Here is a 469,423-nt window from a genome sequence, read left to right as displayed (position 1 = left end):
ATACAACCAATGTAGGAGCACCTAAACACATAAAGCATACATTAAAAGAAATAAAGGGATAAATTGACAGTAACAAATTAATAGCAGGGACTTTAACACTCCTCATACATCAATGGACAGATTATCAAGACAGAAAATCAATTAAAAATATACTGGTCATAAGTGACACATTAAACCATATGAATTAAAGAACTATATAGAGAACATTCCATTCAAAAGCAGCATAATACACATTCTTTGCAAGAGCACATGGAACATTCTCTGGGACAGATCACATGCTAAGCCACAAAACAAGCCTCAGTAAATTTAAGAAGACTGAAATCATATTAAGCATCTTTTCCAACCACAATGTTACAAGACTAGAAATCAACTACAAGAAAACAAAACTGCAAAAAACACAAACACGTGGAGCTTAAACAGTATGCTACAAAACAACCAATGTATCATTGAGGAAATCAAAGGAGAAATCAAAAAATAGAAGGAGACAAATGAAAATGAAACACAATAATCCAAAGTCTATGGGGACACAGCAAAAGCAGTTTGAAGAGTGAAACTGATCGCAATACAAGCTTACGTCAGGAAACAAGGAAACAAACAACCTAAAAGAACTAGAAAAAGAATAAACAAAACCCAAAGTTAGAAGAAGGAAGGAAATAATAAAGATCAGCACAGAAATAAATGAAATGGAGACAAACAATAGAAAAGATCAATGAGGGGAAATTCAAGATGGCAGAGGAGTAAGACGTGGAGATCACCTTCCTCCCCACAAATACATCAAAAATACATCTACATGTGGAACAACTACTACAGAACAGCTACTGAACACTGGCAGAAGAGCTCAGACTTCCTAAAAGGCAAGAAAATCCCCACGTACCTGGGTAGAGCAAAAGAAAAAAGAAAAAACAGAGACAGAAGAATACGGATGGGTCCTGCACCTCGGGGAGGGAGCTGTGAAGGAGGAAAAGTTTCCACACACTAGGAAGCCCCTTCACTGGTGGAGACAGGGGCGGGAGGGAAGCTTCGGAGTCATGGAGGAGAATGCAGCAGCAGGGGTGCAGGGGGCAAAACAGAGAGATTCCCACAAAGAGGATTGGTGCCAACCAGCACTCACCAGCCTGAGACGCTTGTCTGCTCACCTGCCAGGGTGGGTGGGGGCTGGGAGCTGAGGCTCGGGCTTCGAGGTCACATCCCAGGGACAGGACAGGTGTTGGCTATGTGAACACAGCCTGAGGGGGCGAGTGCATCACAGCTAGCTGGGAAAGAATCTGGGGAAAAGTCTGGAGCTGCCAGGAGGCAAGAGATCATTGTTCTGTGGTGTGCGAGGAGAGGGTATTCAGAGCACTGCCTAAATGAGCTCCAGACATGGGCACGAGCTTCAGCTTTCAGAGCGAACTCCAGAGATGGGCATGAAATGCTAAGGCCACTGCTGCAGCCACCAAGAAGCCTGTGTGCAAGCACAGGTCACTATCCACAATTCCCCTCCCAGAAGCCTGTGCAGCCCACCACTGCCAGGGTCCGGTGATCCAGGGACAACTTCCCCGGAAGAACACACGATGCACCTCAGGCTGTTGCAATGTCGTGCTGGCCTCTGCTGCCGCAGGGTTGCCCTGCATTCTATACTCCACCCTCCCCCTGGCCTGAGAGAGACAGAGCTGCCTAATCAGCTTCTACTTTAACCCCGTCCTGTCTGGGCAGGGAACACATGCCCTCAGACAACCTACACACAGAGGCGAGGCCAAAACAAAAGCTGAACCCCAGGAGCTGTGCAAACAAAGAAGAGAAAGGGAAATATCTCCCAGCAGCCTCAGGAGCAGTGGATTAAATCGCCACAATCAACTTGATGTACCCTGAATCTGTGGACTACCTGAATAGACAAGGAATGATCCCAAAATTGAGGTGGTGGACTTTGGAAGCAACTGTAAACTTGAGGTTGGCTTTCTGCATCTAATTTGTTTCTGGTTTTATGTTTATCTTAGTTTAGTATTTAGAGATTATTGTCATAGGTAAATTTGTTTATTAATTTGGTTGCTCTCTTCATTTATATATATATATATAATTTTTTTTCCATTTTCTCTTTTTGTGAGTGTGTATGTGTATTCTTTGTGTGATTTTGACTGTATAACTTTGCTTTTAACATTTGTCCTAGGTTTCTGTTGGTCCGTTTTTTGTATAGTTTTTAGTGCTTGTTATCATTGCTAGATTTGTCTTTTGGCTTGCTTACTCTCTTCTTTTTTTTATTACATTCTTTTATTTTTAATAATATTTTTAATTTAATAACTTTTCTTTCTTTCTTTCTTTTTTCTTTCTTTCTTTCTTTCTTTCTTTCTTTCTTTCTTTCTTTCTTTCTTTACTTATTTATTTTTCTCCCTTTTCTTCTGAGCCATGTGGCTGACAGAGTCTTGGTTCTCCTGCCAGGTGCCAGGCCTGAGCCTCTGAGGTGGGAGAGCCAAGTTCAGGATATTGGTCCACCAGAAACCTCCTAGTCCCACATAATCTCAAAGGCAAAAGCTCTCCAAGAGATCTCCATCTCAATGCTAAGACCCAGCTCCACTCAACGAGCTACAATGCTGGACCAGCAAGCTACAATGCTGGACACCCTATGGCAAACAACTAGCAAGAAAGGAACACAATCCCAACCATTAGCAGAGAGGCTGCTAAAAATCACACTAAGTTCACAAACACTCCAAAATACACCACCGGATGTGGTCCTACCAACCAGAAAGAGAAGATCCAGCCTCATCCACCAGAACACAGGCACCAGTGCCCTCCACCAGGAAGACTACACAAGCCACTGTACCAACCATACCCACTGGGGGCAGACACCAAATACAACGGGAACTACGAACCTGCAGCCTGTGAAAAGGAGACCCCAAACAGACTAAGTTAAGCAAAATGAGAAGTCAGAGAAATACACAGCAGATGAAGGAGCAAGGTAAAAAACCACCAGACCAAACAAATGAAGAGGAAATAGGCAGTCTACCTGAAAAAGAATTCAGAGTAATGACAGTAAAGATGATCCAAAATTTTGGAAATAGAATGGAGAAAATACAAGAAACGTTTTACAAGGACCTAGAAGAACTAAAGAGCAAACAAACAATGATGAACAGCACAATAAATGAAATTTAAAATTCTCTAGAAGGATTCAATAGCAGAATAACTGAGGCAGAAGGATGGATAAGTGACCTGGACGATAAAAGAGTAGGAATACCTATCACAGAGCAGCGTAAAGAAAAAAGAATGAAAAGAATTGAGGACAGTCTCAGAGAACTCAGGGACAACAATAACACACCAACATTCGAATTATAGGGGTCCCAGAAGAAGAAGAGGAAAAAAAAAGGGAGTGAGAAAATATTTGAAGAGATTATAGTTGAAAACTTCGCTAAATGGGAAGGCAATCATTCAATCAAGTCCAGGAAGTGCAGAGTCCCATACAGCATAAATCCAAGGAGAAACATGCCAAAACACATATTAATCAAATGATCAAAAATTAAATACAAACAAAAAAAATTAAAAGCAGCAAGGGAAAAGCAACAAATAACATACAAAGGAATCCCCATAAAGTTAACAGCTGATCTTTCACCAGAAAATCTGCAAGCCAGAAGGGAGTAGCAGGACATATTTAAAGTGATGAAAGGAAAAAAACTATAACCAAGATTACTCTACCCAGCAAGGACCTCATTCAGATTTAATGGAGAATTTAAAACCTTTACAGACAATCAAAGCTAAGAGAATTCAGCACCACCAAACCAGCTTTACAACAAATGCTAAAGGAACTTCTCTAGGCAGGAAACACAAGACAAGGAAAAGACCTACAATAACGAACCCAAAACAATTAAGAAAATAGTAATAAGAACATACATATTGATAACTACCTTAAATATAAATGGATTAAATGCTCCAAACAAAAGACATAGACTGGCTGAATGGATACAAAAACAAGATGCATACATATGCTGTCTACAAGAGACCCACTTCAGATCAAGAGACACATACAGATTGAAAGTGAAGGGATGAAAAAAGATATTACATGCAAATGGAAATCAAAAGAAAGCTGGAGTAGCAATTCTCATATCAGACAAAATAGACTTTAAAATAAAGACTATTATAAGAGACAAAAAGGGACAAAACACAATGATCAAGGGATCGAACCAAGAGGAAGATATAATAATTGTAAATATTTATGCACTCAGCATAGGAGCACCTCAGTACAAAATGCAAATGCTAAGGGCTATAAAAGGGGAAATCGACAGTAACACAATAATAGTAGGGAACTTTATCACCCCATTTTCACCAATGGACAGATCATGTGAAATGAAAATAAATAAGAAAACACAAGCTATAAATGATATATTAAACAAGATGGACCTAATTGATATTTATACAAGATTCCATCCAAAAACAACAGAATGAACTTTTCTCTCAAGTACTCATGGAACATTCTCTGGGATAGATCAAATCTTGGGTAACAAATCAAGCCTTGGTAAATTTAAGAAAACTGAAATCATATCAAGTATCCTTTCTAACCAAAAAGCTATGAGACTAGATAAGAATAATAGGAAAAAGTCTGTAAAAAATGCAAAGACACAGAGGTTAAACAATACACAACTAAATAACCAAGAGATCACTGAAGAAATCAAAGAGGAAATCAAAAAAATACCTAGAAACAAATGCCAATGAAAACACTAAAACCCAAAACATAAGGGATGCAACAAAGCAGTTCTAAGAGGGAAGTTTATAGCAATACAATCCTATCTCAAGAAAAAGGAGATATCTCAAGTAAACAACCTACCCTTACACCTACAGCAATTAGTGAAAGGAGAACGAAAAAAAAAAGTTAGCAGAAGGAAAGAAATCATAAAGATCAGATCAGAAATAAATGAAAAAGTAAGGAAGGTAACAATAGCAAAGGTCAAAACTAAAAGCTCCATCTTTGAGAAGATAAAATTGATAAACCATTAGCCAGACTCATCAAGAAAAAAAGGGAGAAGACTCAAATCAATAGAATTAGAAATGAAAAAGGAGAAGTAACAACTGACACTTCAGAAATACAAAAGATCATGAGAGATTACTACGAGCAACTCTATGCCAATAAAATGCACAACCTGGAAGAAATGGAAAAATTCTTAGAAATGCACAACCTGCCGAAACTGAATCAGGAAGAAATAGAAAATATGAACAGACCAATCACAAGCACTGAAATTGAAACTGTGATTAAAAATCTTCCAACAAACAAAAGCCCAGAACCAGATGGCTTCACAGGCGAATTCTATCAAACATTTAGAGAAGCGCTAACACCTATTCTTCTCAAACTCTTCCAAAATATAGCAGAGGGAGGAACACTCCAAAATTCATTCTACGAGGCCACCATCACCCTGATACCAAAACCATACAAGGATGTCACAAAGAAAGAAAATTACAGGCCAATATCACTGATGAACATAGATGCAAAAATCCTCAACAAAATACTAGCAAACAGAATCCAACAGCACATTAAAAGGATCATACACCATGATCAAGTGGGGTTTATTCCAGGAATGCAAGGATTCTTCAATATATGCAAAGCAAACAACGTGATACAGCATATTAACAAATTGAAGGAGAAAAAAATACGATCATCTCAATCGATGCAGAGAAAGCTTTTCACAAAATTCAACACCCATTTATGATAAAAACATCCAGAAAGTAGGTATAGAGACAACTTTCCTCAACATAATAAAGGCCATATATGACAAACCCACAGCCAACCTCATCCTCAATGGTGAAAAACTGAAAGCATTTCCACTAAGATTGGGAAAAAGACAAGGTTACCCACTCTCACCACTCTTACTCAACATAGTTTTGGAAGTTTTAGCAACAGCAATCAGAGAAGAAAAGGAAATAAAAGGAATCCAAATCAGAAAAGAAGAAGTAAAGCTGTCACTATTTGCAGATGACATGACACTATACATAGAGAATCCTAAAGATGCTACCAGAAAACTACTAGAGCTAATCAAAGAATTTGGTAAAGTTGCAGGATATGAAATTAATGCACAGAAATCTCTGGCATTCCTATACACTAATGATGAAAAATCTGAAAGTGAAATCAAGAAAACACTCCCATTTACCATTGCAATAAAAAGAATAAAATATCAAGGAATAAATCTACCTAAGGAGACAAAAGAACTGTATGCAGAAAATTATAAGAGACTGATGAAAGAAATTAAGGATGATACAAATAGATGGAGAGATATACCATGTTCTTGGATTGGAAGAATCAACATTGTGAAAATGACTCTACTACCCAAAGCAATCTACAGATTCAATGCAATCCCTATCAAACTACCACTGGCATTTTTCACAGAACTAGAACAAAAAATTTCACAATTTGTATGGAAACACAAAAGACCCTGAGTAGCCAAAGCAATCTTGAGAATGAAAAACGGAGCTGGAGGAATCAGGCTCCCTGACTTCAGACTATACTACAAAGCTACAGTAATCAAGACAGTACGGTACTGGCACAAAAACAGAAATATAGATCAATGGAACAGGATAGAAAGACCAGAGATAAACCCACACACATATGGTCACCTTATCTTTGATAAAGGAGACAGGAATGTACAGTGGAGAAAGGATAGCCTCTTCAATAAGTGGTGCTGGGAAAACTAGACAGCTACATATAAAAGTATGACGTTAGATCACTCCCTAACACCATACAAAAAAAATAATCTCAAAATGGATTAAAGACCTAAATGTAAGGCCAGACACTGTAAAACTCTTGGAGGAAAACATAGGCAGAACACTCTATGACATAAATCACAGCAAGTTCCTTTTTGACCCACCTCCTAGAGAAATGGAAATAAAAACAAAAATATACAAATGGGACCTAATGAAACTTCAAAGCTTTTGCACAGCAAAGGAAACCATAAACAAGACCAAAAAACAACCCTCCGAATGGGAGAAAATATTTTCAAGTGAAGCAACTAACAAAGAATTAATCTCCAAAATACACAAGCAGCTCATGCAGCTCAATATCAAAAAATACAAACAACCCAATCCAATAATGGGCAGAAGACCTAAATAGACATTTCTCCAAAGAAGATATACTGATTGCCAACAAACACATGAAAGGATGCTCATCCTTACTAATCATTAGAGAAATGCAAATCAAATCTACAATGAGGTATCACCTCACACCAGTCAAAATGGCCATCATCAAATCTCTACTGACAATAAATGCTGGAGATTGTGTGGAGTAAAGCGAACCCTCTTGCACTGTTGGTGGGAATGTAAATTGATAGAGCCACTATGGAGAACATTATGGAGGTTCCTTAAAAATCTAAAAATGGAACTACCTTATGACCCAGCAATCCCACTACTGGGCATATACCCTGAAAATACACAATTCAAAAAGAGCCATGTACCACAATGTTCATTGCAGCACTATTTACAACAACCATGATATGGAAGCAACCTACATGTTCATCGACAGATGAATGGTTAAAGAAGATGTGGCACATATATATGACGGAATATTACTCAGCCATAAAAAGAAACGAAATTGAGTTATTTGTAGTGAGATGGATGGACCTAGAGTCTGTCATACAGAGTGAAGTAAGTCAGAAAGAGAAAAACAAATACTGTATGCTAACACATATATAGAGAATCTAGAAAAAAAAAGGTTCTGATGAACCTAGGGGCAGGACAGGAATAAAGACGCAGACATAGAGAATGGACTTGAGGACATGGGGAGGGGGAAGGGTAAGCTGGGATGAAGTGAGAGAGTGGCGTGGACATATATACACTACCAAATGTAAAATAGATAGCTAGTGGGAAGCAGCTGCATAGCACAGGGTGATCAGCTCCATGCTTTGTGACCATCTAGAGGGGTGGGATAGGGAGAATGGAGGAAGGTGCAAGAGGGAGGGGATATAGGGATATATTTTTCCATATAGCTGATTCACTTTGTTATACAACATAAACTAATACAACATTGTAAAGCAATTATACTCCAATAAAAATGTTAAAAAATAATAATAATGAGAAATAAACAGAAAGAACACAACAGCTTGAAAACAGTTTCCATGTTGCTAGGGCTATGGAAGGACCTAGACCCAAGACATTCTGAATCACCCAGATCATATTCTTTTCAGACTCTGGAAAAATATGCCTGCCTATCACACTGAGAGCCAAATTCACCTGAATCATATTTCAAATCCTATAGAGAGAAATGCAGAATTTTATTTTAATCAAATGCGTATATTTGGATAGGAACATTTATCAATATTTGATCCATTCTTTATTGTCTTATTTGAGATAATAAGAATTTTAATATAGATATTAAAGAATAAGACAGCATGGTCTCTGCATTCAGGGTTAGTGATTCCTCCAAAATGATTGGAGATTTTGAAGATGTTGAGTCACTCTAGTCATATTTCCACAGAGAATTTAATTTCTAGCAATTCTCTTCATTGTGCAACAATGATGAATGAAGTTCTCCAAATGTTTTACATTCTGAAAAACACTAACCTAGCCAGAGTTTTAGGAAGGAGTGCCAAGGGAAGTAAAAATCTTGGAAACAGATTCTATTAAGTAAGAAAATCCCAAAAAAGGGTAAGCAAAGAATATAAGGGGTAAAAGGCCTCAATATTTTGCCCCAAAATGGACCTAGCAATAGTCAGCCATCTCTACTATGGTAAAGAAATCCATTGATGAAACCTGGAGAGTGCTAGCTAAAACAGACACTACTAATTACAAAAATTAGCTGATTCCTTATAGGAAAGACAAAGAAGAGACACTGAGTTTGTGAAAAGTAATCACAAAAGATCAGCAAAGATGATAAGGAGTAAAGTACATGTACCTGTTTCTCCCAAGGGATTATGTAGAGTTATGCACATGTCACGCTGTGAGGACTCTCAAGAAGTGAGTTTTGATAACTCAGTTAATTAACCACATCTCTAATTATTTATATTCTTTCAATGCACTTTGCCATCTCTATTTGATGCACTCCCACCATCCCCCAACTGTGTAATGTGGTGTAAAAGATTTATCAAATTTTAAAAATAAATGTTTGAAAAAATATTTAGCAACAGTTTATATTGGTTCCAGTCTGAGTAGATACATATTCATTCAATGGGTTCTCGGTGCCTGAGCACATTAGGCTATTCTGCAGTGAATTTATATATCTTTGGGCCCTTGTATCCCATACCAACCCACTTCCTACAGTCAAAATCACATAATTAGATTAAAACTCCTCTTCTATATAGGGCAACAAATTTTGTGACGTTCAATTCATTCCATGCACCATTATCAAAGCAGAAAAATTTCCAACCTGTATATCTGTTTATTGTACTTCAGAGCCTAAGTCATCCCTTCTTACCTCCAGTGTGAAATAGTTAAAAAAATAATAGCTCTTGTGGCTTTTAGACTTCTTTCAAATCACCTACATAAACATGACAAATGTTAATCCATGGATTAAGGTGCAAATCTCTTTTCAGCACATTATCCATTTATTTTTGATTAATTTCTCCAGTAATAGACATTCCAGTGTGCAACTTTTAGTAAAAGCGAATGTTAATACTATAAATTTTTCTGAGTTTTTTCTTGCATCAACTGTGACTTTGTCAAAAAACTGAATAAAAAGGAATAATATACCAAAATGTGAATTAGTTAAAGGATAGTTTTGTGTGGAAGAAAAGGAAAAAATCCTGAGAGGGGCAGTGCAGGCTGACGTTAGGGCACCCAGCATCAGTGTCAGCATCTCAGCATTCTATGCATGGATATTTACTAACTAGTTTTTTGAACCCAAGCCAGTGACATCTCCTTTCAGGATCTGAGGTTCTGCATTTGGAAAATAACAGAGCTGAATCTCCAAACTCTAAAATTTCCTAAGTTTAGAAATATTATATGTTGACAGTATCTGATCTGGTAATTCTAAGATAGAAAATATGCCATTTTTTAAAAGCCACAAGGCACTATCACTTGTTGTATCATCCATGTGCTTGAATACTTTCACCTGAAAATAGTTATTAAAAATCTACTGTTTGCTTGCCTATGTGATAGATATTATAGAGAAAATAAAAACATGCATGAGACAGAGAGCCTTCCTTTAGGGAAGCTTACTTGGTAGAATATAATAGAGGAATATATTTATATTTATAATATATTTACATTATATATTTATAATACATTTCTAATAACAGAATAAAAGAGGATAAGCATCATGAGACAATTAGAAATAAAATGCTATGGAAATAGATAAAATGAAGAAGTTCCTTTCACCTACTGTCATTAAGGGCTTTATGAAAACGGTGGTATTTGAGCTGGGTCCTGAAAGATTGTATATATGGAAAAATGGAGAAGAAAGAGGGAACTGGGTAAACAGTTAAGAGGGTTAAAAAACTGAGGATTTCATGGGATGCTGTGAAGATTTTAGTTTAGTGTGTTGAAATTGTTATAACAGTGAGAAATTGGAGGCAGGGAGAGTAGTTATTTTTTTATTGGAAGCCACAGTTTTTGCTTTGTGGATTCTGACTCAGAGATTCCCTACAGAGCATACTCAATTATTCTGAGCACTCCTATGTTAGTCTTTTCTTTATTTGTATATATTTCACTATGCTGTTTAAAACAAACTCTACTTGACATTCATACATCTATTATTATGAAAATAAATATGAATTTTTGAATAGACATTTTTTCATTTAGTCCCTCAACAACAAAGTGTATGGATAAAATAAGTATGTGAAGGCAATTTGAATACCAGAAATGCTTTATATAGAAAAAGTATAATGATCTATTTTCCATGACAAAAGTTGTCTCTCTATGTTGTCATGTGGAGTTTTATTTAGTGAAGTATATGGTTAAAAATATAATTTGCTGTTTTTTCTATTTTAAAATTTGTTAGCCCTCTTAGGTTAACAGTGGCATAGATTTTCTGAAGCAGTTTGCAACCTAGGAGACCTAGTCATTCTGTCCCCTAGTACACAAAAGTGTTTTATTCACTTAAGTGAAGCAGGCCACCCCAAATATTAGAGAAAAGCAATCATCTAACTGAAGTTTAAACAACATCCTACACATGATTAATTATGTTTTGCCTTGGTTTCCATTGGGCCTAGAATCCAGGAAGATGTCACTTCCCATTATCCCTATTCTCCAGAGTGCTTTTGGAGAACTGTCATTCTACAAATATATTAACTAGGAATTAGCCTATTCTAAAGCACATACACTTTTGTCCCACTCTCTTTAAAAGTGAATTAGGGGGCTTCCCTGGTGGCACAGTGGTTGAGAATCTGCCTGCTAATGCAGGGGACACGGGTTTGAGACCTGGTCTGGGAAGATCCCACATGCCATGGAGCAACTGGGCCCATGAGCCACAACTGCTGAGCCTGCGCATCTGGAGCCTGTGCTCCGCAACAAGAGAGGCCGCGATAGTGAGAGGCCCGCGCACCGCGATGAAGAGTGGCCCCCAATTGCCACAACTAGAAAAAGCCCTCGCACAGAAATGAAGACCCAACACAGCAAAAATAAATAAATTAATTAATAAACTCCTACCCCCAACATCTTCTTAAAAAAAAAGTGAATTAATATTGCTTACTTTATTCTGGTTGCTAGGTCAAAGAATTTTGTGGAAGAATATGATAAATGCCATTTTCTCTGTGTGTGTGTGTGTGTGTGTGTGTGTGTGTGTGTGTAAGGTACATGGCCCTCTTTGATCACCTCCTTCCTTTCATTTAACTCCAGAACCTAAAGTCTGGTTTTCAAACAGTACAACTTCAAAATTCTGAACAGGTTTATTTGGATGAAACCGTGGAACATTCAGCACAAAAAGGAACAAGAGGGGCTAAAGGGCGCTGGTATCTATACAGAACAGATATTACTTTTGTGGCCCAAACATGAGCTCTAAATCATTTGATGCTATAAACAACAGAGATTTGGAGAGCAGAGTCTTCCAGAAGAAACTGCCTTATAGTGGCTTTCATTTTTGACTTGTATGAAAATCCAGGTTTTCAATAATGAGTGATCTAAACTTAAATGTCTCTTAAGCATTTGATAGCCCACATGCTGTAGCCAGAATGGTTTGAATTTAGGCCAGGGCCTCTTTTTGAGCAAGGATACATTTGGTGTGTCTCCTTCATAGAGTTTTGTCAGAACTAAAAACTGTTAAAATACTTAGAATTTAATGTGGCAGATGTTACAGAAGCAGCTTCTGAGGAGCTCATGTATCTTCTTTAAACTCACTGTCTCTTCTAACTTAGATTGTATTCATTGTTGTATTGAGATGAATGCTTACTGCTCTATGGATTTATTGGAAGAGTTCAGAGTGCTACATTAGTGACAATTTAGAAATTATTGAATTCCAATTCAGTGTACTTCTCAGGTCCCTATGGCAGTTTTTAAAGGTTTAGCCACAGAAACAGGTACCTACTGAATGTCAGCTAAGTGAACAGCATTGATCTGAACACTGAGGTAGAGTGGTACAAGATGAACTTGAGATGTGCTATGCTCTTACATTCTGAGTAAGATAATAAGGCAAGCATATCTGAAAGGATTTCTATAATTTTGGGTACTACATGCTAAGTATCCAGATAAGTACTTACTATAAGTTCTGTTGGAGCTCTGAGGAGGCAAAAAATAATATTTGATAAAGATGGGAAAGGCTTCAAAGAGAAAAAGAAGTCTAAGATGAGCCTTGAAGCATTTGTCAAGGCCGTATAAAAGGATGAGTGATCCTTGGTGGTAGGGGAATTGTGATAGGCAGTCTCTACAGTGGCACCTAATGATCCTCATCTTCTAGTTTTCACACCGTTATGTAATACTTTCCCCTTGAGTGTGTGCTGGACTTACTGACTCATTTATAATTAATATAATATGGCAGATGTGATGGCATGTCACTTCCAAGATTAGGTTAAAATAAGACTATGTCTTTCATCTTTGACACCCACACTTGCTCTGTGGAAAGTTACCTTTCTTGTTGTGAGAAGACCTGCATCTACAAGGCAAGAACAAATATCTCCAGCCAACAATTAGTGAGTAACTAAGACCTGCCAACAGCCACATAAGTGAACTTGGGAGAATATCCTCCCCCAGTTGAGCCTTAAAATATTGCCTGGCCAACATCTTGACTACAGCCTCGTGAGAGACCTTGAGCCAGAGGCACTCAGCTAAGCCACACCCAGATTCTTGACACAAAGAAACTTAGATAATTAACATTTGTTGTTTTAAGCTCTAAATTTTGGAATAATTTGTTACACAGGAGTAGATAACTAATATAGGACTGGGTTTGCAATGGTTTAAACTAAGGTTCAGAGGTTTAAAAAAAAGAAAAGAAAAAAAGAGAAAAATAATTTCCATGACTAGGCTTGGCACTTTCAGTATACCAGTATTTTGTTTGTTTGTTTTTACTTGTTTGCTGTTTTGGCTGGGTCAGTCCAGGTAAGAGAAAAACATAAAGTAGAACTAAATCTCTTTGTCCTAAGGATGATTTAAGAAAATGGATTGGCAATTCAAGCCATGCAAAAGTAATGAACTTAAAAAGGTAGTTTCCAATTTTGTAAGCACTTAGATAAGTAAAAATATCAAGTTTGCAAATACTGAGGCCCAGAGTAAAGGATGATTACAAGGCATAGAAAAGCTTTACTATTTTTGAGCAGCTTGTTTTTGAGCAGTTTATTTTTGTTCATTATGGAAAAACTGGATTTTCTTACCTTTATCTGAAAAAATATTGATAAACCACATTGTTTCATATTGATGATTATTTTTTGCTAGCACCGACAAATGAACAGGTAAATGAAATGCTTCACATTTTCTTCAGTGCTGTCTCTTAAAGGAATTAAACAACTAGCCCCAGGATAAGAGTAAAATTTTAAAGAAGGCTCTTTGACTAAGTTGAGTTAACTTTTTGAATGAAATCTCTTAGGCAGTCAAGAATTCAGTTCTCTCACCAGCTTGAGATTATCCTCTAGTACATGGCCAGCACCATAGCCCAAGTTCAGATTCTATCTGCTTGGCAAAATGTGACTTCATCAAAGGTGATCCCATTAAAACTTCTAGTATACCTGGCAAAGTTTCAGCCCAGTCATTTTTGGGAGAAGTCGGAGATAGGCAGGTATTTACTGAATTCTATTTTTGTCTTACCATCTGTTGATGGTGTCACATTTTCCTGACCCAAGTAAGGACATATTAATTTTTATGTTTTGAACTAGCTAATCCTCACAGACAGAACAGTGCGACAAAAATTCAATTATGTTTCAAATTGATGACATACTTTTGGAGAAAGTCATGGAGACATGCCTTATTTGTCTCAGAAGCAACACATTACTGGGAATGTAGAAGTGTTAAGAAAAGGCCCTCCTTGTTGAAAGAACGTGTCCCACTCAGTTTAAAGACACTTTTATTTATTTAAATTTCAGACTTGAACAAGATTTTTTTAGTGTATCTAGTGCTGCTGTTGTAATTCTTTAAAAAAAGAAAAAGTTTAGCTCAGGTATCTCCAAATACATGCTTCACTAAAAGGTCAGCTATTGCTAAAACTTAGAAGTAACATAACTTTAGCTCTTTCTTTCAGTCCTTAGGTACAGGAAAAAGCCCAAAGATAAAGGAAAGATTGTTAAAATACAATGTTCATTTTTGCTTCATTTTTTTTCCCTTTAGAACGAATTGATAAATCCTTAACTGCAGATACTGTATCTTTTCTGAAAGCTAGAATACACTGTGGATATGAAGAGTGGTTATTGTGTTAAAATTGCATGTATAGGGCTTCCCTGGTGGTGCAGTGGTTGAGAGTCCACCTGCTGATGCAGGGGACATGAGTTCGTGCCCCGGTCCGGGAGGATCCCACATGCCGCACAGCGGCTGAGCCCGTGAGCCATGGCCGCTGAGCCTGCGCATCCATTGCCTGTGCTCCACAACGGGAGAGGTCACAACAGTGAGAGGCCCGCGTACCGCAAAAAAAAAAAAAAAAAAAATAGCATGTATACAATGTCTGATGTATATACATAGGTTTGCATTATATCACTACTCTTCTCATCCCTGAGAATGAACAAGAAGAGAGAAAAAGGTCCTTATCCTTGTATTTATATACCTGCCATCACCATGACATCTAATTCATGGTAACTTACGATGAAACATAATATCATAGAAAGTTAGTTTTGAGAGCTTGCTGTCAAATAATTTCCTTTAAAAAAGGCCAAGTGATCTTCCTAAGGGTTACGGAGAGAAAAACTGAGTGTTTTTGGCCCCCAGTCTACAACACATTTAATTACATTATTTTGCATTACAAAATATTTAGCAGTTAACTAATTTAGAATTCATGATATTTTCAGGAAACATATTCCATTCACAACTTTCAGCCTAACTTCCCTCAGGCTACTTATTAAATGGAAGTACTTGCCAGTTTTCTCATTTAAGCATGCATTATGCCACAAATATTTATTAAACTACAATCTATGAGATAGACAAAACTTCTGATACAGGAATGAGCAAGGCATACTCCCCTATCCTACGTATCTTTGATAGTAAATGAAATGGTTGTTTCATTCAATTTTCCCACCATATTTTAAAGTGGATTGAAAAAATTAATGTTCTGGGAGCTTATAAAATCCTAGTTGATGTGCTTGCCTTTCTTCTATGTTAGAGTAGCTAGTATCTTTCTTGCCAAGAAACACTATGAAGGTAGAATAGAAATATAACTGGCTATTTGAAGGTGTCAGAGAAAATAAAGTTAGAACTTGAGGGGTCACATCCCAGAGAGAAGTAAAACACATTAAGGTGATCACTGAATGCTCAGTATATTTTTTCCTCAAATTATTTTCCACTTAAGTGTGTGGTAGATAGAGGCCAAAGAAAAAGTCCTAGATTATATAGCAATCTTACTGATATTTGAGATTATGTCATCAGTGTCATATAAGATAACATAAAGGATAGAGACTGAACAAATTGTCAAGAAATTATTATTGTCAAGAAATAATAACATAAAACTTCTCAAATTCAACAAAAGACATAAACCTACAGATTCCAGGTGCTGAGCAAATTTCAAACGAAAAATCCAAAGAAAGACACACCAAAACACATCATAGTAAATTTACTGAAAACTAAAGACAAATAAACACTTTAAAAAGCAATAAGGGAGAAACAACACCTTACTATAGGGGAAATAAAACAATCTGAGAGACAATGGATTTCTCATTGAAAACAATAGAGACCAGAGGAAATGGCACAACAGCTTTTAAATGCTGAAAGAAAGGAACTGTCAAGCCAGAGTCCTATATCAAGTGAAAATATCCTTCATGAATGATGGAAAATCAAGATATTCTCAGATGAAGGAGAACTTAAGGGAATTTGTCACCAGCAGGCCTATATTAAAAGAATGTCTAAAGGAAACTCTACAAAGAAAAGAAAGTAAAAAAGGCAAAAACTTGGAAGTTAAAACAAAGATTAAAAAAACATGGTAAGCAAAATATGTGTTAAAAAGAATAAACTTTCCCCACCCACTTGAGTTTTCTAAGGTATGTTTCAGTGTTGAAGTAAAAATTATAACACTATCTGATGTCATTCTAAATTTAGATACAGGAAATATTTAAGACAAATATAAACAGGGAAGGATGAATTTGTCAAATGACACCAGTAGACTATGATAAGTTGTATATATATAATGTGAATAACTACAGCAACTACTAAAATGAGCTATAAAAATATATAAACTTGAAACACTACAGATAAATCAAAATGACATTCTAAAAATTGTTCAAGTAACCAAAAGAAAGGCAGGAACAATAACAACAAAAAGGAAAAAAAATAAATTGGAAACCTCAATTCCTAACTTATCAATAAATGTGTTAAAAATAAATGGTCAAAATATACCAATAAAAAGATAGCAATTAAATGAGTATGGTAAAAGATGACCCAAGTTTATGCTGTCCACACTAAACTCACTTCAAATATAACCACAGAGGCAGAATGAAAGTAAATGGATTAAAAAACATATATCATGAAAATATTAATCAAAAGAAAGCAAAAGGGAAAGACTTCTGTAATAGTTATCATAAAGAGCATCATGGGCCTTCTCATCAGTGTAAAGACCATAACTCATGAAAATTTTTTAAAAAAACAATCTGAAAATTATCCTAAAGGCATATAGCAAATGAATGAATAAGGAATTGTTCAGTGGTGACATCAGCAAGATGGCAGAATAGGAGATTTCAGTCCCCATACCCCCACAGAAATGTTGGTTTTCACACCCATCCATGGGCAAGAACATCTCTGTGGGAACCCAGGAGTCCAGTAGAAAGATTCCAGCATTCTGTTTGAGCAAAAACTCTGAGAATACATATAAGACTTCAAGGAACATGAAAAAAGGAAGAAAACTCACTTTACCCATGTCACTTCTCCCCCAAGGCAGCATAGCTCAGTGCCAAGAGAGATAAATTTGGCCTGCAATTTCTTATACAGGAAAAGTGAGACCAGTATAAACACGGGGCTTCACCAGCTTCATGGAACATTGCCTAAGAAGCCACTTTTGCCTTGCCCCACCCAGATCGCTGTGGGGATTGGCAAGGCTGAATAGCCTGAGAAGAGCTAGGAGCAAGTAGCAGGGACAGGGTCTCACTGCAACCACAACATGGATCTGAAAAACAAACCACAAATCCTACTAACTGGTTCACAGATTCCACCAAGAAAAGGCCCTCCCATGAACCTCATGGGACACCTCACCTGCAGCTCTCCATAATTGGCTGACATGTGCCCCCAGCACTCTGTGTGTGCCCTGAAACAGCACAAGCAAGCCTCTGCATTCATTGTGCACAAGCCTCCACAGATGGTGAGTACCAGCTCTACAGAGGGCGAGCACAAACCCACACAGAAAGCACATTGATATCAACAGTCAGTTCAACGCTGCAAGATTGTAAGAAGGCACACAACCTTGAACACTTCAGGGCACTACCTTGGAAAAAAGAAAGAAACGGGAAGCTCTCAGCAGCTAGCCTCATTTTGTGGGATTGAGAGAAGGGACACAATCTCCCCACAAGAGAGAACAAGAAAACTGGGACAGACGCATCCACAGAAAATGCGACAAAAAGGAATCACTTTCCTAAGCATAAACATTTAAAAGAAATTCACCTGAGCCACTCTGAATTTATGCCTTCAAGATTTTAGCAGATAATCTGCAAAAGCATCTTGTTATTGCAACATGCAAAAGAGGATTATTACTTTCCAAGAGATGCTTAAAATATTTTTGGATACACTAAGTGGAATTTATATTTGGAATCTCCATCACTCTTAATTGAAAACTTCAGTTTATTAGAATGGTTTTAAAATGCTAAAACCCAAACATGGTTAGCCCTGGTAAATTCATTTCCTGAGAATATAAGATTAAAGAATGTTCTCCCTCTTTTCTACTCAAATCTCAATTCTTTTGATTTTGGCTATAATGGTTTGAAAAAATAGGCATTTAATTGACCAGGTTGTTCATTTAGTCCAATCTCTAATACCCTTAGCTCTTGACAATATATCATACTGTCCTGCCCAGTTGAAAATGATTATCTGGAAATGCTCTAAACATCTAAACAAGATGAGCCTGCATCACAGTGGTAAATAAGAAATTGGAGTTGAATTCTGATTGAGGTAATTACTTTGGGTCCATTGGGCATAACTCATCTTTGGATGATTCTCAAAATTTTTGGATTTACAAGCCTTCTGCAGCTCATGAATTTCCTAGTCCTGAACAAATTACAATAGTAACTCATGAATCTATTACAACTTGATGTGCCATCCACTCAAGAATTATTCCAGTCAGGTTCCAATGAGGCAAGTTAAAATACAAGAAGAGATTAGGCAAAAGCAAGAGAACAAACAAGGTCAGATCACAAGGCAGTACCACACCCAATTGATGGTGGTAGTACCAGGTGGTAGTGTTTGGCTTTCTTCATTTATATTTCTATAGATGATATGATATGATATGATATGATATGATATGATATGATATGATATAGTAGTTCCCATAGAGAAACCTGAAATCATAGTCATTCTGAAATGGTAGTCTCTGATGTAACCCTTTGTATATCCTTGGTGAATTCTTCTTTAAAGTAAACATATAAAATTTGTTAATGATCACCCTCTGAGTTAGACAATTGTGTAAACCATAGCCCACTGACATCAATTCACATGTCAAAATCATGTGGCTGATGAGTTAGGCCTTCTAATTCCCAGTTTCCTATTTTTTTCTGTTATTCTACCTACAAATATTTTGTTTTTGCATTGCTGTAAGAGACTTTCAAATATGGCCTATTCATTTGAGCACTTGCTATTAATGATAGATGTATAATGCCTGGCAATGGTAGAATAATAGAAAACTATTTTCCAGGAGTATAATTACTTCTTTCAAAAAGATGCATAGGGCTTCCCTGGTGGCACAGTGGTTAAGAATACGCCTGCCAATGCAAGGGACACGGGTTCGAGCCCTGGTCCGGGAAGATCCCACATGCCATGGAGCAAATAAGCCCGTGCGCCACAACTACTGAGCCTGTGTTCCAGAGCCCGCAAGCCACAACTCCTGAAGCCCGGGCACCTAGAGCCCATGCTCTGCAACAAGGGAAGCCACTGCAACAAGAAGCCCGCACACTGCAACAAAGCGTAGCCCACTCACCGCAACTAGAGAAAGCCCGCACACAGCAACAAAGACCCAACGCAGCCAAAAATAAATTTTAAAAAAAAGATGTGTATATCATTCAATACAAAAATTCAAGGCATATACATCGAATTGGATAAACTTGAATTATGACTGATTAGAAAGCATTAAAAAGTAATCCACAGAAATTAGTGGTGGAGAGTTTGTGCAAATCCATTGAACCCCATTTTGTCTCTGCCTTGACTGTTTTTGGAAACTGAATTATGAGTTTTGTGTTGATTCATCAGCAGACCACAAATGCTTCCCTGAGAAAGCCTGTGTACCACTCATGCTGAGTTTTGAAATGTTAACAGGTCTGTCCATTTCATTTTGAGTAAATAGAAAGCTAAGAAAGTCAACTAAAATTACCACTCACAGAAAATGCAGTCAGCAAGGCTGATGAACTGTGAGAGGGCCAAAATTATTAAAATGGAATGTATTTAACAGGGTTGGCTAAGGAAGAAAAAGGTAATGCCAATTTAAAAAAAAATAAATATATGAATTGGCAGAGAGTACTACCATGTAGCACTAGGCAAATGGTATAGAGAATTCAACATTTCCCATGGTGTTTTCAATTGCAGCCTTTTAAATTTGGACATTATTTTGCTTGGACTGATAGTTACAGGCTATCATTAGTAGTGAACATTGAAGTAGCTTTCTCCTGGACCTCCTTACTGGGGGCATATGTTCCCATAGTCACCAGTGTTGTGCATACTGTTGATAATAATCTCATTAACAGAACACTCTAACTGGGCAAGGAGAAAAGCCTAACCGATATGTATGCGGGATTGCTATATGGACCAGTAGTTCTCAGAAGATTCTTACTTAGTGTAATTGATTAGATGCAACCTTGCAATTGGACATATCAGTTGGATAATGAGGACCTGTTCATTCGTTACAAGTAAACTACAATTTAATATCAAAGAGAGCTTTCCTGTAAAATAGTGCTTTGAAATCAGATTATTGATTTTAGGAAATTATTAGTAAGGCATTTATCTAATTCTTCCACTTAATAAGCTAAATAAACTAGCCCTCAACATGTAGTAGATCACATGATTAGATTGATTTTTACGTAACTCTGTCCAAGATTGTGTGGTGGAACAACGAATTCTGTCTCTATTCATTCCTAGCCTGGCACACAAAATGGAAACATGCTATAAGGCAAATTAATTTAAAGAAAAAAAATGTGTATATGTTGTATGGTCTAAAGTATACTTCATAGAATAAGGAATCTGAGTTACCCAGGACCTCATTTTGGAATACGCAACAGAAAGGTATGGATACTGCCAAAGTCATCATTTATTATTTTTAAAAAATTACTTGCACCAAATGTATAATTTCTTAAGAATTTTTTTAAATTGCAAAGCCTTACACCTCGTTGTTTCCAGTTTATAGGTGGTTACCAACAGAATGGTTATCGTACATACAAAAAGCCAGAAGGAAAAATCAAAGGTCTGGTGACAACTGGTCTCAAGACCTGAACAGATTTTATTTTTCTTTGTTTCACATATGTGGAAAAGTTGGCTACATAAAATAGCCAGAGTTCACAAATGTGCTGTTAAAGAAAAGAATGGCACTAGTCTCTGTGTCTATTTTCTCTATCTCTGTCTTTCTCTCTCTCACACCCCTCACCCCAACACATGCACACAAACACACACACATTCATCACCATGATCACACTCATGGAACAATAATTTAAAAGAACAAATTCTATGATTCTGATATTTACAGGAGATTAATATGGCACTGTGCTATTTTCTTTGGTACTGCAAAACTAAGCCAAAATTGTTGGTTTTTAAAAATCAGTTTAGAAAATTAGTTCACATTACTTAGTAAATACTGTTATATCAATACACTAAAATAGGAAAATTAATTTTGATTTATCTTTATCACCAAGATAAATCTCATTCTATAAGGACTTTGGTATCCTACTGTCACACTTTCAAAATATACTGTCCAAATGTCTTGGGATTTCTATGGGATTGCTTACTTTTGGTGGCTCAGATAACTGAATGAATGAATGAATACTTATAGTAGGTCACAGTTTTCCCTCTGATAACTCAGAATAACTATATGCTCCCAAATCTATTACCTAATGCTTTACTTTATCTAGATGTAGTACATAATCTGATTCTGCTCCCACTGTGAAGAAAACCCAAATTGATCTGTTTCTAAATTAAGTATGTCATAGTTATTTTATATGGTGCCCTATCTAAAATTTCAAAATCATCAGTACTACATGATGGCAAAGAAATATTTAAGGGATATATTAACAATTTTAAACAGATTCTGATAATAAAAATTAAAATGTGGAATTTGTTTCACAACAGTTATGTGATATAAAGAGGAATGTCTCAAAAATTTTAACTGACATGGTTGTTAGTAAGCAAAGTAACATTCACATTCTGAAATATTTTGGTTTTACTCCAGGTAAAGAAACAATAATGAGAGAGAAAATTATTAGTCATATAAAGCAATTTTGTTAGAATATGTTTACTTCCTATCAAAAAGCTAAATCATATAAACTCAGATCCCAGTACTTAATCTATAGATTCTCTTGTTGCAAATATTACCAGTTGGACTTGGAAGATCTTGATTTTTAAAATCCTATTTGCAATTATTAAACTAGAGGCTTATTCAGGTGAAAGATATGTTTTGAGGAGAGTAAATCTCCTGGGTTTTTTTCTCTCTGAACTTGTGATTAATTTTTTGAAATGCCTAGCTTGGTTCAGACAGAAAAATACTGGCTATGTGGGAAAAGGCCAAATGATCACCCCAAGAAGATGTCATAGGGACTCAAGCCAGAGCTATAGGCAGGGGAGAGGAATGCAAAACAGAAATAAAACATCAGGTTTTACTGTTTAGCTATCTTATGAATAATTATGTAGACAGCCACAAAATCAATATGGATCTAAGAATTCCTGATGATCTTAAAAATTAGCTAATAGTGGTACAATATTTTGATACATTAAAAACAAAAACTTCTAGTTTTCTAACCAGAGATTCCATTTTTCCCAAGCGTTATTTCCATCTGTTTATTTATTTATTTATTTTTCCCCAGGAGAATCAGAGTATATTTATTCTTAGTATATATACAAGGCTACAAACTTGTTTACTTTCTTCCAAGGCCATTGTGGAAAAGAAATAAACAACCATAAAGAGCAAAAGACATGCTATAAGTAAACACACCAAGGTATCAAGAAGTAATAGCTGAATGCTCTAGGGGAAACACATGAAACTATAAAAATCAGATAAAAATCTTGACAGCTTTAACTATCTGGGACCATTTAAATCTAGTATCGATAGTCTTTTACTCTGTGGATTGTGAAGGCTGTATTTTACTACAATAAGAGCACTCACAGATTTTATCAAAAACATATTTAGCACTTTTTATAAGCCAAAAAACAACCTTGTTCTTTTTTAAAAAAAAATCTTTATTGGAGTATAATTGTTTTACAATTGTGTGGTAGTTTCTGCTTTATAGCAAAGTGAACCAGCTATACATATACATATATCCAATATCTCCACCCCCACCTCTTGCATCTCCCTCCCACCCTCCCTATCCCACCCCTCTAGATGGTCACAAAGCACCAAGTTCATCTCCCTGTGCTATGCAGCTGTTTCCCACTAGCTACCTATTTTATATTTGGTAGTGTATATATGTCCATGCCACTCTCACTTCATCCCACCTTACCCTTCCCCCTCCCCATGTCCTCAAGTCCATTCTCTATGTCTGCGTCTTTATTCCTGTCCTGCCCCTAGGTTCTTCAGAACGATTTTTTTTTAGACTCCATATATATGTGATAGCATACGGTAATTGATTTTCTCTTTCTGACTCACTTCATTCAGTATGACAGACTCTAGGTCCATCCACCTCACTATAAATAACTCAATTTTGTTTGTTTGTATGGTGAGTAATATCCCACTGTATAAATGGGTCACGTCTTCTTTATCCATTCATCTGTTGATAAACACTTAGGTTGCTTCCATGTCCTGGCAATTGTAAATAGAGCTGCAATGAACACTGTGGTACATGACAATTTTTGAATTATGGTTTTCTCAGGGTATATGCCCAGTAGTGGGATTGCTGGGTCATAAGGTAGTTACTTTTTTAGATTTTTAAGGAACCCCCGTGATGTTCTCCATAGTGGCTGTATCAATTTACATTCCCACCAACAGTGCAAGAGGGTTCCCTTTTCTCCACACCCTCTCCAGAATTTATTGTTTGTAGATTTTTTGATGATGGCCATTCTGATGGGTGTGAGGTGATACCCCATTGTAGTTTTGATTTGCATTTCTCTAATGATTAGTGATGTTGAGCATCCTTTCATGTGTTTGTTGGAAATCTGTATATCTTCTTTGGAGAAATGTCTACTTAGGTCTTCTGCCCATTTTTGAATTGGGTTTTTTGTTTTTTTGATATTGAGCTCCATGAGCTGTTCGTATATTTTGGAGATTAATCCTTTGTCAGTTGCTTTGCTTGCAAATATTTTCCCCCATTCTGAGGGTTGTCTTTTGGTCTTGTTTATGGTTTCCTTTGCTGTGCAAAGGTTTTTAAGTTTCATTGGGTCCCATTTGTTTACTTTTGTTTTTATTACAATTTGTCAAGTACGTGGGTCAAAAGGGATCTTGCTGTGATTTATGTCAGAGAGTGTTCTGCCTAGGTTTTCCTCAAAGAGTTTTATAGTATCTGGCCTTACATTTTGGGCTTTAATCCATTTTGAGTTTATTTTTGTGTATGGTGTTAGGAAGTGTTCTAATTTCATTCTTTTACAGGTAGCTCACCAGTTTTCCCAGCACCACTAATTGAAGAGGCTATCTTTTCTCCATTGTATATTCTTGCCTCCTTTATCAAAGATAAGGTGACCATATGTGTGTGGATTTATCTCTGGGGTTTCCATCCGTTCCATTGATCTATATTTCTGTTTCTGTGCAAGTACCATACTGTCTTGATTACTGTAGCTTTGTAGTATAGTCTGAAGTCAGGGAGCCTGATTCCTCCAGCTCCGTTTTTCTTTCTGAAGATTGCTTTGGCTTTTTGGGGTCTCTATTGTTACAACAAAAGTTGCAAAATGTTTTGTTCTAGTCCTGTGAAAAATGCCATTGGTAGTTTGATAAGGATTGCATTGAATTTGTAGATTGCTTTGAGTTGGATAGTCATTTTCACAACGTTGATTATTCCAATCCAAGAACATGATATATCTCTCCATCTGTTGGTATTATCTTTGATTTCTTTTATCAGTGTCTTTACTTTTCTCCATATGGGTCTTTTGTCCCCTTAGGTAGGTTTATTCTTCAGTATTTTATTCTTTTTGTTGCAGTGGTAAATGGGAGTGTTTCCTTAAATTCTCTTTCAGATTTTTCATCATTAATGTATAGGAATGCAAGAGATTTCTGTGCACTAATTTTGTATCTTGCTACTTTACCAAATTCATTGATTAGATCTAGAAGTTTTCTGGTAGTGTCTTTACAATTCTCTATGTATAATATCATGTCATCTGTAAACAGTGACAGCTTTACTTCTTCTTTTCTGATTTTCATTCCTTTTATTTCTTTTTTCTTTGATTGCTGTGTCTAAAACGTCCAAAATTATGTTGAATAATAGTGGTGAGAGTGGACAACCTTGTCTTGCTCCTGATCTTAGAAGAAATGGTTTCAGTTTTTCACCATTGAGAACGTTGTTGTCTGTGGGTTTTTCATATATGGCCTTAATTATGTTGAGGTAAGTTCCTTCTATGCCCACTTTCTGGAGGGTTTTTATCATAAATCGGTGTTGAATTCTGTCGAAAGCTTTTTCTGCACCTTTTAAGATAGTCATATGGATTTTCTCCTTCAATTTGTTAACATGGTTTATCACATTGATTGATTTGCATACATTGAAGAATCCTTGCATTCCTGGGATAAACCCCACTTGATCATGGAATATGATCCTTTTAACGTGCTGTTGGATTCTGTTTGCTAGTATTCTGTTGATGAATTATGCATCTATGTTCATCAGTGTTATTGGCCTGTAGTTTTCTTTCTTTGTGACATCTTTGGTTTTCGTATCAGGGTGATGGTGGCCTTGTAGAATGAGTTTGGGAGTGTTCCTCCCTCTGCTATATTTTGGAAGGTTTTGAGAAGGACAGGTGTTAGCTCTTCTCCAAATGTTTGATAGAATTCGCCTGTGAAGCAATCTGGTCTTGGGCTTTTGTTTGTTGGGAGATTTTTTAATCACAGTCTCAATTTCAGTGTTTGTGAGTGGTCTGTTTATAATTTCTATTTCTTCCTGGTTCATTCTCGGAAGGTTGTGCTTTTCTAAAAATTTGCCATTTCTTCCAGGTTGTCCATTTTATTGGCATAGAGTTGCTTGTAGTAATCTCTCATGATCCTTTGTATTTCTACAGTGTCAGTTGTTACTTCTCCTTTTTCATTTCTAATTCTATTGATTTGAGTCTTCTCCCTTTTTTTCTTGATGAGTCTGGATAATGGTTTATCAATTATTTTTGCCTTCTCAAGGAACCAGCTTTTAGTTTTATTGATGTTTGCTCTTATTTCCCTCATTTCTTTTTCACTTATTTCTGATATGATCTTTATGATTTCTTTCCTTCTGCTAACTTTGGGTTTTTTTGTTCTTCTTTCTCTAATTGCTTTGGGTATAAGGTTAGGTTGTTTATTTGAGATGTTTCTTGTTTCTTGAGGTAGGATTGTATTACTATAAACTTCCCTCTGAGAACTGCTTTTGCTGCATCCCATAGGTTTTGGGTCTTTGTGTTTTCATTGTCACTTGTTTCTAGGTATTTTTTGATTTCGCCTTTGATTTCTTCAGTGATCTCTTGGTTATTTAGTACTGTATTGTTTAGCCTCCATGTGTTTGTATTTTTTACATATTTTTTCCTGTAATTGATATCTAGTCTCATAGCATTGTGGTCAGAAAAGATACTTGATATGATTTCAATTTTCTTAAATTTACCAAGGTTTGATTTGTCACCCAAGATATGATCTATCCCGGATAATGTTCCATGAGCACTTGAGAAGAAAGTGTATTCTGTGGTTTTTGGATAGAATGTCTTATAAATATCAATAAAGTCCATCTTGTTTAGTGTATCATTTAAAGCTTGTGGTTCCTTATTTATTTTCATTTTCGATGATCTGTCCATTGGTGAAAGTGGGGTGTTAAAGTCCCTTACTATTATTGTGTTACTGTCAATTTCCCCTTTTATGGCTGTTAGCATTTGACTTATGTATTGAAGTGCTCCGATGTTGGGTGCACAAGTAGTTACAATTGTTATATCTTCTTCTTGGATTCATTCCTTGATCATTATGTAGTGTCCTTCTTTGTCTTTTGTAATAGTCTTTATTTTAAAGTCTACTTTGTCTGATATGAGAATTGCTGCTCTAGCTTTCTTTTGATTTCCATTTGCATGGAGTACCTTTTCCCACCACCTTACTTTCAGTCTGCATGTGTCCCTAGGTCTGAAGTGGGTCTCTTGTAGACAGCATATGTTATGGGCTTCTTTTTGTATCCATTCAGCCTGTCTATGTCTTTTGGTTGGAGCATTTAATCCATTTACATTTAAGGTAGTTATCAATACGTATGTTCCTATTACCATTTTCTTAATTGTTTTGGTTTTGTTATTGTAGGTCTTTTCCTCCTGTTGTGTTTCCTGCCTAGAGAAGTTCCTTTAGAAGTTGTTGTAAATATAAAGCTGGTTTGGTGGTGCTAAATTCTCTTAGCTTTTGTTTGTCTGTAAAGGTTTTAATTTCTCCATCGAATCTGAATGAGATCCTTGCTGGGTAGAGCAAACTTGGTTGTAGGTTTTTCCCTTTCATCACTTTAAATATGTCCTGCCACTCCCTTCTGGCTTGCAGAGTTTCTGCTGAAAGATCAGCTGCTAACCTTATGGGGATTCCCTTGTACGTTATTTGTTGTTTTTCCCTTGCTGCTTTTATTTTTTCTTTGTATTTAATTTTTGATAGTTCGAGTAATATGTGCTTGGCGTGTTTCTCCTTGGATTTATCCAGTATGGGGCTCTCTGGCCTTCCCGGACTTGAGTATTTCCTTTCCCATATTAAGGAAGTTTTCAACTATAATCTCTTCAAAAATTTTCTCAGTCCCTTTACTTTTCTCTTCTTCTTCTGAGACCCCTATAATTCGAATGTTGTGCATTTAATGTTTTCCCAGATGTCTCCAAAACTGTCCTCAGTTCTTTTCATTCTTTTTTCTTTATTCTGCTCTGTAGTTTTTTCCACTATTTTATCTTCTAGGTCATTTAATCGTTCTTCTGCCTCAGTTATTCTGCTATTGATTCCTTCTAGAGAATTTTTAATTGCATTTATTGTGTTGTTCATCAGTGTTTGTTTGCTCTTTAGTTCTTCTAGATCCTTGTAAAATGTTTCTTGTATTTTCTGCATTCTATTTCCACGATTTTGGATCATCTTTACTATCATTACTTTGAATTCTTTTTCAGGTAGACTGCCTATTTCCTCTTCATGTGTTTGGTCTGGTGGGGTTTTACCTTGCTCCTTCATCTGCTGTGTGTTTCTCTGTCTTCTCATTTTGCTTAACCTACTGGGTTTGGGGTCTCCTTTTCACAGGCTGTAGGTCTGTATTTCCTGTTGTTTTTGGTGTCTGCCCCCAATGAGTGAGGTTGGTTCAGTAGGTTGTGTAGGCTTCCTGGTGGAGGGTAATTGTGGCTGTGTTCTAGTGGATAAGGCTGGATCTTGTCTTTCTGGTTGGCAGGATCGTGTCTGGTGGTGTGTTTTGGGGTGCCTGTGGCCTTATTATTATTTTGGGCAGTCTCTCTGCTAATGGGTGGGTTTGTGTCCCTGTTTTGCTAGTTGTTTGGCATAGGGTGTCCAGCACTGTAGTTTACTGGTTTTAGAGTGGAGCTGAGTCTTAGCGTTGAGATGGAGATCTCTGGGAGAGCTTTCGCCATTTGATATTGTGTGGAGCCAGGTGGTCTCTGGTGGACCAGTGTCCTGAACTCAGCTCTCCCACCTCAGAGGCACAGGCCTGACACCTGGCCAGAGCACCAAGACCCTGTCACCCACACAGCTCAGAAGAAAACGGAAAAAAAAGACAGAAATAAATAAATAAAATAAAGTTATTAAAATATAAAAGTTTTAAAAATTATTAAATAAAAAATTTTAAAGTAATTTAAAAAAACAAAAGAAAAGAAAGAAGGAAAGAAGAGAGCAACCACAACAAAAAAACAAATCCACCAATGATAACAAATGCTAAAACTATACTAAAAAATACAAACAAAAAACGGATAGACAGAACCCTAGGACAAGTAGTAAAAGCAAAGCTATACAGACAAAATCACACAAAGTAGCATACACATACACAGTCACAAAAAGAGAAAAAGGAAAAAAATATATATATATATATAATAAAGGAGAAAAAGGAAAATATATATATATATATATAAAGAAAGGAAGAGAGCAACCAAATCAATAAACAAATGTACCAATGATAATAAACTCTAAATACTAAACTAAGATAAACATAAGACCAGACACAAATTAGATGCAGAATGCAAACTTCAAGTCTACAGTTGCTCCCAAAGTCCACCTCCTCAATTTGGGATGATTCGTTGTCTCTTCAGGTATTCCACAGATGCAGGGTACAAGTTGATTGTGGAGGTTTAATCTGCTGCTTCTGAGGCTGCTGGGAGATATTTCCCTTTCTCTTCTTTGTTCACACAGCTCCTGGGGTTCAGCTTTGGATTTGGCCCCGCCTCTGCATGTAGGTCGCCTGAGGGCATCTCTTCTTCACTCAGACAGGACTGGGTTAAAGTAGCAGCTTATTAGGGGGCTCTGGCTCACTCAGGCCAGGGAGAGGGAGGGGTACAGAATGCAGGGTGAGCCTGCAGTGGCAGAGGCCAGTGTGACATTGCAACAGCTTGAGGTGCCCTGTGTGTGTTCTCCTGGGGAAGTTGTCCCTGGATCACAGGACCCTGGCAGTGGCAGGCTGCACTGGCTCCCCGGAAGAGGGGTGTGGATAGTGACCTGTGCTTGCACACAGGCTTCTTGGTGGCTGCAGCAGCAGCCTTAGCTTTTCATGCCCGTCTCTGGTGCCCACGCTGATAGCCATGGCTCGCGCCTGTCTCTGGAGCTCATTTAGGTGGTGCTCTGAATCCCCTCTCATTATGCACCCCGAAATAATGGTCTCTTGCCTCTTAGGCAGTTCCAGACTTTATCCCGGACTCCCTCCAGGCTAGCTGTGGCACACTAGCCCCCTTCAGGCTGTGTTCACGCAACCAACCTCAGTCCTCTCCCTGGGGTCTGACCCCCGAAGCCCGAGCCTCAGTTCCCAGCCCCCGCCCTCCCTGGCAGGTGAGCAGACAAGCCTCTCGGGCTGGTGAGTGCTGGTCAGCAATGATCCTCTGTGTGGGAATTTCTCTGCTTTGCCCTCTGCACGCTTGTTGCTGCACTTTCCTCCGTGGCTCTGAAGCTTCACCCTTGCCATCCCCCGTCTCCACCAGTGAAGGGGCTTCCTAGTGTGTTGAAACTTTTCCTCCTCCACAGCTCCCTCCCAGAGATGCAGATCCTGTCCCTATTCTTTTGCCTCTGTTTTTTCTTTATTGTTTTGCCCTACCCAGGTACGTGGGAGTTTCTTGCCTTTTGAGAGGTCTGAGGGCTTCTGCCAGCGTTCAGTAGGTGTTCTGTAGGAGTTGATCCACATGTAGATGTATTTCTGATGTTATTTGTCGGGAGGAAGGTGATCACCACGTCTTATTCCTCCGCCATCTTGAAGGTCTCTCCTCCACCTGTTTAAAAAAGTTTCTGGGGCTTCCCTGGTGGCGCAGTGGTTGAGGATCTGCCTGCTAATGCAGGGGACGTGGGTTCGAGCCCTGGTCTGGGACGATCCCACATGCCGCGGAGCAACTAGCCCCATGAGCCACAATTACCGAGCCTGTGCGTCTGGAGCCAGTGCTCCGCAACAAGAGAGGCAGCGATAGTGAGAGGTCGGCGCACTGCGATGAAGAGTGGCCCCTGCTTGCCACAACTAGAGAAAGCCCTCGCACAGAAACGAAGACCCAATAGAGCCATAAGTAAATAACTAATTTTTTTTAAAAAAGGCAAAATTCCTTAAAAAAAAAAAGTTTCTGGACTAGTAAGGATAACATGGTTGACACTGTTTCTGATGAAATGTCTTGTCTGTGGTCTATTTGTGTGTATGTGTGTGTGTTTTTTGTTTTGTCTCCATAATCACTCAGTATAAGTTGGCAACCACAATGAAATGCTGCCAACCAAACTGTTTCCAGTCAGTCTTAACTTATGTTCTAGCTGACCAGAACCTTCAAAACCTTTACATAGTTTTCAAAATCATCGATCTGCAATTACTTCATGCTATTCATTAATACAAAAATTCAAAAGAAGTTCAATATGTTTTAAAATTACCAGAATTCCTTTGTATGTGATAGCAATACTGGGAGTAACTCTCAGTGTTTCCTAATGTATGTTTAGAAGCTGATAGTGTCTACTTGTGACTTACAACAGGAAGAAGTCAAATACCAGGCTCAGTGCTGGTGCCAACTGCAGTGGGGGGGGGGGGTTCTGTTAACATTTATGAAAGGAGTTTCATTTGTACTTCTCAACAGTTTAGGAGGGAATAGGCCTTAACAAAGGCTTTTAAAAAGGCCATATATCTTGGTTTTTGATTGATGGCTTGAAATGTGATGTTAACCCCTTTTAGGTCCTTGATCAGATATCACCCTTTTAGTTAATAGGACTGTATTGGTTGCTACAAACAAGCATGTCAATTTCCTCTGATAACATTTTGAATTTAGCAAATGATGACAGGGGTGAATTTAGGGAGATTCAAGATGTGTCACGTGGTAAAGAATAATTTGAGAATCTGCATATATAAAATGACCTTTGAATAATGGTGAATAAACAATTTCTCCTTTAGATAAAAGGTATTTATGGAATGAATTTTGTTTTGTTAGAGAAAAAAATGAAAATTGAATATCTATTAGAAAATAATTTGAATCTTCATTTCTCACTAAAAGTAAAAATCACAAGTTCTTAACTAGACAGTTTCCATTTTTCTATGCATAACCCAAACCACATAAGTGAGTGAACAGTGGTTGATTCAGGTTTGTCTTTAGATATTCTGGTCAAAAATAGTCAATTTATTTGTTTTTTTTTTCCTTTGTGCAATAATACACTTTTATTTTCCTTTCACCTTTGTAGTCATCTTTCAATAATTGTGTAAACAATAGAATGGAATGAAATTACATTAAATTGTATGCAAATGGCTCTAGAACACCTTAACAATTGTCTAAAATTCTACGATTATTATCAGTTCAGTATTGTGGAAGTGAGGCTTCAGAAAAATTGGCTTAGGTTCCTATTTACAACTTGTGAATTACATGCAAGCTATTTAATCACTCTAAACATGAAATTGCCTTATCTGCTATGAGAATCAAGGGAGGATATTATATGTAATCATTTTTTGCAAAGTGTAAAATGTAACAAAAATGTATATCTGTGTTACCATTATTCTTTTGGGTTAAGATATTTCAATTCCCAGAGTTTTAAATCCTGGCAAAAGGGTCACATTTTACTATTACTGGTCATTAATAATTACTACTATTATTAACTTATTCATCTTGATACCAGGCTCAATACATACATTATTACATTTAATCTATGTAATCATCACCACAAGTGCATGAAGTTATACTATTATTATTGCCATTTAAACATGAGGAAATCAAGGTTTTGAAACATCTGGCCAGATAGAGACCTGCATTTGGATTTCAGCTTCATTATAGTGGTCTGATGCTAACAGTCATTTAAGCTTTCCTCAACTTTAAAATATATTTAGCAACACCAGCATTGCAGCGTTTTTGGAAGAATTGGAAAAAAAGACATCCAGTGGTTTTTAAGAACTGAGAGACAATAAAAGTAGTAGTAGCAGTAGCAGTAGTCAATTGCATAAGGGCTAGCCCTTTTGGTCCCTTCTCTCTTCCCTGTCAAAGAATCTAGAAGCAGCACTGTCCAATGGAACTTTCTGCAATGATTGAAATGTTCTATATCTGTGCAGTCCAATACAGTAACCATTAGCCACATGTGGCTATTAAACACTTGAAATGTAGCCAGTGCCACTAAGGAATTTAAATATTTTAGTAATTTCTATTTTAATTTTAATAGCCACATGTAGGTAGTAGCAACTATATAGGACAACACAGCTCTAAAGTATATGAGATTCATTATTTCAGGAACAAATGAATAAAGGAACTCAGTTTTCTAATAAAATATCTGAAAGAGCTTGTATACATTGCAGACACAATAACTGATATATTATACTTTTTTCTTTTACTTCATCCAGGTAAATAAGACACCATCATATAATGAAAAGGGCAGTGGACCAGAAGGAAAATTCCTGGATCCTACTCCCAGATCTGGCACAAAGTAGCTGTGTGACCTTGAGCAAGTATCTCACTTTTCTAGGCTTTAGTTTTCCCTTTTTACTTTTCTAACTAAATGAAGATCCTACCAGGACCAAATTTTATAGTTTTTTGGACTAATTACATATGGATTGGTTTTCTTTTACAAAATACTAATACACATTGTCTTTTCCTCTTTTAACCAAGCAAAAAACACCACTACTTAATACTCAAAAAATAAATGTCTCAGTTTTGTTTCTACTGACATCTGGAGTAATAAGTTTAATATTCCAAGCTCCTAGTGGGCTTATCAGAGAGGCTTATCATTTTTACTGAGCATCAACTCTATTAACACAAATATTACTTAACTAGAGCTTATTCTTTTTTATCTCTACAAATAATTTCTTTCTAACACTCATTTATAAAACAAAGGCAGTAGGTCTCTATCAGATTCCTCTCTGGACATTGCTTACATTATTATTTCAAGGATATTAAAAAGTACCCTTAAAAAGGTGGCCAAGGAACAGAGGTGAATCCCATATAAAACCCTTCTTGACATCCACAGCTCATCTAATATGCAGCTTATGTCTTATCTGCATATTACCTCAATCAGGCTATTTTATTTTATCTAACACACAGTATTATTTAGTCTTCATTTTTGATGTGTCCTTGTCTAAACAGCAAGTACAGTATAGACATATCAGTATCATAAGGACATTACCTCAATATGCATTGCCTTCGAATATTTAGAATAATGACAATACGAAGCATTGCCATTATTGTAATCTACCCATAGTGTCATTGGTAATTACACAAGGTAGAATTTGGATAGACGATTAAAGTTTATAAAACAATTTGATTATTTCATAGATTTCTCTCAGCCTCTGAGGTAGGTTTTATCATTCCCTTTTTTTTTTTTTTTTTTTTTTTTGCGGTACGCGGGCCTCTCACTGTTGTAGCTTCTCCCGTTGTGGAGCACATGCTCCGGACGCGCAGGCCCAGCGGTCATGGCTCACGGGCCTAGCCGCTCTGTGGCACGTGGGATCTTCCCGGACCGGGGCACGAACCTGTGTCCCCTGCATCGGCAGGCAGACTCTCAACCACTGTGCCACCAGGGAAGCCCTCCCATTTTTAAAATAATGAAATTACATACCAGAATGGTTAAACCTTTTGCATAAGGCCACATTGTTAGTAATTTTTGAAAGATAAATTCGAACCTAAGTCTATCTCATTTTACTCTTAATATGAACTCTTTCAGGAAAACATCAAATATCTCAAATGTCGCAAGATATTCTAGTCATGTATGACTTACCTTTAAGTTAAATGTAGGCAAGTGCATCTTCATGTCCTCAAACCAACAGACTTCTAAAAACATCTTTGTTTGATTTACCTTCATCTGAGAATCCAGTTTAATAGTTTTTACTGTATAAAGGATTTCTGTCCTTTGTATCATTTTCTCCTCTTCATCAAATGATTACAGCCCTCTTCATAAGTTTCTTGCTGAAAACTTTGATTGGACAACAGTTTCCCACCCTATCAAATGCCATCAAGCGTACATAAAACATATATTTTTTATTTGCAGATACAAGCATACTTTAGGGAAGGAGTTAATTATGTCATTTTCAAGATAAGAAGTCAGGTGAGAGGGAAAATGTGGTATTAAATACCACAACCAACCACCACCATAACAACTATAAATATGTGCATACACGTTTGTGTGTGTGTGTGTGTGTGTGTGTGTGTGTGTGTATTTATGTATATCATAATCTCTGACAAGTCTCTAGGCTTATAACAAATGCTGGAAGCTACATAATAACTTGTGGTTCAATTTAGTTTACAAAAGAAAATAATGAAGAGAGACAGAGGCATTAAAGCTCATCAGTAACATGAGATGAGTCTGGATTATAATTTTGACATTGTTTTTAATGTGTCAATAAAGTCCTGTGAACGTTGGTTTCTTCTTGAACTTCAAGTTTGAGACACTTATTTATAATCTTAGAATAAAAGTAACTTTAATTTCAAATAAATAAAGATTAATATCTATTTTACATATTAATTGTATCTTGGTGTAATCTAATTTATGTGTAATTTCTTATAAACTTATTTCTTATTCTATGTAACAAATGTTACAAAATATACATACAGGGCCTTAAAGGCAAAGAATAAATGTTTTTAAGTTTAAAGGACAATTGAAAACTTTAAATAATTGAAATTTTTCCTCACTTATACTACTTGTGCTAAGAAAAATGGGAAATTAATTCCTAGGAAATTAATGTAAACTCTGACAAAATGTAAACTATAAATATTGGACATCATATCCTGTGGCTAGTCAGAAGCCCAAAGCAAGAAACAGAAAGTAAGACTAGCAGAAATAATATTCCTCTTTTATTTAGAATTCATTTTTTTAAAAGAGGTAAGGATAAAGAAAAAAATATCAGTGGTGAACCAGACGTATTAAATCTTTTAATTTGCTTCTCTCATGCAGTCTGTAACCAGAAAACTGCCTTTTGTTGTGCCTTCAAGCTACTGACTTTTTAAAGTTTTTGTAAATTTTAAAAACAAAATGAGTTCTATTATGAATTTATTCTTTATTGAAATATAATACAATGTATTTTGCCCCATGCAGCGTTTACACAATATTTCTTATAGTTACATATTTTACATATAGTTACATATAGTTACATATGGCACTGTGGTATTCCACAGAGAACTATTCCAAGGTGTCTAATATTTGTATATCATTTTATAAGAGCTTTCATTTGCACTACCTCATCAAGTCCCTTGGCAACCTTATAAGGAAGGATAGTTATTAATTATTCTCATTAGCAGTTGAAGAAACCATGGCTTAGAGAGGTTATGAAATCCAAAATTATTTGATAAGTAAAAGAGTTGGAATTTAATGTGCATCCCTTTGAAGTTCAGCCTGAATCAGAAAAAGTCTGGATTATAGATTATAGAAGATGTTTAAAGACTTTTTTTTTAAGTTTTATGGAAATGTCCTTAGCCCAGTTGCTGATTTACTAGTTTTTAAAAATATAGGAATTTCCCCCCAGTTTCACTAGCTAAATAATGAATTTAATCACATTAATAATTCAAAACATTATGTTTGCCATACCTTAGAACCATGCACGTTATTTGTTTGTTTGTTTTTGTTTTTTTTTTGCGGTACGCGGGCCTCTCACCGCCGCGGCCTCTGCCGCCGACGGAGCACAGGCTCCAGACGCGCAGGCTCAGCGGCCACGGCCCACAAGCCCAGCCGCTCCGCGGCACTTGGGATCCTCCCAGACCGGGGCACGAATCCGCGTCCCCTGCATCAGCAGGCGTACTCCCGACCACTGTGCCACCAGGGAAGCCCCATGCATGTTACTTTAATCTCTTCCACTGAGGTAACTTCTAAAACTAACTTTGACATATTATTGATTTCCTGTGGTTCGTGTAAATTTTTACGAAACTACTGAATGCAGTTGGGAAATCAAAAGAAGGCACAATAAAAATCTAAAAGTTAAAAAACAATGCAAAGCAACACAATATCTCTGAAGAAAAACATGATCACGTTGCTAATATCAAAGGAAAACTAATTATGATATAAAAGAAGCCAGTTGTAATTGACTCTATTTCCTCTTTTTCTATAATGATAAATATTGGATATATATGTGTGCAGTTTTAGATACATGGCAAGATGACAAGATTCTGTAAGGTAAGAGGAAAAATAAAGGAGAAATAAGAGTTTCACTTCTGGTATGGCAGTATGAGAAGCTCTAAAGATTCACTACCCAGTAAAATAAGCATAACCGGTAAAAATTATTTTTAAAAATCTGTCTCATAAATTGTCCTAAGGGCCTACAGCAAATGAAAGAACATTTATTCAGGAAAAGCTACTAAAACTGAGTAATAATAGTAAGAGTCTGTTGCCCTTGAGTAGTAATATACTCCCTCCCCCTGCCCCTACCTCAGCTTAATAGAAACTCAAATATGGGCTTGTGCACCCAAGGGAATGATGCTGCTTCTTTCCTCAGTTCCCATTTAAGGGATAGAATATCTCACCAAGAGGAACTGGCTACCAACATTTCTTAGCCTCTCCAAATTTAATTTGCAGAGGCTAAATTTCTAGAAAGTAAAGCCAAGAGATCAGGGGCTACCTCCCTTCACCCAGCTCCCAAGACCAAGAAATACCAGGGCACCAACTGCCATCACTACAACTTGCTAGTAGGGCAGGAGTTCCACATAGAATGAATCAATTCAGGAAGACCAGATCAGTGGCTTCGGAGATTTTGTTCAGGGGAAGGAGCAGTCCATAAGAAAAGAGAACTCCAAACCAAACCTCTCCCCAAAGGAACTGACTTTATCTGAACAGAGTTTGGGGAAGTTTGGGCTTAAGGGCACTTTCAAAAATAATAGCTCTTCTTAGTTAAGAGCAATAAGCTAAACTATATGTCAGCTAGTCCACCAGAGAGATCTACTGAAAGAGACAATAAGAGCCTTTCTGAGGTCAGAAAAAACTTTAAAAACTACCCATGCACAAGTTTAGTTGTATCAGATTGTAGAGCAATTTATACCCCAAACATTGTCAACAACAATAGAGTAATTGGCTGGGAATTAGTGGAAACTAACAACTGCATGTAATATCAAATGAAGCAGACAACTGAAAATGGAGATCAGTGAAAGAGACAGGGCTAAAACCACTGTCATCCTATGGTGACTGTGTGCATGCCCAAGGTTGTGCTCTCTGAGGAGTGACAACAAAGGTTTCACAAGCAAAGGAAATAAACTTCACTCAAATACTCTAACCAAGTAATTAAACAAAAAAACAAGCAAACAACAACAAAAATATTCCCCTGATAGGATGGAAGGGAATCGGAATCCATACTTACCACATTACCTAAAATGACTGGTTTTCAACAAAAAAATTGCAAGGTATGCAAAGAATCAAGAATGTATGACCCACAAAAAGGAAAAATGGCAATGAACATAAACTGCAAAAACCTGGACATAGGATTTAACAGAGAAGGCTTCAATGCAGTATATTTATATAAGTATATTTAAAATCTAAAAGAAACTATACTTAAGGAAGTAAAGGAAGCCACTACAGCAACGTTTCATCAATTAGAGAAGATCAATAAAGGGAAATTATAAAAAGAATAGAAAAGAGTGAATATAGCTTAAGGAACTTATAGGACAACATCAAGTTTACCAACATTCACATTATAAAGTTCTCAGAAGCAGAAGAGAGAGAAAAATTTATTTGAAGAAATAATGGGTGAAAACTTCTCTAACCTGGGGGAGGAAAATTATATAAATTTTATAAAAAATTATATAAAAGAACCAATGGAAATTTTGATGGTTAAAAATATAATAACTGGGCTTCCCTGGTGGCGCAGTGGTTGAGAGTCCGCCTGCCAATGCAGGGGACACGGGTTCGTGCCCCAGTCAGGGAAGATCCCACATGCCGCGGAGCGGCTGGGCCCGTGAGCCACGGCCGCTAAGCCTGCGCGTCCGGAACCTGTGCTCCGCAACGGGAGAGCCCACAACAGTGAGAGTCCCGCATACTGAAAATATATATATAATATATAATATATATTATATATATAATATATATTATATATATAATATATATAATATATATATAATAACTGAAATGAAAAATTCACTAGAGGGGCTCAAGAGTGGATTTCAACTGGCAGAAAAAAGAATTAGCAAACTTGAAGATCAATGAATAGAGATTATGCAATCCAAAGAGCAGGAGAAAATAGAACAAAAAAAAATGAATAGAGCATCAGAGACATGTGGGATACCATTAAACCAATATGTGTATCAGAAGGTGAGGACAGAAGAGAGCAGAAATAATTAAAGAACTAATGGCCAAAAACTTCCCAAATTTGATATTTAAAAAGAACATTATTCTACACATTTACAAATCTCAACAAACTCCAATATGTTAAACAAAAAGAGACCCATACCAAGACACAGCATTGTAAAAATTTTGAAATCCAGAAACAAAGGGAAAACCTTGAAACCAGTGACAGATGACCCACCATGTAAAAGGAACCCCAATATGACTACCATTCTGACTTCTTGTCAGAATCAATGGAGGCAATAAGGCAGTAGGATGATATAATTAAAGTGCTAAAAGAAGGGGAAAAAACCTGCCAACCAAGAATACTGTATCCAATAAGAAGTATCTTTCATACATGAAGAATAAAATAAAGACATTATCAAATAAACAAAAACTGAGAGATTTTGTTGCTATCAGACCCATCTTATAGGAAACACTAAAGGAAGTGATTTAGGCTGAAAGCAAGTAACCCAGAGTGTAATTTGAATCCACATGCAAAAAACAAAAGGTACTGGTTAAGGTAATCATGCAGGTAATTATAAAAGACATTATAATTGCATATTCCTTATCCTTTTTTCTCTTAGCTGATATAGAAAGCAATTGCATTAAACCATATGTATATAAGTATATTTTGAGCCCTATAACATAAAAACTGTAATATATTTACAATAAAAAGATTAATATAACAAATTATAACTATATAGTTATTCTCCTTTCTTCTCTCAGCTTTCTTAAGAGATATAAAATCATGTAAAGTGATAATGACAACAAGTAATTTGGTTTGTAACATATATAGATATAATGTGTATAGCAATAATAATACAAAAAGAGCGAAGGAAGCTAGATAGTAAAGTTTCTATATGTCACTGGAACTAAGTTAGTATAAGTCTGAAGTAGATTCTTTTGTTAAGATGTATATCAAGAGCACTAGAGCAACTACTAAGAAACTAACTGGAAAATATTGTGAAAAGGTCATTAAAGGAATTTAAATGCTACATTAAAAATATTCACTAAATGCAAATAAAGTAGTAAAGGAAGAACAGAGAGAGAAATAAAAAACATGAGACATATAGAAAACCAAAGATAAAATGGCAGACATCCAACTATGTCATTAATAACATTAACAGTGAATGTTTTAAACAGTTCAATTAAAAGGCAAAGATAGTCATACTGGATTAAAAGGAAATGCAACTATATATTGTCTAAAGAAGATACACTTTTTTTCAAAGATAGTAATAGGCTGAAAATAAGGATAGAAAAAGAAATATCATTCAACTAGTAACCATAAAAAAGCTACAGTAGCTATATTAATATCAGGCAAAATAGATACTTTGAATGTTATTAGAGATAAAAAGGGATGTCTCACAATGATAAAGCACTAACACAGACAATATATAGCAATTATAAACATATATGCATCTAAAAACAGAGCTCCAAAATACATGAAGCAAAAGCTAGCAGATGCAAAAGGGAGAAATAGACAATCCAAAAATAATAGTTGAGAAGTTCAATACCCAAATTCCAATAATAGATAGAACAGCTAGGCAGAAGATCAACCAGGAAATGGAAAACTTGACAATACTATTAACCAACTATATCTAACAGGTATCCATAGAACACTCTACCCGACAGCAACATAATACATATTCTTCTTAAGCTCACATGGAACATTCTCCAGGATACATCATATGCTAGGCCATAAAACAAACTTCAGATAAATTTTGAAAAATTGAAATACTAAAAAGTGTCATCTTTGACACAATGGAATGAAACTAAAAATTCATAACAAAGAAAACTGGAAATTTAGCAACACACACTTACACAACCAAAGTTTTTCTAAACTTTGGGCTAAATGAAAATTAAAGCAAGACAAACCAGAACATATGGAATGCTGCTAAAGCAGTTCTTAGAAAGTTTATAGCTGTAAATGCCTACATTAGAAAAGAGAAAGATCACAAATAAGCAATCACTTACTAGCAACAGCAGAATAAAAACACTTAACAAGTGTACACGGAACATTCTCCAGGATAGAGCATATGTTAGGCCATAAACAAACCTCAATTAATTTAAAAAGATCGAAATAATACAAAATATGCTCTCCAACAACAATGGAGTGAAATTAAAAATCAATAGCAAAGAAGTTTGAAAATTTAACAAATATGTGGAAATTAAATAACATATTACTAAATAACCAATGGGTCCAACAGTATATAAGAAGGATTAAAAATCATGACCAAGTGGGATTTATCACAGGAATACAAGTTTGCTTTAGCATCCGAAAATCAATTAATATAATATACTATATCAATAAAATAAAGGACAAAACCACATGGTCAACTCAATAGGAGCATAAAAACCATTTGACAAAATTCAAAACCCTTTCATTGTAAAAATGTACAACAAACTAGGAAGGGAAGTGAATTTCCTTAACTTGATAAAGTACATCTATGCAAAACCCACAGCTCACATCACAGTTAATAGTGAAAGGCTGGATGCTTTCCCCCTAATATCAGGAACAACACAAGGATAGTTGCTCTTGCCATTTCTATTCAACATTGTACTGAAGTTCCAGTCTGGGCATTTAGGCAGAGGAATAAGGAGAAGGAAAAGGAGAAGGAGGAGAAGAAAAGGAAGAAGGAGGAGGGGGAGGAGAAAAAGAAAAAAGCAACCAATTATAAAGGAAGAATACTATCTCTATTTGCACATGACACCATCTTGTATATAGAAAATCCTAAAGAATCCACTAAAAATTGACTCAAAATAATAGAGTTCAGCAAAGTTGCAAGATAGTCAATATGCAAAAATCAGTTGTATTTCTTAGCAATGAACTAATAATGTAAGTAATAAAACAATCCTATTTACAATAGCACCAAAAAGAATAAAATACCTTTCATTTTATTAAGTGTTAGGAATTCTTCCTAAATTGCTCTACAGATGCAATGCAATCCTTATCAAAATTCCAATGGCCTAAATGGAGAGATTGACAAGTTGATCCTCAAATTCAATTGGGAAAGGAATAGCCTGTTCAACAAATGGTGCTAGCACAACCGGATATCCTCATGAATAAAGCTGGAGCTCCTACCTCACACTACATACAAAAGTAAACTCAAAATGAATCAAAGCCCTTAGTTTAAGAGCTACAACTATAAAATTCTTAGGAGAAAACATAGGTGTAAGTCATCATGACCTTGGATTATGCAACAGTTTCTTCAATATGATATCAAAGGACAAGCAACAGAAAAAATAATAGATAAGCTGAAAATTATCCAAAATAAAAACATTTGTGCCTCAAAGGACACCATCAAGATAATGAAAATCCAACTCACTGAATGTAACAAAAAATGCAACTCATATACCTGATGAGTGTCTAGTATCCAGAAAACATAAAGAACTATTTCAACCCCAAAATAAAAACACAAGTAACCAAGTTAAAAATGGATAAATGACTTGAATACACATTTATCCAAAGAAGATAGAGAAAAGGCCAATAAGCACACAAAAAAATGCTCAACATCATTAGTCACCAGGTTATGCAAATCAAAACCACAATAAAATACCACTTCACAGACATGAGGATGTCAAAAAAATTTTTTTAATGGAAAATAACAAGTGCTGAAGTGAATATGGAAAAAATTAGAACCTTAATACACTGCTGGGAAATACAATGAGGCAGCCACATTGGGAAACAGTCTGGCCATTCTTCAAAAGGTTAAACAGGGCTTCCCTGGTGGCGCAGTGGTTAAGAGTCCGCCTGCCGATTCAGGGGACACAGGTTTGTGCCCTGGTCTGGGAAGATCCCACATGCCGCGGAGCAGCTAGGCCCGTGAGCCATGGCCGCTGAGCCTGCGCGTCCGGAGCCTGTGCTCCACAACGGGAGAGGCCACAACAGTGAGAGGCCCGCATACTACAAAAAAAAAAAAAAAAAGATTAAACAGAGTTATCATATGATCCATCAATTCCACTCCTAGGTACACACCCAAGAGAAATGAAAGCATATTTCCACTCATAAACTTGTACACAAAAGTTCATAGCAAAATTATTTGTAATAGCCAAAAAGTGAAAAGCTAAATGTCCATCAAATGATCAATGTTATATCCATACAATCAAATATTATTCAGACATAAAAAGGAATGGAGTTCTGATATGTGCTACAAAATACATGAATCTTGAAAACTGTGCTAAATAAAACAAGCCAGTCACTCACACACAAAAAACTAATATATTGTATTATTCCATTTATAGGAAATGTCTAAAATAGGCAAATGTAGATTGACACTACATTAGCTGTTGCCTTAATATGGGAATGGCTTATACATGGGGTGATGGCTAAAGGGTACAGCATTTCTCTTTGGAGTGATGAAAAGATTCTAAAATTGATTGTGGTGGTGGTGGCATGACTGTGAACATACTAAAAAAAACATTGACTTATACTGTTTCAATGGGTGGAATACATTTTGTATGAATTACATCTCAGCAAAGCTGTTTTTAAGGGGAAAAATAAAAACACTATCCAAAGAATGAAATAGATTAATGAATAGAAGAAATAAAAAAGAAATGCTGAGTAGCATGTAGGATGCCTTAAAAATCATTCAAATCTTTCTGAGCTCTGATTTACAAACAACTAAAGAACTTAAATATATTTGCATGCCCTAAAAATTTAGACATAATTTCTAAGATATAGACTTACATGATTGACAGTACACTTCTTCTCTGGTATCTGTAAAATCTGTTGTTTACTTATCCATATTTTTGCTTAGATCTTTGAATTTTCTCTTATCACTTCACCACCACTACCTTTATACCTCCATAGTCGGTACATGGCAAATTAGCAAAGATAGCTATTATAATATTTAAAAATATTAAATTTAAAAATCATTTTACATTTAGGATTTGAGAAGTACTAGAGCTGAGTTACTTATAAAACAATTACATCCTCATTAGTGTTAACAAGGGCATCCCAGGCAAAAATGGTAGCTAATGTTTAAAACGAGAGTCTCAGCACACAGTATTAATGTCAGGTCACAAAATATTTGCTGCTGCTGCTCCTAGCAATTTATGATTATTTACTAAGTTCCTATAAATTTTTTATAAACTATTCAACTCCTCACTCCTTTTATCTGAGACAATAATGGAGCACTTCAAATATATTTAACTAGTATTTAATGACAAGTTTTAATTCTGAGTACTCAATAACCGTATGCTACTTCAACTCATTCCCAAATGACCGCTACTGTTCCACTCATATATCCTATTTTAATTTGGCTAAAAATTCATATTCTCATTCTTCTATGCACATGGGAAAAATAGCAGGTGCACATTTTATAGGCACTTGTAAAAGTCATTTTAATTGGCTTGTGTATCTAGTGAGTTGATGGTGCATAGTTTTTTGTTTTTTGTTTTTAATCAGTGACTTTTTGACACAGACAAATATTTATTGAACTATAACAACACAAAATGCAAATCCATTCTCTTTTTAGGAGTAAATATGCCATGTTTGGTGTCACACTAACAACTAATTTGGCTGGCAAGAAGTCACTTCAGAATCTTAACTTATTTTGATTTTACTACCATAACATTTTGTCTAAATTCACTGTGTTCCAGAGGCATGTTTCTTTGTCAGAGACATCAAATCCTGAGGGAAAAATAATCTAGCAGTCAGTTAGGGCATGAAAAGTTGTTAAATTCCCACAAAAGCAGTCACAAGGTGTCCGTAAAATTCAAAGATGTGTCTGAGAATTTTTGACAGAGAGAGGGACAGGAAAGGACTGAAGTAAATTTGAGGATGTGGGGAAAAGTAGCCAATTTAAGTTCTAAGCCAGAAAGTGGAGAAAGGAGTAGGACAGCTAGGGAGAATTGGATTAGCCTTAGAGTACATAGGGATCTAGGCCTTTTATGGAAGAACCTGTGATAAGGGACTCAGGTTCTGCCTCTCCAGGAAACTCTTAAATCGAGGCATCTTGTCTTCCCCAGAGAATACGGAGTAAAATGCCTAAAATGCTTAGAAAACTTTGAAGCAGAAAATGACAAGCTATATAATGAAGCAGCCCAACAGCATTTAAAGTGTCAAGCAATTGCAAGAAAATGAAGAAAAATAGTGACAGCAAATCATGAAGCTTTGTGTCAAACTCATCAAAGAAACTGTATCAAGCACCAGAAGCATAAAAATCAATGAGGGGAAAAAAGATGGAGGGAAGTGATCATACATTTTAAAAGATTAAAATGAACAATAAATGGTAGAGTGCAATTTATTTTTAAAGTTTACAAATTTGATAAAGAGAAGTTGTATATTCTATGATGGCACCTAATGATAATTTCTTTCTCATATCTAAGATACAAAGAAAATACTAGCAACCCATTCTTATCAGGGCAAGCCCTTTGACCTATTTTCCAGCAGGAGTAAATTACTTGTACTTATCTCACCAGAATCTTTTGCTCAATTGCCCTAGTACCTCCTTTTAAGGAAGTTGGTCAGAGTTTCATTTCAACCTGGAGTCCAGGGTTACTATAGATCTTACATTTATACCACTTGATTGGCAATTTTTATACTGCTAATGATTGTTATAATTTTACACATATTTTGTCTACCTAACTATGTTGCTGAAGGACAGACAATGTATTTTATCTAGTATCTTTGAGACCTGGATATAAGGCCTTAATCAACATTTGGTAATGGTGATGAGGAATGATGAAAGAGAAATGTAGAAATTAAAACCATGATGATATTTCATTAGTCCCATGATCTAAATAGTGAATTGAACAGGCACAGATAAGCTTATGACTGTTCAGATGAAAATCCAACCCACTATCTCAGGAAATTCAGGCTCTCTGGGCCAACAATATGTTTTTTAAATATCTGCATACCCTACTTTCCCTTAAAGCATATTTTATGATACAGAATCATCATTATATTTCTCATTACATCATATGCATTAAAAAAGTTCATCCTAGGCATGTACAATAAAGATGAAGCATTATGGCCAAAAGAGTAAGCCTCATAAAAATATTAGTATTAAATCTGAGATAACTTTTAGGGCAGTGACTTGAATCTCAGTCTGCTCAATAATATCTTTCAAATGAGTATCTGATTCAGAGTTACATGTTGTAATTTGATGACTCAAAAAGAAACAAGTTTTCCCCAGAACACCTTTACTTTAACCTATAAATAGAAGCAGTTATTTACCAGTTAATGCAATAGATGTCAGTGGGTAATATCAGCTAATGAAATGTGCTTTTGTGCCAGTCAATCTATGAATAATAAGAGCAGTGCAAATCATCCACCAACCAACCTGACAGAGGGGCCAACAAAGTTGAATTGTCTTGAAACTGTGCATCCCTTGCAGCTAAGTAGCAAATGTAGATTATGTCATTATTTTTCTGTCCTTCTGCCTAAATAAAATGCTGCATTTAGAAAAAGATATCCTTAGATCATGATTTTCTCCTTTATAATTCCCATGGAAACTGGATGTCATTTACCCAGTCAACTGCTTCATCAGCACCTTGAAACTAACTTTAAACATATTCTCTCCATAGGCCATTCAGCTGAAATGTATCTATTGATGTAGTCGGACACCATTCATATTTCTCCACTCATCAAATAATATCCAGTAGTCATGCTAATATATTTAGAAGGGATCCTTCCACTAAGCTCTAGCTGTATATTGCTTGGGCAAAGTTCATGTGACTGAATCAATTTGCTTTCAAATATGATGTTAAGCAAAGAAAGTATAATGAGTGAGTTTTGACATAGTTGAAGAAAGCTGTCACCATAATGAAGTCTATGGTACATTCTATAGACAGCTTAAGTTTTTACTTTTGACTAAATTCTGATGTTCAAAGCTTTCTACTTTCTATTTGCATTCTATTGCAAAAAAATTTAAACTTAAGTTATTTATGTTTACATAAACCCTGGTGGTTCACAAAAGTAAGAAGTGATTAAGATATCAGAAATCAAAGGCTGAGGTAGTGAAAGAGTTCATTTATTCTATATCACATCCTCAATTTCCACCCCTAGATAATGGAAACACAAATAAAAATACTTCTCACTCTAATTTTGCTGGAACATAGAAACTTACATTTTCTGTTAAACTACAATAACAAACTTCTCATATGACCAAGAGAATAGAAATATGATTTCTGAATATTCACATGTTAGATATTTGACTCAAATTTTGGAATAAAACTTATCCTTTCAACTCCATGACACTGTCTGTAGCTTGGAAAAAATTGTTCTCAAATGCCTTCTGCACATATTTTCTCCTTCATATAGAGAATCTTAGTCAGTTTAATAAGAAAAGCTTCTATTATTACTTTTTCATGCTTCCCTACAACTTTGGTGGTTGAAATCAAGAAAGAGTGACCATCTCCTTTCCAGATTATTCTAGATATATCTACATAACAAACATTCGTTGAAAGAAATATCACACTAAGGCAACAGTTGTTGTCTTCTTTCTCTTTTTACTTGTCTATGCATTATTACAAAGTTCTTTGTCATTGACACAATTAAATTTAACAAATATTTATTGAGTACTTACTGGGTATCAGGTTCAACAAATGATGTAAAGAAGAATAAGATATAGTTCCTGTCCATGTGATACTTCCAATCCTATAAAGTAATAAGACAAGTAGGCTATGGACTACACAAAAATGTTAGGTAAATATGAATAGAAAGGTAGGGGCAAGTTTCCAAAGGGAATCAAAGAAGCAAGTGTGATGCTTGGGATTAGTCTCAAAAGGTAGAGAAATTTTGTTAAGAGACAATCCCTATCAAATTACCAATGGCATTCTTCACAGAATTAAAACAAAACATTTTACAATTTGTACGGAAACACAAAAGACCCCAAATAGCCAAAACAATCTTGAGAGAGAAAAATGGAGCTGGAGGAGTCAGGCTCCCTGACTTCAAACTATACTACAAGGCTACAGTAATCAAGACAGTATGGTACTAGCACAAAAAGAGAAAGATAGTATCAATGGTACAGGATAGAAAGCCCAGAGATAAACCCTGCACATATGGTCACCTAATTTATGACAAAGGAGACAAGAACATACAATGTAGAAAAGACAGTCTCCTCAATAAGTGGTGCTGGGAAAACTGGACAGCTACATGTAAAAGAATGAAATTAGAACACTCCCTAACACCATACACAAAAATAAACTCAAAATGGATTAAAGACCTAAATGTAAGACTGGACACTATAAAACTCTTAGAGAAAAACATAGGAAAAACACTTTGACATAAATCACAGCAAGCTCTTTTTTGACCCACCACCCCTAGAGTAATGAAAATAAAAATAAACAAATAGGACCTAATAAAACTTAAAAGCTTTTGCACAGCAAAGAAAACCATAAAGATGAAAAGACAACCCTCAGAATGGGAGAAAATATTTGCTAATGAAGCAACAGACAAAGGACTAATCTCCAAAATATATAAACAGCTCATGGAGCTCAGTATCAAAAAAACAAACAACCCAATTGAAAAATGGGCAGAAGACCTAAATAGACATTTCTCCAAGGAGGACATAGAGATGGCCCAGGGGCACAGGAAAGGATGCTCAATATCACTAATTATTAGAGAAATGCAAATCAAAACTACAATGAAATATCACCTCACACTGGTCAGAATGGCCATCATGAAAAAATCAATAAACAATAAATGCTGGAGAGGGTGTGGAGAAAAGGGAACCCTCTTGCACTGTTGGTGGGAATGTAAATTGATACAGCCACTGTGGAGAACAGAATGGAGGTTCGTTAAAAAACTAAAAGTAGAACTACCGTATGACCCAGCAATCCCACTACTGGGCATATACCCTGAGAAAACCATAACTCAAAAAGACACATGCACCCCAAAGTTTATTGCAGCACTATTTACAATAGCCAGGACATGGAAACAACCTAAATGTCCATTCACAGATGAATGGATAAAGAAGATGTGGTACATATATACAATGGAATATTACTCAGCCATAAAAAGGGATGAAATTGGGTCATTTATAGAGACATGGATGGACCTAGAGTCTGTCATACAGAGTGAAGTAAGCCAGAAAAGAAAAACAAATATTGTATATTAACGCATATATGTGGAATCTAGAAAAATGGTACAGATAAACCTATTTGCAGGGCAAGAATAGAGACGTAGATGTAGAGAACGGACATGTGGACACAGTGGGGGAAGGGGAAGGTGGGACGAATTGGGAGATTGGGGATGACATATATACACTACCATGCATAAAATAGATAGCTAGTGGGAACATGCTATAAAGCAGAGGAAGCTCAGCTCTGTGTTCTGTGACGACCTAGTTGTGTGGGATGGAGGTTGGTGGGAGGAGGTCCAAGAGGGAGGGGATATATGTACACATATAGTTGATTCACTTCATTGTATGGCAGAAACTAACACAACATTGTAAAGCAATTATACTCCAATATAAAAAAAAAGAAATAAAGATAGTGAAGGCAGGTGGAACTGAATGAGTCAAAACATAAAGATAGGAAATTGGAAAGTGGGTGTGAAAACTAGAAGTGGAGACTAGCAATCGAGATTTGGGAATAATATTCTGAGTGATAAGGTACGAGGAGGGAATCCTGGGAATGTCAGCCCATTGGCACAGATGCTTTCACCATAAATTCATGCCTCATTCAGAAGCAATACTGTATGGTAAATCATGATGGTGACTAGGGTATGCAGTAAGCTCATGGACAGTGATGCTGGCAGAAGTATAGCAAGCACTGAAGGAAAATCCATATCCAAAAAATCTTTCAGTGAAGACAACTCTGTCCACAACCCCTCCCCACCATGATGGAGGGTAGCTGACAGATCCTCCAAGGTACAGAGCAGGCTAAGGATAGATCACTGCTATAGATTGACTGTGGATACACAGTGATGATAGAAATATCTGGGGGAGAGAAAGTATATATAACTGAGCACATGCATAATCTCCATCCCTGCCACCAAGACCATTTTTTCATGAGTTATTTTGAATAACCTCTGGAGTTGCTGGGGATAGAAGTTGACTGACATCTACTATGGGTTATTTTGTCTGCCTGATTATTGAAAATCACTTCTGCAGTAAGTGACTTTTAGGGAAAATTCATACAAGACACAAATATCAATATCCACACATTTGAGATCATTTTGAGAGTCCCATCCAAATTCCTCTCTCCCAAACCTCTTGTTATCAACCCTTTAATCTTGTTCCTGTTAAGCCCCTGACCATCTGGTCATTCTAATAGCTATTGTTCATGAATTGTGTGGATCAATACTTTAGGTAAAGTATTTTACTTTAGGTAAAATACTTTAGGGCATTTTACATGTCCTTCAGGTAAAATGGACCTCCAGATAAAGACTGGAGCTTGGAGCTCTGCCCATGTGGAGGATTGGCCTTTCCCATTACCCTTTAAGGGATACTCCCTGAGTGGGGCTGTAACATGACAATAATCCACTTCTGTCTGTGATAGCACACTGTCTGACAGCAGAAGCTTCTATAAATCAAACATGAGGGTTTTTTTCTCCTAGGTCAAATTATCATGGTAATTTCCTCAAGAGGCCATAGAAATGGATTGAGGGAGAAGTGGCAGTCAGGAAGAGTAAGTGCTGTTGGAATCTAAGTAGCATGCTTGTGCAATTATTTGTGACTTTAGGACCAACTTGAGAGTGACTACATATTTCACTTCCATTTGATATTGGAAGACTGGTGTGCATACCTAACTTCATGGCTTGATGGATAAACTATTAGCATTTTTAATAATGGGAAGCTACTTGTGCATACTTAAATAATTACTTAGTTATGTCCCATAGTCAGGCATTCCACCTCTACCAAAGCATGGATGTTGTAATGGAAGTCCTGGGAGTGCCTTTAAAGAAGTTCCTTTTAAGTGTTTAGCAAACCAGTAAAATATAATACAGCATTACTAAAGCCCTTCCATTATTTGAATACCTTTTCCTCTAAAATTTTTATAATTTAAAATTGGAAATAGACTATTTCCTTATGTTAACAACAAATAACCAACACAAAATCCCTATATTCACAAGAACACAATGGGTTTTACTTAATGCACTAGCCTACATAATTGCTTTCATAGATAAAGCAAAGTTGATGATGAAGATTACCTTCATGGAATCTTCATGGAATCATGAAATGGAAACACCAACAATGTCTCAGCCTCTCAAGGAGTATTCTGTTCTGAGTAGCAGTCTCCTAGAATAAATTTAATTCACCACAATGGATGTCACTAGTTAATACTCAAAACTTGACAAGTACTATATATATTCTTCTGGATGGATGTGTGAGTTTTCTACGACTTTTGATTGACATTTATCCATCATGAAATGCTGAGGAAGGCTCCCTCATGTAATAAGAGAGTAAGAAGCATATAGGACAAAACATTACATGAAAACAGCTGGAGTCTTAAGGATGATGTAATTCAGGAAGTACTATTGGTTTTTCTTATTTACAGCCATTTTCATATTTTACCTTCACATGTAGCTCTATTTTCTAAATGAAAGATTCTGGTTTTGAAAGCCAATCTTCGTCCTAGTATTTCCCAAATCTTGTTTTAATGTGTGGAAGCAGAAGAGGAGTAAGCAAAAATTTAGATTTGTGACACCACTCTAAAAAACTGGTCTCACCCAAGTTTCTCCAGTTCTTCTATCTCGTTTTGCCTTTATGTGTGAAATGATTTATTGATGTGTGAAAGTAGAAAAATCATCATCAGCAGTCATTCTGATATCCAGACTGGAAGACATGGCTATTTGGGCAGCCCCTACATTTTTTCGTAATTTTTACCAACTTCCTTGCAAAGCATACTACACTGTAAAAACCCAGTGGGTTGGCTTCCCTGGTGGCGCAGTGGTTGAGAGTCCGCATGCCGATGCAGGGGACACGTGTTCGTGCCCCGGTCCGGGAAGATCCCACATGCCACAGAGCGGCTGGGCCCGTGAGCCATGGCCGCTGAGCCTGCGTGTCCGGAGCCTGTGCTCCGCAACGGGAGAGGCCACAACAGTGAGAGGCCCGCGTACCGCAAAAAAAAAAAAACCCAAAAAACCCAGTGGGTGTAAATCTCTTGTGAGAGCTGGAAAGCTCCCACTGGCTCAGTGGATGTTTGTTTGCAGATAGAAAATTGGCTAAGGAAAAATATCTCCTCTACTAAGCGACTTCGCATCAAGGAGACTAGGTGATGCAGAACAAAAAAATTGTATATTCATTGGCTGTGTCGGTACAAATGAAAGAGTCAAACTTATCTTTTGGCAATGTTAATTTACTCCACAGGCAAATAAACTGAAATAATATCAACAGGCCTCACATAAACTGGAGAGGATTGCCTTCCTAGAGTCATATATGCTAACCCTGATTCAGAACATGGCACATTGCATCAGAATTGTTTTTGTCTATGAGTGTCCTTTACTCATAAAGGTTAGATGCAGGTACACTTACAGCTACTCCTCAGTAAGTGTGCAGGGACACTAAATGATGAAACAGGGAGCATGATTTATGGATCAAGTCAAATAACTTAATTTTACTGGAATGCTAAGAAAATAGTGTGCTCTGAATTAATTTCTGATTAATAAACAATGGAATAAAACCTGTTTCATGTGGGCCTTATAGCTATAAAGCTTTCTGAAATATGCTGGTTCACATTCCCACCTAGCAGATACATGGTTGAGGTTCTGCAAAGGACTTCCTGATTTCTGTCAGTGATTCAATAATTTTGTCAATCACCCTTTTTATACTAATATTTCCTTCTAGGAACGTTACATATATTAATTCACTTCATCTTTACAAGGACTTTATAAGGTAGACCTTTCAATAAACTACATTCTATAGTTGAGGATACTGACAACAGGGAGAGGCTGAACTTGGCACTTTAAATGTAGAGCCCACATTCTTAACCAACATATCATGCTGCCTCAAAGTCTAGCATATAGTCACTTGGATGTAGAATATTACATATTTTTGTTTCTTTCTCCCTTGGTTTCCAAAACCAGTTTTCAAGTCATAATCAATCCCGTACCATCCTTTAAATTGACATTGCTTCTTACTACCCAATTCCTGGACACTGTCATATGTTCACAGAACAAATACAGAGTATTCTAACTGACTGTTCTATCCATCTTCATTCTTCGCCTCTAGTTCATCACATACAATGCTACAAAATTAATCTTTCTGGAGCACAACCTGAATTTTGTGCCTATACACCTGTTTCTTGCTCTAATACAAAAATCCTTCATTCTAGTCAAACCAATATCCTCATTCTACCCTTGCATTTTTTTTTTTTTGCAGTACGCGGGCCTCTCACTGTTGTGGCCTCTCCCGTTGCGGAGCACAGGCTCCGGATGCGCAGGCTCAGCGGCCATGGTTCACGGGCCCAGCCGCTCCGCGGCATGTGGGACCTTCCCGGACTGGGGCACGAACCCGTGTCCCTTGCATCGGCAGGCAGACTCTCAACCACTGCGCCACCAGGGAAGCCCTACCCTTGCATCTTTGACAGTCAACCCATTTGTATCACTACACTCAATTGGAATGCCTTCCTCTTCCTTTTCTACCTATAGGAAACCAATACTCATATTTCAGTTCACATTTAAAGGCTTCTCTGAGCTCCATAACGAGCCTCAGCCTACAGTTAGTATCTCATTACATACCCCAAACATTTGGCAGCCATTCAGCATAAGATCACTCACCGCTTTCACTTTGTAGGTAAAAGCTCATTTTATAATTGATGGTAGAGTTCTGGGATTGTAAAAGGTTTAGGTAATGTTGAACTGAATATTAACTGACCCCAAAATACTCAGCAAAATTTTTCCCATTACCCAAATTTCTTCTTCTGAAAGAGAACAGAAAATTCAGGTTAATTTACATTTATGTTATTTTGAGTCTTGTTAAGTAGAAGGATTACTGGTTTACCCATCCAGAGCCCATTTCTCTATTGCATAAAAATTATTTAGTGCTAGGAATTATTTGTGTTTAAAAGTCTCCTTTAAAAGTTTGACCAGACATTTAAACATTTTAAAACTACCAGCAGTAAATTCACTCTGTGCTATGAAAAATACTCATTCCTAGAGAGAGTGGAATCTAGAAGTGTACAAAATTTCAGATTTGAGAATGACCATAATCATGGATATTTCAATGTGTGTGTTTGAGGGAGGGATAGGTAATTGAGAGAAGTGATGATAAATGGACTGACTAAAAATCCAAAATATAGCCAAAATTCATTTCCATCCTGTGCACATAGAAGAATTGTTTTTTTACTTGCATATGCCATAATAATTTACCACGTTTCATCCAATTATAAGCAAGGTATCCACAAACTTATAAGACTGGCTTGTGAAGATTAATAATATAGAAATCAGGGCAGTATTTACTGTCTCAAAAATAATTTACCAGAAAAGGTTTTGATCCTGGGAATAGGTGAAGTAAATCTTATAAACATTTGAGAGAGAGATCAATACAATGAAACCCCACTTTCAATGAAAAGTTGAAATGTAATTGCAAAAGCTCTCTTTTACGGGAAGCTTTAACTTACAGTAAACATATGCAGTTAATAAGCTTGAATTATTTGATATAAGAGGTTATCATAGAAACGTTGACAGAACATTGAAATGTCACGAAAGGCACCACTATTATCTAATGCGGTCTTCATACCTCGTGACAAAAGAAGTAATGATTAAAGTTACATTCTCAAAATCATCTGTCAGTCCCACAGGTTAACAATTTTCTAATGTGATAAACAGATATGTCACATGTCAATTAAAAAAAATGAAGATAAAAGTTCTCCAATAATGTGCTGGGGGAAAAAAGTAACATGTTTTGATATTTTAACATAACTAAAGTTCACATTTCATTTCAGAACTGCCAGGAAAATAATGAAAAATACTGTGTGAAAAACATGGTCTTTAAATTCAATTTCCCACTGATGTGTTAATGAACTTGAAAAAATATCAAAGTATAATATAAAAGGCACCAGGTGGGCTTCCCTGCTGGTGCAGTGGTTGAGAGTCCGCCTGCCGATGCAGGGGACACGGGTTCATGCCCCGGTCCAGGAGGATCCCACATGCCGCAGAGCAGCTGGGCCCGTGAGCCATGGCCTCTGAGCCTGCGCATCCGGAGCCTGTGCTCCACAACGGGAGAGGCCACAACAGTGAGAGGCCCACGTACCGCAAAAAAAAAAAAAAAAAAAAAAGGCACAAGGCAAGTTACAAGTAGGGAAAGATATTTTTAATAACATACTTCAGTAAAAGTAGACACTACTCTTTTAATATTTTCATTACTGAAATGTTTACAAAGATATTTTTCAATTAACAGCAAATCTACCTTCTCTGTCCACTATATTCTTAGAATTTAGAAAAATTTACCAAGAGTCCAAATAGAGCTAACAGTAGTCAGTATGAACAGGCTTTTCTAGGATGAATAGAAATCTCATGTAGGTATTCCTTGCTTTGTGTCATAAATGTGAAACTAAGAACATAGAATTTTTTTTATTTCTGACTTTAAAAAAATCAGGAGAAAGTATTTAGCATATTATTTTGTAAATCAAATAATCAAACATTGGGCTACTTTCCTTTCTAGTCAGGTGAGATTTTCATATAAAACTATATCCTTTAACAAGTAGGAGGTGTTTCATGGATAGAAATTTTATTGTCAAACTTTATTGTCAAAGTTGAAATAACATAGGAAGTAAAGCGATTCATAGAATATTTTCTGTGGTAGATGCAAACATAGGCATTATATTTTTAATTTAATTATTAAATCAGGTACAAGGTTCTGATTAAGAATTAAACTGCCTCAACCTATAAGGCTACTTCTCACTCTATCCTTAATTAAGAAAGCAAAATTCTCTTCTCCTAGTAATGCTTCTTTATGTGGCAGCTATTTGCTTGCTGTTGTTGGACATTTAAATTCTTCTTTGCTTACCTTAAGCTTCTTTACTTATTTATTCCTTTACAGGTTGTTGATACAATAATGGGAAAGTTTTCACAAGGTGCTGAATCAGCAGGAAAACTTCAAAAACTGTTTTAAAATATCTTGAACACTGGTAAAGTGGGGAGGGGAGGTTCATCAAAACAGTGTATGGAGTTTTAAAGTGAGCTTATGAAGCAGATTAAAACAGTCAGAACTTGCAACAGTGGAAATCAATTAGTTTCAGATTTAAGGAAAAGTTCTGTAAGAAAGTGTGAAAGAACTTCAAATAGGAACTAAATGAGTGAAAGTGACCTACATTTCCATACATAAATCAAGTTGCATTCAAATATTTATTCTGAAATAGTCATACAAGTACCAGCTATTAATTCAAAAATTAGGCTTCAGTCACATATATAAAGTATCCAAATCATGAATTGCAAGAGTCCCACCACATGATAGTCGGATCACACTTGCAGTGGTATGTGAAATTCTTGGCACCATGTTTTAAAAACAAGTATTTCCAGAAGCAGGCAACCAATATTGTGAGAAAGCTTGAAACCCCACAATGTTTATAGTGGAGAACCTTAGGGGACAATTGATCTCCATTTTCAAACAACTTGACTTCCATATAAGAGAAGGAATCATTTACTCTATGAAGCTCTGGAGGATGAATCAGAGAGAAAAGACGTATCAGTGTAAGGAAACATCTTATGAAAGTCAAAAGGAATAGGCTGCTTCCTAAGGTAGCCAGCAACTCACCACTGACCATGATCTAGCAGAAACTAAAAGATAATCCATGAGAGATGCAATGTTTCAGTAAGATTAATTACCCTTATTTGTTGTTTTAAATAAGGAAAATTCATAAGACAACTACAGAATTGCTACAAGAAGTTCAAAATGATCTCATACGGTTTATTAACCTATCAAAATTTCAAAATGCTCTTCCACTAACAGAGTAAAAACTGCAGTTGATGAAAATGAGCATAAGTAATTTCCATAATTACTCTATGAATCTTTTTTTCCCAAATTTGCTTATAATTCTTATTTTGGTGAAATCTGACTTTTTACATTTAACTCCTTTTTTAGGCCATGGGCCATTGGGCCATGAATTAACTATATAATTTAATAATATTAATTTATATTAAAAATTTATTAATTATTAAGAATATATAACGGGGAAAGGATAGTCTCTTCAATGAATGGTGCTGGGAAACATGGATAGCCACATGCAAAAGATTGAAATTGGACTCCTATCTTACACTACACACAAAACCCAACTCAAAATGGATTATAGACTTGAATATATGATCTGAAAGCATAAAACTCTTAGAAGAAAACATAGGGTGTTGTTTCCATCTCCTGGCTATTGTAAATAGAGTTGCAATGAATATTTTGGTACATGACTCTTTTTGAATTATGGGAGGGAGGGAGACGCAAGAGGGAAGAGATGTGGGAACATATGTATATGTATAACTGATTCACTTTGTTATAAAGCAGAAACTAACACACCATTGTAAAGCAATTATACTCCAATAAAGATGTTAAATAAATAAATAAATAAATAAAAAGAAAACATAGGGCGTAAGCTCCTTCATCTCAGTCTGGCAACGATTTTTTGGATTTGACACCAAAAACAAAGGCAACAAAAGCAAAAGCAAACAAGTGAGACTAGATCAAATGAAAAAGCTTTTGCACAGCAAAAGAAATCATCAACAAAACAAAAAGGCAACCTATGGAATGGGAGAAAGTATTTGTAAACCACATATCCAAAATATCCAAGGAACTCACACAGCTCAATAGCAAAAACCAAAACAAAACAAAAAAACAAAGAACCCAATTTTAAAGTGGACAAAGGACTTGCACAGACAGTTTTCCAAAGAAGACATAGAAATAACCAACAGGTAAATGAAAAGGTGTTCAATATCACTAATCATCAGGGAAATGCAAATCAAAACCACAATATCACCTCACACCTTTTAAGGTGTCTATTAGCATCAAAAAACCCAAGAGATAACAGATGCTGGCCAGGATGTGGAGAAAGGGAAGCCTTATACACTATTGGTGGGACTATAAACTGGTACAGTTGCTATAGAAAACACTATGAAGGTCCTCAAAAAGTTAAAAATAGAACTGCCATATCATCCAGCAATCTCACTTCTGGGTATGTATCCAAAGGAAACAAAACCACCATCTCAAAGAGATATCTGCACTCCCATGTTCATCACAGCATTATTCACAATAGCCAAGATAGGGAAAAAGCCTAAGTGTTCATCAGTGGCTGAATGGATCTAAAAAAATGTGATTTTATATATATATGGTATACACACACAATAGAATATTATTCAGTCTTTAAAAAGAAGGAAATCCTGTCATTTGCAAAAACATGGATGAACCTGAAGGGCATTATGCTAAGTGACATAAACCAGACAAAGAAAGACAAACACTGCATGGTATCACTTATATGTGGAATCTCAAAAAAAAAAAATTTCAAACTCATAGACTCAGCAAGTTGCCAGGGGCTGCAGGCTGGGAGAAATAAGGAGAGGTTGGTAACAAGATACAAACCCAGTTTTTCTCTTTTTTTTTTTTTTTTGTTTCTTTGTTTATATCTTTACTGGAGTATAATTGCTTTACAACGTTCTATTAGTTTCTGTTGTACAAAAAGTGAATCAGCTGTAAGTATACATATATACCCATATCCCCTCCCTCTTGAGCATCCCTCCCTCCCATCCTCCCTATCCCACCCCTCTAGGTCACCACAAAGCATTGACCTGACCTCTCTGTGCTATGCAGCAGCTTCCCACTAGCCATCCATTTTACATTTGGTAGGGTATATGTATCAATGCTACTCTCTCACTTCGTCCCAGCTTTCTCTCCCCACACACTGTGTCCTCAAGTCCATGCTCTACGTCTGCGTCTTTATTCCTGCCCCACCATTAGATTCATCAGAAACATTTTCTTTTTTTTAGATTCGATATATATGTGTTAGCATACAGTATTTGTTTCTCTCTTTCTGACTTACTTCACTCTGTATGACAGACTCTAGGTCCATCCACCTCACTACAAATAACTCAATTTCGTTTCTTTTTATGGCTGAGTAATATTCCATTGTATATATGTGCCACATCTTCTTTATCCATTCATCTGTCAATGAACACTTAGGTTGCTTGCATGTCCTGGCTATTGTAAATAGTACTGCAATGAACATTGTGGTGCATGACACTTTTTGAATTATGGTTTTCTCAGGGTATATGCCCAGTAGTGGGATTAATGGATCATATGGTAGTTCTATTTTTAGTTTTTTAAAGAACCTCCATACTGTTCTCCATAGTGGTTGTACATTTCCACCAACAGTGCAAGAGGGTTGCCTTTTCTCCACACCCTCTCCAGCATTTATTGTTTCTACATTTTTTGATGATGTCCATTCTGACTGGTGTGAGGTGATACCTCATTGCAGTTTTGATTTGCATTTCTCTAATGATTAGTGATGTTGAGCATTCTTTCATGTGTTTGTTGGCGATCGGTATATCTTCTTTGGAGAAATGTCTATTTAGGTCTTCTGCCTATTTTTGGATAGGGTTGTTTGTTTTTTTGATATTGAACTCCATGAGCTGCTTGTATATTTTGGAGATTAATCCTTTGTCATTTGCAAATATTTTCTCCCATTCTGAGGGTTGTCTTTTCATCTTGTTTATGGTTTCCTTTGCTGTGCAAAAGCTTTTAAGTTTCATTAGGTCCCTTTTTCTTTTTTTTATTTCCATTACTCTAGGAGGTGGGTCAAAATACCTAGGAATAAACCTACCTAAGGAGACAAAGGACCTGTATGCAGAAAACTATAAGACACTGATGGAAGAAATCAAAGATGATACAAACAGATGGAAAGATATACCGTATTCTTGGATTGGAAGAATCAACATTGTGAAAATGACTATACTACCCAAAGCAATCTATAGATTCGATGCAATCCCTATCAAATTACCAATGGCATTTTTCACAGAACTAGAACAAAAAATTTTACAATTTGTATGGAAAGACAAAAGACCCCGAATAGCCAAAGCAATCTTGAGAACGAAAAATGGAGCTGGAGGAATCAGGCTCCCTGACTTCAGACTATACTACAAAGCTACAGTAATCAAGACAGTATGGTACTGGCACAAAAACAGAAATATTGATCAATGCAACAGGATAGAAAACCCAGAGATAAACCCACGCACATATGGTCACCTTATCTTTGACAAAGGAGGCAAGAGTATACAATGGAGAAAAGACAGCCTCTTCAATAAGTGGAGCTGGGGAAACTGGACAGCTACATGTAAAAGAATGAAATTAGAACACTTCCTAACACCATACACAAAAATAAATTCAAAATGGATTACAGCTCTAAATGTACGGCCAGACACTATAAAACTCTTAGAGGAAAATATAGGCAGAACACTCTTTGGCATAAATTACAAACTTAATTTTAAGATGAATAGGTCTGAGAATCTAACATGGTGACTATAGTTGATAATACTGTATTGTATAATTGGAATTTGCTAAGAGAGTAAAACTTAAGTTTTCTCACCACAAAAGTATGGTAACTATGTGAGATGATGGGTGTGTTAATTAGTTCAATGGTTGGATTAAATGTATATGCATATCAAATCATCATGTTGTACACTTTAAATATATTACAGTTTTATTTGTCAAATACACCTCAGTAAAGCTGCAAAATACTGATATAAAATAAAGTAAAATTAGAAATACTTGAAAATTGAGTCCTGTAGAATTTACTCAACTGTGCAATATTAAGAAACTTTAATTCTCTCTTTGTCGTCAAACATTCTAAAATGTTTTCAAGTTAAAATTTTTGACAAGTTCTTCCAGGAAAGCTCACTGCTCAGCTTGCTGGAGATAGACAACTCTTGAGTGAATCATGTCTAAAACCAGAGCCAAGCACTGCATGGGAGAAACTCACCTGATGTATGACTTTAGTTCTGGAATTCTTGATACAATTGGGCCAGTTTGTTCTTCAAGTTGACGATTTGCACAAGGGTAAATATTAACATGAAACTTAAAGAAACCATATGAATCCTAGAGTATGTGAAGTTTAACCCCTTTCAACTTCTGGACAAATTCTGCTTGATCTATAATAATATTAATAGATATGTTAAACCTCAACTATGTGCTAGATCTATTGAAGCACCAGAGATAAAATAAAGAATGACCAATATACTGGCTGTCACTAAGTCCTATGCAGTTCAGACAAGTGAGAAAGACAGGCAAGTAATAAGGGCAATATGATGCAGTACACACTACAATAGAGGCCATGTAAGCATTAAAAAAAAAAAGGAAAGTTTGTTACAATAATTAAGTGGACTGGCTAAGAAGAACATTCCAGACAGAAGGAATATGACACAAACATATCTTGAAAGAACCAATTGAAAGAACGTGAGTTGTTCTTACGGGGCAGGGCGAGTGAATTTTACACAGAAAAGTGATGGGAGATAAGGCAAGAGATACATCTAAGGGCTAGAACAAGAAGAGAGGGTGTTTTTTTTCTTAATTCATAATTAGGACTTTTAACTTTATCCTACACATATATCCACGTGGGAGCCGCTGCCAGATTTTAAGCAGCAGAAAAACATAAAGAAATTCATACTTTTGAAAGGTCATTTTTTAGAAACAACGTGGAGAATTCACTTGAAGAGGTGAGCCTGGAAGCAGGAAGAAATGCTTGGAAACTAATGCAGTAATATTCTAGGTTAAATACAACATGCTGCTGAAGAAAAGCAGTGGCACTGGAGATGAAGAGGAAGTGACTGACCTGGTATATTTCTGAGGTAGGGTTTATAAAACAAGTGAAAAATTGGGGTGAGGCTAAGAGAAAGGATGATGTCATGTATGAATCATCTTTCTCTCCTAGGCTTATTGCGTCAGTGGGAAAAATATCAACTCAAGATGAACAATTGATTTGAGAATATTATAAACAATTTTGGTTTTGAAAGGCCTCTTTAGGCTTTGAGGTGCTTGTAAGACATGCATGTATTTTGGTAAAACTGTCCAGTAGGAAGTTAAGATTATAGATCTGGAGTTGAGCATTCCTTCCTCAAAGTGGCTTCTTAATTACCCAGTGTTGGCATATTCAAATAGCTATATAGGTTAATGCATTTGCTGTCCTATAACACAACATTTCCCACTTCTGATGATGACATACTGTTATTAAGTAAGTTATTTATTATAATAAAATGTGCATAGAATTATAGAGTTTAAAGGAGTTTCAGAAATTATTATACTCTTCTTTTTTATTTGAACTGAAAACTGTACCTAATGCATTCCCAGAAACACCATTGACTTCTTAAAAATCTCTGGCATAGATAATGAAATAACTCCCTTGATAACATGGGCTAGCATCTCACCAAAATGACAGGAGGATTTTGCTAATGCTAGCCTATACTCTTCATGCTGCAAGTGTAGTTCCTTCTTTCTGGTCTTATTCTTAGTGGAAGTAGAGAACAGCTGTTTAATGCTAATGGCAAAATCAGCACATTTAAAATTGTTGAATACACACTTCAGACTTTGAATTATGAACCTGGCAATATTTATGAATTTATAGCATGAAAAATAAACTAGATTCATCACGATATTTTTCAAACTGCATGGCAGTGTGATAAAACAGTGTTCTCAACATTAAAGTTTCAAAGTACTATCCTAGAAGTGATGTTCTAGAATCCTGAAGTGTTTAAATATTTTTGAATAAACTATATGAAAGTATTTTTTATCCATACAGATTTCAAATGAAATGAGTAGGCCTAAAAAAATAAATCACTATTTGCATTCCGAGTTGCAATATCAGCCACCCACAATCTTCAGAAACTCCAATATTGTATCCAGCTACAAAAATTATTTGTACTGGAGGTTTACGTAGGTTTTAATGAAATATTAATAAATTATAATCACTTTAATGCAATTCCAAAGGGTAAACATAATAGTTGTTTGCAGTCCTAAAAGCTGTATTTGTTTGTGCTTGCTCATCCTCACACTCACTGATTTCAGGGATGGGTATTAAAGGGAGATAGAAGTAAAGAGAAAAATGATTTCTTGCCTTAAATATAATTCATTGCCTATTGCTAGCCCTGATTAATTAAGTCTGAATTGAAGTACTTTCCCCATCATTTGAACCTATCTAGCAGTTTTTTTCCCTAAGAAAACACAGTTGGTCATTGTTCACTAAAGTTGGCCACTTCCAACATCTTACCTACTTCACCTCCAAAGGGGGGATGTGCAGCAGAACATAAATGTTATATATAAATGACCTATTTCAAAAGTAGTAGTTTTGTTTACTTTCAAATTTAAGTCATTTTACAGTGTTGTGAATAGGCTGAACTCTAGTGCAAGTGGTGAATAAAGGAAAAATATTTTTCTTGGAAATGCCCCATGAACCAAAAGCCCACGTGGAAGTCAAATGCATACACCACCAATATAAAAAATATGTAGGGTGAATTTATTTGCTATATGAACTTATTATCTCCTAAGTGTGTGGGGAGAAGAGAGGAGTCATAAACAAAGCCAGAAAACCCCACCAAAGAAACACATGATTACGGCAAGTATTTCTAAACCTTTGAATAACTCCACATTTCTAGGACTCACCAACCAACCTCTACCAAGTCCATTGTTTTAAAAGTGCCTAAGAACCCAGATCCTGGAGTACAATAGACCTAAGTTTATAATCCTGGTTCTACAGTATACTTCCTGGGTGATCACAGTCAAGTCACAAACTCTAATCTTTCGTTTCCTCATCCATAAAAGGAGGATACGTATACCAACCTTGTAGGGCCATGTGATGTCTAAATGTTATAATGCATGCAAAATGCCTGGCACACAATGCTAAATTATTATAATTATTATTATGGCTTCATTGCTATTTGATCAACATACCATCCCCTAATTAGTTTAATGTTGTTGCTTATTTAGTACTATATTTTCCACTATTCTTTCATTACTGCGTTTTTCTTGAGTACACTGGTAACACATCTGAGGTACTCCCACATCAACCCATCAAATACCTAGCTGCTAATACAATGTGTTAGTAGCACACCCAAATGTATCTGCCAATTTTCTTCCCTTTAAGGAATGTTTCTGGTAGTGAGCTAAGAAAAGACTTATGAATTCTCTATCACACTTAGAAGTGACCAAACTACCACAACTCACAGTACCTACTGTTATGAAAAGAGTAATGACTAACTGCATCTTTGAGCCCATTTCCAAACTGCCCTACGAATCTGTGATACTTGTTAAAGATTGACAGCTTATGTCTACTGCTTCTATTCAAGCTATCAAGCTAGTACTGATGAAACCAGCTCAGTGTCATTCCAGAGGAAACAGAGATGACAAATCATAAGTGGGACTGGAAGCAAACTATTGATTAAAGCAACAGATCATCACATACTCTATTTAACAAAGCATTAAGACTACTGAGTGCTCCAAATTCTTATTCATCAACCAATACACATTATATTTCTATGCACCAAAGGACAAGTCCTGCAATAATCGAATATTCTTAAGAACATTAAAATTTAATATCCTAGAAGTCCAGACTGTCTCTCCAGATTTGATAGACTAGTCTATAATTTAGGAAATATGATGTTGCAAATTATAGCTCAATGTTTTAAGGTGACCATCAGTATAACAAAGAAGAAAAAATTACTAAAATAAGCTGCTATCTTTATGAATGCTTCTAAAATTCATCTCACTTATAAGTTGCATTTGAAAATTAGAAACCAAAATTGGATAGTGGTAATGATTTCAAAACTTTGTGAATATATAAACAAAAGCTCACTGAATTATATACTTTAAATGGGTGAACTTTATTATTTGTGAATTGTATCTCAATAAAGTTGTTATTAAAAAGTTAAAAACTATGTTTTAGAACAACAGAAAAAAATTCATTTGAATCCCCACCCCCAGAGGGGGGGGAGAGCGGAGGAGCTCTAGTTCCAAAGAAATTAAAATTGTCAGCTATATTTAATAAATTTAAAGACAAAGATGATTTCAGCAAACTTTTCAAGCACAGTAAGATATTTTACATGTGGGCATTTTTTCTAAGTAAAATCTAAGTGAATTACAAATGATCTAGGCTTGTTAGTGTCTGTAAAATTATGTAAAATAAAAAGGCCAACTCCTTCATCTTCCATCCCAGTCCTCATTTGGAAGGCAGGGGGGTGAGAACAGAGGAGAGCAGAAATAGGAGGAAATAGTGAGTCAAACTTTTATTAACTAAGAATGAATTAACATTGCCCCAGGTGATCTCTAGAGCTCCAATTACTTACCTTCTTCTTTCAATGTTTAAATCTGAAGCTAGGAGAAAAAAAGACAGAAAACACTGCAGAAATCACCCTCAAAGGACAACGTAGAAGCAAAGAGGCCATAAAGTTTAAGAAAGGGAACAGTGAATGGAATGATAAATGGAAGACTACTTCAACAGAAACCATTTCAAATTCAAATTGGAGTTTCTGCTTCGTGAAATCAATCTCAAATTAAGGCTGTGTGAACACAGTGTGTGTAACACACTTTCTGTCTTGAAAATATAGCCAAGGTATTGAAGTTTTGCTACCCTTCCTTATAGGTGTTTAAATGTGATTGGTACTGTATGTAGACACAGAAATTTTAACTTATCTTCCCTTAAATTACCAGAGTGATTCATCTGAAGTTTCTGATGTTTAACATCCAACTGGCTTACCATCCAATTTGGTCAGATTTGACTTCTGTCCTGGTTATTATAGAGTTTATCCTGGGGGTATTAGGAATATCAAGTTTTTAGAACTTTTGGTTGGGAAAACTGCTATATTTTTTTCTATAATTATTTTCTGGTGACTATTCTATAGCTGAGAATTTTTATTAAATCTTATAAGTCTAATCCATATTAAGGAAAATAAGAAAATTAATGTCCAATTCTTCTGAGAAAGGCTTTACATAAATACAAACCTTTCAATGTATCAGACTTTATAGCCTCTTTGTATGGAAATATAATGTTAATGGAAGGTTAGGTTGTCATATGGGTTGATTGCAATGCCCTAAAAATACTTTTTTTCCAATAACCTCCAATACTAAATTTGGAAAATTAATTATACATTTTATGCACTAGTGAATAGAACATAAATGAAATGTTGCTTCTGTTCCTTGTGTAGTGTTGACTTCAAAAGAGAAAGGGACATATAACTTTATAACTAGCTGTAAATAAAGAGCAAACAAATCACTTATATCAATTAATGGATTCTGCTCAGGAGAATGTTGTCAAGTCTAACAGCCCTAACTTGGAAATTAAATTATCTTCAAAAAAATAAAATCATAAAACTTCCGCTTTTTGAGTGATGAGGAGACTCTAGCAAGGTCTTCTACTATACTAAGAATTACTGCATTTATGAAATATTTCACAATCCAATTCCCAGTGTAGTAAGAAACATTATGAAGCCAGTAAAGCCAACATCTACACCAGCAGTCATTAGTATAACTGTCAGAATAAGAAAAGGAAAAGGTTTTCGATAATTTAGCATTCTTCATTTTAGCAACTTTTGAAGTTCATGGTTCTTTTTTTTTAAGTAATAGATTGCATTTCATCTATAATAAGGCTAGGTCTACTTTGATTTGCATTTTAGTCTGGTATGTGATCAAACTGTTTCTCTGTAATCATAATTTTTTGTATCACGTGGTATTTCAGCTTCCTTAGATAAGCAGTCAGAACTCAGATTTTGCAACAAAGTAAGAAGTGAAGCACTTATAGTTTTTTAAGAGTAGAGATGATTGAATTGTGGTACACTGTCTGCAATAACACAGAGGTGACTTTTTCAGAGAAAATGCCTCTTTAATAAATCCAATATCGTACTTTAAGCCTCCTTTCCATTCTAAATGCAACCAATAGACAACCAGCATAGTCAAGATCAAAACTGTAAGTCAGTTTGTGTATTAATTTTGGATTTGGTCACTAAATCTTACCTAGTACTCATTTTGTCCTCAAGTAAAAGCTTTCTTAATTAACTTTATTAATTAGCTTCATGAGAGATCATATACATACTACTGGTTCTTCTACACATTTCCAAACCATATGCATCAACATAATTCTTTTAAAACCCTCAAATTTAAAGGACTTCTAGCCATGGTTACACTGTGAAGTTATAAATATTTCAGATTACACAGCATGTAATTGAATGCTGAGTAGGGCTCAGCAGTTCTAATTTATATTATTAATTCATCCATTCTTCTGGAAGGGGAGTGAGAGGAGATGTATTTATTCCAGTTTTACTATACTAATACAGTTAATAGCCAGATCAGTGATAAGTGCTTCTTGCTTTAATATTTGAAATATTGACCTAAGTGTCATCTTTGTGGACTGCAAGATTCCAGGAAATTTTTTTTTTTTTTTGCGGTATGCGGGCCTCTCACTGTTGTGGCCTCTCCCGTTGCAGAGCACAGGCTCCGGACGCACAGGCTCAGCGGCCATGGATCACGGGCCCAGCCGCTCCGCGGCATGTGGATCCTCCCGGACCGGGACACAAACCCGTGTCCCCTGCATCGGCAGGTGGACTCTCAACCGCTGCACCACCAGGGAAGCCCGATTCCAGGAAATTTTACATCTTGCGTTTCTACTAGAGCAGACATATAAGGAGGTAGAACAAATAGAAGAAAATTCTTGCCTACTCTGGGATAAATTGTCACTCTAAATAAATTATACAAGCAAGGCACTTTTTTTTTGGCTCCTCCAGTGGGTTTTAAGGTCATGTGCTTTTGCTTGACTTGATACAATTTAGGATCATAAAACTTTAATCACCAGACATAACTGTTAATACCTTTGTAATATTTCCAAAAATTGAAAATAATGTGGCATTGATTCTTAAGGCAATTTCAAAAGAGATGTTAATTTCAAAAGCGATGTTAGGAAATATTTTGCTGAATCATTGAAATGAGTGTCTAGTCTTTGAAAGGCAGACAACATTTTTAGATGTATATATTCTGTTGGGACTTTTTTTCTGTGAGGGATGGAATTGCAGATAACTCTGTTAAAAATTTTTAATGCCATATTAATTGATAAAAACAAACAAACAAGAAAACCTCTCAACAAGCCAGGACTACTGACAAAATCCAGCCATAATACTTTGTAATCAAACCAGACAGTGGAAATGCTGCTTCCCACTGTGTCACCTGGCTGGAAATAATATAATGATCAATATTTCTGTTCACCTTTAACTTCCTTGCTTATATCTTCTGAACTTCAGCTCAGTTATATCGACAAAAAGATTGAAGTCATCATAAAGCCAGAAATGCACAGAGTTGACAATGACAGATTAAGCCATCTAGTTCTCGATTAAGCAGCTTTTTTTTTTTTTTTTGGTCATTGTATATAATACTCTAAAAGATAAAGGTTTGTTTTTGTATCATATCTTAGTAGATGAAGATTTCTGGCCAAATGGAAGGACAACAAAGTTGAATTCTCTGGCAAATCTTGCCCCCCAGCATTGTTCTACCAGCAGTGTAAGGATTCGTTACTCTCCATTACAAGATCACCTAGTAAAAGATTTTTACTATCATTTTCCTGCTAATGACTAGAAGACACCCAAATAGTGTCTTGCCCCAGGTGACAAAATCAAAAGTCCAGAAAATAAATTTCAACTCAGGCAGTTCTACTCCAGGGCTCTCATTACATAATAATAGGCATATAGTCATTGCTGTATTGGATTTTGCTTCAAATTAAACTCTACTTTGAGAGAATGAGGGATTTGTGCACTTGGCCATAAATAAAAAATATATAAAATTTTGGTGATAAAAAAAATTTTATTTAAGATTTTTTTCATTTAGTCTTAAAAGGGGATATTTGCTATCCCTTGCCTTCAAAGCATAATCTTGAGTGGACTTTTATTGCTCTAAGACATTGAAATGTGTGGAGACTTAGTCCTTCAAATTTGTTGTTGAGAAGAAAAGAAAGTCCTTATTTCTTTGGTTTAATGTTACAATCTGTAACATTAAACCAAAAGACTGCTTTATGTTTACCAATGCAGCCTGATTGAGACATTTTATTAAATAAGCATAGTTAATAGGTTATTCATAGTAGGATGGGTAAGAAAATATCTTCCAGTTCGCTCTGCTTCCATTACAAGTGAAGCTTTTTCAGAGAAGGGAGGCCACTTAGATAGGGAAATAATGCAGGTCTTAATTTATGTAAGTATGTCATGATGAGAAGAGAGAGAAGCAAAGTCTGACAAAAAGAAGTTCCCATCAACAAAGCAAATGATTGGTGCTTATTAATCAACTAAGTAATTCTTGTTAGTCAGCTTCCCAATAATGATGATGAGATTAGTGGTGGTGGCAGTAGTGGTGGTAGTGGTAGTGTGTTTTTAATAGCTGGTTTGGTTCTGCCATGCTAAATCTGGTGTCTCCCAATATACATTATCTTTAGGAGATGGAAGATGTTAAGGGTTTGCCAAACCCCCTATGGCAAATTTGATACCATAAATGAGTTAGAACATAGGATACGGAGTTTATAAGCCACGTTATCCAAATGGATTAAACTCAGTTGATTATGTTGTTTACTGGGGAAGGTATGGATAGCAAGCAAAAAAAGAAATTACATAGCTGTGTGAGTTCTGTAGTGAAATTGATTATTGTCTAAAGTTTTATGTTCAAGATTTTTCTGTTAGGTAGCATCTTACAGTAAAACGTAGACTTTGTTATTCATATTCTTGTCTAATAAATATACATAAAAAGGAAATTTTTATCTTTTTCAAAAAGACTGAAAGTTTTCAGTGAAGGATTTTTAGAGAAACAAAGAGCCATATTTCAAATATTAATGATAAGTAAATTCCTTTTTATCTTTGTTATCCCATCTGTAAGGCCACTGTTAATGACATTCAAAGGGGATTTATAAACTCAAGATTTTTTCCCCCTTCTGAATTACAAATTGTAGTTTAAAGAGCTCTTTCCCACCTTTGAGATGTGTGCTTGGCTCCCACGTGTATTTGAGTTATGGTATATGTCTACTTAATGTGTAATGTGTTCATTGCAGCCTCAGGGAAATCAAGAAACAACAGCTCTCTGTACTAAGTTTAGCTTTACATCATACTGAACAAGTGGCCTCACTTGTAATGCAGCTTTATGTGATGATAAAATTATTTATTGAGTTCCATAAAATATTTTTGAACATTAATTTAAATTCTATCTTTAAAAAAATCTGGCAGCTCTGAGCTAATAACAAATAATAACTCTTGGGACAAGAATAAAAGAATAGAGTTGGGCTTCCCTGGTGGCGCAGTGGTTGAGAGTCCGCCTGCCGATGCAGGGGACACGGGTTCGTGCCCCGGTCCGGGAAGATCCCACATGCCGCGGAGTGGCTGGGCCCGTGAGCCATGGCCGCTGAGCCTGCGCATCCGGAGCCTGTGCTCCGCAACGGGAGAGGCCACAACAGTGAGAGGCCCGCGTAACGCAAAAAAAAAAAAAAAAAAAAAAAGAATAGAGTCAAATAAACAAAAGCAGGTCACTCAGTTATACAAAGACAGCATGATAAGGTACATATTTTCCAAACTCCTTAACTGTAGGTTCTACGTTTAATCTGAGCTTGGTCTATAACTTATCCTTTATTCCAATTTATCATACCTTGGTGAACTATATCACTTCTGACATAAAACAATACTATAATCAGAACTTAGTTCTAAGGCTTCTTTAGTATGATAGTTCACCTGAAATTCTTGCCATTTTTTTCAGTTACCTAAAATAATTAATAGGGAAACAAAAGAAGCTGCCCAAAACATTATTTTCAGGTGTGCTTCAATTTGTTCTCTATGCCAGTTCTTAGGGAAAATTTTCTCTGTACAAATCTTAAGAGTCTTAGGCAAAGATGTTACTGGAGAATACTAAAGTCCATGCACACATATTATACAGGATAATAAAAAACGAATTCTCCTTTTGTTTAAAGCTACCATTCAATTTGTGTTCATCAGATTCCCATAGTAACACTCAATTTAATTTACCTCTTTTAATCATACCAGATATTTTTTCATTGAAGTATAGTTGATTTACAATATTATATTAGTTTTAGATTACAGCACAGTGATTCAGTATTTCTACAGATTATATTTCATTAACAGTTATTATAAGATAATGGCTATAATTCCCTGTGCTATACAATATATCCTTGTTGCTTATCTATTTTATATAGAGTAGTTTGATCAGTTTTGTACAGTATTCTAAACTTATAAAGAATGCTAGTATTCCAGCATAATACTGTTGTTTTCATGATAATAAGCTTCCCAGAGCCTATTTTCCATGGAAGCTAGTAGTTAGCAAAAAAAGTTCTCCCAGGCAAAGCTGTTGGCAGGAGCTGTGAAGCATAAGAGCTCAGAGAGTGGCAAAAGTGTGAAGAGACTGAAATCGGACCCTGACCCAGATGACAAGAATCAAGAAGCCCGGTCCTGTCCTGCGTGACTCTTGGAAGCACATCCCTGAGCGGTCCTTCCATTCACTGCCCCTCTGCTGCCGTCTGTATCGGCATCCTCCCACGTTTGGGCGCCTACTCTGGGAGCAGCGACTCTGAGTCCAGCTCAGACAGCGAACGCACCATCAACACCACCGACAAGATCGTCTCCTCCATCTTCCGAACCAACATCTTCCTCGAGGCTCCCTAGCTCCTCTGTCCTTACCGCAGAGAGCTCAACAAAAGTGTCTTGTGGACTTGGTAAGAAGCTGCTTCTTTCCTGCAGCAAAGCTGAATCTGTGGCAGGCCTTCAGTGCATAATTTCCTCAGTGTTTGTTTTTCAGAAAAAATCAATATTCTTTTCTGTCCCAGAGAACTAGATTGAGACAGCATTTATGGATTCTGCAAGATTTAGGATTGGAAAGAGCTTTAAATGTCATTCATGTTTTCCTCTTTCCTCATCCATGACTTCTGCTTTCTAACATCCCCACAAAGTGATTAACCTGTACAGGGTTGAACACCCCAATATAGGAGAACTCACTACCTCCAGAAACAGCTCATTCCTTTTGACCAGTTCTGAATGCTATAAAATCCTCCTATAGAGCCAGATTCTGTAGGCTCCACCACTAATTTCAGTTTTATCCTCTTGTGCCTGTAGTTTCCTTCAGTTCACAAATAGTTATTGAATGCCTAGTTTGTGTCAGACACTGCGCCAGGCATTGAGGGGACAAATACAAATAAAATATAAATACTGACCTTAGGAAATGAATCAAATCCTTTTTCCATTTAAAAAAATCCCTCAAATATTTCAAGTCAGCTAGCATGTATCCGAAGAGTCTTGCCTTCCAGAGGATACAAAGGCCTTGTTCATCATATAACATGCTTCAAGTTCCCTACTGATCTGAACATTCTTGTGGATGAACTCCAATCTACTAATTTCATTCTTAAAATATGTATCTGGAAGCACCAAATAGAGCCTAGTTATAGTCTGACTCTTTCTATGAAAGTTGAAAAAGTCCAAGATAAAGTTACGTTTTCTTGCTAACATATCATATCATACTGAGGACCTGTTCATCCTGATGCCAACTAAAATCCACCAAGTGTTTTCTTCTGTGACCAAAATTTGTGCAGAGATGTTTGGTACCCAAAGTTCAGCATATCAAATTTATCCCTATTAAGTTTCATCTTGGTCAGTTCAAACCTTCATGATCTCTTTGCATGATGGGCCAATTTGGTAAAATACCTTCTATATTTATATTCAGGTCATTGAGAAATTCAGGTTTTAGCAGTCCCGTCCTTCTTGACCTTTCATCCTAACCTCTTTTGTGTCAACAATTAGTAGTTACCATTGTGCCCAGTATTAGGATAGATGAGAACAACGGAGGCGAAGAAAAGTATATGACTAAATCCTTGCCCCTGAGATACTTATAACTTGGTTGAGGAGACAGTTCTTACAAAAAGAAAAGAAGAAATTGGATAGCAATGCAATTGGTGTACCTCATTTGAAATAATATAATAAGATTGTTTTACAGACCAAGAAAACCAAGCCCATTACTTTAGAAATGACTCTCAAGCAAATGTTTTGTTGCATGGTAAAAGGCCTAATTACTACAGAAATGTTGAGTAGAGATCAAAGTTGTCTGAAAGAGTCAGAATAAGATATGGAGGTAGCAAGAAAGCTAGTTGGGGGACCTAGTAGTCTTGAGCTAGGAATAAAGGAAAGATCACTGTTGCCCTGGCCTTTCAATCTTAGTTTAATTTAAACAAAAGGTCCTAACTGCCATCTTTCTCATCCTATGCTGGAAGAGTGAAATGCATGCCATAATATAAGATGCATTCATCATAGCATGAATGTGCTCCATGACAACACATGTTTCTCTAAAGAAATGACATCTAGGTAGCTTCCAGTTCTTTCTCCTCCTTGGTGAGGCTGTTAGATTCCGTGCTGTTCCCTACTCAAACTTACATGTATATAATGTTTTTAAAATATATATTTGATTACTAGAAGCCACAACCACAGGAATGTCAGATACAATTAAATTAATTCAATAACACTTATTTCAAAAAAATTAAACGTAGATTTTTAATCTTGATATACCTTTTTACTCTGAGAAGTGGTGAAAATATGTAGATGGGACCTTCCAAATCCTACCAAAGGGTTTTCAGTTTCTTTCTCCTCCCACCCGTGAGGGTATTAGAGAACCAGAGTTGATTGTTGTTTTTCACTAAAACGGGATCTTTCCAAAATGAAGGTACACTCAGAGAAAGACTGACGTGGTCAGAGACTGCCCCCTGCCTTCCTACACAACACATAGAGTTCAACTGCTTTGTTTTCATTAAAAAATAATCCTATCAACTTAGAAAAGACTTCGTGTTTAATGATCCATCTGTGTCTAAGACTTTTTTCCCATTCAGTGACCCCGCTTGAGAAACAGTAAAAAAGAAATTTGCTGCGTAAAATATTATAAAAGTTTATCGAGGGTATGTCATACCACAATGATGCACATTATGGATATGATCCTGAGTTTTTCCAGCTAAGCAAAAATACGAAATGCTGAAAATATTATTTTATACAATTGTATAATTACAAAAAAACCTCTGGCTCTCAGGATCTGCTTTAAAACTGAAAAAAAAAAAAGGTGGCAGAGTTATCAAAATGCCTTGCATTTATGTCTTGTGGTAAACAAGGGGGCGGGGGTGGGGGTGGGGGCGGAATCTCCTTGTGGAATTTTTGTTTCTTTTGGTCTGCAAAAATACCTGCCCTGGAGTATTTTTCTAGAGCCAGGTCACTCATTTTTAAATCGATCACAGTCTATAACTTTTTAGGTTTGTTAAAATAGGGCTCCCTGAGAATTAAACTTTTCCAGTAGGTTACTATTATTTATAAGGAAGTTCCCCAAATCTTAAAAGATGAGGAACTGTTTCCTACTTAGTAACAATCTTCTTTAATGTATCCCTGAATTTTTAAGTCAGTAGTTTTGGAAAGGTATGTATTGAGGTGGGGAAAATCCCCCTGGTGCGAAAGTTGCAAAAGCATGTCTATATTTTTAGAAAACGGGCCAGTTTTTGGAAACTGTATTGGGGGGCGCTGGGGATTTGCATCAAACTCGAGGACTTCACAGTAAATGACTCTTCGTTCCAAGGACAACTTCCATAGACCTAAGGAAGGGAAGGGAAAGCCATGAAAACTTTGGCCTGATTCCCCAGGACACTTTAGCCGGGGGTTCCAGAAAACTTCTTAGGCGATGACAGAGCGCGCCGTCACGTACTTGCTCTGAGTTTGCTTGCCTGATCTTAAAGTGCGCGCTAAATTTCTCCGTGCACTATATTTTCCAGGCTAGTGTTGCCAAAACCTCTACAGCCCGTCGCATCCGCCAGCGCTAGGCTAGGCGGCCGCCCAGGGAACCCGAAGAGGCGGTACGCGCCGCCAGGGCCGAGAGAGCGGAGTCAGCACTCCGGGCTGAACAGGGCGCCCCGAGCCCGGCTCCGTCCCCGGCCCCGCGGCGAGCGCCGCTCCCAGGCGAACTTGCCTGCCTGATTGTCACCTCGAATTCGGAAGCCCAGGCGCGCTTCTGCCCGCCGCCAGGCTAGCTAAACTTTTTCGCTGCTGCACCAGGAACCTTCCCATTCCCTGAGTAGCCTCCACCCTGGGTCCCTTCAGCACTTTTGCCCTTCTAGAGGAGGAAGAGAGAACAGCCTAAAGAGCCAGTTGTGTAGTACTAGTAGTAATGATAATGGTAATAATAATTGTTATTATTATCATCATCACCTTTATCCTCATCACTGTTGTTATTTCGGTCAGCGGCTCTAAGTCGGTTCACCCGGGAGCTGGTGAGAGTGAAAAGGTCCCTGGCTTCGGCAGATGCTATCTCTGGCTCTCGGCTCGGCAGAGTCTACTGTGCCTTGGCGAACATATTACAGGGATTAATATTTACGTTTTTTTATTTTAGTAAAACCAATGTCTGAGCCTCCGACAAAATAAATATAAGTCCCGCCAGACAAGCCAGGATGAAGCATTGCTTGCTCACGGGGATAGAAAAAGAGAACACGGGTAACTTTTTAAGATGAGTGCTTAATTATTTAAAAAGAAGACACTTTTTCTTTTCGATATTTATAAATTACTATTCGCTAACAAAGCATTTCTAACGACGCGAGCGTTGTACAATCCTTGGACTTGGCAGCGCTGTCGCCGCCACCTGTGAGGCATCGTACAGTAGCATTCAACAGATGCTTCAAGAAAACTGCGAAGGGTTTTGCTTTGCGAAACAGAACTTGAGTGTGACTGTATGTTCAGTAACAAATTAAATTTCAGAGCCCTGCAAAGTGGCTCAATTCAGTGGGGATGGAGGGAATCGGAGAATTCCCAAATGCCCCCTATTGGAGTAGAACAAAAAGTTCCGTTTACAAATCGGAAAACCAAGGCACAGAGAGAAGTGACCCAGAATCAGGAAGGAGCCCGATCCTTATCACTGCTCTCATATCCTTTCCCATCCCTAACTTCCGTAGCTACTGAGGCAAACAGTCCCTCAGCAGCCAGCGACTCCCTTCCCTTCTGCGCTCTGTGGAGTTCGAGCCTCCAATCTGCTGCACGGCCTCCCTGTAGCCTCTACCATATAATCGCTGCTCCACCGACCGATCCCAAGCAGCAGAACCAGAGTTTCGATATTTTTCTTAGGTCCAGCTACCTCGGACCGGCTGGCAGCCAGTTCCCACTTCTCTCACCCGTGGCCCACGGTACAGTGCCATGCAGCCTCGGCAGAGATCTGACACCTCTCACTCCCATTCCCTCTTAGGAGAAATCTTCTCTGTCCCTCTTCTCGGTAACAGCAAACAGCATCTCCACTACTAAGCTTGGTCTTGGTGCCCCCAAAGCGTTTCGGCCAAGGTGGCCCTGACCGCCCTTCTCTGTGCTGCAGCCAGGACGCCGCAGGCACCTGCCCGGCGCCCCGGAAGTCGGTGAACAAGAGCTCTCTTTGCCGGGTTGCAGCTCGGCTTCCCGTTAGTTGCCAAAAGGGAGGTTCGTGGTTGACCCCTTGCCCTGCTGCCTTGACCACGCCATGGCAGCCCTCGCAGCGGTCGGGCGACCAACTGGCTGTGGCCCCCAAACTGTGTGCGGGAGAAATAGGCGCAGCCCCGCCTTGGAAACCCGAAGGAGCTGCCTTCAGTGTGTCATTCTAAGCACTTCCCAGGGGGCCTATGGGTTCAAGACGGGAACTAAGCTGTGCCCTCTTGGGGCACAAAGGCCAAGTACTTTCCTTTCTCCCTTCTCTGCGTTTGAGGCTGGGGACAAGGGTGGGGAATTGAGACTTTTAACAGGGCCAAGGCTTTTGTGCACTAAACGTATTTGACCCTGTGAATGCCTCAGTTGCTCGGCTGGGGGAAGGGGCAGGAGTCGGGGAGGGAGTTTCAAAGCTCTTTGGAACTTCCAAGACTTGAGAAGTGTTTGTTGAACTGAAATGTTCAAGGGTGTGTGGGGTGTGTGTGTGGGTGTTCGGGGAGGGGTGTTCTTTGAACCTTTAAGGGTACATTCTTGAGGACCACCCCCCCCCCGCCGACTGACCCCGGTTCCCCTTAGTCTCCAGGCCTCATGAATCAACTTAATCATCATCATCATCACCACCACCACCACCACCACCACCGCGTCTCGCGCCCCCTGCCAGCAGGCTCCAGCTGCACTAAGAGACTGGTCCAAACAGGCCAGGGGCAGTGGAACGCTGAGCGCTGATTGGCCACTCTTGGCTCCACCCCTCATCCCTTGTTCAGCCCAAGAGCGGGGTGCAGCTTCACCGGCTCGGGGTAGGCGCTCTGGTGCTTGCCGAGGACGCTTCACTCCTCGGGTGCACCGATCTTTCTGATCCTGCCATTGGAGCAGCTAGATTGCCAGCCCTGGCTGCTCCATCGGCCTGCCTGCCCCTTACCTGCGATTGCATATGAACTTTTCTTACCTCTTCTTGCACACCGTTGTCGTCGAGATCGTCGTGGTGCTCGCGTGATGGCCTTCGTCCGTTTAGAATAGTGTAGCTAGTTAGGGGCCACCGAAGAAGAAAGAAGACGCGAATAGTGCAGAGATGCTGGAGGTGGTCAGTTACTATGCTAGAGTAAGATAGTGGAGCAAGAGAAGCCAAACCTATCCGGGGTCGCACGGTCGCCCAGAGGAGGTCGACTCGCCGGCGCTTGCCATCGCGCCGAGCTCCCTCCGTCCCTCCCTCCGCCGCGGCGCGAGATTGCGGCGCGCAGCGCAGCGCAGCGCACCGACTGCCGCGGGCTCCGCTGGGCGATTGCAGCCGAGTCCGTTTCTCGTCTAGCTGCCGCCGCGGCGACCGCTGCCTTGCCTTCCTCCCGGACGCTTGTGGTAAGTTGGAGCCCCGGGCGGCATTGCTAGCCAGGACCCTAACGGTTTAGGCAGGGGGGTGGGGTGGGGAGCGGGGACAGATCCCGGATGGCTGCAGTTTGCAAGACCGCACTGACCCGGGCGGGAGAGTGGAAGGGACTCTGAACGCGCAGATCGCCGAGGAACTGGGGTCTTGGGGAGGAAAGAGGAGCTTGCGTTCCACGGGAGGGGCACCTGAGTCTCGAAGGAGGTTGGGAAGGGGGGACTCGAAATGGGAAGGCGCCGGGCAGAGGCGCAGGCCTCCTGAACGCGGCGCCCGGGAAGCCGAGGGAGTAACGGAAGGCGGGCGTGGGGTCTCAAGAAGTGAGGTGAGAGGGAGAAGAGAGGGAGACAGAATGTGGGTGTCTCTGGGTAAAGGCTTGGGCTGCAGAAGGTGCAACTGAATTGCGGGTATAGACGACTACGTCTTTAAGAAATCTGATATCGGGCAAGTGGGAGGGGGCTCAAGGCTTGGGACAGTGGGAGCAGAGGGGAGGCGAAGGATCCGCTATTAAGTTCACATCGAAAACCGACCCTAATTTTCGGAGAGTCTCAGTGAACACCGGTAACTCAGGGGAGATAAAACACTGCGGATCTGTGTCTTGGTCTAACAGCTGTTGGCTGAATTTGAACAGCGTTGCTGATGATCACGTAAGTTTAAGAGGAGAGTATAAGGGCATACAGCGAGCCTTTTTTATTAGCTTACCTAAGTCACTTGGTGACAGTTTTATATTTTGAAAAGGATTGCCGAGAAGTCTCCAGCGCTCCCTCGTATTCCTGTTCCTTTACTCAATTTAACCTGACAAGCAATCTTAACAGCGTACCTTGGAATTGCTAAACATGAGAACAGGTTGCGATTCCTGATGCCACATAAAGTTCGTCACTGCAAAACGTGTCTGTGTGTCTGTTTCTTTAGTGCGCCGTGCCCTTTGCTTTTTGCTTCCTGTTGGGTAATATGCGACCTGAGGTGACGAACGTTTTGTATTGTGTCTGAGACACCTTTTAAGCGACAGCGCTCCTCCACTCAAATTCAGTGGGAGACATTTGGTACTTAGAGAATATCTGATTTGGTCAAGAATCACTGCCAGTAACACTGCTTCTTCATTAATATTTACCATCACAAGTCCCATCCAAGGAAGCCTCTGATTGCTGAGCCGCTAAGTGCACATACCCCTCACCACATACCTTTTCGGCAGGCTAACTGAGGGAACCTCGCTCTAGAGGGAAATAGCATTGAGCTAAAATGATTGGGGTTGGGGGAGATGCTGCGCAGTAAGAAACCTCTGAGTTCCCCAGTTTGCAGATATTTGTGACCTCACACACACAGTGGTGCAAAGGACATCTCTGTTCTGGAGTTAAGAAGTTTATCTACATAGCAGCCATTCTGACAATCAAAATATGAACACAGTAGAAACCGAGTGTTTCTGTAGTTGACTATGTATGTGTAGACATAATGAAAAAGGCCAATTGACATGCCCCACAGAAAAAATGATTTCTACCATGACCATTGCCATTTCTTTTGCAGTATTTAAGTCACACTGAATACCATCTTTCCAGAAAAGTATAATTTCTTTGCACCATGATACTTTGATCTTTAAGAGCCATCTACCTCACCCCCATGGGTGGGGGGAATTACATAATCTTTCTATATTTGGGGGAGGTAGGTTATAGAATATTTAACTATACTTCTCATTCCCTAAATATGTTCTTCTGGTCTTCCTGGAAGGAAATAAAATATTTATTTGTTTCGTCCGCACTATTTTTTTTCCTAATAGCTTTTATCATCTACAGCAACAAGCCCAACGCAAGTCCTGAGATTCGGAAGGTGGATAAGGCTTGTGATTGCAATGTCAAGGTAGGATCTGGGGTGCTTAAGCCAACACTGACAGTGCTTTTCTATCTGCATAATCTAGAGAAGGTTATTAACCTTTTCTGTGCTTTCTTGAGAGGTCTATATCTAGAGTTGTCATGGATGACGGTGATGACTTTTTCAGATAATAACATGACAGGCTTTGGTGCAGTATGAATTCATGGGAAGAGAGGTGAGAACTGACATTTTTGCAACCCTACTGGATGCTAGGCATGGAGCCAAGAGCATTACATATATACATTATTTCACATGGTCTTCACAGCCAGCCTCTGAAGAGGAAGCTATTCCTATATTATTGGTTCCATTGGATTTTTCCCTTTTATTTCTCAAGGTATTCTTGTAGATTAATTTAAGGCAATGGTGTAAGAAATCTTTCTTTGTGCTTTCAAAGCTACATGAGAAGTATATGTTTATTTCTTTAGCAATAAAAGTAAAATCTAAAAAAATTAACATCTCTGATATAATGTTGGGCAAATCCATTAAGGGCTTAGGCAACATGGGCATCTCACCCACAGAGGTTTACAGATGGTAGATTTCTTCTCTGGAAAATGAATTTTAAAATCATATTAGATTTGTAGGATTATCACTACCGTTCAGTACTTAATTATGTAGGAGTATTTCTGCACTTACTGGTAAATAAATAAACCTAAATAATAACCTGAAGTCTGCATCAAACCCCAATTATTTTACTGTTCCACTTACATCCTTCAGGTAAACATTATTACTCTCCAACTAAAGGAAACACACAAATTAAAACAAAATTTGAGGAAAAGATTACCAGTAACCAATATTAAGTATCCTCAGCTACTCTTATTAAATTGTTCAAGGCCTGAGATTGAAGAAGGTGACTGTTGCTAAGTTATAATGGCTCCAGAAGCTCCAGACTATTTGGCTGGTATCACTAAAGAATCTTTCAGCACCTTCCCTTTAGAGCAGTGGAATACCTCACAAAATGAGAATGTATCGTACTTGTATTGAGATTATTTTAGTAGAGCATCTGGTAAAGCTTCGTGATTTAACATAAGAAATAATAAATTATGTCCCACTAATGGATGGATAGCCATGAGCAAACTAAGAAAACTTGACCATAGTTGGGGTTAATAACATATTATTTAAATATAACATATATTAATGTTATATAATAATATAATAGTATATTAACCCCATGTGATGTGAAACACATGGATATTAAGCATTTAAAAAATTTTAAATTATTGCACAAAGCGATGTTTTTATTATTATTAATTTGTCACTGTTCCAAGATACCTATGTTATTTAATCTAAAACTTGTATACTATTTAATCTTAGAAACCACCAATCACCAGATTAATGAGTGTTCCATCAGTGGATCACTCTATCTCTGCCTTTCTTCAAACCATTTTACAGCTTCCTCATATACTGAGAACATTGCTGCAAAACAGCCTAGTAATCACCATTTTAGACAAATAACATTGAAACCAACCAAGAAGTTAAGCTGCACCATCATTTAGCCAGTTGCCAGCGCATTTTATACTCTTGCTCACATGCAGCAACTCTTTGGCAGTCACTTCTGAAATTTTACTGCACAAATGATATAGTGAAAGCAGGATTTCAAATAAGATACACATGAGCTGGAGTCTTAATTATGTTTTGTCTCCCTGTACCCAACATCTCTACTTCACCCTATTTATCCCTTCCTCCCTTCAGCTGTGGTTAAGACTGTGCCACCTGCTGTTTACTAAGATACTTGCTTATTACAACATTGTACATGTAGTTGGCATTTGATAAAGTTAATCTTGTTAATATGGCTAACCTTATTCGTAGATGACCACTTACATAGTCTAATTTGAAAAGCACTAGAAAAGTCTTTTGACTCCCAAACTAGTAGCCTTCATGCTATTCCACAGCACTTAAAATTCTACATTCAGAAATTTCCTTCTTTAATCTTAGTCATTGTCTCCTTTAAATACAAATATCCACTTAGAGGGGTAACCTGTTATCATTACCTATTAATAACTAAGCATAAATTTATTGACGGCTATCAGAAAGACTTTAGAACTGCACTGTCCCATACAACAGCCACCAGCCACATGTGGCTATTTAAATTTAAATTAATTGAAATTAAATAAAATTGTAAATTCAGTCCCTTAGTCTCACAGACCACATTTCAGCCACATGTGGCTAGTGACTACCTATTGGACAGTCAGATATAGACCATATCCATCACTGCAGAAAATTTTTTTTTGTCAGCAATGTACTAGAAAGTAGGGACCCTCACATTTTTCACAGAACACTTCCTCTACCTCCTTGCTTTAAGCAAAACCTGGATTTTTCCTACTTGGATTTCTCCTACAGAAGTTTTCCAACTTCCTGACAAATGAAGATGAATTAATCCTTAACCTCTACCTCTCCCCACTTCATTAATCTTATTACTCCTCCACATGTAAGGGCTTAAAATTATGGTTGAAACTCTCCGAGTTCCATTTTTTTTAACTTCCAAAACACTAGGACATGTCTCTTCTACTCTTATTTTAAACAATCCTTTATTGAAACATACACCATTCCAACATTTCTTTCTTGTCTCTGCTGTCTACACCTTCATGGAAATTTTTGGCACCTGGCTCTTTCCTACTGTTCATTTTTAATCTTTCCGTTCTCTGGAGACTTCAGTATCTATGAATATTGCCAGATAACAGTCTAGTCTCATAATTCCTTGACCTCACATTTTCCATTGTCCTCAGCTTCAGGCCCATGGCCACACCTTAAATGCATCAATTTCTAAAATTTTAAGTTCAGAAATACTACCCTCGGATGATGACATTCAGTCCCCACCCCACGCCCACTTTTTCTTCCCTTGTATCTGCTCTTCAACCTCATCAAGTCTTCCTGGGCCCTTCTAAAAGTTCTTAGTTATAATGCCCTCTCTTGGCTTCACTTCATTTTCTTCCTAGTCTGACCCTTATGTCAGTCATGTCTGTGTTTCTTATCATCACCCAATACTTACCCCTCATTGCCCTTTTAGTGTTTCTACCTTTTACCTCCACTATTTTGAGTTAATCTCGCCTATTTTCTACTCTGATTGTGAGCATTAATGGAAAAAACTAAGAAAACTACACATTTACAGTTATTAAAATAACCAAGCTGGGCTTCCCTGGTGGCGCAGTGGTTGAGAGTCCGCCTGCCGATGCAGAGGACACGGGTTTGTGCCCCGGTCCGGGAAGATCCTACATGCTGCGGAGCGGCTGGGCCCGTGAGCCACGGCCGCTGAGCCTGCGCGTCCGGAGCCTGTGCTCCGCAACGGGAGAGGCCACAACAGTGAGAGGCCTGCGTACCGCAAAAAATAATAATAATAATAATAAATAACCAAGCTTTCCTCTGACTCATTTTTCTATTAAATGTTCCTATGAGCCTGTTCCCCATCGTATCTCCAACCATACTCCTCTATCAGAGTTTCTTTTGGCACAGGGGAAAATGTTGAGGTAGTCAGCAATGACCATTTCATCTGTCCTAAATTTTTAAACATGTTTCTTATTATTCGAGTCTAAGTGACTTTAAGAGCAAGGTATCCTCTGGTGGACAGCAAAGGGGATAGATTTCTGATAAAAGGGGTGACCAATAGAGAAAGCAGAGCATATAGAGTTAGTCCAAGGTGCCTTGGAGACAGCCTGAACTGCTGTACAAGGTGATCAGCCAAGTGTAGGAGGAATGAAGGTGAGTAGTGAGTGTGACTGTCCAAAGAAAATGAAGCAGCTTGAGATTGGGAGTGAGGAAGGAAGGATGAACATTCAGAGTTACCAGCATTATTGGCAGGATATGAAGGTAGACTCAATATAAAATTATTAAAAATTAAAATTAAACACCATTGAAACCAAAGACAATGTCAACTAACCTCTAGAAAAGAATAGCAATGAACAAACTGACCAGGGCTCTCTTTATCATATGCGTGTGTGTGTGTGTGTGTGTGTAAAGTGACTGTTGTCTTTAAAATCATTAGTAAATGTCTATGAGTAAATGTCACAGTGTTCAAATCTTTTTATACGTGTATTTTAAACTCAGATCTCTCATTTTATCTCAGTAATCAAGATTGAATACTTTCAGGTATGGCTTCATGTAATCAGGGTAGGAAGACTTGCCCAAGTTAGCAAGTAATTAGTCTTCAAAAAAGAGGTATAAAATATGATAATATTAGCTGTTAATTATTGAAAGTTACTATGTACTACACATTTCTAAGAGATTTGCATGTATTACTCATATAAGCCTCACAACTTCCCCATGAGAAGGTACTACTAATATCCGCACTTTGCAGGTGGGGAAACTGAGGCACCACAGAGGTTAAATAATCTGGTCAAACTAATTGACGAAAATCAAGCGTGAAACCAGGCAGTTTTGATCCCAGAGACTATGGTATTAAGCAGTAAACTCTACTGCCTGTGTTTAGGAATTGATTAGTTTTTCTTTCATACTATAGTCACTAGTCTTTGGTAGAACAGATTTGCATGTGAACATGAGGATATTCTTGACAGTGTCCATTAATCATTAATGTGCTGCTTGGCAAGGTAAAGAAAGGCATGTAACATTTTGTCTGGAGATTCAGCTACTGATACAAAAGTAGAGCAAATGAGAAAGTACTGTTAATGCCAAGGGACACAAGGACAGGTAGCCTGAGTGAAGCTCAGTGGAGTTGCAGAGATCATTTAAAGAGTGAAATGAAATCAGGGACATAATGCTATTATATACAGAGGATGACTACAAAGGGTTAGGTATCACTATAGTGAGTTGGACATATAGGTGTATGTGGTTTGTCCTCTACGCAACATCACAGCAAAGGTCATTCGAATTTGGTCATTTATATAAAGTTGCCTACTTGGAATTGAAACAGGAAAATTGAACTCCTGGAGGTCAGAGACTGGAGTGATAAAAGGCTCATTAAAAATCATTTATCATATTTCAGAGATATTTGAAGGGTTTTATGATCCCATTTGCCATGTATTACCTTTTCACACTGGCATCAGGAGAAATAATTTGATAACTATGACTTAAAAAACAGGTATTATAAAAAAGTAATAGCTTTTTAGTTTAACAATCTGAGCCCAGGTAGAAAGACTGTACCAGAGTACAATATTTAAACTAAAGTTAATGCATGGTAGAAAGAGCATACTTACAAAAATTCTGTATGTTTAAAGGATTTTTTTTAAGTTTCTCCTTTTAAATTAACAACTTACATTTATTACTTCAATTTTAATGACACAAAAACTGTGATTCGTGATCCAACCATAATTTATTACTAGAAATAGTGGAGTCAGATTGGAGAAGTCCAGTACTGTGGTATGAGCTCCCCCTCCTAAATGTATTTAAATTCTACCTGGTCTTCAAGATTTAGCTCAAGCCCTTTCCTCTTGCATGAAGCTTTTGTTGACTAGCCCACTTATATGGCAAACCCCTTGCCCATAATAAGTAATCAGTTAATGTATCTTGATTGATACGTTGCCATGTATGATATCCATATCTGTATCTAGCTATGTGATCTCCTAGGAATGTATATTTCAATGGTTCAAGTAAAAGTGAAAGAAGATAAAGGAAGAACTAAAGTAGAATTTTTAGTACACCTGCACAATAGCATTTAAGAATTCAAGGCATCTAAAAGAATAACAGATTTCTCTGAAATGATTACAGGTAATCTCCCTGAACAAATTTTAGAGCAATTAATAAATTGTAAGTATTTTTAAACTAATTAGCTAAAGCTTAGCCCTATTATGTACAGCTTCATTTTTCATTTCACAGGGAAACATACCATGTTTTACATATATAAGTGTGTCATATCTGTATAACAGAGAGGCACCACATTCTATTGGCTACGTACCCATCTGGTGAAGATGTGCTCAATGTTTAGGAACATTTTCACATTCTGGCCATAGAATCCCCTCGTTATTTAGCCTTTAATTAGTAATCTCAAAGGTCTAGATTCATTTCATGGTATGGGTTGATGACTCAGAGTGAAGCAGAACTTTTTCTTTTTAAAATAATCCCCAAATGCCTTTGCAGCAAATAAATTTGCAAACAAGAGCTTTATTGCCTCACTTTTGTAATGTGACAGGAGTTCATAGGTTTACTATTAATGAATTGCTTTGATAAAATCATTAATCTGTTAGTTTTTTTCATCATAGATTAGAAAAACAGTTAAAATTAATTTAATGCTTTGTGGCTTGTTCTAGCAATTTTTCGGTTAATCACTGATTCCCAAACAATAATAGACCCATATCTTATATTATATAATGTCAATCTGAAAGAGATTCAGAGAGAAGTTGATGATGTTATTTTTGGTGGAAGTAAAGCAAGAAGGATCTGGTACCTCTCCAACAAATTTTTTTAAAAACCAAATTTTAAGAAAGTAGAAATGAACTGGTTTCTCTAGTCCTTTCATCATGCTTCCATACCTATTTTAAAAACTCACTATGCAAATGGAAAAGAACTTATGATGTATGGTAGAAGTATAAGCCTCCAAACTACTCATTGGTACAATGACTCTTTTCCCCCTTTGGAAGATATCTTTTTTTAAGATGGTTACTTCTTTTTTAAAAATTTTTATTGGGGTGAAATACACATAAGATAAAATTTACCATCTTAACCATTTTTCAGTGTAAAGTTCAAAAGTATGAAACACATTCACATTATTGTGCAGCCATGACCATCGTCTATTCCCATAACTCTTTTCATCTTGTAAAACAAACTCTATACCCATTAAACAATAACTTTCCATTCTCCCCTGCCGGCAGCCTCTGGAAACCACCATTATGCTTTCTCTCTGATACAATGACACTTGTTCTCCAAAGTCTTGAGTTAGCAAGTACATATTCTTTAGTTTGAAATTTCATTACCATCCTCTCATTGGGTAGTGGTCTACCTCAACTTTTCCTGTTTCTACTGCCAAACATCAGCCAATTATCTAAAGTTTGTGAGTAAATTTACAAAATTCACTATCCATGTTTATCTGCCAAATTAGTCAACTATAAGATGAAGGTGAGTCTAAAAGCCTGTAAGAATTGTGGATTTCAGTAAGTCTTTGTTGAGGGCCTACTATATGCCCAACACTCTGTTGGATGTTAGAGAAGTGATATACATATTACCCAATATATCCCTAAAGAAGCTAATAGTCCTATTATACCGAAAAGGCAATTCCATGTAATAATAAAGTTCTTCAATTTATGGTACAGGCTTCATTGATTTCTCTCTTTCCTACCCTCCCATTTAGGATGAATGAGGAAAAAATGGGTCAGTCACTTGCTCTACTTGAGCCTCAGTTTTTACAACTATAAAATGAGAGAGTTGAAGTAGGTGGTCTTTCTGTCAGCGTCCTTCAAACTAACCTCTTTGTTACAAACAAGAATACGGAAAACACTGAGGTTAAATAACTGACATCCTTAAGGTTATAAATCTAAAGACACAAATTATATGAATATATAAAACAGGGAAAAGAATATAGAGAAAACTCCCACAGATTTTACCACTGTGATGAAAATAGTCAGAGTTTAAAATTCAAAAACATTGAAAACCTTAGAAGATAATATATTGCTATAAAGTAATTTGGTATTATTTTTTACCTTAGATTAGTACCATTTTCAGAAGAGCAGACAAATTTGCATGTCCATAGTTGATATTCTGAGTGTCTTGATTCAGAGTGAAGCAATAGGATCAAATAAAAGTACACGTATTTCTGCAACATAATATAGAATACATTTATGGCAACACATATTGTTAGACATTTTTTAAAAGACCCCCTCCTCCCAAATTATTTTACTTTCACATGATAAGTGAAATAATGCTCATTCTTTCTGCCTTGGAGTCATTCTTGGATCACCTCTCTTCATCTTATTCTCAATTAAATCCATCGTTATAGCTTCTGAATAATTTTTGGAAAATGCTGCTCAGATATGTCCCTCTTTTTATTCCCATTGTGATTACAGCATTTCATGCTTAGTGCTTTAAATCTCACTTCATACAACTTCCCAATTCCATGTTTGAACTCTGCACACCCCCCACTCCCAGCACAATGGCACAGAATAATGCTGCCCAACTCCAGATGCCAAAGTAGCTGTCAACTGCCAAGGTAAAACAGACTACAAGGTGGGTCATGAAATAATGATCTCCAGGGAATGGGTGACATTGGGAAATGACTGCAAACAGTCTCATGGTTCATTCAGAGAAAGATGCACTGTCTTATTATGAAGGTGAGGGGTTAGAGGGGGAGGTGAAGGTATTATGCAGACTATACGCCAAGAAGCAATGGTTAAAATTCAAATGAGTTACAATTTTGTATATGTAGTGTAAGAAGACTACTGGCCATATAAAAAAGCATCTAGTTGACCCCCACGTACATAAGACTACTAGAATTTGAATTTTGAATTTGAAAGAAAATAGAAACTATTGTTTGCACCACTAAACACACTGGACTGCACTTTGTTGTTGTTATTTGGTTTTTAGATTTCACGGTCTCCTATGTGCCAAGCATGGTGTTTAAAGTTTTATATGCATCATCTCACTTTTTAATTTGAGTCTTATCTTTCCTATTGGATTATGAATTCACATAGGACAAAGGTTATATATTATTCATCACCCACCCCAACTACCCTCTGCATACATCATTACACATTGAGGGTTCGTTCAATATATATTTGCTGAATAATTAATATATAAAAGCACACGAGCACTGTGGGAAAAGATTTTTATGGTGCAAATTTAGAATTAAATAACCTGGGTTATAGTCTTTTGTGAGCCTCTATGTTATCACCTGTTAAGAAAGTAAATCAGACTCGATGGTTACTAAGGTCACTTCAAATGGTACAATCTTATGAAAATACTAACGGTTTTCTAGTTCTGAAAATCCACCACAAATAATAATGCTCAGGTAGCTGATTTTTATAGCCCAGAAAATAATGCTCATGACTAATTACATAAGAAACCCTTAAAAAAGCTAAAGCCATTCCTCATTTCAGGTCTTGACCTTGTTATTTTCCATTCATTCATTCCAGTGTCCTACATTTGAAATGATTTATGTTATTTAAAGATTACTGAATGAGGGGAAATATCTCTTATTTTTGTCTTTTATTACTTAAAATAAATTTAAGAGACCATTGGCTATCAATAACAAATTAAACATAACCATTTTTTGGTGGTTTAAAATAAACTGTGTGCAGCTACAAACCCTCCACAAGTGAAGTTATTTAATGACTTGATAGGATGGATAATACCCTGCTGTCTTTGCAGAAACCATTAAGTTATATATTATAGTTATTCTAATAGATCACAAACTAACTTCTTTAGGCTATAGAAATGTCACTAAAGAATAATTGTCATTGATTTACCTTTCTCAATAGGATCTCTAACAAGATTTCTATATCATCTTGAATGGTGAATCATAACATGACAGATATTTTACTTTTTGAGGGAGTTAAGGAAAATTTTAAAATATTTTTTTAAATTTTAAAATGTTTAATAGGTATACAAAGTTTAAAAAGAAGTAAAGGTCAAGTGGATCAAAATGCTTCAGAAAAAGTCTTTTCAACATGAAAGCAATGCAGAAATACAAACAATTCCAGTGATTCATATTGTCAACCTTTGAACATCAATAACTGTTTTACCCATAGTAAAGAAGAAAATTAGAGATATTTATGTTCCCTAGTTTAAAACTTTCCATTATCTTAACTCTTATAGCTATAAAAGTGTCAGGAAGAATAAATACACATCATATGCAGAAAACTCAAAATTTCTTGATAACACTACATATTTGCTAATATAGGTACATTTTTAAAGATTCAACTTAATATCTATGTTATATTCTCTTTTATCACTTTTTATATTTTCTCTGTCTTTTTAATTTTCTGTATTTGCTATTGTAGACTTTTTCAGCCTAAGAGCTACTCTTTTATTCTCCTTTCCCTCTTTTTTCTCTCTCATTATTTCTCTTATTTTCTAACACAGGCAATATATACAGCAGAAGTGTTTAATAATACAGTCACTGAACATTCTTATTATTAATATATCTACTTCTCATACCATAATGAAATTTACATTTGTAGACATGTAGAGTTTTCACATATCTTTCTCATGTATTTTCTCATTTGATTTTAAACATAACTGGGAGTTAGGGCCAGTTTTATTACATCGATTACACAAATGAGAAAACTAGGGGTAAGAAAGGTTAAATTACTAATCCAAGGTACAGAGTTAGTTGTATAGCCAGGATTCAAATAAATCCATGCTTTCTCATTCAAAATTTTAGTCTATTTCCAGTACACCCCCTTCCCCTCATGCCATGGACATTTAGTTCCAGAGGACTTTAGGTGTTCACAAATAAGTGGCGTAAATATGAGAGAGAGAGAAGTCATATTACTCTGGGATGATTAAAGAACATCTGACAAATGTTTACTTTTCTACAGAGGAGCAGACGTTCATTTGTATATGGCCAAGGTTTAAATAAATATAGGCTGATTGATGAGTAACATGACTTTGATGAAAACCTGAAAAAACAAATCACTTTCTGCAGAATAAATTGTAAGGCTAGCTGTCCAGTTGTACTTTAGGCAAGGAATGTTTCTTGAAAGTCAATCAAGTCCTCTTTGATTTCCCCTTCCAATATTTCAATACAGTGTTTCAACTTATGTCTTTTTCCTTACTTTTAGAACCACTAGCCCTACCCCTGTTCAAATTTCCTGTGATATCCAGAGCCCTAATAACAGAGAATACTTTGTATGTTCAAAATAGAATTAAATACAAGTATTGGAAAAGACTTTTTTTCAGAAGAAAATTCTGATTAGTATAAAGTGGTCCTATTAGTTCTCATTAAAAAATTGATAGAATATTGAATTGTTTTACCCCAAAGTCAGCTTTCAGTGGAGAATTTTTCATGGGAGTTCATTAATACCTTGCTGAATATCAGTGTTGTCAATGCTCCAGTTTATGATTGAGCTTCCTAATTAGACATTATCTTATTCCTTTAATATCTTAGAGTTAATTGAATACATAAGCTATTACTTTATACAGGGCTTTAAAAGAAAAAGAAATTGGTGGACAGATATTCATCTGGAGGCCTTTAATTGCATTTTATATAATCTTTTTCCCCTGTATCAAAATCTATCCTTTATGAGGAGTATTCGGTTTACTCTACTTGTATTTAGAACTCTTGAGTCTTTGAAGGTGACCCCAGATGGTAGGAAGGAGAAAAGGCAGGGTCATTTATGGCTTGTTCATGATTTCTCCTTGTGTTCTATTTTGATCTCTAATTACATCCCCCTGAAAAATACCTAATTCCTGTGCTACCATCTTTAATGAATCTAAAGTTATATCATTTGTTTTGGTACACAATAATTTCAAAAGATTTATTCACTTTTGTCCTCAGCCAGGTTTCAACCTGTGGCACTGAAGCCTACTCTAGATCTAGCTGAGTAGCCATGTAGATTTTTATCATCATCACTAAAGAAATATTTTTTGAAGCTTAATTATGCCTGACATTGTAAAAACGTGGCAGAGAATATAACATTTATTTTTAGAGGCACAGAATTGTCAAGCCAGTATTTAATGAACATTTCTTCTGTGGTATGGTTACTACCATGGAAGGACTTACATCTTATTTGATAAAATATATAGACATGCAACAAAAATTGGGACATTATATAATACTAAATGAAATACTAAATTATGTGCCATACACAAATGAAGAGAGAGAAACAATTAAGGGAATTTTATTGTAAGAGATAGGAACTGAACTGGAGCCCAAGGATAACCAGGTTTTGAACTGACACAGAGGAAGGGAAACCTTCCAAGGGCGGTGGGACGTTCATGTTTCACAGTGTGAGAAAAAGTAAATTAGGGACTAGTTACTGATTTAAGTATATTTAAGATAGTGGTGAGACATGCACCATCAGATGTTCTTTGGATAGCTGAAAATATAATATTTGATCTCTGGAGACAGGTCAAGCCTGGAGGTAAAAGAATTTAGAGCAATTCATACTAGTCTAGTTTAGCTGAATTTCAAAACTTTCCAAGGGAGAGAAGGTTGTAAAGAAAGAAGAACAAAGATCCAAACTTTAAGCATTGATTATTCAAAGCTTTGGGGAATATCTAAGGATCATATTTATCACAGAATCTTCAAAATGAAACTCCCAGCTTTTTTCCCAACTTTATTCATTACTACATTCAGTGATTGTTAAGGTTCTGCTCTGTGCAAGACATTTGACAGTACTCCAGGGCCTCCCAGAAGAGGAAAGAATACTTAGTTCTTATCTCCAGTAGTTTGGAGTCTAGTTAGAGCTCTAGTATATAAACTCTACATAAAGGATTTGGCAGAAAAAGGCCACTGTTAAACTTAGACAAATTTCAAGGAGTAGCGTAGATAAAAAGAGATTGTATGGGATTAAAATTCTGATCTGAAAACTTCTTTGCCCCAAAGCCTAAAGAAGGAATATGAATTTGGATAAACTTTCTCAGGTGACTTTTTCACTATAACCTAAACATATAATGACCAAATCTCTTTTTTACTGACTCAAATTTTCAGATGGATTAAAAAAAAAAACTCTCCATGAGTCTGGAGTCATTCATGCCCAGTCTTTTTACTCTTAACTTACTTAATGAATCAGCAAACATGAGTTCAGCACCTCTTATGTGTCCAGAAATGGGTTAGGTTAGTTGAACAATGTAAGATTCTTACACAGAGGAGTAATGTGGATTATTTGTTATTAGCAAGCCCATAGATATCTGAATTACACGTTGGCTTATACTGCAAGTAAGTAAATAATGAGCTGTAGTTTAAAATCTCAGATAAAATCAACTGTCTGAATATCAAGTGACTGTTAGTTCTCGATACCAAAAGAGTTTTTATTAGATTATTTATGGAGTTGGATAATTTTAAGAATATTAGCAAAGTACTTTATAATTCCTAAATGCATGGATGAAATTATAAAAGCAACAGCACGTTAAGTACTAAGCATTTTAATAAAGCAATAGAACAAAAGTGTACTGAAAGAATTTGTAACAGACTTAATATTGCTTGTGTTTTAAAGATGAATAAACTAAGGCCTTAGAGAGGGTTCCTGACTTGTTCCAGGTCACACAGCTAATTACTGGCAAAGCTTACAAAGAGAACCCAAATTTCCTAAATCTGAAATCAGGTTCTTCTTTACCATGGCCCACTGCTTCTTGAAGGTTATGTGGCATATTAAATGAAAGCCTTTAAAAATTTGACTACAGCATACTGTCCTTGAGAAGCATGTCATGCTTAATAAATTCAGAATGAACAGAAAGTACATTTACATTCTTGGCTTCAGTAATTAGAAAGTTAGTACAAGTATGCGAATACTTTCAAGATTATGACTTCTATTCTTACCGACATATAGGTAAAAGATATGTGTGTGAGATATGATATACATTACATGTATATAGTCACAATGAGAGAAAGAAACATGTAAAATACAAATAAGAGTATTTTTTGAGATTTAAATTAGATGACTGAGCAGTTGACAGGCCACGTGCACTTATTTATCTTAGGCTTTATTTCTTAATTTGTTGGCGAAACTGAAGTCTGAAACAGCTCAAGGCTGGATGCTTCCATTCTATAAATTACATCTTTTAAAATGTACAAATGCAAGCATGAGTCACTAGCTACAGAATTCCAGCTTTAATCCATTATGTCATTTTTATAAGAAAACAAACCAGTGACCTTCATGTGGTTTTAAAGACAATGAATCTGTGAACAACAGAGTAGGTGAAAGATGAAATCATAATATAAACAATCATGAGTTCAATGGCATAATGTAAAAGGTAAAAAAATGAAGTACATTTTAGAGAATGAAGTCTGTTTGCTTCTGTGATTCTTCTTCCATTATTCACTTGCATGTATGCTTTGCATATGTTGGATTGATTTGAAACCGAATTGAAACATTCACATATCTTGTAAGCAAATTTTAAATAGTTAACTTTCATTTAGATGTGCACTAGAGGAAATGGTAACCAGAAGGAAAGTGGATAGCTCAAAAAATCCTCAATGTGTGTTTTGATCAGTGGTATCAATTTTCTATTCATCCAACTTTTTTTTTTTTTTTTTTTTGTGGTACGCGGGCCTCTCACTGTTGTGGCCTCCCCTGTTGCGGAGCACAGGCTCCGGACGCACAGGCTCAGGGCCATGGCTCACAGGCCCAGCCGCTCCGCGGCATATGGGATCTTCCCGGACCAGGGCACGAACCCGCATCCCCTGCGTCGGCAGGCGGACTCTCAACCACCGCTCCACCAGGGAAGCCCTCATCCAACTTTTTATCAGAACTTTTAAACTATAGTATTACTGAAATTATTTATATTTACCATTCCATATAGTAAATATAGAACAGAATCTTTGAGGTAAGAAGTAGTTCAGGCAAGAAATCATGGGAACCTCCGGTAAAAACAGGAGAGGAAGGGAAAGGAATTAACAAGTATTGAGCCCCCATCATATCCTAGTCAGTGCATTTGGCAAAGTACATATATTACCTTAAGTAATTTTCACAGCCACCATAATAAATAGGAAATGCAGACATAGGGAGGTTAAGTCACATACCCAAACACATAGCTAATCTGGGGTAGAGCCTGGAGCCTAAACCTAAGTCTGTCTGACCACAAAGGTTGTGTATACTTTTACCATGGCACCTTAACAGCCTTACATTTTAAAAATATCCCAAATACTCATGGAAAAAAATATGCTCTCGGGATAACAATTACTTAGTCACTGAGAATGTTCTCAAAGAACTAAATGGAAGACAAATTAAGAGACATTAGTCATATATCAACTTCTACAAATCAAGAATGTGTGTATTTTCAAAGATCTCAGTTCATTTTTAAAGGTGAGAGAATAATCATTTACTAATAGAAATAAAGATGGAAAAAGTGTGCAAAATGTTATCTAATAATAGTAATTGGCAATGAAATAGGAAAATGGAAGAAATTAATCATAATGTTTTTTAAAAAAGACAGACACAAATTATTTAATCATAGATTTTTGTGATTAAGAGCATTTAGAGTAGGTAAAGGTTAAAAAAAAATTAACTTAAAGCTTTGGAAGATGGTGTTTATTAATGAAGATTATTGTTATATTTGGAGTGATTAATATTGTTATCTATATACTCTTTAACATAGAGTAAGCAAGTGTTCTAAGGGTAGTTTGGGGAATAGTTTTAAAGAGCACTTTAAATAGGTTTTAGGATCTAAGCTTTTTCATCTTAAAAATGAGGATAATAATTTGTTCCTTGAGGGATTGACCCTAGGATATATAATGTATAATGTATATGAAGAACCTAGCACATAATAAACTTTCAGTAAACAGTAGAAGAAAAAAGACCAGACAGTTTCACCTTAAGTTCCCCAAAATCATATTTACTAGGAAAAAAGGCAGTCATAATAACATAAGAAACATTTTGACTACATATATCATGAAATTCCATTCTGCCTTTGTATCTTAATAGCATAGTACTAGTTGATTCTAGTTGAATCTAATTTCATATTAATAGTCAATTTAATTTCATATAGTCATATATTTTCATAATTAACAAACTCAAATCTAAACATGGCACCTGCATTTTAAGTGCAAATCATATTAATGTCAAATTGTAAAGCTCCACTTTATGTCTTTCTATAACTTTAAAATGTTTTCTTCTGGTATATAACTTCAGTTTGATAAAATATTTTGTATTGCATATTTTCTATAATTTTTACAATGAAGCTTCTCACTTCAAGTTGAGTAAATATTATGACTAGATGTTTTTTAATAAAAATAAAGCATACCAAATAAATCCATCTGCTATATAAAAATATTTTAAGAATCAGTTTCCAAATACTATGCAGAGCTAAACCCTATAGAGTATTCAGAATCTATCACTAATTTCTAACTCAATTCTGAACTCAATAGCTTAAAAATATTTTTTAATTAAAATCACCAGTTGTATATATGCTGGTACAGTTTAAACAAAAAGAAACCTGAGAGGAAGATACAAGCTTGCATAACAAGGTACAGAGCCCCCCAAAATAACCTTTAATGAATATCACCGTGACTAGAGAAGTTAAAATGAAGAATCAAACACAATTTTTGCCCATAATAAAGAATCTAGAGTTTCTTCTACTTGGCCATTTATTGAATGCTTAGACTTGACACTTTCCTCACCAGGGAAGTTACTGGTATGCATAGTTTGGTATTAAGATCAAAGAGTCGTCTCAAAGAGAAAAGTTCATATCATTGTCATTATATAAGTATAAACACTAAGTATTTGCTGATGCAAGAAAAAGGCTGGATAAAAATTGACCTTTGAATGTATCTTATTCAATTGAAAAAAAGACTGTAATGTTTTAGTCATCTTGACATATTTGTCATTGTTTTAGTTTTTCTTTTTAATGTCCTGACCCAGCTTCCACATTACTACAAAATGATACTTTTTGTTTATACATGCAGAGCTTCAGATATTAGAATTATTATTTTTTAATTAAAACCTGGCCTTTCATGATTTTTAGATGTATTGATATAAATGTTTACACTGTTGTTATGTGAAATTAATGTATTCCCCAATAGATTTTTAAATAATACAATCAGTCTATCTTTCAAAGTTATTTTAAGATCTGATTTTTCATTTGAAATGGATTTAACCCAAGATCTCTTTTTTAAGTTTATTGAGATATAATTCACATTCTATACAATTCACCCATTCTAAAGTATACAACTCGATGGTTTTTAGTATACTCAGAGTTGTACAACCATCACCACAATGTAGAACATTTTTATCCCCAAAAGCAACCCTATACACATTAGCGGTCACTCTCCACTCCCCTAGCCCCCCCTCCCTCTGACAGCTCTAGGCAACCAGAAATCCTTTCTGTCACTATAGATTTGCTTATTCTGAAAACTTGCAAACTTTTAACAGATGTACTTGCTGAGAATGTCAGAGAGGGGTTTTTTTGGTTTTTGTTTTTTTGCGGCACGCGGGCCTCTCACTGTTGTGGCCTCTCCCGTTGCGGAGCACAGGCTCCGGACGCGCAGGCTCAGCGGCCATGGCTCATGGGCCCAGCCGCTCCATGGCATGTGGGATCCTCCCGGACCGGGGCACGAACCCGTGTCCCCTGCATCGGCAGGCGGACTCTCAACCACTGCGCCACCAGGGAAGTCCAGAGAGGTTTTTTATATTGAGGAGTTGGCAAATAAAACAAAAGAAACTTTGTGGTTAGTGCCAGGCAATAAGGTCTTGACTTATCTGGCTAAATCCTTAATTGTTTCACATTTCCGAATGCAATAAAATTTTGCATCTAAACTTCTATTATCCTTATTTTTGTTACTCAATTCTACTTTAGCCCTGCACAATCAAAAAGGAGACATCCTCAAAGTACTACCATTCAAAAGCAATTAATTAGGAAAACCTAAATTTCAAATTCAGTAAACTTAAATTTCTAGTCCATTTCTTTCATTTTTTCCATTCTATCCAATCAGCACTTGCCAAACATGACTATCCTTTCCAGAAATGAGGCATTTACAACAGAAAACTTTTGTGTATATGCTATTTGCAGTTGAATGCCATAAGAAGCAGTTGATTCAAGCTTGCCATCTGTTTTTTCTAAATCTCTAATATGAAACATACTTCCTTAAAATTACACCTATTCAGAAGAGTTTTATGAAACAAAACTGCCTCTCTTCTGATTGGCTTTGCTTTATTCTTTTACAATAGTGGTGTAGCGTAACACATTAGTAGGAACTTTCAATTGGTATACATTTTAGCTGCCAACATCAAATTTTTTTTTAAAGTACATAGAACCTGAATATAAAAACTAGAACCTTCTACCCAAGATATCATATTGATATCTACTATTTAGTAGACTCCTCATTAAAACAATCTTATAATGTCTAATAAAATATATAAATTTTATTTAAATTTACATTTAAAATCCTATTTACATCCCCAAATACTTCTTTTAATCTTTTTTTTTAGTAAATATGCTCTATACACACTAGAAAATAACTGTTTTTATCTGCATTGTGCTAAATATGAGGATGTGATAGAAAATGCATCATTTTGTATTTGAAAGCTTTCTCCAGTGGTTTTGTCATTTGTAATTGCTCCTTTGGTTTGCCATGCTCTGTTGGACTTCAGATTCATTGCTCCAAGTGTCACCAATAGTCTATTCCATTGCTCTCTTTGACATGACACAGTAAGTTTAAAAGGCAGGATAGTGTTAGACAAAGATTGAGATATTAAAAAATCCATGGTAACTTGAAGAGAAAGGTAAGGAAAATTAAATTAATAAATCAACAGGATAAGGCAAGGGGATATGTTTGCTTTAAATAGTCTTTACATAGGACTCGGTGAGAGAAAAAAATGTTTTGAAAAAAAGGTAGAAGAAATAGAAAAGGAGAAGAGTGTACTGTATGGTTCAATTTATGAACTTCTAGCACTGGCAAAAATCATCTATAATGATAGAAATAAGAAAGTGGTTGCCTGGAGTTAGGGGGTGAGGGTGAGGGTGACTACAAAGGAGCAGGAGGACAGAAACATTCTATGTTCGCTGGCAATTACACAGGTGTGTATACCTTCATCAAAACTGATCAAACTATATTTTAAATATGTACACTTTATTATATGTAAATTATACTTCATTAAAGGTATACATATTTAATTTACATATAATAAAGTATTATTTACATATAATAAAAAGTATAAAAGATTTTTAAAATGTCAAAGTGGGCAGTAAAGGGTAACTTTTGGTTTGAATGTGGTCGTGTTTTGATCCTGAATGAAAGATGACCCTTCTCCATGTCTTTCCAAAGTACATTCAGCTCTTTTGTAATGTTAGCATTTACTCATCAACCCTGGATTGAGCTGGCACTTTAATAGCTTTTAGGCACATTAAGATAGGCATTTCTTTGATAGACATTCTACTCTAAATGCCTGCTTTTCCCCCATTATTTAAACTGAGGGGAAAAAAAGCAACGAACTCATCCATTAAATATTCACAGAGTTCTTAGGACTTTTAAAGTACAATTTTGAATTGAAAGTACTGTTTTATAATATCCTTTTTCAGGGTAGGCTAAAAGCAAAAGAACAATACTTTTGCAGGAAAAGCAGGATAAAATCTGTCTTGCACAATCACAAAATTGCCTTTATTGTCACTTTATAAATCAATTATAAATAGCTTCAGAGGTCATGGGATTGCACATATGAGATTCAAAAATATCCTATGCGCTATTTTTGTAGGAGGGAATTGTATGGTGTTTGGATTGCTATGTAGAATGAGGTTGTTTTTTTCTATGTAGAGTCACTAGCCTGCAAAGGAGAAAAATCTATAAAAGTCATGGGGGAATTTACAAAAATAGCTACTCAGTAAGATGGATAGAAACTTGAAATGACAGAACGTTGATAATAATATATATCTTAGGCTTATGTATAAATGAGAGAAAAAGACGGGAAAGGAGAGTGTATGATAGAGGCAAAACATTAATATAAAGAATGTCATGGTTGGGGCAAATCAAGTAAGGCTAAAGAGAGACAGAAATTGAGAAAAAATTTAATTTCCCCTAGGGTATTCCAGACTTCTTCAAAATTAATTAAAATTTTTAAATGTACACTGAAATGTTAGAAGCATCAGAAAATATATTTTCAGTTGATGATTTTGAAGAAATTGTTTTAACTGTCATATTGGGTTTTTTTAATGAAGGAACAGAAATGCTCCATTATAAGATATCTCAATCCTTCCCCAAGGGGTGGGGGTGGGAACCTGCAATAAATAAATCCTTCATGAATAAATGGCATAACCACAATCACAGCTCACATTGTTCTGACTGCAATAGTCACAGTTAACCACTAGGGGGCTGTAATTCCATTGGCAGCAGTTCTCTGACTACGAACGTTTCATTCCCTGCAAGGGTACTTGTACTGGTTGGTGAAATTAAGTGGGCGCTACAGCAGGCAGAACAGGTCATTACTGTGTATTAAAAGGTTTTATGCTTTACTGCATTGCTATGTATAATTGTTATTGTATAGACTAATAACTTGGCCACCAACTTCATCAAGCATGGAGTCTCATCATTGCTCCAAGTTGGCTATTAATTTTGTACCTCAGCTTCTTGAAACATACTAGGTAGAACCAGTTTTACATCCCTTTTCATGAAGAAATTGTTTTTATATACTATAAGTCCCCTACCATTTCATTAAAATAGAGGTTTAATGTGATCATGTGTTCTCACATATATATTTCAATAAATCTTTGTATTATTTGGAGCTGTAAAAGAGATAAGAAAATCCTGGTTCAACTTTTTTTTTATAACATTAAATGTATTTTCTGAAATTTAGATTAAAATAGCAAAGCTCTTATCCAACTTGTTTATTACTAATTTGAATTCAGAACTATTTTTTTTAATTTACTGTCATAAGGAATGAAAAATACAACAATTTGTTCTTATAGTCCATTGCATCTTGGATGATTAAAGGGGTAATTACATTAAATTATTTAAATTGTGGCCTTAAATTTTATCACATAAATATTGTATACTATGATTCAAACATGTTAACTTATATTGATGATTATGAGCTAATAAAATATTTTAATGTCTTCAAATAATATGATAATTAACATTTCATATGTATTTCTCATCACATGAGAACTGGTCTTTAAAGCACACCATTCTACTTACTTGGCTGAAGGAAAGAACTAGCTTTGTAGGGGAGAAAAATCTTTTCCTCTACCCTGTTGGGTTCTATTCTTGAGGACTGCAAATTAAACTGACAAATGAGAGATTAAAAGCAGTAAAAGGTTTATTTCACATGTATATGGGAGCAACAAAAGAAAACAGCTGGCTTGTTTAATGGTTCAAGTTAAAGGCATATATACCTAATTTAGCAGGGAGAAGGGAAGGGTAAGGAATGGCTTCTATGGGAAAAACAAGTAAGTTTCATTTGGAAAGACAGATGGGTTTTTAGGAGAACAGACAGGCGATAAGATTGTGGTAATGTTTGTCTATACAGGTATGAGTGGTCTTTACATCTTTAGAGCCATAAAACTCCCCTGGAGAAGGGGTTTATGGTAGCCTCATTTCCCAGAAGTTGCTGTTTTTAGTCAGATAAGGGAAGCTCCGAAGTGGCTTTTTTTCTGCATCTATTGAATCTCAAAATGTCTTCAACTTAAAATAATCTGTATACCAACTCTGTGGGGGCTCTAAGTGGGTTCCCACAGCTTTATATTTTAAGAAAATCTTTGTATTTAAAAGTTTGGGTCATGTTTTATGTGCTTTGGGAAACTTCTTATGCTTAAAACATGTTAAATATTAATGTTGTTATACCAAATTAATTTGTCCTACTGCAAAAATGTAGCTAGCTAATATTTGTTTTAATTTTGTTTCCACATCCCAAAACAAATACTGTCAATAGATACTTTTAAAATAATTGATACTGAAATGGTGATTTTTCAAATGCTATTTCCCCTTCCAGCTTCCAGTATCATTTTAATACCTATGGGTAAAATAGCATTTAACTACTCCTGGTCTGTAATTATTTTATGTGAAATTATGTTTTAACTTAATATTTGACTTAGAATTTTGCTGATTCATTTATAATACTTAGCTGATATTTAATTTCTTCTTGAACTGAAGGACTGACACTGATATACATCCTATACTAATGTTTGTTTGTTTTTTAATTCATTTTGTATAAATGAGACTGTCTTTATTCTGGTGCTAATGGATATCAGCCTCATTACTTTTCAGTTATGCCTTATACGTGAATAGTGTAAATAGTTACCTTACTTATAGAGTTCTTATTGCATTTTTCTAAATGTTTGCTTTTAGGGTTATCAGCCAATATCCATGAGCATCTGTAGGCCAATGATCACCGTCCTTCAAAAATAATTGTAAGTATACCCATAAACATGCCCGAGGACTCTTATTTGCAATAATATTCAACCATTATATTTAGGTGATTCCTATTATTTAGCTAATTTAGACCTACCTCTGACCTAGTAAAACATTTGCCATTAGTGACTTACCATATCTGAAGAAGAATATTATTTAACTGGTAAACGACATTTTAATGCCACCTTAGAAAAGATCTCAGTCTATCTTATTACCAAATAATGTGATCAACAGACACCTTTGCCAAAGTGTTAACCATCACCTGACTTTATATTAAATATATTTTTAAAAGATAGTCTAAGAACAATTAAGTTACAAAATATAAATGCTCCATTTTCTCCTTAAGAAACAAACTCTTATATCCAAGATTGGGGCATAGGAAATCCAGTTATTATTTTCCTATTATAAATTTTACAAAACAAACCTCTTGAAAATATTCCTGGTGGATCGACCTGAAAATCTCAGGAAGAATAAGAGGGAAAACTGAACTTTGTTTCTCAAAAGGGGATATCAAGTTATAAATGCTGAAAAACACTGCTCTAGAGAATGGACAACTCAGCATTCTATAGGCTTCCTGAGCATGATTATTTGACTGGGTAAAATATATTACAAGTTAGGTAAGGTGGGTCAACATATGGTCTCTTATTTTAAACTCCAAACTGCAGAGGGGATTCTCAATTAAATTTGAGTGTTCTCAGAGTCATATACATATATTTAATACCACAAAATGTTTTTAGAATGATAGTTTTGGGGGAAGAACTGATATGATCGTGGAGGTTAACTCACTTTGACAGTAAAATTTTAACAGACTCATTTAGTATAAAATTAATATATACTCAATATATAAATGAAATTAAGTAACACAAAAATAGAGAGTGGAACTCTATCAAAATTGGAAAGAGATTAGGGAAGGAATAGGGTTGGGAATGTCTGTTATATGCATTATTGATAATCAAAAAATAGAAGAAGAGAATGGTGATTTTACATCAAGACAGTTGCATTAAAATGACTGTATTAAAATGTACCAGTAGTTAGAATGGCGACCATTAAACTGTCTTGCTTTGTTATTTAATGAATCATCATTTACGATGATGACAAAGGTTTTACTTCCTTTGTTAAGTATGTATTGAAAAAGTTATTGAAAGCCAGCTTTCCAAAGAGAAAAAAATGAAATTTAAAAAGTGTAAAATGTAAAAATTGAAAGAGCCCCAGCAGCTCTCCTCAGAGTGCACAGGAAGTCACTCATTATAAGTTTGTGAAGATCCTAGCTTGCCTGCAAATATTTTCACTGTGTTGGAGAAATAGGTTAAGGTACACATGCAGGTAAGTTTACATTCTCAAGCTTCAAACTGTGCTCACACAAGGCCATCTCACATAAATCAATGGCCTCATAAGCCTTGCCTTAAGACCAAGTAAAGACCAAGGTAGTAAAGACCAATGTCAGCCTTAGTAGAATGTGACGTAAGTCAATTTTATTTTTAGTATCTCCCTTTCAGCACTATTCCATCCTTACCATATTGTCTCCATTATGATTGCTCCTTGCTCTTCTCCCAGGCTTGTGCACCCCTCTTTGTACACACACCCGCTGACATCTTGCTCTTATCCAGCTTTTAATTGGAGAAGATCTGATACACAAATTCATCCTAGGGTGGCAATACCTAATAAGTCCTATCCCATCCAGAGAGGCACGTTTTAACATTGAAAATGTGGCTCCAACAACTGAATTTCTTGATGGGCTGAAAGAGAAAATGTGCCCCAAATCTCATCACGTGGGTATGTAAGGTTGTTGCCTACTTCACTTCTCTGAAAGGCTGGCCTTGTCAGGGCATGTTAGTGACATGAAAAATATATGTACAACCTGCTTAATATAAAGGTTAGAGACTGGTTATTTATGGTAAATAATTTTGTTAATGTTAAATGTGTTAATTCTCACTGTATATAGAAGAGTACCAAGAGTTATGTTATAATGTATAATGTATATGTGTACATTCCAAGTCTTTAAAATGATATTTTCCAAGTCTTTAAAATGTTGGGTACCTGGTGATTTCTGTGGCTATTTTAGCTATATAAGATTCAATTGATCTTAAAAAATAAGTCAGTTGACCTGATTTGTCTCCAGCTGTCATTCGAATTTAGTAAGACCTTCCCTAAAGCCCTACTTATGCTACCTATGCTACTGTGAAATACGTATATCACAGTCAAGGTAATAATTTAGGTAATGTATTCAAAGTCTCCTATGAAAAATGATCAGTTGGACAACTGTGCTTCTCCTGAGCTGGATAAGGTTTGTAATATCAGTAAGTATCAAAAGTAAACATTATCTTTTTTCTGTAAAGCCATATTAGCATTTAAAGTTTCTTCTCAGAAAACACTAATGTAATGAAGAAATGGTGTACATACATTGATTCTACACTGTCATGGTAGGATTTATACTTGTCGCTCTCTTGACACATATATTAACAATTTAAGAATTTTATCTTCTATCTTTTAACCTTTTATTTATGTGGCCTTCTATTGCTAAGAATAAATACAAATTCACCTAGAATTTTTTTTCAGTATGAGTTCTTTGATATATAACTGAGTGTCTATTATTGCAGAGTTTTTTCTCTAGATAATTAAATTACTTTAGTTAAAACCTAAGTAGACTATAACAAAAATCAAGTATTACCTACATTGATAGACAATTCCATTATTTTCACTTTGCAGTGTATTGTACTTAGTTGCTTTATTCACAAATAGTTTAATTTCTTGGATTTGATAAAATAAGTGTATTTTATCACTCTTCAACTCTTCATTTGGTTAAAGTAAATAATACATAATTAAAACTCATGAAATATATACAGAATTGAGTGTTAAGTAACAGAATATAGTGTGTCCCGTGAAGAGTATATGTCTTTTATGTCACCTATAGGAACTAACATGGTACAATATCTCACACATAATATGTATTTAATAATATATTCAATAATTCATTCAATAATAACAAACTAATAATGGTAAAATAATGGCACTTCTAGAAGAGAGGTACTCAATCAGGCATGATTTTTAGCAAATGAATATATATACACATTCAAAGCATAGGAAAACCTCAGCCTTTGTAAGACAATTCCACATGCCTCACATTTTTTACCTTTATTAATATTCCAAAAATTTAAGTGGTCCTTTATAATAATCAATTAAACTGAAAAACATGGCATTAACTAAGTACTTAAAGAAATATTTATTGATTTTAATAATCTAATTGAGCCAATTGATAACTTGAAAAACCACGTACCATACACATTTTTCACTCTGAGTAGCCTGCACCAAAATCCACCAAGGCTGACAATAGTTTAGAGTGTACACATCCTAAGCTATTTCAACTGTTCAAAAGAAGTGAAAGTTACTTTATTTTGGAAAGGTAAGTAGCCCAGCAGTTTCAAAGGAGAGTTACATTTCCATCCATACTAGATAATAACAGTAAAATAATTTCACATGTATGTTTTCTGTTTTGGGATATATGCCTTTCAAAATATGCTTCCACTTTTAAAGTATACATTTTCAAAACATTTATATCTCCTTAAATATAAAATATGGGTATAACTTAAGTAACTGCAGTAAGCAAATTAATATATGTCATATAAGAGGATATCATGATCAAAGAGTTTATGACATAAACGTTGATTTTTTTACTTCACTCTTTTAAAATATGTATTAGTCTTAAGTTTAGTACATATTGCTCTAATTTAAATAATACCACATATTTTAAAAATAAAATACAGATACTTTAGTGGAGTGGAATTTTTATATGTTGTGTGAAATGAATATTTGTGTATTGAGTCATGTTTCTATTGCATTTTACTCTAATTGTTTTTTCTTTAACTCAAATTTTAAAATTACTTTACCTCCACCAAAATTATACATGTGATCCTGACAAGTAATACATTGCATAGGTTAGCTTGCCAACAATTGCTTTCTGAAATATTCCCTTTTTATAAATCTAGGTACGGTCATTCATTTAAATTTCTCAAAATTAAATATCTTTATTTGTATTTTTAGAGATACTAATAAGCTAGTACTAAACTAATAAAAAGAGAATAAGAAAACATGAAAATCAAATATTTATGGTATGTTCATTAAAATCTGTATATAATTAACTGCCATTCCACTGAGTATTCTCATTGACTTCATAGGGTTTTGATTACGAGAGAACAAACTTTCAATGTGTTGCAAGTTTCTTAGCATCATTGCTAATGGCACTATCACTTAGATAGCTAGATTAGGCAAGAAACGGTCAGCCATCCTTGAACATCTTCCTATCCCTTATGTCCCATAACCAAATTCATCACTAACTCCTGTCAGTTTTAGCTCCTAAATGTCTTCACTCCATTTCTACCATCATTATACCAGTTTGGCTTTCCATTATCTTTTGTCTGAGTACTGGAATAGGCTCCTAACTAATATGCACCCAATTATACATTTGCACTCCCAAATTCATTCTTCCAAATCTTATTTCTCTTAGAATAAATACCCATATATTTATCATGGTTTACAAGGGACCACCTGATCTGGCCCCTGTCAACCTCTTCAGCATCATATTTTACACTTTCCCCTCACCCTCCTCATGAATGCTTCAGCGGCATGGTCTACTTCCAGTTCCTTGAACTCACCATTCTCTCTCTTCTGCTGTGAAAACTTCCTTGCATTTCTCACCTCTCCTAACACATCGCCAGTTAACTTCTTTTAAACCTTCAAAACATAACCTAAAAGATATTTCTTCTGGGAACAGGGAAGCCCTCTTGCCTACCTACCTCCCAAGACTAAGTCAGTTTCCTCTGTTATATACCCTCATAGGTAACACTGTGTAACTTCCCACCATAGCACTTATCACAGTCCATAATTATACATTTATGTTTGTGATTAGGTGAGGATTGCTATGGCCTACACTAGATGTGAACTCCATGAGATCAGGGACTGTATTTGCTTTTGCTCAGTATTATATTCTTAGTGACTAGAAGAGTGCCCAACATATGATTCAGTAACTATTCATTGACTGACTAACTGAATGAACAAATTTAGGTATTATCTATTAAAAGTCATTTGTGTAACTTTTTGTGATGGTTAATCTGTGGTTGTTCAATTGCAGAAGATTTTTTCTACTCCTCCCCAGTGGTAGTTATAAATATTGCAGCCTGGTGAAAAATTAGACCCCTCAGTTACTAAGGCCTTAACATAGGGTTTCAAATGTCAGCTACCTACTAAGTTTGACAGCAGTAAAAGTATTGCCATGACTTTAAATGTAACATTAGCTATACAAGCAGCTGACACTTTTATAAATGCCTAATACCACATATGAATTGTTGAATAGTCCAACAGAGATATTGAATAAGTCTCTCTTGCCCTGTTCCATGCACTAAGAGCTTCATATTCACATAACCAAATTATATCACTGCTATGCATTATTAAATAAGTAAATTCAAATTTGTGGCAAATGAATTAAGCATAAGTTGTAAAGTATTAAGGATTACTGCTAATGGAGCTTACGTTTCACACTAAAAAAGAATGGGGGTGGGGGAGGGATGGACTGGGAGTTTGGGGTTAGTAGATACAAAATATTACATATAGAATGGATAAACAACAATGTCCTACTGTATAGCACAGGGAAACATATTCAATATCCTGGGATAAACCATAATGGAAAAGAATATGAAAAATAATGTGTATATGTGTATAACTGAGTCACTTTGCTGTACAGCAGAAATTAATGCAATATTGTAAATCAACTATACTTCAATAAAAAATTAATTTAAAAAGAATATATATATTGCATTTAATTATGAATAATAATTGATTATATGAATATATGGAATATATTTAATGAATATATATATTAATATAATTGAAATGTGATGTTACTAAATGAATACATTGCTAAGTGGTCTAATTCTTAGTTCATATTTCCTCCTGGCTAATGAAGCTTTCTCATTTCTACTTTAGTCTCATACTGTACTTTATTTTTATTCCACTGAATTTCACTTGCTATCTTGCAGTGGCCCAAGTTTGTCTTAAATTACATATATCTGCCATAACTCATACAGTTTAATATCCTAGTCATGTTTCCATTTTTTCATCTGTTAAAATATCGACAAACAATTTTAAGACAGCACAATGAGTGTTAGAGCAATGTTTCACAAAACTTACTGTGGATAGAATCATCTAGGGATCCTTTAAACCTGCAGATTCTGATTCATTAGGTCTGAGAAGGAGCCAGAGAGTCTGCGTTTCTAACAAGCTCCCAGGTGATGTTGATGCTGCTGGTGCTCGGCCTATATTTGGAGTAGTAAGGTAACAGCAGGAGTCAACAAACTTTTTATGAAAAGGGTCAGATAGTAAATATTTTTGATGTTGTGGACCATATGGTCTCTTGAAACTTTTCAGCTCTGCTGTTGTAGCATGAAGTCAGCTATAGACAACATACACATAAATGAGTATGGGTGGGGCTAGGTTCGAAGAAAACTTTATGAATACTGAAATTTGAATTTCATACTGTTTTCACTTAGTATGATATATTATTCATCTTTTTTTTTCCCAACCATATACAAATGTAAATGCCATTCTTAGCTCATAGGCCATACAAAAACAACCTGTAGTCTATCGACCACACTGCTAGTCCATAAAGTACCAATGGGTGACTTTGCCTGAGGCTGGAGGTGTGTGGTAAGACAGGTTCTGTAGAAAACATTACAGCTGCCTTGAAGAAGTAATGGTTTTCTGGACAGAGAAGAAGTAGGAAGTGAAAGAGAGAGCTATAGGCAAGCAACAGCATTAGTGGTTTCTAAACTGAAAGCATAGGAGTGTGACATAAGAACAACAAGCCTGCCTAGGTGGAGAAGGATCAAAGGAAATGGGAATTACTTATATGCATATCTAAATAATTTCCAGTTTTAATGAGTAGTGGTGTCAAGTGAGCAGAATGAGAAGTGGGGGATGCTATTAAGTTCCACATTTTAGAATTTCCAGAGAGTACTGGTACACTGGGAGGGAAAAAGAGAATAGAAATGATTAAGTAAACCAGGACAAAATGCATTTGAAAGGTCAGGACTCTCTGCAAGTGACTACAGACTGTTCTCAGTTGAAAGCTTTGGAGAAGCATTGATGTAAATGATCAGGGTTCACAAATTCATTGATGAATAGTGAAATGAGTATCACAAAGATAGGCAGAGCAAGGCAGGCAAGCCATTTGTCCACTGTTACAAAGCACACAGCAAAGTCAAAAGGGCACCTAAGAACTGACAACTGAAAATTAAAAAATGGTCTCAGGAGGCGGAGTCAAGATGGCAGTGTGGGAAGATGCAAAGTTAATGTCTCCCCACAACTAGGGTGCCTGCCGGCTGCTAGTGGGGAACTCTGATGCCCAAGGAGACAGGAGGAACCCCAAGTGAACTGGTGGCTTTTGGGATCTTGGTTCATGAGCCTGGGGTCAGGCCAAAATTCCTGCAGTGGGAGCTCCAAGTCTTAACCACTGGACTAACGGAGAACTTCAGACCCCAGGAAATATTCATTGGAGTGAGGTCTCATGGAGGTCCTCATCTCAGCACCAAGACCCAGCTCTACTCAATAGCCTACAAACTCCAGTATTTGAAGCCTCAGGCCAAACAACCAGTAAGACAGGAACACAATCCTACTCATAAAAAAAAAAAAAGAGAGAGATGGCAAAAAATATGTCACAGATGAAGGAGCAAGGTAAAAGCCTACAAGACCAAATAAATGAAGACAAAATAGGTAATCTACCTGAAAAAGAATTCAGAGTAATGATAGTAAAGATGATCCAGAATCTTGGAAATAAATGGAAGCACAGATTGAGAAAATACAAGAAATGTTTAACAAAGATCTAGAAGAAATAAAGAACAAACAGAGACGAACAACACAATAACTAAAATGAAAAATACACTAGAAGGAATCAACAACAGAATAACTGAGGCAGAAGAACGAATAAGTGAGCTGGAAGGCAAAATGGTGGAAATAACTACTGAGGAGCAGAATTAAGAAAAAAGGATGAAAAGAATTAAAGACAATCTCAGAGACCTCTGGGACAGTACTAAATGCACCAACATTCGAATTATAGGGGTCCCAGAAGAGGAAGAGAAAAAGAAAGGGTCTGAGAAAATATTTGAAGAGATTATAGTTGAAAACTTCCCTAACATGGGAAAGGAAATAGTCACCCAAGTCCAGGAAGCACAGAGAGTCCCATACAGGATAAATCCTAGAAAAAACACATCAAGACACATATTAATCAAACTAACAAAAATTAAATTCAAAGAAAAATATTAAAAGCAGCAAGGGGAAAACAAAAAATAACATACAAAGGAATCTCATAAGGTTATCAGCTGATTTTTCAGCAGAAAATCTGCAGGCCAGAAGGGAGTGGCAGAATATACATAAAGTGATGAAAGAGAAAAACCTACAACCAAGATTACTCTACCCAGCAAGGATCTCATTCAGATTCAATGGAGAAGTCAACAGCTTTTCAGAGAAGTAAAAGCTAAGAGAATTCAGCACCACCAAACCAGCTTTACAACAAATGCTAAAGAAACTTCTCTAAGCGGGAAACACAAGAAAAGAAAAAGACCCATAAAAACAAACTCAAAACAATTAAGAAAATGGTAATAGGAACATACATATCAATAATAACCTTGAATGTAAATGGATAAAATGCCCCAACCAAAAGACACAGACTGGCTGAATGGATACAAAACCAAGACTCATATTTATGCTGTCTACAAGAGAGCTACTTCAGACCTAGGGAAACATACAGACTGAAAGTGAAGGGATGGAAAAAGATATTCCATGCAAATGGAAGTCAAAAGAAAGCTGGAGTAGCAATACTCATATCAGTTGAAATAGACTTTAAAATAAAGACTGTTATAAGAGATAAGGAGAGACAGTACATAATGATCAAAGGATCAATCCAAGAAGAAGATATAACAGTTATAAATGTTTATGCATCCAACATAGGAGCACCTCAATACATAATGCAAATGTTAACAATCATGAAAGGAGAAATCAACAGTAACACAATAATAGTAGGGGACTTTAACACACCACTTAGACCAATGGACAGATCATCAAAATAGAAAATAAATAAGGAAACACAAGCTTTAAATGACACAAGAGACCAGACAGATCTAATTGATATTTATAGAACATTCCACCCAAAAGTGGCAGAATGCACTTTCTTCTCAAGTTCACACGGAACATTATCCAGGATAGATCACATCTTGGGTAACAAATCAAGCCTTGGAAAATTTAAGAAAATTGAAATCGTATCAAGCATCACTTCTGACCAAAACACTATGAGATTGGAAATCAATTACAGGAAAAAAAACTGTAAAAAAACACAAATATATGGAGGCTAAACAGTGCACTACTAAATAACCAAGAGATCATTGCAGAAATCAAAGAAGAAATTAAAAAATACATAGAAACAAATGACCATGAAACACGATGATCCAAAACCTATGGGATGCAGCAAAAGCAGTTCTAAGAGGAAAGTTTATAGCAATAAAATCTCACCTCAAGAGACAAGAAAAATCTCAATCTCAAATAATAAATCTAACCCTACATACTCAAAACAACTAGAGAAAGAAGAACAAAGAAATTCCAAAGTCAGTAAAAGGAAAGAAATCATAAAAATTAGAGCAGAAATAAATGAAATAGAAATGAAGAAAACAATAGCAAAGATAAATAAAACTAAAAGCTGGATCTTTGAGAAGATAAACAAAATTGATAAACCATTAGCCAGACTCATCAAGGAAAAAAGGGGGAGGACACAAAACAATAAAATTAGAAATGAAAAAGGAGAAATCACAACTGACACTGCAGAAATACAAAGGATTATAAGAGACTACTAAAAACAACTATATGCCAATAAAACGGACAACCACAAAGAAATGGATAAATTCTTGGAAAGGTACAATTTTCCAAGACTGAACCAGGAAGAATTAGGAAATATAAACAGACATATCACACATAATGAAATTGAAACCATAATTTAAAATCTTCTAACAAACAAAAGTCCGGGACCAGATGGCTTCACAGGCGAATTCTATCAAACATTTAGAGAAGAGCTAACATCGATACTTCTCAAACTCTTCCAAAAAACTGCAGAGGGAGAAACACTCCCAAATTCATTCTACGAAGCCACCATCACCCTGATACCAAAACCAGAAAAAGATACCACAAAAAAAGAAAATTATAGACCAATATCCCTGATGAACATAGATGTGAAAATCCTCAACAAAATAGTAGCAAACAGAATCCAACAGCACATTAAAAGGATCATACACCATGATCAAGTGGGATTTATCCCAGGGATGCAAGGATTCTTCAATATATGCAAATCAATCAATGTGATACACCACATTAACAAATTAAGGAATAAAAACCATATGATCAATATGCACCATGCATCTCAATAGATGCAGAAAAAGCTTTTGACAAAATTCAACACCATTTTATGATAAAAACTGTCCAGAATATGGGCATAGAGGGAACCTACCTCAACATAATAAAGGTCATATATGACAAATCCACAGCAAGCATCATACTCGATGGTGAAAAACTGAAAGCATTTCCACTAAGATCAGGAACAAGACAAGGATGTCCACTCTTGCCACTCTCATTCAACATAGTGTTGGATGTCCTGGCCATGGAAATCAGAGAAGAAAAAGAAATAAAAGAATACAAATTGGATAAGAAGAAGTAAAACTCTCACTGTTTGCTGATGACATGATACTATACATAGAGAATCCTAAAGATGCCACCAGAAAACTACTAGAATTAATCAGTTAATTTGGTAAGGCTGCAGATACAAAATTAACGCACAGAAATCTCTGGCATTCCTATACACCAACAACAAAAAATCAGAAAGAGAAATTAAGGAAACACTCCCATTTACCATTGCAACAAAAAGAATAAAATACCTAGGAATAAACCTGCCTAAGGAGGTGAAAGACCTGTACTCAGAAAACTATAAAACACTGATGAAAGAAATCAAAGATGACATAAACAGATGGAGAAATATACCATGTTCTTGGATTGGAAGAATCAATACTGTGAAAATGACTATACTACCTAAAGCAATCTACAGATTCAGTGCAATCCCCATCAAACTACCAATGGCACTCTTCACAAAATTAGAACAAAATATTTTACAATTCGATGGAAACACAAAAGACCCCAAATAGCCAAAGCAATCTTGAGAAAGAAAAACGGAGTTGGGGGAATCAGGCTCCCTGACTTCAAACTATACCACAAAGCTACAGTAATCAAGACAGTATGGTACTGGCACTTAAACAGAAATATAGATCAATGGAACAGGATAGAAGGCCCAGAGATAAACCCACACACCTATGATCAACTAATCTATGACAAAGGAGGCAAGAATATACAATGGAGAAAAGACAGTCTCTTCAATAAGTGGTGTGGGAAAACTGGACAGCTACATGTAAAAGAATGAAATTAGAACACTACCTAACACCATACATATATATAAACTCCAAATGGATTAAAGACTTAAATGTAATACCAGACACTCTAAAACTCTTAGAGGAAAATATAGGAAAAAACACTCTTTGACATAAACCATAGCAAGATCTTTTTTGACCCACCTCCTAGAGTAACGGAAATAAAAACAAAAATAAACAATTGGGACTTAATTAAACTTAAAATATTTTGCACAGCAAAGGAAACCATAAACAAGACAAAAAGACAACCCTCAAAATGGGAGAAAATATTTGCAAATGAAACAACAGAGAAAGGATTAATCTCCAAAATATACAAACAGCTCATGTAGCTCAATATCAAAAAAACAAAAAGTCCAGTTAAAAAATGGGTGGAAGACCTAAATAGACATTTCACCAAGGAAGACATACAGATGACCAAGCGGCACATGAAAAGATGTTCAACATCACTAATTATTAGAGAAATGCAAATCAAAACTACAATGAGGTATCACCTTGTGCCAGTCAGAATGGCCATTATCAAAAAATCTAGAAACAATAAATGGTGGAAAGAGTGTGGTGAAAAGGAAACTCTCTTGCACTGTTGGTGGGAATGTAAATTGATACAGCCACTATGGAAAACAGTATGGAGGCTCCCTAAAAAACTAAAAATAGAAATACCATATGATGCAGCAATCCCACTACTGGGCATATATCCTGAGAAAACCATAATTCATAAAGATATATGTACCATAATGTTCATTGCAGCACTATTTACAATAGCCAGGACATGGAACCAATCTAAATGTCCATCGACAGATGAATGGATAAAGAAGATGTGGCACATATATACAATGGAATATTGCTCAGCCATAAAAAGAAACGAAATTGAACTGCTTGTAGTGAGGTGGATGGACCTAGAGACTGTCATAGAGTGAAGTAAGTCAGAAAGAGAAAAAGTTAATACCGTATGCTAACGCATATATATGGAATCTAAAAATAAAATAAAATAAAATGGGGCTTCCCCGGTGGTGCAGTGGTTGAGAGTCCGCCTGCCGATGCAGGGGACACCGGTTCATGCCCCGGTCCGGGAAGATCCCACATGCCGCGAAGAGGCTGGGCCCGTGAGCCATGGCCACTGAGCCTGCGCGTCCGGAGCCTGTGCTCCGCAATGGGAGAGGCCACAACAGTGAGAGGCCCGCGTACCACAAAAAAAAAAAAAAAAAAGATACTGATGAACCTAGTTGCAGGGCAGGAATAAAGAGGTAGACATAGAAAATGGACTTGAGGAACTGGGGTGGGAGGGCGAAGCTGGGGCGAAGTGAGAATAGCATCGACATATATACACTACAATAGATGACTGGTGGAAAGCAACAGCATAGCACAGGGAGATCAGCTCAGTGCTTTGTGACCACCTAGAAGGGTGGGATAGGGAGGATGGGAGGGAGGCTCAGGAGGGAGGGTATATGGGGACATGTGTATGTATATGTCTGATTCACCTTGTTGTGCAACAGAAACTAACACAGTATTGTTTAGCAATTATATTCCAATAAAGATCTATTTTAAAAAAGAAAAAAATATGGTCTCTACCAATGTCTCAGCATCTGACAGACTTTGCTGATGAGCTACAGTGTAGGCATACACAATGACAGGCACAACAAGCATATAGATTTTATAGAAGATGTTTCTATTACTTCTGTGGAAGTGGAAGTGGAGTGAGATGATGAAATATTACAAAAAACACCAGAGTTAGGAATTATGAAAGATGGAATATCAAGTACAAAATTAACTCAATCCAAATACTTTTAGGAATTCTTACTCTTCCTCTAATTCTCTTTCCATTTTCCATCTCATCCCTCCCAAAAGGACTTTGTCCAGTTGTTTTGGAGTTTTGTTTCATTGGAATGCTAGACGTGAAATAAGATTTAATGAGAAATTATTATACACAAGAGACTTCAGAATTAAAAAAAAATTTCTCCCAACAAGCTAATAAATGGGGAATTTTTGCTCCCACTTATTTACCTGTATCTCCCTGAAAACAGGAAGTGCATCTACTAGTAGCTGTGGCTTAGTCATAACCCAGGGATAAAAACGGAAGGCAGAGCAAAGGGAGAGTTTTCACTTTTCCACACTAGAGGGAACGCACAAATTTTGGTCAGAAAATTTTAGGTAATTTTTAAATACTGACTGACCATGAGAGGAAAGGTAACAGAGTTTTATTAATCAGAGTTAGAAGAGCAAATGTAGACATAGGGAATTTTAAGTTTTTTTAACATTCAAAGGACCTGTGATCAAGTTCCCCATCAAATGAGGAGCGATGTTATACATAGTTATAAGTTATCACTTACTGAATACTACTCAATGTCAGGCAATATGCTGAAAATTATACAAATTATTCCATTTAATTTTCACAACATTCCAATGAAAGTGCTTATTATTACCTGTACTTAATATATGAGGCCTCGAGGGCTTAAGTGAGTTATCCAAAGTCTCTTGAGTCCTATGGACTTGCCAAAGAAAAACTGCTATTATGTCAATCCAGTAATATTAAGTGCCTAGCACATACCAGATGCTAGACAAAAGTTAGCTATTGTTGTTTTTATTGTTACTATTGTTATTAGTATTATTGCCATTTACTCACCTCCTCTAAGCCTTGTTTAGCTCAACAATAACATGGAAGTTAGTATGATATAAATTTGTCAGATGGATTACATGCAACAACCCACTTAAAGTTTCTAGCATATAAAAGCCACTTAGTAAATGTCAAAACTGTATGAACTTTTCTCTTGAAGGATACTTTATATTTTTAAATGAGGCCAAACAAGGCAGTAGATATTGATATTTCCAGTTATTTAGTGGCATACCCCTGGATAATGAACTGGACAGTTTGTCTTCAGAAAACAATGTTTGACTAGAAAATGAATTTGGTTTAAGTACCTGGCGTCAGGAGGTTAAGAGAGTTTATGGCTAAAATACTCAGCACATACTTCAAAGATTCTGAGCTTTCTTCCTGCTCCATCTACTACTTCCTATAGTTTGTATCTCTAAAGACTTGTACAGATATTTCCAAAGTATTTGTGTATTTAACAAAATAGTATTATTCATAATGTTATTAAAATAGTATAATTCATTCATTTGTGCCCCAGTTTAAACATTGTCTTTTAATAGTTCAAGCAATGCTTATCGATAATGTGGGAGTACTCAATAAATGTGTTCAATAAACGTTGTATGAAAGTGTGAATGAATGACTCGTACATTATTATTTATTATTTTTATATCTTTAGATTTCTGCACAGAAAGCTTCCTTTAAATTGCATATATACTTATCTCTGCAAATTCATTTTAACAAAACACATGATGTTCCCCTGGATATAAAAGCATAAATGAATTAGTCTTTTTTTTTTTTTTTTGGCTGCGTTGGGTCTTTGTTGCTGCGTGCAGCCTTTCTCTAGTTGCGGCGAGCGGGGGCTACTCTTCGTTGCAGTGCGCCGGCTTCTCTTTGCAGTGGTTTCTGTTGCAGAGCATGGGCTCTAGGCACACAGGCTTCAGTAGTTGCGGTGTGCAGGCTTCGGTAGTTGTGGCACATGGGCTTAGTTGCTCCGCGGCATGTAGGATCTTCCCGGACCAGGGATCGAATCCGTGTCCCCTGCATTGGCAGGCAGATTCTTAACCACTGCATCACCAGGGAAGCCCTTGAATTAGTCTTTATTACACTTTATTTTTTTAATTATAGTTAAAATTGACTTTGGTACTTGATGTGCTAACAGTTAAGTGCAGCACACCTTCCTTACATTGTTTGCTCCTTGGTGCTTTTCTTTATTTAATATTCATTTTGATGAGTTGGCACTCCTCGTGCCTTTAAAGTGTAAGCCAAATTTTCAGTTTACAAACAGATCTTTATGTTATTGGCTAACGGAAACCTCTGATTCTAAAAGGGAAAAAATGACCAAGTATCTCTAACATCCTAAAGAAACCTAAAATTTCAGTGTCTTCTCCAAATTTGTCCAATAAAGGCTGAGCTAGAAGGTACTTCTGTTTTCTGGTAAGGACAGGAGAGTCAAATCCACCACTTCTATAGTTTGTTCCAGCTCTAGAAAAGAATTTGGTGGAGGGGATTATAACTCATGGGTTAAAGAAGATTTAGACTTTTCTGTGGGATTGAATTTTTCAGGTGTATATGAAATTTATAAAGTAAATTCTGTTTCTTGCCAGAACTTTAATTTATGAGATCAGAAAAATGTTTGTTAGTTTTGGTACCATGCAAGTCATTGGCGATTTTGATAAGAGTTTTGTGTAGCAGTGGAGACAAGCCAGATTGGAGAGGGTTTAGTTGTAAGGAAGTGAAGACAGCATGTCCAGACAACATGGTGGAATGGGGTGGTGGGAATTGACAGTAGTTGTCCTATTTGAGGGTCAGGACTTGGTGATTGGTTGTGAACAAGTAAGAGAGAAGGAAGAGCCAAGGATGATTCTCAGCTCTCTGGCTTGCGCAGTTAGTGATATGAGATACTTTTTGCTGAGATGGGGTATACAAGAGGAGGGGAAGCAGTTTTGTTTGGGGAGAGGGACAGAGATAAATTTAGTTCAGACATGTTGGATTTGAGTTGCCTCTAAGATGCCCATTGGGTGATATCTAGTAGGCAGGTGGGTAGCAAGTTTTTCTATGGCTTCCACTTCCATCTCAGCTGTCTCCCATTGTAGACAGCCACTTCCCCATCGCTGATTTACCTGTCAGTACAAACACATCACTTTCCTTCTTCTAGAAATTTGTCTCTAGTTCACTTCCCTTTCTGATGCTCTTTTTTAATTGAGATATAATTGACACATAATACTAAGAAGTACATTTTTAAAGAGAGTGATTCTATGGGGAAAAATTTTTTACTTGAGAGCTGATCATTGAAAAGATAGCTTAGGGGAAGAAAGCTGTAAAGTCAATGAGGGAAAAGAAATGAAGAATGGGTAAGATTTGCTTGTGTTGTAATAAGGTATAGGAAGTGTCTCTGAACTCAGCACTGAAGATGCAGTTGAATTTAGAGTGTGGAGAGGGCAGGAGGAAGAGCATTTCAAATGTGTGTGTCGGGGGTGGGGGTGGGGGAGGGCTGCATGAAAAGATTGGAAACGAACGAGCATTGAATGAGGCAGAGTTGATGGGGCCTGTGACCTTATTGGGTTATACTTAGTAACGAAATAAGGTGGGGTAGACCAAGTGAGAGCAACATGGAAATGATAGAGGAAGATGCTGACCACGGGGTTTTGATAATATTTATAGCAGCTCTTCCAAAGAGAAACTCCTATAAGTATTTAGAAATATGGGACTGGATCTCTCATCTTTCAGTTCTGATGCTTTGGTATTGTGCCCTCCAATGATTACACCTGTAACAAACATCCCCTACCACCAGGTGGCTATAGAGTTGTGTCATGCTCCATAGCTTTCCGGTGGTTGGGACTCTAGGGGGACAAAAGTCCTTCCAAGCCACAACTTTTAAAATCTGATCATCTACTTAACGTCCCATCTACTATCTAGACAACCTTTTAGGAAAAGTTGAATTAAGATCATCACTTCTCAATATTCCCAAGCTTAGGGAATTGATTTATGTGTTAAATTCCCAAGGGAGGCACCAAAACAAATGAAATAGAAGGAGTAAATATGATTTGTATTTAGTTTCTGTGTACCTTACACTATAACATATGACTTGTTCCCAGACAACTTTCTTTATGTTTGCTATCCAACATTGAATTCTGCCAGTTAAAAATAATTTTTTTACTCCTCTCCAACAATTGACTAATTGAGATTTCCTATGGCAGAGTTATAGCTGTGAGAAGGGATTATCAACTGAATTAGAGGAAAAGAAAAGTATAGCTAGGCTCTCTAAAGCCTTCAGGAGAAGGTCAGTGGCAATTTGGATAGTACGAGTTGGCAGAATACAGATCCAGTAGTTCTGCCTTCATTATACTTTATGATATCACTCCCCGGAGAACATAAAGTTCTCAGTTTATTTTTTGGGAAAAATATGTAAATCCAAGATCATTATTTTTGACTCTTCATATTAATAAGTAGTGCCTTAAGTTTGCATTAGAACTAAAATGATTTAACCTAGTTTTTAAAAAGCAAAACACTACAACTTACATACCAAAGTATCCCATCACAAGAAAAGGATGACGTTTATTGCTCTAAATTATTCAGTTTTCACACAATTTGCTGTAAACATTTAACTAATAGAAGAGTCCAGAACTAGTAGTTGATGGTGATAACAGTGAATTTTATCTTTTTTCCTCCCACTTGAGTCCCCGGCGGTTAGAATAAAGAATGAGTGGACTAAGTTATCTGGATAATATACCCTTAAATATTAGATTAATTAACCAAAATAATTATGGAGAATTACTATGTGATGAGCACTATGCCAGGAACTGTGGGCGTTGCAGATAACTCTTAGCTAGGATCTATGACATCTCAGGTTGCTTATAATCCTATTGGTGAGATAAGATTAATTATGGAAAAACAAACAAAAAAGGAAGAATGTTACAAAAAGCCAAATCATGTGCTCTGAGCAATAAAGATTATACAGGTACAAAGGGGAGGAATCAATGAAGCCTGCATTTCAGCCTTTCAGAATCTTCAGGAAGTGAGCTTACAAACTGGGATGAATTGTACACAAATTTGCCATCATTATCTCTTCCATTTCATTAAGCAGTCTATTTGTCTTTTTTACACCTTACCCAGGCATTCACGTAAGTATCTTGTACATAAGTATCTTATATGCATAAATATTTGCTGGTTGATCGATTAAATTTTTGAGGATATTAGTAAAAGCAAGCAAAAGAGAGACATTTTGCTTTTCTGTCCAATATATAGTTACCTTGAGAAAAATCTGTATTGACCATGGATAAAGTACCTTATCATTAGATCATAGTGCCAGTCTGAAAGTAAAGCTTATAGATCTGCTTCTTAAAGAGTGCAGTGCCCAGTAGCTCACCCTCACGACACTGAAGAATGAAGGTAAAAATGTGAATGCTTGTTGGACTCTGAAAACAATTTTGGTTCACTGGTCTGCATCAATTAGTCATAACATAGAATATCAAGATTTTAATAATGCCAGTAGTTAACTTTTCAGCAGAAATGTTTCTCTAATGCTTCATATATCCAAAAATTGAAGCAAATATTTAAATAGTGTGAGTTTGGTCTCCTTTTAGGAGCAGTATTTAAGTAGTATCTATCTTATGCTTAAGAAAAGCAGGATTTCTTTTTTTTAATCTTCATATCTTTATATTAAGGAACTTTTGTTTGTTTAGACATGCTCCTCTTCCACAAAAACAAGAGGCATTGAATGATATTGTTGCAATTAATGCTAGGCACGTACATAATTTTACTGGGACATGGTTAGACAATAATGACACATCATTATAGATAGGGATAGAATGGCTACCACTGATGAAATATTGATAAAAACCTTGACTAAATTTCTTTTAGGTGAATTATCTCTACTACAGCATTGCATTTTGATGAGTATACATACTGGAAGTAATATTATAATTTAGCATTAAGGCTGTTGCAATCATACTTACATATAAAATAATTACTCTAGGAAACTGCAAGTGCTTTTCAAAATTGTGGAATAATGAACACATATTTTTCTACATGATGAACTAAATGGGATGACAACTTCATAAATGAATAGTCTTCTAAAGAAAATGTGAACTATTAGAACACATAATTAATAAACAGTTTGTCACATGTTATTTTCCACCTTTTTGCATTCATATCCATCAAATAGTCTGCACATTGAAGACAGTATCTATATTCTAACAGGTTAACCAACAGTTTGGAAATAAGTCTCCTTTGTTGGAAAAATAGAAACAAGTGTGAATTCATATTTTTCTCTTCAATTTGCCATTATTCTAGAATTTTAGGCAGGAAAATACGTTCTTTATCATTCATAGATAAGCGTCATTGTACACTTTAAATTTGGGAGTGCACTTTTTCTCTACTCTTAAATTAGGTATTGCTTACTTTTAAATTGTTTTCTTCCTCTTCATTTTTAAAAACCTTTCACCAACAAAGGCCTAGAATATCACCAGTAGTTCTCATTTTGCTGAGAAAGTTCTCGTATTTGATTCCATTCTCTTTCAGGTGTGTAAGAAAAGTCCTAAACCTCAACTTTGGTAATGAACCTTCCTTATTCAGGGAGGGCAGGCAAGAAGGAAATGGAACATTTTATACCTCCTGTATTGATAAAATCTTTAAAGTTTAAAAGAACCAAGCATTTGAGGGAATGTGAATCAAATAGATTTCTTATGCATTACTGGCAGAAGTATACACTGTACAACTACTAGGGGGAAAAAGTTGGCATTATCTCCTAAAAGTGAATATTCACAATGTGTATACAATGTACTGTTTTATTTTTTCATTGATTAATCGATTTTGTCAATGGAGCCGTGTTGATGAGATGATAATGGTGATTCACATAGCAATGGTTAGAGTTAATCCAGTCCTGTGCACTTAAGGCCAGACCGTTTTTCAAATTCCAGGATGGCTGAGCACCCAAGGGGGCATCATTTGGTAAGGCAGCATAATAGGCTAGGGCAAAACTAGAAGGGGTATAGAAAAAGGCTTTTTTTAAATAGGAACACTCTACATTTAGAGTAGTGCTTGGTTCATAGAATTTTATCAATGACTTCATGAAACAAATAATGAAAAAGAAGTAATAATGATTATTTGCCAATGGCTGCTTGAGGTGACAAATTTTTAGTCATAACCAGGAGAAAAAATGGGAGGCACATCAAATGGATAGTTTTCTGTTTTGTACATTTGGGAGAATGTGAGTTCCTTCCAGATACACAGGAAAAATGTGTCTTTGTCTTTTACATAATTTCAGAGTAGTGATCTACAAATTCTCATCAAGAAACTTTAAGCAATTTTAAATAGTCATATTCAACATTTAAGCCAACATAAACAATTAGGTATAAAGCAACTTGGCTTTTGTAAGGGAAAATTATAAGACAAGTAGAAAAATATGGAATTATTAACAAAAAAAAATCTAAAAATGTTTAACTAACTTCCTCACAAATGTAATTTGAAAAAGAAAAAGAGAATTGCCATTGGTTACATGGGAGGCGTTTAGTTGTGACAATAGCTATTATTGATTGAACATCTACTAATGTCACCTACTGGACTGGACTCTACAAGTTATTTCTTCTAACTCTCGCAACAGTCACATATGAGGAAACATAGGCCAAGAGGGCTTTAATGAGTTTCCAAGGTTCCATAGCTAGTGAGTGTCAGAGCCTGGATTCTGAACCCAGACCTGCCTGATTCTAAACTCACAATTCCTTCACCTGAAGCTGACCCATGTGTGCGGTAGCCATGCCGAGGGAATGAAGCAATGGATCCTGAGATGTTTCAGGTCTCCCATCCACACCCTCCTTCAAGCTGGTTCTTCGGCACAAAACACAGCATCCCAACCCTAGCTCCACTGTCAACAGCACTGGCAAGTGACCCACTGGGCTCCTCCTTGACCAACTGGGCATCGAGCAGTGCCAAAGCAAATCCCTCCACAAAGCTGGGAGAGTCATGCTGTGGGCTACTCCTGCATGCAGGTGGGTACATATCTCCTGAGTCCTGGGACCCTGCCTAAGAAAAGTGAGGAGGTGGAGAAACAAATCAAGCAGCTCAGTATCTGCTACTACTAGATAAAAGTGACTATGTTTGAATCAGCTTAATAGCAGGTACTCAATAAATGTTATCACCGTTATTGCTTATTATCATCATAATTGCTAGCTGTGTAGCTCTTAGCAATTCACATTAACCCTCTTAGACTCAGTGTCCTAGTCCATAAAATAAGCTTGACACTACTGGAATGATCTAAGATTGTCATGGTGATTATATTACAAGATAAATTCATTTATATTCACTGGCAAATTGCTCATTAAGTGTTAGGATAGGAGAGATAAGTTGTTTTCTCCTTTTGATGTGACAAAAATAGATTATAATTGTCTTACAGATTTTGGCTCTTGTGTATTTTATTTGCCCCACATTCTTACCAGCTTTCTGACAAACTAACCTTCCCCTGCCTCTTCATTCCCTGTAGATAGTTTAACAGTCTATTTAAATCTAGTGCTGACAGAATTTCTTTCCCAATTATTTCTTGTAATTTAGATCTACGCTCAAGACCCATTCCTAGCCCCTTCTTTCCTTCATAATACCTTTGAATACTCAAGTCCCCCTTGAACCTCTCCCTCTATCACACAGTTTGGCAATAACTAGTTTCCCATTTTTTGTACTCATTTATGTCGGTAACTTATTGGCTAAGTTGTAAACTCTTTGAAAGCAAAGACCCTATCTTCTCATACATCTTAGTACTTACTGCAGCACCTAGCCCCTTGCCTTGCATAAAGTAGAAGCTCAATAAATAATTACTGATGGAAAAATTCATGTAAGTTACCTATGAAGTCATTCATTAATTCTTATAACCAGGACTTGAAGACAAGATCTAGAAAGTTGAATACCCTAGTTTTAGTACCATACAAAACATGGCACTGTTTTATGTGGCAAATAAAACATAGACTGAAAACTCATTTAAAATCAAGAAAAGATTAGTTTGTGAGAGATGAATTCACGATAAGTTATTTAAGTGAAAATAATTATTTTGAAGTAAGACCTCACACATTTTTTGTGTTAACATTGTGGATGGTAAACTTGCCTTCCCAGGAAATGTCTTTAGGGCCTTCAGCCAGAAAGGACGTTGGGCTCATAGGTCTAACCTCAGGTCATAGCTATGTTCTGACAATTAGGCCAACATTGTAATATAGTATACACAACTTGCAGCTTATTATTATTTTCAGACAATTGAGATGAAATATATCAGTGAAAAATATATATCGCACTAAATAAATCCTTGTTGATTGAAATACAAAATGAAATAAAAACTATGACACATTTTTTCTGACAATTGATAAGGAATAGACTTTTTATACAGTATATATTTTTTAATTTCTTTCTTTCAACTATCTTTCAAACTATCATCTTTATTGCCACCATTGAACCAAAGATAAAAGAAGTTTGAACATCAAGTATGTGAGTGATATGAAATGAAAGTAGAAAATGGGCCATGTGCCTCTATGTAAATTTCCTTGTCTTGAGGTTCCAAAAATTGGCCTCTTTTTTAAAAATGAAAGTAAATATCTTCTTTCTTAGACATATGGCAAGATATTTATATGATCTAACTTTGTGAATTAATGTGTTATAATGATACAGAATTTTATTTTTCCCCTTATTATTTTAATGTAGAACAAATGCTATTTGAACACTCCCCTATTCCTCCTCAGCCATATACACACATATTACACTGATTACAGGATGTGGGAAGACAGTCTTTTAAATAGATTTTTAAAACAATTTCTTAAAATAATGTAGTCTAGGGGCTTGTCTTGGAAGTCCGTGTGGGTGGGTGAGAATCTGTCAACATAATGTCTGTTCTCAGTATTTTTCCTAAGGGCAACATGCTATTTTGTTTCCCATGTGATTATTTTTGTGTTTTATTTTCCTGTTTGTGTACTTTAATTTCATTTAGGAAATTAATGGAATGAGGAATGGCAAAGTATGATTGTTTAGATTCTCTCATAATATAGAATGATTTTTGTGATAAAGATTATGAATATGAATTCTCTTTGATAAACATCTACTTATAGTTGAGTGAAGTATTATTTAGTATAGAATGTAGTATTCAAAAGAAAAAGCAATTTATCTAGGAAATGCTTCTTCCCTTGTTGCATTTACCCTCTTGTTGGCTTGATGTATCTGTTTTGCCTATTTGTCCTTTATTACTGTCAAGACAACAAATTTCTATCCGGAGCAGATGGTGTAACTGCCATTGTTCAAGTGCTTAAAATTCATTCTGCTGCAGGGAATTTTTATCATTAAACCTCTAATTTGGCAATATTAATAAATTGAATCTATGGACTGTTCTGTCTGGGATGTCTGAACCTTTGTTACATATCTGAAGAGAAAAATACATATTTATATGTATGAAAATGAAAATTGTATCAAAAAACTTGTTTATTTCTTAACAAATGAATGTAAAGATTTTTTTCATTAAGTTAGTATATAGTATGATGGGTAAATGCTATAAAATTTTAGTCATTTTTGGTATATAAATTTATTGTGGACTTTACTTGTTTCCTTTATTAATGTCTCCATGTTTTATCCCAAAAGAAATTTTAGATCATGATGTGTCTTGATATAGTTGAATAGAGTGTTTAAATTTAAATCTATTTTTAAACTTCAAATTTAGGCCTTTTTGTCCATAGCTCCTCACAGCACCCTGCCCGACCTACCCCACATGAAATCATGAGATTTCATATTTTACCATCAGGAAAATAAAGAGAATGCCATTTTCCCCACTCTTAGCCACATTTTCAATATTGGAATGATTAAAACTGGACCAGCAGAAGTTTTGCACTTAACTTTATCCTTACAACTTTAAGGCAACAAATGAATATTTTGTGGAAATATTCATAATAACTTGTAAACAAATAACATATACGTATTCAGTAAATAGAATTCCACAATATTCATGATTTTTCAGTGATTACTACTTTAGAAATAATTCCACTCAGTGTAATAAGGTAAACTATAAACAGTATCCCATAGTTGGACGATTATACAATCATTGGTGAATGAGTCTAATTGAACATATGTTGAGCAAGTCAACTGCTGTTAGGGAGATCATACATTCGTTTGTCCAGAATAGTCACAGTTTACACTTATCAAGCAAATATGAATACTTTCTTTGACTCTCAAGAGTGTACCAATTTGGATTCTAAGTTACATGTTTATTCGATCTCTTCTGTACCCATACAAACCTAAGAGTTACATGCTGACATATGTGAAAGAAGTATAAGCAAATGTCCATTACCCAGAGGAGCATGCAAACTTATTAATGACAAAAGAAATACATGTGAAATAATTGCAAAATAATCCATAATTCTTTGTATTAAAATTCTAAATATGTGGTACAGGCAATAAGCAGTGTTGGAATTCAGAGAGATAAATGGATGTGGACTAGAGCTGTTAAGCCTAGTTTAAGCTACTGCTCTGCTAAAGGGCCTTGCAGGCATGAGGTCACATGGACAAATTTCTAGGGATGGATATGATTATAGTTCACTGCTGATCAATCAACAGTGGAAATGACTGAATACAAAGAAGGGTATGGTAGAGAGAATAATCACTAAGGACTTGGAAATTCTGGTTTCTCATCCTGGTTCTGCCACTGGTCAACTTTATGTCATTGAGTAAATTACTTCTTCCCTTTGGCTTTATTTCCTTCATCTGTAAAAAGAGGGCATGAACTGGATGCATCCATTCATCGGTTATTTATTGTGAGATTACTTTGTGCAAGGTACTCTACTAAGGGCTATGTAAAGGATCTCTAAAGTTCGTTTCCTGCTCTAACTTCTACAGAAATGTCACTTCCATCACCAATGTTTCCAGGGACATAGTTGTAATTGGTTTGGGATCATGTGCTTCTCTGTCACAAAAAAAGAACATTTCTTGCAGGTAAGTTAACCCAAACCAGCAAATATTTGTTGTGTTGACTTGAAACTTTTCCTAGCAAGTGTCCTTTATTTCCTAACTGGATTAAGACTGTATTTTCATTCCTTCTGATAATGATGCAACCCTAGAATGGTGGGAGACTCTTTCAGGAGAAGCTGGCATTGCGTATTTTCAGACTGTGAAAACTACCATTATGCTACAGGTAACCAAGGCTTCAGACAGCTCAGCTGGAAAGCCTGGATACCATGCACTGGTCTCCTTTGTCACTTCTCACAACTGAGGCCTGTTACCCATTCTGATATCATAAAGCTTGCTCTTGTTCCCAGTTCTAATCACCTAAAAGGAGAGATCATGCTCTCTGGAGTAAAGTTGTAGCACCTGCACAAGGAACTGTACCACCTCAAAGAAGCTGAGATTTCTTCTGTGAATCTAGCTGGTTCAAGGCTGTAGGCCCACTTGCCTTGGCGGTTTTTCCTATCGCAGAGAGTGGAGAAAGCGGCCCAAACCATCAGAATGGATTATACATCACTTTTGATAATGCACATGGATCCTCCACTCCATTAACTGGAGAAGTTGGAGGTAGATCTAGTCTAAAAAGAATCTGAGGAACAAGAGAAAAAATTTAGTGGTCTAATATTTATTCTGTCCTTTAAAATTGTGGTGTAATATCCACAAATAATTCTGAGCCTTCTTAATATAGTAGATATGAAATACAAGATCAAATATTAACAACTTTTAAGTTGCTACTTAGTTCATTTACATTTGGTGCATCATTAAACAGAGACAGATTTTTTTTTTTGGTAGAAATGCCAGGATGTATTTAAAACCAGCTGCAAGTTCACCTGTCTGCTGTCAGTGTTGTTAGTGGTGGTCATGGTCATAGTGGGAGGGGATGAGAGGGAGAGAAGTCAAGATTTTATAAAGAATAGTTGAATGAAAAACAGAAGAAATAGGAGCTATAATAGATGTTTTATCATAAATGATTGCTGCAATGAAAGCAAATTATGAAATTTAGAACTGAGGGTATTAATTTTCTCCGTATTATAACTTTGCTTAGGATGGTGTAAACATTGCTATAAGGGGTTTCCCCTTACTTTTTGCACGGTTAGGCATGAAACGGAAAATTGAAGTCCTTTTAGGAAAATATTCCAAGTGAATTCCAAGTACTAAGAAATCTCTACTAACCTTACAGGTAGTCCCATTGAAATTTTAAACTTTCAGTGCATTTTTTTCAGAAATACATACTCCTGTACATTTAAATCTGTAAATGTACTAAAGCAACTACATAAAGCATTAAATCAGAGATATGAACAGCTGAAAACTGATAGGAGCTGAAAATAGAGTTGTAAGTAAATCACTGAGAATCTGTCTTTTCAAATATACTGCTCGTGAATTTTAAATCAATCTGTTTTATTCTGCCACTCATAGTAGACTATTCTACCCCTTGATTTACAAAACACTTAAACTTCAAATACTTTTGACTAAAAGGGGGGAAGTGGAAAGAGGAAAAATAAAAGACATATGGAATCACTTGACAATGTGCTGAAATATTAATCCACAGGCATCTCTAACTAAGTGTATTTTAAAATTAAGGCCAAATTCAAAAGTAGATTATTTCTTTTGAAAATGGCCTCAATTATTTCAGGGTGTAGAAGTAAAAACAATTTAAACCTCTACTCATTTTCTGTGTGTGTGTGTGTGTGTGTGTGTGTGTGTGTGTGTGTGTGTGTGTGTGTGTTTAATCATTGTTCTGGCAAAATAAGAGCATGATCCAAATTTTATGCCTCATTCCCAAACTTCTGGAGATTGGTGACACCTTACAGAGCTGTTGGAAGGTGTAAGACAAGAGAAGGAAAATGAAGATGTTAACTCACACTGAGATCTGGAGGGGTAACCAGCCGTAGACAACCCAAAAAGCTGAGAACCTGAGCAAGACAAACTTGTTTTTAAAAAGACAGTGTAATTGCAATTGAAGAAAGCCAGGACTGGCTAAGGCAGAGCAAGTGTAAGAACAAAAAGAAAGGAATTTGACTTGAGACCAACAGGATGATGGGTACTTTCTTCCTCATGCCATACGAAACATTTCTAGGATAGAAAGCATCATAAGAAGATCGATCTGCACCCATGGTGTTTTAGAGCAACTGACTGGGCTCTATAACAAAGTCATAGATTATTTTGTCTTTTTAATGTAGAAGGAAATAACTGATTAAATGGAATGTTTCACTGATTTTTCCAAACAAGCCTACTTATAGAATTTCAGAAATGGGGAGTGCCTTCTCAGATGGGCTCACGTGAACCTACTCATTTCCTGACCATGTACTGAGAACTAGTTGAGAGGCAGCAGCAAAATAGCCTGACAGTTCAATACAATAAACAAATTCATAATTTAAGGACAAAGTCTATCAGTTTTAATACCTTCAAATAGGGATTTAATGGCATCTGTCACTATCCATTATTGAAATGTAGAGGCATGAGATGTTATATTCCCTGGGCCTGTAGGTTAGGAAATACATAGATCAAATATGTTGTAAATGGAATTCTTGTACAACTTTAAAAGTGATCATTTGTGATATGTTTTGGGCCATTATGTAATACTATGTCATTACATTATATAATAATGTGTCAACTGTTTCAATAATATTCTAAGAGAAGAATTAATATCCTTACTGATCTTTAATATTTTGGGTTTTGCTTTTGCTTGAGCAGCTCCATAAATGAACATTCATTTTGTACATTATTTCTATTGTGAAAAGAAAAATAAATGGCTTTTCTTGTTACAAAAAATAGCTCTATGAATATTCTGATCAAACTTTTATTAATTTCTATTGTGATAAACAATGTGACATAAACATCTAAAAGCCATTTCCTGATGATTAAATTGTACATATTGTTAAATTCCATTTACAAATTATGTGAGGAATTTGTTTTTTAAGGAAAACATGATCAGAGCATGGACATATCTGTTAGGGCAGTCCCACCCAGCCTTTTTCAGAAGGTTGTATTCTGCCATAGTATAAAGAATCCTGATTTGTTCAAGAAATATTTCCAATCTAAAATCTTGGAGGCAGGTGCTCACTTGTCCTCCTCCATGCTTCGAAAATACAGGGAGGAGGCCAGAGTGGCAACTGTCACCATGATTGATTTCGTTGGGATAGAAGATTGGCCAGCTGATTGTAATCAATGGATTGAGAATTCTCTCAGAACAGTGAAACCGTTAAAACTCCTCAAGGTAGAACAAAGCAGTAATGTTTCAAAATTTAAGTATTTTGAAATGCAAGATACTTTTCTCATATCATCTACTCTTCTAAACAACACAATGTTTAAGCCATGTATTGTTCACAGATTATAATGTTGTAATGGTAAAATGTACACCCAATGACAAAAATAGTGATAAATGACTGAGATTATTTTAATTTTATATTGAGCTTTGTATAATGCTACTTGGAAAAATTTTTGTAGAATTATTAGTAAATGTAAGAAGATTCATATATGATCAAATATTTTACAATCTTCCTGCCCTTAAGTTTGAAGTGTATTACAGGTTAAGCTCAAGCCAGGAAGTAAGGTTGTTTTATAGAACTCCATGATTCTCAAAACTGAAATTTGAAGTGAACGTGGTATATCATAATAGTGCAATTAAAATATAAATTTATCATTCATTTTTTATTCAACAAATACTTATATAACCCTTAATATGCGCAAGGTATTTTCCATGCATATTCTATTCTTTTTTTTTTTTTTTTTTTTTTTGTGGTACGCGGGCCTCTCACTGCTGCGGCCCCTCCCGCTGCAGAGCACAGGCTCTGGACGCGCAGGCTCAGCGGCCACGGCCCCCGGGCCCAGCCGCTCCGCGGCACGTGGGATCCTCCCGGACCGGGGCACAAACCCGCATCCCCTGCATCGGCAGGCGGACTCCCAACCACTGCGCCACCAGGGAAGCCCCTCTATTCTTAATGGTAACAATCTTAGCAACCTAGTAATGCAGGTAGTATTATCTTCAATTGATTGTTGATAATACATCCCTGAACCATGGAATGTAGCATTGGATGTCATCACTCTCTACGTTTCTGCTTAAATATATTTTACTCTCACTTTGAATGAAAAGGTGAAACATAAATATCATTAGGAGTGATTACTGAGTAGGAACAATCAAGGGACGCTTCCTACATGGCATGGACCTCTGGCTAGAGGGAAGTACATAGATGGTCCATTAGCAAGTGGAACATTAAAGACTTTGTCAATAACATCTTATCTTTTGCAAGACCACAGGTAGAATTGTATCCACATATTGATCTTATGAGACTCCAATCTCATTCTTCACAGAAGGTGAGTGTCACAGAGTGTTCCCAGGCTATGCCATGTCACAGTGAAGTTTGAGAGCAAATGTTTAACAGCTGCAGTTTTGGTAACAAATTATGCACATTTTAAAAATTATTGAAACTTATTTGAATTTGATATTCAGTGCAGTCAAACAAACATCTTTTGAAGACTTAATAGATACCAGACCCTATACTAAATACAATGAAAACAAAAGCATATTCTGTGCATTCAAGTAGTTTACAGCCTGGCAGTAGAGAGCTCTCAACCCCTTTCAAAAGTAGGACTCTTCAAAGAAAGAAAAAAAAAAGTAGAACGCTTCTACCTTATGCATTTGAGTTACACCACCTATTATTATATTGTGCTTTCTGTTTCTCCTTGTTTCTTAAACTCAAAGGATTAAGTGTTCATTGGTAGTAGATTTTCTGCTTAAGTGCTACCTAACTACATTGGCATATAAAATTCACAAATAGACTCAGATAATTTTTCCTAACATAAAACTGTTTTCTGCTTTTGCTGAGTCCTTATATTTAAGAACATGAAATCAGGGCCCTTATACTCTGTTGGAACCTCTTCTGATATGGAGACTTTGGTTAGTATAGTCTCATTTAAAGATGAAGAATGGGGGAGTTCCTGGTTTGCCTAGTGGTTAGGATTCTGCGTTTTCACTGCCGTGGCCCAGGTTCAATTCCTGGTCAGGGAACTGAGATCCCTCGAGGTGTGGCCAAATAATTAAACCTGGTTTCACATAAAGATTTTTAAATAAATAAATAAAGGTGAAGAACCAATTCTGAAATATTGAGAATTGGTGAATATTTGAGAGTGAAATAGAGAGTGATTTTCTGACTAGCTCTTATATTGAAGGGTTTTTTTTCCTAATTGATTAGCTTTTGAAATTAACAAAAAATTCTTGTTATTCCAAACTTGGTTAGATGCAAGTGGTTATCCATATAAGATCAACAAGGGAAAACTTAATTTTCTTTCAATAATTACTTTCAACTTTCAATAAAGTTCAAATTGCTCTCAAGAACAAAGTATAACTATTTCCCAGTAGATGATAATTTAAACAGGTCATTAAAAAAGAATATTATCCCATTCCATCAGGATGTAGACTTCATTCAGGCAGTGATAAAATAAACTGCATTAATATTTATACAATTTTGGAAATATCAAGTCTACATTTTCATAGCTTAGATCTTATTACTGTACCTTACATGAAAAAAAGATACAATTCAAGTGAAGAATTTTAACTGATTTTTTTCATTAATACTATGTGATATCTATATCAAAACTTTTTAAAAACCTGAGCAAATGTCTTACTTTGAAACTACCATGGGAATATACAAGTTAGTATTTTATATATAACGTGGTAGATGCCATTCAGAGTAATAAATAGGACATTTTTTTTGCATTTTTTTGTATGTATTTACTTATGTTTTAATGGTTGTTTCTTGGGTTTTGCTTTGTTTGTGGGATTACTATACCAAAATGATAACATTTTTTTCTAGGTTCCAAGTTTACTTAGAAAAGTGTATGATGTTGTAATTTAGGGTATTGAACCATATTAGTTTTATGCAAATTAGTATTTTCTTTTTTTAGAAACACAATTCCAACCACCTTAACTAAATATGGCAAATTCAGTGGCTCATATATCCAAACTAAAATAAGGTAAGGAGTAGTACAGGACTTGGAATTGATGGCATCCTGGAATTTGAAAAGTGTCACAACCACCTCCTTACCCCATTGTTTTACTGCTTATTTCAGCTCTTGTGCATGTGCTATCCTCATTCTCTTAGACCGTTCTATGTGTCAGGAAATGTGACTATTATCATCTTTAAAGAGCCATCCTTACAGATGATCATCCAGGAGAATTGAGAATGCTTTCCCTTAATTTCCACCTTGGAATAATTGAGAAGGACTATAATTGACTTATGTGGATCAAATCATGGTCCCTAGGATAATTAGAGTGACCAAGAGGCTAAGGTACTATTACAGACCCAGCCTGAGAGAGTAGCCTCCTCTGGTTGGGGGAGGGAACTTCCACAGAACCATACAGATTAGCGAAAGTAGAGTTCCTCAAAAGAAGGAAGACACTGGTAACAAAAAAAGGGAGGAGAAAATACTGGAAAGACAAAAGCAACTGATGTCCACTACATAATCCAATAACAAAATTACATACATATATACAAATATATGTATATCTACACATACATGTATATACATATGTATATCTCCTTTTAGATCATAAGTAGATTTTTATAGTCATGTTTATATAGATCCTATATACTATCTATTAATATTATTTCTGATTTATTCTTTTTTTATTGTGGTATAATTGCAAATTAGTTTTTAACAGATTAGTTTTTTGTAGAAAGATTTCTTGGATTGTTCATGAATTTTCAGTTTTCCACTGACACACATTTGTTTTCTTGTTAACAATAAATTTTAGCTCACCACAATGATTTGATAATTAACTCCCAACTTTTGCATACTGGTGTTACTAATGAGTAAATCAGGAAAAAGAAATTTAACAATGAATTTTGCAAAACAGAACCCATTTTCTAAGAAAATATTTAGAAACTAGGAGACATGATTTTTTTAAAAGGAGAAACAATGCTATTATTAATGAAGTGGATGTGACCTTTGTGATAACATATTACTTTTGCTTCCTTTCTGTGTGCAATTTTGTTCTATATAAATGATGTTTCTGGATAAATCAGTTGTTGCCGTTTACAGAGCAACTGAAAAACAAATCTCTTTTAGTGTTCACAAGAGCCCTAGAAGCTAGGTTACTTATTTGTGTCTTAGAAAAAGATGAAGCAATATTGATTACTTTGACTCTCTATTTTGTCTTCTTTAATGTATGTGCTGGTGTTTTTTAATGCAGACTTCTCACTGCCATAATGCTTTGTCAGCCTTCACATATTATTTATTAACATCTTTGTTTTTAAAGATGAAAATATGAACCACAGATAAATTGAATGATTTAACCTAGATAGTACAGGGTAGGATCAGGGTAGGGGAGAGCCTTTGAGTTTCTGTCCTCTTTGCAGAACCAAAATGAATCAGTTTTAACAGGAAAAACCTCACAGTGTAAAGGAACTTTGCTAAGAAATTATGAAAGTGCAAGTTAATTAGAATACAGAGCTACTTGCAAGGACTGACAATTATTAACTACATGTTCTTGGGCTGGCTCAATTTCAGGCAATTTGCTGCTAAACGAAACAAAAAAATTTCTGTTAGTTTTCACTCTTGCAGAGAAAAAAAACCCTTCAAGGCACCAACCAAGAAATAACTGCTCTATAAGGTGCAAAGAAAGCAGATTTTAGATTTAAATTTTTGAGCCAGTGTTTTTGGTGGCTTATTCTCTTTGCTATATATCACAATTCTAATTATATCAATAGTTAGTGAAACATTTTGGGAGCTCGTGTGCTTACCTAAGTGAATAGCTGAAATTGTTCAAAAATCGATGTAGCTAGTGGGAGATAAGTGTGAGTTTGCCTTGTTTTAGGCAATAGATACATTTCTGAGAAGTTATATGTAACTGAACTTTCATTAAGTCATATTTTAAGTGCATGGATACTATCTATAGCACCTCACGAGTCTCCTGAATTCACATAGGAGGATGACTAGAACTACCTGCTAAAAAACAAAATTCAACTGAGTACATTTTAAAGATCTAATTGGCTTTATTGAATGATTCATGAGTAGGGCAACACATCCCATCTAGCAGATAGAAAGGAGCTCCAAGGAGTTGTACAAAATGGAAGCCCTTTATAGGCAGAAGGGGGGAAAGAGTGGATTATTTCAGTCTTAGGTAACCTACCTATGGGGATGGAAGGAGACTATGTGGCAGATTATTTTATTGGTTCTGACTAGAAAATTCCAAACTGACCAATTAAGACTACATTCCTGGGGGTGGTTGTAACTGTGGTTAGATCAGGTATTAAGTCTTCGTTTGCTGACATAGAGCTTAGCACAAGTAACTCCATTTGGGGCCTATTGTTTCTTTTTAAACACACTGAATTGTTCCCGTTTAATTTTCTTCTCCCTCACACTTTAATCAGATTAGCATCGTATCCTTGAAAATTAGATATGTCGTTCCTATTTAATGGTTTATTAATTTGGCATATCACCTGCTTATAGGATCTGAAGGTTTTGGTATTTGAGCCTTTGTAGATAAGAGTTACACGCCCCTGCTAATAAAATAAGTACTGCTAGAGGCTCTGAAGTAATTCTTTTCTCAGAACTGAAAGTATTAAAAATTGGTGGCAACATAATTATAGAAATAAATGAAAAGTGAGAGCATACTAAATAAAGTTTTAGTCCTCAATACTGAGTTTCTTAATTGTGCTTAGTCCATAGTCGTGATGTGAGTGGCTGAGGGGCTCGGGTATGGGCCAGACATTGAGAAGAAGGTGAGTCAACAGAGAATGGTAGCTCAAATAATCCCAAAGTAGATTCTCGAATACAGCATTTTTCAGGAAGGGACTGTGAGTAATTGGAGACGAAAGACATATGAAAACAGCCCATAGAAAAGCGGAAGAGGGCTTCCCTGGTAGCGCAGTGGTTGAGAGTCTGCCTGCCTATGCAGGGGACACGGGTTCGTGCCCCGGTCCAGGAAGATCCCACATGCCGCAGAGCAGCTGGGCCTGTGAGCCATGGCTGCTGAGTCTGTGCATCCGGAGCCTGGGCATCCGGAGCCTGTGCTCCGCAACGGGAGAGGCCACAACAGTGAGAGGCCCGCGTACCGCAAAAAAAAAAAAAAAAAAAAAAAAAAAGCGGAAGAAAAGGCAGCACTTAATACCTCTATTGTTTTGGGAGACAAAAGAATTTCTGAGCTGGTGACAATAGTCCCTGTTCTATTGAATGCCAAAAAGCCACTTAACAGTTACAAAAGAGAGGAAGGAAGTATGAGGAAGCTCAGGAAGTAACAGAGGAAAAAATATATATAAATATCAGGTGGTGACAGGAATGCAAACTATGGAAGAAAATAGATACATTAGGGCTCATGTAAAGAAAGAAGTGCCTTAAGAAAACAGCATGAAGGTGATAGCTCCATAGAGGAGAAAATAATGAATATGAGAAAATACAATGGAAAGCCTGAAAAACAGTCAGCAGCTTCCCAGGGGAGCCACCAGGGGATCAAGAGAGATAGAAGAAGGAAGGAGAGAGAAAAAAAACAAAACCACGAATGAATGACAAAGAATTAGGGAAACAAGCTGCCCTAGTTGGAAGCTGACTTTGAAAGTATAAAGGGCAAAGTCAGGAGAACTTAAGAAAGTTTAAAGGGAAACTTGAAGAATTATTTAAAATCAGACAACCAAGTGTAACACAGTTGAAAGCATGTGCATGCAATGTGTAGTATAAGAATGCAAAAGGCAGGATTATAAAAATGCAGAAGGCTGTGGTGGTTTATGCAATTTCAGGTCAATAAATCAGATTTAATAATGAAAAAACCACTTTTATGAAAAGGGGTGAATATCGATTATTTCTGAATGAACTATATCAGTCACTAGATTTTTTTTTTACAAAACAAACATAGAAGAGTCATTAAAAATGTGATTGTGAGTGGGAAGCAGCCGCGTGGCACAGGGATATTGGGTCGGTGCTTTGTGACAGCCTGGAGGGGTGGGATAGGGAGGGTGGGAGGGAGGGAGACGCAAGAGGGAAGAGATATGGGAACATATGTATATGTATAACTGATTCACTTTGTTATAAAGCAGAAACTTACACACCATTGTAAAGCAATTATACCCCAATAAAGATGTTAAAAAAAAAAAAAAAGATTCTGGGAAAACGTATACAAGAAAAGAATCTAAGAAAAGAATGAGTATATGTACATGTATAACTGAATCAATTTGCTGTACACCTGAAATTAACACAACATTGTAAATCAACTATACTCCCATAAAATTAAAATTAAAAAATAAATGTAAAAAAAAAATGTGATTGTGGATGAGAACAGTATTTTGGCAACATGCTTTGATTCTCATTTTCCAGTGTGAACAAAGGTTTTTATTTTCCATTTTCCAGTATGAACAAAGGTTTTAAAATCAGCATGTCTATTTTCCTCAACTTCAGGTATCTGCAGGTAGTTTGCTTAACACTGCTCAGTTCAGTAATAGATTACTAAATGCCTACTGTATGCAGGCACTATGCCAGGTGTTGGGGACCCAAAAAAGATTCAGTTATATTTGTTGTTAATTAATTGCTTCCAGTCTCACAGAGGAGAGAGATATGCAGACAAATAATGAAAATAAAATGGCATGAAGGCAGTGATGGAATAAGTATGAGATCCACAAGTACTGTAGAGAAGGGAATGGTTGGCACTGTCAGAGCAGGCTTCACAGAGGACATGATATCTAGCAGTGTTCTATGTCATGACTCTGAGATGGCCAAGCATGGAAAGGGTCAAAGGTCATTCCAGACAGAAGAAATAGCATGTGCCAAGACAGGGATGTCTTAAAACAGTGTAGTCTGTGTAAGGAAGGAAAAATAATTTTCCCTCTACCATTCTGAGTTCTTGGCTGAGACCCCCTATAATAAAAGACAGGTTAAGAAGTTTATTAACATGTGTACCTCCTGAGTACATGAGAGATACTCAGGAAACTAACTCCCTGAGATGGCCCAAGAGACCACATTAAATGCTGTCTTCAGCTAAAGACAAAAGAGGATGTTGAGGGTAGTGGTTTGGGACTTCAAAGGGGAGGAAGGCAATTCACATGGAGATGGAAGAGCAAAATGTTTGGTAAATAAATATTTACTGGGCCAGGCAGAAACAATGAGACACAGCGTGGACTCTGATCTCTAGGCCCTCTTTGCCCCCCACCACCATCACACTGAGCCCATATTCTTTGCAGCTATCTCTGGTCATAGCTCTATTCTGGGAACAGGCCCTCTATCTAAATTCTTGCAGTTAGGGGGAAGGTCAAAGTTTCTTCCTGAGTCTTTTGGGCCTTGATTGTTTTCAGCTTGAAATAATCTGCATGCCAAAGAGACATTTTGGGGTGGCAAGTTTTGTTCCCCTAAAATATCCACAGTCCTTGGCTCCAAGGGACTAGTAGTACATCAGTTCAGATGCAGGCATTATATTCTCCATTTTTCCCCAATTATTTCATGTAAGTGTTTTCCACATATGATCATGACAATTATAGTACTAAATCCATAGTGCCTAGTATACTTTTCAAGCATTTGGGAGGATATTCTATTTTCACTTATCAAATTCAGGTTTTCTTTCAATACTATCTAAATATTATGCAGAAACTATTAACAGTTGGGAGCACATTTTGTCATTTTTGTCTGCCGGCGAACAATGCAAATAGTAATTTTTATTCTTGTGGGGTTTTTTCTTGATGATTAATTTATTTTGATTATTCCCAATACAATATGATACAGCAGTCTTTCTTTTAGAATAGAGAAACACAGTGTTTATTGCACTGTAAATTGCATTTTTCTCTGAAAGAATGCTTTGTTTTTTCATAGGTGGGGCACAGGTCAGGGAAGGGAGAGGATGTCAGCAGGGCTTTTAGCTGTAGCTCTATCAGCCTGAGAAAAACAAGGTAGTCTTTTAGGCTTTCCTCTTTAGTTTTTTTAAATATCCATATAACATCATTCAATCATTTCGTCATTGAATGACAGGTGAGAAGTAGGATAAAACATGGTTTTATCCACATACAGAGTGGTTCTGTCATTTTGCATGACTTCCTATGAAATGGAAATAGCACAAGACTGATTTGTCAGTCTTTTTTGGCATATCTGGAGAATGAGGACAAAACGGATGGCATAGATCTCTAAGTTGACTAAATTTAATGTCAGTTGTTACTCTATTGCAAAGTATCACATAAACAACTAATTAATGCTTACTAAACACAGATGAAAGGAAAATCCTAAAGTCCAATTTTCATATCATTTACAAAGTAAAAGAAACCCATCTGATACTCAGTTGAATGTATTGAGAGGATTCAGAAATCACTGGGTAACTCTGAAGGTAGGTTTTTTAGTTCGTTGTAACACATCATTCCATCTTTAAAACCATTCAATGCCTTCTTATCATCATACCATGACTTCAAACACCATAATGATAGGGTCCCAGGCTTTTCTCTCTAGCTTTTTCTTAAACAACTCATTCACTATTCCCCAGCCTCAGTGGCTCACACCCACCTTAAGCCATTTGCATTTGATGCTCTTTCTGGAACACTATTCTCCCAGATCCTCAACTGACTAATCCCCCTCTTTCTTCAAGTTTCAGGTCATACATCACTGTCTCAAAAATTCTACCCTGATGACCCCATCTAAACTACTCACCTTCACCTCTCATGTTTATCCATTTTATTTTTCACAGCACTAATACTATATAAAATTATCTTATTTGTTCACTTCCTTATTGACTCTCTCCCTGTCCCTATATTGTAAATTCCATGGTAGACAGGACCTTATCTGTCTTGTTCACAGCTATATCTCAAGCAAGCAGTTTGCATGTTTATTGAAGTAAGAATGATAAGTAATAAAAATAGACCTCAGCCAACTAATTGATTAAATCTTAGGTCTAGTTCAGGGTGGTGGAATTGCATAACGATGTAAGAGAAAAGATTGAAAAGATTTCAGAGAAGAGATACAGAGATGATGAAAGGATTAGAAAATAAGACCTATGAAGAGGAGAAAATGGTGATATGAATTGGAGTATTACTACTCCAGAGAAAGAATCCATTATAATTGCTTGTTTTTTATAGTTTACAGACTACTTTTGCATGTGTAAAGTCCCTTAACCTTTCACATAATAAATATGTAAATTTGTTATTATTATCCCTGTTTTACAGGCATAGAAACTGCGGCACAGAGAATTTAACTGACTTGTCACATAGTTATAAGGTATAATTCATGTTTTCTTAGTCTCATGTCCAATATTTTTTTCCATGACACCACTTTTGGTTTAGTCTGCAGAACAAGGAATTTAATTTGGATGTAATAAACAAAGACATTTCTTATTACAGTTTGTAAATTCTGGTAAGAGTTATCCCAGGTTGTTCCCAAATATCTTTGAAATGCACTTGGAATAGATATTCATCTGTCTGGTATGGTTTGGGAAAGGGTAAAGGATATGGCTAGAGGGTAAGAGATTACTTCAATATGGTCTCTTCAAGTGCTAAGATTTTAGTATAGTCTTTTGGCCAAATTTTCGACTTTCAGAATAAATCATTTCAAATTTATTTAACAGTTAAAATTTGACCAAATGATACTACCTTTTGAGCTTTATATCACAGCTGGACTTGGCTCTAGGATGTGCTCATTGCATGGGCTGTGTATATTTTTATTCAATACCCAGAGCGTGCAGTGTGAACATAATAGAGATTGAAAGACAGCCAGAGGGTAAAACACAAATTATTAAAAAGTAATTTTGTGCTTTATGTAGATTTATTAACTCTTCATTTTAAGCTTTGTACTAAACCTGCCTCCGAACTTTCAATTCCACAATCTAGATTCCAAACTCATAACTGGAATCTGCGTACTTCTATTTTTATAATGGATTTTTTTATTCCTCTTTTATTTAGATTAAAAATTTGTTAAAATTTCACATGGGTAGTCAAAGTTAGCTTTCAGTAACGGAAGAATTCTTTTAATAGAACTATAAAAAGCACATTTGGAAGAACATAATTATTATGATTTTTTATCATTTTATTGATATTTCTTTGCTGACACAACAGATGCTATTTACAGTTGATAATTAAAATCTCCATAGTATGATTTTACCCCATGATAATATTGGTGAACATATCATCTTGTGATCAGCTAAATGGATGTTTCTTTAACCACCTTGTTAAAAATTTTCTATAATTTCCAATATTTTTACAATGAGAATCTATTACTTCAATAATTATAAATTGATTTTATATCCTTAAGTTGAAACAGAAAAAAAATTTCCTAGAGTATTAGAATGAATTAGTTTGATTTGACAGCTGTGTGATCTTTGCATAAAATTCCAAATATAAAATATACTTGCTCCAATCATGACTATAGTCCTCATAATTAGAAAATTGTTTTGTTATTCTTATTTTGGTATCTCCTTGCTTATATTAAGAACCAAAAGCTGGACTTTTAGACATCTAATAGCAAAATATATATTTAGAAGTTCTTATTAAGAGACCTGGACTTGGTTCAAAAGATGAATAAAAAGATATTATAGAAAAGAAAAATAACAAAAGTACATTTGAGTGAACCTATAAAACAGAATAGAGATAGAAAATGGGCTTATAGGGAAAGAGGAATTTTAATAAATGCTCATTTGAAATATTGGGATATTTTCTATAATATTATCAAACAAAATTATGGTGTAATAGTTTTAAAGAAAATGTCAGAATATGTTCAACACATTGTGTTTCTTCATGCCTGGCATATAGCAGGTCCTCAATAAGTATTTGTTGCAAGAATAAGAGAACCAACAAGTCTTATTTGAGCACCTGTTATGTGGAGGATAAAAACCTACGAGCCAAACAGAGCTTATGATCTAATATGGGAGAGAAGAAATATAAGGCTGATGCACAAATAACCACTACATAAGAAAGTGTGTGATAAGAATAAATGTATCTTGAAAGGTCGAGGAAAGCCAGATCATTTCCCATCTGGGAAGGTTTTAGAGAGAAAAGGTGACTTGAGCCTCAGAATTAGTAAAAATTAAGTGAGCAAAATTATTTATTGTAGAAATTTAAGCAAATATATAAAGATTACTAATCAATATTACTATAAGACACTTAATGAATCAAAAACAAATATCAGATCATCAAGAAATCTTTTTATAATCATCGATTCTTTAAAATTCCATTTGCCTTTTACCTTCTTATAATATGAAATAGTCTAGGTTCCTGGAAGCCTCTTTGTCTCTTGGCTTTGTTTTTCCTTAATATGTCACATATATCAATTCTAGTAGAGCATATGCAAAACATTTCAGTAATTACTCTGTCAATCATTTTATTCTTCATGTTAAACTTGTAGCCTAAGTTATTAGAAATTAATTTAAATCATGAAAACAACATTAGTTGTTTCTAGTATAAAAACTTGTAACTGTTTTCCTTCCTGGGAAGATCAAAGAGTTTAATTTTTTTTCTCTTTATTTCCTCTTTGGTCACCTTTGTGAGAAGTACCCAGTATTAGGAAATGTTGATTTCATCAGGGTAGGGAGCGGTGTTAGGAGTAAAGCAAGCTGATTGCCCCACCCAAGACATTTATGCCTATCATATGAATGATATGAAAATCACTTGGATTCTAAGCTAGTTTTCTCACCCCTTTCATGCATATTGCTCCTAACCCACTTTCCTATTTATCAGATAGAATTTAGCTACGCCCATTTTCTTTTTCCTCTTTTTCCTTCTCTATCTCCTGTTTCTTCTTATTATTTATTAAGTGTACAGAGATCATGCAGGTTTTGTTCACCATTCTTTACCAACTACTAACACAGCCCATGGGCTTGAATGAGCATCCATATAAATATTTGTTGAATAAATTAATAACCACTTGGTCTGGAAAAGAAAACCCAATTAAATATAGCAATCTAATCAAGAAACACAATATAGGAAGATCAATCTGACTCCTGAGTATACACAGTGCATACTAAAATAAAATGCAAATGCTTTTTATTTTATAAACTCTTAAAATATTTCTACTACTGCTTCTCTACCCAACTCTGCCTAAGAGCACAGAAGACTTAGGGCCTGTCTGCCTCACACCCCTTCAACACTTTTTAGCTGTGTAACCTGAAGTCAGTGAATTCATATTCCTGAACTTCAGGTTTTCTCAATATAAAATCTGACTAATAATATCTTGTCAATCTGAAGGCAGTGGATTGAATGAGAAAATCTATTGCTCCAACTTATTATGGATGAAAATGTGAATACAATTTTTTAAAATTTATGTGGAAAAATGCATGTGGAGTATTTTGCTCTTTGCTTATTAATTAAAACTAATTAGTTACTGTAACTAATTCCACATGGGATTCTAAAACCCCCTAAATTAAAAATAATACATAAATATATATATCTTTTAATAACAGAACTCATGACACCTACTTAGTAATGCTGATTAATATTATCATTTCTAAGTATGTAATCCGTGACATTTCTAAACACAAATTTTTAAGATCAAAAGCTTTGTCATACACGATTGTATCCCTAGATGTTTAATAATCCTATATTTTGAAGGATTAAAAGTTAAAGAACCATTGATAATGGCCCTTCAATTGAAGTAATTGTAGAATACTTTTTATTGGTGAGCTCCTTTTTTTTTTAACTTGCACTGAAATTTTATCCATATTGTTCTTTTATTCATTTAATTAAGTTGACTAATGTCTGGTATTGTGCTAGGAGCTGCAGATGCAACGATAAATAAGACTCAATCCCTCTCCTCAAAGAGATCAAATTTTATTGGGAGAAGTGGGCAAGTAAGCCTACAATTAAAATACTGTGTTGGAAGTGCTACAGCAGGAGTAGCCCAGGATGCTTTGAGAGCACATGAAAGCAGTGCTCCTAGAGAAGGTGGTATCAGTGTTGCATGTCTCCTGCCTATTCATGTCCTTCCCACAGAGGTTGAAATGCAAATTATTTAAATATTTAATGTCTAACTGAGAGATGTAGCAAGAATTTATTGTTTGATTACTTTGAGTTTTGTACTACAAGGAACTACAAAACACGTTTCTGGGACTAGCGGTGGAGATGAAAAGAAAAGGAAAGAAAAACTAAGAAACAAAGAGGCAGTTTTCACGAACCTAGTAAGTAAATAAGGTATGATGAGGAATCAGATGGTCACGGGTACAATTCCTGGAAATTGCGAATTATGAGGTTGAATGCAATCTGATAGGTGACAATGCTAAGGATTTTTCTTAGAGGGTAATGTACTTAGATTTTTTAAGTACCAAACAAGACACACATTTTGAGTTGTGTGCATTAGGTTGTAGAACTAAACATTGCTATGAGGGCAATTTGCCATTACACTACTTCTTTAGATGTGTTAAATGGTCTGGCAAACCACGTGTCCAATCTGTTAGCCAAAATGTGTTAATGTGTTATAATGGCTACTTTAATATCTATTCTTAACTACACTCCTTCAATGTGTTCTCAACCCATATTAGTGTATTGCTAATGAATTATGTTAATATTCTTTTGCTGTATATGCTCATTTCATGGTTATTAGTTACTTTTTTCATTGTTCCTCAACTTCTTACGTAATTTCCGCACATATCATAGACTAAGTGTTCCTTTACTATATTTTTACAAATAATTTTACAACTACCTCACGTACCAAGCCAAAAAATGTTAGTAAATGAATTGGTTTACTAAAAATGCTAGAGGAGCTATATCTAGATCTGCCATTTCAGGAGACTGATGAGGCTACACATTGTAGAAATCTTTTCTGCCTCTTAAATTCCTTTCACTGGTTTGACTGGATTCTTTTGGAAAATACTGTACCTTCCCAAGTTTTTTTTGCGGAGCACAGGCTCCGGACGCGCAGGCTCAGCGGCCATGGCTCACGGGCCCAGCCGCCGCGCGGCATGTGGGATCCTCCCGGACCAGGGCATGAACCCGTGTCCCCTGCATCGGCAGGCAGACTCTCAACCACTGCGCCACCAGTGGTTTGAATTGACCTGCTCATTTGAATTGACCTGCTAATTAAGGTTACAGAAATAACTTGCTGAATCATAGCACACTTATTTTGATTATTTCCATCCTGGCTTTCTTCATATTTTCATTATTATTTCAAATATGCATTTACTTTTTGTTTGCATGGTAATTTCAGCCAACTTACCTTCATTTAGCTCACTTTGTACAAGAAAATGAATTATCTCATTGTTTCATCCATTTGATTGATTTCTGCTACTGTATATACTTTTGAACTGTCCCAGATATTTTCTGAGCTTCTCTATTATCTTTTCTGAACTTTTTATCTCAGAATCACCTATCATTGTTTTATATGCTAACTTTGTTACTCTTGGATGCTTTGTCTCCCTGCTTATTGTTTAACTGGAGAAATTAAAGATGGAGAGAAAAATAATTAGTTTAATTTAATCTCCAAATTTATTCCTGTCCTCTCTGCTTTTACACAGTGTTTTTCCTAAGGTATTGCTTCAACATGAAGAAAAAAGAATTCTCATTTAATCACCCATTGATCCATTTATTCATTTATTTTGTAACTATCATTAACACAGTTGGTTACAAAGGAATGGATATATCCATTAACTTCTTAATGCAATAAATTCCTATTTCCACTGAGTCAAGTTCTGTTTTGCTTTACCTTTAACTCCCTGTAGTCTAAAAAAGAAGAGAGACAGAGAGAGAGACAGAGAGAGAGAGAGAGAATATATATATATATATATATATATATATATACACATACATATATCTCAAGCATTGCTTAGAAAGCGTTTGCTAAAGTTGACTCAAGTGTCAGGTAATATCAGGTAATTTTTTTTTCTGGAATAGATTTGAAATTGAGCAAAAATTATCTAATATGAAAATATTCTGTTTGAAATAGCCATCCATTATCATAGACCTTATACAAAACCTTCTCATGGAAATGAATATTTTTTCTGAAGTCATTTTTAGATATAGTCAAATTGTATCAGGTCATATAGTTTGAAAAGTTAACACACTGACAATTTCATTTAATTTCAATTTGGTCAAAAGACATCTTGCCTTGAAAAGGGCATCTGGGAAAAAGAAACAAAAAATTAAATATACTTATATCATGTTTAACTTGGTAAGGAAAAGGCCTAAGTTATCTCAAGAAATGAATATTACATAATAATAAAATAATAAATAAATAATGTTTACAGTGAGATAGTCTTAACTCCAGAAATGAATTTTCAGGTTGTGATTATGAAACAATCTTATAAATAAATAGCTGCAGCTCAATGAAATTGAGAGGCATGTATCTTCAGCATAATTCAATTAGTTGCTATGTCTTTTGTCACACTTCCTTATTTTTAATAAATTAGTTTAAAATAGAAATATTTTCATACATTTCCCATAACTTGATTGCTCTTTCATTTCAAAATAAGGATGGAATGGAACCAGAAAAAAAAATCATCTAAAAAATATTCATTCAGGGCTTCCCTGGTGGCGCAGTGGTTGAGAGTCCGCCTGCTGATGCAGGAGACACGGGTTCGTGCCCTGGTCCGGGAAGATCCCACATGCCGCGGAGCGGCTGGGCCCGTGAGCCATGGCCGCTGAGCCTGCGCGTCCAGAGCCTGTACTCCGCAACGGGAGAGGCCACAACAGTGAGAGGCCCACATACGGAAAAAAAAAAAAAAAATTCATTCATGTGATATTTTATGTTTTTAAAGACCATTGATGTTTTAGGGTATTTACCTAAATTACCCTTCATTTTTAATTGTTTAAATCCTTATTTGCTGGCAATCAATAGCAGGTTACATGCACAAAACCTGTGATAATAAGAATATGGGCAAAACTTTTCTGCTTTATAAATAATTCATGCAAATTCAGCAATGCAGCCTGAAAATGCATTTTTATAAACTACATGTAATATGGAAAGTATTAAGTGATATTAACAAGTAACCAATTTTAATGAATAGAAGAAATCTGTTTTAATGTGATAAGTCTACTTCCCTTAGGATACAGTTTGTCTAGAGCAGGCATGAATATGTTTTTATACATCATGATCCACCTAATCAAATTCTTCAGGGGAGGTAATTATTTTATTTCATTTTCATATTTTTAGAGTTCATAATTTCCATGAAAAAAAACTGATTATTGATAACTATAGCTTAGAACTCCTGAAGAATAAGCTAAAAGCTTGTTCTTTTCTTTTGATGCCTTCTTTAAAACTATTGACCCTTGCCAATTAATTGATGATTTGGGAAGCAGTCAATCATGCTCTGAACATCTAATGCATCTAGGCTAAAAACCAAGGTACCTCGGCTTAAAATCTCTTGGTTACTACTGGCAAAGCCCTGGATTTATTCATCTTTGAATTTCTAGTATGTAGATCAGTATACAGTAGTTTCTCATTAAATGTTATTGACTGAATTAATTAGTTCCTTTCAGCAGGCATTTATAGGGCACCTGTTATTCTGCCTTCTGTCTCCAAACTCCTACTATACTTCTTGTTTGTACTGTTTTATCAGTACTATTTTAATACATACCCTGTCTTATGATTGTTTCCCTAGATAGTTTAGGACTTTATTTTATTCATATGTAGTTTATCAACAGAATTAAATTACATGTTCCTTGTAGGTAGGAATCAGGTCACTCATTTCATTTGACTCTTTCATAAAGCCAGCACGTAAATACACAATAAATATTTTGCTGGTTAATTTGAACAGTATGAGAGAACATGAAAAAAATGCTGCCATATTCCCTTATACCACTCAACAAACTATTCCACAAAGTAACATGTATTTTAAGGGAAATGAGAGTATATATGTGTTATAAAGTAAAAATAATTTTTACTCCAGAATGTCAGCTAGGAATGCTGAAAAACAAACTTGCATAAAATAATTTGTTTAGAAGAATAAATCAGTGCTGGGGGAAGTCTTCTATTTTTTATCTTGCAGAATATACTCATTTCTTAAATTTTGAGTTAGGTTTTTATTTGAAATTGAGTTATCAATTATATTTACTGCCTAATTTCTTATTTCATGGATAATATCTTGGTCTTCTGTGCCTATTTACTTTCCAACTAATATTAAGACTAGACTGCAATATGTGTGTACTTCATTGTTTTATTTTTATGATCTAATGTTTCCTTTGTTTACCAAAGAGGTTTAAATAATATGAAAATAATGTATTCAGTATACAGAGTTTTTCTGTGCATATCTTAATTACCCAATGCCAAGACTAGAGATTCAAAGAATAGGTTTTGTACATTTAAACCTAGTAGGTTTATGAGTATGACTTCACAGCATCTATAATCTCCTAGGATACCTAGCATGAGACTCAGTAACAGCAGCAGATAAGATATACTTAATTTTTTCATTCTTCTCAAATCAATCAGTATTCAACACTTACCAAGGAATCTATCTATAGAAAACTATATCTCACATATCTATCCATATTCTGCCGTCCTTTTGGCTTCCAGTACTCTCAAATCCCTAAGCTGTTTAGGGACCACTATTGTAATGCCCAACTGTGGGTTTTTCTTAACTTTTACTTAAATCTCCCAAGTAAACACACACATCGATCAAGTCTTACTTTCCCTAGGTCTCATTCTTTTTTAACGTTCAATTTGCCAGTTAATCTACAATGCTATAGTAGTCAGCTTGTCAGCCCTTTCAGATAGAATCTTACTGCAAACTAGCCATTTCAAAATGTTTAAACATATGTAATGAATTTTTATGTATTGTACAGCCAATATGTTGCTTCATTCTATATTGATTTTTCTTTATCAGCAATTATCTTCCTCTTTGGGGCTAAAATAAATGCTGAAATAAAAGAGTGGCAGAATTTTTCAATATTATCTGGGAATACGAGATGAAGAGATTGGCTTTTTGAAATAACAAGGCATTTTAATACCTCACTTAGTACTTCTTAATTTCATATTTATCACACTCATGATACAGAATGTTGACAAGTACATAGAATTATTGAATATTTTGCTTAATTTTGTTTACATAGGTGTGGATATTATAAAGTTACATCTTTCTTTTTTTTAACATCTTTATTGGAGTATAATTGCTTTACAATGGTGTATTAGTTTCTGTTTTATAACACAGTGAATTAGTTATACATATACATATATCCCCATATCTCCTCCCTCTTGTGTCTCCATCCTACACTCCCTATCCCACCCCTCTAGGTGATCACAAAGTAGAGAGCTGATCTCCCTGTGCTATGCGGCTGCTTCCCACTAGCTAACTACTTTACATTTGGTAGTATATATAAGTCCACGCCACTCTCTCACTTTGTCCCAGCTTACCCTTCCCCCTCCCCGTGTCGTCAAGTCCATTCTCTACCGCTCCGTCTTTATTCCGGTCGTGCACCTAGGTGCTTCAGAACCTTTTTTTTTTTTTTTTTAGATTCCATATATATGTGTTACCATACGGCATTTGTTTTTCTCTTTCTGACTTACTTCACTCTGTATGACAGACTCTCTAGGTCCATCCACCTCACTACAAATAACTCAATTTCGTTTCTTTTTATGGCTGAGTAATATTCCATTGTATATACGTGCCACATCTTTTTTATCCATTCATCTGTCGATAGACACTTAGGTTGCTTCCATGTCCTGGCTATTGTAAATAGAGCTGCAATGAACACTGTAGTACATGACTCTTGTTGAATTACGGTTTTCTCAGAGTATATGCCCAGTAGTGGGATTGCTGGGTCATATGGTAGTTCTATTTTTAGCTTTTTAAGGAACCTCCCTGCTGTCCTCAGTAGTGGCCGTATCAAATTACATTCCCACCAACAGTGCAAGAGAGTTCCCTTTTCTCCACACCCGCTCCAGCATTTATTGTTTGTAGAGTTTTTGATGATGGCCATTCTGATTGGTGTGAGGTAATACCTCATTGTAGTTTTGATTTGCATTTCTCTAATGATTAGTGATGTTGAGCATTCTTTCATGTGTTTGTTGGCAATCTGTGTATCTTCTTTGGAGAAATGTCTATTTAAGTCTTCTGCCCATTTTTGGATTGGGTTGTTTGTTTTCTTGATATTGAGCTGCATGAGCTGCTTGTAAATTGTGGAGATTAATGCTTTGTCAGTTGCTTCATTTGCAAATATTTTCTCTCATTCTGAGGGTTGTCTTTTCATCTTGTTTATGGTTTCCTTTGCTGTGCAAAAGCTTTTAAGTTTCATTAGGTCGAATTTGTTTATCCTTGTTTTTATTTCCATTTCTCTGGGAGGTGAGTCAAAAAGGATCTTGCTGTGATTTATGTCATAGAGTGTTCTGCCTAGGTTTTCTTCTAAGAGTTTTACAGTGTCTGGCCTTACATTTTGGGCTTTAATCCATTTTGAGTTTATTTTTGTGTATGGTGTTAGGGAGTGTTCTAATTTCATTCTTTTACATGTAGCTGTCCAGTTTTCCCAGCACCACTTATTAAAGAGGCTGTCTTTTCTCCATTGTATATTCTTGCCTCCTTTAACAAAAATAAGGTGACCATATGTGCGTGAGTTTGTCTCTGGGCTTTCTATCTATTCCACTGATCTATATTTCTGTTTTTGTGCCAGTATCATACTGTCTTGATTACTGTAGCTTTGTAGTATAGTCTGAAGTCAGGGAGCCTGATTCCTCCAGCTCCGCTTTTCTTTCTCAAGATTGCTTTGGCTATTCGGGGCCTTTTATGTTTCCATAAAAGCAGTGAAATTTATTTTTCTAGTTCTGTGAAAAATGCCAGTGGTAGTTTGATAGGGATTGCATTAAATCTGTAGATTGCTTTGGGTAGTAGAGTCATTTTCACAATGTTGATTCTTCCAATCCAGGAACATGGTATATCTATCCATCTGTTTGTATCATCTTTAATTTCTTTCATCAGTGTCTTACAGTTTTCTGCATACAGGTCTTTTGTCTCCTTGGGTAGGTTTATTCCTAGGTATTTTATTCTTTTTGTTGCAATGGTAAATGGGAGTGTTTCCAGAATTTCTCTTTCAGATTTTTCATCGTTAGTGTAGAGGAATGCAAGAGATTTCTGTTCATTCATTTTGTACCCTGCTACTTTACCAAATTCATTGATTAGCTCTAGTAGTTTTCTGGTAGCATCTTTAGGATTCTCTATGTATACTATCATGTCATCTGCAAACAGTGACAGCTTTACTTTTTCTTTTCCAATTTGAATTCCTTTAATTTCTTTTTCTTCTCTGATTGCTGTGCCTAAAACGTCCAAAACTATGTTGAATAATAGTGGTGAGCGTGGACAACCTTGTCTTGTTCCTGATCTTAGTGGAAATGGTTTCAGTTTCTCACCATTGAGAATGATGTTGGCTGTGGGTTTGTCATATATGGTCTTTATTATGTTGTGGTAAGTGCCCTCTATGCCTACTTTCTGGAGGGTTGTTATCATAAATGGGTGTTGAATTTGCTGAAAGCTTTTTCTGCATCTATTGAGATGATCATATGGTTTTTCTCCTTCAATTTGTTAATATGGTGTATCACATTGATTGATTGGTGTATATTGAAGAATCCTTGCATGCCTGGGGTAAACCCCACTTGATTATGGTATATGATCCTTTTTTTTTTCATGGACCCAGTAAGATATTACAACTAGTTCAGACAAGAACTCAACATACCACCTTCACAGTCAGATAGGGATGCTGAAATAAATTTGCAAATGTATGCAAAACTGGGCAATAGTCATAGGTTTACAATTACTTGCATTTTACTAGATACAATTTGTATTTCTATGGACAGAAATTGTTTGCATTACTATCAGTTTTCTGCAACTTCTACCTCTAAAGAATTGTGAGATAGTCTTGCCAAGGACAAAGGTGGAGGGACTTCCCTGGTGGTCCAGTGGCTAAAGACTTCTCGCTTCCACCACAGCAGGCATGGGTTCCATCCCTGGTTGGGGGAACTAAGATTTCACATGCTGTGCAGCTCGGCCCCCCAGAAAAAGAAAAAAAAAAGGACAAGGTGGAGATAACCCAGTTGAAACCATGCACCTTGGACTGGGACTCAAACATAGCCAAAACTCAGATTGGGACTTGAACCCACATGGCCAGGACTTGAACCTGGCCAAAACCTGGATTGCGACTTGAACCCATGAGGCTGGGACTTAAACCTGGCCAAAACCCACAGTCTTCCAACTGAGATCACACACCTGGTTTCAGAACTTAATGAAGCTCAGGTTCTTGATGTCACATCGCAGAAAGAATTCAGTGAGAGACAAAGTGATAGATAAGAAGTAGATTTATTTAGAGAGAAACACACTCCACAGACAGAGTGTGGGCCATCTCAGAAGGTGAGAAAGGCCAGTGTATGATCCTTTTAATGTGCTGTTGGATTCAATTTGCTAGTATTTTGTTGAGGATTTTTGCATCTATGTTCATCAGTGATATTGGCATGTAGTTTTCTTTCCTTCTGACATCTTTGTCTGGTTTTGGTATCAGGGTGATGGTGGCCTCATAGAATGAGCTTGGAGTGTTCTTCCCTCTGCTATATTTTGGAAGAGTTTGAGAAGGATACATGTTAGCTCTTCTCTAAATGTTTGATAGAATTCGCCTGTGAAGCCATCTGGTCCTGGGCTTTTGTTTGCTGGAAGATTTTTAATCAGAGTCTCAAATTCAGTGCTTGTGATTGGTCTGTTTATATTTTCTATTTCTCCCTGGTTCAGTCTTGGAAGGTTGTGCTTTTCTAAGAATTTGTCCATTTCTTCCAGGTTGTTCATTTTATTGGCATAGAGTTGCTTGTAGTAATCTCTCATGATCCTTTGTATTTCTGCAGTGTCAGTTGTTACTTCTCATTTTTCATATCTGATTCTATTGATTTGAGTTTTTCCCCTTTTTTTCTTGATAAATCTGGCTAATGGTTTATCAATTTTGTTTATCTTCTCAAAGAACCAGCTTTTAGTTTTATTGCTCTTTGCTACTCTTTCCTTCATTTCTCTTTCATTAATTTCTGGTCTGATATTTATGATTTCTTTCCTTCCACTAATGTTGGAGGTTTTTTGTTCTTTCTCTAATTGCTTTAGGTGCAAGGTTAGGTTGTTCATTTGAGATGTTTGTTTCTTAAGGTAGGATTGTATTGCTATAAACTTCCCTCTTAGAACTGCTTTTGCTGCATTGCCTAGGTTTTGGGTCATCGTGTTTTCATTGTCATTTGTTTCTAGGATTTTTTGATTTCCTCTTTGATTTCTTCAGTGATCTCTTGGTTATTTAGTAGCATATTGTTTAGTCTCCATGTGCTTGTATTTTTTACAGTTTTCTTTCCTGTAATTGATATATAGTCTCATAGCATTGTGGTCAGAAAAGATGCTTGATACGATTTCAACTTTCTTAAATTTACCAAGGCTTGACTTGTGACCCATGATATGATCTATCTTGCAGAATGTTCCATGAGCACTTGAGATGAAAGTGTATTCTGTTGTTTTGGATGGCATGTACTATAAATATCAATTAAGTCCATCTTGTTTACTGTATCATTTAAAGCTTGTGTTTCCTTATTTATTTTCAATTTGGATGATCTGTCCATTGGTAAAAGTGGGGTGTTAAAGTCCCCTACTATGATTGTGTTACTCTCAATTTCCTCATTTATGGCTGTTAGCATTTGCCTTATGTATTGAGGTGCTCCTATGTTGGGTGCATAAATATTTACAATTATTATATCTTCTTCTTGGATTGATCCCTTGATCATTATGTAGTGTCCTTCTTTGTCTCTTGTAATAGTCTTTATTTTAAAGTCTATTTTGTCTGATGTGAGAATTGCTACTCTAGCTTTCTTTTGATTTCCATTTGCATGGAATATCTTTTTCCATCACTTCACTTTCAGTCTGTATGTGTCCCTCGGTGTGAAGTGGGTCTCTTGTAGACAGCATATATATGGGTCTTGTTTTTGTATCCATTCAGCCAGTCTATGTCTTTTGGTTGGAGCATTTAATCCATTTACATTTAAGGTAATTATTAATATGTATGTTCCTATTATCATTTTCTTAATTGTTTTGGGTTTGTTATTGTAGGTCTTTTCCTCCTCTTGTGTTTCCTGCCTAGAGAAGGTCCTTTAGCATTTGTTGTAAAGCTGGTTTGGTGCTGAATTCTCTTAGCTTTTGCTTGTCTGTAAAGGTTTAATTTCTCCATCGAATCTTAATGAGATCCTTGCTGGATTGCATAATCTTGGTTGTAGGTTTCATCCTTTCATCTCTTTAAATATGTCCTGCCACTCCCTTCTGGCTTGCAGAGTTTCTGCTGAAAGATCAACTCTTAACCTTATGGGGAATCCCTTTTATGTTATTTGTTGTTTTTCCCTTGCTGCTTTTAATATTTTTTCTTGTATTTAATTTTTGATAGTTTGATTAATATATGTCTTGGCATGTTTCTCCTTGGATTTATCCTGAATGGGACTCTGCACTTCCTGGACTTGATTAACTATTTCCTTTCCCATATTAGGGAACTTTTCAACTATAATCTCTTCAAGTATTTTCTCAGACCCTTTCTTTTTCTCTTCTTCTTCTTCAACCCCTATAATTCGAATGTTGGTGCATTTCATGTTGTCCCAGAGGTCTCTAAGACTGTCCTCAATTCGTTTCATTTTTTTTCCTTTATTCTGCTTGGCAGTAGTTATTTCCACAACTTTATATTCCAGGTCACTTATCCGTTCTTCTGCCTCATTTATTCTGCTATTGATTCCTTCTAGAGAATTTTTTATTTCATTTATTTTGCTGTTCATCATTATTTGTTTGGTCTTTAGTTCTTCTAGGTCCTTGTTAAACATTTCTTGTATTTTCTCCATTCTATTTCCAAGAATTTGGATCATCTTTACCATCATTACTCTGTTTTTCAGGTAAACTGCCTATTTCCTCTTCATTTGTTTGGTCTGGTGGGTTTTTACCTTGCTCCTTCATCTGCTGTGTGTTTCTTTGTCTTCTCATTTTGCTTAACTTATTGTGTTTGGGGTCTCCTTTTTGCAGGCTGCAGGTTCGTGTTCCCGTTGTTTTTGGTGTCTGCCCCCAATGGCTAAGGTTGTTTCAGTGGGTTGTGTAGGCTTCCTGGTGGAGGGGACTAGTGCCTGTGTTCTGGTGGATGAGACTGGATCTTGTCTCTCTGGTGGGCAGGTCCACGTCTGGGGGTGTGTTTTGGGGTGTCTGTGACCTTATTATGATTTTAGGCAGCCTCTCTGCTAATGGGTGGGGTTGTGTTCCTGTCTTGCTAGCTGTTTGGCATAGGGTGTCCTGCACGGTAGCTTGCTGGTCATTGAGTGGACCAACTGTGAGTAGTAGTAACTCACCTAGTCTATTAAATAATAGACTAGGTGAAAATCTTGCCAGTAGGATATCACCTCTTATTCTTTTTGAAATTGCCAACAAAAATTGTCAACAAATCAGACACTATATTTTGTTTTGGGAATAAGTGAGGAATCACATGGATTTAGGAAGAAAAATCAACCTAAAATAAAATGTGTACAATAGTATTGCCTTTTATTGTAAAGTACTTGCATAAGTAACAGGAACATCATGATGCCTAATGTAAATGTCCGAAGTATAAGAGGGGCTACTCACATGAAAAAGTACTATGAATTTTCACACGACACATTCAGACCATAGCAGATACGTAGTTGCATTCCGTGTGAAGCTTTGAGTGAAAATATGACAAGAGGATCAAAAACAACTGAAATCTATGCTTGCAATTTTCATCCAAATCTCTCAGATGAGTCAACAAAAACCAAACACACATTTTTAAAAAAATCATTTCCATCTCCTTGTAGTTTTTGTTTTGCTTGTGCTTTTGGTGAATTGGTTTTATATGATGCTAAGATCTCTGAAACAGCAAGGCTATCTTCCAAATTTAACCACCATCGAGTGAGGGAAAAGTGTTTCTAACAAACCTGTGTTTGCTTTTAATTATTTATTTACTAGGTTGGCCTTTCTTCAGAAGATAAACAGGAAGACAATAAGTCAACTTACCTTGAATGTATTTTTATCAGTTGAGCCAGAAGGATAGGTTGAATCTTTGTCTCAGCAGGTAGGACTCTCTAGGAAGAAGAATCACATGAGATCAGGAGGGGACAAGGCAGGCAATTTACTAAGGTCCTAATTAGTAACCAACCAGGAAAATCTCTGATTAGGCACATTATGAATACTGACAGCAGTTAAGGTCCAGGCATACAGGAAGTTTATGTCAAAAGACCAAACCTATGCATCAGGTAGACATTCCAGAAATTAGGCAAATCATGAGATCGGTGGAGACTAGACAGGTATATCTCTTCCCCTCTGACATACACCTGTATGGCTGCCACTGGCTGTGAAAGTTATCTCAATTTACCCAAGTACTTCAAGCTGATTTGTAGCTTAAGGTGAAGTTTTCCACAGTGCTGAAAAGTGTTCTGTTTCCTCTTGCTGATTTTCATGTAAATTTGTGGTTTCATTTTTAAACAGACTTATTGAGATATAATTTAAATATTTGCTTAGTTTTTGATATGCCTTTCTTCTTGGCACATATACCCTGTAAGAAACTAGAGGTCTCTTTCTTTTTTTAGTATCCATGACACATTATTTTCTCCTTTCCTTAAGAGAGATTTTTCTACTTAAAATGTATTCTTTATCTATCTGATGTAACAGTTGTCATTTTTCCATCCCTATCATTTACAACCTAATTATTTCTTGGACTAAAACCTTTTTATAAGGAGATATGTTTGCCTGTTTCATGCTGCTGACAAAAGATTCATAGTGATAGTAGGCAAAGCAACATGTTCAGTTATCAATTAAATATACTAAGGCAGGGGAAACATTAAATATAAGATCTAATGACCTAGAGGCTAAGCAGCAGATTGAAAACACAAGTTACAGTTGTGAGTATTGAGCTCAATTCTGTTCTGAGCTTGCTCTCTTTGCTTCAGCTCTCTCTGCAGAAATGGAGTAAGTCATGCTAACCAACCTTCAAAGATAGTTGTGAGGAATGTTGCTAAAAATAATAAAATGTAATAGTCACTAACATAATTTTCTAGAGAAATTGAAATGAAAAGCAAACTGAGTATCTAAGAAAGAGTTTTTCTAAAGTTTATTCAGAGAACAACCTTTCTAACAATCATCTTATTTCTCTTTACGATTATCTAGTTTTACCATATTAGTGTTACCAAGGTGCCATATTATGTAGGATGAGTCGAAAACTTGAATTCTGAGCAAAAATTACATTTTAGGTTTTGTAATAACATGAAGCAATTCAAGATATGAGATTTGTGTTTGGTTATTTACATCAATATTGAACACACTGTGTTTCTTTTTCCTTCTAGTAGATGTGATTTTTAAGGTCATTTACATTAGAGCTTTATTTTTCCTAACACATACACATAACTATTATTATTTTTTAAGTATAATCCATTGTACAGCCAAATTTTAAAATGTTCTGAAGGAGTTTGATAGTACCTTAAGTTCAATGAATAGCAATATTGGATACTATTGGATACCAAATGCATTGGGTAAATTATTTGTCATAGAGCTTTATTTTTAAAGTACAGTTTATATTTCAGAAAATGCACAGTAACTAAATTACTTCCCTACACTTTTCCTGAATAACCTTTTACTGTATTCTGGTTTTTTGGTTGTTGTTTTTTGTTTGTTTTTTACTTAAAATGTTACTTAGTAACTGAAGCAGTAATGCAAACAATAGAGCTCCCTTACAACATCCTTGCATTATATGTTCATTTTCTGCTCGGATTTATAGTATTCTCTATAGTCTGTGGATTATCAGAATCATTGAACTCTATTTTTAGTCACACTTCATTAATTCAGAATGGACATAAATTGAGGATGATTAAGTAAAAAACAAAAGAAAAGTATGGGGTTTAGGAAATACTCTAAATTCCTTCAGAAACAATAATGTTGTTCACTAGAAACTCCAGGGTTTTTTTTCCCTTGAAAACATTTTTTTTTTGCATCATGCAAGATTTCTTAGCAATGCGACTGTCACATTATATCAGAACAGACAAGTGAGATGATGGGGCACTGTTAATTTGATCTTGAGCAATGATTTCAAACATTCTATAGTATTCAATGATATCTATTATTAAAATAGGTTACAGCAAGACCTTTGCTAGTTACTTCAATCATTACTTGTTATCACTATATAATTATGAAAATAATTTAATAGTTTTACATTTTTATAATTCATGGTATCATTGAACTATTAATCATTTGTTTCTTGAGTTTTAAGTGAACTCTGGGCTCTACTAAATAGAGGAAAACAATGTCACATTGTGGGGGGCTTAATATATTCAAACCTGTAAGCAACAGTTCTATTACACTTATGTTCTTTTTGGTTTTGTGAATCTATTGTATGTTTTTGATTTGTAGTTGTAAGCAACAATTCTAAATAGTAGATTATGAGCTAATCTGAAAATAATACTATCATTTATAGAATCTGTTGCTTTTTAACAATAAAAGATCCCTAGAGAACAATAAAGTATTACTTACAACAGTGCATTCAGCCGTCCCCCGGATCTGTCTTTTGCTTCAATGGTGTTTGGACAGAACAGACCCAGGGACGCCCCTTGCTCCAGCCTCAACCATCCTCCAACCCTTTTTTCCAGTCGCAGCTTTTGGAAACAGCCACTCAGCCATCCTCAGCTTTTGGGACCAGCCAACACCATTTTTTGAGCTTAACTCCTTATTACTGATCAGCCACGAGCTCCCAGATTCCTCAGAATTATTCCGCTGAGGTGGAGGCCGCCGCCAACCTCCTGGTCAACCTGCATCTGGGTCCTCCTACACCTACTTCTCTCTGGGCTTCTATTGCCACCGCGAGGATGTGGCTCGGGACGGCATGGGCCACTTTTTCTGCGAATTGTCCAAGGAGAGGCATGAGGATACTGACAGTCTCTTGAAGATGCAAAACCAGTGCCACGACACTACCTTCTTTCAGGACGTGCAGAAGCCGTCCCAAGATGAGTGGGGTAAAACCCAGGACACTATGGAAGCCGCCATTCTCATGGAGAAGAGCCTGAGCCAGGCCCTTGCGCAAGGGCCTGCAAGCCCTGAGTTCTGCCCGCAGACACGTACCCCTGTGACTTCCTGGAGAGCCGCTTCCTGCAGGAGCAGCTGAAACTCATCAAGCAGATGGCGACCACCCGACTAACCTCCACAGGCTGGCTGGTCCCAGGCTGGGCTCGGCCAGTATCTCTTTGAAAGGCTCACCCTCAAGCACAACTAGGAGCCTCCAGAGCCCAGAGGCCTTTGAGGAGCCGCCCTGGTGTCAGGGCTTCTGCCTGAAGCCAGTCTCTGCAGCCACTAGGGCTTTGTAACCACCCTGGGGCCCTCTCCCAAGCCTTGGACCAAATGGAAACAATAAAGCTTTTTGCAGCAAAAAACCCCCAATTATTTACACATGACTTTAATTCTGCTCTCTGTGAAAGGATACTTGGTTTCTGTCTTTGTTTTCCTGAGACCTTGAGAATAAGACAAGTAAATTTTGGAGAAGAGGATTTCTTTAGTTGTGTCTCATTTTTTTTTTTAGTATTAGTTACTGAACCTATTTGTAATCTGGCATAAACAATTGAATTATTGAATTAATCTAAAAGGAGCAAAGATCAGGCATCTATGTTAGGAAGCTAACTTATTTGTTTATTCCTCAATCCAACACTCAAAGCTTACTCTTTCCTTCCAGTGTCCTATAAAAGATATATTGATACTATAAAATATATACTGACTTGTATTTTGAGGAGTCTAAACTAAATGAAAATAGGAGTAATTTGGACTTTGGAAACCTTATGAGAATATTTATGTTATTTATTATATGTTGAGGCAACTGAAGGTGAAACTGGAGCTGTGGAACTAGATGGCATTGAAGTCAAATGCAGCATTAATTTCTAGGAAGCCAAGTAACCAAATTGGACCCAATTAGCTTTTCTCAGTGTTGTGACCACAGATTGCACACAGGCTCTCTTCCAAATGTGTGTCACAGACCCAAGGCAGCTATGGAAGGAGTCAGACTGTGTGTCCTGATTATGAGCCAGACACATGACCTTTACTGATAGGCAATGACATATTATGGGGTGTTTAAACATTTCTAGACATACACAAACTTTTTAAATGTTTGCATTCCAATAATTTTAGCTAAATTCATTTACATACTTTCTTCTTATGTATGGAAAAATTTACTTTCCTCTAGTAAAACATATCACCTATATCTGCCCATGTCTTGGAAGAGAGGACATACTAAAACTTCTGCTTCACTGACACTGAAGAGCAATATATGCATATATCCACAATACAAACATACATTAGATTTACTAAACATAGTAAATAATGAAAGGGTTTTAATATCAACATAATAGACTCTCAATGACAAGTCCTATGATTTTTTTCCTTCTCAGTACTTTTTCCTTTGTACAAGATATTGCCTTATGTTTCCAGAATGAGACTGATAATGGGTTTATCCTCCTAAAATAGATGCCTGACCTATGCTCCTTTTAGAGTAAAATAAATTCTCTTAGCAAGAGCCTTACACAATAGGTTTGAAGGTACTTTGTGAACACGTTTTGAGAATACCTGAAGTTAATTACTAATCATCTAATTCAAAATGACAGGTACTCTGATTTACTTTTACACCTCACCCACACATTTTTAAAAAATTTTTAAAATTTGTATTTAGCTCTCAGAAATTCTGTGAGGGAATCCATCCCCTGAAGGACCAAAGTTCTATAATTATTTAAAAGATGTGTATTTATAGCTAGATTTAAATTTAAGATAGGTGGGTGCAGAACCTGAAAAGGCATAGATAGGAGTAAAAGTAGGTTTTATAGCATGTGCCCCAATAAGTAAATTCCACTCCATACACTTCCTTCTTGCAAATACTCTAAATCCAGTGTCATTCTACTGTGTAGGTGCAAAGTGCATATCTCATAACCATTGAAACAGTAATATAATCATAAAAATGAGTACCAGGAATGATTTTTCTTTGCCTATAATATTTCATAAAGATGCTCTTATAACCCTTCTGCTTGGGAGGATCTAAAATTCAAAATGGAAGGGAGATTATACAGTCACAATAGTTCTTTGGAATCATTTAGCTATTTCAAGTAAAGTTACATATTTAAGACCAAAAATTAACTTCTACTTCAATAAAACATATACATATATATGATATAGTTCAGGCTATTTTCTAAACCAAGTAATTTTTGAAGGGTAATGGTACTGCTGATGTACAGGGCATGAAGAGATATTTTCTTTCAAATGACTTAGAGAGGTCAAAAGTAAAGATGCTTGTGTTATGCTTGCGTTATAGTATATTTTCTATATTTGTGTCAATTTTTGATATATAGAAGAGCCTTTTTGCACTCCATTTCCTTTCAACAGGTCTTTTATTTTATAAAGTGCATTTTAATAGGTAAGATGTCACCGTAAAAACTGATAAAAAGGATAGCAATCATACGGTGGTTTTAAATCTTTCAAATTAAGCTAAGAATTATATTCACACATAAATAATTTTCTGGTAATAAATTAGAGTTCTCTCAGCATGTGAAATATTACTTTAATTTGATGATCAGGTTGGTATATTAGAGCTCTTTTATTGGAGTAGAAAAACATAAAGCCTAATTCCCTGGTGATTTATGTAATAGTGCCCAAGCCATTACTAAGCCCACTTTGTCTATTAATTAGAATTTTGGTGATCAGATGAATTATGAGTCATTTAATTGAGTATAATCATCATCAGGTAAGCCAGTATGAGCCATGCCATTGAACAAATTAAGCTTACTAAGAATACCGATTTCAAACTAATATAATATTGCAAGTCAACTATACTTCAATTTTAAAAAACCGCTGGTTTCAACTCTTCCCGTTCAGTACTTGCCAAACAAGATTATATCTTTTCTCTTTAAAGTTTTCTTTGCAGAGAAAAAATAAATGGTGACCTTGGCATAACAATAATTGGTTATTTCCAGACTCTCCTAACCTACAGATGAATTAGTTGAACCTCTGAGCTACAAAATTTTCCATGCAACTTTCATTTCTTCTCTGCGTACTGGGAACCAAGTCAAACAGTTTTTTAAAGAGACTTTTAGTTAGAATTTACTTTTGAGTAGTACTTTTGAAAGGATATAGTTAACTATTTTATTGATGAATACATACATTTCTACCCTTTAAGCAATGAGTTGAAAGAATACTTTTGTGCAATAAACTAGGAGTGTTGTGCACTGATAACAGCTCACATTCATTGAACATTTACTGTAAGCTCAGAATCATTCTAAGAGTATTACATGCATTTTTCACTATCTCTTCTAACAACCTTTTATGATAAGTTTTGCTACTCTTTTAAAAGATAAGGAAATAATCACATAGAAGTTAAATAACTGGCCCAAGATATACAGCTTGTACACAGCAAAGCTGAGATACCTCCTTTAGCAATTTATGGCATAAAGTTTTCCATTTTTATGCTCAGAAATCATTCTTTTGTGTTTGGTCTTTATTAACTATGTAAATATCATACTGACCTTTGCCCCAAAGCAGTGCATACTTACCCTGAAATAAGCAGTTAAACAGTTGTACAGTTAAAAGATAATTGATATTTTTCTTCTCAGCCTAGCATGCAATAACACATCTTATGGTGTTTACTAATCTAACAATGTGGATTCACTGTGTATAATGACTCTGTATTGACCAAAACTGAAATTTATGCAGTATATTAAATTTATCATTAAATATATACATTTGTGGCAGGTCGATGATTAATACCCTTGCAAGCAAACCCACAGACTGTTATTATGAGTTGGCCATGTGTTTGCTTTTAGGCACTTTGCCTGAATAAAATGTATTCAGGACCAAAATATTCTTCTCTTACACAAAAGTAGTCTGTTTTTTATAATTAATGTATGAGTTTAACTGGAGAACAGACCTGAATAAAGAATGGACTTAAAATGTATTTCTATTTAAAGTTATTGGAAGTAGTCAGAAAGAGAAAAATAAATACCGTATGCTAACACACATATATGGAATCTAAAAAAAATATGGTTCTGATAAACCTAGGGGCAGGACAGGAATAAAGACGCAGAAGTAGAGAATGGACTTGAAGACATGGGGATGGAGAAGGGTAAGCTGGGACGAAGTGAGAGAGTAGCATTGACATATATACACTACCAAACGTGAAATAGATAGTTAGTGGGAAGCAGCTGCGTAGCACAGGGAGATCAGCTCGGTGCTTTGTGACCACCTAGAGGGGTGGGATAGGGAGGGTGGGAGGGAGGCACAAGAGGGAGGGGATATGGGGATATATGTATACATAGAGCTGATTCACTTTGTTATACAGCAGAAAGTAACACAATATTGTAAAGCAATTATACTTCAATAAAGATGTAAAAAAAATAAATAAAATTACTGGATGCATTCAGTGAATCATCTATTCTTGGTTATCTATATATATGCATGGTGGCATGCCATGTAAACCATGGACTAGCCTCATCATCGGACTTATGGCCTTTATTTGATATTTTTTGGTCAATGATTTTAATTAGGACATATCCAATATCTTCCACTTTGTGAAACTGTTTCTATACAGTTCTTAACACACCATGGGGGAAATCAAGCTGAAGATTTACATTTAAATATTCATGTATGCCCACTGGTATTCACTGATGGAAAAAATTCTAGAGTGCTTTCTTTACTGAAATTTATGAATGGTTCTTGACAAATAAATTTCATCAATTTCAGATAAATTTAAGTGAAAATCTGGGCTTTCCCGGTGGTGCAGTGGTTGAGAGTCCGCCTGCCGATGCAGGGGACGCGGGTTCGTGCCCCGCTCCGGGAAGATCCCACATGCCGTGGAGCAGCTAGGCCCGTGAGCCATGGCCGCTGAGCCTGCATGTCCGGAGCCTGTGCTCCACAACGGGAGAGGCCACAACAGTGAAGGGCCCACGTACCGCAAAAAAAAAAAAAAAAAAAAAAAAATTAAGTGAAAATCTAATTAAAATGACAAAAGCAATTATATGTAAATATAATTATATGCCTTGTTTTCAGATCCCAGATGCCCAATCCCCAAATTACATAAAAATTATTGTTAATCTCAGTAACAAATATTAAAATGAGCATTTTGCTGCATTACTGGTATCTTGCACTTTTTAATCAATAGACTAAAAATTCAGAAGATTCGGGTTTGCAGCATTTAGACTGCTTTGGATTTGACTTTAACTGTTAATTCAGCTATTTTTACATTTCCATCGTGATTGATGTCGTACAACAATATTGTATTTATTTCTGCAGTTGTTAAGCTGATCTATGATGGCTTAGACATTGTCACATTCCATAATGTGTAGATCTTTTGAAATACCATAAAACTTTTAGAATATTTCTTTGATCATTAGAATTATTCAATGCTAGTCATTGACATTATTGACAGGGACCATATTTTTAAGAATTTGGCATGCACAGTATTGGGCTCAGGCATTACCATTATTCATAGTTGACGGTTCATTGGAAAGTAAAAAAATATTCAGATACTATTACCGTCTCTTCTCTAAAAGTACAGACAGTCCTCAACTTACAGTGGTTCAACTTATTGATTTTTTTTCAACTTTACTGATGGTGCAAAAGTGGTACAAATTCAGTAGAAACCATACTTCAAATTTTGAATTGTAATCTTTTCCTGGGCTAGCAGAATATAGTATGATACTCTCCCGTGATGCTGGGCAAGCTGCAGCTCCCAGTCAGGCATGTGATCACAAAGGTAAAGAACCGATACACTTACAACCAGTCTGTTTTTCACTTTCAGTACAGTAGTCAATAAATTACATGAGATATTCAACACCTTATTATAAAATAGGCTTTGTGTTAGATGATTTTGCCCATCTGTAGGCTAATGTAAGTGTTCTGAGCATGTTTAAAGTGGGCTAGGCTAAGTTATGGTTAGATGTATTAGGTTAGGTGTATTAAATGCATTTTTGACTTACGATATTGTCAACTTACTATGGGTTTGGGCACATAACACCATTGTAAGTTAAGGAAGATCTGTATAGATAGTTGTATTCACTTGTAACATACTTGAGAATGAGTCTAATATGCACTTGTTATAGAGCCTGTTCATAGAAAATGAGCAATGACAGTACCCAAACATTTACCTTTTCCTTTCTAAAGTACAGAAATGAAAATGTCAGGGTTCTGTTAGACATAGGCAAACAAAAAACAAGAAACAAAACACTCTTTGGGAGCATTTACCTTTATAAGAGAGAAGTGTTAAATCTTAGAAGTAGAGTAACTTGGACTACAGAATTAAATTTATCTGAAATACACTGTAAAATAATATTTCACATCACTTGGATAAAATCACTTAAAAATTTCAATTCCATTTTATATTTTGGATTAAGTAACTTCACGCATAAGCATTTATTTATACAAAATAATTTTTAAAGGAATATGCTAGCTATATGACCTTGGGCAATTTACTTAGCTTTCCTGTAAAATAAGTATTTCTCACCTTTAAAATGGGGATAACCCATTTTAAGCTTTGATGCAAAGATTAAATGAAATAATATAATTACATACATAGTTTTAAATAGCTACAGCTAATATCTACATTAACAATATTCACAACATATACAAACAGCCTCAAATTGAGGCGCATACACGTATTCTGTGGATTTTCAAATATGACTTTGGAAAAATGGCAGCCATATGTACACATATGTATTAAAGTTAATAGGCAGAAATTGAGATTATTAGACTGTGTTACAATTTTCTGTTCTTGACTACATCGTTTGGTCAGTGTTTCCTGCCTTAAATTTTCATTATTAAATGAAACATGAACAGCATAGCTATGAAGGCAGGTTATTTTCATTTAACTATAACAAGATTAATATGGATCAGGAGACTTATCTGATTGCACCCTTAAGATCACCAGGATTTAAAGTGCTGCTTCCCCATGCATAACTGGGCTTTAAAAATTCTATGATTCTCCATTAGTGAGCCAGATATTCTCAGGGCAAAAGCTCTTTCCCAGTTGTCAAGTAGACAAACTTGAAAGCTATATTAACTCTTTAGGTTGCCAAAGAACTATAATTGGCCTAAGGTAATAACTCACTGAATCTCACTTTACTGACCTGAATTAATTAGAAATTAACTTCAGTTTGGGGTAAACCTTATATTAAATAGTAAATTCCAAGAAAACAAAAACACTAAGAGATAAATTATTTCACTAAATTATTCAAATTTTTATTTTAAACTTTATTTGTATCTTTATATTCCTATGACTATTTTAATGGATTTGATGGAAAATATATGATTGATAAATTTGACAAATATGAGCACTCGCTTCAGCAGCACATATACTAAAGTTGGAATGATACAGAGACACTTAGCATGGCCCCTGCGCAAGAATGACACACAAATTCATGAAGCAATCCGTGTTTTCAATACCTTTGGACTGCAAAAAAAAAAAAAAATGACGTATGTGATATTAAGCTAAAGAAACCAAGATTTTGAAAGCAACATTAAGAAATCTAAGGTTGTTACAACTCACCTTTTCCTTCATATAAACTCAAAAAAGCCTTTTGGCCACTGCCTCTTCTCAGGATCTCCATCCTTAATGGAGGACATGCAAATAAATTCAGAAAAGGAGAAACACATTCATCATTTGGCATTCGATATTCTTGAATTCTACTATTCTTATTATAGACTATCTGGCATCATATGGCAATGTGAGGTTTTATTTTCAGTGAAAAATCTCAATATTAAGTAGAAAAATATGGCTATGAAATGATACATTTTCTATTTCATCTATGTGAAAATATACAGAAGTTTAAAAGTCGTTATATATGAGCGTTAAAATCACTTGGGATCTTTATATTCTTTCTCTTCTGTTTCTCAAATTTTATATGCTATATATGTATATTGTTTATAAGCAATGGAAATAATGTGATATCTTAAAACATTGGAAATTTTTTTGCCACAAAGACCAAAAGGAGTCTCAAACCTTTTACTTCTATAACTAAAATTTTCTGTCTCCAGATCTCTCAAAATACTTACATTAATAATACATTATATTATAATATATTCTTTTTTTAATAAATTTATTTTATTTACTTATTTATTTTTGGCTGTGTTGGGTCTTCGTTGTTGTGCGCGGGTTTTCTCTAGCTGCAGCGAGCGGAGGCCACTCTTAGTTGCGGTACGTGGGGAGAACAGGCTCTAGGTGCACAGGCTTCAGTACTTGTGGCACGCAGGCTCAGTAGTTGTGGTGCACGGGCCCAGCAGCTCTGTGGCATGTGGGATCCTCCTGGACCAGGGTTCGAACCTGTGTCCCCTGCATTGGGGGCTTAACCACTGCACCACCAGGGAAGCCCTATAATATATTCTAATAAGAAAACACATTAGCCTCTGGCTGCTTCGAGGCTATATTTGATAAGTTTTTGAACTCCCAGCTTGTTATGGGCAGTAGGGAGAATAGCTCTGTTCTCAGTAGTTGTGTTTTTCCCGACAGTAGCTCCTCAGGGCAGTGCACAGACACCTTTTAACACATGAACAAATGTGTTTGTGGGTTAAACAAGATCCAGGCTCTGCAGTCATGACCCAACAAAGAGCTTCATAACGTGTCTTTCCACCTATTTCATAGTCTAGTTTTTCCAAGATATACTCCTAAGAAAATCCTTACCAGAAAAAAAAAAACGAAAGAGTGGCGTACGGTTCATTCTATCCAGTGTCTGAAGCTGTGTTTCTATGGCAACATTTAGAATTTGAAACACTCCAAGAGCCACCATTTCTCCTGTTAAACAACAAACTTTTCAGGGAAACTGCTGAACTCGTAGTGACTTTTTTTTTGTTTTTACAGTGAGACGTTTTCAAGAATTTTTTTTCTCTAAGTCTGCAGTAGGCAGGAAAAAAAAGGAAAAATGTATCTTCTAACACCCTTTTTTCTTATCTGCTTTCTCACTTCAAACAAGTTTCTCATTGTGTTTCTGCCCATATTTTTCCAAATCCTAAATCAAAGAATTTGAAATAATGTATTTGTGGTAAGTACTCAAGGCTGATCAATGTTCTTAAGTCAAAATGTACAGCACAATAAGAGATACTTTATATTACAGTGTCTTATCCTTAAAAAATTACGTCTATTATTTCATTTGAGCCCCCCAGTAGTGGGACAGTTATTATACCCACTTAACAGATGTGTGATTAAGTTATGAGGGAGTGTTTTGCCTAAAGTCAAAAGCAGTGACTTAAAAGCAGGGGTGGTTCTAGAACCCATGTTTTCTGACTTTAAACTCTGCTGTCTACCAGATAATCTTCTTGATACTCTATTCATTACTGAGGTCTAAGAAAGTGGTAGATCTTAGATCCTATTTTACAGTTTCATACTCTGTTCACAATGGACCCTGAGCGCAAAATCATACTTACCTAAACTTTAGAAAAATATGGAACTACACTTCGTCTGATTACAGCTAAACATAGGAGGCACTGTGCCAGTTGCTGCCTTTTGCTCCTACATTGTGCCTACAAAACAAGCAAACTAGTGGCTTTCTAAATATTACATTAACATTTTCTTCAACATAGATGTATTATAAATAATCTAGTGGCATAATTATGAGAAAAGCTTATATATTCAGCAGCAAATATTCTGTATTATTTAATACATCTGTGGTTAGCCAGTTTAAAAGGTTGTATATATGTGATATAGGTACAAAAATATTCCTTCTTATAAATATTAGACAAATTAACCTCAAAACAAGTTGACTTTGTTAAGTTGGAATAGTCTGGTGACACAATTTCTGGTTAAATTCTTTTTGTTTTTTTAACTTCAATGCTTATAGTTGCACATCTTTCTAAAATGCATAAGTCTTCTGTTCTGGTTTTTATTCAAATATCTAATCTGTCGTTTACATTAATGGGAGAATTCCAAGGAATACCAAAGAGGTAATCAATCTATATTTATAGGCTCAAGAGTAGAAAGGGACCCGTGGAATGGCACAGTCTAATTTTCTCTTAATGTGTTATACTTAGTTTAACACATGCTTGTTGAAAGGTTATTTTATGTTTTCTCCTTGACAGTTCCAGTTTAAGGATCTTTGGTATTTACATTATTCCTTTTATTCCCTGGAGTTTGTTGTAGTACAGTGAAAAAATGAGTCATCGAATAACATGTGATGACCTGAAATAGTTGCTTTAGCTTCCCAAGAGGCCAGACATAGAAATAGTTTAAACCCTGACATCTTGATCATTTCATTGGACAAAAATTCAAAGGAATAAAAGTTGCGAAAAAATATGAACAATTATTGCAATGTTGAGAGATTTTTACAGTTTTTAAGGGTTGTTTTGATAACCATATCTAATAGTGAGTAGGTAAATATTAACTCTGAAAATCATTTGCCTGTAATCGTAAGTTTTGTCTGTGGGTGTCTAACACGTACATGAAAATACATATATAAATGAAATTGATTAATCTACCAAAATGACTAAGCAAAAAGGCTTGCTCTCTAACATTCAGAATTCTCCTTAATCTTGTGATATAATCACCTTCGATTGCCCATAGCCATTGTTCCATGCTGAAAATAGAAATGTGTTCCACTTCTGCTTTCTGAGGGAAGAAAAGACCCACTTTTGAAAAGGAAATTAAAAGACCACTTGGGCTGCAAAATGCAAAAATATTTCCATTTTTATGCACATTGGAAAAATCATTGCTAAGAAATCATTTGAAAAGAAAGAATTCATTGTGAGCTACAGGTGTGACAACTGTTAAATTGCAATACAGATTTTTTTCTTTCATGGGGATTTATTAACTGCTGAAAGAATTACTCATGAGAGTTTTAAAATAGAAATGTAGAAAATTACTTCTCCCCAAAAAAGGGCTTAAGTAATTTGTTATTATTGCCCTATGATACTCTGTTTTTCAGTCGTTTGCTTGCTTGCTTGCTTTTTTCTTTTAGAACAGAATGAATATGCTCTATACGAAGTTTTTTTAATCCTTAGAAAACCATCAAAAGACTGCTCTGGAATTATCTACTTTTGAGCTAAAAACTAGTCAGATAACAGGTGGCCTGAGTGGGTGAGTGTGAAATTCAAGGGCTAGAAGAAGAGGGAGATTTGCTTGCTTAAAATCTTCCTCTAGTTCAGTGTTTGAACTCCTTAATTTAATTAAAATACTGAGCAATTGTATTTGATTTCCTCTCCGTAATAATAAAGGTATAGACTAGTGAAAGTGCCTGACACATTCAAGAAATATATTATGATTTGTGTTAGATGTGTGTGCATGTGTGCATTTGTTGTGTGTTTGCAGGGCCACTATTGACGGTGGAAATGAGAAATAGGCTTTGGGAATTTTGTGAAGGGCTAAAAATTTTGTTTGGACTTTATTCTGTGGTTAATATAGATTTCTTGAGCTGATGGATAACATGATCACATCTCACACAGGAATTAAGCTATAATGGCAATATTGAGAAGAATTGGAGCAAGTAAGAATCTAGAGGCAAGGGGAACTATGTGGAGACTATTGGAATAGTCTAGACAAAAGTTGATGAGGGCCAAGAGGAAAGGAGGGAACAGATCCGAAAATATTGATATTTTGATAAGCTGATGCCTTAAACTTAAGTCATCTGGGAAAACTACCAGTGTATAATATCTCAATGAAGTACTGATTGCTTTCGTCTTCTCCTTGGAGGGCAAACCTCATTTAACTACAAGAAAACGTTCAGCCCTAGAAAATAATGAAGTACTTACTGGTACTTTAACCATGACACAATGAAACAGTATATTGGACGGAGTTAAAAATTCTATTTTTCAGCCAGCAGCTTCTTAATGACAAATAAGGCCTTATATTTTAAAACACCAAAAGACTTGGAGATTTTAAAAACTAAAGAGCTCAGATGATAATCCTTTGCTAATAAGAAATCACAATGGACTGTAAATAATCTTGAGTACTTGTCAATAAAGGAGAAAAGAATGATAATTACAAGCAGGCTAAACTTTTTGCAATTATTATCTGCCTTCTTAAACAGAACATAATCAAGCTCAATTCTATGTATCTGAGATTAGGAAAAAATGAAAATATTACTATACCTATTTCTAATATTACCATTTTTTCCCTTTTATGATTTGCCAAATTATCAAAATGATCTTCTAGGCCATAGCTAAAAAAATAGGTATCCTAAAGCACTCTATTTTTTTGTTTTCCTGAGTTCTTATGACATATAAGGACATTAAGTACTGCTACGAAACAATGCCATTTTACAATTAAAAATTTATTAAATTACTTCTGAACCAGAAGGTCTGGCCATCCTCCTCTCCTTTTTCCTGTTCTTTGAATTATTTTTGGACCCCAGCATAAATCAAGGTAAATAGACCCTGTGAATAGAGTATGGGCAGAATGATTCTTCTTCTGAACATGTAGTAAATGGTAAAGGTTGATCAGACAGTATGTACTTGACAAGATATTTTAAAACTGCATATTTGGGTTCCATGCACAAACCACGCACGAGTGCACACACACACTCACACATTTATAAAGACTGATGCAAAACAGAACCAAATTTAAAGGATCAAACTAACCACCCCCTCAAATTCTGTCAACCTTCCCACCTGTATTCTTACTTCCATGTTCCTAACTCAAACTGGAAAAAAAGTGATAGGCATAACCAGAAAATGCTGTTGTTGATTTAGTAGTGAGGATGGGAACAAGAGAGAGAAAATAAAGTTCTAGTGTTGCAGTGGTGTTGAAGATTAGCAGCCAGACCATACTGGGGAATGAATAGAGCCTCAATACTATTTAAAAAGAAAGATAGCATTTACTTTGCTTTTTTCCTCTTGTTTCCAATTCTGGTGATCTTGACCTTGTGAGGTTCAAATGAGATGATGAATGTGAAAGTGCTTTGCAAACTGTAAAATACCATAGATTTTAGGAACATTACACATTTGGGTTTAGGTAACATTTCAAACGATGTAGTAATTTTCATCTCTCCTACTCAGATTTAGTTTCTCAGTTACCCACATGTCACTTTTAAAATGTTAGCCTTAAGCCATTGCATTTTTATTATGTCACTACTAAGAAGAGCTATGAATTTAGCTAGTAAAGTGTTCTTGCTGCCTAAGTAATCTGTCAATTAGAAGGAGTATTTTCACCCACTAAAAGATGTCCTCTTAGACTTCCACAAGAGTTTCCTAAAGAAAAAAAATTAAAATATAAATAAAACAGGCAGAAATATAAAATATTGGATAAACAAATCTGCTAAACCACAAATTGGAAACACATTGTTAGACTTCTTACTAAAATGATTATGTAAACAATTCTGAATTGAGCGCCTTCCATGGGCATGGGCTTGTTTATTTCTCTCTTTTTCTCACTCCATACTTAATGTACAATTGTTATGTGTCCTGTGTCCTTTCTTTTCCTACATATAATGCTGGCCAATCCTTGGCAATCTGAAAGAACATTACTATCACAGAATTTTCTAAATGAATGTGAATTTAGAGATTATCCAGTAAGAAAATCACACCCATCTGGAAGGTAAGCTCTGTCAAAGTAGAGGCCATATTATATTTATAGTATAGCTGTATTCCTAAACCTAATAGCTTATATATAATGCATACCTGATATTTATGGAAGAGGAAATTCAGTTCTAAAAAGATTGTAACTTGCCCGAGTTCACAAAACTAGAATCTAGATCTTCACTCCTAGCTTAATGCTTTGCCTGACATGCCACGGAGTTTCTTTAAGGATCCGATATCATCTTCAAATGAGTAAAATTTAGGTAGGAGAATAATATTTTCTTGGTTATTAATGTATAACTCACATTAAATTAGTAACTCTTGAATCTGATTATGTTGATATATACTTGGTAAATTACAAACGATACCTACTTCACTTGGTTTATAATTGGACAATATTTGATTACAATTTCTCGACTTAAATTTGGAACCATGGAAAAGACAACAGAATTAAGTGACCAAAATAAAAAAAAAAGGTATTGTTGTCCCCTTTAAACAAGCAGTAATTAATTACTAGATCTGAAACCACTTCTAATATCCAAGAAGTTTATTAATTACCTTGCCAAGAATGAAAGCTAAAAAAAAAATCTCCAGAAGAAAATTATGCATAAGATTAGTTGATAGGTTATATTCTGTGAAGATTAAAAGTGTTTAAGTGAATAATATATACCAAAAGACTCGTACAGAGACTCTTTGTTTAAAGCAACCTTTGGTGGTAACAAAAGTATTGTTATCTCCCTGTATCCTATATGTCCCAAAGTTTTGCAATTTCAAGCTTTACACGTTTCACAGAAAAAGCCTGCCATTGCCTTCTACTGATAAAAATATTGCCACGCAGATCATGGTGCCCATATTCTATGTTTAATTAATTTACACCTTAGAAGAGAAAGTACTGTACTATACTGGTTAACATTGGTGACAGCCATATGGAAACCTCATTTCATCTGACTATCCGTTTTGCACTCCATCCAGAAATCTATGTCAATACTGAATTTTTTCAGTATCCTTCTTTCTTATATTATAGTTAAATATGTTGTTCCAAAAAGTTATCCTCTTTCACTTTCTATCCCCTGAGGAGATTGAGGACAGTTGGTCAACTTATTCTAAGTGAGATTACTATTTATATTTAGATATCATTATGAAACCACTCCCTTGGTCATTGCCAGCCTTAATAATTATTATAATATACATCCATTGAATGCTTTCTAGGTGCTATGTACTTGCAGGATTCCATGGTTCCCACAACTCTTTGAAGTAGATATTACCCTATTTTAAAATGGAGGAAACTGATGTTTTGAGAAAATGACTTGTCCTAAATCAACGAGTGGTCGATCAAGCCTTAACATTGGGTAACAATGCAAGAAACAAAAGGATAAAGGGGGCTCAAGTTATGATTCGCAGTTGGGTTTTCTAACCTCTACCTCCAAAGTGAGGAAAAGGAAATAAGAAGAGGCGATGGTGTTGGGGCAGGGGGATGAATTGGGAGATTGGGATTGACATATATACACTATTGATACTATGTATAAAATAGATGACTGATGAGGGCCTGCTGTATAGCTCAGGGAACTCTATTCAGTGCTCCATGGTGACCTAAATGGGAAGGAAATCCGAAAAGAAGAGGGGATATGTGTGTACATATGGCTGATTCACTTTGCTGTACAGCAGAAGCTGGCACAACATTGTAAAGCAACTCTACTCCAATAAAAATTAGTTTTAAAAAAAAGAGGCAATGGTGTCATCAGTAAGTTTCATCCAAACTTTTGAATGAAGTTATCACCTTTGATCATACTTTTCCTTGTTTGTCTTTTACCTCTCAAATTAATGAAAAGTCTCAGGTATTTTAGTGATCTAATCCCAGGAGATAATCATGATTGTCAGCTCTCTTCTTTCTATAGTGGAAACCTGTGCTGAAGGGACTATCCCTAATGTTTCTGTAAACAGTTAGAATATACTAGAGCTCTCTACTGTCAAAACATGCTCCTCAGGGGCTTCCCTGGTGGCGCAGTGGTTGAGAGTCCGCCTGCCGATGCAGGGGACACGGGTTCGTTCCCCGGTCCGGGAAGATCCCACATGCCGTGGAGCGGCTAGGCCCGTGAGCCATGGCCGCTGAGCCTGCGCGTCCGGATCCTGTGCTCCGCAACGGGAGAGGCCACAACAGTGAGAGGCCCGCGTACCGCAAAGAAAAAAAAAGCTCCTCTCTGCCAGTCTGCTTTCTATTAACCACATTCCCCTTCCTTCAAACACACATATTTATGGCTAGCAATGTCACAAAAGAAATGAGGAAAATGCAATCAATAAAGTGGGATATGGGACACATGGATTCCTTATTTTAATTTTTAGAAGGAATTTTTCTATCTTTACTATCTGAACAATTTAAATTAAGACTTATTTTCAGTCAAGTTTTGCCACCTCTGGAAATTCAATTGTTAGAGTTACCATATGATATATGATCCAGCAAATCCCACTCCTGGGCATATATCCAGAAAAAACTATAATTTGAAAAGATACATACACCCCACTGTTCATAGCAGCACTATTCACAATAGCCAAGACATAGAAGCAACCTAAGTGTCCATCAATAGAGGAATGGATAAAAAAGATGTGATATATATATATATATATATATATACACACACACAATGGAATATTACTCAGCTGTAAAAGAGAATGAAATAATGCCATTTGCAGCAACGTGGATAGACTGAGAGATTATCATTTTAAGTGAAGTAAGTCAGACAGAGAAAGACAAATATCATATGATATCACATATTGGGAACGTAAAAAAAAAGACACAAATGAAATTATTTTATAAAACAGAAATAGATCCACAGACATAGAAAACAAACTTATGGTTACCAAAGGGCGGGGGGAGGGATAAATTAAAAGTTTGGGTTTAGCAGATACAAACCACTGTATATAAAATAGATAAACAATAAGGTCTTACTGTATAACACAGGGAACTATATTCCATATATTGTAATAAACTATAATAGAAAAAATCTGAAAAAGAATATATACATATACATATATATGTAGAACTGAATCACTTTGCTGTACACCAGAAACTAACACAACATTGTAAATCAACTATACTTCAACAACAAAAATCAATTGTTTACAATGTATACATGCCATTGATATATAATTACCTTGCATTCAGAGAAAGAATTTAAAGATTAGGAAACTCATTCCACAAGGTCACACTTATTTTTTCAATAAAACAAGTAATGAATACCTAGAACCATAAAGAAGCATATGTTAAAAACATTAATGGAAGAATGATAAAATGAATACCTTTAAAATGTTATATTGAGATTTAATTGGTGTAGAATAAAGTTTGCCATTTTTCTCTCAACAATAACCTTTTAGATATATTTTTTAAGTGAGTAGTACTATTTTAAATAGAAACTGAATCTTTTATAAAACTGGACTACTTAGTATCTATAATTAGTGGGTGGTAACACATACTGAAATTTCTAGATGACATTTTCACATGTAAATGTGCTTTTTATATCATTTAATATGCTGCTCTTTTCAGAATTTCAAAGTTCAGGGAATGAGGTTGCCTTAGAAATGAGATTTGTCATTCTCTTAAAAGAATACTTCATTAGCTTTCTGCTGCTTAAGTTTTAGACTAACACCTTCATTGAAATAAACCTTTTCTTTTTTGCCTACCCAGGAAAAAAAAAAGAAATCTACAATTCATTTAGAGATCAGATCTGTCTCCCTGTCTCCCTCCCCCCTCCTTTGTACCCACCCAATACCTTTTCCTTGTGGCTCTGAAACCCAACCCGTGTATAATAGGCTTCAGTCAGACTTGTCCTTAAGCTTTTTTGTTTTTTTTTTAAGAAGCGTAACAGTCTATTGCGTATAACTATTTGAAAAGGAGCAGTATGCCCTTAGTCACTTCATCAAATGTTTCCATTAATTTAACATTATTCGTATATAAATAGAAGCTCCTCTTTCTGTCAAATTGGAAAATACACATACTCATACTGATGACACCAGGTAAGCAGAGCTGGTTCCCTGTCTTACTGATGGAAGCATAATATGAGGCTGTAATTATGGCCATAAGATAAATAGAACAAACGTGCCAGAGATGTCACAACTTTGTGTCACTATTGGAAGTTTGATGAAACACTTCAGTATTTGAAACACAGGTTGACTTTTTACCTATTTTTAACTCATCAGCGGTTGCTACATATACAAAGATGAATGTTCTCTTGGTGATTTTCTTTGTAACACACGTTGAAATACAAATAATGAATATAATAGATTGAGGATAGAAAGAGATAACTTATTTTTTTTACATCTTTATTGGAGTATAATTGCTTTACAATGTTGTTAGTTTCTGCTGTACACCAAAGTGAATCAGCTATACATATACATATATCCCCATATCCCCTCCCTCTTGCGTCTCCCTCCCACCCTCCTTATTCCACCCCTCTAGGTCGTCACAAAGCATCGAGCTGAAGAAAGAGACAACTTATCTTTATACTGCTGTTCATCTATGCTAGTATATCATTTAGCCATACAAAACACTTTCATACACAAAATGTCCCTGAATGCCATATTTGCACTTCCAAATTTTGCATTCCTAGTAAATGTAAGCTGAAGTTTCACTGAAGTATGGGTTGCGGGGGGGAGGGGGCATTCATCATTCATAAAATTTGTACACTGGCAAAGAAGAATAAGCCTTTAGGAATCCCAGATACTCTATATTCAAAATGCTTGACTTCTGAGAACTGTATTTTTTGCACTCAAAAATTTTGTTATGAGAATTACCTTTTAAAATAACAATATTCTCTTTACAAGTTCATCCAACTGCTAAGGTACATCCCTTTCCCTGAAAAAAAATAATAACCCTTGGCAGCAGTGAATATATTTAATTAATATAAATATATTTTTATGACATAAGAAAGCAGCTTTATATTGAGAACCCTTTGAGATACCAGGTTATATTGATAACCCACTTGGTTATTATCAACTACTTACCAATTTAGTATTTTTATATTTTTGTATCAGTTTTACCTTAGAATTCCACTGAAGTATTCTAACATACTTTGTATCATGACTGTTTCTCACATTTTGTAAAATGATTTGCTTACCAAGACTGAAGAATGCAATAAGAGGACATTATTCACTGACCTTAAGTAAAGATATTGCTCTAAGAACTTGTGGCCAAGCATAAATGTAGCTGGACAAGAATCCAAAGATTACACTTATTTAGAAAGAAGCATTGATTATACTAAAATTAAATATTCTTTATCAAGAAAAATTATGCTTTGGAAAGTGTTTTCATTTTCTTCTTCCAAGCCAGGTGTTTAATAACAGAAAATACCTCTCTTATTTCACAGTCTTGAAATTTGTAAAATCTAGTTTTGTTTAGTAGTTACCCTGGTTCTCTTGCTTATTTCGTGGAAGGGGGAGATATTTTTCTAAAGAAAGACAGACAATTTCCACTTTCTTGATACTATTTAAAAACACACTAAGAATAAGTACAAAAGCTTTTTTGGCATATAAAGTATTTCAGTTTTTTTGAAAAATATCAAATTTATGAAAATGGGAATGAAAGTCAGAGGATTTTATTTCTCCTCACATACTTTAAAAATATACTTTTATAGAAAAGGACTAACACAAGATACCTTTTAAAAAATCACCATGATATAAATGAATTTGCTATTTTAAAAGTTTAATCAAAAATAGCTCCTTCTAAAATCAAAAACCTCTACTGTAAAACTTTTATCTCTAAGTCTAGGCAGGTGATAGGTTTATACAAATATTTTAGATACAATAGGTCAAAAGAGTAAAATCTTTCAACAATAATGAGGTGTAATTTGATGCACTGGAAAGAAAACTAGAAGAGCAATAATAGAATCTGTGTACCGCAGTCAAAACACTTTAGTAAACTAAAATTTGGTGGGTATTTTTTTTCTAAAGGCGATATTCATTTTTTTTTAATTATTGTTTTATTAATTCTACCATCTATATTATAAATGCCATTAATTTGCGTCATTAATAAATAGCATGATAATGTATTAGTGAACCAGTTAACAATAGCTGTAAGATTGATGAATACTTAAACTTTTATTAATGGTTTCTAAATGCCCTGGACTAATTAAATCTTCTCATCCCACCAGAACAATGTTTAATTATCCTGACTATACAGCTTATAAGCAAGATATTAATAGAGTATTCTTGTTTCACATATTCAGTGGTACTTTGGCATTTTAGTACCTTCAAAAGCCATAAGATGAATGCAGCATAGTTCTTTATATCCTTTAATCATGGAGACCCTGTCAATAAAACTATCACTTTGCATTGGTGCCACTTCATTGAACCAATCTCACGAATTCTGAATTCATCAATGAAGTAGTAATCTATTACTGGAACTGATGTAATTTTTATTAGTACTATGTGTGATTATATGTGCTGATACAGCTTTCAGGAGTTGATTTCTTTGCCTAAAACAAAACTGAAATTAGAGGAACCCATTACCAGGGAATTGTCACTCCCTGGATGGTCTGTCAGAGCCACACATTTATCTGAGACAGGTTATAACAGTAGGTTAGCATAGATTCCTAGGACTTTATAACAAGAAGGAATGTAGCCCAATTGTTTTATTTTACAAATGAGGATTCAGTTAAGTGTTTCTACCTAGCCCCTACCTTTTCCTCATTAAAAATGTTGCTATGCAAGTTAATGAAGTGTAACAATATTTAGCCTTCAATAAAGGACAGTTGATATAAAACAAATCCTTTTAAAATAAACAATATAAATTAAGGTCATTTTGGTAATTCTCTGACAGCCTTTCCCTGTTAGTATTTACCATTTACTCTAAAGATTTTATTGTCCTCGGACATGATTAAAATGCATCTTTCATTTAAAAAATTAACTTTGTTATCTAAAACTTTTGACCAGATTAGGATATGAGAATCCTCTAGCAGAAGGAAGAATTTTTAGCTACTCTACTTTACAGCATGTTTCAGAAACAATTCTCCATTGGTTCCACATTCCTCAGAGCCCTTCCTCCACGGGCAAATAAAAAGAGAAACAAGGAATGTCAGCACTTTGATGCTACTGAGCACGTACAAATTTTGGAACTATTTTTCTCCAGTCAGAAAGTACTAACTTTGGGCTTCCCTGGTGGCGCAGTTGTTGAGAGTCCGCCTGCCGATGCAGGGGACACGGGTTCGTGCCCCGGTCCGGGAAGATCCCACATGCCGCGGAGCGGTTAGGTCCGTGAGCCATGGCCGCTGGGCCTGCGTGTCCGGAGCCTGTGCTCTGCAACGGGAGGGGCCACAACAGTGAGAGGCCCGTGTATCGCAAAAAAGAAAAAAAAAAAAAAAGAAAGAAAGTACTAACTTTGAAAAGTACTTACTTTGAAAAGGCATTTCCAGTGGTAACACTTGATGATTTATTGCTAGAATATTCATCTTCAGTTGAGGCTGAAGTTTCAATGTGAGAATGTGTTAGGAACTTATTTCTGAGAGGGCAATAGGTCTATTGGGGGAAGAGCGAGGTTGTTATTTCTAATTTAACACCTTGTGAATTATTTTAAAATATAAGTTTGTTAAAGTGTTCACAATTTAAAATGTTTAATTTGGAAAGTAGGCAAAGGTAGAAAGGAAGGAAAAATTTACCTGTATTACTTCTATCCAGAATAATTATATTTTTATTAAAACAAAATAACATTTAAAGAAGATTATAAAAGCAGATTTATGATACATATAAAGGAACATAACTAAAATAAATATACTAAATAGCCATTGTGTGAATACATTATAGATACAAACTTACCATAAATAAAAATAACAATACCTTCATAATATAATATTTCAGATAAGAACAAAATAGATTTAAAACCTTATGAATTGCATTTTATTTTCTTTTTGAAAGAAGAGTGAGAAATTACTTTATTTTAATATTTGATATATCTTATATAGCTGAAGTTTTTCTTAGGAGAAGTAAAATTTGTATGTAAAGTCAGTGCCTGAAATATCATTTTGAAAATACAGCCATAGTGGAATTCATGGCATTGACTTAATTATGCTGAGGTTCAGAAGAGATTTTGTGAATTAAAAAGATTATTCCTATCATTTACACCAGTTATATTTTCTTCCGGTAAGCATTTAAAACTTGTTTTGGAAAGTGGTATGCAGAACAGTTACTTGGTATATATTATGAGATAAAGTGGAAAATACATATGAAAAACAATATTCTGAAAACTTACATTGTTCAGAAAGCAATTAGGTTTCTGCTGGCTGATAGACACAATTATATTTGTACTTTCACAATACATTATTTTGTGCACTTTTCATCATTTAATAACGTATCCATGTTTTATATGTTTTGTGTACTTGCACTGATTTGGGAATTTGAGTGTCTTTCAACATCACCTCAAGGTATCCTAAACCCTAGCAATTAGCAGTGCATTGCTTATAAAATGTCATGTTTGTTGTATATTTTCTATAAAAGCATTTATAATTCCTTTAGCAGAGAGTAAACAAATGCTTAAAATCTGTTTTTACTTTATTATGAATTTTATATAGCTAACAATTAAGATTAGGTTTATCTAACCTCAAGACCAATCTGGTATGATCTATGAAGTTTAGTAGCATAATTTCAGAGTAATTTATTTTAAGTTTTGAAAAGTATTATTTCTTAGTCAACAAAATACTGGTATAGATGACTCATATTTATAAATGTAAAGTGCATTGGAGATTCTTAACCTTATGGTCTTTTAATGCAAACTTTATATTATTAGATTTCCTTTATAAATTACAATTCCATTCTTTGTCAATTTTTAATGTCTCAGGCCCTTCCTTTTGTACTATGCTTCTGATCTTCATTAAAGTCATCTGTTAGATTGTAATAAATGTTAAACTAGTCATAAATACTAAACTCAGTTCCAATTGTTTTATGAAGCACAGATCTTTTTTAAAAATCTGGAAATGAAATTCACATTAGCATTTGGGGAAAGTGCTATATCAACACCATAGTAATTGGCCTACAGGCACACAGCTGGCTAGAAAATGAATTATGATTACCAATTAATGATATACATAATGTACTGTGACATAGTAAAAAAAGCTGTCTTATAATTTAACAGTCAAGTTTAATAGGTAGTACACTTAATTTAGCTGTTGCTACCTGGGAAGAGAAAGCTATTTTATCGTTCATTCTTTGATGAAAGCCTCACTGAAATAAGGAAATTGAATAATAGACAGATGAGGAGAATTCTAATTTGAGCAGATTTTTATTCCTGGTCATAGAAGCGCAGATGAGAATTTTGTCTTCAGATCTAAGTACTTATTATGGGGGAAGATACAATACTGAAAGAGCAGAAGAGAAAAAGGGAAGAATCAAATTTTCAGATAACACTCCTCACCCATATCCTAAGTCCCTTTTTCTAGCCAGCTCTTATTTATGTTTCAAAACTCACTTGCTATAAGGAAGTTTTAAAAATTCCTGTCTTGATGAGATGTGTTTCTTCTTAGCTCTCATAACACCTTGTAGGTACCTCCATCATAGTATGTAAGTCACTGACCTGCAATGGCCCACTTATTTTTCTGTTTCTCCTACTAGACATTTCTCTCAAACAGGATGATTTAATCTTGTATCTTCAGAAGTTAAAGTAAGCACTTATAAAAAATGGTACATAACTATTAATTTCCAATAACCAAATTTTATTGTACAAAATCTATGAAACAACCATAAAGGGCTTAAATAATAGCCTTTATTAATGTGTTGTGGGCACCATACTGTCCTCACAAACCACGTTTGCTGAACTTGCCCAGTTTCTATTAGTATCTTAAGGGGATGGTGTGTCTTCATAAGGTAATGTGGAGTCTTTGAGGCAACTACAACTTGGATAAAGATTACATCAGTCATTAGAGCTTTAATCAGCTCTTCTTCTAAAGCAATGGATTTTTTTATTCAAGAGATTGAAAATAGAAAAAAAATAATACCTTTGTTTTCTGTCCTGATAAAAATTCACAAGAAAACCAGATACTGAAGAGGGAAAGGACCACAGCCTTGTAGAATCAGAGCAAACCTAGTAGCATTTTGTTTGAACCAGGTCTACTTTGCATTAGAATGGTTCAGTCTAGACCAGAGGCAAATGGTACTTCTGACAATTATTTTTTAATAATGGTTTTAAAAGGAGAAAATCTCTACAAATGCTTCCTTTCTAAAAAGCTTGGAAAATTCAGACAACTGCACTTTTAAAAACGTCTGGCCACTGAGAAAGAGAGAGAGTTCAATTTTTAAAAAGCAAGATTTTTGGTGGCAAATGTCTCATATTCCCCAATAGTACCTTGCCATACAAATTTATCCTCTAGGGTATGAGTGTGATCCAAGAAAGGTCTACTTAATCTGGATAGAAAGTTCATTTTGAGGCTAACACAGTGTCATTCTGGTTCTATTTTCATTAATGTCACATCAATTTGGCTTCCAAAATGACTCAGTTCCTTGAAATAAGGAGATATGAGTATATTTCCTTACTTTAATTTAGTAAAATAGGCTTTTTGTTGGACAATTCTGACTCAGTTGCATTTGTCAGTACAATTTGGCTGGCCAGAGGCTTATTAATAAATGGAAAACGGGGAACACTTGTGTAACTGTGGTGTTCCCAACTACCATATCTGTGTGACTGCAAAGACATTTTCTCCAAAATGGAAGACACCTCAGGATTTGTAACACATCAGATGATTCATTATAACCAAAACAATGCAAAGACATTAGACTATAAACTGGATTTCACTGGAATTTCAATACAACACTAGTCCTGATACTAGTAACTTAATAGTTCAAGTGAAGTACAATATGGTTTGGTTTGTGATGCAGTAACTTTTTAAAGTGAAATTAAGTTTACAGTTATTACTGGGAACATTTCCTGTCACTTGTAAGATAACTCAGCTCTCATTTTTTTAAAACAAATCACTATTAATAAAAGTTATCAATTTGACAGCACTTCATATTTTTTTATTCAAATAATAAGAACAGCAATGCTGCAACTCTGTGTAATTTCCAACTAAAGCATCTGTTGTGTCTATCACTATTTTGAAAAGTCTGTTTCCTGGGTGAGGAATTATTTTGGTCAGCATATCTTAGCAGCACCCTAGAAAGGCAACCTTTTTTCCTCAGAGCACTAAAGATGATCATGACACTTCTTGACTCTATGAGATACAGATGTAGATCTGGTTAAGAATTTCCAATTTGCAGCTCAGCCATTTCTTCCTCTACAAATTGAAGGCAAGAATTAAATATCTAGACATGTGGACATTCCTAGCATAGTGCCTGGTATTCAGTAGTACATGACAGTTTTCCTTTCCATTTTTCTTTTCCCCAAGAAACGAAAACTAGCACTACCTGATTTTGATTGCTTGACTGTTTTCCATCTGCTGCAATATCTGTAAGATGTTTTTTCTTTTTTTCTGTATCATCTTCTTCTGATCTAACAAAAGAATTCTATATAAAAAATGGAATACAAAGAAAGAACTTTAATTAAAAGACTACATTATGGGAAACAACTCACAAACAAAAATAGATGAACCATAGAGGATTCCTTTATGCCATACTGAGTAAATTAGTAACTAAAAAGGCAGTCATTGATTCTGGGATAATAGAGCAAGTACTCTTTTGTATATCATTTGATGGTTAGCTTGAGATGAGCATTATAAAAATAAAACTCAGTTAATAGAGATTAAAAACAATAAGCATGCAATATTTTACTTATTCTCTGTGATGAAAACATTAATACTTTAATACAATACTGGAAAAAAATGTCTAAAATTATTTAGCAAGTTTACCGTGTTATGAAAAACATATAGCCTGAACCCTAGACTGAGACCCCTTTTGACACTACATTGCATCCTATTTATAGACACGAGTTGTCTCATTAAACAGGTATCCCTTGAATGGGTATCACTATTTATGTTTTATCATCACAATCATATTAACAACAATAATAATCTTAATTTCTATCATTCTCAATCCTCATAACAACCCAGCGAGACTGATGCTATTATTACCTCCATATTATAGAAGAGGAAATTGAGGCTAAAAGTGACTAAGTACCTTGTAGAACAAGGCCACACAGTGAGAAAGAAAGGAATTTTCTTTAAAGGAAATATTAGAACACTTCCTTCTTTGGTCTCCTTGGAAATTATTATATGAAAATCAATTATAATTACATGGAAATCAATGGCAAACCAGTGTGTGCGAACTAGAAATAGGCATATGCTCTTCAGTCTTATACACAGGACTGAGGTAACATAGAAATCACACCAGCAAATGCCCCACGCTGAACGTTAGAAGTGACAAAACAATAGTGGTGACATAGCCTACTTAACATTGAAACTAAGCTTATTTTGCTTTAGCACAGACTGATGAGAAATGTGAGTTAGAAAGCATTTCTGTATAAAACCAAAACTTACACATTTATCATATAACCCTTTGCTTTTTTGTTAGCTCTTTATCTTTGACAAGGCATATTTTTGAGCAATTATTTGAAATTTCTTTCTTTTTAAAGTATTTTCTCTGTCTTGCATGCCTCCTTAATTCTGTATAAATTCTTGAGAAAATCTCAACTAGTTTGAGAAATTTCAATAGTTTCTTCATTGAACAGATACTTACTAAACTCCTACTCTACGCCAGGTTCTGTCTTAAGGAATTTAATGTCAAATGTCAAATACCTACATTGATAATCTGAGACATGGTTTGGATTCACTTTGGCATCTTTGTGTGTTAAAAACAAATTAGTTCCAAATGTATTGGTACAAATAAATAGGTTGTTTCATAAAATGTGTTTGTCCCAGATGGCTACTACTTGTTAGCAAAAAATAGCATCTATATATCTTGTTGATATCATCATTGCTAGCTTGGAATTCTTGAAACATTAGGAGGAAAAGAAATGCAACAACAGAAAAATGTTCTTCACTAAAAGAGAAGTACTACGTTTTTCGTAAATTACTATCTTTTACAGAACGAACTCGTTCAGGAGAAGTGACTATCAATTTTTCAGTATTTGTGCCTTTCATGTAAGAAGAAATGAAACAGGAATTAAGAAATTGGGGTTCCTACTGCTGGCTCTACAGGCAGTAATATGTTCTAGTTAGACAAGTAGGAAGGGAAAGAGTTGGACACAAGCGGCAAAAAAGAACTTTCTTTCCCATATAATGCCAGAGATCAAAAGCTTATCAAGCACTTGAGAGCCAAGAAATCAAAGTTGTGCCTAGGGAGCTAATGCATCTGTAGTCCCAATCTGTACAAAAGTCTTAAAACTGGGAAATGCAGGTGGAGTTAAACAATCGGAGGCATCCATTGTCAGGAGCAAATCAGGTTTGGGGCCGTTTGATAATAGACGTAGAATTGGATGGGAGAAACCTGACCACAGTATTCAGCGGAAGAGTCCAAAATCCCAGAATGTCAGTTTAGAAAAGAAAACAGGATTCTGAGCCTGATAGTTTGCTTTCTGATCCCTTTTCCTGCTTAGAGTAGGGATCCCTAGTGCCGCAGGTACATAGATGAAATAGGAAGGAATTAGCTAGAGAGAAGGAACTGGAGGACTTCAGGTGTACACTAATGTGACTCTAGGGGTGTTAGGAGTTTGGGGATATGGTACAGGAATGATCCACTAATGTATGGAGGATCTTTGTACTGTCATTTTCCCAATCTCTTCATTGAATTCCCAAGCCTATCTGTTTAATTATCTCATGGGAATGAATGCAACAATGAGTTAAAAATGTTTAGGTCTCTTTTGGTGAAAAAAGTTATTTGAGTTCAGGATGTTTAGGTTAACCAGAAAGTGTTAAAGAATTAAATGATTCTCATTTTAAAACAGAAGAATGAACTCAGGTAACTGGACTGTGATTTTTTTTTTAATTTATAGTTTGGCTAGGTGTTTTGCCTCACTTTAGCATCTCCTTTATTACAGCATAAAGCCAAAGAAAATATTGACCTATATTTCCATATTACTGTACTGAAACATTTGTTCTTGGAGGAAGAATTGATTGGCAATAATTGTTTCCAATAATATAGTTTTTGCTTCCAATATTAGGTAGTCCCAGAAAAAGCATTTCACTCAGATCTAAAAGTTTGGTAAATTATAGGTTATACATTTTATTTCAAGAATATCATGTTAATATTCATCAGGCACCATTCCTGAAGACTATCATTTTTCAGCCAAAAAGAAAGTAGAACATTTTAGAAGTATTTATTTCTATGTACTTATTTCATAGCAAGACTTCAAGTAAGTCACTGTCCATTATAAAATAATTAGTGAGTTCTTATAGCCAGCTAGATAGAAAATGTCAGTTCTTATGGACTTTTCCAGAGGGGATAAGCATGCTTAACTTTTTCTTTTCAAAAATTAAGTAGTTTTTGTTATCACATATGGTTAAAAGATTTAAGAATTTAGTGTAAGATCTTTTGTCTGTATACATTTATTAACTAGAGGTGTGTGGCTTGGGCATCATAAACTGAGTTGGTATATTCTTTAAACTTTCTGCCTCCTCTTTTTCACCCAAATACTATATGGCATGTTTTGTATATGCTATAAACCTTCAGTGAAACTTTTCTTTCAAATTTAAAATAGCTTTCTAAGTGCTAAATAATATAGGTATTATAAGTGTTGCAACAAAAGATCATCAGCAGAAATGCTGCCTAGAAGATAAACTTGAAAACTTAATTAGCACACCAAACAATGTTAGTCCATTTCAATCTTAAAATACATAACTTGCTTTTCTTGAAAGCCAGTGGTTTACAGAAAACTTATTCAACAAATATTTCTTGAGACTGCCTCTATATCCAAAGAACTCTCTTAAGTTTCAAAATTCTCAGTTTCTGTAATTCTACACAGAATATTGAAATTGAAATTTTCCAATGCTACTGGCTGTGAAAAACCTAATTTGATATAATCCACTTAATGTTCACTTAAGATCAGTGAATTAACCTGACTACAAGAAAAAAACACATGAAGAAAATAGTCATTTTTAAAATATGGTTGAATCATGAATCACAATTGCTAAAGCTAAACTGTGGTTTAAGATCCCTGGAGCCCATTATACCTAAGGGGACTTTATTCTCTCCACTGAAGACTAAATGGTATGCAAGGGGGAAGAGATACGGGAACATATGTATATGTATAACTGATTCACTTTGTTATAAAGCAGAAACTAACACACCATTGTAAAGCAATTATACTCCAATAAAGATGTAAAAAAAAAAACAGACTAAATGGTAAAGAAAGTTAGATTTACTGAATATACTATCACGATAGCAAAGTATCAACCCCTTTCAGCTTTTGCATCTGTATTAAAGACAGAGTCTGTCCTAATAGCAGCTAAGGCACTGCTATCCAAGACAAGATTAACAATGGATGGGGTCCTACCTCACTCATATCACTGTCATAATTGGTCGACTTAGCATATTAAAATTCAGATTAAAATATACCTAATAGTGTTTAATTTGGAGAATGGTACCTTAATTGAAACTTTAGTTACTATCCACTGTAATTTGCTTTTAAATTGTTTAATGCAGCACTGACGTTATAATTAGAAAAATTAATCTGAAGAAACAACGTGCTCTAAAGGCTATATATTTTGTTCTATGTCTTAAATAAAACGAAGAATAAAAATTGAATTAAAAATGTGATAATGGATTTTTTAAAAAATAAATGACTGCTTGGGTGAGGAGGCTTCAGTAGATGATTGTCTGCTAGATTGCTCTATGTTGTTAAACATAATCAAGAGATTAGTGCATTGGCCACCATATTTTCAAATGCTAGTGGGCTAACAGAACATTGTATTTAATCTAGTGTTCATGATGAATGTTGGGAATAAAATGGCATCATTTGAAGAATAATTAGAGGCATATATAATGAGTCATGAAAGAGAAGCACATCCATACTGAGAAATATAAATTAGCTTTAGATGACTAGTATGAGACTTCTATGTAAAATGTCCCAGGACTTCCTGCTTCTTAAAAGATGATAATGGCAAATAGATTATAAAGAGCTGATATATGTGAAATATATACCACTGAATACAGAAGCCTAAAGTCTCTTGCTAAAGAATTACTATAAATAAAAAAGGACTAAATCCCTGGCAAGGTACAGCTAGACCAGAGTTTCCCAAACTCGGCATTATTGACATTTTGGACCAAATAATTCTTTGTTGTGGGAGCTGTCCTATGCATTGCAGGTAGTTTTGCAGCATCCCCAGCCTTTCTCCACTAGATGCCAGTAGCAACATTCTTCCAATTATGACAATCAAAAATGACTCGACATTGCCAGAAGTCTCCTGAGGTGCAAAATCACTCTCAGTCAAAAACTACTGACTTAGACCCTAAATATTTCCACTGGAGTGAAGGAGACGTTTAGAAAAGGAAGAATAACCACTACCCCAAAGATATCCACAAAATAAATGCTATGGAAGAACAGAAATTATTACCTAATCTAGAGATATGTAATTCTCCCTTATTTAAAATGACATCCATGGATTATTTAAAAGCATCTCTGATGGACTTGCTTGGGCCTCCTTCTTTTTGAAGAAAAATGCTGTTTTTGGTGTCTATGAGTAATAAAAACAGAAGCTATCAAGGCCAGCAACTTTCCATTCATTCTAGCCCCAAGTGAAGTCTTTTGTTAGTGCCATCCTGACTAATGCGGATGAAAGTGCCAGAAGAAATTGGGATGAATTCATCAAAATATTTGGTTATAATTTGACAAATGTAAACGTTTTTCATGCCTTAGTTATTCACTGTTATCAATTAGCCATTTTCCCCCCACCATGAGATACTAAGGTGAATGTTTGAGGTTGGCAATAAGGGTAGATAGTGTTACCCTTTATTAAAAATAAAAACAGGGAGAAAAGAGAATCATAATGAGAACATATTATTCTTTGTTACAGTTTGAAATGCCTTATGTCTGAAGCTTAGTCATTTTTTTCTACCTATGAAAAAGTAGGCAAATAATAGTATGACCAAGCAAAATGCTAGAAAAAAAGAAAATGTTATTTTGTGTCAAAACATGGTTGTAATTAGCAATCAAAATTTACTGCATTTTTTTCTGAAAGTTTTAACAAGGAATATCTTTGGTTCTCTCTGTCTCAGATTTTGAAATTACTCCACCTACCTTTTCCTTGGCAACCTCATGTTTCTCATCTAAAGAAAAAAATCATAAGATAATTCATAATTATTTATTTTCCTTCACTCTTGAAAGCTTGAAGAATAATTTATTTTATTCTATAATTTTTTCTTGGCTTCCATTTATTAGCAATTTCCACATGGTGAAATCCAGGTGTTTTACATAGAATTTCTTTATTATTATAGACACCCAAAATAAATTCCATCTGCTTGGGCTTTATAAAACCATGGATTACATGTGTTCCAAGCTCAGTTTATTTCATTCCATGACTAAATATTCATTGGACAGTTTTAGGGTAGAAATGTCCAACAAAAAGTATACAGACAGATCAGAGGAAAATATTATTGCCTACTGAACACAATTTTGCATGCTTAACTACCCCATCTATTCTGTTTTTTCATAAACCTAGTCTAGCCCAGTCATTTTTAATTTACTTCCATCCCTTTTTCATTCTTTTTAGGCCATCTCCCAAATTAGTCACTTTAGAAATCATAGTCAACTCAAGATGATTTATGAGAAATACACAGATAGGGAATCATGTAGTCAGCAAGGTGATTAATTTTTGGATGTAATAATTTGCTACTTGTTGAAATAATTCATTTTCTCAGCAAATGTAGTTTTCTTTCTCCGTCACTTTCGATCCAATTCAACATATCTCTCTTGCTATGTTTACCAAGGATCTAAATTTTTCCATCATGAAATAAAATCACAATTATTTGGATTATTCATGCTACTTTGGGAGATTTTTCTTATTATGAGTTGCTTTCTATACAGGTGGAGTATTTATTTGGCACATTGAATAAACAAAATTTATTTCAATTATCCAAATATACCTTTAGATATATGTATCTAATGTATATGCTCAGATTTTTGTATTATCTCAATATTTATGAAACTGTAATCATTTCTAAAATGTCCCTTGTACAAATGATAATGTCTTTCCTTGTATAAGTGGACTTCTGATTGATCCTGGAAGGAATGCTGTGCAGTTTTATGATGAAATCGGGAGCATATTTGATACTAATAAAATGGTCAATGTTTCAACTCAGGATCTAGATTTTGGATTTTCCTCCAGGATGTAATTAAGGAACTCTCCCCCTATTAAGATAGTGCTGACCTCTAACATGTTTCCAAAACAAAGATAGTAGAATCTCATTTGAAGGAGAAAAATGTGTGTGGTTTGCAGAATAATTCAAACACATGTATCATATAAGCTCTGATGTCAGCATTAACTAATGGGAGATTTTTTTTGTAAGCATACAAATAAATGAACATTATCAGAGCAGAACATTTCTTTCTTAATACAAAAAATTATTTTTATAATTTTATGTGTTTTTATGAGACTAATATTCAGTAATAGTCACATTTATTACTCTTCCTTGAGCAGCTTCCTGGGAAGTAACGCATTCAAAATGATAGCATCTGTGATTTATGTACATCATTACATATTTTCTGAAAATTGGTGCATTCAGTTGACTGCAGGCTTCATTTTAAGCTATTAAGAGAATTTTCTTTATGGACGACTTTTTGTAGGAACAAATGAAAAAAACATACAGTTATCATTTTAACTGTTTCGTTTGTAAGAAATAGTTTTATATCTCTGAATGTTGAGTCCTTATATTATTTGCAAAGCCTTAATGAGTCTCAAAATTCTAGTTGAGGAATAATCTTAGGTTGTTCTTGACCCCCTGGTTTAACTAACAATGTAGTCTTCTACAATTGTCACTTTACATTGAATATTTTGAGAATCATATCTTTACTATGGACTCTGCCAGGTGCTTTGTCTATTACTTCATTTATTTACTTTCTCATCCCCATTCTAACTTGCTTAGCCATGATGAATAACATATTCTGAACTCAGCGCATCGTCTAGGCAGCAATCCAGTGACTTCCTCCCCTCAGGTTATTTGCCCTGAGTATATTCAACATTCACTTTTCTAAGCTCTGTGTTTTCTGAGGACACTCAAAAAGTCTTAAATTTGTGGAGAAAATAATTCAGCTGAGCAAGTATCAGCAAAGATAAGCGATCTTTGCTGTGAATTTTTTGTACAAGATTATGAACCCTTTGTTGATAAGGACTGTGTTTTATTTATTTGTTGGTCCCCAGATGTCTGCCATGATGTGCCTGGCACATAGCAAACAATGAATTGAGTGAGCTTGTTGGTATGAACATTTCTGTGAATAATTTGTTTCCTTTACAAAATTATATTAATTATTTTCTGCAATATTAAGAATTGGTATTTGTAATGTTAAAAATGGCTTCTTGAAATTGTTTTTCCAGCTTTTAATCTTTGGACAAAATAGGTATTATCTATGTTTCATATATTGGGCAAATCAAGGCACTTGACAGAGGACACAATGAGGAATGATAAGATCATTTGTTGTCAGTCAGTGCTTCATTGTGTTGAATGCTAACATGGTATTCTCTAAGTAGTCTTTTAAACTTCCTCTAATAACATTATGATCTTTGAAAACAAGCCTTTGAAAAGCGTTCCTGGAAAAGATGAGCAGAAAGTATCAGACATTGTTATCTGTGTGCTTTTGAGAGTATTATTTTATATATCTAATAAGCTAATGTTAGAACAAGCTTAAATAGTTTCTCTAGTCTACCTAAAGTTGGCATTACAGTTCAATGTCAGTATTCTTCACCAAACATATTTTTTGTTAAATTATGTATTTGAATAAGGATGCAGTCAAAATACTTGCACATGTGCTTCAGATTACTTAACGTCACCAGTTAATTTAAGATGATTTATCAGGGTGATTTGTACTAGTAAGATAATTCCAGATAAGAAAAATGCAGCTTCCCAAACTAATTTTTTATTCATATTTGGACTCCTCATTCTTAAATCGATATGGTAGATTAAAAATAAGTAATCAAGGACTTCCCTGGTGGCACAGTGGTTAAGAATCCGCCTGCCAATGCAGGGGACATGGGTTCGATCCCTGGTCCAGGAAGATCCCACATGCCCCGGAGCAACTAAGCCCATGTGCCACAACTACTGAGCCTGTGCTCTAGAGCCCGTGAACCACAACTACTGAGCCCACGTGCTACAACTACTGAAGCCCGTGCGCCTAGATCCCATGCTCCACAACAAGAGAAGCCACGCAATGAGAAGCACAGGTACCACAACAAAAAGTAGCCCCCAATCGCCACAACTAGAAAAAGCCCATGCACAGCAACGAAGACCCAATGCAGCCAAAAATACATAAATAAATAAATTAATATAAAAAATAAAAATAAGTTATCAATACAGTGACTTCACAGAAGACTGCTCATATATTTCATGAGAACTTTGGAAATCAGACTTTCTCTTCCAAGTCATGATTTTTCGTTAAAAATTCATATTCAGTATGGAGGAAAAATATGGGGCAGTTATAAATTTGTCTGAAAATATATTATATTCCTAGTATTCAAGAACATCTTAGTAGTAATAGTAGTAGTAGTCATATTATTCTGCATTCATTCCCATGGTCGGTTTAAAACCAACATTGCCTATCTTCTTGGATTATGCTCTCCCATCTTTGTAATAAAAGTTGGCTAAAATGGAAGGTTAAAAAATAAAACAAAACAAAGAAAATTCATCAAAACTGGAGACAGAATTTCCCAAAGAAATCTAAGGGTATTCAATGAGAGTTGATTTTTTTAAATACTGCCCCAAGTCATCAGCAATTCTTAGACCATGACCTGCTTCTTTTTTTACTCTCCTTTTATTTTTTGAGACAATAACCATAAAACCCAATATGGAAAGTGACCCTATGGGTGCAACCACAAAGTTTCAGTGAGAAAATCATTGTTAAATTACTTTCAAGAATCTCCGAATTCCTGGTACCAACAGTAGACATCAGTGTCCTCCACAACTCCAGTTACATCCAGGTCAAGCCAAAGTAAGATTTTAAAGACTCTAAGCACTGAAAAGATTATGGTGCCTTCCCAGATAACACTTAGAGCACCAGGAAGGCAAAATAAAAAATTTAAACTAATAAGGCAACATAATTTAAGCATATTTTTAATGATTGATTAAATATTGCATAAACTCAGTGCAGAGACAAAATATTCCTTTACCTGAGACCTTATGGCTGCTGGGAGGGTTTCTTTTAATTATCCCTAGCACACTAAAACAAGGAATACTTATTCTAGCTAGAACTATCTATTAATTTGATTTTTCTCAAATATATTCTGTAATATCTGTTATGTTTATGCTTTCTAGGACTGCTAGGATTATACTGTGTTCAAAGAAATGTTTTTGTTCTCCTTTGCTTTATAGATTCTCTTTCAAACCTCACTAGTAGCACAATGTCCTCTGTATTCCTAACCAATAATTTAGAAATTACTGCTGGATCCTGGGAATGAGGGGTTGCAGAGGGATAGAAAAGCTTGAAGTATTTCTTATTTTAATATTTTCAGATAATTTCACAGCTTCCCACTAAAGCTTTAAAGTTTAAAGGCAAGGATTATTGATACCTTGCCTCTCTTTAGGCTTGTTATCTAGAAGATTGTATCTTTTGGCCTTTTAAAAATAAGAGTTTCCTGTCTGCAATATCAACCCCTAAGGGAAGTTTGTCATACAAAGCAATTATTTGAGTTATTAATGCCCTTAGAAATTTCATATGTTTTTAACAATGAAAACGATTATTTGATGGGGAAATTTTAAATAGAAACTATCTTTTAGTTGCATTAGAAACTCCTAAAGTGAACCACGAAAAACAAAATATGCCAATAATTGTGTGATGGGAACATAGGCCTAGTTCTGGGTTTTGTTTTGTTTTTGATACTATAGACTCAGATTCCTTAGGTAAGATTTAAAATATGTTTGTTTGTGTGTGAATGGGGACAAGAGACAACAGAGAAAGAAAGCTCTTTAACTTTCCTAATGCTGAATATCTATGTTTCCTAAATAATCAGCTCACTATCCTACTGCTCTATCTCAAAATCAATTATCTTCAACCTCATCATGTTTCTCTCCATTTACCTCCACAAGTTCATTGTAATAAACACAAGGAAGTCATTTTAAAATATTGTATTATATAATTCCTAGCACCATGATCTTTATTCACTGACAAATTTTGAAGAGCTATGAATTTTTAATAGCAGAATTACAAAAATTAAGTTTTGTCCCAGTCAATAGTAAACACTAGTTGGGAACCACCAGTGCCAGATAAATGCACCATGATAATAATAATGATGAGCTGCAGTGAAGCTTAGTGTCATTTAATTATATCTTAAGAGTTGATTTAGCAAACTTTCCTCTTTTCATTAACATCAGAAATCATATATTCACACTAGGAAACAAACGAATGTCACTAACGAAACAATTTTGTTCAAGTAGCATGCTTTCAAGTCAATTCTTCAGAGGCATATAATGGAGCATACTTTATACAGTGTTGAACAAGATTATATAAGCATTAGTCCTTCTCCCTGACTTCAAGTAAGACCACACCCTAAGCTCACTAGAAAAAACTGAAATACGTCCGTTTTCTAAAAGCTGAGATAAAATATGATTCACTGGTACCTCTTGTTAACTACAACAGTCAGGTCACCCATCATCATTTGCAGTATAGCGACTTCTAGGGTATACCTGTATCTGCTTTACCCTTCTTCTTTTCACCCGTACTTGGAAATAAAATCTGTATCTAATCAATAGCACCTACTAAGATGACGTTTCTAATTTACTGAGAAACCAGTAAGTATTTGCAGAAGAAAAAAGAAGTCTTACATATGCTACTGAAAATCATGAAATTAAGTGTAGCATTTACCTATACCATTTGGGAGTGGAAAATAAGTTTAGAAACACTGATACAATGCCAAGAATCCATAAAGATGGACTGTAATAGCAGTTACAGGTGCAAAACTGAATGAAAGTACATCCATAACAGGTTTTTTTTTTTCATTTATCTTAAGTTCAAGTTGAGAGTGGTTTTATTTTCATTGTTTTGGACTCTTAAAGATTTGTGACACAAGAGGAAAAGGATTTGATGATTACTGATAAAACTATACAGTGTTGATCATTCTTCTTGTTCATCGTTCTTCTGTTTCCTTAGAGCATGAATTCTCTGTGGGCTTAGCATTTGCCCTCTTATTATATAAAACCTAAGGAGAAGAAAATAATGTCTTGTTCATAGTAGTTGCTTATTAATGGCTTTCTATGAGGTTTCACTGTGGGGAAAGGAATTAAAAACTTAATAATCCTGCTAGTTCTCTGAGCAGTTTAGAGCACAGGAGATATTTAAAGTTTTATGGCATTCTCCTGGGAAGCCATCATCTCTTTGCCTTTCCTCACATTTAAGATTTTAATTGCCTCAGTGTTTCAATAACAATTACAGCCTATTCGGAATTTTTCTTTTCATGATCTGACAGCTCTGAGTTTTAAATTCTGGGAATCTTTCCTGAGGTAGGTTATATTTGTTATCCAAAGTCTCAGAGGAATATCACTCTGTGCAATATGCGATCAATTCCCATTTACTTGCTTTGGAGCCATCAGTCTTTTACCTGATTCTGTATATTAAGCAAGCAAAGCTTTTCAATGTTTCCATTTCCTTTTGTGCCACTAATTTAACAATGTACTGACTTGATCACTTGATTTCTTAGTCCACATCAATCCAAATAAAGTGCCTTCTGCTTTTTTTGGCATAAATTTAATTCAATTCTTATTCATGCTTGTTCAAATCTAATAAAGCTTCTCTATTAAGATGGATTGTGACAATGTACAACTTCTAATCTTTTCCCATTTTGAGCCTGATTTTCCCATTTCTATCAAGGAGAATGCCAGAAAAAATGAGTTAAATAAATTAAAATGTAAAGGTTTTAAACCCATTTACCTAACAAGGAGAACAAGACTTCGCCTGCTACATCTTGTGATTCTTCTGTTCCTTGCCTCTATTCTCTTCTAGTCAGTTTTCTGAGACTCTACTTTTTGTCCATGCCATCGCCCTCACTCTTCTACCTTTCCTGATATATCACAATCATTCCTACTCCTCACACTTTGATTCTATTTGCTCATGTCTCTGCCCCTATAATAACTGAACATCTTCCCCATGCCTCTTATATTAACTGTATTGATTAACTGTATGTTTTCTATTGCTGTGTAACAAATTACGAAAAACCCAGTGGTTTAAAACCATACCCATTTGTTAGTTCACAGCTTTGTAGGGCAGAAGTCCAGGGACCTCCCCTGTATTCTCTGCTTAAGTTCTCAAAAGGCTGAAGTCCATGTGTCTGCTGGGTTGAGCTCTTATCTGGAAGCTCTGGAGAAGAATCTGCTTCCAGACTTATTCAGGTTGTTGGCAGAATCCAGTTCCTTAGGGCTGTATGACTGTAATCCCTATTTTCTTGCTGGCTGCCAACTGTAAGCCACTCTCTGCTCCTCGAGGAAACCCACATTCATTTTCACATGGCCCTCTCTATCTTCAAAGCCAGCAACTGCATATAGAGTCCTTTTCATGCTTCAATTCTCTTCACTTACAAACTAGAGAAAATTATCAACTTATAAAGCACTAATAGGATGAGATTAGGTCCACCTGGATAATATCTCTTGCCGTATAAAACAACAAACTCATGGAAGTAATATCTCATATTTACATGTTCAGGTCACACTAAAAAGGAGGGGATTATGCAAGGGTGAGTGTCACTGAGGTGATTCTAAAAGATTTGCCTACCATGCTAACCCATTATCATGGAAAGCCTTCTAGTACCTTTCAAAAATTTTTGATTGATATCCATAGTATTGAAATACATTGTAGTGTGAAACTCGGAACACACACATACACAGTTTCACAAAAGAGAATTCTTACTGTTTGCAATAAATGATGTTATTTTCTATTCCATAAAAAGAAAAGATTGCTTTAACCTACTAAATTTAGGGCAAAACATTTTTTAGCCAAATTGGGAAAACCAGTCACTTCTGTTTCCATTTTTGGAAACCCATTTGTAATTTTGGTGATCTGCAAAATTGATCTATGAAAATTGGGATGAGATAACATTTGAAGTGAGCTCTTTTATTTTTAATAGTAACTTATCCTATTCTCCTTTTATATTAGTATTATTGTCATGTGCACATGGAATTACTTTTCATGTAAAGAAAGAGGATTAGGAATTCAATACGTAGATTGTTGTATTTAGGTGGGAGCATTTTATTCTGTGTAAAAACCACCATACGGCCTACCAATATAAACGACGTTTTTAGTAGTTATTGTGGTAGTCACTAGATGGCAGATGTGTATTGCCCAAAATAAAAGGTGCCCACAAGCCAGCAAGGATCTCATTCAGATTTGATGGAGAAATTAAAACCTTTACAGACAAGCAAAACCTGAGAGAGTTCAGCACCACCAAACCAGCTTTACAACAACTGCTAAAGGAACTTTTCTAGGCAAGAAACACAAGAGAAGGAAAAGACCTACAATAACGAACCCAAAACAATTAAGAAAATGGGAATAGGAACATACATATCGATAATTACCTTAAATGTAAATGGACTAAATGCTCCTACCGAAAGACACAGATTGGCTGAATGCATACAAAAAAAGGACCCATATATTTGCTGTCTACAAGAGACCCACTTCAGACCTAGAGACACATACAGATTGAAAGTAAGGGGATGGAAAAAGATATTTCATGCAAACGGAAACCAAAAGAAAGCTGGAGTAGCAATTCTCATATCAGACAAAATAGACTTTAAAACAAAGACTATTATAAGAGACAAAGAAGGACACTACATAATGATCAAGGGATCGATCCAAGAAGAAGATATAACGATTGTAAATATTTATGCACCCAACATAGAAGCACCACAATACATAAGGCAAATACTAACAGCCATAAAAGGGGAACTCGACAGTAACACATTCATAGTAGGGGAATTTAACACCCCACTTTCAGCAATGGACAGATCACCCAAAATGAAACTAAATAAGGAAACACAAGCTTTAAATGATACATTAAACAAGATGGACTTAATTGATATTTATAGGACATTCCATCCCAAAACAACAGAATACACATTTTTCTCTAGTGCTGATGGAACACTCTCCAGGATAGATATATCTTGGGTCACAAATCAAGCCTTGGTAAATTTAAGAAAATTGTAATTGTATCAAGTACCTTTTCCAACCACAACGCTATGAGACTAGATATCAATTACAGAAAAAGATCTGTAAAAAATACAAACACATGGAGGCTAAACAATACACTACTTAATAACGAAGTGATCACTGAAGAAATCAAAGAGGAAATAAAAAATTACCTAGAAACAAATGACAATGGAGACACGACAACCCAAAACCTATGGGATGCAGCAAAAGCAGTTCTAAGAGGGAAGTTTATAGCAATACAAGCTCACATTAAGAAACAGGAAACATCTCGAATAAACAACCTAACCTTGCACCTAAAGCAATTAGAGAAAGAAGAACAAAAAAAACCCAAAGTTAGCAGAAGGAAAGAAATCATAAAAATCAGATCAGAAATAAATGAAAAAGAAATGAAGGAAACGATAGCAAAGATCAATAAAACTAAAAGCTGGTTCTTTGAGAAGATAAACAAAATTGATAAACCATTAGCCAGACTCATCAAGAAAAAAAGGGAGAAGACTCAAATCAGTAGAATTAGAAATGAAAAAGGAGAAGTAACAACAGACACTGCAGAAATACAGAAGATCATGAGAGATTACTAAAGCACCTCTATGCCAATAAAATGGACAACATGGAAGAAATGGACAAATTCTTAGAAAGGCACAACCTGCCAAGACTGAATCAGGAAGAAATAGAAAATATGAACAGACCAATCACAAGCACTGAAATTGAAACTGTGATTAAAAATCTTCCAACAAACAAAAGCCCAGGACCAGATGGCTTCACAGGCGACTTCTATCAAACATTTAGAGAAGAGCTAACACCTATTCTTCTCAAACTCTTCCAAAATAGAGCAGAGGGAGGAACACTCCCAAATTCCTTCTATGAGGCCACCATCACCCTGATATCAAAACCAGACAAGGATGTCACAAAGAAAGAAAACTACAGGCCAATATCACTGATGAACATAGATGCAAAAATCCTCAAGAAAATACTAGCAAACAGAATCCAACAGCACATGAAATGGATCATACACCATGATCAAGTGGGGTTTATCCCAGGAATGCAAGGATTCTTCAATATATGCAAATCAATCAATGTGATAAACCATATTAACAAATTTAAGGAGAAAAACCATATGATCATCTCAATAGATGCAGAAAAAGCTTTTGACAAAATTCAACACCCATTTATGATAAAAACCCTGCAGAAAGTAGGCATAGAGGGAACTTTCCTCAACATAATAAAGGCCATATATGACAAACCCACAGCCAATATCGTCCTCAATGGTGAAAAACTGATAGCATTTCCACCAAGATCAGGAATAAGACAAGGTTGCCCACTCTCACCACTCTTATTCAACATAGTTTTGGAAGTTTTAGCCACAGCAATCAGAGAAGAAAAGGAAATAAAAGGAATCCAAAGGGGAAAAGAAGAAGTAAAGCTGTCACTATTTGCAGATGACATGATACTATACATAGAGAACCCTAAAGATGCTACCAGAAAACTATGAGAGCTAATCAATGAATTTGGAAAAGTAGCAGGATACAAAATTAATGCACAGAAATCTCTGGTATTCCTATACACTAATGATGAAAAATCAGAAAGTGAAATCAAGAAAACACCCCCATTTACCATTGCAACAAAAAGAATTAAAAAATCTAGGAATAAATCTACCTAAGGAGACAAAAGACCTGTGTGCAGAAAATTATAAGACACTGATGAAAGAAATTAAAGATGATACAAATAGATGGAGAGATATAGCATGTTCTTGGATTGGAAGAATCAACATTGTGAAAATGACTCTACTACCCAAAGCAATCTACAAATTCAATGCAATCCCTATCAAACTATGACTGGCATTTTTCACAGAACTAGAACAAAAAATTTCACAATTTGTATGGAAACACAAAAGGCCCCGAATAGCCAAAGCAATCTTGAGAACGAAAAACGGAGCTGGAGGAATCAGGCTCCCTGGCTTCAGACTATACTATAAAGCTACAGTAATCAAGACAGTATGGTACTGGCACAAAAACAGAAAGATAGATCAATGGAACAGGATAGAAAGCCCAGAGATAAACCCACACACATATGGTCACCTTATCTTTGATAAAGGAGGCAGGAATGTACAGTGGAGAAAGGACAGCCTCTTCAATAAGTGGTGCTGGGAAAACTGGACAGGTACATGTAAAAGTATGAGATTAGATCACTCTCTAACACCATACACAAAAATAAGCTCAAAATGGATTAAAGACCTAAATGTAAGGCCAGAAACTATCAAACTCTTAGAGGAAAACATAGGCAGGACACTCTATGACATAAATCACAGCAAGATCCTTTTTGACCCACATCCTAGAGATATGGAAATAAAAACAAAAATAAACAAATGGGACCTAATGAAACTTCAAAGCTTTTGCACAGCAAAGGAAACCATAAACAAGACGAAAAGACAACCCTCAGAATGGGAGAAAATATTTGCAAATGAAGCAACTGACAAAGGATTAATCTCCAAAATTTATAAGCAGCTCACGCAGCTTAATAACAAGAAAACAAACAACCGAATCCAAAAATGGGCAGAAGACCTAAATAGACTTTCTCCAAAGAAGATATACAGACTGCCAACAAACACATGAAAGAATGCTCAACATCACTAATCATTAGAGAAATGCAAATCAAAACTACAGTGAGATATCATCTCACACCAGTCAGAATGGCCATCATCAAAAAATCTAGAAACAATAAATGCTGGAGAGGGTGTGGAGAAAGGGGAACCCTCCTACACTGTTGGTGGGAATGTAGATTGGTGCAGCCACTGTGGAGAACAGTATGGAGGTTCCTAAAAAGCTAAAATAGAGTTAACTTCTGATCCAGCAATCCTACTCCTGGGCATATATATGGACAAAACTATAATTCAAATAGATACATGCACCCCAATGTTCATTGCAGCTCTATTTACAATAGCCCGGAGATGGAAACAACCTAAGTGTCCATCATCGGATGAATGGATAAAGAAGATGTGGCACATATATACAATGGAATGTTACTCAGCCATAAAAAGAAACGAAATTGAGCTATTTGTAATGAGGTGGATAGACCTAGAGTCTGTCATACAAAGTGAAGTAAGTCAGAATGAGAAAGGCAAATACCGTATGCTAACACATATATATGGAATTTAAGGAAAAAAAAGGTCATGAAGAACCTAGGGGTAAAACAGGAATAAAAACACAGATCTACTAGAGAATGGACTTGAGGATATGGGGTGGGGGAATGGTAAGCTGTGACAAAGCGAGAGAGAGGCATGGACATATATACACTACCAAATGTAAAATAGATAGCTAGTGGGAAGCAGCCGCATAGCACAGGGAGATCAGCTTGGTACTTTGTGACCGCCTGGAGGGGTGGGATAGGGAGGGTGGGAGGGAGGGAGACGCAAGAGGGAAGAGATATGGGAACATATGTATATATATAACTGATTCATTTTGTTGTAAAACAGAAACTAACACACCATTGTAAAGCAATTATACTCCAATAAAGATGTTAAAAAAATAAAAAAATAAAAATAAAAGGTGCCTACAGAAGGGAGTCTATTTATTAAGTATTAGAATTCTACCTCAGACATTCTATGGAATCTTGAGATTGTTCAACAATAAAGCAAGCCCTAACATGGTATAATTTAATGTCCTCTAGTTTTCTTTGAGAAATATTTATAATAGCTTTTTCTTTTATTTTAAGCTATGGCTTTTTAATATACTCATCTTACAACCCCAGCACTATAAATGGATTTGGATCTGCTAAACTTGAGACTGACATACAATTTTTTTCCAGTAACCTTGTAACCAAATGAAAAACTGGCATGGCATGAATCCTTCAGATCCCAGTTAATTGTTACTTCTTTAAAAGGCATATGTGACCAACCAATATAAATTAAACTTGCTCCTAGCACCCTATCCTTTCCTTTCTTAGCACCAATCACAACCTCCAGTGATATGGAATTGGTGTGATTTTTCTAACAAACTCTGTTATATGCAATAGACTTTCTTCTCCATACAAAAAAAGGATGTCTATTCTGCCTGTCACCATGTCACCAGCACCTAGCATAGTGCCTGACACATAAAAGGCCCTCAGTTAAGGCTTATGCAATAAATTAATGATGGATATGAGTACGGATTCTTTTCTTTTTTCCTCATGAAGTGCTTTTTTGTTAGAGACCTTGCTTTTTCTCAGGGAGTACCAAGGCTAAAGTGAATCACCTTTACTGTCATTGCAAAAAGAAGGCAACTACTTTAAGGTATAGTTTCAAAAGTCTGCCTGTGCAACTTTTTAATTAAAATGTTGATTTTTTAAAAAATCCTTTCATGCATGTAATTTTCATGGAGGAAGAGAAGAAATATCAAACTGCTAGCCAATGTGTACTTTCTTGAAACTGTATTTTCTGTGATCCATCTGATTTTATATGACTGCCAGTTCCCTCATTAACATCAAAGGTTACTGCCACAGATATTAGTCTGTTGCATTTCTTATGATTCAATATGAATTTCTTGGCAAGGAAAGCATGAGTCTACAGATTTGAAAGTATATATAATATAAGCATAATAAATGTTTCTCTTCATTTCACTCTAGCAGTTTATACTGGCAGGTGATTTTGTACTCATTCATAATTCTTCTTCTTTTATAATAACATAAGTAATATAATGAAGCATTAAATTATTCCTTGAAGTGGAATATGAATTATGCTGAGTGTAAATAGGACTGACATGCTACTCTAAATCATTATGAATAGATGTGAAGGCATGTGATTGTATCTGCCTTTGTCAATAAAAAAATGCATTCTGTCATATTTTAAAGTTTGACGGACATAATACACCTTCCCTAATTCACTGGCTCTTCATTTTATTATTGTTGTTTTATTAGAATTAACAAATGCCCTGCTGAAATAGAGGCCTCAAGAATGTTTTGCTGATGAGCTTTGAATCCATATAAAGACTTCAAATAGATTGGACATGCTCATTTTTTCTACACCTGCTTGCCCTGATTTTTTTGAACTTGAAAGTAAAAATAACCCAGTTATTTGACTCTTTTATGCTCATTACAAGATTTAAGAGCAAAAAAGAATTGTGATCTGTTAAAATCGGTTTGCATAAATACACTCTCCAGTTGGCTTAATCCTCTTTAAAATAGGCTGGGGCTTCCCTGGTGGCGCAGTGGTTGAGAGTCCGCCTGCCAATGCAGGGGGCGCGGGTTCGTGCCCCGGTCCGGGAGGATCCCACATGCCACGGAGCGACTGGGCCCGTGAGCCATGGACGCTGAGCCCACGCGTCCGGAGCCTGTGCTCCTCAACGGGAGAGGCCACAACAGTGAGAGGCCCGCATACCACAAAAATAAATAAATAAAATAAAATAGGCTGGATTATAGTACCATCTTATGCTGAAATCTATAGTTTTTGGTAATCCAGTCAAAAGAAAAGTAGTAACCAAATGATCACGTACAATTTATTTTAAAAATTATTATTTGGTAATAAATTGAAATGTAATCAATCAGTGCTTTAAAAAAATAAGATTTTAAGATTTGTCCAGGCTTTTTTCTAGAATTTATTAAAAACAACCAAACAAAACAAAAAAGATTTCAACTGCTGTTGTATATATAGAGAAGATACAAACTGTCAATGAATACCAGCCAGCCACCCTAACTTAAATCAGAAAAAAATCTCCAAGAACTTGTTATCCTTAAAACTTCAACTCAAAAAGCTCAAGACTATTTTTGAGTGCTTACTATATGTATGCTTAAAAAATGATGAAGTGGGCTTCCCTGGTAGCGCAGTGGTTGAGAGTCCGCCTGCCGATGCAGGGAACACGGGGTCGTGCCCCGGTCCGGGAAGATCCCACATGCCGCGGAGTGGCTGGACCCGTGAGCCATGGCCGCTGAGCCTGCGCGTCCGGAGCCTGTGCTCCGCAATGGTAGAGGCCACAACAGTAAGAGGCCCGCGTACCGCAAAAAAAAAAAAAAAAAAAAAAAAAAAAAAAAAGATGAAGTGATAGAAACTTCTTAAAGGAATTTTTACTCAAAATATTATTACACATTTAGAGTAAAAACATATCTATCATATTTTATAAAGATGTATTAATAGTGCATTGTTTCAATGGGACTATAAACCTAAAGATCTAAACATCACTTTAAAAACCTGCAGAAAAGGCCCATCAGTTTGAAAGCATGTGCTTTTATAGTAAACCATCATGATTGTTCAGTTACCACTTTCCCTTGAATGGATTGCCAAAAGCTAACGATTTCAGCTCAGGATGGTACTATAATCCAGAGGATTATAAAGAAGATGAAGCTGACTGAAGAGCATATTTATGCTGAATCTGCTACTGAAGAGTGATTTTTTTCACTATCAGAAATAATTTCTCCTTCTGACGGTCCACTTATTCCCATATTTCAGTTCATGGCTTATGTGAGTGACTTTCTTTCCCTACCTGTGTAAATTCTCAGAGTGTTTGTGTACCTCCTCATTTGAGTATCATGGAAACCCTGTTGATTTCAGTTCTAGTCAGGCTTGAATACAGTTAATTCAGTCTTTCTGTCAACTTTGCCCTTTTTTTGAAAGTAAGACTACTTGTACATAAATGTATTATAACCATTTCTAAGTGGCATGCCTCCCAATCTTTGAAGACAAAGAAAAAACTGTAGATGAAATAAATGTTTATTGTGAGTTGTTTCATTACGAATCTATTGTATTAGAGTTGCATATTAGGAAATCAATCAACGTTAACTAAAATAGTTTGGTACCTAATCATGTTATTCTGACCACGATTTTAAAATAATTAGATGATTCTATTGACTAATTTCAGAAAATGCACTTACTCACTAAATCAACATACCTCTTTAATATCTGCCAATCATTTAGCTTTTTACAGAGCAATTTCACATTTACCAGCTTTTTGGCTACACACTAGATTTAAAAAGGCACAGAAGGATTAAATGAGTTGCCCAAAGTTATAAAGTTCAGATGTAAAAGTTGTACTCAACTTTCTATCTTTGGACTGCAAAACTCAATGCTCATTCAAATGCAGCATACTTCTGTCTTCCTTTAATACAGTTAAAGTCAGCTTATCCCAGTATTTTATGCACCTTATCTTAAAGGTTTAGAGACATAATGTCCTCCAAAAGTTGGTTACCTGACTCAAAAATTTTAGTATTATTCAGTTTCACGTGAAATGGACAAAAAACTTTCTATGCGTACTTAACTATGTGACCCAGAGGGAGAAGGCATTATTTGGCATCTCTTAAACTATAATAGAACACTTTATTGCTTGAAAGGAGTCTCTGCTTTCAAAACTACTAGTGCAATTAGTTTTATAAGATGAAAGGCAGTGTCATCATGTGAATCACTTGGGTTAATCCTAGTGCACCAAAGCTAAAAGCTATCTTTCTTGCTATTTAAAACCTTCCTAGTGGAGTTTTATTTTGCCTATAATTGTGTCAATTATGCTAAATTCACAAACTGTATTAAACTAATAATCTAGGACTGTTGGTTGGTGGGATTATCTCCATACTACTTGTTTGAATACATAAACTAGTGTGTTTTCCAACAGAACAAAATTGCCTTCTTTACATTTTTACTCTAGTCATGGAAGTGTTAATTGTATCTAAAAAATCACTTTGTCCCCTTGCTATTGTTATCAGTAAATTAAATGATCAAGAAAGCAACTGTGAGATTTAACAAAGTTTTGCATAAACACTAACTTATGTTTGAGAATAGCCCTGCCAGCTATTCCTGAAGAGTTAGTCCCTGGAACAGTAGGCATAACACAACCATGTGGGGCTTCCAGACATCCAGGAATTAATACAGATTTGAAAACAATTTTCTTTCCCCTTATTCCTTCTGTTCCCTTCCTCTCTCTCTTCCTCCCTCCCTCCTCCCCTTTCTCCCTTCTCTTTTTCTTCCTCTCCTTCCTTTCTTCCTTTTTTCTTTCTGCCTTTCTGCCTGACTTCCTTTTTTTGAATATTTAAAGAGTGAGGTGTTCAGGAATGCATTCCAAAGTAGCTTTCTACTGCATTTAATTGTGTAGTCTATGACATTTCCTTCACTTCTTTTATTTAAAGGGAGGATATGAGACATTGGTACTAAACATTATGCATAAACTAGTGAGACTTTAAACATCTGTGACTTTTAGAGGCCCTTTGCTCTTGGTAAGGCTCAGCATCAAAGGACTGGAAAAAGAATAGACTTGCTTCTAATCTTGGCACCAACAAAAATTAACATAAGGACATTGGATAAGTCATTTATCTCTTCTGGATCAGTTACTTCAATCGTCAAAACAGGAAGTTGGATGGTCTTTGAGTGTTTCCTTCAATACCTTTCCTGAGAGCGTACTTATTAGACATAGAAATTGACAGGTATGATGTTCAACTGGAAGAATGTTATAGTTTCTTATAGGAATCAAAGAACCACTGTAAGGGTTGGTGGTACAAAGTGAAAGAGTATAGACATTGGAATGAACAATTTTGAAATTGAATCCATCTCTACCACTTACTACCTATATGTGATATTTTAACATCTCAATTTATTTTTTAATTTGGTATTGCATTGTTATCATGGCCAAGATTAAGTGAGAAAAACTATATGAAGTATTTCTCACAGCATTTGGCATACAATAAAAAATTAGTAAATGGAAACAATTATTATGCATCCCCTTTTCATTTTTTTTAATAAATGTATTTATATTTTATTTACTTATTTTTGGCTGCTTTGGGTCTGTTGCTGCACGTGGGCTTTCTCTAGTTGCTGGGAGCAAGGGCTACTTTTCATTGTGGTGCACGTGCTTCTCATTGCGGTGGATTCTCTTGTTGCAGAGCATGGGCTCTAGGCACGCGGCCTTCAGTAGTTGTGGCACGTGGGCTCAGTAGTTGTGGCACATGGGCTTAGTTGCTCCGCGGCATGTGGGATCCTCCCGGCCCAAGGATCTAACCCATGTCCCCTGCATTGTCAGGCAGATTCTTAACCACTGCGCCACCAGGGAAGTCCCTCATATTCTTTTCACGTTGAGAAATTTCTGCAGGGATTACTCCATCAGGAAGATCCTTTATTCTCTCTACATATCTTAGGGTGACAAATGGTGACTTAGATACTAACATTTCCCAGGGTATATCACAATGACAGATTCAGTGGCATGAACTTTATAAAGTCCTGTACTGAGATTTTCTCTACTGCCAGATGCAAAATATCAAGCCAAAAGGTACGTGGGAAGCTGATGAATAAATTTACACAAATATTGGCAAGAGCTGAGTACTTGTTTTATGAATGTAAATTCTCAGTTTTTGGCAAGTTAATTGCAATGACCATTTAGATAATTTCTGGCTTTCTCTGAGTAGCAGGTGTTCTCTGGAATCTGTAGAATTTTTCAAACCTATATATATATATGTGATGTAATATGATCGGCTATGGAGGCACTATATTGCCAACTCTTCTATCTTTGGCTTTTATTTTTTTAAGTTGCTTTTCTATACAGATGGATTTAATTTGGACCAAAATATTTTAGTAATTTAAAATAAGATTGTAAAACTCAAGGAATCTTTCTTTCAATAACAAGTAATGTGGTGACAACTGGTTTTATTTCAGAACTCCAATACCAGCAGATGGTGGGAAAAATTGTTTCAATAGAGAACAGCAGTGAATATAAAATCACAAATATGTTATTCGGTAACCTTAAGGATTGAGGTAATTTGGCAAAAGTAGCTTGCAGAACTTTTATTCTTTTATTTGTAGAAGAGATGAGTAAAATCTTGAAAACATTTAGAAATTATACCAATTTATTTTATCATATATTCTCCATTAAGAAATAATTGATAATCAGTGGAAAAAACAAGAATGTAATCTCTACATGGGCAGGGGTCTTTGCTTTATTTACTGTTGTATTCCAAGTGTCTAGAATATTGTCGAGCATATACTAGGCATTAAATAAATGGTTGAATAACTGAACAATGCCCTGATGAGCACTTAAGCTCTCTGCTTATACTGTCTTTCTAAATGTGTTGGTTTTTTAATCCGTAAAATAATGTTTTAGAATCTTGACTTGTTATTTACTAGGAAAAACTGCTTAACCTCTTTGAATCTAGCAATTTCTTTTTCTGTAAAATGAGTTGTGGAACTTCAAATTAGGTGAAACTAATTGTCATAGTGCCTGGCACACAATAGGTGGTCATTAAATGTTTGTGGATTTTGTTTTATTAGCACTGTACCTGCATTTTGAAAAAAAATAGACCCCTAGAACTTTAACCTAGAAATTGCTATTTGTAAAATAAGAAAATAGGACTCCTGTGACAGTTTTTGAATGTAACAATAGAAGTAACAACACTGCCTATGATTTACTACTTAAGAAGAACAAATGTCCATGTTGATGCATATATTTTTGTTAAACAAATGCATAATTTAGTCAGCATCATATGCCGTTTGGAAAAATAAAGCATTATTTAAATGCCATTTCTGTGATATCATGAAATACTGAGCCCCTGAAATGAGAAAAAAGAATAAAGTACTCTCATTAACCTATTTCCCAGCATAATTTCAAAGGTCTATAAAATCACATATGAGGCAAAGGGGTCACACCATACCTCAGTGAGGATTAGCACAAAATACATTTTCCTTTATAAATTTGCTGAGTGAACAGAGGTTTCCAATGAGAAATTAATACATTTAATCAATGCAAATTTTCAATATATTTAGTCACTGTTAAAAATTATGCCCAGTCGGGCTTCCCTGGTGGCGCAGCGGTTGAGAGTCCGCCTGCCAAGGCAGGGGACACGGGTTCGTGCCCCGGTCCGGGAAGATCCCACATGCCGCAGAGCGGCTGGGCCCGTGAGCCATGGCCGCTGAGCCTGCGTGTCCGGAGCCTGTGTCCACAATGGGAGAGGCCACAGCAGTGAGAGGCCTGCGTACCGCAAAAAAAAAAAAAAAAATTATGCCCAGTCATGCACAATGGAACCACTTTTGAATTTACAGCTACTAGAGAAATTCATAGCAAATTTAAATATTGTAATATGCATATTGCATGTGAAGCTGTCAGAAAACCTTATTTACAGTCAGTCACCCTCCTCTAAATGATCACATTTCTGTCCTGCAAGAATTTTAAGACCTTTACCAAATTAGAGCCATGCCCTGTATTTAATGAATCACCATGATTGCGTCTCCCTCGATAGCTTAAATGAGAGAGTTCAAGTTGTTGTAAGCTGTTGTTGAAGTGGAGAGGGTGTACTGATGAAAAGACTTTAATGAATTGGTATTTGAAATGTGGTTCACTCAAGGAGGCTACTTTTCTCAAAATACACTGTCATAATATCCACTGGGAAGAAAGCTATCAAAGAAGAAAGAGGCCTAGATAAGTTTACAGTATCTAGAAAGATCAATTTTTTTCTAGAGAAAATACATTGCCTTCATCATATTAGAGATGGCTAAAATAATGTTTTGTGTTTTGTTTTTCTTTTTAACAACTGGACTGGTGGCATATTACGGTGCTAAAAATAAAAACTGGGTTGGGCATAAAACAATGAATTCTGTCATCTTTGAGAAAACTAAATATTTTTCATGCTATATAACCTGAAAGCATATCTCATTTGTAGTTACAATTTCCTTTGAAAAACTTTCAAACATACACAGTAGTAGAGACAATAGTATAATGATCCTTCATGTACCCATCACCCAGATTTAATAATTAATAAGGTTTTTCAATGCTTGATTCATCTATCCCTTTTTCTTTCTCTCCCACTCTCTTTGTTGAATTATTTTAAATGATTTTGCTTTACTTCAGCATGCATTTCTAAAATTGTGGGTATATTCTTATATAACCATGATGTAATTATCATACCTAACAATTTTAAGAATAATCCATTGGTACCATCTACTATTTCAGTCCATATTCACATTTTCTCAATTGTCTCAGAAATACCTTTTTTATATTTTTCTTCTTAAATTTACTTTAACTTTGGATGAAACTGTAGAATAACATGGTGATATTTTACCAAAGTTGCCTACAGTTGGTCTATATTACACTATGAATCTATGTGATAGAAAACTGTCTCTACTGTACATGAGTGTGTGGAACAGTCGTGACTGCCTATATATAGAATAATCTTTCAATGAGATGTAAAAACCGGTGTTGCTGTTATGAAGCATCTGTTATTTCACAAATTGCTTATTTCTGTCAAATGTACAGTAATCAATATTTCATAGACTTTTAAAATTAGGTAAGTTAATTCTCCTGCTTGAAAAACATGAATGAAAATATTCAACCACTCAAAGGGGCTTTGAATCATCATGAAATGATTTCAACTTATGAGTTTATGGTGTTATGGAGGATGATAAAATTTGTATATTCATAGCACCTTTCTTTTCATTCCCCAGCTCCAAAATACACACACACACACACACACACACACACACACACACACACACACACGTACACACTTTGAAATCATGAGCAAAAGGGTTTGAGGATTTATGTTGGTTTGAACTTCTTGACAGATTGTATTTTTGTAAACTGAGTTGTACAGGATGTACTCTGGGAGGGCAATTAGAAGAATTCTTCATGCGTCTAGTTAGGAAAAAAGTGAAAACATATCACATATCATTTGTGGTCTGATACTTTCGCTTTAATGTCACTGAAAGGAGTTATAAAATAGGCAGCTCTGTTTCTCTAAATATTAACACCATCTGATATAAAGTTCACAGAATTGGTGCAAGAAACAGTATTTTCAAAGTTGTCGAATTGCAGTACCATTTTTCTTCATAAATAAATAAAAAGGAAGAAGAGTACACAAAGCAGTAAACAGGTTTTAGTTGAGCATTAGACCAGCAGAAGTGAAACTTTAGATAACCACGAAACTGGCCAGTACTTCTTATACTTCACTTTTCTGTAAAGTATCCTAGGCATAAAGACGTTTTAAAATCAGAAAATCACAAATAATTTTGTTTTAAAATTTGTGTGCATCTGGGTAGTCTCCTAATTCCTTGAGAATGAAATACATATTTAAGAATCATTTAAGGAAGCATAAAGAAGAGATGGGACAGAATACATGCACATTAATTTGCAGGCTGCATCACAAGAAAAATCAAGGTAAAAACCACTTTCACCTTCCTTTCAAATCAAGAGGCTTTCTCAGATGAATGTCATGTCCTACATTTCATTGGCAATAAATAGAAGTAGAATCTAATTGTAACCAAACTTAGCTATTTAGAAGCATCTTACTTGTAAAATAGCATAGAATAATGTTCAACATTTATGAAGAAAACCGGAATCACATTCTTTTGGAGTCACAAGGGTTAGAGATCCTTTATCACAACCCTTTCATGTCATGGTTGAAAAAGCTGAGGCCCAAATTGGTCCAGTGACTTATCCTAAATCACACATCAACTAAGTGATAAAATCAAGACTAGAACCGAGGTCTCCTACCTCTCAGCCTCATGTCCTTTTTGCTATACCTCACATATTTAACACCTAGGTGACTGAATAGTATTAGAATGATGTATACATTATATAGCTTATCAGTTATACAATTAATTTCAATTTGGGCTCAATTTTTTGAATTTGTGATATATTTTATTTTCACATTATTAATTTGTTATTTAATAGTATTGCCCAATTTCAGGGATTTATATGCATTGTATAATAATAACTTATAAAACAATAGTAGGAGTTGCTTTTTGTAGCTGGGGCAGCAGAACCAGCACTAGATGGATCCTTCCACTCCAAAGTGGCTTTTTGTTTGTTTGTTTCTCTTCCCTTTATATAGGTGATTCTGAAGCTGTGAAATGAATAGCTATTGGAAAGAGGAGAAGTTAAGAGTTCATTCAGCTGTCCAGATGTATCCAAGTACCCCGATACTTGGCAATAAATACATCTGGGCAACTGATTGAATTTTTCGCTTTTCACGACTCGACTGGAATCCTCTACAGCCAGAAGGGCCTGCTATATAGCAAAAAGTTTGTGATCTCTTAACCTAATGATATGGGATGTGGGAGTGGCTTATTGGGGAGGAGACAACAATGTAAATATAAGTGGGAAAACATTTTAGTTTGCAGCTCAATTGAATTTTAAGTATCTTAGCAAAAGATGAAGGAGAGTTTCCCACCCTAGTTTGCAAAATTAAAATCAAACTAACAGAAAATGTTGAACTGTTCCCACCAATGACACTTGTGTGCTTAACTCACCAGTGTAAAAGGACTGGATTTTTTATTGTGATTGAGAAGGCCCAGCAAATGCTGGCTCATATTATTAGTATACTATAATATTTTTAAAATATCTAACCTCAAGCTATGGCTACATACCCAAGTCCGTCTAAAGTATTTCCCCCAGTCACTCTTTATCCCATTATGCCACTCCATTTTACTCATATCAATTCTTACCATCTGAAATTATCCTACTTATTTGTTTAGATGTTTATTGTCTGTATCTCCTACTAGAATATAAGCTCCTAGAGAGCAGGGACCTGTTCTACTTTGTTTGCTACAGCACCTGGCAGAGTGCCTACCATATAATAGGCAATCAATAAATATCTGAATTCATGAAAGTGCTGTTATACAGAGTTTTCAGTCCTGCAAATCAGTCGGAATTGGTCTCCAACACAGAGATTTAGCATGTGGTTTGCTCCGCGAGCTCCCCTGTTTAAAAGCCTTCAATTTACTCTGCTATGTGGATACTTATGTTGAGATAATTCAGGGAGAGTTCTGCTGCCACCTGTGGAGAAAGCAGCTTCCAATCGCTGAGCACACTGCCCACAAAGCCAGATTCTCTCAATGTCTGTTACTACTGTCAGGAAGTAGTTTACTTCCATTTACCCTTCTACCCTTCTTGAGTTCTTGTGGCTGGACTAATAAAATTGTCACAAGACAGACTAACAGGAGAAAAAGAAACAAATTTTAATTCATGCATGTGAAGCACTCATAGAAATAGGACCTAAGAAGTGACTAAAGCAGGCAGCTTGTATAATTTTTAGACAAGGAGACAATAAATTCGTGAGGAGTTGACAGGACAAAGAAACTTAGGCTTTGGGTGCTTAACTAGTGAGGAATCTAAACAGAGTTTGAGCTTAAGATAGTAAATTAAAGAAGTAACAAGGTTTGTTTATACAGACTTCTTGGTCCCAAATTCCCTATCTCTGGCAATAAGGATGTCCTACTTCCAAATGCAAGGAGTGCATATGATATTTATTTCCTGCTTTCAGGGAGACAGAAAGGAGGGTCAGAGTGTCCCTCTTGCATTGGCTGTTTCTTAATTTTAATTGAAAATAATCAATATGCCATTGAAGCATATTTGGGGGCAGCCTGACCTGGGACCCAACACTACTATCACGAAGTGAGTTTGATAGCTATTTTAACTCTATCAATTTGGAGGCTATTTTGTTTTTGAAGTATTATTTTAGGTAAATGGAATAGGTCTAGCTGTGAAAAACAGGATTTTATATACCGTAGATTTTAGGAGTTAACTATCTTGTAATGTCTTACTAAATTAAACAGTAATCATTCTCATGAAATATGTAAAATGCAAGCAGAAGCATTCAGTAAATACAAATAAGGAGAAACTCTTTCATGTTTCATTTTAATTTCAAGTACAAGAGGAACAGTTGAATTTGCTTAAACAACCACTTAACATTATCTTGAGGGGGTGGGGGAAGGAAATGACAGTAATGACACTAGATCTGCATTCAGATAGAATAATCACCTTATTACCAGATCTAATGAAATGCCCAAGAGAGACCCAGAGTCTCATCCAGTTAATGCTCTCGGCCCCCAACCTTCACTTACAAAAGTATCTCAGTTTGGAGAAGAGATTATAAAATCACCCAACATATATAATTGCATATTCAGAAAAGTTAGAGTTCTCAGTGGCACTTTATGAGGAAATGTCCATTTCTGTGTCTGAACGGCTGCATTCTCAGGCAAACCAAAGAAAGATGCAGTAAGCAAGTTGCTAGTATCATATTATCCTGTGATATAGATACTCAATTTAGTAAGGAACTAATCACTCCCATTGAAGACTGTTAGCTTGAGGCTTTTTGCCTAATATAAAGTAACATTTTCTGGCAAAGCAGATTGCTAAACATTCGAAGGTCATGAAATTGCCTTTCCCAAAGGTTGTTCTAAAGAACATCAATTATCAAATTTCTTAAAGTAGATTAAATATAGGCCTGTCTGAAGGCAGACGACTGGATTATGTGATCACTCACAATTTTTTCAGCCCTAGGAGTTCTGTGAATTCATAATTGTAGAAGAAATTAAGACCTTACTTGAATACAGAAGTTTTGAATTTATTTAACTTCCTAGAATAAATTTCTAAGTGAGCCTAACATGCTTGAAAATCCTGGATTGACTGATGGAACAGCAGGGTTTCTTTTATTGTAGAAGAGTTTTTAATCACACTGATTATAACTGGATAACTTAGCAATTTTTATTAAAACCATAAATAGTTATTATCTGATTTGACTGTAGTTAGCAAAGGTGAATTTTTCGTATGACAACTGTATATTTTATTAGAAAATCTCTACAGCACATTTGAAGTTGAAAGAAAATTCCTACAACATTCATTAGTCCTAAGAACAATTTTTGAATTAAAAGATTTCCCCTCAAAATGTTGTAAATCTGTGCCACATTAATATAGTCTTCCCAGGACTAATTTAAACATTTGTGACTAATTCACTTTTTTTTTTTTTTTTTAATTCTGCACGCGGGCCTCTCACTGCTGTGGCCTCTCCCGTTGCGGAGCACAGGCTCCGGACGCACAGTCCCAGCAGCCACGGCTCACGGGCCCAGCCGCTCCGCGGCATGTGGGATCCTCCCGGACCGGGGCACGAACCCGTGTCCCCTGCATCGGCAGGTGGCCTCTCAACCACTGCGCCACCAGGGAAGCCCTGACTAATTCACTTTTGATCTAGCCATCTGCTGAAAGCTCAGAGGCTATAGTAACCAGAAGGAAGATTTATATTTTAAGATTATGAGTCCATAATTTCTGAACAGAGAAAACTGACAAAAATTAAACCTCTTCGTATATTATCATTCAATTCTTAAATGCTTTATTATAAAAAATCAGAGAAGAATGATCTCAGTTAACTGTCTACTCAATAATTTTTAACAACATTTAGTGTCAGATGTAGGCTCTTCGGTATGAGAGAAACCAACCTGCTGCATCACCATGATGAGCTCGTGGAATTTCCAGAAATCTAATGTAAACTACATCTTTTTATGGGTTACTGTATACCCCCCAAATTTTGTTAAAACGTCAAGTAGAAACACTGGCATTTTCTTTTTAGCCTCATCAATATTATGTTTGACCTTGTCTGGGAAAGAAAGAATAAGAAACAGTTTGAGGACAGAAAATGCGATTGAAACATGAACAATCTTTCTTCAGTGTCAAAGGTGGAAAAGGTAATAGTAAAAATGAACTATAAGTGGTTAGCTTAGAAGGTGCAAGGAAATGTCCACGGTTTTCAATAAAGTTGTAGACTTTTATCATCTCCAAACACAATTTGGACAGAACCACAGCTCTCCCTTTATTCTTAGGATATTTTGATGTCACACCTTAAATCATTTCAATTCTCTCCCTTTCGCTTTCCTTCAATCAGCCAATTACTTTGTACCCAGCACTTCACTAAGGAATGTGGGAGTTACCTGGAAAGTACACTTAGATGGTTCTTCCTCTCAAAAAGTTGTCTTTAGTACACATTTAGTACACATCTGCCTCTGCTGCATCGGACAAAACCCTTTGAACATTTTCCATTTCCTCACCAACCACCTCCTCTCATCTGGCTAGTCCTCTTCTCTTCCCTTCATCCAACTACATTCTAGATCCTTTCTACACTACTTTATTGAAATGGTGCTAAGCTCACCAGCAATCAATCTCCTTTTAGACAAATCACACCGTATGCACTCTGTTCCTTCTCAAAATACATTCCCTTGACATTTTCCCTTTTGCCTATTCTTTCCATTTTATTTGCTGCCCTCTCCCTTTATTTTTTTTCTCTAATGTCTACTCTCTACTGGTTTAACAGTTGACTCTTAAACCTAATCCTCAATTATGACTTTACTGGAGACCAAAATCATGGGTTTTTTTCCCCTTGTTGTTCTGTTATTACTTCGAAAAGAGAGCAATGTAGATGCTCTTTTATCAGCTAAATGTGTGTAAAACTGAGATAATGTGCAAAACTGATTTCCCTTCCTCATCTTTGTAGTTTTCACAAATGAATTTAATAAGTATTCTATGGACCACAAGGATGGTCATATATCTCCCACCACTTGGATGGCAAATTGGCATGGAAAACTAGGTATCTCTTAGAGAGAGCATGGTACTGGTCTTCCAAGTGAATCATCACATTATTGCCCAATGAAGGCAAGAGGCATAGCATGACTAAACTCATGATCATGAAAAACCCTTATAAGGTCACTAAGAAGAAGTCAAAATCAAAGCTGTGTGCTGAAGAAATCTTAGCCAGGTCCCATCATAGTCATTCTTAAATTTAGAGCTAAATGAGAATCACACCAATTAGCTATTAAACTAACAAATTCCCAAGTCTAGCCTGCAACCATGTTGGAAGAGTCAAAAATAGCTTTTGTTCTTTTTAATTCATGCCAGCCTTTCTTCCCCACAGTGTTTTTTTGCTTTTTTTAAAAAAATTTCACTTCCAAGATGATTATTAATAATGGCTTTTAAGTATTTCTATGAGTGATACTGATTCTGATAGTTTGAAATTTAGTTCTGAATATAGAGTGGAGATCCTATTTGGGGCCAATTATTTTCAAGTGCTCACACTATTTTTGATGATGTATGCTATATGACAGGTGACATATGTTGACATATGGGCACAGATTTCATAGGCATCAATTAAATATAATGCTCAGGATATGAGTTTTGCTTAGTTGAAATTCCACATTAACTGAAGTTATTCTGCAATATCTTGTGTACTATTAAGAACTATATGAAAAAAAAGAACTATATGAAAACTAATATTTGTCCCCTTTTTTGCCTTAGCAAACGTAGTTACTGTTAGTGATGCCTGAAGATCTTACAGAACTTTAGAGAGAGCATGAAAAGATTTGTGATTTATGTTGCAGAAAGAAATGAGAGATTGGTCTGAATGTGTATTTACTGATCCTTTACTTATTTCTGTGACTTAATCTGTAATTTTCTCTGCATGCTTGAGACAATTTCAGGTTAATCAATACTTTTCTCTACACAAAATTTTATATATATATTTATATATATACACAAACACAAATACATATATACATATGTACACACATATAAATGTGTATATATATTCTTATTATGTTGCTACATGATCATAGTTTCTATAAGAATCACAAATTCTCATTAAAAATTAATCAATTACTCTGTCAGTTATCCCATGTGATTTTTAAATTTATTTTATAAAACACAAGTCCTCCCAAATTTGAATACTTGAACTCACATATATTTTTGTGTTTGTGTTCACACAATCATGAGAATTCCGTTATGAAAGATTGGTGGAATCTGAGAGGTATGCAGATCAGTGTTCAATTAGAGTTGTTTTTGTTTGTTTGTTTCTCTTCTTAATTTCTTATCCAAGGCTTTAAGAGATTTTGCATCCCCTCCCCTTTTTGTAGAATTACTCACAGAACATTTCTCATACTGTAGTTAAGGGGATGATTTGGGGATAAATTTTTGTGTAGGTAGCACTAAGAGAACTCACAAGTGAGAGTTGAGGGATAAGAAGTGAGAAAAAATTAAATTTGTAGCTTGACTGACTAGAAGAGTGCTGTTGAATAAGATGGGAAACATAGGGAGGTGCAAGTTTTTTTGGTAAAATTTTATTTCCAAATTTCTAAAAGGAACTAGAAAACATTAAAAAAGATTACTGACAAATTTTTATCATATTCCTTGAAAATACTTACAAATTAAACAAAAGCGATGACCTTTCAATATTCCATGTTCTCAAGCTATTCAACTCTCTCTTTCTCCCTTTCTCTCTCCCTTTCTCTCTCTCCCCACCCACAAACATACACAACTAAATTTTTCTCATTGACAGCCCACTACTTGCAAACTTAACATCACAATCTTGACTCTCATAATAGCTTGTGATCCCCAAAAAGAATACAGTTACATGTTTGGTATGAGAAGAGAGTAAAATCAAAATCCAAAAAAAGAAGATATAGAGAAGGCAACATGAAAAACAGAGAGGTTTACCTACTCTATTCCCAGTTAAGAATTGCTATGCAGAAAAACCAAGGGGTCTCTATGTTAATCATTAGAATTCACTCTGGGTATTTCTTCAATATCAATGTAAAAATTCACAGTGACACGTTTTACTCCGTGTAAAGATATTATTTCCACAAGGAGCACAGCAGAGATCCTCAGCAAATTTGCATCCAGTCTACTCTTGGCCAACATTTTAGCACACTGAATATAGTGAGGGCTAAGTGGTGAATAATCTCTTATGTAAATATTTGGTGGGGTTTTGCATTGCAACCAATAACTCCTTCAAAAATAGCCTACAGAAATCAAAGGTACTCACTCTGAAATTCTTTGATGTTTGTAGAGTGTTCATGTTTCCTTCCTAATTCCTCTGAAGATGCACTGTCAGTTCTTAATCAATAAATGAAACTAAATTTTGTTTTTCAATCATCGAGTGCAACTGACCTTTTGTTTGCAATTTTCAACATTATCCCATGTGCTCTGACTGCAGCATATTATCTGTTGGATACTAACTAGTTGGTTCATAGGGTTGTTGCTATATTTAATTAGGTAAACTTAATCAACTCATTTATTTTGGTATAAACCTGTGGCTACCCTCTGGATAATATTGTTGGTTCATGCAAAAGTATAAAGAAAGCTATCTATGAAAAAGCAGATTGCTTCACTGGAAAAAAAAGTTAGAAATGTTGTACAAAATATGTTCACTTTATAAAAATGCTTAAAACTTGTTTTAGTTTTTCATTGCTCTATAAGATGAAACCTTTTTACTTTATACATGCTACTTAATTATTAGATCACAAACTTTCCCCCAATAGTTTGCAAATTAAGAAGCATATATTCTTAATTTCTTTTTCAAAACACTGCTTTGTACTCCAGCAGGGGGAGATTTAGTAGAAGCCCCATATAAAGAAAGTATATACAAGAAATTTTAGAAAAATTATGATGGTTGTATATTGGTAAATAAATGAAAAATCTATTCTCCTTGCCATTTTTTATCACTTATATAATATGCTTGCTTGTTTGCTAAATTTAGTATTGATTATTTCTTATCACTTAATAAATATATTTATTTTTATTTAATCAAAGGTTATTAAAGTTATTTAAACTTTTAACTAATTCTCTTTTTCTTTTTTCTCTCCCCAGAAAGGATGGCATAATGAATCCAGTCTGTTAAATTTCCTCTTCTCAATTTTAAACTTTGGTTGCTTAAGACTGAAGCAATTATGGTGAACCTGAGGAAGGCAGTGCACTCGTTCCTGTAAGGATGTTATTACCTATTATTTTTTTAAAATAACTTTTCATAGTAGTTTGCTCAAAAATGTTAAAAAGGTTTTTATATGATTATTCAGCTATATTTGCCTCAATCTGTATAAATGACTTGCATTCCAATAGACTAATATTACTGGTGTTTTCTATTCAAAAACAATAAATGGGAAAAAAACCAATAACTTGAACTCCAATTAAACACAACCACTCATATGTTCAAACAAGTAATATCATTCAAAAATAATTCTGATACTGTGGTTCCTTTCTGTATGGTTAAAATGTAGAAATAAGAAAGGTTCTTTCCTCTTCCTTCCTGCATGAACTAAACAGCCAAGAGAATAAATGTCTTTACAAGTCTCTGGTTCTATGAAAAATAGTTAAGGTTGCAAAAGAATGAGCGAGAGGTCAGGGAATAGGGGCTGGAGGATGTAGCTGGACAGGATGTAGCCTTGAAACAATGAACCAGTAGTTAAAGTCAATAGAATATAACATAAAAGTGATAAGGAAAGCGTTGAATTCAAGCACTAAGCAATTCAAAACATGATCTAATCCAGGTATATCTTCTTTTTAACTTAGTAAAAGGTTGGGTTGCTTTCTTCTAAACCTACTCTTTGAGGAATGGGGGCATGGAAAACAAGATCCAGGGCTCTGTAAACTCTGATCAGTACAACTGAGAAGCCTTGAATCACCTTGCTCCTGCACAATCTCCTCTGTGATTTCTATAAAAGTGCTCACTGAGGAAACAGTTTACAGAGCAGTGTAGATATAAAGTACATCAGCACTGGATCCTCTGCAATATGCACCATTATAGTCCATCTTGGATGTCATTGTATATTGTAGTGATGATAGTCTCAAGGATACGTGGTTCCAAGAAAACTAGAGCAGAGAGGAAAAGGAAAGGGTGAAGGACAGTGATAAAGAAGGGAAAAAAAGAGCCAGGTCTGAGAAAATGAAAGGACAACTTAGTATATAGGCCTTGATCCATATACCAAATGCAGGGCTACCTTAAAGAGTACCAAATTATTCTGCTATGGAATTAAAGAATTCACATAGAAGTTTTTCCATTACATTAAGAGAAACAAGGGATCATTCATCTCTTCTAATAATGCCCGTTGTCATATGCCATGCAAAAACTCAGTAGATTTAAAATGTACTCAGACTTTTAAATCAAATTATAATTTTGTTTATCGACTAAAAATGTCAGATATTTTCATTCAAAACTTAGTAGCAATTAATAAGTTATTTCAATTGTTCAGATAGAAATTGTGATTTTTGTGCACGTATTTTATGAGACTTCTGTGGGCTTAATAGCAATCAGCATAAGCTTTAGAAACAAGACCTAGATTACTCCTCTTCTGTAAAAGGACTGTATGTTTTTCACTGAACATGTAAATGTTACAAATTAGGTTTAATTAGAATACAGCCAATTCTTGATTATAATACTGTAGAAAATAGGACTGACTGCAGTAAAAATCATACTAATTTGCTCATAAGTAGTGCTCAATAGGAATTTATTAAATTGAATTGAATTGAAACCAGGAAACTGAAGTAAAAACTCTGTCAGGATTTTTCCCAACACCATTACTTTATTTAATAATTCACAAAAGATATATTTAGATTCTACAAGCTTCCTCAATAATTCAGTATTTGTTTCATGGACTCTTTAATAAAAAGTAAAAATATATTTGACCAGCAGAGGTAGGCAAGATGAATGTTTTAAGTGGTTTTCTACCCCAAAGTTCTAAGATACTCAAATCATAAAATTCATAATTGGACATAGTTTTTCGTGTACTTTTGTTATATACAATTTTATTTTGTATTCTTCTACTATTTTTACAGAAATGTGAAAGGATTTAGATGTTTTCACAATTTACTGAGAAAATTTGAAGTTGCATTGCATATCCTGTTAGGACCATATTATCTAGGCTTAAGAATAAATATATTTGTGATTCTGCAACTGAAAATTGAAGATGCAGCATATCACTGTGAGCATAAAGTCTTGTGGGACTACTTGAAATGATCATCAACTAATTTAAACCAGAATTTTTTTTTAATTTCAGAAGAACATGTTTTTCAACAGCTAGGCCAGAAAAGACCTTGGATTTAAAATTACTATCTGAGCCAGTTCTGCATAAATAAGTACCTACTTAAAGTAAAACCAGGACTTAAATTCTTGACAAATTTTGAAGTACATTTAGGGTATAGCTACCACAAAATACTTCTGTTTAACTTTGAAGGCAGAAAGAAGGTAAGCTCCAACATTTACTGAGGGCCTATTACGACAAAAGTATTATTTTGAGACTTTACATGTATCATTTAATTTTCATAACAATAATGTGATCATCCTCATTGTAAAGATGAGGAAATTGATCTTCTGAGAGGTTAAGTGACTGGTCAAAAAAAATCATTTAGGTCAAGTAGCCAGGACATTAGCCACATGCCAAATACAACAAATACAGTGACAGAGTAATCAAAGCTGAAAGCAAATACCTTGCTTCTATTTATTTGGTCCTTTATTTCAATAATTTCTATTCACTTTAATCACAAATTAATTATGATACAGATTTTTTGAATCACATATTATTTTAGCTTATTTTTTATGTCTCAGGAAAAAAGAATACATCCAGCATTGGAAAGAATTTAATGATTACTTCTCATGATTTGAAGAAAATTACTATGTATGTCTCCCACCGACATGATGCTTAGGATATCAGGCAGCTTTGACTAATGAGGAAGTAGTTTTAAGCTAAATGTCCGAAGTACTAGTTTTCATCCCTTGTAGAATGAGAAAGTCAAAATATTTTCATGATTTCTTCATTACGTTAAAATACATAAAGTATATTAACAAGGTATTAAGAGAAATAATTTTTAAATGTGGTAGAAAATTATTATAATATTTTACTTAAGTTTAAATAAGGCCAATAATTTTTCAGGTTCAGTGTTCCAGTTCTGGTTCAGAAAGTATGGTGTGTGTGTGTGTGTGTGTGTGTGTGTGTGTGTATAATATTATAGATACAATTATGATAATCATAATCATCTAGTGTTACTACTGCAAGTTTCTCTGATGATTGATAATAAGTGATAGTCAATCTAACCACACATATATTTTCCCTGTAGAAATAATATTTTTAGCTCAAAGAACAAGTGAATGAGATAATGAAATCAAAACTTTTACATGGAGAACTCATAGACTCTGGATTTTGTAATGTCATGTGTTCCATCCCCCATGCAATTTTCTTGCATAGAGAATTGGTTAGCACATATTGTACCAGTAGAGGAAATTTTCTTCTCTATAAATAATATCAGGGTTTAACAACTAGTACATATAGTATAGTTGTTGCTTAGTATTCATTAAATAACTATTACTGAACATAGAATACACATAAGACAGTCATTCACAGATAATTCTTGCTTTTAAGCAGGAAATATTGAATATACTTATCTTTCTTGTTTATCTTATTAAGGAAAATAAATATTAGTTTCATGAGACAATTTAGGGACTTACATTAATGTATGAAACCTGAATAAATCTCATATCACCATCAGGGGAAATTAATTTGGAATGTACAAAACATAACCACGTCTGTCTCTTTTGCATTAGTCTGCCACTTGGCCTGAAATTCCTACCAGTAAAAATCTACATAAGTACCATCATGAGAGGTGTACATTTTAAATGACTTAAGAGATTTCTTTTCCAGCATAGGAAAGCAGCAAACCCACAAGAGTTAATTATCACCACAAATCATTTTCTAACCTAGAACAACACCAGAAAACATAGGACAGAAATGGGGAGAGTGTCAGGTAGAAGGAAAATTTACAGGACAGATATTAAGAAATTATGGGCCAGCATAAAGTCACTTAGCAAGTCAAACAATACTGTGGTTTCAGATTGAGTGTAGAGAGTAAAAGTCTAAAACACAGGCTTTGAATTCAACGGGACTTGAGTACGGACCCTGCCCCTGCTACTTACTGCCTATATTTCCTTGAGAAAGTTACTTAACTTCTCTGAACCTCAGTCTCTCCTTATACATAATAGATATAAATCAGTACTGACTTCATGAGGATGCTATATGAGATCAAATGAGATTATACACATATATTTCAGTAAACTAAGTGCCTGACTCATATTAAGCATTCAATAAAAGTATTTGGGGGAGAGAAAGAAGGATACTGAGGTTTAATTGAGAGTAGAAATGATGATGATGATAATAATGATTGTTAAGGGAAAAGCAGTTGATTTATATAAGTAATTTATTAGGTACAAGCAATATAATATATACCTGATTATTTTTTTCTTAATTTTCAGTGTGCACCTGATTGGCCTATTGGTTTGGCAATGTGATATTTCTGTGAGCCCAGTAGCAGCCATAGTAACTGACATTTTCAATACCTCCGATGGTGGACGCTTCAAATTCCCAGACGGGGTACAAAACTGGCCAGCACTTTCAATCGTCATAATAATAATCTTGACAATAGGTGGCAACATTCTCGTTATCATGGCAGTAAGCTTGGAAAAGAAACTGCACAATGCCACCAATTATTTCTTAATGTCCCTAGCCATTGCTGATATGCTAGTGGGACTACTTGTCATGCCACTGTCTCTGCTTGCAATCCTTTATGGTAAGTACAAATTTATTAGTATTTTGATCTCAGATCATGTCATAAATCTGTGGCAGGTATCGTAAAAAATCAGAAAGTTAATTATTCTACTTGTATCATTTGGAAAATAAACAGAAAAGAAAATTGTGTGACAGAAGAAATTGGATGTGTGTATATTTATTAAATAAATCAGTAGCAGACTCTTGAAAAAGCAAAACAAATGTTTTATAATATATTAAAATCATATATAGATACTCTATTGCTCAGTGTCATTTGTAAACAATGACAATTGCCTTCCAATATACAGATTGTGACAGTGAAAGAAACATGTGCCTACCCCTAGGTTCTGGGCAGTACACATACCTAGTACCAGCTTTTATACAAAGAAGATGAAAGAAGTTCATCATCTTCATTTTTTTTTAACATCTTTATTGGAGTATAATTGATTTACAATGGTGTGTTAGTTTCTGCTGTATAACAAAGTGAATCAGATATATGTATAATATATCCCCATATCCCCTCCCTCTTGTGTCTCCCTCCCACTCTCCCTATCCCACCCCTCTAGGTGGTCAAAAAGCACCGAGCTGATCTCCCTGTGCTATGCAGCTGCTTCCCACTAGCTTTCTATTTTACATGTGGTAGATATATACATGTAAAATAGATAGTTATCTATTTTACATGTATACATGTCAATACTACTCTCACTTCGCCCCAGCTTACCCTTCTCCCTCACTGTGTCCTCAAGTCCATTCACTACATCTGTGTCTTTATTCCTGTCCTGCCCCTAGGTTCATCAGAACTTTTTGTTTTTTTAGATTCCATATATATGTGTTAGGATACGGTATTTGTTTTTCTCTTTCTGACTTACTTCACTCTGTATGACAGACTCTAGGTCCATTCAACTCACTACAAATAACTCAATTTTGTTCCTTTTTATGGCTGAGTAATATTCCATTGTATATATGTGTCACATCTTCTTTATCCATTCATCTGTTGATGGATACTTAGGTTACTTCCATGTCCTGGCTATTGTAAATAGAACTGCATGAACATTGTGGTACATGACACTTTTTTGAATTATGGTTTTCTGAGGGTATACGTCCAGTAGTGGGATTGCTGGGTCATATGCTAGTTCTATTTTTAGATTTTTAAGGAACCCCCATACTGTTCTCCATAGTGGCTGTATCAATTTACATTCCCAGCAACAGTGCAAGAGTGTTCCCTTTTCTCCACACCCTCTCCAGCATTTATTGTTTCTAGATTTTTTGATGATGGCCATTCTGACTGGTATGAGGTGATACCTCATTGTAGTTTTGACTTACATTTCTCTAATGATTAGTAATGCTGAGCATCCTTGCATGTGTTTGTTGGTAATCTGTATACCTTCTTTGGAGAAATGCCTATTTAGGTCTTCTGCCCATTTTTGGATTGGGTTGTTTTTTGATATTGAGCTGCATGAGCTGACTGTATATTTTGGAGATTAATTCTTTGTCAGTTGCTTCACCTGCAAATATTTTCTCCCATTCTGACAGTTGCCTTTTCATCTTGTTTATGGTTTCCTTTGCTGTGCAAAAGCTTTTAGGTTTCCTTAGGTCCCATTAGTATATTTTTGTTTATATTTCCATTTCTCAATGGATCTTGCTGTGATTTACATCATAGAGTGTTCTGCCTAATGTTTTCCTCTAAGAGTTTTATAGTGTCTGTCCTTACATTTAGGTCTTTAATCCATTTTGAGTTTATTTTTGTATACGGTCTTAGTAAGTGTTCTAATATCATTCTTTAACATGTAGCTGTCCAGTTTTCCCAGTGCCACTTATTGAAGACACTGTCTTTTCTCCATTGTATATTCTTGCCTCCTTTAACAAAGATAAGGTGGCCATATGTGCGTGGGTTTATCTCTGGGCTTTCTATCCTGTTCCATTGATCTATATTTCTGTTTTTGTGCCAGTACCATACTGTCTTGATTACTGTAGCTTTGTAGTATAGTCTGAAGTGTGGGAGCCTGATTCCTCCAGCTCCGTTTTTCTTTCCCAAGATTGCTTTGCCTATTAGGGGTCTTTTGTGTTTCCATACAAATTGTAAAATTTTTGTTCCAGTTCTGTGAAAAATGCCATTGGTAATTTGATAGGGATTGCACTGAATCTGTAGATTGCTTTGGGTAGTATGGTCATTTTCACAATGTTGATTCTTCCAATCCAAGAACATGGTATGTCTCTCCATTTGTTTGTATCATCTTTGATTTTTTCATCAGTGTCTTATACTTTTCTGCATACAGGTCTTTTGCCACCTTAGGTAGGTTTATTCCTAGGTATTTTATTCTTTTTGTTGCAAGAGTAAATGTGAGTGTTTCCCTCATTTTCTCTTTCAGATTTTTCATCATTAGTGTATAGGAAGGCAACAGATTTCTGTGCATTAATTTTGTATCCTGCTACTTTACCAAATTCATTGATTAGCTCTAGTAGTTTTCTGGTAGCATCTTAGGATTCTCTATGTATAGTATCATATAAACTGCAAACAGTGACAGTTTTACTTCTTTTCCAACTTGGATTCCTTTTATTTCTTTTTCTTCTCCGAGTGTTGTGGCTAAAACTTCCAAAACTATGATGAATAATAGCAGTGAGAGCAGGCAACCTTGTCTTGTTCCTGATCTTAGAGGAAATGGTTTCAGTTTTTCACCTTTGAGAACAATGTTGGCTGTGGGTTTGTCATATATGGGCTTTATTATGTTAAGGTAAGTTCCCTCTATGTCTACTTTCTGGAGAGTTTTTATCATAAATGGGTGTTGAATTTTGTCAAAAACTTTTTCTGCATCTACCGAGATTATCATATGGTTTTTATCCTTCAATTTGTTAATACGGTGTATCACATTGATTGAATTGTGTATAATGAAGAATCCTTGCATTCCTGGGATAAACTCCACTTGATCATGGTGTATGATCCTTTTAATGTGCTGTTGGATTCTTTTTGCTAGTATTTTGTTGAGGATTTTTGCATCTATGTTCATCAGTGATGTTGACCTGTAGCTTTCATTTTTTATGGCATCTTTGTCTGGTTTTGGTATCACGGTGATGGTGGCCTCATAGAATGAGTTTGGGAGTGTTCCTTCCTCCGCAACTTTTTGGAAGAGTCTGAGAAGTAGGTGTTCGCTCTTCTCTAAATGCTTGATAGAATTCTCCTGTGAAGCCATCTGGTCCTGGGCTTTTGTTTGTTGGAAGATTTTTAATCACAGTCTCAATTTCAGTGCTTGTGATTGGTCTGTTTATATTTTCTGTTTCTTCCTGGTTCAGTCTCAGAATGTTGTGTTTTTCTAAGAATTTTTCCATTTCCTCCAGGTTGTGCATTTTTTTGGCATATAATTGCTTGTAGCAATCTCTCATGATCCTTTATATTTCTGCAGTGTCAGTTGTTACTTCTCCTTTTTCAGTTCTAATTCTGTTGATTTGAGTCTTCTCCCATTTTTTCTTGATGAGTCTGGTTGTTTATCAGTTTTGTTTATCTTCTCAAAGAACAAGCTTTTGGTTTTATTGATCTTTGCTATTGTTTCCTTCATTTCTTTTACATTTATTTCTGATCTGATCTTTATGATTTCTTTCCTTCTGCTAATTTTGGAGTTTTTTGTTCTTCTTTCTCTAATTGCTTTAGGTGTAAGGTTAGGTTGTTTCTTTGAGATGTTTCTTGTTTCTTGAGGTAGGATTGTATTGCTATAAACATCCCTCTTAGAACTGCTTTTGCTGCATCTCATAGGTTTTGGGTCACCGTGTTTTCATTGTCATTTGTTTCTAGGTATTTTTTGATTTCTTCTTTGATTTCTTCAGTGATCTCTTGGTTATTTAGTAGCATACTGTTTAGACTCCACGTGTTTGTATTTTTTACAGTTTTTTTTCCTGTAATTGATATCTAGTCTCATAGCGTTGTGGTTGGAAAAGATGCTTGATATGATTTCAATTTTCTTAAATTTACCAAGGCTTGATTTGTGACCCAAGATATAATCTTTCCTGGAGAATGTTCCATAAGCACTTGAGAAGAAAGTATATTCTGTTGTTTTTGGATGGAATGTCCTATAAATATCAATTAAGTCTATCTTGTTTAATGTGTCATTTAAAGCTTGTGCTTCCTTATTTATTTTCATTTTGGATAATCTGTCCATTGATGAAAGTGGGGTGTTAAAGTCCCCTACTATTATTGTGTTACTGTTGATTTCCCATTTTATGGCTTTTAGCATTGCCTTATGAATTGAGGTACTCCTATGTTGGGTGCATAAATATTTACAATTCTATATCTTCTTGGATTGATCCCTTGATCATTATGTAGTGTCCTTCTTTGTCTCTTGTAATAGTCTTTATTTTAAAGTCTATTTTGTCTGATATAAGAATTGCTACTCCAGCCTTCTTTTGATTTCCATTTGCATGGAATATCTTTTTCCATCCCCTCACTTTCAGTCTGTATGTGTACCCAAGTCTGAAGTGAGTCCCTTGTAGACAGCTTATATACGAGTCTTGTTTTGTATCCATTCAGCCAGTCTATATCGTTTGGTTGGAGCATTTAAACCATTTACATTTAAGGTAATTATTGATATGTATGTTCCTATTACCATTTTCTTAATTGTTTTGGGTTTGTTTTTGTAGGTCTTTTCCTTCTCTTGTGTTTCCTGCCTAGAGAAATTCCTTTAGCATTTGTTGTAAAGCCAATTTGGTGGTGCTGAATTCTCTTAACTTTTGCTTGTCTTTAATGATTTTAATTTCTCCATCAAATCTGAACGAGATCCTTGGTGGGTAGAGTAATCTTGGTTGTAGGTTTTTCCCTTTTGTCACTTTAACTATGGCCTGCCACTCCTTTCTGGCTTGCAGAGTTTCTGCTGAAAGTTCAGCTGTTAACCTTATGGGAATTCTCCTGTATATTATTTGTTGCTTTTCCCTTGCTGCTTTGAAAATTTTTTCTTTGTACTTAATTTTTGATAGTTTGATTAATATGTGTCTTGGCATGTTTCTCCTTGGATTTATCCTGTCTGGGATTCTCTGTGCTTCCTGGACGTGATTGACTGTTTCCTTTCCCATGTCAGGGAAGTTTTCAACTATAATCTCTTCAAATATTTTCTCAGTCCCTTTTTTTCTCTTTTCTTCTGGAACCCCTATGATTTGAATGTTGATGCCTTTAATATTGTCCCAGAAGTCTCTGAGACTATCCTCAATTCTTTTCATTCTTTTTTCTTTATTCTGCTCTGCAGTAGTTATTTCCACTTTTTTATCTTCCAGGTCACTTATCCGTTCTTCTACCTCATTTATTCCGCTATTGATTCCTTCTAGAGAATTTTTAATTTCATTTACTGTGTTGTTCATCATTGTTTCGTCTTTAGTTCTTCTAGGTCCTTCTTAAACGTTGCTTGTATTTTCTCCATTCTATTTCCAAGACTTTGGATCATCTTTACTATCATTACTCTGAATTCTTTTTCAGGTAGACTGCCTATTTCCTCTTCATTTGTTTGGTCTATTGGGTTTTTACCTTGCTCCTTCATGCTGCATATTTCTCTGTCTTCTCATTTTGTTTAAAATACTGTGTTTGGGGTCTCTTTTTTGCAGGCTCCAGGTTCACAGTTCCCACTGTTTTTGTTGTCTGCCCCCAGTGGGTGAGGTTGTTTCAGTGGCTTGTGTAGGCTTCCTGGTGGAGGGGACTGGTGCCTGTGTTCTGGTGGGTGGGGCTGGATCTTGTCTTTCTGGTGGTCAGGGCTGCATCTGGCAGTGTGTTTTGGGGTGTCTGTGAACTTAGTATGATTTTAGGCAGCCTCTTTGCTAATGGGTGTGGTTGTGTTCCTGTCTTGCTAGTTTTTTGGCATGGCGCATAAAGCACTGGAGCTTGCTGGCCCTTGGGGTGAGCTGGGTCTTAGTGTTGAGATGGAGACCTCTGGGAGAACTCTCGCCAACTGATATTATGTGGGGCTGGGACGTCTCTGGTGGTCCAATGCCCTGAACTCGGCTGTCCCCCCTCAGAGGCTCAGGCCTGACACCAGGCCAGACCACCAAGACCCTGTCAGACACACAGCTCAGAAGAAAAGGGAGAAAAAAAGAAAAAAATAATAATAATAAATAATTATTAAAATAAAATAATAATTTAAAAAAAGAGAGCAACCTAACCACTAAGCAAATCCACCAATGATAACAAGCACTCAGAACTATACTACGATAAACATAAGAAATCAGAAACAAATCAGTCACAGCCAGCAAACCCCAAGTCTACAATTGCTCCCAAAGTCCACCGCCTCAATTTTGGGATGATTCATTGTCCATTCAGGTATTCCACAGATGCAGGGTACATCAAGTTGATTGTGGAGATTTAATCCACTGCTCCTGAGGTTGTACAGAGAAATTTTCCTTTCTCTTCTTTGTTCGCACAGCTCCTGGGGTTTAGCTTTGGTTTTGGCTCCACCTCTGCATGTAGGTCGCCCTCAGCATCTGTTCTGGCCCAGACAGGACGGGGTTAAAGCAGCAGCCTATTAGGGGGCTCTGGCTCACTCATGCCGGGGGGGTGGGAGGGGTACAGTAGTTATAATTGGAATGTGGGGCAAGCCTGTGGCAGCAGAGGCTGACATGATGTTGCAACAGCCTGAGGCATACCGTGTGTTCTCCCAGGGAAGTTCTCCTTGGATCAGAGGACCCTGGCAGTGGTGGGCTGCACAGGCTCCCAGGGGGCTATGGATAGTGACCTGTGTTTGTACACAGGATTCTTGTTCACTGCAGCAGCAGCATTAACGTTTCATGCTGGTCTCTGGGGTCCAAGCTGATACCCACGGCTTGCACCTGTCTCTGGAGCTCGTTTAGGTGGTGCTCTGCCTTCTGTGGGCAGAAAGGGAAAGAATCCCCTCTCCTCGCACATCCTGAAACAATGAATGGTCTCTTGCCTCTTAGGCAGGTCCAGACTTTTTCCCGGACTCCCTCCCGGCTAGCTGTGGTGCACTAGCCCCCTTCAGGCTGTCTTCATGCAGCAAACCCCCGTCCTCTCCCTGGGATCTGACCTCCGAAACCTGAGCCTCAGCTCCCAGCCCCCACCCGCCCCAGCGGGTGAGCAGACAAGCCTCTCAGTCTGGTGTATGTTGGTCAGCACCGATCCTCTGTGCAGGAATCTCTCCACTTTGCCCTCTGCACCCCTGTTGCTGTGCTCTCCTCCATGGCTCCAAAGCTTCCCCCTGCCCACCCACTGTGTCTCCCAATGAAGGGGCTTCCTAGTGTGTGGAAGCTTTTCCTCCTTCACAGCTCCCTCCCAGAGGTGCAGGTCCCATCCCTATTCTTTTGTCTCTGTTTTTTCTTTTTTCTTTTGCCCTACCCAGGTACACGGGGAGTTTCTTGCCTTTTGGGAAGTCTGAGGTCTTCTGCCAGCGTTCAGTAGGTGTTCTGTAGGACGTGTTCCACATGTAGATGTATTTTTGATGTATCTGTGGGGAGGAAGGTGATCTCCTCGTCTTACTCCTCTGCCATCTTGAAGGTCCCCAAGGCTCATCATCTTTAAAAACATATTTTAAGTAATCTTCTTAAATATTGACAAACTAAGTGCTTGGCACATAATAAGCACTCAATAACAGCTATTCTTCTTCCTAGAGTCTATAATTCATGTTTTTAAAAGGAGACAGTGATAAAAATTAATTACTAATTATATAAGTTCAAGGTCATATTATCACAATAAAAATTCAAGCATTGAAAGTTTTGATATATGACTTTAGAGAGCTTTTAATTTTTCTTTTGGTTTTCTGCCATATCTTTGCCATATTCATTTTAACCTAACTTTTGTTTCTAGCTAATATTTATTAAGAACAATCAAAACCATTTATACTACACTGCAAAGTTTCTTTCCTAGGGAGTTGGAGAACCCAGTTTGAATTTCATTGCCGATATGCTCATCTCACAAGGCAGTGAAATAGATTCCCTTTTCCCTGGAGTGTATAATGGAATTAGACTGGAAGGACTAATACTGAAAGTGTATCTAGTTCTCAAGTCCTAAAGGAAGATTACTGCATCTAGAAAATAATCTCTCATGGAACTTACAAATTAATTATCCTGTTCTAAATACACAGTGGTAATAAATTGTCTCAATAGGCATTTTATAGTGTTCTCAGGAAATATGCTTTCCTTATATTTACTGAGTTTGAATGATGCATTAATTTCAAAGTATAAGTATTTTACCTTCACTGTGAGCATTTTACCACACTATAGCTCCAAATTATGTAAGAAAAGGTCACTGGAATGAATGTGCTTTAGAAGGTATACTTTGTCTTGTGGTGTCTATTTCATTTTGCCAGTTTCTCCCTTAAAAATATATGAGTGGTCAAAAAATGGCATCAGCCTAAATCCAAATGTCCTAACACATCCATCACCACACCCCCAAGCAATAAAGAACAACAAAAACAAATAAAACTACACAATACCACCACCTAATTTGGAGAACATTCAAATTCCAAATTATCTGTAAGCAGAAAATAAATAAGAGATCACAATGAGCTCTCTATTAGGCTCCCGCCATGTGCTGTTGTGAAGAGGAAGGGCAGTCCAGTAAACACTAGATGAAAGAGAGAGGAGGAAAGTTAGTAGGAAGCCTAAGATTGATCTAAAATCATCATAAGAAAGAAAGTCTACCCCAAGTATGAAAATTCTGAGAAACTTCTCTGGAAGCTCATCCTTTAGAGAATTGACTTAGAAGTGTACATAGGACTCAAGAAAGCAATGTTGGAGAGGAACTCTTTGGAGGTAGAAAAGGGTTAAAAGGGAGAGGTGATTTTTGAAAAAAAATGCACAGTGAAGGTAAAAAGAAACAAGAGGGGAAATTTCATCAACTTACAAGACAAAAAAATGTCAACATGTAAGAACCCATCAACCCTCCCCCCACTGCCCTCCACTGTACCCCAAAAGTCCTCCAATAAAGAAATCATACTTTGTTACATGAAGAGAAAAGGGTGCTCCAGAGCTTGGAATCTTGGAAACTACCCACAAACCACTAGCCATGGAAACCACCCACAAACTGCTAGCCATGTTCATACAAATTCAAAGATGCAACCAACTTTCATCTATACCAAGCTACTATAAAAAGAAAGCAGAACATGAGAATAAAAAAAGCCATTTGATGAAAGTTCCCACAAATAAAGAATGATCAAAAAACAAAAAAGCTGTAGCAAAATACTTCAAGATAAACTAAATTCTCTCAAACATTTAAAGATATATCTATTAAAAAAAAAAACCTTGAAGTAGAAATCTAAAAACTAAGAAAAGAAATGGATAAAAAAATTGGTCAACATAAAGCAAAAGTTGATTGAACCCAGGAGAATAAAATAGGAGAAAAAGATAAAATCATATTGGAATGAACATTAAATTAAAAGTGCCTAAAGAAGAATAGATTAATATGAAAACTTAATAAGGGGCACTAAAGAAAAACACGGAAACAACAGAAAGAATGAAAATGAGATGAAGAAAGAAGTAAAAAAGGTCAAAAAGAAAGTGTTTGAGATGGAAGACCATCAAATAAAAGAGCCAATGTGTGTATAATGAGAATCCTTGAAAAGAAAAAAATATAATGGAACAGAATTAATATTTAGAACTATAATCCTGGAAAGTTTTCCAGAAATAAAAGAGGGTCTCAATGTACATATTGATAGGGCCAACCCAGTACCAAAAATTTGACCTGGAACAGTCAACTCTGAGATATATCTGAGACATTAGGTGTTAAATAGAAAGAAAAATCTTCAGGAAAAAATAATTTACAAAAGCAAGAGAATTAGACTGGCTTCATAATTTTAAAAAATAACAAAACAAAGCAACACTGAAGCAATATTTTTATAAAAGTCAACCTCTTATATGATATTCTTTCAAAAGTAAATCTATAAAGACAGAAAACAGATCATTAGTTTCCAGGGTCTGAACATGCAATGCTGACTCCAAAGGGGCATTTACTTTGGTAGTATGGAACTGTTCTATATCTTGATGGTGGTAGTGGTTGTATATATATTTCTCAAATTTTAAAAACTATATATTCTAGTATGCAGTTTTAAAAGGGTGAATTTTACTGTATGTAAGTTATACCTGAAATTTAAAAAAGAAAAATACTCAAAGTTTCAAATCAAGATTTTGTATCCAGACAAGTTGGCCATCAAGCTGTAAAAAGTTTAATATTTTTTAAACTCAGAGAATTCTGAACCCATAAGCCCTTCTTAAGAAATTGAATAATGGATAAGATTCATCTAACAAAGGGATGATTGGGAACTTTTCCTCAAAAAGATGGATCATGAGTGTTTAATATATTTAATTTTAGAGCTAAGACAGAAATAAAGGTGGTATAAGGGCATAAGAATACTGTCATATCTTATATGATATATATTATTTGTTATATAGTCTAACAACTTAGAAGCAATGCACCTAAAAATTGGGAAGAAAAGAGAAAGGGAAAGAGAAAGAAGAAAGTAGAATAATTTCAATGATTTTTCTATAAACAAAAGATGGGTGTTAATTTATATGACTCCAAAAAATGGCAAGCCAGAAAAACTAGATTTCATAAGAAAACAGAGGTCTAAGAGTATTAAACAGGATGTAAAGAAAACATGATATAAGGTTAACCACTAGAACAAAAAGACAAACCTATCTAAAACCAAAAGAAATGCAATTAATAGAAGAGTAAAAAAAAAAAAGTCAAGTAGAGGAAGAAACACAAGAAAATAAAACAATACTCTCAACATTGTACCATGATACAATAACAGAGTTGAAAACAAACATACCAGTAATAGCAATACACTTGTATGAACCTAACTTACCATTAAAAATAAAAGATTTTCAAGTTGGCTTACAACAAATTACCCAACTATACTCTCTATATTTAGTGGAACTCATAACCCAGTGAATCACAATGGTTAAAATAAAGGGATGGGCAAAGGTATAGTAAGCAAATAGAAACACTAAGAAAACAGAAATTGTGATGTTGATATCTGACAAAGTAAATTTTAAATAAAAAATTAAAAAACCAGTAAGAGTAAAAAAAAATGATGCTTTTTTTCCCCAAAAGGATGTTAATTATGATTAAAAGCTGTAATTAACAAGTATATAGCAGTTAAGAATATCTATGCCCCCAATAACACAGCAATGCTCTTTTAAAAGCAAAAACTAAAGAACATGGAAGGATAAATTTATGGATACATTCTACTAATGGGAGACTTTAAATATCATACTCAGTACAAAAAAATTGGACATGTAGGTCTTATGGATGTATATTAAACTTTATACCCTTATCATAGAAAGTATATTTTCTTCACGAGTTCATGGAACACTCACAAAAATTAATTATCCATTAGGCCACAAAGAAAATGTTAGAAAAGTAAAACTATTATGAAAAATACTTTCTGATAAGAACACAATAACGCTTGAAAGTATTAACAACAAAAGTTTAAAGACCATCTGATCTTGACGTTATAACAAATTTTAAACAACTGTTGGTCAAAAGGACAAATGAAAACTGAAATTACAGACTACTTTAGAAATATGATAGAATACACACTACATATCAAAATCTATAGAAGATACTTAAGCAATGATCAAAGGAAAATTCATAGCCCTCATCACCTTTATAAGTAAAAATGAAGGTATACAAATGAATTAAATTCCTAGAAAGCAACCTTGAAAAAGAAGTGCAAAGTAACTCAAAAGAAAGCACAAAGAAACAAACTAAAGATAAAAGCAGAAATTAATTAGGTAGAGAATAGAAAAACAATATACCTAATTAATAAATCAAAATCCTGCTTTTTTAAAAAGCAACTTTTAAACAAAATAAAAGCACTAGCTAACTGAAACAAGGAAAAAGGAAGAAACAAAAATATTCAAAATAAGAAATAACAAGGAAAATAACCATTGAAGCAAAGTAAATTTTAAAAATTAGATTACTTTGTAGGTTTATATGCAAATCAATTGAGAACATAAAAAAAAAACAGGTAGTTTCCCAGGGAAAATCAGGTTAGCAAAATTAACCTCGTTAGATATAGAAAGAAAGAGAACAATTTCAGTAGAAGAAATAAAGTTATCAAGGACCTACCACACAAAAAAAACATCAGATACAGATAGTTTCACTGGGGAATTCTTTAAAATGTTTGAAGACCAGATAGTTGTAATATTCCATAAATTGTTTAAGACCATTGAATAATTTTTTAAAAACCTTCCTAATTCTTATACAAAGCAAGCATAGGTTTAACACATAAACCAAATAAAGACAAAGCACAAAGAAGGAATATTATAGACTAACATCACTTATGACAAAAATTCTTTATAAACAATTGGCAAACAGAATCCAATGTCACATTAAAAAATATTATACAATGAACTGGGATTAATTCCAGTAACACTATGTTGGCCCAATATTAGGGAATCACTTAATAAAACATATTAATATATAATATCAACATTATTACTAATATTTATTAATAGTTAAAGGTAAAAATATTATCAATATTGATACAATTATAATATTAACACAGCATTATATTTATAACAATTAACATTAAAATATAATTTTTAAAGTATGTGATTTAACTCTAAAGACGTTGAGTGAAAAAGCCTTTATCCTAAAACATTCTAGAAAAGCTAGAGTTAATGGAAATAAACATGTGATAAATAGAATCTTTCTGATTTCTTTGAATTGGTTAACAAATAGTAGAAGATAATCTTCTCATGTACCTAACATATATCCAAAATTTGCATACCTGGAGTTCATTCTCAAAATGAAACAATTTTCTTATTTGTGTAAAGGTGGTACCACATTCCTAGATAAATGATGTACTAGGCTCTAGGACATTGGTACTTAGTGTTCACCGAAACCAGATGCCACTATCTTGTAGCTCTTTATCTGACTTCTGCCTGCAGGTGAGTTTTGTTGTACCCTAACCAATGATTTTTTTTTTTTTTTTTTTTTTTTTTTGCGGTACACGGGCCTCTCACTGCTGTGGCCTCTCCCGTTGTGGAGCACAGGCTCCGGACGCGCAGGCTCAGCGGCCATGGCTCACGGGCCCAGCCGCTCCGCGGCATGTGGGATCTTCCCGGACCGGGGCACGAACCTGTGTCCCCTGCATCGGCAGGTGGATTCTCAACCACTGCACCACTAGGGAAGCCCCTAACCAATGATTTTTGAACTTTGTAAATTGAATATCTTTTATTCAATTGTGTATGTGTTCCAACTTTGCTGTGTTTCTACTACTCCCCATTTTCTTACACCTCGCTGCCTTACTCACTGATTATAAACCTACCTTGTCCCTAAAAGCATTTAAGTTTGTGACAGGACTCACAGCTTGTGGGCACAAAAGAAACAACCTTGATATCAATACCCTAAATTCACTGGCTTGTTATCCCCATGTGCTAACAAAGTTACTCCAATCCTCTAGAAAGATACACACCTTCCCTCCAAATACTTCTAGAAGTCCCCAAGAGTTATCTCACATGTGATCATGAATAAATCAATTTGCATCACTCACTGTTGCAACCGTTCTGGGCTTTCATCGAGCACGTATGTATCCACCGTCACCTGCCACCATTCACTATATCTGCTGATAATCCAACATCTCTCACTGATCATCCATCATCGCCCACTGGGCATCCATCATCATTTGCTGGGCATCTGCTGAGTACCGCCCTGTCTGTTGGGAATCCACAATCTCCCACCAGGCATTGTGGTCTCTGCTGATGCTCTGCCATTTCACCACCCGTGACTTCCATGAGAATGCTGCTTTACCTGTCTTGGGTACTGTCACCTGGTATAGCCAAACCTACAAACCCTCAAGATACCACATGGTGCTGCATTTGCTTCAGTATTAGTGTTCCCTGCAAAAATTAGGAATATGTAGCACACTTCGTTATCTAAACATGGAAAAAGCAATGCTTGTCCTTGCCCTCTTCACAAAATCCCTCTGTAAAACAACTTTTTTTTTTCTTTTTTACTTACTGTAGTTTCCTCAGGGCTTACATTCTATAGGACTGATCTAGAGTATATTTGCTGATGCCTTAATTTCTGTCCTCAAGCATCCACATAAAAACTTCTCCCTGAAAGGCTAAGCAGTGATCTTCTCAGTCTTGTAACCCAGCATTTATCCCTGTATCTGGTATTTTTTTAATGGATAAATGAAGGTTTCTTTCCCTCTTGCAAATTAATTCATGAGGTTAGATACTTGGGATAGCCCAGCCCTACACATCTAGAACTGTGAATCTTTACTTTTTGGTTTAAATGTCTACTCCCAATATCCCCTGTCCCAATCCACATAGTCATTTCACTACAGGCTCTTTATCCTGGGGTGAAAATTTTCTTTACCAAGTAAATTTTAATTCCAAGTGTAAACGGGAAGAATGACATTCAGTATATTTACAGAAAATTACAGTGACATATATTAAAGAACACAGTCCAGAGGTCCTGATTGTTGTTCTTACCTCTAGAGTCTGCTATCTCTAGTAATTCTTTGTACTTTCTTCTTTCCTCCTTAGAACAACTTTTGTAGATTACTTCTTTTATTCTCCAACAAATTCATAATGTAGTTTTAGTTAACATTCCAGTTCTACTTGCAAAAATCACTTCACTTACAGACAGATAGGCAGCACTAAGCTCACTAATAAGTAACACCTGAGTGCTGGCTCAGTGTTGGCCCCTATTCTAAGTGCTATACATTTACTATCCCCATTTAACAGGTAGGGAGATCAAAGCACCAAGAATTTAAGTACTACCAATGATCTATTGCCAAGTTGGGAAAAATCCCCCTATATTTTCTACATTAACAGGAAACTCTCTTCTATCTTCTCAAGTTGGGTTTGGGTTTCCTGGTAGAGTACCCATTGCTGATGTTCTGAAGATTCACTTCATTTTATCCTTTACTTCTATTTGGCTAATCCCAAACACAATTCCTGATATAGGTATTTTTTGAGTTTGGAAAATCTCATTGTTTTTCATGGAAACGTTCACTGGCTTTATATCATGTTATGATGTGCCAATTCCTAGAAAGCTAAATTCTCAGCTCTTATTTCCAAAGACTCTTTCCCCTAATCCGGTATGTGTGATCCAAGAGCCTTTTAACTTGGTTCCATGATGATGTTAAAGAAGATGATGATAACAATAATTATTATAGCTAACTTTAATTGAGCACTGTATGGGAAGGAAAACTTGTCTGGGGTCCTGCAAATTAAATTGACAAAAGACAGTTTAACAGGAGAAAGGGTTTATTACTTATGCATACTGAGTTCTTCATAGAAAAGAAGTGAAAACCCAAAGAAGCAGTTAGACTCCAAGGGTGTATGTATCATTTTAACAAAGAGCAATAAATTGTGGAGAAGTGACAAGACAAAGGAAAAGCAGTTTGGGCTTCTAGGGGTGGTAAATTGTGGGAAGGTAAATATATGTGGAAAACTAATGGAAGATAAGGGTTACGTTTGTAAGGTTTGTTATGAAGCCTCAATCTTGTGTAGTATGGGGTGATAAGTGTGTCTCCAGTGATTGAGTCATTCTCCTCTTCCTGGTAGAGGTGGGGATGCGGACACCTTCACAAAGGGAAATTTATAACCTGACTTTAGGCAGAAACGGGGAGGGTCAGGAGCTTTTCCTATATTGGCTGTTTCTCATTTGCCTTCAGCTCAAAAGAATCCTTATGCCAAAGCAGCATATTTGGGGGATGGTATAGGTAGAACTTTACATTTTTGCCACTTTACAGATGAGGAAAACTAAAGCACACAATTTACCTGATTTTAGGGCCACGAAAGGCTAATATCCATTCTCACTTAGATCAATGACATTAAGGGCCCCATTCCCCCTGCTACTCAGACTGATATTTTTGCCACTCATCCATGGAAATGTGGAACTTGCTATATCTTCCTGAAAAACCAAATGCTGATTCTTGCTTCTGTCTTGATACAGCTTTAGACACACAGAGTACCATAACTAAGAAAATAATCTCTTGTATATCCAGGAGTAATTTCTCCAAGCCCTACAATGATAACAATAGTTCACAGTTCTTTTACACATATCAGTGCTATACACCATTTTAGCTGATAGACACTCTTTTAGAAACATAGCTTTGCTCAAAGTAATTTCTGTTCAGTACATTTTAGACTCTATTAACATCCCCTTCAGACACAGAGTTTGAAGGCCCAGGTTTCAATACCTTTGTTGCCATGTGATTAGAAAATAGAATTAAGGGGGTGTGGGGGAGGGGCATAATATATCTTCAAATAGTTGAAGGCTCTTCATGGCTCCAAAAGGTAAAACCAAAATAAATGGTAAAAGATACAGAAGGAAGCAGATTAGGGTTCATTAAAATGTTCTTTATCAATGAAAAGTTCTATCTTTCAAAGAAAGGAACCACTCCATTACCGAGGTTATATAAGGAACTTCTGCTTTGAATAGGAAGTTACACTAGATACTTTCTGTGTTTCCTCCTATGTTTTCAGATTGTATCATTAAGTTTCCTACTGATGTCACTTTGAATGAGTTACTTGGAGTCTGAAATTATCATTACGGAAGTAGAAGGAATGACAGGGAGATGAAAAGAAGAATTACTATTTCATACAACAGGGTTACATTTCACATGTGCTTTTAAGAGACCCTGGATGAAAAACCTACTCATTAATTATATATTATTTTAACAACTCAGAAGACATTTTATCTCTTGTTGCCATCTAAGTGAACATAAAAGAAAATTTGCTTAGAATGAATAGACTGTATATCCAAAACCCTCACTTTTAAACATTATGAGATGAATAAGAATAGCCTACTTAGACTTTATCTCAAAGGGCAGTAATTCAATCTTGAAAGCTGTGTTTCATATGTTAAATAGAATCGCTTACAACGATGAATCTGAATTGTTCTCATTTATATCTATGTATTCCTAACACAGTGCTTGAACTGTGTAGTATCCGGGTTCTTGGACTAATTGTTAAAAGTTGATTTCTTTCTTTTCCTCCTTAGTCAAACTAAATTTCTATATTCTGCAAGTGCTAAAATTTGTTTCATGTTCCAAGTAAAAGATGAGAAATATAAAATCTTTGCACTCTAATTTTCTTTTTTTTTTTTTTTGCGGTACGTGGGCCTCTCACTGCTGTGGCCTCTCCCGTTGCGGAGCACAGGCTCCGGACGCGCAGGCTCAGCGGTCATGGCTCACGGGCCCAGCCGCTCCGCGGCATGTGGGATCCTCCCGGACCGGGGCACGAACCCTTGTCCCCTGCATCGGCAGGCGGACTCTCAACCACTGTGCCACCAGGGAAGCCCTGCACTCTAATTTTTCTGCATTCAAAATATAGCAAATGCAAGCTACTCACCCATTATTCACATAACACTAAGTTCCAAAAATATACTTCATAAATTGTTTTTCCATGACTTGATGCCACTGTTTCTTTTTAATAAGAATATCACCAAGACAGTCAAGGTTAAATGAGATTTTTTTCTAGTATGGATCTTCTCACTGAGAAATATTTCATAAAATAGGTAGTGAAAGCAGAATTTTAATTACCAGCCTATGTATCTTTATTTTTATTCTTTAATTACATGGCAAGAGATATTTGAAGGTCTTTATGGAAGTATACAATTTCAAATGAGCCCAAACCATTGTAGATTATTTATCACTGTTTACTATATAATTATAAGATCAAAGCTACTGTGGATTTTTAACTCTATTCAGAATGAAGCAGGAAAGGAAGTATTCTGAATTAGTAGGTACACATGAGATAACTACATCAGGACACCTTCTGTAGAGCAAAAGTATTCCTTATTCTAGATCAAGATCACTTTGGAGCCCAAAAGAATTCACTAGCTAATAAAAAAAAAAGTTTCTCCTCAAAATTATGTAGCAAAAACCTTGAAGGGGAACTAAAAGAAAGGCATTTAATATTTATTAGGCACTTATTCATTTTTCTATTTTATTTTAACCCCATCTTACATACTCTCAGCTTAAAATTTCCATATTTGTAGGCAGAAAGGACTTTTCTGAGTTTCCTATTTTAGGAACAAGTACAGAAGAGGAAGTTAAATGTGCGCTATTGGACTAATATAGATGAAGCTAACTTTCATGTATTTCATTTCAAATGGAAAATATACTCAAAACAGAGCACAGATAAATAATGAAAAGTAAAATCCTTATGTTCTTTGAAGTATTTCTCATGATGGGAGAGAATGAAGTCTCTAATTTTCAATTCCTCAAAAACCTAGGATTATAATCTCTGTATATACATGAATTTCTCCAGTGGGTGGCATATAAACCATTGTAATCAACCAGGGTGTTCTCTAGGAGGGAAATTGGAGTAAAAAATAAAGATAATTATTTCAAAGATTTGAATTATATTTTGCTTAGTTACCAATAAAAAGGAAACGGTTTAATAGAAAAATTATACAAAAGCCGAACATGAATATAAGTTAATCATATACGTATTTGAATTTTGATAGTTTTATATCCTTAGCTCCAATTCTGCCTAAGAAATATTGTGTTTTAACTATATCTTTTTGATCAAATGACTCCAATAATGCCATATTAATATTGTGACTATGAGCAAATCAGTGGATATCTCTAAGAATTAGATTCTCCTTTATGAATGATTAGTTTTTATTGTGTACCTATCATGCTAAGTATTTTAACCTACATTACATCACTTAGCATATACTTTACAGGTACTTATGACTATTAAAGACCAAAAGTGAAATTATTTAGTGAACTGTAAGCCTCTACACGATTTTAAGATATTATTATTTTTAGTATTACATTAAACCAAGCCTCTATCTAAATTTAAATATAATGTGCATATGAAAATATAAACTATGTATTTCCACATCTACCAAAACAAATGTTCTGGAAGTATTTTCTTGGTTTAACTATAATATAATATAAAATATAAATTTTCTGTTTAATTATAATGAAGTAAGTAAGCTTCTTGTAGTTTAATTAGAGTAGGAAAATTAAAGGATCAGTTAGCCAAAACTTATTTCATTAAAAAATACAAGGCAGGGCTTCCCTGGTGGCACAGTGGTTGGGGGTCCGCCTGCCGATGCAGGGGACGCGGGTTCGTGCCCCGGTCCAGGAGGATCCCGCGTGCCATGGGGTGGCTGGGCCCGTGAGCCATGGCTGCTGAGCCTGTGCGTCTGGAGCCTGTGCTCTGCAACAGGAGAGGCCACAGCGGTGAGAGGTCCGTGTATCGCAAAAAAAAAAAAAATACAAGGCAAATTTTGAAGACCAATATTTCATAAATAATTTTTTTAGCATGCAATACTATGACAAATTACTCAATTAACTTTTACCATGGCTTACTCACCTAAAAGTTTAATTTTAGGTTAGTCACAATATTATTTTACACGATTAGTGAACTCTAATTAAATTAGTTATATAAATGACTGAACAAAAGAGGGGAAATATAGTGAGAGAATCTGACTGTATTTAATTCTGATGTAAAATATTGTAACACTGTAATTAAGAACTACCCTATTTTTACTGTGAAACAAACAAAAAATGAGTAAAAATATTACACTTGTAGCCTACCTGATGTTCTCTTAGAATTTGTTTTTCAGACGTGTTAGGATTACTTGAAAAAAAAGAGACAATTTAAACAGTACACAAAGGTGATAGTAGAAAAAATAAAAGAATACAGAAAGTAAAAGTGGTAGGTAGACTCACGTTGCTTTCTTACCTATTGCTTTTTTTTAATTCATGCCTAATAAGGCAGAGCTATGGCCTAAGGAAATCATTATATGCTAACAAAACAATAACACAAGTAAGACCAATAATAGTGATAGCTATGTCTATATTGGGGCCCAGCTATATGCCAAGCACTTTATTCAAATCTTATGATTTAACCTAAAAATATTACATAATGTAGGTGTTACAATTCATCTTTTACAGATGAGGAAATCTAAGTTCAGGTTGAACAACTGATTCAACCTCAAAGTTTATGCTCTTTTCAGTCTGCTTTGCTGTGTCACACAAATAATAGTAGTTTCTCAGATATAATATTTCTACTTATATTATTCACTAAAACATAAAAACAGTCTTTTGTTACAGGTATCATTATCTATACTTAAAGCTGGGGAGAAAAAAAATGAGTTTGTAGTGATTTCAAAACAGTGTGCTAATAAGTAAAAATTATACAAGTGGTTTAATCATTTTTTCTCTTAAAGAAGAAGCCAACCCCCTCACATATACCACATAAGGAATGACACATATGGAAAAACGTCCAGGTCATTATTTTTCTGCTCAATTTCTTACCACTATGACAATATTTTTCTGGATTTTGAAAGACCAACTACTGCTAGTCACAAAAGATTCTTAATTATCTTTTACCCTTGTCAACTAAATGGAAATGATAGAGATATTTTTTATTGTATCATTTAACTTACTTTGTTGAATTTTTCTACTATGTTTTTTGAATTTTCTTAGAGGTTGCTCCAGGTCTTATAATATGCATCTCTTTATTTTCATTCCTCTTAAAAAATTGAGATATAATTCATATGCCATAAAATTCACCTTTTGAAAGTATACAATTCAGTGGTTTTTAGTATATTCACAAAATTGGGCATTCATCATTATCTAATTCCAGAATATTTTCATCACCTCAAAAAGATGCCCCATACAAATTAGCAGTCACTCCCTATAATATGCATTTTAGCTCAAAGCAATCTTGTTAAGATTAATATTAAATTTCAATAGTATATAGAAACTTTGTGCCAATATACTTCCATTCCTTCCCCCTTCTTTGTGCTATTATTGTCATACATATTGCATCTTATACATTATAACACATCAAAATAGTTTTGTAGTTATTGTTTTATGTAGTTGTCTTTTACATAATTTTTCATGTCTTTCACATTTAGGAGAAAAGTGTTTTAATTCATATGAATTCAAGTTACCATCTAGCCTTTCAATTCACCTGGAGGATTCACTTTAATAGGTATTGTAAGTCAAATATGCTGATGACAAATTCAATTTCTGTTTATCTAGAAATGTCTTTATTTTTCCTTCATATTTGAAGGATAGTTTTACTGGATATAGAATTCTTGGTTGACAGTCTTTTTCTGTCAACACTTTGAATATGTCATCCCAATGCCTTCTGGACTTGTTGGTTTACAATGAGAAGTCAGCTGTTTATCTTTTTTGGGTCATTTTACATATGTTGAGTCATTTACTTCTTGCTGTATTTAGAATTTGCTCCTTGTCTTTGTCTTTTGACTTTGACTATGAAGTGTCTAGATGTCTTTCTCTAAGTTTATCCTAACTGGTGTTCCTTGAGCTTCTTAGATGTGTAAATCAATGTTTTCCATCAAATTTTCAGCCATTATTGCTTCAAAATTTTTTTCTGCCTTTCTCTCCATCCTCTCCTTCCACATACATATTCCCATTATGCATACATTTGATGGTGTCCCACAGGCTCTGTTCATTTTTCTTATTCTTTTTTCTTTCTGTTCTTCAGACTGGATAATCTCTTTTGACTTATCTTCAAGTCCACTGATCTTTTCTTCTGCCTGCTAAAATTCACTGTTAAATCCATCTAATGAATTTATAATTTCAGTTATTATACCTTTCAACTCCAGAATTTCTATTTGTTTTTGGTTTTGTTTTAAATATTAGACTAATTTGTATCCCTCTATTGATTTTCTCTATTTGGTGAGACATTATCATCATAGTTTCCTTTAATTCTTTAAGTATAGTCTCCTTTACTTCTTTAAATATATTTTTATAGTTGATTTAAACACTTTGTCCAATAAGTCCAACAACTGAACCCCCTCCTGGATACTAGAAAATGACTGCTTTTATTCCTGCCTATGGGCCATACCTTCCTATTTCTTTGCTATCTTGTATTTTCTTGTTTAAAACTGGACATTTTAAATAATATATTGTAACAACTTTGGAATTAGACCCCTTGCCTTCTGGTGTTTTCTGTTTTTTTTCTCATTCCTGCTTGCTTTAGTGACTTTCCTAGATTAATCTTATAGATTCTATATTCCTTGCAATGTATGGTTGCTATTTTTTCTGGTGGGTTTTTTTTTTTAATTCTTGTTGTTATTTTTAAGCCTGGCTTCTTAGGAGTCACCCCTGAATCTGCATAGTGTCTGATCAATGATTGGTCAGAATATTTCATTAAATGTTTTAAGCCAGTTATACTTCCACCCTTTTCCATGGGGATTTTTTGTGTGTGAAGTCATACCTTCAAATTTCTGGGGGGTTACAAGTCAGTGAAGACTTTTACTTTTACTTCTTACTTGAGAAGAGAATCAAGGAAAGCAAGAGATGAACTAGCAGGGGTCCTCTCCAGGCTTTCTTGGGCATATGCACAGCCATGCATGTATGCAGCCTCTTTAGGTCTCCTAGAATATGTTGGAGCTTTTTAAAGTCCTTTATATTTGTCATATTCCTATTACAAAGGCATTCCTTCTAAACTTTTAGCCAGGTTCTTATTTGTTCCAACTGAATTCACAGCCTTACACAACTACAGTGTTGTTGAATCCAACTTATTGCTATTGTTTCAATAATACCCAAGGTATAGGACTTTTTCTGAGGGACTGAATTCAGAGTCATATCAAATAGCCACATGCCCTGGGAATAGAGTGTTTCAAGGAAACTACTGTAAATATTATAAAAATATGTACAGTGCTATGGGGATGGAAATTTACAAGGAACTCCAAAACAAGTCAGGCCCCATTCCACTGGCAGCTGCTCTTCATGGCTACTATGCTCCACTGTTGAGCTGGGAGGAGAATAGGAGCAACCTCAAGGGAAACACAGATGCCACTGTTCTTACCAAATATAAGTAGGTTGGTTTTGAATGAATGTCTTTTAGGTCAGTTCTGTGCCTTTGTTTAAGAATACAATATCTCACAAGTCAGCTTACAAGTGGAAGTGCCCTACAGCTTTGTGAGTAGGATTTGATTAGCACTTTTGTGTGCAGCATATATGTCTTGGTGGAGTGGGAAATGATCATACATACTTTGTTTTCCCATTCATATATATATCTTTGTTGCCATTTCCATGTTTAAAAAAAAAGTTTGTATCTGTCATTATGAAAACAGAGCCACCTAGATGAAGCTTCCTATATAAGAGACAGTGACGGACCGTCTGGGACATAGATGGAGGGTTGGCTGTATAATAAGGAATCTTTGCTCTCCCACGTCAGGCATGGAAAACTTTAACTTCCAGGCTGGTCATCCAGTTCCCATCCTGATTCTCTTTACTATCTCTTCAAACTCCACATAAACAAAAAAAAGAAAAATGGAGAATAAAAAATATATAGGGCTAAATAATCAAAGAGAATATTAAAAGTTTTGTGTATAAATCCTATATCCTTAATCACAGACTGACTAACCTCCCCAGCATTCCATTTCCAAAGACATTTGATAGAAGATAAAATTGCCTCCTGTTGCAACATTAATTTCCAGTTGTCTACATAGGCCTTTGAGGTAGGGAAGAGTGCACAGGCCCAACACTGGTTCAGTGCTTTGGGTAACTTATGAGGACAGTTGAAGCATAAGCAGCAGAGGTATGTTATCTTGGGTGGAAGACTATAGTTGCTATCTTAAATATTTAACCCATTCATACACATTATTTTTATTTATTCTCAAACAACTTACAAAGTAGATAAAACAGGTAATGTTCTTGAGTTTTCAGAAGGGAAAAAAATCCAACTAAATCCCAAAGTGGATACACACTTATAGATAGTATGTGACAAAGCAAATCTTCTTCCTCCCTTCCTCATTAGAACCATACTCATTAGAACCATAGAATGTTTTCTCCTGTGCCCTGCAGGTTGGAAGGAGAGTTAAGCACCTATTAACAGTAATGCGTAATATCTCCAATGCAGCTTCTTATTTTAGGCAAAAATCCTTTAAACTCAAGCAGGATCACTGCTTCACATGGACAGTGGGGCCCTGAGCTCTTTCAGACTCACAATGCACTACTCTGGAAAGCCACTGGAGGGGCGGGGGTGTCATACTCAAAGATTAGCAGCTATCTCAAATGATAACTCTACATTTCAATAAAAATCTCTCTAGTTCAGAGCTTAGTTTCCCTTTGTGGGACCTCAACTTATTTGTAGGGGAAGTGGAGGCATTAGGTACAAGATGAGACTTTATAAGGTTATTTAGCAATGAGTTCTGTTTTCTGAAATATGGCAGTCTAAGTTTGTTTGAACAACACTACCCAGCAAATATAAGTAAGGAATTATCAAGGCAAAATTTTAGTCAAGAGTGGAACCCAGACATAGGCTCAGGATGTTTACTCTGCAGAAATCTGCTTAAAAAGGAAGCTTGAGAGTATGCAGACAAGAACTCAAGCAGAAGATCATTCCCATTTTAAGCTGGCACCCTAAATGACTATACCTTAATATAAGGGTGATCCAGAGGTAAACCAGAACCACACCCTCACCCCTACGGTCTGCCAGGAAAAGTGACTTGGAATTGAGGGGCAGAGGGAACCTGTCCCTGATAATTTTTAACCATAAGCCAGAACTCACATTTTCAGTGGTCCAAAAAATTCAAGCTATAAATTTAGCTGATAATATTCTTGGAATATAGTGCCCCTGTGCATCAATAAGGAAATAGCAAACAATGCAATTGACAAAAAGACAAAATTGAGGAGGTACTTCACAAAAGAAGTCCAAATGGCCAATAAACATATGTAAAGATGCTCAGACTTATCAGTAATCAGGGAAATTAAAACTACAATTAAGTACTGGTAAATACTCACCAGATCGGCAAAAATTAAAGTGTGACTATACTTGTGCTGGCAAGCATATGGAACAACATGAAGTCATACACTTGTGATGGGAATGTAAATTGACACAGCTATAATTAAAAACAATATAGCATTATATAGCAATACTAGAAAAGTGTGTACCCTATGATCCAGAAGGTCCATTGCTGGGTATATAGTATAGAGAGAGGCTTACTCCTGAGCATCAAGATATGTGTAAAAGAATTATTTGTAGCAGCATTGCTTGTAATTACCCCAAACTAAAAGGAACTAAATTGTATAAGCAATAATAAAATGGATACTTAAGTTGCTGCCTTTGGTAATATAACCAAATACTATACAGATGAGGAAGCTTAGGCACAGAGAGGCGCAGCTATTTACCCCAAATCACACAAATTTTAAGTGACAGAGTTGGGGTTTGCCTCCACGCAATCTAACCCTAAAGTCTTCAGCTATTACACTATGCTGCCTCTGTTAAATTTGTTTTGCAGGAAATGAATACTATTAGGTTGAACTATATGAAACTGGCATTTTTGCAAGTCAAGAGTTGAGTATTAGCAAATTCATATGGTTCAGCCTAATAGCTCTCCTAAATTCTAAGCCCAGTTGGCCTGAAATCACCTTGCTCGATGTATCAGCCTACTTCTCCTTAGCTCTGTCACTCAAAATGACTTTCTAAGATGTCGTTTATCCGTGAAAAAAGTTTCCTTTGTTCTTTTCCTCTAAAAGCCTTCATTGCTAAAGGGCTGTGGTTGATTCTTTCTTCCAGTTCTCATTTTGTTAAGTGACTGTGGGGCAAAACAATCTGATTAACCATGGGGGATGGAAATGATGAAAGCAATAACAACTGTCAACATCTGCCGAGAAAAACAGTCTTTGGCATACATTTGTACTAGTCATCCACTTCTGGGCAACAGAGTCTTTCCTAACTTAAAAACTCGTAAGAATCTTTTTCTGGGTCACCCTATACACAGAATCAGAGTAAACCATCTGTCCCTGCACCTCGTCCCCTAGAGGAGTCTATACAAGACAAGCCCACCAAGTTTGAAATATCCTTCCAAAATTTCATGGAAGCAAATAAGAAAACATAATGCATCAATTTATACACACAGAGAAATTTCTCTCAGAATTATAGTTCAAGGTTTTAAGAAGACAGCAGAAGATAAAGGAAGATGACAAGCAAGTCATGAAAAATTTGGTCACAAGAAAGTCTTTATGATTTCACAGACCAGAAATATCTATTTGTTGGTTATGGAAAAAATGAATTAAAATTCACAAATGCTTGAGACAACTTGTCTTAAGTATAAGAGATTGAATTAAATTAAATAATCTGGAAAAAGAAAGCTATAAAATGACAATGTAACTTTGGCCTAAAAGGTAGACCTTTTTCTAATGATTCAAAGCTGGGGTTTTCTTTTCATGCAGAAATAAACACACCAAAGCTAAATTTTAAAATCCCCAAATATTCCCTACAATAATGAGGAAATTCATTTTTATATATATTTTGTGTTTAGGAGGATGAGAACACTCTGTTGAATTTCATAAAAATGAAATTCATTTTTATATATATTTTGTGTTTAGGAGGATGAGAACACTCTATATTTTGTGTTTAGGAGGATGAGAACACTCTGTTAATTAGTCCTGCATTATTCATCCAATAGTATTAATAAAACTAGGAAAAACTAAGGAATTCCCTGTCTCTGCCCTTCCACCCCTTTGCCCCTACCTCCAGACTAGCTGTAAGTCTTTATTAACTAGATAAATTTCAGATTCTAATGAGGTTTTATGCTTCATCAATATAACCTTCCCAATTCAGATGAAATCAGGTTCAGAAATTAGGACAGTGTCAGGGACATTTTGGGAAATTTGTTGTTATATCTCAAATCCAAGTTTTTGTCTTCCTACTTTAACTTATGTCTGGGGAGGAAATGACTTTATTAATGTCAGTCTCCTCAAAGTACACTTGCTCTGGTCTATTCTTAGAAGAAGCATTAGAAAAACTGCAGTTCTCAAGAAAGCTGAGACCTCCCCCCCACTTAGTGATACCAGCTCAAGAAGAAAATAATTTGCTTCAAACTTTTGGCCCAGGGAGAGTTTTGAAGGAAAGATTTTGAAACAGTTTAATTACCCTTTTGTGTTAATCAGAATGGAAAACTGTTTGAGATTCTAATTGTGTCGCAGAATGCCAAGCATTTTGGTGTAGTCATTATTTTGTTACTGTACAAGAGAATTATGATTCATGCTTTATCTTACTTTACACTTACAAGGAACCAAATACCCCAGCATTTCTCATTAATTTCAGGCATACACGCTATACAATGTTGAGTCAAATCCTCCCAGTGCTGCAGCTTCTCATTGGAAATTAAAGCCTTTAAAAATGTCACTTAAGGCTTCCGTGGTGGCGCAGTGGTTGAGAGTCCGCCTGCCGATGCAGGGGACATGGGTTCGAGCCCCGGTCCGGGAAGATCCCACATGCCGCGGAGAGGCTGGGCCCGTGAGCCATGACCGCTGAGCCTGCGCGTCCGGAGCCCGTGCTCTGCAATGGGAGAGGCCACAACAGTGAGAGGCCCGCGTACCGCAAAAAAAAAAAAAAGTCATTTAATTCTTTCTCAGTTGATTCCTGAAAGTAAGCTAACCTTTTACAGGCCTTTCTCAGAAAGAAAATAATTACCAGTAATTATAATTACTAGTGATCTTAATTAGAAGTTATCCTAAATATTAAGGTAAAAAGAAAATTGCCAAGGACCTCTAATAACTCGAAAAGTGAGCTTTGAGCTTAGCAAAAGCATGGAGGCCACAAATGGGAAATACTGCTAACACACGCACAACCAAGGACAATATTGATAAGAAGGGGAAAAAGTAAGAAAGTCTTCTCTTATGTTTAGACAAGAGTTTGGAGGATGAGAAAATGGCTCAGATATACTCCAAATTCCTTATCCATAAAATGGGGATGATAATAGTAAGTACTTTACATGATTTGAGGACTAAGTAAGGTAATAAATAAAACTCCTAGAATAGGGCCTGGTGCATAGTAAGCAACATATATTACTTACTATTGCTGTAAATAATATGTTTAGTATTCTAAGGATTTTGCTTCCTACCAAGTCTTTATATTATCTATAGGCCCTTAGAGTATCTTTTGAACAATGCTGAGTTATGTTTGTGCATCTAAGTACTTATATTTTGGCTACATTTTGCATAAAATAAATTGCTTTGTTTATTCTAAATAGACAATAACAGATTGGTTGGTCTGTGAAGGACATTACTGCATTTTTTTTGTTCTTTAGTCATGTTTAAAAAAATATCTAAAAATATCTATATAGTACATGTAGTTAGATGTCTGTCCCATTCTTCAAGATATCTAGGAACAAAGATCCTACTATTCTTTTTCAGGATAATCAAAGCCCTCATGATATTCAAAAAAAATTTCCACAATAGGTGTAAATGTGAATATTTACTTCTATGTCTTTCCAAGCCCTTATTTTTTCCACTGGTTCTACTGTCTTAATAATCTATTTGAGATGCAATTGCTTTCCTATCAAATGGATATGTTTAGTAGCATGAATCTCCATAAGTACTGAATTAACTGTTTGAGGCAAATAAAGTCCAAAAGTACCATTATGTTGAAATGTTTTACAAAAACAAAATGATTTCTGAATCCCAGCCAATGAACCACTTAGGTTAGACAATATCAGTTCTTTATAGAAAAAATAATTTTCTATTTTATGGGAATTCATTGTGATAAGATATATAAAAGATAGATAGATATTCTACTGTACTTATAAAATTTCATTTTAGAAGCTAAGTTGAAAAATAAGCACTCAAACCAATATACATTTTTATTAGAGATATAGAGTAGAAAATGATAACCCTTTCCTTTCTCCAACTTAGAATATAGCACTGCTCACCTTCCCATAAATATATTGTTCTCTATCAAGAGCTCACTGTTCTCGGGACTTCCCCAGCAGTGCAGTAGTTAAGAATCCGCCTGCCAATGCAGGGGACGTGGGTTCAAGCCCTGGTCTGGGAAGATCCCACATGCCACAGAGCAACTAAGCCCGTGCACCACAACTACTGAGCCTGTGCTCTAGAGCCCGCAAGCCACAACTACTGAGCCCACGCACCACAACTACTGAAGCCCGCGCACCTAGAGCCCGTGCTTTGCAACAAGAGAAGCCACCGCAATGAGAAGCCCACACACCGCAACAAAGAGTAGCCCCCACTCGCCGCAACTAGAGAAAGCCTGCGCACAGCAACAAACACCCAACTCAACGAAGAAAAAAGATCTCTCTCACTGTTCTCTATCAAGATCTTTCTTTCAGAAAGACAGTTTCTGCTACTAAGCCCTGTGGTCCGTCCAGACATATGAGAGCAGCAGCACAATAATTTTCTAAGGGTCATTCTGCCTTTTTATCTTCTTGACCAAAGTCCCATACAATAATATATTGACCTCAGCCAATGCAGAGGGAGCGAGAGTATTTGCACAATCTTTAAAAAAAAAAACTTATTATTTAACAGTGAGTCTCTTAGGAAGATAGTGATTTTTTGTTTTTTGTTTTTTTCTGTTTTGTTTTGTTTTTTTTTGCGGTACGCGGGCCTCTCACTGCTGTGGCCTCTCCCGTCGCGGAGCACAGGCTCCGGACGTGCAGGTGCAGCGGCCATGGCTCACGGGCCCAGCCGCTCTGCGGCATGTGGGATCATCCCGGACCGGGGCATGAACCCGTGTCCCCTGCATCGGCAGGTGGACTCTCAACCACCGCGCCACCAGGGAAGCCCCGGAAGATAGTGATGTTTAACTGACCTAATCTTTACACTTCCAAATATTGAAGCTAGGTATCACTGGCTTCTCATTGTCCCTTGGACTTAGGACAATTAACGTTTGATAGGAAAAGTTACTTTATAAATCAATAGTCTTCAAATAATCTTCAAAGAATAATCTTTTCATTACACACATTACCTGTACTACCCATGTTCACCTTTCTGTAAGGGGACATTATGGATTTTCATAGTTATCTTTCTCTTCTATTGATCAGCCTCAAGCATGGTGTAATAAAGAGAGTACAGGATTGAAAGTCAGGAGATTTAGGTTCCAGGGCTGGCTGTACTACAGAGCTCAGCTCTGTCTGACTCCAAAGCGTGAGCTCTTTACGCCATTTCATAAGCACAGTGACACAAAGAGGTAGATGGCTGAAGCACTATCATTATTCTCATGTATCAAGATATGGTGGAGAATTGAGTGCCACGTCTGCAACCAAGTGTGTTTTTTTTTTCATTCTATTGACAACCAGAGAAGGTGATATGCTTATGACAGTAATTGTTAACACTGGAACCACAAATCATGTGTCACCCTTGACCCTGTTTTCTTTCCACTATACCATTCTTTCTGCCAAATTGTGGCCCTCTTAACTCCAATCCACCTGTAGTTGGCCTGAGGTAAATTCTGGTGAAGGCCATTTAATGTAAGGTTTTCTAATTATTAAGAGTTCAGTTTCACTGATTAGGCAACACTGTGTTTTGAGTTTTTAACCTAAGCTATAGTATATATAAGTTAACCATCCATGGGCATAAAAGTGCCTACAGATTTTACTTCTTACCCTTAAATTAATTAAAGAAGCAATTAGTTGTTGTGCTACCAGGATTAAGTAGTGTTAGTGGCTATAAAAGATCCCATTGTTCCATAAGTGTTCTCACTTGGGAAGTTGGCAATAAGGCTTAATCAAACTAAAGAAAATTTTGCCAAGGCGGACACTGTGTAGCTGAAATACCCCTAGTCAGACTGGATGAGGTCTGTTCTCATAAATGGAGCATCTGGCTGTAGCCCAGAACAGCATATATGAAAAGGGATTTATTTCTGGGATATGGGGACTGAATCATCATCAGTTAGAGAAAGGGAACAAGCAATGTCCCATTGAGACACAGTAGTAAGATTAACCTTGTACTTGTCACCTATACGAGATGTTATGGTATGCATGTGCTAAGATAGGGGTCTTTGGAAATCACATATATGAAATAGCCAAATTTCAGTAAGAATATTTGCTTCCTTCATGTGATTTCACACAGCTCTGAGTGTTAATCTTGCTGTAAATTAATTATATTAGTATTAACATTGTCCTGTTAATATGATTTCAATAAGCCTGAAAGAATGGCTTGGCCATCTCTATATTCCCCAGATAATTAGGAAGACAACCTACTAGTTTATACCCAGAGTCTGAGGACTAAAAGAGACCTTAAAATTCAAACATCTCAGCTTCCCTCCTTTTACTGACTTGGAAACTAAGGTTCAGTGTGGTTAACTGATTACTCTAGACACAAAGGTAAGTAGTTTCAGAGGCAGTAGTAGAGTCTATTGAACCAGACTGCAGTCCTTTAAAACCAAGAGAGCCCTAGGCACTTAGAGCTTCCCAGGCATACCTGGCCTTGGTTACACCAGGAACTGATTAATCTGACCCAGTCACAGTGCTTGGGGTTTTAATGTCAGGAAATGACCTAATTCTTTACTTTTCCTAGTATTTGTGTATTTCAACATGGCCCTTCAATGACTAAAAACTTCACTGCATATTATAATTTTATTAAATGGGAATGTGAACAGAAGGATGCATAACTTAAGGAATTTGACTGATGTGTCAGAACAGTAGTATGTTGCCGACACACAAAGAACTTTCAAGTAATGCTTATATTCTTCAGATTACAATTAAAACCCATCATATTTTCTATACAAAGTTAAATATGTTGCGGCATTAGTTATCACATAAAAACACTGCTTAACCGTAATATGCTGTTGTTGGTCATAGTAAAGACAGTGTATTATCATAGCACTAAAAACAACTTTCTCACTGTACATATTTACCTTTTATTTCTAAATCCTTGACTCTGAAAACATTAAGAAACATCTCCTGTGAGTTCCATGGTTAATTATTGAACAAACTATTTTGAGAGTTATTTACATAAAATTAAATAGCCCATAGTAGTGTGTAAATATATATATTATATACAGTATATATGTATTTCTCCCCACAAAAGGAGAACATTGCTCAAGTCTTCAGCACTATATAGCATTGAATTAATTATATTTAAAATTATCTCTCCATTCTAAATTTCAATATTGTCTATATAGTCTAAATTTTACTTAAACTTTGACCATACCAGTTTATGACTATTTCCTTGCTATTAAAAACACAACAGAGAGACAGAGAGAGAGAGCCCCCCCAATTATTTTCATTCTCCTCCCCTTCAAATGTTTATGTACCTAGGCTCAAGTGACAAAGAGATACAAGACATGATCTCTACCCTTGATGTTTATAGAAAGAGATAAAAAACAATGCAAAGCAGTTTAGACCAAGTGACACATACACAATGTGTCATGTGAGGTGAGAAAAGGGAGGGATGACTAAGGATTAACAGTCAGAGAGGGACTCATTGAGACAATATCAAACTCAAATGATATTTTCTTGAACCTCAAAGTTACTATTAGTGAATTTCAAGGGCTAGAAAACTTTAGTTTCAATGTGTTAATTTCTCCAAGACGATATTCTTGGATAAAGAAGATATGGTATATATATATACAATGGAATGTTACTCAGCTATAAAGAAGAATGAAATAATGCCATTTGCAGCAACATGGATGAATCTAGAGATTATCATATCAAGTGAAGTAAGTCAGACAGAGAAAGACAAATATCATATGGTATCACTTATATGTGGAATCTAAAAAATGATACAAATGAACTTATTTACAAAACAGAAACTTACTTACAAAACAGATATAGAAAACAAACTTATGGTTACCAAAGGGGAATCGGGGAGGAGAGGGGGAGAGGGATAAAGTAGGAGTTTGGGATTATCAGATACAAAATACTATATATAAAATAAACAACAAGGTCCTACTGTATAGCACAGAGAACTATACTCAATATCTTGCAATAACCTATAATGCAAAAGAATCTGAAAAAGAATATATATATTATTCAGTTATTTTTATATATATATATATATATATATATATATCAGTCACTTTGCTGTACACCAGAAACTAACACAACATTGTAAATCAACTATACTTCAATAAAAAAAAAGATGATATTTTTCAGGTAAACAGTCTCCGCACAGCTCTCTAGTAAGGAATGCCACTCAGAATAATAAAGTGACAATAAGGCAAATTGAAATATTATGCATTCTTTGGCATTTATTAGCATGATTTATATCACCACTCGTGAGTTACAAATGGTTGGCAGGAGCCATAAGGTCAAGAGTCACTCAAAATCCCTCCTCCCTTAAGAATAAAAAGATTTATTTTAATTACAAAGATTCTTTCTTCTTTTTTTGAGGGATATTTGGAAATTTTAGTACATATTCTTTCCCACAATGGGCAGAAAAATGAACTCTTCAATATCTAAAAATAGACTACAAAAAATTCATTAAATGAAAAGATATAACAAGTATTATAGACTTGAATTTATCAGTCATTAAACAAGTTAATACCAAGTATGACACTTACTTTGTATTTTTTATATATATATATATATACACACACACACACACACACACACACACCTGGACATATTTATATATGCACTACGTGAAAGTTTTTTGTGTGTAGGCAACATACTACTGTTCTGACACATCAGTCAAATCCCTTAAGTTATGCATCCTTCTGTTCACATTCCCATTTAATAAAATTATAATATGCAATGAAGTTTTTAGTTATTGAAGAGCCATGTTGAAATACACAAGTACTAGGAAAAGTATATATTTATATATTTATAAATATATCCATATGTTTATATACATTCCACTATGATAATATTTCATAGATGCTAAATTAGAAGTATATACAAACTTCCGATAGGAATATATCAGCTCAGAAGTTTCATTCACTAATTCATTCATTAATTCATTCATTTATTCAATGACTAGTATTCACTTAGGATCTACTGTGTATGAAGCACTATTCCATATGCTGGCCAAGAGAGTTCTTAAAATATGGGATTTTGACAGGCAGAGAAGGAGTAGGGCTTGACATTGTAAGTAGTGGGAATGACATAAAAATGAGTGGTAAATAAGAATACATGATGTGATCAGGGAAGTTAACCCTGTGTGGTAAGAATACTGGGTGTGTCAACATTAGAGTAAGCTAGAAAAGCACCCATTCCATAGGAACAAGTTTTTGTGGCAGTTTATTTAGCCCTCCTATGACTGAGGCAACTCTCACTTCATTATAAGATATGGCTCAATAAGCCTTTCCGTGTGTGTGTCAGCTCATGCTAGTCACAGAGGGACTCAAGGCAGCCTTTCAAGCAGTGGGGAACATAATGCAACAGTAAAGAACACAGGGAGCCCCTATTAGGTAGTTGAGAATGTTCAGCTGTCTTTATTAGGCAGTGGAGAAGAGAAGAGCAGACCTACACATTAACACAGATACCAAGCCCTAATTTATGATTTTTTTCCCTCAAGTGTCATTTCCAGTGTTAATTTTTTCCTCTGGCTTTCCTATGTTGCCCAGACATACAACATTAACCAATAAGCATTTGAAGACATCTGCCTAGATCACAGTAGAGATTCCACTCAGAATCATACAGGCTCTCCCCAAAGTTCATCATCAATGCATCCAAGAAAAAGCAATTTACATGGAATCTAGGATAGAAAGGAATGCAAGATCATTTGTTGCTATGGATAGATGTGATGCCTAGATGCAGTAAAATGAGCTCCAATCAAGATTAGCTTTTCTGCCCTGTTCTTTACCATCATGGTGACATATTTGCCTCCATGCTAGCAAGGCATACTTTACTTAGATTCGCCTAATTTTATGAGTTAGTTCCTACCAAGTTAAACATCCACTCTCTGATAGAATCTGAGCATTTATGGACAACTATAACCCCTTTGACAAGTTCTAACTGTGCAAAGAACTTTATCATCAGGAAAACCTGGTTGTATACATATATATATATATATATATATATATATATTTATTTAAATGAATGATTTTAATTTTAAAAGACTACTGCAGTTTCCCTAAATTTGGATGCATTTTCTAAGTCACAAAGCATCTTTGATGAAAGTAGTAGTGCAATGAGGTATAGAGACAATAAAGAATTTCCCCTATTCCAAAAAGGTCCATTTATGAAACTTTTACCATATTCCTGAGAGCCTAATAACTTATTTTAAATTGAGGCATTGTAATTTTGGAATCAGCAATCAGGGATTCTGCAGTAGAATTATGGGAGCTATCTAGTGAATATTTAGCACCAGCTATGAGGTATTCATATACAATTTTATGGAGCTGCATAAAGTTCCAAATACAAGATAATGAGCTTTCTCATCTATCCCTTTTACTTGAGCAAATAGGAGTCTCTATGGAAGCCAACTTCAAAGTCTGGTCTAATGATACTATTAAACACAGAGACGGGAAATCATAGAGTGAGGTCAGGAGCTTTTGCACGGAGTTTCTGTGCTATTTCCTGACACTTCCATTAGGAATATGAGCTAATTAAATACAAAAGGGGGGCAGTCATCTTAGAATGTGCCATAGAGTTTCACAATTTACCTTCTTCTCAGAAATATGCTCCATTATTTCCAAAGAGCCAAATTAATTTCTAGAAACTCCTCTGTCTCCCTAACCAGATGACAATTATTATGTAGCCCATGATGACAATCAGAGATTTTGTTGATAAGGGTCTCTACTTACTTCATCGAGTTTTGCTCAGGATAATGCCTTTTAGCTTTACATTTTCTGGTCTTATTTTACTGACACAGTGTACTTAGGTTCTTTTTATCTACATAGCTGAAAAAAGGTTACCATCCTTCTCTTTTCATTCTTCCTGTAAGAAAAAGATAAATCAAGCCACTTGAGTATTGTCTATTCATCTGTCTTTTCAAACATTAAAAGGAGCACCTACACGTGCTGAGCTCTATGTTGAATAAACATATTCCTTTGCCTGTTAGGAGTCGTAATGAAGGAAACTGACACAGCAGCTGATAATTTTAATACACGGTGGTATAAATGTCAAGTTAGATCTATGTCAGTTTCTTGAGAAGACAAAAAGAAACTAGCTAATGGCTTCATGGAGGTGGTGACACCTAAGCTAGTGAAATTGTGTCTCACACTCAGGTTTGTCTAGTTTCAAAGTCTGTGTTCATTTCACGATAGTGTAAGAGCAGAGGTTGTACAATGCTGAACTAGCAATTAAATGTTGCTGAATCTAAGAATAGCATGCTTTTATTTTATATAAGGTTGTTGAGATAAGAAGAATAAAAATCATTAAGAAATAATTGCTGCCAAAATGATGTAATGTTAAAATTGTATATAATAACTTTCTGATTTTGTAAAACTTTGCAATATCCAAAAGACATTAAAGTGATCAAAAGGAATAAAATAAAAATTTAGAAGCCTTCAGCTTTAGTATATGGATTCTGGAGTAAGCTTTTGTAATCTACATTTTAGAAGGAGAAAATCAGCCTGCAACTGGTATTTCTAGGGACTTGTTGCAGTACCATAATTTCAGGTAAAAAGTAATTCAAAAAGCTATCAAAGTCTTTGGTCCGGTGTCTACTTCCCCTACAGTCTTTCCCTGGACAACACATCTACTTTCATATTCTCAGCTACCATCTGCCGATGACACCCAAATCTAAAATCCAGGCCGCAAGCTTTTTCACCACTTTGAGCTTTTTATCTTCAGATCTTATGAATATTTTTATGCCAAGAGGAAAGCTTATCTGTTTGTGAAAAAGCCATGCCAAAGCAAAAGGAAGCTGATCAGAATCCAGGGAATAAAACATAAAGGTTGAAAGTTAGGAATGTAGCCAGATAGTACATTTAATCTGAGGGAAACAGGCAGGACAAGAACTGGGATTCACCAATGGGTTAAAGGAGACTTTTCCCTGTTTATCCTGCTGAGTCCCATGGGGTGCCGCAATTGCTCCATTTTACTTTCCAGCCATTTCTTCTTGCCTTTTTTCCCTTTTTTTCCCCCTGCCTATCTGATTTTCATACTTTAAAAGATTCATCTATTCCTCAAGGTGTAGACATAACAGCTTCATTTCCTGATTAACCTTTGTTGCCTCCTTAACCAGGGCTCAGGGCCTTCTCTTGTCATATGGTTTCACCATCCATCCACTATTTTCATCCCTGTAACTGTCTCAACACCTTTTCTTTTGCCATTTCATGTCTTCAATTTCAATTTTGAACCAAGACTTTCATCACACACACAAAAAAAGAAAAATTCTTATACTTCACCCCAAAGTGATTATATGATAGTGATGGTTCAGCTAAAATGTATAGTTTCTGTTTTTAAAAACCAATTTATAAAAATATTTTATATATTATATTGAATATTAATCAATAACAGATAAAATGTGACATAGTTAGACTAACAAACTGCTTATATCATAGATAGAATGGCTAAGTGTGTTCTTGGAATTCTTAGAACTTCAGAGTAAGCCTCTTATCAGGTGTAGTTTGAGGGACACTGAGAAAGTTGCTTTGTCCTCCCACACCAGCCAAAATTGTTCCCTGTCACTTTGCCTTCCCTACAATGCCAGTCATAGAAATCTAATTTATATTCAAATTGCTTAATTAAAATATAGGTACTATAAATGGGAAAAAGAGGTTTGAAAGTAATGAAAGTGTCCAAGGACCAATTTCATCTTTTCATAATTTTCCCCAGACCCCCCCACTACATATTTTTTAGAGGATTAATATGCTAATGTTTATAGAATCCTTTAAAGTCTTTGGATAATGACATATATTTAAGTAGTACAATGACAATAGAAATATAGCAAAATATCCAAAGAACATACAGATGTCACATATAAATATGGAATACTCATACTGGGGAAAACCTTACATATTTCCTCTTTACCTTTACATGACATTTCTCGTCACTTTAATCATGACAATATCTGCCTTATGGAAAAAAAAGTCATGATAATATTCCCATTGCAGGCATTCATTACGAAGGCTTAATTCACTGAGAAATATATTAGCATATTAAATCTACAGTTTGTCTCTCAAGGCTAAATGTTTTATGTCACTATATTTCTAAATGCATAGTCTGAATAGAAGATAGGAGAGGAGCTATTGCAGGAAGCTTCTTCATGGGAACATTTTTGCTTTCTGGAAAGCTACTACTTGCTCCCAGCATGAGCCTTCATTAGTCATTTACATGGAATCTATTTATTAACAACCACCGGTTCATGCTCCAAACATTCAAGGTTCCTCATGGCAAAACAACCATTTCTTCCTAGGGTCACTTTTTTTCCTACTGTCTCTATGCAGCCACAATTTTGGAGATATTTTTAGTCCCACTACCTTCTCTTATGTCCCTTAGTATTCTGTGAATGGTTATTTACTCACCTAAACTGCTTTTCTGTAGAAATCATTATCTAGAGTGGTAGCCACCCCGAAACTCTATGACTCCTTCCTTGGTTACCCCAATTTTGTTCTCCATCCCTTATATGGGTTATACACTTAACAAACCTACATTATGAAAACCGGGCCATATTCTATGAAGACATTGTCTAGTAGCTAAGATGGATCCAGAATGTTTAAAGAGAATGATGAAAATGCCATCTTAAACTCAAATAAACTGTTAGTGAATTGAAGTAGCTGATACTAATTTCCAAACTTCCCAAGTAATGCTGGCTTATAAATTGAATTATTATGCTAAAGAGTGGATATTTTGTTAAATAAAAGTAAAAAACAACGAACAGTATAATAAGTATTTGAATATTTTTACAAAATATGTCCTTTGATATTTAAGTTTATGATTAACTTTTGATAACTTTGATATTTAAGTTTATGATTAACTTTTTTAAACATACTGCAGACTTAGGTAGTCAAAAAGGTCTTTATAGTTTCATCTAATTAAATTCTTTGCACTCATAAAAAGTCATGCCACCCCGTAGATGAAAATCTACCCAAAATCCATCATACACATCCAAAATATATTTCACGATCTCCTTTATTAATGCATGCAAACATTAAAACTACAACCTCAATGATTAAATAATGTCAGAAACAGACTCAAGAAATAAGGATTTCGAGAGGGCTCGCGCCAGGGGGTGCTTCCCAGAGCTTCTGCTGCTAGTGTCCTTGTCCTTGCGGTGGGACACAGCCACCCCCCGCCTCTGCAGAACCTCCAACACTAGCAGGAAACTTACAAGTTCACTACCAGCTAAGCAAGGAAGAAACCCATGTATTCACCATTTATACAGAGAACTTTGCCAAGAGAAGACTGCACCACCTGAAGATTAACTGAGAGGGCAGAGGGCTTACCATTCAGATGGATCAGCAACTCTGACTCAGTTATAACTTCTCCTCAGAGGTTGAGTTCAGGGCTATCAGGTCCCTCACCTTGGGCAAAGTCACAGAGAATCTTGGATTGGATTCTGAAGTTGCTAAAGCAAACACCCTGGGTTTTGTTAGCTGTCTGGCTTCAGTCCAATACAACCACATAGCACCACTGAAGGCAGCCCTGTGCCATGCCACCACCGCACCTGTAACCATCCAAGGGATCTTGACAGAATCCAGCTGTGGCTCAATGATGGATTCGGATGTGAATGCAGTGACCATGGTGCATTCTTCATCAGATCTTTTTGAGAAGACAGATGAACCACCAATGCAGTGCAAAGTGACTCGGCTCTCATCGGAGGAGTAATAGCAGTGGTGATATTCATCATCTTCTCCATCATCGGCACCATGAGCTGCTTCCTTTACCAGCATAAGCAGTCACATCATACCAACCAGATGAAGGACAAGGAATATCCGGAAAATTTGGACAGTTCCTTTAGAAGTGACACTGATTTTCAAAACACAGTGAGCGAGTGTAAGCGGGAATATTTCATCTGAACACCTGCAGGGCCACCTCATACTCTTTCTTTGTTGTTCATTTTTGGTTTCTCCTTCTCCTCTTTCTCCTATTTTTTCATTTTGCTCATTCTCTTTCTCTGTTTTCCTTTTATTTTTGGAACATACCTGCATTCACCACAGCATCTATCCCCTCGAACCAGCCCAGAATACCAGGCAGCTATGGCCACTGCCTTCCTCTGTGACAAACTTATCATGGTGAAAGTGATCGTTCAAGAGACTGATTACTTTATACAAGGAAGAGATACATGAGTGCACATGTCCATATTCAGTTCCATACTTCCACTTTCTAAGATGCAGCCTTCAGTTCTGCAACCATTCAGTCTTGCAGGCTTTACCTTGAACCTGAGCTCTGTGACTTCAGCATGAAACGGTCATCCTCAACACCCTCCCCCATTTCATGTCCACCCCGACCAGGGAACTCAGGGTACCAAAAGAAGATGCTAGGGCCTGGTTTGTGTCAGTGGCACTTTAAAAGGAACAAGAGAGGTTTGTTGTGTATTAATTCCCCCCCCACAGGAAGCCCATTACCCTAACTCATCATCATCGTTCACTCTAACTCATCCCCTGAGTATTTTCAAATATAGGATTCCTGATAGTCGTGAGCTATTGCTTTGTTCCTTTCTTACCACTCTCTCCCAGGGCTGACACGTTAGAGCAGCACACAATAGCATAAACCTAGGGGAAGCATGGAAAATAGTCACTTGAAACTAGGAGGTAAAAAGAAAGCTGCTAGGAAGTCGAAGTTCTATAACTTAAAAAATGCCTCTTCCAGTTTTGTGGGAAATGCTAGCTAGGTTATTCCTGGGATTATTATACATATATATATATATATATATCATTTTATAAATATATATATATTATAATATATATTATTATACAGTATATACAGTATATATACAGTTCCACACAGAAAATTATATAATAAATAGTATTGTTTTGTAAACAGTCCTTTCCCTAACTAAAATAAAGTTTTACTTATCCTTGCCAGGTTTTCCAGAGAATACAGTCAGCCCTTTGTATCTGCAGGTTCTTCATCTACAGATTCAACCAACCACAGGTCAAAAATTAAAAAAAAAAAAAATTCCAGAAAATTCCAAAAAGCAAAACTTGAATTTGCCACACAGCTGCAACTAGTTACATAGCAATTACATTGTACTTATAACTATTTACATAGCAATTACATTGTACTAGGTATTATAAGTAAACTAGATATGATTTATGCATTCGGGAGGATTATATGCAAACACTACACCATTTTATGTAAAGGACTTGAGCATCTACCCAGAGTCCTGGAACCAATCTGAACCCCACCCCCAATACCGAGGGATGACTGTGTTAACTAGCAGAGTGTTTTTCTATAAGTCTTTCATTTTTATCTGCTTCTACTTAATAGCACTGCCCTATTTTGGGCTATTTGACCATAAATTTCCATTCTGTCTCCTTTCAAAATCAATATGTAATGTTTAGGAGGGCTAAAGAGATATTCGGATGATGACTTGAAAAAGATATTCTACATCAGACAATCAGGCTCACCTTTCCCCTTGATACTTTTCCTCAACCCTAAGCTAAAACTAAAAGAATAGCTTTTACCTTAAAGTACCTTAAAGTATCAGAATATGTAAAAATGCTGGAAACTGGTCTTAGCATTTCACACAAGTCCTATAAAATCAAACAAAAAGAAATCTAAAACCCCAGCAGAAATTAATAAAGAGTATTGGATGCATGGTAGAACTTTTAAATGTTTATAAAAACCAGAATGATGTGACTAGAATGAGAAACAATACTAAAGTTTGTCAACCCAAAGGACCACAAACTATAAAGAGTCCAAAAGGTAGTTTATTTGGGGTCTTAGAATTGCTATTCTGGGAACACAGATTCCAGAGGAACACAGAATAGTGTCCCATCAGAGGAAATGGATAGGGGTTTTTACGGGAAAAAGCGGGAAGCTCATGCAGGCTTAGAAAAGTTGTTTCCCAAGAATTTGGATTGGAGGATAAATTTGTTCTATAAATACAATTGGGTTATTGAGCATATCTCATCTGTTACTACGGAAAGGTATGTTTTCTCTAGTTCAGAAAAAGTACAGTTCTCAGCATTTTTTTTTTCCTTTTGGCAACTCAGCAACTATTCAGCAGTTTTATTTAGACTGTTCAGCAAAAGTTCAGCACAAGCAGTGAACATGGAGGTCCTCAGGGCACGTCTCAGTCATTACTGACCTTGCTCCTTTCACATGTTCAACCTAAGTTCTATCTCCTCGGTTAGGATGGAAAAGTGGTAAAAGGAGATCTTGACTCACTCTCAGTCTTGCTTTCCAACTTCCTGATATGACAAGGGAAGCTGGAAGACTAGAAAATCTGCATTAATCTAAAAAACTGGCAGTAGAGAAAGTATAGAATACTATATAGTTGGCGTATATATGCCAAATGTGGGAATAAACATTTTTTAAAGCACGTTACTGTAAATTCACAGAGCCACATAATTTTTATAGCTACTCTTATAATTTGACAAAAATTAAGAGCAGGTCTACTGTAATCAACTTCCTACATCTCAATATAAAGTTCTTCCTTCCAGCCCTTTAACTCCTTCATTCACAAATATTGTGTTCTATGACATCATTGCAGATCTCCTTGACTTTTGTCCAACTCTCTTGCTTCCTCCAAACTTTACTTTCTTCCCTTTCCAGCTTTCTCTGAGAAGACTTATCTTATAAACCTGGGGAGAGTTAAGTTTATCATACTCAGTATTTCCAGAATATCATGTGCACTACCTCTGTCATGGCACTTAACTCATTGTAGGGAAATTTTTGTTTGCATGTTTGTCTCTCCATTATACAGTGAATCCCTACTTATTAACATAGAAAAATTTTCAATGAAACACAATACAAATTGAATTAACAGGGTGAAGTCATGGCTTTTAATATGTATATTCAAATCCAAATTATCAACTGCATCACTTTCAGTGTTAATATCACCAAACTTCAGGGGTTTTGGGCTTTGATCTGTAACTAATTTATGAGGTTACTGTGATGCATAAATGACATAATCTGTAAAGTTTCCTGGAAAAAAAATATACCTAACTAATGCTAGTTTCTTTTTATCTAATGAATTTAAGGATTTTTAAACATATTATGAAATATATAAATATGGCATTGTGATAGGTTAAACACAATAAACTATAATTAATCCTGGTAGAGCCTGAAAATCATTTAATAAACTTCAATGCATATTTCTAATAAACATTTTTCAAAGACGGAAATAGAAAAGTCATTTCTTAATATATTCTAAGTCAACAGCCAGTATAATAACAATGTGTGGATGTAGGATTAAACATATAAAAACATTTTTTAAAAAGTTAAAAGTACAGCAATAGGTCATACTATTTATGATAGATGAGACATCAAAATCAATGATAAAAGAAAACATGTTAGATAAATTTAGACTCTTGGCCTCATTTCACACACGAAAATAAATTCTAGGAAGATTAAAAAGTTGACTATTTAAAACCTATCCAAGTAAACACAAGAAGAAATTGAAAAGGATATTTAGCCAACTATTGGATATTTACCTAACATCTAAGATGAAGAAACCATAGGTGATTACACAAATGAGAAGACTGAGAGATTTGGCTACATAAAAATATAACATTTCTGACTACAGAAACATTTTTTTAAAATGTAAAGTAGAACATAACTAATTATCAGAGAAATGCAAATCAAAACTACAAGCAGGTATCACCTCACACTGGTCAGAATGGCTATCATCAAAAAGACTACAAACAATAAATGCTGGAGAGGGTGTGGAGAAAAGGGAACCCTCTTGCACTGTTGCTGGGAATGTAAATTGGTACAACCACTAGGGAGAACAGTATGGAGGTTCCTTTAAAAACTAAAAATAGAACTACCATATGACCCAGCAATCCCAATCCTGGGCAGATATCCGGAGAAACCATAAATCGAAAAGATACATGCACCCCAATGTTCACTGCAGCACTATTTACAATAGCCAAGGCATGGTAGCAAACTAAATGTCCTTTGCCAGAGGAATGGATAAAGATGTGGTGTATATATATATATATATATATATATATACACAATTGAATATTCCTCAGCCATAAAAAAAAGAACAGAATAATGCCATTTGCAGCAACATAGATAGACCTAGAGATTATCATATTAAGTGAAGTCAGAAAATGACAAATATATATCAATCATATGTGGAATCTAATTTTAAAAATGATACAAATGAACTTATTTACAAAAGAGAAACAGACTTACAGATATCAAAAACAAACTTAGGCTTACCAAAAGGGAAACATCGTGGGGGGGGGGATAAATCAGGAGCTTGGGATTAACATACACACACCACTATATAAGATAGATAAGGAACAAGGAGCTACTGTATAGCACAAGGAACTATACTCAATATTCTGTGATAACCTATATGAGAAAAGAATATGAAAAAGAATGGATATATGTATAACTGAATCACTTTGCTGTACATTTGAAACTAACACATTGTAAATCAACTATACTCCAATAAAATTTTTTAAAAAACGTAAAGTAGACTGGGATAAAATAATTGCAACAAGAAACAAACATAAGCAAAATTACAAGATAAAGCAATGACTGACATAAAATATTTGTCTCAAATATTTAACAATTGTGTTAAAATACTATATTATAAAATATACCTATAGGTTTATTTAGAAGAACAGTGTATAATGCATCCCCTAGATACTGGGAAATGAATATGAACATGATGTTTCCATATTCTCATTCATACTTCTGTTCAAAATCACCATTTCCATTCTGTATATTAGTAATACGATCTCAGTGTGCAAAATTTTCTACAATTTCTAAACTGTGTGAGATTATAAAATTTTAAGATGTGTTTACAACACAAAAATTATATGTGGATATAAGTCTTTAGTCCTTCCAAAATTCTCTCTTCCTTAAAAGCAACAAGAAATTTTACAAAAATTGTCAGAATCAACTAATTCAGGACTCTGGAAGTTACTTAAAAGCTCAAAGCAATCCAGGGAGTGTTTATTCAAAAAAATGACTGAATTTTGCTAAGAGCAGCAGTCTCTGTAGCATTTTAACTTGCCCTATTTCATTACCCGTCTCAGGCTCCGGGGTAGCCTTGAAAACCAAGAGCCTGCAATCTCAGTGCAAACTAGCAGCCCAATACCTACCAGAGGGAACAGAGTTAGCACACTCCTTCAGAGCCTCATTTCCAGAGAATTGTCATTATTTGACATGTCTGGTGGTCCCCTGGAAGAATTAACACCAATTCTTCAAAAACTTTTTCAAAAAATTTTTTTAAAAAGAGGAATTCTTCCCTACTCTTTGTATGAGACTGATAATATCCTGATACCAAAACCAGACAAAAATAGCATAAGGGAAAAAATATATAAGTCAATATCCTGTATGAATATAGATGCAAACATCCTTAACGAAATACTAGCAAATATATGAAAAAGGTTGGACACCAATATAATGGGTATTATCCCAGAAATGCAAAGTTGGGGCAAGCCGCTCAGGCGGTCCTGCGGATCTGTCTTTTGCTTCAACAGTGTTGGGGAAAAACAGACCGAGGGACGCCCCTTGCTCCAGCCTCCAACCACCCTCCAACCTTTTTTCCAGTCGCAACTTTCGGAATCAGCCACTCAGCCACCCTCAGCTTTCGGGACCAGCCAACGCCATTTTTTGAGCTTAACTCCGTATTACCGATCAACCATGAGCTCCCAGATTCCTCAGAATTATTCCACTGAGGTAGAGGCTGCCATCAACCGCCCAGTTGACATGCATCTGGGTCCTCCTACACCTACCTCTCTCTGGGCTTCTATTTCCACCGCGAGGATGTGGCTCTGGAGAACGTGGGCCACTTTTTCTGTGAATTGGCCAAGGAGAAGCACGAGGGCGCCCAACGTCTCTTGAAGATGCAAAACCAGTGCAGCAGCCGCACCCTCCTCCAGGAGCACAGAAGCCGTCCCAAGATGAGTGGGGTAAAACCCAGGATGCTATGGAAACCGCCATTCTCATGGAGAAGAACCTGAGCCAGGCCCTTGCGGACCCGCAGGCCCTGGGTTCTGCCCGCGCAGACACGCACCCCTGTGACTTCCTGGAGAGCCGCTTCCTGCAGGAGCAGCTGAAACTCATCAAGCAGATGGCGACCACCCGACTAACCTCCACAGGCTGGCTGGTCCCAGGCTGGGCTCAGCCAGTATCTCTTTGAAAGGATCACCCTCAAGCACAACTAGGAGCCTCCAGAGCCCAGAAGCCTTTGAGGAGCCCCCCTGGTGTCAGGGCTTCTGCCTGAAGCCCGTCTCTGCAGCCGCTAGGGCTTTGTAACCGCCCTGGGGCCCTCTCCCAAGCCTTGGACCAAATGGAAACAATAAAGCTTTTGGCAGCAAAAAAAAAAAAAGCAAAGTTAGTTCAACCTGTGAAAATCAATCAATATAATGCCCCTTATTAACAGAATAAAGGGAAAAACACTACCTGATTACCTTAATAGACTCAAAAAAGCATTTGACAAAATCCAACCCCTTTTGTGATAAAAACAGATATGTGGAATCTAGAATGATGGTACAGATGAACCGGTTTGCAAGGCAGAAATAAGAGACACAGATGTAGAGAACAAATGTATGGACACCAAGGGGGGAAAGCTGGATGGGCGGGGAGCGTTGATGGGATGAATTGGGAGATCGGGATTGACATATATACACTAACACGTATAAAATACATAACTAATAAGAACCTGCTGTATAAAAAAATAAAATAAAATTCAAAAAAGTATTTAGCTCTGAAACAAAAAAATGATATTTTAAGAATAAAGTTGTATTACTAAAAAAAAAAATACTGAATCATCTCCATCAACCCTCAACCACACCTCAGTTCCCCCTTCCTAGCCCTTGAGGTCAGGTGTTGGCTAACTACATCCATGTGCCAAATCCTGGTGACTACTGATATTGATAAATAAAGTTTTCTCGGAATACAGTCACACCCATTCTTTCAAGGATCGCCTATGGCTGCTTTCAACCTACAAAAGTAGAGTTGAGTAGCTGCGAAGACTAAAATATATATTACTTAGCCCTTTACAGAAAATGTTTGCCATTCTCTGGTTTAAGATGCCGTTTGAAAATCCCAAGTTTTTCCTTGTTTGTTTTTTGGTTTTGTTTTGTTTTTCCATTGGCTTTCTTCTTTCTTAATTGCTGCATGTGAAAAAAAATAAAATGCCCTTCTACTCCATGTGTGCTTTTCTTTTGTCCAGTTAATTTATTTAATTAGTTTTTCATCTTATAATATTTCTCACTATACTATAAAATCATGAGAACAAGTATAATGTTTGCCTTCTGTATCATTATCTCCATCTACCTACTATATATTAAGAACTTAATATTTATTAAATACATAAATCAATGCCACATCAGTAAAACACCTTAAACTTATTTTGGAACAAGGAAGAGAATAAATCCATAAATTAATAAAATATACCAATTCTCCTAAAATTCATTTCAATATATTTCTATCATATTAACAATTCATACTAATAATTTGAGTAATGTATTACTCTGAAAAGAACATGCCTATTATACAATGTAGTAGTTACTTCAATACTTGGCTCCTGAAACATATTGTCACTGGTTTTGTGGGGTTTTTTGTTTTGTTTATTTTTACATTTAACCTAATTTTATTCATGCTTGCCTTGGGATGGGGAATAGGTCATTCAGTAAAAACATACAATAGAAACAAAATATGTCTTATCATGTACAACTTTTAAACTACAATAATTATGTACCTTAATTACTTCCATGCACACATGTCGAACATTACAGTTTTCTTTTTAAATAAACACAATTAAGACTTCTAGGAGCATTTTATAATAAAGTAATTCCTAATTTTTCTTTGTAGATAGATCAAGTACCTCCAAAATGCAAATTCCTATACACAGTGAGCGCTTTACTTAAAATGAATACTTAAGTAAATTAAGTACATGGACAGCCTTAGGATAAGCTGACATATATTCAGCTAAGTAGACAACAAACCATAGTGCCAAATGGAAAAAGTGTATTTGCAAATAAATTTCAAAAACTAAGTTAACTTTTTAGAATTAAATACAGAAAATATATTGATTTGCTAAAATAAATAAGATGTGATGTAGTAACACTTCACTATAAAGAATGCATACCAGAACATTTATAAACGGTGAGTGAATCTTATTAAGAATACTGCAATAAACGCTGGCTAAATAGAAGTGCATATTGTGAAGCACTATGGGTAGTATATGTTTTGCCACATACTTCTGTTACCTTGAGGTAGATAACACATGTGTACCAAATTCGTCATTCATTTTCAGTTGCTGCTGGTATCATGTGTTTTAAAGAAATGTGTACAGTAGGAAAAACTTGGAAATACTCAAGAATGAAAAATATTTTAAGAAAAAAATATATATTTTCATGCAATTATGTAGTCTCACTGTGTAAATTTCAAGGCAAGATTTTTGTTTCCTGTAAAACAGATCATTGTTCTATGAGAGAATGTTTTTTACTTGTCTTAGTGCATTTCTTTTGTCTCCTCCCGCATTGCATTATTTTGCTCTATTCTTTATTTTTGTGTGCAAATGACATGCCAGTTAAAATGAAAACCATCTCACATGTAGAAAAAAAGTCTGGATTTTAAAAACCAAGGAAAAAATGCTTTCTAAATGACACCATCTGATTCAAGTAAAAAACTGACTTAAACACTAGTAATAACAAAGACAAAACACATTTCATGAAGAATACAAAAAGAAATGCCTGCTGAGTGTTTTAGTTCAGATGTTTCAGAATGCTGCTGTATGTTTTATGAGAAATCTGAGGGGAAGATTTCATAGCAGGAGGTGTTAATGTGGCCTGCATTGACTTAAGTGGTGATCCAGCTGGACTGTGAAACTGTGGGATGCCTATGGATTCAAGCTGCTTGTTAAAGAGGAACTCCCCACTGTTGTTCAGAAATCCTTCCTCACTTCCTCTCTCCTCAAGCTTCCCATCCTCTACCGGCTCAGTTTCTAGCATTTCAATATCTTCTTCCTTGCTAAAGAACTTGTCCAGGTAACTGGGGTAAGTGTTTTCCTTTTCAATTTGCTCATCCTTCCTTACCTCACAACAAAACTGACTTATGAGAAAACAGTCCTCCCCATCACCCACAAACTGGCTATCCCAGGAAGACTGGTACAAGCCTTCTAACTGAGCCAAATTGGCCATTCTTTTTTCCTGTTTTTCTCGGCTTACTGACTTTGATATCAAACTTTTCAATTCTAGTTGGGACACTGAGCTATTCAAGTCATTCAATTTGTCATCAACAGCAGTAGGCTCATGTTGTGAATTAAGTTGAATAGTTCCTGCAATAAAGGAATCAAAATCAAATCCCTGATTCTTTTCCCTTTCTTTTTCAGCAAGTTGCTGTGATGCTATTGGACTTTAACCAATCCATTCCTTTCACATTTTGACTTGCCTTTCTTATCAGATTTTTCTTTGCTTTGTTCTTTCCAATAAGTGTGGGTTCATAGTAATGATTAACTTCACTCTCTCTCCAAACCAAGTTATCTAAGTATGATGATGACCTCGTTTTGTAGTTACCAGTATGGCTACACTCCAGATCACAATATTTGTTTTCATGATGATCTGGGTATTGCCAACAAGGCTCAGTAGAGTAATTGGTCTCAAAGCAGGATCCTCCAAATACTTTTCACTATCTCCATCCAAATATTTTCGAGATCAACTTGTACTTCTTCTTCATCAGTGACATCAGACAGAGCTCTTGGGTCAAGCTGAACTTCATCAGTATCAAAGTTGTTATGTATAGGCCAATCATGCTCTGAAAATTGACAATCATGGTACCTTTCCCAGTTATAAATGTGACTATGAGTTTCATCCATAAGCAAAATATCATCAACTTCATCTTTAATATGAAAAGGATGACCTGAAATTGGCTCATCCATTGGAAAAGAATAAATGCTCATGTAAGGATGAGAAAGCACTTCTTCTGCTGTCAACCAATCCATGGGGCTAAATGTCAAAATTTGTTCCAGGAAATCCAGTGCTTCTCGACTGATTCCGGGGAGCAGCTGAGTTAAGGGTTTGTGTGGCTCAGTCATGTCATTTCTAATGTAAACTGGAATTATGCTGAGAAGCTCCTGTCAATCTTCCTCATGTACAATAGGAATAGACTCTAAAATCAGCTGCATCTGTTCAAGTTCATGTGCACCTGCAAAGAGGGTTTTACCAGGCAGCATTTCAGCAAAGATGCAGCCTGCAGCCCACATGTCAATGGCTTTAGTATAAGTATTAGGACAAAGTAAAAGAGGTGGGGATCTGTACCATTTAGGAACCAATCCTTCAGAAAGATGACCTTAATGGGAATAATGGGGATCCATGATCCATGCAAGACCAAAGTCACCTATCTTCAGCACCAAGTCTTCAGTATTAATGAAAAGATTAGCTGGTTTCAGATCTCTGTGCAGTAAGTTTGCTGAGTGAATATATTTGAGCCCACGTAGCAGCTGATACATGAAAAGCCTGGCATGCTTTTCCAGTAACGGGCCCTGCTCCAGCACATTAGCCAAGTCTGCCTCCATGTACTCCTGAACAATGTAAACACTGTTCAATTTGGTAAGAGAGCCCACATCATCTGTTAACAGGCTACCACTAGGACCAAGAATTTCAAACACCTTCACAATGTTATCATGGTCAAGTCTAAGAATTTTGATTTCACGTAGAGCATGTTTGACACTCTGGGGATCAGTAAGGACAATTTTCTTGATGGCTACTCTTTTGTCACAGTCATTGTCTACAGCAGAAAAAACCAAGCCATTGCCTCCACAACCCAATGGTTTTAAGTCCATATAACTAGAGCCCAGATTTCATGAGACTTTTAAATTTCTCTGCCATTTTGAAACCCTTACTATTGCCTCTTCCTTTCAAATTGTTGCACTTGTGTAAATAAGGAAGAAAATTGGCATCAAAAGGAAAGATCTTTCAAAAAGGTAGAAAAAATAATAATTTTGCTTCCACAGCAAGGTGGTTTCATTGCATATGCCAACCAGGCCTGTTGAGTTCCCCTTAGATTTAAAGCTCAAAAAGCTCTACTCATACTGAGAATTAAAAAGATTGCAGTACTCATAGGTGAAGAAAGGGGCAGCAACTCTGCAGACATTTAAAGAAAACACTCAAGAAACTCAAACGGAATGAAGTGACATTCAGATTTACTGTGCTGAAGGATTTAACATTTAACAAAAATGTGAATAAATATGCATACAACAGGCTTCTATGAACATTCTCCTCACAGTGCAGATACATTCAGTGTTGGACTGGTCCTGAGCAGCATCATTCTAAGGTGCTGGCAAGCACTATTTCCGTTTTGCTTCTTTTCTTCCTTTGTTGCTGTATATTTCAACAGGAAGCTCTGGGGGCGGTTGGTTAACAAAATGTCTTTCGTTAGTGACCAGGTGGCTCCAGCTCACCACAATCACAATCAAACCTACCGTCCATCTTACTCTGATACAACGGGACTTCTACGATTCATCGAGGGAGTGCGGGGCCCACGGACAGCCCCCAGTGTCGGCTCAGGTCTCCGGCTGTGCTGGCGGTGGCGTCTCCGAGGCACGGTTTTGTTATTTTAAAGCAAATTTGTGAAAGTTTCAGGGAAATTTTTTAAATGGCAATATTTTAATTGTAAACCACAACTTTATAAGTCATATATATGTAAAATATAGTTTGTTTTTAGCTATGGAATTCGATGTCAATATTGCTTTCCTTTCCCCTTTAAGAAGCTTTAGAAGGAGTTTCCGTTTTCTGTTAATTAAAATTTCACAGTAACTTTTTTTTTTTTTTCCGGTACACGGGCCTCTCAGTGTTGTGGCCTCTCCCGTTGCGGAGCACAGGCTCTGGACGCGCAGGCTCAGCGGCCATGGCTCACGGGCCCAGCCACTCCACGGCATGTGGGATCTTCCCGGACCGGGGCACGAACCCGTGTCCCCTGCATCAGCAGGCGGACTCTCAACCACTGCGCCACCAGGGAAGCCCCACAGTAACTTTTAATCTATTCTCATTCTGCAGAGTAAACTGTTTGAACAGGGAATAAATAAAAACCAAAAAGCTTTGCTAAAACTTAGGATGTGGGGATGTTTGAAATTGGGCATATGAAAGGCAGTGAATAAGTATTGGTTTCAACCTATGATGTAACAGAAGGGAGGTCATGGGGGCATTCAAGGTTAATACCTGGAGTTCACTTGGAGATGTATTGAATATTTTTAAGCCTTGGGTATTTACTGCAAGTAATCAAAAGGATCACTAACTAGAGAAAGCAGATATGGGTATGGGTTACAAATTCACAAACAGCAGTTACTAGGGTGCTCTAATTAAGGCTGTAGATGGTGTCTCTTTGACGTAGCTACTTTGAGTGTTCTAAAATCATGATTGCTACTCCATGCTTTAAGAAATCTGCCTGATACCTGGCAGCATGTTGTTGACACTAGTATCAGTAGCTATTAATTTAGACTTGACTAGATTTTTTGGTAAATATTAGTATATAAATTTAAGATAAAAGTAAATTGAGGGGCTTCCCTGGTGGCACAGTGGTTGAGAATCCACCTGCCAGTGCAAGGGACACGGGTTCGAGGCCTGCTCTGGGAGGATCCCACATGCCGCGGAGCAACTGGGCCCATGAGCCACAACTACTGAGCCTGCGCGTCTGGAGACTGTGCTCCGCAACAAGAGAGGCCGTGATAGTGAGAGGCCTGTGCACGGCGATGAAGAGTGGCCCCCACATGCCACAACTAGAGAAAGCCCTCGCACAGAAACGAAGACCCAACACAGCAAAAATAAATATATAAATTAATAAACTCCTACCCCCAACATCTTTTTTAAAAAAAAAAAAGTAAATTGATTTTACAGGTTTTGTCCTATATCTTTAGTTTAAATATATTGTAGAAAATGTATCCTCCCAAATAGTAAATTAACTAGTAGCCACCAAAAATTTAGAAACATTGATCCAAAAATTTCAAATGATAAATTGTTCAGTCAGGGATAAGTTATTCATTCCTTGAATACTAATCTTTAATAAAATGTGCATTTTAGTATTTATGAATATGTTATTAGAGATTTAAAGGATTATTATAAAAAAGCATTATTCAAAAGAACATTTTAGGTTTACTTTGGTCTTTAGTGAACATTAGAATGATGGGGTGGTCATCATATTTATCATTCAAGTACCTAGGAGAATTACCAAAATTTAATCCTGCTAGTATCATCAAGACTTGATAAATTATGAATACCAGATACTTTTTTAAAAATATATTTTCTCCTGTTGAGTTAGCAATCACCTTACATAAATGACACAGTCAAATAGGCTTTTTCTTTTCAATATAAAGTACCAGATTATGGGTGTGCTTAATGTATTAAAATGAAACCAAAACCAAAAAATCTAGAGGCATAAATTTAAAGCCACAATAATATCTTATTCTCTTACCTCTATCTTTTCTTTTTCCCACACTACTGTGCTAGGGTAGAGCCACATAGTACAAATAGCAGAATTTTTCATTAATGTATACTTGGTTAGGTAGAAAGCACCAGGAAAACACTCATCATTTCTTCTTTGTCTTTCTCCCTTTCCCACCCAAGATCCATAAAATTGCTGAGTCTTCCATTCTCTGGAGAAAATATAAACAGAGACATGGAAATCATTGCCATATTCCCATAGGGAAAGACTTGAAGCCAACTTGAAAGGAACTAGCTCAATTGGAAATCATAAGGAAAGCTCCAGGGTGGATGGGTTGTGGGACTATTTCAGGGAAACAAATCCAGGGTGTTATTCAAAAAGGTATTATACATCATATTGAGCCTTTCAGGTGTCTGGTCCTGGTGGAAGTTCAGGTTCATGAATTTTTACAGGTAGAAAAGTTCTCAGAGCTGAGAGGCTTGAGATAGGAAAGTACATAATGCAAAATTTATTCAGCTGAAAGAACGAGGCCGACAGAATCTGTCTTTAGCTAAGTTTCTTATTTATTTCAGTATGTGGTAGTCAGACTGCATAGCCACAGAGCAGCAAGTCTCAGGATGATGCTTCTAGACCTATGTTTTTGGCAAATAACTTGTGATACATATAAGATGGTTAATTTCAACTGGGATAACCTGGGATAACTGGGATAAATGTATGCAGCCCATCTAGGTTCTTCTAGCAATAGAATTGCCTCTACTGTAATAATAAGAAGTCTGTGTTTATATTATTTAGAGTGGCTTATATAATTTAGAGGTTTATGTATTTATTTAGTAAGGGTCGACAAAATTGGAAGTGGAACTGGAGAGTGTTTGTAATCCATGATATATCTTGGCATCTATGTCAAGAGAATTTTCTCTTTTTATTTAAGTTGATGGAAAAGTATATTGTTAGAGATACGGGGTTTAAGTTTGAGTAAGAGGTGGGTTATTAGTTACCAGGCTTCTAGATCATGTAGGCCATTAGTAATCACAGCCAGTTCATCGGGAACAGAAGACCAGCTTGGAAGAGGTCTCCCTGAAATGGTTCACACAAAGACACATCAAGCGACAAGCCCTTTGATAGAAACTGGAAGGAACTTCATGATGCAGCAGTTAACAGTCACATGGGTGGGGAGGTTGAACATCCTGCATAGTGCTGCCAGGAAATCCCTATTTTATACTAAGAGGGGGCTGGCTGGTTGCATATGTAGGATGTCCCATCTCCCCGCCCACATCGTCGAGACATACCAGACCGCCCACATCATCAGGACATATACCAGAAACACCACTCTGCCTCACTGAAGAACCATAAAATCTACGTGTCAAGGAAGTACAGATGCTAAGCTACATCACTAGAAAGGCATTCTGACAACTCTTCATTAGAGGATAGAGTACTGTTTTCTATGACCTTGGCTCATGAGACACAGTGGGTGTATGAGTGGATCTGTAAGCTCAGGGCCAGTAGGAAATTATTGAACAATAGTAGCCAGATGAAGAACCTGCAGAGTTCCCAGCAACTCCACTAGCCATACAAGTAATGCCTCCAGAATTGCACCTCCTCCTTTCAGCACTACACCAAGGTAGGTGAGTTTAGTAGTTGGACATATTTACTTAGGGTGCTCAGAGACAGAGTAGATAGAGGGAGAGAGAATTTAATTCCTACTGCAGAGAGAAGCGAAGGTTATAGCCTAAAAAGCATCCCAGAATTTCAGGTCTGAGTGTCAAGGTAATACTTTTTTAAATGTCTCAACTTCAGAAGCAGGAGATTTGGGTGCAGTGGCCCAGAGAAGATCCAGTAATTCTAAATCAAGTTCAAGTGGGTGCAAACACAGTCTAGTATCAGGGAAGACTCAAGTTGCAAGGGAGTGGGTGTGATTCCAAGGGAGAAAGTTAGTGGCATTCTCCGAAAACATTTAGAAGAAATAATTGATGTAAGATGCAGTATCCAATGATACCCAGGAGACTCCATCAAAGGCAAGGTGATAGGAAACATCAAGAACAGGGCTGAGCCCTTCAAAAACATGGGATAAGGAATAAAATAGTAAAGCAAAATCCAGCTTTACTGAATTTTATGGGCTAGACTCTTCTACTTCTGGATTCTCTAGAGAAGATAATCTCAGAATAAAAATAAGTCCATATATTTATTGGACTAATTTATTTAACTAAAATATATTTAAATGGAATAAATATAGCTTTATTAAAAATACACTGTCATACTTACCTTCTCAGTTTTCTCCATAGACTGAAAATTTCACTATGGACCTGTATATGAAAATTACTGATCTATAGGAGACGCTGCTGATAATCAATTCTGTCGATAGCATCAACCTGAGTGACAGCCTAGGATGCCATTGAGTTTTCCAGACTTTAATTAAGGTCCACATTAACCTGGCCATCTCAAAAGACTTTGGAGTTCTAAAAAGGCTTTATTCACTATGCATTCAAATCTGGGTTAAGTTTCCAGTAAACTGCCCTGGCTTTGGCAGTCTTCAAAGAGTGCAAGTGGGCCAATGTTAGGCTAAGGAAAAGGCTGACTCAGGTTTGGGGATTCAGAGCTCTTGTATCCTTTTAATTTAATTTAATTTAATTTTGTTTTATTTTATTTTATTCTCAGCAGCACACTCTCCACTGAAATTCTGGCCTCGGTTCATGGTTCAGGAAATTTGTGATTTCATGTCTAAGGACCCCAAAATCCCACAAAATTTATGCGCAAACCATTGTTTATAATTATAATTCCCTTATACCTGTCTATGGAGTCTACAGAGATATTTCTTCTTTCATCACTGATAATGATAATTTGTGTCTTCTAGTTTTATTTTTCTCCCTCAGTCTGTTTGGATGTTTATCAATTTTATAAATCTTTTCAAATAACCAATATTTCATTTCATTGAATTTTGTCTGTTATTGTCTTTCCTCAATTTCATTGATTTCTGCTTTTGTATTCATTACCTCCTTTCTTCTGATACTTTGGATTTAATTTTTACCCTTCTTTGTCCATTTAATATGGAAGCTTAGATCATGGATCTGAGATATTTTTTCTTTTCTAAAATAAACCATTAATGTTAGTAATTTCCCTCTGAGTACTGCTTTAACACTGTCACACAAATTTTGATGTTTTAATTTTCATTTAGTTCAAATTATTTTCTAAGTTAATTTATCTTCCTTTTAGAAACATGGATTGTGTAGACCTGTGTTAATTGCCAGATGCTTTGACTTTTTCAAGATATCTTTTTGTTACTGATTTTTAGGTTAATTCTGTTATGGTCAGAGAATATACATTATATGATATCAATTATTTTAATTCCTTAAGATTTAATTTATGGCTCAGGATGTGTTGTTTCCCAATCAATTTCCATGAGCTCTTGAAAAGAATGTGTATACTCCTATTGTTGGTTAGAGTGTTTTGTAAATGCCAATTTGTTGTAGTTTGTTGTTAGTGCTGTTCAGTTCTTTCATATCGTTGGTAATTTTCTGTCTACTTGTTATGTTAATTACTGAGGAAAAGATGTTGAAATCTCAAAGTATAATTGTGATTGTACTTCTTTTCCCCTAGGGAATGCACACTTTATTGATAGAGCTATAAAGAAATGTTAAGTTACTGGTTACTGTAAATGTCAGGACTGTGGTTAATTTGGGGGGGAGAAGGGTTTACAATTGGGTCAGAGCACATGGAAGGGCTTCTAAGGTGGCTGGAAAAGTGCTATTTCCTTTTTTTGGTAAAAGATACATATCATAAAATTCATCATTTTAACCATTTTTAAGTATACAGTTCAGTAACATTAAGTATATTCACACTGCTGTGAAGCCGTTACCACTATCCATTTCCAGAATTTATCATTCCAAACTGAAACTCTGTACCCATTAAACAATAACTCCTATTGCTCCCTTCCCCCAGCCCCTGGTAACTACCATTCTGCTTTCTGTCTCTGTGAATTTGACTATTTTACAAACCTTATATAAGTGGAGTCATCATTCTGTGTCTGGCTTATTTCACTAAGAATAATGTCTTCAAGGTTCCTCCATGTTGTAGCATGTATCTTAATTTCATTATTTTAAAGATGAAGCAATGGTCCATTGTACATATATGTGTGTGTGTGTGTGTGTGTGTGTGTGTGTGTGTGTGTGTATATACATATATATATAGTGATTGTACTTTTGTTTTCTTTTTTTTTTTTTGCTTCATGAAATTTGAATCTCTGTTATTAGGTGCATAAATGTTCACTATGGTTATATTCCGTTGAGGAATTGACACTTTTATCACTATAAAATGGTTTCTGTTATCCCTAGTAATATTCTTTGATCTGAAATTTATTTTGTCTAATATTAATATAACAACTCCAGCATTCTTTGATTAGTGTTTGCATAGTTTACCTTTTTCCATTCTCTTACTATATAGCTATCCATATTGTATTTAAACTTGTAGGTTTCTTATAGACAGCATATAGTATTATTGTTCTTCTTTTTAATCCAACATGGCTATCTCTTTAAATTGATACAAATTACACCTTATACCATTTACATTTAATGCAATTATTAATTTGTTTGTAATTATGTCTGCTATTTTATTATTTTCTATTTATCCCTTCACTTTTTCATTCCTTTTTTTCTATTTCTGAATTATTTGGTGGGTTCTACATTTCATTTTAGTATTCCATTTTTATTGATCTGTTGAAGTTTTACTATATTTCTCTGTACAATTTTTTAGTGATTGCCTCTTAGATTGAAATATACATACCTAATCTGTCAAAATTTCCTTATAATTAGTACTTTATTCACTTCAAGTGAATATAAAAAACTTACAACCATATCGTCCCCTTGGCGCCTCCCCTTTTTGTTTTAATTGCAATATGGAGTACATCTATATACATTGAGAACCTTCAGGTGATTTTATAATTTTTCTTTTTGACAGTCACATATATTTTAAAGATTTAAGAAAAGAAAAATAATTATTATATTTTCCCAGATTGTTTACCATTTCTGTTGTTCCTCACTTATTCTTTTTTTTAAAATCAGGAACCTTCATTTTTTATTAATTTTTATTGGAGTATAGTTGCTTTACAATGTTGTGTTAATTTCTACTGTACAGCAAAGTGAATCAGTTATACGTATAAACATATCCCCTCTTTTTTAGATTTCCTTCCCATTAAGGTCACCCCAGACCACTGAGTAGAGTTCCCTGTGCTATACAGTAGGTTCTCATCAGTAATCTATTTTATTCATAGTAGTGTATATATGTCAGTCCCAATCTCCCAATTCATCCCATCCCCCCTTCCCCCCTTGGTATCCATAAGTTTCTTCTCTACATCTGTGTTTCCATTTCTGCCTTGCAAACCAGTTCATCTGTACCATTTTTCTATATTCCACATACATGCATTAATACACAATATTTGTTTTTGCCTTTCTGACTTACTTCACTCTGTATGACAGTCTCTAGGTCCATACACGTCTCTACAAATGACCCAATTTCATTCCTTTTTATGGCTAAGTAATATTCCATTGTATATATGTACCACATCATCTTTATCCATCCGTAGATGGGCATTTAGGTTACTTCCATGACCTAGCTACTGTAAATAGTGCTGCAGTGAACATTGGGGTGCAGGTGTCTTTTTGATATATGGTTTTCTCTGGGTATATGCCCAGTAGTGGGATTGTGGGGTCATATGGTAATTCTATTTTAGTTTTTTAAGGAACCTCCATACTGTTCTCCATAGTGGCTGTATCAATTTACATTCCCACCAACAGTGTAAGAGGGTTCCCTTTTCTCCACACCCTCATCAGCAGCTGAGGGTTGTCTTTTCGTCTTGTTTATAGTTTCCTTTGCTGTGCAAAAGCTTTTAAGTTTCATGAGGTCCCATTTGTTTCTTTTTGTTTTTATTTCCATTACTCTAGGAGGTGGGTCAAAAAAGATCTTGCTGTGATTTACGTCAAAGAGTGTTCTTCCTATGTTTTCCTCTAAGAGTTTTATAGTCTCCGGTCTTACATTTAGGTCTCTAATCCATTTTGAGTTTATTTTTGTGTATGGTGTTAGGGAGTGTGCTAATTTCATTCTTTACATGTAGCTGTCCAATTTTCCCAGCACCAGTTACTGAAGAGACTGTCTTTTCTCCATTGCATATCCTTGCCTCCTTTGTCATACATTAGTTGACCATAGATGTGTGGGTTTATCTCTGGGCTTTCTATCCTGTTCCATTGATCTATATTTCTGTTTTTCTGCCAGTACCATATTGTCTTAATTACTGTAGACTTGTAGTATACTGTAAAGTCAGGAAGTCTGATTCTGCCAGCTCTGTTTTTTTGCCTCAAGATTGCTCTGGCTATTCGGGGTCTTTTGTGTTTCCATACAAATTTTAAGATTTTTTGTTCTAGTTCTGTAAAAAATGCCATTGGTCTTTTGATAGGGATTGCATTGAATCTGTAGATCGCTTTGGGTAGTACAGTCATTTTCACAATATTGATTCTTCCAATCCAAGAACATGGTATATCTCTCCATCTCTTTGTGTCATATTTGATTTCTTTCATCAGTATCTTATAGTTTTCTGAGTACAGGTCTTTTACCTCCTTAGGTAGGTTTATTCCTAGGTATCTTATTCTTTTTGTTGCACTGGTAAATGGGATTGTTTCCTTAATTTCTCTTTCTTATCTTTCGTTGCTAGTGTATAGTGATGCAAGAGATTTCTGTGCATTAATTTTGTATCCTGCAACGTTACCAAATTCATTGATTAGCTCTAGTAGTTTTCTGGTGGCATCTTTCGGATTATCTATGTATAGTATGATACCACCTGTAAACAGTGACAGTTTAACTTCTTCTTTTCCAATTTGTATTCCTTTTATTTCTTTTTCTTCTCTGATTGCCATGGCTAGGACTTCCAGAACTATGTTGAATAATAGTGGCCAGAGTGGACATCCTTGTCTTGCTCCTGATCTTAGAGGAAATGCTTTCAGTTTTTCACCATTGAGAATGATGTTTGTTGTGGGTTTGTCATATATAGCCTTTATTATGTTGATGAAGCTTCCCTCTATGCCCACTTTCTGGAGAGTTTTTATCATTAATGGGTGTTGAATTTTGTCAAAAGCTTTTTCTGCATCTATTGAGATGATCATATTGTTTTTATTCTTCAATTTGTTAATATGGTGTATCACATTGATTGATGTGTATATTGAAGAATCCTTGCATCCCTGGGATAAATCCCACTTGATCATGGTGTATGATCCTTTTAATGTGTTTTATTTATATATATTTTTTTTTTAATATTTTTTTTTTGCGGTATGCGGGCCTCTCACTGTTGTGGTCTCTCCTGTTGTGGAGCACAGGCGCCGGACTCGCAGGCTCAGTGGCCATGGCTCACGGGCCCAGCCACTCCGCGGCACATGGGATCCTCCTGGACCAGGGCATGAACCCGTGTCCCCTGCATCGGCAGGCAGACTCTCAACCACTGCGCCACCAGTGAAGCCCTTAATGTGTTTTTGAATTCTGTTTGCTAGTATTATGTTGAGGATTTTTGCATCTATATTCATCAGTGATATTGGTGTGTAATTTTCTTTTTTTGTAGTATCTTTGTCTGGTTTTGGTGTCAAGGTGATGGTGGCCTTGCAGAATGAGTTTGGGAATGTTTCTTCATCTACAATTTTTTGGAAGAGTTTGAGAACAATGGGTGTAAGCTTTTCTCTAAACGTTTGATAGAATTCACTTGTGAAGCCATCTAGTCCTGGACTTTTGTTTGTTGGGAGATTTTAATCACAGTTTCAGTTTCATTACTTGTAATTGGTCTGTTCATATTTTCTATTTCTTCCTGTTTCAGTCTTGGAGGTTATACCTTTCTAAGAATTTGTCCATTTCTTCCAGGTTGTCCATTTTTTTGGCATAGAGTTGCTTGTAGTAGACTCTTATGATGCTTTGTATTTCTGTGGTGTTCATTGTAACTTCTCCTTTTTCATTTCCAATTTTACTGGTTTGAGTCCTCTCCTTCTTTTTCTTGATGAGTCTGGCTAAAGGTTTATCAATTTTGTTTATCTTCTCAAAAAACCAGCTTTGAGTTTTATTGATCTTTGCTATTGTTTTCTTTGTTTCTATTTCATTTATTTCTACTCTGATCTTTATGATTTCTTTCCTTCTACTAATTTTGGGTTTTGTTTGTTCTCCTTTCTCTAGTTCCTTTTGGTGTAAGGTTAGATTGTTTATTTGAGATTTTTCTTGTTTCTTGAGGTAGGATTTTATTGCCATAAACTTCCCTTTTAGAACTGTTTTTGCTGCATCCCATAGGTTTTGGATTGTCATGTTTTCATTGTCATTTGTCTCTAGGTATTTTCTGATTTCATCTTTGATTTTTTCAGTGATCTCTTGCGTATTTAGTAATGTATTATTTAGCTTCCATGTGTGTTTTTTTTACTTTTTTCCCTGTAATTTATTTCTAATCTCGTAGCATTGTGATCAGAAAAGATGCTTGATATGATTTCAATTTTCTTAAATTTACTGAGGCTTGACTTGTGACCCAAGATGTGATTTATCCTGGAGAATGTTCTGTGTGCACTTGAGAAGAAAGTGTAATCTGCTGTTTTTGGATGGAATGTCCTATAAATATCAATTAAATCTATCTGGTCTATTGTGTCATAAAGCTTGTGTTTCCTTATTAATTTTCTGTCTGGATTATCTGTCCATTGGTGTAATTGAGGTGTTAAAGTTGCCCACTATTATTGTGTTACTGTCGATTTCTTCTTTTATAGCTGTTAGCATTTGCTTTATGTACTGTGGTGCTCCTATGCTGGGTGCATATATATTTATAATTGCTATATCTTCTTCTTGGATTGATCCCTTGATCATTATGTAGTGTCCTTCCTTGTCTCTTGTAACATTCCTTATTTTAAAATCTGTTTTGTTTGATATGAGTATTGCTACTCCAGCTTTCTTTTGATTTCCATTTTCATGGAATATCTTTTTCCATCCCCTCACTTTCAGTCTGTGTGTGTCCGTAGGTCTGAAGTGGGCCTCTTGTAGACAGCATATATAAGGGCCTTGTTTTTGTATCCATTCAGCAAACCTGTGTCTTTTGATTGGAGCATTTAATCCATTCACATTTAAGGTAATTATTAATATGTATATTCCTATTACCATTTTCTTAATTATTTTGTGTTTGTTTTTGTAAGTCCTTTTCTTCTCTTGTGTTTCCCACTTAGAGAAGTTCCTTTAGCATTTGTTGGACAGCTGGTTTGGTGGTGCTGAGTTCTCTTAGCTTTTGCTTGTCTGTAAAGCTTTTGATTTCTCTGTTGAATCTGAGTGAGATCCTTGCTGGGTAGAGTAATCTTGGTTGTAGTTTCTTCCCTTTCATAATTTTACATATATCGTGCCACTCCCTTCTGGCTTGCAGCACTTCTGCTGAGAAATCAGCATTAACCTTATGGGAGTTCCCTTATACGTTATTTGTCGTTTTTCCCTTGTTGTTTTTAATAATTTTTCTTTGTCTTTATTTTTGTCAATTTGATTACTTTGTGTCTTGGCATATTTCTCTTTGGGTTTATCCTGCCTGGGACTCTCTGTGCTTCCTCGACTTGGGTGGTTATTTCCTTTCCCATGTTAGGGAAATTTTCAACTGTAAACTCTTCAAATATTTTCTCAGGTCCTTTCTCTCTCTCTTCTCCTTCTGGGACCCCTATGATGTGAATGTTGGTAGGTTTATTGTCCCAGAGGTCTCTTAAGCTATCTTCATTTCTTTTCTTTTTTCTTTATTCTGTTCTGTGGAAGTGAATACCAGCATTCTGTTTTCCAGGTCACTTAACCATTCTTCTGCCTCATTTATTCTGCTATTGATTCCTTCTAGTGTATTTTTCATTTCAGTTATTGTATTGTTCACCTCTGTTTGTTTGTTCTTTAATTCTTCTAGTTGTTTGTTCTTTAATTCTTCTAGGTGTTTGTTCTTTAATTCTTCTAGGTCTTTGTTAAACATTTCTTGCATTTCTCGATCTTTGCCTCCATTCTTTTTTCCAAGGTCCTGGATCATCTTCACTATCATTATTCTGAATTCTTTTTTTGGAAGGTTGCCTATCTCCATTTGATTTAGTTGTTTTTCTGGGGTTTTATCTTGTTCTTTCATCTGGTACATAGTCTTCGGCCTTTTCATTTTGTCTATCTTTCTGTGAATGTGGTTTTCAATCCACAGGCTGCAGGACTGTAGTTCTTCTTGCTTCTGCTGTCTGCTTTCAGGGGTGCACGTATCTTTTTGATTTATCGTTTTCTCCAGGTATATGCCCCAGATTGGGATTGCTGGAACATATGGTAGTTCCATTTTTAGTTTTTTGAGGAACCTCCATATTGTTCTCCATAGTGGTTGTACCAATTTACATTCCCACCAGCAGTGTGGGAGGGTTCCCTTTTCTCCACATCCTCTCCAGCATTTATTATGTGTAGACATTTTGATGATGGCCATTCTGACCTGTGTGTAGTTTTGATTTGCATTTCTCTAATAATTAGTGATGTTGAGCATCTTTTCATGAGTTTCTTGGCCATCTGTATGTCTCCCTGGAGAAATGTCTATTTAGGTCTTGTGCCCATTTTTTGATTGGGTTGTTTGTTTTATTGATATTGAGCTGTATGTGCTGTTTGTATATTTTTTTTACAAGTTTTCTTTCTTTCTGAAGAACTTCCTTAAAAATTTTTAAAGTAAGTCTCCTAGCAACCAATCTCTTAGTTTCCCCTCCTATGAAAATCTCTTTCTTTCACATTCATTCTCTGAAGGTATTTTCACTGGATATAAAATTCTGAATTGTGATTATACTGCCTTCTGGCCTCTGATGAAAGAGTTATTTTTCTCAGCTGCTTAAAAAGTTTTTTCTTTATCTTTTGTTTTCACCAGATTATTATGTGTCTAGGCATGATCTTATTTGAGTTTAACCATTTGGGTTCTGCAGAACTTCTTAAATCTGTAAATTTATTTTTCATCAAATATGGAATATTTTAGTTATTTCTTCAAATAGTTTGTTTCTGTATCAGTCTCTCCTCTCCTCAGATTCCAATGGCACAAATGTTAGATGCATACATATGTCCCATAGGTCCCTACTATGTTCATTTATTTTTAATTTTTTCTCATTCTTGTTCAGTTTGGATAATTTCTATTGATCTGCATTTGGTTTTAATGACTCTTCATCTACCATATCCATTCTTCTATTGAGCCCACCTGGTGAGTTTTTTCCTTCAGATATCTTCTGCAGCTCTAAACTCCTCATTTGGCTCTTTTCATAAGTTCTATGTCTTATTCGAGAAGTCCTCTTTCTGTTAATTTCAACAACATCCACCGTTTCTTCACTGAATATGGTTATGGGAGCTGCTTCAAAGGCTTTGTAAAGACTGTACTGTCCAATTTTAAAATTTAATGTAATTGAAATGTAGTTAATGCATTACTGATTACAATAATTGCTGTTGGTTTTTGTAAGTTATCAAATTTAAGGGGATTCCCTTTATCTCTATATAATTAAAGTTTTAGTTAGGAATGGCTCCTGTATTTTATCAAGTTATTCTTAAAATCTATTAAAAGATCATAAAAGTTCTTTACAGATGATAATATAAGGGATTATATTGGTAGATTTTTATAATATTAAATTACCATTGCATTCCTGGAATAAGTTTTGTTTTAATGTAATATATTTTTCATTTTACTCTTTGCTGGATTCTATTTGTGAGTATTTTGTTTGTAATTTTGAATCTATATCAATGAATGCTATTTGTCTCTAGTATTATTCTTTCAGTATTTTGTAAGTTTTGATATTGACACTGTATTATTTTATGAAATGAATTAGAGAATTTTTAAAGCTTTTTTGTGGTTATTCATCCTTTCATATATGTTAACTTAAAGACATCAATTATAACTTCTTTATTTCCATTCTAGCTTTGGGATGGCTTTACAGTCCAACATTTCCACATTCCTCAATTATATTATCAGAATATTGGAAAATTATTTTTTCTGTGATGGGATTATAATTTTCAGGGTGAGGTTATTCCTTTATACACTTAACAAATATTTTTTGAGTGCCTACTTTGTGCAAGGCAAAACTTGTCTCCATTATTTCATAGAAATAAAGCCCTTGTATTTTTTCATTTGCACAAATGAACTGAAATTTTACAGTGTCTATTATTCAGTCTTTGCCATTATTGTCAATATTGGTGGGGATGCCTGTGATTTTTGGAGTTACTAAGGCTGACGTAATCTGTGAATGAATAAATGAATGACTGAATGTAGGAAAATGTCTTATGAAACACTGCACAATTTTTACCTCTGAAAACAAGATTTAATCTCATTCAACTAATTGACCTCCCCCATGGAAATTATGCTATATGGCCTTTTTGCTATGCAACTTCCACAAAACTTTTCACATATTTCTTGTCTGGAATGTGCCTGATCACATAAATTTATCTAAAGAAAATACACTTTAATTCCATTGAGACAACTAGAAAAATCCATTTGTCTTCTTAACAAGACAAATATGAAAACTAAATTCTAAATATTTTGAATTAACAGGTCTGTAGTGAAATCCAGGAAGGAATATATTTAATAAGAATCTTAGGGGATAATTGTGATCAGCCATAATTGTACATATTGTATGTTTCAAAGTAGACTTCTTGAAAACCCTGTACAAGGAATATTGTCCTCTATTATAAAAGCAATTGAATTTATTATTCAATAAGAAATAGTGTATGGTGATAGGAGGTACCTTAGTGTTCAGGAAAAAGTGTCAGATTTGGAGCAAAATTCTTTACTCACACTGTAGACTTGAACAAGTCTGAAACTTTGAGACACATTTTCCTCACACTGTGGGATAACAGAACTGACACTACAGAATTTTTTGTGTTGTATGGAATATAACTAAAAATGAAGTACCTAACTAACACTGTGCTTGGTATATGACAGGTACTGTACAATAGCTATTGCCATTTTTGCCATTATTAAATATGCAACTGCTGAGAAATGACCAGATAGTGTATTGACTTTGCAGAGTGGACATGTATCCTCATGAGGCTATATATTGGCATATGGTGAAGTTGGGTTTAGAGTGAGGTTATGATCTGTTGAGAGGGATGTATTCTTTTATACATTTAACAAATATTTATTTAGTGCCTACTTTGTGCCATGCATTGACCTAAGCATTATGAATAAAACAGTAGAAAAATAAAACAGATAACAATATTGACCCAATGCATCTTATATTCCAGTGGTTATGGCAACAAAGTTTTCCACATAATGGCAGTGAGGTAATACTTGTGTATTTGAAACACAATTTGAAAAATAATTTTTGAATGTCAAACAGTTCGAGAATACCCAAACCCTCAACACAATCAACTTCTAGATGGATACAATCTGAGGAGATTACAAGATAATGATGAACAGAAATGGACATTCATAAGCATTTTTGTTTAGAAGAATTTTAAATAATGTCTTTGATTTCTTTGTTGTGCTCCTTGAATTCCAATGGTTGTTAGTTACACCTCTGCAGATAAAAACTATTAACTCTATTAACTCTAAACATAATACAAAAACAACTATCTAAAGGTACTGGAGAAAAACCTAAAACAGAAAGATTCTGGAGGGTCTCAAGACTTGGAAGAAGAGAACAGCACTGGTTGAGTTTCCAAATTTCATGACTTACAGTCGAAGAGGAAGATGCAGTCTATGTCAGGTCAAGTGCCTAAACCTCCAAAAAATCTGCAGTTATTGTAGCCCAAAGAAACTGAGGACAGAGTTTGAGGAAATCTCAAAGCTGAAAGTTGAGGGAGCATATAGGAAAGGGTAGAGATAGAGGGAACCATAGATTCTTCTCTGGGGAACCATAAACTTGGCTTAAATCTCTAGCTAACCTCTGAACCATACATGTCTGGGGCAAAATCAAATTTCCTGAGTTGCCAAATTATAAAATTCAAAATATTCAAGTTTCATCAAAGGTAAGAGGAATGCAAATAAACTAGAAAGTATGGCCCATTCACAGGAAAAAAAAATTAATAGAAAATGATCCTGAGGAAGCCTAGGCATTAGACTTACTAGACAAAGACTTTAAATCAACTCTCTCAAAAATGCTCAGATAGCCAAAGGAAACCATGGACAAAGAACTAAAGGAAACCAGAATTTGTCTCAACAAATCAAGAATAGCAATAAAGGGATATAAATTATAAAAAGAAATCAAATAGAAATTTGGGGGATGAAATGTACAAAAATTCAATTAAAAATTTACTAGACCAATTCAACTGCAGAATTGAGCAGAAAGAAGAAGAATTAAGGAACTTGGAGATAGGTCAATTTAGATTATCCAGTTTGAGGAGAAGAAAGAAAAAAATGAAGAAAAATGAACAGCACCTGAGAGAAACAAGATACTATAAAGTTTACTAAGCTCAATGAATGCTAAGCATATATTACTCCAAGAGATCCACACCAAGACATTATGGTCAAAATTACAAAGGATCTTTAAAAAATTCATAATGAATTTTCTTTAGAAACCATGGAGGTCAGAAGGCAGTGGGATGACATATTTAAAGTGCTCAACAGGGGCTTTCCTGGTGGCACAGTGGTTAAGAATCTGCCTGCCAATGCAGGGGACATGGGTTCAAGCACTGGCCCGGGAATATCCCACATGCCACAGAGCAACTAAGCCCGTGCACCCCAACTACTGAGCCTGTGCTCTAGAGCCCAAGAGCCACAACTACTGAGCCTGCGTGCCTAGAGCCCATGCTCTGCAACAAGAGAAGCCACCACAATGAGAAGCCCGCACACCACAACTAGAGAAAGCCCGCATGCAGCAAAGAAGACCCAGCGCAGCCAAAAATAAATAAATTGGAAAAAATAAATAAATAAACAAAAATAAATAAATAAAGTGTTCAACAGCAACAACAACAATTCTGTCAACCAAGAATTCTGCATATGGCAAAACTCTAAACTATCCTTCAAAAAATGGAGAAATTGAGATCTAAGGCACAGTAAAGTCAACAAAGTTGATAAACCTTTAGCTAGAAATACTAAGAAAAAAAGAGAGAGAAGACACAAATTTCTAAAATTATAAATGAAAGCGGGGAAGGGCATTATTACTGACCTTACAGAAATTAAAAGGATTATAAAAGAATAAATGAATAATTGTACTCCAACAAATCACATAACCTAAATAAAATGGACAAATGACAAATTCCTAAAGGCATGCAAGCTACTAAAAGTGACTCAAGGGACTTCCCTGGTGGCACAGTGGTTAAGAATCCACCTGCCAATACAGGGGACTCGGGTTCGAGCCCTGATCTGGGAAGATCCCACATGCTGCGGAGCAGCTAAATCCATGCGCCACAATTACTGAGCCTGTGCTCTAGAGTCCACGAGCCACAATTACTGAGTCTGCGTGCCACAACTACTGAAGTTCGTGTGCCTAGAGCCCATGCTCCACAACAAAGAGTAGCCCCCATTCGCTGCAACTAGAGAAAGCCTGTGCGCAGCAATGAAGACCCAACACAGCCAAAATAAATAAATTAAATAAATTAATTTTTTTTAAGTGACTCAAGAAGAAATAAAGACTCTGATTAGACTTTATAACAAGTAAAGACATTGCATCAGTAATCAAAAAACCTTCCAACAAGACAAGTCCTGGACCAGATGGCTTCACTGGTCAAATTTTATCCATTATTTAAAGAAGAACTAATACGAATACTTTTCAAACTCCTACAAAATAAAAGATTAGGGAACATTTGTAACTCATTCTATGAGACCAGCATTATCCAGATACCAAAGCCAGATAATGACATCACAGGAAAAGACAATTATAGACCAATATCACTTATGAATATAGATGCAAAAATCCTCAACAAAATGCTAGCAAACTAAATTCGGCATCATATTATACACCGTGACCAAGTATGACTTATCCCAAGAATGAAAGGTGGTTCAGCACATAAAAAATCAATTAATGCAATGCATCACATTAATAGAATGAAGGTAAGAAAACCACGTGATCATCTCAAATTATGTAGAAAAAGCATTTAACAAAATCTCTCTTTCATCATTAAAAACACAGAACATACTAGGAATAAAAGGAAACTTCCTCAACATGATAAAAGGCATGTATGAAAAACCCACAGCTAACATATCCTATTCAATAATGAAATAATGAAAGATTATTCTTTAAGATAAGGAGAAAGACAAGATATCTGCTTTCACTACTTATATTCAACATTGTACTGGAAATTCTATCTAGAGAAATCAAGTGAAAGAAAAATAAAGGCAGAGGAAAATTGGAAAAGAAAAAATAAAATTACCTCTCTTTGCAGATGATGTGATCTTACATATGGAATACCCTAAAGAACCCACACACAAAAATATAGATCTAATAAATGAATTCAGCAGAGTTGAAGGTTTCAAGATTAATACATGAAAATTAGGTATAGTTCTAAACAAGAGCAATGAGCAATCCATAAAGGAAATTAAGAAAAGTTCATTTATGAGAGCATGCAAAAAAATTTCAACTGATAAGAGCATCAGCCATAGAAAAGAATGAAGTACTGATAGAAGCTACAAAATGGATGAACCTCAAAAAGAAAGAAACCAGACACAAAAGGTCGCCTATTGTATGATTCCACTTACATAAAATAACCAGATTAGCTAAATTCAAGAGACAAAAGGCAGATAAGAAATTGTCAGGGGCTGGGGGCGGTGGCGAAAATGGAGAGTGACTGCCTAATGGGTAGTGGTTTCCTTTTGCAATGATGAAATGTTTTGGAACCAGAAAAAGGTGATGGTTGCATAATGTTGTGAATGGACTAAATGCCTCTAGATTGTACACTTTAAAGTGATTAATTTTATAATATGTAAATTTTATCCCAATAAAAAATAATGTATGTAACACTGAATGCATTATCATCATCATCGTCATATCATTACTATGGAAAACAATGTTTACCAAATTTTACTTTCTTTTATAAACTTAGATAATGAGAAGAAAAAATACGTAGACTAAATTTAAAACTACAGTTGGTATAATTTACATAACATGTTCTTGTCTTCTCTCTGTTCTCTTTCAGATTATGTCTGGCCATTACCTAGATATTTGTGCCCCGTCTGGATTTCTTTAGATGTTTTATTTTCTACAGCGTCCATCATGCACCTCTGCGCTATTTCGCTGGATCGGTATGTAGCAATACGTAATCCTATTGAGCATAGCCGTTTCAATTCACGGACTAAGGCCATCATGAAGATTGCTATTGTTTGGGCAATTTCTTTAGGTAATTAACTTTCTTGGCCAGTAGAATTGCAGCGGCTATGCTCAATACTTTCGGATTATGTACTGTGAACAACGTACAGACGTCGACTGGTAACATTTGCGTTTAATCGGGATTCTTCTATTTAATAATTATTCTTAACCTATTTATCTGATATTTAGGTTAACAATAATGTAAGAAATGTAAAGTATATAAATATGCAAATGTAAAGTTTCCATTTATCCTGCTAAATTATTTTATGTGTCAAAAATGCCAATGAATTCTGCAACACAGACACATAACCTTTGAGATAATTAAAACGATTTGAAGATGACAAAGATACATGGTAAAATCTAAATTTTTAAAATGCAGCTTTTAAATCTTAGAAGAGATCAATCTATCCCAGAATATTAATCTTAATATTTTTATTCTAATTCTATATCTTCAGTGGAAAACTTTATAGTGCAAGATGAATCTTCACAAAGTAAACATGTCAAAATTTATGCTGTTAATCAACCTAAAATATACTATTTCCCCTTCACTTTTAAATATCTCCTTGAATTCTGGTTATACAGAAACAAAAACATCTATTGGTTTCTTTAAAGATTTCGGGGAGGTTAAAGGGAGAGAAATGATCATCTTACTGCTTTTATTTAAAATATTCATGCTCAACAATACTAATATTCAAGTCACAAAATTTAACCAATTGGAATATAAGGGATTTTACAATCCATATTTTCCTTTTTTTTCTCCTCCAGTTGGAACGTACATTTAGTGTCTCATTAAATAATTCCTCTTCAAAGTTATGTTTCTGTAAAAGATTCTGATAAATTTTACATCAAGATATCTTTACTGATATCATCTAAAGATCTTGACTCTGGGTTCATTGATAAAATAAATTTAAGTTTTAAGATTGTTCTATTATAGGTGAATGCGCACACACACACACACACACACACACACACACACACACACACCCCTTCAGATAAAAAACAATGAAATTTCTCCAAGAAAAAAAGTGAATCTATATACACAATTTGACCTACATATTCAAGGACTTATACATTTTACCCTCTCCATCATCAAGACCTTCTCTAGAAAGATGCCAGTTCTTACAGCGCTTACAAAGGAAATACACAGCTAAATTAAATCAGAATATTAAAAGCATCACCTTCTAACAATTGCAGACTGGGTAATTTGGACTGACTCTTGTGCTAAATACAACAAAAATATGGGGAAAATACTATAAGCATTGAGAAGCTAATAAGAAAATCTACAAACAATAAATGCTGGAGAGGGTGTGCAGAAAAGGGAACCCTCTTGCACTGTTGGTGGGAATGTAACTTGATAGAGCCACTATGGAGAACAGTATGGAGGTTCCTTAAAGAAATAAAAATAAAACTACCATACGACCCAGCAATCCCACTACTGGGCATACACCCTAAGAAAACCATAATTCAAAAAGAGTCATGTACAACAATGTTCATTGCAGCTCTATTTACAATAGCCAGGACATGGAAACAACCTAAGTGTCCATCGACAGATGAATGGATAAAGAAGATGTGGCACATATATATAATGGAATACTACTCAGCCATGAAAAGAAATGAAAATGAATTATTTGTAGTGAGGTGGATGGACCTAGAGTCTGTCATATAGAGTGAAGTAAGTCAGCAAGAGAAAAACAAATACCGTATGCTAACACATATATATAGAATCTAAAAAAAAAATGGTTCTGAAGAACTTAGGGGCAGGGCAGGAATAAAGACGCAGACGTAGAGAATGGACTTGAGGACACGGGGAGGGGGAAGGGTAAGTTGGGACAAAGTGAGAGAGTGGCATGGACATATATACACTACCAAATGTAAAATAGATAGCTAGTGGGAAACAGCCACATAGCACAGGGAGATCAGCTCTGTGCTTTGTGACCACCTAGAGGGGTGGGATAGGGAGGGTGGGAGGAAGACACAAGAGGGAGAAGATATGGGGATATATGCATATGTATAGTTGATTCACTTTGTTATAAAGCAGAAACTAACACACCATTGTAAAGTGATTATACTCCAATAAAGATGTTAAAAAAAAATATAGTGAGACATCCATAAAAAGACAGAAATCCAGGAAAAATGATTATGACTTTTGGGTCACGTCTGCTAATGAGGCATTTGCAAACCTGAAGATGTGATGACAGGTTGAGAAGCTCATTCAAGTCTCACGAGCCTGGCAAGGGTCAACGAACTTGGGCTTAGTTTGGGATCCCAAAGGACTGTACACTAGAAGTAAGGATGAAGAAGGGTTAAACCACCCTTGGCATGGAGTTCAGGCCTGGTTCAAGCCACTCATCTAAGTAAAATAATCTTGAGCCTGGAAATTGGATTAAGGTGATTTCATAGTCTTCACCTTTCCAATTTTCTTGGTATAAACAAAAAAATCCTTATCATCCTAGGCTTCAAATGACTTCTTTCAATAATTTTCAATTCCTGTAACTGAAATACAATGATAAACAGACACATGAAGAAACAAGACAAATGAACTAGATATAACACAATAAAAGATAATACAAATGAACCCACAGGCACTCAAGATAGTTGAATTACCTGACATAGACTTTAAACAACTATTTGTAGTGTGAACATGGAAATTACAAGCTGAACTTACATATTTCAGCAAGAAACTGCAAGCTGTAAAGGGTGACATTTAAGATATAAGAAACAACGAGAAAACCTGGAGCTCAAACATATGAAAACCTTAGAACTCAAAGACAGATTAGACATGGCTAAAGAGAGCATTACCGGAGGTCAGTCAGAAGAAACTGTGATGAATGAAGCAAGGAAAATCAGAAGGATATAAAAGAGAAAATAAGAAGATAATGGACGTACAGTACAAAGTGAGAAGAATTCCATAAGGTGAGAAAAGAATGGCAGAAAAGCAATATTTGAAGAAATAATGGCTTTTCAAATTGATGAAAAACACCAATTCTCTCATTTAAAGAGCTCAACAAGTCTCAAGCAGAATGAATAAAAAACAATCAACATTTAGACCCATCATTGTGACATTGCAGAAGAAGAGAAAACATATATCAACCTTAAAAAAAAAAGATCAAGTTAGTTCAGTAGAGCAACGATAAGATGGATGAATGCCTTCTCAACAGCAACAGTGAAAACTAGAAGATATTAAAATGATAGTGTCAGTGTGCTGATGAAAAGTGAATGCTGGGACTTCCTGGGCAGTCCAGTGGTTAAGACTCACACTTGCACTGCAGAGGGCGCATGTTCGATCCCTGGTCTGGGAACTAGGATCCCACATGGCACAGGGAGTGGTGAAAAAAAAATTTTTTTTAAGTGAATGCTAAATTAGAATCATATATTCAGCAAAATTATACCTCAAGAATCAAAGTGAAATAAAGACATTATCAAGCAAAAACTAAGAGAACGTGACAAAAGCAGTCTCCTGCTTAACAAAATACTAAAGGGTGTTCTTCAAACAAAGGAAAATGGCCACAAAAGGAAGGTTGGAGATGCAGGAAGCAATTAAGTGCAATGAAAATGGTAAATGTGTAGTTAAATATAAATAAACATTGACTGTATAAAACAATAATGATAATGTCTTATGGCATTCAGTATATTAATGGAACTAAAATGCACAAAACAATAGCATATAAGAACAGAGGGTTGAAAGTAAACTTTTATCATTGTCCAGGAGAAAAATAAAAATGATATTTAGTATTAAGCTTTGATGAATAAAGTATAACTGTCTATTCAACGGTAATCACTAATAGAAAGGAAACGTTTACCTTCCAAATTTTTAGAAGAATATTAGAGAATAATATAACAAATCCAAAAGGAGGCAATAAGAGATAAAAAATAGTAACACAGATCAGGTGGGAAAATAGAAAATAGAAACACATACTAAGATGGCAAAATTAAAACCAAATATATCCATAATTATATTAATTGTAAATGGGACTAAATATTCTAAGACTGTCAGATAAGATTTGAAAAAATAATCCAACTATGTGTTTATAAGACACATATATATCATAAGGAAAGTAAGGGATTAAAAAGGTACTCCACACAAACACTAACCAACAGAAAGATTGTATAGCTATAGTAGTAATCTATCAGAATAGATTTTTCAGCAAAATCAATTATTTTAAAGAAAGAAGGTTACTTCATGATTATGAAGGAGTTAATTCATTTGGAAGACACAGAATAATGAATGTATGTATATAATATTATGGCCTCAACATTACTAAATTAAACATGGACAGAATTGTAAGGACAAATAGGCAAGTCTACAATAATGGTGTAAAATTTTAACACACCCTTTTCAGTGATTGTATGAGGACAATGAAAAAAGCTGAACTCATGGACAAGTGAAAATACATATTCCTATCATTTGCATAAGAAATATTTATCATAATTGACCATATATTCGGCCATAAATTAATTCTCAATAAATTTCAAGTGTTGGAATCATAAAGTAATTCAAATTCAAATGAAATAGAAATGTTTACCAAAAGGTAACTAGAAAAATCTACATATATTTGGAAATTAAGAAATTATTTTCCAATAAACTATGACCCAATGGATTTAGAATCCACTGATGACTCTTCTCTGAACCATTTATTATTATGTGATTGTAAACTAATGATTTTTTCTCACTTTATTATTCTTTCTTCCTTTATTAGTTGGCATTGTACTGTAAGGAAGGTTTTCCCTCCCACTTTGTTATTCATTTATTCATATTAGTAAATACTCTTGAATTCTTTTGTAATCAATATAACTTAATTCATTACTGTCCTTAATTATTTTGACGCTCAAATTGTCCCAGATTTGTCCAATAGCTCCTTTTGTTATGTCCCATCAGCACATTAAGCACTTTCTTACTTTCTGTCGTTGATTTTGCCAGATTTACCCTTTATTTTCCATGTCCCAGTGCTGAAATCAGTTATTTCATACAAGGAACCCTTGGGTTTTTTTAGTGGTCAGAGGTTTTACAAACAGATATGGTATCTAGGTACACTCATTGCTATATCTATGCCTTTAATTCCAATCCAGTAACACAGGATTCTTCTGCTACCTCCCCAATTCCTTGTTATTCCTCACCTTTCTCACAATGAGTAACCTGATCCTCAAAACCATCAAGATATTTATTTAATATTTATATTTTCTAAATCCTACAATATGAAAATTCATTTCAGAATTGCTATCCTCATACCACTAAATAAATAAAATGCTATGTTTAAAATTGTATTGCAATTGGTTTTTTTTGGTTTTTTGGTTTTTTTTTTTTTTTTTTGCCTTTAGAATGTTTCCCACTGAGGTTATATGTCAAAGCATTCTGTTCAAAATATTACAATTAATATGTATATTTTCTTCTGTGTGGTTCTGTTACCAATTCTTTAAAGTTAGGGATTTTTTTGGTTTCTGTATGCATTCAGTATTGATTTACCCTACCTTGCTGCCTTTATTTTTTAATATGTAAGACCTTAATATTATGTTCCAAAGTATGCAAATAGTATACTCAGAGAAGTGTCACTCTTTCTTCTCTCCCTTGGTTAACCCATTCAATAATTTCTAGACTACACTTCGAAGTTTATTTTTTCAAAAAACTATATATATTCTTGTTTCTCCTTTCTTAGATAAAAGATAAAATACTACATACATGTTAACACTTTGCTGTTCTTTACTTTGTAATATGTCCTGGGAATCCCTCTCTATCCATTCATAGTAAGATGGTAGATGTAAACCCAAATATCATGTAAATGACCTAAACACTCTGTTTAAAAGCCAAATTCCTTTTTTAAATGCTCATTAGTACTGCATTTTATAAATATATTGTAATTTATTTAACCAGTCTCCTGTGTAGTATGAGCGTTTGTTTCTAATATTTTGTAATTACCAATAATTCCACCAGAAATAATCATTCTCTCACTCTGTGTGTGTGTTTCATATTTTTGAAAGTTTAATTTCACCAAAAATTCCTCTTTCAGTCTTTCATAATGAAGTAAGATATTAGCTGTAGGGCTTCCCTGGTGGCACAGTGGTTGAGAGTCTGCCTGCTGATGCAAGGGACATGGGTTCATGCCCCGGTCCAGGAAGATCCCACATGCTGCGGAAGATGTTAGCTGTAGGTGTTTTACAGATGTCCTCTATGAGGTTGAGAAAGTTCCCTTCTATTTTTTGTATGGTCACTATTTTATCATAAAAACACATTGCATTTTGTCCTTTATTCTATTAATATCACGTTACATTGATAGATTTTCACATGCTGATACAACCTTGCATTCTTTGGATAAATTCCCCTGGGTCTTGATGTATACTTATTTTTATATGTTGCTGGATTTGGTTGGCTAGTATGTTGTTGAGGATTTTTGTACTTATATTAAGAAAAAGTACTGGTCTGTGGTTTTTCTTTTTATATGACATCTTTGTCTTTTTTTTGGTATCAGGAGTAATACCAGCCCCATAAAATGAGATGGGAAATATTCTTTCTTTTTCTATTTTTTGGAAGAGTTTTTGAACGATTGGTGTTAATTCTTTAGATATTTGATAGAATTCACCAGTGAAGCCATTTGGGCCTGAGCAGTACTTAGTGGAGTTTTTTTAATGTCAAATGGAATCTCTTTACTGTAACAGGTCTATTCATATTTTCTTTTTCTTTGTGAATTAGTCTCCATAGCTTGTGTATTTTTTTTTAATTCATGTATTTCCATACAAATTGTAAAGTTTTTGTTCTAATTCTGTGAAAAATGCCTTGGTAATTTGATAGGTATTGCATTGAATCTGTAGATTGCTTTGGGTAGTATAGTCATTTTGACAATTTTGATTCTTCCAATCCAAGAACATGGTATATCTCTGCATCGACCCCAAATAGCCAAAGCAATCTTGAGAAAGAAAAATGGAACTGGAGGAATCAGGCTCCCTGACTTCAGACTATACTACAAAGCTACAGTAATCAAAACAGCATGGTATTGGCAGAAAAACAGACATACAGATCAATGGAACAGAATAGAGAGTCCAGAAATAAACCCACACACCTATGGTCAACTAATCTATGACAAAGGAGGTAAGAATATACAATGTAGAAAAGACAGTCTCTTCAGTAAGTGGTGCTGGGAAAACTGGAGAGCTACATGTAAAAGAATGAAATTAGAACATTCCCTAAGACCATACACAAAAATAAACTCAAAATGGATTAAAAGCCTAACTGTAAGGCCAGATACTATAAAACTCTTAGCATAGGCAGAACACTCTCTGACATAAATTGCAGCAATATCTTTTTTGATCCATCTCCTAAAGAAAATAAAATCAAAAGTAAATAAATGGGACCTAATTAAACTTAAAAGCTTTTGCACAGAAAAGGAAACCATAAACAAAACAAAAAGACAACCCATAGAATGGGAGAGGATATTGGCAAATGAAGCGACTGACAAGGGATTAATCTCCAAAATATACAAATAGCTCATGCAGCTCAATATCAAAAAAACAAACAACCCCGTCCAAAAATGGGTGGAAGATCTAAATAGACATTTCTCCAATAAAGACATACAGGTAGCCAAAAAGTACATGAAAAGATGCTCAACATCACTAATTATTAGAGAAATGCAAATCAAAACTACAATGAGGTATCATGTTACACCAGTCAGACTGGCCATCATAAAAAAATCTAAAAACAATAAATGCTGGAGAGGGTGTTGAGAAAAGGGAACCTTCCTACACTGTTGGTGGGAATGTAAATTGGTACAACCATTATGGAGAACAGTATAGAGGTTCCCTAAAATACAAAAAATAGAGCTACCATATGATCCAGCAATCCCACTCTTGGGCATATATCTGGAGAAAACAATAATTCAAAAGGATACATCCACCCCAATGTTCATCACAGCACTATTTACAATAGCCAAGACATGGAAGCAACCTAAATGTCCATTGGCAGAGGAGTGGATAAAGAAGATGTGGTACATATATACAATGGAAAATTACTCAGCCATAAAAAAGAATGAAATAATTCCATTTGGAGCAACATGGCTGGACCTAGAGATTATCTTACTGAGTGAAGTAAGTCAGACAGAGAAAGACAAATATCATATGATATCACTTATATGTGGATTCTAAAAAAAAAATGGTACAAATTTTGAATGAAAGAATGAGAATAAGGCAAGTTCAAATTCCACAAAACACTGTTCTTATGGAAGTAGAGCTTTCTTCTTGAATAAATACTCCCCGAATTACTGAAAGACTTTGGCATATTTCTGGAGTTCTGATAGGTTGATTTTGACAATATTTTCCAGTGTTCTCATTGTTTTTATAGATAAGAGCATTTTTATGTCTTTATCACCATTTCCACTAATGTCACCTTCAGTTGTATCATCATTCTTTACTTTAACCTCCTTTTGTCTTTATAATTAAGCTAGGTTTCTTATAGATAAAATATAGTTGTCTTGTTTATTTATCTAATCTTGCAATCTCCACTGCTCATATTTATATCTTTTATATATAATGTGATTATTGGTATAGTTGGGTTTAAAACTAATCTTTTGCTGTTTATTATTTGTCCCTTTTTTATTGTTGTTATTTTCTGTCTTTTTTTTTTTCTTATTCTTTTTTCAATACTCAATCACCTCAGGGTCTCTTTCATTAACTCTTTCATCTTCAGTTACTGCTTCAATGTTCTTTGCATATCTAGTACTTTTAATTGTATGCCCAGCATTGCGGGTATTATATTATAAAAGCCCTTGATTTTGTCATCTTTCTCTCGTAAGTGTTAAATTTTATTCTAACTGAAAGTTAAATTATCAGCATATCACCTGGATACTGTATTAGATTCCTAGCGCATAGCCTTACTTCAGTCCCAACTAAAGGCCCTGAGTATTTTCCAAAGACGGTCCACTATGCGTATATGATCTCTAAAATCTCAACTTTGCTTTCCAGTCTTCCAGTGTCTGCTATATGCTAGGACCCCAAGAGGCTTACCTAGGTCATTTGCATCTCAGGAGTTGGCCAAAATCATGAGAAGAAATTTTATGCAAGTTTCAGAGAATCCCCTGTGTGTCTGTCCATTCTCTCCTGGCATAACACCCAAATTTAAGTCTCCATTCAGCTCTGAAATGTTATTTATGTCTCAACTTCCCAGCAAAAGTGCTACACTTTGACTGGGCTCTATTTCCTTAAAACAAAGTTTCAGAATTGCTCATCAGGAGGAAGCTTGTGTAAATGGGAGCTCAAACATGGGCTTCCTGTCTCTTAAAGATTGTAGCTTTGCACTTTAGCTTATCCAGTAAATAGAAACAATTGTATAATGTATTTGGTGCAGCCTTGTTTTTTGTTGCCAAGATATAATTTACATACAATAAAATGTACAGATCTTTATGCATAGTGATTGATGAGTAAGAAAAAATGATAATTTCTATGTAACCATCAGAAATAAAACAAGATTTAAAGTAATTCTACCGCTCAATAATTGTCCCCATTCACTTTCCAGGCAATACACCTGTAATGGGACAACCATTGTTCTTTATTACTAATATTTAGTTTTAACTTTCCCAGATATTCAAATAAATGAAAATAAACATTGCATTCTTTTATGTGTCTATCATCTTTTTTCAATATAGTGATTTTGAGATACATCCATTTTGTTGCGCTTATCATTAACTTGCTCTTTTTTATTGCTAAGTAACTATCATTGCATGAATATACTACCAGTTGTTTATTCAATTATCTCCAGATGGATATTTACATTATTTTCAGTTTGGGACTATTAGGAATAAAATTGGTATGAGAATTATTTTTCAAAGTCTATTTTAGTTTCTCTGTTTTTATTTCTCTTGGGTAAATACTTAGGAATGGAATTGCTGGGTCAAAACAAAGTTGTAGGTTTATCTTTATTTAGAAGAAACAAACAAACAAACTACCAAACCAGTTTTCAAAGTGGCAGTACTACTCTGTATTCCCACCAGCAACATATGTGAGTTCTAGTTGATCCATGATTTCATTGCCACTTGGTAATGCCAGTTTTTATTATTTTTTTAGCTAATTGTAGACTTACAGAAAAGCTGCAGAATAGCACAGAGAGTCCCCTTACATCCCTCATCCTACTTCACTGAATATTAACATTTTGTATACCCATAGTACAATGATCAAAAACAGGAAATCATCATGTCGTACAGTATTATTAACTAAAGTACAGATTTTGTTCAAATTTCACAACATTTTCTGCTAGTGTCCATTATTTGTTTTTATACCTTATTCAGGATTTCACATTGTATTTAGTTGCATTGAGCAGCTTCAGCTGCATCCAACAAATTCTGATAAATTCTCTTTTCATTTTTATTCGGTTCCAAATATTTTCTAATTTTCCTTGTTATGGCTTCTTAGATACACCCATCATATAAAAGTGGACATTTAATTTCCAAATATATGGGGGGGTTAAGTATCTTTTGATATTAATTTCTCATTTTGATATTAATTTCTAATTTAAATGCTTTCTTCTCTGCAATCACCCTCTGTGTTTTTTTCAGTCTTTTAACTTTATTGACGCTTTCAATAGCTAAGTCAAAGATCTCTCTTGGTAAATGTCACATTGCACTTGAAAATATGTGGGTTACTTCCAAATACCTTTTGATAGTGATTTCTAACAAAATTCCACAGTAATAAGAGAACAGACCCTGTATGATATCAATACCTTTAGACTGTGAAATTTTTGCACCTTGTTTTATGTCCCTGGATATGTTCCAGTGTGTCCTGGTTTATAGTCTATAGGCACTTGAATAGAATTTGTATCTTGCTGTTGTGTGAAAGTTGTATAAATCTTAATTATGTTGAATTGGTTCATAGTGCTTTTCAGGTCTACTATATCCTTCTACTTTTCTATTCATCCTATTAATTTTTGAGAGTTTGATATTGAAACTCCAACTAAAAGTCTTAATTTATCTACTTCTCCTTTCAATTCTGTTGATTTTGCTTCATGTATTTTGGAACTGTGTTATTAGGTGCATATATTTTTTTAAATTATTATATCATCCTGCTATATTAACCCATTTTTAGTTATGCAATCTCCCTCTTTGCCTCTAATACTAATCATATTATTAAGTATATGTTATCTGAAATTAATATGTACTATAGTGTTTTATGCATATCATTTCATGTAGTATATATTTCAATTCTTTACTTTCAACTTATATGTATGTTCATAATCAAAATATATCTCATGTTAGCAGCAAAAAATTTAATCTCTCTTTTCTTTTTAAAACTTTTTATTCAATCTGATTACCTTTAACTTTTGATTAGAGGGTTTAGTCAATTTACATTTAATGTGATTATTGATATTGCTTTTGGCATTTGTTTTCTATTCATCTTTTATCTTTATTGTTGCTCCATTCCACCTTTCTGTTTACTTTTTTCTTATCATGATATAGTTAATATGCCTAAAATTTACCATTTTAAGTGTACAACTCAATAGTTTTTAGTGTATTCACAAGGTTGTACAACCATCACCATTATTTAATTATAGAGCATCTTCATGACACCAAAAAAAAAGTATTTAAAAGAGTCATTTCCCAATCCCTCTCACCCCAGACCTTAGAAATCACTAATTTACTTTTTATTTCTATGGATTGGCCTACTCTGGACATTTTCTATAAATAGAGTCATACAATATGTGACCTTCTCTATCTGCCTTCTTTCAAACATCATAATGTTTTTCAATTCTTCCTTGTTGTAGCATACATTAGTACTTCGTTTACCTTTTTCCTTTCTTTGTTAGATTTTAGCAGTTGATTGAGAAATAATTCAGATGTAATTCACCTAGTTAAAGTATACAATTCAATGTTTTTTAATATTTCATAGATGTGTGCAACCATCACCTCTATTAGTTTTAAAACACTTCTGTCACCACAAAAAAAAAAAAACTTATAAGTATCACCACCCCTACCTACCCATCCCCCATGACTAGGCAAGAACTAATCAATTACCTGTCTCTATAGGTGTGCCTACTCTGGCAATAGATGGGATATCATGTAGTTATGATCATATAATATGTGGTCTTATGTGACTGGCTTTTTCACTCAGTAATCTTTTAAGTGTGAATAAGATTCTGTTGTATGTATATACCACCACTTATTTTTTCACTCTTCTGCTGATGGGCATTTGGGTTATTTCCAGTCTTTTTTAATCATGAATAATGCTGCTGTGAACATTCACGGAGCAATTTTTCTTTGAACACCTGTTTTTAAATCTCTTGCGTATATAACTAAGGAATTCCTTGATCACATTGTAACTGCCAAATTATTTCCAAAGCTGATGTACCATTTTAAATTCCCATCACCCTTATAGGACTCCAATTTCTTCACATTGTTACCTACATTTTTTGCTGTTTATATATATGATTATACCTGTCCTAGTATGTATAAAGTGGTATCTCATTGTGATTTTGATTTGCACTTCCTTAATAGCTAATGATGACGAACATATTTTCATGTACATATTGGTCATTTGTATATCTTCTTTGGAAAGATACATATTCATATCATTTGCCCAATTTTAATTGAGTTTTCTATCTGTTACTATTGAATTGCAAGCATTTTCATATATTCTGGATGAAAGACACACAGAAGACATATGACTTCTAAGTATTTTCTACCACTGTGTGAGTTGTCCTTTCACTTTCTTGATGGCATCATTTGCAGTACAAAAGTTTTTAATTTTGATGAAGCTCAATTTATCTATTTTTCTCTTGTTGCTTGTGCTCTTAGTGTCACATTTAGTAAAACATTCTTAACACTAGAATTATAAGGGTGTATCCCTATGTTTTCTTCTAAAAGTTGTATAATTTTTACCTGTTACATTTAGGTCTTTGATTCATTTTGAGTTAATTTTTGTAAATGGTGAAAGGTAAGGATCCAACTTCCTCCTTCTGTATGTTGACATCCAGTTATCCCAGCACCATTTAAAAAGACTATTCTTTCCCTCTCGAATGGTTGTCTTAGTTTTTACAGGCTATTGTAACAAAATACCATAAACTAAGTGGCTTATAAACGAAAAAATATTTATTTCTCACAGTTCTGGAGGCTGGGACATCCAAGATCATGGCACTGACAGATTGGGTGTCTGGTGAAGTCCCACTTCCTAGATGGCCATCTTTTCACTATGACCTCACATCTCAGAAAGGCAAGGGAGCTTTATCTAGCCTCTTTTATAGGGCACTAATATCATTCATGAGCACTCTGCTTTCGTGACTTAATCATTTCCCAAAAGCCCCACCTCCTAATAGCACCTTGGGGGTTAGGATGTCAACATATGAAGTTTGAGAGGGACACAATCATTCAGACCATAGCAATGGTCCTGGCACCTTTGTTGAAAATTAGCTGATTATGGATACATAGGTCTACTTGAGCACTCTCAATTCTATTCTGTATGTCTATTTTTACGTCTGTACCACATGGTCTTGATTATCATTATTTTGTAGTAAGTTTTAAAATCAGAAAGTGTGAGTTCTCATACTATGTTCTATTTCAAAATTATTTTGGTTATTCTGGGTCCTTTGCAATTCCATGTGAATTTTAGAATTGGCTTGTCAATTTCTACATACAAAGAAGTCAGCTGGGATGCTGAAAGGAATTGCGTTGACTCTTTTGATCACTTTGGAGAGTACTGCCATCTCAACAATTTTAAATCTTCTAATCCATAGACATATGCTTTTTTCCATTCATTTAAATTCTTTACTTTCATTCAACAGTTTTGTACTCTTCAATTTAAAAGTTTTAGATTTCCTTTGTTAAATTTATTCCTAAGTACTTTATTCTTTTCAGTGCTATTATAAATTGCATTGGGTTTTTTCTTTGAATTTTATTTTATTTTTTTATACAACAGGTTCTTATTAGTTATCTATTTTATACATATTAGTGTATATACATCAAGCCCAGTCTCCCAGTTCATCCCACCAACTGCTCCCTGCCCGCTTTCTCCCCTTGGTTGCATTGTTTACTTAATTTCATTTATTGGATTGTTCATTGCTAGTGTATAGAAATATAATTGAATACCAAAATAATAGCACACTGAATGTGGCAACATTTTAAAAAATTACATACCATGATCAAGCAGAATTTATCCCAGATATGAAAGATTGATTTAACCTCAATAGAATAAAAACAAAAAACACATGATCATCTCAATATATGCATAAATAGCATTTGAAAAAGAAATGTCCATTTTTTAAAATTGAAATATTATCGATGTATAAAATTGTTTAAGATGCACAGCATGTTGGTTTGATACATTTATATATTGCAGTATGATTGCCACTATAGTGTTAGCTAACACCTCTATCACATCATATAACAGTCATTACTTTTTTCGTTTTAAGAACAATTAAGATCTAGTCTCTTAGCTACTTTGAAGTTTATAATAGAGTATTGTTGACTATAATCACAATGCTGTATGTTAGCTCTCCAGGACATATGTAGCTACTAGCTCCCAGTCTGTACCTTTAAAAAACATATCCCCAATTCCCTCACCCACCAGCCTCTGGTAACCACCATTCTGCTCTCTGTTTTTACAGGTTTGGCTTTTTTAGATCCCACATATAAGTGACATGATATAATATTTGTCTTTCTCTGTCTTACTTACCTCACTTAGCTTAAAGCCTTCAAGGTCCATCCATGTTGTTGCAAATGGCAGGATTTCCTTCTTTCTCATGGCTTAATAATACTCCATTATATCATATATATCATCCATTGATGGACAAGACACACAAGTTGTTCTCATTTTTTGGCTATTGTGAATAATACAAAAATAAACACTGTAGTGAATATATCTCTTTAAAATCCTGTTTTCATTTCCTTTGGATATATATACCCAGAAGGGGAATTGCTGGATCACATGACAGTTCTATTTTGAATTATTTGAACAACTTCCATATTGTTTTCCATAGTGGCTGCAACAATTTAAATTTCCTCCAACAATGTGCAAGAGTTCTCTTTTCACCACATCCTCTCCAACACTTATTATCTATTGTCTTCTTGATGATAGCCATTCTAACAAGTGTGAGGTGATATCTTATTTTGTGGTTTTTTTTAATATATATTTATTTATTAGGTTGCACCTGGTCTTAGTTGTGGCAGGTGGACTCCTTAGTTGTGTCTCCAGGGCTCCTTAGTTGTGGCTCACCAGCTCCCTGGTTGTGGCATGAGAACTCTTAGTTGCAGCATGCATGTGGGATCTAGTTCCCTGACCAGGGATTGAACCCGGGAACCCTGCATTGGGGGCACGGAGTGTTATCCACTGCACCACCAGGGAAGTCCCTCTTATTGTGGTTTTGATTTACATTTTCCTGATGATTAGTAATGCTGAACATCTTTTTATGTACCTAATGGCTATTTATATGCCTTTTTTTGAAAAAAAAAAAGTCTACTTGGTTCCTGAGCCCATTTTTTATTGCGTTATTTGTTTTTATAAAATTCAGTTGTATGAGTTCTTTATATATTTTGAATATTAACCCCTTATCTGATATATTGTTTGCAAATATTCTCTCCCATTTCACAGGTTGCCTTTTCATTTTATGATTTATTTTTTGCTGTGCAGAATCTTTTTTTAGTTTGATGTAATCCTAGTTGTTGATTTTAGCTTTTGTTGTTTGTGTTTTTGGTATCATATCAAAAAAATTATTGCCCAGTCCAATGTCAAGGAGCTTCTTCCTCCTTTTCTTCTAGGAGTTTTATGGTATCAAGTCTTATGTTTAAGTCTTTAATTCACTTCTAGTTAACTTTTTGATTGATGTAAGATAGGGGTGCAATTTTATTTTTCTGCATGTGGTTATGCAATTTTTCCAACACTATTTGTTGAAGAGACTATCCTTTCCCCATTGAGTGTTCTTGGCTCCACATCAAATATTAGTTGACCATATATGTAGGAGTTAATTTGGGGGCTTTCTATCCTGTTCCATTGGTCTATGTGTCTATTTTTATGCCAGTACCATACCATTTAAATTACTTTGCAGTATATCTTGAAGTGTGATGTCTCCAGTTCTGTTCTTCTTTCTCATGATTCTTTGGCTATTTAGGGCCTTTTGTGGATCCATACAAATTTTAGGATTGCTTTTTCTATTTATGTGAGAAATGCCAATGGAATTGTATAGGGATTACATTGAATCTATAAATGGGTTTGGTAGTATGGACATTTTAGCAATATTAATTCTTCCAATCCATGAACATGGGGTAACTTTCCATTTGTTTGTGTCCTTTTAAATTTCTTTCATCAAGGTCTTATAGTTTATATTGAACACATCTTTCACTTACTTGATTAAATTTATTCCTAAGTATTTTATTGTTTTTGAAGCTATTGTGAATGGGATAGTTTTCTTTATTTCTTTTTCAGATGTTTTGTTGTTTGTGTATAGAAATGCAATTGATTTCTTTTTTTTCCCCTCTTTTTTGGATTTCCTTCCCATTTAGGTCACCACAGAGCACTGAGTAGAGTTCCCTGTGCTATACAGGAGGTTCTCATTAGTTATCTAGTTTATACATAGTAGTGTATATATGTCAATCCTAATCCCCCAGTTCATCCCACCCTCCCCTTCTAAATCCAATATCTGTGACCAATAAATATAGTTTACTTATATTGACTTCTCTTTTCACTGATTGTGGTTCCCACCTTTCTGTTCCTTTGGATAGCTAATAACTTTTGATTTAAAACTGGACATTTTTATACTTTGTGATATTCTGGAGTTTGTTTTCTCTTGTGAAGATTATTGTTTTTGCCTTATAGTAGGCAGTTACCCTTCTGTACTCAAACTATAAAACTTGTGTCCTTCACATTATGCAGCATCTAATGCCTCTGCTCAGTTTTCTTGGCTTCCAGCTTCTACTTTTTTAGTGTATTCCTCCTATATTTCTTCTGTGCCTGCGTAGTTTAAAGATCAGTCAATAATTGAGGTAGAGTTTATATACAGATTTACAGGTGTTATTGAGGAATTCTGCATCTATGTATATAAATGATATTGTTCTATAAAAGTCCTATCAGATAAAGTCATCAGGTTTTCATATCAGGGTTATGCTGGCCTCATAACATTAGTGAGGGGTATTTCTTACTTTTCCATTTGTGTAAATTTGATGTTTCTCTCTTAAATGTTTGAAAGAATTAATCAATGAAGCCATTTGGATTTGGAGAAGTTTTTAAATATTAGTTCAATTACTTTAATAGATGAAGAGAATTTTCAATTTTCTATTTCTTTCCATTTTGACTCACTTTAGTTCATAGCCAGTGAATAAGGCAAATATAAATAATAGAGATAACAAAGATTGGGAGAATGGTGGTGCAGTGGTTAAAAATCTGCCTGCCAATGCAGGGGACATAGGTCTGAGCCTGGTCTGGGAAGATCCCACATGCTGCGGAGTAACAAAGACCGTGCACCACAACTAGTGAGCCTGTGCTCTAGGGCCCGTGAGCCACAACTACCGAGCCCATGTGCCACAACTGCTGAAGCCTGCACTCCTAGAGCCTGTGCTCCACAACAAGAGAAGCCACTGCAGTGAGAAGCCCACACACCGCAACGAAGAGTAGCCCCCACTCACCACAACTAGAGAAAGCCCACGTGCAGCAACAAAGACCCAACGCAGCCAAAAATAAATAAAATTAAATAAAATGTTCCCAGGTGACGCCAATGCCACCGGCCACAGACCATACATTAAAGAGCAAGGGGTAACATAGTCATTTAGGTTAATAAATAAATAAATTTATAAAAAAAAGAAAAAGATTGGGGGAAAAGTTAAAACTTTTTAACTTGAAGATAACAATTGTCTATGTGGAAACTCTTAAGGAATCTATTATACTAAAAAGAAAACTAATATAAATAAATAAATTTAGCAAGATATGACTGTATGTGTCTTCATATTTAAAGTTCATCTATTTTAGACAGTGATAGTCTTGCTTTTTTATCCTACTATAAAAAGTGCTGTCTTCTAACTGGAGTATTTGGTCCAATTACATTTTATATAATTATTGATATGACTGGATTTAAGTCTGACATCTTGTTCTTTGCTTTCTATTTGTTTCATTTGATTTTTGTTCCTCTGTTCTTCTTTTCTTGCTTTCTCTTCTGTTTATCAAATATTATTAACTTACATTTCAGTTCCTATATTGTTTTTTTAACCACACATCTTTTAAATTATATTTAGGTGATCTAGGTTAATCTAGGAATTACCACATGCTTTCTTAGCTCATAACCATCCTTAAATTCAATAATATATCACTTTCCCACTTCAGACTTCAGAAATGTAAGAAATTTAAAATAGTATAATTTCATTTACCAAGCCTTTTCTTTTTGTTCTTGTTTTCATGTATGCTACTTCTACATATATTACTGACATAACCTTAAATTTAAATTATTTTTGCTTCAAAACCTCATTTATACATTCTAAGAAATTAGGATAAAACAAAAGTTAGTCTTTCACATTTACTTATGTATTTACCATTTCACATGCTCCTCTTTCCTTTTGTAGATCTGAACTTCCACCTGGTATCATTTCCATCAACCTCTAAAGACCTTCCTTTAGCATTTCTTTTAATGAAGATCTATTAGCAACAAATTCTTCCAGCTTTAGTTTAGCTGAAAAACGCCTTAATTTTACCCTTATTTTTGAAGGATCTGTTCACTGAACATAAAATTCTGGTTTGACGGCTATGAGTTTGTATCATTTATATTTATTCTCTTAAAAGAAAGTTTTATTATCTTCCATTCTCTATGGAATCTGATGTGAAAGTCCTTGGATATTTCTATATTAATCTTCTCCATGAAATGTGTCATTTTTCTCTGGCTACCTTTTAGATTTCTTATTTATACTGGTTATAAGTACTTTGATTATAATATTCTTACGTTTTGTTTCCTTTGGGTTTATCCTACTAGAGATTTGTTGAGCTTCATAGAGCTATAGGTTAATGCTTTTCACCAAATTTGAGAAGTTTTTACCACTATTTCTTCAAATGTTTGCCTGCCCCATTATTTATCCTCTTCTTAGACTCCAGTTTACGTGTGTGTCAGAGTGATTTATATTGTCCCACAGGTCACTGAAACTCTATTTTTAAATTTTTTTTCTTTTTGTTCTTCTGATTAATTTGTATAAATATCTTCAAGTTCATGGTTCCTTTCTTCTGCCATCTCCACTTGTCTGTTAAACTTATGCAGTTTATTTTTCATTCAAATATTTAACCTTGTAATTCCAAAACTTCCATCCTGCTCATTTTACAACTTACAGTTCTCTGCTGAGAGTTAGCATCCCTTAACTCATTAGGACCACATTTGCCTTTAAGTCCTTGAACATCTTAATAATAGTTGCTATAAATTCCTTATCTGATCATTCCAATATTAAGTGGTACAGGGAATCTTTTTTCATTGACTGCTTTTTTGTGTAATTAATATCTTAATTTCTTATTTCTTAGCCTATCTATATTTTTGTAATTTTATGCAGGGCACTGTAAATGATACATTGAAAAGAGTCTGGAATGTGTTATTTCTTTTAAAGAGTGTTCAATTTGGGGGTGGCATGCTATTTTCTTTTCTTTATTATGGGTCACATTTTTCTGTTTCTTTGTATATTTAGTAATTTTATACACATACTCTTATGGAGGTCTTGTTTTTGCTTTGTTATGGTGGGTTCCAGGTTTGCTTTTATTCCTAGGTCAAATCCTTTATTCTCAAGAAATTGGCTTTTTTCCTAAGGCACGCTCCTTCTGAGTATAGATGAAAAGGCCAGGGTGTTTACTAAGCTTTCCTGACTTGGTGTGATGCAAACTCCCAACTCTGTTTCCTTTTCGGTAGAAAACTGTTGAGATCTCTATTAAATATTTTCAACCTCTCAAATGTTGCTTGCTCCATGAGTTCCTTGGAGAGTCACAAATAAAGGACTCAGGTGTCAAACAAGAATGTGAGGGAAGTCTGTACAGAAATTTTAAACCCCCTCCTGCCTATAGCTTGTCCTCTTTCTGATTGCACAGTCCCCTGTAGTTTCTACCTGCTTTTTGTTCACTCTCAAGTATCTTCGCATGTTGGGTGTTTTAAATTTTGTTCAAGCTTTTGATTGTTGTCAGCAGGAGACCTAGTCTTCTATAAACTATTCCACCATTATTAGAAAATGATAGTATTTACTTACAAGTTCTTATAGATTTTTGTGGCAGGAAGTTAAATCTGACTCTGATACCAGCTATTGAATCATGACTATAGCTGGGAGTTTGTACGTTTTTTTTTTTAATTTTTTTTTTTTTTTCCGGTACGCGGGCCTCTCACTGTTGTGGCCTCTCCCGTTGCGGAGCACAGGCTCCGGACGCCCAGGCTCAGTGGCCATGGCTCACAGGCCCAGCCGCTCCGCGGCATGTGGGATCTTCCCGGACCGGGGCACGAACCCGTGTCCCCTGCATCAGCAGGCGGACTCTCAACCGCTGCGCCACCAGGGAAGCCCTGTACATTTTGATGGTGAAAAAAATTTGCATTTTTTCTTCTAGTTTTATTGAGATATAATTGACATACAGCACTGTATAAATTTAAGGTATACAGCATAATTGTTTGACTTACATGCACCACGAAAAGATTACCAAAATAAGTTTAGTGGATATCCATCATCTCATATAGATAAAAAATTTAAAAAATAAAAGTTTTTTTCCTTGAGATGAGAACCCCTTCCCTCTTAATAACTTTCATATATAACATACAGCAGAGTTAATTATATTTATCATGCTGTACATTGTGCCCCTAGTACTTATTTGTCTTATAAGTGGAAGTTTGTACCTTTTGACTGTCTTCATCCAATTCCCCCTCCTCCCACCTCCCGCCTCTGGTAACCACAAATATGATCTCTTTTTCTATGAGTTTGTTTATTTATACATTATACATTTCAAATTGGTCACCATGAGAAGTCTAGTTACAGTATGTCACCATACAAAGATATTACTTAATTGTTGACTATATATACCACACTGTACATTTTATACTCATGACTCATTTATTTTGTAACTGGAAGTTTGTACCTCTTAATCTCCCTCACCAATCCTCTCCTTCCCTACTCCCCTCCCCTCTGGATACAACCTGTTTGGTCTCTGTATCTATGACTCTGTTTCTGTTTTGCTATGTTTGTTCATTTTGTTTTTTAGATTCCACATGTAAGTGAAATCATACAGTATTTTGTCTTTCTCTGACATTTCACTTAGCAAAATACCCTCTATGTCCATCCATGTTGTCATAAATGACAAGATTTCATTCTTTTTTATGGCTGAGTAATGTTCTTTTGTGTGTGTGTGTGTGTGTGTGTGTGTGTGTGTGTGTACCACATCTTCTTTATCCTTTCATTTACTGATGGGCAGTTGGGTTGCTTCCATATCTTGGCTATTATAAATAACACTGCCATGAACCGGGAGGGCATATATCTTTTCAAATTAGTGTTTTTGTTTTCTTTGAATAAATACCCAGGGGTAGAATTGCTGGATTATACAGTTCTATTTTTAAATTTCTTGAGAAATCTCCATACTGTTTTCCATAGTGGCTGCACCAATTTACATTCCCACCAACAGTACACAATTGTTCCCTTTTCTTCACATCCTCACCAACAATTATTTGTTGTCATTTTGGTAACAGCCATTCTGACAGGTGTGAGGTGATAGCTCATTGTGGTTTTGGCTTGCATTTCCCTAGTGATTAGTGATATTGAGGATCTTTTCATGTGCCTGTTGGCCATCTGTATATCTTCTTCGGAAAAATGTCTACTCAGGTCCTCTGCCAATTATTTTAATGGGATATTTACTTTTTATGTGAGTTGTGTGAGTTCTTTGTATATTTTGCAGATAACCCCTTATTAGTTACATCATTTATCTTCTCCCATTCAGTAGGAAGCCTTTTCACTTTGTTGATAATTTCCTCTGTTCTGCAAAAGCTTTTTAGTTTGATGTAGTTCCATTTGTTTATTTTTGCCTTGTTGGCCTTGCCTGAGGAGACTTATTCAAAAAAAATATTGCTAAGACCAATGTTAAGGAGCACACTGCATACATTTCCTTCTAGGAGTTTTATGGTTTCAGGTCTTACATTTAAGTCTTCAATCCATTTTGAGTTTATTTTCATACAAGGTATGAAAGTAGTCCAGTTTGATTCTTCTACATGTAGCTGTCCAGTTTTACTGACACCATTTATTGAAGAGGCTGTCTTTTCTCCATTGTATATTCTTGCCTCCTCTATCATAGATAAATTGATCATATAACTGTGAATTCATTCCTAGGTTCTCTATTCTCTTCCGTTGACCTAAGTGTATGTTTTTTGAGCCAGTATCATACTGTTTTGATTACTGTAGATTTGTAGTGTAGTTAGAAATCAGGGAGCATGATACCACCAGCTTTGTTCTTTTTTCTCAAGATAGTTTTGGCTCTTCAGGGTCTTTTGTGTTTCCAGACAAATTGGGAAATTTTTTGTTCTAGTTCTGTGGGAAATGCCTTTTGGTATTTTTATAGGGATTGCATTGAATATGTAGATTGCCTTGGGTAGTATGGTCATTTTAACAATATTAATTCCTCCAGTTCATGAACACAGTATATCTTTCCATCTGTTTGTTTCATCTTCAATTTCTTTCATCAGTGTCTTATAGTTTTCCAATACAGGTCTTTTATCTCCTTAGTTAGACTTAATGTTAGGTATTTTATTCTTTTTGGTGCTATTGTAAATGTAATTGTTCCCTTAATTTCTCTTTCTGATAGTTTGCTGTTAGTGTATAGAAATGCAACAGATTTCTGCATATTAATTTTGTATCCCACAACTTTACCAAATTCGTTGATGAGTTCTAGTAGTTTTTGTAGAAATCTTTATGCATCTATATATAATATCATGTCATCTGCAAACAGTGACAGTTTTACCTTTTCCATTCCGATTTGGATTCCTTTTATTTATTTTTCTTGTCTGATTGCTGTGGCTAGGAATTCCAATACTATGCTGAATAAAAGTGGTGAGAGTGGGGCATCATTCTGTTTCTGATCTTAGAGGAAATGCTTTCAGCTTTTAACCACTGAGTATGTTGTTAGCTGTGGGCTTGTCATATATGGCCTTTTATGTTGACTTATGTTCCCTCTATACTCACTTTCTGGAGAGTTTTTTATCATAAATCAATGTTGAATTTTGTCAAAAGCTTTTTCTGTATCTATTGAGAGGATCATATGATTTTTATTCTTCAATTTGTTAATATGGTGTATGACATGATTGATGTTTGAATATTGAACCATCCTTGCATCCCTGGGATAAACCCTATTTCAGCACAGTCTATTATTCTTTTAATGTATTGTTGAATTCAGCTTGCTAATATTTTGTTAAGGATGTTTTTGTATCTATGTTCATCAGTACTATTGGTCTGTAATTTTCTTTTTTGTGATATCTTTTCTGGTTTGGGCAGCAGGACAATGCTGGCCTTTTGGAATGAACTTGAAAACATTCCTTCCTCTTCAAGTTTCTGGAATAGTCTGAGAAGGACAGACATTAACTCTTTTCTAAATATTTGGTGGAATTCCCCTTTGTCACCATCTGTTCCTGGAATTTTTTTTTATTACTGATTCAATTTTATTACTCAAAATTGGTCTGTTCATATTTTCTATTTCTTCCTGATTCAGTCTTGGGAGGTACATTTCTAGGAATTTGTCCATTTCTTCTAAGTTGTCCATTTTATTGGTATAGACTTGTTCATAGTAATATTTTATGATCCTTTGTAGTTCTGTGATGTTGACTTAACTCGCCATTTTTCATTTCTGAATTTATAGTTTTGAACCCTCTCTCATTTTTTTCTTTATGAGTCTGGCTAAAGGTTCATCAATTTTGTTTATCTTTTTAAAGAACAAGCTCTTAGTTTTATTGATCTTTTCTATTTTTTTAGTCTCTATTTTATTTATTTCTACTCTGATATTTATGATTTCTTTCCTTCTACTAACTTGGGGTTTTGTTCTATTTCTAGTTCATTTAGTGTAAGGTTTGGTTGTATATTTGAGATTTTCTGGTTTCCTGAGGCAGGCTTGTATCACTATAAACTTCCCTTCTAGAACTGTTTTTGCTGCATCACATAGATTTTGGATCATTGTGCTTTCATTTTCATTTGTCTCCATGTATTTTTTGATCTCCTCTTTGATTTATTCAGAGACCTATTGGTTATTTAGCAGCATATTGTTTAGCCTCCATGTGTTTATGATTTTTGAAGTTTTTATCTTGCAGTTGATTTCTGATCTCATAGTGTTGCAATGTGATGTTTAATATGATTTCAATCTTCTTCAATTTACTAAGATTTGTTTTGTAGCTTAGCATGGGATCTACTCTGGAGAATGTTCCATGTGCACTTGAAAAGAATGTGTATTCTGCTGCTTTGGATGGAATGTTCTATATAAATCTATTAGGTCCATCCAGTATAATGTATCATTTAAGGCCAGTGTTTCCTTATTGATTTTTGGTCTGGATGATCTGTCCATTGATGTAAGTGGAGTGTTAAAATCCCCTACTATTATTGTGTTCCTGTCAATTCCTCCCTTTATCTGTTAATATTCACTTTACACATTTAGGTGCTCCTATGTCGGGTGCATACATATTTACAATTGTTATATCTTCTTTTGGATTGATCCCTTGATCCTTATGTAATGTCCTTCTTTGTCTCTTGTAACAGTTTTTATTTTAAAGTTTATTTTTTTGTGGTATAAGTATTTCTGTGCTGGCTTTCTTTTCATTTCTATTTGCATGGAATAACTTCTTCCATTCCCTCAGTTTCATTCTCTTGTCTTTAGATCTCAAGTAAGTCTCTTGTAGGCAGCATAGTGATAGGGCTTGTTTTTGTATCTGTTCAGCCACTCTATGTCTTTTGATTGGAACATTAATTCATTTACATTTAAGTAATTATTGATAGGTATGTACTTATTGCCATTTTGTTCATTGTTTTGGGGCTGTTTTGTAGTTCTATTTTTTCATTTATACTTCTTTTGTTCTCTTCCCTTGTGATTTGATAACTATCTTTAGTGTTATGTTTGGACTTCTTTCTCTTTTTGTGTGTATTTCTATTATAGATTTTGTTTGTGGTTACAATGAACTTTATATATATCTATATAAATATATGATTATTTTAAGTTGCTATCTCTTAAGTTCAAATGCATTTTAACAAACCTGAATTTTTATGTCCTTCCCCACTTTTAATGTTTTGGACATCATAGTTTACAACCTTTTTGTTTTGTGTATCCCTTAACTACTTACTGTGGATATAGATGATTTTACTACTTTTGTCTTTTAAGCTTCTTACTAATTTCATAAGTGATTGATCTACTACCTTCACTATATATTTGTCTTTAGCAATGAGATTTTCTTTTGTAATTTTCATTTTTCTGGTTGTGGAGTTGTGGTCTTTCTTTTCCAATTAGAGTAGTACCTTTAATATTTCTTCTGAAACTGATTTCATGGTTCTGAATTCTTTTAGCTTTTGCTCGTCTGCAAAATTCTTGATCTCTCCTTTAATTCTGAGTGACAGCCCCGTTAGGTAGAGTATTCTTGGTAGTAGGTTTTTTCCTTTCATCACTTTTAATATATCATGCCACTCTTTCTGACCTGCAGAGTTTCTGCTGAAAAGTCAACTGATAGCCTCATGGGAGTTCCCTCGTACATAACTTGCTGCTTTTCCTTTGGTGCTTTTAATATTGTCTTTTTATCTTTAATTTTTGCCATTTTAATTACAATGTGTCTTGGCCTGTTCCTCTTTGAGTTTATCCTGTTTGAGACTCTCTGTGATTCCTGGACCTGGATGGCTGTTTTCTTTCCCAGGTTAGAAAAGTTTTCAGCTATTATGACTTCAAATAAGTTCCCTGCACATTTTTCTCTCTCTTCTCTTTCTGGGATCCCTACAATGCAAGTGTTAATAGGCTTGATGTTGTCCCAGAGGTCTCTTAAACTGTCCTGATATTTAAAAAAAAAAAAATTTTCTGTTCTGCCTGAGTGATTTCCACTGCTCTGCTTTCCAGTTCCCTGATCTCTTCCTTTGTATCATCTAATCTACTGTTGATTCCTTCTGGTTTATTTTTTATTTGTTATTGTATTCTTCAGCTTTGCTTGGTTCTTATTTATATTTTCTAACTCTTTGTTTAAAAACTTCTAACGTCTAACTGTGTTTATCCATCCTTCTCCTGAGTTATTTGAGCACCTTCATGATCATTACCTTGAACTCTTTATCAGATAGACTGTTTATCTCCATTTAGTTCTTTTGGGGCTTTATCTTGTTCCTCCTTTAAGCACATATTTCTCTGCTGCCTCATTTTGCCTAATTTGCTGTTTTTATTTCTATGTTTCTGGTAGATGGGTTACATTTCCTGACCTTGGAGAAGTGGCCTTATGTAGGAGACTTCCTATGCCTTTCAGCAGTGCACTCCCCTCTGGTCACCAGAGCTACATGCTCTAGTGGTGTCATCTATGTGAGCTGCATGGGCCCTTCTTTTGTGGTGGGCTGACTACTATAGGCATGCTTGTAGGTAAGGCTGGCCCCCAGTCTGGTTGGCTGCTGGGCCCTGCCTATTGTGAAGATTGCTGGTTGCTGGTGGGCAGGGCTGTGTCCCATCATGTCTGGTGGCACAGTCCAGGGGTTCCTGAGGCTAATGCTGGCCTGCTGGTGGGCAGGGTAGGGTCCTGTGATCTCTGGTGCTAGAATTGGCACTTGCCAGCACCATTGTCCTCATGGTAGAATGAGCTCCCCAAAATGGCTACTGCTAGCATGTATGTCCCCAGGGTGGATCCAAGTTTTCTCCTGCCTCTCCAGGAGGCTAAGATAGCAAGTGGTTATGACCCAGGCTCCTTTCATATTACTGCCTCTGCCCTGGGTCTCAGAGCTTGTGAGGCTTTGTGTGTGCCAAGAGTAGAGTCTCTTTTTCCTACAGCCCTCCCCAAAAGTAAGCCCCACTGGCCTTCAAAGCCAAACATTCTGGGGACTTGTCTTCCTGGTGCAAGCCCCCTGGGCGAGGAGCCCAACGTGGGGCTTGGACCACTCATTCCTTAGGAAGAACCCTTGCAATTGTAATATCCTCTCATTTGTGGGTTACCTACCCAGGGGGATGGATCTTGACTATATTGTGTCTCTACCCCTCCAACCTGTCTCATTTTGGTTCCTTCTTTACATTTTTAGTTGTAAAAGATCTTTACTATCAGTCTTCAGGTTGTCCTCATTGATGGTTGTTCTGTAAATAGTTGTAATTTTGATGTTCCTATGAGAGGAGGTGAACTCAGGGTCTTTCTACTTTACCATCTTGGCCACTCCCTCCCTGCATCTTTATTTTAACTAACTTATAACTGAAATTTGGGATTTACTTCAATTACAAATGTAAGCAATAAACCAAAATAGTAATTTGCAATATCTGTAACAGTATCACCAATAGTCATTACAAATACTTGAAAATCATATTCGGTTGTGGCAGATATCTTGCCATATGATAGATGCTCATCACTATTTCAAATTTCAGGAGCTGTTAGGCCCATTACTAGATTTTGTTATTTAATGTGCTAATTAAAACCTGCATATATTACTGTTTCTAAATTTTATCTTTAATATTTTGATAGCAGAATGTCAAAATAATTTATTTCCTTTGCAATCTCCTGTATGTTATTTTATATATTAAAAACATTATTCTAAAAAAAAAAAAATTATTCTAAGAAGAGATCCTTAGGTACAAAAAGGTTTGGAACCCTTTCCCTAGATTTTTCTATGACTTCTTTTCACCAAAGTTCTCCCTAAAAGATCATGACCTTGAAGTTTCCCTTTATAAGAAAGATACTGTTCCCAACCGCACCTGTCTCCTGAGTTTTAAACAACTATATTCACAGAGAATTCCATATTGATACTCACAAACATCTCTAACTTTACACAATCCAACGTGAGTCCATTACTTTCACTGCCAAAATCCTGCTCCTTCATCTATGTTCTTGTGCTTAATGGCATCCCCATCTACCTAATGACACAAAATAGAAAATTTTCATTTACTTATTAACTCTTGCCTCTCCCTCACATGCCACATCCTATCAATCACCATATCCTATCAATGGAACTTCTAAATGGCTCAAAAAATCTGTCTATTCTCCCAATCCCCTCTACTCTTCCCTTAATTCTTTCCCTTGTATAATAATCTTTTTTTTTTTTAACCTGTTACAAGAGAATTGAGGCCACCCTCTACCCAAGTCTTGACTTTCTTCCTGGAACCCATGAGTCTATTTTTTCTCAAGTTCTCAGGGTCTGGCTCCATTACTCAATGTCTTTTTCTCCACATCTTCAAACTCCCTCTCCTGAATATTTTTCCAATAGCATGTAAGGGTGTTCAACTGTCTGATTTTATCTTTAAGAAAGCTGACTATCCACACTCATCTATCTGCATTTACTCTCCTTATTTCTCACTGCTTTGTGGAATCAACAGATATACATTTAAATCACTTTGTGCATCCAGTTAACAACTCTGTTCTTTTGCCGTTTAACACTTTCTTCTCATCTCTCTTCTACCTTTTTGTATAAGGCCCAATAATCTCTGCCACCCATTCATACTACTATGTCTTCTAATAGAAAGGAACAACCAGTCTTTAGACCTAGTGTAATTTTTCCAACTGTTTCCAACTTTGCCTCCTCAGGGACCTTTATCTAACATCTTAGCCTTTCTTTTCTGTATCTTTAAGCTCTTCCATTCTATTGGCCTTCACCTTTAATGTGTAAGCATATTATTGTACCTTAAATATAATCTTAGTTTCCTCAATCTTCATTAGCTTGTGAGCAATGTAGGGGAGGAAAAATAATTTTCCCTCTACCCTTCTGAGTTTTGGGCTTAGACTCCTATAATAAAACACAGTTTAAAAAGAGAAAACAAATATGTTTATTAACATGTATATGTTATGTATACATGGGAGATACCCAGAAAAACTAAGTAACTACCCCAAATGGTGTAAGCCATCACCTTAAATACCATCTTCAGCTAAAGACAAATAAAGATGTGGGGTGGGGGAAACCAGTTATAAGAGGCGACCAGGAAAAGCTAGGTAAACAAGGGTTAGGTTTGTTATGCAGAATTAAGTGGGCTTCTTCTCCATTGATAAGATTCTCTTATGATTTAGTCATCCTTCTCTTCCAGGTACAGAGAGGAAAATGTTTACGAATGGAGATTTCCTTTGTAAATGCAAATTTCTCTTAGGCTGTTTTCAGAGCTTCTCTTGTGTCTGTCATTTCTCAAAATAACTCAAAATAATCCTTACGCCAAAGACGCATATTTTGGTGTGGCATATTCTGCTACCCATCAGTAGTAATGTTGCCATATTTCGATGTTATCTCAAATTTCACTTCCTCATGCACTCAGCCATATTATAGTTGGACCTCCCTAGGACCTCCCTCACTGTTTAAAAAATAAAATTCAACTGAGTAAATTGTAAGATCTAATTGGCTTTATTCAATGATTCATGAATTGGGTAGCATCCCTTCTAGTGAATAAATAAGGACTTCAAAGGAAGTCCTTCAAATGGAAGGTTTTTACAGGCAGAAGGAGAGTGGGGCAAGGAAGTTATTAGCAAAAGAAAATAATTATTTCAGGTTAGGTCATCTTCTTTTGAGGGAAAAGGTAATGGAAGGGGTCATTATGCAGATTACCTCATTAGTGCTGACCAGGAAATTTCAGATTGCTTAAAAGTCACATTATTGGGAGAAGTTGAGACTATTAAGCCTTAGTTTGCTGTCATGGAGGCAGATGACTCCATTTGGTGCTTGCTATTTCTTTTTAACACCCAGCTGTCCAGAAACTCTTACCCAGGTTTATCTTACAAACCCTGGGCATTCCTTTTGTCACCTCATGAACTGTCTTCTCATGCTTTCCTGCTTACGAAGAATCTTCTTCTTTTAGTTCCACTTCCCTCAAAGTCATTTAAGGTCTTTTCCTTACTCGATATCCTTCATTCATGCATGCCTAGGTTCCTACTCTTCTCAAAGCTAAAAACTCCTTAAGTTCAAAGTTGACTCTCAACCTGATTCTGACTTCCTTAAAATTCCCACTGCATCATCACAATACTGATTTATCTGCCGAAGTATGCAAAATATTTCTCCAACTCTCAGTCACACTTTGTCACCTGAGAACTAAGGCAGCACTGCTTGTGTTTGTTTTGTCTTCTATGTTCTTCTCTGAAAATAGTTCCTTCATCTTCTGCTGTCAATTCCCATTGTCAAGGGACTCACTTATTACTCTGTGAGGCAAGGGACCATTCCCATCAGCCTGACATTGTGTCATCCTCCTAGGTGTCCTTGAAAAAATTCCTCTCCATGAAAAACTCATGAAAATAGATACCTAGGAGATAGCCCTGCAGTTCAGTAAAAAATTCCCTTAATCTATGTTTTCATTTTGATGTTGGTCAATCTGCTCCAGGAAATGTATTTTATAATCTCTCTTTCCTCTATCTAATTACCATTTATTATTCATCTCTCGGCAATCTGTTTCCTGTCTTCACTACTCCACTATAATTGTTCTCTCTATAATCACCAGTGACCTCATTTTCAAAGACAGAGGAAATGTTTCAAATTCTAGACCCTTCTGTGACATTTGGTGCTGTTGAGGATGCCTTGTTCAGAACACTCCCTCTTTTTGCCTGTTATGACATAATTTTTCGTTCACAGTGAACTATTACCATGCTGCTGATAGCCACTTTGCAAATTTTGCTACTGGTAATTTTGATCTTACCAGAAGATGTCAAAAGAAGTTTATCAGACCAGGCTCACACATACGCTGACAATGTAACGCTATGTAATGACTACTGTCTGGCCAACACTGATTGTAAGATACTATCAATTGTAAGATGCATCACACATTAGAAGATGTTAAAATCTAAAAGAAATGTACATCTAAGAATGATTGGCATATGGTATTATTATCTGATTGAAGAGAATTGATCTGTGTTGCTTGAATTCAAGGCTTCAAGAAATAATGCGAACATCTTTATACATTCTCTGAACTTACTTGCCTTATCTGAAGTAAAATAACTGCACCAAGTTATTTTATGGCTTTTATGAGGCTAGAATAAAATAATGCATATAAAGTATATACTGCAGATACAGTACCAAAGTTAGTAAGCACTCAATAAATGATAGTAGTCGTGGTAGTCATAGTAACACATATTTTCAATAAAAACTTGAACTATAACTATTACTGAATTCAGTGTTCCTAAAATGCTAAGACTCCACATGTTTATTGAAAGTATTTTTTTTCTCTCTGAGTTTAAGTAACCTTAATGAATAATAATCACTTTCACAGGATTTTCTGAGAACTAAATGAGATAATGCATGCAAAATATTTGACTGTTTATTGGTTGAAGTAGTACCTGATATTTTCAGCCGAATGTGAATTATAACTTATCTTTGTTCTTTCTAAAATTCTAAAGATGATGTAGATTAATTGAAGTTAATTTCAGAAAGACTTAGTAATTCTAGTTAATAATTCCTTCTTTTTATGTTTTTTGTCTGGATTAAATAATATATGAAAGTATGTAATAATTATAAAACACATGACTCAGCGTGTGACAAATAAAAAGCACTCAGTAAAAAGTAGTTATTATTATTGCAATTGTTATTTATACCTGGCATTTTCTTTCTTTTTTTTTTTTTTTAACGTTTTTATTGGAGTATAATTGCTTTACAATGGTGTGTTAGTTTCTGCTTTATAACAAAGTGAATCAGTTATACATATACATATGTTCCCATATCTCTTTCCTCTTGCATCTCCCTCCCTCCCACCCTCCCTATCCCACCCTTCTAGCTGGTCACAAAACACTGAGCTGATCTCCCTATGCTATGCAACTGCTTCCCACTAGTTACCTATTTTATTTTTGGTAGTGTATATATATCCATATATACACTACCACTCTCTCACTTTGTCCCAGCTTATCCTTCCCCCTCCTGGTGTCCTCAAGTCCATTCTCTAGTAGGTCTGCGTCTTTATTCCCATCTTGCCCCTAGGTTCTTCATGACCTTTTTTTTTTTTTTTTTTTTTTTAAGATTCCATATATATGTGTTAATATACGGTATTTGTTTTTTTCTTTCTGCCTTAGTTCACTCTGTATGACAGACTCTAGGTCCATCCACCTCACTACAAATAACTCAATTTCATTTCTTTTTATAGCTGAGTAATATTCCATTTATATATGTGCCACATCTTCTTTATCCATTCATCTGTCGATGGACACTTAGGTTGCTTCCATGTCCTGGCTATTGTAAATAGAGCTGCAATGAACGTTGTGGTACGTGACTCCTTTTGAATTATGGTTTTCTCAGGGTATATGCCCAGTAGTGGGGTTGCTGGGTCGTATGGTAGTTTTATTTTTACTTTTTTAAGGAACCTCCATACTGTTCTCCATAGTGGCTGTATCAGTTTACATTCCCACCAACGGTGTCGGAGGGTTCCCTTTTCTCCACATCCTCTCCAGCATTTATTGTTTGTAGATTTTTTTTAATTAATTAATTTATTTTGGGCTGTGTTAGGTCTTCGTTTCTGTGCGAGGGCTTTCTCTAGTTGTGGCAAGTGGGGGCCACTCTTCATTGCGATGCACAGGCCTCTCACTATCGCAGCCTCTCTTGTTGCGGAGCACAGGCTCCAGACGCGCAGGCTCAGTAGTTGTGGCACACAGGCCTAGTTGCTCCGCGGCATGTGGGATCTTCATAGACCAGGGTGTGAACCCGTGTCCCCTGCATTAGCAGGCAGATTCTCAACCACTGCGCCACCAGGGAAGCCCCTGTTTGTAGATTTTTTGATGATGGCCATTCTGACCGGTGTGAGATGATATCGCATTGTAGTTTTGATTTGCATTTCTCTAATGATTAATGATGTTGAGCATTCTTTCATGTGTTTGTTGGCAATCTGTATATCTTCTTTGGAGTTCATTTTCACTTTTTCTCCTTGGACATATCAAAGGTTTAAAAATATCAAAGACTGCTTCATTATACTTGCTAAATTAATTTAACTTTTCTGAAGTTAACTTCACCAAATAACATGCGCCTTTCATAATTTTTACGACAATGAGTGAGATGATGCATGTAAAATATTTAGTTGCCATTACTGATGTTGTTTATGTTTACCCTGACATAACATCACCTGAATTTCTACTAGCTGACAAATTTAAAATACTGAGAAAGACTTCATAAATTTGCTGAATTTAACTCTCCAGGGCTTAAGTAACTTCATCCATTAATATAGAACAGCAGCTCTCAAACTCTTTGGTGTCAGGACCTATTTATACTTTTCGAAATAACTGAAGACCTCAAAGAGCTTTTGTTTGTGTGGATTATATCTATTGATATTTATTATAATATAACTTAAAACTGAGAAATATTTAACATATTTATGAATCATTTCATTTTAAATAACAGTAATGAATCCATTTAATGTCAATGTAAATACTTTTTATAAAAATAAACTATATTTCCCAAAAATAATTGAGAGAAGGCCGACATTGTTTTACAGTTTTAAAATCTCTTTAATATTTAGTTTTAGGGAAATATAGTTGGATTCTCATTTATGTATCTGCATTCAACCTGTTTTATGTTATTAGGTTGAAGTTTATAAAGAAAATGCAGTTTTAAAGATAAATAGCTGGAAAAGGGAAACATAGCAAACTCTCTAAAAGAGTATCAGAGGCCCCCCAGGGTCCTTGAACCACACTTTGAAAACTGCTGACATATACTTTTAATTGTTTTTTAAGTATTGATTAAGATAATCTGTACAATAGGTACTGCTATTAATGCTGCTTTAGCTGCTATTATTTACATTTCATTTCCAGATACTGACAAAAGAACTTAAGTTTCTTGTTTTGTTGACTGCATTCACAGTTTCTGAAAAACCAAAAACAAATAAAACTAGTGATGATATAGATTTGGTAAAACGGTTAAGCTCCTTCACCAAATAATATCTGTATTTTAGGAGTTTTAACCAAATTGAGATAATACATTTTATATCTTTAATGTCAGTAATATGCATGGCTCAATGCCTGGCATACAAGATAGACTCAATAAAAGGCAGCCTTAGAATCACTCTTTGTTCAATGTACATAAAATTATACAAATAGATGCCAGGGATAAAATTGGCATCACATACCCAATAACTCCTTTAGCTCATCTGGGATCACTCTGCTACCCTCTCTTGTTGTCTCTCAACAGGCTTACTTTTAGGCCCAAGAATCCTTTAGGAAAGTGAATAAATCTTTTAACAGAAACAAGCTAATACCAGTTCAGAGCTGGGCTCTGAGTAATGCTGACTTCCACTGACCTTCTGATCAGAGTGTGAGGCCTTCCCTAGAAACTTCAGATATCTAGAAATACCTAAAATATTGTGCAGCATTTCCTTGGGAATTGAATCTCCACTCCAGCACTTGTTTCCTGAGTGTAGATATGTCTACCCTTGTCAGGATTCCTCCAGAATGAATGCAAACTCCCCAGATCAAGTTTCTAGCCTCAGGCTCTGGTTCTCACATTGCTAGAGGGCAGGGGAGGGGGGCAGTTTGGAAGGGGAGCCATTCCACTATACCCCTCCTCTGGTCTTGCTATAGGATCCTGAGAAAGTATAACATAGTTTTCTACCAACATTTTGTCAGAAAACCGCCTTCTTCTCTATATTTATATGAAAATGTTGAGCGTTTCCACTCAGGAGGCCAAGACTTTTGCTCTAGAAATAATCACTTCCAAAGTTAGCAGTGGTAGTAAATCTTAGAGACTTTTATGATCTGAGGTCTAATAGCCATTTCTTTCTCTGTTCCAGAAAGGACTTCTATGTCTTCTTTTAATTTCTTCAATTTTTAAAATATTAAACTTTTGTTAGAGACACTTCCAAAGATTGTAAAGTTAGATAGAATTATATAGTAAAGACCCATGTACTCATTACCCAGCTCCAAGATTTATCAGTTTATGGACTGCCTTCTTTCATCCATACTTCCATCCACTTCTCCCTCCCATATTATTTTGAAATAAACCTCAGAATCGTAATACTTTATCCTTAAATACTTCAGTCTCTATATCTAAAAATATAAGATTTTTTCTACAGAACCACAATATCAACATCACTTTTAAAAATTAATGAACAAAAATTATTTAATATCATCAAAAGGCCATTGTTCAAAATTTCCACCTGTGTCATGAATATTTTTTAAAATTTATTTGCATCAAGATCCCAAGAAGGTCCACATATTATAATGCTTGATAGGTCTTTTAAGTCTCTCTTAATCTTAGGTTCTCTCTCTAATTTTTTCTCTTGTAAATGATTTGTGTTTAAGTAACCCGTCCCTCTTTTCTTAATCTCATATTAGCTTCCTTAACTCCAGAAAACTTCCTGCAGCCTAATCCTCACTAAAACATTTCATGAAGGATAAAGCCAATACTGACTTTTTTCAGGCAAGCTGGATCTACACTCTTTCTAGATATTCCCTCATATTTATAACTTTTGGAATAAAGATCCTAACAGTACAAACCGACCACATTCTTACCTGTCATTTTATAACTCTTAAGAAATGTAATCTGCGTGGTTCATCAAACTGGGTGAATATTACCTTCTGATACTTGCCACTCTTCCCATCCAGAGTTCAAAGTTCACCGGATCCTGCACTGTATTACCTGAGGACACTTTCTGTTTGCAGTGTCTCCTAGTTTTCACAGCCGTTTTAACTTTCTTGAATGGCATGCCCAGGTTCAGGGTTGCAGGCATATACCAATACCCCAAGAAGTCTTGTCACATCTATCACTGGTTCTCATACCATCACTTGGCCTCTTTCTCTAGAAAAAACAACAAACAAAAAAAAACGGTCATTTAAGAAATTCAGGGTCTGAGTTAGAAGGCTTAAAGATCACTTTCCAAAGACTCTTTCTTCCTCATGTCTTCCTAGAAATTAATTACCAATCAATATCCTCAGCGAGCTCTTAGCAAAGAAACATTTACCATTTATTTCCTTCTTGATCAGCCAGCCAAACACTGTATACCTGACAAAGTGTGTTAAGACTCCTGTAGGGGAGTTCCCTGGTGGCCTAGCGGTTGGGATTCTGGGTTCAATCCCTGGTCAGGAAACTGAGATCCCATCACCCACGCTGTGCGGCAAAAAAAAAAAAAAAGAATCTATAGGGACTTTCAGTTTCAGATTTGTCACTGTTCCCTAAAGCCAACAATGATCTTTGAGAGTGCGCTTCTATCCCCTCTCACAGTTCATAGTGCAGATATCCACCAGCTCAGGATTCCTCATAATAATCTCTGATGGAATCCTAAAAATGCAGTCTGAATTTTCCCAGGCTTCAAGTTCCTGTGGACACAAGAGAGAATAAATTAATATTAAAATTTGAATTTCACTTGCAAGTTATCCCTACTTATTAATGTAGGACCTCTTCGAGATCTACCATAATGATTTCTAAAAATTTCTAGGTTTCTTACTTATGCTCAGGCATAAGAGCACCTTCTGCTCCCACCTCCTTGTTGATATCTTCTGCCTGTGAGCTTCTTTATTAATGGAAGTGCTTACCAAATTACTACCTCTCAGTATTCTTAAAAAACAAAAGAGTTCAAAACTCCACACAGAAATGGGAGGACTGTATCTTTCCCAACTCAGCATTTCTATCTGTCTCTTGACCCTGCTTAAGCACAGAGTCTCAGGAAAATGCTTACTAAAAAGACAATCCTTTCAGTTTCTGCATAGATTATGTCCACACTGTGGTCAGATCTAATTCCTGTTTGGGGGACATACTATCCTCTCCATCTCCAGTAACTCCAGAGCTCCTAGGCCCTGTCTCCAAAGGACACACACACAGAAGTTCCTCTTCTTGACCACTTTCCTCAGGAAAAGATGTCCTTGGCTAAAAGCTCAGCCAACCCTGATATGCTATAATTACTCTTGTAGGTGGCATACACATCATTTTTATTGCATTTGGAAGCTGCTTAAAAATGAACAGTTGATAACAAACGTAGTAAGGTAGATAGCTAGTGGGAAGCAGCCGCACGGCACAGGGATATTGGCTCGGTGCTTTGTGACAGCCTGGAGGGGTGGGATAGGGAGGGTGGGAGGGAGGGAGACGCAAGAGGGAAGACATATGGGAACATATGTATATGTATAACTGATTCACTTTGTTATAAAGCAGAAACTAACACACCATTGTAAAGCAATTATACCCCAATAAAGATGTTAAAAAAAAAAATGAACAGTTGAATTTATTGACGTCATTGAGTATAGATGTGAAGTTATTCACTCATTCAACAAATATTTATTGAGTGCTTTCTATGAGCCAGGACAGTTCTAGGAATTGGAGATAAAACAAAAAAGACACGAACCACTCTTATGCACAACCATACCTATAATTATCTCAATAATGATAATTCCACATCTTCTACAGGAAATTTGGCGAGAAGGCATTCCTAACTTGAAAAAAGCTGTCATTTTCTGATATCATACTGCTACTCTTTCATGTGACTACCCATTTATGCTGTGAATAGCCTTCAACAGACAGATCTAAATTTTCTTCAGTGAAATGCAATTAAATGCATCCCACTGTACAAATCTGTGCGACCCTTCAATATGTTGTAACAATGTCCTACCTTCTTTTCTGTTCCTGTAGGTGTATCAGTTCCTATCCCAGTGATTGGACTGAGGGATGAAGACAAGGTGTTCATCAACAACACCACCTGCGTGCTGAATGACCCAAATTTCGTTCTTATTGGGTCCTTCGTAGCTTTCTTCATACCGCTGACGATCATGGTGATTACATACTGTCTAACGATCCACGTCCTTCGCCGACAAGCTCTGATGTTACTGCACGGCCACACGGAGGAACCGCCCGGAATTAGCCTGGATTTCCTGAAGTGCTGCAAGAGGAATACTGATGAAGAGAACTCTGCAAACCCTAACCAAGATTTGAACCCACGCCGAAGGAAGAAGAAGGAAAGACGGCCAAGGGGCACCATGCAAGCTATCAACAATGAACGAAAAGCCTCGAAAGTCCTTGGCATTGTTTTCTTTGTGTTTCTGATCATGTGGTGCCCGTTTTTTATTACTAATATCCTGTCGGTTCTTTGTGGGAAGGCTTGTAATCAAAAGCTAATGGAAAAACTTCTGAATGTGTTTGTTTGGATTGGCTATGTTTGTTCAGGAATTAATCCTCTGGTGTACACTCTTTTCAACAAAGTTTACCGAAGGGCTTTCTCCAACTATTTGCGCTGCAATTATAAGGCAGATAAAAAGCCTCGGATCAGACAAATACCGAGAGTTGCTGCCACTGCTTTGTCTGGGAGGGAGCTTAATGTTAACATTTACCGGCACACCAATGAACCAGTGATTAAGAAAGCTGATGACCAGGAGGCCGGTATAGAGATGCAAATGGAGAATTTGGAGCTACCAGTTAATCCCTCCAATGTGGTTAGTGAAAGGATTAGTAGTGTGTAAGAAAGAGCGGTGCAGTCTTTTCCTACAGTAAAGCTACAAATGTAGGAAACTGTTCTATAATTCTTCTGTCAGTCATAACCTAATGTAAATATTGCTGTCTGAAAAAGTTGTTTTTATATATAGCTTTGCAATCCTGTACTTTACAATCATGCTTACAGTAGTGAGATTTAGGGTTCTGTATTTACTGTTTATAATAGATTGAGAATAATTTACTTTGGTTGTTTGATGCAAACATGTTGATTTTTTCCCCCTTCCTTCCTTCCTTCCTCCTTCCCTCCCTCTCTTTCTTGCTTTCTTTCTTTCCCTCTTCTCTCTCTCTCTCTTTTTCTTTTTCACATACGGAAGTGTTGATCTTCATCTCAGGTGACATTTGCAGGAGACCAGAATGATGCACAGGACAGTGGTTACACTTCAACCACGCCAAAATTGAACAAATTCAGTGAAATCTATTTTCTGGGTTAACAGTAAATATACACTTTAAATTCTTGCTCAGCTCATCTACACACATAAACACAGTAAGATAGGTTCTGCCTTCTGATAATCTATCATAACTATTAGTGAGTCAAAGGCAGAACTTAGCCTTGTTGTCACACATAGGGGAAATTTTGACATTGTCAGAATGTTCTGTTGATATTTTACTGCAATGTCTGTCACCAGACATAGTGGTATTTTAACATAGCAGCTGGTTAACCAGGACTACAGAAGTGGAAGGATGATACAAGATATATACACCAATAACAGCTTTTCACTTCTTACAGACAATGTTCAAATTCCGATTATAATGACAAGCAAACTGGAATTAGTGTTTTCATTCTGGTCCTTAGTAAATACCTAATTCCATGATTAAACTGGGAAACAAAATCCCAGAGTTATTTCCCAATCCAGGATTCATCATCAATTGGGTTTTGATCTCAGGATCCTGGAAGTTTGTGTGCTACACACAAAATGAAATTAGCATTTTGAGCCTTATTAAAATAGTATATTAATTATGGTACCTCTATCTATAGGACCTAATTTAGCAGTCCATTTTTGAGTAAAACTTGCATTGGAAGCATAGATGATCAAAAGCTTGGAAGTTTTGCTTGATTAAGGACTACAGAACTGGGCCCTTAGAATGTGAAAAAAAAGTAATTAAAAAGAAGCTTTTACTGAACTTTGGGAAAAACAGAAATACAGAGTTTCCATTTGGATTTTAAACAAAATGTATCTCATTTACAGATCCTTCCAAACTCTCTAGTGCAGGCAAGGCTGCAGCTAATTTGTAAAAGTGGCAAGCTCTTCATTGTACTGCAATTATGTACCAGAAGTTTAAATCTTTGTTAAAATATAGTGTTGCGTTACAGTAAGTGTTGGCCATTGTTTCATTCTTGGGCCTGCTGCTCTCTAAGAGTTCAGTAACATTTTACTAGTTTGTTAACCGTGAAAGGTTTTCAAACATTGCTAAAGTCAGACCATTAAGTCTATGCTGTGTGCAGAGTGTACAAGGGTTTCCAGTAACTGTATTTCCATGTGTGTCCATGTCACACAACTGTGGATCAATTTCTGAAGAGTTCATGATGCTATTTCTTATGCCTGACAGTTACTTACACACCTTAGAGTATCTTGAAATTGGTGAAGGCAGAATCTGAATTTCTAAAATCCCTGGTGTGTGTCCTCAACACACAGCATAGATAAATCCAACAGTCTGCCACAAGGGCGGTGGGAGAGCCAATGGACGTATTTGAGGACACTCATACAGTCCCTACGTGATTTGCAACACTGCCAAATGCCGGTCAATTGCTTGAGCATGCCCAATTATGACATGAAAGTAAAGTCTACCTGCCTGTTGGCTCTGTTGAACTGCATGTTAAAACAGTTATATGAAATTGAGTGAGATCTAATTCTTACTGAAATGAAAATGTCTGAAGAAACACACCATGCACTGAGCATGAGTTCTGCACATACAGATGGTGTCCTGCATGTATGCCGTGTATGATGCATAAATCCATCGATTTGTATTAATGTAAGGCAGAGTAGGTGATATAAGAAGGACTGAAGCAAATCCTTCAGCAGTCTTTAAAAAGACCACGCAATCAGATCTGAAGTATGGTGAGTATTAGAGAAAATTGGAAACATCTGATTTCTTTCCTGAACTATCGGAGCAAGCTCATAGCACATGTTTTACAAAGAAATAAAATATAAACCACAGATTTTCAAAAGCACTAGCAATAAGTTGAACGATAATAGCTTACAGCACATTTGTTAATAATTCTTATGCCATCAAGTAGTAGTACTTAATAGTACCCAACACAGTAATTATTCTCAAATTGTGTGCTATTCATAAGTTCTGTGCAGTTCGGTATGAAACAAGTACACTCATTTGGATATAAACCTTACAGTTCAATGTTAAACCTACACCTTTTATAAATGTTTTAAAGTCCATGTGATAAGTGTAAACGTGGTGAATTTACTGTCAAACAGATCATTTTGATGTTCTATTATGTATGTATATCTGTTTAAGACATGTGCAACAGACTGCCTTATATTATTTCCTGTAAGTCTTCTTTCAACAAGTGGTACTTTTTGTGAGTGGTTTCAAAGTGTTGTCTTATTCCTGGTTCCTGTATGTTATCCATTCCAGGTTTTTGTGATACTTCCTATTAATTTATTAAATTTATTAAATGTTGCCTAATATGTCACCTTTTTTCCCCCTGCATCTTTTGAGGGAAAAATACACCACTTCATTTCTTGGAAAATTAAACTGTAACCTGTTAAATAAGTTCATAAAGACAAATACAACCAGAAAATATTACTCTTCTCTATGTACTCAAAGACTGTGACACTTGAGGAAAGACAAGAGGTGTAAACAACAAACGCAATATTAATAACAACATCACTGATGCCTGGTAAGCAGAATAACTGCAGTCTCAAATTATCCTACTTTCCTTAACCTGAGCAGGGGCCTGGGGTGGCTCATATGCTCTCTTTGCTATAGGTATCATTGCTATCTTATTCCCATCAAACTCTAAGCTCCCCTAGAGAGGACCATGTTTACCTTATTGATGGTTTTATCCCCAGTTGATAGCGGCCACTCTGTGTTCAACAGACACATATTGAGCGTCAGTATTTGTGGGCATTGTATTATCTGTTCCTGTTGCCAGAAGGAGTCTTACAACTCCCCACTATTCAGTCATGTGGTGTGACTTGATCACCTTAACTGACCCCTATCCCAAATGGCTTTGGATACCTGTGCAATCATCAGGGTCACCATACTAAGCTGCTCTGTTCCTCCATACCTGAAGCCATGGGTGACAAAATACACTGGCCTTTTCTTTCAACATTTGTACCTTCCTGACGCTGAGTGAGCCCACTGGCATGAGTTCAGTTCCCTGAGAAGAAAGCAGGAATACCTCATTCCTTTGCAACCATGACTAGGTTGAGTCCTAGGAATGGGTCAAAGGATAAAGGTTGAACTGCCACTTTGAAACAACAGCGTCACTGCTGCCCATGGCTAGAAATATCTTGTACCACTGAAGCTAGGGACTACTCTTCCCCAACAGCAAGGCAACGGAGAGAGGTTGAAATTTCTGATGGCACAGACCTGGAGTTGTTACTACCAATGAAAGGGAAGGAGGGGCAGAGAAAGACTGGAGTGCCACATCCCATTGTACAGGAAGGTCTTCATGGTCTGAGGAAAGAAAGATGCTCCTTGCCATCAGGCAGCAGTACATTTCTGCTTACAGCAGAAACACACAGTTAATCAGCTCCCCCTTAAGTCAATGCAATCTCCATGGTTGAGGCCCATTTCTCCTTGTATATTCCCCTAGACATATATTAACATATCACACAGAAAGCTGAATATATTAGAAAGAGGTATTTTTATAGGCAATGCCAACAGGAGTAGGTGACAGCATAGTGGCTCTCAAATATTATGTGACCCATAGCACACACTTTTTTTTTTTTTTTTTTTTTTGCGGTACGCGGGCCTCTCACTGCTGTGGCCTCTCCCGTTGCGGAGCACAGGCTCCGGACGCGCAGGCTCAGCGGCCATGGCTCACGGGCCCAGCCGCTCCGCGGCATGTGGGATCCTCCCGGACCGGGGCAGGAACCCATGTCCCCTGCATCGGCAGGCGGACTGTCAACCACTGCGCCACCAGGGAAGCCCATATAGCACACACTTTTAAACATAAATAGCTCTAAGATGGGTCCTCTGGGATATAAATTCTGAGATGGAAATAAGTGTGCAGGATGTTTATTAGGAAGTGATCTTGGGACCCATCTGCACGGGGAAAGGCAAAAAAGGATGACTGGGCAGAGGGAAAAGTTGGGTTGTGATGTAGTTACAATAAGGACTTACTCCCCCTGCATCTTTGGTAGGGAAAATATACCACTTCACCTCATTTTCTTTGAAAGTTAAATTGAATTCTATAAAATAAGTTCAAAAAGACATACTTAACCAAAAAGTATCACCTTTCCTGACTAATTCTGCATGTATTCAAAGACTATAACACCAGGGGAAAGACAATTGAGAGGTGTGAACAACAAAAACAATATCACACTTAGATGACTCTCATGGGAAGCTTCAGAGTTGTCCCAAGTTGAAGCACCGCTATAGCACCACTGTCCCCAAGAGAGATATATGACTTTATGCCAGGTCACTCTCTTCAACAGAGGCAACTCCCCAAGAGGGCTTATACCTGAAAGTTGTCAAGTCCACAATCTCCCATCACCTGGGGAATAAACCCTTCAGCCCTGAAGGTAGGATCTGGTCAGTGTAGCATAGCATCTGTAACAAATAGTACATTTATTGAGTAGAAAAGATTCACCACCTAATTCAAAAAGATTCACCACCTAGTTCAGCACCTATACAAATAACATGAAAGAACCTGGCTGCCTGTTACTTAAGCCAAAATCAAGGCAAATGGAGGTGAAAATAAATATATGTTTTTATATGAGATTTCTTTTCATGCTAAAGGTGTTCTCAATCAACAGATTTCTGAACCCATCTGGATAGCTCAGGCTAAGCTGCAGTAAAAAACAATCCCAAAGTCTCAATGGCTTAACAAAACAAACACTCATTTTGCTCTCACACTCCATGTCTAACGTGGGTTGCCAGGAAACCTCTTCTCATCATAGTTACTCTGGGAAAAAATGGTGATAAAGGCTTCATCCTTCACACTTGCTTCCATGTAGCAGAGGGACAGAAATTTAGTGAACCTATTTCTTAAACCAAAACTAACCCTACCGTTTACTTTCCATTTAATCCTAACTCTATCCATACCCTCATGTCTTACCTATAACATTATTTCTGTTCTTAACTTTATCCTTAAAGCTATCTCATTATTTCTGTTCTTAACTTTATCCTTAAAGCTATCTCTATGTGTATCCTGTCCTGCTCTTAACTTTATAATTAATTCTAACCCTGACTCTTGTTTCTAAATTAACTCTAACCATGATCCTGCCTTCTGCGAACTCTAACCTTACTCAAAACTCTAACCTCACACTTACTATTAACTCCAATGCTTCCTTTGTCTTTACCCCTCCCTTAGGGCTAACTATAAACTTTCTTCTAACCTTACATCTAAGCTCCAGGTCTAGCTCTAATTATTTCTATTTTATTCTAAAAAAAATTTCTTTTTGTTAAGAGTCTGAGAAGCTGGACTGGAAGACACAGAAGGAAACTTTATGCTTGATCCTTTTGTACTTCTCTGTCTTAAAACCTCACAAGGGGCCAAACACAGACGTGCTTTGTTTTATGTAAACAGGTGTTTCATACATTTAAAAATCTCCACTTTGCTATAATGGAAACCAAGGTCAGTGAGGTAAAGGGTCTTCCCCTAAATCACACTGCTGGAAAGAGCAGAGACTGAACTATCTGGTTTCTAAGGCTGTGCTGTTCCCAATATACCATATGACTCCTCTTTACTGTCCCATAGGCAAAACTGGCTTCCCCAGGGCAGGAAGCACAACCCATATTAAAGTGCATCTTTCCAAGTGTTACCACTTCAAAATGGGGTAAAGAAGTAGATGAGTGCAAGTTAGGAATAGCCTTTTTAAAATTCATTCACTCCTGCCGTTAAAATTAATAAGGATGGCCATGTATAGTCCACTGTGAATCCCTATTATGAGAGAGTTTTACCCTGAATAGGTTGGAAAAGGGGACAAGGATTGAACAAACAACGACTAACATGAGATTCATAGTGACAAAGACAACTCTCTCAGAAGTGACTTGTTTATGCTTAAGATGAAAGGGGTGCTTGAAACACAATAAAATAATTTTGATGATGAAGATAATGTTGCCGATGACATTCTAACATCAAAGAAAATACAATTACTATTTCAACAGGGGATTCATTCTAAGACTAGTGTCTTAGCCCATTCAGGCTGCTATAACAAAATACCACACACTTGGTGGTCTGTAAACAATAGAAATTTATTTCTCACAGTTCTGGACACTGGGAAGTCCAAGATCATGGTGTCAGCACGGTTCTATTCTGGTGAAGGCCCTCTCCTAGGTTGCAGACTGCCTGTGTCCTGCCATGTCTTCACATGGTGGAAGGGGTGAGGGAGCTTTCTGAAGCCTCTTTTATAAGGGCATTAATCCCATTCATGAGGGCTCCAGCCTCATGCCTAAGCATCTTCCAAAGACCCACCTCCAAATACCATCATGTTGAGCATTAGAACTTCAATATATGAATGGGGAGGGGGGACACAAATATTCAGGCCATAGCAAGTAGTTTAATTTTACTAGGCAAAAAGGCTAAAATTTTATTTCAATGTTTAATTCAGAAATTACCCATATGCTTTTTATGGAAAAACCTAGCTTAGCTCTTCCCAGCTGAAGTAATCTTTCTGTGTAAGACGGTCTAACAGAGACAGTCAACAAAAAGGCTCAAAGGGAAAAAAAACAGGAGAGACATTCAATTCCAAAACCTACTAGGGTATGTTTTTAACAGAACTGGCAATAACTTACATGAAAGCTGCTCCTGGATGGTAATATAATTTAATATCCCCACTGCATGATTCTAAGGAGAATTTTGCAGGCCTTTGAGCATCAAGGGTATGGGTTCTCAGTAAATCACTGAAGTGTGGAGCTGCTCTAGTTTCAAGTGTCTCCGGACCCCATCATTAAGTACTTTTCCTCTACTGTTCACTCCTTTCCTCTTTCATATCTGTATAATTTTTTTCAGTTTTACAAATATTTTATTTTTTAACAATAAATACAATTAATATTACAAGAAGCAATACATGATAAGATTTTATTTGCATTATTTTTTAACACAGTTCTATTGAGGTACAATCTACAAGTCTGGGACTGGTAGTAGGAGTAGAGATTTACTGCAAATAGGCATGAAGGAAGTTTTGTGGGTGATGAAAATGTCCTAAAACTAGATTGTGGGGATGGTAGCACAATTCTATCAATCTACTAAAAATTATTGAATTATACACTAAGTGTCTGTATTCTTTTGAATGGATGCTCTGTGAAAAATGCATTCAAGCAGGTAATGAATTCAAAGATACCACCACAGTTAGTTTGGCAACCTCTGGACAAACCATAGCCTACGTTGCCACTGGAGATTCATGACAGCCTGGATCTCTTACCTAGGTGGAAACTAAGGACTTTGGTGATTCTATTGGTTTCTTCAGAACACTTTGACCTTTTACACTGCCATTGCTGTGCTATATAGCTTACTGGGCCTTGAGAATAATCTAAACCACCCAGATGCCTCCTGATCCTGATGCCCCAATTCAGATGGTACCTCAGGAATATGTCATCTTTAAAAATTAGAGTGTGGGAGTTCCCTAGTGGTCCAGTGGTTAAGACTCTGCGCTTCCAATGCAGGGGGTGTGGGTTCCATTCCTGGTTTGGGAACTAAGATCCCACATGCCCCGTGATGTGGCCAAATTAAAAAAACAATTAGAGTGGGAGCCAAGTGCCCTGAAAGTACCTTCACTAAAAGCAACTGAGAAGCACATACATTAACCTATACACCTTCTCAGTCACTCCTCCTGGTCTTCTGAAATGATACCATGATAACAGACCAGAGGCTGTTTCAAAGAGATAGTGTCTTAAGGGAAAGATACTGGTCCTTCATTTTATTGTAGGAACCACCCTTCGGTTCAATTTTGGAAACTCTTGGTTCATTTCTCTGTTACGATTCAATCAATAGATCTTCTGCCCTCCAAATGTACACTATTTTCCCTTAGGTGATTAAAGAAGAATAGAAAATAGCATATTACATATTACTTACTACTTCAAGTCACTGTAAAGCCAGTAAGTAAACACATAATCCTTTACTTTGTTAGTGGTCAGCAGTTCAGAGAAAGCTAATAACGCAATGAAACTAGTAGCAACAAAACCGGAGAGGAGTTTAACAGAGAGAACCAGCAAAAGAAAGGGCCAAAAAGGGCCTTGTTAACAGTATACTCACTGCTGGAGGTCTAGAAAGCTGTGCACACATGCTAGGCTGCACCCACTCAGGAGGGACTAGAGTGGACATTTTAGACATGGGACAGATCTGAAAGCCTTCCCCAAGCCACACACAGATTTATCTGCAAAGGATGGAAGTTTTACTGCCTCATGGGAATCAAGAACCAATTATGCCAAATCACTAGCAGAACACTAAGCAGTGCTAACTTTAAGGATGACGTCTAGGAAGCCAGACTTTAAAAATAAACACAAGGAGGGGCTTCCCCTGGTGGCACAGTGGTTAAGAATCCGCCTGCCAATGCAGGAGACACGGGTTCAAGCCCTCGTCCAGGAAAATCCCACATGCCACGGAGCAACTGAGCCCATGCACCACAACTACTGAGCTTGGGTTCTAGAGCCCATGAGCCACAACTACTGAGCCCGCTCACCACAACTACTGAAGCCTGCACACCTAGAGCCCGTGCTCCATAACAAGAGAAGCCACCGCAATGAGAAGCCCACACACCGCAACGAAGAGTAGCCCCAGCTCGCCACATCTAGAGAAAGCCCGCACACAGCGACGAGCGACAAAGGCCCAACGCAGCCAAAAATAAATAAATAATACATTTTTATATATATAAATAAAATAAACTCAAGGAGAAAAAATAGAGTTGCACCATCAGAGGCCTGCATACTGTGTGGGAAATAGATTTTGCAGAATTAGTTTATACAAGTCATTGAGAAACAAACAAAAATAAAAAGCCTAGCCCTAGTGGGTAATCAGAATCCAGACTTGCTACAGTATATGATCTAAAATATCTAGTTATCCATTTAAAAAATCAGACAAGCAAAGAGACAAAATAGTGTGAACCATGTTCAGGAAAAACAGAAGGCAATAGAATTTGATTCTGATGGGGTCCAGGAGTTAAACTCAGCAGAAAAAGACTTCAAAGCTGCTATTAAACCATAAATAAGAAAGAATGACAACATCTCACTAAAGAGAGAATATCAATCAAGAGGTACAAATTATCAATAAGAACCAAATAGAAATCCTATAGCTCTAAAAAGTACAATAATTGAAATGAACCTTTGCTAAGGGCAGTTTGGCAGGTCCTCAAAAGATTAAACAAAGAATTACCATATGATCCAACAATTCTACCCACAGGTACATACTCAAGAGAATTGAAAAAATATGTCTACATAAAAACTTGTACATAGCAACATTATTCATAATAGCCAAAAGGTGGAAACAACCCAGATGTCCATCAACTGATGAATGAATAAATTGTGGTAGATTCAGGAAATGGAATATTATTTGGCAATTTAAAAAATGTAGTTCTGATAGCTGCTACAAATGAATAAAGCTTGCAAACATTATGTGGAGTGAAAGAAGTCAGTATTTTCACTTCACATATTTCATAAATATGATTATGTTTATATGAAATGTCCAGAATATTGACAATTCACCTACAGAATGTGTATTAATGATTGTCTAGGGCTAAGGATAGGAACATGGATTAACTGTAAATGGGCAGCAGAGATCTTATTGGGTCAAATGAAACATTCTAAAATTAAGTTGTACACTTAAAACAGGTGAATGAAGAAATTCCCTGGAGGTCCAGTGGTTAGGACTCAGCTCTTTTACTGCCAGAGCCCCAGTTTGATCCCTGCTCGGGGAGCTAATATCCTGCAAGCCACACAGCACGGCCAAAAAAGAAAAACAAAAGAAAAAAAAAAAAACAGGTGAATGATGAATTTTATGGTATATAATGAAAATTCAAAAGAACTATTTATATATATATTTATGTTACATATATACATACATACATATACATATATACACGTGTGTGTGTGTTGTTGTGAGCCTATAAAAGTTGTGATTCAGCCATGTCAAAGAAATCAGAGACAAAGAAATAATATAGTTACTTACATTATTATAATCTTTCTCAATGTTGATTAACAGTATTTCATAAAATGAGTTTGGAAGCTTTCCTCCTGATCCACACCTCTAAAATAGTTTGAATTTGAGTAAAAAAGTTTGATCTTTTCTTGAAGCTTAGAAAGACTCCACCTGTAAAACCTGGGTCCTGGGGCTACAAAATCTTGCCCTGGGGATTTTCTTTGGGGTTAGAGGGAAATCTCATTGACAACTTTCTCAATTTCTTCCATACTAATTGATCTCTTCTTATTCTCTGTCTCTTCTCCAAGGAATTTTGATTTCAAATCACTAATTTTATCTTACTTTCAAATATATTTTCGGAGATATGATAAAGTACTATCTAATTCTTTTAGGTTTTTATCAGTGATTATGTCCACATTCTTAGTTCTAATTAAGTGCATTTATGCTTTCTAAATAACTTTCTTGATTATTTTAGGCAACTTGTTACTTACATACTTGACGAATTGTATTTCTTTGATATATTACATTTCACCAGCTCTTTTTCAGTATTTACATGAATTGGTTTAATTTCCAACACGAATGTAAAAATATTTATTCCCTTCTCATATGTAACATGAGATATGGATAATGGTTTTAGACCCTCATTTGTATTTTCCTTGTACCTAGTTTTTGTTAATAATCTCAGCAACTGATATTCACATTATTGATTTATTTTGTACATTACTTAGATTCTATATTGAAGAGTTTTTGCCATTAATATTGATTTTATAACCTTTATACATCATCCATTAATTTCAAAGCTTACTGGTTTCAGTGATGGCTCTGATAACTTGTCCCTATTTCTTAAACTCTTGATTTATTTCCATTTTCAGTTTTCTAAAACTATTTAAACAATATTTTTCCAGGAAGAGTAATTATTAGTATATTTTCTGAGTTTTTGCAAATCTGAGACTATCTCTTTATTACCCTTGCACATAAATGATAGCTTAGTTGGGCATAGAATTCGTAGGTAAAAATATTCTCCCCTCAAACCTACATATCTGCTACCCAAATTTCCTGACAGGTTATTTTTTTAATGCTTGTAGAATTTTACTTCATTCTTAAAATTCAATACTGTATACATGTAGATCTCTTTTCCTTAATTTTTTATAGTACTTGGTAGGTTTTTTGAGTTTGAAAAGACTTTATATAGCTATAGGGAAATTTTTTCTATAATTTCTTATTGTTTGTTCTGAGCCATGTACTCTGTTTTATGCTTCTAGGATCCTATGATATACATTTTAGATGTTTTTTATCATTTTTTTCATGTCTCATCCTTTTATTCATGATAGTCATTTACACATCCCTTTTTTCCAAGTGCTAGCATAATTTCTTAAACTGAATTTTTTTTTCTTTTGGCTTTGTTGGGTCTTCATTGCTGCGTGTGGGCTTTCTCTAGTTGTGGTGAGCGGGGTCTACTTTTCGTTGCAATGCATGGGCTTCTCATCGCGGTGGGTTCTCTTGTTGTGGAGCACGGGCTCTAGGCATGTGGGCTTCAGTAGTTGCAGGATGCAGGCCCTAGAGCACGCAGGCCTCAGTAGTTGCAGCTCGCGGGCTCTAGAGCCCAGGCTCAGTAGTTGTGGCACACGGGCTTAGTTGCTCTATGGCATGTGGGATCTTCCCAGACCAGGAATCAAACCCATGTCTCCTGCATTGGCAGGCGAATTCTTAACCACTGTGCCACCAAGGAAGTCCCTTAAACTGAACTTTGATTTACTGATTTCATGTTCTGAAATACCCAACATTTTATTAACTGAGCATATATTTTAATTTTTTAATCTGAGTATTATTATTTCTGATCTCAAATTCTTTCCTTTTTATGGATGCAATATCCTCTTGAGCACTTTAACTGTGGTACTATCTTGGTTAGAATTGTTATTGTTTTTAGGGAATTCCCTGGCAGTCCAATGGTTAGGACTCTGCACTTCTACTGCAGGGGGCATGGGTTCAATCCCTGGTCAGGGAACTAAGATCCTGCATGCTGTGTGGCCAAAAAAAATAAAAAATTGTTATTGTTTTTGTTAGTGCACTAGTTACAAAGTTGCATATGTTTTGAATCACCTGCTTCAAACTTATTTTCCAATAAACCTTGTTATTTTTAGTGAAAGATTGCATGATATGAGATTTATTTTTCTAGAATGCATGTAACATATTATAACAAAATGTATATTCTGTAATTGATTTTAACTGGGTTAGCCCTAAATTACCTGGGACATCACCCCGGGCCACGGAGTTGCGTGACTCTGGCAGTGTAAGTGTATAGCACCTCGCAAAATCTGCCCAGCCATATATGATGGCCATGGCACTACACTTCTTTAATTGTCATGCTTGTTCTCATTAGGAATCCACTGTAACTAAGGATCTCATTTTAGTTATTACGCATTCCCTTAGTTGAGTATCTTGTCAAAATCTGGACTGCCTCCTTCTCTATGTTCCCCTCCATCTAATTCATTGACTATTTATAAAATGAATAAGATAAAAATCTCAAGACACCAAGAAACAGAGAAATATCAAACTTTTTATACAACTCCCTTATCTTTTAGCCTAATATAATATTAATGGTCAGATATTATTTTCAATGCTTTTCAGATCTCTGTTAGTGAGTTTTCTTCTTTCCTTCCTTTCCTTCCTTCCCTTCCTTCCTTCCTTCCTTCTTTCCTTTCTTTCTTTCTTTCTTTCTTTCTTTCTTCAGAATTCACAGTAGTGTTTTATGTGCTCCAAATTGAAGGAATGGACAAAGAGAAAGCCAAGCCCAAAGTCAAGCTTCATAGTCATATTCTGTAACTGCTTAGAAAGGGAAAAGTGTCTGGATCTCAGCTTTTATTTATAAACTTTCCTGAGTAGTATTAATTCACAATAATGAAATTCAACTTTTACATTTTACATTTCATCTCCATTCAAGGCACTGAAAGACAGATTTCTTTTTCCTATTCTATAATAGAATCATTAAAATGTTGTATGCATATATGCTTTCTGGACAATGAGATACATAAGAATTTTGTAGATTAATATATATGTCCATTTCCAGCCCTTGTTTACAACCTGTGTAAATCATCTCTTGGGATGGAATGGACAGAGACTTCTAGTATTATGCTCTAGGAACACTAGTGACAGTGCATCAATCCCTTCTCTTTCCAAGAGGAATGACTTACGTGGCCAATTTCCCAAAACCTGTTAGCCTGCAAGCAGGATTATCTAAGGGTCTTCTGAAAGATTAAGTCTTAAAGTGAAGGACATGGCCAACTCCTCATTGTGCTGATGCTAGTAGGTTTGCTATCTACTCTTCCAACCCATTAGCTCCTATTTTTCTTTTCCCTGGAATAACCTCCTTTGGAGATTTTTTTCTTTGCATACTCTGGATATCAAAGTAATGGCAATACTCCTATATTTTGATCATGTCTTTTATTATCTTTTAGAAATTTGAGCTTGTTGCTGGCAACCTTCCCTACTTCTAGTACTGATCCAGGGTTTACTGAAATTATTATATTCCTTTAATTACAAGAACTAGGGCAGAAGGAGTGATAAATATGTGGGATATAATTGCCATCTTGAATAAGAAGTCCAAAGTAGTTTTTATTAAAACTGTAAAGTCAGCAAGAAATAAACTACAGAAATAAAAATCATTAAATTATTAAAATTATAAATTATTAAATACCAGAGTTTGCAAATGAATTATATCCCAAATATATTCATGCCAATCAATACCACTGGGAAAAAACTCATCACAAAACATTATATATTTTGTCATATTTTGTATTATAATAAATAAACAATTAGAGCAGTTACAGGAAATATAATTATATCTTCTTAGATAAGCACAATAAATATAACCCATTTGGAGTAATGTTATAAAAACGAAATAAACAAAAGAGATAAGCACAAGACTGTACAGTCATAAATTTTGAACCCAAATGATAACTTTGTATTCATTTTTTTATGTTGCTCAAATTTTTATCAATCTTATTATGCAAAGTTGCCAATTCAAAATAGTGTTACTAAAATATACTTGACATGAGAAACAGCATAGGCTTCTATTCCCTTTATTGACTGAACTGTTGGAATTCCTGATAGAGTTTGTCTGAATTATCTTCAGACTACTTTAAGGCTTTCATTGGTAAGTAGGAGTTGATTACAATAAACTCTGTAATTGTCCCAACATCTTCCATATGAGGCCATAGGAAAATTGATAGAGACAAGTAACAATTCAAATTTAATATTATAAGCACTTTTTTTTAACATAATCAAATCCACCTTGTAACAGTCCTAAAGCAGTGTATGGGATTTGTATGCTGACAATTAAGTTCTCACAAATATTGCAGTTTCACGTTCTATGAAGTAATACAGCTTCATCATACTTGACAAGAGTTTACATAATTTACCTGACTTCATATACAACAGTGAGACTGCATTTAAAGTGCTTTTGGCACAGCTTGCCTGATCACCCTTGGTTCCACTAAGATAGACAGACCTGCTGTTGAGAAGCCTAAGTGCCCTGAGGGGCCTCTGGGGCTTCTAGGGGTCTCTTCAGGTGTGAGCTGCCTTACAACCTCTCTATCTCTGCCTACCAATTTCCTCTTATGAACTATTCCTGGTATTTGAGGCAAAGTGGTTATTTTCTACTTACCATGACACATCTGAATGCAATCAACTTTAAAAAAAAACTTCACATTTGGTTTACAATCAAAAATCATTCATTTATTTATTATTTTATTCAACTAATATTTGTCGAACAGCTACTACTTACCAGGCATTTCTTTAGGTACTGGGGATGAAGTGTGAACAAAACAGCCCCCAAAAATCTCTGTACTCATACAGTTTACATTCCATTCAGGGGAGACATATTTTTAGCTAAGTTATAAGTAGGTTATATGATGTAAAGTGTGAGCAGTATGAAAAAACCTAGAGTCTATCATACAGAGTGAAGTAAGTCAGAAAGAGAAAAACAAATACTGTATGCTAACACATATATATGGAATCTAAAAAGAAAAATGGTTCTGAAGAACCTAGGGGCAGGACAGGAATAAAGACACAGACATAGAGAATGGACTTGAGGACGTGGGGAGGGGGAAGGGTAAGCTGGGATGAAGTGAGAGAGTGGCATGGACATATATACACTACCAAACATAAAATAGATAGCTAGTGGGAAGCAGCTGCATAGCACAGGGAGATCAGCTCAGTGCTTTGTGACTACCTAGAGGGGTGGGATAGGGAGGGTGGGAGGGAGATGCAAGAGGGAGGGGATATGGGGGTATATGTATACATATAGCTGATTCACTTTGTTATACAGCAGAAACTAACACAACATTGTAAAGCAATTATACTCCAATGTAGATGTTAAATTTTAAAAAAAACAGGCTATCTTATCATTCAAAACATTCTACTGCAAAATATACTACAAAATTATTGACATATGAAGAGGTTATCAAATATATGCAGCCCAAAATACATACTAAAAAAGTTTATGGTGTTCAGGATATGCTACCCCAAAATATGTTACCTTGACATATTACATTTGTGCTAAAGAAGTCTTCTCTAGAAAGCTGCCTGCTCCTCCATAAAACTATTCTCCTGTTATGATTTCTAAGAATTCTAAACATACATAAATGAACTACAGACATACCTCAGAAATGCTGCAGGTTCAGTTCCGGATCACTGTAAGAAAGCAAATATCATAATAAAGCAAGTCACACAAATGTTTTGGTTTCCTAGTGCGCATAAAAGTTATGTTTACACTATACTGTAGTCAGTTAAGTGTGCAACAGCATTGTGTCTAAAAAAATGTAAAGGACTCCCTGGCAGTCCATTTGTTAAGACTCTGCGCTTCCACTGCAGGGGGTGCCGGTTCGGTTCGATCTCTGGTCGGGGAACAAAGATCCCACATGCCACGTGGCATGGCCAAAATAAATAAATAAAATTTTTTAAATGTACATATTTAATTTAAAATACTTTATTGCTAAAAATGCTAGTCATCAACCCATATGTTCAACCTTCTGAATATGTCTAACATGTCTCTTAATCTGTCATCTGTTTTTATCCATTTTATTTTCCTCTTTTTACTTCAGTGTATGTATTTTCTATTAACCTAGCTCCTATTTAACCATTTCTGGAATTGATGTCCAATCTGCTGTTAAACTCATCCATTGAGTTATTAATTTCAGGTATTGTATTTATCAGTTTCAGAATGCCTATTTAATTATTTTTATAGATTCCAATTCTAAGATGAAATAATCCAGTCATTTATTTGTTTGTTCATTTTCTCTATTAAACTCAACATTCTAGTCATAGTTATTTATTTATTTATTTTTGCTGTACGAGGGCCTCTCACTGTTGTGGCCTCTCCCGTTGCGGAGCACAGGCTCCGGACGCGCAGGCTCAGCATCCACGGCTCACAGGCCCAGCCGCTCCACGGCATGTGGGATCTTCCTGGACCGGGGCACGAACCCGCATCCCCTGCATCGGCAGGCGGACTCTCAACCACTGCACCACCAGGGAAGCCCTAGTCATAGTTATTTTCAAGTATTTTCTATTAACTTCAGTATCTTGATCACCTGTGAGGGTGCTTGACATCTTTTATTTTCTTTCTTGACATCTGTCACATCATCTTGCGTCTTTATATGTGTCATAATTTTTATTGTTTACCCAACATTATTAATTAAAGAACCACAGAAACTCCAAATGAGGCCACCTTCTACCACAGGTGGCCTACCTTTTGTCTATTAAGCTAATAGTATATGATGTGGGGGGAAAGGGATGGTCATGACAATCTAATCAGGGATTGAGTTAATTTTTACTGGATTTAAATTTTCATAAGGTTGTTTACCTCTACATCGTCAGTGATTTTATGGCATTGTCCCTCCATTGTTTTCAGCTGAAACCTTGGTAGAGCTTTGTCTCCTTGGCCTGGAAGATTGTTAAAGATTCAATTCTGCCCTTTAGAAATTTTCAGCTTCAAAATTTGGTAAACGTCTTGAGCAGGAAATAGCAATGTTTTTTGGAGGCCTTTCAAATTTCCAGTTTTGTCATTGTAGCCTCACATGAATGCCAAAATCTCTGCAGATCTTTGCCCCCAACAGTGGCCTTCTAAACGAGGTCCAACCTACATTTGTAAACTCTAGATGAATCCAGCATTAATAAATGCCCCCAGGTTAAAAGGGACCATACAGCCTCAGTGTTAACTCATCACTCCTTTTAGAGCTTTCATTTCTTTTCTGTTTTGATTTTGCAGGCCCTTCCTCCTCGCTAGTCTCTTTTTCCTAAATACTCTGAGCCCACGGGACATTTTACTTTGCCCTTCTGAAGCTTTTAGCTTGGCTATTTACCTTCCTACATAGGATCATAATAAAGCCTCTGTATTTGAGGCCTAATTTCCAGTTTTGTCACACCAGAACCATGTAATAAATAAAAGCTCTGCTGGTTTCTCTTTCTCCAGACGTGGCCCTTCCTTTATGCCCAGAAACAGCAAATGCCCACAGTGGAAAAATAGTGACCAATAATCTGCTCAGTTCTTCAATCTCCAAATTTTAGTCAATTTAGTGATTGTTGCTTCCATAGTTTTCTGATGCCTTTAAAATATGATTTTGTAAAATATCCAATTTTTTTTAGTCATGGTCAGTGGAAGCTTTAACCTGCCATATTTATTATGTAATACCTAGAAGTAAAAGGACCTTTGTTGCTTTTCAAAGAGTGATTATGAGAATAAAACTTGCTCTGGGTAAAAATTCTTATTGTACATATATTCAGTAAAGGAAAAGGCTCCCTCTAACTAGTTCCATACTCCATAATCCTGTATTTTAGAGGTAAACATTATCACAGTTGTCTTGTTTGTCCTTTCAAAAATCTTCCAGACATATACATACATATGTATATCAGTACTGTGTGTCTCTTATTTATAAAAGGCATTATTCTGCATTTGAGAGTTTCTCACTCAACTTTATATTCCAAAAGGTTTTTAACTCAACTATGAAATGTTTTGCACTCAAAATCAGGAGATGCAAAACTACTTCATTCAGTTGCAGAAAAATGCTAAAATGTATTTAAATAGACTCTTTCTGATGTAAATTTAGAGTTTCTTCAGTGTCTTGATAATACAGTTCTGCAGTAGGCGGTCTTTTATATATGCTGTGAATATATGAGGTAGTAGAGATGGAGGACTCATTAGACAAAAATGAAATCTCTGAATCACAGTGTATGCATTTTATGTGTTGACAGGTATTATTTGTCCTCTATAGAGATTTTACCAATTTTTCTTTTTCCTCCAGTTTCTTCTTGAAGGGGACTAGGATTTGTCATCCCAAAATATGCCACTTTGGCATGAGGATTATTTTGAGATGAAGAAAAGACAGATTAAAACCCAGCAGATTCAGGAAAAGCTCTTCACCTCCCCCTCAACTGCCTAAATTTACATTGGAAAGGGGCCTGTACCAGGAAGAGAGCTATTACCAGTGTTAAAAAACAAAATTCAAACAAGTTAATTTGAAGATCTAATTGGCTTTACTAAGTGATTCATAAATCAGGCAGCATCTCACCTAGGAAAGTAGAAAGGCCCTCTGAGGAGCTGTACAAAATGGAAGGTTTTTATACGCAGAAAGGAGGTGGTGTAGGGAAGTTAAAAGAGTGGATTATTTCAGGCAAAGTTACCTTCCATTAGGGGAAGGCAGGGCGTCTCAAGCAGATTAGCTCACTAGTGATGGCCAGGAAATTCCAGACTGATTAGTTTAAAATTCCACTCCTGAAAGGGGCTGAAACTACAATTAAGTCTTGGTTTGCTCTTCTCGGAGCAAATGACTCCACCTTGGGCCTGTTGTTTCTTTTTTTAACACCAGAGATACCTTTTTACCTATGAAACTTATCTGCATAACAGGGCAAACTTTGTTTTCTAAACATCTCCTCTGAGGTGGCTTTTCTCCTCTTTGCATCCCCAGACCCCTACTCCTTTCCTTAACTCAGGATGTTATATAAGCTTCAGTTACCTGGTTGCCATTTGTGTGTTCATATCTTTATGCGGCTTCTGTATGTATGTAATTTTGTTTGTTTTTCTCCTGTTAATCTGTCATATCAATTTCATTATTGTACCAGCTAAAGAACCTAAAAGGGAAGAAGGGGAAATGTTTCCACTCCTACATTGTGATGGGATTCAGGAGATGCTACCACAAATTATAGCACCTTGGGATATTGAATATTTTAAGCTGAAGGAGTTTGAGAAAACAGGTGTCAACTACAAATTGGCCCTCGCCATTGGCACTTGCCATCTACCTCTACAAGGATTAAATCATGTGCTGCTGCAGCTGCTGACTTTCAACACCCCCTGAAAGGAGTTCAGGGGGGGAGAGCAGAAACGAGGCACTCTGTGCCCTGGGAAAAACTGGCAGAATAGGTCTTCAGATAGTTAGATATTTTCAGAAGCCGACTTTATGAGCCCAATTCTTTTATCTCCTCATATCCAGAAAAACACTAAAATCCTTCATGGTGATGTCTGCTCCTCTTGACTAGCAGTAACTTTCACGAGACTAGCAGAAACCTTCTGCAAAAAATATGTGCTCGATTGCATGTACTCCCCCTTCACCAAAATCACATATATACTGACCTTCCCCCCTGCCTCTCAGGAGCAGTTTCTTAGAGCTATCTGAAATGCTGTCTCCTGGGCTATCATCCTCATTTTGCCCCAAATAAAACTTAACTCTCAACTCTCATGTTGTGCATTTTTTTTAAGCCAACACAGTAAAATCAGGAAGGTCACGCTGACCTTCCTCACCTCTCCCCGCAACTCCAACCCAGCCCTTCTAGCTCTTCTCTCCAGAAACAGGTCATAAAACCCTCATGTGAGAGATGCTCTCCCTATACTTGGAGGAAAGGAGCATCCTTATCTCTGAAGACAGGGGACACCTAGAAGAATCCTAACAAACAGGCCTTGCTAAGTTTTCCCCAGTTTACTACAGTTTCCTCATAGTCCTTAACTTACCATATTGCTGCACAGCTGCACACTCTATCAAACCTAGCATAAAAATACTTAGGTCTAACTGTTTCCTGGGGTCTTCATTTCCCTATGAATGCTCTTGTATCCCATAAACAAATTTGTATGTTTTTCTCCTGTTAATCTTTGTCAGTTTTATTTTCAGACCCAGCTAGGAACCATAAGAGGGTCAAGGACAATTTTTCCTCCCCTACACATGCCAACATTGTGACAGTGACAGTGTGAAGTCAATCTTTTCACCATTACTAATGTGATAAAGGAATATTTACTTCCTTTCTGTTTTATTTGAATTATTCTTATTTGGAGATAAGACTTTTTTTGTCACTTGAACATTTCATTTTTTTGTATCAAGATATTAGTCTATAATTATTTATAAGAGAGTCACTCCATTTCTATTGTGTGCTCCAAATACTTTTCTCAATTTTACATTTAAATTGTAATTTGTTTATGGAATTTTTAATCCACAGAAATTTTTAACTTTTCTGATTGTTGGGACCCAGGGCTGGCTGCCCCAAAATATGCTTTAATGGCATATTGATTTTTTTGAATTAAAGTTACTTGAAAAGCAGCTGGTTCAGAAAGAACACTTTGACCCTCCTTTCTCTCCCTGAATGAAGGAAATAAATCTCCCATGTGTGAAGGGTACCCTTCTTACACTAGGAAGCTAACAAGAGACACCGTTATCACTAGAGATAGGGAATTCAGGCTGAGAAGCCTGTATAAACAAACCATGTTTCTTCTTTAATAATATACTACCCCAAGCCCAAACTTTGCTTAAATTCCTCACTAATTAGGCACACAAACCTAAGCTTCTTTGTGCTGTCTAATCCTCACAGACTTAACATTTCTTTATGTAAAAAGATATCAAAGCTGCCTACTTTTGGTAACTCTCTGAACATGATTTTCATGATCTTTCTGTATATACAAAATTAAATTGGTTTTTCACCTATTACTCTATCTCACATCATTTTAATTCTTAGACCAACCATAAGAACTTAGGAGGGTAGAGGAAAATTTTTTTCCTCCCCAACATGACAAAAGATATTTTTCCCAGAATTCCCCGGTAGTCCAGTGGTCAGGACTCGGTGCTCTCACTGCCAGGGGCCCAGGTTCAATTCCTGGTCGGGGAAACTAAGATCCCGCAAGCTTAGCAGCACAGCCAAAAACAAAAAAAAAAAGAAAGACAGAACTGCTGTGGGTTGTTGGGTGCTGCAGAAGCTCAAATTAATGAAAAGCAAGGCCTTCTCAATTGACTATTTAAAAAAAGATATTCTTCCATTACTCAATAGCTTTTAAGATTTCAGTGTTTCAGCAAAAGCTATCTACACTCTAAAATTCTTTGAATATATACACTGCCCAGAACTTCTAGTCAGATTTTAAGGTTACAGTTTTTAAAACATGAAACTTAGATTTAACTAATATTTCTTGCAAAATGGCACAGTAATTTAAAACAAAAAACCACCTTTATGCAGCATATAAATATCTTGGATTAAAGATAATAAGTGTTTTTTAAATATGCAGTTTTTAAAGCTCCCCAAGTGGTTATGTTACCAGTCCAAGCTCACTCTGCTCGCCACGTGACAGGCCAATGAATCGGAGATGATGTGTTGAGGCAAGGAATATGACTTTATGGAAAGCCAGCAGACCAAGAAGACGGCAGACTAGGGTCCCCAAAAAACATCTTATCTTATCGGGGTCTGGATGCCAGTTTCTTTTATAGAATCAGAGAGGGAGAGGCGGTGAGGAAGTAAGGTAAAAGGGCCATCAGTCTTGCAAAACAACCCCTGGAATGGATAGCCTCCGTGAGGGGATGTGTTAATTTCTTCTTTTCTGCAGCCATTCACAGGAAGGTGAGGTCAGATTGTCTCCCTGTGAGCTGAACAGAGGCACTTTAGTTTAACATTCAGGCAGAAGGGCAGGGTTCCCTGAGGTCGGCCATTATGTATGATTCTAATAACAAAAGCAACGAAAATCAAACGTTAAAGTCAAAGAAAGAGATTGAACATGGAGTCCGATTTAGCTCTTCCCTGTTACAGTTATAATGGCAGCTAGGTTCTCAAACTTAGCAGTTCTCAAACCTAGCTGCCATTATAACAACTTGGGGAGCTTATAAAATACCAATGCCAGGATATCAGCCCCAGAGATTTGGATTTAATTATTTTGTGTTGGAGGTTCATCGGTACTTTTAAAAGCTCACCACATGATGCAAAACATGCTATCTGGGTTAAAAACAGCTGTTTCAAATTCATAATAGTACTCAAAACAAACGATAGGATATCCCCAAGGGCGAAAAACAAAGAAGCAGCAGGAAACCAGAGAGTTAAGTTACAGTGGAATCTATGGCTGCCCTGGAATCATTCTCTCATTACTGTAATGATGAGACCTGAATGTTAAATGACCAGCGGCCCAAGGATAGGAGATGATGCCTTTGTGTAACACAAGTTAGGGAGACAAGAAAAATTTGAATGTAAAAATAAAAAGATTCACCAAGCATTTACTAACCAAAAGACACAGACAGACACACACACACACACCCCCATACAAACACACACACACACACACATACACATACTGTTTAAAACAATTATTCAATGACATTTGTATAAAGACAGTAAGACTTTATTTAAGGTGGGACTATTGTGATAAGTAGAAGACCAGTGAAATGGAGTCTTGCTGTAGGGGAGAGAAATTGGGCACAACTCTGAATACAGCATAGGAAAATGGGAATTTAAAGCCAAGGAGCAGGATGGGGGTCACTGAATGGAACATTACTAAGAGGAAATGTGGGACTCGAGGGACATTGTTCCAGCTAATGATTAAGAACTCTCCAGACAATAGGGGCTTCTTAGACAATGGGTGAATTTCCAGGATGTCCGGCCCCCTTCCGAGAAGGAGGGAGATAACAAAATGTAAAAAAGGTGTCTGTCAAAGACCAATCAGGCAGCTGGGGAGAAGGAGGGAGATAACAAAATGTAAAAAAGGTGTCTGTCAAAGACCAATCAGGCAGCTGGGGACAAGTTCCCTCTCTGGTCCGAGCCTAAGCTGGGACCAATCAGCAGGAGAACACAACCAAATCTATAATTTACATACGGGGAAGTGGGAACCTATAAAACTGACATATTCGCGCCCAAAAGGGTTCCTTCTTCGACCTCCTACGTGAGGACCAAGGAACCCCGGTGCACCGGCCTTCAATAAACCTCTTGCGTTTTGCATCGGCTTCCGACTCTTGTTGTTTCCTGGGCGAGTCGAAACTCCTAGGAGACCACGCAGGTCTAACAGAAACATCAGAGGTAAGGGAGGATTCTGGCTAAGCCAACCTAATAGGATTCTTGCTTAAGACAGGCCAGGGTAATCAGACATCACCTGGGGGACAGGAGCGGATGAGTAACCCAACAGATATCAAGGACCAGATATGGACTACAGGGGATTCTACCTAAGCAGATTAAGTAGGATTCTTGCTAAAATTGGGCAATACAGAGAGGAATACAGAAGTACAAAAGTCAAGGCCTAGTTGAAAAAAGTTCAGAGGAGCTTGAGTAGAGTTTGCTCAAGGACAGAATTTTGGTCAACACACACACACGCACATGCACACACACAAATCCACCTTGGGTAGTTATATTAGTATATATCAACATATACCTTAAAATATGATGCATTATAAGAGATACAGAGGGCTACTACATAATGTTAAAATGTTCAGGTGACTCAGAAAATATAATATAAGGATCCTAAGTAGTATAAATCAAAAGATGTTGACTCAAAATATAAGCAAAATTGACAGAGCTATGGAGAAAATTTAATAAATTTACACTCTTGGTGGGAGACTTCAAAATGATTTTCTAGGGCTTCCCTGGTGGCACAGTGGTTGAGAGTCCGCCTGCCGATGCAGGTGACATGGGTTCGTGCCCCGGTCCAGGAAGATCCCACATGCCGCAGAGTGGCTGGGCCTGTGAGCCATGGCTGCTGAGCCTGTGTATCCGGAGCCTGTGCTCTGCAACGGGAGAGGCAACAGCAGTGAGAGGCCCGCGTACCACCAAAAAAAAGATTTTCTAGGGCTTCCCTGGTTGCGCAGTGGTTGGGAGTCTGCCTGCCGATGCAGGGGACACGGGTTCGTGCCCTGGTCCGGGAAGATCCCACATGCCGCAGAGCGGCTAGGCCCGTGAGCCATGGCTGCTGAGCCTGCACATCCAGAGCCTGTGCTCCACAATGGGAGAGGCCACAACAGTGAGAGGCCCACGTACCGAGAAAAAAAAAAAAAAAAAAGATTTTCTAAATTGCTGATCGGTCAAGTAAAAAATATTTAGTAAGAATAGAGTAGATTTAAACAACACAGTTAACAATCTTGATTCAGTGGTCATATATAGAACTTGCAGGTGATCAAAATATGCCACCCCCAAATATGCCACTCTTAAATAAGGATAATTTTGAGCTGAAGACATTTGAGAATCAATGAATTTAAGAAGAGGCTTTCTCTGAAATTACCTTCTCTGCTTAAAAACAGATCCTCCAAAAAAAAAAAGAAAGAAGCAATTGTCATAAATCTTCTCCTTCAGAGATTAATCAACCAGGGAAGACTGACTCTTATCACAAAAGAGGAGAGAAGTCAGTACCATGCTCAAACAGACACTGTCAAAAATTATCTCCCATCCATTCTCCTAAGGGCTCATTTATCTTTCCTAAAAATCGTTTGCTCTCCCATAAGTGGCCTTTCATCCCCTCCCCTGCTTTTCCCCTATAAACTCTCAAATCTCACTGCTGATTTGGGCATTAATTTCTTTCTGTGATACCCCCATGCACATAAAATAAAAAATTAATATATTTGTGAGGAGATTGGTTCAAGATCGCAGAGTAGAAGGACATGCCCTCACTCCCTCTTGCAAGAGCACCAGAACCATAATTAACTGTCGAACAATCATCAAAAGGAAGACACTGGAACTCACCAAAAAAGATACCCCACATCCAGAGACAAAGGAGAAGCCACAGTGAGATGGTAGGAGGGGTGCAATCACAATAAAATCAAATCCCATAACAGCTAGGTGTGTGACTCACAAACTGGAGAATAATTTTACCACAGAAGCCCACCCACTGAAGAGAAGGTTCTGAGCTCCCCATCGGGCTTCCCAACCTGGGGGTCCAGCAATGGGAGGAGGAATTCCCAGAAAATCAGACGTTGAAGGCTAGTAGGATTTGATTGCAGGACTTTGACAGAACTTGGGGAAACAGAGACTGCACGCATGGAGGCCACACACAAAAGTAGTGTGTGCATCAGGACGCAGGGGGAAGGAGCAGTGACACCGAAGGAGACTGAACCACATTTACCAGCTAGTGTTGAAGGGTCTCCTGCAGAGACAGGGGGTGGCTGTGGCTCACAGCAGGGACAATGACACTGGCAGAAGAAACTCAGGGAAGTACTCCTTGGCATGAGCCCTCCCAAAGTCCACCATTTGCCCCACCAAAGAGCCTGTAGCCTCCAGTGCTAGGTCGCCTCAGGACAAAAAACCAATGGAGGGAACTCAGCCCCACCCATCAGCAGACAAGCCGATTAAAATTTTACTCAGTTCTGCCCACCAGAGCAACACCCAGCTTTACCACCACCAGTCTCTCTCATCAGGAAGCTTGCACAAACCTCATAGATAGCCTCATCCACCAGAGGGTAGACAGTAGAAGCAAGAAGAACTACAATCCTGAAGCCTGTGGAATGAAAACCACATTCACAGAAAGATAGACAAAATGAGAAGGCAGAGGACTATGTACCAGATGAAGGAACAAGATAAAACCCCAGGAAAACAACTAAATGAAGTGGACATAGGCAACCTTCCAGAAAAAGAATTCAGAATAATGATAGTGAAGATGATCCAGGGCCTTGGAAAAAGAATGGAGACAAAGATCAAGAAGATGCAAGAAATGTTTAACAAAGACCTACAGGAATTAAAGAACAAACAGAGATGAACAATACAATAACTGAAATGAAAACTACACTAGAAGGAATCAATAGCAGAATAACTGAGGCAAAAGAACGGATAAGTGACGTGGAAGACAGAATGGTGGAATTCACTGCTGCGGAACAGAATTAAGAAAAAAGAATGAAAAGAAATGAAGACAACCTAAGAGACCTCTGGGACAACATGCAACAACATTCACATTATAGGGGTCCCAGAAGGAGAAGAGAGAGAGAAAGGACACAAGAAAATATTTGAAGAGATTATAGTCGAAAACTTCCCTAACATGGGAAACGAAATAGCCACCCAAGTCCAGGAAGTGCAGAGAGTCCCATACAGGATAAACCCAAGGAGAAACACTCCCAGACACATAGTAATCAAATTGCCAAAAATTAAAGACAAAGAAAAAATATTAAAAGCAACGAGGGAAAAATGACAAATAACATACCAGGGAACTCCTATAAGGTTAACAGCTGATTTCTCAGCAGAAACTCTACAAGCCAGAAGGGAGTGGCATGATATACTTAAAGTGATGAAAGGGAAGAACCTACAACCAAGATTACTCTACCCACAAGGATCTCATTCAGATTCCATGGAGAAGTCAAAAGCTTTACAGACAAGCAAAAGCTAAGAGAATTCAGCACTACCAAACCAGCCCTACAACAAATGCTAATGGAACTTATCTAAGTGGGAAACATGAGAGAAGAAAAGGACCTACAAAAACAAACCTGAAACAATTAAGAATATGGTCACAGGAACATACATATCGATAATTACTCTAAACGTGAATGGATTAAATGCTCCAACCAAAAGACACAGGCTTGCTGAATGGATACAAAAACAAGACCCATACGTATGCTGTCTACAAGAGACCCACTTCAGACCTAGGGACACATTCAGACTGAAAGTGAGGGGATGGAAAATTATGTTCCATGCAAATGGAAATCAAAAGAAAGCTGGAGTAGCAATACTCATATCAGATAAAATAGACTTTAAAATAAAGAATGTTACAAGAGACAAGGAAGGACACTACAGACTGATCAGGGGATCAATTCAAGAAGAAGATATAACAATTATAAATATATATGCACCCAACATAGGAGCACCCCAATACATAAGGCAACTGCTAACAGCTATAAAAGAGGAAATCGACAGTAACTCAATAATAGTGGTGGACTTTAATGCCTCACTTACACCAATGGACAGATCATCCAAAATGAAAATAAATAAGGAAACAGAAGCTTTAAATGACACAATAGACCAGATAGATTTAATGATATTTATAGGATATTCCATCCAAAAACAGCAGATTACACTTTCTTCTCAAGTGCGCACGGAACAATCTACAGGATAGATCACAACTTGGGTCACAAATCAAGCCTCAGTAAATTTAAGAAAATCGAAATCATATCAAGCATCTCTTTTCTGACCACAATGCTATGAGATTAGAAATGAATTACAGGGGAAAAAAGGTAAAAAACACAAACACATGGAGGCTAAACAATACGTTACTAAATAACCAAGAGATCACTGAGTAAATCAAAAAATACCTAGAGATAAATGACAATGAAAACACGATGATCCAAAACCTATGGGATGCCGCAAAAGCAGTTCTAAGAGGGAAGTTTAGAGCTATAGAAGCCTACCTCAAGAAGCAAGAAAAATCTTAAATAAACAATCTAACCTTACACCTAAAGGAACTAGAGAAAGAAGAACAAACAAAACCCAAAGTTAGCAGAAGGAAAGAAATCATAAAGATCAGAGCAGAAATCAATGAAATAGAAACAAAGAAAACAATAGCAAAGATCAATAAAACTAAAAGCTGGTTCTTTGAGAAGATAAACAAAAGTGATAAACCATCAGCCAGACTCATCAAGAAAAAGAGGGAGAGGTCTCAAATCAATAAAATTAGAAATGAAAAAAGACAGACACCAAAGAAATACAAAGCATCCTAAGAGACTACTACAAGCAACTCTATGCCAATAAAATGGACAACCTAGAAGAAATGGAGAAATTCTTAGAAAGGTATAACCTTCCAAGACTGAACCAGGAAGAAATAGAAAACATGAACAATCACAGGTAATGAAATTGAAACTGTGATTATAAATCTTCCAACAAACAAAAGTCCAGGACCAGATGGCTTCACAGGTGAATTCTATCAAACATTTAGAGAAGCACTAACACCCGTCCTTCTCAAACTCTTCCAAAAAATTGCAGAGGAAGGAACACTCCCGAACTCATTCTATGAGGCCACCATCACCCTGATACCAAAACCAGACAAAGATACCACAAAAAAGGAAAATTACAGATCAATATCACTCATGAATATAGATGCAAAAATCCTCTACAAAATACTAGCAAACAGAACCCAACAACACATTAAAAGGATCATACACCATGACTAAGTGGGATTTATCCCAGGGATGCAAGGATTCTTCAATATACGCAAATCAATCAATGTGATACACCATATTAAAAAACTGAAGGATAAAAATCATATGATCATCTCAATAGATGCAGAAAAAGCTTTTGACAAGATTCAACACCGATTTATGATAAAAACTCTCCAGAAAGTGGGCATAGAGGGAACCTACCTCAACATAGTAAAGGCCATATATGACAAACCCACAGCAAACATCATTCTCAATGGTGAAAAACTGAAAGCATTTCCTCTAAGATCAGGAACAAGACAAGGATGTCCGCTCTCACCACTATTATTCAATGTAGTTTTGGAAGTCCTAGCCATGGCCATCCAAGAAGAAAAAGAAATAAAAGGAATACCGATTGGAAAAGAAGAAGTAAAACTGTCACTGTTTGCAGATGACATGATACTTATACACAGAAAATCCTAAAGATGCCACCAGAAAACTACTAGAGCTAATCAATGAGTTTGGTAGAGCTGCAGGATACAAAACTAATGCACAGAAATCTCTTGCATTCTTACACACTAATGGTGAAAAACCTGAAAGGGAAATTAAGGAAACACTCCCATTTACCATTGCAACAAAAAGAATAAATTACCTAGGAATAAACCTACCTAGGGAGACAAAAGACCTGTATGCAGAAAACTAAAGACACTGATGAAAGAAATTAAAGATGATACCAACAGATGGAGAGATATACCATGTTCTTGGATTGGAAGAATCAACATTGTGAAAATGACTATACTACCCAAAGCAATCTACAGATTCAATGCAATCCCTATCAAATTACCAATGGAATTTTTTACAGAACTCGAACAAAAAATCTTAAAATCTGTATGGAGACACAAAAGACCCCGAATAGCCAAAGCAGTCTTGAGGGAAAAAAATGGAGTTGGAGGAATCAGACTCCCTGACTTCAGACTATACTATAAAGCTACAGTAATCAAGACAATATGGTACTGGCACAAAAGCAGAAACATAGATCAATGAAACAAGATAGAAAGCCCAGAGATAAAACCACACACCTAGGGTCAACTAATCGATGACAAAGGAGGCAAGAATATACAATGGAGAAAAGACAGTCTCTTCAATAAGTGGTGCTGGGAAAACTGGACAGTTATATGTAAAAGAATGAAATTAACACCATTTAAAAATAACAAAATAACACTCTCTAACACCATACACAAAAATAAACTCAAAATGGATTAGAGACCTAAATGTAAGACCAGACACTATAAACCTCTTAGAGGAAAACATAGGAAGAACACTCTTTGACATAAATCACAGCAAGATCTTTTTTGATCCACCTCCTAGAGTAATGGAAATAAAAACAAAAATAAACAAATGGAACCTAATGAAACTTCAAAGCTTTTGCACAGCAAAGGAAACCATAAACAAGACGAGAAGACAACCCTCAGAATGGGAGAAAATAGTTGCAAGCAAATCAACTGACAAAGGATTCATCTCCAAAATATATAAATAGCTCATGCAGCTCAATATTAAAAAAACAAACAACCCAATCCAAAAATGGGCAGCAGACCTAAATAGAGATTTCTCCTTAGAAGACATACAGATGGCCAAGAGGCCCATGAAAAGATGCTCAACATCACTAATTATTAGAGAAATGCAAATCAAAACTACAATGAGGTATCACCTCACACCAGTTAGAATGGGCATCATCAGAAAATCTACAAACAAATGCTGGAGAGGGTGTGGAGAAAAGGGAACCCTCTTGCACTGTTGGTGGGAATGTAATTTGATACAGCCACTATGGAGAACAGTATGGAGGTTCCTTAAAAAACTAAAAATAGAATCACCATATGATCCAGCAATCCCACTACTGGGCATATACCTTGAGAAAACCATAATTCAAAAAGACACATGCATCCCAATGTTCATTGCAGCCCTATTTACAATAGCCAGGTCATGGAAGCAACCTAACCGCCCATCGACAGACGAATGGATGAAGAAGATGTGGTACATCTATACAATGGAATATTACTCAGCCATAAAAAGGAACAAAATTGGGTGGTTTGTTGAGAAGTGGATGGATCTAGAGACTGTCATACAGAGTGAAGTAAGTCAGAATGAGAAAAACAAATATCATATATTAATGCATATATGTCAAACCTAGAAAAATGGTACAACTGAACTGGTTTGCAGGGCAGAAACTGAGACACAGATGTAGAGAACAAATGTATGGACACCAAGCGGGGAAAGCGGCGGGGTGGTGGGGGTGGTGGTGGGATGAATTGGATGATTGGGATTGACATGTATACACTGATGTGTGTAAAGCTGATGACTAATAAGAACCTACTGTATAAAAAAATTAAATTAAATTAAAAAATTGAAAAGAAGCAAAAATGGAGAGAACTGAAAAATAAGCTATTACAAAATTATACTTGAATACTGCAATATTTTTCTCTGTGATTGATATAATAAAGTAGATCAATATCAGCATGGTTATACTGGAAGATGTTTGAAAACTGGGGTACAATACTTATATTTGTTAACCTACTAGGTAATATTCCACTTCATATATCATCTTGCTATCTTGGCCAACTAGCTTACTGAAAGAACTTGTCAGGCCTGGTCTACATAACGTGAAGTCCATATTTGTACAAATGTGGTACAGGTAAAAATTTTGTTATCCACAGTCCATTGATCAAAGATAATAAGGTAAAGCATGTCTTTCTTGGTAAACAAAATCTTCTCAAGTCTCTGTCATTTTTTTATGTTTGCCCTCCAGTACATTATGTTTCACCATCTCTTTGTGAAAAGATCAGCCAAAACAGAAAGTTTTACCATGTCTCATGAAAATAGCACCTTCAACTTCAGTCTCAACATTTTTCATGTTAACAGTTCAATCTCCAGTTATCACGACATCTTCTGTCATTATTTCTTCAATCCTCCCACAAATCCCTATTCCAATCCAAAACTCTTCTGCTCACTCTATTTAAAAACAAAATCTCCCGTGTAAATATGTGCAACAAAGAGATAAGGGGGTAGAAAATCCTCCCTCTCAATAAAGCCTGGCTTTTAAGATGAAAATTGCTTCTTCAACTTACTCCTAAAATTTCCCACAGTAGAGGCTCAATCTAATCTATTTTGAAGATTAGAAACATATTAACTAATTATGTCTTTCAATTTCTGCTGTAATTATCCTAAACCTCACCAGACATGTGTGACTCTTCTAGAATAAAAGGGAAATCAGTACAAGAAAAATAAATCATGTTAATACATAATCAAAAAATTCTCTTCTTGGGAATTCCCTGGCAGTCCAGTGGTAAAGACTCTGTGCTCTCACTGCCCCAGGACCCAGGTTCAATCCCTGGTTGGGGAACTAAAATCCCACAAGCCACAGAGCGTGACCAAAAAAAAATTATCTTCTTACTATAACAGTGTATGATTTCCTAAGGTGATGACTTTGAAGCAAATATCATTAAAGTTTTTGTGTACACTTTGCATGATTTCTTACAAAATTTTCTTACAACTTTTTTATGTCATAGTGCATTATTATTGAAATAAATCATGTTAGTATGCTGTTCAAATGAAAATCTTATATTCTTGACAAGTTCTATTGTCTTTCTGCCATTAGAATTAGAGAAGCACCCCCACCACCCATCCTAAATCTATCCTCCGCGCTGTGATCAGAGTGATATTTCTATAACACTAATCACATAATTCCAGAGCTGAAACTCTTTGAATTACTTCCCTATCCGTCATCCACATTCATGGCTTCAACTATCACTTATATGCTGATGACCCCCAAATCTTCAACCCAAATCTTTCCACTGTACTCCAAACCTATATCCAACTATCTATGAGAAGTCCACCAACATCTTCATATACCTGTCCAAAATTAACCACTGATTTTTTTTCCAATGTCATTACTTCAGTGGCTCTATACACATGTTCTTTGCCAACCATACTAAACAATTTTAAGTTCCCAAAATGTGTATTCATGCTTTTGCAGATGCTGTCAACTTTGGAAGGAAGTTCCAACCCTATAACTATTCACTCTCATCCCTATGTCCTTTCCTTACTGCCCCCCCATATCAACCTGTGGGTTCATTAATAACAAACTAATACTATGAGATACACTGAGTGCCTTGTGTCCAGTACCTTAAATGGATCATCTCACTTAATTTTCCAAACAATCCCATGAGATGGGTACTATAATTATCATCACTGTACATATGAGGAAAGCAAGGCTGAGAGACATTAGGTATTTGTGCTCAGGTCAGATGGCTGGTAAAACCAGGGATGGGAATACAACGACAGCCAGACTCCAGAGTTGGAGCACTTAACCCCACTACTATGCTGTCATCCCTTTACGTATTATACAGCACATATTATATTCCCTATAATTGTAATTTTACTTTTTTGCCTTCCCAACTAGACTCTGAACAGTTTGAGAGAAGGGATGATGTCTATCTTATTCACCACTTTATCCTCTGTACCATGAACAATTCCTAACACAGAGTGAGCACTCAGTAAATGTGTGTTAAGTGTGTGACTGTAGAGTTGAATCAAAGAATGGCTTCTTTAATGTGTTTTCTGGGCAATCCCACTCTATCTAGTACTTAAATGATTTGAATCTATAAACACCCCCCACACACACACACACATACACACACGTATAAAAAAAACTGTAAGCTAGCAAACTGAATCCAACAACACATAAAAAAGATCATAAACCACGACAAGTTGGATTCATCCCAGGGTCACAAGGATGGATCAACATATGCAAATCAATCGATGTGATAAACCACATCAACAAAAGGAAACACAAAAAGCACTTGATCATCTCAATAGACTCAGGAAAAGAATTTGATAAAATTCAACATTCATTCATGACAGAAACCCTTACAAAAGTGGGTATAGAGGGAACATATCTCAACATAATAAAAGCTATTTATGACAAACCCACACTCAATATAATACTCAATGGTGAAAAGTTGAAAGCCTTCCTGCTAAAATCTGGAATAAGACAAGAATATCCACTCTCACCACTTCTCTTCAACATAGTATTGGAAGTCCTAGTCACAGCAATCAGAAAAGAAAAAGAGATAAAAGTTATTCAAATTGGTAGGGAAGAGGTAAAATTGTCATTATATACAGATGACATGATACTATATATAGAAAACCCTAAAGACTCCACACAAAAACTACTAGAACTGATAAATTAATTCAGCAAGGTAGCAGAATACCAGATTAACATACAGAAATCAGTTGTGTTTCTTTATACTAACAATGAAATATCAGAAAGGGAATGCAAGCAAAAAATCCCTTTTAGGGCTTCCCTGGTGGCACAGTGGTTGAGAGTCCGCCTGCCGATGCAGGGGACACGGGTTCGTGCCCTGGTCTGGGAAGATCCCACATGCTGCGGAGCGGCTAGGCCCGTGAGCCATGGCCGCTTAGCTTGCGCATCCGGAGCCTGTGCTCCACAACGGGAGAGGCCACAACAGTGGGAGGCCCGCATACTGCAAAAAACAAAACAAAACAAAAAACCCTTTTAAATTGCATTAAAAAATAGGAATAAACCTCACCAAGGAGGTGAAAGACCTATATGCTGAGAACTACAAAACATTAATAAAGGAAACTGAAGATGATTCCAAAAAATGGAAAGATATCCCATGCTCTCGGATTGGAAGAATCAATATTGTTAAAATAGCCATACTACCCAAAGCAATCTACAGATTTAATGAGATCCCTATCAAATTACCCATGACATTTTTCACAGAACTAGAACAAATAATCCAAAAATTTATATGGAATGATAAAAGACCCAGAATGGTAAAAGCAATCCAGAGGTAAAAGAACAAAGCAGGAGGCATAACCCCCCCAGACTCCAGACAATACTACAAAGCTACAGTAATCAAAACAGCATGGTATTGGCACAAAAACAGACATACAGATCAATGGAACAGAATAGAGAGCCCAGAAATAAACCCACATGCTTATGGACAATTAATCTTCAACAAAGGAGGCAAGAGTATACAATGGGGAAAAGACAGTCTTTTCAACAAGTGGTGTTGGGGAAGTTGGACAGCTACATGTAAAAGAATAAAATTAGAACACTCCCTAACACCGTACACAAAAAATAAACTCAAAATGGATTAAAGACTTAAATGTAAGGCCAGATACTATAAAACTCTTAGAGGAAAACATAGGCAGAACACACTCTGACATAAATGGCAGCAATATCTTTTCTTTTTTTAACATGTTTATTGGAGTATAATTGCTTTCCAATGTTGTGCTAGTTTCTGCTGTATAACAAAGTGAATCAGCTATACGTATATATATATCCCCATATCCCCTCCCTCTTGTGTCTCCCTCCCATCCTCCCTATCCCACCCCTCTAGATGGTCACAAAGCACTGAGCTGACCTCCCTGTGCTATGCAGCTGCTTCCCACTAGCTATCTATTTTACATTTCGTAGTGTATATATGTCAGTGCTACTCTCTCACTTTGTCTCAGCTTACCCTTCCCCCTCCCCGTATCCTCAAGTCCATTCTCTACATCTGCATCTTTATTCCTGTCCTGCCCCTAGGTTCATCAGAATTTTTTTTTTTTTAGATTCCACATACATACGTTAGCATACGGTATTTGTTTTTCTCTTTCTGACTTACTTCACTCTGTATGACAGACTCTAGGTCCATCCACCTCACTACAAATAACTCAATTTCATTTCTTTTTATGGCTGAGTAATATTCCACTGTATATATGTGCCACATCTTCTTTATCCATTCATGTGTCGATGGACAATTAGGTTGCTTCCATGTCCTGGCTATTGTAAATAGTGCTGCAATGAACATTGTGGTACATGACTCTTTTTGAATTATGGTTTTCTCAAGGTATATGCCCAGTAGTGGGATTTCTGGGTCATATGGTAGTTCTATTTTTAGTTTTTTAAGAAACCTCCATACTGTTCTCCATAGTGGCTGTAGCGATATCTTTTTTGATCCACCTCCTAGAGTAATGAAAATAAAAACAAAAATAAACCAAAATAAACAAATGGGACCTAACTAAACGTAAACACTTTTGCACAGCAAAGGAAACCATGACAAAACGAAAAGACAGCACTCAGAATGGGAGAGAATATTTGCAAATGATGTGACTGACAAGGACTTAATTTCCAAAATGTACAAACAACTCAGACAATTCAATAACAAAAAAGAAACAACCCAATCAAAAAATGGGCAGAAGACCTAAATAAACAATTCTCCAAAGAAGACCTACAGATGAGCAATAGGCACATGAAAAGATTCTCATTATGGCTAGTTATTAGAGAAATGAAAATCAAAACTACAATGAGGTACCTCCTCACACTGGTCAGAATAGCCATCATTAAAAAGTCTACAGATAATAAATGCTAGAGAGGGTACGGAGAAAAGGGAACCCTGCTACACTGTTGATGAGAATGTAAATTGGTGCAGCCACTATGGAAAACAGTATGGAGGTTTCTTAAAAAAAATAAAAATAGAGCTACCATATGATCCTGCAATCGCACTCCTGGGCATATATCCAGAGAAAATAATTCAAAAAGATATATGCACCCTTATGCTCATAGCAGCACTATTTAGAATAGCCAATACATGGAAACAACCTAAATGTCTATTGACAGATGAATGGATAAAGAAGATGTGGTATATAGATGTACAATGGAATATTACTCAGCCATTAAAAGAATGAAATAATGTCATTTGCAGCAACATGGATGGACCTAGAGATTATCATACTAAGCAAAGCAAGTCAGAAAGAGAAAGACAAATACTATATGATATCACTTATATGTGGAATCTAAAATATAACACAAATTAACATATCTACAAAAAAGAAACAGACTCACAGACATAGAGAACAGACTTATGGTTACCAAGGAGGAGGGGAGATGGAGGAGGAATGAAGTGGGAGTTTGGAGTTAGCAGATGCAAACTATTATATATAGAATGGATAAACAACAAGGTCCTACTGTATAGCACAGGGAACGATATTCAATATCCTGTGATAAACCATAATGGAAAAGAATATAAAAAAGAATATACGTATGTAAAACTGGGTCGCTTTGCTGTACAGGAGTAATTAACACAACATTGTAAATCAACTATACTTCAATAAAATTAAAAAAAACTGTAATCTAACAGCTTGGTTACATTTTGTTTGCTTTCTAGAGGTCTTCAGTTTATTATGTTATCGAATTACAAGGAGGTGTCATTTATTATGTGTTCTATAATATTGTGGTGATTATAAAGCATTATCAGCCAGGGAATAAAATTATCATAAATATATAAAATTGGTGCAACAATATAAATCTCAAATGAGAATAAATATTAAGTGAAATACAAACACAAAATAGACTCAGATTATCATACAACTTCATTTAAAGATTCTAGGTTGAAAATCATACATTGCTGACACCCAGTGGTTACCAGATATAAAGCAAGCTTGGTTTATTTAATGATTTTCATTTCCAGCTGCTACACTGAATGATTTTATTCTTTATTTTATATTTGTATTTTATTTTATTTTTATATTCACAATATTTTTTTAATTTTTGGAAAGTACAGAAATTTCAAAGACTATTGTTTATTAGCATATTATCAAGAAACAACAACTCTAATGCTTTTAATTAAATTTTAATTATAACTGAGGTCCTAACAATAGTGTTTTAGAAGGAGTATCCAAACACATAGCCTAGGTCTTTTCTCTAGCACATGAAAAGTCATAAATCTATGAGGGAGGCAAATAAAAAAGTAGAAGAAATAGTTTTCAGGTGGGTACCAGCTAATAGTATTTTGCATTTCTCTAGTGCTTTAATCTTTGCAAAGCATTTTAAATGCCTTATATGGTAGATACCTCAGTGTATCATAAGAATTTATCTCCTTTTTTGATAGAATTAATGTGGAAGCATTAAATAACAGAATCAATAATCCCTTCTAATAGTCTCATGTCTTAATTATTTAACTGATAAGCATAGTAAGGCTTTTCGGTGATTGTGAAGTACATAAATAATCCTAAAATGACAACTAGAGATCACTGCCACCATCTTTACGAATCTTGCCTTTTATCCAATGTGTGAGCAAAGTCTGTTGCTGTGTTTAATATCAAGATGGCAGCTGCTCTGGAAAACTGTCAACTGAAAACCAAAACCACTTTCAAAGATAGCTGGAAGAAATAGGTTATTTGCACTAGTAGATAGCCAAAGGAAGTGAGAACTTATGCTTTGATGCTTTATCTTTAAGTGTATCTCATAGTGATCACAGGCCTTAGTATAGGGGTTCTTACATTATTTTATCTCAAAGACCAGTAAATTTTCAAAAAACATTGTGAAGGTCTGACGTAGGTCTGTTATTAAATTTTTTTTTTCAAGTATGGTAATTTAAAAGAGGGTACTTTAGGAGGCTGTTGGTTCCGTCCTGCCCACGCCTCACAGCACTGCAGGGCCCAGCGTCCCAATTTGGCTGGTTTGTGGTTCAAAGATTTTGTTTTGTTTTGTTTCTCCTCGCCATGCTTGGGAAGAAACATCATCAGCCTGAATTGGAATGGCGGAAAGGGGACTCGAACTGAGAGTCCTGAAATCCGGATTCCTGCTTACTAATTTAGTTAGTATCTGGAGGCTTCCGGGAAGATGGCGGAAGAGTAAGACGCGGAGATCACCTTCCTCCCTACAGATACACCAGAAATACATCTACACGTGGAACAACTACAGAACACCTACTGGACGCTGGCAGAAGACCTCAGACCTCCCAAAAGGCAAGAAACCCCCCACGTACCTGGGTAGGGCAACAGAAAAAAGAATAAACAGAGACAAAAGGATAGGGACGGGACCTGCACCAGTGGGAGGGAGCCGTGAAGAAGGAAAGTTTTCCACACACTAGGAAGCCCCTTCGCGGGCGGAGACTGCGGGTGGCGGAGGGGAAAGCTTCGGAGCTGCGGAGGGCAAAGCGGGGAGATTCCCGCACAGAGGATCAGGGCCGACAGGCACTCACCAGCCTGAGAGGCTTGTCTGCTCACCCGCCGGGGCGGGCGGGGCTGGGAGTTGAGCCTCAGGCTTCGGTCGGAGCACAGGGAGAGAACTGGGGTTGGCGGCGTGAACACAGCCTGCAGGGGGTTAGTGCACCACGGCTAGCCAGGAGGGAGTCTGGGGAAAAGTCTGGACCTGCCGAAGAGGCAAGAGATTTTTTTCTTACCTCTTTGTTTCCTGGTGCTCGAAGAGAGGGGATTAAGAGCGCTGCTTAAAGGAGCTCCAGAGATGGGCGCGAGCCGCGGCTAAAAGCGCAGACCCCAGAGACGGGCATGAGACGCTGCTGCTGCCGCCACCAAGAAGCCTGTGTGCGAGCACAGGTCACTATCCACACCCCCTTCCAGGGAGCGTGTGCAGCCCGCCACTGCCAGGGTCCCAGGATCCAGCGACAACTCCCCCGGGAGAACGCACGGCACGCCTCAGGCTGGTGCAACATCACGCCTGCGTCTGCCGCCGCAGGCCCGCCCCGCACTCCTTGCCCCTCCCTCCCCCCACCCCCAGACCTGAGTGAGCCAGAGCCCGCGAATCAGCGGCTCCTTTAACCCCGTCCTGTCTGAGCGAAGAATACACGCCCTCCCGCGACCTACACGCAGAGGCGGGGCCAAATCCAAAGCTGAGCCCCTGGGAGCTGTGAGAACAAAGAAGACAAAGGGAAATCTCTCCCAGCAGCCTCAGAAGCAGCAGATTAAAGCTCCACAATCAACTTGATGTACCCTGCATCTGTGGAATACATGAATAGGCAACGAGTCATCCCAGATTGAGGAGGTGGACTTTGAGAGCAAGATTTATGATTTTTTCCCCTTTTCCTCTTTTTGTGAGTGTGTATGCTTCTGTGTGAGATTTTGTCTGTATAGCTTTGCTTCCACCATTTGTCCTAGGGTTCTATCTGTCCTTTTTTTTTTTTTTTTGGTGTTTTAAAAATTTTTTTCTCTTAATAATTATTTCTTTATTTTAATAACTTTATTATATTTTATCTTATTTTATTTTACTTTATCTCCTTTCATTTTTTCCTTCCTTCCCTCCTTTCTTCCTTCCTCCCTCCCTCCTTTCTTTCTTCCTCTCTTTCTACTTCTACTAATTCTTTCTTTCTACTTTTTCTCCCTTTTATTCTGAGCCGTGTGGATGAAAGGCTCTTGGTGCTCCAGCCAGGAGTCAGTGCTGTGCCTCTGAGGAGGGAGAGCCAACTTCAGGGCACTGGTCCACAAGAGACCTCCCAGCTCCACATAATATCAAATGGTGAAAATCTCCCACAGATCTCCATCTCAACACCAGCACCCAGCTTCACTCAATGACCAGCAAGCTACAGTGCTGGACATCCTATGCCAAACAACTAGCAAGACAGGAACACGATCCCACCCATTAGCAGAGAGGCTGCCTAAAATCATAATAAGTCCACAGACACTCCAAAACACACCACCAGACGTGGACCTGCCCACCAGAAAGACAAGATCCAGCCTCATCCACCAGAACACAGGCACTAGTCCCCTCTACCAGGAAGCCTACACAACCCACTGAACCAACCTTAGCTACTGGGGACAGACACCAAAAACAATGGGAACTACGAACCTGCAGCCTGCAAGAAGGAGACCCCAAACACAGTAAGGTAAGCAAAATGAGAAGACAGCAAAACACACAGTAGATGTAGATGAAGGAGCAAGATAAAAACCCACCAGACCTAACAAATGAAGAGGAAATAAGCAGTCTACCTGAAAAAGAATTCAGAATAATGATAGTAAAGATGATCCAAACTCTTGGAAATAGAATAGACAAAATGCAAGAAACATTTAACAAGGACCTAGAAGAACTAAAGATGAAACAAACAACGATGAACAACACAATAAATGAAATTAAAAATCCTCTAGATGGGATCAATAGCAGAATAAGTGAGGCAGAAGAACGGATAAGTGACCTGGAAGATAAAATAGTGGAAATAACTACTGCAGAGCAGAATAAAGAAAAAAGAATGAAAAGAACTGAGGACAGTCTCAGAAACCTCTGGGACAACATCAAATGCCCCAACATTCGAATTATACAGGTTCCAGAAGAAGAAGAGAAAAAGAAAGGGACTGAGAAAATATTTGAAGAGATTATAGTTGAAAACTTCCCTAATATGGAAAAGGAAATAGTTAATCAAGTCCAGGAAGCACAGAGAGTCCCATACAGGATAAATAAATAAAAAGTGGGAGAAGTTCATGCAGAACTTAAACTTTTGTGTAGAAGCATTAAACATTAGTGGACAAAGCAGTACTCAGGAAAAGAAAATATGGACAGTGTTGTTCAATTAGAAATAAATATTTTCAATATAAATGAAAAAAATTACTAGCGGACAAATTTAGCAAAGTAAGAACTGATGGTATAAACAGCAGCAGAAGTTTTGTTGAGCAGTGGATCTATTTAAACATAAGATTAAACACCTGTGGAAATTATGGTACTAAAACACAATGTAAATGCTACAGTGGAAATATGGAAATAACTTTTTAAAGTATACTTGTGAATTAAAACGAGATACCACTACACACTTATTGGAATGGTCAAATCCAAAAATCTGACAATACCAATTACTGGCAAAGATGAGGAGCAACAAGAACTCTTATTCATTGTTAGTGGGAATGCAAAATGGTACAGTCACTCTGGAAGCAATTTCTTACATAGCTAAACATTGTCTTACCAAAATGTCTAGCAATTATGCTCCTAGATATTTAACCAACTGATTTGAAAGCTAATGCCCACACAAGAACATGCACACAAACTTTATACCAGCTTTATTCATAATCTTCTCTCTCTCTCTCTCTCACACACACACACACAAACACACACACATACACACACAAACTGGAAGCAACCAAGATGTCCTTTAATAGCTGAATGGATAAACAAACTATGGTACATCAATATAACAGATTATTATTCAGGAATAAAAAGAAATGAGCTATCAAATCATGAGAAGAGATGGATGAAACTTGAATGCATGTTGCTAAGTAAAATAAGCTAGTCTGAAAAAGGCTATACACTGTATGTTATCAATTATATGACATCCTGGAAAAGGTAAAACTATAAATAAAAATATCAGTGGTTGCCAGGGGTTCAGGTGTAGCATAGAGGATTTTCAGGGCAGTGAAACTATTCTGTATGATGTTATGGTAAATACATGACATTACACATTTGTGAAAACCCATAGAACTTTACAGCACAAAAAGCGAATCTTAATGTATGCATATGAAAAAAATATATTTTGACATCGAGAATGGAATGCAGAATTTGACTAAACAATCTAACTATATTACAAATGTATGAAACAACCTCACTAAGGGGGTGGAGGAAAATGGTGCTGACAAGTAACTTGGGAAATGATAAGAGTTTGTAAGACTAAAAGCGAAAGAAAAAAGCACTGTACTCTAGTTGATAATGTTCTTTCTCATGGGGGTACAGGTTAACAATCCTGATATTGTTATACATGTATACTTGAACTTAACAACTAATTAAATAGATGGCAGATGCTGGGAGACAGGTTTCTCACTGTTAGAGTGGGAGGTTATAGATAGCAAAGTGATTCACGTGGTAATGTATTACTGTTGGATATATCAGTATAACTTTTAAACAGAAATATTTATATATAGAAATATTTATAGATATCTGTACATGTAACTAATATGATTTGAGTATATTATATGATTATGAGATATGAGTATTCACACATATATTTCTTTGTTCTGTTAGCTGAAACGGTCTAAAAGAAATGATACTCCTAAAATCTGAAAGAAACAACAACATAGAAATAAGCACAGATCTTGGTTCCTAATACTATTTTCCAATAAAAGTAACCAGGCTTCTTGGAGAAATTACTGATTCTAGGGCTCAGAGAGGAAATATAGAAGATGAGCCTGGAGGATCTTATTGTGTCAAAAAGTAAAGAAGTGCTAAAAAATAAAAAAGACCCACAGTGATGGGGTTATGTCAAAGAAGACAGGAAAGACCTCCCAATGGCCAAAGCTGTAACAATATGAGCAACACAATAAATAAAGTAATATTGGATTAGACCCCAAAGTATAAAATAAATATCTATGAGTTCACACTGATAGAAATAAACAATTGAATAAACAAACGTGAGAGAGTAGACCAATTTCCCATGCAGAAGAATTCCAGATAATTTATGTAGGTAATTCTGCTCTCAGGGAGGTGGAGTATAACTCCCTATTCCTTAAGAGTGAGCTACACAGAGTGACTTCCTTCCCCCAAAATACAACAATATGGAGAGGGAGAAAAAGAGTAACTTTACAGTGGAATAACCTGACAAACTCTACTTCAGCCAAGTGGTCAAGGTCAACATTAACAGGGACAAGTCATGTTGATAGTATGTAACCTTGGTATCATTCGATGAAAAGGACACTCCTCCTCTGTGGTCTTCCTTCCCCAAAATCCATAGTCCCAGGCTAATAGGAAAAACATCAGACAAATCCAAGTTGAGGGACATTTTATAAAATACCTGACTAGTACTCCTCAAAACTATCAAGGTCATAAAAAATAAGGAAAGCCTGAGAAATTGTCACAGCCAAGAGGAGCCTAAGGAGACATGGCTACTAAATGTAATGTGGGATCTGGGATGGGTTCCTGGAACAGGAAAAGGACATTAGGTAAAAACTAAGGAAATCTTAGTAGGAAAAATCTGAGAAATAAAGTGGGGACTCTAGTTAATAATAATATGTGTGATATATGGGAACTCTCTGTACTATCTTTGCTTTTTTTTGTAAATCTAAAATTGTTCTAAGATTTTTTTAAGTTCATTTTTAAAAACTAGAGTGATGGAGGTAACATTAGCATTACTTACTGATGACATAATTGTATATCTGGAGACCCCAAGAGAAAATTATTATATACAGTTGGCCTTTCCTATCCATGGGTTTCACATCCGAGGATTCAACTAAGTGTGGATTAAAAAAAAAAAAAAAAAAACCTCCAGAAAGTTCCGAAAAGCAAAACTTGAATTCATGATGTGCTGGCAACTATTTACATAGAATTTACATTGTATTTACAACTATTTACATATCATTTACATTGTATTAGGTATTATAAATAATCTAGAGATGATTTAAAGTATATGGGAGGATGTGTGTAGGTTATATGCAAAAACTAAAATACTATGATACCTTATATAAGGGACCTGAGCATCTGTGGATTTTGGTATCTGCTGTGGTGGGGGCAGGATGTCCTGGAACTAATCTCCCACAGATAATGAGGGACAACTGTACTTTAAAGGAATTGAGCAAGATGGCTGGGTAAAAATAACAATATATAAAACAAAGTGTTCCTATATAGTAACAACCAATTACATTTATAATGGAAGACACCATTTACAAAAGCTACAAACAGATAATTACTTAGGAATATATTAAACAAGAAACGTGCAATAGCTATTTGAAGACAACTCTGAAATGCTACTGAAAAACACAATATAATACCTGACAAAATGGAAAGATACCTATTTTTTTGGATTGGAAAAATTTTGTACAGATATCAATTCTCCCACAAATTATTTTATAATTATGATGAGATCTCAACAAAAATACCAATATGATTGGTGTGGGGAATAAAACAAGCTAATTCTAAAATATATGTGGAAAAATAAACATTTAAGAAGAGGCAGGAAATTTCTGGAAAAGAAGACTTACGAGCATGGAGGCCTATCCTTACTAGATATTAAAGCATATTATTAGACTACATAGTTAAATAGAGAAGTACTGGTACATGACTAGTACTGGTACATGATTAGACTTACAGCTCACTAGGCAAGAAGAGAGCCCAGAAATAAACTTAACTACACACACACACACACACACACACACACACACACACACACAGCTCGTCTGAATGTTTGTGTCCCCACAAAATTCATGTTGAAAACCTAATGTCCAGTGTGATAATATTAGGAGGTGGGGCCTTTGGGAGATGCTTAGGTCATGAGGGTGGAGCCCTCAAGAATGGGGATTAATGCTCTTACAAAAGAGAATCCACAGAGCTCCCTAGCCCCATTTCACCATGTGAGAATACAAAAGAAGTCGGCAATTCAGAAAAGGGCCCTCACTTGGCCATGCTGGTACCCTAATTTTATACCTCTAGCCTCCAGAACTGTGAGAAATAAATTTCTGTTATTCATAAGTAACCCAGTGTGTGGTATTCTGTTATAGCATCCCAAGCGGACTAAGATACACACACACACACACATACGCATACAAATTAAGTATATGATAAAGGTAGAAGGTGTCATTTTGCATCGGGAGAAGAGAGTTTGTTCAACAAATTGTGATGCAATTATTTAGTAACCTTCTGGAAAAAATATAAGCTTGAAAAATTATTTTTCTATACCCCATAATTCACATATAAGTTCCCTACCCAAAATGCCCTTTATCTATCTTTGATTGGCAATGCCCACTTGTCCTTCCAAATTCAATTCAAGACCCCCCTTCCTTCCCCTTCTTCCTCTTGCTGAGCAACTCATCATAAAGCAATTAGGTGAGATAGATCAAGACAGGCATCCATGACAGGGAGGAGTGGAATCATAGTGACCCAGAGCGATATGTTAGAGGTGAAGTGCGGGCGAAGAGAATACCCATGCAGTCAGAGTAGCCCAGTATGGAGAGTCAGAACTCAAAAAGGGTGAGATGATAAGATCCACAAAAGCAGGGAAGGGAGGTGTGTAGTATGAGATGTCAGAACGTGAGCAGGGTAAACAGGATGACCATGCTAGGACTTGTTATGGGCAGTCAGTGGCCAAGTGTGATTAAGAAGCATTCACAGAGCTGAGCAGCTTGACACAAGAAGTCAGTATAGTCAGGAGGATATTAAATAGGAGGCTTGCCTGGCATGCAGAGTAAAAGCCTAAGTCCAGAGAAGAGGAAATCCACAAGGGGGAGGCAGGCTAGTGTAGAAAGTTAGCGGCCAAGCAAGGTGAGGAGGGCATCCATGCATGGAGGTGGGGCATCCCTGTGTGGGCAGTTAGAGGCTGAGTGGAACAAGGAGAGTATCTGCACATGGGGGAGTCCCAGCACAAAATATCAAAGCCCAAGCAGGGTAAGGGGGGCATGTCTGTGAAAGGGTGGTCTGGAGTGGGGTGTCAGAGTCTGAGCAGGTTGAGAAAGGTATTCACATGGGTTGGGGACAATCCAGCATTTTGTGATAGCACAGCCTGAGGTATATAAGGAGGATACACACATGCATGCATACACGCTCACATGTACATTTCCCAAACTCTTGTCCAATGAGAGGAACTGGGAAATAATGAGTACGTATAGCCCTCATATAGCCTTCTTTTATGTCATTATTAATATGATTGAATTTATGACTGTCATTTTACTTTGTTTTTTTCTGACTCATGTTTTTTCTTTCTTTTTCTGCTTTATTGCCTTCATTTGTAAATGTTTTCAGTGTAGCATTTGAATTACTTTAAAGATTGTTCTCTACATTTATATTTATTTTCTTAGTGGTTAAGTGGACTTTCAGTATACAGCTTATTAGATCTACTCCAGATTTATACTAACTTAAAGACAGTGACATACAGAAATGTTATAGAGCTCTATCTCCTTTCTGCCTTTTTGTGTTATGTTTCCTCACCAGCAAAATCTGCATTTCTTTACAGCACCCTTAGACTTGAACTTCCTCAGTCTCTATTCCAAATAAAGTCAGGGAGAGCTACACAGCTCTCTGTTCTTATGGCCTGACTCTCACCCTTTGCAGAACCTCTGTGCTACTGCTCCAGAGATGTGGGCAGGAACTTTTACTCTTGCAGTGCCACCCGTTACAAGCAAGACTCTAGGCTGGGAGGCAGGAGGGGATGGGGCATCGCTGGTCTTCTTGGTTTGTCTCTCACAGAATGGAACCTCTGCCCTACAGGGAAACTGGTGTGAAGATTATTGAAGCCTAGTATTCTCAGCTTACTATGCCTGGGGTAGAGTTTCTGTCCTATGCATGTGAGCTGTGTGGAGGAAGGGAGCCTCAGATCTCTCTTGCCTGGAAAAGAGCTTCTGCAACAGAGCTGGGAAGGATAAAGAACGCTGGTGGCCAACCCCTTCTGGGGAGAAATCATTGTCTTAAACTGAAATCTGGAAAAAGAGCAAGTCCCGTGTTATTAGCTACACCTACCTGGAATAGAATTCCCATTGCACTGAGCTGGGAAAGGTGGGAGGTAGGGAATAGTTCATGGTTCAAACGCCATAGCTGATCTTACCAAGATTTACCAGATTTTCTTGAATAAATGTTTCTCCATTTGCTGTAGGCTTTTAGAGCAATTTCTAGATACTTTAAATATCTGTTTTTTTTAAATAATTTTTACCAGTTATGGTTGTTTTGCTGATAGGCTCCATCGAGCTCCTCATGCCACCAATCTAGGAGTGCTTTTTCAAATAACTTATTTTTAGAGTGAATGAAACCTAGGGCTGTTCAGAGCATGGAAATAATAATGAATTCCCATTCTAGCTTTAACACTTTAAGTGTATTATTTAGCCTAAGTTTTTCCTTATTTATAACATGGGCACTTTATATACCTCTCAGATTGTGATGAGAATTGAAAGACTATTGAAATAGTGTTATATAAAGCACCTAGCATAGAAGTTGACTCATAGTAGACACTCAATAAATGTCACTTCTCTCCCCTTCAAGCAAATGACTGTCTCAGGCTGGATGGCTATTTTAGTGACTATCACAGTGTCTGGAATACGGTATTGTGCAATAAATGTTGAACTGGATTGAAGGATGGACAAATGAATGGATGATGGGTGGGTGGTGAGTGATTTCTAAGGTTCTAATTATTGATTTACCGATATAAAAAACCAGGGGTGATGTCCAAAATGTTTTAATGGTACATCCTGAGAAAACTAAATCAGAACTGATGCTGGCTCTCAGGAGTGGCTACATAATTAACAGAACACAGTAAAGAGTAAAATATGGGGCCCCTTCTTCAAAAATGATTAAAAATTTCAAGATGGTGACAGCAGATCATTAAACCATGGCTGAGGCCCTTCCAAGCATCCAAGAATAGGGCCCTGTGTAACTGCACAGAACACATACCCATGCAGCCATCCTCGCTCACTTTTGCCCAAGAGTAGGATCCTAAGGAACTCCTGATATAAAAGGTATTATTCCTTAGTTGCTGGGATAGCCCAGGGGAGGGGGGTTCAAAGTAAGGGGCTAGGGCAGCCCTAGGTGGCAGAAGACAGATGGCCAAGAGGGGGACCATGGCTTAAGGCACTCTGTATATACCAAGCATTTGGGAAATATTCAGTACCTTAAAACTCTATCACAATGCAAAACAGAAATGAGAGAGAGAGCGATTTCAAAAAATTCAATTTCAAAAAATTCAATTTCAAAAAATTCAATTTCAGAAAATTTGGGGTCACATTACTTAAAGGTTAATAAACCTATACAGCTAGCAGGCCAGGAGTTCCAGGGGTCCTTTTGCAAGGTCCAGCTCTGTCCAGATTTGGTGCCACATGGTTGTTATAGCCAGTTTATTGGGGCAATTCTGGTAGGGACTGCTAAGTTTATGGCAGGGATTCCAGAAATCTTTGATTAGAAGAGCTTGCTATGCACGTTCTGAACAGGGGAATTGAAATACTAGGTCCCAAAGACCCACTCAGCCTCCAAGGATGGGATTGCCTGTGATTTCCCTGCCTAGCCATGACCTCTCCCTTCCACACTCCTTCTTCCTCTCCACAATCCCTTAACACACTAAGAACAACTTTAGCAAGCCCTGAATTGAGAGTAATTTGCCAAACATGTTATGTCTTAATTCATATTACCTTGGGGGTTTTAATGTTTAACAAGGATAGGTCTACTTAAGGAAATGGTGGTGCATCCTATCACTGATTACAAGTGATAGTAGAGGATGGTATTCTGGTTTACATCTCAGTTTTAGCTCTTTTTTCCCCTTTTAGAGATAGATGATCAGTGCCAATGATCGTCAAAGCTATAGTTACTCTGCCCATGGGCTTACCTCTCCATTATATTATTTTAGTCTTTTTCATTCTAGAATACTGCAATATATTAGTGTTTTTCAAATTGAACGTGCAAATGAATCACCTGGGGATGTTGTTAAAATGCAGATTGCTAATTGAGTGTGTCTGGGTTGGGGTCCGAATTCTGCATTTCTTCTAATAAGCTCCCAGGTAATGCCCACTCTATTGGTCTGTGGACCACAGAGTAGAACCATTATGAATAATATTAGATATTGATCCAAATTAAAACTTGATTGTAATCTGTAGGTCATTATTCTCTAAATTTTAAAGTAACTGTCTATAACTAGGTTGCCACGTCTTCTCCTAGAAGTCAACTGTCAATTAGTCTGAAGTTTGCATATACTTTGAAAGGCTTCTTACTGATTTCAGAGGCTTGTGCCTTTTGGTCTCTGAACTAAAAAAAAAAAAAAAAAAAATCACAGCATCAGAAAGTAGGAAATACTGCCTGCCAACTAGTATAGGAAACTCTCAGGCTTGTATTGTGTAGTTTGTGACATCTGAATATTTCGAATATGATCTCTAGTCATTTCATTATTTTCAGCCTTTTAAGCACTGCATTCCTCCTACCTTTTGATGAAACGTGAAGCACACATTTAGACTATGAATGTATTTAAAACTTCTTGCTTCTTATTAATCCTCTTCACAGGTTATTTTTAAAGCCAAACAACCTTATTCATGGTGAATAATTTCATCCCAAGTGCAATGTTAAAAAAAACTAGAATCTCATCTTCAAAGATTTGACAATATCTCTATGGCTCAGTGAAAGTCACAAAATCACATTGTTTTATGAATACATCACAGATTAGATTCTGACCCCTCCCTTGACTTTTCTACATGCAGCACTCTCATCTTGGATTGAGGAATGTTAAAGAGAAAAACCACAGGCCCAAAAAGGCATAACTTGTGCTAAAGCCCATGATACCAAACCTAGATTTAACAACTAACCTAACTGAAGTTTTGACCTTCCCCAGAAATGTAATCTTAATCAACCAGCCTGGAATTTTCTGGTCAGCACCAATGAGGTCATCTGCCACATGGGCCCTCTACATCCCCTAAGAGGAAGAAGAGGCAATCTGCATGATAAAACCCTTTCCTTTCCCTTCCCCCTCAGAAAAGATGTCTTGGTCTAAAAATAATCTTTTCTTTTTTCTTTTGCTAATAGGACCTTGTCCCATCCTTCTTCCTATAAAAACCTTTTATTTTGTACAACCCCTCAGAGCACCCTTCTACTTGCTAGATGGGATACTGACTGATTCACAATCATCTAATAAAGCCAATTAGATTGTCAATTTAATTGGTTGAACTTTGTTTTTTAACAAGAAAAAAAATCTGTTAATAGGATTCAGATAATTTGCTAGTAGTTGAGGATTTTAATAATCTAATGCTTATTTAAATACAACAATGCTTTCAAGATAAGATTTATTCAACATTTGGGGAAAAAATTCAGTTTGATAAGACTCTTGTTTAACATTTGGCCATAACCCTGGAATTTACTGAGTCAGCACTGTATCACCTGATTAGAAGAAGCTTCTTTTTTGGTATGAAAAATCTGAAATTAAGAAAGAGCTCCATTATTAACAGTCATTAATGACACAAACTATTTCACTTAGATTAATAACTCAGAGAAATAGACAAAAAAGCATTCAGCAGAGAAATAAAGCAAAACATTTCACACACATTCACAGTTCTCTTTATCTTTAAAAGACCTGGCATTAAGATATTTTTTTTCTCCAAGTCACACTTCCTCCTTAAAGCTCACCAACCCATAGTGGTCCCTCCATCTTCTGAAATTCTATAGCATTATCTGTATAACTCAAAAAGCAATCAGATAAAATCAGCTCATAATGAAGGTTATATTTTTTTGTATAGATTCTAGCTCCTCCAACTAGAGTGTGAGCTCTTGGAGGGTACGCACCAAGTTTTTTTAATCTTTGTGATCTTTTGCCTGTGGCACACTAGTAGTATATCTCAGTCTATGTCCATTTTAAGTCACTCTTTCCTTTCCCCAATCCTGTTTTTCTCCTGTAATTCTCATATTTTTCCTTTATCTAGAGGTAAATAGTGTTTCATGTTCTACAACATTATTCTTATATTCCATTCAAAAGTAAATCCACCCCAAAACGTAGCTTTTTAGGGTTGATTTTTTAAATTACTGTACTTTCCCTGAAGACATTATCATAGTCTACACAACATCAATGAACACTCACAGTGTACAGGCAAAATTATAAAATGTAGGCCCATCAGTTCTAAATGCAAAATATTTTTTATCTACTATCTCAGACTAAACATTGTAATGTCACACAACTTACCGTTTTCAGCAAACTTTTTTGCTTATACAAAATAAGGCAAGTTATTAACAAAACAAGTAATGAGACAAAAGCCAATGGTATCATGAAAAATATTAAGGTTTCCTTCCATGTGTTACCTAGGATTAAAATCACCAAAAAGGGGGGAAGGGTTAGATGTGTACAATTATTTTAAAAACTGAATTATTTTATAAGTAAACTAGTAAATGGTGAAGAACTGAGTCAAACTTGGCAACTTCTGCCATATTTGCCAGTACCTAGATACCATAGTGATGCTTGAGAACAGCATTCCTTTCATTTGTGCACTTTTTTGCTGTACTACTTTACTGAACTGTGACAGCTCTTTATTTTGCTTAGAAAAATAACTACCTAAAGCCCCATTCTTATTTTCTTATATGATTTTGTTTAAAATTTGACCTTGCGAATTTTTCATAATAACAAAACGATAAAACATTAGCCAAGTGATTAGATAAACATGTCTTGTGTATGTATCTCTTAACTCTCAATAACTCAAATGTTTACATTATATCATACAATGATGTAGTGAGTGAATGCAGGTCTTCAATAAAAGTCTCAGTGCAAATAATGGAGCTAGTCTTTAAAGGTCATGTTTTTAAAGTTGCCTCACATTCTGGATCCTAAAGAGATGAGGTTTTTCTCTTCTTTTTTTTCTTTTCTTTTTTTAGGGATGAAGTTTTAATGGTTCGTCTGCATAGCAAGAAATGAGCAATCACTAGATAAACTTAAAAAGTACACAAAGCTTGTCCTTCTAAAACTAGTATCTCCCACATGTTTTGAAATACTATGGAACACTTTGAATCCTAGGCCTATATCTATACTCAAACCTACCTCCAACCCCACATTTTTCTTTGTCCTATTCCCTTGGGATCTTATTTTCTACTAGAAAATTACCAAATTCATAGGCTCAGTTCAGTTAAGAATTGCAACGATATAATCCAGAGAAATGACTAATAACGTAAGTTTTTTGGCATGCAAAATTAACAGTGGGAAAACAGGCTTCTTTTGTGAAGTTTCAGTAGAGTTAATCTTATAGTCATTTCCAAAAAAAATTATTGTGCTATTTTTCTATAACTTAAAACATCCAATAAGAAATGTCCAAAAGAACTAAAGACCACATGCATCTCAGGAAAGTCGTTGTTCCTAATCTGAAATTTATTAAGATTCTACCAAGAGATACCCATCAAGGCAAAAGAAATCTGTCATAAATAACATGGTTAAGTGTATATTTAAAAAAATTAAAAAAACAAAAACAAAAAACAAAAAAATAACATTGTAAATCAACTATTCTTCAATTTAAAAAAAAAGATTGCATATAAAATACATAAAAGGATGTATATTTTGAGGATATGCCTAAAAACTCACCATATCTACTTTAAACCATGCACTGAATAATAACAAGATATAATTCAGGGCATGACTTTCTCAATGTCAGTTCCACAGAGTCTCCAGATTTTTTATATTAGTGACAAAAATGAAAAACAGTACAAGTAAGTATTCTTTCTGATTCCATATATCTTTAGTTAATTGAGTTCTTCCTCTCTCTTCCTATTTTTTCTCCATGGCCCTGATTATATGATATATTTGGCTTCTTTATTTATTGTCTATCTCTACTCAACTTGGGAATAAAATATAAATTCCATGAGGACAAGGATTTTTTTTTTACTGCTATATCTCCAGTGCCTGAAAGAGTCTGACACATAGTAAGTGCTTAATAAATATTTCGTGTATGAAAGAGAACAATGATACCACTATATTAATAGGGAGATTACAGTCAAACACAAATTCTATTATAATGGAACAACATAAAAGGAGATGATTGATAGAAATGCCATTATGTTTGCATCTATATCTGTATATGTATTTATATACCTTTATGTGAAAGAACAATGCTGAGTTAATCTCCTTCAATTTCAAACAACTATTAATATTTTCTATTGATAAAGCCAGTATACTGTGAAGTACAATAATATTTTGCCTCATTCTCAAGATTTTTTAGTTTATATTGCTATTTTTTGTCTTCTATGAAAGTTTATTTTCTTTTTTTAATTTTTAATTTTATATTGGAGTCTAGTTGATTAACAATGTTGTATTAGTTTCAGGTGTACAGCAAAGTGATTCAGTTATACATATACATGTATCTATTCTTTTTCAAATTCTTTTCCCATTTAGGTTATTACAGAGTACTGAGCAGAGTTCCCTGTGCTATACAGTAGGTCCTCGTTGGTTATCTATTTTAAATATAGCAGTGTGTACACGTCAATCCCAAATATATTTAATTTAAACATGTCTTTTATCATAAGTCACTTTAAATCAGTGTTGGAAGTGAACGGAATGTTCATTTTACTAATGATGACATATTAATTAGAAAAATATTCACTAGGCACAGTACCAGACACTCAAAAACAAGTGTATGCTACCTATCCTTGCTTTAAGATTTGTTCTCTTGAACATTGAAAGCATAGGAAAATATTGATTAAAATAGGCTTCCCCGCAAAGAACTAGCATATTCTCTTTACTGACAGTCAGAAAAACAAGATGTTGATGACTGAACTATAACAAGACTCTTAAACTAGTTAAAACTGAACATTAGATTTTCCATAAATCTATGTTCGATTGTGGTGATTGCTAATTTATCTTCTCTGTTTATAGACTATATGCAAGAGTATTTTGACTTCCATAATTACAAAATACACTGAGAGAAAATTATTTTGCTAGCCAATAGTTAGCAAAATAGTTTAGTTACTGTTCTTTTTTTAAATATATTTTCTTCAATAACCATGTCAACATATTTTATGATTGTTCCTTCTTTCTAAAATTGTATAAATGGATTCCTTTAACTCTCAATAGGGAAAAGGCACAGACTATAAAAAATTTGAATAATGAGCACATAGTTTTTCAAACCATATAAAGAAGGCACACAATAATGTCAAGATTCTGATAAAGTACATATATACTTGTAAGTAAAACTTCAGAGTAAATGTACAACTACAATTGGTACTAATACACGCAGATTTGGTTAACATCTAGTTAGTATATAAGAAGCTCGAGAATAGTGCCACCATACTTTGGAGCTAAGACTACCACTGGAAAGTAATCCACTAGTAAAATCAAGGCAAAACAGGTAAGATTAGTTTGTCAAATGAAAGTAGGAAGAATCAAACAGAATCTATTAACTCTTGGAATGTGGAAAAGATACAGCTCAATTAATGTTATAGACATCTATAAAAATATGGAATATAGCCAATATTTTATAATAACTATAAATGGAGTATATATAACCTTTAAAAATTGTGAATCACTATATTGTACACCTATAACTCATACTTCAATAAAAAAATAATGAAGATTTGACCCTATGACCTTCATAACCAGTGTCACTGAACTGTAGTGACCTATGACATCCAGTAAGGCATCTTCTTCCTCAAACAGTGCTAGAAATACTCTAGTTACTGTTATTTTATCTTATACCTTTCCAGCATTGTTCATCACTCCACTCACTCCATATTCCATCATCTGAGCAATAAATATTTACTTTGCTCCTTACTAAAAAGCATAATTCGTGGCTTTCATTTGATATTCTTGTGATGTTTATTTCATTTTCAACTGTGGTAGTCTGAAAGCCAAGGTAAAAATGAGATATCATTATTTGATCTAACTGCAGCTAGCCACACCCCATTTGATTTGTCATTTTCTAAGTGGGTTTTGTTACATGAAAGAAATGCATCAAATGACTAGAAAGGTATATACCAAAATCCTAACAGTGGTTATCTCTCTGTATGGTGTTTTATTTTTCATTTTTCTTCTTTATTTATATTTAAATTTTTTTCTATAGTGATAATGGATTACTAGTAGTAAAGGGCATGTGTGACAGGGCAAAATTCCTAGGTAGTTTTGGTGCTTATGACACCCATTTTGGATTAGTGTCAAATTTCCCAGATTCCATAAATTGGAAAATGCTATATATACTGAGTTAGCAAAAAGAGTCATCATGTGAATGTTGTTTCTATGGAAACTGTAGAGTTCGTATACACAAAGCTTCTTTTTTCCCTTATTCTTATTTTGGTTAATCATCATAAGACCAGTGTAATAGTGCTCGGGGCTTGGCATGAAACTACCCCTTCCAATATGAGAATACACAAGGCTGGATGATCTCAAAACAACCAAAAGAAAAAAAATCACTGAAGTGATTACTTAAATTTTGCATCTCAAAGAGCTGAAGAGTGTTTCTCATCCAAAATACCAGCTTTTCTTTTGTTGTAACTTTTCTTGGGAGACAGCACAATGTAATGTAGGTTAAAGTGGACTGGGAATAAGATCTGGATTCTAGTTCTAGCTGTGTAATTTGATTGTAAGTCAACTCACTTCCTTGGGACTTGTAAATATATTCAACTCCCAGTTTTCTCATCTGTAAGTGAAATGAATTGATTAGAAATAATGGCTCACCTACTTGTCTCCACCACTCCCTAAGTTGGAAACCAATGAATAAAATTAACATATAACGCAGTGGGGCTAAAGGCATCATCACATTGCTGGCGCTGGGGGGTAATCAGTCTTGGAACCATGGCTTACTTCCCCAGTTAGCCTCTCTTCCCTGCTACAAGCAATTCTCTGGTAGCCCTGCCAGGCTCTATTCTGACTTTGACCTGATAGTTGCTCCTCAAGAAGTGGTTTTTATGTTTGTTTGTGCTTCTTGCTTTGTGTTCTTTTTACATGAGGCCTCTTCGCAATCCGTCTTATGCATGTGCTTGACAACTTTAATTTTTTGACATAATATTGGAAACAAGTGACTAGATTATCTCTAAGGACCTATGTAGCTTTAAAATTGGTATAACTGATTGATAATACTTTCAGACTGCAAGCATCTTTCTTTGTCCACTAGATTATTTGATTATTTGGTTTTCTGGAAGTTAAACTAAGGTACATGTCATGTTCTATTCTTCATGTGGATAGCAACTGATTTTGGTTCTTATGTTTGCCATTTTATTTAAAAGGCTATGTTCATGATTTTCTCAAATAAACGCAATATCCATACCACCCAGGCAGTATCATCTTCTATGAATTCAATTTCATAAATGAAACACTTTGCTGGAATAGGTCCTTTGGGAATGCTCCACTTCAGGTTAATTTCCTCTGAATTCTTCACAGTAAGACTAAGGTCGTCTGGTGGCAAAGGTTTAACTGAAAAGCAGAAGGAAATAATTTCAACATGGAGGTTATTAAAGTTTAGCAGTGGCCCTTATCAAAAGCTAGGGACACTTACTAACAGAAGCCTCCAGGATAAATTAGGTGGCTCAAGACTATTCACTATAATGAGAATTAAAATCAAAGCTGCTTGCCAACCAAGATTAGTTTATTAAGAAACCTGGTTATTTGGGGAACTCATTTTTTGATAAGTCACATATTGACAAACATTTAAGTCCAAGAGAAAAGTTAGATGATCCAAATCATTACAGTCATTTTTCCATTTTATAACACTAGAAACAACTACCACAACATATTACTACTACTATTTTTATTAATAGCTAATTCTTATTTAGAGCTTATGATGTGTCAGGCAGTGAACCAGGAATGTTACATCATAAACTTATTCATGTCTCACAATAAATCTATGAGGTGGTCCTCTATTATCCTCATTTTACTGATAAGGGAATTGAAACACGTTAAAAGTAACTCGCCCAAAGTCATACAGCTAGAAAGTGGTAAATTCAAGATTCAGACCCAGGTATGGCTGACCCTAGAACCTGTCATTCTCATAACTGTTAGGACTGAGAACACAAACTCAGAAAATATCCACCCATTTGCCTATTGAGGCCTGGAATAAGTGATTCCATAATTACTCCATCACCAACACTGGACAAAAATACTTTATAGCAGGGGCTTCCCTGGTGGCGCAGTGGTTGAGAGTCCGCCTGCCGATGCAGGGGACACGGGTTCGTGCCCCGGTCTGGGAAGATCCCACATGCCGCGGAGCAGCTGGGCCCGTGAGCCATGGCCGCTGAGCCTGCGCATCAGGAGCCTGTGCTCCACAACGGGAGAGGCCACAACAGTGAGAGGTCCACGTACCACAAAAAAAAAAAAAAAATACTTTATAGCAGAGAGACTCAAGCTGGGAAACAAATTGTGAGTTCTAAATGAAAATGATACTTTATACTCATTCAATTCCTTATCTTCCATACTTTCATATTTAATCAGTGCTTCCTCATACTCTGTTGGCCCCCAGTTTTCTGGCTTTGCATTTCTGTAGGTATCTCCTTTATCTCTATCTCTATCTCTTCTCTTCCACATGGTCAATTGTAAATGGCCTAAACTGGAAACATTCTGAAGTTGTTTGTTTACCTCACCTATATTTTGAAGGTGAAAAATGAAATAGCTGGGTCTGATAACTTGGGATTCTGATGATCCATTAACACAGATGTAGAAATCTTTACAGTCTGATGACTCCAAGTAGGGAAATATGCATCCAATATTTTTTCCGTTAGCCTTGATGTAATCAGCACACTGTAACACATGGTCCAAGCCCTCATACCTGTGAAAAGAAGTGTTGTAAGAACTGTGTTTACCAATATCTTCTAGTAGCATGGTATTCAATTTTCAATTATTGTAAGATACTAGGTAAATTAAAAAATCATTTAATAACATACAATACTCATTGAGCACCAACTATGTGCCAGATCCTATGATAAGTGCTAGGGCTACAATAGTAAGGAAAGTAGAGATAGGCCATGATTTTACAGAGCTTACAATCTGGTGGGAGTCTTTATAAAATCTCAGATATAAGGCAAGAATTCTTACTCATATACTTGGGTTATGTTGACTCATGAACAGGATTTGAGAATCGAAGAATAAGATTCCTATTAAGAAAATATGGGGTTTATATTGATAATCCTAAATGATACTGCTTTTTTTCTATTGTACTGGAGAACTTATTAGAAGAAAACAGATTTTTTAATAAGAAAACAGATTTAAAAGCAGACTTACAAGATGGCCAAAAAGCACATGCAAAGATGCTCAACATCGCTAATTATTAGAGAAATGCAAATCAAAACTACAATGAGGTATCACCCCACACTACTCAGAATGGCCATCATCAAAATGTCTACAAACAATAAATGCTGGAGAGGGTGTGGAGTAAAGGGAACCCTCCCACACTGTTGGTAGGAATGTAAATTGGTACAACCACTATGGAAAACAGTATGGAGGTTCTTTAAAAAACTAAAAATAGAACTACCATATGATCCAGCAATCCCACTCCAGGCATATAGCTGGAGAAAACTAATTCAAAAAGATACATGCACTCCAATGTTCACAGCAGCACTATTTACAGTAGCCAAGACATGGAAGCAACCTAAATGTCCATCAACAGAGGAATGGATAAAGAAGATGTGGTACATATATACAATGGAATATTACTCAGTCATAAAAAAAAAGAATGAAATAATGCCATTTGCAGCAACATGGATGGACCTGGAGATTATCATACTAAGTGAAGTAAGTCAGACAGAGAAAGACAAATATCATATGATATCACTTATATGTGGAATCTAAAAAAATGATACAAATGAACTTATTTACAAAACAGAAACAGACTCACAGACTTCAAAAACAAACTTATGGTTACCAAAGGGGGAAGGGATAAATTAGGAGTTTGGGATTAACATATGCACACTACTATATATAAAATAGAAAATCAACAATTACCTACTATATAGCACAGGGAACTCTACTCAATATTCTGTAATAACTTATATGGAAAAAGAGTCTGAAAAGGAACGGATATATATATATGTATAACTGAATCACTTTGCTGTACACTTGAAACTAACACAACATTGTAAATCAACTATACTCCAATATAAAACAAAAATTAAATATAAAAGATATATAAAATTTTTAAAATTTAAGAGAAAATTTTTTGACAAAAAATAAAAGCAGACTTACAAAATATCATTATGTTTAATAAAATGAATTAAAATCCTCTGAGGATATAATACACATCAAGAGATAAACCTCAGAAAAGCCAACAGGGGCTCAAAAAGAAAAAGAGGAGTTGTTTGGCAAGTAAATATCTAACTTCCCATTCTCCTAGACAAGAAATGTTGCCATATCATTGAAAGTTAACCTCTTTTCAGTAATAAAGCTAATGGGAATTAGGGGAGAATTTCCCTACTGATTTCCAAAGGAACAAATGCCTGGTTTATTTTCCTAAAGAATAACTTGTAATACAAATTGACATTATCTTAAAAGCAGCCAAAATCCCGTTTGCAATGAGGCTAATCTAGCAGCTGATAAGGTGCTGGTACAAATATCAGGACTCTACTGAATTCACTTTATGCCAAGTATTTATTTTAGGCCAAGTCTGCAAAATTGTACTCTCTGGTTTAGTTCACCTGGTTAGAGTTTGGGATATTTGCCTTCTAGGCTGGACTTTACATAATTTACTTTATGCCAGTGGAAAGCCTCACGGTACCCTTATTTTCCAGTCTCTAAAATGTCAATATTTATTCCTCTCTACTTTACTAAGGTGAGGATAAAGTTATGTTAAACATGAGCTACAATGAACAAGAGGGCAGGGACTTTGCCTTATTCATACTTCCTTTTATCTAGAACAATGCCTGGCATTTAATAATTGCTTAATATTTATTGAATTTATTTAATTAACAAATAAATTAGAACTTAGAAATTGACCCATCCAATTCCAGATGAGGAAACTGAGACCCCAAAACAAGAAATTGTTTGCCCGAGACCACTAAGTTAAGTGATGCCATAATATGGATTAGAACCCAGTACTCAGGAGATTGTTAATAGCTTATACCTTATTGCTTATACATTGTAATTTTCTAAAGAAAAACACCATGATAATTTGTGCCTGAGACTCAACAAAGAGTAATGCTTTGTCCTCTCTTGTTTTTTCTGTTATTTAAAAATGCATAAGTTCTGATACTTGTCTATCAACTTACCGATGTTATTATCATCATTTGGTTCATTCATTTAATGACTATTTAGCGATAATCTACTATGGGCATAGCACAGCAGAGACGGTCAAGAGAAGTATCAGAAATAGTTTGTGCCCACCAATCTCTTAAAAATTTAAGAGAGGAAGGAGACAAAAATTTAAAGGTCATCTAGACAAAAGTAGTTAAGAACTATAATAAGTAACAGTTCAGAGAAAAACTGAACGGAAGCTAATGTGAGCAGTAAAGGGTTAATGAAATTGAATACCAAATGGGTCTTGAAGGATGGATAAGGGTTAGTGAAAGAGAGAGTCAGATGGTATTCTAGGTACCAATGCACACAAAGGCATAAAAGATCAATCATAACATGGATAGAAAAATATGTAGAGATGGGTCTAAATGGAGCAGAACATTCACATTGGTGGTAGTAGAAGGTAATGTTGGAAAGGCAGTGATGCAGTGAGGCAGAGACTTGAATGGCCTAGACTTTATCCTGGAGGCAATGAGTAGCCACGGCAAGTTTTTGAGCAAAAGAATGGCATATGAAAATAGAAGAATAGGAAGATAAATCTGGCTACAGTGTGCAGAATGAATAGGAAGGGGAGAGACTAGAAGCAGAGAGACCATCATTTGGGAGGCTATGGCAATCATCCAGGTGTGGAACGAGGTAACCCTGAAGAAGAGTTCTTACAGTAGAAATGGGAAGTAAAGAACAGATGTGAGACCTTGCAAGGCAGTGTCATTGTTGATTATGGTGATTAATGTTACCATGAAAAAATTAAGGAATGAAGGAGATAGAAGATTCAAGATGGTTGTAAGTTTAAAAGCCTTAGTGACAGTTAACAAACGTAGGGAAGTCAGAAAAAGGATCAAAAGGCAAGAATATGAAATATGCCAAAACTTTTTAGGTTATAACTCCATCTATCTAAAAGATACAAAATATTTAATCCAGTACAGAAACAATGACTGCATTCCTTATTATCGCCCATAGAGTGCCTTCTAGTAGCTACAGCCTAAACCTACTTACTCCCATTGATAATCCCAAATAATTGTAAATAAACTTCATCATAAATACAACTCTGAAAAGATATAATGAATTTAATTTAATGAAAATACAGTTACTCATACTGTGAATTAATTTTGATAGATATCTTCCTAATATGGAATTCTTATTATAAAAATACTTACCAATAAAACAAGTTGTAATTGGTATCAGAATGGACACACATGCCAGGTTTCCAAGAGCAAAGTAAATGTTGCCGGTTGTAATATACACAATCCATATCCTGAATTTTAGTTTCCAGATTTCCTAAGAAATGAAAAAACTGTGAATGCTTGAAAGACATGACGATGAATCATATGGGAAATAACTATGCAATTTTATTTCATTTCCTTTGACCTCTCCACTTGATTTAGCAATCAACATAATCAGGAATATTCCAAAAGGAAGTTGTTGCAAATCACTTCACTGTAAGTGGGACATGAAAAATCAAAAACTTTTGAGGGCTTATTTACTGGTACTAGTGTAAGCATATGCAAAAGTACTAAATTAATAATTCTAGGATGCTCTGAGCAGTTGCATAAATAGTCACATGCATATTTACTAATATGAGCCCCAAACTGGGAACTATATTAACCTAATAAGATGTAGGTTTTGCCACATGTGTTTGCTGATATAAAGAATTCAAAAAGGCCAGTCACCCACTCCTAAGAAGGATTCTCTTTTGTGCCACATTCTCAATTGTACATGTCATCTGATGTATAAAGGTTAAGGGACTTACTTCCCATATAGATTGTTCTGAAAGTATTAAATATGAAAAGAGAGCTTTGTTTTAACCTTGTGGTGATATCCAATAAGTAGCTTCTGACCATGAACTTTGAACTTCTGATCCATTTGTGCATTGCCCTAGCAGAAGTGTGTGTATCTTTGCTTCAACACCTTTGTTAAGATCAAATCCATCTTTGTAATGTAGATTCTTAGTAATGATGGTCTGTTTGATAAAAAGATGAGACAAAGTTAAGCTTAAAACAATAATGGTATCATGAGCCACATTAATAAGGCTAAAAAGTCATTAACACCCTGGAGAGTTCCCAATATCTAAGAAATTCCTGATGATTATCTGATAAAATGTCCCAGATATATTTCTGGCAGAGTTCACTTCTGCATATTATATCATTTGATGAGATCATTTGAATCTTAGCATCTCATTAAAAAAAATTCTGGAAAAAAAAAAAGGCTCTATGGGAGGAACTTTTGAGCTATAACCGTCAAGTTGAAATTGAGAGAGAATTTTCATGTACCATATGCCTATTACATGACAATTTATCACATTTCAAATATCATATGAACTCTTCAGGAATCATATAAAATCTTGGAGGTAACTGAAGAAAGCCAGACAAAGTGCGACCTCCTGAAGGACTAAAATCATGTATCATTTATCCTTCTATTACCGATACCTAGCTAGTGGAGTGTTTGGAGAAAAAAGTTGCACAATGAATGTTTGATTTGAATTGTCCCTTGAAACTACCTAGCTGAATTAGGAAGGTAACAGAATGCCTTGTACAACCAAAATCTTTGAATAAACATGCTTGTTGACTATGTAAATAGTTAATTCAGTAAACCTTCACTGAGCACTTAATACAATATATGCACAGAACCATGCTGTGTTCTGTAGGGAGAGTACAAAGATAAATAAGGCTTGATTCCTACAGAGCAAAAGCTCACATAGCCCAGCAGCATATATAAGACCCATATACAGGTATATAAGTAACTTTGAAATATGGTAAAATGTGTAAGTACTCTTCAAGTCCGTATTCTATGGGACCAAGTTTTCTTTTTTCCTGTATTTCCAATGGTAGACTTAATACTGGGTGGGGTGAAAACAGATGTTGCAGGATGCACAGGAGATAGCAGCAGGCATGCAGCTTATTATTTTTTTTTCTTAAGAACTTTTATTCCATGATACAATACTTTAATGAGTCATAAATCAATCAAAAGCTGATTTAATGCAATGGACATTGTAATTACTCTTTCAGAAATAACTGAAATGTCCACTCTTTTCCAATACAAATAAAAGAATTGCCATTTTATGCCTAGATAACTCAGGAGGAAAATGTGGTGAAACTGTGAAGAATATTCTTTTTTTTTTTTTATTGGAGTATAGTTGCTTTACACTGCTGTGTCAGTTTCTGCTGTACAGCAAAGTGATTCAGCTGTATACGTATACCGCCTCTTTTCTGGATTCCCTTCCCATTTAGGTCACCACAGAGCAGCGAGTTAGTGTTCCCTGTGCTATACAGTAGGTTCTCATTAGCATGCAGCTTATATCTTAATAATAGCTATTGAGATACAGGAATAAAAGTAGACACTGACATCAGGAATCACAAGAAAACTAATAATCATTCCAATATCTTAAGTGCATGCTTTACTTACCTTCCAGCTTGCACTACCAATGTTTCGATACTTTAATTCATATTCTACTGTGCATTCCTTAAAGTTATCCAGAGACAGTGGAGGTTGCCATTGCAAATAGAGATAGCCTAAATATCCAGGATCCACTATTTCAAAATCCTGAGGAGGATTAACTGAAAAAAATCAATAAGATATTTTAATTTTTATCCTGTATCTTATGACAAAGATTGCTAAATCTAGATTACTTCCATATGTCCATCAACTGATGAATGGATAAACTGTGATATATCCATACAATGGAATATTATCCAGCCATAAGAAAGAATGAAATACTGATACATGCTACAACATGAATGAACCTTGAAAACATTAAGCTAAGTGAAAGAAGCCAGCCACAAAAGACCACATATTGTATGATTCCATTTATGTGAAATATCAGAATAGACAAATCCATAGGGACAGAAAATCGATTAGTGCTTGCCGGGGGCTGGAGGGAGGGGAGAATGAGATGTGACTACTGAATGGATTTGGGGTTTCTTTTGGTGGTAATGTAACTATTCTGGAATTTGATAGTTGTGGCTGTTACACAGCTTTGTGAATATACTAAAAACCACTGCCCAGTATACTTTAAAAGGGTAAGTTTTATATCCTTTAAATTGTATCTCAATAAAGCTGTTTTTAAAAATCTAGGTTACTGCTACATAGTTGTCCCTTCTTTAAGGAATTGCATATGTAAAATGTGACTTAGCCAAGCTAGGTAATAAGTTTTCATGGAAATAAGAAATTCAACATGGAGTTATCTCTGTGGTCATATAGACAAGAATTTAGTCTAGGATGGGAACACTTTATTACCTAAATCTCTCTCATAGCAAGAATCAGTCAGTATTAATCCTGTGTTTACCATATGTAAATAACATCATGGCCCACACGAAAAAAGGGATAGAAAATATAAAATATGACTACTATGGCTAAGCGCCTTAAGAATTAGGAGAACAGGCAGATCTTGTTGGTCCATTCAGGATAATTGAATCCTCTAGTCAACTGAAGTTCAGAGGTATTTGTAGAACATGGCAAACCAGAGCCACTCTTTGGAAGGGCTCAAGAAAAAGTGGCAGGCAGCTGAGTAGAGTGACAGGAAACAGCCTGTTTTATTTTGAGGGGGTGGGGGCAGTGGGAGGCAATGGCTCCCTCATCTGGAGATTTAAAAAGCAATAAAAACAAACAAATTATTCTATAAACTTACTAAACCTACTAGCAAATCTAGTACTATAGTACTGTCCTCATGTTGCCTTTCTGCTAACAATTTCCTCTCATTTCTGCCCTGTTGTTCATTTTAATACTTCACTTCATATTACTTGTTGAGGTGAGGAAAACAATCAACAGAAAGAAACGGTGGCACAAATAATGATTTGAAATGGGACCTGCATGAACCAATAAAGAAGGTTTCTATTGAGGATGAAATGACAATACTATTGTTTCAACTTTTATGATTAGAAATCTTTGTTAAATGCATTGTTCTAATTACCTTCTGCAATGAAAAGTTCATTAGACATGATTTAATAATTCTGTAATTATTTTAAAATTTTATTTTAAATCTCTGTATTTTTAAAATTTATCTAATTGTCTTAAAAGTTAAGGATAGTAATAAAGGAAAGTTTTCAGTTAGTTGGGTACCAGGCAATGAGGCTTCGGATAATTAACTTCTTTGTTAGAAAAGACTACACAGAAAGGTATGGAAAGTGTCTTTTAGTTTGGCTTTTATCCCACAAAATGTTTATTATCATCAGTTACCTTATACATGAGGCTGACTAGTAAGAACATATCTTTTGTGTATGGACTCCCTGAAATATTTCCAATAACAAGTCATCTACTTGTTATGCACTTTTCATAGGGTAGGTTGAAAAGGCAGTTAATATCCCTAATTTTAAAACTACTCCATTCTTGGTTTACCTTTTATCTCAGCATTTGAAGACAAAGTAGAGCCGAATGCTGTGCAAAGAAGAAGGGTATACAGGCATCTGATATCCAAATGAATGAAAGCCATTTCTCCAAGATTTAATATCTTCAAATTTCTACTCTAAGAAGGAAAAATATAGCAGTTTAACTTTATCAAACCTCAAAAAGGACTAAATGTGACTAAAAATACATTTGGGAACTCTCTGTGTGCTTTCTAGCAAGACTTGTGAAAACTGTGCCCCTTTGAACCATTTAAACAGAAAAAAAATCAAGTTTGGAACCAAAATAATTGGAAAGGAGGATTTTAGTCTCATTCTTCTTATGAGAGCAAAAAAAAAAAAAGCAAAACAAACAAACATATCCCTTCAACCCCCACCCCCGCCACACACACACACACACACACACACACACACTTTTCTACACATCATATGCTATGACCAGGATTTGAAAGTTATCTGAATAATGACAAAGCTCAGAATCTACATCAAAACCTCAGATAACTCAGAACTTTGCTTCATTTCTTCTTAAATATTAAAATCATCATCATCTTCTACTCTCCTATCCGTTCTACTCTTCCCTGTTATTTCCTATATCAGTAAATGGCACCATCATCTTCCCAGTTGCCCAAAGCAGAAACCTGAGAGTTTGCCTCAACTCCTCCCTCTCCCATCCAATCTCCCCTTCCTAAATTGAGGATCTCATCATCAGGGGTCTCCTTATCCAGTTTTTCCTGTCTCCAAACCATTTTCACACCACATACAGTAAGGACAAATCTGAATTTACCACCTCTTTCTTAAAAGAGCACTTCACTGTCACAGAATACAATTTATTCATCTTTTTATTATTGAAGAATAATAGTTTATGATTGAAACTAAACTAATAGTTTATGATTGAAACTAAAAGGATTCATGTCTCCACATATCCATTCAATCAAAAAATACTCTCCTTTCAATGAAACATCACTACTTGCAGTTCTACACTTCTCTTTGAGTCTATATTCCTAAAACCAACAATTTCACAGGAAGTTAAGGATTAAAGGTCACTTACCCCAACAGTCAGGGATTACCTTTCTTTTCCCCTACATAAAATAATTAAGCAGGACAGACCCTCTCCCTGCTCCACCCTCTTCATCTTACCTGTTCCATTTGTAGTGTTCTCATGTTGGTAGGCTTCGATTATTACATAATGGAACCTTGGGGTCAAACTGTTAGAGCCAGCAAGTATATTGGAGGCAATGCTAGTCCAATCCTCCTTCATATATTGGGAAGTAAAACTCAGACTTACCCAGGATTACACAGCAAGTTAGTAACAGAGCTGGAAGTAGAACAGAGATGAGATTCCCAGTCTAGTGCACTTCCACCTTACTATGCTGGATCCCACACGTTTGACTCAGGATTATGAAAGTTTTTCCTCTGAGACTCCAGCATTTAAGTCTTCCTTCAATTAGCTAGCCAGGCTGAATCAACACGATGCTGTTTCTTTTTCTATGTCTCATAAACTCATAAGGGGATGCCATTTCTCTTACTGAGGTCCAGTAAATCTCTCTCCTCAATTCCTCCCTCCCCACCACCAGCCCACTGCTGCCTTCTAAGGCATCTGTAAATAGTAAGTAGGTTTCGTCAACAGAAAGCCATATTTCTGCCATAGAGCTGCTTTTACAGATTGAGGTGAACAGACGGGTTACTTTTGGATCCAAGGCAATAGGTCTGACAAAGAGAAATCCTTTCATATTACCTATAAAGACTAAGACAATCAGGCTTCCCTTAAAATGCTCTCAGAGAGATCTTTTTTTTTTTAATAACTATCTTATTTTAATTTTGGCTGCATCGGGTCTTAGTTGCAGCACGCGGGCTCCTTGTTGCAGCACGTGGCTTCTCTCTAGTTGTGGGCTGCGAACTCAGTAGTTGCAGCACGTGGGCTTAGTGGGCATGTGGGATCTTAGTTCCCCGACCAGGGATGGAACCCACGTCCCCTGCATTGGAAGGAGGATTCTTAACCACTGGACCACCAGGGAAGTCCCTCTCAGAGAGATCTTAAAGTTCTTTCCTTAAATATTTCATAGCCCTGTGTCATGTACAGCATAAATGCTAAGAGTTAAAAATACCTTGCTTCTATTCTATTTATATGCTACTGAAATTTGATTCAGGCTATCAAATAGCACATTCTGGATTAGCCAAATACATTAAGCAAAGGTAGGAAATGGGATAGCTGGCTTCCTGAATCACTTACCTAGAAATCCACAAAAGGAATTCCTGAATCAACCTTAGTGTCCCACCTAGACTTTCTTACCCAAATGAACATGAAGACAATTCTTTCTTTGGCTTGTGGGTTACAGGACTGTCACTAGTGCAATGAGGTATTTTGTATACTATATGGTTACCAGAGGACAGAGTTTTTCACAAGAGGGGAAGGGATCTGAAGACAAAGGGAAGATGGGGGATGGAAATGCAGAGATACAAAATTTGAAACATTTTCTGATATACTCCCCACCCCCAGTCCACAGTTAACAACCACTCATCTGGTCATTTTATTTTAAAAAATGAGGAAATACCCGGAGAGGAAAGTGAGTTATCCTAGCTCACACAACTTATTGGGGGCAGAGCTAGGACTGAAAACCAGCTCTCTTAAGTGCTTTCCACTGACTAGCAAATGAACTTTCTTGTTATAAGGAGTCTGTCCTGAACCTATGTTACCAGAAGGCTCCCTGCGAACCTTCCTCAACCTATTGTCACCACCCATACCATCAACCCCACCACATAGTTTTATCATCATCACATTTTTAGCAGAGTAATAATTCAATAATCTTTCATTGTGCACTTTTTTTTTTTACCAAATACTATCCCAGCTGAATCTTGTCTAAGACACAAGGTACAAGTGATGAATCATAACATCTGTAATAATGAAAATAATACCTCCTACTATTTATTTACCCTTCCCAGCATCCCAGGCACTAGCCTGTGCTAAACCCTTTACGTGCATAATCTCATATAATACTTGGTCAGCCTTGGATGTATGTACTATTTTTATTCCCATTTTAAAGACCAGAAACTGAGACAAGGAGAAATTAAACAACTCCCTGCAAGTTACCACAGGCTATAAATGGTGAAGCTTGGATCTGAACCCAGACAGCCTAGTATCAGAACCCTTGATAACCACTACACAAGTGTAACCCTTGTGGAGGACAGCTTCCTGTTTCTACCCACTCAGTTTCCCACAACACTGTTACTTAGACAGTTTCCCACTAAGAATCTCCTTTGGAATGGCAGGCCTAAAGTTATTTCCTGGTTTCAGCCTCACTTCCCCACCTCTTCAAAGCCATGCTACATAATCCCTTCATTCTAAGAGTTGGCTGAGATAATCCTTGCATTATTGCAGAAACTACAGGTACTTACCAATAATACAGTTTCTCAAGAAATGGATTATCACAGGCAATTATCACAGCCCCTCTTTTCTTCCCCTCTCCAACTGAGAGACAGTTACTGAAACTCTAACACTTCCCTTCCTGTCTGATAATCAAGCACACTGAAAAAAAATAGATTGGTATTCCTGAAACAGCCAGTGGGCCAGGATACAGATTCTGTAAGTCACAAGATAGGGGAGGTTACGGGTAGGGCTAAAAGCCATCCAAAGCAAACTTAGACTCACAGCGCAGTGTTGCAAAAGTTGACAGGACTAAGTAATCTTTGAATAAGCCAATAGATATATAGATGAGGAGCTTGTATACAGGCACAATAGTATAAATATCAACCTGGATTTCAGCCCTGCCTCAACCACTAATGTGTTTGGAAGCAAACTATAACTCAGTTTTCTTCTATAAAATGGAGGTAATGACACCAGCCTGGCAGTTTTAAGATTAAATGAGATAATGTATGTAAAAGTGAAAGAGAATAGTAAATTGCTCTATATACTTTGCAAGGGGTTTGTTTCTGAGCACCTTGTTACTATGAAAAAACTTGAAAACAACTTGCTCCAAACTACACACCTGCTCCTACTAATTCAGCAAATTTGACTTGTGCACAGTTGATAAGTAGGTACTTATTATTAACCTCTAACTTCTACCACCCTTGTTGATCCAGTAGCTGCCTTTACTGGTCTTTGTCTTAGTAATAATAATCTATTGCATTTGTTTAGCTTTTTATAGTTTACCAAGAATTTATTGAATTATTTTAACAAATCTGCAGACATGAAATGTTGGTATCACATATTTACAATCAGTAAAATTGGGGCTTAGAGGGTGATGTGACTTGAACAAGACTCCACTGCTGGTACAATCCACACTGAAAGGAAAGGTAACAGAAATAAGGAACAGAAATATGTTGTAAAGCTAATAATGCAGTCCCTTACATAATACGGTTTTGTAGAAAATTTCCTTCTCTGCCTGACAAAGAAAAAAAAAGATCCTTCCAAAGTATCTGAAATAGCCACAGGTTCTTGTTTTGTTTGTAAAGGCAGTGACCAAGTTACAAAGACAAATAATTATCTATTATAAAATGATGAATGGGGTTTTGCAATGTCACTAAAGTGGCTTCTAAGAAAACCTCCTAAAGGAAGTATGGCCATGTCATTTCTGTTGCCGTTGTTTAGAAAAAAAAAAAAGTTATGAAATTTGATACTTTCTGTATTATTTAAAATATCTAAAAATATCATCCAAAGCAATTAGAATAGGGATAAGAGAAAAAGAAAATGGGAAAATAGAAGAGAAGTAATGCTTGAGGAGAGAGAAATGGAAAAGTAGGGTTGATACTGGAAAAGCTTTATCAAAAGTCCAGGCTCTTGTTCAACTTGTCCAAAAGAGTTTGGGCAAGGAACACAAGACACCAAGGAAAAATAAACACACACACACACACACACACACACTGAGGCTGAGGAGCAAGGAGAACAAAGAAGCAGTTTATTTAGGGCAGAAGCTAAGAGTGCCAGCGTCCTCACAAGTGAGGAGTGCCCACAGGCTTGTTGATCCCCCTTTTCATCTTATTTTTAGTCCTTTGAATGGGTGGGGGTTTTTTTGATTAGGAGCAGAATACTCGAGGGGAAGGTTTAGGTGTGGCCTGGATTGCACCAGGTTGCATCAGCTTCCGGCACACTTGCCTCCTGAAGCCACTGTACATGCGTTCTAAGAGCTGTTTGCCCTTATATTTTCCCTTACTAGTTGAGCACCACACCTGGAAGGTTGTACAGGCTCATCAGCAACCTGTGCATTTTTATTTGCGCATGCTCCACTGTTTTCATGTTCAGAGTTTCTTGCTCAGATGCTACAAAGTTTCTGTTTTAGATGCCATTCTGACCTGCGTCATGGCCTCATTAAATGCAAAACAAGGAGGTGGCTTTGCCTTGTGCCTAATGCATATACATAAGGAGGATGTCCTTGGGCCCCACCCTGTCTTCCCTGCCTTAGGGTGATTGCCAAGGCTTAAATGTTGTCTGGGGGTGAAATGACAAATTTATATGATCTTACAATGAGAAGGCATTGACTAGGAGATCTGGCACCAACTTTGGCAGGGGATTTAGAAAATGATAATAATAGGGACTATAGTTTATCTTACCAGGTGTCAAGCTCTGTGCCAGATGTTTGATATGGATTAGCTCATTTAAGTCGTTGATAGTTACAATTATTATTATCGCAATACTGTATTATAAATGAGTTGTTTGAGGCTCAGAAAGGTTAAGTAAATTACGCAAGGTCATACAACTTAAGCAAAAAATATGTGTATATCTAATTCTAAAGACTATGCTCCTATTAACATATCTCACTTTAGTGAAACTCAATTTCCTCTCCTATGAGTTATCCCTGGGATATCTTTCTGTTTTATCAGTTAATCTGGTGTGTATCCATCCATGGTTTCAGGATGTGACTCAAAAGCACTGGCTTCCTGAATAACTTGTCTCATTTCAAGGAGACCATCCAACATGTACAAATGTCTATTCATAGTTCCTGGAGTACAGCCATGACTCAGCATCAAAATCAGCACCTCTGGAACGGGACAGATCCTGAGGCCTGACAACATTTTAAGATCAATACATAGCTCAATAATAGTACAATCAGTCTATGAACTGTTGGTGAGTCAAATCTAATTTAGATAATAACTAGCACATAATATTTCACGCAGTGGAGTAGTTTATAAAGAATGCTGAAGATGACTTTGTGTACTTTCAAACATAAAAGGACTTTGAATCAGACAGATTCATCATGCTTGCCCCAGTCAACTGTCATTTCCCACAAAAATACACAAAGAAGTTAGGCACATGCTGAATGATAAAAATCACTGCAGACGAATGAAGTACAGGTAGGATCTCTTTTTAACAAATACCACTTTAACATCCAGTTATATATAACATGATTATATTTGTGTCCCTGCCAACATTACATACTAATATTGTTTCTTGATATTTATGAAATATGTTCAATAAATCCTGTAAAACATAAGTAGTCATTTTATTCCCAAATCCTTTTTGTAGATGGTTTCCTGTATGACATCCTGAGTTCATCCAGCTGACAAGTTTCCTGAAGCACTGTCAAAGCTACAGAATTCCGTTTTGAGCTACCACAGCAACTGACAGGTTTATAGTGTTCCTTCATGAAGCAGTTTACACATTTCAGAATCTGTCCCTGAACTGGGCAGATCAGAGCTTTTTAGCTTATAATTCCATCCAAATAAACCAACAACAGGCTTTTACAACCGTTTTAAAAAAATCTACCAGGTCATCGCTTTCTTAAAATAGGTCAGATTCTTATTATTAAATACACCTTAAGTTCTATTCAAATGAAGTCACAGCTGAAGAGCAATGCAGTTTCTTGAAAGGCACCACTTCTCTGGAACTAGCAAAACAATCTCTTTTGTTTGTTCAACACACTTCTCCTCACTCCCAGATGCTCCCAAATAATTATTAGCAAGCAAACACTGTGTACCCAAAACATTCACTTCAAGTAATGACTTTAGAATAACAACTTTAGAAGTCAGTAATAGAGTGTGACCCACCCTCTCCATACTAAGTAAAAACAGAATAGAAAATGTACAATAGCAGATTTTATATTGTTTCAATGTTATTCTACCAGTATGCTCTTGCATGTACATAAGATATAAACTGTAAATACATGAAAATATGGTATTGTGTAACATATACTGCCATCAGTTATGGAAAAGAATGTTAACAAAAACACATAAATATTTCTATCATGTATTCATTATTCAACGATTATTTCTGGAAGCCTACTACATGCCAGGCACTGTTCCAGCCACTGGAGGTACAGCAGTGGACAAAACAAAGAACCTGCTTTCTTGGAACTAACTTTCTGGAGTGGGAGACAGACAATAAACAGACAGACAGACAGACGGACAATATCAGATAATTATAAGTTTCACAAAAAGAAATAAAGCAGGATAATATGAAAGAGAGTAATGAGAGTTCATTTTAGATAGGGTGGTCAGGGAATGCCTCTCTGAAAAAGTAACATTAAGGACCTCAATGAAGTGAGGGAATGAATCAGATGAAGATACAGGGAAAGAAACTTGCAGGTAGAAGGAATAGCACATTCAAAAGCCCTGGGGAGGGAATCAGCTTAATAGTTCTAGGAATAGCAACAACGGTAGGATAAGAAACAGAAAAGGTTAGATGATCTCACAAAGATAGGCCGACTGTGGGCAATGGTACTGGATTTCCTATTTATTTTTAGTAAAATGAGAAGCAATTGGATAGTTGTGAGTAGAATAACATGATGTAACTTACATTTGAAAAGGCTACTCTGTATGGAAGAGAAGGATAGAAGCAATAATCCAGGCTAGAGTTGATGGTAAGTTGGACCAACTTGACAGCAGTGGAGATGCTGATAGGATTTTACTGATGGATTGAGTGTGGAGTACCAGAGGATGATGCCTGTATTTTTGTCATGGGCAACTGAATAATTGTTTATGGGGCTTGGGGATGATGGACAAGAGTTCAGTTTTATATGTTTCAGTTTGAGCTGCCTAACTAACATCCAAGAGGAGAAGATGAGTAGGCAGTTGGATAGTTGACTCTGGAGATTAGGGGAAAGACCAGAGCTATGGATATATTTTTGAGAGTCATCAGTATATAGGTAGTATTTAAAGCCATAGGATTAATTAAAGTCACCTAGGGTATAGTGTAGATAAGATAAAGAAAAGAGGACCAAGGACTGAGATCTGGGACCCTCCAATATATAGAGGCCAAAGAAATGAGGAGGTATCAACAAAGGACACTAAGGAGAGGCCAAGGAGGTGAGAAGAAAACCCAGAGTTTGTGGTGTCCCAGAAACCAAGTATGGAAAATGTTTCAAGGATAAAGTGATAGACAATGTCAAAAGCTACCAATAGGCCAAGTAAGATAAGGCCTGAGAATGGTCTAACAAATTTGGCAAACTGAAGATAGTTGGTGACATTGATAAGGAAATAAGTGGAATGTCTGGAGCAAAACTCAGATTAAAGTGGGTTCAGGAAAGAATGGGAGGGAGACAATGAGTATGGATAACTCTCTTGAGTAGTTTGCAATGAAGGGACATAAGGTTCTCTTGCTAGGAGGAAGTCACTCATTTCTTCCCTCTTGAAAACAGGAATGGAGAACATCTCACATAAAGGTTTGATCCTGTTGTTACTTAGATTTTTGTCGTACCTGTTTAGTAACAGTGAGTGTTCTTATTTGAGGGATGCAGGCCAGAGTATTTTAGGATTGTACTTATCAAAGGGTACCATACCAAGGTAGAACATTTTTCTGAGACAATTAGAAACTATCAAAGTTTAGTTTCACCAGTGATTACTTTAACAAATACTTTCCATCTGCTCAAATTGTTTTACAAAGGTATCTCCATCTTGTCACATTTCCAATGAAATATTATTTTTAAAAGCCTGCAATTTCTCCAGACTGTAGAACATCTTTACTTTCCATCTATGTGCAATCTGAGATTCCATTGTTTTTCTTCTAAATTTGTCTCCTGCAACAAAAGTAATCAGAAACAACTTTAACTATATTTTTATAGGGCACTTTAAAAACTTGGCTATTGGTCTAGAAACATGATTGAAAATCAGAATCAAGATATATCAGAGATTCTTGTTCTAGGGAACATAAAGCCTTTATTGTATTTTGAAAACTCTGAAACTGAGGGATCAAATAATATAACTGTCCATACTCCCAAAGGGCTCCAATAAGTGCATATCTCTAGGCAAAAGGATTTGTATTCTGGCTTAGATTGGCAGCCTATTTGAGATTCAGAGCATGGATGATCCTATTTCATCATTCAGGCTCTTGCTGTTTGCTTCTTCTCCCACACGCCCCTCATCTTCTTTCCTTATATTTTTCTTTTTCCATTTTCTCCCTCTTTTCCTCTTTCTTACTGATGTTTTCTCTTTTCCATTAAGTGGAAATAAATATATTTTTGGATTCCTGGCTGTCCTTATTTTAAATATACTGAAGCATTCTCTCTTCTCAATACATTTTCTTTTCTTCTTTTTTTTTTTAATAAATCTATTTATTTATTTTATTTATTTTTGCCTGCGTTGGGCCTTCGTTGTTGCACGCAGGCTTTCTCTAGTTGCGGCAAGCGGGGGCTACTCTTTGTTGCAGTGCGCGGGCTTCTCATTATGGTGGCTTCTCTTGTTGCGGAGCACAGGCTCTAGGTGCGTGGGCTTCAGTAGTTGTGGCTCGTGGGCTCTACAGCGCAGCCTCAGTAGTTGTGGCGCATGGGCTTAGTTGCTCCGCAGCATGTGGGATTTTCCCGGACAGGGCTTGAACCCATGTCCCCTGCATTGGCAGGGGGATTCTTAACCACTGTACCACCAGTGGAAGTCCCTCAATACATTTTCATTAGTTGTTTGACTTCAGAATATTTTCCATGCATTACTTGAAGATTAGACCAGTTTTGTAACTTTGTGAGTTTACTTTTTTAAAGTACTTATGATAAAAAGGTTATTTTTTACTTGTATGTCAGCAGAGCTTTATTGTTTTTCACTGGACTGATTGTCCTTCATAAAAATGAATTTCCTGCTTTAAGAGAACTGGTTCTTTATAATCATCTGCTTAAAAGCTCTGAATCCACTAATAATTTTAAGTGGTAGTTCTGCCTACTCACCTACTTTCTCACTTTTTTTGATAGCTGCTTTTCAGGTTGGGTTAGACAATGTTTCTTAAATGACTTTAGGGGCTTCTCATCAAGCCCCTATTTTCTATTTTTATGGCCTGTGCCTTTGATTGCTGTATTGGTGCTGATACGATCATAGGCATCTATCCAGATCTTCATTTCACAGACATTTCCTGAGCATCCATTTCGCACTCAAGGCTGCAGATATGAAAGCAAGCAAGACACAGAGTTCCCTGCCATCAAGTTTATGGAAGGAGAGCCAAAGAAACCAGAAACCAAAAAACAACAACAAAACCTCACAGTAACTCACTACACACTTGTCAGAATGGCCAAAATCCAGGACACTGACAACAACAACAAATGATGGCAAGGATGCTGAGCAACAGGCACTCTCATTCTTTGCTGGTAGGAATGCAAAATGGTACAGCCACTTTGGAAGATAGTTTGGTGATTTCTTACAAAACTAAACATACTCTTACCATATGATCCAGCAATCATGCTCCTTGGTTATTTACCCAAAGGAGTTTAAAATTTATGTGCACACAAAAACCTGCACACAAATATTTATCGCAGCTTTATTCATAATTGCAAAAACTTGGAAGCAACCAAGATGTCCCTCAGTAGGTGAATGGACAAATAAACTGTGGTACATCCAGACAATGGTATATTACTCTACTAAAAAGAAATCAAGCCATGAAAAGGCTTGGAGGAACCTTAAGTTCTTATTACTAAGTAAAAGAAGCCAATTTGAAAAGGCAATATAAGTGATGATTCCAACTACATGACATTCTGGAAAAGGCAAAACTATGGAGACAGCAAAAAGATCAGTGGTTTCCAGGGGTTGAAGTGAGGAGGAGGGATGACTAGGCAGAACACAGAGGATTTTTAGGGCAGGGAAAATACTCTGTATGATATTATAATCATGGATACATGTCATTATACATTTGCCCAAACCCATAGACTATACAACACTAAGAATGAACCCTAATGTAAACTATGGACTTTGGGTGATTATGATGTGTCAGTGTAGGCTCATCACTTGTAACAAACGTACCACTCTGGTGCGGGATGCTGATAATGGGAGAGGCTATACATGTGTGGGGGCAGGAGGTATATGGAAAATCTCTGTACTTTCCTCTTAGTTTTGCTGTGAACCTAAAAATGCTCTAAAAAAATAAAGTCTTTAAAAATCAAATTATATAAACTTACAGTTAAATAATTTATACTATAAGCAAAATTAATAAACAAAATGGTTACTATAGTGTGTGAGCTTTCCTTGGGCTACTGGCAGAAATGTGAATTGATAGAATCTTTTTTGGAGGCAGTGTGGCTGAGATTACTACTTGTCCCCTAATATTCATTCTCCTCTCCTTCAGTGTAATGAAACCCCCATGTTTTAGCTGGGCACACGGGCATACAAAATGAAGGCTACCATGACAACATTAAGTTCTTGCCTAAGAGGTATAAACAGAAGTGTTATCTCCAATCTCTGTCATGCCTTTAAAGAGAATAGACCATTTCTCCCCTTTCCCTTTCCCCCTTTCTCCACTCTGCTTCTTAGAATGTGGTCCTGGTAGTGAGCCATCTTTGATTAAGCAGATGAGGAAAACACCCTACGCATGGCAGAACAAGTTTGGAATAGCCCAGGGCCTTTGACCTCATGAAGTAAAGCTTCATGCAGCCCTGGATTAGCTACCTCCAGATAGTTATGTGAGAGCAAAATAAACCACTTTCTTATTTAAGAAGAGCCTGCAACCTAATTAGAGGCATATTTAGCACTGTGTATAAAAGTCCTTTTCTTTGGCTGCGCCACGTGGCTTGCAGGATCTTAGTTCCCCGACCAGGGATTAACCCAGGCCCACGGCAATGGAAGTGCTGCGTCCTAACCACTGGACCCCCAGGGAATTCCCTAAAAATCCTTTAAAAGTTCATAATCTTTTAAGCCCAAATTTCCAGGTAATCAAAGTATGCGCTTATACAGTCCAAACCCTCATTTTCTACATAGGCTTTGAGTCAGCTACATTTAAGCTGTGTAGCACTTCCTTGGCTAAAATCTCCAACCAGATACCTGGGGGGAAAAAATCATACTGAACCACCCCACTTGCAAATATTATAACCACAAATGCTGAAGTAGAAACTTTTCACAGTGACAAAACACAATGTGATAAAACTCCAACATCCCCTTTGAGGCCTTCAAAGTCCTTACTGTGCTAAATAAGTGCTAGAGAACTCTCTCTGGACATCTGGAGATTCTGCTAATATGAGTTGCTCTCAGGTACCACAGCACTTTTCCCACCACCATGAGCTGCTGCCACAGTTTTCTGAATGATGTTCTGATGGTGCACTCACATAATTTTAATCCTATGCTGCTTCACCTTTTCCAGATGTTAATAGTTCATCCACATGCTTTGGTTATTATCAAAATGCCCTGGAGTTCAAGTTTCCTCTCAATGAATCAGTACTAATTCCACCAATAATGTATACTGTTCTTCCTGCAAAAGTGCTAGATAAAGGAGATGGCTGATTCCATAGTTAGAGAGTGATCACTGCTGGATGAGCAAAGTCAAACATACCTAGAGAAAAGAGAACTACTTGTAGTAGAATCACACCTATAGAAGCATGGCTTTGTCTTCCTTTGACTGAGCATCAGTGAGAGAGTTAGAATGACTCATACCTCCTACCCTCTAACCCTGTTTCATTCCACTTCCTATCCTCCAACCCTACTTCATTCCTTAGAAGTGGGCAGGATGCTCTTCAGAAATTCCTAGGTCCTCCTGATTCTCTTGATACTTACTATCAAAAGACAATGAGATACATGCATAAATTTATACAGACACAAAACATACTTGGCTTCCACTGTCTATCACCATGGCTTATATACAGATGAGAAAACAAGCCAGAGAAGTTAAATGATTTTCCCATAATCTCCTTTCATTCTAGCTTACGTTTTAAGTACTGCCACTGTGATCATTTTTCAGCTTTGCAAAGACTTGACTGTTTTTTCCAAATCCATCTGGCAGACTTTGCTTTCTTCCCTTTTTTATTCAATCTAGATTAGTTTCCATACCCCCAAACTAAAGCTGTCCCTCTGCCTGTTTATCATAACTTCCTAACAAAATCCCAAGCTTGAATGAATCCAACTTTCAGGTTTTCTCTGTGCCTATACCGGAGAAGGTGGGTGCTGAAGGAATAAGTCCCACAACAGATTAGTTCCCTGATAAAGTTATAATATTCAATTTCACATGAACCCACAGTACTACTCAGAAACATTACATGTCTCTGTTCAGCTTTATTCCATTCTTGACAATAATTACAAACTTCTTCCAGTATCTCCAATCTTCTCATCTCCTCTCCTCAATCTCAGCACATTACTTTGTCTCTTTAAAAACAAAATTGAATAAGGACCTACTGTATAGCACAGGGAACTCTTCTCAATACTCTGTAATGACCTATATGGGAAAAGAATCTAAAAAAGAGTGGATATATGTATAACTTATTCACTTTGCTGTACAGCAGAAACTAACACAACATTGTAAATCAACTATACTAAAAATTAAAAAATAAATAAAAACAAAATTGAAGCTATCAGATGGAAATTCCCTCATCTTCTTGATTCCACATTTTCCCCACACCCTCTCTTCCTTCCTTACTGTTATAATAAAGGAGTATATTTCCTATTAAGGTAAAACTCCTCATGTGTGTTTTGGATTCCAACCCTGATCACATTATCAGGAATCCTACCATTTAATTTTTTCTTCTCATATATTTTCAACATACATGAGATGTATGTATACATACATACGTAAATATCAGGTGGATATATCCATTAGCATTTAAATATGCTCATTTCTCCCCAAACTTAAAAAAAAACTATCTTGTCCATATATTTGTCTCCAGCTACTGCCCCAATACTCCCATCTTCTTCACAGCCAAATTTCTAGGAAGAGTTGTCTATACTTGCTATTTTCACACCTCCCACTCACTCTTCACCACTCCATTCCCTTCTAGCTTCTTCCTTCATCCCACCACCAATCCATGACTCTCCTGAAACATGTCCCACTAAAATAACTAATGGCCTCCATGTTACTGAATTCAATCAATATTTTTTATCCCAATCTTAAAGTGGCATTCACCTGTTTACCACCATCCTTCTTAAAACACTGTTCCCTTGGTTTTTCTCACACCAGCTTCCCAGTTTTCCTTCTACCGCTCTGGCCACACTTTTCATTTCATTTTTAGGTTCACCCTTTACTTATCCTAATATTAAATGAAGTTCTTTGAAGCCCTCATCTCTTTTGACTCTATGTTCTCCCTACGTAATTTTATCCACTCCCACAGCTTCCATTACTATCTATATGCCAATGACTTTCAAACATATATCTCTCACTCAAGCTACTGTTCTGAGCTCCAGACCTGTATATCTAATTGTTCTCTCAAATTTTTCACTTAGAAGTCTCAAACACACCTCAAATGCAAAATATCAAACAGCAAAATCATGATCTTCCATCTGAAAATGGGTATTTAGAGAAGAAGATCTGTGATGTGTGTGGGTATGAAATGATGGTTGAAGATAAATGAGAGAAAGGAATCTAGGATGATTCCTATGTTTCTGGTTTAGGACACTGCTTGGGAATTTATGCCACCATTTGGTACTGGAAATAGAGGAAAGGAAAATGATGATAAATTACATTAATGTTTTGAATATTTATAATCCCTGTGTATTCATGTTCTTTGAAACAGAGAAAACTGAATTACAACATCCATCTGTGTTTTGAAATCATGTATTGAAGGATCATCTGGCTATTTTAAGAAAATCTACATAAATGGAATTTATCACTGTTCTAGGGAAGATATACTTTCTTCTCCATGCCTTTCTTTGATAAGTACAGGTTTGTTATTTATACAGCTTAAAAATAGTATTAGTGACTGATGTTGTGCAAATGAATGAAAGCATATGGCAGGACATCAAGTCTCCTGACTTCCATTCCAGTGCTCTTCCCACTCTACCACAACTACCCATACCAGATATTTAATATAATTATTATAATAAGGGCCTATGCATATACATTATTATCTCTGTTTTATTCAAGAAGAAAGTGAAGCTCTGAGAGATTAGTTATCACATGCAAGTTAAAAAGCTAGGACTTGGTGGCATCAGAATTCAGTTCCAGGTCTTCCTGGCTCCTAAATCTGAGCTCTTTCTCCAATTTCACACTGTCTGCTAAATACATGAACTCTCCTAGGAGTATGTGCATTTGAAAATCCTCACAACCTCCCCACTGGCAAAGAAAAACAAAACAAGCAAAGTAATCATTTTAGTGGTAAAATCTCAGGAAAAGTGAATGTGACAAGCCAATGAAGATGATACTTGTGGGCAGGCCTGTCAACTGCTTCCCAAATCATATCATGTAGGCACCTGCCTACCTACTCTGTGACTCCACGTTATCCATCTCCCCAGTATAAGTCTTGATCCCATAGAGAGAATGGAAGACATAATTCCAAATCTTCTTAGTATTGCCCCATGAGACTCTTGGAGCAGCATGGAATAATGGAAAGAGCCCAGACACTGCAGCCACACAGATCTAAAGCAGACACTTCAGCTCTCTGCACTTAAATTTTCTTATCTATAAAATGAAGGCAGTAATACTTGGGGCTTAGGAAATAATTAAATGGGATAGTGCAGTGGTCCCTAACCTTTTTGGCACCAGGGACCGGTTTCCTGGAAGACAATTTTTCCATGGACTGGGTGGGGGGGTGGCGGGAGTGGGGGATGGTTTGGGGATGATTCAAGTGCATTACATTTATTGTGCACTTTATTTCTATTATTATTACATTGTAATATATAATGAAAAAATTATACAACTCACCATAATGCTGATAGGAGGCGGAGCTCAGGCCGTAACGCAAGCTATGGGGAGCAGCTGTAAATACAGATGAAGCTTTGCTCACTCACCCACTGCTCACCTCCTGCTGTGCGGCCCGGTTCCTAACAGGCCGCAGACCAGTACTGGTCCATGGCCCAGAGGTTGGGGAGCCCTGCGATAGTTCACATAAAATGTCTGCAGCATAGTGGCCATAATAACCCAATTGTTATTAGCTGCCTTCAGCTTCTCCCATATCCAGGAGTCACCTCCTATTAATTCTTTGAAGACACTCTGAAAAATACATCAAAAGGAACCAGCAACCTACCCCACCCCCACTCCTCCAAGTTGCAGAAAAATACAGGTGATATTTCTCCGATTTTCAAAAAAATATCCTGAAAGCAGCTTTTTACTTACAGGTAATATCTTAGCATTAAAAAAAAATAAGAAGAATCCAATAGTTGTTCTGTCTCTCCTTTGTTTAATCCTATTGTTTAAATAATCATTTTTAACATTTCTACTGCCTTTCACAACATTAGGCAGAGTCAGGACATCTGGCTTACTTTACAGATGAAGAAATAAAGATGGAGAGGGGGTAGGATGTCCATCCTAAGGTCACAGGACCATATGGAAAAGATCTAGAACTAAAACCCAGATCTCTTAGTCCTTAGTTTATTACTTAATAATAATAAATCTATGCAGTTAAGTCTTGAACGCTCTAAAAATTCTATACATTAATAAAATTTTAACCAAAAACAGCTGATAAATGCCCTATATTCATGTTCTGGTATAATATATCTTTTTACATATTGAAGAAAGAAAGCTAACCTGGAAGCATCCAAAATGAGTGCAATGTATAAAAGTGATGGTCAGATTTAAATCTTAACTATGGATTCTTTCAAAGGAAAACAAGCATCAAATGTATAAAATGTTAGTTCATTTCAGAGCAAAAGCAGTGAAAATTGTCATTTTTATTTTAATAATCTACTATATATGTAACCATAATATTCAAGTAAATGAAATCACCATATATACAGGTATGTATGTTCCATAAATTAAATCAAAATATCATATAAAGGTAAATTAAATCATTCATTTTAGAGGAGCTCTATGGTTATTTCTGAGCTTAAGAGAGAAAAGTTATGGCAAAGTGTAAGAGTCTCACTTATAGAAAAAAAATCACATAGAAAACAATCTCAGAAAACCTCTTAACTCTAAAATGCAACTATTCTTACCATTTCTAAAGGACCAGGTTTGCTTATAAGAGGTATGATTTGTATAGAAAATAAAGGCTAATAAGAAAACAACAATAAAAATTAAAATCACTAGTGTTATTTATACTGATTAACCAGCACCTATTAATTAGCTTCATGCAAAAAATTACATTATTTCCCCAAATTAATATTATGTCAAGTCAAACAATTTTTGCCACAAGAGATTTATGAACCCATTTTAAAAGAGGTGAAAAAAGTGAAACAAATAATTATTCAAAACAATTTACCTCTAATCCCCTCTCTCCCTCCCCCAAATTTAAGTTCCAGACTTACTATAAGTAAATAATGTGTCCAGTTATAATCAAATTCTTCTGCAATATCACTGAAATCTGCTCATTGAACAGCTTCTTAACTTAGTGGATTTTATATGACCTTAGAACTGAAGTCTTTATGTAGGAGGAGCTCTGCTTTATCCACCAAATGTACTGTCATGAGAAAATGTGCATTCAAAGCAGTTCAGCATTCAAGGTTACGTTTGTCAAAAGACTCAGAGGAAATCATGAAGTTCATCTGAGTGATTTTCTTTCCCTTTTAATTACTTCCTGATACAGCATTTCCGTATGCTAATGTTATTTTACTATGTGACTCACCACATTGGGAATTAAAAGATAATCCAAAGGTAAGTATGTGTATGCTAGGACTATGCCAGGACTATAAACTCACTGTGTTGAGTTTCAAATATCTTTAAGTAGGAAGAGAGTCATAAGTGGACAAGGAATCCAGAAACCTGGGTTCAACTCTAGGCTCTCCTTCCCACAATCAACTAGGTGACCTTGGGCGATTTCCTCAACTTCTTTGGGCCTCAGTTTCAAAAAATTTATTGAATGTAACCTCAGAAGTCATCTAGTCTAACTTTGAATTCCAAGCAAAAATTGCCTCTGTATTTTCCCTAAGAAATGGTCAGTTTCTCATATGTAAAATTAGCATTAGAACTAGATGATGGCTAAGGTTTCCCTGATTTCTAAAATCCTCAGTGTTATAATTAAAATTCATTAAGTGTCATGTATATTTTCTCCCATTGAAAGTTTATCAAATAGTTCTTTACATAACCAAACAAGATTTTATTTCAGCCCAGATAAAATTAAATTAAGAAACTCAGATCAACACCAAATCATCCCTCATCTTTCAAGTCTCCACAGAGTTTTTAATCCACCCTTGATTTTATCTCCATGACCAGGAACAATGCAAAACTATAAGAAGGCAGGATACTTCTGATGCTTTTCTAAAGTAGATGAAGTGACATCATTGATTTATTCTGAAAGAGGGATGAATTGAGACTGGATCTCAGTCTATATACCATCTAATATTCCAATGGATAAAAAGTATCGTCCTTGCTTTGGAACACAGGTTCAGAGTTGATAGCTTCTCTCAAATACCAAAGATATATTTTACACTAAATATATGAATAAACAAAGAAAAAGCAAAGAGTCTGAATGAAGAGGGGATCATGGATTACAGTCTTCACTCCATTACTAACTTTATGTTTTACCTAAGATATTTTTTTCTTTCTGTGTTCTTTCGCATAGTTAATGCTTCCCCCTAAATTGAAGTTGGAAAGTGGAAAGAAACTGAGAATTGTTTAGGGAGTTTGGTATCTGCTTTTCAGATGTCAGCTAGTTTGCCTCTTTCACAGTCATTTTTGTCAGAAATTACTTATCAGGCCTACGTGAAGAATTTTATAATCAGAATTTGCTGACATGATGGTAAGAAAAAGGAGACCTAGATTCAAAATCTTCTCTCCTTTCCCTGTGACTACAATTCCAATTAACTCATTTACTTTCTTCTATTTAAAAAAAGAAAAAACAAAAAACAACTCTCCAGGAAGTTTTCTTCAAGTTTCCTATTTCCCCCAAATTTTCTGGCCCTTGCAAATATTTTATTATACTATACTTTATAGTAGTATAATGGAGAGGTACAATTCAAAGAAATAAAAGTATAATAATACCTTGGAATAATACAGCACATTTATTTGTAGACATGTGAACCATAAATTAAATACAGTCATCGCGTGGTACCCACAGGAGATTAGTTCCAGGATCCCCACACGGATACCAAAATCCATGGATGCTCAAGTCCCTTATATAAAATGGTGTAGTATAGTTGGTCCTCCTTATCTGTGGATGCAGAACACACAGATATGGGGGGCTGACTGTAAAGTTAATAAAATGCTGTTGGAAACAATAATGCACCATGCCTCAGATGTTAAAGTTGATTAGATTTGAACTTCTACATTGATTTGATAGCTTAATCAGTGAAAGCATAGGCTTAGCTTTGCTCCTTGGTGTGAAGAGAAAGAAACTAAAAAGACAACTCATTTTAATATACTAAAAGTCCTATTTGATGGCTTTCTAGTGACATCATTAGAAGTTGCCAGTGAAACCTGTATGCTTATACCTTAGCACTCATTACTCTGACACAGATACAAGGCATGTTGCAACTCCTAAGAGAGAATTTGGGAGTAAGCCTGATTGGTGTAGAGAAAGGAGGTGGGATAAGACTAGTTGGAATGGTGCCCCCATAGCTGGAAGCTGGTCTACACCAAAAAAAGTGTATAAACCCACGTTTGATGCAGGCCAGGGTCATGTCCCTTCATTTCACCCAAGGGACATGAAATGAAGAGGTACATCAAAGCCTCAGAGTGGGGAAGTTCCTAAGGACAATTGGGGTCAAGTCATTCTTCTGAGAGAATAAGGCAAGATGATACAAATGATTCTGTAAGCAGTCAACTGTCAGTCCCTGGAAAGGGGCCAGCAGAAATTAGGCAAAAGATTTAGGTCTGGATCCCAATTTCAACAGAGACACGGAAAAAGAATTGAGCTTCCAGATTGGAACCAAAGTCCAATTAAACAGCCAGTAGCAGATGGTGGGTTAAGAGATAAATGCTAAAGCCTGATGCTTACAAAGTTTCCCAGGGGCCCAAATCAATTCCAGAGGCATAGCATACACTAGATTATTTCCAGACTTCTACCTGCTAAAAGAAAATGGTTCTCATTGGGCCAGGGGTATATCAGAACTGAGATTTCTTAGGCTGACACCATGAAGTGAAGCTAGATGGGCCTAGGGTAGACAAGTACTATCTCTGAGCTCTTTAGCAGGAACATATATAAGTTTCAGTAGGTTAAATAACTTCCAGAAGTCAAAAATTCAAGAGAAATAAAACCTAGGTAGACCTGACACATAGTCCAGTGCTCTTCCTACAGAGCTACTGCTGGGATTCTTCCTGATACCTCAGCCGCTAAAATAGCTTACTGGCAGGGATCACGATATCTCTTTCATTGTGTAAAGCTCAGTAACTCCCACTCTGTGGACCATCAAAACAAGAAATGGGTATTCCTGAACTGCTGTTCAAGTGAGGCAATCAACAAAGGCATTATTTAATGCCCCAAAGTGTTATTTCCTTTGTAATGCTAAAAAGACATCAAATTAGCATGAACAAGAAAATTAAAGATTTGAAAAATAAAGATTTAAAAAGTAAATAAAATAACCATTCTAGTTTATATATGCGCACACACACACACACACACAGACACCCCATTCTTAAAAAAAATTCTCTGAATCTGAGAACAGTTTTTAAACTTTCAGGCAAATGTTAAACTTCTTAGGTTCTGTGGGGATTTTTTTAAAATAATAACACCCCGGAAAACTGACTTGAAAAGTTATTTGGTATAGTTGACATGTATACAGAAAAGCAGTGTCCTATAAAGAACATGGTCTGTAAGACAAAGGGCATCTAGACTGCCTGTGTTCCCCCAAATCTAGTTTTTAATACTCTGAAACCAGCTAATTTATGAACTCTGAGTTCCCCTACAGACTACCACAGATTCAACAGCAGGATACCAGAGCTGAGATTCTCAGGAAATCCAAATGAGCTGGGAAACACAGTCAGCAACATCATGACCTAGTCCCCAGATTAACACCAAACACATTTAAACACAGACACACAGACTGCCAAAAGTCAGCAGTGCCAGTCTCTGCTTTCTATCCTCTCACATTCATTTAACGGTTCACAGAGCAATGATGTGTCAAGCACCTTGCTAGATGCTGGGGGTACAAATGTGAGCTAGATAGTATCTCATGTAGCTCACATTCTAGTTAGAGGGATAGAAACTAGAAACTATTGATAATTATAGTACTGTGTGATAAGAACAGTATACTATGATAGAATCATTGGCAGCTAAGGGAGCTCAGAGGAAAGAACAACTCATTCTATCTGCATTGTGGTAAAAAAGGTGAGCATCTTTAGGAAGAGATGGCTTGGGTGCGGGGAACTGCTGCTCCTGATATATTTGGTCCTTTGTCCCCAGTTCCTGGCACAAAGCTCCTAAAACCCTTGGAATTTCCTGAGTTAATGGAGTGTCTTTTGTTATTCGTAATGGGCTCCTTTCAGCAAACTTGAGTTTATGCTAATGAGGTGATGATTGGTGAGCCTCCACTTAGCTCAGGATGAGGGCTGGTTGCCAGAGAAACCAACCTTGAGATTAGAGGTTGGAACTATCATCCCCACCCCCTGAGCTCCTGGAAGGTGAGAGGGGCTGAAAGTTGAGTTTCAATCACTAAAGATTTAATCAATTATGCCTTACTAATGAGACTTCCATAAAAACCCCTAAACAACTGGGTGTGGAGAGCTTCCAGGTTGGTGAGCACATTAAGGCATTAGGAAGTTGACATGCCTGGAGAGAGAATAAAAACTCCATGAGCTGTGGTACCCTCATCCCCACCAATACCTTGCCCTATACATTTCTCCCATTTGGCTGCTCTTATAATAAACCATTAATAGCAAGTAAAGTGTTTCCCCAAGTTCCTTGAGTCATTCTAGTGAACTATCAAACCTGAAATGAGTCGTTAGGACTTCCTAAATTTATAGCTAGTTGGTCAGAAGTGCTGGGACTTTCGACTGGCATCTGAAGTGGGGACAGACTTGATGGACTGACCTCTTAACCTGTGGGGTCTTTGCTAACTACAGATAGTGTCAGAATTGAATTGAATGGTAGGATACCCAGTTGGTATTAGAAAATCTGAGACTGAATAATTGGTTGATGACAGAAAACACCACAGACGAGTCAACCGTCTTTTTAACCATTTCTTTATGACTCATACAACCCCCCTATTAGGAAAGGCCTAGGTCTTTCAGGAAGCTTATCAAGATAAAGTTGTCTGATAAACTGTGGCAGAGACCCTAATTGCTTCCCAGTATCCATTCTCCTATTCTTCCTGTTAGTAACAGAACCTTTAGCTGTGTACATGGCCTCCCAGCCAGAGACTATATTTTCCAGACTCCTTTGCAGTTAGGTATGAAGATATGATAGAAATTTAGACAATGATATGCAAGCAGCAGCAATGTGTGCAACCTTTGGATCATGTTTTGACAAAAAAAAACTCTTGTCCTCTTCTGTCTCTCTCCTCACTCAACCAGTAGGCTATAGCACAGACATGATAATGGGAGCCAAACTTTGACCACATAGACAAAGTCACCATACTAGGAGATAGCAAAGCAACAGGCAGAAGGACCCTGGGCCTTGGATGACCTCCTGCAGCAGTGCTGCCTGCCCACCTTTGGTCTGTTGCTTGAGCCATAATATATATATATATATATTTTTTGGTACGCGGGCCTCTCACTGCTGTGGCCTCTCCCGTTGCGGAGCACAGGCTCCGGACGCGCAGGCTCAGCGGCCATGGCCCACGGGCCCAGCCGCTCCGCGGCATGTGGGATCCTCCCGGACCGGGGCACGAACCCGTGTCCCCTGCCTCAGCAGGCGGACTCTCAACCACTGCGCCACCAGGGAAGCCCCATAATATTTTGAGGTGTCTTGATTACAGCAATTTTCTCTGCACTCTAAATAACATAGAAATAAATCCTCATAAAAGTGCAATTGAGGGCTTCCCTGGTGGTGCAGTGGTTGAGAGTCCGCCTGCCGATACAGGGGACGCAGGTTCGTGCCCCGGTCCGGGAAGATCCCACATGCTGCAGAGCGGCTGGGCCCGTGAGCCGTGGCCGCTGAGCCTGCGCATCCGGAGCCTGTGCTCCACGATGGGAAAGGCCACAGCAGTGAGAGGCCCGCGTACCGCAAAAAAAAAAAAAAAAAAAAAAAAAAAAAAGTGCAATTGAGCTCATAGCAGCACTATTTACAATAGCCAAGACATGGAAGCAAGCCAAGTGCCCATCAACAAATGCTTAGCTTAAGAAGGTGTGGTATATATAGAATATTACTCAGCCATAAAAAAGAATGAAATATTGCCATTTGCAGAAACATGGATGGACCTAGAGAATATTATGCTTAGTGAAATAAGTCAGACAGAGAAAAGACAAATATTATATGAAATCACTATACGTGGAATCTAGAAAATAATACAAATGAATCCGTGTACAAAACAGAAACAGGCTCACAGACGTAGAAAATAAATTTATGGTTACCAAAGGGGAGAGGGAGGGAGGGAGGGACAAATTCGGGGTATGGGATTAACAGATACAAACTACTATACATAAAATAGATAAGCAACAAGGATTTACTGTATAGCACAGGGAATTATAGCCATTATCTTGTAATAACCTATAATGAGATATAATTTGCAAAAAAAAAAATAAAAAAGAATCACTATGTGGTACACCTGAAACTAACACAATACTGTAAATCAACTATACGTCAATATTTTTAAAGATGCAATTGATATTACTTAATGTGTTACTCTTCCCAAAGGCATTTGCACATGGAATCCAAAAATCAAAGAATGTATAAACTCCAAAGAAAAATATGCTAATGGTAATTCAGATGTAGTGATAGGCCAGAGGTTTCTGGCTTTGGTTATATTTTGTTTTTAGCTCCCTTTAAATCTCAGCATGCCAACAATTGCCTACTCTGTCACTCTTTTAAGTTCAGCCCTGACTCTAAGCTTTCACATGTCAGTTTTTCCCCTTAGTATGTGATTTCCTTAAGAGCAGGAAGTGTGCCTTACTTGCCTCTATAAATCCAGTTCCTAGAGTATAGCAGATGTTCAATAAATATGGATTGAATGCTTCTAGTGAAGGTAACCAAAACAGCCATATTTTCTCCCTTTTGAAAAAAATTTCTCCACACATAGCTTTATTCTAATAATGCAAACAACTAAGTGACAAAAATAATAATGACAGAATAGGCTGATGATGTTGGTTTAAACTGCTTGTCAGGCAGTGTGTTTAATGATTACCCATGTTCTTTAGTCCTCACAATAACTCCATGATGTAGATACTACTATTGACATTCCCATTCTATAGAAAAGACAACTAAGGCTCAGAGAAGTTTAAAAGCTTTCCCAAGGTCTCACATTAAGGAAATGGTTGAAATAGGGATTTAAACCCAGGATTGCTCAGCTGCAATGTAGTCTGCCATATTATCTTCCAGAAATGACCTGGCAATGTGTAGGGTGGTGAGGGGAAAAATTAGCCTGGGTTTAAGAATGAGGTACAGATAATTAAGCCAATCTAAAGTTCATGTTGTGAGTTGCCAAATCAGTATAAATTATATGATGCTTGTAAGAAACTTTTGTTAGTTTTCTGATCAAGGAATACTTTCACCTTGAAAATCTGTACATGGGGATATTTTTAATCTGGTCGTGAACCTTGGCACAGTTCCCTAAAAACTGAAGAAAATTGCCCTGGAATGATCATAAGAGGAACTGCTATTTTATATAAATGTTTCAGACGACACTGGAAGAAAACAGCATAGACATGAAATAGACGTCACAAGATCAGTTTGAACATATTATCTGCTATCAAGCATTTTATTCATCAATTATATTTCTAAGTTTGCTATTGTTTAAGAATATTCAAAGATATATAAAAGTAGAAATAGTATAATGAAACTGCATGTACCCATTATCTAGATTCAACAAAATTTTTATTAATCATATCATGAAAACTGATATTCCTACTTTCAAAGGTAAGAAAGCATCATGTTCACAGATACTGCTTAAATGCTGAAACAAATCTAAAAATCCTAGTCTAACACCCTCTTTTTACAGCCAAGTAAACCAAAGCCCTGAATGCAGCGATGACCTAATCAAGGCCATTTAGTTAGTAACAGCCTATATAAGAATCAGTTTCCACTATATCACACTGCTATTTAGTATTAAATACTCCTTAGTTTATTTGAATCCTTTGAAAATAATTGATGAAACGTGGTAAAAGCCTTTTTTTCCATAAATTCATTAAAACAGACTAGGCTATTCTCCAGATGAGTCTGTTCTGCCGAATTTTTCTGAGAATACAAGTTACAACTCTCCCACTTATCCCCTTTAACATCTAAATGTATTATAAAATAAAGTTTTCAATCAAAAGAGTTCAGAGAAACAATCATATAGAATTTTACCATAACATCATGATCTTTCCCTATTTGTCTTGATAATGCTGAGACAGGAACAAACATATAATGAACTTGTTAATTAACTAACAGGAAACCAGAGTATACACATGTGTGTCCTTGTATTGAGCCTTAATAAAATTAGGAAGTTAAGTCCCAGCTGGAGGCCAGACAGCCAGCAGAAAATTCCTAACAGCCAGGGCCCAGCATAATTTTAGGAAAAATAAAGATCAACAATACACATTAATTTTCTCAAGTTGTCATTCTAATAGTGGCATACGGGTTTTAAAATGCTTAAACAGTTCCTAAACTGGGTTTCAAAACCATCTCATCTATTAATCTTTGCATTTAATTTAGAAGAAAACCACAGATTTTATGGATCATATTTATTGCATATTAACATTTGACTTCAAAGTGGCTGTATCACCTGAAAAGAGAACAGCTGGATACTTTACACTAATATTTGTGAACTATATTTTAGATTGGCAGCATATCTTTAAAGAAATGTTTTATTTTTTTCCTAAGACTATGACATACTTTCTCCCTAGGTTACCGTCATTCATTCATTCATTCAGTCAGTCATTTATTTGACAAACATTGAGTTCTGTGCTAGGTAAGCGGGATACAGCAATGAATGAACAAATTCCTGCCCTCACTGAACTTACATTCCAGTGGTGGAGATAGATCATAAACGAACAAGCAAACAAAAAAATATGTTAGGTAATGATAAATGCCATAAAAAAAAGAGGCAGGGTAAGAGGCTAAATAGTAATGGGTGGAGTGAGGAAACAAGGCTATTTTAGAAAGGATGATCAGGAAGGCCTCTCTGAGGAAGGATCTGAATAAAAGGATGGAGGGAGTCCTGAAGATTACTGAGTAGAGAGTGTTTCAGGCAAATGGAATAGCAAGTGCAATGGCCCTGATGAGGGACTGTGTAGGTTGTGACAAGGAAGGCTGTGTTGCCGGAGCAAAGTAAGCAAGGAAGAAAGTAAGAAGAGGAAAGGTCAGAGAGGTAGACAGAGGGGGCAGTTTGTGTGGTGCCTTCCAGGCCATTTTAGACTTTGGCTTTTGTTCTGAGTGAGATGGGGAGCCATTGGAAGGTTTTGATTGGGGAGTATATGAAATTAGTTATAGCTTAGAGATAACTCCAGCTGCTGAGTAGACAATAAACTGGAAAAGGAAACAGTTTTCTATCCAAGAAAGTTTTGTAATTTTCTAGCCAAGAGATGATGGCAGCCTGCATTATGATGGTGGGGAGTGCCGTATTCTGAATATATTTTGAAGGTAGGGCTGATGTGATTTTCTAAAGGATTAGACGTAGGGTATGTGAGAGAGAGGGTAATCTAAAATGACAACAAGGATTCTAATCTAAGCAACTAGGTAAATGGTGATGCCGTTTATTGAAAGGAGGCACAGTGGGGGAGGAGCAGGCTTGGTGTGGGAATAAAGAATTCAATTTTGGACATGATAAGTGTGAGATGCTCATTAAACTTACAAGTGAAGATACAGAGTAGACAGTTGGATACACAAATCTGGAGCGTAGCAGAGAGCTCAGTACTAGAGATAAAATTTGAGAGTTCATGATATATACATGGTCCTTAAAGCTCTGAGACTGAGAATGAGATTGTCCGGTGACCATTTGGATTGTGTAGCAGGTTGAGGCATGGGTCATTCTAAAACTAGAAAATTAGGAACTCTAGAGAATTACCACACCGTTAAAAAAAAGATGAACATTTGCTGATTGGAACAATTATCAAACATCACTAGATAAACTAAATGGTGTTCATTGGTTTTAATCTTTCTGTCCTTTATTCTCAACTACAAAAGTATATTATCTCACATGGTAACATGTCAGAACTAATTCAGCCATCTTTCTTTTAACTTCTATTTTAAATAGTCAAAGTTTCAGCAATATTAACTCTACAGTGCTAATCACTAAGTTTCTAAAAGCCACACAGTCTTTTATTCACTTTATAAGACTCGTTCTTACAAAGCTCTTTTCTAGAACTTTTCCTTGCCTGGCTGGTGGCATTACTGCATTAAAATATGAAACTTCTTTACTTTTAAACCCCTCATTTCCTTTCTTTTCTATTCAAGTTTGAAGACCAATTAAAAATTTTTGTGCTCATGTGACAACTAAGGGACAATAAATGAAAATTTCCCTGAAGAGAAAGTTGTTCAAAGACTCATAATTTCAGGACCCAAAAGACACCTTTAAAAAAAATCCTCCAAACTCATCAAATTGTACACATTAAATATGTACAGTTCTTTGCATATCAATTATACCTCACTAAGCTGTTAAAAATAATTTTAAAAAAAATCTTCCTTCATTCTGTGTCACCAAATTGTTGCACTGATTTTCTGTTACTACTAGTTTCAATTGATCTTTCTGGTAGATTCCCCATTAATCCTTGTGTGCTGTGTTTAAATGTTGAGAGCAAAGTTACATACCATTTTCCTTGGTTCTGAGCTGCTCTCTAGCATATATATGTGACACACATTTAGAAGAAGACACAGAATAGCTAAGAGAAATGCAGATATACATACTAAATTAATCATAAAAGTTTCAGATCTTAGTATAGTGTCTAAGAACATTAAATCTGGAGTCATATTGCCTGGGTTTGAATCTCAGCACCATTATTTACTAGTTGTGTGACCCTAGAGAATGTACTAAACATCTTCATGCCTCACTTTCCTCATCTTTAAAAGGGCTTACTTCACAGGATTGCAGTGAGAATTAAATGAATATGTGTAAAGCATCTACTATGTGCCTGGTGCACAGTAAGCCTATGTGTGAATTAGGTGATAGAAGATTTTAATCAGAAGATTGGGCAGGGGTTGAATAAAATAGAGCACCATCTGTCCATTTACTTGTCAAGATTTACCCCCTTGCCACCTACTGGGGTTACAAGTCCCAATTTGGCATAACGCCTCTGTGATAAACTCTCAAAGCAGGAATTATTTCCTCTAAAGCACGCATTGATATTCACATAAAGTACTCAAGAGGTCTGTATGGGAAAGAAGCAGGTAAGTGTTAATCTTTCACATTTGCACAGTATGACTAATTCTTATCTTGAGTATTTTGCAAAGTACAAAGACTAGGACTGCTACATTTTAGTGATCTGTAAGGAATGAAGGTATGAATACATGGATGCATGTATGAACGAAACAAAAAATCCTAGAAGAGTGAGGATAAACATAATGAGAAAATATCAAAAGGGAAGGAGATGGGAAAGCAAGAATTGCTAAGCCATCAAAGACCTCATTCCCATACTTGGCAACTATGCCTAAGCCTCCTGCATTTTTTTTCAAGTAAGAGGAACAATTTTCTGTAAATGCTTAACAGAAATCCTTAAAGTTCCATTATTGGTACAAAAGAGGCCCCTCCTTTGGAGAAAATGCAGCAGAGTGTCTCAGGATATAATATCCACAGATAATTATAAGTTCTCAAACATTAAATAGCAATGACCAGATTCCTTCCCTAGTTTATCAGTTCCATATGCCAGAGTGGGCTGCAGAATCTCAGAGACCCAGAAGATAGAATAAAGGATTGTAAGGAAGCCAGTGTAGAAAAGCAGTTATCACTTCCACTTCTTCCTAAAGCTTGGAAAACCTAAATTAGGGGAAAGGCATAAAAATATATTTTCTTCCCTCAAGAAGCTCACAGTCTAGTCTAGGCAGGTAGACAGGTGCAAAGACAAATATGATGCAGTCTACTAAACACTATGATAGAGAGAAGCATTTTTTCCATGTGGGTCTATGGAAATCCAGACTATGGGTTTCAGCGAGGGGATGATGTCTAAGTGGAGTTTTAAATGATAAACAGGTCTCACTATCTTCTCTTTGGAGTATTGAAAGTATTTCCTATCTTCCCTCTGGCCCACCCTCTCTGGCCACACAAGAAAAATATGAAGGAGGACTTGAGTTGTCCAGGGAGGGAGAACTTGAGATGGGTCCAGCAAACATAGTTTTTATTTAGGACAAGGTAGCCTGACTGTGTGTAAATTTGGACTATCTTCTTTTTCCTTCATTTAATGTATCAGTGACATTAGCCTTCCACATTACCATGAGTCTTTTAGAATGCCACACTGTTTGACAATTGTCATTTGCTATGTCATCCAAATACTTAATGACACAGACAGACTCTAATTCCAAGCTACATAGATGCTACTTACTATGGATTCCTTAGAAAAAAATTAAACAGCTGTGAACATTCTTTTTCATAAGGTTTGGTAGGATTTGTTGTGGCCAATATATGCCACATTTAATTTCTTAACTATCATCTATGATATTTAATATGAGTCAAATTCCCATGATATCAACTGATATCAACCTTTTTTTAAAATTTCCAAGCATGGTAAATTAGTATCTCTCCCTTCTCCTCCTCACCCCTTATTCTAGAAGAGTCCCAAAAGAAAAAGGTCATCTCTAAAGTCATAAGAAATATCTTCTGTATGAATCTCCCTCTGCCATGGTACCCTTCCTGTGTCCCTCGATCTTAAAGAACATGCTCTTCTGAGTCATCTCTCTCTCATATGCCTGTCACACTTCTATGGACCAACAGATTCTTATCCCTCACAGACATACACATACCCATGGCACCTCACCAGACAAATAACCATCAAAATAGAGACAGATTTAGTGATGTGTATTAAGAGCACTAGACTGTGAATTAGGGGACCTGAGTTTTGGCCATAATTCTACCACTGCTACATTGGATGCAAATTTCATTTTCTCAGGACCTCAATTTCTTCAACAGTAAAATAAGCTTGATGACCTACAAAGTCATATCCAGCTCTAATTAGTCTCCAAAAATACTTTAAAATAAAATTTGCTTTATTAAAAATACATTTATTTTACACAAGTTTATTATAAATTTTAAGAAAATTAAGACTTACTTTTCCAAATGTGTGAGACCCAGCCACTTCTTGTGAACTGTCTCTACAAGGCCTGTGTAAGAAGAGTAATATGGGTTAAAAGCAAATGAACTTATATGAAAAAACATATTAAATGTGGTAACCTCGATGATATCTGTGGAAAGGAAATTATTCAAATAAATATTGTTTGCTTTTACAAAATGTTTAAGGTAACAGAACCTGTGTGGACTGGCACAGTTCACATTATTTTCCCTCCTTCCAAGAAGAATGGGTAATATTTATACTAATCATCACCAGTGAAATAATTATTACTGATACCGTAAAGAAACATACTGAGATATTACTCACACTATCATTATGTTTTGAAATGAGAGGAAACTACTAAAGATTATAACTTGTTTACAGAAGATTTTTTTTTTAAATATCACTTAACCAATACTTTAAATGCAAATCATGCCAGCACACTCCAACATTATATAAAGACAACATGATTCCAAAAGAGCTAGTGTACCAAATGTAGTACTACAGAAGAATCCTTAGGGTCGCTAGGTCTTGCTGCTACATTCAAACCATCATAGACAAGTGAGACTTTCTCCTATTTATAAACCTCTTTAGAGAGAAGATTCCACTACTTTCCTCAGAATCCATTTCCAGTGTTTCACAATCAAGATTCCTCCTTAAGGGTCTAACAAAAATCTCCCTTGCCCTTTCTTAAGTTTATTTAATCATCTAAGAATAAAGAGACTATTGACTACCCTCTGCATCTGAGTCATTGATATTTTAAGACAATTATTAAATTATCCCTCAGGCTTTTCTTCTTTGGGTTGATGAATACTGTTCTTTCAACATTCCCCTGAGAGCACACATCTCTTATGTCCCGTGACCTATTTTCTGTTTTTCTAGGTAAATGCTTTGCTTCAGAATTCTGGTAAGGCCTGCCTAGATTTGAGCTTCTCATTTTATGTTTTACACTCTAAAACCCTTTAGAATGTATTTAGAATTTACATGGGGTCTATAGTATCTGCTCATTACCTAAGATTTTATCTGCCAGAATAATATTAAGCAATCACCCAGATTATCCAAAATATAGCTGTATAACCACAGTGCAAAAAAATATAAATTAAAAAAATGTAAAAGTCCTAATTCAAGCTCACAAAATAAGAGCAGTGCGGTTTTAGCTTTGTGGTATCCTGTCCAGAAGCCAAGAAATTATTTGTGGTATTTCTCAGGAAACAAATGTTTAAACTCTTGGGAGAAAGCCAGAAATCTGGAGTGGGTGATGCAGTTCTTGGCTCCCTAATTCTTATGTCACCAGAGAAATATTTTGGCTGAGCACTCGATACTTGTCCTCATTTCCAGACCACTTCATTTTGTGAAGTTAGATTCTCTGGAGAACTACATAGTGCAGGCCAAGGTGCATTTTTATGTTCTAATAGCCATATGCTATATATCTGAAATTTGAGCTTTTGGAATGTATGAAGGTATTGCCAATGTAAAAGCTGTCTTCCCAAATATTACACAATAGCACAAGAACTAATGCCTCTCTAAGGCTTCTGTTTTCTATTGATGAATCAGACTCTCAACAAGAGAAAGTAATGGTGCCCTTTGGATTTAACCCTGACGTGGTATACAAATCGGACCAACTCTACACATAGGCAGAATAAGTATCACCTTTCTAGTGAGATTTGAGGGGCCCTAAAAGATCAGTCTGGTTCAGTACCTGACTTGCTCTCTTTGGTTCTCAAACATCTCCTTCTCAATAAGACCAACACTAGGTCCACTCTATTTAGAACTGCAACCTGTTCCAATCACACACACGCACACGCACACACATGCACAGAACATCTACTATTTCTATATTTCAAAGCATGCATTTCCTTCTAATATACAATATCATCTAGTTAGTGAATTAATTAATTTGTCATTTATTGCCTGTCTCTCTCCTCTAGACTGTAGGCTATATGCAGCAGGTATTTTTGTCTGTTTTGTTCACTGATGATGCCCAAGTACCTAAAACTAGTACCTGACACACATTAAGTGCTCAATAAATATGCTCTAAATGAATGAAGGAGTTGACTAATCCCTGAGGGATAGCTAGTATACAGACTGGCATTATGACATGCTCTACTTTGATATACTATTGAACACATCAATGATCAGTTAAATCATTAAGTTGAAAACAGAAATAGCAAGTATTATTCAACCAATTGCAAAATATTATTGAATGTTACTTTCGTTTATTTATTTCAAAACATTTATTCAGTGCTTACAAGTTGCACTTCATCATTTATATAGATATATATATTCATATACACAACCACATATGTATTTTCTATAAACACTTAGACAAGGGCACACATGGAAGAAGCAAAAGGAGTAAAGGAGAATAGAAGAAAGAAAGTGAAAATAAAATGGAGACAACCATGGGCTGATTTGAGAACTGAGAGGATAGTAAGTGGTTTTGGAGTAGTTGAAGAGAGTATTAAAATGGTCAGGGAAAAATCTAGAGGTGATATTAGAACATAATCAGGAAATATCTCACCTGGATCTCTCATGAAACTTAACTTAGATCAGGTAGGATAGGTCAGCCTCACTCCATATAAACCTCATTCATTTTTTCCTGCTCTTGGGATCCCTACCTATTAAAAATCAATTTCCCTTCTCCCAAGGTGCTACATACCCCTGGTTTCATTAAACTACTGTAGTTCATTTCCTCACACTCAAAAAAAAGAAAAAAAAACCCAAACTTATTTGTTTACCTTAGTTAACAAAATAGGAATGATGTATTAGACTTGCCTTTTCATGTGACTATAAGCATGCACATTCTCTGGAAATGAGTCTGAAACCAAATGGGGAAGCTGCCCCAATGGGCGGCCTGAGTGAGCCAGAGCCCGCGAATCAGTGGCTCCTTTAACCCCGTCCTGTCCGAGCGAAGAACAGACGCCCTCTGGGGGTCTACACACAGAGGCGGGGCCAAATCCAAAGTTGAGCCCCTGGGAGCTGTGAGAACAAAGAAGAGAAAGGGAAATCTCTCCCAGCAGCCTCAGAAGCAGCGGATTAAACCTCCACAACCAACTTGATGTACCCTGCATCTGTGGAATACATGAACAGACAACGAATCATCCCCAATTAAGGAGGTGGACTTTGAGAGCAAGATTTATGATATTTTTCCCTTTTCCTCTTTTTGTGAGTGTGTATGTGTATGCTTCTGTGTGAGATTTTGTCTGTATAGCTTGGCTTCCACCATTTGTACTAGGGATCTATCCGTCCGTTTTTTTTAATTTTTTTTCTTTTTTTTTCCTCTTAATAATTTTTTTATTTTAATAACTTTATTATATTTTATCTTACTTTATTTTATTTTACTTTATCTCCTTTCTTTTTTCCTTCCTTCCCTCCTTCGTTCCTTCCTTCCTCCCTCGCTCCCTCTCTCCTTTCTTTCTTTCTCTCTTTCTGCTTCTACTAATTCTTTCTTTCTACTTTTTCTCCCTTTTATTCTGAGCCGTGTGGATGAAAGGTTCTTGGTGCAGCAGCCAGGAGTCAGTGCTGTGCCTCTGAGGAGGGAGAGCCAACTTCAGGACACTGGCCCACAAGAGACCTCCCAGCTCCACATAATATCGAATGGCGAAAATCTCCCAGAGATCTCCATCTCAACACCAGCACCCAGCTTCACTCAATGACCAGCAAGCTACAGTGCTGGATGCCCTATGCCAAACAACTAGCAAGACAGGAACACAACCCCACTCATTACCAGAGAGGCTGCCTAAAATCATAATAAGTCCAAAGACACTCCAAAACACACCACCAGACGTGGACCTGCCCACCAGAAAGACAAGATCCAGCCTCATCCACCAAAACACAGGCACTAGTCCCCTCTACCAGGAAGCCTACACAACCCACTGAACCAACCTTAGCCACTGGGGACAGACACCTAGAATAAAGGGAACTACGAACCTGCAGCCTGCAAAGAGGAGACCCCAAACACAGTAAGATAAGCAAAATGAGAAGACAGAAAAACACACAGCAGATGAAGGAGCAAGATAAAAACCCACCAGACCTAACAAATGAAGAGGAAATAAGCAGTCTACCTGAAAAAGAATTCAGAATAATGATAGTAAAGATGACCCAAACTCTTGGAAATAGAATAGACAAAATGCAAGAAACATTTAACAAGGACCTAGAAGAACTAAAGATGAAACAAACAACGATGAACAACACAATAAATGAAATTAAAAATACTATAGATGGGATCAATAGCAGAATAACTGAGGCAGAAGAACGGATAAGTGACCTGCAAGATAAAATAGTGGAAATAACCACTGAAGAGCAGAATAAAGAAAAAAGAATGAAAAGAACTGACGAAAGTCACAGAGACCTCTGGGACAACATTAAATGCACCAACATTTGAATTATAGGGGTTCCAGAAGAAGAAGAGAAAAAGAAAGGGACTGAGAAAATATTTGAAGAGATTATAGTTGAAAACTTCCCTAATATGGGAAAGGAAATACTTAATCAAGCCCAGGAAGCACATAGAGTCCCATACAGGATAAATCCAAGGAGAAATACACCAAGACACATATTAATCAAACTGTCAAAAATGAAATACAGAGAAAGCATATTAAAAGCAGCAAGGGAAAAACAACAAATAACACACAAGGGAATCCCCATAAGGTTAACAGCTGATCTTTCAGCAGAAACTCTGCAAGCCAGAAGGGACTGGCAGGACATATTTAAAGTGATGAAGGAGAAAAACCTGCAACCAAGATTACTCTACCCAGCAAGGATCTCATTCAGATTTGTTTGAGAAATTAAAACCTTTACAGACAAGCAAAAGCTGAGAGAGTTCAGCACGACCAAACCAGCTTTACAACAACTGCTAAAGGAACTTCTCTAGGCAAGAAAAACAAGAGAAGGAAAAGACCTACAATAACGAACCCAAAACAATTAAGAAAATGGTAATAGGAACATACATATTGATAATTACCTTAAATGTAAATGGACTAAATGCTCCCACCGAAAGACACAGATTGGCTGAATGGATACAAAAACAAGACCCATATATTTGCTCTCTAAAAAAGACCCACTTCAGACCTAGAGACACATACAGACTGAAAGTAAAGGGATGGAAAAAGATATTTCATGCAAATGGAAACCAAAAGAAAGCTGGAGTAGCAATTCTCATATCAGACAAAATAGACTTTAAGATAAAGACTATTAGAGGAGACAAAGAAGGACACTACATAATGATCAAGGGACCGATCCAAGAAGAAGATATAACAATTGTAAATATTTATTCACCCAACATAGGAGCACCTCAACACATAAGGCAAATACTAACATCCATAAAAGGGGAAGTCAACAGTAACACATTAATAGTAGGGGACTTTAACACCCCACTTTCACCAATGGACAGATCATCCAAAATGAAAATAAATAAGGAGATAAAAGCTTTACATGATACATTAAACAAGATGGACTTAATTGATATTTATAGGACATTCCATCCAAAAACAACAGAATACACATTTTTCTCAAGTGCTCATGGAACATTCTCCAGGACAGATCATATCTTGGGTCACAAATCAAGCCTTGGTAAATTTAAGAAAATTGAAATTGTTATCACGTATCTTTTCCGACAACAACGCTATGAGACTAGATATCAATTACAGGAAAAGATCTGTAAAAAATACAAACACATGAAGGCTAAGCAATACACTACTTAATAACGAAGTGATCACTGAAGAAATCAAAGAGGAAATTAAAAAATACCTAGAAACAAATGACAATGGAGACCAGACGACCCAAAACCTATGGGATGCAGCAAAACCAGTTCTAAGAGGGAAGTTTATAGCAATAAAATCCTACCTTATGAAACAGGAAACATCTCGAATAAACAACCTAACCTTGCACCTAAAGCAATTAGAGAAAGAAGAACAAAAAAACCCCAAAGTTAGCATAAGGAAAGAAATCATAAAAATCAGATCAGAAATAAATTAAAAAGAAATGAAGGAAACGATAGCAAAGATCAATAAAACTAAAAGCTGGTTCTTTGAGAAGATAAGCAAAATTGATAAACCATTAGCCAGACTCATCAAGAAAACAAGGGAGAAGACTCAAATCAATAGAATTAGAAATGAAAAAGGAGAAGTAACAACTGACACTGCAGAAATACAAAGCATCATGAGCGATTACTACAAGCAACTCTATGCCAATAAAATGGACAACCTGGAAGAAATGGACAAATTCTTAGCAATGCACAACCTGCCAAGACTGAATAGGGAAGAAATAGAAAATATGAACAGACCAATCACAAGCACTGAAATTGAAACTGTGATTAAAAATCTTCCAACAAACAAAAGCCCAGGTCCAGATGGCTTCACAGGCGAATTCTATCAAACATTTAGAGAAGAGCTAACACCTATCCTTCTCAAACTCTTCCAAAATATAGCAGAGGGAGGAACACTCCCAAACTCATTCTACTAGGCCACCATCACCCTGAGACCAAAACCAGGCAAGGATGTCACAAAGAAAGAAAACTACAGGCCAATATCACTGATGAACATAGATGCAAAAATCCTCAACAAAATACTAGCAAACAGAATCCAACAGCACATTAAACTGATCATACACCATGATCAAGTGGGGTTTATTCCAGGAATGCAAGGATTCTTCAGTATACACAAATCAGTCAACATGATACACCATATTAACAAACTGAAGAAGAAAAAAGATATGGGCATCTCAATAGATGCAGAGAAAGCTTTTGACAAAATTCAACACCCATTTATGATAAAAACCCTGCAGAAAGTAGGCATAGAGGGAACTTTCCTCAACATAATAAAGGCCATATATGACAAACCCACAGCTAACATCGTCCTCAATGGTGAAAAACTGAAAGCATTTCCACTAAGATCAGGAACAAGACAAGGTTGCCCACTCTCACCACTCTTATTCAACATAGTTTTGGGAGTTTTAGCCACAGCAATCAGAGAAGAAAAGGAAATAAAAGGAATCCAAATCGGAAAAGAAGAAGTAAAGCTGTCACTGTTTGCAGATGACATGATACTATACATAGAGAATCCTAAAGATGCTACCAGAAAACTCCTAGAGCTAATCAATGAATTTGGTAAAGTAGCAGGACACAAAATTAATGCACAGAAATCTCTGGTATTTCTATACACTAATGATGAAAAATCTAAAAGTGAAATCAAGAAAACACTCCCATTTACCATTGCAACAAAAAGAATAAAATATCTAGGAATAAACTTACCTAAGGAGAAAAAAGACCTGTATGCAGAAAATTATAAGACACTGATGAAAGAAATTAAAGATGATACAAATAGATGGAGAGATATACCATGTTCTTGGATTGGAAGAATCAACATTGTGAAAATGACTCTACTACCCAAAGCAATCTACAGATTCAATGCAATCCCTATCAAACTACCACTGGCATTTTTCACAGAACTAGAACAAAAAATTTCACAATTTGTATGGAAACACAAAAGACCCCGAATAGCCGAAGAAATCTTGAGAACGAAAAACGGAGCTGGAGGAATCAGGCTCCCTGACTTCAGACTATACTACAAAGCTACAGTAATCCAAGACAGTATGGTACTAGCACAAAAACAGAACGATAGATCAATGGAACAGGATAGAAAGCCCAGAGATAAACCCATGCACATATGGTCACCTTATCTTTGATAAAGGAGGCAGGAATGTAAAGTGGAGAAAGGACAGCCTCTTCAATAAGTGGTGCTGGGAAAACTGGACAGGTACATGTAAAAGTATGCGATTAGATCACTCCCTAACACCATACACAAAAATAAGCTCAAAATGGATTAAAGACCTAAATGTAAGGTCAGAAACTATCAAACTCTTAGAGGAAAACATAGGCAGAACACTCTATGACATAAATCACAGCAAGATCCTATTTGACCCACCTCCTAGAGAAATGGAAATAAAAGCAAAAATAAACAAATGGGACCTAATGAAACTTCAAAGCTTTTGTACAGTAAAGGAAACCATACACAAAACCAAAAGACAACCCTCAGAATGGGAGAAAATATTTGCAAATGAAGCAACTGACAAAGGATTAATCTCCAAAATTTACAAGCAGCTCATGCAGCTGAATAACAAAAAAACAAACAACCCAATCCAAAAATGGGCAGAAGACCTAAATAGACATTTCTCCAAAGAAGATATATAGACTGCCAACAAACACATGAAAGAATGCTCAACATCATTAATCATTCGAGAAATGCAAATCAAAACTACAATGAGATGTCATCTCACACCAGTCAGAATGGCCATCATCAAAAAATTAGAAACAATAAATGCTGGAGAGGGTGTGGAGAAAAGGGAACCCTCTTGCACTGCTGGTGGGAATGTGAATTGGTACAGCCACTGTGGAGAACAGTATGGAAGTTCCTTAAAAAACTCCAAATAGAACTGCCATATGACCCAGCAATCCCACTACTGGGCATATACCCTGAGAAAACCATAATTCAAAAAGAGTTATGTACCAAAATGTTCATTGCAGCTCTATTTACAATAGCCAGGAGATGGAAACAACCTAAGTGCCCATCTTGGGATGAATGGATAAAGATGTGGCACATATATACAATGGAATATTACTCAGCCATAAAAAGAAACGAAATTGAGCTATATCTAATGAGGTGGATAAACCTAGAGTCTGTCATACAGAGTGAAGTAAGTCAGAAAGAGAAAGACAAATACCGTATGCTAACACATATATATGGAATTTAAGAAAAAAAAATGTCATGAAGAACCTAGGGGTGAGACAGGAATAAAGACACAGATCTACTAGAGAATGGACTTGAGGATATGGGGAGGGGGAAGGGTAACGTGTGACAAAGCGAGAGAGAGGCATGGACATATATACACTACCGAACGTAAGGTAGATAGCTAGTGGGAAGCAGTCGCATAGCACAGGGAGATCAGCTACATTCTTTGTGACCGCCTGGAGGGTGGGATAGGGAGGGTGGGAGGGAGGGAGGTGCAAGAGGGAAGAGATATGGGAACATATGTATATGTATAACTGATTCACTTTGTTATTAAAGCAGAAACTAACACACCATTGTAAAGCAATTATACTCCAGTAAAGATGTAAGAAAAAAAACAAAAAACCCTGTAACATTTATAGTATGTTCATTGAAATAATTTGTTTGAACAACTGGAGGAAACTGTCAGCATTCCAAAGGCAAAACACATTAAAAGGCATTTATTTTAATTTTCAGCACATAGTTAATATTTTTCTCCTCTGTCATCTTCTTTTTTTAGTTTTTCATGATACTAAGCTTCCAAAGTAGTTTATATTTGAAAAATAGTATAGACACATCAGAGCTGTACATGACTTTAAATTTTATATTTATTTTTACATGTGAGTTTCATAGGAAACCATTGAGATAGGAAGAACAGGAAGTATTCACCCCATTTTCTAGATGAGGAAAATAGTGCATTTTCCAAGATCACATAACAAAAAATTGTCTATCTGTTAGCAGAGATCAGGCTGTCTTTTAATGTTGTCTGTATTCCTATATTCTTCTATTTCCATTTAGAAGATATTAATTGAGCACCTAGCACCTAGCACTAAAAAACCAAGAGCTACATATTCTAGATACAAACATAAGACACAGTCCCTCTCCCCTCAAGGAAATTAGTATTTAGTATAGAAAACAGACATGTAAATAAATATTGCTAATACAGTAAGAGGTCTCCAAACTTTGTAGATAATAAAATTCACTGTTTTATTTTGAACACATCCTCTCAGTAGATGTATGTTCATTTATAAATTATACACCTACAGTGTCATAATTAGCTAATATCTTAAGGCAAAAAGCATTTTCAAGGTGAAGTTCACTTTTACTATACAGGATATAAATTCATATATCAAAGTCTTGTTAACTTTGAACACTGTAGGCCAACATTTTAGCAGGTCTTATTAGATCATCATGTTTTTTGGATTTCTTTTGTTTTGTATTTAAACTAATAATGTAGTTTGCAAAGAATGCTGTCAATTTCTTATTCAGTCATTCTTACATTATTAGTAATATCATCAATATTCTTTGCAGGAATCTTTTAGAGTCATTTTGTGAGGGCTAGTTTAAAATTTGATGATGTGATTGAGAAATCTAACTGGGAACATGTAAACTGCAATATCTTACACGATGCTGAAATTTAATAAATGAGTGTTTTGGTCCATTCCTCTACACTTTTGCTCTGGGATACCTCAGAGATATTATATGACATCACATGTGACCCTCTGTTATCAAACAGACTAAGTGATGACAACATTATTTATATATATATATGCAATTATATATAATATTTTATTATATATAATAAAAGATTCATTATTTTTTATTAAAATAAATATAAATTGACATTCTTATATGTATACTCAACAACAATGTCCACCTAAAACAACCCCTAGAGTATATTTCTCTAGCTTGACATACCACTGCACCAGTCCATGCGATGGTGAGAAAATGAATTTATAAATTTTGAAGTATCTTCTAACAAGGACTAAAAATGTTTTCTGTTGCTTTCTGATCCCTAACCAGAAAATTGTCTAGCCATGGTGTCTCAAATTCAATCCTCATGCCTTCTAGCTGAGCTTTTACTATATTTACTCTATAATTTTAAAGAACACTTAGGAAGAAAGAGTGTAAGAGATGGCCGTAAACTGGTTACCAGACTAATTACATGGTTCTATTAATAGGCTAATATTATCTCATGTGTTATTACTTTATTTAGAGACTAAGTTCCAAGTGACTGTACTTTGCTTTGAATCATATTATATTCTCAAGATTATAAATCTAAACAACAAACATGGTGTATTAAGCCAAACGTATTTAAGGCAGCATGATGTAATGGAAAGAGTTTTGAAGTCAGAGAGGCTTGAATTTAAATTCCAGCTCAGCCATTTAGGAGTTATGTGGCCTTGGGAAAGTAGCTTAATTCTCTGAACCTGTTTCCTCAGGTGTCGAATGGAAGTAGTATCATCTCCCTCATCAGGATTTTTTGTGAGTAAAACATGTCATTCAGTTAAGTGCTCAATAACTGAATATCAATTATCACTTAAAATAAATGAAATTATGTGCAAATGGTGCAAAATTTTCAGCTTAGTGTTGCATGGTAATTATACCTTCTGGGAAAGTTTTCATGAATGGGCTAGTGTAGTGGCTCATTCATTCAACTAATATTTATTGAGTACCAACTCTATGCTCAGCACTGTGCCACACTTTGTGGGGAATACAGTGCTCTCCTACTACAACATAGTAGGGTAGGTTAGACTCCTGTTAACAAATAAACATAAATATGCAATTGCACAAATGCAACAAAGGCTTAATTCTTGTTCACTTAACAATCCAGAGTGGGTATTCAGGTCACCAGGTAATCTTTCTACTTTCAACATATGGTTTCCAATGTTGCTTTGGTTGCCATCATTCTTTTCCATGGAAAGGCAAATAAAACTTGGAAGTGCACATATGGAGGTTCTATGGGCACGTCCTGGAATTGACATATGTAACCTCTGCTCCCATTCCATTGGAGAGAACTTAGTCAGATGGCCTAACCTAACTGCAAGGGAAGCTGGGAAATGTAGACTAGCTGGGTGCACAGGAAGTAGGACAGAACAGACTTTGGTAGACAGTTATCAGTCTGTAGTTGATTTTTGAACAGACATAAGAAAGACAACAATGTCTGTATGTATAGGAAATCAGAGTTTATAGAAAGGATGGGGAAACACACCACTGCTGTTGGAGAAAAGGTTCACAACCAAATCACTGTGTTTACATACCTTCCAATTTATTATACAAGCATACCTTGGAGATATTGCAGGTTTGGTTCCAGACCACCACAGTAAAGCAAATATTGCTTTAAAGCAAGTCACACAAATCTTTAAAATTTCCCAGTGCATATAGAAGTTACATTTACACTGTAGTTTATCAAGTGTGCGATAGCATTATGTCTAAAAAAACAATATACATACCTTAATTTTAAAAATACTTTATTTGCTAAAATGCTAGCCATCAACTCAGCCTTCAGCAAGTCACAATCTTTTTGCTGGTGGAGGGTCTTGCCTTGACGTTGACGGCTGCTGACTGATCAGGGTGGCGACTGCTGAAGGCTGGGGTGGCTGTGGCAGCTTCTTAAAATAAGACAACAATGAAGTTTGCCGCGTTGACTAACTCTTCCTTTCACGAACAATTTCTCTGTAGCATGCAATGCTGTTTGATAGCATCTTACCACAGTAGAACTGCTTTCAAAATTGGAGTCAATCCTCTCAAACCCTGACACTGCTTTATCAACTAAGTTCATGTAATATTCTAAATCCTTTGCTGTCATTTCAACAATCTTCACAGCATCTTCACCAGGAGTAGACTCCATCTCAAGAAACAACTTTCTTGCTCATCCATAAGAAGGAACTCCTCATCTATTAAAGTTTTATCATGAAATTGCTGCAATTCACTCACCTGGCACGTCTAATGCTAAGTCTCTTGCTATTTTCACCATATCTGCAGTTACTTCCCCCACTGAAGTCTTGAACCTCTAAAAGTCATCCATGAGGGTTGGAATCAACTTTACCCAAACTCCTGTTTATGTTGATATTTTGACCTCTTCCCATGACATGAATGTTCCTTTTTTTTTTTTTTTTTTTGCAGTATGTGGGCCTCTCACTGTTGTGGTCTCTCCCGTTGCGAAGCACAGGCCCAGCAGCCATGGCTCACGGGCCCAGCCGCTCCGCGGCATGTGGGATCCTCCCGGACTGGGGCACGAACCCACGTCCCCTGCATCAGCAGGCAGACTCTCAACCACTGCGCCACCAGGGAAGCCCAGGAATGTTCTTAATGGCATCTAGAATGGTGAATCTTGTCCAGAAGGCTTTCAGTTCACTTTGCCCATATCCAACAGAGGGATCATTATGGTAACTATAGCTTTACAAAATGTATTTCTTAAATCAGAAGACTTGAAAGTGAAAATGACTCCTTGTTCCACGGGTTGCAGAATGGTTGTTATGTTAACAGGCATGAAAACAACATTAATCTTACTGTACATCTCCATCAGAGCTTCCGGGTGACCAGGTGTATTTTCAATGAGCTGGAATATTTTGAAAGCAATTTTTTTTCTGAGGAGTAGGTCTCAACAGTGGGCTTAAAATATTCAGTAAACCATGTTGTAAACATGATGTGCTGTCATGCAGGCTTTGCCATTCCATTTATAGAGCACAGGCAGACTAGATTTAGCATAATTCTTAAGGGCCCTAGGATTTTCAGAATGGTAAATGAACACTAGCTTCAATTTAAAGTCACCAGCTGCACTGGCTCCTAACAAGACAGTCAGCCTGTCCTTTGAAGGCAAGCATTGACTTCTCTCTGGCTATGAAAGTCCAAGATGGCATCATCTTCCAATAGAAGGCTGCTTCCTCTACATTGAAAATCTATTGTTTAGTTGAGCCACCTTCATTAATTATTTTAGCTAGATGGTCAGGATAACTTGCTTCAGCTTCTACATCAGTATTTGCTGCTTCACCTTGCACTTTAATGTTATAGAGATGGCTTCTTTCCTTAAGCGTCATGAACCAATCTCTGCTAACTTCAAACTTTTCTTCTGGAGCTTCCTCATCTCCCTCAGCCTTCATAGAATTGAAGAGAGTTAGACCCTTACTCTGGATTAGGTTTTGGCTTAACAGAATGTTGTGACTGGTTTGATCATCTATCCAGCCACTAAAACTTTCTCCATATCAGCAATAAAGCTGTTTTGCTTTCTTATCACTCATGTGCTCACTGGAGTAGCACTTTCAATTTCCTTCAAGACCTTTTCATTTGCATTCACAACTTGACTGGTGCAGGAGGCCTAGCATTTGGCCTATCTTGGCTTTCAACACACACCTTCCTCACTAAGCTTAATCATTTCTAGCTTTTGATTTAAAGTAAGAGAAATGTGGTGGTCCAGTGGCTAGGACTCTGCACTTTCATTGCCGAGGGCCCAAGTTCGACCCCTGGTCAGGGAACTAAGATCCCACAAACCACGCAGCCAGCAATCAATCAATCAATCAATCAAGTGAGAGAAATGTGACTTCCTTTCACTTGAACACTTAGAGGCCACTGTAGGGTTTTCAATTAGCCTAATTTCAATATTGTTATAGAGAGGAATAGGGAGGCCTGAGGAGAGGCAGAGTAATGGGGGGAATGGCTGGTCAGTGGAGCAGTCAGAACACACACAATGATTATCAAATAAGTTCACCATCTTATATGGGTGAGGTTCATGGCGTCCCCAAACAACTGCAATAGTAACATTAAAAATTACTGATCACAAACCACCATAACAAATGTAATAATAATAAAAAAGTTTGAAATATTATAAGGATTACCAAAATGTGACACAGAGACACAAAGCGAGCAAATGCTGCTTGAAAAATGGTGCTGATAGACTTGCTTGAAGCAGAGTTGCCACCAAGAAAGAAATGTATGAAAAACACAGTATCAGCAAAATACAGTAAAACGAGTATGTCTGTAGTCCCATCTGTACCTTTACTCATTCAAACTGTCTCTTCCTCTTTTCCACAGGGATCGTAGAAGAACATCATACTAAAACAGATAATTTTCTCATGGCCTGGCAAGGTTTACAATTTTTCTTTTCTTCCCTATTCCATCTTTATGATCAAAGTGGCCTCCAGAAGAATTAAGCCTCTACATATTCTCTTTTCCCTCCCACATTCCCCAAGGCCATCTTGGCTATGTCCTATGTTCCCTAGAGCAACAGGGAGTAGTTTCTATCCCTGCAAATACATACTGTTCCCATGGAAAAGGAGAGAAAAGCTAATGCAAAGGGAATACAGAAAGCGAGAGAGAGAGAAAAGGAGAGAGAGAGACACTTGCTAAATAATTTCAGAGTAACTAAAAAAAGCTTATTTTCAAGTCTGTATCACAGATCTGATAGTCATAGTTCACTGGAAAATAATCCAAAAATAATAACAGATACAAGAAGAGTTTCCTGAAATAGATAAAATCCTCTTTCCCTGAATGCAGTTGTCAAGCAGATGTCCCTTGTGAAAGAGGTTCTTATGTTGATTGGAAGAGCCTTCATTCCGCAGACTGTAATTATAGCTTTCAGTAAAGCTTGCAAACCTGTCCCTCCTGTATGTGTGTGTGTGTGTGTGTTTCTGTGTGTGTGTGTACATTTAAGTATTGTCCACTCTCCTCATACACACAACCACCACACTTCACTTTGACTCTTCTGGTGAAAGTAGCAATATCTTCTGGGAATTGAACATGTACAAAACCTAGTGAGACTAGGGTTGCTGGAAGAATGAAATTCAGGAGGGAAGCAGACATGAAAGTGAGAAGTATGAAAGTTAGGAGCACAAAGTACACCCATATACAATGGTGAAGCAAATTCCATTAAGTCATTAGGAACTCATTATTGGGCCTAGAGAGAATTCTACTCTGTAATAGACTTTTAGTAAAATGCAAATACTTGTGTGAAGGATACTTTTAGATGGGTCCATTATTATCTTAGAGGAAACAGCTGACAAGCTAGCAAAGGGCAAGGCGGTATCGGAAGGAAAATCAAGCTAGGCGGGAAGGGGATGAAAGAGCAAAAGTAGGATGGTGGAAGTGGGGAGAGAGGCTGAACAAGGAGAACAGAAGGTACCAAAGATATGTGCTTGTCTGCTTCATAAATTTGATTAGGTCCATCTCCAGATCTTCTGGTTCCCCCTTTATTTTTCTTTTTCTGCAGATTCCTCATTCTATACTTCATTTCCTAATCACTGTTCTTTAATTCCTAATCCAGAAAAGGTCGATCTAGCAGATTGGAAGATAAAAAATCAGTGTGAAACTTCTGGGCACAAATAGAGGAGGTATACAAGAAGAAAGCCAAGTTATAAACAGGAAAGTATGAAGTACAGGCAAACATGTATTATGGCTTTTTTCCCCATTAGAGTGCTTCAATCTCAGTTTGTTTTCTCACCCCAAGTAACATTCACAATCAAAATTATATTAGACAATCTTTAGACTAGAAAAAACTGGGAGACAGTCCAGAGAAAGAACATTAAATTAAAATACATCTGGGAAGACTGAGTTATAAACCCTGCACATTACCCAACATAACCTAAATTAAACAAAAAGGAAATTGGCAGTGGAACTTCCAAAAGAAGGAACTTGCTTTGAATTAGAGAGGGGAAAACACCCACGCCTTGAAACTCCTGAGCATCCTAGAAATCTTGAGGTTTTATTTAAAGTTTCATAAATTTATCATTTCCATTTTTAAATGTTTTCAAAATTATCAACCTTTTACAGCTTAAAGATTTCTTATCCTACCTTCCTAGGAATATATGATAAACATTTTTATATACATGTCATGACCTGAAAAATTCCAATAAAAATAGAGATCTTGTTACTAATGTCTTTTCTACCCTTGTTAAAATACTGCACATACTATATTATTCTTGGAAGGCACAGATCATGACCATAATTAAGGAAATGTTCTTCAGAACCCAGTCTTCTTGGACATTGTTTATTAGTGTGCAGTCAGCTGTGTATGCAGCTCCATGTCATAATGTTGGCTTATTTTCTCTCTTTGTTCATTATTTTTTTCTCCTCTAGGGGATTTATTCTTAGCATCTATTGAAATTAGAGAGTTTAGTGGAATTAAATAATAAATAAAAACAGCTTTGTCAGAAAAACAAAGAAATTTGAGGGAAAAAAACACTTGATTTATCTTGGTTGGGACTAATATAACAAACCCTTGGCTTCTAAGGAAAAAGGAACATTTTATCTAATTAATCCTTGCAAATCTTTCAAAGTTAAGGGTCAATCTGTGGGTTGATTTTCTCATTCGACTGAGAAATTAAATGGCTCAAGTCACTTCATAAAGCATATCAATGAGTAGGTACACAAATCCTTTGAGAACAGGTCTTCCCTAGAGTTTTAATCCAAGTTTGTTCAGATATAATGACTGCCAATGTATAGCCCAGGAAACAATTGATTCCTTCCTAGTTATCTTTAGGTCAAAGGACATATTTTGCTTTCTGCACGCCTACTTGGAACTTGTATACATCACTCCAGTTTACTCCCTGTGATCCAAATAGGAATATGGAATAAAATAGAGGAAAAAAGCTTTATAAAAAAGAAGAAAAAATCAACTGAAATTACAACAGAAAATTGTACACTTTAGGTAACTCAAATTCAATATATCTAGAACTTAACTGCCCTATTCCAAATCTGCTTCTCCTACTACCTTCCTTATATTGGTAATGGCATCACCATTAATATGATTCAAGACAGAAAGCCTAGAATATTCTTGACTTCCCCTCCAATGCCAACATGTAGCCACTCATCAACTTCAATTGATTTTGCCCCTAAAATATCTCTCATATCAATTCCTTCCTCTCCTACCCACTGCCACTGACCTAGTCTGTGCCCTCATCATTTCTCACAAAAACCTGTCTGTCAGACTTCTTGCCAATCTTCCCTCTTATTCTGCCACACTGCCATCCACACGTCTCTCTAAAAGCCCAATATGAATATTCCTTTTCTTAGAAACCTTCCTTAGCATCATTACTTACAGAATCATGGCTAAATTCCTTAACATGGAGTTCAGGGTTTTTCATAACCTATCCTAGTCTACCTTTCCAACCTTATCTCCCAGTCACTTGTTTCTATGCATCATATATGCTAGCACTCAGAATTTTTTTCTCTTATATGGTTAGTTGAACCATATAATTTCAGGTCTCTATTTTTGTTTTTGTTTTTTCCCCTCATGATTTTTCTCTCAGCCTGGGATGTCCTCACCACTTTCAACCACTAATAAACCCTAACTCGTCTTGAAAGATCCAACTCTCAAATATCACCTTTGCTCCACAGCTTTCCTTTATTTCCTCCACAACCACCATCCCCACTCTAGGCACACAGAAAAGACTGCTCCCTCGTGTATGTTTCTATAAGCAATTTTCTTACAGTTCTTACCAATTTATATCATATGTGGATTATTTGTGTATACCAGTCATGGCTTATTGCCTGTTTCTCACAACCCTGCTAGGTATATGTCACCATGGTCTATACCAAATGACCCTGTTCACCCTCAAGCTATGGCTGATTAGACCAAAGAGGAAATAGTGCTTTACAATGGACAGATCTGGTGGTCACCACATTAACCTAGTGGTCAAGCTTGACCTCAACAATAACGGAATGGCTTGACATGATATGTAACCTAATGTGATGCTGTGGGAATTATACACACTCTCATGTTATCTTCTTGCTAGATATGTTTCACCTGAAACTCATCATAAGGAAAACTTCAAATAAATCCAGAATGTGTGACATTCTGCAGAACATCTAGCCTGGACTCTTCAAAAGACTTAATGAAATGAAAAAGAGGTAATGGGAGCCTCACATCTACTCTGAATCTTTAGAGCTATGAGCCAGACCCCTTAGAATTCAAGCCAGATAATAACTCCCTCCCTTGAATCCATCAAAGACTCAAATCCTCTCAGAAGTGCAATGGACCTACACCTGCTTGTCACCATCCACTAAGGGAAAGCCAGGATTACTTATAACTATCAACCAGCTTAATCCACACATCTGTCATCTTTGTATGAATATAAGTTCATTCAGCTGTCCATTCTCCTTCTAACAATTATTTTCCCCTGACTGAATCTACCACTGGTCTCTTTAATCTCTTACCTCTCCTTTTAAACCTCCAAAATATTTTAACAAACTGATACAATTTAAGCTCCTTCACTGACTGCAATTTCCTTCTCTAACCTTAATTTAAACAGGTTTATCTCTGGATAATACTTCTCTTGCTATACAGCCAGGTAGAGGCTGCTATTTCTCCCACAGTCAGTTTAGCTCTGGGTAAGTGATGGGACCAGTGTTCTCTTCATTTCATATTACTTTTAGAGCCTCACACATCTAGTTGCCTGTGAAAACCCTGGTTTATGCCATCTAGCTCTAACCACACCTTCTTTGGTTGTGGAACTACCAATTCCTGCTAATATTCCTCCATTCAATGAAGATTTGACTTATGGTTAGTTCAGAACACTTTTCCGCTTCAAGTCCTGACATTTTAGGGTATTTCAAATCTATGTTAATGACATATCCATCATTCTGAACTTTCAGTACCTTAATCTCTACCTCCCATGACTTCTACCCCATTTCAGCCATATACTTCCATGGCAACACTCTGGACCTTGTAGTCACCCAGAACTAATTACTTCTGAAATAAATTTGGTCACCATACCATTTGAGAATATTTTCAGGATTCTCACCCTACCAATATCTTTGCTTTTCTTCCCTATCAAATTTAGATTTCATGTTCTATCTGTCACTTCAACCTTCTGTTGTCAGTATCCTCAACTCCCATGTTTTGTGGCCTTACACTTGCCTGGTGCACCATTCTATATAAAAGTGATTTTAATCAGATATGTTAATTGTGCTGTCAAAATTTTCTCTATTCTTTAGTCATTTTTGAGGGGTCTTCTTAATGAATCAAACACTAAGAAAGATATATTAAAATACAATGGTAGATTTGTTAATTTTTAAATTTTCTATCTAGAGATTTTGCTTTATATATATTAAGGCTAAGATACTGGGTACACACAAATTTGGACTTACTATACCTTCATGATAAGTTGAGACTTTTTTTTTTTTTTTTGCCGTATGCGGGCCTCTCACTGTTGTGGCCTTTCCCGTTGCGGAGCGCAGGCTCAGCGGCCATGGCTCACGGGCCTAGCCGCTCCGCGGCACGTGGGATCCTTCCGGACTGGGGCACGAACCCGTGTCCCCTGCATTGGCAGGCGAACTCTCAACCACTGCGCCACCAGGGAAGCCCCAAGTTGAAAATTTTATAATGTGTTAACTGTTGCTAGGACTGTGTCATACTTATTGTCTATTTTGCCTCAGTATAATACATAAGCTCTTTATTGTTAAAAGTTGCCTGCTAACTTTACCATGATTTTATGACCTCAGTGTTCAACATCAGTGTATCTTTTTTTGGGGGGGGGGGGTGGCATGCCGTGCAGCCTGTGGGATCTCAGTTCCCTGATGAACCCGGGCCCTCAGTAGTGAAAGCTCAGAGTCCTAACCACTGGACCACTGGGGAATTCCCTCTCAGTGTATCTTACAGACAGCATATAATTGTCTATCTTTTTTCTTTTATATATTGATTCAATCTGACAATCTGTGCCTTTAACTGGAAATATAGCTTCGTTTACATTTATTGTCTAAAATTATTTTCTACTTTTTGTCTTGCTTTTCTCCATATTTTGTCTTTTAAAATAACAGCATTATTGAGATATAATCACACATGATAAAATCCACCCTTTTAAAGTGTACAGTTTAATAGATTTTAATATAGATACAGAGTTGTGCAGCCATCAATACCATGAATTTTAGAATATATTCATCACCACAAAAAGAAACCCCCACATGCAGTAGTATGTACACCCAACCCCCTTTTTCACCCTGTCAGTCCTATGAAACCACTAACCTATGTTCCATAGGTTTGTCTATCCTGGACATTTCATGTAATTGGAATCATATAACGTATGGTCTTTAGTGACTGCCTTCCTGGCATTTTTTCAAGGTTTATCCATGCTGTGGCCTGAATCAGTTCATCATTCCTTTTCACTGCCTAATAACATTACATTGTATGAATATACAACTTTTTGCTTATTCATTCATCATTTAATAGGCATCTGGGTTGTTTCTGCTTTTTGGTTATTATAAATAATGCTACTATAAACATCCATGTACAAGGTTTTGTTGTGGACATGTTTTCATTTCTCTTGGGCGTATACTTAGAAATAGAATTGCTGGGTAATATAGTAATTCTATGTTTAGCCATTTGAGAAACTGTCAGACTATTTTCCAAAGTATCTGCAATATTTTATGTTCCCGTCAGCAATATACGATGGTTCCAATTTCTCCACACCTGCACCAACACGTGTTATTATCTGTCCTTTTGATTATAGCTATCCTAGTGGGCGTGAAGTGGTACCTTATTATGGTTTTGTATTTATAAATGTAAATGTAAATGCAATGTTTTCTATATATCTTATGTCTTTTTGGTTCCTCTATTCCTCAATTACTGTCTTCTTTTCTCTTAAACAGATATTTTGTAGTATACCATTTCATTCCCTTGTTTCTTTTAATCTCTTTTCAGTTATTTTCTTAGTGATGGTCATGAGAGTTACAATTAATATCTAACATTAAACCAATATAGTTCAGATTAGTACCAACTTAATTTCAGTAGTATTCAAACACTTTGCTCCAATATTTCTCTGCCCCTCCCCCATCTTTTTTTCTATCATTGTCATACAAATTACATCTTTATACATTATAAACACGAGTGCAGTTTTCTAATTACTGTTTTACACAGAAGTCTTTTATGTCAGATAGAAGAGTTACAAACAAAATTGCATTTACACTGACTTCTATATTTATCTATGTACTTACCTTTAGGGTGCTCTTTATCTCATGTGGATTCAAGCTCCTATCTAGTGTCCTTTCACTTCAGGTTTTAGTATTTCTTGTAGGGCAGGTCAGCTAGTGACAAATTCTATGTTTTTAATCTCAGAGTATCTTAATTTTTCCTTCACTTTGGAAGAATAATTTTGCTAGTTATAGAATTTTTAATTGAATCTTTCTTTTAGCACTTTGTCATCTCACTGCCTTCTGGCTTCCACTCTTTCTGATGAGAAATCAGCTGTGAATCTTATTAAGCATCCCTTGTACATAATCAGTCACTTTTTTCTTGCTGTGTTCTTTTTTCTTTTTTATGGTCAGACCAATTGGTCTGACTTTATATAAACTATTTAATAAAATGAACAATTAAAAAATGAAGCATATGATTCATTCCTTTATAGTTGTTCTTTAGTAAAACAGGCATGTGATATGCTCCCTGGACCTAGAACCATACAGATACTCCTTGGGACCACAAAAGAAGAAATCCTAAAATGCGACTGTGGTCCTTGCTCATAGAATTGCCTGTGTCACTAATAGAAGGCTGGAGAACCAGGATTCCTTTCAGGTCTCCAGGGCAACAGTCCAGGTGACCAATCAACTCCTAGGCCTAGGCTCATTGTTGGAGGTGTAAATGTTGCTATGACTACTGAAACCTTGGTGACTGAACTAAGCAAAAAGTAGAGCCTGCTCAGTCTACTAAGGCTACAACAAGCAAGTTTGTAGACATGTCTGTGGGTTAAAGATGGTAAAAGTAGAAGAGGTATATAGAGTTGGAAAGGGGCTGGGTTGGATGTGTTTCCCTGGTTGAGATTTCCAGATCAATTTACCAGAAATGGACAGTTTCCTGAGAGAGGCCCTTGAAGTAATAGAAGGGTAGTAGCAGGAGTGGGAGATTACGTCTGGCACATAGTAGGTATTCAAATTTTGTTGCATACTAACCCCTGAATGTTTCCTTTGATCCATTCTGAAAGGAGTAGGACTTTCTCCCCACCTCGCCTAGGAAATTGGCTACTCCCTGTGTCTAAAGAGAAAGGTCTATGTGTCTCCCACTGTGTTAGGTACTGAGTGAGGTACTGGAGATCAACGCAGATTAACAGAACTCCCTTTTCTTGCAGAGTTTTCAAAGGGTCCTGGGACTTAAGAAGATGGTGGACAGGTTATCTCTGTTTCTATCCCTTCCCTTAGCCTTCAGCTTGATCTTTTTACCCTCCTGTTCTCCTGAAGTCACCTCTGAGATCTGCTCCATCTTGTTAGGGGCTCCTCAAGAATGCAAACAGGCATGGAGGGAGCAAGAAGCAGCCCTTGTTCTCACAAGCAGAGATCAGCCTCCTAGTGCCCCTCTTGCTATTTTCAAGTTTCCCTCATTGTCTTTTGACAGTTTGACCATGATTTGTCTTGGAGTAGATCTCTTTGAGTTTATCCTACTTAGAGTTTGTTAAGCTTCTTGGGTGTGTAGACCAATGTTTTGTCAAATTTGGGAAGTTTTATGTGTAAGTAAGTGTGTTTGATGGTGTCCCACAGGTTTCTATTCATTTTTTTCATCTTTTTTTTCCCTGTTCCTCACACTGGATAATCCCAATTGTCCAATCTTCAAGAATTCTGATTATTTTTTCTGCTAGCTCAAATCTGTTTTTGAGCCTGACCCTAATGAAATGCACTTTCCAACTGTGAAATTTCTATTTGGTTCTGCCTTATAAATTCTATCTCTTTATTGATATCCTCTATTTGGTGAACATCATTCTCATACTTCAACTCTTGAGACATGGTTTCCTTTAATTCTTTGAACATATTTATAATTGCTTATTTATATTCATTGAGTAGTATATCAAAATTCAGGGCTTCCTCAGGGATAATTTCTATTGACTACAATTTTTATGTATATGCACCATACTTTCCTGTTTGTGTGTCTTCTAATTTTTTGTTATTGAAAATTGAATGTTTTAAATAATATAATGTGGCAACTCTGGAAATCAGATCTTCCTTCCCCAGTGTTTCTTGCTGTTGATTATTGTTTAGTGACTTCCCTAACTAACTCTAACTAATTCTTTAGAGTCTATATTCTTTGCCTTTTGTGGCCATTGAAGTCTCTGTTCAGATAGCTGAATGGTTAGCTAATGATTGAACAGAGATTACCTCCATCACCTCAAACTAGTAAGCTTCCCACCCTTTGCTGAGGTGCTGTTTGTTGAAAAATGCCTTCAATACTGGCAGTTTACAACCCCGCCTTAGCCTTTATTTCCTGTTTTTTACAGAGCTTCAAGGTCAGTCAGATAAGAAATTAGGGTCTTCTCAGTTCTTTCTTGGGTATTTGCTCAGATGTGCACATGTTCATGGCCACCTAGATCCTCAGGGATATGTCAGAACTTTTCAAAGATCCCTATGGACATTTCATTCCCCAGATTTTTAAGGTTTTTGGCCTGCTGTCTGTTTGCCCCAACTATTAATGGTCCCCTCAGGAGACTGTGATATTAAACAATTGCCTTTAATTTTTTTTTTTAATGAAAAATGTCCTAAGGATAAGGTTTTCCTCATCGAGCAAGCCAACAGTTGGGTCAAACAAAAGCCAGTCCTGATAATGAGGATTTCCCAGGGAACTGCCAAAAAGGTCAAATGCTGACATTTCTCTGGGTATGAGGCTCTTTGGGGAGCTCGAAATCCAATATTCCCCCTTCTGTGTCTGCTAGGCTACAGTTATTCACAGCTACACATGGTCCTGAGACTGTTGGTTTTTAAGGCTACCCCAGAACTCAGGAAAGGAGGATGGGAATAGGGAAAGTCAAAACTTCATAATGTTGTTTTACTGAGATTCAGCTGTTTTTTAAAAAATAAATGCTCCTTGGATTTTTACAAGCCTTTGGTAAACTTTCAGAGCTGTGAAAAAGCTAATTTTGACACTTTCTGCTGTATTCTTATTTCCTCTGTGAAGGAATGGATTTTCAGAGGTCCTCACTCCACCAATGTGGAAGTGCTTCTCTCATCATCCTTCCATTTTGATTGACTTTCTTTCTCATACAACTTCCTCCTCTTATTTTAGAATATTTTTCTTTAATCTTTTAGCTTTTACTCTAGGCATTTTCTCATGCATGCTTAAAGTCTAAAGTTAAAAAAAAAACTTACCTTTTCCTGAAAAGACAAGCATCACAGAACATTAGCTCAAATCACACCTCCCTCTCAAGGTATGTTAAGTATGGTCTGGTATTTTAGTTTTATCCTATATAGTCTTTAAATTAGCCATTGTTATTATCATTTAATAGAGTCAATGTTAGTTTTGATTTACCCATATATTCACCTTTACTCTTATTTATCATTTGTTCTTGAATCTCAGATGATCTTGGGTCATTTTCCTTCTGCCCAAAGTGCTTCCTTTAAAGTTTTCATTAATGTGATTCTATGGGTGGTAAACAATATTAGTTGTTACACGTCTATAAATATTATTTTGTTCTAGTTTTTAAAAAATGGTCTCACTGACTATACAAATCTAGGTTGATAATGATTTTCTATCAGATACTCAGGATATTATTCTACTGTCTTCTAGCTTTCATTGTTATTTTAGAGAAATAAGCAATCAGCATAGTCACTGATGCTTTGTAGCTCTTTTCACTCTAGGTGTTTCATCTTTTGCTTTCCCTCTGGTATTCTGTATTTTATCACAAGATTTGTATGAGTGGATCTCTATTTACTTTGCTTGAGATTTGCTGGGCTCTTTAATCTAAGAATTGTTGTCTTTTATCCATTTCGGAAAATTTCAGGTTTCATCTACTCAAATGTTCCCTCTCACCCATTTTCTTTCACCACTCCTTTTGGAAACCCCATTACATAGAGCTTAGATCTTTCCCCTTTTATCTTCCATGTCTAAATTTCTCTTTTTCTCACTATGATGAATTCCAGGTAATTTCTTCTTCATTCTCTCTTCAGCTACTTCCAATATGCTCAAAATCTGTTCACTGGGTTTTTTAATTCAGTGATAACTTTATTTCTAGATCATTTTGATACTTTTTGAAAAATCTGCTTGGCCCATTTTATAGTCTTTGGTACTTTACTCATACTGTCAATTTCCATTTTTAATTTCTTCAAACATTTTCAAAAATCTTATTTTATATTCCATGTCCAATAATTCCAATATCTAAAGTATTTTCATGTCTTAGTCTGTTTTCTATTATCTCTGCTGAACCCTTGTTTTCTTGCAGGTTGTTTTTGAAATCTGATTGTGAGCTCATATTCTATAGATCCCTATCTGTGGGAATTTGAGATTGAAGATACACTCCTCTAGAAAAGATACTCTTTTGCTTTGTTCAGTTACCTGGAAACACCAACAATCAGAGTATAATTTAACTAAATTCTATGCTTGAGGTTTTGGGAATATACACAAAAAAATGTGCAATAAGTCACAAGCCCATGCTGGAGATGGTTAATTTGAGGTTATTAATACTTATGAGAGGTTTTTTTTTTTTTCTTTTCCACTCAATGTCAAAGTCAAGCCAGGAAAGTTTCCTCTTCCTTTTTTGTACATCAGACAACCCTTTGAAGCCTCATGCCACATTCTCCTTTTGTTGGCTTTTGGAATGCCAACTTTGAAAAATGTCAAATTTTATCTCCTATCCTTAAGTCCCATGCAACTGTCAAAACAGAAATTTTGTCAGAAACCATCAGGCTGATCTGCACTTACGGATGCCTTATTATCAGCTCAGCAAAGTCTTCAGCAATATATATTTTATTTTATTTTTTGTAGTATGATCCCTTTATAACTTTATTTTGGAGGATGGCTACTTTACCACTTTTTGTTATATATATATATTTAATCCAGCACTTTTAAGGAGGTGGATGGTTCTAATGTTATTTCTCTTATAATAACATAGGAAACAGATACCTTGAAGTACTGTTCTAAACATCTAAATATCATTAAAAATTTTGAATTGCACTGATACCAATATTCCAGACAAAATTCTGATTGTTCTATTTTTGCTTAACAATTTTTTTCATACATAATTGAAATGAATTAAGCTAAGCAAAAGGAGCCTTTCATGACATATCTAAAATACATGGAAAGTATTTACAAGCACCCTAAAACACTTTAGAAAACACCTACTTACCATTATCTAGATGATTTTAAATCAATCATATCTGTATATCAAGCATTCCTCCACATTTTCATCATAACCAGGAGCCTAGAAACATGCAGGTAAATAGATGGAAAGAAGTGAATGAGAATTACAAAGTATTTTGGTCTAATTTGTCAGTCTGTCTGACTATGTTGAAGACTTGGCAGAAACCAAGCTCGTCCAAAATAGTGCTCATTATTAATATCATTGTTACCAAAAATTGTACCTTCAGTGTTTTCAGGATGCTGGGCAATGTACAGAGAGACTAGCAGGCAGCTTCTTGTGGCAGTTTATAGAGCAAATTTAATGTCTTTTTATTGGTCTTACCAGGTAGGCAAGTCAGGGAAAACCTTATTCTTTTTTTTTTTTTTTTCAGTACGCGAGCCTCTCACTGCTGTGGCCTCTCCCATTGCGGAGCACAGGCTCCGGACGCGCAGGCTCAGCGGCCATGGCTCATGGGCCCAGCTGCTCCGCAGCATGTGGGATCTTCTCGGACTGGGGCACGATCCCGTGTCCCCTGCATCGGCAGGCGGACTCTCAACTACTGCGCCACCAGGGAAGCCCCCTTATTCTTAATGTATCTTATTCCTGAAAAAGTTATTTATAAAACTGCTCATGATTATTTTATTTGTGACTAAGAAATGTGCCTAGATCCTCGCTACTCAAAGTCTGTTCCATGGACCATCAGCAACAACCTCACATAAAAGCTTGTTATAAATGCAAAATCTCAGGCTTTTCCACAAACCAACTAAATCAGAATCTTCATTTTAACAAGATTCCCAGGTAATTTTTATGCACATTAAAGTTTGAGAAGCAGTGGCCTAGATGATTCTGGTAGGTTCATAGCTGGTTGACAAACAATACTCATAGTGTTGATTGCTATCAATAGTGAATAAGGTCTCAAGCAGAACACCACATTGATAAAATGCTGAACACCACAATGTATAAACACTTAGATGAAGACATAAATGGTGTGCTTATAAAATTTGGAGGTGATAATTGTTAACGTGTAGATGGCAGAATCAAGACTCAAAAATATTTTGGAAAGGTCTGACAACTAACAAATAAAATATAAAATATATTGAGAAGAAATGTAAAGGTTCAAAAACTAAATTGGACAAATACAGAAGAGGGGACTCTGGTTTAATACTAGTTCATATATAAAATACATAAGCAAGACTTCCAAAGATCATGTCAACGACGGAAAACGAGCACAATTACTACCTTTCTTCCCAAAATTAATTTTAGAGAAGCTATACAGGTAAACATAGAGCCCCGAAAACTAATTTTGAAAATCCTTGAAAATGCCCTGTGAATATGTGAAAGGGACCGAAGTCTGGTACAAAAGTTAGTTGGAGGCAGCAGTGAGGGGAACAGTAAGGAAAAGAAGAGACTTCTGTTTTTAGTATTACAGATCTTTGCTATCATTTCCTTCTTTTTCATTTATTTATGAGCTTTTTTATTAACATGTTTATTGTAGTATAATTGCTATACAATGGTGTGTCAGTTTCTGCTTTATAACAAAGTGAATCAGCTATATATATACACATATCCCCATATCTCCTCCCTCTTGTGTCTCCCTCCCATCCTCCCTATCCCACCTCTCTAGGTGGGCACAAAGCACCGAGGTGATCTCCCTGTGCTATGCGGCTGCTTCCCATTAGCTATCGATTTTACATTTGGTAGTGTATACATGTCCATGCCACTCTCTCACATCATCCCAGCTTACACTTCCCCCTCCCTGTGACCTCAACTCCATTCTCTACGTCTGCGTCTTTATTCCTGTCCTGCCCCTATGTTCTTCAGAAACTTTTTTTTTTTTTTAAGATTCCATATATATGTGTTAGCATATGGCATTTGTTTTTTTCTTTCTGACTTACTTCACTCTATATGACAGACTCTAGGTCCATCCACCTCACTACAAATAACTCAATTGTTTCTTTTTATGGCTCAGTAATATTCTCTCTCTCTCTCTCTCTCTCTCTCTCTCTCTATATATATATATATATATATATATATATATATATATATATGCCACATCTTCTTTATCCATTCATCTGTTGATGGACACTTAGGTTGCTTCCATATCCTGGCTATTCTAAATAGAGCTGCAATAAACATTGTGGTACATGACTCTTTTTGAATTATGGTTTTCTCAGGGTATATGGCCAGCAGTGGGATTGCTGGTTCCTATGCTAGTTCTATTTTTAGGTTGTAAGGAACCTCCATACTGTTCTCCATAGTGGCGGTATCGATTTATATTCCCACCAACAGTGCAAGAGGGTTCCCTTTTCTCCACACCCTCTCCAGCATTTATTGTTTGTAGATTTTTTTGATGATGGCCATTCTGACTGGTGTGAGGTGATACCTCATTGTAGCTTTGATTTGCATTTCTCTAATGATTAGTGACGTTGAGCATCCTTTCATGTGTTTGTAGCCAATCTATCTTCTTTGGAGAAATGTCCATTTAGGTCTTCTGCCCATTTTTGGATTGCGTTGTTGGTTTTTCTGATATTGAGCTGCTTGTAAATTTTGGAGATTAATCCTTTGTCAGTTGCTTCATTTGCAAATATTTTCTCCCATTCTGAGGGTTGTCTTTTGGTCTTGTTTATGGTTTCTTTTGCTGTGCAAAAGCTTTTAAGTTTCATTAGGTCCCATTTGTTTATTTTTGTTTTTATTTCCATTTCTCCAGGAGGTGGGCCAAAAAGGATCTTGCTGTGATTTATGTCATAGAGTGTTCTGCCTAGGTTTTCCTCTAAGAGTTTTATAGTGTTTGGCCTTACATTTAGGACTTTAATCCATTTTGAGTTTATTTTTCTGTATGGTGTTAGGGAGTGTTCCAGTTTCATTCTTTTACATGTAGCTGTCCAGTTTTCCCAGCACCACTTATTGAAGAGGCTGCCTTTTCTCCATTGTATATTCTTGCCTCCTTTATCAAAAATAAGGTGACCATATGTGTGTGGGTATATCTCAGGGCTTTCTATCCAGTTCCATTTATCTATAATTCTTTTTTTGTGCCAGTACCATACTGTCTTGACTACTGTAGCTTTGTAATATAGTCTGAAGTCAGGGAGCCTGATTCCTTCAGCTCTGCTTTTCTTCCTCAAGATTGCTTTGGCTATGAGGGTTTTTTTGTGTTTCCATATAAATTGTGAAATTTTTCATTCTAGTTTTGTGAAAAGTGCCATTGGTAGTTTGATAGGGATTGCACTGAACCTGTAGATTGCTTTGGGTAGTACAGGCATTTTCACAATGTTGATTCTTCCAACCCAAGAACATGGTATATCTCTGCATCTGTGTCATCTTTGATTTCTTTCATCACTGTCTTACAGTTTTCTGAGTACAGGTCTTTTACCTCCATATGTAGGTTTATTTCTATGTATTTTATTCTTTTTGTTGCAATGGTGAATGGGATTGTTTCCTTAATTTCTCTTTCTAATCTTTCATTGTTAGTGTATAGGAATGCAAGCGATTTCTGTGCATTCATTTTGTATCCTGCCACTTTACCAAATTCATTGATTAGCTCTAGTAGTTTTCTGGTAGCATCTTTAGGATTCTCCATGTACAGTATCCTGTCATCTGCAAACAGTAACAGTTTTACTTCTTCTTCTATGATTTGGATTCCTTTTATTTCTTTTTCATCTCTGATTGCTGTGGCTATAACTTCCAAAACTATGTTGAATAATAGTGCTGAGAGTGGGCAACCTTGTTTTATTCCTGATCTTAGTAGAAATGGTTTCAGTTTTTCACCATTGAGAATGTTGGCTGTGGGTTTGTCATATATGGCCTTTATTATGTTGAGGTAAGTTCTCTCTATACCTACTTTCTGGTGGGTTTTTACCATCAATGTCTGTTGAATTTTGTCAAAATCTCTTTCTGAATCTGTTGAGATTATCATATGCTTTTATCCCTCAATTTGTTAATATGGTGTATCACACTAATTGATTTACTTATATTGAAGAATCCTTGCATTCCTGGGATAAACCCCACTTGATCATGGTGCATGATCCTTTGGATGTGCTGCGTCTATGTTCATCAGTGATATTGGCCTGTGGTTTTCTTTTCTTGTGACATCTTTGTCTGGTTTTGGCATCAGGGGGATGGAGGCCTCATAGAATGAGTTTGGGAGTGTTCCTCCCTCTGCTATATTTTGGAAGAGTTTGAGAAGGATAGGTGTTAGCTCTTCTCTAAATGTTTGATAGATTTTGCCTGTGTAGCCACCTGGTCCTGGGCTTTTGTTTGTTGGAAGATTTTTAATCACAGTTTCAATTTCAGTGCCTGTGATTGGTCTATTTATATTTTCTATTTCTTCCTGGTTCAATCTCGGAAGGTTGTGCTATTCTACGAATTTGCCCATTTCTTCCAGGTCATCCATTTTATTGGCATATAGTTGCATGTAGTAATCTCTCAGGATCCTTTGTATTTCTGCAGTGTCAGTTGTTACTTCTCTTTTTTCATTTCTAATACTATTAATTTGAGTCTTCTCCCTTTTTTTTCTTGCAGGCTGGCTGATGGTTTATCAATTTTGTTTATCATCTAAAAGAACCAGCTTTTAGTTTTATTGATCTTTGCTATTGTTTCCTTCATCTCTTTTGCATTTATTTCTGATCTGATCTTTATGATTTCTTTCCTTCTGCTAACTTTGGGGTTTTTTTGTTCTTTCTCTAATTGATTTAGGTGTAGGGTTAGGTTGTTTAATATGTGATGTTTCTTGTTTCTTGAGGTAGGATTGTATTGCTATAAACTTCCCTCTTAGCACTGCTTTTGCTGCATCCCATAGGTTTTGGACTGTCATGTTTTCATTGTCATTTGTTTCTAGGTATTTTTTGAGTTCCTCTTTGATTTCCTCAGTGATCTCTTGGTTATTTAGTAGCGTATTGTTTAGCCTCCATGTGTTTGTATTTTTTACATTTTTTTCCCTGTAATTGACATTTAGTCTCATAGCATTGTGGTCAGAAAAGATACCTGATATGATTTCAATTTTCTGAAAGTTACCAAGGCTTGATTTGTGACTCAAGATATGATCTATCCTAGAGAATGTTCCATCAGCACTTGAGAAGAAAGTGTATTCTGTTGTTTTTGGATGGAATGTCCTATAAATATCAATTAAGTCCATCTTGTTTAATGTATCATTTAAAGCTTGAGTTTCCTTATTTATTTTCATTTTGGATGATCTGTCCATTGGTGAAAGAGGGCTGTTAAAGTCCCCTACTATGATTGTGTTACTGTTGATTTCCCCTTTTATGTCTGTTAGCATTTGCCTTATGTATTGAGGTGCTCCCATGTTGGATGCATAAATATTTACAATTGTTATATCTTCTTCTTGGATCGATCCCTTGATCATTATGTAGTGTCCTTCTTTGTCTCTTGTAATAGTCTTTAAGTCTATTTTGTCTGATATGAGAATTGCTACTCCAGCTTTCTTCTGATTTCCATTAGCATGGAATATCTTTTTCCATCCCCTCACTTTCAGTCTGTATGTGTCCCTAGGTCTGAAGTGGGTCTCTTGTAGACAGCATATATATGGGTCTCGTTTTTGTATCTATTCAGCCAGTCTTTGTCTTTTGGCGGGAGCATTTAATACATTTACATTTAAGGTAATTATCAATATGTATATTCCTATTACCATTTTCTTAATTGATTTGGGTTTGTTATTGTAGGTCTTTTCCTTATGTTTCCTGCCTAGAAAAGTGTCTTTAGCATTTGTCGTAAAGCTGGTTTGGTGGTGCTGAATTCTCTTAGCTTTTGCTTGTCCATAAAGGTTTTAATTTCTCTGTGAAATCTGAATGAAATCTTGCTGGGTAATCTTGGTTGTAGGCTTTTCCCTTTCATCACTTTAACCATGTCCTGCCAATCCCTTCTGGCTTGCAGAGTTTCTGCTGAAAGATCAGGTGTTAACCTTATGGGGATTCCCCTGTATGTTATTTGTTGCTTTCTCCTTGCTGCTTTGAAATTTTTTTCTTTGAAAGTTTGATTAGTATGTGTCTTGGTGTGTTTCTCCTTGGATTTATCATGAATGGGATTCTCTACGCTTCCTGGACTTGATTAACTATTTCCTTTCCCATATTAGGGAAGTTTTCAACTATAATCTCTTCAAAGATTTTCTCAGTCCCTTTCTTTTTCTCTTCTTCTTCTGGAACCCCTATAATTCGAATGTTGGTGCCTTTAATGTTGTCCCAGATGTCTCTGAGACTGTCCTCAATTCTTTTCATTCTTTTTTCTTTATTCTGCTCTGCAGTAGTTATTTCCACTCTTTTACCTTCCAGGTCACTTATCCATTCTTCTGCCTCAGTTATTCTGCTATTGATTCCTTCTAGAGAATTTTTAATCTCGTCTACTGTGTTGTTCATCATTTCTTTTTGCTCTTTAGTTCTTCTAGGTCCTTGTTAAACGTTTCTTGTATTTTCTCCATTCTATTTCCAAGATTTGAGATCATCTTTACTATCATTACTCTGAATTCTTTTTCAGGAAGACTGCCTATTTCCTCTTCACTTGTTTGGTCTGGTTGGTTTTTACCTTGCTCCCTCATCTGCTGTGTGTTTCTCTGTCTTCTCATTTTGCTTAACTTACTGTTTGGGTTCTCCTTTTCACAGGCTGCAGGTTCGTAGTTCCCATTGTTTTTGTTGTCTGCCCCCAGTGGGTAAGGTTGGTTCAGTCGGTTGTGTAAGCTTCTTGGTGGAGGCAACTGGTGCCTGTGTTCTGGTGGATGAGGCTGGATCTTGTCTTTCTGGTGGGCAGGACCATGTCTGGTGGCGTGTTTTGGGGTGTCTGTGTCCTTATTATGATTTTAGGCAGCCTCTCTGCTAATGGGTGGGGTTGTGTTCCTGTCTTGCTAGTTGTTTGTCATGAGTTGTCCAGCTCTGGAGCTTTTGGGTCATTGAGTGGAGCTGGGTCTTAGCGTTGAGACAGAGACCTCTGGGAAAGCTCTCACCGATTGATATTACATGGGGCCAGGAGGTCTCTGGTGGTCCAATGTCCTGAACTCGGCTCTCCCACTCAAAGGCCCAGGCCTGACACACGGCCAGAGCACCAAGACCCTGTCAGGCACACAGCTCAGAAGAAACGGGAGGAAAAAAAGAAAGAAAGAAAAAATAGTACAATAAAATAGTTATTAAAATAAAAAAGTAATAAAAAAACAAGCAACCAAACCATTAAACAAATCCACCAATGATAACAAGCACTAAAATCTAAACTAAGATCATCATATAAATCAGAAACTAGTCAGTCACATACAGCAAACCCCAAGTCTACAGTTGCTGACAACGTCCACCACCTCAGTTTTGGGATGATTCATTGTCTATTCAGATGCAGGGTACATCAAGTTGATTGTGGAGTTTTAATCCACTGCTTCTGAGGCTGCATGGAGAAATTTCCCTTTCTCTTCTTTGTTTGCACAGCTCCTGGGGTTCACTTTGGTTTTGGCCCCGCCTCTGCATGTAGGTCACCCTCTGGCATCTTTTCTTCACCCAGACAGGAGGGGGTTAAAGGAGCAGCTGATTAGGGGACTCTGGATCACTCAGGCTGGTGAGGAGGAAGGGGTATGGAATGTGGGGCAAGCCTGCAGTTGCAAAGGCTGGCATGACACTGCAACAGCCTGAGGCATTCCATGTGTTCTCCCAGGGAAGTTGTCCCTGGATCACGGGACCCTGGCAGTGGTGGGTTGCACAGGCTCCCGGGAGGGGAGGTGTGGATAGTAACCTGTGCTTGCACACAGGATTCTTGGTGGCTGCAGCAGCAGCATTAGCATTTTATGCCTGTCTCTGATGTCCACGCTGATAGCTACGGCTCACGCCCTTCTCTGCAGCCCGTTTAGGTGGTACTCTGAATCCCCTCTCCTCGCGCACCCCCAAAACAATGGTCTCTTGACTCCTAGGCAGTTCCAGACTTTTTCCCGGATTCCCTCCCGGTTAGCTGTGGTGCACTAGCCCCCTTCAGGCTGTGATCATGCAGCCAACCCCAGTCCTCTCCCTGGGATCTGACCCCTGACGTCCGATTGTCAGCTCCCAGCCCCCACCCAGACCAACAGGTGAGCAGACAAGGCTCTCAGGCTGGTGAGTGCCAGTTGGCACCAATCCTCTGTGTGGGAATCTCTCCACTTTGCCCTCTGCACCCCTGTTCCTGTGTTCTCCTCCATGGCTCTGAAGCTTCCCCCTGCCCACCCCGTCTCTGCCAGTGAAGGGGCTTCCTAGTGTGTGGAAACTTTTCCTCTTTCACAGCTCCCTCCCAGACGTGCAGGTCCCATCCCTATTCTTTTGTCTCTGTTTTTTCTTTTTTCTTTTGCCCTACCCAGGTACATGGGGAGTTTCTTGCCTTTTGGGAGGTCTGAGGTCTTCTGCCAGCGTTCAGTAGGTGTTCTGTAGGAGTTGTTCCAAATGTAGATGTGTTTTTGATGTATGTGTGGGGAGGAAGGTGATCTCCACATCTTATTCCTCCACCATCTTGAAGGTCCTCCTGTAATTAATCTTCAAACCACCTAGCCATTGGTAGAAAATTTTTCTACCACATTCTGCAAATGATAGAAAATTATTCTAAGCAAGTGCTCCACAGAACATTTGCACATTTAATTTATAGGAAAGGTTAATTGCATTGCTCTGTTAGCATGGCCTGCTTGAGCGCTGAATCCAGGGGGCATAAATGATTTTTAAGTACTTATTTTTACTTTTAAAAAACTAATATTGTTTCAACAAATAGACCTATAGAACAAAATAGAGAGCCCAGAGATAGATACACATATATATGAGAATTTGAAATATGATAAAAGTGGTACCACAAATCAAAGGAAAAATTATGGATTATTTAGAAGGTGGTGTTGAGAAAACATACGCTCAATATGAAGAAAAAAAAATGACTATTGCCATTGTGTTGCAATCTTAAAGTCTCTGCCTCTCAAGTATGTCCCTGTAGTCAAAACAGATCTACTCTGACCAATAATCTTTCCTTTTCTACAGAAATTGTCTTTATAAAAACATAATAATAATAATAATATGTCCCCAATCACAACACATTTAAAAAGCATGTTAAATATAAGGCATTTTAAACATAACTACAGTACAAGGCCAAGTAATATTTCTGCTTTGGCACCACTACGTGCAATAAGCAAATCAGCCCCCTTACAATCTCACAACTTTTATTACAGCACCTGCAAGCTCTATGTACTACCATCCGTTAATATTTTTGAATAGAGTATCTATTGTCAATTGCTTGTAGAGTATATTATTTTAACGAAGAGAAGTGAACAAAATTCTTCTTTGATGCCTTACCAAGCTTCCAAATTAAAAAAAAAACAAACATGTAGATGCATGCTCGATCATATATATCTAATCACAACTTAATCTTGTCATATGATGGATAATCTGTCGGATAGGTCAAGATAGGAGCTCACTCACATTTTTAATCAAATGACAAAAATTATTAGTAATTATTCCTTTTCTATTTATCATTACTGTGATTACATTTCCCTTGATCTCATTCAGTGAGAGACACCAGTGCCTAATGGAGACTGGGAGCTATTTCTCCTAGGTTTATAAGCCCTATGTTTTAGATTCCAGAATTATCTCTATGAGAAAACTAATCATTCTACCAGTTACAGTTCATTTTATTAACTACTTTAAGTTTAAAGTTGAAATCCTTTAAAACTTTGTGCTAAAGTTTAAAAACCCTAGGAAGATCTGTCATAAGAATTATTTGAATCATTGGAAATTCCAATCTTCGGAAAACATTTTACTCTAAATTCTCAGACATAATTTAGGCAGGATGGGATCAAAGTACCGTTTATCCCATTTCTTAAAGCCTTCTCTCTCCAAGATTACAATTCATCAATTTTCTAAATATCTCAAAATTGTCCTCTCCTCCTCCCTCCTTTCTCTCCCCATCTCTCAAAAATGCTCTTTAAAAAACACAAATGGCCTCCTTTTAACTATTACTTAACTCCCTATTTTCACACAATTGAGGACTTAACTACATAAGAATTTTACATAATTTAATGAAAAACTTTTGACCTGTGAATATATAGATTGGAACCATCTATGAACTATGCTATATGATCTAGATATAGTTCCCAGGATTTAATATTTCTTCACAGCCTTTATTCTAAAACTATCTTGAAATTGGAATAGGTAAGAATGACCCCATCTCTAAGTAATTTTATGTAGTCTTAGATTATTTTGATATATAATTCATTGACTGAACAAATACTAGGGAAATAATTTTTAACATCATGTATGAGAATGTGTAAAAAAGGAGCTTAAACTAATGGTGGGGGGCAGTTGACAAAGGGAGCCTTAAGAAATCCTGCACCTAAATGATGACTTGGGATTTGTCAAGTTCAGTGAGTAGGGAGGAGAGGTTCACGGAGTCATTTCATTTAGTTATCTGGGGATATTAATTGATTTATTCATAACTCAAGTTTATACTGAGTTCCTACTACGTGCCAGGCACTGTGTTACCAGCTAAAGATACAGTAATGAACAAGACATATCAAATAGATCCCTGCCTTAATGAATCTTACAGTCTTATAGGGAAGTATTATTAACACATAAAATAAAATGTCACATTGAGAAGTACTATGAAAGAAATTAGCGTGTTATGTTATAAAATAATAAGGGAGAACTTTCTGAGGAGGAGACTTTCAAGCTGAATAAGAAGCAGCAGCCATGGGGAAATTGCATTTCAGGCAGCATACAAAGGCCTTGATACACTGGTGAGATCAATAAACAGAAAGGAGACCCATGTGGCTGGAGCATGGGGAGTTGTAAGAAGAGAGGTAGTGGAGTTGATGTTGGAGAGGTAACCCAGGGTTTATTATAAGTGAGATGTTTTAAGTACGGGGATGACATGATAATTTATGGCTTTAATGGGTCACTTGAGTTTGCAATATGGAGTATGAACTGGAGAAGCAAGTGTGGAAGCCAATTAGGAGTCTATTGCAGCAGTCCAGACAAGGGATGATGGTGGCTTGGGCTACAGTCCTGGCAGTGTAGATAGAAAGCATGAGACAAAGTTGATATGTATTCTGAAAAGTAAAAGTGACAAGTCTTATTAATGACTTGAACATGAAAAATAAAGTTAAAAAAATTGACAATGACTCCCTCTTTCTTGTCATAAGCAACTGAATCAATGATATTAACATTTATACTTCTATGGGTATGAATGTGTTTGAGGCCAGGGTGCAGAATAAATAGTTCTTTATTGGTCATTCTAGGATTGAGACATCTGAGATACAGTTAAGTAGGCAATTGAATATATACATATGAAACTCTGTGGAAAGGGTTGAGCTAAAGATAAAAGTTATACATCTGTAGAACAGTGGTTCTCAACCCTGGCTACAAATGGGAATAACGTGGGAAGCTTTTAAAAATACTAAAGCCCAGGTTCCATCTCCAGAATTTCTGATTTAATTGGTCTGGAATGGGCATTAACATTTTTCAAAAGCTCCCTAGGTGATTCTTTATGCAGTTAGGGCTGAGAAGCATTGACATATAGATAGGAATGGATTAGCTCTCCAAAGGAGAAAGTGTAGACAGAAGGGAGGCACAGGAATGAGACCTAAGGAGCAAAGGTTTTCAAAATTGAGATTCATGAGCCATCTACATCATAACCTTTTGGGATACTGGTTAAAGCTATAGATTCTGGGCCTTCCCTGGTGGCGCAGTGGTTGAGAGTCCACCTGCCGATGCAGGGAACACGGGTTCATGCCCCGGTCCGGGAAGATCCCACATGCCGCGGAGCGGCTGGGCCCGTGAGCCATGGCCGCTGAGCCTGTGCATCCGGCGCCTGTGCTCTGCAACGGGAGAGGCCACAACAGTGAGAGGCCCGCGTACCGCAAAAAAAAAAAAAAAAAAAAAAAAAAAAAACCTATAGATTCTTAGGCTTAATTCAGAGGTGTTAAAAAAGAACTTGGGAGAATGAAGTCCAAGAATCTGCATTTTAACAAGCTTTCAAAGCTATTTTAAAGTACACTAAAGTTTGAGAACCATTCGTTTGGAAGTAGGGCTGGAGTAGCCAGGAGGATAGAAGGCAAACTGGAAGAATATAATGTTACAAAGAGGTGAGAGAGGACAATGTTTCAAGGAGGGAGGGGCCAACTATGATGAAAGCAGGTGAAAGATCAAAAGAGATGGGAACAAAGAACTGACGTTATCTTGCAATATGGAAATCATGGTAATTTTGATAAGAGCAATCAACGTCAGTGAAGAGATCAGGTAAGAAGCTAGAATAGGGTGGATTGAAGAATGAGTGAAAGGTGAGGAAGTGGAGACAGCATAGAGTACTCTTCTAAGAGATCTGGGTTTTTAGCCAAGCAGAAAAAAGGTCAGTTGCTGGGAGTACTGTGGGAGTTTTATGGTTGTTTTCAAATGAAACTAGCATATGCTTTTATGTCGATGGTAACAATCAAGGTAGAGAGGCAGAAATCAAAAATGCACGAAGAATTATCAACCAAAAAAGTGAAGTACAAAAGAGGGTTTTTTATCCCAGAGAATATGTGGCCTTTGATAAGTAGCAAGACACATCTTCCACTGTAACAGTATTGAATAATCTAATAGGTGTAAGGGCAGCTAAGATTACAAGTGGAAAGATTATAGAGTCCCCAGTTGATGGTTTCTATTTTCTCAATGAAGTATTAAAACAGATTAATCAACTGAGAGACTGTGGGAATAAATTTGAAGAAAGGATATAAATTACTTCTGGTTGGCTCACTGAGATAGCATTCCAGCTCAAAACTCAAGTGATCTGTAGGAACTGTATTAAACTCAATTTGTTGCTATGGAAGATAATTAGTAACTCCTGGCTTAAAGCCATCTCTTCTGCTTTATGACGGGTATCTGGAATTTCAACTGAGCAATTGTTAGACTTTCAAATAGATGATACTCATTCATAAAGGAATTTTGGTACCTACCTACAGGTAATCCTGTGGCCAACCAATATAAGGTTTCCATCTGAATTAGGATATAATAATTTTCACAACAAAATCTTTATCTACATGTTTAATATCCAAATGGAGGAAACCTACTTCGCATGAGGTGCTGTGGTAGGCAATCTACACAATTCTCATTTCATCTACTCAACTCTATGCAGTAGCCACACAGACAAGTGAAGTTAGCACATACAAAGTTCCACAGCTACTAAAGGAATTGGGAATTAAACGGTCTGTCCTGCAAAGCCTGTGCTCAATACATAACAGAGATTACTACACTTAAGGTTCAGTGAATGCAGTGTTGACTGATCTCCAAAGCCTAAGGAAACAACATTCTTGATATATTCATGTATTTTCTTATCTGGCAGGAGGCTCAGAGCTAAGTTTTGAATAAAACTGTAGTAACTGACTTGAGTCTGGATTTTCTATCTATAATTGTTCTACCATCCTATTCATTACTTGGCTCTTATTCTCTATTAACTGGATACATGACAGTTTTTATTGATTACTTTTATTGCAAACCGTCATATTATTTTTAAGAGTAGGCTGAGGTATAAATCAAATAGTAAGTGATAAACTCTGTCTTTATATTTCTAAGAGTCACAGAAGGCTTAGAAAACAGAACTCTTAAGGCACTCTATATAGAATACTGCGATTGTGAGCCCCTTCAAGGTATAGGTATCTGTCTTATTCATCAGTGCATACCTGGCACCCAGGACACAATGCTTGGCAAGTAATAGATACTGAGTATGTCCTGAGTGATTTAAAACTCAAGTGTTGAGACATGCCACGGTGCCTGTTATTATTTCAAATTTCTCATTAAATTTCTCCAATACAAGAAAAATAATTAAAATTCAAACATGTATATGGACTAATATTTTGTGTAGGCCTACACAGAAAATAGATATATACATATACCACAGAAAAAATAATAGTCTAAACTACAAAAATAAGCAAGTGAAGGATTCGTAACAATTAATTCCTTAGGAGGACTAAAGAACTTTATTTCCTGCAGGTGATGTGGTAAAATAAAGTTTCTTTGATGTTGGATAGAATTAGAATCCTAGATTTTCCACCTATGAAATGGGTAAACTTGGGTAAATCACTTAACCTCTGGTCTAATTTTCCTCATCTGTAAAACTAGGATAATTACAGTACCCATCTCATAGGGTTATTCTGAGAATTACATTACATAATGCTTGAAAACATTCAGTACAATGCTATGCACATAGTTAAGAACTCACTAAATATTAGATCTTACTATTTAGAGTCCTACCTTATCCCTTTATCAACAAAATCTTATTTTATCAAGTCTGGCTAGAAAACACGTGGGTCTAGGCCTAAGGGCAAAACAGGATCATTTGTGGTAGTCTCTTCTTTCATTCCTGTAGATTAACCAGGGTGAAAGTACAGAAGCACTTTTAAAGAGACACCTTGGTTTAAGAAAAGATCTAGCAGAAAGAAAACCATTTCCATTTG

The 469,423-nt window shown here is 36.1% G+C and overlaps 2 protein-coding genes, 3 non-coding genes and 3 pseudogenes across 5 annotated transcripts; 6 read left to right on the top strand and 2 right to left on the bottom strand.

Annotated features, from left to right (window-relative positions):
- Positions 1 to 76,981: 76,981 nt before the first annotated feature.
- Positions 76,982 to 335,281, top strand: HTR2C (5-hydroxytryptamine receptor 2C). The gene is made up of 6 exons (XM_030835721.2): positions 76,982 to 77,525; positions 101,222 to 101,283; positions 219,237 to 219,351; positions 223,666 to 223,979; positions 294,063 to 294,263; positions 331,843 to 335,281. The coding sequence occupies exons 3-6, from the start codon at positions 219,317 to 219,319 to the stop codon at positions 332,664 to 332,666; spliced, it is 1,374 nt and encodes a 457-aa protein (XP_030691581.1). The 5' UTR covers positions 76,982 to 77,525; positions 101,222 to 101,283; positions 219,237 to 219,316; the 3' UTR covers positions 332,667 to 335,281.
- On the top strand, positions 122,145 to 158,424 carry LOC132594446 (ferritin light chain pseudogene; annotated as a pseudogene).
- LOC115841677 (small nucleolar RNA SNORA35) lies at positions 122,242 to 122,370 on the top strand. Its single transcript, XR_004034917.1, has one exon. It is a non-coding gene; the product is annotated as a small nucleolar RNA SNORA35 (small nucleolar RNA).
- Positions 165,503 to 165,609, top strand: LOC115841676 (U6 spliceosomal RNA). Its single transcript, XR_004034916.1, has one exon. It is a non-coding gene; the product is annotated as a U6 spliceosomal RNA (small nuclear RNA).
- LOC115841616 (ferritin light chain pseudogene) lies at positions 269,256 to 269,897 on the top strand (annotated as a pseudogene).
- On the bottom strand, positions 272,232 to 274,447 carry LOC115841614 (mitogen-activated protein kinase 6 pseudogene; annotated as a pseudogene).
- Positions 335,282 to 354,021: 18,740 nt separating the features above from the next.
- Positions 354,022 to 354,094, top strand: TRNAE-CUC (transfer RNA glutamic acid (anticodon CUC)). Its single transcript has one exon. It is a non-coding gene; the product is annotated as a tRNA-Glu (tRNA).
- A 28,764-nt stretch (positions 354,095 to 382,858) lies between these two features.
- On the bottom strand, positions 382,859 to 398,094 carry IL13RA2 (interleukin 13 receptor subunit alpha 2). Its single transcript, XM_030835845.2, has 9 exons — positions 398,001 to 398,094; positions 396,072 to 396,223; positions 394,476 to 394,629; positions 393,827 to 393,947; positions 390,029 to 390,213; positions 388,720 to 388,865; positions 387,156 to 387,300; positions 383,670 to 383,785; positions 382,859 to 382,909 (listed from the first exon to the last, which is right to left on the bottom strand). The coding sequence occupies exons 1-9, from the start codon at positions 398,092 to 398,094 to the stop codon at positions 382,859 to 382,861; spliced, it is 1,164 nt and encodes a 387-aa protein (XP_030691705.1).
- Between the last annotated feature and the right edge of the window lie 71,329 nt (positions 398,095 to 469,423).

This window comes from Globicephala melas, chromosome X (genome assembly GCF_963455315.2).
Source record: "Globicephala melas chromosome X, mGloMel1.2, whole genome shotgun sequence".
NCBI lineage: Eukaryota > Metazoa > Chordata > Mammalia > Artiodactyla > Delphinidae > Globicephala > Globicephala melas.
This window is presented reverse-complemented; position numbering and strand designations above follow the sequence as displayed.

Excerpts from the sequence above, each read along its gene's own strand:
- IL13RA2 (XM_030835845.2), bottom strand. The coding sequence starts at position 398,094 with ATGGCTTTCATTCATTTGGATATCAGATGCCTGTATACCCTTCTTCTT. Across the intron at positions 388,866-390,028 it reads TTTTCACCTTCAAAATATAG|TTAAACCTTTGCCACCAGAC; the intron begins GTGAGGTAAACA and ends TCTGCTTTTCAG. Across the intron at positions 387,301-388,719 it reads AAGATGATACTGCCTGGGTG|ACTACCACAGTTGAAAATGA; the intron begins GTATGGATATTG and ends CTTGGCTTTCAG.
- HTR2C (XM_030835721.2), top strand. The coding sequence starts at position 219,317 with ATGGTGAACCTGAGGAAGGCAGTGCACTCGTTCCT. Across the intron at positions 223,980-294,062 it reads TCTGCTTGCAATCCTTTATG|ATTATGTCTGGCCATTACCT; the intron begins GTAAGTACAAAT and ends GTTCTCTTTCAG. Across the intron at positions 294,264-331,842 it reads TGTTTGGGCAATTTCTTTAG|GTGTATCAGTTCCTATCCCA; the intron begins GTAATTAACTTT and ends CTGTTCCTGTAG.